Here is a 576,716-nt window from a genome sequence, read left to right as displayed (position 1 = left end):
CTGGAGTGTTTGAATTTTTTTTTTTTGCAATGAGTTTGTATTCTTTTTGTTATAAGTAAAAATCAAGCACTGGTTATTTTTATTTTATTGTGGTAAGAATACTTAATATGAGATCTACCCTCAACAGATACTGTATTCTTGACAATAGGCATTATGTATGGCAGATCTCTAGAAGTCATTCAGAATCTTACATAACTGAAACTTCAAGCATTGCTTTTGAAATCTCAAATATGTGTTCTACTGACTTTCTATAGCAACTATGCTTTTATCCTCAAAAAATAAATGAAATGTAGACAGGGTAAAATTTAAGGTGCATTTATTAAACTAAAGAAATAATTGGATTTAGAACTTCAAACTGTATTAAAACCAGCAAGGGTCTGTTATTTTTCTTCAACATTTGCTTTTCAATTCATTCTGGTGATTTTTCCCTATGCATCATGGAGAAGCTGCTGCTATTTGCCAAAATCATTGAGGTGGCTTTGGCTACATCATCTGATAACCAGTAGAGGTCGCCATCTACCATATTCCAGCACGTCAGGAAAGGGGGAAAAAAATCCTGTATGTTTGACTGGTTAATAAGTCAGAAGTTTTCAATGTGAAGCTTTCCTCTTGGAAGCTTTGCATAATTGAACCAATATTCACGTCAGAGAAGAAAAAAATGTAAATAAAAATAATGGATACAAGATGTTGGTGTTATAGAACTTTAAAACGCAAAATTTCTTAGAAATTACATCAAAATTCTTCCAGTTGACTTAGTTAATACAAATCCTTCTTTACGTAAAAATGTTTGTTTGAAAGAAAATCTCAAAATGTTATCAAATCCCAACATAGTAAAATGAGTATATTTATAATATGGTTTTATGGTCTCTTTCTACTACTATGTGTTTGGAACCCTTAAGAATCTCAAATGTTTGTTTTGCTCCTACTTATTCTGTGACTTTCATTCTATACTTTAAGTTTTTAAAAAATATGTTAGTTTTCTCAACTACACAATGAAAGTTAACCTTTCATAGTGTTAATGTGGCTGTGGTTATCACAGTTTACAAAACATATTGAAGCTTCAGTATATAATTACTGCTGTTGGGTTTCCCAAAGAAAGTTTGAAGTTTAATTTATTTTCTTTAAGGCATGATTGAACTAAGATAAAAAGACATTACAGATTGGAGGTAGAATCTATAGATACCTTGAAATAATAAAAGATCTGCCCTTTAGAAGTGGGAATAAGCTTATGCTTGGTAATTCTAGAATGGGCAAATGGGTAGACCTGTAGTGACAGCTAATTCAAACCAGGGAAGGCTTTTACAATAAGCAGAATTTTTAGAAAGAGAAATGGTAGCTTCAGAAATAGCTTCAGGCCGGCCCGTGGCTCACTCGGGAGAGTGTGGTGCTGATAACACCAAGGCCACAGGTTCAGATCCCATATAGGGATGGCCGGTTGCTCACTGGGTGAGCGTGGTGCTGACAACACCAAGTCAAGGGTTAAGATCCCCTTACCAGTCATCTTTAAAAAAAAAAAAAGAAAGAAAGAAATAGTCAGCTTGCCCTCACTGGAAATATTTAAATGGATTGGATACTCACTTTGTACATATGTGTTAGAGATTTAAAGTCTCAGGTTTGGGTGGGAAGCTGTACTAAACTTTTAAGAAAGACCTTTTTTAGTTCTCAGGTTATTTATTTTAAATTGATAACTATTATTATTAAAATTATATAGTCTTAAGATAATGCAAGATGTGACAAATCTAAAAAATTTTAGTTGCTTAACACAATTGTTTATTTCAAACTCATGTACTGATCGCATGCTGTTACTGATGGTTGACAGGTGACTTTCCTGTACATGGAGATTCAGGGACCCAGCTTCTATACATTTTGTGGCTCTACCATCTCTGAGGGCCTTGAAGTACTTTGCCACCACTAAGCAGAAGGAAAAAAAAAGAAAAGGTAATGTACACCTACTTCTTAACCACCTGTGGGGAAATAGGATAATTTACTCAGGCTCCCTAGGCTCAGGTCTGGTTGGGGGTTGTGCAGCACTTTCTTATAAACAAGTTGTGTGTGAGTGGAGTTAGTATGCATGTGCACCCATGTATCTTTTTTAGTTTGTTGCTATTGTGTGTTCTTCAGTTTGTGAAACAGAGCTGCCCAGCAGAGCTTACATCTAAAAATAAAACATGTTTACTTTGCTGGCAGCTGCTCAGTTTTCCTTTGGACTTTGCCAGTAGCAGTTGAGTTTCTGAGTTTCTCTTTGTACTGCCTAGCACTCAGACATGTGTGTGCTGAATAAAAACTACTCTTTCTTCAGCCAGGGCTCTAAGGACCTTTTTGCTGGTTACCTAGCTCATAGACCTGCATGTGAAGGGTTTGTGAATGGGCTCAACGGGTCTGTGAGCTTCAGACCCAGCCCTAGCTCTACACCACCTTGTTCTGGAAATGGCATGTTTACTTCCACTTACATTCCACTGGAGAAAAAGTCACACGATTCCACATAGATTCAGAGAGTAAGGGACACACTCACTTCAGTGCAAGGATATCAGTCTTTTCCACTGTCTGGGCCTCTGACAATGTGTCGGGTCTGCTGCCGGCTGACCCGAACAGCCCTTGTCTTGCTATCAGTCTCTCCCTTGGTGTCCCTTCTGGTGGGCAGGCAGATTGCCCAGATTCCTCTTTCTCCAGTACCCGTTGAGAGGAGACGAGGAAGAGAGCTGTAAAGAGAGGTGAGCACAGCCGCCGGCCCCAACCAGCCTGTTAAAGAACACTCAGACTCGGCGGGGGTTCTGTAAAGCAGTTCTGTTTATTAACACACAAGCACTTGCTTTTACAGGCGGATGGAGAGGGGAGGTTTTAACATACTCCAATCAGCTTAAAGGTTACGAGAGCATGCATCCTGTCTCAATGCCTAGCTACTGCAATCACGCAGTGTTCACGAGCACGGAAGCACGTATTTGGCCAATAAGGGCTAAGGCAAGGTTCCTGCGGATACTCCCAGCCTACTTCCTCCCGGTGCCATCTTAGGCTGCCACATTAATATGCCCTTGTGGGCCCATAATGGCGCCGCTTGTAATGTCACTTAAGGTGGCGTTAGTTTTTAAGGCCTGACAATGATGAAACATTTATATGTTTCTTCTTATACATAAAACAAACACATTACCTGTTGACTCTTTATTGTCCACTGACTGTGTTTATTTCCTGAGGTAGATGGCATCATTGGCCCAAATCTCAACCACTTTTTGTATCCACATTTTTTGCCACACAACTTTGCAGTGTCCACCCATTCACTGTGGATAAACTGTTACTTCCCCAGCCTTTGACTCTGGGCTCAGCCACGTGACTTGCTTTGAGCAATGGGATGTTAGGAGACAAGAAGTAAGCAGAACTCCTCTAACCTCAACATGAGAACATGCTCATGGCTAGTCTATAGAAGGATGAAAGATACATGAAGCAGAGCCAGTTGTCCCAGCCAAGGCATCCTAGGTTAGTTTACAGCCAACCAACCTCCAGAGATGAGGGTACTTCAAAAAGTTTGTGGAAGGTGTGAATTAAAAGATTATACAAATACTTCTAACTTTTTGAAGACCCCTCGTATATGAGTGAGCTGAGCCAAGACAGAGCTGCCTGGCTAAACCCCATCTTATTCTAGACATATGAGTAGTAAAATGCCTAAAGTTGTATGACATTTAGGTTTTTGAAATTGTTTATTATGCAGCCTTATTGTGGTCATAAATAACTGATACATTTACAGACTAGACTATCAGCTCTTAGTGAGCAGAAACCTACTTGGTTTTTTGGTCTGTAGTCTGATTAATATCTAATGCTGTGCTTCCCCAAATTGGAGTTCAAATTTTGTTGAGCTCAGCTTAATATATAGCAAGATTTAGCTAGAAAAAAATACTTTAAATACTGAGAAATCTAAGTATGAGTGATATATCTTTTTTATATATTTTTTATACTTTATAACTTCATAGTACTTTTAACTTCAGGTCTCTTTTCATTTGATTTTCATAGCAACCTTGATAGAAGGTAAAACAGATATTAGCTCTGTATTACTTTGATTTTCATAGATATTAACTCTGTATTCCTGACTATTGAATCTCAGTGACTGAGTTACTCCAATTACAACAGGTTAATGACAGAGCAAGATCAAGCACACTGAAATCCATATCTCCTGGCTCCCAGATGTACTCCCATTGCTAAATAGGCCTTCTGTAGAGAACTAAGGACAACTATTTTTCCATAGCTATTCTATTGTAAATATTATCATGGCACTGTTACCTCATTAGTGGATATTTTCAAGGGTAAGCTTTACTCCTTCAGAAATCTCTGATCCCAGCTTATGCCTGTTCTCTCTAATGAAAAGCTTACACCAGTATTTAATGCTTAAATGAGCTGCAGAATTGATCGGTAAACAAGAATTGGATACAAAGGAGTTTTGTCCTAGGGCAGAGTTTCTGAAACTCAGCACTATTGACATTTAGGACCAGATAATTCTTTGTTGTGGGGGATTTTCCTGTTCATTGTAGCATATTTAGCAGCATACCTGGCCTGTGGATTCCAATAATATTGCCACCGTTGTGACAACAAAAAGTATTTTCAGATATTGCTAAATATTACCCCAGGATGATATTTGGCCCCTCCCCCATTGAGAAACATGGGACATATTAAAAGCGACCAGGATTTTGCATGCATGCCAGATTCCTAGAATATTAGATGTGAAACCTAAGGAGTGAATTTGTGCAAACTTTTCATTTTATAAGGGAGGAAACTACACCCAAAGAGTTATGCAAGGACATAGGACTAGTTAATGCCATGGATCTTGATACATAACTAAATAATTTCATATCTCATGTATCTGTTCCTCTTTACTCTGAAAATACAATTGCGAGATTTTGGATAGTCCATGCTACTTCTAATAATTATTCTGGGTTCAAGTAATGACTTATTAGCCTGCTTTTCCATTTCTATAAAAGACTAATCCTACCCAGGTAATGCCAAAGACATATCTTTGATTAACTTCTCTTCTCTGCCTCTATGACATGCCCACAAACTTGACCATCTTTGCCACTATCCCCTAGGTCAGGCTCTGGTGACAGTCTTTTCTCTTTGTCTCTGCTTTCTGGTCTGTGCTTTTAGATCCAGCTCTTAATTATTCCCAAGACTCTGATTTTTTTGACCTAGCCTATTTACTGTCTTCTATTTATCCTTTTTTTTTTCCTTTAGGTCTTTGAAAACATCCTTTACCATTCAGTAATCCCAGTCATTTAGGTATCACCTGTCTCAAGGCAAGAGATCCTCAACGCAAGAGCTCCTTTCAATGCAGAAATGAGCCTATATCCTTTTTATTAGCATCTGCCTCTCAAATCCCTATTCAGGTATTCATGGCTCATATACCTTAAAAGACAAACTATCAGTTTTTCTTTTGAGGTCCCCATTGCTCTATTTTTAAAATACCTGAATATTACATTTCAGCACACTAGCCTTCTATCTCACTCCCTATCTAGAGCAGCCCCTCAGTTTCATCATTGTTTTGGGGCACAGGGTATATTTTGCCACCACCTTCTCTTCTTTGAAACATGTATATGACCAAACAAAATAGCTCTCTATCAAAATATAGATTAACAAATTCAGTCTTTTGGGAATGCTGTTTTATGAAATTAGTAGACAATAATTATTTGATAAGAGTGCCAAACTACAATGAAGTGTTCATAATTGAAAAGCTTGCTATCACAGTATTCAAAGATAAAAATGTCACCTATTTGTATTCAGGAAATTAACTCCTTTTATTACAGCCTATCAAGAAGATAATCCAGTTTGAAATGATTATGTATTAGCCTATTGTAAAGAATTGCTATTCCTTGGAGTAAAGAGAAAAAAGTAGCATTCCATAGAGGACCCAGGTAAAAGGCATTTGAAAACTGTGTATTCTTTTCATTTACTTTAGGAGTGGTTATTCAACTGGTTTTAAAATAACCTTGACTTATTTAAGAAAAGATGGAGGTAGAGAGAGGAGATTTGAAAAAGAGACTCAAAATCCTGTTGAGATTTTAGTTGGTGTGAATAAAACTGGAAAATAATTAAAAGTGAGGATGAAGTTTGATACTGCCATAGACACAGGTGTGTGCAGTTCTGAATGTTCCATTAGCATGCAATATTTACTAATATCAACTGGAAATTTTAAAGTGTTAATTATCAACGCTGATTTTAAGTTACGTACTTCATATAGTTACTTGTTTTCAGGGAAAGTAATTATCAAGCTTGAGAAGATACTTTTGGCTTGTCTGGGTTTAAAAAAGAACTGTTTTTATAGTTAGCATATAAGCAAATGATTTTTAATGAAAGCCTCTTTTTTAAAAAAAATTGTTTATAGCTATGTATTTTTAGGATACCTACTAAAGACTATTTTAATTTTATTTATTTATTTATTTATTTATTTATTTATTTATTTATTTTTAAAGATGACCAGTAAGGGGATCTCAACCCTTGGCTTGGTGTTGTCAGCACCACACTCAGCCAGTGAGCAAACCAGCCATCCCTATATAGGATCCGAACCCGCGGCCTTGGTGTTATTAGCACCGCACTCTCCCAAGTGAGCCACGGGCTGGCCCAAGACTATTTTAATTTTAAGTGGACATTATGTCTGGGTCTAGCAAGGTGTTGGAAAAATAGAACAGTTTGGTCAAGGCCCTCGCCTCAGGTCCAGTTGGGTGTGGTTCAGCATTCTTTGTAAGCAAATTATGTGTGTGGAGTTAGTGCGCATGTGTGCCAATGTATCTTTTTAGTTTTGTTGCTAGTCTTGTGTTCTAGAGAGAGAGAGAGAGAGAGAGAGTTTAAGTGAAGCAGGCTGGAGAGTGTCTGCCTCAGGCACCTGCCCGTGCAGCCATGCTTTCAAACCTATGGCTTCCAAGGACCTTTTGACCAGTTACCTAGCTCATAGACCTGTATGAAGGGGTCTGGTGACCCAGCCTGGCGTACGAAGGGTTTGTGACCCAGTCTGTGAATGGGTTTGAGGGGTCTGTGAGCTCCAGACCCAGCCCTAGCTCAACAATCGGCCCAGTTGGCAGGATTACCAGCAGGTAAAAGAGCCCGACAACTGGCGTAGTCATGGAGCTAGACAATTGGAGTCACGAACAGGATACAGAGTGCTACAATTGGCGATGTTGAAAGGATTCCAGACATTAGCCCTAGCGCCACAGAAGACACAAAGTGAAGAGGGAGGTTGATAGTTATCAAGTGAATTTAGGCTGTGGTTGTGTATTTGTACAGGAAAGTTGGTTTCATAAAATTTAGCTGCTCTGGTTTGTTTGCATTTCTCTTAATCCTTCATGTAAACAGAATGGTCAAAAATTATAAATCTATTCTCATTCCTTATTTACTTATAGATATTGGCAAGAGGAAACATATGGGAGATGTGTGGGGAAGAACCAGAGCAGGCCTCTGATTCCTTCCTCCCTGTGGCTGTTATGTAGCAGGAGGGCAAATTGGTTATCCATGGTCACAATAATGCTCCATAAAAAACAACCACAAACACAATACTTCAGTGAAACATACAAAAACAAACATTTATCTTTACTTATGAGTACACAGGTTCGCTGGTTGGCTCTGCAGATCTGGGCTGGGCTTGGAGGATCTCAGATGGGCTCACTTATTCTTCTGCAGCCAAGTGGAAGGTCAGCTAGTGGCTGGCTGGTCTAGGATTAGGATGACCTCAGCAGGGACAACTCTGCTCACGTCCAAGTTTTTCTCACTTCCCTTTAGCAGGATAACCAGACTCTTTTTCACAATGGTGGCAAGAACCCAAGAGAGCAGGTGGAAGTATACAAGACCACTTGAGACCTAGGCTCAGAACTAGCATTCTTTTACTTGTGAAATATTATTTTGGCCGAAGAGAGTCCCAAGGCTATCCCAAAGTCAAATGCTGGGAAACAGACTCCAGGTTTTAATGGAAGGAACTGGAAAGTCACACCTCAAAGTGGCTGGTTATAGGGAAAGGTGGAAATTGGGACATTTTCAAAATCAATCCACCATATAGCACTTAAGCAAAACAATATTGGTGGAAATGGGACCTGGGGGACTATGTCAAGAAGCTGCATTTTTCACAGCAAGCACTCTGCTTTTATATAAATTGTATATTTATTAAGGAAGGTGTGATGCTATCTCCTTTTTAGTGCTATTATTGTTGACACTATTTTATATCATAAAACACAATGGAAAAAATTAGATAAACCAGCTCAAGTTTTTAGCACATTTTAATGATTCAGAGTTTCATTTATCTCAGTAAGTTTCTCTACTGACCACTAACAATGTTATGAAGTTTTCCCTTTAACTTGCTCTATGTACATAAAATGAGGGCTTTTTAAAAAACTTTCCATGTAGATTGTAATTAATGTTCCTCTTATACTTATTTGTGTATATGTACATCCCCTATCACTGATTTCCCTTGGTGTGGGATTCCCATTCTCTTTGTGTGTCTGTGTCTCTCTCTGTCTCTCTGTCTCTCTTCTCTCAATCACACAGTTCTTTTTATAATAGCAGCACTTTGATTTTTCTATGGGATATTAACCCTCTTTCCATGAAGATGGGTTATGGCTATCAAAATATAAGGACATAACTTAAACTAGAGCAATAGCACCCTCTCCTTAGGAAATTTTAATACTTGATTCTTTGGATTTTGCTTTGCTTCTATGAATTACCTCATATCCTTCTAAGAAAGTTCTTTTTGGAAGTTATCCAGAAGTGTTTTATGTTCCATAAAATCAGGGAACACTAAAAGGCGTATCCCTTAAATTTTACTACATGTGTGTTTTTCCTTACCTGAAAAAATTTACAGAGTATATTCTTGTTACTCCAAGTTCTTGTCTAAAAAGTATAACATAGGTATTTTTACTTAAAAGCAGAAAGACATTGAATGTTTGGATGGGTAAATAGCGATAGGAGGTGTTGGAATGAAGATCATAGTGGAACATACAGTATTTGTTTATATTTGTTGACAGTAAACAGTAGCTAGAGATAGTAGAAAGGGTGTCACCTTGAAACTAGACAGATCAGGGTTCTAATTCTAGGTCAGCTCTTACTAGATCATGAGCTTGGGAAAAGCACTCAGTTTCTTAACCTTCACAATGTGATTTATAGCACTTTATCAAACCAATGCTAGTGAGAATTAGAGATAATATGTAAAGTGCTGGCCACATTGTGGATGCTCAATAATGTATAAATGTTAGTATTACACATATAAGTAGTGAAGAATTAACTTTATCTAAAGGTCTGGACTTTGTTCCAGCTCAGCTCATGGGGGTAACCTATAAACTCTTGGAAATTCCTAAGTGGTAGGAACATCTTTGTTATTTACAGTGGTCCCTTTCACCACACCTGATATTTTATTGTAATGAGGTGACTCATGGTAAACCACTAGATAGTTTATGCTAACAAGATGACCCAAGATGGAAGCTGGCCACACCAGAAAGATCAACCATGTGATTAGAGAGTTGGGGCTTAGAGTCATGTGATATCAGCCTGACCTCTGGATGGGAGGGGCACTGGACATTGAGTTCAGCCACATGGGCAATGATTCAATCAGTCATGCCTATGTAATAAAGTCTCAGTAAAAACTCTAGGTTTTATAGTGAGCTTCCTGGGTTGGCAGTACTTTAAGCACATATTGCCACATATCAATGCCAGAAGGGTAATGTGTCCCTGAGGACATAGAAGCTTTGAGTTTGGAGCTCTCCCAGTCTCAGATTGTGTTCTATGCATCCCTTCCTTTGGCTATAATAAAACTGGAACAGTAAGTATAGCCCTTTCTACATTTTGTGAGTCATTTCAGTAAATTATTGAAACCAGTGGTAGTTTTGGGAAATCCCCAAACTTGCAGTTGGTGTCTGAAATCTTGGGTAGACTTGGCAGTCTGGAAGACTGTGCTTTTAACCTCCAGTATGTCTAACTCTGGGTAGCACATTATATCCAACCAAGTAAAGTGAATATTACCTCCTTGAAACGGAGAAAGAAAATCTGGTTTTTCTTCTAAGCAGCCAGGAATGGTAATCAGAAATTAACTGTATTTGGAATGTGCAAATACAAGTACTAGTCTCTCAATTTATTATGTGTATTATACGTTATCACTGTTTTATTTTGGCAAATGTAAATAAGCATTTTTAAGTACATTCATATGTTCATATGTAATCTACCAAGACTGTACCCTCCTTTCATTAACATCTATATTCTTAAGCCCTTTAATTCTAGTGGAGGGATTTTTATAAATATAATCCTTATATCTGGGGAAAGACACCTTCGCTAGTCTTCCATTCCTGAACAGAATATCATCTTTCTGAAACTTACCTATAATAACAATAGGTACTAATTTAGTAGTCCCTACTATCTGCTAGAAAGAGTGCTCAGTATTTTTATATATACATATTTTAATCTTTATAACCAACTTGGAAAGTAATTATCATCATTCCCTTTTTTTAATGATGTCATTATTGACTCCCAAGAAAGACTTGGTAGAATTTACCAGTGAAGCCATCAGGTCCTGGGCTTTTATTTGTTGGTGTTTTTTTTTTTATTACTGAGTCAATCTCCTTACTCATTATTGGTCTGCTCAGATTTTCTATTTCTTTATGATTCAGTTTTTCTAGGTTGTACATTTCTAGGAATTTCTCCATTTCTTCTAGATTATCCAATTTGTCATTCATAGTAGTTTCTTATGATACTTTTAATTTCTGTGGTACTATTTGTAATGTCTCCTCTTTCATTTATAATTTTATTTATTTCAGCCTTTTCTCTTTTTCTCTTAATCTAAAGGTTTGTGAATATTGTTTATCTTTTCAATAAATCAACTTTTACTTTCTTTTATCTTTTCTAAAGTAGAAATCCTGTCTATATTTTATTTATTTCTGCTTTGATGATTATTATTTCCTTCCTTCTTCTAACTTTGGGCTTAATTTGTTCTTCTTTTTAGCTTCTTACCTAAAGTTAGGTTGTTTATTCGAGATTTTTTTCTTTTTTAATGTTAGCATTTATCATTTTAAGTTGCCTCTTACAAGTGCTTCTGCTGCATTCCATAAGTTTTGGTGTTTTTTGTTTCTATTTCATTTGTCTCAAGATATTTATTTCCTTTTTGATTTCTTGTTTGACACATTGGTTTATCAGGAGTGTGTTGTTTAATATCTACATGTTTGTAAATTTTCTGAAATTCCTTCTGTTATTTATTTCTAGTTCTATACCATTGTGATCCAAAAATATACTTAATATAATTTCAATCTTATTAAATTTGTTCAGAGTGTTTTGTGGTGCAACAAATGATCTACCTGCGATAATGTTCCATGTGTACTTGAAAAGAATGTTTATTCTACTGGTTTAGTGTGGAATATTATGTATATATCTTTTAGGTACATTTGGTACCTAAGGTTATTCAAGTCCACTGTTTCCATATTAGTTTTCTGTCTGGGTGATCTATTTATTGTTGAAAGTGGGGTACTGAAGTACCCTACTATAACTGAAGGCTGTGTATTTCTCCCTTCAGTTCTGTTAATATTTGCTTTATAGATTTAAGTGCTTTGATGTTGGGTGTATATACATTTACATTTGTTATATTCTCTTGATGGATTGACACCTCTATTGTTATATAATGATCTTCTTTGTCTCTTGTAACAGTTTTTGACTTAAAAATCACTTTTGTCTGATTGTCAATTTTGTCTGATACTTTAGCCACCCTGCCCGGTTTGGTTACAATTTACATGGAATATTTCTGTTCATCCCTTCACTTTCAGCATATGCATGTTCTTATCTAAAGTGAGTCTCTTTAGGCAGTATATGGTTGGATTTTTTTTTTTTTAAATCCATTCTGCCACTCTATGCCTTTTGATTGCAGAATTATTTTATTTACATTTAATATAATTATTGGTAGATAAGGACTTACTACTGTCATTTTTAATTGTTTTCTGTTTTCTCGTTTCTTTATACCTTTCTTCTTCTTTTGCTGTCTTCCTTTGTGATGTGATGATTTCCTGTAATAGTGTTCTTTGATTGCTTTTATCTTTTGTATATCTACTACAGGTATTTGCTTTGTGGTTACCATGAGGTTTACATAAAACATTATATAGTTATGATATTGTATTTTAAGTTGATTAAAACTTCACTTTGATAGCATATAAAAAATATAAATTGTCCTCTCCCCACATTTTAGGTTATCAATATCACAACTTACATATTTTATATATCATGTTTCCATTAACAAATTATTTTAGCTATAGTTATTTGTAACACTTTTGACTTTTGTACTATGGTTCAAAGTGACTTATACATCACCAATACAGTATTAGAGTATTCTGAATTTGATTATATTCTTAGCTTTACAGTGCGTTTTATACTTTAACATTTTCATGTTGTTACTTACTGTCCTTTCATTTCAATGTGAAGAACTACCTTCAGTATTTTTTGTAAGGCAGATCTAGTGGTGATTAACTCCCTTAGCTTTTGTTTATCTGGGAAAGATCTTATCTTTCCATTTCTGAAGGACAGCCTTGCCATGTGTAGTGTTCTTTATTGGCAGTTTTTCTTTCAATTCTTTGAGTATATTATCTCACCTGTCCTGGAAGGTTTCTGCTGAGAAATCCACTGATAGTCTTATTCACATTCTCTAGTATGTGAAAAGTTGCTTTTTTCTTGTTGCTTTCAAAATTCTCTCTTTTGTGGATGTGGATGTTAATTTCCCTTTCCAGATATGAGAAGTTTTCTGTCATTATAAACTTTCTGCCCTTTTTCTTTTTCTACCTTGTCTGGCATATATAGGTTTGCTTGATGGTATGGCATGATTCCTGTAGGCTTTCTTCACTCTTTTATATCCCTTTGTTCTTTTCCTTTTCTTAAAAATATTTATATATTATTTATTTTTTGCAGCTGGCCAGTATAGAGGTTGACAACCCCAGACCTTGGTGTTGTCAGCACCATGCTCTAACCAACTGAGCTAACTTGCCAGCCCGATACCCTTTGTTGTTGTTGTTGTTCTTGTTGTTTGCTCTGATCAGATGATCTCAATTGATCTGTCTACAAGCTCAGATATTATTTCTTTTGCTTGATTGAGTCCATTGCTGAAACTCTTTATGGAATTTTTCAGTTCAGTCATTGTGTTCTTTAGCTCCATAGTGTCTGTTTTATTCTTTTGTGTAGTTTTTCTATTTTTGTGGAATTTCTCATTTTGTTTGTGTATTTTTAAAATTTTGTTTAGTTGTCTCCCTGTACGTCTTGTAGCTCACTAAGCTTAAGTTAATTATTTTTAATTTTTTTCCAGCAGTTTATAGATTTCCATTTTGTTAGGGTCAGTTAAAGGTGTTTATTTTGTTCCTTTGGTGGCGTTATGTTTCCCTGATTATTTATAATCTTTGTGGTCATGCATTGGTGTGTACACATTAAAGAAATAAGCATATTTTTCCAATTTTTGTACACTGCCTTTGACAGGAAGTCCTTCACCAATCAACCAATCCAGAGATTTTGGGTGGGCCATCTGTCTGGGTCCATGGGCAGTCTTGCTGCTTGAGTTCACAGGCAGGATGGCTGGCTGCCTGGGTCAGCAGGTTAGTGTGCTTAGCACCTGGGTCCACAGAGCTCAGTCTGGAGCCTGGGTCCATGGGGCAGGCATAGATCCTGAGCCTACTGGGATAAGCCTGGAGTTAGGTTCTACCAGGACAGACCTGGATCCTGGTTCCAGCTGGGGCAGCAGGCTGGCCCCACAGGGATAGATCTCTTGACTGGGTCCACAGAGGTAGGCCTGAAGCAGGGTCCCTGGGGTGAGCGTGGTGTCTGTGTTCATGGTGGCTGGCCTGAAGTCTGGGTCTATGGGGGTTGACCTGGTGCTGGGACAGGCCTTGAGCCTGAGATTATGGGGGCTGGCCTGGTAGTAGGATGGGCCTGGTGCCTGACTCCACAGAAGGTATTCTGGAACCTGGGTCCACTGGGGCAATCCTAGGACCCAGGTCCATGGGATTCAGCCTGGCACTGGGGTATATGAGGGATGAAATGGACTCTGAGTCTGCTGAAGCAGGACTGGACCCTGGGTATACTGGATCCTAGGTCTGTGGGTGTTGTCCTTGTGCATGGGCCAACGGGGCAGTTCTGGAGGCTGGTTTTGCAGGTACTAGCCTTGATGCTAGGTTTATAGGGGCTGGTCTGGAGCCTGGGGCTTGGGTCTGGCTTCATATTGAGGGAGGCCTACAGCCTGTGTCCATGGGGGCTAGTCTGGATCCTGGAGCCACAGGGGCTGCCCTGGTGATGGAGTTCATTGGGGCAAGCCTGGCGGTGGTGTGCATGGCAAAGTAGGGTGCTCAGTTACCTTTCCTTCCCCCAAGCAGAGGGTATCTCTCCATGTTGAACTGCCTGGGCTTAGGAGTATGGTAAAGATAATGTGAAACTGTCTTTCCTATCCTCTTCAATGTGTCATTTCTTATTTCTGTACTATACTTAAGTCCTGTAAGCTCTCACCTGGATTCCTTAGCTTTTGTGAAGTATTTTCACTTGTAGATCGTTATTCAACTGATGTTTCTGTGAGCAGATAAGTGCTAGAAAGTCTTATTCTGCAATCTTGCTGACATCATTACCTTATATTTCCAGCATAAAGATTTTTTCAAGCAGTTTGTATTCAGAGCTCCCATTTCACTTAATCTCTCTTTTGTCCCAATATCCTTATCCAGTTTACCACTTCCATACATCTTCAACGCACCTGTTCAAAATTCCCTAATGCCAATGTTACCATTTCTGCTTCTTACACTCTTTGAAATGAAACATCTGCCTTTAGAGGTTAGCAAAAGATTTTTACCTTTGACTCCCTAATCACCTCTTCTCTAGGAAGCCTTCCAAGTAGGTCACCATGTGACCTTCACTGTTTTTAATTGACAAGTTTTTTCACTTTTTTAAACTAATGCTGTTTATTTCTCCAAGTCTATCTGATATCCTCATTTTCTAAAAGGCAGTCTCCCTAACTAAAGGACTCCTGCACCTTCCTTATTAAAAGTAAATTCAGAACTCCCAAATCTCTACATAAAAGAAGGATTATTGGACCATAGACTGACCCTTGAGTCAGTTTCCTCCTGAATGCCACAAGAGAACATTTTGCCACTACTGTGATGACCTTAGGGGCTGCTGCTTTGGCTTTGTTGGATTATTCTCATTTTTCCTTTGTTTTTTCCTCAGTCAGACACAGAAAATGGTACTAAAGGTTGTATTCTGTAAAAGGGCTTCTGACAAAGTGAGTTAGTGTTGGTGGAAATGCAGCTTATTCACCCTAGCCATCCCCTGCCTGACCAGAGGGGAACATTTTTCTAAATTGCACAAAGGCAACATATAAATTAATGAGGCTCAACTGGCCTAAAATATTTGCATGAGACTTGACTAAAGGGATAACCAAAAGGAAATGCTAGAAAAAGTAACATGCTACAGAATAATCTAGTGCATAAATATATCTCCTACTGACACTCTCATAAATATCTTCCTACTGTTCTCTGGGCCAGGATCTCTGTGACAGAGATCACCTGCCTCTACAACAGAACATTTCAAAACCTCTGGAGACCTTCAGCAAGTAAAATGGGAAAAATAAGGATGTGTTATGAAGACTCCATGAGAAATGTATAGAGAGTTTTCAGTACCATGTCTGGTACATAGTAAGTACTCATTATTGGTAGCAATTATTATGATTCAGTAGACTCTGATTTCTCTTTTTGCATTCATCATTCTCAATTCCATACTTGAATTCACCAATGAAAGAATTAGATTTTGAATGCAAAGCAGATTTTATAGGTCCTTAACTTGAATCTTAACACAAATAAACATATCATTCTTCTAAGAAAATACATGAATGACATTTATGGAATATTTATAGAATGCATACTAAAGTTCATTTTCACATTTAATGTTAGAATGTGTATATTAATAATACTTAATAGATCTACATACTATTCAAATGCCTGTATCATACTGCAACAAACCTCTTATCTGTATAAGACTACTTCTTACGGCTGCCAGTTATAATCCACCAGGAGCCAGGGTGCCTGGTCATTTGCCAGTACAGAATTCAGAATTTTTTTTATAAAATATCACTGTTTTGTTTTGTTTTTTGTTTTTTACTTGGAAAAGGGACACAATCCTCCCTGACATGTCACTGGCCTGGGGCTTATTTCATTCTCTTGTTCAGATGGGCTGAAACATCTTCTGATTACATTTGCTTGGTAGTACAGCTTTTTACAAAGAATTAAAGTGTGCCGTTGAGTGTCATTTAGACTCAGTCAAGCTGGATTTATATAAAGTAGAATGCATTGGAGATAAGAATGGAATGATATTTTTAGATCTTTTTAAATTTAAAAAGCTTTATGCTACCATTAGCACATTCATTAAAGTAACATTCAATTATGAGAAGATTTTATGCATATAATGTATCAAATTAAGCAAAAGAAAATAACTTTAAGCCTTCTTATTTTAACTGCTTTTGCATTTCACACTTTTTGGAAAAGTAACTCTTAATTTTTCAATTAATTTTTTTATTAACTTCCCATAGGAATGGCAATTCACTAAATGAACTTTGAGAAAGATAAATGGGGATTAGTCGAAGGTCATAAAGATGTCCTCTAGGGGGTTCATTGTTCTTTTGTTCCATATTGAATAAAGGCTAGACACCCTCTTCTTCTCCATCCCCATTATCTACCATAGATCGAGGATCACAAACTCAAAACTCAGAGGGACCAAACAGAAAAATAAGCAAGGGACATGTGCCTAGGGTAAGACAATAGAAGTTTGGGGATGTGGAAAACTGTAGCCTCTGTAACTCATCTCCCCATAGCCGTGATTATTTAATTGCAGGCAGTTGTTGTAATTCTAGGCCCATTGTTGACAAATCTGCCTATTTTTGAAACTTCTTTTCAATTTTTAAGTGTTGGCAACTAATTCAAATTAAAGGGAAAAATATATTCTGTAGGCATATTCTGACATAGGCCAAAGAAGAAAGTAGCTATAGCCAGAATCAGTTCATATCCTACTCAGGTGCAACAACTGACTAAGAGTGAAATGACATTAGAAGTCAGACTGCTGGAAAGAGCAAAGGATTACAGACAGAAAAAAATAATCATCAGGAATCTTTTTGTTGCAAGTGACAGAATATTTAACCTCTACTGGCTTTTTAAAGGGAGACTGATTTACTGTCTCATGCAAGTAAAAAAATCCAGGTGGAGGTCTAGATTCAGGCAGGACTGGATCTAGCCAGCATCTGTCGGGTCTGCCGCCGGCCGACCCGAACAGCCCTAGCCTCGTTCCTTTCGGTGGGTGAGCAAACGGCCAGGGATTCCTCTTTCCCTCCTGTCCCCTTTGGAAGGAGACGGGGGAAGAGAGCCATGAAGAGAGGTGAGCACAGCCGCCGCCCTCCCCAAACCAGCCCGGTTAAAGGACACTCAGACACCGGCAGGGGTTCTGTTGAGCAGTTCCGTTTATTATCACACGAACACTTGCTTTTAAAGGCAAATGGGGAAGGGAGGTTTTTTACATAATCTTATCAGCCTAAAGGTCAAGAGAGCATATATCCTGTCTCAATGCCTAGCTATTGCAACCTCGAGCGTGGAAGCACGTATCTGGCCGATAAGGGCTAAGGCAAGGTTCCCGCAGACACCCCCACCCTACTTCCTCCCGGCGCCATCTTAGGCTGCCACATTAATACACCCTTGTGGGCCCATAATGGCGCCACTTGTAATGTCACTTAAGGTGGCGTTAGTTTTTAAGGCCCAACAAACATCACTTACCTTCATTCCTGTCCTCTGTCCTCCAAAGTTTCTGCTTTAATCTCAGGCTCCTCACAGTAACGCTCAGCAGAATCAGACCTTTCTTTCCACTGTAGTTGAAAAGTAGCTGCCATGTTCCAGGTTTTACATCTTTACACTATACCTACTGAGAAAAGAAAAAAAAATTCTTTAGTTTCTTCACAAGAGAGAATAAACTTCCCTTTTTGAAAAGGGCAAAAAAGTGTCTCCTTGTATGTAACTACCTCCAGTGAGGTTGTAGGTCCTATGCTGGACCACTATGTCCAGAAGATGGAACCACTATTTAACTTGAGCCATTCAGAGTTTCAAGGGATCCCTTGGAACAACCCTGCCCAATAATACATTGCTGAGAATGGAAATAGGTTGGTAAACACTATTTTCTTTGGGGATTACTGCAATAGAGAATAAACTCAGAGCCACAATTATTGTCCATCAGTTTAGGAGAAAACCATTAAGGACACTGAAAAGAAAACACCAAATTAGTAGGAAAAAAAGTAAGAGAAGAGTGCCAATAAATGTGAACATTACAATGAGGAAGATGTGAGGACCAAAGGCAATTGCTGCAGAATCATAAAGTACAAGAACAAAAAATATCCATTGTAAAAGTACTGGAAGAAAACATGGGAGAATTTTTATTTTTAAGATTTTAAAGTGAATGAGGTCTTTCTAGTTAAAATATAAATCTCGGAAACCATAAAGGATATGCTAGATAAATTTGACAACATAAAACTTAAAAATTTTACATGTCTACATGACATAATTTTATTAAAAATAAGACAAGTAACAAATATTAATATATTTGCAGCTGATATGATGCACAAGGAAATAATATTCTTAGTGTTTAAACAGCTCTTACAAATCAAAATTGACTAATTTTATCATAATCTCAAAGTGACCTTGCTTGATGTTGATGTCCTATGAGATTATTTATGCCCAACAGGAGAATAATATGGTCTAGCTGTGAGTGCCAGCCGAACTTCAAACAATATTGAACCTAGCTGTAAGGATGTCAGTGGATGCTTTTTCCTTTCTCATATCTTAAAGATATACTCCCACTTATACAAAGAGATTCATATACATGGATGTTCAGTATAGAAATATTTATGGCAAAAACATCCTAAATATTTACTAGTGGCAGAAAGGCTAAATAAATTATGATATGGCTATGCAATGGATTACTATATGGCTATAAAAAAATATAAAAGTGTGCTGATAATAAAAATTCTAAAATATTGTTAGGTGATAAAAGCAAGCTATAAAATAGCATTTGTTCTCATTTTTATTGAAAGTCATTAGTGCTGTTTGATAAATACTGTTTCATCTTCCCTCCAGATCCATGATAAAAATAAATTGGCTTATCCCTTTGTGTTTAGACAAGACCACATTACTAGTTCTTATGAATGAGTCATCAATAAGAATGAGTCGCTTCTGAATTATAACAGTTAATTGTTCATCCAAGGTCCTCTGTAATCCTCTTTCCCTTTGCCATGGCTACTGACAGTGATATACAGATAGTGGTCTAAACCCTAGAATAAGAAAACCATGAAGCAGAAACAGTGGCCAGCCTGCAACAGAGACACAATATGAGAAAACATCTTATTGTTTAGCCACTGAGATTACTGGATTGTGCTGTCGTTTGAATGTCCCCCCAAGCTCATATTATAATTTAATCCCCAGTATGGTGGTGGAAGGTGGAGCCTTTAAGAGGTGAGTGGATCATGAGGACTGTGCCCTCTTGAATGGATTAATCCATTCATTGAGTAATGGATTGATGATGTATGGGTTGTCACATGCGTGGTTCTGATGGCTTTGTAAGGAGAGCACGTGAGAAGGTTAGCTGTCTTGCTCATGGCATTCTTTGCCATGGTATACCCCATTCTCCACAGGACCCTGTAGAGAGATCCCACCCAAAAGACTTTCACCAGATGTGCCCCCTAGTCTGTGGGCTTCCCAACCTCCCAAACTGTAAGAAATAAACTTCATTCCTTTATAAATTACCCAGTTTCAGGTATTCTGTTATAAGCAACAGAAAATGGACTAATACAGATTGTTAGTAACCACAGCATAAGTCTATCCTGACTAACACACCATTAGTACCTTAATTGGCTGCTACTATAACAAACAATATGTGACATTGGATTAGGGGTTGGATGGTGATCAGTGAGAAAATTTTTATCTCAGGGCATAAGGATGGATATACGTATCATGCTGTAGTAAAACATATGGTAAAACTGTTACCAGAAAAAAAATAGGAAGGCATTTAATGTGCCTACTAGAAGTGAAGTCTTTAGGGAAAGAAGTTGAAAGACAAAATGTTAGTAGCAAGTATTAGTTTTTATGGATTACATTTGGGAAAGTATTACAAGAAAGAGATAAACTCAGAATAGAATTAGCTGTTTCATAAGCAGGAATATAGTATGCTCCTTAAAAACATAGTTTTAAGCCATTTTTTGTTTCATAAAAGTTCTCTTGATTGATATTTTCAAGTATTTGTTCTCATCCATTGTTTAATTGTTCTCAGGATATCCTTTTATATGTATGCTGAGTTTTCTTTGTCTATCATCAATAACTGTCACTGTCTCTCAAATACTTTTTAACACTGTTTTATCTTTTACTTTTTTACTTTCTATTTCTCTTAAAGCATTTGCATAGTTTTTTTAAAATTCTTTCTTGTGTTACTGATTTATTCTTCAATTCTGAAATGACTTTTTGTTTTAATACTTTTCTATATTCTATGAGCTCACATTTCCAATCTTCCTATTCTTTTCTCTCTTCTCAAATTATCTCATTTCTAAAATTTTGAGATTATGATTTATGTTTTTTATAGCTACTAACATTTTCTTATATCATTTTGTCTTGCTTTAAAAATGTTTGTTACAATTTTTATATATTTTTTGTGTGCAGATTATCCTGGCATGCCTTCACTGTCTTCAAGGATGTTATTTTGCTCCTTATTTTCTTTCTTATTATAAAAACTTTGCTTTGATTTGATCAAAATCCTTTTCTGTTATGATTTTCATGTTATGTATTATTCTGTATTAGAAAGGGGGTGGGGGGATAAGGTTATCTTTTCCTAGCTTCAGGGCTCTAGACCTCTTTCTTCTGTTATTTTCAAAATGTGTTCAAAAACAAAATCTAACATTCTCCTGAGATCTGTTAACTCTAGTTCCTTCTCCCCAATATTTCTCTAAACCTTTGCTATCCCTTGTTCATGTTAAGGTTCTACTTTTAGTATTTTCTACTCAGTACAAGATTTGATACTGAAAGGGAATTTTAGCTGGTTACTAACAAGGGATTATAAAGCCCTGACCTTTCCAGCACTATTTTGCTTACCATGACCCCTTAGCTTTCACAGTGAGTAAGGTCTACCAAGCTGCTAACCTGGTCCTTGCCAGTTCCAGCTGCTAACTTCAAAATATCCTGCTGAGTTTACCAGTGAGCATCTGCTGGCGATTTGGGTATTCTTCAGCTCTTGAGGACATCAAAACCTTCTTTGTCTTTACTTTTCTTTCTCTCACATCATTGCTGATATCATGTGGTTCTTGGTGGTAGTTGATCCTCACAGCTTGTCTTTTGGAGTTATAGTTAATGTAATGTTAATTTAATGGTAGATGCTGTGTATATATTTTATACACAGTTTCTTACCTGTTTTATATGGAAGGATTTGCGAAATTTAAAAACTCTGCCATCATCTTCCTAGAGTCCTCTATATCTGAAATGTTTAAAAAATCTACTTTCTTGGTTTTACACTTTTATATATATATATTTTTTTCTTACGTGTATACTTTATCATGTACAGTTGTACATGTTCATGTAAATGTGTATGTGCATGTGTGTGTATTGGTGTGACCATGTGAACATGCTGAGTAGAAAACAGGGTAAATTCGTGTCATGCATTGCAACTTTATAACTATTACAAATGACTCAAATCTCATTATAATCCTCTAGCGTTCATATCTTGCTCTTAAATCTACACACACACACACACACACACACTAAGGACGCTTGAAATGTAAATGAGTACAAATTTTAGTGCAGAAAAAATCAGTATGGATGTAGAACATCTTTTTGCTGCTTCTTATTTTATACATGAAGAAATTGTACTCCAAAGGTGGTGTAGCTAGACACAAGGATGGTTTTGAAATGTCAGCAAATGTACTGAAAGAAAGAGAAGCAAATTACAAAGGCCCCTATTAGCCAAGTTTATCTAGTTTGATAATTAAGATTAGTGATAATAATTATTATGACAATTATAGTAGTTATTACCTAAACAGGTTAAATCTAAGAAAGTCTGTAAATTCCTAATAATACTCAAAAGTTTATATAAGATTACTAAAAGGTAATACACAAGAAAAGTGAATAGAATAGAATATGTTGAGTAGTTTATTGATTTGAATATATAAGGAATTGTTAATACATGAAAGTATTAATTAAATATCTGTCTATAAAGTTTAGGTATGTACTTTTTTGATCAACACAGAGTACATAAAGAAGCCAAGTTATCCCAGCAAAAGTAGATTCAATAGCAAGAAAAGGAAGGTCTGATCAGCACATATAATTAATCAGATTCAAAGGCTGTCTACAGCTAATGAGCTTCAGTGGTCACACACAATAACCAAATGAAAGGAGGGTTCAGTAGAGTGTCCTAAAATGATAAATTAACCAAATGTACAAAAGAGTAGAGCTGACCATGACACAATCCCTCATCTCTCAGGAACTGACAATTCTTGATGGTCTAACTAATTATAATAAAATACTCATAAGAAATATGTAGTATTTTAATAGTACTAAAAAACCAAACTACTTCATCAAAATGACAGGGCAATGGCCAAGTCTCAAAATATCAAAACCTTTGTAAAGGAAAAAAAAGTCACATTGATGTAATAATTAGAATTGTACTATAAAAAGGAATTTACTGGTGATTAGAAGCCTAGAAATCACCTCTGATGGCTCAACCAGGGACTTGTCCCAACAAAGAATTTAACTCTTCATAATTCATATCCAAAATCTGGTTAGTTTGAAAGGATATCACTTTCTAAAAGAAAATTATTAAAACTCCAAGTAGGGATTTTAATACAAATTTAGTAAGACAAACTGAGAAATAATAAAAATAGGAATAAGCATATCATAAGGCATTTTATTCCTGGATTTAGAGGATATGTAGTCATTGATTTTGTAATCCCTGTAATATAAAGTATATTGTCTTTTTTTTAAAGGTGTTTAAAACATTGAAAATAACCTAAAATACAAAGTGTTTAGAAGAGTTTTTGGTAAACAATGTTTAAGTGTTTGGGGAAATTTACTTTGTGAAATGTATAAATTTTGTTTTGTTAATTAAACAAAGTGATTATTTAAAGAATTTTTGAAACTTTATTGTTTAATTAAATTGTAAGATTAACAAATTGGACACTAAACAAAGTCAAGTATTAGTATTACTCTCCCACACAAAATCACATCATACATTAAAAACTTCTTGTCAGGTAAAGGCAGAAGTTTAAAAAAGAAACAAATACATAAGCAGAGAGATTTCACATAACTTGAGTGAAGCAAAGTAGTGTTGTAGTAGAGCCTTGTAGATACACTAATTTAGATTAGGCTCATGGAAGGCCTCACTGAAGCTGTGATGATTGGGGTGAGACATAAAAACAAGAAAGTACCAGTCATGTAAAGATCTGGGGTCAGAGAGTTCTGGGCAAAAAAAAAAAAAAAAAACCCAAAAAGACAAATGTCCTGCAGCAAATGTCCTTTGTTGTATCCAAAACTTAGAAAGAAGACCAGTGTGGCTGAAAAATGACAGGTGACTGTAAGAGTGGTAGGAGAAAAGACCAGATCATGTAGGGCTTTGTACGCCACAGTGAGAGATGGGGCTTTTATTACAGATACAGTGAAGTCATCGGAGGCCTGGACACAGAATTAGGTACCAATTAACTTGTTAGTCACGGATCCTGTTTGGGAAATAAATTGTGGGGGAGCAAGAGTGGAAGCTGGGAGGCCAGTTCTCTCTCTGCCTGAATCCTAGTTCAAATACCCCTTTGTCCCACCCCATGAAGCCTTCTCTGCCCACATGAATGGAGATAAATTTCCTTTTTCTTTATACTTAGTAACACTCTGTAGCTACTGTCCAATGACATTTATTACATTCAGACTTGTATTTTACAGACTTGTTATGATTCATCTTCCTTCAAAAACTTTAGTGTGTGAAATCCTACAGGGTAGGTATTATACTTTATAAATCTTTGCATTTTTAACAGAGTTTAACTCAGTGGCTAGTATAAAGTGAATATTATATGAAGATGAAGGAGTAACAACTTATTTTTCTCAGTGACATTACATAGAATCAATTCAGCTTCAACCCACATAACTGTTGAATGAATTAAAGAATAAATGGCTGTTGGAATCAACATTAAGGAAGTGTGAGGAAGGTGGGAAAAGGGGTGTCTCAGCTTTTTATTTAGGACCTTTCTAACGTCTCTTCTGGATGTAATAGAGAAAATAGAACTGTTAAAATTTTTTAAGGGTTTAATTAATCTGGGTGGGAAAAATTGGGTTGAAAATGTTGCTGTCAGTTTGACCAACAAAGTTCCTGAGCAAAAAAAAAGAAAAAAGAAGCAAATAGCTTCAGGACTGTTCAATGGTAAAAAAGAAATTAAGAAAGCAGCTCATGGACAGTTTTGAAGGGACAGAATATCATATATCAGAAGATAATAAACTGAGAAAAGGAAGGTCAAGACTAAGGAGATGTATTAGGGTCAGCATAGAATGGTGAACAGAATGAGGAGAAAGAACTTTGCAAAGAGTGTAGCACGAGGTCTGTTAATCCATCAAAGATGCATCCAGGCCGGCCCGTGGCTCACTCAGTAGAGTGCGGTGCTGATAACACCAAGGCCACAGGTTCGGATCCTATATAGGTGATGGCCGGTTTGCTCACTGGCTGAGCGTGGTGCTGAAAACAACAAGCCAAGGGTTGAGATCCCCTTACCGGTCATCTTAAAAAAAATAATAATAAAATAAAATAAAATAAAATAAAAGATGCATCCAAACAGAAGCAGGGGGATTGATGAAGGTCTATAAAACCATTAAAGTATGCACTTGTTGGCATGGACTGACTTACCTGGAGAGAACACCCTGAAGTTAGAAAAATGCCATTTTAACAAACAAACAAAAACAGGAGGAGCATTAGTTATCTTCCACTCCAACCTTCTTGTTCTGTAGATGAGGAAGTTGAACTATAGGAATATAAAATAGCTTGCTGAGGTTACATGTCGGGTCCGCCACAGGATTCCTTTTTCCCTCCTGTCCCCTTTGGAAGGAGACAGGGGAAGAGAGCCATGAAGAGAGGTGAGCACACCGCCGGCCCCCCAAAAACAGCCCGGTTAAAGGACACTCAGACGCAGCGGGGGTTCTGTCGAGCAGTTCCATTTATTATCACACAAGCACTTGCTTTTATAGGCAGATGGGGAGGGGAGGTTTTAACATAATCCTATCAGCTTAAAGGTCAAGGGCATGCATCCTGTCTCAATGCCTAGCTATTGCAACCACGCAGTGTTCAGGAGCGCGGAAGCACGTATTTGGCCAATAAGGACTAAGGCAAGGTTCCCGCAAACACTCCCACCCTACTTCCTCCTGGCGCCATCTTAGGCTGCCACATTAATACTCCCTTGTGGGCCTATAATGGCGCCACTTGCAATGTCACCTACGGTGGCGTTAGTTTTTAACGCCCAACAATGCCCCCTTTTTTGTTTTAATAAGGGAGCTGGAGGCGGCTAACCTTCCCAGCCTCGCTTCCATTCCCTCTGGTGGCTGTGCCTGTCTTAGGTTGTTTCCCTCTGGAAATTTTCCCCGTCATTGACTATCCAGCCAAGCGGGGGGCAGGGCGGAGCCTTAGAGATTGGTGTTGATTTCTGGAAGGGCCATATTGACCCAAGGGCTGTCAGGGCTTTCATTGTGGGTCACCTCCTCTACCACCTGGGTGAGCATTACGAGATTTGCGCCTTATAAGGGACACAACCTGGCGAATGGCATAAGGCCCCAAGATGATTAAGACAAGGAAAATGGCTGGGGGGCCCGCCAGGGAGGACAGCAGGGTGGTGAGCCACGGGGAACTTGAAAGCCAGCCTTGGAACCAATTACTATTGGCTTCTCGCTATTTTTTTGCGCTTTTCTAGCCCTTCTCTAAGCTTAGCTAGGGAATCCTTGACCACTCCAGAGTAGTCGGCGTAGAAGCAGCACTTTTCATTGAGGGCAGCGCATAATCCTCCTTGCTGTAAGAACAGGTCTAGTCCACGTCGATTCTGTAAAACAGCTTCAAAAAGTGATGTTAGTGATTTTTTTTTTAAAAAATGTGATACAGACACCTCCAAGCAGCTTGTATGACCTCCCAGGTTTGGTTGGCTGGCTCCTGGGGACCTTCCTTGGTGGCAGAGGCCCTTGTCCTTGTTGACCCGAGGAGGGCAGCCACTTGGAGCATCCACAAAGGGTTCATGATGCAGCCTGATTTTTGGCTGGGACCCATATAGGGGTTGACTCACTGAGGGGGAAGACACAACCAAACCCTCGACCCATAGTTAGCAACGGGTCAGGGCCCCTCCACTGGCCTGTTAAGGGGTCTTTCCACCGCACTTGGACTTCTGGGCATGGTGGTTGAGCTGACCAGTGTTTCTGGAAGGCAGACAGGGGTTCATTTTTGGAAAAATTTAGGATGTTTAAAGTTAGGAGTGCCTGTCCCAACTGCTGATGAGGGCGGCTGACTCCCCCTTTTTGTTTTAATAATTGATTTTTTCGGCATTGGTGATGCCATTCAACAATGGCTTGTCCTTGGGGGTTATAGGGAATTCCTGTAGTATGTTTAATGTTCCATGGTATTAAGAATTCTTGTAAGGCTTTGCTAGAAAAAGAAGGCCCATTATCTGTTTTAATTTGTGCTGGCAGCTCTAAGGTGGCAAAACACTGTAGCAGGTGATTTTTTGCATGCTTGGCAGCTTCACCTGCGTGTGCTGTGGCCCAACACGCGTGTGAATAGGTGTCAATGGACACAAAAACATATTTGAGTTTCCCAAAAGGCGGGAAGTGAGTTACATCAGTTTGCCACAGCACGTTAGGCTTGAGTCCCCTAGGATTGACCCCTGGCGGTTGTAAGGGGGGTACTTGCAGATAAGGAAGGCATGACTTGCATGTGTATACAATCCTTTTTATCTGTGAAATAGGTATATTTGGAAACCTGCCATGTAGACCTCACCAGTTTACATGAGTTAAAGTGTGCAGTTGGCTGGCACTATCTATTGTATATATTTTAGGGCCCTGAGAGGCAAGAGTGTCTGCCTGGGCATTTCCAGTGGCTAGAAATCTTGGCATCCCTTGATGACCCTGAAGGTGTTGAGCAAAAATAGGGTTATTGGGCCTTGTAAGGTACTCCTTACTTGTATCATAAGGGAGGAGATGGGATTACAATCTAAGCGAATGTGGGCTCCCGGAAGCCCAGGGAGAAGATTGGCCGCATATAAGCTGTCTGTAAAAAGGTTAATGGGGTTTGGCACCTTTTGCAGGGCAAGGAGTATAGCGAGCAGCTCTTTGTATTGTGCCGAACCATCACAGGGGTGAAAATGAGTAGCGGGGGCCGCCTGTGATGTGGTGCGTGGGGGCTTTTTGCCTTTAGCCTTGGGACATTGGCTTTTAAAATGACCTTGTCTTCTGCAACCAAAACATTGTCCCTTGAAGGGTGGGGAAGTATTGTTTCCTGAGAAGATCAGGGCGGTAAACGTCTTGAAGTCTTCGGTTAAGTTTTGTGTCTGAGCCTGCAAGGCTGAGGATAAAGTCCTGGCCTCAGCAACAGCCTTTTTTAGTTCTTTTACAATGTTGACCAGATAGGCCTGAGGGGCCGCTTCCCCCCACGGGCTGCGGACGGCTGGGGGTTCCCAGGGAGCCATGACAGGAAAAACCTGCGGCTCTACCGGGGATGTTTTTAAAGGTGGGCTAGCCTCCTCCACTTCTTCAGGTGCCGCTTTCTCTCCTTCGGCTAAACTTTGGCGGGGTGAATATGCCGGGAGAGGAGGGTACAGGGTAGGGGCATAGGTATCACTCAGTGGCTCAGGGCCTTGCATTGGCAGCTTTGTTTCCTTTTTTCTCTCCTCATCGAACTACGCCCAATCCCTTTCGGCCCCTTCATGATGCTCGGGATGGAAGCAGAGGTTTAGGGCAGAGATGCTTGGGTAGAACCCTAAGTGGGGGTCTAGCCCGTGACTAATCTCGTTCTTTCTGGCCAGGGTCTGAACCCGGTCCCAAGTCTCATACGAGAACAAGTCGGACGAAGGTGCCCAAGGGGCCACCTTCACTACATGACGCCAGGCATTGGTGGCCGTGGAGTCAGATATTTCTAGGCCTCTGCTTTTTAACATGTACTATAGAGCCTTGCAGGCTGTCTCGTCACTCTTTCCACACACACACCTCCCATGTTGCCCTGAGGAAGGGACAAAGGGAGCAACAGGGCAGAGAAGTGCAGGGACTTCTTCCTGTTATGGTTCTCACCCTGACACGCAGGCAGATTACTTCACGGCGACTACTGCGGTTGCGGGGGCCACTCCACTGGTTGATCACCCTTCATGACCCTCTTTCAGGACCAAGCAGCCGGGGGCCTCACTCTCTTGTCTTTCACCCTCGAGTTTTAAAAAACACCTCACACGGGGCACCACTCTGTTGGGTCCGCCGCCGGCCGTCCGGAACAGCCCTTAGCCTCGTTGCTTTTGGTGGGCAAGCAAATGGCCTGGATTACTCTTTCCCTCCTGTCCCCTTTGGAAGGAGACAGGGAAGAGAGCCGTGAAGAGAGGTGAGCACAGCCGCCGGCCCCAACCAGCCCATTAACTGACACTCAGACGCGGTGGGGGTTCTGTCCAGCAGTTCCATTTATTATCACACAAGCACTTGCTTTTATAGGTAGATGAGGAGGGGAGGTTTTAACATAATCCTATCAGCTTAAAGGACAAGGGCATGCATCCTGTCTCAATGCCTAGCTATTGCAACCACGCAGTGTTCACGAGCACAGAAGCACGCATTTGGCCAATAAGGGCTAAGGCAAGGTTCCCGCAGACACTCCCACCCTACTTCCTCCTGGCGCCATCTTAGGCTGCCACGTTAATACGCCCTTGTGGGCCTATAATGGCGCCACTTGCAATGTCACTTAAGGTGGCGTTAGTTTTTAAGGCCCAACAGTTACACAGCTAAGTAATAGCAGCACTGAAATTTGAAACCAGGTTTCCTAATTCCAGTTCATTGCTTTTGCTAATATACTCTGCAAATTGGATGATTATAATTTATTTTCCCTTATTTTTGACTCAGTGCTCTAAATGCTTTTGGGGAATTCATTCTTGCCAATTGTATGCAAGGGGACTGTTGGGCAAGATCTTCCCCAGCTAGGGCTCAAGTACATGACCAAATGCTAGACAAATCAGATTCACTCTCTGGGACTTTGAATCCTGAACACATTGACCCTAGGACAGGAATACTGATGGAGCTGAATCATTGCAGCAGCAGCATGCTGACAAGCCTATCAGTTAAATTCAGCTGTATGGATCCCTAGAGCCAACTCATTTTGCTCCTAAGTGAGCCTGGTTCTTTCACTTTTCCTTCTGGTCTGTAATTATTTCATGTTATTCATATTTATTTAGTTATTATGGTTTTTTAAAAAAAAAATCTTTTTGCTTAACATAGCAGAGTCCATTTCTTTCGCTTACAACCAAAAAACACTAATTGCTGCTATGCTTCTAGGAATACAAATACATCAGAACATGAGATGAGAAATTAAAGAAACAGTAAAAGAGGAAAGAAAATTGCAGAACTAATGTTTTATAAAACAAGACTGAAGCAGAATTACAAATAAGAGGTATACATCTATTCATTCATGTACTGCTTTCATACATTTTTATTAAATATCTACTCTGTGTCAGGCAGGGATAAGATAACAATCAGTGGGCATCCAAATAAATGAGAATACAGTGAAGAGATCCTGCAACACACCTCAGGGACCCAATAGATGAGCTAGAGAGCCAGAAGCAGAGAAAGTGGGCCCCAGAAGTGAGGTGATATGGATTGAATTGTGTCCCCCAAGTTTTAAGTATCAGAAGCTTAATCCCCACTGTAACTGTTAAGAGGGTGGGAAATCATGTTATGGTAGTTGAAAGGTGGGGCCCTGAAGAGGTGATTAGATTCTGAGGACCATACCCAGATGAATTGATTAATAATGGTGGTCATGGCATGGTTCTGAGGGCTTTAAAAGGAGAGCACATGAGAGTCTTCTCTCTGCTCCACCATTCTGTCACCTCCAAGGCCTTCACCAGATGTGTTCCCTGGACTTTGGACTTCCCAGCCTCCAAAACTGTAAGCAATAAATTTCATTTTCTTACAAAGTACCCAGTTCCAAGTATTTAGTTACAGGCAACAGAAACGAACTAATATATGAGGACTAGTAGATTGGGGTAGAAAGCTGTGAGAAGAGGATCTGCAAGAGAACTGAGATACTTGAATCCCTGGAGCCACCTCATTTCTGCTTCTGAACCTGATTCTTTCACTCTTCCTTCAATTCTGGAAATTCTGAAATTGATCTCTGAAGATAGAGCACAGTTGAGTCCATAAATAGAACTAAGAACAGAATGCACAGTGAGATTACTGATTTTGTATCTCTTACCTGAACCTTGTAGCTCTACTATGTCATAGAAAAAAAAAAATAGTCCAGGAAATGTGACTGGGATTCTTGCCCTGATTTTGCATTTAGTACCCATGAGGCAGAAAGTAAATCTTTCTGGGCCTCAATTTCCTTTTTTGTGCAATGAAGAAACAACACCTGCCCTGTTTACTTCCTGAGTCACAAGAAACACATGAGAAAATGATTGCAATAGCTTAGTAAATTGAGAAAAAAGATCAAGAGAAAAATGTTTCTTTCCCTTTGGCATCATTTCCAGCCTTTGTTATGAAAAGCCATTTCTCAGCTATGGCAGAGAGAGAAGTTTTAGAAACCCAACTAGCTAAAGAAAAGGAGATTGTAACTTGCCGCTAGCTTTGAAGGCCCTCCTTTGGGTTATGTGGCTCCAAGAAAAAAGAGCAGAACAGGGCCGAGCCCGTGGCGCACTCGGGAGAGTGCGGCGCTGGGAGCGCGGCAACGCTCACGCCACGGGTTCGGATCCTATATAGGAATGGCCGGTGCACTCACTGGCTGAGTGCCAGTCACGAAAAAAGACAAAAAAAAAAAAAAAAAAGAGCAGAACAGAGGCTCTGGGAAGAGTCATGACAAAATTAAAGAGTAAGAAATGTATATGATGTAGTAGATTGAATTATGTCCTCCCAAAACTGATTGAAGCTTGAATTGTGTCTCCCAAGTTTTGTGTATTCGAAACTTGGCCTCCACTGTGACTGTCAAGAGGGTGGGAAATCCTATTATGTAACTGAAGGGTAGAGCCTTGAAGAGGTGATTGGATTGTAGGGCCACATGATTGGAAATGGCAGTCAGGGGTATGGTTCTGAGGGCTTTAAAAGAAGAGAGTCTGTTTCTCTCTCACTCTATACTCTCTAGCTCTCTCTGCTTCCACCATTTTGCAACGTGAGACCCCTGGTTCACTATCACTAGCACCAGATGGACTTTGGACTTCCTAGCTTCAGAAACTGTAAGCAATAAATTTCATTTTTCTTTATACATCACCCAGTCTCAGGTATTCTGTTATAGTAACACAAAACAGACTAATACAGAGAATTGGTACCAGAGAGTTGGGGTGTTGCTTATACCATGTACTTGAAAATGTGGAAGTGGCTTTGGAACTGGGTGTTGAGGAGAGGCTGGTGGAATTTGGAGGAACAGGCTAGAAAATGCCTAGCTGTTGGTGGGAGTTTAGAAGACAAGAAAACCAGGGAAAGTTTGGAATGTTTTAGAGATGAGTTAAATGGTGGTGAGCAGAATGCTTATGGAAATATGGATGGTAAAGACCATTCTAAGGAGGTCTTAGAGGTAAATGAGAAGGGACTAATTGGAAACTGTGGTAAAGATCACCTTTGCTATGAAATAGCAAGGAACTTGGCAGCATTGTGTCCATGCCCTTGGACTTTGTGGAAGGTAGACTTAAGAGTTGTGAACTAGAATGTTTGGTGGAAGAAATTTCCAATCAGCAAAGCATCAAGGAAGCTGCGTGTTTACTTCTAACAGCCTATGCTGAGTTATGGTGGCAAAGGCATGATGTAAAGCCGGATTTTTTTTTTTTTAAAGATGACCGGTAAGGGGATCTTAACCCTTGACTTGGTGTTGTCAGCACCATGCTCTCCCAAGTGAGCTAACCAGACATCCCCATATAGGGATCCTAACCTGTGGCCTTGGTGTTATCAGCACCACACTCTACCAAGTGAGCCATGGGCCGGCCCTATAAAGCCAGAATTTAAAAAGGAAACAGCGTAAAGATTTGGAAAATTTGCAGCCTGGCCATGTGGTAGAGAAGTGGAGAGCAAGAGAAAAACACAAAGGTGAAGCAGATAAACTGGTTGCTAAAGACATTAGCTTGGCAGTGAGGCAGCCAGATGCTAATAGCCAAGACAATAGGAGAAAAGCCCTGGAGGCATTTCAGAAGTCTGGAAGGGCACCCCTCCCATCACAGTCCCTGAGGCCTAGAAAGACTGAGTTATCCTGGAGGACAGATCTGGGGTGCAGCTGCCCTCGGTAACCTACTCCCTGCATCCCAGCTTCTCTGGCTGGAGCAGCCCTGCCTCAAGTGGCCCTAAATGTAGTTTGTGCAGCAGCTCTGGAGAGCACAAGCCAGAAACCTCAGTGGCATCCACATCGTGTTAAGTCTGCAGGCCGGCAGAACGTGACAGCAGTGGAAGCATGGCAGCCTCCACCCAGATTTCAGAAAATGTATGGAAAAGTCTGGGGGACCAGGAAGAGATCTGTTGCAGGGGCGGAGTCACTGCAGAGGCCATCTGCTAGAGCAATGCCAAGTGGAAATGTGGGGTCAGAGGTGCAGCAGAGAAACCCCATCAATGCCATGCCTAGTGGAGCTGTGAGAGTGGGACCTCCATGGAGATCCCAGATCTGTGGAGCTACCAGCATGCAACACCAGCCTGCAAAAGCTAAAGCATCACCTGAGACCAGGAAAACCATAGGAACAGAGCTACCGGAGGACTTGGGAACTGTATTAGTCTGTTTGTGTTGCTATAATAGAAATACCTGAGTCTGGGTAATTTATAAAGAGCAGAGGTTTATTTGGCTTACAATTCTGGGACAGCTGCATCTGGCAAAGGCCTCAGGCTGCTTCTACTCAGGGTGGAAAGTGGCAGGCAGCCAGTGAGTACAAGCAGATCACATGGCGAGAGGAAGCAAGAGAGAAAGAGGAGGTGCCAGGGTCTTTTAAACAACCAGCTCTTGAAAGGCACCTCCTCTCCTGGGAACTAGTAGAGCGAGATCTCACTCAGGACCCTCACCCCTCAGGGAGAGCATTAATCCATTCATGAGGGATCCGTCCCTGTGACTCAAACAGCTTCCAACACTGTCCCATTGGGGATAAGATTTCTGCATGAGTTTTGTGGGGATAACACATCCAAACTCTATCAGGGACCCAAACCCCACACCAGCATGCAGAGGACATCAAACATGGAGTCAAGGCACATGATTCGCCAGCTTTGAGATTTAATGCCTGCCCTGCTTTGGACCTGTTTGGGAACTGTTTCATCTTTCTTTTGGCCTATTTACCCATTTTGGAATGGGAATATGTATACTATGTTTGTCCTACCATTGTATTTTGGATGTAGAGAACTTGTATAGGTTTCATAGATGGGACTTTAAATTTGGACTCTTGAGTTGAAACAACTTAAGACTTTGGGGATGAAATGAATGTATTTGCATGTGAAAAGGATGTGAGATTTGGGAGGCCAAGGGTGGAATGTAGTGAATTGAATTATGTCCCCCCAAAACTCATTGAAGCTTGAATTGTGTTGCCCAAGTTTTATGTATTGGAAACTTGGCCTCTACTGTGACTGTTAAGAGGGTGGGATATCCTATTATGGTAATTGAAGGGTGGAGACTTGAAGAGGTGATTGGATTGTATGAATGTTCAGTAGTGAATGGATTAAAAATGGTGGTCAGAGGCGTAGTTCTGAGTGCTTTAAAAGAAGAGGAGATTCTGTCTCTTGTCGGGCCTCAAAAACTAACGCCACCTTAAGTGACATTACAAGTGGTGCCATTATGGGCCCACAAGGGCGTATTAATGTGGCAGCCTAAGACAGCACTGGGAGGAAGTAGGGTGGGAGTGTCTGCGGGTACCTTGCCTTAGCCCTTATTGGCCAAATACGCACTTCTGCGCTCCTGAACACTGCGTGATTGCAATAGCTAGGCATTGAGACAGGATGCATGCCCTTGACCTTTAAGCTGATAGGATTATGTAAAAAACCTCCCTTCCCCATTTGCCTTTAAAAGCAAGTGCTTGTGTGATAATAAACAGAACTGCTCAACAGAACCCCCGCCGCCGTCTGAGTGTCCTTTAACTGGGCTGGTTGGGGCCGGCGGTGTGCTCACCTCTCTTCATGGCTCTCTTCCTCCATCTCCTTCCAAAGGGGACAGGAGCGAAAGAGCAATCCAGGCCATTTGCTCACCCACCAAAGAACGAGGCTAGGACTGTTCGGGTCAGCCAGCAGCAGACCCGACAGTCTCTCTCTCTCTGTCTCTGCTCTCTTGCTTCCTCTCTCCATGTGATCTGCTTGTACCCTGCAGCCACCTGCCACTTTCTGCCATGAGTAGAACCAGCCTGAGGCCCACGCCAGGCGCAGCTGTCCCAGAATCATAAGCCAAATAAATTTTGTTTTCTTATAAATTACCCAGTTCCATGTACTTTGTTATAGCAACACAAAAAGGACTAATACATATGATGACTGAGAAATTATCACCAAATTTGTTCATAAATATATATATTTCCATAGGAAATAATCACTTTGAGAATGAGAGTATATATTTTATTTCTGAATTTCATGCATCTAGCATAGATTTATCACAAATAGGTATTTGTTGAATAAATGAGTGAATGAAAATTTCTCTTGCTTTGGCCCAAATGCATAAGCTTGTATTAATCCTTTCCCATTGTGATACTCATGTCTTCTAAAACTGTGACATCAACATGCTATTCAGAATGGCAAACTAGTTACAGAAATTTGCCTACCGTACCTCTGCAGTTCTGTAATTTTATATCACTGATGTAACAATATATAAATATGGAACAGATTTTTACTTTTTAATTTATGCATCTGGTTTTTTGTCTTCAGAGAGGACTTCAGAGAGGCCATATGAACTACTAAGTCCAAGAACAGTACATATTCACGGAGGAAGAAAGGAGGGAGAATTTTCTGCTAGCTTCTTCCTGGCCTAAATCTCCTGTTGTTCAAATCTACCCCACCCCTCTGGGTAGGTTCTGGAACTCCTGCAGGTCCAATAAAGCCATAGCATAGGTACTGGAATCATGCTTTTTGTCAGCTGGCATTATGCTTAGGCCTCTTCAAACTATAGTTGTGGCAGCAACAGCAGCAGAAACCTGGCTCTGTGACTGTGGGAATGGTATGAGCCATTGCTGTGGACAAGAAGTAAGGCACATGAGGAGAGCAGGAGTGGCTGCATGGATCTGGAACAGTACTTACACTGCACATAGGATACTTCCCAAACATCCTTTTTAAGGAATTTGCCTTAGTCCAGCAAAACAAGAGAATAAGTGAGAGATGCAGGAAATAGAGAAGCAGAACTGAGGATCAGTGAAGGTAAGAGTGACAGCTACGAACAAGGCTGGAGAGCAAACAATTCATACTGGAGCAGAAAAATTGGAAGCTTTTGTATGATAGGTGATTATAAAATGATACTCATGTTTGATATGTTTAAAAACAGTTTAAGATATGATAAAGTTACATTGTCCAAGAAAAAAGAAAGGCAATTAGAAACTTCAGGAAACCAAACCAAACCAAACAAAAAATGCTATGAGAAAGTCATGGGAAAATATAAAGCAAATTAATCAGAGAATTTGTGATTTATATGTAGTACAAGAAAAACATGAACTTTAATTCTGAAGACATTCTACTTTGATCAACCCAGAAAGTCATGATATTAAGATTGCAAATTTGGCCCAGATTCAAACAATATAGCTATAGTAATTTACTGGTTTCCAACATTTATAGTCAACCTATGGACAAAACAAAAATGATTTGTGGTTGTAGAGCCAATTATACATGCTAGTGAACTTGAAAATCTGAAAGCTAAAGTGTAAACTGTTAGAAGTTAGGCTAACATAAAGATTCAAAGGGCTGAAAGAAAAGCTAGAGACACAAATGTCTTCACCTTACAAAGTGGGGATTTGAAATATTGATGATCATAAAATAAGAAAAAGTGATCATTGAGAAGAAATATTTACAGTGACTTTCATAGTCGTTGGTACAATTCTAGTAGGGTTTATAGAAATTCATAAAAAAAATTTGAACAGCATTTAGTAATGACATTTTTGTAATAATATTGGTATTGTTACATTGAAACTGTTAATTATATGTTGGAGGACGAAGTGAATAAACAATTGTGCTAATGTCTTTAGGAACCAAGCTTTATAAAATAAGAAGTACATAAATTAATGAAATTTATTTATTTTTATCTTGCTAATAAATTATTGTTGTTGTTGTTTTATTTTGTCCTTTCTGTCTGTACTGAACATATCTAGAAACAATGACAACCTGCTAGCAATGAGCAACCCTAGTGCCCAGATTTTGGTCTCTAAATATCATTTCCCACTAAAAGGATCCAAAGATTCCAGATTTGTGACAGGAATTATACAATGTAATCGTGTTTGACTAAAAGAAAAGAAGCTATCCAAAGCTACTGGGTGGTGTCAAAATATCTCAGGAGACAACTAGAAGTTCTCACTGGCATAAATGGACAAATTTGAGTACCAAAAAGAATAACTTCACTGTATAAAACAGACCAAATATGTAAAAATCCATTAATTCCTACTGATACTAAAATAAGACACAGTCTCATTTGTTTGCTAGGGCATCAATTTATTGTTATGAAAATTGATTAAAAAAGGAAATAAATCAAGCACTTACCTTTTGTTATGCAAACCATATTTCAGGGTAACAGATAATAGGGAAAAATTCCTTATACTAGAACAGATAATTCAGAAGACAGTAAAATTAGTCAATATTTTGCCAACCTTAGTGAAATAATAGATCTGGTCAAAAATCATCGGTGACTTCTAAAACCATGAGGTGAAATGTTTGTGGGGAACTTTATGATACATGGATTGGATGGGCATTCCGTGAACCCACTGATTAATCCTCACGTAACTAAAAGTGGAGCAACCAGACCTGATGCTTCTTCTAATGTGATGCAATTTGAAGTACACAGCAGCATCCATAAAACATTATTGCAAAAGGAAATATTTTTAAACGTGAATTTAATTAAGCCTCTAGGTCTAACTAACAGTTTTATTGGAAGTATTTAAAGAACCACACATTAGACAATACGAAATGACATATCAAATTCAGTTATTCCATATTTCCATTTTCTCTTTCTTCATGTGAAGAAAAACTATAAGTTTGAACTACCATAAGAATAATTTTTCTCAAGGATTACAAATATACTCTTATTGAAGTCCAAAGTGATCTCAAGAAGCATATCTGACATTCATTCATTCACTTATTCCTCCAAGATTTGTTGGCCACATACTGTAGATCTGACATTGCATTAAGTGCCATGGATTCAGAAAATCTTAGAGACTGAAAGTAGATTAGTGGTTGCCAGGGGATGGGGCAGGGGGTGGTTAGAGCAATTGAAGATGATGGATAAAGGGTATGAAGTTTCTTTTTGGGGCAAGGAAAATATTCTAAAAAATTGATTTTGTTGTTGGTTTCACACTCTGTATACAAAAAACCATTGAACTTTAAATGGATTAAAAAAAAAAAAGAAATGCACATGAGAGTTTTACTCCTAGATTTGATCATAGTTTCCTCAAATAGTGAGACTCCATTCTTTTAGATAAATTAACTGTGCAGAGATATTTGGAAGGGAGAAGGGGAAATAGTTCTGGCCTAGTTATCTGAATATCTAATAGCTGATAAAATAGATAGTAGACATGATCCGGGGTCATATAAATGGGAATGGGTTAAGAATTTTAATTTTGGAAATTAGAATGTAAATTTTTGTATTGCCTCATAACACAGTCTATTCTCAATTTGTTCATGGTTTCTTTGATTTGAAAATATAGAATTGCAAGAATGAGAAGAAAAATAGAAAACCCTTTGCATTTGAACATAAACTTTTATGAATTGATTAGCAGGTTTTTCAGTTATAGAACTATTTTAAAAAAAAAATCTGTTGCAGAAAAGTGGTTTTAGAATGAAAGTCAACCAGAAGAGCAAAATATGTTTTGTGTTATCAGTCACAAATGGATTTCTAAGCAAGTATGTTTAATCTTAAAATCTTTTAAAAAAAAAGAATGAAAGCTCTGGAATTTTATTCTCATATGACAAAAATCCAACAAGGAATCTCTGCAGTGGTTGCTTTCTCTATATCAAGCAAAGAGAGTATATCCAGGTTTGCCAGGTAATTGGAATAATCATCACTTTTGCAGAGAGATTTTAGTTACATCGTTCTGTACAATAAGCATTTTTCTATCATCTTGGCTGGGAAGAAAGCTCAGGAGAGTCCCTAGTCTTTGAGATAATTTTGAAAAAGAATCCTTCATATTTTATAGTGTACATTTTTCAAGAAATTAACTGCAGTTATGAGAGTTTAGGGAAACAGTTCCTTTGAATTTCCTGGGGTTAGCAAGAGTTTAACTTGCTTTCAAAAAGAATCTTTCTGTTTGGCCTTTTATGGGCAGCCTGAAAGACTACTTCTGCACTTAAACTTGTGTCAAAGTCCCACTTTCAGAGGGAGAGACCAATCTAGCCATTTGCATCTGGCAAATGAGAATCATTGACTTGCGCTGAGGTCAGTGGCAAGAAGCTAGAATAAAGGACAATTTGGACACCAAGAGAGGACTGGACTGGAGATATCCAGAGCATTTTCATGGGAAACTCTTTGAAGGGGAAGCTCTGCACGGCGTAAACTGAAAAGTACATGACTATGGTTATATAGTGGATAATTTGGGGGTTATCTATGCAGCATCTCTGTTCTGGCAATTTCCCATTATCTCAGTCCATCAGCTTGGTTAGCACAGGAACTATGATGATAGTATTATATTTGAGTGGCTTGATTATAAATTGTGACCCTTAAAACTTCTCCATGTCCATGTTTCTTGCCGTGTGTGTTAAGAACATAGACATAGCTGACTGATCGAGAGGAGGAATAATGAAGCAGAGACATAAAAAGATAAGTGAAAAGATGTGGGAAATACAGATAAAAAATAGTGTATGCTGGAAAATATTTAAAAGCAGTTTTCCAGTTTTTTTTTTTTTTAAAGGGGCTGACTGCAGCATTTGCCAGTTTTCGTGGTGCAAATTTTCCTACAATGGCTGATTTCAAGCTACTAATGTAATGTCACTAAACATGAGTTGGGAAGACATTCCCAGTTGTGCACCATTAAATAGTATTGCCAACACAGAGACAATAAATGTAAATATTTAAAGAGCTAGATAATAGTAAAAAATAGTAAAATATAAAATAGATATTAAAATGAATAATAAGAAGTAATTAGAAAATGGTGAGATGATTATTTTTACCTAAATAATATGATTTACTTACTTGTAAGTTTGTATAATTTATTTTTTAATAATGGCTGTGTTTTAAAACCAGCTCACAAAATTCCTAAATTTAACAATGAACTCTGGTGAGCTGGCAGGACTGGTTCTGGCACACCGGCAGCTGGGATGGTATACAAGTACATATGCCTGATTCCAGTTGCCTCTAAAGCCCAGCAGCCCCATTCTTGTCCTTGGATTTACTTGAGATAGCTCAGTGTCTTTATAATGTCTCTCTTTCTCTCTCTGTCTGTGTCTGTGTCTGTCTGTCTGTCTCTCTGTTGTGAGCTGTTTAATATTGGGTTTTAGTCATTTGTAACAGCTTTTTTACTAGGGGCTGACTCTCATCACGATTTTAGACATAATGAAAAAAGAAAAATACATAAAAGAAGTCATTAATAGAACTTTCTTTTGCTGATTTCTTGTGTAAAGTATTGCGGTTAATATTTTGATATAAACAAACTAGTTTATTTTCCTCATGATTGTTTATACCAATTATCCTTCTACCATCATCCAGGCAGCCACGATAGCTTTGCTTATGGATGCTGTCAGGGCAGAAAGAATACAACAGAGAAGAAGGCACTGCTTATCTTTGAGGTTCAAATTGGGCTTTTTTTACAATGTCCATGGTATAAACAATAGTCTTGAAAGCAAGCCTTCTTTATTATAGAAACCAGGCTTTTTTGAGTGATAAAAGATGGTGATTATCTCCAAAGCCTGAGATCCTTGGACTTCTCAGAGCACAGTGTTTATTCATAAATCAGAGAGTGAGGAAGAATATATGATGATGTAAGGGCAATTTTCTACCTCAAGAAGATAGGAAAATTTGATGTGTTAATTAGGGAAAATAAGGAAAGGGAAAGCTCTCTTTTTGAGGAAACAATAGAAGATATTATGGGGAAGGGCATTTTTAATAGGTAGGTTTGATAAAGAGTGCCTTCTAGTCAAAAAAAGAATACATGAACAAAGTTTTGGAAGCTGGTGATTAGAAAGAAAATGTGATAAATCAATCAGGTTAGTGTTGATTTTTTTTAGTTGAAAGTGACAAAAACATTGGATAAGTTGATCAGAAAATAAATTTAGTAAAGAATATTGAATAGTTCGTACAGTTTCCAGGAAGACTGAGAACCCGACTCAGAAGCCAAGACCAATAACATGACATGAAACTGATTTCATGAGGAAACCATGCCTCATCAACCCACCCCGAAATTGGGCACAGTTGGCCACAACTTACCTTGTTGCTGCACAGGTGCTGGTCTCTGGTGCTCCCTGCCAGAACTTCTGCCACTGCAAATTGGATGAAGCTTTTACCACTGATGCCACCTTGATAGAGTCAATTCTGTGCAATCCCTGCTTCTTTAAACCACAGTTCCTAAAAAAATATATATACAGCATGGGCACATCTGATTGCTAGCTCTAAACATTATGCCTCCTTCCTAAGTGCGAGGGAAACTGAGAATATATCTGTCAGTTTTAGCTCAATAGTGGGAGATGGTTTCTGTCTTCTATCAAAACTCAAAAGTTTGGGAGTTTTCTAAATATGAGACAGTCTGACAGAAAGAATAGCAACCATTTGCTTCAGCTAAAGTGTATGTGCATGTATGAGTGCAAGAAAAAAATGGTTGGAAAGATAAACTAGGTTCAGATTACAAAATAACACAGGCTATTTCCCCATCTTCCCATCTTCCTCATGTGCCATCCAAAGGAAAAGCAGTATTGTCAAGGACTGTAGCATGTAGTAGGCAGAACTCCATGATGGTGCCCCATGATGTCCCATCCTAATTTTCAGGACTGTGACTATGATGAGATACCATAACCATGATTATGTTAGATTACCTGGCAAAAAGGGATTATGCAAACATATTTGACATTGCTAATCAGTTACTAATCAGTTGACCATAAGGAGATTATATGGCTGAGCCTAATCTAATCAATGAGCTTTTTTAAAGCAAGTATTGTTGTTGTTTTTTTTCCAGTTGTTAGCAGAAGGGAAAGTCAAAGAGATTTGAAGCATAAGAAGGATTTGATGTGCTATTGGTAGTTTTAAAGATGAAGGGACCACATAGGAGAACCAGAGAATGTTAGAGAATGTTCTCTACGAGTTAAATGATCTCTGGCTAACAGCTAGCAAGGAGATGGGGACCTCAGTCCTATACCTGCAGGGAACTGAATTCTGCCAACAGTCAGGATGAGACTGAAAGCATTCTTCCCTAGAGCCTCCAGATAAAAGCCCAGCCCAGCTCACAGCTTGGTTTTGACCTTGTGATACCTTGAGCAGAAAACTCAGATAGGCCTGCCCTGACTACTAGCTTAAAGACCTGTGAGCTAATATATGGGTGTCATTTTAAGCCTCTAAGTTTGTGGTAATTTATTACAGCAGCAAAAAAAAAAAAAAAAAAATGTACAGAGCCAGTTCAAGGACATTTCATTAGATCATGGAGCTGAGTTCAGAGCCTCTCAATACTCTATTTTTCTGGAGTCTCTTTCTTCTTACAGTTTGACAGTGAGAGTCCACCTGCTGCAATAAGGCCTCATCTCTGTTCCCATATTGAATCTCTTGCTTCAACTCCTTCTGACTGTGTCTTTGCCATGTAGCTGACAAAAGATAAGTGGGTAAGTAGCCTATCCCATCCTAGGATGTCCTTAGGTGACCTGCTCAGACCTTGGAGGTACTAGGCCAATATTGGGTAATTCCTTTGCCCTTTCTGCTTCTGAATGGCTGGAATGTGCAAAGAAGAGCTCACTTTCTCAACCCAAGTTCTGAGCCTCTTAAGAAATGAGGCAACGAACTGGCAAATAGGGAAAATAAATGCCCCCTTTATTCAGGAGTGATATTCAAAATATTAAATAATCCCTATGGCAATATAAATTAATATATAAATAAATATTTTAAATGGAGGTGTTTTTATTTTCTAAATAATATGTTGTAAAATGCTAAATAGTAATAACCATAATACAAATCCTTGATCAAATAATCTAATAATTTTCAAAATATTTTTTGGTTTTTATAAATTGTTGATATAATCTTTTGTTTGACAGCGTTGTAAACAGCTAAGTGACACTCCTGTCTAAGCCATGATCTTGGATTTCCATCAAGCTCTTTGACTTCTTTATTAAAGTTACATTCATTAGGTAATTTAATAAGTAGAAAATATCTCTCAGCATCCATCATATTGTTGATGGTGTTGCCCTTTCAGATTATACTTTTGTTGAAATAACAGCCATTACATTTTTAAAAAATTTTAGTCTTTGAATGCTGTGAAAAGTTTTAAACAATCTTTGTGGAAATATAAATTAATAATATATAAATCAATATTAAAATATGTTCCCTTTATTATATAGATTTTGTCTGAAGTTTTTATACATTCAATATCTCTATTATTGACTGAGTCACAAAATAATTTATTGAAATATTTATTTAGTAGGTTTAATTTTATTGATTTCTTCCCCACATCAATCCACAACGTTTTGCAAAATTTATTTGGACAATTTTCAGGATTCAATAAATTGAACATCTTTTTTTTCCTTTAGTTATCGAAACAATAGCTGCATTTTCATATAGTTTATAAACATTACTAATCTATATTAAAATGATACTTTATTTTGTTTCATTTCAAATGGTATGATTTTATTTTATATTTTTATAATATAATTTTCTTCACTTTCAAAGTTTCCTTTATTCAATTTTTCTTGTTCAACCACTTTTATCATTTGTTTATCACTGTCAGCTTTTGTAACTGAAATATATTCTTTTTTGTAAAGATCCGCTAGACTATAATTTATTAAAGCTAAATCTCTATAGCCACTTCATTTTACAAATATTCAGATACCCTCATTTCACAATTTCTATTAAATGAATAAACAAGGCTTATGCAGCTTTGGCACCATACATTGCCCATTGAAGTCCAAATATTCTTCCAATTTTTATTATTTTAACTGCAAGAACCTCTTATATATTATTTGTTTATTTTCAAAGTTTATTTGATATATGGGAGCAAATAAAAGTTTGTCAATACAATATTTCAAGTGATTTGCATCATCCAGCAATAATTGAGCACGACTCACACAGTGCTAAATTAAAACATTTGGAATTTTTTCCAGAATTTGGCCTAGAACTCTCAAGTTTCTTGGTAGCATTCCTGTAACATCATCTGCACAAAATCCAATAGGACTTTTATTCAATTTTCCTTATCCAAACTATTTTTCTTAAGCACTAGCAATAAAATTAGATGTGTTATGTTAGCTGTTCCTTCTAGTTCTACAAGATCAACAAAAGCACTAAAAGTTTTAAATCATAAATTTTAGATTTTAAATAAATTATTAAAACATTTTTATGAAATAGTCGAAGCCTTATAAATAATTTCAAAGTTTTGAAATTGTATTGCCTTGATAGAGTGTTATCTCTTTTCTGTAGATGAACGTTTTGCACCCAGAGGGACCACAAATCTAGACTGCAATCTTCTCATTTTGAAATATCCTTTTCTTGAAGTTCTATTAAATAGTTTATATCTGAAAAATCTATTATTATTTTAACTATGTAGTAGATGGTGTGAGAAATTCTTTTGACACTTTCTAAGACTTTTTGTTTGCTTCATTGGCATTCTTTGAAAAAGATTCTGCAGTTTGTTTTTTAGCTTTTCAAATTTTTTATTGCATGAAACTAATGTGCTTTTCAATGTTGTCTTTATTGATAATTGCAAGTTTTCTTTATTTGAATCACGAGCTTTAACCAAATATCAGTGTAATTGTTGAGAAATGCAGTGTGGAACACCTTTAAATGGAATAATGCAAACTTGGCCACCATTTGTATCAACATTTACATCACTATAAGTCAAAAACAAATTGTTGTTTTTTTTCATTTAAATATGCTTATTATTTGCTTATTTTTGTATTACTTCTTACATAGTATCAAAGACATTCTAGGGTGTTCTGATTTTTGTAGTTTCAGGTTGTGTTTAGTATTAATATCATTTCTTCTTGATTATCCTACACACTTCTTACTTATACAAAAATTGCAACACACTAACAATGAAACCAAAGTCAAAATTAGACTATTTATAAGCAACTAATGTGAAGACAAGGAAAGCTGCTGTACAGTACTCTGCAGAGATCTTAAAGCAGAGCTGCAATACCTATCCAGATTTAGGCTAAACTGGCTGCAAAGAATTTTCAGTTATCACTGTGACAGCAGAATGACTCATCAGCTGGAATTATTTATCTTAAAATGATATTTATATTATTAATACCCCAACTTATTGTAGTTACCACTATATTATTTACAAAACATGTACAGAAATATTTTGATATTTCAACAATGGTTATAGTAATGCTAGTGTGTTCCTGCTGAATACCTACTCAGTTTTTCTTGTTGACACAGGTGACTTTGGAGAATATGGTGTAGGTGTGTTACAACAATGGTCTTCCTTCCATGGAACACCACACTTAAACATAGCCTCCCAGTCAGTGGCAGTACTAGAACACTGCAAGCTTTCCCTGGGGGTATTGTGGGGGTGGCAGAGGCCACCACTGAGAAACTTAATGTGTGTAAGCATAAGAGCACCTAGTTCTTAAGAAGAGAGTCAGGAGGAATGTGAGCTAAAGATCCTTATGTTAAATTATCCAACCTGCCAAGTAACTCCACTTCCTCTGTGGAAAAGTGAGCAACAGTGGAGAGTTGCCACATGTGTTACATTAATGGATGTCTCTTTTAGGTGGATACATGATGCAAGGAGCAGGAAGTGTTTCTCTTGCAATATCACTCAGAATTCTGTTCTCTTAACCCATTTGGCTTGAGCCTATGACCAACCAGGGGTGTGGCTATTTCCATCAGGGGAAGAATTTACCCAGAAAGTACTGCTCTCAAACTCAACTGACCATTGTCTCAATAGCACCACTGCTCCTGTGAATGATCACCAGGAATTCTGGTGGCCAGGGTATATTTGGCCCTTTGATGTTCCAAAATTCATCAGAACAATAAATTAATTCAACAACTCCAAGGAAATTCCCTTCCCAGGGATGGACATTTATTCTCAGCTCAATAGTCTATTCCAAATATGTCAAACTATGCTTTTCGATCAGCTAATCGAATATTCTACAATGAGATAAAAACACAGCATAAAATAAAATTGCTAACAATATAGAGATAACCTGAATTTCAATGTAAACTCTCCTATTACAGATTTCCTAGGGAAACATTAAATTTCAAAGATTACATCCTGCTGAAAGTTATAGTCTGAAGACATAAATTCAAAAAATCAAATGGTCTGCCCTTGTAAGCTAAATTTCTAAAGAAATGAAGATACCAAATCTGTGAGTTAACATCCAAAGGAATTAAAATTTTATTTACTTGTTTCTATGACTTAAAATTTAAATAAAGTCCAGGGTTTATCCTCCCCAATTTCTTTTTTTCTACTCAGTTTCAGCCAGTAAGGTTCTCATGGTGATTGCTTAGCAGCCAAGGCTAATACATTTACTCACTGGAATTGATGCTCCTTCAGGGCCTCAGAAGAACAAGTCCAAAAAGTGAATAGGACATAGAATATTCCAACAGTCTGGATCCACAAAATTTAGAAAATAAGCCAATCCTCAGACTTGACACAGTTTCCCAAACCCAGTCTCTGGTGTTATCAAAAGCCATAGCAGAAATTCAATCACTTACAAGGTAAAGAAGAGAGACAGAAATCACCTGGATTTCAGTTTCATAAGGGTGCTAGTCAATCTATGGCCAGCTGTCTAAGATCTGTGACCTGAGTCCTTAAACTTCATTGGAAAAAAATTCCCATGAAGAAGTTAATTTTGACACTATGATTACACCACAACTGGCAAGAAGATCCAACTATGCATGTGGTTTTCTTGGAGAGTGACATTTTTGGTATCTCTGCCTTTTACAAAGTTTAGAAATTCCAGTGGTGGTAGCCCCACTTATCAGATTTAAATTTTGGAGTCTTTTATGCATATTTAACATCTCAATTTACATGTCCGCATTGATCCTAGTGTTTCTGGCTCACTAATGCTGAATTGAATGTAAGCTGTACCTAGGAACATAGCCTTCACTATATTTTAATATCCAATATTTTCAGTCCTGCTCTAGAAGCATTTGACAATTCCTCTTGCTGTGGAATTGCTTAAGTCAGAGAAACCTGCCTCCTGGGAAGTTTTCTCCTTTATCTCTACTTCTGTCTCAGAAGAAAAGTCACCCTCAACTGATAAAAACTGAAGCTTCTCTGGAGGCTTCTGTAGTTTGTAACTTGGGGATCTAGGGTAGACCCATATCTCTGCTATGTGCTCCTAAGACATGGAATTTTCTCACATGGAATGTCCTGTATACAAATAGCATTTTCTCTTGTTATATCTTTTTCTGCCTCAACCATCTCTCAATTCTTTTCAGGAAGTTGTCTGCTTCTTAAATTGATTCTTTTCTTCTCTAACCAATGTAAAATTAGTAACATTTACAAGATATCAAGATCTTTTCTTTCACTTTTACCTTGCTTTCTGGATAAACATTTATTTGTCTAGCAATTTTTTATAAATTTGGTCTAGTGAGGATCCTTTATAATGAGAAATAGGAAATGAGTGATTTCTGGGCATGCAAGAGCAACTATTTTTCAAGTACATCTTGTCCACCTCCATATCTATGAGTTGGACATTCTCACCCAGGAGATATTCTCCCAAAAGACCAACATCTGTCCAAGGCCATACCACAATCTATTATTCTCCTTCCCAGCTTCCTTTTAATATCTTTATTGCAACTTCTCTTGAAAACTCAATTTCGTGAATTTCTTAATCATGTTCCTGCAGGACACAAGCGATAGCTCTTGCTTCCCCATACACAGTAAGTGTTTCATTTCACTTTGATCCTCAGTAATGTTTTGAATATTTACAATGATCCTCTAGTCTTCCTTTTGCAGACTGGTCCAATTTATTTTAAGCATTTTGAACAGTTGTCAAAATCTTTAAATGATGATTTCCAGATAACTCTTACTATGCATGCTAATTATTACTTTAACAGGGTTTCTTTCAATAATATGTTTTCCTGTATCTCTACCCTTTCTGGGGAAATCTGTTCCAGGAAGCTTTGTGAGAAATTGCCTCTCTTTCTGTGCTAGATTCCATCAGAATCCCACACAGTTTTCAAGCTTGCTGCACAGTAAGTCAAATATGAGCCCCATTTCTTAAAACACATTTTAAGAGTGGTTAGAACCAGGAGAACAGTTAGAACCAGATCTATCTCCTCTGTCTTCCTCTATCCTAGCCTTCATGAGCTTATTTTTCCATTCAAATCTCCTTAGCAGCCCCCTAGCTTAATTCTATGTTCTTATACTTTTGCTGATTCTCTTCTGATAAAAATACCAAAGGATATTTTTCAAGTTACTCAGGTTTCTCCTTGAATTCCCAACTAAAGCTAATTTCTATAAAGAGAAAATGCCAGGCACAGGTTTCTTAGTTGCTTTAATCATTTTATTGAGCTGTTTCTCTGCTGTAACATAAGAAGATGACATATCTCTTATTAAGAGAAGCCCCTGTTCCTTTTTTTCTTCCTTCCTTCCTTCCCTTTCTTCCTTTTCTTTCTTTCTTTCATCTATTATGAACACTGAGTACCCCTCCATGTTTGAATTAAAACTTTGGATCTCCAAAATATAAAGGCATAGACAGAAAGCATGTCATCAACAAGTCCAGAGCCACCTTGGCAGCACGTAATTGGAAAAACCCTTAAGATTCTGGGAAAAAATGGTTAAATGGAAGGATATGGCCCATCACCTAATCTGGAGCATAAATCTGGTTTTATCATTTTGAAGCTTATATAATTTTGTGGGGCTCTTTTAAGAAAAAGAACATGAAGTTTTGACTATAAAATTATGTGGGAAAACTACATAGTTATTTAGAATGGGAAAAAAACTCACTAAATTACAAACTTTTATGATCCAACAAAAGGCATCAAATTCAGAAAAATAATATATTTTATTGATCACTGAAATACAGCTTTGTAATACATTCCTCCTACATTTATAGCTGCACATTCTTTGATCACCTATTCATATGATAATGATAGTTTAACAGAATGTTCTATAGAGAGTATAAAAACATAATTCAGCCTTTTCTCAATTGATGAAATTTTTACAAATTATTAATAATCAGGACTCATCAAATATTTGACTTTAAAAACATGTATTTGCTATTAATCATAGTGCAACATAGTTGTGCCTACAAAGAAAATTTTGCTGTATTATTTTTAACCTGATACTGTCAATAAGGGAAGAGCAATGATGGGTATATTTATGACTGTACATTCTGCTTTATAAAGTATATGGTTGGGAACTTCCATTTTGACCAGATATTAATGAGAATGGAATGAATACATATAACTCTATATGTCTAAGCTGATGGAGCTGCCCAGAGCCCACACTGCTGCACTGCCAAAAGTTGGATTCACCACTGAGCTCCTCTCAGAACCAGAACCTTCTCAGCAGCCCCTGCCCTCAGGGCTGGAGCTACTGATGCACACTCCCCCTAGGCCAAAGCTATCACTTTGCTATCCCCTTTCAGCCCTAGCACTGCAGTGCCATGCATGACCATGCTCCAGACTGTCACTGCCACATACCTCACCCACTTTGCACACTTATGCCTAGCTGCAGGTAAAAGTATGTCCCCACCAAAGCCATTATGTAATGTCAGGAAGAGGTGACTCATTCTTCAAATGCCAGACATTGATGCAAGGCTACAAAAAAACAAAAAAAAAAAATTTAAAAATACAATATAATACCACCAAAAAACTGCAATAAATTTCTAGTAATGAGCCCTAAAGAAATGAAGATCTATGAATTGCCTGATGAAGAATACAAAATGATTGTTTTAAAGAGGCTCAGTGATCTGTAAGAGAATACAAATAAATAACTCAATCATATCAGGAAAAGAATGCATGAACAAAACTAAAAATTTAACAAAAAGATAAAAATAATAAAAAGAAATCAAACAAATTCTGGAGTCAAAGCTTCAACAGCAAACTTGATCAAGCAGAAGAAAGAATCAACAAACTTGAAGACTAATTTACTTAAAATTATTAAAAATTTTAATATTATCCTGTCAGAGGAGGAAAAAAAGAAAAAAAGAATAAAAAAGAGCAAAGAAAACCTATGGGATTAAGGAACACCATCAAGGGAACCAATATATGCATTATGAAATTTTCAGAAGGAGAAAAGAGAAAGAAGGAAGAGGAAAGCTTATTTAATAGTAAACTTGAGGAAGGACATAGACATCCATATTTAAGAATCCCAAAGTGTCCCAAATATGTTGAACATAAAGAGGTCTACACTGACACACATTATATTTAAATTGTTAAAAGTCAAAGAAGGGACTAAGAGAAAAACAACTCCTCATATATAAGGGGCTACCCATAAAGAGTATCAGTAGTTTTCTGAGCAGAAACTTCACAGTCTAGGAAAGTGTGGAATGACATTTTCAAACTACTATAGGAAAAAAAAAAAAAAAAAAAAAAAAAAAAACCTGGCAAATAAGAATACTATAACCAGAAAAATTATCCTTTAAAAATTAAGTAGAAATAATGTCTTTTTTACACAAACAAAAACTGAGACAACTCATCACCACTAAGCATACAAAAAATGCTTAAGGAAGTACTTGAAGTTGGAACAAAAACACAATAAAGAGCAAGGTGAAAGCATATGAAAGTATAAATCTCACTGGTAAGTGTAAACATATGGACAAATCCAACATAATGTAATCCTGTAATGTTGGTGTATAAATTATTTTTAACCTTAATATATTAGTAGTTAAAAGTAGTTAAAAATGGATACACAATATGAAAAGAAGCAAACTCTGACTACAGGTACTCAAATGTAGGAGGAAGTAAAAGTGTAGAGTGTTTGTATGTGATTGAAGATAAGCTGTTATCAACTAAAAATAAATGGTTATAACTTCAAGATATTTTATGCAAGCCTCAAGTTATTCACACACAAAAATAATAGATACACAGGGGATAAAGAGAAAATCATTTTTAAAATCACTACAAAAAGCCAAATAACAAAGTAAGACACTAAAAGAGGATGAGAGAAACAAAACAATTTCAGGACAGAAAACAATGAACAATATGGCAATAATAAGTCCTCACCTATAAATAATTACTCTAAATGTAAACAGATTAAGCTCCTCAATCAAAAGGCATAGAGTGGATGAAAGGATAAAAAAATAAGATCCAGCAATATGCAACAAAAAAAGAGACTCACTTTTAAGTTAATATCTAAATATTTTATTTAATATTTTACTTAATATTTTACAACTAAATTAATTGGAATTAATATTTAATTTGTTTAACCTCCAGATAGAAAATTAATAAACACCTGACTTTAACATTCCTATAGACCAAATGGACTTAACAGGAATATACAGAACTTCCCACTCAGCAGCAGAAGACACACTATTCTCAAGTGCATATGGAGCACTCTTCAGGATAGCTCACATGCTGCATCACAAACAAGTTTTAACAAATTTAAGAAGATCAAAATCATTCCAAGTATCTTTTGTGACCACAATGTAATGAAACAAGAAATCAGTAATAGTAAGAACATGGGTAAATTCACAAATACATGGAAACTGAACAGTATGTTCTTGAAAAATCATTGGTTCCAAGAAGAAATTAAGAGGGAATTTTTAAAATATCTCAACAAAAATGAAAATGAGAACACAATGTACTAAAACTTATGGTATACAGCAAAAACAGTACTAATAGGAAAGTTTATAGGTATATATGCCTACATTGAAAAAGAAGATAGATTTAAAAATAACAAGCTAGGTTTATACTTCAAGGAAGTAGGAAAAGAACAAATAAGCCAAAATTTAGAAAAAGGAAAAAAAAAATAATAAAGATAAGAACAGAAATAAGTGAGATAGGGAATAGAAAAAACAATTAAAAAAACCTTTGTAAAGATTAACAGAATTGACAAACCATTAGCTAGACTAAGAAAAAAAGAGAAAACTCAAGTGAAATAAAAAATGAAAGCAGAGATTTTACAATAGACGTCTTACAAATATAAAAGGATTGTTAGGGACTATTTGTGCCAACAAATTGGATAAGCTAGAAGAAAAGGAGAAATTCCTAGAAATATACAACCTACCAAAACAGAGTCAAGAAAAAAAAAAAAAAAAGACTGTACTGACCAATGTCAAATAAGTAATTAGATAAGTAATCAAAAACCTCCCAACTAAGAAAATCCCAGGAGAAGTCTTAAGTCAATTCTACCAAACATTCAAAGAAGAATTAATACCAGTCCTTCTTAAAATCTTCCAAAAATAGAAAGGGGAATACTTTCAATCTCATTTTATGAAGCCAGTATCACCCTGACACCAAAGCCAGACAAAGGTGCCACAAGAATAGAAAACTATAAGCCAATATCCCTGATGAACATGGATGCAAAAATTATCAATAAAATACTAGCAAATCAAATTCAGTAGGACATTAAAATGATTATACACCATGACCAGGTGGGATTTATCCCTGGGATGCAGGGATTGTTCAGCAAACTTAAAACATTGTGATACACCACATTAACAGAATGAAAGACAAAAACAAACAAACAAAAAAACCACATGATCATCTCAATAGACACAGAAAGAGCATTTGACAAAATTTAATATCCATTCATGAATTTTAAAATAACTTCTCAAAATAGCTATAGAAGGAATTTACCTCACCTCAGTACAATTCGTATATGAAAATCCCACAGCTATCATCATAAGCAATGGGAAAAAACTGAAAATTTTTCCCCTAAAATCAGGAACTAGGCAAGAATGTTCACTCTTGCCCTTGATTTAACATAGTACTGGAAGTCCTAGTTGAGCCAATTAGACAAGAAAATAATTAAAAGGCACCCATTACCTTGGAAAGAGGTAAACTCATGTCTGTTTGCATATAACATAATCATATATGTAGAAAATCTTTAAAAGTCCAGAAAAAAATCTGTTAGAACTAATAAATTCAGTAAAGTTTCAGGATACAAAATCACATACAAAAATTACTTGTATTTCTATACACTAACAATAAACGTACAAAAGGGAAATTTAAAAAACAATTTCATTCTCAATAGCAACAAAAAAAATACAATACTTAGGAATAAACTTACAAAATGAAATACTTGTATACTGATAATTATAAAACATTGATGAAATAAATTAAAAACACATATAAATGGAAGACATCCCATGTTCATGGATTGGAATAATTAATACTGTTAAAATGTCCATACAACCCAAAGTGATATACAGATTCAATACAAATCCCTATCAAAACCCCAGTGATATTCTTTATAGAAATAGAAAAAACAATCCTAAAATTCTTATGTAACCATGCAAGTCACTGAGTAGCCAAAGCAATTTTATGCCTCCCACTGGGGCTTGCCCCTACAAAACTTGCAGCATGGAGGGACAGAGCAGAGTCTATGCTTCCTGCAAGTAGCTGGCTCCCAAAAGGAAGAATGGGAGGTAGGAATTGGTGAGCTTCTCCTGCTGAGTTCTTTATCCCAAAGCCCCATGGAGAAGAGGAAGTTGGAAGGTAGAAAGGGGCAGGAGGGTTCCGCTAATAGAACTTTCTTTAGAAGTGGGAAAGACGCATTCCCTTTTAGAAGAATATTATCCTTGTTCAAACTTTCTCCACCATTTGATTAGTGCCAAAAGGAAGGCAAGATTCACAAAGATGTTAGGAGAAAAGCAGCAAAGAAGGCACTACTCATGCCCCTGAAATATGAAAAGAAGTCACCAGGTGGTTCAATTTAGCTCACCACCAGGGTACTGTACTGTGGTTTAAGAATAAAGCTGTTGGGTGATAAGGGGCATGCTTTAGCACAACCTTATCTTCTTGGTGACCTCCAGGAGAAGGGTGACTTATGGAAGGATAAAATGGAGTGTTCAGGTTCTCAGGTTCTTCCCATTTCTTTCTCTATCCCCAACTTTGAAATAAATTGCAGACATTTGATGGTCAATGAGTGATTGAAATTTCTGGAATAAGGAAATAAACTCAGAATTATGCTTTAGAAAGAAGGGAGGAAAGTCACAAATATTTCTTGGCCTAATACATTTCAAGAATAATATTAAATATTTCACAAGTTTTCTCCCTTAAACCTTAAAATAAAGCTGTGAAGTGAGCATTATCAACATAATTTTACAAATGTGAAACTTATACCCAGAGATATTGGGGAACCTAATAAGAGATAGAACCAAGACTTGACCTGAAATTAATATTGTTTGAGTCTGAAATCTCTATTTCCAATACTTTATTATATCTGTCATCGGAAGATTAAACAGGTATTAGTATGATCTTTTGCCTATTAAACTTTTTCCTAAAATGGATTAATTACAGAGGAAAATACCTTTTTCATTCTCTATCCTCAAATTTCAATTTCAAGTACACTATTGACAAAGCTGAGACCTCACACTGCATGGGTTTGTTTCCATACGCAGGAGTCTGGGCTTAACATACTATGTTATTATATTCGGGTTCTAAAAATAAAAATCTCATGCCAATGAATCAGAAAAGTTTTTGGTTTTTAGCGTGAGCAAAGAATCTAAGCATGTAAATACCTCCAAAATTCTTAGTATTTCCAGACAACCAAAATGCTAGTATACACAGCTCATTTCTAGCTGTCAAGATTTCACATTGCCATTAAGGAGAAGCAATAAATACAAGATAATTTTCTGAAAATACTTTCATGTGCTAAGAATCACTCAAGATTTAATGTCACAGTATGACCTTATGTTTTTCCTGCCATAGAAAGAAAATAAAATTGAATTTTTACACTATCTGTAGCTATCTGTAGGCACATTACAAACTTGTTTTCCCTGACATTTTTTTATTCTACAAGAAGTTTTCCAATTTATTTTACTGAATAGTTTAAGTAAAAGCAAGAATGTTTCAGATAAAAAGTTTAAGCAAATTAACTAATAATTATTGCTTTAATTTACATTCATGGAAAGGAGCCAAGAAGACAAATTAATGTGGTAAAGGCCTAAGGGGAAAAAAGTGTTCTGGGAAAAAGTTAAAAAACAAACAAACAAAAAAAACCTGTCAGGCATGGGTCCAAAAGGGTGATGGAAAGGCAGTTTATCCCACTGAAAAATGAGAAAAGCAATAGTTCATCCAGTGCCCTATCCGTAATTTTATTTCTCTGATCTGGAAACAAAGAATCTCACAAATATCAAAAAGGTAAATACTAGCAGATTAAGACAGCTCAAGCTTCTTTATCCTTTTTCATACTTCTGCGACCTGCCTAAGTAGAACCCACATTCCGTCTGCCTTCTACTGAGAACATACAGACCTCTGATTGCCAGGAGACGTTCTAAGACCACCAAGGCCCTGGGCACTCTGAAATTTGTTGGTCCCACCCTTCATTATATCAAACATTAAAACATATCCATATCCTGTAACGTTGACATAATATGACAATAGCTGGCTTTTGAGAACCCTTACTTACTGACAGGCAAAGTCAGAACCCTTTATGCCTATTTAATTGTCACAGCCATCCTATAAAGTAAGTGTTATGATTATTCATATTTCACCAATAGGAAAAAATGACTAAATAATCTACCCAGGGTCACATACCTAGTAAATAACAAAACCAGGACTTAAATCTAGGGCAGTATTATTCAAAACACCATGAACATATCACTAAGTCAGTGACATAATGTTGGTCCTATAGGTACTTCAGTAAATATTTATTTATTTTAATTTTGCAGTTGTCTTTTGATATTCTGGATCCAATGCATTTTTTCAAGCATTGGAATGTTTCATTGCCCCTTTACAAAAGCATATATTCCCTTTGTTCTGTTCACATAATGCCTGGTAAGTAAAATAATACTACTCTTCGTATCACATCATGTAATTCTTGCTTACTCACTTGTCTTCATCCCAGAAATGTCTCTTTTTCTAGACAGTCAGCTCCATAGTCCCAGAAGTTAAGTGTGGAGTTAAATGCCTTATGCAGAGAGACACTCAGTAAGTATTTAACAGAGTCAATCTAAAGAGTGGCAATAGAAGGGACAAGAACTTCAACTGAGTCATTTGCTAAGGACAATGGTGTGGTTTATCTGAAGATGACCATGCCATGATATGGTATTCGGAGGAAGAAAGTGCACAAGAGAAATGGACAATTAGTTAATTATGCAGTAATAGAGATGGAGTGGTGTTATAGGGCCAATGGCAGGAACATCTTGCTCCAGAATCAGACATAGAATTTCAAAGTGTATGTTATTTTTAATATTTTTCTAAAGAACTTCAAAAAAGGGAACAGATAATCTCAAAGGATTAGAATAGGTGGATGATTATAATTAAGTCTCCAAAATCTTATGTATTAATTATACTAGTCATTGTTTTTTTCATTTATTTTAAACCACAACATATATATTTTTAATTTAAAGGGTAATATTGGAAATAATTTTGTTTCTTTGGTAAAGGACGCAGTGAGTTTTAATAATTAAACCAAAAGATATTTATTTGGCTTTAACTATGTGTTTATCATTGGTACAGAAGTAGAGAAATACACCTCTTAATATTACAATGAGTGAAAATAAATGTGCATGCCATTTAGTAACCTAACAATGTTAAGCAACATACCATTACTACCTATATGATTGACATAGAAAATAAGAGCCATGAACGAATGAGTATCAATGTAAATTGAAGTTATCAAGAAACATTTCCCTGCACAGAGCAACACTGAAAAGTTTTTGGGTTTGTCAGGTCCGCCGCCGGCCGACCCGAACAGCCCTAGCCTCGTTCCTTTCGGTGGGTGAGCGAACGGCCTGGGATTCCTCTTTCCCTCCTGTCCCCTTTGGAAGGAGACGGGGGAAGAGAGCCATGAAGAGAGGTGAGCACAGCCGCTGCCCCTCCAAAAACAGCCGGGTTAAAGGACACTCAGACGCCGGTGGGGGTTCTGTCGAGCAGTTCCGTTTATTACCACACAAGCACTTGCTTTTAAAGGCAAATGGGGAAGGGAGGTTTTTTACATAATCTTATCAGCCTAAAGGTCAAGAGAGCATGCATCCTGTCTCAATGCCTAGCTATTGCAACCTCGAGCGTGAAAGCGCGTATTTGGCCAATAAGAGCTAAGGCAAGGTTCCCGCAGACACCCCCACCCTACTTCCTCCTGGTGCCATCTTAGGCTGCCACATTAATACGCCCTTGTGGGCCCATAATGGCGCTGCTTGTAATGTCACTTAAGGTGGCATTAGTTTTTAAGGCCCGACATGGGTTCACATCAATATCCACCATCTATTTTCTTTGTGACTTTGGACAGTTATTTAGAATCTAATGTGTCAATTTTCTCACCCATGAAAAAGAAATAAAAGCACTCATTGAGACATGGTGAAGATTCAAATGAGGTAATTATCGCAAAGTCCTCAGTACAGAGTCAGGCTCACCCTAACTCATCTAACTCATTAGTGATGTTGAGGGAAAAGTGGAAGTAGTAGTCATTGGTGCAGTCATAACCTCAACAGTAGTAGTAATGTACTCATAATCGTAACTGCCTGAATTGAGCTGTGGGTATCAGTAGAGAGCAGAGGAGAGAATACTCTAATGGTGGCAACAGGAGGAACAGATTAGAAAATAATTATGAAGGTTTTATTTTTAGGTCAACGAGATTACCTAGCTAAAGCATTAAAAGGATTAGAAAGTAGTGAGGAATAAAACTGCATGAGTACATTAAGGATAAATTGCAAGTTATTAAGGCCAGTAATTTTTCTTTGTTGGGGGTGAGAGTGGATGGGTCATTGTGATGTGTGTACCTGGCTGAATCAGATGGAGAGTAAGCTATTATCTTGAAGAGAAGGGATATTTGGGTGTATTTTTGTTCTCTATCATTTAGTAGTCAACAGGATAAGAAATAACCTAAAGTAATTTAGGCTTAGGGTGTAGGGACACTCTCAACTATTTGAAAGGGCATTGGCAAGTATTTCCTATTATTTGTGTAATATCTGAAAATCTTCTTTGGATCCTAAAGGTTTCTGAGCGGGAAAATAATCTGTAAGAAGTCAGGGCTTGCAGGGAGCTGTAAGTTTCTAGCATAGTTAATAAGCAACTTTATGCAAAATAACTCACACTAATAAGTAGCTTCAAAAACATCTAGCAGTGGTTGCCATGCTAAATGTAAGCTTGATGCCTATCTCCAGTTATTTCTGCTTTGGGGGGTACTTTGTTCCATTTGTTCCCCAAGGAAGAATCAGGTAGTCAAGGCTAGGCTGGGCTATTTGGTCCTCTGGGAAAAGAAGAAAGAAGAGATCATGGCCCAGGGGAACAGAGCTCATTAGACAAAATCAACAGATGTTTGCTCTCTGAAAAGACTAGCAGCTACAGAAAAACTCAGCTGTGATGGATTTCCAGTACGTAAAAGCTGTTAGTGCAGGGAAGAGGGGGGAGATAGAGCAGGCTGAGAAAGATGTACAAACAGGGTGACCAACCATACCTTTTTGTCTGGGACTAAAGGGTTTCCTGGGACATGGGACTTTCAGTTTTAAAACTGGAATAGTCCTGAGCAAATTGGGATGGTAGGTCATCCTGTGTACAAATCTAGCTTTATATTCTGTGCAGACTAAAAGACCATCTACAGCTCTGTACTGAACATAGAAGACCAACCGAGCACAGACACAACGCACCAACCTAGAGCTTAAACCATGAGCCATCAATGTGTAAAATCATAAATAGTTTATCCAAAGTCTGCAGTTGCTTCCAGCAAACGAATAGGGAAATATGTAATATTTAACAATGCAAATGTTGACCAATAATAATAAATCTGAGACATTATTCAGGAACATAAGAAATTGTTGCTTCTTGGTCTTGGCAAAATTGCCCTTAATCACAGCCTGCCAAGCTACTGAGAGTGACTCAGTTTTCCTTTTTCATCAGGAAAGCCACCTCTACTTCAGCAGGACTAACAAAAGCAGCACATTGTCTGCTAAATTGGGAAGCTGCCCTACGGCTGTTGGGTTCAGAACCAGTCACCTCCGCTATGATCCATGCCTCGAAAGTGGCTATCTCATAACCAGCTTCTCTTCCCACAGGACATAGTTCTGACTTAACGTCTTGCTTAAGAGCATCTAGTTGGTGAAACTTAAGTCATAGCAGAAACCCTAGATGCAAGGAAGTCTAAGAAATGTGTTAGCTTCTGCATGCTCTTTGGGGTTGGGAAGGATGTCAATCAAGCCAATCCATAGCTTCCACCACTGACTCTACTTCAATTTTCCACAGTTAGTTATACAAATAGGCAAAACCACTTACAATCATTCATTGGAATTTGATCAGATTCAATTCTAGATAATGAAATCTTAGGTCACTTTGCTTAAATAAAAGGTTCTTACTTTAAGCATATACTAAAATAAATCTTTTGTACTTTGCTAGTGTGTGCTCATGAGTTTTGAGGGGTAATAGGAGCTAAAATTCCTCCTCTGTGATTTTAAAACCTCTGTGATTTTAAACCTCTGTGAGTTTAGTGACTTTAGAGATAGTAAGTCTTCTCCCTCTGTATTTGGTTGAACTTTGAATATATCAAATCTAAATTTAGGTAGAGGTCAGGGCCTTCTGGGAGACAATAATACATTCCCAGTAACCATACACATTTGCCAATGGTAAACAAAAACTCAAGAATGAGAATGTAGTATCTGTGATTGAGTTGGAAGTTTCCGCATTATCCAAAGAACTTTGCAACTTTTTGACCAGGTAAGTGCCTATATGTATACTTTTATATACATAAACTATATATATACTTTTATATATATACTTGTATATGTATATATATATTTAAGTTGATTGACAGTTTTAATTCCAAGCAGAGGCATACATTTGAGTGACATCCTAAATCATGGTTAGATATAAGAATGAATAGGATTAATAAAACATCACCAAAAAACATCGAACCCCTCCCCCAAATTTACAGTAATATATATTGTCCAGTTAATAAATTTTCTTTTAGTGTGTTATCTGTTTAATTTTGTGCCCAAGCATTTTCTTTCCTTAAATTCAATGGAGTACAGCATTAAAAATAATGATTCTATAATGCAATGGCTCTTGACTGCATGTGAATGATATGCTATTGCTCCATAAGACTCTCATACCAGGTGCAAATGACAGACACAACAGGCTTGATGACAGTCAGAGAGTTCTTGTAAATAGCAACAGGAGGGTTAATTTATTAGGGGTTTCAGCATCTACAGCTGTTTCCTTTCACTGATGTAACCAAGCTGCTTTGTTAATAGACCTTATAATATCCTCTCTGATTATGTTACTTTGCTCTGTGGCATTTTTGAGTAACAGGTTGATATAGCACTGAAAAAGGACTTTAAAAGATTCTGATGAAACCCAGGAAAATGTCAAATTCAATGGTGCTTGCTAGGTGCTGTGCTCTTCATTTATGGCTGCTTTAATATAAACAACTCTGCCCGATGAACATAAAAGTCCCTCAAGTGTTATTTTTTACTATGGAGTGAATGCATTTTTATTTGAAATCTGCAAAGCATATGCTTCAATTGAATTTATCAGTGCTGCAGTCTGTATTCAGGAATTTGAGTCCAATCATTTTCATCAGACTGATTGTACTTATGACTCAGATTATTTGAGTCTCTTCATGCTTCACTATGTGATACCATACATGCTGATGTTTTCTCTAAGAGCTGTTCTATGGCCATAGAAATGTGGGTCAACACTCTCACAGTAGCAGACCTCTCTCGGTGCATGCTTGAGTGAGTTGATTCACCACCACCACCTGGTGGAGGCTCTTCACATACCTAGGACAGCACATGTATTCAAAATGGTACAAAATAATCAACTTTAACATTTAAAAGCAGCATTTATTGTCACCCAGGTAATAGAACAAAAAGCCTAATATATCAAAAGTTGATTCAAGTTAATTACAATATGACCTGCTAGATACTGATGGTTCAATGACATTTTTCATTGACTGATGAGCTATTTCTTCACTAGTGGTAATCAAGGTAGTGTAATGAGGACGATGGATTTCACTGGGATTAAGGCTTGGTGAAAGTAAACCCAATGACGCCAAACAAAAGAACAAAACAAAACTACCTTCTGAAATATCATGAGCACATATGTTATTACTTCCTCAGTAAATTATGTTTCAATTAATGAAAATACCCCAAAAGTATTCTGCTAGAGTTGATGATTATGCTCATAATCTAACCTCCAATGAAAATTATTATTAGAAATCAGGAATTCTGAAATATTAAGAAAATATCTATTCAGTGGTTCCTGTGGGATGGCTGATGTGTTGAAAACATGCAGGAATATCTGTTTTTAATTATATAATCTTAGTGTATGAAATCATGCCAATTGAAACTAAGTTTAAGTAGTTATTAAGCATCATTTCAAAATATGCATTTAATATTGTTAAGGGTTATAATGAAATTTTGAACTTCAGGTTTACAATAAACTCAAAAGTAGTTAACCTATAATTTAAGTTTTAAAAACATTTGAATTACCGTAGACATTTAATTACTGATAGTTATCTTCTTTAAGATATTGATAAATTCTCTTTGTGACCAGCAGAGTCCAAGTTTACTCTAAGATGTTTTACCAGCTTCATGAACTCAACCTGTCAAAACAGAACTCATTACCTTCCTCTCTACAAAGCATTTAGGGAATGCTCTAAGTTCCTAGACTGGTGAAAGCTGTCTATCAGAAACCAAAATGTTGTCTCTGATTCCTCCCATCTACCACAAAGTCTGGCCAGTTCTACCACTTATACATTTGCAGTCTATTTCTCTTAATGCGAGGGTACTTGAAAAAGTTCATGGAAAATTTGAATGGAAAGGTAATATGAATCTTTCCATGAATTTTTGAAGTATACTCATATCAATGTCTCTACCGTAGGTCACTATCATCTGCTGTTGGATTAGGACCACAATCAGTTAATGCGTCTCCTTATCCATTAGGTTTCCATGACAGCAACCAAAAGAACTTTTGTAAAATTCAAATCTGCTACTCTTCTACTTAAATTGCTTCACCGATTTCCCATTTTTCTCAGGACAGGAAGGGTCTCATTGCGAAAAAATAACCTCCAACATAACCTTCTTCCTTGCCTTTTCCCACGTGCACTTTGAATGTAAACTTTGGCCTCCAGATTTTGTTCATACAAGTCCATCTACACAGAACAATCTCCTCTTCCCTTAGGATAACTTCTACTGGTCCTTTAGGGTCTTCAAGTATCAACTGTATTTTTCTAGAAATCTATTTGTAACTCTTCCTCCAGCCCCAAGTCTAGGTCACAATGTATCCTTCCACTGTGTGTTCACAATTTTCTATGCTTATGGCTCCCAAGACATTTATTACTCCGTACAGTAATCTATTTATATGCCTATCTTTGTATATTTGATGTAATTTTGCCAAGGAGAAAAATATTATTTTCTTTTCTATATAGCCCCAGGGCCTAAACATATCTCATATGTAACAGATGTTTAATCAACATTTGTGGAATGAATTAATAGTATGAAAATTGAATTGAAGCAATTTGTTGTATCAAATCATCTAAAACATCCTTAAAAGGCACTGTTTATACATAGCAGAGCAGCGTAATATAGGTTCTTTGAACAAGGGACCTAGTAATAAATGGCGTTTATCTGTAAAATTTTATAATCTAAAGTGAGATTGATTACTAGGCATCCCAAAATTTTGTACACGATGACAATGGCATTTATGAAAGAAAGATATATAAAATGGGGTTAAACATATCTAACCAACCTTTGGCATGAAACTTTTCTAAGGGGCAGATAAGGGCAATAAACAGTTATTAGAGAATAATATTATCAGAGCAACCTGAGTTCACGTCTGGGTCTCTGTAATTAGCTAGGCATGTGACCTTAAGCAAATTATTTAATCTGTTTGTAATGATACAGTGGTTCAAACCTTGTGGGTTATAGTTAGAGTTAACACTGACAATATGTGTATACTAGTCTCGATGCCTATCACATAAGTTCCCTATGTATGGTTTTCATATTGTAGCACCCTACATTCTACTCCTAGCACCTAGCACATAATGGGTGTCCATTGAATCTGGAAATAAATATTAAATAAGCATGATAAAGACAAAATGTTGACTTGCACAAAATCCTAAAATTATATAACATTAAAACACGGGGAGGGAGTCACAAAGTCATTTACAGACAAGGACAGGCCTCTAGTCTGAGCAATGTCTTCTGACAACTGAGTGAAACATTTTATCAGATATTCACAAAAAATTCCCAAAGTTATTAATATTTTTCCATTACTACTAATAAGAATATTTAAAATTCTTATTTTAAAATGTTTTCCAGTAATTTTCCAACAATGTTTTATGACTCAAAAAGTTTGAAAATCAGAGGAACTTTCAAATGCAGCGGGCTGCCCTAATAATTCTGCAGTTGAAGGAAAAGAATACACCTGAGAGGCTAATCATATGTGTAATACAGAAATTTGTTATAAAAGAAATATATCCATTTCTTAAAATGTATTCATTAAACTCTCTTTGTTCTTCCATTTAGTCCCAGACACTGCATGGGTGTTGTGATATTGTGAAAAATATATATTTGGTCTTCATCCCCTTTTCCTGGTATGCAACTCCCAAAATGCTTAGAATCTCCAAAGTAACAAGTGTCTTGACTGGTGCCTGGCAGCCCCTTGGTAGCTTCAGGATAGAGGCTGGTCATAGGAAAGACCAAGGCAGGATTAGAGGGCTGGGAGGGGAGAGGGTCTTAAGGTTAATTTGATCTCCAGTGGCCAGTGATTTAATCAATCATGCCTACATAATGAAGCTTACAAACCCCAAATCCAAAAAGTCTAGGTTAGGAGAACTTCCAGACAGTGGAACACATGGAGGTTCCTGAAAAGTGTGAAAGCTCTGTGAACCTTCCCCCACACCTCACCCTGTGTACCTCTTCATCTGTATCTTTTGTAATATCATTTATAATAAACAGTAAACATAAGTAAGTATTTGCATGAGTTCTGTGAGCCACTCTAGCAAATTAATCAAACCCAAGGAGAAGATTGTGAGAACCTCGATTTATAACAGGTGAGTCAGAAGCATTGGTAAAATAACCTGGGGCTTGCGGTTAGCAACAGAAGTGAGGGGAAGTCCTGTAGGACTTGGTCCTCAACCTGTGTGATCTGACTCTATCTCCAGCCAGATGGTGTCAAAATTGAATTAAATTAGAGGACACCCAGCCGGTGTCCACTGTGAAATTGATTGATTGCTTGGTATGTGGGGAAAAACAAAAACGAAAAAAAACAAAATATGCATTTGGTCACGGAAGTCTTCTGTGTTGATTGTTCTTGAGTGACAGACTAGGAAACAAGTTTTCCTTTTTTCCCTCTCAGCTATTAAGAACATTAAAATAAACACTAAACATTCTTGTTTGCAGGAACTAACAATTATGTGGCAGAAATGGATAGATAAGCCGAGAAATAAAAATACACTGGTATAGTTATATGTACAGAAAGTGAAGGAAAATGGTCAGGGCCCCTCAGATGTTCAGAATCTTGCCAAGCGTTTGAGGTAAATATCCACGGGTGTTCCTTGGTTACTGTCTGATGTAGATGAGCCTGGGCACCCAGGTGTTCTGAGTTATGGACTTAAGTATAAAGGACAAGTGGCTCTGATTCACAGTGTCCCCAGCCCCCAGCCCCCAGGATGCTCGTCGGGAGGCCACGGGGAAGTCGCGACTCCTGCTGGAGGCTGTTGCTGCCAGGACCCCCGGGATCCTCTGAGACGCTGCCGCGGCTGGTGCGGCTGGTGCGGCTGCTGTGTCGCTGCTGCTTCTGCTGCTGGATCTGCTGTAAGCTGCTGCCGCCACTACTGAGGACTGAGCTTGTGTCGTCTGTCAATGGCTTCTGGGATCTTTCCCAGTTACCTAGAGCATGGACCTGAGTGTGAGGGGTCTGGTGACCCAGCCTGTGCAATGGGTTTTGAAGAGTCTGTGGGCCCTAACCCCTAGCCCTGACAATACAAATGGAAACTTAGTATAACTAAAATAATGAAATGTTTTGGCTTTAGTTATAAATTGCTGTAACCCTTAACCCAACATTATACACAGCTGAAGCTTTGCTATAGTCTGAATGTTTGTTCCTTACAAAATTCGTATGTTGAAACTTAATCCCCAATGTGGTGGTATTAAGAGGTGGAGCCTTTAAGAGGTGATTAAGCCAAAATAAGATTAAGCCATATTTAATCTCATAAATAGGACTAGCATCTTTATAAAAGAGGCTTGAGGGAGTTCATTTGCCCCTTCTACCATGTGAGGACACATGGAACCATTTTTGAGGAATGACCTCTTACTAGACGCCAAATTTGCTAGTGCCTTAATCTTATACTTCTCAGCCTCTAATACTGTGAGAAATTAATTTCTATAAGCAACCCAAGTTTGTGGTATTCTTGTTATAGCAGCTCAAACAGACTAAGACAAGCTGGGGTGGCCATAGGGAAGAGTTAGAAAAGATTTCCCTTAGGATACTACTACTAAGCAGAGTCATAATGAGCATGAGGTAAAGACATTCTAGGCAGAGGGAAGGTAAAAATAGTATAGTGGATATGGGTGCTACAAACTGTATGACGCTGATGGAGTGGCAAGGGATGAGGCTGGAGAGCAGACAAGGGCCAAAGTTTGGAACCTCTCAAATGGCATACTAGGAATCTTGGACTTTCTCCTGGAAGCAATAGGGAGCAATGAAACATTTTATGCAAGGGAGGGATGCCAAGGACATATGTGCATTTTAGACAGAACATGTATTTTCTATAATAAATGTAGAAGAGATTAGAGGCATCCTCCTCTTTGCTTCAATAGGAACTTATACATAACTTTTATTTGCCTTATCAAAATATTTTGTGACTCTAACTGCTTGTCTTTATGTCAGTGATTCGTAAATGAGTGTGGATGGGAATCACCTGGAGGAGGTGGTAAAACAAATTGAGGTTGGGGGCCTAAGAATTTGCATTTCCAATAAGTTCTTGGCTGATGCTAATGATGCTTGTCTTTGACCACCCTATAAGAATCACTGCTTTAGACTATGATTTTGTCTTTGTTTTCCAAACATTTATTCCAATGTCTGATATTTAACAGATAATCACTACTTTCAAATAAAAAAGGAATGAAAAAATTCAAGTACACGGGAAATACATATATTAAACAAAAATGTTTTTTCTCTTCGGCAGAAATTACCCAAAGTGATAAAGGTGCATATGTTAGTATAAACTCTGAGAGAAAGAATAAAGGGGGACAATCATAGTGGTAGAGATGAGAGCTCGATTAGGAATCTTACAACCTCAATTTGCTTTCCAGTGCTTACATGAATAGAGTAGCCTTGAACAAACCATTTTACTTTCCACAGTGCTTTATTTGCCTTAGTTAGATGATTAAGTGGTCATTAGCAATACTTCATTGAATAGGCCCTTTGAAAAATGTCTCAAAGAATTTATTCATATAAAGCCTATTTAATTTAACTGTAATATAGCAAATACTGCAAACAGAATAAAAATTCCAAATGCACTACAGAAAAAGTTCTCTTGCATTATGTCTATTAATTCTTTTCTACTTGATAAATTATCTTATAAAGAAACTCTACATTCATTGCACATTAACTATGCTGGGCTTTATATATGAATGCTTTGGTTACAGACTACAATTCACATGGGTGGATTCTGTTTTGATTGAAAGGGTAAAGGACCCCTCCTTGGAGTTTCTTTATCCAGTATGGGTCATGTTTATATCAAGGAATCTTCATTTTCTCACTTTACATAAAGTGACTAAATTTTCAAGAATGCACAACTGCTTCTTTGCTGCTTTATGTAGTTGGATTTTGTGACTTGGTTAAGAATAAAATCTGCTTACCTTCTAGTATATTACAACTAACTAGAAAAAATGTAGACATGCATTGCAATCTCTAAATTAAAGTATTTTAGCAAAAATTCAAATATCCTATTGATCACTGGTGTCAACTTGCCCACAAAACTAGAATTCAGAAAAAATCACATTTCCTAAAATGTGATCTGGCTCAAGATCTACCAATTTAGGTAGTGAAAAGTCCAATTCAGTTTCCTTCCAAAAGGCACTTCCTATTCTCTTAAAATTAGTAAAGAACCCAGAGGTTTATAAGACCTAAGAGAAGAGGAAAGATTTTTAGTCTTAAATCCATGCTATGGTTTGAATGTTTATGTCCCCTCCAAAATTCATGTTGAAACTTTATCTCCAATGCAACAGTATAAGGGTCTGTCAGGAGGTGATTAGGCCACAAGGACTTCTCCCTTGTGATTGGGATTATGGCCTTTATAGAAGAGGTTTCACACAGCATGTGCCCTTTTGCCCTTCCCCCTTCTGCCATATGAGGACACAGCATTCAAGGTGCCAACTTGGAAGCAGAGACAGCCCTCATCAGGCATGGAAACTGCTGGAGCCTTTATGTTGAATCTCACAGCCTCCAGAACTGTGAGAAATAAATTATTTGAATTTAATTGAGGCATATTAGTTATATATATTTATGAGATACAGAGCTATATTTCAATTCATGTATGAAATATGCAGTGATCAAATCAGGGTAGTTAGCAAATTCATTACTGCAAAAATGTAGCGTTTCTTTTTGATGACAACATTTAGGCTCCTCTCTTTTAGCCATTTGACAACATACAATAAATTATTATTAATTATAGATGCCTAGCACAACTACACACAAATTAGAACTTAGTTTTCCTATCCAGCTGTAATATTGTGTCCATTAACCAACCTCTCCCTATTCTTCTTCACTCCTCCCATGTTCTGCTTCTAGTAACCACAGTTCTCTCTACTTCTAAGAGTTCAACTCCTTTTTCTTTCTTCCTCTTCCTCTTTTTCTTCTTCTTTTCCCACATATGAGAAATATTTCTTTTTTCTGTGCCTGGCTTATTTCACTAAGCATAATTTTCTGCAAGCTCATCTCTGCTGTTGTGAATGGCAGAATTTTATTCTTTTTTTGTGGCTGAGTAGTATTCCATTGTTTATATATATAGCACATATTTTTATCCTGTCATCCTTCAGTGGACATTTAGGTTGGTTGCAAATCTTGACTTTTGTGAACAGAGCTGGGATAAACACGTGAATGCAGGTATCCCTTCGGTATGTTGATTCCCTTTCCTTTGTGTATATACCCAGTAGTGGGATTGCTGGATTATATAGTAGTTCTATCTTTAGTTGTTTGAGAAAACTTCATACTGTTTTTCATAATGGCTGTGATAATTTACAATCCCACCAACAATGTATAAGAGTTCCCCTTTCTCCACATCCTCATCAGCATTTGTTATTTTGGGTCTTTTTGATAATTACCAATCTAACTGGAGTGAGATGATATCGTAATGTGGTTTTGCATGATTTGATTTGATTTTCCTGATGATTAGTGACGTTGAACATTTTTCCATATACCTGTTGGCCATTCATACATGAAAAGAATGTGTGCCTTCTTTTGAGAAGTATCTATTCAGCTCTTTTGCCAATTTTTAAATTGGGTTATTTGTCTTTTTTATTATTGAATTGTTTGAGTTCCTTGTATATTCTGGTTATTAGTCCCCTGCAAGTTTGCAAATATTTTCTCCCATTTTGCAGGTTGTCTCTTTGCGCTGTAGATTGTTTCATTTGCTGTGCAGAAGCTTTTTAGTTTGATGTAATCCCATTTGTTTATTTTTTCTTTTGTTGTCTGTGCTTTTGGGATCTTATTCATAAAATCTTTGCCTAGTCCTATATACTGAAGCACTTTTCCTGTGTTTTCTTCGAGAAGTTTTATAGTTTCAGTTCCTCCATTTAAGTCCTTAAACCATTTTAAGTTGATTTGGTAAATGGTGAGATATAGGGGTCTAGTTTCAGTCTTCTACACATGGATATTGGTATTCTCAGCACCATTTATGGAAGAGGCTGTCTTTTCTTCAATGTATGTTTATGGCACCTTTCTCAAAGATCAGTTATTGTAAATATGTGTATTTATTTCTGGGTTGTCTATTCTGTTCCATTGGTCCATGTATCTGTTTTTATGCCAGTACCATGCTGCTTGGATTACTATAGCTTTGTAGTATATTTTAAAGTCAGTAGTGTGATGCCTCCAGCTTTATTCTTTTTGCTCAGAATTGCTTTGGCTAATTGGGGACTTTCATGATTCCATACAAATTTTAGGATTGTTTTTTCTGTTTATGTGAAGAATATCATTAGCATTTTGATGGGGATTACATTGAATCTGCAGATCATTTTGGGTAGTATGGTCATTTTGAGAATATTAATTCTTTCAATCCATGAACATTAAACATTTTTCCTTTTTTTTTTTTTTTTGGTGTCCTATTCAATTTCTTTCATCAGTGTTTTGTAGTTTTCATTGTAGAGAGCTTTCACCTCCTTGGTTAATTTATTATTAGGTGTTTTTTATTTTTAATAGCTATTTTCAGTGGGAATGCTTTCTTGATTTCTTTTCAGCTAGTTCATTAGTGAATAGAAACACTACTACTTTATGTATGTTGATTTTATATCCATCAACTTTATTGAATGTGTTTATCAGTTGTGAGGTTTTAGGTGGAGTCTTTGGGTCTGTGTATTAGATCATGCCATTTGCAAACAGGGTTAAAATGACTTCCCATTTTACAATTTGGATGCCCTTTATTTCCTTCTCTTACCTAAACTGCTCTGGCTAGAACATCCTGTACTATGTTAAAAGGACTGGTGAGAGTGGGCATTCTCGTCTTCTTCCTGTTCTTAGAAAAAAAGTTTTCCTCTTTCTTCATTCAAGATGAAGTTAGCTGTGAATTTGTCATATATGGCTTTTATTATGTTGAGATACTTTCTTTTTACACCTAATTTGTTGAGTGTTTTCCTCATGAAGGGATGTTGAACTTTATCAAGTGCCTTTTCTGGATGTTTTGAGATGATCATATAGTTTTTGTCCTTTATTTTGTTGATGTGGTATATCACATTTATTGATTTGCTTATGTTGAATCCTCCTTGCATCTCTGGGATAATTCCAAGTTGATTGTGGTGTGTAATCTTTTTGATGTGCTATTGAATTCTGTTTGCTAGTATTTTGTTGAGAATTTTTGCTTCTGTGTTCATCAGGGACATTGGCCTATAGTTTCCTTTTTTTGTTGTGTCCTTGTGTGGTTTTTGGCTTCAGGGTGATTCTAACCTCATAGAATAAGTGTGAGAGAATACCCTCTGCTTTGATTTTTTGGAATAGTTAGAGAAGAATTGGTATTAATTCTTCCTTAAAAGTTTGGTAGAATTCAGCAGTGAAGTGCCATCCTTTGGATGACTGCTGATTACTGATTCAATCTCATTGCTCATTATTAGTTTATTCAGATTTTATATTTCTTCTAGGTTCAGTCTTGGCAGGTTGTATGTGCTCAGGCATTTATCCATTTCCTCCAGATTTTCAAATTTGTTGGTGAAAAGTTGTTCATAATAGTCTCTAATGATTTTTTGTATTTCTGTAATATCATTTGTACTGTTGCTTTTTTTTGTTTCTGATTTTCATTATTTGGGTCTTCTCTCTTTTTTTCTTAGTCTAGCTAATGGTTTGTCAGTTTTATCTTCTCAAATAACCAGTTCTTTATTTTATTCAATCATTTGTATAATTGTTTGGTCCCTATTTCATTTATTTCTGCTCTGATATTTGTTATTTCTTTTGTCTTTAATTTTGGGATTGGATTCTGCTTTTCTAGTTCCTTGAGGTGTAACGTTAGGCCGTTTATTTGAAATCTTTCTACATTTTTGCTGTAAGCACTTATTAAATAAACTTCCCTCTTGATACTGCTTTGGCAATATCCAATAGGTTTTGGCATGACATGCTTTCTATTTTCATGTGTTGAATAATTTTTTTGATTTCCTGTTTAATTTCTTCTTGGAGACATTGGTCATTCAGGAGCATCTTGTTTCATTTCCATGTATTTGTACAGTTTCCTAAGTTTCACTTGTTATTGATTTCTAGTTTTATTGTGGTGTTGTCTGAAAAGATACCTGATATGATTTAAGTCTTTTAAAATTTGTTGAGACTTGATTTGTGGCCCAACATGTGATCTATTCTGGAGATCCATGTGCTGATGAGAAGAATATTATTCTGCAGTAGTTGAATGAATTTTTCTACAAATGTCTATCAAGTCCGTTTCATCAATAGTGCAGTTTAAATCCAATGTTTCTTTGCTGAATTTTTGTCTAGATGGTCTATCCATTCAATGCTGAGAAATGGGTTAAAGTCCCCAACTGTTATTGTATTGGGGTTTATCTCTCCCCTTAGATCCAATGATATTTACATTATATATCTGGAAGCTCCAATGTCGGGTGCATATATTTATAATGGTTATATTATCTTGCTGAATAGATCCCTTTATCTTTATTTAACATCCATCTTTGTCTCCTTTTTAAAGTTTTTGGTTTAAAAGCTGTTTTAGCCAGTATAGGAATTGCTACTGCTCATTTTTGGTGTCCATTTACATGGAATATCTTTTTTCGTCCCTTCACTATTAGTCTATGCATGTCTTTACAGGTGAAGTAATTTGTTGCCTTACTCTTGGCATTTTATTAATTTTTTGGTTGTTTTATATATCTTTTGTGCCTTTATTCCCTTTTATTATTTGTCTTTGATGTTTTGTGTATTTTTTGTAGTAATAAATATAGTTTCTTTCTGTCTCATTTGTGTATTGGCTCTACCAGTGAGTTTTATTCTTTTGAGGGTTATCATGAGGACAGTTATCATTCATTTGCTTCAAGATGTAGGACTCACTTAAGGATTTTTCCTAGGGCCAGCCTTTTGGTTGTGAATTTCCACAGTTTTTGTTGGTTTGTGAAAGAAACTATTTATACTTCACTTCTGAAGGATAGCTTTCCTTGGTATTATACTTTTGGTTAGCAGGTTTTTTATTTCAGCACTTTGAATATATCATCCCACTATCTCTTGTCCTATAATGTTTCTGCTGAGAAATCTGCTGTTAGTCTGATGGGGATTCCTTTATAGATAACTTGATGCTTTTCTCTTGCTGTTTTTAGAATTCTCTTTTCATCTTTGCCTGACAATTTGATGACAATGTATTTCAGAGAGGAACTTTTGGGGTTAAATCTGTTTGGGGTTTTTGAGCCTCTTGGATCTGCAAGTTCATATCTATCCCAATCCTTAGGAAGTTTTCAGTTGTTACTTCATTAAATAGGTTTTTGATGCCTTTTCCCTTCTCTTCCCCTTCTAGAACACCCATAATACAGGTGTTTGTATGCTTAAAATTGTCCCAGGCTTTCTTCATTCTTTTAATTTTTTTTTTGACTGGGTATTTAAAAAAGCCTGTCTTCAAGTTCAGAAATTTTTCTTGTACTTGATATAGGCTACTGCTTAGCTCTTGTTTGTATTTTTTATTTTGTTGAATGAATTCTTCAGTTCCAAGATTTCTGCTTGATTCTTTTTAAAAATATCTGTCTCTTTGTTGAATTTCTCCTTTAGAATATGAATTTTTTTTCATTTTGTTGTGTTTTCTATCTGTATTTTCTTGTATCTCATTGAGTTTCTTTGAGATTATTACTTGGAATCTCTTTCTGGCATTGAATAGGTTTTGTTTTCTTTGGGGTCTGGTACTAAAGAATTATTGTATTCCTTTGAGGGTATCATATTTCCTTGTTTTTTAATATTTCTTATATCCCTACCTTGATGTCTGGGCATCTGGTGGAACAGTCACTTCTAATGCTCTGGAATAGTTTTGAATGGAGAGATTCTCTCTTGTAGAAGTGTCTGTTCTATAGTGACAGTTGGGTAGGGTGTTTTAGGTTTGGTTACAGGTGAAGACAGTAGCATAGTCCCTGTGTGATTTCTTTGACTGAATTCAAGTTTGGAGTTGTCTGTGCATGCCTCTATGGCCTAGGTGCTGGGGTACTTGGCAGCTCCTTGCAGAAGATAGTGACATTGGGCTGGGTCACAGAGGCTGTGACAAGGTCTCAAACTTTTGGGAGAAGCACTGGGGTGTTCTGCATCTCCTCAGCTGATGTGGGTGACACTGGGCATGGTCACTTGGGCCATGGGTGGACCCTGTGGCCTGAAAAGAGAAACTAGGTTTCTCTGAAGCTGTTTATCTGGAGTGGGACACTCTGGATAAGGCCACTGAAGTTATGAGTGGGCTTCTGTGCCCCAAGAGAGGTGCTGGGGCTCTTTGAAGCTCCACTGTTGATGTGGGCCACTCTGGATGAGGTCACTAGGGTTGTGGGAAGGGCCCTTCACCCTTAAGAGAGACATAGGTTGCTCTGCATCACCACTGTTGGAGTGGGATACTCTGGGTAAGGTCATTGCAGTTTGGGCCAAGACCCTGTGCCTCCAACAAGAATGTTGGGTCACTCTGAAGCTTCTCAGCTGGCATGGGCCTCTCTGGGTAACATCACTAGGGTCATGGAGGAATGATGTGTCCCTCAGAGAGAAGCTGGGGCTCTCTGTAGCTGATCAACTGGAGTGGCCACTCTGGATGAGCTTGCTGCAGTCATGGATGGTCCCCTGTACCCCCAAAAGACATGTTGGGTCTCTGCAGCTCTTCAGCAGGATTGGGCCACTTTGAGTAAGGTTTCTGTTGTCATGGGTGGGACCCTGTGCCTCCACGAGAGATGCTGGGTTCCTCTGCAGCTCCCCCGCTAGGGTGGGTAGCCCTGGGTGGGCTCATTGGAGGTACAGATGAAGCTCTGGTGCCCCTGAGAGAGGCATGCTGGCAGTCCACACTTTCCCAGATGGAATGCCTGGGTCTGGGTGGGTTTTCTTGAGTCATGGTGGGACTCAGTGCCCCTCTGAGAGGTGCTCCACTAAAGACAGCAGGGTTGCTGGCAGTGGCAGAATGCCTCTACTGGTCAGCTCTCTTGCTCCAGAAAGTACACACATTGACTCCCTCGGTCCTGAGGGTGGCCTCCATATTGCTCTGGACTGCCTGTTCCCAGGGTGCAAAATGTCATGTGGGCTCAGGTGTCAGAGACATAGCATGATGAGGGGGCCCCAGGGCTGTGGAGATGCCATGGATATTGGGCCCCAGGGTAAAATGCACTCAGGTGTTGGCTCTGATCCCAAAACAGGACCTGTAGGGTGGGGGTAGAGGGGCTCAGTGTGAACTCTCTCTCTGGATTAAGTCACTTGGGCTCCCAGCAGCTTCCCACACTGTGATAATGGCCTGTAAGGGCTGCAGAGCTCCCTTGCTGCTTAGACTGCAAGTGTCTGTGGCACAGTTTTCGCTTCCTTTTTCCCTGCTGGTGGAAACTTTTCCTGGGTCTCTGCTGCTCCTGATTGGGGGATGGGATGGTAGAGGCTGGGTATTTCTTTTCATTCTCTATGTGACTATCCTGAGTTTTTGTGCTCACTAGCATTCTGTCACCCTTTTTGTGCACTCCAGAGTTCTCCTTTAGTTATTTTCATCCAAGCATAGTTGCATGTTCATTGTTTTGTCTGTCTCTGTAGGAAAGACAAGTGGTAGAATCTTCTAGTCATCCCAGAAATAAATTTCTATTACTTTTGTTATAGCAGCATAAATGAAGCTAAAACAGTCCATAATGGTCACCACTGAGGTGCTTGTTCTCTAGGCCACTGAAGAGTAGTTGAAAACCATTTCCCCACAATAGCATCCACTTCTTGGGTGCCAAGGTCAACCACTGACCCTAAGCATCTGTTGAGCTGCCTTCTCATCCCTTCCTGAGGTTCTAGGACCTCCTGTATTTCTACCACAGAACCAACCCACAACCCACAACTTCATCCCTCATGTCCCAGGTGATACATTCTACCCTCTAGGGTTGTGTTACTACCTTCTTCCCCCAATTTAATCATCAGCCTTGATGCAACCCTCTATCTAATCACTCTCAGTTAATTTTTTGATGACCCTAACTATCATAAAGACTGTCACCTAGTTCAGTTTTTCTTTCTCGATTATGACTTTCAATTCCTCATCCACAGTGAACCTATTGTAACCTGAATTAGTGTGATGGTCTCCTAATAGGTCTCTTTGCCTTCTCTCTCTTTTCATTCTAATGATTCTTTCTCATTTACTCTAAGTAATCTTCCAGAAATGTAGAACTGGTCATTTTAGGACAGAGGTCAGCAAACCATGACAAGGCACACAGGCCAAATCTGGCCCACCTTTTTTTTTTTTTTTTAACCACCTTTAAGCTAAGAATGTTTTTTACATTGTTCAATGATTAAAAGAAAATTAAAAGAATATTTCATGAGATGTAAAAAACATATGAAATTCAAATTTCGGTGTCCGTAAATACAGTTTTATTGAAACACAGCCATGCTTATTCATTTCTGTATTATGGCTGCTTTTGCACTACAGTGGCAGAATTAAGTAGTAAAGACAATATGGCCTGAAATATATTTATTACCTGGCCTACTACAGAGAAAGTTTGCCAACTCCTCTCTTATGGCACTCTTTGGAAAACTTCAGTGAACCACAGTAGATAATGTTCAAAGTCATGATTTTTCCCATGAAGTGACCTTATTCATATCTATTTGAAAATCTACTAACCTATTATTATATCGACTTTAACCATAAGTTTTAATAATCCTATCAGTTTAAATAATCTGACCTATTATTATTAACCCTACCTTCACTTTCCTCTGTCTCTCACACATTCTCAACAATTGGTTATCTAGTCACTAGCCCTTATCATTACAAAAATCCATCCAATACTTTTTTTTTTCATTTTTATCACTGCTGTAACTTTTCTTTTTTCCCCTATTTGCCTGTCCTATTTCCATTTATCTTCAATACTCAACATTTTTCTTTTTGTCACCTAAGGTCCATTCCCTCTTCTTGTGACATCAGGATCCCGATTTTGGTTTGTTCAGTCTACATCTCCCTGGCTCATGTGCTACCTCCACCACCTGTCAGTACATTCTATCCTTTAGCCATAGTGTTTGCTTCATGGATGAGTACAGCCAAGCCAGGCAAATCAAAGCCAGTAAGATTCAATTACAGAAGTTTTGTCCTCCTATGAGGTTAAATGGTTTATCTTCATCTCTCACATGTAGGATAAAGTAGAAGCAAATGTAAACCTAAAACTGCTGGAGACCACACATAGATGAATATCTGGTGACACTATTTGAGTCCCAAATCAAGCCACACCTGTATCCAAGTGATCTCAATGGCATCTCTTTTTGCTTAAACCAGTTTGGGTCAGGCATTCCATCAATTTTAACCAAAGGAGTGCTAACTGCCAGCTGGGCCATCTGTTTTTCCTTGGGAGACTCATTGTTGTATTTCTCTCACAAACCTCTTTCCTGGCACATGGGACACACTCAATAAAGGATTTTGAAATAAGTTAATTTTGCCTTCTTTTGTTCTTTATCAGCTTAGAAGTCAGATATAAATGTCTCGTCTCCTGAAGCTACTTTCCCTTAGTGCCTTAATTTCACCATTCATTCAATTTCTGTGTTTTTGCCCAGGTTTGGGTAGCTCCTAAATGCTCCCTTTCCTTGAACTTGACCTGTGATTAGCTCAGCCTTAGTAACATAGGCACAAGGATCTAGGTGCTTTCTCTTTCAAACATCATTCTTTCATTTCTGATCTCAGTGCTGTATTCATTCATATCAAAGCTATAAGATACCTAATGTACAAGCATGGACTTTGGAGTTAGTCCTGGACTACAGCATAATACTCGTGAGCCTTTAGAGACTTTCAAGTCCTCCTTGTAAAGTGAAGGAGATAGTATCTATCTCAGGATGTAACAGTGAAGGGAATATGGGTACAGATAACAGCACAATCGCTGGTACATAGAAAGAGCGCAATATATAGTTTTATTACTTTAGTAAGAAGAGAAAACCTTGTTTCTTTATGTTTCAGATACAAAAAGCTTATATCATACATTTCAAATTTTGTAAAGAATTGAATTTTTTTTCCTTAGAGAAGTGGGTGTTTTTTTTAAATTATTCAGAGTGATTTTGAAAAGGAACGTCTGATCCTTTGTAGTTTCATTGTATCTACTCACTCTGGGTCATTTTGACATTGAGGCTGATTAATGTGCTTATACTTGTAAATTAATATTTCAGCCTCTCATATGAAATTGTAGGCTTTCAGATTCAGAATGTTTCCAAAAATATAAATAATATCATAAATTGAACTCCAAATTGTATAGATCTTTATATAATTGATGCATTATGAAAATGTCTAGAAAAGTTTATTACACTGGATACATTTAATCACATTTATTTCTCTTTTTTCATATCTCATCCCCTACTTTGTTCTTTCTTCGTTTCTATAAAGGATATGGGGAAGCAGGCCTGGAGCATAGGAGATGCAGTAAATAAATATTAGTTAAGTTGCTCAAAAATGTAAGAAATTTCCAGGAGTATTACTAAAATTTAAGAAACACTCTGCAGGCCAGATTCCAGCAAAAAATAACTCCTGACATTTTTCTGACATGATTCCCTGACAGAAAGCTACCACTCCTTCTGATTTAGAGCACCTATTCTATTGCTATATTTGTAGAAAACCACATCATCTGTTCCACCCCACCTTTTCCTACCTGTACTATTACAGAGATGGAGTTAGGAATTTTCTCCTTAAGCCCAAATCCAGCTGGATGTAAACGATTAATATACAAATAATTCCAGAGCAAATAAAAGATTTCTATAGAAACTCTAGGTGAAAGGAGACCTCTTAAACATTTGCCTTTGAGGGTAATAAATCTCTAAACATACCAAATCTCTTAGCCAGCATGCATTACAGCATGCATTTATTTTGTTTCCATATATTACTCTTGCAATGTGTAGTACTTGATTTTAGAAAACTGGATTTCTAACAAGGATTGTAGGAAAGGAGATTGTACAGGGCATATGCCAGAAATGAGACAAAGAACTGTTTGTGAGTGATGATGGCAGAGACTGACTGGATAAAGGGCAGAAATACATTGTTTATCAGAAAGTGATCTCTATTCCATTCACAAGGCTTCCTGCTGAACCAGAAACCAGCAAGAAAGAGAAATGGAGAAGAGTATATATAGTTTAGGATTTGAGTAATCGATATCATTCTCAAGTACAGAAATGCCAAAGCTGTCCAAAGTCAAAGTTAAATGCTATCTTCCATAAAACTAGCTGTGAAGATGATTTAGAAAATTGTGCAAATTATAGATTGTACCCCTCATTTATCTGCACTATTATTTGTATACCATTTCAAGACGAAATCATATTCCCTCTCACATCAGCTCATTGATGTTTAGGCTCTCAAATAAGTGCTGGCTTCAAAACACCAAAGTTTAGCTTTTGATTCTAAAACAGATAATTTATCACAGAATGTCCTGAGTATCACGCATTCTTGAAATTCCCTGTGATTATTTTGACTTTGCTTTATCTCAATTTATATCTGTCTGAGAAATAAATGAAGTAGATGTGATTTTTTTTTTTTACAGGATTAACTACAACTGTTACTTTCTATATTCAATTGCTTCAACAACAAAGGAATTGTATTAAATGCATCCAGGTTATAGAGAATTAGCAAAGAATTTCCTTTAAAGCTTCCTATTTCATTTGAAAATAGGAAGCTTTAATAGGGAAAATAGACTCTTAAAAGCCCAGAATGTTTCTGGTTTATCAATTTTCACTTTGAATCAGATTATATATGTATAAGACCCAGAATCACATAAATGTTAGAACACAGGTAAAGTTCATGAGACCTGACCTTAAATCCTTTGACTTACTTCAAAACTAAACTTATAGTCAATTTCATAAAGGGTCAGACCTAGCTTGTAAAAACATCCCCAGGAAATCAAAGGTGAACTGGCTTTAGGAAAGCAAAGGCTCTCTAAGACTTCACCACATTTCCCTCAAGGTTTTTTTTTATTGACATACAAACTGTGTTTTCCTCTCTTTTCATGCCCTTTTCCTCATACATTTTCTGCCAAGCCAGACCCTTGTGCCAGCTTGCCGGAGAAGAGGTTTGTGTTAGAGAACAAAAAGCAAAAGTTGCTTACAGACAATCTGCTTTCAGGGCTTTAGTTTTCCGAGGGGAAACATGTTAGAGGAAGAGAGAAATGGTGATTGCTTTTGGTATAAAGTGAGGAGAGGGAAAGACAGTAAAGAGGGACAGGGAGAGCAACAGCAAGAGTGTAGGTAGCAAGACCTCAAAGGGGAAGGGTTGCAAAGAAGTTTTGGAGAAGTTGCTCCCTGGGCTGGGGGCAGAAAGCATCAGCAATCTCACCAGTGCTCAAACTTAGCACTGGGGCTACAGAGCTGCCTGCCTTTGCAGGTGCACGTGGGCCTGGATGGTGATATCATGATGTGTCCCCACTGTGTGTCCCCAGTGCCTGGAACAGTACCTGTCCTTTCTTAAGTTCTCAATATTTGTTGAATGAGTAAATGAAATCAGTAGAGCATATTATGAGCTAAAGTGGGCACTTTCATTTGGGGAACACTATATGTTAGGTGGGTAAGACAAACAGAATGAAAGACTCTGAGCCAAATGTTACCAAGCAAAGGAGTTTACTCTAGAAAATCTGGAGGGGAAACCGAAAGATCAGTGTTCTGCCCTCGTACAGACTAGCAGAGGATTTATAAGGTTTGTCTGGGAAGGGCTTGGGCAACTATTCTGAGCACTCAGCATTCTGTAACTGCTTTGCAGGTTTTTTTTGTTTGTTTGTTTGTTTCATAGATGTTTTTATTGGATGCACCAGCCTGAGAGAAAGGGAGGAGGTAGGGGGACAGGGTGAGTTGTACCAGATGTCCTTATCAGAACATGCTAGCCTTGAGGGAAAGGGAGGGGGTAAGAGAACAGGGTGGGGGAGTAGCAGATGTTCTTATGTTAAGCTGACTGTGAAGTCTAATACTATAAAAGTTACTTAAAGTTTTATGGGATTCCAAGTGATGAGAAGCCCCACCCCACCCCACCCCTAAAATCAATAGTGACTAATATTGCACTTCCTGTCATTCTGGCAGGATGGAGTTTTAGAGCCAAATTTAATTTGATCTCTTTCACACTGGAAGTTTGGGAGTGGAATACATACCCATGCAAAAATGTACCCATGGGATACTAAATTCTATCTGGTGTCCAGGAGTAGGTGATAGAAGCAGGAGTTCTCTGCAAGAAGAATCTCCAGAGATGTTTGATCTCCCTGGCACTGGCAGCTCCAGAATTTTTACTTACAGGTTGTTTTTGAGTCTTAGAGTTGGCCACGTAGTTGGAGAAAGAGGTGAGATGCACTGTGAAGCTGCATTTGCATGGTATTTCTCATATTGAGAAAACACTGTTATGCATATAAAAAATGTGGGAAGAAATATGGGGAAAGGAATTGTTGGAAATGAGGAAGCAAGATAAAGTTTTCTCAAGCCACCCTTTATGAAATCAATGCTTTGTTCTACATCAAGGAAAAATGCGTGCACGTTCTCAAACACACAGTCATACTCACACACATACATACTCATGCACATACAATGAAGTATAAACACCTTTATCATGAATTTTTATATCCGGTTATTGTAATTAAACCCTGCTGATTTGGACAAGTTAAGATTAAAACAGTGTAAATTAGTTTGAGCTCACTTTAAAGATATTTCCCAAACCTCAGGTTGGTGGGGTGGAGATAAAAATAGAGTCCCCAAAACAGCTGTGAATGACCCTTGAGTATTTGAAATGTTCTGTTCAATTAAATATATATATATATTTAATTATATATATATTAAATATTATATATTATAATTATATATATTATATATTATATATATATAAATCTCTCTCTGCTGCTCACAAAATATTTTTATTGATAGGTGCTAGCTCAAGTCACCATCTTAATGATCACAAACTCGTAACTTGGAATAAATAAATGACTTTTCACTGTGCCATGATGTACACAGAATAGTAAACGAAGGACTGAGAAACAGCATCAACAAGATCTTAAGCCAAATATGGTGATCTTTTCCTTCTACTGTAATGTCAAATTTCTCGAGTATTTATTGGAAAGCATGTTTCATTCATATCATGAAATACACATATTAAATTACATAGACATTCTGGTTGATTCAAGAACCCTAAAACCATTGAAATAATTCATTTAGGCTGTGCTCTTAGTTAATCTTTTTCAATATTAGAAGTCCAAAATAAAACAGGGTATCATCAGATAGAGAAAGCACCACAATCTCATAATCTCAGCTGATCTGTGGCTCTTCCTGTCATATTAGGTAGTGATTATGAGATAATAATTCATTGACATATATGTGTACAAACAATAAACAGATACATTATGTATACCTCGGTTCAAATGCTAGAGGAAACCCAAAGCTTGCATATGAAACTATTTGCAAATGAAAATAAAAATAAAAACAAAGAAACGGTTATTTGCAAATATCAATAACAAAAATTCAGAAAAGTAGTTCATACATATTCTTCTTTTTATGATATTTTGTTTTCATAAAAGGAAATCTGGAAATACTTTAAAAATTGCAAGAAAAAGACAAGAGTGATACTCATAGCACTACCAATCTAAACACAACCAAAGTTATATATTTTAACTGATTGCCTTTGCCTTTGTATTCATTGTTTTTGATACATATGAGTGGGTCTTCAAAAATTTCATGGAAATATTTGTATTATCTGTTAATTCTATTTTTGCAAAAACTTTTTAAAGTCCACTCAGTACAGCATTTTACTGTTACAATTTGTTTTTTCATTTTCTATAATATCATAAGCATTTTTCACATTATTTATGGTTTTCATCACAGTTGTAATAGTTAAATAGTATTCCATTTTGTTGATATATCATAGATTGCACAACTATTTTCCTGCAATCATTTATATAGTTTATAATTTTTCATTGTCGAACAAAACTTAGACTGACATTTTTGTGTATACATACTTTTACAAATTTAGAAATAATTCTTTAAAATTGATGACCAAAAATAAAATTACTCATCCTAAAAGCAGAACCATTTGAAAAGTCCTGAATTATACAATCAAATTGATTTAAAGAATAGTATAACCTATATATTGAAATTAGTCCTGGTGTCAACTCCCAGATACATGATTTGGGAAAGTTACTTAACCTCTCTACATGAAGTTTCCCCAAAGGACTGGGAGTATTATATTTAATGACGTATATAAATCCACATAAACATTACTGCATGATAACCACTCATTATATTAGATTATAGCAATGTTGGAGAGGTCCTGTTTTACCTGGAACTAGGTATTCTAACTCAAAAACATCCTATGTTAATAGGTGACAGTAATATGTCACTGAATTATCTTCAATACTTACTTTACAATTGTCTATTTGTTAACTATTGTGCTTTCTCTTTTGAATATTGTTTACCCTCATCAATTTATTCTAATTCTTTTATTAATTTTAATAATTTTAAAGTTAAAAAATAGTATTTTTCCTTTGTCCTATTTGTCTAAACTATTTTCCTATTTTTTTAAAAATATATATATGTTTTTACTAAAACATGGTTGATTGTACATTTCTATGGGGTACAGAGTTGAATATCAATGCCTGTGTGCAATATATGATCCTCAAATCAAGATAACTCATATATTCAACATTAATGTAGCATAATCATACATTATTCAATGTAATCATTTTTTGTGGCCCTTTATCAATTTCTTTCTAACCCCTTCCCCCTCCCCTTTCCCCACTTCTGGTGGATTCAGTTCTGTTCTCTCCTTTTGAAAGTTCAATGAATTATTGTGATTGTTTTATCTTTCTTTCTTTCTTTGTTTATATTTTTAGCTCACTTATGAGTGAGGACATTCTGTGTCTGGCTTATTTCACCTAACATAAGTATATCTATGTTGCTGTGAATGACAGAATTTCATTCTTTTTTTATAGAAGAGCAGTATTTTATTGTATAAATATACCACATTTTCCTTATCCAGTCGTCCATCGATGGCCATTTAGGTTGGTGCCAACTCTTGGCTATTTTAAATACAGCAGTGATAAACATGGGAACACACCTATTCCTTTGACATGGTGATATTCATTCCTTTGAATATATACCCAGCAGGGGGATTGCTGGATCATATGACAGTTCTATCTGTAGTGGTTTGAGGAACCTACATACTGTTTTCCATAATGGCTGCATTAATTTACAGTTTCACCATCAGTGTAGGATGGTTCCCCTTTCTCTGCATCCTGACCAGCATTTGTTATTCTGTCTTTTTGATAATGGCCAGTCTAATTGCAGTGAGATGATATCTCAATGTGGTTTTGATTTGCATTTCCCAACGATGTTTAGTGAAGCTGAGCATTTTTTCATGTGTCTGTTGGCCATTTGTATATCTTCCTTTGAGCAATACCTATTCAGCTCCTTTGTACTTTTTTAAATTGTTTTTTTTTACTGTTAAGTTGTTTGAGTTCCTTGTATATTCTGAATATTAATCCTTTGTCAGATGCCTACTTTGCAAATATTTTCTCCCACTTTTCATTTTTCTCCCATTCATTTTATTCCATTCATAGGTTGTCATTTTGCTCTATTAATTATTTCTTTTGCTGTGCAGAAATTTTTAGTTTGATATAATCCAATTTGTTTATTTTTTCTTTTGTTGCTTGTGCTTTTTGGGTCTTATTCATAAAGTCTTTTCCCAGTCTTACATGCTGAAGTGTTTCCCCTCTTTTAGGAGTTTCATAGTTTCAGGTCTTATGTTTAAGTCTTTAATCTATTTTGAATTTATTTTGGTATATGTCAAGAGATATGAGCTTAGTTTCATTCTTCTACATATGGATGTCCTGTTTTCCCAGCACCATTTATTGAAGAGGCAGTCTTTTCCCCAATGTATGTTCTTGGTGCCTTTGTCAAAGATCAGTTAGCTATAAGTAAGTGGGTGATTTCTGGGTTCTCTATTCTGTTCCATTGTTCTGAGTGTCTGTTTTTATGTCAGTACCATGCTGTTTTGTTTACTATAGATTTGTAGCATAATTTGAAGTCAGGTAATGTAATGCCTCTGGCTTTATTTATTTATTTTTTTGCTCAGGATTTCTTTGGCTATTTAGAGTCTTTTGTTGTTCCATATGAATGTTAGGATTGTTTTTTCTATTTCTGTGAAGAATTGGTATTTTGATGGGGATTGTACTGAATGTGCAGATCACTTTGGGTAGTATAGACATTTTCACAATATTAACTCTTCCAATCCAAGAGCATGAAATGTCTTTCCTTTTTCTCTTTAATTTCTTTCAACAACAATTTGTAGTTTTCATTGTAGAGATCTTTCACCTCCTTGGTTAAATTTATTCCTAGATATTTTATTGTTTTAGTGACTACTGCAAATGGGCTGGCTTACTTGATTTCTTTTTTTGCTAGTTTGTTATTAGAGTATAAATATGCCACTGATGTTTGCATGTGGATTTTGTATCTTGCAGCTTTACTGAAATCATTTGTCATCTCTAAGAGTTTTTTGGTAGAGTGTTTAGGTTTTTCTAAACATAGGATCATGTTATCTGCAAATAGGAACAATTTTACTTCATCTTTTCCAATCTGCATGCCCTTTATTTCTTTATCTTGCCTGATTGCTCTGGCTAGCACTTCCAATACTATGTTAAATGGGAGTGGTGAGAGTGGTCATACTTGTCCTGTTCCTGTTCTTAAGATGTTCAAGATTCAGGATAATGTTGGCAGTGAGTTTGACATTTATGGCTTTTATTATGTTGAGATACTTTCCTTCTATACCTAATTTGTTGAGAGACTTCACCACGAAGTGATGTTGAATTTTGTCAAATACTTTTTCTGCATCTTTTGGATAATCATATGTTTTTTGTCCTTCATTTTGTTGACATGGTTTATCAGATCTATTGACTTGCCTTTGTTGAACCATCCTTGCCTTCTTGGGATGAATCCCACTTGATCATGGTATAAATTTTTTTTGATGTGTTGCTGTATTTTATTTGCTAATATTTAGTAGAGGATTTTTGTATGTATGTTCATCAAAGATATTGGTCTTTAGTTTTGTGTTTTGGTATATTTTTTTAGTTGTATCTTTGTTTTTGGTATCAAGGAGATGCTGGTCCCATAGAATGAATTTGAGAGAATGACCTCTGTTTCAGTATCTTGTAATAGTTTGAAAAAAAACTGGTATTAAATGATCTTTAAAGGTTTGGTAGAATTCAGCAAGAATTCAGCAGTAAAGCCATCTGGTCCTGGACTTTTCTTTGTTGGGAAACTGCTGACTACTGCTTCAATCTCATTGCTTGTTATTGGCCTGTTCTGGTTTTCTATTTCTTCTTGGTTCAGTCTTGGTAGTTTGTATGTGTCCAGAAATTTATTCATGCCCTCCAGGTTTTCAAATTTGTTGGTGTATAGTTGTTTATAATAGTCTCTAATGATTGTTTATATTTCAGTTGTATTGGTTGTAATGTCTCCTTTTTTGCTTCTAATTTTTGTTATTTGGGTCTTCTCTCTTCTTTTTTTAGTTAGTCTAGCTAATGATTTGTCTATTTTATTTATCTTCTCAAAAAACCAACTTTTGGTTTTGTTGATCTTTTGTAACATTTTTGGTGTCTCTATTTCATTTAGGTCAGCTCTGATCTTAACTATTTCTTTTCATCTACTAATTTGGGGTCTGGAATGTTCTTGTTTTTATAGTTCTTTCTATTCTTTTGATGTAAGTGTTTATTTCAATAAGCTTCCCTCTTAGTAATGCTTTTATAGTATCCAACAGGTTTTGGTATGATGTGTCTTTATTTTCATTAGTTTCAGGAAATTTTTTGATTTTATGTTTAATTTCTTCTTGGACCCATAGGTCATTCAGGAGCATGTTATTTAATTTTCATATATTTTTATAGTTTCCAGAGTTTCACTTGTTATTGATTTCTACTTTTATCCCATTGTGGTCTGAAAAGATACTTGAAATGATTTAAATTTTTTCAAATGTGTTCATACTTGATTTATAACCTAACATGTGGTCTATCCTGGAAAATGTTCCATTACCGCTGAGATGAATGTATATTCTGTAATTGTCAGGTGAAATGTTCTGTTGATATCTGCCAAGTCCAATTCATCTAAAGAATAGTTTAAATCCTGTGTTTCTCTAATTTTTTTGTTTCTTAGATGATCTCTCCAATGCTGAGAGAGGGGTGTTCAGCTTCCCAACCTGAGCAATACAATATTATTGTTGGGCGTCTCTCTTTAGGTCTAATAGTGTTCATTATATATCTTTACATATCTGTGTGCTCCAATGTTGGGTGCATATATATTTGTGATTGTTGTCTTCTTGCTGCTTAGATCCCTTTATCATAGATAATAGCCTCCTATGTCTCTTTTTATGATTTTGATTTAGTCTAGTTTATCTGACATAAGAATAGCTATTCCTGCTCATTTTTGGTTTCCATTTGCATGGTTTATCTTTTTCCATTCTTTCGCTCTTAGTCTGTGTGTATATTTACAGGAGAGGTCCGTCTCTTGTGGGCAGCATATTGTTTGGTGCCTTTTTAATCGAATCAATTAGTCTGTATCTTTGAGGGGGGAATTTAATCCATTTATATTTGGGGTTGTTATTGAAAGATATTGTCTTACTCCTGGCATTTTATCAATTTTCATTTGAATGTTTTTAAATATCTCTGTTCCTTTCTTCTCCTTTTATTGTTTGTCTTTGGTGTTTGTTTGTTTGTTTTTTCTTTTGAGGTGATGAGCTATAGTTTCTTTTTCTCATTTGCATTTTTGTTTTGTCAGAGGGTTTTGTTTGTTTTTGTTTATTTGTTGTAGTGATTATGTGGGGGTTTTTTGTTTTGTTTTGTTTGTTTGTTTGTTTTGATTCTAGATGCAGGACTCCCTTGAGGATTTCTTGTGGGGCTGATCTTGTGATGGTGAACTCCCATTGTTTTCGTTTGTCTGGGAAATGCACTATTTCTTCTTAATTTCTGAAGGATAACCTTATTGGGCATATTATTCTTGGCTGACAGGTTTTTTTCTTTTAGTATTTGAACATATCATCCCACTCTCTTCTAGCCTACAGAGTTTCTTTGAGAAGTCTGCTTTTAGTCTGATGGGGATTCCCACACAGGTGATTTCACACTTTTGCTGTTTTTAGGATTCTCTCTTTGTCTTTGAGTTCTGTCAGTTTGACTATAATGTGTCTTGGAGAGGACCTTTTTTGGATTGAATCTGTTTGGAGATCTTTGAGCCTCCTGGATCTGAAGGTCTGTGTCTTTCCCTATACCTGGGAAGTTTTCCACTATTATTTAATTAAATATGTCTATGTCTTCAATGCCTTTTCCTTTCTCCTCCCCTTCTGGAACACTCATGATTTAGATGTTTGTGTGATTAAGGTTGCCTGCTAGAGCTCCTTTTTAAAATTCTTTTTTTCTTTTCTTTTCTTTTCTTTCTTTCTTTCTTTTTTTTTTTTTTTTTTTGGTCTGCCTGGGTTTTCAGAAATTCTTTCTTCTCTTTGCTCTGGCCTGCTGCTTAAGCTCTAAGTAGTGTTTTTTATTTTGTTGAAAGAATCCTTCAGTTGCAGGAATTCTGCTACATTCTTTCTTAAAGTATTAATCTCTTTGTAAATTTTTTCCTTTATATCCTGGATATTTTTTCTCATTTCAATGTGTCATCTAACTGAGTCTTCTTGTATCTCATTGAGTTTCCTTAAGTTTATTGCTTGGAATTCCTTTGCAGGCATTTGAAGTGGTTCCTGCTCTACAGGATCTGGTACTTGAGAATTTCTGTATTCCTCTGATGGTGTCATAATTTCTATTATCTCTACGCTGATGTCTGGTCATCTGGCAGAGTACTTGCATCTTTTGTTACTCTGGAGTGGGTTTTCAGGAGAGAAACTTCCTGCCATAGATGTGTTTTATGTTGACCATTGAGCAGGGTGTTTTAGTAGTCATTCCAGGATGACACAGTAGTGTAGTTTCAGTGTGGGTGCTTTGGCTGTTTTCAGTGTCAGAGTTGCATGTGAATGCCTCCATGGCCTAGGCACTAGGGCACTTACTGATTCCTTGCTGAGTTTAGTGACACTGTGTTGGTTTGTGAAGGACCTGGGCAAGGTCTCAAGTTCTTGGGAGAAGTGCCTGGGTGCCTTGTTGCTCTTTGGCTGGGGTGGGTGACCCTAGGCAGGCTTGTTGGCACCCTTGCTAGTATCCCATTACCTTTATGGGTGCAGTAGGGTATAGTAGAGCTCTGCAGTTTGAGTGGGTGACCCTGGGCAGGGTTTCTCATTCCTCTTTCCTACAGATGAGGCTCCTCCTGGGTCCTTGCTTCCCCCAATTGAAAAATGGGTTGGTATTGGTTGGGAATTTTCTTCCTTACTCTATTTGGCTACCCTGGGTTTCTGAACTCTTCAAGGCTTCTGCATGTGTCTCTCCCCAGGTCAAAGCAGTCACATGGGCTGCACACATACCTCCCAACCCCAGATGCCCTACCATGGGGGGCACTGTAACTCACCCTGTAGATTGGGCTACTGAGTCACAGGTCTGTGCTTGCTTACCTCTTTCCCTGAGCTTCACTACTTGCCTTCCTTGTGTTAATGCACTCAAGTGGTGGGTGAGCCACCTGCACAGCAATGGTGGCTGCTGCTGCGTCAGTGGGCTGCCTTTGCAGTGGCAGTGGTGGCAGGCCATTCTTGCATGGCAGTGGCTGTGGAGGACTGCACAGCAGTGGTATCTGCAACAGTGGTGGGCCACCAATGTGATGGTACCCCACACTCCTGCCATCTGTTGGCAGGGACTGCCCTCAGCTCCTGAAGGTCCCTATGTTCCTGCCTGCTGTCCTATTTTCCAATTTTGTTTTTTATTTTAATTTTAGATTTCTTTCATGTTTTAAAATTCTTATTTTTTAATTTTTGAATGACACCTAGTAATTTTATATATTTATGGGGTACTGTGCGATATTTTGGTACATGTACACAATGTGTAATGATTAAATCAGGTTAATTAATATATCCATTAGCTCAAACATTTATCATTTCTTTGTGTTGGGAACATTCATAATACTTTCTTCTAGCTAATTGGAAGTATACAACAAATTGTTTTTAATTATAGTCACCTTACAGTGCTATAAAACACTGGATCTTATTCTTCCTGTCTAGCTGTCATTTTGTATCTGTTAAGCAACTATTCACAATTTCCCCTCCCTCTACTCTTCCCAGCCTTTGGTTACCACTGTTCTATTCTCTATTTTGATGGGATCAACTTTCTTAGCTTCCACATATGTGTGAGAGCATGCAGTGTTTCTCTTTTCTTCATGGCTTATTTCACTTATGATGATGTCCTCCAAGCTCATCCACATTGCTCCAAATGACAGGATTTCATTCTTTTTTATGGCTGAATAGTTTCTCATTGTGTGTATATGCCACATTTTCTTGTCTATGATTGGAAGAATTAATATTGTGAAAATGATCATACTACCAAAAGTTATCTGTAGATTCAATGCAATCCTTCTCAAAATACCAGTGACATTCTGCACAGAAGTAGAAAAAAAGAACCCTAAAATTTGTATGGAACCACAAAAAACCTTGAATAGTCAAAGCAACCCTGAGTAAAAGGAACAAAGCTGGAGGCATTACACTTCCTGACTTCAAAGTATATATACTTTAAAAGTATAGTAACAGCATGGTAGTGGCATAAAAACAGACACACAGGACAGTTGAAGAGAATAGAGAACCCAGAAATCAACCCACATACATTCAGCCTACTGATCTTTGACAAAAGCACTAAGAACATACATTGAGCAAAGGACAGTCCCTTCAATAAATGCAGCTGGGAAAACTGGATATCCATATGCAGGAGAATAAAGCTAGATCCCTGTCACTCACCATATACAAAAATTAACTAAAAATAGATTAAAGACTTAAATATAAGACCAGAAACTATAAAATACTACTAGGAGAAAACATAGTGGAAACACTTCAGGACATTGGTCTGAGCAAAGACTTTACAGAGCAGATCTCAAAAGCACAGGCAACAAAAGCAAAAATGGATTCATGGGATTAAATAAAAAAAAAAAAACCTCATGCATAGCAAAGGTAAAAATCAACAGAGCAAAGAGACAACCTATAGAATAGGAGAAAATATTTGTGAACTATTCATCTGAAAAGGGATTAATATCCAGAATATGTAAGGAACTCAACAGCAAAAAAAGAAATGGTTTGATTAAAAAGTGAGCAAATGAGCTGATTAGATATTTCTCAAAAGAAGACATTTAAGTGGCTGACAGGTATATGAAAAAATGATCAACATCACTAATCATCAGGGAAATGCAAATCAAAATCACAGTGAGATATCATACCCCAGTTAGAATGCCTATTATCAATGAAACAGAAAGTAACAAATGCTGGTGAGGATGTGGAGGAAAGGGAACTCACACATTTTTGGTGGGAATGCAAATTATACAGCCATTATGGAAAACAGTATGAGGTTCCTCAAAAAACTAAAACTAGAACTACCATATAATTTTAGTTGTTTTTAACTTACAATTTATTAACTTACTTTATTAATATGCCTGTCAACTTACTTCGTTTTCTTTGTTAATTCTTTTATTCATTTTAACTTACAAAAGTTTCTACTCCACTCCAAGAATTGATGTAGTCAACTGATTCTTTTTTTATAATGAAGTATTTTCCTTTAAATCAATTATTATTGATTCACTTGGAATTTACATTGGTATGTATTATGGAGTGATTGAAAATATTTTTTCCAAAATGGTGTGTCAAAAATATTAATTGAAATATTCTTCTTTTTCCTGTTTGTGTATGGGTCTTTTATTGTATATTTAGTTTCATATATAGTGGAGTTTGTTTCTGAGCCGTTCTCTTCTTTTAGACTGCCTCTTCTCATATCAGCATTGTCCTCTTTTAATTATATCAGTTTTTAATGTGTTCTTTTGTCTGCTGAGGTTAGATACCATGATTGTTCACTCTCTTTTTATTTTTATTTATTTATTTATTTATTTATTTTGGGGGCAGCTGGCTGATACAGGGATCAAGCCCTGAACCTTGGTGTTATCTGCACCACACTCTAACCAACTGAGCTAACTGGCCAGCCCTCATGATTGTTGATTATTATTTTTATCATTTTTAGCTATGTCTTACCTGCTTATTTTCTGTATGAAGTTTAGAAAACATTTAGCTACTTCTGGAAATATAAATCATCTTGCTATATAATTATTTTGGAAAAATAGATATCTTTATATAATTCAGTCTTTGCCTTTCGGTTTATGATATGTTTTCATATTTATTCAAGTCTTTAGCACTCCATAAGCCTTACAGAGTTCTTTAAGTCATACGTTTTACATTGATTCCCTCTTTCTCTTTTCAACCCCTCACCCCTTTATTGGTATTGAGAGTAGAATTAGATTTTGTGCTGTTTTTGCTGTCTGCACTTTGGTCTTCTCATTTGTAAAGTGCAAAGAGAGGGATGTGTACTCAGACAAGAGCTTAATGAACCTCAGTATATGAGTTCACTAGATTGTTGAATGAACAATTGAATGAATGAATAAGTGAAAAGAGGAAATTCCCACTGGGTTTTAATTATTGAAACTAATACAGAAGAGGAGGAACAGTATATTAATATATTTCCATTATTTCCATCTCAACTCCATGCCATCCTTACCTCTGTCCCATAACATGACCCTATCCCATCTCTGTACTCACCTCTAACTTCTATCTTCACTTGGCATTTCAGATATATCTGAGAAAACACTCCAGAACAGTATGCACATGCTCACAAATGATGTAGAATGAACATAGTCCATCCCCTTAAAAAAATGAACCATATCATATCTTTTCCTGTTTTTCCTACCTGAAATCTAAATTCCATTACTTTCTCACTGCGGATTTCTACTGGTGGTTCTGTGCCCTGTAAACTGAGATATCAAAGGTTTTACTTATCTAGGCTACATTTCTTTCAGCCAGAGACATTAGACAGGTGATTTCAGTTACTATTCTAAATTTATAACAAATGTTTTATCATGGTTGCAACTTTCCCCTTTCTGAGATTGTTAAATTACAGCTCAGAGTCCCCAGCTTTATATTATGAGTCACATATATCATAATAAGCTCGTGCATGTAAAATGTTTCATTATCTCTACTACTACTTTATCACTTCTAGGAAATTCTTGTGCAGGAATCTGGCAATCCTTCAAGATGAATTTCCTTATTACACTGTGGTTATAAAATGCAATCAGTTGGCAGAGGCCTCCTGTCATCGGACCATTAAAATGTGTCCCTGAGGCTTTTAGCTTTGCTGATCGTCATCTTTTGATTTCTTTGTAAATACAATTTGCCATTTGAACTACTTTAGTAATTACTAAGGACCATATTCCACTTATACAAGCTGACTAAAATATACAATACTTCAGTGAAATGGAAGAAGAGCAAATCTGACTCTTTAGCATGGATAAAATTGGTGCAAAGATAACACGATAGGTCAATTTCAGTACAAGGACAGTACAGAAAGACAGATACTGTGCCTGCCCCTCCACATAGACTGGTGTTTCTAAATCTTGGCCTAGGGATCAATTATCATACAATCATAGGATTCTTTTAATAACATACATTCAGGACTTCTGACGCTGTCCTACTGAATCAGAACTGAGGCTGAAGTTTGCCACTCTGCATTTTTTAAAAAGCCTCAAGTGATTCTTCTGAACACAAAGGTTGAAGAATCACTGGTAAAAAAATTATAAACTTACAGGGTCTAAAAAAATTTTTTTTAAAAACTGCATTAAAATTCTCTCATTTGTGTATACAACTTTTTGATCAAAGATGTTTAAAGATCACAAACTTATTAATTCATCAGTGACTCATTGATGATTTTACTAAAATAGAAGGCAAGTGATTATGCCATACAACTGATGTTAGAATTAATGAAATTTATGCACAAATCTAGCAAACAAATATTAAAAATGTCTTTAAATACCAAGAGAAAAAATGCTATATATTCCTTTCTGTAATGTGGAAAGAGAGAGGAAAGAGAGAGGTGATAGAAAGTCCTGAGAATAATTGTAGGGTCGGAGGATTGAAATGTCAAAAAAGTGCAGGCAAAGGGACAGGTATGGATGACAGTTTACCAAGAGATAAGGGTGAATCACAGAATCCAGTGGGTTAAGATTTGGGAGACCAAGAGAGACACCAAAATTGAAGGCGTGGAATAAGAACAAAGCTGTAGTAGCTGAACTTATAGACAAATGAAAAAAAACTGAAAACCAAGTATGTAAATGAATCCAGTCAGAGCAGCCACAGGAATCAAAGATTCTAAGTGCAAACTGTGCTGAAAGAATTTTTTTTTTTTTTTTTTTTTTTTTTTGGTTTGCCTATGTGGTTCCTGCTCTTGTGTGGTTGAAGAGATACTTACATCTTACTAAATCTTTCTATCTAAACCCTGACCTCACTCTCTCCTACCATTTTCAGGATGCTTCACTGTGTATATTTGCAAAATGTGAAGAGGATACTTATATAGGGGATATTTTCCTTTTTGCCTTTTTTGCTATTGCATCTTAACTTTCCTTTGTGCAATCTCCAACTCCCGTAAATGTGGTTTGATTGAAATTGATCTGAGCTCCTGGCTCCCAGGATGAACATGTAACTCAGGTCTGGCCAAAGTACCACATGTCTCTGGTCTAGTGATTGGATGGATGGTGAATTACTCAAGTTGTGCCAACCAGAGATGATGAGCTTCTTTCCCGGGACTTCTTTGAAGTCAATATAGAGAAGGTAGAGCTGAGATATGGAGAGAGAGAAACAAGATCCTAATGACAATGTCTGAGCCCTAGACTTAGTTCTGTTTGAAACTTAGCCCTGATTTTTCTGTTTTGGGAGCTAATAAATTCCCTTTTTTGTTTAAACAAGTTTTAGTTGGGTTTATTTAACTTGCAATGCAAAATAATCTAATAGAAATCAAAATGTGATATCATCTTAGTATACAATCATGTGGTTTCCAGGGATGTATAGCGTAACAACCACTCCAGATAATATTGTGAATCTGTAATTATTCAGGATTACACAATGTTCAACCCTCTGTCATTCAACCTGCATTCTTTTGGCTTAGAATGTTTCTTCCTTCCTCTGGTTGATATGTAGAATTTGCATAATTTTTGTTCTGATGCTATGCTATTCGTGAGAGATAACCTAACCAATATACTTGTTTAATGAACATTTTATTAATGTTCAATGTCTCCTTGTAAAACCATTCATCATTCTTAGCCCAGTTTGGCTGGTGCTGACTGTACCCCAAACTCCAGGTTTGTGCCACACATGATCCAGCTGAGGCAAATTAGAGATTTCCCTGGGACTTTAGCTAGAGTTTTTTGGAAAAAGAGTCACTCCATTCTCTGGTATTACTAGTTGTAAGTATATGCAAGGCTTAAGCTGCCAGTGGATATTTTGGGAGCACTCAATGCCTATGAGATTGAGGTCATCACAAAGGAGCAAAACTGAAACATAGGGGAAAGGGAGTAGTTTTATGAAGACATTCTTGAACATGGATCTGCCAATGCTTAAAGGCATTTTCATCTCTTAGACTTCCCAATCACATGAGCCAACACATTTTCTTTCTTTGCCTTAAACTGATTTAGGTTGGGTTTAGACATAAGGAACCAGTATCTTGACTAACTATACTTTGGCATGAAAATGTTAGTGCATATAAGTTAGTGTCAGCTATCACAGATTCTGAAATCTCATGTCTCAGAATTAGCTGAGATAATGTTAGTGACTGGCTGACTTCTCTGAAAATACCCTTGGTTGTCATGGTGATGGGAGAGAGCAGATACTGAGAGGATTTTGAAGGATTTTCATATAAAATCTGAACTAGGTGGGAGATGTATCAAACCAAACTCTGAGAATATTTCATTTATAGGACCCGCTAGGATTCTTGGAGATACACTGGTCTCAGATTCTCCATGTTGTCCAAGGAATCTAAAGCGGAAGTGTTATTTAAAGGAGGTGACAGACAAATTGGAACTTGTCTTTGCTAATACTCAGTGCTGGGTGTCAAGTTTTGATACCTTCTCAACCCTAGAGCCAAGACCAGTGTATCTCAGAGATCCATACATATTCTTCAGGTTTTTTTCCCCACTTTGTAACCACGAAAGGGCATACTACATAAGCAGTTAAACTAGGCTTTCAGGATTTTTCTTTTCCTAAGATTGTAACTTTCACATAGCTATCTACAGAGATCTTATTTAAAAGACTAAAAGGTAGATTCAAATTTATCCCCATTTTTCTAAAAATTCCCAAGGATGATACCCTGGAACGAATATGAAATATTATTTGTGAAAACTCTGAGTTTCTTTAGGGTTTAGATGTTGCTAAATTTCATAGAGCAACCTGACAGCTCATCTCTTTCATGTAAGATCACATCTAAGATGGTTTGGTTCTCTGCTAATCACCTGTTCAAATCATAGTATTTGTAACAAAAACTATTATGATAAGCTCTGAAATGTCATATATTTAGAGTGGTAAATTTTATGAGATTAAAATTTGGGGCTACATTTTCATCATTTCCCTTTTTTCATAGAGTTTTAAAAATACTACTTCATCTTTTATAAAACAACATTTATATTAGAAATTAAAGGACAAGACTTTGTTCTGCCACCAGGTAAACTTGGAAAAGTTACTTTATCTCTACAAACAAGTGTTTTCAGGTATAAAATGCAGGAATTGGACAAGATGAGCTCTCAGGTCTTTTCCAACTTTGAGTCTATGCTTTTATGTAGCGTAAGCAATACTTATGAATAGGAATTAGCCAATGATTAAAAATCCTCCTTATGCCATAGTAGTGGATTAGTTTCTAAAACCACAGGTGATAAAGTTATCAAAGCAATCATTTAACTAGAGGAAAGATGTGAGAGCAAGTGTAAATTTACTTTGCGCGTGTTACGTGAGCTACTTCTGGTAGATGTCTGAATTCTTTGACTTGAGGAGTTGGTTTCTTGGCTATGTTTCTGCAAATAAAAGACTGACATAGACTCCACCACCACTCATGGTGGACATGGAGTTGTACTGCCCAGTTCCTCTTTGAGGAAGGACTTGCTGCCCAGCATAGGGGATCAAGGTCAGCAGAGAGCCTAAGGCTGAGGGCTCCTTTAAGGACAGCCACAGCTGCATGGAGACACCTTACTTGTGTCATACCCTTTCTGCATTCCATAACCAAGTGGAAATATAAAGGACCCATCCAGGACCCTCCCAGGGCTCCCCACTGGGTTGGTCCAGGCCGTTTCTAGGCCTGCATCACAGTTTTACTTCTGCCCAATACTGTTTCCTCCCCTTTCCCTTAACATGTGTTGATCCCTTATAAACATCTTGCACCCAAAACTCCATCTTACTATCTGCTTTTAGGAAACCCAGACTTGGACACCTGTAATTAATTTAGAAATAATAAACGCATATGTTTATCTCTCTGCCACATACAGAGAAAGATAGGAGGACTAATATTCACTTCAATACTAGTAATGGTTATTTCTGGGCAGTGGAATTGTTTTTTAAACTTTCTTGCACTTCTCTGTTTTGCTTCAATTTTTTCAAAAATGATGAGCAAGCATAATTTCTACCAAAAAGTAAAGTCATCATAAAATAAGAATAATAAAAAAATACGATATTCATAAGACAATGGGGCAAGGAGGATAAGGGATTAATATATAAAAAGAAAATTAGGGATATATTTTAAATCAGAATTAATCTGTATTTCTTTATGACTATAACTACAACTAGGAGATTTAAAAGATTTCTGTAAAATCTTCCCGATATTTTTATTTCATGTCAGTTTCCTTATAGAAATTAATACTAAAAGAGCTTTGAAAAATTATGCTCACTGAAACAATCTACCAAAGTATAAGATAATCACACACACTGTTTTACTATGGATTTTAAGATTTTAAAGTTTGACAAAGCACAAATTTTTTCTTCTATTTATAAATCAAATTTCCCCCATACTTTGAGAGGGCTTAAGTTGATAACTAGGCATATCCTACACCGTGTGCCTGCAAATGTTCATTATTTTGAACAGGCAATAATTGGCAAGACCCTACTTATCCCCACTTATTATGGAAAGAAGTTTAACAGAAATAAATATGGGGATTATATAAGAAAGTGTAAAAATCTCAGATGTTTAAAGTGTTAATCAGGCTCATGTGTGAGTAGGATGGAGAGAGGGACCTCAGGGCCATGATCATGGTTTCCATAATATTCTTGTGTCCTGGGTTTCCAGAATTTTAGCTGAGCACTTTAGTCTCAATCCCACCAGGACCCGTGTTCAGTGTGACATCTTCTGAATGTCTCCTTCTTTCACTTGTTCTGCAAAACATTGCCATTGGCAAGTAAAATACTTTGGTCTTAGATAAGAGTAAGAAGTAAAAATACCTCCTCAGTTCTATCCCTAGAGTGTTATCATTTTCTATCTATGGTATCCACTCTTTCACAAAGAAAAAAAAAAAAATCTTTGTTTTACAAGTGCTACAATATAGAGCCCCAGCAATAGTCTCTTAAGCAACCACCATCCAAATTTTTCTTTCTCCCTCCCTTCACATACATAATTATCACTTGCATCAATTTTCTCTCTCTCTCTTTAAAGAAAGTCAATGGCAATCTACAGATCAAATTCCCTTATGATGAAAACTTCAGTTAGAAACCATAAGAAAAAATACTTGTTTGAAATAAAATTTGATAAATAGACATTCCCACTACAAATAAAGAACACAAATCGTTTTTCATGTCCCTTGTTAAGGGATTTTTAGCTGCTTATAAAAACAGAATAAGTTAGAAACTAAAAAAGGCAAAAATAAATCTCCCTAATTGAAATGGATGGACCCAGATCAAGCATCCATGGTCAGAAACATTGTTAGAAACATTTCTCCCAGAAGCAGAATTTGTTAGTGTCTCACTGTAGCCACATTTACCAGGCTATAGCATATATGAAACAGCTTCCCATCCTTACAAAAATCAGAGCAAAGATGTGCCTGGTGGGGAAGAATAGCAATGGCTCCAAGAAATAGCATTCCAGAGCTCTGGAGTGTATTTGAGATTTCAATTAACAGTCCCTACCCACAGGTGGATTTCTTCCAAATACTGCCCTTTGGGCTCTTGCTCTTTCATGAGCCAGGAAAACGACCAGCCATCTATAGGACTTTGTTTTCCATGTGTATTATGAGACAATGGAATAATGAATAGCAAACTCAGCTGGTGCCAGAGCTCTGTCACACAAGCCTGGCATCTGGGAATCTGCTGTATTTACTCAGAGCAGCTGTGTAAGTTTGGAAAGCCATTCCAGTCTAAAGATCCATTAACCCCTGTGAAGGGCCACATTTTAGTATGAACATTTTTTAAGGGATAAATAAGTGTTGAATTCTGTTGAACTCAAGCCCAGACTGTGCTAAAAAAAAAAAAAAAAAAAAAAAGAGTTGTACTAAATAATCTTTGAGGTCTCACAGATTCATGTGCTTCGAAGCTCACATTTTGAGAGGTGTTGGCAGTTATCTTGATAATGTAGTTAGAACGGTTTTTTAATGCTGCTCTTTGTTCTGTGAAATGTTTGAGAAGATATTTAAATAATGCTCTCCACTTTTAGTAGGTGCCGATTCTTATGTGAATGAACGGTTTACAGTTTATAGTTACTGTGAACTTTTTTTTTTTTTTTTTTTTTGTCTTTTTTTTGTGACCGGTAAGGGGATCGCAACCCTTGGTTTGGTGTCGCCCGAACCGCGCTCAGCCAGTGAGTGCACCGGCCATCCCTATATAGGATCCGAACCCGCGGCGGGAGCGCCGCTGTGCTCCCAAGCGCTGCACTCACCTGAGTGCGCCACGGGGCGGCCCTAGTTACTGTGAACTTTGATATAAAGACCGTGCCTCGTAAATTGATCCAACAAATACTCATTACACACCTACGATGCCAAGCACATTATTAGGCACTTCAGATAGGGCAGTAAACAAAACAAAGTCCCTGCTATCCTATTGTTGCACATAAACCAGAAGTGTCACTTCTACATTAATGATAAGCCATGGGTATGCAAAAAGCAGGAGCTGGGACTCTAAAGATATCACTCAAACCCTTTAAATTCTTTGGACCCAGCCTCCTGTTCCAACATTTTCTTCCCCGTATTCCAGTCAAACCAGACACTTCTTTATAAAAATTAAATTTCTCCTCTTTTTTTACTGCTGAAATTTTGTACCTGTTCTTCCTTACTTCTGGAATCATCCCCATCTTTAAATGTTTAAAATGTGGTCATCCGTTGTGGTCCTATTCAAAACTCCCTAGCTAAGTCCACCATCCCAATATCTGAGGCTAAAATGTTTTCTTCCTCTGAGCCCTTAGTAAGTTGTTTGGACACATTCTAGATAAGTTTATACTTATTTATATATGGCCTTTCCCCTTTCTCTGCTTCCTACTCTCTCAAATATCCCCCAAACCTCATATGTATGAGAGTACTTCAAAAAGCTCATAGAAAGATTCATTCGATTGTATTTTTCCATGAACTTTCTGAAGTACCCCCATACATAATTAGTGAGACTCTATAGGGGTTGTCTCATTCTTTTGATAAGCATATTATAATCTTTACACATTAGTCTAGATCCTAGACTATCTGATCATTATACATAATTTTAACTAGATTAACATTTTGTGCCATGGGTTGAGCAGGATTTGGGGTCATCTATGACGCATTGTTTTACCATTATCAGTCAGGACCAATCCAGAAGGCAGAACCCTTATCAAGTAGTTCAATAATGGATGTTGGAAAAGCAGAAAATTTACAGGAGATAGGGAGGCAATCCACAAAACAGCAGCAACAGGAAGCCCAAGGGAGGAGGAAGGGTTAACAGAGCTTAAGAGTCAGTGCCTCCTTGTGAAACCCAGAACCTTGACAGAGGCTGTCCAGTAGGAGCTAGGACCACAGAGGGAGTAGCTCTCTGGTGGCAGTTGGAAATATGGAGAAGATTCAGTTATTGGTGGAGTTGCTACTTGAACTAGAGAAGAAAGAAGGGAAAATACCCTGGCTTCTTCCTTTGTTCCACACTCCAATCTCTAGCCAATGCCTCTTATTGGTAGCAAGCAACCAGAAGCAGTAGGCAAGGGAGAGCTGAGAAAGATAATTGGCGGGGCTCAGTTACTTGCATTACAGAGCAAAGCTGAGGAAGGGTGGATGATGGATCTAGGAGCAAACAGTCAAACCATCAGCATAGCCTGCTTCATCAATAATTTACTGCATATGCTATCTTCAACTCATAGCTAATTGTTTGGTTTACAAACTTTTATATTCAATTAGAAGCTCAGTATGAACATGGACCACTTTTGAGCTATTTTTGAGCTAGATTAGAGTTAAAAAAAAAAACCCATGCCATGTAGTGTTGTTGATTTCTACTATTACTTCATGTTCTTTTTCAAGGTTTTCTACAATTTGGTTTGCTTTTTCCTCCAGGTATCCTCCTGTCTTGGGCTCCTTGCTGTGACAGCACATCCAAGTCTGTCATGCTTTGGGCAGATCTCACAGTTAGTATTTCCTTTCTTTTTTCTTTTTTTTTTTTTTTTTCCGTGTATGACCGATCATATCACCTTTATTTGTAAAAATTAAAAAACAGAAAAAACCCGAATGTCCATCAACATATGAATAGAAAAAAAAAAAAAACCAAAACAGATGAATAGATAAATTGTGGTATATCCATAGAATAGCATGCTAGTGTGCAATGAAACAAAATGTACTGCAAATATATGCAAAAACACAGAAGAATCTGGAAATAAATACACTGACTGAAATAAGTCAGACAAAAGAGTACATAATATATTATTTCATTTACAAAAAATTCTAGAAAATGCAAACTAACCTACAGTGATAGAAAGCAGAACAATGGTTAGCTGGACACAAAGAGTAGGGTGGGGTGGGCAAGAAAGAGGCAATTATTAAGGGGTATGAGAAAACTTGTAGAGTGATGGATTTGTTCATTATCTTGACTGTGATGATGGTTTCACAGGTATATACATATGTCAAAACTTGTCAAATTCCACACTTTATTTTTATTTTTTCCATTTTATTTTTATTTTTATTTTTTTAATTTTATTTTGTCGATCTACATTGTGGCTGATTATTGTTGCCCCTTACCAAAACCTCCCTCCCTCCTCCCTCCCCCCCTCCCCACCACCAATGTCCCCTCTGTTTGCTTGTCGTATCAACTTCAAGTAATTGTGGTTGTTATATCTTCTTCCCCCCGCAACCCAGTTTTTCTTTTGTGTGTGTGTGTGTGTATGTGTGAATTTATATATTAATTTTTAGCTCCCACCAATCAGTGAGAACATGTGGTATTTCTCTTTCTGTGCCTGACTTGTTTCACTTAATATAATTCTCTCAAGGTCCATCCATGTTGTTGCAAATGGCAGTATTTCATTCGTTTTATAGCTGAGTAGTATTCCGTTGTATAGATGTACCACATTTTCCGTATCCACTCATCTGATGATGGACATTTGGTTTGGTTCCAACTCTTGGCTATTGTAAAGAGTGCTGTGATGAACATTGGGGAACAGGTATACCTCCGACTTGGTGATTTCCATTCCTCTGGGTATATTCCCAGCAGTGGGATAGCTGGGTCGTATGGTAGATCTATCTGCAATTGTTTGAGGAACCTCCATACCATTTTCCATAGAGGCTGCACCATTTTGCAGTCCCACCAACAATGTATGAGAGTTCCTTTTTCTCCGCAACCTCGCCAGCATTTATCGTTCAGAGTCTTTTGAATTTTAGCCATCCTAACTGGGGTTAGATGGTATCTCTGTGGTTTTGATTTGCATTTTCCGGATGCTGAGTGATGTTGAGCATTTTTTCATATGTCTGTTGGCCATTCGTATATCTTCCTTAGAGAAATGCCTACTTAGCTCTTTTGCCCATTTTTTGATTGGGTTGCTTGTTTTTTTCTTGTAAAGTTGTTTGAGTTCCTTATATATTCTGGATATTAATCCTTTGTCAGATGTATATTTTGCAAATATTTTCTCCCACTCTGTTGGTTGTATTTTAACTCTGTTAATTGTTTCTTTGGCTGTGCAGAAGCTTTTTAGTTTGATATAATCCCATTTGTTTATTTTTCCTTTGGTTTCCTGTGCTTTTGGGGTCATATTCATGAAGTCTGTGCCCAGTCCTATTTCCTGAAGTGTTTCTCCTATGTTTTCTTTAAGAAGTTTTATTGTTTCAGGGTGTATATTTAAATCCTTAATCAATTTTGAGTTGATTTTAGTATATGGTGAGAGGTGTGGGTCTAGTTTCATTCTCCTGCATATGGATATCCAGTTATCCCAGCACCATTTGCTGAAGAGGCAGTCCCTTCCCCAGTGAATAGGCTTGGTGCCTTTGTCAAAGATCAGATGGCAGTAAGTGTGCGGGTTGATTTCTGGATTCTCTATTCTATTCCATTGATCAGTGTGTCTGTTTTTATGCCAGTACCATACTGTTTTGGTTATTACAGCTTTGTAGTATAGCTTAAAGTCAGGTAGTGTTATGCCTCCAGCTTTATTTTTTTTGCTCAGCATTGCTTTCGCTATGTGTGGTCTTTTATTATTCCATATAAATGTCTGGATAGTTCTTTCCATTACTGAGAAAAATGTCTTTGGAATTTTGATGGGGATTGCATTGAATTTGTATATCACCTTGGGTAGTATGGACATTTTCACTCTGTTGATTCTTCCAATCCAAGAGCATGGGATATCTTTCCATCTTCTTGTATCCTCTCTAATTTCTCTCAGCAGTAGTTTGTAGTTCTCATTATAGAGATTTTTCACCTCCTTGGTTAACTCAATTCCTAAGTATTTTATTTTTTTGGTGGCTATTGTAAATGGGCAGGCTTTCTTGATTTCTCGTTCTGCATGTTCACTGTTGGAGAAAAGAAATGCTACTGATTTTTGTGTGTTGATTTTGTATCCTGCTACTGTGCTGAAATCATTTATCAATTGCAAGAGTTTTTTTGTAGAGGTTTTAGGCTGTTCGATATATAGGATCATGTCATCTACGAACAGGGACAGTTTGACTTCATCTTTTCCAATCTGGATGCCCTTTATTTCCTTCTCTTCTCTGATTGCTCTGGCTAGTACTTCCAACACTATGTTGAATAGGAGTGGTGAGAGTGGGCATCCTTGTCTAGTTCCTGTTCTTAAAGGAAAAGATTTCAGCTTTTCCCCATTCAGGATGATATTGGCAGTGGGTTTGTCATATATGGCTTTAATTATGTTGAGATACTTTCCCTCTATACCTAACTTATAGAGGGTCTTTGTCAAGAATGAGTGCTGAACTTTATCGAATGCTTTTTCAGCATCTATAGAGATGATCATATGGTCCTTGTGTTTGAGTTTATTAATATGGTGTATCACATTTATTGATTTTCATATGTTGAACCAACCTTGCATCCCTGGGATGAATCCCAGTTGATCGTGGTGAATAATTTTACGTATGTGTTGCTGTATTCTGTTTGCTAGTATTTTAGTGAGGATTTTTGCATCTATATTCATCAAGGATATCGGCCTGTAGTTTTCTTTTTTGGTTATATCTTTACCTGGTTTTGGTATCAGGATGATGTTTGCTTCATAGAATGAGTTTGGGAGATTTGCGTCCGTTTCAATCTTTTGGAATAGTTTGTAAAGAATCGGTGTCAATTCCTCTTTGAATGTTTGGTAAAATTCTGCTGTGAATCCATCTGGTCCTGGGCTTTTCTTTGTTGGGAGCCTTCTGATAACAGCTTCAATCTCCTTTATTGTTATTGGTCTGTTCAAATTTTCTACATCTTCATGGTTCAGTTTTGGGAGCTTGTGTGTGTCCAGAAATTTATCCATTTCCTCCAGATTTTCAAATTTGTTGGCGTATAGTTGTTTATAGTAGTCTCGAATGATTCCTTGTATTTCAGATGAATCAATTGTAATATTGCCTTTTTCATTTCTAATTTTTGTTATTTGAGTCTTCTCTCTTCTTTTTTTTGTTAGCCATGCTAATGGTTTGTCAATTTTATTTATCTTTTCAAAAAACCAACTTTTTGATTCATTGATCTTTTGTATTATTTTTTGGGTTTCAATTTCATTCAGTTCTGCTCTGATCTTAATGATTTCTTTCCGTCTGCTAACTTTAGGTTTGGATTGTTCTTGTTTTTCTAGTTCTTTAAGGTTAAGTGTTAGATTGTTCACTTGCCATCTTTCCATTCTTCTGAGGTGAGCATTTAATGCAACAAATTTCCCCCTTAATACTGCTTTTGCAGTATCCCACAGGTTTTGGTATGATGTATCATTATTTTCATTAGTTTCAGTAAATTTTTTGATTTCCTGCTTGATTTCTTCTTGGACCCATATGTCATTAAGTAGAATGCTGTTTAATTTCCATGTGTTTGTTTAGTTTCCAGAGTTTCGTTTGTTATTAATTTATAGTTTTAATCCATTGTGGTCTGAGAAAATACATGGGATAATTCAAATATTTTTGGGTTTGTTGAGACTTGATTTGTGACCTAATATGTGATCTGTCCTGGAGAATGATCCATGTGCTGATGAGAAGAATGAATATTCTGAGGTTGTTGGGTGGAATGTTCTGTAGATATCTGCCAATTCCAATTGGTCTAGAGTATTGTTTAGATCTTGTATTTCTCTACTGATTCCTTGCCTAGATGATCTGTCTAATATTGACAGTGGGGTGTTCAGGTCCACTGCTATTATGGTGTTAGTGTCTATTTCCTTCTTTAGGTCTAACAGAGTTTGTTTTATAAATCTGGCTGCTCCAACATTGGGTGCGTACATATTTATGATTGTTATGTCTTCTTGATGGATCAGTCCTTTTATCATTAAGTAGTGATTGTCTCTTTTTATGGTTTTTAGTTTAAAGTCTATTTTGTCAGATATAAGAATAGCTACTCCAGCTCGTTTTTCTTTTCTGTTGCATGGTAAATCTTTTTCCATCCTTTCACTCTTAGTCTATGTGAATCTTTATGGTTGAGGTGGGTCTCTTGTAGGCAGCATATAGTTGGGTCGTCCTTTTTGATCCAGTCAACCAGTCTGTGTCTTTTGGTTGGGGAATTTAAGCCTTTTACATTAAGAGTTGTTATTGAAAGGTGTTGATTTATTCCTAGCATTTTATTGGTTGTTTGGTTGTCTTAGGTATCTTTTGTTCCTTGCTTTCTGATTTACTGTTTGGTTTCTGTGTTTGTTGGTTCCTTAGGCTGTAGATAGCATTTTTGTTTGTTTGTTTTCTCTTCATGAATGCCATTTTTATTATACTAGTGGGTTTTGATTTTTCTTGGGTTTTTATGACAGTGGTAGCTATTTTTCAGGAACCAAACCCAGTAGTCCCTTGAGGATTTCTTGTAAGGGTGGTCGTGTGGTAGTGAACTCCCGCAGTTTTTATTTGTCTGAGAAATAGACTATTTGCCCTTCATTTCGGATGGATAGCCTTGCAGGGTAGAGTATTCTTGTGTGGCAATCTTTGTCTTTTAGTATTTTGAATATATCATCCCATTCCTTTCTAGCGTTTAGGGTTTGTGATGAAAAGTCTGATGTTAGCCTGATTGGGGCTCCCTTATAGGTGATTTGACGCTTCTCTCTTGCAGCTTTTAAGATTCTCTCTTTGTCTCTGAGTTTTGCCAATTTGACTATAACATGTCTTAGAGAAGGTCTTTTTGGGTTGAATACGTTTGGAGATCGTTGAGCTTCCTGGATCTGAAGATCTGTGATTTTTCCTATACCTGGGAAGTTTTCTGCCACTATTTTGTTGAATATGTTTTCAATGGAATCTCCATTTTCCTCCCCTTCTGGAATACCCATGACTCGGATATTTGAGCGCTTGAGGTTGTCTGATATCTCTCTCAGATTTTCTTCCATGTCCTTGATTCTTTTTTCTTTCTTTTTGTCTGCTTGTGTTATTTCAAACAGCCTATCTTCAAGTTCAGAGGTTCTCTCTTCAACTTCGACAAGCCTGCTGGTTAAACTCTCCATTGTGTTTTTTATTTCGCTGAATAACTTCCTCAGTTCAGCAAGTTCTGCTACAGTTTTTTTCAGGACATTGATTTCGTTGTACATTTCCTCTTTCAGATCCTGTATACTTTTCCTCATTTCATCATGATGTCTAGCTGAGTTTTCTTGTATCTCATTCAGTTTCCTTAGAATTGTCACTCGAAATTCCTTGTCAGTCATTTCAAGGGCTTCTTGTTCTATAGGATCTAGAGTTTGAAATTTATTAACTTTTGGTGGTGTACTTTCTTGATTTTTTGTAATTCTGGTATCTTTTTTTTGATGTTTATTCATTGTGGCAGGGGGTTTCACAGTCCACCGGTTTGAGACTATTGACTAACTACGATGTTGCTGTGGTTGCCAATTTGGTACAGCTCCCTCCCTGACTGCTCAGTTGGCCTCTAGTGCCTTGTGTATGTGGTTGCCTCGGGTTTTGGGCCTCTCCAGGGAGCCATCTCTCTGGTCAGCTTGACTCTGCTGGGCTGCTGGATCATGGGGCGGTACCGCAGGGTGTGTGATCTCTGCTGAGCTTTCACTTCCCGTGCAGGACTTCTCCCTGTTCCGTGCGCTCTGGCCCGGGCTGTTTGATCATACAGTGGCAACCCCACAGGGTGTGTGGTTTCTGTCGAGTCTCTGCCTCCCTAGCCGGATGACTCCCCGCTCTGTGCGCACTGGGCTGGGGTGGGACGTGTCTTCTGCAACCCTCGTCTATCAGCTGGGCCTTCAAGACCCTGCTCGGCACCGCCTCGCCCAGGAAGTCTACCAGGTTTCTGCTAGGCCCAGACGACGGGTCGCTCTGGTTGCCTTTGTACAAATTCCACACTTTAAATATGAGCAGTTTATTGTCTGTTATAGCTCAGTAAAGCTGGGCCATGGTTTTAGAAATGCCTCTTCCTCAGGTTTCCTCTATAAGAGAAGCCAGAACTGGACTTTAACTTCCAGATGTTTAACAAAAATTCTTTCCTCTTTCAGGGTCTTTTAAAAAATTTTTTATAGAGGGGAAGCACTTGAAAGCCTTTGCTGACTTTTTTCTTCAGACAGGACCTACTCACCACGTACGGACCATAGCCGCTCGCCAATATTTCCTTTCTCATTTCCTTAAAAACCCCATCTGAGACTGCTTGATAATCTATTTTTTAAAAAATGTAAATAGCTAAGTGTGGTAGCCAACCTCCTCAATGGCCCCTAATGATTGTCACCTACTGGTGTTCACATTCTTTTGTAAGACCTCTGCTTTGAATCATGGCTCCAAGTGGAAGCTATGGTGTGTTATTTCAAGGCTATCTCATAAATAGTAATTCAACTTCACCATGGCCACTTGGATTTCTTGCTATGGGGGATGCCAACTGTCTTACTATGAGGACACTCAAGCAGCCCCGGGACGTGTAGGGAGAGGGGCTGAGGCCCCTGGCCAACAGCCAGCACCAACTTGGTGACAATGAGAATGAGTAACCTGGACAGTGAATTCTCCAGCCCCAGTCAAGCCTTAGGATGACTGAAGCTCCAGCAGAAATCTGATTGCAACTAAGAGAAATCATAAGCGAGAAGTGCCTGGCAGAGCCCCTCCCAAATTCCTGATACTTAAATTTCACAAGCGTAATAAAGTTTGGGGATAATTGTTATGCAGATAACTGGTGACTTATTTACTATCTTCATGATAGTTCTTCAAAGAGGAGTTTATAACCTAAGGCCTTAATAATGCAGAATCCTCTATCTCACAGTGCTTTGCAAGTTGAACACTAAATTTCTTCCAAACAGACTATATTCTTTCTTATAATAAAATTGAGAGGTAGGCATGGCAGGGCTTTTTTATTTACTTTATCTTACATTTGAGGAAACTGATGCTCAGAGTTTAAACGATGTGTCCAAGTTTCCTCAGCTGGTTAGCAGCAGATTGTGAATCCAAACCCATGTCTTCCGGTATAATCTGTCCTGTTGTACATTGCTGGGGATTTTCAGCACTACAGCAAGGCAAAGATAGAGACTTGGAATCAGGGCTTTCTTTTGACTCTCAGAATTTAGCATGTATGTAACTGGATGATCCACATCTGCAAGTGAAGAATCAAATGAGACAGCACCACATGCAGCTGTGGCACTGACCTATGGTGGATAACTAGGCAGGAGTGAGCTCTGGCTGTTACTAACAGAAATCTGCATACAACTGCTCCTGTTCATTTCCCTGTCTATTAATACTTTACAGACCCCCAAATCTAGGTGTCTTGAAAATCTAGCTGCAGCTTTTTCTTTCCAAGAATTTGCAGCTTTTTCTTTCCAAGAATTTGGTCAATATTATAGACATGTGCTTGGAACATCCTGACTCATTATGTTATAATGTGATCCTCATTTGTGATTCCACTGAAGACTTGTACCATCTAGAACAATCCTACAGATATTCTTTTTCTCTTATAGGCCAAAATAAATGTGTACCTCAAGATTTTTTTTTTTTTTGGCGAGTTACTCATTTATTTCACAAAAATAAAAACTTGCAATCTCTGCAATACATTTATTTTCATGTCCTCTATCACTTTCCAACATTAAATAACTAATGTCCTTATTTGTTCCAAGTTGGGGACTTTGGTCAAAAGTGGATTTCCCACTAGGTTGTGAAGTCCAGTGTGAATGACACACTTATATTCCATTGCTTCTTCCCCTAATACCCTTAGTCTTTTACTTAGAGTGAATCAGATTCAAATGACTACCAAGGGTAGCATTGGAGAAAGAAAAGTCTCATCATGAAATGATAGCTTGAAATGGTTTTTAAAAGAGCAAGTCTTGGACCAACTTCTTTACTTGGAGGGTCAGTCTCATTTCTTTGTCTGGAACAGTGATCAACTTCCTTACCTGCATATTACAATCACCTGGGAAAACTTGCAAGCACCAAACAGTGTCCTGGTCCCTACCTCACAGCAATGTAATTAATCCAAAATCCCTAGGATGGGGGTCAGGCATCAGATTTTCAAACAGTTCTCCAGGTGATTCCAATATATAGCCAGGGTAGGGTGCACCAGTCTAGGTTTTGGGGTTGCTTGAAGATGACAGAACTTTCTCATTTTCCCCAACTAGTTTGCTCCCTGGTTATGCTCTGCCTCTGGCCAAAAGAGGCACCATAGTTGAAGGTGATCAGATCAACCTCCTAGGTATGCTTCATGGTAGGGTCAGTATTGAACAAGATACCAGAGGTTTATTCCACCTGGCTTAGAGAAGCTTGATCTTAAATCTCAGGACACTGTAGAAATTTTCCTGGCTCTATGTGCCTTCATGTCCCCCAGATCTTGTGCATAAAGAGGGCACAGTATATCTTTTTAACAGGCTGAGGGCAATGACTATAATAGCCCTAGCCTGTGTTAGTTGTAGTATATTTTAGTAATAATTTTGTTTAATGCTGCCCATGTTTTAATAATTGGCAGGATATCATTATTAACAAAGTTCATTGTTGCTTTTAAATGGCTCCCACATGCATGCTCTTGCCTGGTCCTGCCAGACACTTATATGCCCATATAGATCACTTTCTTACAGAAACTCCACATTCTCATAAAGTTTCCTCTTCTGTGAGAAAGGCTTTAGGGCCTTTTCTCCCTAATCATCCCTCCGTCTTCAAAGGGCTCACAGATCTATGTCGTCGTACCCTTTGACTTTAAGCTCTTAAAGTAGTAGTCTGTTTTTCATAACTTTCTGTATTCAAGTGATTATTACAGTAATCTGCTCATAATGGATGTCTAACAGGTGCATAAAACAAATGCATGCAAATGTCTCCTGCCTAATTTCCCTTTGTAAATGGGCAGTTTTTCTCTGTGTTGGAAAAAAGAAAGTCTGGTTATAGAATGTCAAGACTATACAACAGATCTTTTTATGCATTGTGTTATTTTTCAAGATATAGAAGTAATGAACAGTATAAATCCTTGAACATTAAAATTATGTAAGTTTCAGCATTCAAATAAGCCAAAAGAATAAGAATGACAGAAGCTTAAATGTAGCTGCCTCGGAAGTACTGTATTTAAATGGTGGGAAGAGGTAGTTAACCTCAGCTTGCATGCCAGATTCCCTGGTCTAATTTAATATCTTTCAGTGCTTATACTTAATTTCTTTTCCAACTCATACACACTGGAGACATATTAAAATTAGAATTTTAAATTGTGAATATTTTTAAAGATGTTTTCTCTGTAAAAATTACCTTTAATTTTTTTACATTCCAATCCACCCACAAGTTTTTGGATGTTCAGGATAAATAGAAGTACTAATAAAGATCAACTGGTGATTATCTTACTTGTAGTTTCCCTTTAATATATTAGACTGAACATCTCAGCAAATAATTATTAATTTCTTTATTTGCCATGCTCATTGCAATCCACTCTACCTATTTAAAAGACAGAATAGAAAATTGATTTTTCTCTTTTTTATGAGAAAAGGATCAATAAAGATTAAGTACAGGCTAAATAGATTGAATAATAGGATTCGACTCAGAACAAATACTAACAACTGAGAAAAGAAAGATTGCTTAGAGAGTTGTATAATATAATACCAGTACTCCTAAATCCTCCCATATCTTGGCATTAATGATACTATTCTATGTTTAAAATCCCAACTATAGGATAATAACAGGTTAAAACAAAACAAAACAAATTGTCATGCATATGGTTAATGGGTTTAATTTTTGTCTATTTGTTTATAGAAAGCTCTTTTTTTTTTATTGGACAATATTCTTTTAAACTAAATTCGTACAAAGAAATACAAATGAGGTACTTCAAAAAGTTCGTGGAAAAACAGAATAAAAAGATAAGATAAATATTTCCACGAACTTTTTGAAGTACCCGCATATATTTCTTTGTATTTCAAAAACTGGTAGAAGGAGCTTTAGAGCACCATGGTTCTATAACAAAGCATTATGACATAATCAATGGCTTTTCTTGTGCCTCCTTAAAAAAATAAATAAATAAACTAATTTTTGTTTTAAAGAGATAATATCACACACCTCTCATTTTTTAATTGGTTGTATTTATTCACACATATCTATCGAGCACTTACGGAACCAGGGATTGGAGACAGTCAAAACACAAATAAGGTCTTTGGTCTCATAAATACATGTTCTATCTAGAGGAGACAGAAAATAGATAAGTAGTCAATTTACTTGGTACATGGTGGTAGGAGTTAAAACTAAAGTAAAAGCATAGAATGTTGGACAAGGGAATGCTATTTCAGATAAGGAAGAAAGTCCTTTTCAAGGAGGAGACCTATTGACAGAAACTAGAATGTTGACAAGGAGCTGGACTTGTAAAACATGAAGCAAAAGAAGCTTGCTCTAAGCAAGGCAACAGCGAATGCAAAGGCCAGCGGAGAGATGGCGGGTTCACCACACAAATCATTGTTTATGATGTCTGTTTGAATTCCATTTTGAATTAAAAAGGAAATTACTGCTATAATCATCAAAGCATGCCTTACTAACTAGGTCAGCCAGTACCTGTTCAGAGAGCAGTGATGATTTGCATTTATTTGGCCACTTTAATTTTCATACACTCTAATTCAGCAATTTGCAATTTTGTGTCCAGAAAAATCACTCTATCAAATGTAATATACAGATGAGGGGAAGCTTCCGATTTATCATTCAAGTCATTCAACCTTTTTTTTTTTTTTCGCCAATAAAATATTATAACCACTTCACTGCACTGGCTGAGGGCTTTTCAGGATTCAGTCCATCTTACAATTGCCCATTTCAACAAGATTTGGCTGTCCACCATCTGCAGTATGCATTTTTTTAATGAAAACGATGCCAATTTCACAACATCAAACAACATAACTGTGACAGTCATGGAAAGGAGACCATACGCTCAACAATTACTAATAGATCCTTTGTGCCGCCGTTGGAATTTTTCGTAAGAAAGATCACTTTCTAACATTAGAGTTGGAGACCATATCTTATTAACAAGAGTAAGAGACTCATTTGGTTTTGGTTAAAAATAAGATGATAATGTGTTTTGGAGAGATGAAAGTCTAAATTAGAAGGAGGAAAATAACAACTGAAACCTGCCTTAAAAATTTTAGGCAAGCTGTCTTAGCAGGAAAATGGAAAACAATGAAGAATCGAGAATCAGAAGTTCTAATACAGTTTCTGCTGTTAATTATCATACTTTTTTTGGTAGTTTTATGAATGCAGAGAATTATTGCATATTTGCTACATCATAGGTATGTTGTGACATATAATGAATAGCAAAACATGATTGAGCTCCTTCCTAAAACAGAACATCTGTATTTACACCTTGATAATTCTGAATGGTTCAATTCATGAAAAGTTACTAAGGGATATCTATGAATATATCCATTTATTATTTTCAAGGGTAAACTCTTACTTGACGTAATGCATAACAAAGTTCTTCTAAGCAGAGGTCATGTAAGGTCTGTAATTTAGGATTGTTTGTAATTAAGATCACTGCTTATGTGAAAAGTATTATAGGGTACTTATAAACATTTAATCTTAAATACATTCAGTATTTTCTTTATGATCTTTTAACAACTTTGATTCTTCATATGGATACATTTAGCACCATATAAAAATAAACTCCAATATCTGTATTTAGTTATTTTGAATCTCACCAATGTGAGAATGTCAAACAGCACCAATATTTACTCGCATAGTAGCCGTATTTTCAGAACTAAAATTAGGACAAATACAAGAGTCATAAATATAGGGATTTTGAGGACTTTCAAAATAATGGTTAAGGAGAATAGGCCTGATTACTGAACAAGACTATCCATCAAACCCCATAATAATGGCTATACCTATATTTTAGTTTTTAGGGCTTTGTCCTGCACATTCAAGTTTTCAGCCACATTGACCATACACTTTCATAAACATAATTTTGTATATCCTGGCCCCTCTCACTAAGCTTCACCCTTAGCTTTGTCACCTGGTGAATTCCTCCTCATTCTCTAAGTCCCAACTTAAATAGTAACAATTTTTATATGTTAAAATTAGCTCTTGTCTATTGAGTAGCCACTAAGTGCCAGGTACTGTGCTAACTTCATTTCCAAACATCATCTCATTCATTATTTACAATAAATCTGTGATAATTTTTAAGATAAGAAGAGTCAATAAAGAAGTTAACGCAAATGCTCTCAAACTATTTGTGATAAAAAACTATTTTATTTTTATTTCCAACCCATCATCGACTAAAATGTTTACAAAATATAATAAAAACAATTAACTAAAAACATAAAATAAAAAAAACTTTACGAATACCAATCTCAGTTTATTCATTATTAGATTGACTAGACATAAAATTATCAATCTGCTTGAAAGATTTCTAACTCTACATTTCTGTACTTCATCATTGCTGACATAGCACACACTACTCTGACCAGCTCTGATCAAGGGACTATATTTTGAGTAGCTCTGTTCAGCAGCTTTTTACCAAGTAGTAGATCAAGATTCTTTTGCCTCCAAGGTTTGTTCTGAACTCATCAAGCGCCAAGTCTTCTTTGTATGCTTCAGGAATCTAGATCAAATTGCCAATAGGCCCCAGAAAGAAAAGCTTTTCTCAGGCCCCATTTCACGCTAAGGCTTAACTCATTTCCTGTCCCTGGGCTAACCTTTCTCTGAATAACTGACTCTGAGAACATTAATTAAGGAATTATTAAGGAAACTCCACCCACAAGGGTGCAGTCCTATGACTCAGCAAACAAAACAGTCCACTGTGTCTGTAGTCCAGTTACTCAGTCTTACATAATGCTGCAAATGGAACATTAAGTTCCTCTTTCAGGTGTCTTTCAGAGTGACCTTTATGCCAGACGGTAGTGTTTTCAGCATTCCAGATGATCTGTTTCAGATTTCTTGCAGATGGTTGCCTGAGGATAATACCCACAACGCTCAGAGCATAAGCAATATTCTATAGCATTGGGCAGTTTCTAAAAATTAACATTTCTCCCAGAGGCAACCAGATCCACAGAGGCCATGTTCTGCTAAATGGTACTCAATTTACACTTCCAAACAGAACAAATGACTTTTTAGACCTGAAATATGTGTACGCGAGTAATTTCCCTATCCCTCTTCAGAAGAATGTGGGGGATCAGGTTTTACAATTTCCTCACTAACAAGCCCATTGTGGCGTGGTGCTTTTTTTTCCCCTCAAAAATAAATAGGTGGTCCTTTGAAGGTAAATATTAGTGTCCAAAATTCAGAAGACAACAATGTGTAACACCATTCACTGTATTTTTCGAATCTACTTATTAATGGTTATTTAAAAAAACCCTTAAAGTCCTATTCCATCATTTAAATTCAGAATTTAATGCACGTAGTCTGTTTAGTTCGGAATTTAATAACTTGCTGTCCTGCTCTTTTACCTGCCCGTAATCCTGCCCACTGGGCCAATTGTCGAGCTAGGGCTGGGTCTGGTGTTCACAGACACTTCAAGCCCGTGCACAGACTGGTTCACAAAACCTTCACACTCCAGGCTAGGTCACCAGACCCCTCACACACAGGTCTATGAGCTAGGTAACTGGCAAACAGGTCCTTGGAAGCCTTAGGCTGGAGTACATGGCAGTGCGGCGGATACCCAAGGCAGATGCCAGCCAAGTTGCAGTGCCATGCATGCACACTAACTGCACCCACCCACACAATTTGCTTACAAAAAATGTGCTGCACCACCCCCAACTGGACAGGCAGGCAAGGGTGCCTGATTAAATTATTCTATTTTCCCAACACTTGCTATGAATATCAATTGCTTCCTTCCCTTGAAGCAATCCAAATTTAAAATAAACACAGGAAGGTATTTCTGATACATTTGGCAGCATGATGGGGGTCCATTGTGATTTACACAACTAAATATTATCACAGGAGAAAAGGTAGGTGAACATATGCACCTAATCTGATGTGAGTCACTCAGCCTAGCACTTAATCAAGCTCTGAGCACAGGTACTGAATGCTGCCCTCACCTGTACAGGTCTGTCCCCGAGCATGCAGATCTACATTTCAAACAGAAGACCATCACAGAGCCGCAACCTACTCTATCATGACACACTTGCAGTGATGGGAGGACAAGCTTTATTCAGAAGTCAAATTCAAAAAGCCTTATGCTGGCAACAAATTATCATGGTGGTGGTCTCTATAAGTGTGTAACATTGTTAAATGTGGTAGCATTTTCACTTACAGAGATCAACAGATTGAAAATTTTAGAATGTTCCAGAATATTCATTATTGTTATTTTAATTATATGTTTCACTACGTGATTATGCCCAAAATGTTAGCTTAATCGTCTGCTTTTCTTTTTCTCTCTCCAGACTACTACCTCGTAAGGCTTAAATAATTTGTTCCCTCTATATATGATCAAATCTGTTACCTGGGGTGGATTTTCCAATTTGAGGATTACCCATTCTTTTTATTTTTCTCTTCTGCTTTGTGTCCTTTGCCATTTCAGCAACTGATTTATGTTTGCAGAGATTGGGTGTCAAGTGGGGAAAAAACAAAATCAATTCTGCCACTTATTAGGAACTCTCATAAAGCTACGACTGAAACCAATAACTAAAGTAAGGTTTTTCTATGCAATGCTTCCACATCATTAGCATGAAGAATCAAGAGCTATCTGAACATTGATGAGCAACCCAACGGTTTAGAATTGTTCTGAGGCAATTTTCAATTTCCTTGTCTCTTTCTTTAAAAGTAAGTCTCTTCTCTGTAGATATGCTTGTTTAGTTACTTATCTTGAATTTTCCCCTCTTTCAGGAGAGTAGATTTTCATTCTTGTGTAGCAAAGTTTTTTTAGTATTTCTTTTAAACATTTTACTAGGACCTCAGAAAACTCGCATCTATATTGCACTAGTTTGGACTTTTTTGTTGCAAGTAACAGCTCAACTTGAGCTAAAGTGCAAAGCTGATTTACTGGAAAGGTCCTGAAGTGTCTCCCAGGATGCAAAGAAGAACTAAAACAAACAGGGCAGATCCAGGGTCACTGGAGGCTAGCTATGAAAACTCTCCTGCAGCATCTCTCCTCTTCTGTTTCTTTCTGGATGCTGGCCTTGTTCTTTCAGCCTTTCTCTCTATAGAAATGTCATGGCTGTAGCAACTTTGGGTCACATCCTGCGGGTTCCATCACCAGAGGGAAAGGGAACTTTTCTATAAGATCCACTTAAAAAATCTTAGGGGGGGCAACTTTATGGTTTAGGCAAGATTAGGTGTTTATTCTCAGCCTACTTACTAATCAGATGCTATTTGGGGCAGTTTCTCTTTGTGCTTATTAATTAGTTTTTTAAATATAGTATTTTTTTATCTCAATTTACAAACTTTTTGTTATATTTTCTATTGCAAATTAGATAATGACAATATAACTTGCAATAATTTTAACAAAATATTAGAGCTAACATTAACTGAATGCTTACTATATGCCAAGATCCTCGATAGGTGATAGGTATATAACCACTTCTAATCCTCAAACAACTGTGGGTTAGGTTCTAGAGAGAAACTGGAAACTGATCGGTTTACTTTGGTAACCAATTGTCAAACAATGGCTTTACTACTATAACACCACTAGGGAATCTAAACCAATTGTTGAAAAAGTCTCGGAGCTGAATCAATGAGACACGATTTGTATATACAGAGAGTGACAGGATTTTAGCATTGGTTGCATTACACATGAGGCGAAAACCTCCAGCTTTTCACCAGATCTGGTCTCGTTTCTTTGTGGACTCACATGTAGCTGGACTACATTTCTAAGTATCCTTGTTGTGAGGTGTATCTAAGTGGCTGAATTTTTTTCTTTTATTTTTATTTTACTGAAACATAATTGATTATACATATCTGAGGGGTACAGCATTGAATATTGATACCTGTGTGCATTATGTGATGCTCAAATCAGAATAATAAGTAAGTACAACATTACACAATATAAACATTTTTTGTGGCCCTTTACCAATTTTTCACTAACCCCCTTCCCCCTCTGCCTTGGGAAGAAAATATTTGCAAACTATGCATCCAACAAGGGATTAATATCCAGAATATACAAGGAACTCAAACAACTTAATAGTAAAAAAGCAAGTAACCTTATCAAAAAATGGGCAAAGGAGCTAAATAGGAAGAGACACAAATGGTCAACAGACACATGAAAAAATTCTCAACATCACAAAGCATCAGGGAAATGAAAATCAAAACCACTTTGAGATTTCATCTCAGCCCAGTTCTACTAGCCCTTATCAAAACACCAGAGAATAACAGATGCTGGTGGTGAGGATGCAGAGAAAGAGGAACCCTCCTACACTGTGGGTGGGACTATAAATTAGTGCAGCCATTATGGAAAACAGTATAGAGATTCCTCAAACCACTACAGATAGAACTGCCATATGATTTAGCAATCCTATTGCTGGGTATATACCCAAAGGAATGGAAGTCATCATGTGGAAGGGATACCTGCATTCCCAAGTTTGTCACAGCTGTATTTACAATAACCAAGAGTTGGAACCAACCTAAATGTCCATCAATGGGTGACTGGATAAAGAAAATATGGTATATATACACAATGGCATACTACTCAGCCATAAAAAGAGTGAAATTCTACCATTTGCAGAAACATGGATGAGCTTGGAGAAAACTATGTTAAGTGAAATAAGCCATGCACAGAAAGAGAAATACCACATGTCCTCACTCATAAGTGGGAATTAAAAAATAAACAAAAAAACTAAGAAAGTGACTGAGCTTTAATCCATGGTAAGGCATATGTGTATCTTCCAGACCTTGGCCACAAATCTCCCCAATCTCCTTTCCCTTCCACTGGCAGGATGCAGAAAATGACCAGGTGTAGGGGCAGGGGGACTAGCGATGGACAGAGCCCACAGCAGAGTTATTCTGGACTGTATACCATGAGATTTAAAAATCTGTCTGTTACTACAGTGTGTGCTATCCTAACTAATAGAACGCAGTTTATATTTTATAGTTAGTTTTATAAATATGTAAGTTTTTATTATTGTTACAAACAATAAATAAAATAGTATCATGTCTGGCTAACTGATTGATTTCCAGCAGTTGTGCTCCACAAGCAGGGAAAAAAATTTAAATGACTTCTCTATAATTCAGCCAGATAAGCTTTTAGAGACTTCTTCTGCTTCTCTAAATGAAGTGTGTTTAAGAATCAGTCTTCTATTTCATAAGACTCAAATCTTATCCTTCAAATATTTATATTTTAGAGTGGAGCTCAGTCATAGTTTAAATTTCTTCTCAACAGCAGAATTATTAACACCCATTTTACACACAGGGAGACTGTATTAGTTTTCTGTTGCAGCTGTAAAAATTGCCACAGACATAGTGGCTTAAAACTACAGAAATGTATGATCTTACAGTTCAGTAGGTCAAAAGTCTGATATAGGTCTCACTGAGCTAAACGCAGGCCTGCGTTCCTTTCTAGAGGTTCTAGGAGAGAGTCCGTTTCCTTTGCTTTTCTAGTTTCTAGAGGCTGCCCATGTTCCTTGACTCGTGACTCTCTTCCTCTCCCTTCAAAGCAGGTAATAACAGCTTTGAAATCCTTTTTGCATAGCGTCTCTATGACCTCCTCTTCCGCCTTGCTCTTCTACTTCCAAGGACCGTTATGATTACATGGGGCCCACCCTGATTATCTAGAATTATCTTCCTATTTTAAGGTCAACTGATTAGTAAATTTAACTCCATTTGGAAACTTAATTCCCCTTTGCCACGTAACCTAGCATAGTCACAAACTCCAGGGATGATTTGCACATCTTTGGAGGGCCATTATTCTGCCTGTCACAGAAATTGAGACTCAAAATGTTAAGTTGGCATTACCAATGTCCAGATTCATTCCATTACCTTATACTTATATTCCTTCCATTCTTGGAAACACATCCTTTCCAGTAAACCAACTTTGCACCTTAACTAGTTCAAGTCGAGTTGTTACTTGCAATGAAAAAGTCCAAACTAATACAATATAGATGCAAGTTTTTGGAGGTCCTTGTAAAAATGTATCTTTGCTATCTATCATTTACCCCTTCGTTGCTGGTTAAATTCGTTCTTCTATCTCTTTAACTAAAATATATCTTTTTTTTTTTTTTGGCAAGGACATCTTCACCTTAAAAGAATTTGAATTTTCATTACAATTTTCTTAAGTGGCTAAGCTATCTTTGTGAGGTAGATTGGATTAGGATGCAGTTATTGGTTGGCAACTACATTTCTGTAGGCTTTCAGAACTGTTGACATTTTAAACACCCCTTCCTCGTAGTAAAATAAAAGTCTCCCTTCCTTAACAGAGACACCTTTCCTCCCATGGCATAAATAGAAAATACATGCCTGTGTCCACCCTCTGCTGCGGATCCATTCCTTCCTCTTGTGTGTCATGCACTGTTTGTGTAGGAGGTTGATGGAATGGACTACAAATCCCAAACTTGATTACCAGCTGGATTCTAATTGAGTTCAACCCATGGAGGGGCAAGGGCAGATCAGAGAGTGGGAAGGAGAGGACATAGGATATTTCTCTCCTGCACCCTCCCTCCTCAATTATAGCTTTCGCTGGGAAGCTATAGTCCTGGCCATAGTCTCAGCCCCTACTGAGCCTAGACTTCACTGTTTCCTCTGCTTTTCCCTTTGCTACTGGGGGTAGTAAAGCTTCCCTGCTGTTACCAGTCTCTTGTCCTTCACCATCCCTTGTTTGCTTCCTTTATTTGCCCATACCTCCACAGAAGTTTCTCAACAAATCTCTTAGTTTTTTGGGGGTTTTTTTGTTTTTTAAAAGATGACCGGTAAGGGGATCTTAACCCTTGACTTGGTGTTGTCAGCACCACGCTCTCCCAGTGAGCAACCAGCCATCCCTATATGGGATCCGAACCCGTGGCCTTGGTGTTATCAGCACTGCACTCTCCCGAGTGAGCCACGGGCCGGCCCCAAATCTCTTCGTTTAAAATAAATACTGTTTTCTGCTAGAACTCTGACACAATATCCCCAAGCAAATATTTCAAAAAGCACAATTTAATCTTTTGTTAATGATAAAACAGACAGATCTCCAGCTCAACGGGGCTATCAGTTCTGCTTTAATGATAGACAAAAATGAACATGAAAGGAGGTAGCCAGCATAGGGTTTTTCTGCCCTCTCTTTTTACATTCTTTTCTCTCACATATTTTGTAGTTTCCTCATAGAGACCAGAGCTGTTCATTCATTCATTCATTCTTCCATATTTATTTGGAATAAAATAGTAATTTTATTACATTGCTATGTAAAACAATCTTGGAGCTTATAGCCAAGGTGGAAGATAGAGAGAGACAATTCTTAAATAATCACAGAAATATAAAATTACAAACTGTCTCACTTGTTATTTAAAAAAAAAATGGTGGAGGGGGCTGGGAGCATGGAAAGGGGTGGCTGGCTGACCTTGGCAAAAAGGTTCATAGAAACTGTCTCATGAAATGATGTATGTGCTGAGATTTGAAAAAGCAGTAACTCAGAGAGGAGTGGGGATAGAGAAGGCATGTAGTGTGGTTGTCAGGAAATTTCAAATAGAGCACGAAATGTTCAAGGACCTTAAGCAGGCCCAGAACTTAACGCATCTGAGATATTTAGAAACCAGCGAGGCTAGATCATGGAGAGCAAGGAGAATGGTAAAATGTCATATGGAAAACAACTCAGGGGCCAAATTACTCAGGATTTTGCATCCGTGTTAAATTAACATTTTGGTCACTATCTTAAGAGCTACTGGAGGCCTTTGAATTATTTTAAACAGAGGAGTAATGACAAACTTTGCATATTTGAATAATAACTCTCGCTGTCACAGAAAGGGTGGTTAATAAGAAAGTAGCAGGACATGAAGCTAACAGGGTGGAAGATTTCTCTTCCAGTCAAGTGATGAGGATAACCTGGACCAGGATGGAGATAGCAGAGATAGAGAAAAAGAAAAAAATTTGAAAAATGTTTAAACTGTCAGGACTTTGTGGAAATTGGATAAGGGAGAGAGAATTGTCAAGAATGGGTCCTACATTTCCAGCTTGTGCAACTGGATGAGGCCTTTAACAAGATGAGGACCATTGAGGATGTCCAGGTTTAGAGAGAGGAACAGCACATGTGTAGTTTAAGACATGCTGCCTTAATATGATTTCTAGACTACACGCTCAAGTGCAGATGTTCCTCTACTTACAAAAGGGTTGCATCCCAATAAACCCACAGTAAGTTGAAAATACCTACGTTGAAAGTGCATTTAATACACCTAAATTAGCCTAGCCTACCTCAAACATGCTCAGAACATTCACAGTAGCCTACAGTTGGGCAAAATCACCTAACACAAAGCCTATTTTATAATAAAGTACTGATTATCTCATGTAATTTATTGAATACTATACGGAAAGTGAAAAACAGAATGGTTGTATGGATACTTGAAGTATGGTTTCTACTGAACACGTATGACTTTCACACCATTGTAAAGTCAAAAATCCTAAGTTGAACCATTTTAAGTTGTGGACCGTCTGTAGTTGATTCTCATAAGCAAATGCACAGAGTTTCTGGCTGACATCCTGAGTAAGGATGAGGGAGAACAGAATGAAAATAGAAGATGGTTTTCCAGGAGTTTAGAGTTTGGCGGAAGTGGGTATTGTGATTAATCCAGGAGGCATAGGAAGAAATATGTCATGTCTTTTAGTAAAATTTCCCAAAGATTTTTTGGGTTGCATTGACTCTTCACCCCATCCCTTTACCTAAGTTGTAGTTCTACTACCCTTTTCTAAAAAGAAATATTCTACTTCTCTTGTTCTATTCCTTTCTTGCTGAAAGAAATTAAGCCAAAAAACTTAAATTTTTTTTCTCATTTTCGAAGTAAAATAGATGATTCTATTTTCTAGTAAGCAATTATGACATTAGTTATAAACATGAAAAATTTTATTTTAAAAATTTTAGAATGCAGTTTCCTTTGCAGTGGATCTTAACTTTAAGATGTCACAGATCTTTGAGAATCTGATGAAATAGTAGATTACCATCTCAGAATAAAGTGAATATGCCCACATTCAAAAAATGTTAATCAAATTCATGAGGCTCAGCGATCCCCCTGAAGTCCATCATCCATCCATAAATTCTGTAGGGATGGGAGATTAAATCATCCCACTTTAAAGAAACACAGAAAGAGTGTTTTGTTATTTTTATCTTAATTTTAATGATATAGCAGATTGCTTTGATTTTGGATACGTTAGATATGTTTTAAAGACTTGAGTTCCTTTTAAAGACTTGAGTTCCTGATATTTTACATATGTTTTGTTTCAGAACTCATGTTTTTTAATGATTATATATTGTGATATTTTTTATGACATTGAGCTTCTCCACAAAAGACACAATGGAAGATCAAAGAAGTTTTGAAGGAAAAAAAGCAAACCTTGATTTCACAAAAACAATCTCTAGAGAGTAACTTTCAACCTGATAAATTTTCCCTTTGGCAACCAAATTACTTTTTCCTTGGGCACAAACATATTTATTTGATTTTTTCCTTATTGTTTTCCCTGGAGGCGTACACTGAAACTAAGCTGCAATATAGAGTATGAGAAGTCTTTTCTAGACTTTTTATCTAAAACATAACAGATTGTAAACACAGTAATATAAGACATGCAAAATTAATGTCTCTGCTTTTCCTATTTTTTTTAATAGCAGCAGTTCTTCCTTCTGACAGTCCCTTAGTGAGACTGTGAAGCCACTGTTTTTTATTGTGGGTTTTAGTTTTTGGCATCTCATTTTATAGCACTATGTTGGATGTATTTTGGCTTTCTAAGTGCAACATTGCTGTAGATGCAGAAGATTCTTCAAGATTATGCATACAGTCAGATTTGTTTTATTCAGGGTCAGTCACCTGGCTGTTCTGGTTCCAGGCCTCTGAGTAAAGGAGAATTTGATTACCATGACCCAGACCTGGCACACAGCAGGCTCTCAGTAAGTAATTGCTGCTACTAAGCCAGCCAAGCATGACTCAGAGAAGGTAGGAAATCTAACTCATAGTCACAGCAGCAACGCTGCTCTCACCCAATGTGAAGGGCAACACTCTGTGAAGCATCTGTTGGGAGACTGGAGTACTTTGTAAGCATTTCCTTAGAGAGACAGACTTGTATTTGAAATAAAAATGAAGACAACCATATTTCCAAGGCTAAAGCTGTGCAAAAAGGAGGAGAGAGGCTATCAGAGAGTTGCCAAGCAGAGAGCTCATGATAACAGCAGTGAAGGCAGTGGTCCCAGGATGAACGAGAAAACACAGTAAGCTAAATGTGGTGCTCTTGACCACATGCCAAGGATGTACTTTTAAATTTACCCCTTACACATGATAAGCCAAAAGGAGGGACAAAGCAGAAGACTGTAAAATCTGTCAATATGTTCGTTGTTTCCCTTAAATATGTGTTTTTGGAATAATATAAAAGGAGTATAAACAATGTTGTTTCATTTTAAGAAGGCCTTTAGATTTGTCATCAAGACAAATGGGGTTCTAATACAAGTACCTGTGGCAAGAATCAAATACAAATCCAACAACATTTTCCTTTGTGGTTAGTTCTGAGGGGCTATCACTAGGTGTTAGTCCTGATAATTTGAAAATTGGGGAATTTTGAGACCAACATATCGCAGATCTAATCATAGATATGCAAAGTCATTTAAAGAAATCTATTGCTCCAAAGTATATGTGGAAAGAGAGGAGAGTGGGGAGGAGGAAGTGGGGGGTTCCTACCAGGGACACTGAATTTAAATACCAACATAACTGCTGAAGGACCAAGTCAATCAGACTATGAAGGCACTGATCAGACTTAGAGGAACAGAAAAATAAGAGAAACCTGTAATATTAGTAATAGCTCACATTTACTTTAGTGTGTTGAGCCACGATACTGTTTAATTCTCCTAGTTACACAATTACGTAAGTATCAATATTATTCCTATTTTATGGATGAGAAGACTGAGACTTACAGCAGTTAAGGAACTTGTCCTGGACACACAATTAAGTCGTGTGCTATGAGTTCTAACCCAGACAATCTGGTTCCAAGGCCCATGCAGATATTGAGAGGATATCGTGAAACAAGAGACAAAGACATCTGACTGTAAGTGTTCAGTTCCTAATGCATGTTCATCATTAGGGTGAGAGAGAGAGAGAGGCATCAGGCGATCTTATCCTGCGCCACCAGTATTATTCCACTCTTATGGACAAAACTGTGCAAAGTATTAAGATTATATAAATCATGAGTAAAAACAGATACAATTCTTTCCATCATGGAGCTTACAAATAGAAATGGCAATGGTGGTAAATGCTGTGAAGGAGAGGTAAATGGAGCTATGGAATCTAGACTAGGGCAATTTTTCTAACTCAGTGAGGCTGTCAAAGGGTTCCTTGAGGAAGTGCCATTTGAACCTAGATCTGAAAAACGTGCAGTAGCTAATTCCATGACGAGGGGATGGGGATAAGAGTATGCTAGACAGGAGCAGCATTGGGTGCCAAGTGCCATGACTAGGGGAGGTCTAGCAAATAGAAGGGAGTGAAACAACAGGTAGTGAGTGCTATGGGGGTGGGAGATGTGGAGGAAGATGAAGTTGGAGAGGGGTACTCAGACCATGCAGAATCTCAAATAGCATTTAGGAGATTTGTATTTATTTATCCTAATCACAGTGGGAAATCTTTGCTGGTGGGAGCTAGGTGTAGTGATAAATGTTTTAAATAACCATTATGGTTACAGTATGAGGGATGAATTGGTAAATGGAAGAATGGAGATCAGTTAATAGGCTCTTGCTGGCCAGGTAAGCAATGAAGGTAATTTGAACACCATTTTGTCAATGGCGATATATTGAAGTATAGAGGTTGGTGAGATTTTTTTAGAAGCTAGAATCAACAGGACTTAGAGAAGAATTGTCTATGAGGGTGACAGGGGAGAGGACATTATGAAGGATGACTCCTGAGTTTCTGTCTTATTTAGCCAGGTGGATGCAGTGCCATCTGCTGAGAAAGAGAACCCTAGGAGAGATTGACTTTGAGGGGAAAGCTCATGGGTTGGTTTGGGCTATATTTTTTTTGAGATGCCTTTAAGACATCCAAGTGGAAATGTCAGATAGGTAGTTAGATAATATGGGTTGGAACTGAGAGAAGAGGTTGGTGCCTGGGGATGCAAACTTGTGAGCCATCTGTGTCTATTCAGTGATACAAGTTAAGTCTGTGTGCAAGATAGCTTGGGGAAAGGATATAGAGTGAGAAGAAGAGGAGGAAAACTGGAGAAGGTTCAACATCTATTCCAAACCTCTTCTCTCTGTTTCCTGCTTTCCAAGCAACCTTCAGATTCTGGGATGATCTGACTACGGGAAGAGAAAGAACACATCCTGGTGAAACCAGGTGTCCTTGTTCCTGCTAGTCCTTTCACAAAGTAGATTCAAAAGTTTTTTCTGAGAATGATGTAGATTCTCATGTATAGGTGTGCAGATCACATGAATGAGACAGTTGTATTTTGTTTTAAATCAATAGAATGGCATTCTGCTGCCATCTCACTTTTGCGTATTTTAGATATGGCGAGTCAGTCTCTAGACCCTACAGGAGAGAATCTTGGTGCTTTTGTCACTTTCAGAGGGTCACATCCAGCTTCACTCTCCCTCCAATAGACACCACTTCCAGCCTCCATACTACTTACTTATTTTTACATCTCATCATTCAGTCTCCATGACACTGAAAGCAAGAGATTCTGCTAACAAAAGATTCTGGAGAAATCTGGACCTTGAGGAAGGGAATGGTTGGGAATAGGCATTATGTGAAGTTTTAGGGAATCAACACATATGAGGTAATAATAGCCTCGTGGTAAAGACCCAACTTAAGATAGAGATCCTGAATTTGTAGAAAACCTGGATAATGCCATCACATGACTTTCTTCCTCAAAACCAAGCACTCAAGCCTTAATGTCTTATCACGTGCTCTAGATGTTCTTTTTGAGAAAAAAGTTAAACACTTACTTTGGTTAGTGTTTACATTAGGGAAGTATAATGGGTAAATCTATTGTATTTTGGTTTATACTTTTATTAGCAAAGGCATTTTGTTTAAACAGCTTCTTCCCTAATTTTAGTAATAAATGAGCGTGTGTTCACATCTCCATAATTATGTTCACATTTGACACATTTCGCTTTTCAGACCTTTTGTTTTGCTGTCATTTATTCAGATTATGTTTTACAAATAAAAGTATAAATAGAAGCAAATGTAGACAAGTTACTTAACCTCTTTGTACCTCAATTTTCTCATCTCTCAAGCAAGAACAATAATACCTACAAAAGGTGGAAAGCTATTTTTGCCCAATTTTCTCACTCTCCTTACATTAGAAATATTAAAAATAGAAACTTCTCCCTCTTGGAGATACTGGAATAAAGCTTTCTGCTTGACATTCATTAATCCATGTTCCTCTATTGGGCACAGATAATATGTTAAAGCTTGGTGCACACATGTGGCTTTTCTCTCTATGCTTCTCTATTTTGGTTAGGTAAGTATAGCTGCAATAACAAAAGGATCCCTGAAGTGTGGTATGGCTTTATTTCTCTGTCATATAATAGTCCAAGGCAGATGTTTTTGGTTGGTGAATGCGTTTCCTCCATGTGGTGGTTTATAGTCTGCAAATCTTGTCATCTGTGGTCTGCTGTCTCCTAGGCTTGCAGTTATCTACATCCCTCTGGCAGAAAGGAAAAGTCTTTGGAAGGACCAAATGCCTTCTTAAAAGCCTTGATTCAGAGTGGTTCACATCACAGATATTAGGTGAAAAGCAAGTAATTTCTCAGGCTCATGACATTTTGGTCTCTCCATGCTTGATGATGTTTGAGGCAGGCAACAATTCTCCATAATTCTCCAGATTTACAGTGTGGGGATCCAGAGATTTATATCTGGGCTTTTGCGTTAGGGAGAACTTTTCTGGCAACAGGGCTAAACTAAATTCTCCAATCCATCTTCAAAGAACACTGGCTAAGAGTGTTTGGTTCTGAAGCCAGACTTCTTGGATTCAAATGCTGATCTGCCACTAACTGTGTGTCCCTGTTTCACTTTGTTACTCTGTTGTATAATCTCTCTCTCTTTCTTCATCTGTGAAATAAAAACAATAATACAGCATTCCTCAAAGCATTACTAGGAGATTAGTTCCATTAATTCCTATAAAGCACTTTGTAAATGCTCAAGTAGCATTAGTAAAAAATAGTCTTATTTCAATCTTTCACAGACTGCTGTCTATAATTTCTCAATTAGGCTGGAATTCAAAGGAAATAGAGGCACATTAATGATCACCCTAGGGCTCTTAACACTTACCTTGAAATAGTGCCTGAAATTGTGCCTGATACATGCTAGAAATATGGTAAAAATAGCAACTATAACAGGTTTTCTAGTTATTATCCTTAATTTGGGGCCTTAATTCTTTTGTTTGTGTTTTGTTTTGTATTTAATTATAACCCACACTGCCTTTCTATTCTCACTGGTAGTCTATAATGTGATCCATCAGGATGCTTACACTTTTTAATTTGAATTTAACATTCGGAGATTCTTCAGGGATGACTCTTCACTTGATCTCTATTTATTTTTTAATTGATGTTCAGCCATACTTAGAAATTACCTTTTGTATTGTTAGCAGCCTGGGAGCACTGACTGATTTTTAATGCTCTGATAATTCTGTTAAGAATCACCCTATCTTTAGATCTTTTAGGGGAATGTATTAGTTTTGTGAAAGTTATCAATACCAAAATGGAGTCACTTATGTCAAAGCCTAATGAAATGGAGTCAGGAGGCCTCACGCACATTTGCCTGATAGTGGAAACTATCATAAGAAACTTTGCCAAAACCATAAACTTGCACAAAGGCCACCATCAACCTTGCACAAGATTACTTTTATCTGATGTCACCCTTGTTATTAATCCTTATAGCCAAGAGAAATGGTTTCAAATCAATAATGTATCCTTCCTCATTTTACCTTTAAAAACCCTTGCCTTCCTTTACCTCCTTGATAGCATGATAGCATGCATATCCTGGGTTAAAATCCCCTGCTATTCCAAAATAAACTCTTTTCTTTGGAAAGGTGGTCACACTCCTGTTTATTTAAATTGACACTTTCTTCTGCGTCAACACTTCTGATATTCTGAACACCTTACTTAATTTCCTCCCCACTTAGAATCAGATCACCATTATTCTAAACATAAATTTTCTTTTGCTGATTTCCTGAGTATATCTCAATTCACTCTTTGGCTTAACTAATCATCACCAAACATTTATTACTTTGTATGTGTATCTTGTGGAGCCACGATGTTAACAGAATGATCTATTAACAGTTCTTCCAACTTTACAAAATAATTAATCATTCATTGGCATATTTTCTATCCAGATAAAGTTCGTGGGCAAGTAGCTCAATTTCTGGATAAAAAAAGTAGTGATCTTAGAGGTTAAGCAACTTCATCAAGATCACTCACTTTGTAGGAACTTGGGTGGCAGCTCAGAAGTCTTGGTCCCATATAGGATTTCTTGTATTTCTTCCCATTTAAACTATACTTTCTTTGAAACTGTTAAACAGACACAATTTCAAATCTCAGCTCTCCTGCTTAATTTATCTTTTCTGCCATCCAGTTTCTTTAACTCTCAGATGGTATAACAATATTTAACTCTTAAGATTTCTATGAGGCTGGCCTATAACAAGTGTTTAATTGTTAAATTGAATGTTAAAAGAAAGAAAAGGAGACCAGAAGAAGCAGAAGGTTAAGTCCTTAGAAAGAGAGAGAAAAAAATGATTATGAGATACTAGCTTATGTTTTATTCTTGGTAATTTCCATCCTCTCCCTCTACCTAAAAAGGTTTCCAGGGCTCTGGGCTCCCTTCTTGTAAGACGAATTTGTGGGGCACATACAAAAGCACCTGAAAACAAAAAACAAAAAACAACCAAAAAACCCTCTTCATATTAAGATTGTGGAGTAGAATTTGTCTGATGTCTGATATCTCTAAGTTTGCAGGCTCTGGCTCATAGGACTAGTGGGGATTCTCAGCCACTTTCAACTACTCTCCCATAGTACTTGAAGGAAGTGATAAGATCTTAGAAAAAGCTTGGTGGGTATTGGAAGGTTGAACACTTAACTCGGAGATTATGCACCAATGAGTTAGTCGGGCCCTAGTCATGGCAGCAGGAACCAAACCTTCAAGGACTCATATGGGCTTAGACAATGACGATCATCTACAACAACCATAATAGACTGAGCACGAAGAGCTCCACTTCCATTTAAGTAAGCCCCATGAGATACCGGATACTCAAGACAGCCTCGGAAAAGAGAGCAGTTGCCCACCAAATGATTGAGTTTCAATCTCTAAACCTCCTGGTGTGATAGGAGTTCCAGTTAGATTTCTTTAAATTAATGAAGCAATGTGATGCTTCTTACACACCTTATGTGGAGGACTGAGATTCACATCCATTATGATAGTGTTAGAGAGAGGGGAGAGGACAGGAGAGATAGGGAAGAGAGATTTATACCAACATGATAAACCACTAGAAAAGGGGAGAAATCTGCACATGAGAGAAGGAGAGAATGCCAAAATATGACTGAAGAGTAAGAGGACCAAAGGGTTAAATGCTAAAAACCAAAATTCGTGAATTTCCTTTAATTTTGTTGCTGTGAACTGAATGTTTGTATCTCCTCTAAATTGGCATGTTGAAATCCTAATCCCACCGTGATGGTATTAGGAGGTGGGGCATTTTGAAAGTAATTAGGTCATGAGAGCGGAGCCCTCACGAATGTGATTAATGCCCCTATACAAGAGGGGGCTGCCTTGCCCATTCCACCATGTGAGAAAACAGCTAGAAGGCACTGTCTATGAACAAGGAAAAAGGTCTTCACAAGATACTGAATCTGCTGGCACCTTGATCTTGAACATTCTAGCCTCCAGAACTGGCAGGTATAAATTTCTGTTGTTTGTAAGCTACCTAGTCTATGATATTTTGTTAGAGCAGCCCAAATAGACTAAGACACTTGTTAATACACCTGAGGAATGTCACCATAACTTCCTGTGTAATTGTCACCTATCAGACAACTATTGACCAAGTGCCTGTTTTTTAGAAGCTTGGCTTATGCTGTGCCATCCATGGCAAAATATGATTTTCACCCCATTTTGGCATTCCTTAATGATAGGAACTATGCTACTTCTTACTACCTTCCCACCTCCAGCATCTTGTAAATAGAAAGTACTCATTAAAACTTCTGTGAACACATGTAGACTGAATACTTGAATGAATTCTACTTTATGCAAAAACTTTGGGACATCTCCTACAGATATTTCACTATACACTAAACAGTGGCCCAATTGCTTCCACTAAGACTTGTCTAACAGAAGTAAATGGGCCTGACTTCCCTCTATCATTTTATATCTAGGATAATCATACCTTTCTGAAGCTACGTCTTACTCATTTTAAGTGATCATTGTTTATTAATCAAAACTCAAAAAATACAGATGAACTTTTATTTGCTTTAAAACAGTCATCAGTACACAGAATTCATAATCTCCATCTGTTTCTTGATGATTATATGCAAAAATAACAAGCATCCTCCTTGCGAGCAATAGGTCTATTATATATATATATATATAAATAGGAAGACTGTATGTATAAATAAGTAACTGTAGTCTGTTTCTCTCCACTGCTGGTACTCGTCACTTTCTAATAGAGTTAACATATGCTATTAAGTAGGACTTTACCATAGAAGCCAAATTTTTCTTAAAAAGAAAAATCAACAATTAAATCAATATTTTAGTTTAAACTGCCTCCTGTAGAGATAAATTCAGGGAAAGAGCACAAGTAATCAGTCTGGCAAGCACTTATTATGCACCCACTATATGCCAGCACTATTTGGGGAATTTGCCATTAACCATAAGAGATAAAATTTTGTTTATTTTTTCTTCAGTCTATTTGAATATTTTGAGGATGTTTGAATTCCAAAAACCTTGATGCTCCGTGTGCAAGAGGAGGAAAAGGTCAAACAATATGCATAGCTTAACTGTGGGCAAAACAGTTCTTTATTTCTTCTCTGCCTGGAAATGAAAAAATAGACATAAATGATCTTATTATTTAAAGACAAAAGGTAAAGGTTATTTTGTAATCAGTATATCTATTTGGAAACAAATTTTTTGGTGTTTGTAATGGCAGAAACTGTTTCAGGCAAAATAGTATCATACTGACAAGAAGTATTTGATGTGTGGCTTTTGGGTACTCTTTTGTAGATACACAGCACTAGAGGAGTAGGTCTGTCTATTCTAATTAGAATGTCAGGGAAATCTTAAAAGCTCAAAATAAGTATAATCAAGTTGTTTTTGCAAATTAATAGGCAAGTAGTAGGATGAAGGAATATATCAAAATAAATTCAGAGTGGTTGGGAGTACCTCAAAACAATGTGATTAATTGATTGATTGGGCACTTGTCTTTTACTTTCTAACTCCTACACTGACAATGCACATGAGAGTCACTTTGCTGTCCTGATTGCAACGTCTCACTCATCAGAGGCCCCAGCTGTTTTAACTGGCACACCAACACAACCATTCCTGTCAGGAAGTGTATTAGGACAATGAATATAACTGAAGCTGCAGAATTGAGGGAGGTAGCATACCACTGACCAACTTAGGATGTGGCCAGAATATTGCAGCTAACACTTCTTTCCAGAGAAAGTAACATGTCGGTACAGAAAGTCTACCTTCGTCTCCACTGAAGGCCTCCTCTCCCCGAAGTCTTCTGCTTCTTTTCATAATGATTTGCCATTGTTTCTGGTTATTTCAGAAATGCTCAACATGATATATGAATGCCAACTTCTTTAAGTGTATGTTTTACATAAAGCCATTTTTGTAGTTTATACAACCAGATTTGTACAGAATACATAGGATAAGATAAATAACAGGACAGATAAAATAGTTGGGTTCTAGCATGGTGAAAGGATTAAATAAGGTATTTTTATTTTACAGATTAAAATTTTAAAACAGGTCACTTGAGAATTGGATGACTTATAATCTCACTTGAGTACTGTGTGTTTAGGAAGCAGGTGTTGTGCAAAGGACTAGAGCATGAAAGGAATGAAGCTGTCTTACAACATTTTTACCTCAAGGGAAATCTTACAGAACCAATGGCATAGAAGGATTGCTGAGCCAACAGATGACTGAAGGACTTGCTGCGTTCTCTGGAAAATATGGTGATAAGAAACAGATTTCAGCTGTTCCTTAAGTTTTTCTCTACCGGACAACAAAACTGCCAAGAAATGAGGATACACAGATTATGACACACACATAACCCTTCCACCTGCATCACATCCCGACACGTCAAAGCACCTTGTCGATTCAAGCGCAGAGCGACCCATGAAGAGAAATCATCTTCTCATATGAAATATTGTATTTCATAGAAAAGCAAGCAAAACAAATGAGTATTTCTGTGGTATTCTTTAGAAATCAGTTCAAAATACTCCTTAACGTCAGTAATCAGAGGCTCACATAAACATTAGTCTAGAAATTAGAATCCCACTTTCAAACAAAACCATCACCACCACAACACAAAAAACAACAGCAACAACCAAAGCTAAGAGAAATTAGGGGCAAATTTCTGTTATTTCAATGCAGGTACACATTATTTTCCAGCTCTTGTGATACAAACTGTAACTTAGACGTGCTTTTAACATTAGCAGAACCCAAGGCAAGAGTATAAGTGGAGGCCTACAGACCACACATCTTTCAAACCAAGAAAATAGATCTTTTCTTTTACTGTGACAAATATATCTTCATAACAAATCAAACAAATTCAGAAAATATATGTAAATTTTATATGACTTAAATTTGGCAAAATACAAAAGCTTAATTAATTTAATTACTATTGCTGGTGTTCAGTGTTCAGCTGATATGCTAATGATGTCTTGATAAGTCATAAAATAAACAACCATAATGCATACATTATTGTGTTTTCCATGCAATTTATTTGCTGGTATTAATTTCAGCAAACTCATACTTTTGAAATCAAGATTTTTACATAATTTGTTTTCTGATAACACTAATGATCCAAAGAACTAAATGTGTAATCATATCCAAAGAGTAAAAAATTTGAATATATTTTCATAAAAATAAATGAATGTAAAAGTACAAACATTAAAATTATTTTGTTTTCAAACAAAATTATATTTCTTCTAAAATATTCATTAAAATATAGAATTCAACTTATAGTTAATAAATATAAATATTTAAATCAAAATTATTTAAATAAATCTTATTAAATAAGTTTATAAAAATAAATCAATTTATAAGTTTACCATTCAAGCTCTATGCGGTTGCTAATGTAAAGAATCAATACCACATATTTTATTACTAGACCTTCAAATACAAATTTAAAAGAATGTCCTTCGCCTGCCATGTGCAACAGTTGAGAATACCACACTAAATTTGTGAGTACCGACAGAATCACAAATGGAAACATATAAAGAAGCAAGGTGCACTGGAAACTAAGCAGCACATTTCGATTGAGGGTGTCAAACCATCTGCTGGGTGAGTTCACAAGGGGACTCTCTTGCAGTACAACATACAGAGTCTGTAGATGTGTGATGAACTTGGGCTTGATTCCTGCAGGTATCAAGGAGATTCAGTCTGCTGGGTAGGAACACAGCCAAAGGAATCTAGGCATCAAGCTATACTACAAGTCAAGAGACGGATTGAGCTATGGTTTGAAGTAATAAACAGCAGAACCTTCTTGAGTAGCTGGAGGGTCAAGGTAACAGAACTCAGCCTCCACAGACAAACCTGTCAAACCAGGCAGGATGTCAGAGTCCTAGCCAAATGGGCTTGGGTGCAGAAAAAAGCTCTAATCCAGATGTCTTTTGAAATGGTGATAGAAAACCAAAGCAGATGTTTGGATGTATATGTAGACACAGCCAACACAACTGGGGTGAAGGGAAAGCAATGATTTAGTAGGCAAATGATGGAGATGAAACAGGAAGCATGTGGATCCTGGTCCCTTCCACTTGTTGATGGTGCAGATGTATTTTCTACCATGGTGAGAATTGTTTCTAATTTTGGTTGAAGTTGACCTTATATGAGAAGGGCATTGGTGGCCGTAGGTGAGTGAAGCTCAGGAACACATGGGCTGGACAATATTAAAAGTGTCATAAGAAGTCAAATAATTTTTTTAAGTGCACACATGGGATTGTTGGGAAAATTATTTGTTATTGTTTTAATACAGAGTTCCAATATATTGATGATATTTAATTTACTTTTACTATGATGGCATTTTGACCTGATATTTATGGGAAAATTTTCCATTAAAACATTAGGCAAGTATTCATTATTTATTTCAGGCTGAAAGGGTACATAAAATCAATTTTGGAAAATCTTTATCATACATTTTAAGACTCTTGAAACTGCAATTCCCTATAAGTCAATATGGGGCCCTGCAACTGCAATGACCTTAATATAGATAGTTTTTGTGACAATGCCAAATGGCTGAAATTGTGTACTGCTTTTTAGTATCAAGTGTAAAAACACAGTCTATTATGAGACTAAGTTGATCCATGGATCAGTTGTCTGTTAAAATGCAAATTTCTGTAATAAGTGTGTCTAGTAATAAAATATGTGATACTGATTCTTTACATTAGCGATCACATGGAGCTTGGGTGGTACAAATGCAAATTTCTGAACACAAAATTTTACAGGAAAGATGAGATATATTCTTTCAAGCCGAGAAAAGTGTTCTAGTTAATTTTACATTCTGAAGATGACATTCAATGCTTTCAATAATACTGACATTGTATGGGATTTCATAGAAAAAAGGTTTAGATTTGGAATATGGATTTCAAGGGACTGACAAGGATAATGCTGCGTTTACCTGTTCTCACTGGCTTTTACAATTCCAAATCAACAACTTTGTCTTTATATGACACAGAAGAAGCATAATCAGGGAGCCACGCAGCCACTTAGACTTAGGGGCTCTGCGTTTTGATAATAAGTGATAAGAAGTGAATCATAGGAAGTAGAAATCATTTTTATTGACTCTTTTTCTATAAAGGTCCTCTATTAAATGATATTTTAGCTCTGCTGACTGATCTGAGCTAGGAAATGTCTTCTCCTAGGAAAATACTTTGGTCGGAGATTAATTTTGATGATATTCAGGAAAACACTTTGATTTTAACTGTGGTTTCATATTATTTCCTGCTTATATCCTTTAGAAAAAAATCCAACAGATCAATCTTCCCTTAAATACATGCTCCTATTTTACTGAAGTTATTCTTGCAAAAGTCAGCTTATTGATATAACTGTTGGCATTCCAGAGATATGCTTTAGTGTGTATTTTAAAACATATTTAGTTGGGTAACCTTAAAAAACATACACAAATTAATAATAATTCTTAATTTCAATGATATCTGATAACCTGAATATCTACTCTGCAAGCATTCATTAATGATAACTTAAAGTTGGTTTCCCAACATCACACTTTTTAGTGGTAAAAAAACCCCACCTAAAATGCAATGTACCCTCTCAATAAAATTTTAAATATATAGTACAGTATTGAACTTATATGCACATTGTTGTATAGCAGATCTCTGGAACTTTTTCATTTTGCATGACTGAAACTCTATACCCATTGAACAGCAACTGCCCATTTCCCCTCCCCCTGCAATGACTTCCAGCATCATTTTTAATGAATAATCCTTTATTTAATATATATTGCTAGAATTCTTCAAAAGTACCTATGCAAGCCAGACACAAGGACCAGCAGCGGCCATAGGCTGTAGGTTGGGGCCATGAAGTGTTGTTTGAGGCCGTGACTGCCCCATGTGCTGCCCTTCTGCCAAGGGCGCCAGAGCGTGACAGCGACTACCCTGGTACAGTTCTGCTGCCAGAGTTTTGTATGCATTTCAACAGCAACAAAATATGAATAAATCTTGGAAGCAGCCTGAGGCCCATTCCAGATGTAGCTATCCCAGAATTGGGTTGGTGTCTTTTGAGGATGTTGCTGTGGACTTCACCTGGAAGGAGTGGCAGGACCTCAGTGATGGTCAGAGGACTTTGTACAGGGATGTGATGCTGGAGACCTACAGTAACGTGTTGTCATTAGGGCACTGCATTACCAAACCTGAGGCAATCTTAAAGTTGGAGCAAGAAGCAGAGCCATGGATGATAGAAGAACACCAAAACCAGAGCCTAGAAGAGGCCTGAGGAAGATTGTTGCCTTTTCTGCCTTCTGAAGGCACAGCAAGAAGGCACCTCCTATGAAGCATAGAGCTGTCATCAGACACTGAGTTTGCTGGTGCTTTGATCTTGGACTTCCTAGCCTCCAGAGCTGTAAAAATAAATTTATTCTGTTGATAAATTACCCAGTTAAAGATATTTTGTTATAGCAGCCCAAATTATCTAAAACATACATAACTGGGAGTGAAACTGCTGGGTCATATGGTAATTCTATGTAAACATTTTGAGAAATGGTCAAATTCTTTTTCAAAGTGGCTGCACTATTTGATATCAACCCCCAGCAATGCATGAGAGTTCCATATTCCCCGCATCCCTGCCAACATTTATTTTTGTCTGTTGTTGAGTTAGAATCATTCTAATGGATGTGAAGTGGTACCACTTTGTGGTTTTGATTTGCATTTCTGTAATGACTTATGTCACTGAGACTATTTTTACATACTTATTCGCAATTGAAATATATCACTTACAAAATGAATATTCAAATCATTAGCCCATTTTATTTTTTTTAATTTTAATTTTAATTTTTGGCAATGAGAAAAGTTATTTTTTATTTTTTTATTGATTATGAATATTCATGGGGTGCAGAGCCAATTGTCACCACTCATGCCTAAAAATTGTTTTTGTCTTTTTATTATATTTGGTAGATTACAGTATAAAATTAGAATACTTACTTTCCTAAAATTTTTCCAGAGGTTTTCACTCTTTTTCATGCTATTTTTAATGACATCATTTTCTCAATTACATTTTCAGAATGTTTATTGCTAATGTATAGAAATACAATTGATTTTTATATATCGATCATATCCTGCCACATTGCTGAACTCATTTGCAATTTTTGAAAGTTTTTAAGTGAATTCCTCAGGATATCTTTTATATACAGAATTATATTTTGAGTGTTAAAATAAAGTTTTACTCTTTCCTTTGCAAAAAAAAAAAGTACCTATTCATATTATTAAGAATTTTTTCTTGTTGTTTGAGTTGCTTTTACTGAGCGATTGTTTCCAAAATCTTTGAAAGCTTTCCAGGGGTATATAGCCAATTTTTACTTCTTTGTTATCTGGTGTTTTGTTATAAAACATAACTTTTAAGAGGCAATTTTAATAAGACAAAGAGATAAGAAATGTAATTGGTGCATCTTTGTAACTTTTAAGAGGCAATTTTAATAAGACAAAGAGATAAGAAATGTAATTGGTGCATCTTTGTATATGCATTGTATTCTTTTATTTCTGCATCTGGCCTCGAGGTAAAAGGCTAATTGTTCTCCATCTACACAATAGTTTAATAAGGTATTCCTTGATATCTATCTGTGCCTAATGGCCTCATCCCCTACTTGGCTCTCTATACTAGATTGGGAGATAAAACTTCTAATCCTGGTAGTTCATTCCCTTCCTGAATCTTAGCTTCTTAGTGTTCTATACGGGAACTTACTGCCAATAGTATTTCTATCTTTTATATTCTAAATTCTTTATATCCCGCCAAAATTCAGTAGCTGTCTGGACCTTGCCTCCATTTTTGTTTATGCAAAATCTAAACATAGTTGTGTTTGTATGGTCCACAGTTCTCTCTCCTTCCATTGTTTTTATCTCACAAAAATCTCACCAGAGCAAAGAAGAGAACAGTTTGAAATTCTCCCAAGAGCAGTTTCTTCTCCACATTATAAAAAGCTTTGAAAAGGAGAGAGCTACCAATTTGAGTCTTAAAAAAAAACTCTCACTCTGAAAATGGTTCCTAGTACTGCTAATAGATGGATATTGTATAAAATTTAAGATAAAATAAAAGGCTTTTGGAGCAAGACAGGCATTGTATAGAATCCTGGGTCATCATTTACTCATTGTGTGATCTAGATAGAGCAAGTTATATGATATCCTTGACCCTCAGTTTTGTCATTTGTAAAAAGATAATAATAATAATACTCATCTGGCCAGACTGTAGTGAGAATTAAATTATACAGTATATTTAAAATACCTGACATAGAGCCTATGCACAGTAGGTGCTCAACACATATAAACACCTTTTTTTCCTCTGTTCTTACTTCAGAATGCTGATTTTTTTTTTTTTTTTGGCAGTGGATAAGAGTTACAGAAAGGGAGTGAGGAGGGAATTAGGAAAAATATTTCATTCAAACAAGGTAGAGGCATAACTGTGGGCAGCCAGAGGGCTTAGCTTTTAGTAGTACTATTTGGGCAAAGAAATTGGCACCTGTACCCAGAGTTAGTTTAAAGGATAAGTCGCCTGGGCAATTGCCCAGTGCTCTGATCCATTGGGGATGCCAAGTCACCCCTGAAATAAATTGGAAATACAGTGCATGTGAGACTGTGGATATAACTTACTCCATCCTGAAAGCCTTTCTACTTGCCCTTTCCTTTGTGTGAACCCTGCCCACAGAAGTTATACAGTAACTAGGGGTAAAGCAGTTAGAAAAATAGTAGAAACTGCTTACTAACTATAAGGAAGGGACCTAATGATTAGATATTGGTATGGTAATAGCTGGTCTGGCTACCTGCATCACAATACCACCAGAACTAATGATCATTGTTATAAGTAGTGACATTAGCTTGTTTCTTAACTAGTAAATTGCTTCCTGGTTTTTTCCACTGCTTTGTGTGAACTGCCTATATAAACTTGGGCTTGACCAGGAAGCAATGTGGAGAAACTTGTGTAAGTTCCTAGGTTGCTGCCTGCCTGATTCATTACCCTGTAAGTAAATTACCGTCTCAATTAAAATTCTTTGTCTTACTGCACAGAACTGCCACCTTCATTTTTCAGTCTCAAAATACCTTCTCAGTTTGGTGGGCATTTTGTCTTTATACCTCCTTCAGACAGTGCATATGTGACTCCTTTTATAACTGACAAAATGTAAAAATGATCAGTCTTTTGAATTGCAGTTCAAAATCACTCTGGGTAAGAATCAACCTGTCTCTGCTAGGAATTTTTGTGGTGTGCTCCTAAAAGTAGGTGGATGGTGCAATTATTGGCCGGGCCACTAACTCTGAGACTGAAGTCTGTAGTTTCTGTCAGCTGAAGTGTTAAAACTGACAAGAATACACGATATATACCATTTGCTGAGAATGCGTGATTTATAAACTCTAACATGTTTCCTAAGATGCAGTCTTGTTCTGAAACATCACAAAAGTAAAACTGAAGACTGAACAGGAACCACAGAAAAATGGGGAATGTTTTTGCTGTCATGAAAGGGTGAGAGAGAGAGAGAAGAAAAAAATTTAAATACTAGGAAGAAACTTATAACTATATCCATTAAAATCATTTATCTCTTGTGAATGAGAGTGACTAGTATTGTCTATGTGATAGTACAGATATGAGTGATAATTCCCGTTAAAATGTTATGTTATTTTAATGCATATAATAAATTCCTCATTTTGAATATAAAGAGAAATACATTTTGTATTAGTCCGTTTGTGTTGCTACAACAGAAATACCTGGGACTGGGTAATTTATAAAGAACAGAGGTTTATTTGGCTTCCTATTCTGGGACAGCTGCATCTGGCGCAGGCCTCAGGCTGCTTCTACTCATGGCAGAAAGCGGCAGGCAGCTGGGTGGGTACAAGCAGATCACATGGAGAGAGGAAGCAAGAGAGAGAGAGAGAGAGGAAGTGCCAGGGTCTTTAAACAACCAGCTCTTGCAGGAACCAGTAGAGTGAGAACTCACTCATTACTCCCTCACCTAGGGAGAGCACTAATCCTTCTTGAGGGATCTGCCCCAATGACTCAAACAGCTTCTAACACTGTCACATTGGGGATCAGATTTCTGCATGAGTTTTCGGGGGACAACACATCCAAACTCTATCATTCCACCCCTGGACCCCAAAACTCATGTCACTCTCACATACAAAATACTTTCATTCCATTCATGAATCAATTCCATTCATGAATCAATCCATTCATGAGGGATCTGCCCTGATGACTCAAACAGCTTCCAACACTGTCACATTGAGAATCAGATTTCCACATGAGTTTTGGCAATAATGTCCAAACTCTGTCATGTGGTCTCACCCCTTCTAACTAATATTCTTAAAGTATTTGTTCAATGTGTGATAGAGTTTGGATGTATTGTCCCCGCCAAAACTTATGTGGAAATCTGATCCCCTATGTGGCAGTGCTGGAAGCTGTTTGAGTCATCAAGGCGGATCCCTCATGAATGGATTAATGCTCTCACTGGGGTTGGGAGTAGTGAGTGAGTTCTTGCTCTATTATTTCCCACAAGAGCGGGTTGTTTAAAAGATCGTGGCATCTCCCCTCTCTCTCCAATCTCTCTTCTCCACCATTTTCACAATGTGATACTCTGCCGTCACTGTTGTCACCACCAAGACTCTCACCAGATGTGCTCCCTAGACTTTGGACCTCCTAGCCTCAGAAACTGTAAGCAATAAATTTCATTTTCTTTTAAATCACCCAGTTCCATGTATTTTGTTATAAGCAACAGAAACGGACTAATACATCACATATCTTAACCCCATATCTTAACAGAAACTCACCCAGGGAACAGAAATAATCATGTTCATATACCGAAATGCCTACACATATGCACATAATCATATACCCACATATAAAGACAATTAGGAAATAAATCAAGAAGTGATAAAAGAAAACAAGAGCCAAATGATAGGGACTTAAAATAGAAAATGGAAATAAAATTTTAAATGTTATAATTAAATAAAGGTAAAGAACAACTTTGGTGAGGGGGAGGAACCAATTTGTAGGAACTATACTACCCAATTTCAACACTTACAAAACTGCAGTAATTAAAATTGTTTAATATTGGCATGAAATAGACAAAATGACCAATGGAAAGAATATATACCCAGAAATAGACCTACATATACATGTCAATTGACAAAGATGCAAAGGCAGTTCAGAGGAGGAAATAGACTTAAAAAGATTGTGCCAGAACAATTAGTTATCCAAGGACAAAACCAAACCAAACCAAACCAAAACACAACTTTGGGCCACGCCTCACTCCATTAAAACTAGTAGATAATAAAGCTAACACTGAAACCCCAAACTATGAAACATCTAGAAAAAAATAGAAGATCTTTGTGACCTTGGGTTAGGCAAGTATTTCTTAGATAAAACACCAATAACATGCTCTAAAGAAAAAAAAAAGATAAATCGGACTTAATCTAAGTGAAGAGCTTCTTCTCTTTGACACTGCTCGGAGAATAAAGAGATGAGCCATAGGCTGAGAAAAATGTTCATAAAGTACACAAATAACAAAGGACTTATGAGTAAATCTAGAATAAAAAACTCTGAAAACTCAATAATAAAACAAACAATGCAATTTTTAAAATAGGGAGAAATGTCAGAAATTTGAAGCAAGAACAGGGCTCCACGCACCCTTGCTGATTTTCATATGGAAGTGGCCATGTGAGTAGGAATGAGGGCGGCCTCTAAAAGCTGTGGGCAAGCAAGCAAGGGTATCAGTCTTAAAACTGCAAGAAACTGAATCCTGCCAACAACCTGAATGAGTTTGGAAGTAAATTCTTCTCCAGATCTTCCAGATAAGAGCTGAGCTGTCTGATCCCGGGATTCCCATCTAATGAGACCTTGAGCTGAGAACCCTGTTGCGTCATGCTGAACCTCTGACTACAGAACTGTGAGCTAAGAAATTTGTGTTGCTTTAAGCGGGTAACCACAACAATGAAAAAAAGGAGGGGCAAATGTCTTGAACCGACACATCGCCAAAGAAGATGTATGGGCTGAGGATAAGCACAAGGAAAGATGCTCAACATCATAAGTAGTGGGGAAATGCAAGTTAAAACTGTAATGAGATACTACTACACACCTGCTAGAAGGTCTAAAATTATAAACTGATCCTATGAAGTGTTAGCAAGGATGTGGCGTAAGTGGAATTCTTATAAACTGCTCATGGAAATGTAAAATGGCATAACCACTTGGGGGAACAGTTTAAAACATTAAACACTACTGACCAAATGACTCAGCCATCCCACTCTTAGGTGTTTGCCCAAAAGAAATAAAAGCATATGTCCATACAAAGATTTTCATGAATGTTCATAACTTTGTTTGCAATAGCCAAAAACTGGAACCAGCTCAAATTTTCATCAACAGATACATGGATAAATAAATTGTGGTATAGTCACACAATAGAATATTAGTCAGAAATGAAAAGAAATGGATTACTAATATGCACAAAACATAGATGAATATTAAAATAATAGCATTGAGTGAAAGAAGCCAAACCAAAAAAAAAAAAAAAAAAAAAAAGAGAGAGAGAGAACACATAGTGTTATCTATTTATATAAAATTCTAGAAAATGCATATTCGTCTTTAGTGACAGAAACCAGATCAGTGGTTGCCTGTGATCCATGTTTGTAAATAAATCAGGAAAGACAGTTGGCCAAAATTATCATTGGCAATGGATCATAACCTTTGAGCTTAGCACTGGCATGTGATTAACTGCAGGGAACAGGTTGTAGAGGGATGAGAGCTCCTGACCCAGGTTCCGCACTGGTGCTCAGCGTGGAACTGAGGAATTCTGTCGTCTTCATCACTTGTTCATTGCAATGAAAGGACTGACTCTCTGGAACCAACTGCTGAGGAAACAAATGTGTTAGCTTCAAATTTATCATTGCAGACAATCTATTTTATTAGTTTTTGTATATACTGGGGCAGATCTTTACAACATATACTGATGTGACTGTTGTTTTGTACATTGTTTTAAGTGTATTTGTAGGAACAAAATATGCAAAAATGAAAGAACAGATTGAAAAGCACAAAAAAAGATGAAAGAAGGCCTTTGGAAAGAAAAATACAGGATAGTAGAAATCTATATGTAAGTCTATAAATTTTTAATTCACTTAATTACTAAATAAATAGTGTTACAAATTACAAGATATTTAATTTTTAGATTGTCAATTACATTAAATCTATTGCAAAAGTTTTAAATACATTGACTTTTGGTCATTTTCTATTAGATTAATAGGCCAAACTGCAAATAGACTTTACGGTCATTTCATAGGAATAAAAATGGATTAAGCATCACTTAGGTGCAAATTTATAGTGGTTGTTTTTAAAACATACTAATATTTACTTTTATAAATCCTTTATTTGGCTCTGCAATTTGCAATTTACATTAATACTTTCATTATTGTGCTAGAGTTTGGGTTATGCTACTTGTCCCAATTATTTTTCTAATATACAATGTGGATTATGTTAGGAAAAATGTATATGCAGGACTCGAATACATTTGTCATCAAAAATATGTTTGTGTATATTTTATGAGGGAAGGTTTCTATTGTAGCTTCGAGTATAGTCTTTGCAGGTTTCTATATCAGACGGAGAAAACAATCAGGCAAAAATGGTAGACTGAGGAAGACTTCGCCAGTATTTTATCCAAAATGATCTGAGGGAGGTTAGAGGAGGAAAAATATGAATTTAATCGAAGCATCTTGGCTGTAGCCAGGAATTCCCTCTCCTGAAGTAGATCCTGATGGGGATATGGCCTTTCGAATAGGAAAAGGAACAACAAGACTATACTGAGTAATGGTTAAAGCATAGAATTTTGAAGTTAAAAGACATAAGTTCAAATGTTAGCTCCACCACGTGTAAGACTATGGACAATTTACTAAATCTCTTTGAGCCTCTATTTCCTTATCTGTAAAATAAGGACAGTAATGGTACCTATCTCCCTAGGCTGCTGCTGTAAGGAATAAATGAGATAAACATAAGATGCTTAATACAATGCCCAATAAAACATGCTCCATACCAGGTGTAGGGACCCAAATGCCCCAAGGGATCACACCCTGATCACATAAGCCCTTCTCGGCCACACCCCATCATGGCGCTGGTTGCCCTTCTCTTCCATATTCTCCTTCCCGTCGTCGGGAATTACACACCAATCAGCTCCCCTCCAAACCCCATGCGGTATGCTAAGTAGGGATTGTATTTTAAGCCAATCAACTTTCCCCTTAAAGCCCTATATATATGTGTGTGTGTGCTGCCTAATAAACGGGCTCTCTCCAGTGGATCGTCAACTGGTGTCGACTGGTCCTTTCACCAGGTAGCTATTTTATAAATGAAAGCAGGTCACACGTGGGAGCAGAGCAAGTCAAAGCAAGTGATCTAGGACTAAAACTTTAAACAGTGGGAGGAGGGTGGCATCCGGCTTTAACATGAAATCCACAAGGGTGGAGGCTCTCACAGCTTAAGCTGTGCTGTCCAATATTGTAGCCACTAGCCTCATGTCACCAAATTAATTAAAATAGAACAAAACTAAAAATTCAGTTCCTCTGTTGCACTAGCCATGTTTCAATTTCTCAATAGGCACATGTAGTTAATGGCTACTATATTGGACAGCATAGATATAAAATCACCTTTGCAGAAAGTTCTACTGGACAACGTTGAATTAAAAAGGCCTGTGTTGGGTTGAACATTAAAGCAACATTCATGAATAACTGGTTAATTTAACTAATGTTCTAATTTTCCCTCTATTCTTCATTTTTTACTTTACAGAATCTGAGGCTTATCAAAACTGTTACCCAAGATTCTGTGCAATTTTTCAAGTTGTTAGAATATTTTTGATCACTGTTTATACCAGTGTATGTGAATGCACTCAGAGTGATTCTATGAAGGAGGCTGTCCTTGCTTTTCTTGATTGAGTTTCTGAATTCTATCATTAGCCTAAACATCTCTGCAATTACCCATATCTGGTTATTAACATGTTATTTCTACAGCCCCCCTCCCCCTCCCCCTCTCCTTTCTCCTTCTCCTCCTCCTCCCCCTCCTTCTCCTCGTTTCCTCCCGAACCCACACACCCTCTGACTTGGAAGCTGGGGAAACGGTGAGATTCTAAAAGTGATCATTATTTTGTAGCAGTTGGTTCTTAACAGCCCTAGTTTTGTGACAGAGGTGACAGGATCTGTTTCTGTGGCTGCATTGTCCTAATTATATTCCTAATGCATCACAAGACGGGATAAAGCAATATTATACATTGTAATGTCTGCAGGGCAGCACTTTATGTTATGCTGGAAACATCTAAATCTAACATGTGTAACCAATGCATTTACTGTCATTAGTTAACTGAGCAGCCCATGTGCCTTTTTCAGCTCTCTGACCCACATTTCATCCACTCTCTGATGTTTTTCTCCTGCAGGGTTATTTCCTGAGTAAAGCCCAGTGCTTATGAATCCTGCAGCAGAGAGCTCTGTTCTGACCTCCCTAAACAGGGAGTTTTACCTGCTGAGCTAGTACTTTTCTGCTTCCTACCCATTCTGTTAAGATTTTAGCAAGAGATTCTTGGATACCTTTTCAAAAAACATATGGGAGATTGTAATTACTTTGGCCTGGTACAATTTTAGAATTGAGAAAGTAAGGAAGAGGTGCATGTCTTCTGTTCATAAATAACCAAATCTGTGGGCATTTTTAAAAGCATTCTGTGCAGCAAGAGAATTTATGTACCATATTTCACCATTGGCACACTTTCTAAATGAATTGTTCAAAGAGAAGTTATATTAGGACAAATAGAAATGATGACCAAGACCAGATGTGGACATTTAGTTAATATTTATGCAACACCCAAAGGGAAGATGGTATTGCACAATAAACTAAAAATGTCTTGGGCAAATAAGGACATCTTTACCCTAATGAACTGACACTGCAAAGGTATGAATTATACAACAAAGGACTGGGAATGCAGAACAAATTTAGGGTAGGTCAGGGCGACTATAAAAAGGAATTCATTGAGGAAGTGGTGAGGTAGCAGATGTGTGGAACCTACTTTGGGAAAATAAGGGCTTAGCAGTTTTTTGGCCAGTCTTGTGTCTAATGTAGAAAACTCAAGCCAACCAGCCTAATTTGCTTCATCTGTGGAGAGCAACAGTAGCTTTAAGTGGAATGTGTGTGTGTGTGCATTCAGAACTGAGGCAGCAATTTCATATTGGATAAGTACACCTAATAACCTAAAAAGCTATGTCCCCAGATTTTAAATAATCTCCAAGGATAGTGATTATATGTTTAATCTGATTTTCCCCCAGAGTTGTTCAAGGAAGGTAGAAAATGCAGGAATTGGCTGTTTCTTAGCCCTTGGAGAGCAATCTGAAAGAGACCATGGCTTAATACACTGGAAGGATATTGAAACACACATTGAATTATAATAGGAAAATTTGTTAAAAGCCACTGGATTTCTCAAACACAGCTGGATTTTCATACTTCCATTTATCAGGGATGAAAGATGTGCCACTTTAGGGCGTATCTCACCATCTTGCAGGCTTCCAATTCAGAGGAGTTGGGGGGTGGGGAGAGGAGAAAAGGAGGAGATGGAGGACGGTAGAGATATTATTTAAAACTATTGGAGCTTAGAAAATGGAGACAGCTCTAGAAAACACTAACAAGCTTTTAGCAGGCTGAATCCAAAGCTCTCTAATATTTTTATGCATCTGAGTCCTCTTAATTATTGAAGAGAGCTGTCCGTGTGACTTCCCAGCATGGGGCTTCCTGCAGAACTGAATGCATTCCTAAGAATTTTTAACCTAATTCCTCCCTCTCTCCTTTGTTAATTCTTCACCATCCTTAACATTGAAAACAAATTGGTTTATTCTCTCGTGATGAAAATTTGTGAATTTTCAGTTATACAAGTTTCCCCAAGCACATTATTTATTTGTTAATTATCAACATTTAATATCATCATTATTTTTTTTTTTTTACTTTCTTCTATATGTCCAGATTTTATAGGCTCTGGATATTATGTGGAAAACAAGATGAAGGTCTGTGCAGTCATGGAATTTCCATTCTAGTAACAATCCCAGATACTAATGCATACTATGAAGAAATTAATACAGGACGATGGGATAGAGATTGAAGGGGGAGAGGCTATTCTATCAAGCATGACCTGGGAAAGCCTTTCGGAGGTGATGGCATTTGAGCTAAGACCTGAATGGTGAGAAGGAGCAAAAGAAGGTCTGGGGAGAAAACATTCCACAGAGGAGGAAGGGAAAGTGGTAAGTTCCTGGGGAGAAGATGTATGTGTTGTGCACAGGTGAGCACAATGTGAAGGCACAGAGGTAGTCAGGGCCAAATGAGGGCCTGGCTGGCCATGGCAAAACTAGAGTTTTATTTCATGTGCAACAGAAAGTCAGTGAACATTTGTAAGTAGGGAGATTGTAGGTTTTCAAAACCTTCTGTCCAATGCCTAAAGTCAAGACAAAGAGAGGGAGGAATTGCAGGAGTAGAAGAAGATTGTTTAGAAAGCTACTGCATTTGTCTGTGCAGGAGAAGAGGGCAGCTTGGACTAGGATTGGAGCAATGTGGATGTGATGGGATATGCTTTGGAGGTAATTGTCTAGGTTTTAGTTTAGTAAAAGGAAAAGAGAAAATTGAAGAGTATCATCATCATCATAAAATTGCTAACACTTCTACTGCACTTTCTAGGAACGTTCTAGGCTCTTTACACTTGTTAGCTGCCTCTTATAACTACAGTACTCATAACATAGGTACTATTATTATCACTGTTTTATAGATGAGAAAACTGAGTCACAAAGAGGTTGGGTGGCTGGCCAAAGTTCACCCAAATATTAAGTAGCAGAAAGCGGACTCAGACTCAGACATCTGACTCTAGACTATGTGTTCTTCCTCCAGTGTACTAGGACACTGTATACATATACAGATATATGTGTATCTCTATGTATGTATATCTCAACACGGAGAGACACAGAGGATCCTGATATGGATTTTTAAAACCTTCTACAGTTAGCAGAGGTTATGAGGAAAAAAAAGGTGAAAGATCAGTCTCTACCATTAAAAATATAATTCCTTTTTATGTATGTTTATATCTGTTTTTAAAAATGTGCCCATTAAAGGTGGCATAATAGGTATAATAAATATTCATGTCATCTATGAACTATACAGATTTCACAGGTTTCCTTGTGAAATCAGGAAAAGATGTAGCTTTGTTTTGCAGAATCCCAAACCATGGTATTTGGTTTTCAGGCCACTGCCAGACATCCAGGGAGCTCAATTTCTTTCGGCAGTTTTGGAGGCTTGCTGGTTAGGTGCTGGACACGGGCGCATCAGCCTGCAAGGAAATCAGGCCTATTTTCCGTGTCTTGTGGTTGCTATGCAGCAGGGGGCGCTGCAGTAGTGTTCATCGTGGTCCAAGGGAGCCACTCTCCAGCCAGAAAGGGGACAAGCGAGGAGGAGTTGTGGCAGGCAGCCCGCGGTCGTCTTTGGTCTTGCAACTTTAGTACCCAGAGCTTGTACTACACGGGCCATTCTTCTACACCATATTTCATCATGTTGGATGCTTTCCATCCAGTCCTGCATCCGGGCGGAAAGAAAAGGACATTAGCTTCCCGCCTTAATAGGTTTAAGGACAGCGCGGTACCGGGTTGCTCTAGAAGAGTCGCCACTGTGTTCTCAGGGTCAATCTGACAGTCCCCCTGAAACCACAAAGCCCCCTCCCCCACCCCGGCCCGGCAGTCGCTGCGGGGTGTGTGTGTGTCATTCCTCTTTTGGGGTCCTTTCTTTTTAATCTTACCGCGGGTACATTCCTCTCCCCATACGTCTTTCCACTGACATGGGGGCCAACGGTAGGCTCAGAGCTGACATTTCTCCCTCCCAAGACGCCCGCCAAGCTCCCCAATAACCCCTCTCCCCCATTTCGGCTCACGCGCCGTGTATGTGTGTGAGAGATCGCGTGTGCGTTTGTGGCAACCGAGGCTGCAGCACCCGCCAAACCTGTTCTTCCTGTCCCTGTCCCCAGAAGTCTCTTCCGCTGACCGGACTTACGCCTGGCAGCGCTTGGCACACACTGCGCGGGGTTGAGATCGGGCCGGTGCCAGGCGCCTCCAGGCAGCAGCGGGGCAAGCGACCGCCTCCTCCGCGGTCTCCTCCTCTAGCTCCCCCTGCCAGGGCGCACCCCAGCTACCCCTTTGGGCTGTTTTCCAGCTGTCGCCCTTGGGTCCCGGGGGCTTTCTAGACTGAAATCGAAGGTGAAGGGAACAAGAGGAGGGCGGGACGTGGGTAGGAGGCGCCTCCAGCCCCAGGGAGGGTGGGAGGAGCCTTCAGCCGGCGGGAGGGAGGGAGGAGCCTTGGGGAGGGTCTGGGTGGAGAAAGGGGCCGGGCAAGGCCGGGATGGAGGGCTGGCCACGCAGGCGCGGGGGGCCACGTCGCGCACCCCACGCGGGAGCGGCTGGAGTCTCCAGCGGCCGCTTCTCACTTCACTGGGGAAGGGGCTGGGGCCGGGAGGGAGCGAATAAAGAGTGAATGTGCTGCAGCCGCCGTGGCGGCCGGAGTCAGCCCGAGCGACACCGGAGCAGTGCGCCCGGCAGGCGGCGAGGGGAGGCGGTTCACCTCGTCCCTCCCACCCGCTCCTCTTCCCCTCTCTCACTCCAGCTGGTCCCAGAGCCCGGCTCGGTCCGGTCCTTCTGCCCCCATCCCGCACTCTTCCACCTCCTCCGAGTCCCACTCCTCACCTAGGGCGCCCCGAACTGCCATGGGTTAGGGTGGGGGCCGCGAGTCGCGCGAAGGACCAGCCCTGCGCATCCGCCGGGGGGCGCGGAGCCCGAACGCCGCTCGCTGCGCGCGGGCGCCGGGCATGGGGAGCGCGGTGTGAGCCCGCACCCGGGGAGGACGCTGGAGCTGCGGAGACGGGCGCGAGGAGGAGGACGAGGAGAGGAGCTGTGGATTGGAAGGACCCTAGGGAGGGAGAACAGGGAGGGTGGGGAAGCGAGGGAAAAGTGCAGCTGGGAGGAGAAGGCAGCGGAAGGTGGGGATTGATGCTTCTGTTTTTTGTTGCCGCTGCTGCCCTCGCGCTGGGAGCCGAGCCGGAGGGAAGGCGGTGGAGAGATGATTGCAGAGTTGGTGAGCAGCGCTCTGGGGCTCGCCTTGTATCTCAACACGCTGAGTGCGGATTTCTGCTACGATGACAGGTAAGGGGGCGAGAGGGAAGGGCGACGGGCTGCATGGGGGACTCCGTGGTGGTTCTGCAGCTTCCCGCTTTCGGGCTGGAAGTGCACGTTGGAGGAACGGGTGCAGCACCTGAAGGTTTAGGCGACACGTAAACATTAACACCTAAAGCAGACACCGGGGACGCGAGCGCGCTGGGCGGGCTGAGGGAGTTTCCGTTCCTAGTTTGCTGCAGGTTCTCTCCCTTGCTTCTTGGCTGTTGGCAGACGTTTAAGTTTTTTTTAACGGAAATCCTGGCAATTTGGGAAACTGTTTAATGAACGTATTTATTTTTTTATTTTAAGTCTTAGATATTTCTTGTTGCAACAAAAGCACATTAAGCGATTTTACGTCTGGACTGGAAGGAAGCCGCTCCCCGCCCCCCTAATAGATCTTCCTTGTACCGTTTCCTTTTTATTGATGGGGCACTTTTATTTCCCGAAGTTAAGACACACGTTTGACAGTTGCAAAAATAGTGTAGAGAGAGATCTTTCTCTGCTTCAGCTTTCCCTTTTGACGTGAACAGGACTTTACTTTCAGCCAAGTTAATGCTGCTTATCCCCCCCACCCACCCCCAGTCTCCCTCACCAATCTATGGGACAGCACTTTATAAAGAGCTTAGGCTTTTACTTCTGTTTGGGAGTTTTACGTTAGATGTTAGTAATTCTTTTGTGCTAATTGGGAAAGAAGACGCCCCTAGAGACTGAAGCTGTCTTCTGCATTTGGGTTAGTTTGGGTGGCTAATGAGACCTGAACTGTGTTGTCAAAGAAACTGCATTGATTTCTGGAAAATGTCACAGTTGTGTTGGTGTGTCTACCTATTTTTTAAATGTTGTTTATGTTTAGAAACTGATGAAAAGCTCCAATAGCCATTAGGGAAAATTCCAATTTGTGTCTTTCCGGTGACTTAATCTGATTACAATTAAAACAGATGAATAATTAAAATATATTAGGGAGAACAGCACGCCTGGCTAAACTTATTAACCGTCCTGGGGTGTTTCATGCTCGATTGAAATTAAACCATCCAAAAAGTGAGCACAGATTTACTTTGACAGCTTTTCAGCAGCCTCTCTGGGCTACGGAAAGTGAATGGATCCCCAGGGTTAGGACGAGGCAGTGAATGAACTTAAGCAAAGTGGTTGATAGTGAGGGGAGGTGAGGCAGAAATCTTCTAGTGATAATTAGCCATATTCTGTATTCTCTGGTGTGCCCACTCTCCCGCTAAAAGCATGTTCATGGATGTATGCCTTCAATCTGCAAATCTTTGTTGAGAAATCTCTTGATAATAGGTACAGGAACATCTAGCAAACCCTTCTTAATGCATTTTATGTAGTGTCTGTCAGAGGCTCATTGATAGGAAGCTACTGTTAGATTTAAACTTTCTTCAACTTTTAAGCAGTGTACTGAGTTTAGCAATTACACTGCATGCCATGAGAAATAGTCAGTGTGTAAGGAAGAGTGAGTTGAGCTGCTTTTGTTTTCCCCAATTTTGTGTAATGGTGCACCTGCTATTTCTAAGGAATTGGTGGACAAGGCTTTTGCTTCCAAAAATTGGTGACTTTTCACTTAAACGAGCTCAGGGGTGAGTCTGGGCAGTTACTCGCTCTGCTGGGGACAATTTGAATAGTAAGCATTTAAGCCAAGAATATAGAGCTTATAAAAAAAAGAAACTTATTGTAATGCTGTAACTGTTGTAGAACACTGTGATGAATCAAGCATTCCTGTTGTATGCTCTTGTTAATTGCCGTTCAGTTCTTTAAAAAGTATATCAGAAGAAATTATCCTCTAAAAATTAAGGCTAGAACTAAACTAAATTTGCATGTACATGTTTCTAGAGGTCTAATGCTTATTCTGTGCTCTTGAATCACCAGTAATGTTAGGACATTGAAACTTGCAGAGAATGATGTGACCGTGAGTCGTGCTTTGATGGTTGGCAGATGTTATAAGTTCTTCACATAGGTCAGTCAGATGGAGTGTTAACATTTCTGACTCCTACCTACTAGCTACATAGATGAATTTAATGTGATGATCTTCCCGCGTCATCTGATTGATAGCATGCTCAGTATGATATATATGAGAGGTCTTCCAAAAGTTCATGGGAAGATTCGTATTACCTTGTAACTCAATTTTTCTATGAACTTTTTGAAGTACCCTCATAGACATTATGTGTTGGTGTAATATTGGGGGCCTGTAAGTATGAATTATATACTTTGTTACATTTTGAAGAATACATATTACTCTGATTTCTTAGTAGCAGAACTGCATATGCAGTCGCATACTCATAAGAATGTGAAATCTTAAGAGAAGGAAACTTTGTTTTTATACCCTAGAAGTTATGAAGTGTATATTAATAAGAACACTGAACTTATTGCACACACAGAATGTGAAAGTGATTCATTGCCAATGCGCACTATAAATTGTGGCTTTTCAGATATGTTTTTTCTCTAACTACTGTAACTCACTGGTGTGTGAAGGGGAGAGAGAGCTGGGGAGCCAAGTGTAAACTAGGATATTCGTATTGTGTTTATTTCCACCTACTCCATTTCAGACTGCAGAGATTCACATTTAAAACGTTGCTTAAACTACACCTGGATTCTGCTGTCTCCCCGCCCCCTCCCCGCCTGACCCCGAACTTTTGTAAAATACTGTAAGGAGAGGCCAGTGCTGGAAGTGAAAAGAGCAGTGTTCAAGGAGGGAGATGGCTCTTGTGTCTGACTTGCTTAACTTAATCAAAACCCTGTTTTAGCCTGAAGAATCTGGCGTTTACTTTAGGAGGGCTCTCTATTGCTTTAGCTTAAACATTACTGCTGTGGTACTTCTCAAAGTTATCATTTCTTTTAAATATAGTGATCAGGTTTACTTTATAAGCTGTATATATAATTACTTTCAGTGTTTTTGATGTAACTTGGTTGAAATTAAATGGTAACACGAAACTTTCTTATAGCAAAATCAATTTCCCTAGGGTAAAATTTAATATTTTATAAGTGTTTCTGTGCTGAACTTAAGAATAGCCCTATGATGTGATGAAACAAGCAGTGGAAGAGTAGAATTCACAATATCTGATGAAAAAGCATATATGGTTTTATCTTTATCTTTCTTTCCCTTGCCTTCAATCTAGTAATGACTGTATTGAATCTTAAGTTGTGGTTAGACTAAAGTTGGAATTATAAATAGGCAATATTTACCAAATTTTAAGTCATATTATATTATAACTCCTTGAAGGAGCCTCTGTTATTTTCTGCAGAAAATTGGTGTTTAAGTCAGTGGAAAACTTGCTGACTCCAAATTTCCTGCTCTCTTACATATTTTTTGAGGATGACATGGTGTCATTTTCCTTCATCCTTTTTGAAAATACTGTTAAAAGTTTCTCATGGAGATAACACTATAAGAGGAGCCAGTTTACTGCAAAGCAAACAGAGGTAAACCATAACGCTGTTTTGAAATCTGATTTCACTTTGCGCATATCAGTTGTTGACATGTCCTTTATGACATGCTCTTTACGATATATAGACAAGGAAATAAGATATTGCAATTTCTACATGTTTTTAATTCTCACATGAGTGAAATAATTAGTTTTTAAAAAAGGCAATTTGAAGTTTGGGGAGTGGAAAATGTGTTTGTGGCTCCTATGAAAAATTTTTTTACTTATTGTCCATTCTGCATTTGTTAAACCAGCCACGGTCATTAATGTTACCTATAGGTCTTCTAGCTACTCCGTTGTGCAATAATTGTGTGAAACTTGGAGAAACAACTCCATAGCACACATTTCTACTTGTGAATTAAAACTACCCCAACCTCTTAATAGCACATTCCTACATTACTTTTTCACTTGGGTGTAAATGTAAATCTCGTTTTTTATGGAATCGCTAGTTAAGATTTTCTTCATAATGATTTTACTATTTTGTTTGTTTGTTTGTTTTGTGGCTGGCCGGTACAGGGATCTGATCCTGTGACCTTGGTGTTATAAGGCTGCGCTCTTACCAACTGAGCTAACTGGCTAGCCTCTTCATAATGACTTTAACGTGCATTATTTAAAATGAAGGAATGGAAGATTTAAGGCATATTAATAATTTTTTCAAAACCTGCTTTTTTCTAAAGATACTCAACTCTTCCTTCTAATGTTATTGTTAGTCTGGATTTGGGCTGGTACGATAAGAATCCCTTGTGAAATGATCAATCACTCTGTTAACTTCTCTCTAAAAAGTTCTCTGTAATAGATATGCCTTGAACCAATCTGGGATTGTTATCTTAAAATTCCAGTATGTTAACCACTGAAGGCATGCCTGGTATTTAGTAAAAGCATGTTTAGAAAGCATTACTATAAAATTAAATAAGGGAGAAGTTTGCTTTGTATCAAATGTTTTTTCATCAGGTCATTATCAGCAGAAGCCAATGTGGACAGGAGTACTGTTTTACTCTTCAATTTCCTTCCCAGTTTATAATACACTGAAAAAACTCAGTTGGATGCGATTCTTAGTTTATGAATTATTTTATATGGCATTTTATTTTGTAGCTAAGTTTTGGTTGTTTAAACAAATGTGTTTGGAAACGGTTCATATTGCTGTTTTGAACAACTACATCTCTTATGAGTAAATTAAAATTAAAATTAAAATTAGGTAGTCAGTATGGATCACTTGCCTAACCTCCACTGAGCCTGTCACATGGTGTTTATCATAGCAAATGACCCAGATACAGGCACTGAACGAGTAAGTCCAAATGCCATAGGGAAAATTGCTTGCTAGCCATCTGTCTCTTAGTTGTTTTCATATATATGTGTGTGTTTATATATATACACAAACAACAGTACACAGACAGATATGATTATTAATTTCCATTGGGGAGTCTATAGGCTGTTGTCATCTGCATTTAGTGTTTCAGTGCTAATGTGCCCCAGAGGTAACACTGAATTCTCTGCTGCTATAATTCTGAAATAGCTCAACCTTTTGGATTCCAACATGAATTAGGAGCACAGTTTGTCTTCCTCATCTCTTTGTTGCTGCTCAGCACAACAGGCACTTGTTTAAAATGCCCCAAAATGATGCAGCTGCTTATCATAGGCTAAGGGTGCATTTTCTCTAAAACAGGCACCTTCATGGTATTGGAAAAGGACAAAGTTTACCCTTAAGGTACTGTGAAAAATTTGTGGGTGATAAACCTACTTTCTTATAAATATTATTCTCATCCAGAATGTTTTTAATATAGTAACATTCATCTTTTAAACTTTTTGGTTCTCTCTTGGGAGCTAAGTATTGTATCAGCTTTGGGTACTTTAGTGGCTACGCAAAAGTGACGAGAGTGGCAGTCTTGAAGGAAAGGACCAGTGGGGTATTGAATATAAAGGCCTCTCCTTCATGAATAGGAATTTTGAAGATTTGATTTGTATGTGCTTTTGAGGAATAAACTGCTACATTTAATAAACTAATTATGAATACTAGAAGGCATGTAGTGCATAACACATCTACAGCAGCTGCTCATGCTTATTAACAGGCATCCCACCAAACATTGTCCTTTCTTACCTGTACTTGAAACATGTACTGTAAAGTATGAATCTGGGATTCTGATGATAAACTTAAGAACTTTTATTGAGACTCTGTTCATTTGTTTTCAGAACATTTGCAGCTAGGATGCATGGTGGGTGGTTTGGCCTGGCTTTATTTTTGGTCTGGTGCTCCTTGTCACTTTATTCAAACTTGTGGAAGTTTCGGAATACCTCTCCCAATGTCTCCTTTCTAGTTGTCCAGGTCAGTTCTTCTCGGAGGTCTGCAGTGGCCTAATTCTTTGGGTTAATTAGGTTTGCCTCAACTGGTCATCAAGATTGAAGACTTTTGCCTTAGAGATTTTTGGTCGTATTTTCTAGGCACTTCATTCGAACTGGGTGTAGCACTACCATATTTCTATCGATCCTTGTTCCTCTTGTGTTCTCCTCCCTGACAGTTTAGCTTTTCAGTCACAGTTGTCATTTTCTTTGGTACTCAAGGTTTCTAGAATAAAAGGTGTAGATGTTCATTTCAGCCTTTTTGGAAACTTTCTGGGATTTCTTTTGGGGGTTTGCAACTCTGATCTTTTTTCTTCACAGGTAAATGGGAAACAATTGAGTAAAACTATCTGCACAGGAGAATTTTGAAGAAGGCAGGAGCATTGAAAGGATGGTTTTCAAGACTCGACCGTAAAAGTCGCTGTCATGTTTTGAGTAGTTTATTTCATTTAAGGACATGTCATAAGATGCAGTTAATTTAAACAACTAGAAGTTATTGTTTTTAAAAATGAGTTGGAGAGAAATATTTTGATTTGTTTATGTCTAGAAAATTAGTATGGAAGAGAGACGAGAATTGCAAATTCTACCTCTGGCTTTAGGTTCCATTTTATTGAAGAATTAAATAAAATTATACATATATTTAATACTTTGAAGGTTATACCTTGCCACGTTGCTTAAGCATAGTGCTACTGTATTCGTTTTAGACGTACCTTAGTATTTGGCAGAGGAAATGTTATTTGCTTATGATAATTTGACATAGGTATGAAACATGGCATTGCATGTTGTATAGTCAAGGTGACTGGGTAAATTATGTGATTCGTCAAATGAAACACACATTAGTGCCCTTGGAATAGCAGCTGTGTATTAGGTGTTGTGGTCAAATAAAGGGTTTCTGTCAGATCTCTTTGTCTTTGATGATTAACCTGCATTTCCAAGAATTTATTATAATAACTGTGTAATTATTCCTTAGGAGCATCCAGTTGAAAAGCAAAACAAAACAAACAAACAAACAAACAAACAAACAAAAAGCAAATTCAAAATAGGTGTAAGATCATGGTTTATTAGGAAACAGTGCACAAAAACATTGCCTTGGGGTAAGGGAATTGATTAAGATTTGAAAGTGAAAAATTCACAAGTTTTGATAACGAAAGTGCTTTTTTCCTAATTGTGATTCCAGAGGTTATTGATTTCTTGAGAAGCAGAAAATTTTGACTGTACTAACCTAGGAATTCTCACTTGGCATCATTTAGGAGTATTTTAACTTCAAAGGATGTGTTATTTGCTGAAGAGTGGCCACTGGGGCGCAATATGGCTCTTGACATTTTGAACAGTGTTAAATGATGGGACTGAAGTATTTCAAGCAGCCATGTTTCAGCATTGTTTAAAAACCCAGTGGGAAGAATGGCAGTCTATATAACCCTGCATACTTAGAATTCTTTGGATATTAATTTTAAATGCAGTTCACAAATTTTTTCCCTATAAAATATGTTTTCTTAATAAAAAGATGAATAAAGCTAGTAAAAATTTTAAAGCTGTGTCTTATGAAATTTTATTTTCTTTTTTAACTGCTCTTATAAATAAAGAGACTAAAAAAGATGTAAACCATAGCCCTGGCTTTTTGTTTTTACTTTAATCTGTCAGTTAGGTTATCTGTACCTATGTTAGAGATGTTGTTATAAAGAGCATTGTTATTGAGTATCTAATATAAATCCAAGATTATAAAACTAGTCTTTGAGAGAGGCAGATAAGTGAAACACTTTGTGAAAAGTGAACATCTTGTTTTTGTTAATTTCCAATTTGTTCCACAATGAAAGCATATCTACCTGGCTTTCTTTTCTGCTAGTGTTGTCTATTGGATTAAATATGAATCAATAAACTCTTTAGTAAGGCTCCTCTAGAGGGAGGGAGGACTCACTGGATGTCAGAGCATGTTGAAATGACATCCCTGCAAATTGTGTTCTCTGCAGGGGGTGCCTTAGGTGGTGGCTACAAAGATAATATTCACAGGCTTGACTGCTTTTCTAGTTTTGGGGAGGATGCTTGTCATTACAGAACCATTGAAGAAGGGTTTCTGGCAGCTGCGATGAGCCTATTTTGGTTCCTCTGGGACATTTCTCATTGTTTTATAAAATGTTTTCTGGCTGCTTCTGCCTTTGATCTTCAGGCTTTTAAAAATAAATACGGAGCCTGCTGCCATCGACAGTAAACAATGTCTTAAGGTAGAATACTTGGGTCCAAATATTTTGTCAAGTGTATTTTCTTTAGAACAGGTTGGTCCCTTCCTCCCGCAAATAATTAACTCTAAGACCGCTCTCCAAAAGCAATTGAAAAGAGCTCATTTTTGACAAAGCAAGCGTCTAATGATGAATTTTCCAACTGCCAATTTGCCCCAGAAAAGTTCTCAGGTGATGAAGAAGTTTAATCAGGCAAAAAGACATTTTTATTTGTAGAATTAGGCCCTTTAAAGGGAGGCAATTATTTATAGCTGATGTGTCAAACTTGTATACCTGCATTCGTTTGGTAAACTTCATTTAAAACAGGAAGGTTATTCTTGTTATTCTGTTGAAAGAAAAAAATGTGGTACTGAATTGTGTCACTGAATTTATATTAAAGAAACAAGGTGTTACAGTTTAGCCCTCTGTTACAGGGATATGTAATGATTTAACCAAAGAAAATGTATTTGAGATTTGAATACAAATCTATTAAAGACACCAGTGTGCAGCCTGAAATTACCAACTGTAGTTTTCCATGATATGTTATCTTCTATTTAAAATATCCCATTAAAAATGATCTCTTTAGGGTTGCTTCCTTCTTGCCATTATATTTGAGCCTATTTTTTTTTTTTTTTTTTTTTTTCCATTTTCGTGACCGGCACTCAGCCAGTGAGTGCACCGGCCATCCCCATATAGGATCCGAACCCGAGGCGGGAGCATCGCCGCTCTCCTAGCGCCGCACTCTCCCGAGTGCACCACGGGACCGGCCCGAGCCTATTTTTTTTAAACAATGTTTTTTTTTTTCTTTTGTTCCTTATTGAACAGAAGAAGAAATTTCACTGTTTTAAAACCTCTTGTATGTCATCAGCATAAATAATATAAACCATTACTATGAGAAAATTTTTGGTGGCTGCTTTTAAATGCACTCCATGATATTGAGGATGCCTGTGGAGGGCAAGTGGGTTTTAGATCTAATCCTCTCTTATAAATTATTTCACTGCATTCATAGGGACACAACTGACTATTTTAAAAATGTTTTTATGTCCAGCTCAAATCCTCAGTTTCTTGGAACTAGGTGGATCTCCCTTTGCCTCTCCTAAAGAGACATTGACTTGGGCTTCTTACGGGTTCTTTTTCTATGTGTATGTTTTTAGATCAAAGCTTCCCAAACTTCAATTTACATGGGAGTCAACTGGAGTTTTAAAAATGCAGATTCTGCATTATTGTTATTCCCAGGTGCAGCAAATGCTGCAGGTTCATGGACCCCACTTTGGGTAATAAGGCTGTATTTCATTTAAATGTATTGCAGATAAGCTCAGAGTGTTTTGCAGACATTTAAAAAGGCCACCTAAATTCCTGGATTAAAAAAGGTTGAGGAGAACGTGTCTCGATTATGTGTATAAGTTTAGCCAATTTTTTTAGTCTCTCTGTGTTTCATTTTTCTCATTTGTTCAGTAATGACATCATTAAGTTGATCATATGGGTTTGAGGTGGTGTTTAGATTTTGAAAAGGTAGAGAGAGCCTAGGAGATGATCTCTATTGAAGTAACTGTCACTATCACATATAACAATATCATCTTCTTTGTGACATTACTGTCCAAACAGATACTGGATTCTGATTTTGACAGATAAACAAACTGATATGCAGTTGCCTTGAGCTTATGACTTGAATAGGTCCTGATGCCTAAATAGAGTCTTTAGAGTCAGTGTCTTTATTGGTTTGTGCTTTTGTTGAACAATCCATTGTAAGGAGATTTGGCTTGTATTGCATGAAGACTTTATAGACTTCAGGCAGGCAGCAAAATAAATGCTGGTGAGGCTGCGGAGAAAAAGGAACTCTCATACATTGTTGGTGGGACTGCAAAATGGTGCAGCCTCTATGGAAAACAGTATGGAGGTTCCTCAAACAATTGCAGATAGATCTACCATACGACCCAGCTATCCCACTGTTGGGTATATACCCAGAGGAATGGAAATCATCAAGTCGAAGGTATACCTGTTTCCCAATGTTTATCGCAGCACTCTTTACAATAGCCAAGAGGTGGAACCAGCCCAAATGCCCATCATTGGATGAGTGGATACGGAAAATGTGGTATATCTACACAATGGAATACTACTCAGCTATAAAAACGAATGAAATACTGCCATTTGCAACAACATGGATGGACCTTGAGAGAATTATATTAAGTGAAACAAGTCAGGCACAGAAAGAGAAATACCACATGTTCTCACTTATTGGTGGGAGCTAAAAATTAATATATAAATTCACACACACACACTCACACACACACACACACACACACACACACACAAACCGGGGGGGGGGAAGAAGATATAACAACCACAATTATTTGAAGGTGATACGACAAGCAAACAGAAAGGACATTGTTGGGGGGGAGGGGGGGAGGGAGAAGGGAGGGAGGATTTGGTGATGGGGAGCAATAATCAGCCACAATGTATATCGACAAAATAAAATTTAAAAAAAAAAAAAACAAAAAAAACAAAATATATGGGTTTAGGCAGCTGAGAGTAGGAAAGATAAAAATTTATTGGTGATATTCAGGCATCAAGTGATGCCATTGGGTGAAGGTATTTACATGACATTAGAAATGCTTGGGCCCATGTGATTGTTTAACCTAGTACACTTAAACCTTAAGCTTTCAGAGACCTTGTAGGGATTTCTGAATAGGTAAATACCCTAAATATCTAAAGTTGTACATTTCTACCTAATAGAAATCTTTTTAAAGAACTTGTTCTAAGATTATTCTTTTCCCTTTCTTTTAAAAATACTCTATGTACTGTGCTGTGAACAAACACTGGACTGAGATGGATTAGAGTTAGAGTCTTGGTATTACCACTTTACTAGCTAAGTGCTTGAGCTACACAGCTCTCTTGAACTTGGTATTTTAATTGGTCAAAAGTGAAAATAATAACTGCCAACAATGCAGGAGGATCAAATGAAATAGTATGATGAATGTTCTCTGTGGCTTTAGAAAGCTGCATGGTTATTATATATGTAGATGTAGAGTGTGTCGGAATGACTCAGTCGATCACTCGACATTATCTCACTCTCTCCTCCTCTGGGATTAGAGCTGTGTTCTATTTCATTGTTGTTGCTAATTTTTTCACTTGGACTCTGTAGCTGAGCTCCTACTGTCTGAGCTTCTGTTACACACCCTTCTCTCTCCCTGCAACACCCCATTTCTGCTTCTAATCTCTATCCTCTCCTGTGGCCAGCAGCCCTAGTCTCACTGCTTAAGCAGTTCTTACTTTCTTCTATTTTTTTTCTGTTGCTTCTCATATGTTTCTGGTTTCTGTACATGAAGGCTTATTTTGAATAGCCATTTTGGCCAATCTGAGTACTTCTTTCCTTCTTCAGAGTAAAATCACCAATTTCAGTGCATTGGATGTGAAGAATCTTTGGTCCTTTGGTTCTGTGTGGCAGGACATATTGTTACTTGTAGTCATGGTCTCCCTCTTCATTGATAGCCCCTTTTCCTTTTGGAGTTCATTAATATTCACAGCACTGCTGGTGGCCTGGAGCTTAGGAAAGCTGTGTGTCGGATAAGCTGAAGTTTTTCTGCATGGAAGTGTTTGTGTTAATCAGTTAAGTACTGAGAATATACTGTAAGTAGACTTAGTACATGTGCTAGATGGCAACATCTGATATCTAAATCTGGTGATGTACTTTTGTTAACTAATGATGAAATATGTCTTTATCATAGAGCTTTTCAAGCAACGGGGTGACAAAGAATAAAGATCATAAGAATTTTGGAATCAGATGCTTTAGAGATCTAATCTAGAACATTAGTTGCTAATGGTGTAATTTTGATTGTGTTACTAAAATTCTTTGAGACTGTGTTTCCTTTTCTATAGAATGAGGGTAGTGATACCTACTTTACAGAGTTGTTGGGAGAATTTAATGAGGTAAGTTATGTAATGTGCTTGGCACAATGTCTGGTATCTGGGATACTTGTTAAATATTTCTCTTAATCAAGAAATTATTCATTAACTATTGCTGATAGTTTAAAAATCACTATGTAATAACATCTGAAAGTCTTATAGCACATTTAGGGATTTTTCTGAAAAGCCAATATGTAAAACTTAAACTTATTTCTAGTAACATTTAACTTAGTATTTTAGATAGGGTAACCGAAAGGGTTCAGTAACCTACAATAATTAAGTAACGATTTTGGAGTTTAATTTTCATCCTGAATTTTAAGCTTGGAGAAATGATGTTAAAACTTAAACATTATAGACACATACACACATGCATGCATGCATGCATGCACACATGCAAATTTTGCCAATAAATTATTTGCAGTGTATAGTGAATTAAAATTGTATGTGACAAACATAATTAGATGTCTTCATATTCCTTACCATAATAGACTTTCTTCTTTCAAGTGAGATGATATGGTACATGAGAGCACATGCAAAATTATTTTTTAGCATCTTATAAAAATAATTCCACTCTATGGTATCTTAGACAATGAAATATCTTAAACAATGAAAATGCAGACTTGTTTTCATTTATATTGGAAAATATTACGTTGAATTAAGATGTATCCCAAATCTCAGGGATACTTTTATATACCCTTTTTTGGACTGATCAGAATTGAAATACAAAAGCTCTGTTTGAAACCTTTTCTGAGAAGCTTGCTCTCTCTCTCACTCATTTGCACTCTCACTAAGACCTACAACTGGAATTAATTTACTTACAAGTAGTTTTGCATTTAAGAGTATTGGTCTCTTTCTTAATTAAGACAGATCTTTCACATATTTATTTAACATTTTTGTAGGAGTTCCCTATGTAAGAGAACATGTGTTACTTTAAAACACTAACAACTTCTTGCTTTCTTCCCTCCTGAAAAAAGAAAAACTTTTCTTCCCGAAATGCAGGGAAACTTAGTATGTTGAAGGTAACCCATTACTGTATGGAATAAGCCTTTCTTTTTAAAGTTAGGATGTGGCTCTGATTTCCCTGAGTCCCTTCCACCTTCAAACAGGTCACAATTTTATAATAATGGATCTGAGAAATGTAGTTGGCCATTTTGGGGCAGTTAATAATGTTTTGAGTAAAACATTGGCCATATGGCCACACATACAGTGTGTGTGGCACATTAACACAACAAACCATATTAACCGAAGATATTTTACTTCAGATACAATCATCCTTTATTTCTTATGTGTTACTTTATTCTCAGTTGGATTGTTTACTCTATTCCTATTGATAACTAAATTCTAACAGCAAGTGGAAAGCTCCTAAAAAGGAGATCACCTTTGGTTCTTTCTGGATAGCAGCCTAGTTTTCTGTAGTGTATATCTGTTCTTTGGAACATTTTTAAAATATGCAGGTGAAAATTCTCCCAATATTTTAATAAACTGGATTCTGTTACTGATGGGCTAAAAAATTCAATCATACTGTTTTTAAAGGAGAATAACAAGTGGGTTTTGCAGGATGGTGCTCGACTCTGGAATTAATTTAAATTGGTACAAGAAACTAATAATTCAAGAACTTATAAAACAACATGCTTCCGCAATTGATGTTTAGAACTAAAAAGACTAGCAATTGGATTTCTCCAGGGTTTCAAGTTGGATGGGAAGGTGTGGATATCTGTTCCAATGGAGAAGGTTAAGTATGACATCCCTATAAGGGAACTTTGGTGAAACTGAGAGAAGTTGACTTGAGGATTTTGCCCCTTTCTTGCTTAAGATATAGTACTGTCCTTTGATCACATAGAGGAAGGATGATTCTGGGGAAATTTGGATGAACTTTTTCTTCGTGAGGGGAAAAAGAGGCACTGGAATGGAAGATGGATAGTTTTGATTGGTTTCTTTGTGAATTGGGATCAGAGCAGCAAGTAAGCTTCTGGAGGCGAAATCAAGACACACTGTTAGAATGGAGGTTCTCTGAAGTCAATTGTGTTTGTGGAAGTAGCTCTTTGGTGTTTTTCAAAACACTCTGTGATGTATATTGGTTATATGCTGAATTTTTGGTGTGTGTTATAAAATAGTTGCTTGTTTGTATTTCCTAAAAAAGTCTATCATCATAGTAAATATCCGTATGCTCATCTTTGTGTGCTTAGAATTCAAGCTCTGAGTATTTATTTATTTATTCATTCGTTCATCTATTTATTTTGTTGGAGATGGGGAGGTTTTTTTGTTTGTTTGTTTGTTTTTTGTTTTTCAAATTGAAGTCCAAAAGAGTAATTAAATTTAATGTTAAATTGGACAGTTTATTCATAAACCACAAAACCTATAAGTTTAAGGTAGATCATGGATATCTAAAAGTTAAAGTTGTTTTTAATACTAAGCATAATCTTAAGTTTAAATTTTCATTTTTATTTCTTTTTCTCTCATCATTACATATGAAAACTTGTTGAAAATGAAGTTAAAAGATTTCCTGCAAATCATAAGACTTGACAAGAATATTATTTACTTTATACTTTTTCTAAATAAAAACTTAAATATAAGCCAGAACTTAGCCCAAATGATTTTTTCTTTAAGCATCTTTGGAAATCTGTTAAAAATAGAGTAAATGCTTTGCGTGCAGCTTACCTACTGCATTTGAAAAACATCTTTTGTGTATGTCTGCAAGCTATTCATGTGTTCCAAAAGAGTTTACCAGAATAGACTAAAATTGGTAGAATTAGGCATAACACTGCAGGTATAGTTTTATCAAAAACTGGAATGGTAGTCTCAGAATTTTGAGTACCTGGAAACTAATGAATGCTTCTTTTGTAAACTATTCAGTGTTCGTTCACTTAAAGAAAGTTATTTTTATCTTAAGGATTTTTGTCCGAGAAAGTTACATCAGTTGCGCCTAATTCTTTGGCACTGTTCACCATCAAATTTCTATTCAGTATCAACATTGGTATTAGAAACAGAAGGAGATAAGTGGGAATTAAGAAAGCAACAGAGATATAAGGAAATGATTGTCCTTATGTACATATCAGCCACAAGATTTAATGATATTTGGTAGTGGCATAGAATGTTTTGTGTATATTCTGAGCATTTATCTCAGAGGCCAGAAATGGCTGTTGTTACCAGAAGTGATAGAAGGAAAGGAAAAGTAAGGGTATGTTTACCATTTTAAGTAGTCTGATCTTTGCAAATTATAGTGGAAAAATATGATAATTGTATTCAAAATTTGGGAGAAAGATTTGAATTTGGTTCATTTTAAATTCAGGAAATCAGCTCAAATAGACATTGGCCTTTGATTTAAAAGTGGTAAGACATTCTTATCTAGAAATGTGCTCTCTCTCAAGAAAGCATCAGTGTGGCATGCTTTCGGCTGACGTCATCCCCTTCTTTCTTTATCAAGCATTTGTAAATGCTTAGCTGTGTCAAGAACCATGTTAGATATTGGGGGCAACGGCCCAGAAAAACATGTAGTCCATAATCTCAAAGAGTTTAGGGTCTGATGGGGAGACAACCAAGTAAACAGACAGTTACTCTAAAACAGAGACATGTTTATGATTCTGTGTGAGGGCATTAAAGGGGCACTTGTCCCAGACTGGAAGGCAGACAGGTACTTGTGAGAAGCTTATGCCTCAACTGACTCCTGAAGAACAAATAACAATTAGCTTAGTAAAGATGAGACAGAGGAACGAATGTTTGGGAAAAAAATGTACAAGAAGGGAAAGGCTTGGTGTCCAAGAACAGAGCATAATGCTGGAGGAGAAGATGGAGGGAGGGAGATGAATTGGTAGGTAGGTGGGAGCAAGATCCCCAAGGGCCTTATATTTCATGATAAAATTTGGAGAATTGTCTGATGGAGGGCGAAATACAAAGAAGGGAGACCAGAAAGGTGGTTAATCTTGGATTATATTGGCTAGGTAGGCTTATATAGGCTATGTAGGATTATATTGGAGGATTTGTATTCCCAGTAATGAGGGTTAAAATAAGGTAGGAACAGAGGTGAAAAAGAAATTTTGGATGTATTGGAAATGGAAAGATGAAGAAAGATTGATTTCACTTGGTAATTAGCTTAATGCAGATGGTCAGGGGGAGAAAGGAGTTAAAGGCTATTCTCAGATTTCTGTCTTGGGCAAGGTGAAAAGGGGAACACACAGGTACATCAGTTTTGGGTTAAGGGAGATGGAAAGACGTTCCTACTTTTCTTAATGAGTAAGTGGAGAGGTGAGATGTCAGAACATCTCTGCTCAAACATATATATGGTTGTGGATTCTTTAGAGTTTGGAATGCCTGTATTGCTGCTTAGAACTGTTGCTAAAACTTTGTTATTGCACCTTTATTTTTGGCTAGATATTATTTTGATAATAAGGATTCTTGATTATAAGTGACTTTCTTAGTACATTCATGCTGCTATAATAAATAACCTTAAACTTGGTGGCTTACAAACAACAGACATTTGTTGTTCATGGTTGTGGAGACTGAGAAGTCCAAGATCAAGGCACTGGCAGATTCAGGGTCTGATGAGGGCCCACTTCCTGGATCATAGGTGGCCATCATTTTTGCTGTGTCTCACGTAGCTGAAGGGACAAGGGAATTCTCTGGTGCCTCTTAAAAGGGCACTAATCCCATTCCTGAGAGGGCAAAGCCTAATTATCTCCCCAAATCCCCACCTCCAAATATAATCGCACTGGGTGTTTGGATTTAACATATGGAATTTTGAGGGGGACACAAACATTCAGTCTATAGCAGTAACATAAACCCAGTATAAGGAACTGGAGTTTCTTGCTTGTCTGAACCAGAGAGCTGTAATGAGTCCATGAGGATTTCATTTGTTTCTCCATTTCTTGATCTGGCTATCATGGTCATTGTGGCCAGTGGCAACCTAGAACCCTAGTTCTCTCGGAAATGCTCCAGGGAAGACTTTAGTTATCCTGACTTAGGTCATAAGGTCTTCCATGAAACAGTGGCTGGGGGTACTTTGTCTTCATGATGCTCATAATCCTGAATGACACAGTCCCAAATGCCATAATCCCTCATGTTGACACCTGAAAGATCAAAATCCCTAAAGTCTAAAATCCTGAAAATCCCTAAAGATCAAAATCTCAAAAATGTAATTCTGGAAAAAATAATTTAAAAAATTTTAAAAGACATTCATTTACATTTTTAAAAGGGGATTTATGTGAGAAACATAAAAACATGATAGAACACTTTATAGACCACTTTTTATAATCAAATAAGCAATAGTAACATACATATTTTTGCAAGCATAAACACCAGGTATACTAATGACAGTCATATTGGTATAACAGTTAGGAGCACACAAACTGTATTCATAAAGAAATAGGTCAAAAAGTGAAATGCATAAATGCGTATCATTATGGCTGGTAATTGTGTGCACACAGATTTATAACTGCCCCCATCTGAGATACTGTGAAGGACAGCTAAATCTTTTGATGAGATCAGTCAAAAACCAGGATTGGTCACCACCAAGTATGCAGATGCTGTAGGAATGGAGATCTCAAGAAATTTTATCTTTTACAAATGCTTATGTACAAAAAGGATATCCCTTTCCCAGAATTTGGCATTTGGAATTTCAATCTTTTGGGATTATGATTTTTTGGGGGTTTTAGACTCTAGGGATTTTGATCTTTGGAAATTTCAACATTCAGGATTGTAGCATTTGGGAGTGTGGATTATGGCCCAAACCCCTCTCTCTAGGCCTAGGTCATGTGCCTGTACTATAGCCTTGCATGTGAGTGGAGCAGAGGCAGGTTTGTCTATTTCACACCAAGTGGAATAGGTTCGCCACAGGAGATGGGGGCTCTGTTACTAGAAAGGGCAGGTATTCTTGGAAGATGGGAAGACCACAGATGTCCATGAAACCTAAGAAGTCCACTTTTATTCTATTCTTATTACCCTGGGAAATTTGAGTATTGCTCTTAGTGCCAACTTGATCATAAATGCAATTATAGAAGTCATGTAGCCTTACTCAGTTATGAGGTGGTCACCCATATGTCGTAGAATATTCACATATATGAGTGAGTTTTGGATTATTATCTAAATTGGGGAGGGCACCTTATGGGCCAAATCCACTCTGCAACTTATTTTTTAAAAACAGCCACACCCATCTGTTTATATATTGTCTATGTTTGCTTTCTCTTTACAATGGCAGAGGTTAGTAGTTGCGACAGAGACCTTGGGGCTTGCAAAGCCTAAAATATTTACTATCTGGCCCTTAACTGAAAAAGTTTGCCAACTCCTGATCTAAATGGAAACGTGTAATTTTAAAACCTTTCTGGCAAACTTATTAATCCCTGAGAGCACATCTGGACACTCTCAGGGGTTCCCCGACCATAGTTGAGAAACACAGGTTGATGATATAATTTTTAGGAATTAAAGCTCAAGGTCAGACTTATAGATGTAAAATTTTACTGACTTCCCTTTCCCCTGAGTCCACACTACCGTAAGTGTTCTCAGTGATTTTTGTGGAACGTGGCAAACATGCTGCCTGGGAGACCAGGATAGCAGTAAGTGACCAGATGGCATGGGCTTCATACCACTGTGATCGTTACAGGTTTCATCCCAATGAATCCTTTGATCCTGGGTGTGTTGGTGAGAAGTGGTTCTCATGCAACAGTAAGTCTTTGTGTGCTGGTGCTGGTCCCATCAGCCCCTGTCATGCGGTCCTGGCAGTCATGTTTGGCCTGCAGGAAGTGCCTGCTGTTTCATCTCAGAGTGGCGGCTTCTCGGATGCTGGAGTTGATGTTTGTTAACCTGGGCCCTCCTTCCTCTATAGCTGCAAGCCTGTGCTTCCAAGCAGTTGTTTCCCAGCTGTCTGCTGCTTTGTTACATTGTTTCAGGCTGTGCTTCAATGTGCTCTCCAAGTGTTTTGCTTGACCTCTCCATGGGTTTCTGCCTTGCTTTAGCTCCTCACTAAGCAGCTGTTTGGTATTCTGCTGCTATCCATTTTCTCATGTGGTGTACCCACTGGTCCTAATTTTCTGTGATTGAGGTTTTGACACCTACAAAGTGACTCTGCATCAATGCTTGGTTGTTGAGAGCCTCATCTTGATGCTTTTTTGTTCTTTGGGCTACCTGGGAGACACCCTTGATAAAATGTCAATAATACCTTGCCATGATAGTAGTTTTTTTCTTATTGGCAAAGAAAAAGGCCATATGTTTTTGCTTTGATCTAAATCGCTATCTTGTGTATTCTGTGAGAATCCCCATTTGTCAAATGGTTGCAGTTTGGAGATGGTTGTCCTCAGGTAGGAAAATCAATGTCAGGACCAAGATTGCCTACAGCAAGATTGTATCTGATTCTTATATTTTCCAAGAGTTTTGTTAACTTATGTGGCTAGAAACGTGTTTTACAAAACAGCAGTACCTGGTTTTTCAAAATTTGTAGCTCAGATGTTGATTTGCCCATTTGAAATAATGCATAGATTGATCCTTATTGAGTGGAAAATGCTGTCTTGGATATGATTTTCAACAGTGACTTTGAAAGATAACTAATTTGTATGCATATGAAATGAAATTGTAAGACCCGACAAGTAAATGAAATACATTTTAGCCAGAGCTACCTATACTTAAAAACAAAACTTCTAATTTGATTTTCAATTAGAGCCTATTAAACATTCTTAATTCATAAGTCAGGTAGGAAACAATTTCTGTAAAAGCAGACTTGAAGTAGACAGATTTCGACCTATAACTAGTGAATTCAATTAAAAAATATTAAGCTAGGAGAGATGTATTAAATCCAACATACATTATAATACTTGTTTAAAGGGTATCATAATATTCTGAGTTTGAGAAAAGTTCAATCCTAGTGTTAAATTTTATGAGTAGATATGTAATATTCATGCATTTACATGCAATTCTGTATTTGCCACAAGCCAAAAAAACAATCATTTACAAATAACACAGAGGGCAGTAAATTTGTTGGCGGTGGTGCTAGGCCTGTTGTAATTCTGTAGTGTTTTTAAAATTTTTTTAATTTTTTAATGTGCAAGTGGTGAATTGTTGTTGCTTCTGGGAGCCAAAGATACAGTGATATGTGAATGTGTCCAGGCAGCACTTACATTATGTAAGGCTTAGAGGTATTTTCTTATAAGCAAAATATTTTATGGGAGTAATAGGAAAATGTGTACTATTGAAATCATATCCATAAAATGGGTGTTTTTGTTGATGTTTCCCTCCTAACTCACATTTGAGGTTTACAGGTTTTGCTTGGTGCTCTTAGTACTATGCTGTCAATTGAGACATAGTTCCCCTCTGGTGGGAGTTCATGTCTGAACCCAGACGTCCTACTGTGTGAGCTCTAATCACAGTGAACATTTTGAGCTGCCCTCGCTTCCAACATGGGTGTCCTGTTTTCTCTTCCAAAGGTTCAAGCTATGTTACAATCTTCCTTTTAGTTGCATCTCTTTAGATGTGGCTGTCATCATTTATCTTTTGCTTAGTCGGGGTAATTGCTGTAAACAGGCATAGGCTTAGATTGTTGCTGTTGTGAGGTTGCTGCTTTCCCTTCTAGGCAGCCCAGTACTTTTGTCTCAGTTCGTTTCTAGTTTATCTCTACATCAAGATCTGAATGAATTATGATAGTTATAAGTATGATAAATGAATAGTGATTAAAAGAGAAATACTGAGAAGTTATACGTTTTAGTTCTCCAGGGATAAGACATTGAGAAATAGGTTAAATGTTTCTTGTTGAAGAAAGGAGAGATCAAGTAGGGTAGATCATTGACTAATGGGTATCCTTGGGTTTATTCTAATATCTTTCACTTCGTGGCAGTATTCTGGAGGTAAGTTAGAGATTTGGCTGAATCTAGGTTTGCACATCTATGAAGAGGTAGTAATTCCTGATCTCATAGGGTTGCTATGACCATGAAATCCAATTTAGCTTAATATGTTTTTATTTCTCATCTAATGTTTCAGGCACTGTATTAGTGGAATGTCATTGAAAATAAGGAATCACATGTTCTCTTGTCATCGGGATCTCACAAACCTGTTGGACAAATATCATGTGGTTTGGTGTCTTACATGAATGAACAATTTATTGAGGTATGAGGATATATTGTGGAAGCCCAAAAGAAGGATTTGATTATCTTTGGAGGGATTGAAAAGAGGATTCATGGAGGAAATGTCAGGTTGTTGGAATGGTGGAAACCTCAGAACTGTGACTCCAGCGTTTTGCATGAGACCTCAGCATGGATAATGGTAGAAGAAAAGAAAGCTGCCCAGGTTGATGGTCATTGGCGCAGCAGAGCATTAGGGCAGGAGGAGGTAGCATGACTTAATATTGTCAGGTTCAAAGATAGACTTATTTGTGAAGCTCCCAACATGGTAGTGTGAAGATGGAAATATGGACCATGTTGATGCTGCTCTGCCTCCTCGCCTCAGATCTTCCTGGGCCACAAGTTCTTTTAAGAATACGTAGGCTCTGATTTTGAGGATTGTGTGGAGAATGACATCATACTGGCAGCAGAAAACTTTTAGAGAATGGTAAAGCTTTATGGAAATGCAAATAGTATTATAAAAAATGCTACGAACGTATTTAGGCATGAAGTAGATTATTGTACCTTTTTAATAATTATGTGCATATTATCATACTAAGTTCTTTACATATTTTCTCATTCCTCTCAACTCAATAAGGCAGTTGTTATTATTCCTCTTTTATGAATAAGGAAACAAGCTCTGTGAGGTTAAATAACTTGCATAAGGTCATTGAGCCATTAAATGATGAGTCAGATTGAGCTTAGACACACCTATCTCTGGAGCTCAGGCTTCTGATCCCATTCCATTAAAGCACTGGGACAGAGAAGAGTTTAGGTGATATGAGTTTGAATCCTGTTTTTTCCTCCACTAAGTAACTGTATGAGCTTGCACATTTACTCAAGCAAGTATTTACTTAGTATTACTTATCTTGTTATTATAGGGTATGCAGAGATGAATCTGAGTGAATTTTGCTTTCAAAGCAGGTTTTTTGTATCATGGAGCCATCTGGCCATCTAATGAAATCTATGGACTTCTTCCTAGAATAATACCTTAAATGCGTAAAGTAAAACACCAATATGTTGAAATATGTTTATCAAAACACTGAAACACCAATTCATTATATAGTAATATAGTAGTCAGTCCCCCCTTACCTGCGAGAGATGTGTTCCAAGATCCCCAGTAGATGCCTGAAACTCTAAATATCACTGAACCTTGTAAATAACATGTTTTTCCTATTCATATGTAAATGGTAAAGTTTACTTTATAAATTAGACATAGTATGAAATCAACAGCAACAATAATAACTTAGAACAATTATAATAATATGCTAGATCACTGCTTTTGCACTTTGGGGTCATTATTAAGTAAAATATGGGTAATTTAAACGCAAGCACTGTGATACTGCCACAGTCAATCTGATCAGGAAGATGGCTACTAAGTGACTAATGAATTTGTAGCATATACAGTGTGGATATGCTGGACACAGGGATGAATCATGGCCCCAGGCAAGACAGCACAAGATTTCATCACACTACTCAGAACAGTGTGCAATTTAAAACTTATGAATTGTTTATTTCTGGAATTTTCCATTTAATATTTTTGGACCATGTTTGCAAAGCAAAACCATGCGTAAAGGGCAACGATTGTAAATACCTTTCTTTATTAATCCATTTAATAACTAAACCAAGTGCTAGGTCCACTAGCTACTATAATATCAAAGTCAGTCATGAGCATAAATTATTTTTTGAGAAATTTGCAACAGCTGTATTGTGATAGAAAATTATCTGTGATTAATACTGGTGACAAAGTCACTGCCATGATTTGTTGTCTTCATTTACAATTGAAGGCAGTACTGTTTTGTTAGAGACCAGTGAAAAGTACCTTTTTTTTCCATCCAAGTTCATGAACTCCTTGAATTCTCCCTGTGCAACCCAGGATGAGAACCTTTGGTAGGACAAGAAACTGCATAATTAAGATCCTGTGAAGAAACAAGGCAGAAAATTAGGGTCATTGGGAGTACAGAGGTAGAAGATATTTTGGGCATTCACCTCTGTAAACTTGAGGAATTTGGCTGAAGTCGGTAGTTTGAAGTCCGAGAAGGGTGGGGAAGGTCAGAGGCAACCATCAACTTCTGTTAAAACCCCAAAGCTTACAATTACCCAATACAGGATAACCTAGACTAACAAAATGTTGGGATTTTATTTGCTTTGTTTTCAATTTTTATAAATAAGTATATAAATTCAGAGAGTTCAGTACTGGATAGCTTTTATAGGTCAGAAAATCTGATTGTTAGCCTTGACTTTTGATTAGTAAAATGGGAAAATACATTGTGAAAGAACAAAGTTAGGCCATTTGAAAATCAGTCCTTGGGCTGAATGACGAGTGGATATTCTGAAAGGGATCTGTGGAGAAGATGTTAGAAATCACTGATTTGGGTAATCTTTGTCATCTCTTTTAACTCTGATTCTGTTACCTAAATATCCTTGATATTTATAGCAGATTGAAATAAGTCTGGTTTTTCATGGATTCTGATGAAAGAAAAGAAAAAAATGAAAACAGATGGAAAACCTGAAAAGTAACTTGTGGTTGATTGACAGTAACTGTGGAGAACTCTTTAGAAAGGAAATGAGATGTTTTTTGTTGACTCCAGCAGATGAAAGTGTGTAAATTTTTCCGTCACTTTAGAGCTAGACTCAGTGCAAGTGGTTGTGTTACAGAATCAGAAGAACAGAAAGAAAAATTGTATGATTATCATCACACATAGGAGTAAAAGGAAGGGTTCACATTTTTATTAAAGGCTCATGGCTAAAAGAAAGCCTTTCTTCAGAGAAGTGAGTCCTGATCTTTCCTCTTCTTTCTCCTGTCACTCTTTGTCTTCAGGGAGCATCTTCTATCTTTATTTTCTTCCTCTTTTCTTCCTCTCTTCTTGTACTTTTCTGTCCTCTCTCTCCCTCCTGTCCCCATTCCCTCTCTGTGCCGCTTCTCCCTTCCCCACCAACCTCCTCCACCCTTCACATGTTGGTGATGCCAAACTTAGGCTCAGGAATAGCCACCTCACTGAGTTGATGGCACTGTGAGAACTGCTTTTTGTATGTTATTTCACTTAGCTCTGGATACAGGAGGGACCTGCGAATCATGCTAGGTGCTCCAGGAAGTCTGATAGACCGTGATAATTGAGCTAAGATTTGGGGAAGGCAAATACATGGCAGTCTTAGAGATGCTGTGAGTCGACTAGCCTAAGATTGGCTCACACATTCAGAAAATTGCAGGTTGTTCAGAGTGACCAGTGCCAGGGGTCTGTTTTGGAGACTGGCAAGATATGGAAATACACAGAGCAGGCAGAAATCAGCTTGTGATGGGCCTTAGGTGAAAGCTATGGGGATCCCTTGAAGGAGTAAAAAATGATCAGACTTATATTTTAAGAGAGTCCCCTGACAGAAGCAGAATGCATAGATTAGAGGAAGACCCAGTAGGAGGTAGGGGAGAAGAGGTAAGAAGCTTTTGCACTAAATCAGGAAAAATTATTGAGAGCCGTAACTAAAGCTAAGAGAAATGAGAAGGGAGCAAATTCAAGGGAGTAAAGAGGTTGACTCTGTAGGACATGGTGACTGGATGTGAGAAAGAGTAAGAAATAGTTTAGAAATTTGTCATAGTTTCTGACGACTGTCTGGATGCTCGTAGTATTCCCGTGTGAAAGAACATAGGAGGAAAGTAGTTTTGATAACAGATATAGGGTTCATTTTTGGACATGATGAATTTGAGGCTCTACTGGCAAAGAAACTGTAGTAGAGTTACAAGCAAATAGTATTAGTGTCTTACGACTTTACAGTTAGTTTATTGCACACCTGACATGTGTCAGCCGGTGTTCTAAGCACTCATCTGGATTCTCATAGTTCTGTGAGGTGTAGGTATGATTATTATTGAAATTAAGTACAGCAAAGTTAAATGACTTCACTAAAGTTAGTCATTTAGAAAATGGTAGAATATTGATCGTATGTTTCCATTTGTATGAAATGCCCAGGAAAAGACAAATTTGTAGAGGCGGAAAGTAGATGAGTAGTTGCCTGGGGATGGGAATAGGATAAATGTAAATGAACATCAGGGATCTTATTAGGGTGATGAAAATAGTCCAAAACTGATTTATGGTAATGGTTGCATCACTCAGTAAATGTACCAAGAATCATTGACTTGTATATGCTAAATGTGTGAATTTTATGATATGTAAAGTAAACTTCAGTAGAGTTGTGAAAAATTCAAAGCAGTTGGAATTGGGATCGTTATAAATATTTTATTTTAGCTGTTGTTTTTAGTGGGCTGTAAGAGAAAAATGTTCTTAAAAATATCAAGGCATGTCAGAGTGCTTTATTGCCAGAAAGGTGACCTGAAAATTGTGTCTGTACTTTTTTTTTTTTAAAGAAGGTGTTTGGGTCTTTTCTTTCCATGCCAATCTTTCATCTGTTGCTTGATTAGTACCTGTAAAGCATTTTCCTGTTGCCTCTTATAACTTGCTCTTTCTGATCCCCTTGGGGAAAATGTGCCAGATAGCTAAGCTACTTCTGTCTCTCCCAGTCTCCTTGGCTCCCTCTCTCCCTTCCTTCTGTATGCAGAAATTGTGTTAGGAACTAGGAATTAGAAAAAAAAAAATAACTAAAACATTCTCAAGTAGCTTATATTCTACAATTAGATATTAAAAAGGATTCAGTAGGGCTCTGAGTCTTCCCTCGCAGAGACAAGGGAGGCCCTTTAATGAGATTGCTCCTCAGTTTATTGGTCTTGATTTGTTTTTTGGTTCATGGGAAATGAACATGGGAAGGGTACAACCTTGTTTAGGAATGTTCACATTTTATTATAGTCAGTGTAAAAGGTTCCCTGTGACTGTGTTAGCTATGATACCTCCAGAAGCCAGATAATAATGACAACAAAAGCAATTACTTTTTGGTGAAACGAATCTAATTTTTAATATAGTAGAGAATTTTCTGATAAATCTTTGGTAAATAGGATAAATCTTTGGGGAAATGTCAACTTGATGTGTTTGTTTAAATATTGTGTTCTAAGGAGCAAGCTTTTTTATTTCTAAACATCTATTCTTATTTAGAGAACTTGCTGTTGGTAAAATTAAAAATAATAATTATGCTATTATCAGAGTTAGTGGACACTTGAAAGTGTTAGTCGTGCATTCACATTTTGATGCTTGTTTAGTACATTATTTCTGAGTGCTGGTGAAATGTGGGGGCAGACATATTGTCAGGGACCTGGATTTATCATTGAATCTAAGCAGTGTGTCTAAGCTGCGCAACAGTACCATGCACTGCATCATTCATTAAATAGAAAATGGTAAGATACATTAAACCAAGACTTAAGGTTATTGAAATGCCCTTTTCTGCTTCTAACATACAAGCATTACTTTTTATGCAATTTGTTGAGACAGGGTTCGGCAGAAAGAAGGAAATATATACAGAGAGAGGAGATGATACTTACCTGGTCCTGCAAAATAGAAATAAAAACCTCCATCTTTAAAGCATCACAAATCTAAGGATGGAAGCTGTTAGGGTGATTTAGGCTGCTGGGATGTTTGTGCCGATGAGGAGTATATCACCTCCACCCTTGTGTGCCTGGAAGTTGAGGTCCTTTAAGCAGTTCAGTGATAAAGTTCTTCATCATGCTGTGAACCTACTCCCAAGACAGATTTATTATGTTTGCTGGTTTTACTTGTAGGAATAAAAGGTGAAAGGTAATTCTTAGATTGTGTACTGTAAGAAGCTTTTCTTAGGCATCTAATTGAACAAGTAAAAGTCAGCTCTTCAAAACATTGGAAACAATTAAAGAATGCAAAGCAGTAAATGAACTACACAAAATACTTTGAAATCTTTGCGGTACCCATATTAATTATCCAGAGTACATTTATTCAATCAAGTGTTTAGCACTGAAGTGTGTTAGGCATTTTGTTCAGTTTGCAGTTGTAAATTGGCAGCCCAGTTTATTTATCATGAATTATGTTGCAAAAAAACTAAAGCAGAATAGAACAAAATCAGAAACAGTAGCCGACAAATTAGTAGCCTAATTTCTTAAGAATTAGGAAGTTTTACTCCCTGTTTCATATTTCCAGCTTTCATAATTAAAAAAAAAAAATGGAAAGGATTTAGCGAAGTAGGCTCATATTCCTGCATGGAACCAATTAGGAGCAAAATAGCGGCTGTCCCCTCATTACCAGTTTTATAGACGAGGCAACATCAACTTAAGGAACACAGAGTTAGGCAGCATCCCCAAGGACACAAAACTGGTTACTGTAGGGTTTGATTTCAAACTTCATCTAATCCACTTAAATAACAAAAACCAAAAAATGCTGCTTCTGCTTTCTACATTGCAGGGTATTATGGAAGTTGCAAAACTAAGCAAGACCTATTTCCTATATGTGTAAATGCTTAAAATCTATAAAACCTGAATTATACCAACAAGTCCTAACAACATTCTTGTAAAGGCAGGGAGGGGTTTTAATTTTCAGGTTTCAGAAAGGGAAGCTACAGAAGCTCCTGGCATGGTTTACTCATGGTCTCAAATCTAATAAGTGACAGTGTCTAAATTTGAGCACTGGTCCCCTGGTCCCTGGTGCTGGAGCTTTGGTATACTGTGAAAAATCAAGGGTTGGCTAACTGAATATTAAGTCTGAACTCAGAAAATGTGTGTTTCCTATGGGTAGGATGAACCATACAACAGTGCCACTTTTGTCTCTCAAGGATGGGCAGATTCATATAGTTCCATGAGAACTTCTAAAGAGATCCACCCATGCACTATTATTTTTCATATGTTTTACTTTATGTTTATGGAGATTTAACTCTTCATAGGAAATATGAAGTCGGTACTGTTCTGTAGAATTCTAGGAAGTTTTGGGCAACTTTATTAATATCCAAATAAGCAGATTAAGCATATAGCCTTGCTTAATACCACATTCGTGCCCATTCTGCATTCTGGAAAGTTTAATCCTGTTGATTACAAGTGGGAAGCAGCACTTTTCCCTTTTAGCATGTATATTTGCAATACTGTTAGTATATATAGAGTTTAATACATTTCTGCAGCTTTTGATAGTTACATTTTAAATAACCGTGAATCATAAAATGCAATAACAAGAAAAATAAGCAAAGACTGAAAGTGCATAAAATATTCATTTAATATTTTTTAACAATCAGGCCTCTCCTTTGCAGACAATAACCCTTGGGAAATATGTATTTAATGAATGAGTGAACATATGATGCAATACAGGTATAACAACTTTGGGCTTTTCCTTCTTCATCCCTAAATTACTCATGTTCTTTATGCCTAATTACTTATGTAGTAATTTCCTTTGGTTATATGCTTGATTGAGAAAACATGATTCTCTGTCTCATTTTTATCATGATGTCATAATATAGCAGAAAGAACACCACTTTGGCCCCAGGTAACCTTGGGGAGATGTTTTGGTTCTATTGGTTTTCGGACTGTGTGACAACCGGCAAGTTATGCATTCTCTTAGGCTGTTATATAACTGCTTGATGGAATTAATGATGTCTGTATGCTAGGATGGTTTGAGATGAGATGTATAAAGTTCTTGGCAAATAGTACAGGCCAGATAAATGGTAGTCTTTATTAATCTTTTTTGCTTTTTGCTACTTTTTGTATTTAAATATTTACAATTAAAGTGATTGTGGTTTTGAAGTGTAATTATTAGTTTAACTGATTTCTATCTACAACTGCATACTTTCACTCTCCTTGACTTTTTTATTTGAGGGGGAGCAGCTTTATTGAGATATAATCCACATATCATACAATTCATCTATTTAAACTACAATTCCATGATTGTTAGTATATTTACAGATCTCTACGACTGTCACCACAATAATTAGAACATTTTAATCACTTCTAAAGGAAATCCCATAACTTTTAATTATCACTCTCCTATATCCTTGTTCCCCCCAGCTGTATGCAACCACTAATGTACTTTCTGTCTATATAGATTTGCATGTTATGGACTATGCATGTTCATAGCATTATATGATATGTGGTCTTTTATAACTGACTTCTTTTACTTACTAAAATGTTTTCAAGGTTTACCATGTTGTAGCATGCATCCGTACTTCATTCCTTTTCATGGCCAAATAAAACTCCATTCACATTTTGTTTATCCATTCATCAATTGATGGACATTTGAATTGTTTCTACCTTTTGGCTGTTGTGAAGAGTGTTGCTTTGAACATTGTAAGTTTTTGATTGAGAACCTGTTTTCAATTCTTTTGGGTATATACATAGGAATGGAATTGCTAATCATATGATAACTCTATGTTTAACCAGTTGAGGAACTGCTAGACTGTTTTCCAAAGTGGCTGCACTATTTTACACTCCCACCAGTAGTGTATGAGAGGTCCATTTTCTCTACATCTTCACCAACACTTATTAATATCTGTCTTTTCGATTTTAGCTGTCTTAGAGGGTGTGAAATGGTATATCTCATTTTGGTTTTGATTTACATTTTCCTGATAAAACATCTTTTCATGTCTCCTTGTTATTTAGTTATAAATCTTGAATAAAGCAAAAGGTTCTTATTTTTGTCTTATTTGTCTTGTCTAATTCCCAGTGGCCAAGTGGGGAATAAAAAGATTTATCCGAGTCTAGAAAACTCAGTACAAGATGATTTAATAAATGTTTCTCACCTCTGCTGTGTTTTAGCTGTAAGTAGACCAGGAAAGGAAAGCAAGAATAGAACTAATTGCTCATCAAGAGAGGAGTAACAAATGTAAGTGGTTCTGATACACATTTAAATTAGATTACATTTAATGAGGGGTTTTCTAAATGGAGTTAATTTGAAAGGACACACAAGTTATTGAGTTTAATTTGTGCACCTTCCAGTAAATAGCTATAATCCCTCCTCTCCCCTTCAGTTTCTGGTAAATAAAAGTTACTCTTCAGAAGAGCATTTTCCTTTCACGTTTCCTGTGCCATCTGTGGATGGCAGCTGCTGGGTAGGTTTACAAGTGTGTGCTACCCAGTTATGGACGAAGCTCACATTTATGCAGTTTTTATATGAACTAGAAAACATGGGCATTTTGACAAAGGAGCAGGAAAAGAAAAAAAAAAGATTTTTGATTTGCTCCTGCTCTCATAATAGTTTAAATTGTGTTTTTGTATATTTTCTGTATTTTCCTTTCTGAAGTAAACATGTTTTGGTCGCTTTTAATACTAAAGTGAAGAAAATGCAAGAAATAAGACTTCTTTATTATAGTTTTCTATTGAATAGTGACTGCCTCACATTATGCAATGGCTTATTGTCTGAAAAAGACCCTCTGCATCCAACAGTTGACTATGATTTCTAAAAATAGTGGAGTAAGAGGACAATTGACTGATTTAGCAAACTCCTTGAAAAAAATTCCCTGTTAATTTTGGTGAGAGAAGACAGAAATAGGATTAAAATATGCAAGCTATTTAAACATTTATGGAAAAGTTAATGCCTTGCCTGGACTAAATTTCTAAGATTTCTGTAATGATATGTGTGACTATTTATACACGATGTAATCTTTTTTTCAAAGTGCTTTTCTAGCCACCATTGTGTTTGCCTCCTCATGAGAACTATGTGGTATAAATAGGGCAAGCAGTATTATCCTCATTTTAGAAATGAAGAAACTGAGGTCCTGAGATGACAGTGACCTATCCAAGTCTGTCTTATGGTTACTGATGGAGTGAGAATTAGCATTTGGGTCTCCTGACATCATCATTGCTTTTACTCATAAATTCTGTGGCTGTTTCACTTTTGCTGGATTGCTGCTGGAAGAACTTTAAGGTTTTTTTCTTTGTGTATTTTGTGAATTGCTCACCAGCTTTTCCACTCCTGCCATTATAAAGACTCTCTTAATGAATTATGCATCAGCATTTGACTTAAAAAATAATCAAAGGAGTTGGATTTAAGTAGTATGCTCACATGGGAACATACTACTTCTTACATGCTTTTTTTTCCTCCTGAAATTGTGAAAGGATAACTCAAATATAATGTGAAACTTCATATAATGCTGCCACCTCAAGAATATGTGATTTACTATGCTGTGGAATAGAGATAGTTTTAAAGAAAAATTAGCTTCCATGGCATTTAAAAAATTCTAGTTCTTTCCCCCTGATTTTATTGAGTGTCAGTAAAAATCCGCTAAGAAACAAAGCAGATTTTAACCAACAGCTGTCACTTTCTGCCTCATGTTTTAGTTGCTTGAATTTAACATGATTCCTCTAACTCATCTGTAAAGCTGTAGGTTTTTTTCATGGCAAGCATTTTATCCATTGCTTCATAGTACCTAACACAGAGCTTACACATAGTAGGTACTCATTAAGTATATATTAAATAAATTGGGATTCAGTTCATCATTTGATGTGAAGGAGGAACATAGCCATAGCATTAGAGAGAAAATTTTAACTATAGTGATTATTAGACCTCAGGTCTTATGATTTGGTACAGGAGAGGGTTTGATGCTGAAAGTATTGCAATTAACCTGCTTAAAGCCAGGGACTCTCTGCTCCTGAAGGGAAAGCTTGAGGTGGAGCAGTTACCATTTGTTTCAATTTAGGAACCCCCACTATATAGGTTTTCTGGGCTGTATTAGCTGTGGTTTGTAAAGCCTTCTGAGAGTAGGATCTAAAGTGATCTTTTTTGTATTACCAAACCGAGACATAGGCTAGTTTACATTACAACTTATCCTAGGACTTCTGAAAGCACACCTAGCCTGCTCTGAGCACTACAAGGCAGCTGGTATGGTGAGCAGAGTGTAAGCTTTCTAGCTAAAGAACCATCTGAGTTCCAGCGCCATTTAGTCATTTATAGCTGGGTGGCCCTGGATAAGCCACTTAATATCTCCGTGCTCTGATTTCCTCATCAATAAAATGAGTATACAGAGAACTTCTGGATTTAAGAATCAGTGATGATAAATGTAAGATGCCCCCAGGGAAAGAAAATCTTGTTTAGATTCCTTCTGTCATAGCTCAAGTTTGAGCACAGGGCACTGAGACTGTGCAAGTCAGACTAGAAATTCACAAACAATCTCTTATTAATTTTGGAGTTTTAGATGTGAGTGTCATGGTGTGCATTGAGAGTCTAACATTACTTACAAGGAGTGAAGGGAGATTGGCTGCTTAGTCAAAGCCTCTCATCTGCCATTTTTAAAAAGGAATATAACAAGTATGCTACTTGTTAGACTAGAGGAAAATAAAATTGTTGAATGGAAACTTGGAAAGAGACTGATAATCAATTGACAGGTTTATATTCCATCATAAATCTTTTAAAGGTAGACTGATATTACTCTCTGAGAACATATGGCCATTATCGAATGATGTTACTGTCTCATATTTTGTTTCTTCTTGGTAGCAGTATCAGTTTATACTTCCCTAGGAAAAATGAGTGACTTCATGACCTTTGACAGCTTCATGTTTGTGCAATAAACACTTCTTTGCTGCTGGCGTAGGAGATGAATACATGCAAACAGTAGAGCATCAGACAACCAGGAGATATGGAGGTAATTGCAAGCTGACCATGTTGTATTTTTGAGACCTTTTACTACTAATTATCCACAATTTCAGAGTGTTCTTTTCTAGTGTCAGGAGAGGAGGAAATTATAAGCTTGATTTAAAGTAAGAGGACTTTCTTTTAATAATATTGATAGTCTTTTTTTTTTTTAAACCATTAGTAGAGAATATTTTTGGAAGGCATCCAGATATTCAGATTTGGAAGTGAAATTAGAGGAGAATTTTTTTATTCAAAAGACCTCGCTAATCTATTAATCAAAGTAAGTTTTCTTTTCACCAGTCACCTTACTAGACTTACTTTTATATTTTCTGTCAGCTTTCTGATACCTGGAGAAAGTTTTATTAGATTTGAATTTATTTGTACTGAATGTTAATTTTCTATCAAACAGATTGCTTTAGAAAATTGAAACTATAGTTATGGATCACATTTTTGGAATGAACAGTCCACAAGATTTTTATTTCCATTAATACTTTGATATCATGACAAGAAAAGTTGTTCTGTGTCTGTTTGGTATTGACTGTAAGTTGTTTCCTGTTGTTATTAGGCACACATATTGCGATGAAAAACACAGGGGACACCATAGATAATTGAATTGTATGCATGAGGCATACCTACCAGATGAGGACAATAAGGTGGTAATGACACTTGTGGTTCTTTTTCCTAGTAAAAAACCATTCTTTGAGTTTTCATATGTGCCAGGTGTTGGCCTAAGCACTTTACATACACTTTCTATCCCACAGACTTCTAGTGACTTTAGCAGGAAGGTTCTGTCATTACTGTATTTTACAGATAAGGAAGTCTGGAGATGGTAGCTGATTTGCCTAAAGTCATATTGCTAGACAGTGGCCAAGGATTTGAGCCCAAATAGTATAATCTTAACCATCCTTATAGTATAAGCTATACCATCCTGCCTTTGAATTGCTGTGCATCCTTAGAAACCACCCTTTCCTGAGCCTTGGTTGAGTGACGTGTTAAATAAGGAAAGCCAAATGTTTTCTTTCCATCTTCTTCTGATCTGTTGTGTTGGCTTTAAAAAAATAATTTAAAAAACAAAAAACTTGTAACATTTATTTTATTATTTTCCCCATTATAGTGATTACTATAGAAAATAGGAAAAAAAGAGGAATTAAATTGTAACTCTACCACTTCAACATAGAAATGGTTGTAGACCTTTGTTATATTTTCTTCTAACCCTTTTCCTTTTTTATGTGTGTTTTGATATATTTCTTGTACTGAGGTTAAACTACACTCCTTATTCATAATCATTTGTGTGTTCCTTGTTGGACTTTGGATTTTCAACACGATTCTCTGTTATAAGGGTGACTGAATCTTTTCCAGAGATGCCCTGACTGGAAGGGCTGAGATCAATCCCAAGACTAGAGGATTCATAATATAAAAAGAAAAAACTTTTTAACTCATGTCTTCACCCAGAAATCCGGGGTTAGGGAAAGAGGTCACTCCATTATACAGCTCCACTTGAAAGTGGACCAACTGCAAGATATTTCAAGAAAGGCAAAAAGAAAATAAAAAAGGAAATGGCAGAATGCTAGGTGGCTTGAACAATTTATAACTGTTAAGTACTTTCATATCTGTTATTTTATGTCTCCTTTTAACACTACAGAGGTACAGTTTTGAAAGGCTAAGTCAAGAGTGTGAAATCCTTCACAGAGTGGCTGAGCAACAGACTAAGGATATGGTCTTTGTATCCACCTTGACTGTTCTTCTGGTGGTACCAAGCCGTCTTGAGCATTTATGGTATACACATTAGAAGAGCTGTGAATAGCAGGCCCTACTCCTATCCCTCCTCCTTACTTACCTGGCTAGAGTGCCTGGCTCTTTGCTGGCCATGAGAACTTTGGTAGCAGAGATGAGGTCCCATTCCACTTTTGTTTTTTGTAACTCTAGTGCCTGGTATGCAATAGTATCTTAATTACTTAAAATTGATTTGGAATTATTTAAGTTTCTTAGTTTTTTATAAAAAGTTTGTTTTTATTATCATGATCTTACTATTTTGAAAAGTAAAAGTACTAGAAGGCTTTTAATGGAAAACAGCAGACCCTGCCCCACCCACTCCCCATCTTATAATTATATTTCCCCCAAACAAGCACTTTTATCTTTTTGAGCTTTTCTTCTGCTATAGCTATCTGTGTATTGGACTAATAAGAAAATGGCCTTGGGGCCACCCAAACTTGAGTCCCAGCTTTGCCACTTACCAGTTACATACCCTTAGAAAAGAAGAGGAGGTACATACGCAGTCTACAGCTCTGTCCCCTTCGAACAACACTGACTTTAGTGGAGACAGATCTGTTGAGCATTCTCTTTAATCATGTCCACTCCAGAGATTAACAACCTTAGTACATTGTTTTGTACAGTTGTATATCATATAAATATTCTTTAGTGAAGCCACTAGTTTAAGAGTGAGGTAGTTAAGTAATGTCAGAATCAGAGACAGCAGAATGGGAAAATAGGTCTGATGATGCCATCTTGAAAAGACAGTTGTGTCTGTACATCAATATTTTTTACCTTATTGTAGGCATCTGCTCCTTTAAAATGTAAAGTGGGATCTACTTAGAAACTGTTGGATAAGACTTTCGGGGGAGGTAAAATGAAAAAGGGAGGTATGTACATATCTATTTTGCCTGTTCAAGTATGTAAGTTGTTCTGAATAATGTGTTTGCACTTGGAAAATAATCGCATTCAGAGTAGCTAGAAGCTATTTCTAGTAGCTTGTGGAGAAGCAGACATCTTCAATAAGGGAAATATTTTAAGTGCATCTGTAGGTATGTAACATGCGCATGTGTTTGTAATTACAGTTGGAGAATTTAGAATCAAGAGCCAGATTTATCGGTGCTTATACATTCAACAAATGAAAAAAAAACCTATTTAGTATTGGCTGCTACCTTTACAAATGTGCATTGTCTCAGAGTTTGCAAAGCACACCACTTGATAGCTGTCACAACCCAAATTTGCTGTGTAATGTGTAGCACAAAAGAGTGTGTCAGGTCACCTAGCAGGCTTATTGCTGAACTGAGCAAATGTTCCTGCCTACATTGCCAACTTGGGGCTCCAGAGTGTCTGGCCATGCGGTGTTCAGATTTGGCATGTAGGAGTTCAGGGTTTTTCCTCATCTTTTAAAGGAAGAAAATTACATGTTAGTGAGTACAGTAATATTTTCAGTAAGTAGAAATAACATGCTGTCATGACATAATTTATGAGAAGTATTTAGTAGGCCATATACAAATTTTAGAACAGTGAGAATTTTTGGCTAGAAATTTATGGCTGTTTGCTCTTAACAAAGCTGTGGTCATCAGAAGCCTACATGTGAATACTTGATATGTATCTTGATTTGTTTGCTTATCAATTTATTGGAAGTTTTAGGCTTCCATTATAAATAACAGGCTTTTTTTTTTTTTTGGCAAAGTGAAGAAAAATAGCAAATGTGCAATATAGCAGAAGTAATGTCTTTGATATAGTTTAGTTATGTGTGTGTACTGCAGTTAGACTGCCATGTAACCAGGAACTAGTAAACCAAGCAAATGTTTAGCTGACAAGGTTCTAATTTACAAGGAATGGTTTGTGTAATAAGTGACTAAATGGCTCTGGCTGCAGGTCTTGGATCATACTAATATATGCAAAAACAGTGTAGAGCCAATTCTTGATTAATAGGGAGTTTATCTAATTTGTAAGTCATGAAGGCTTTCCCTTTTCTTTCTCTTTGTTTATTGGCTCTTCTGCTTCTGCTCCTTTTCGTGTTAACCAGGGGCCATGCTTAGAAAAGGTTCAGGGTGGTAGAGTGATGGGTATTTATTTGGTAGAGATTTTGGCTGATATTTTTGGAAGCTAAGAACTGTTAAAATGTTTTCTGGTGTTTAAGTTCAGAATTATTTATTTATGTATTTAAAAATTTGTTCAGCCTCTTTACCAAAGGCAATTTTAAGTTAACTATGGCTGTGTAATACTGGTCCTGGAAGTTTAAAATTCTGTATCGTTCCTTACTATTGATATTTTACAGATTCTTGTCAGAGTAAGTGTCTCAATGGGGTTTATTTCTTTTGTTCTTGCTACTGTTTTATTGAAGAACAGGAATAACCTCTTTGCATTTTGGTTCTCTCATCCTTAAGCCTCCATCAGCAACTGAACATGGAAGCTATAGACAGACAGATGAGGACTAATTTAGGTTTCCAGCTGTGTGGAATCATTGTTTAATCTGTATTTCTGTAGGTCATACAGTTAAGTAATTATATTTCATTTTTGGAATATTCTGGCACCGACCTAAAACACTGTCAGCTGGAGCTTAGATTATGATAAAGCATAGATTCCTCTTGGATGCCATCCAAATAGGGTTAATTGCCCTAAGGGGACCTTTTTGTAAGGGAGTTCCAAAGCATGGATACTAATACCAGTATCATTGTGAGATGTTAGTGGGCTACATTTACATAATTACAACAGTTACAGGCGTTGACTAAAATATAAGAAATCAATTAAAAAGGTTTTTGATTTTATTTGTTCTTAGAGAGCATCCCTTTATTTTCTTCAAAACAAGTTTCATTTGTGAAGCACTCTCTCTATTCATTATGCATATGTAAATACAGTTAAGAAGGCAAGTTGAATAATAGAAATGATGCAATTAAGAAAGCATGAATATTGGAAAAGAGAATTTATTTTAAGCTGCTGAATTATAAATAATGAATTCATTGTTCTGAGGTGAGGGTAGCATGTGTGTTAAGGACACTAAAAATTATCACAGATTTTTACTGCTATTTCAGTTCAACAATATGTCTTGAACTATCATGTTACTAGATATTGTGTGATAAGTGTTTGGGATTCAAAGGTGAATATCCACACATCAGCTCCTTCCTCTTGCAGAATGTAGGTTCATGGATGAAGGTCAACATTAGGCAGCTGTCTTAATCCATTTAATGTTGCTATAACAGAATACCACAGCCTGGGTAATTTATAGTGAACAGAAATTTATTGGCTCATGGTTCTGGAGGCTGAGAAATCCAAGATTGAGGAGCTGGCATCCGGTGAGTGCCTTCTTGCTGCTTTATAACAAGGCAGAAGGCATCAAATGGTGAGAGAGAACAAGAGAGGGCCAAACTCCCAATTATAACAAACCCAGTCTCACAATAATGAGCCCACTCCCATGGTAACAATATTAATTCATTCATGAGGGCAGAACCCTCATGACCTAATTACCTCTTAAAGGTTCCGCCTCTCAGTACTGTTGTGTTGGGGATTAAGTTTCCAACATACAAACTTTGGGGGACACATCAAACCATAGCAGCAGCTAATTCCTGGAGTAGGATTTCAGTCTTCACACACAAAAAGAAGTGTGTGTGTTTGTGCATGTGTGCGCGTGCATGTGTGTGTGCGTGCGTGTGTGTGTGTGTGTGAGGACAGTCTGCCTTTCCAAGAACTGGTTATAGACGGTCAGTCTAGGTGATTAGTTTTATTTTATATTCTTCTGTAAATGACATGCCTCTGCGTATACCCTTCTTAGAAGGAAAAACTAGTTTTGTGTGGAAGTTTTTCAGAGATTAGGATTTTGGTTGTTACATTGGCAGCAAAGTAGAATCTGGAAGAGAGGGCAATTGGAATGAAGAGAAAGAAGGAGCATGGTGACATTAGATAAAAGAGAGATTTTATCTATCATCTTTTTGGAGGACACAATGCTAGACTATTCTGTATCTAAACTTGTGTAGTTCTTTATAGATTGTAAAATGAGATTGAGTATATAACCCAGTAAATATCCTAAATTAACATAGTGTTGGAACTGGTCTTTGAAAATGTGTATTCCTTCACCTGCTACCAGGATATAAAAAGATAGTATTTAGCCCACAAATATTAATTGAGAGCCCATGTCAGGTGCAATTTACTTCTTCGTTGTTATCATTATTGTCAGTACCTTAAACCTTTATTGAAGAACTAATGGGTGAATTCATTCATCTCTTTAATGCCACCAGTGTGCCTATAATGTGCCTGGCCTTGGGCAAATCACAGCATAGTACATGGGTAAACCCTTAATCCTTGATAATAAAGATCTCAGATGAACAGATAATTGTCATGTTTGTGCTATGATGAAGTTATGCATAGATTGATATATTAATTTTCTATTGCTGCCTTAAAAATTACTACAAGTTTGAGCAGGATTGGCTGCATCCTCTGCTCAGGATCTAATAAGGTTGAAGTCAAGGTGTTAAGTGGGTTCTCTAGATTCCGGAAAACATCTCTTTTCAAGATCTTTCAGGTTGTTGGCTGAGCCCAGTTCCCTGTGATTGTAGGTCTAAGGTTCCTGTTTCCTTGCTGGCTGTGAGCAGGGGCTATGCTCTGTTACCTGAGACCACTCACATTTCTTCTCATGTGGCCCCTCCATCTTCAAACCAGCAGTGGTGTGTCTAGTCCTTGTGCTTTGAGATCTTGGTGAGGTCCTCTTCTGCTGCCAGTCAGAGAATACTCTGCTTTTGAAGGGTTTGTCTGAACTTTTTTGCTGTAATCACAGGAGTAATACCAGAGGGTGAAGATCATAAAGGTCATCTTAAAATTCTGCCTACCACAGTTGCCACTGGAAACAGGAGAAGAGCACTGAGATCCAACTAAAGAGGTTTAGAAATGGCTTCCTGGAGTAGGCAATCCCTGAGCTGGTGGGAGATGTACTTGTGTTCAAGTCCAGATCTGTACTAACTGTCTTTATCATTATTAGATACCCAATATTTACCAAGGACCTGTGTTAGGCTCAAGTCACTACCTTGTCAGAGGCTCAGTTTCCTCAGTTATAAAATGGGAATAGCTACATCTTCTTTGAAGGACTCTTGTGAGAATTAGAGATAATTTAAATAAAAGGTATGACAGAGAGGGGTGCCTAGTAAATGGACCTATCAAGAGAGCCTGTGTGGTATATTGGAAAGAATCTGAGATTTGTTGCAGGTGATAAGGCAATATTGACATCTGAAACATCCGGGCTAGGACTAGGTTAAAGTGAGACAGATGCTTGGCTGAGGCACAAAATTTTGGGGGAGAGGGGTTAAAAAAACTCAGTAATAAGGTAAATCATATGCTAACATAAAATAAAATTAATGCAAAAATCTATAATAAACTAAATATCAGAATAAAGACAGAATCAGTAATGGCTTATACCAAGCTATACTGGAGTCTGAGGCAAAAGGGAGAAGTCAATAATATTGATCCTGTCTTTAACCATTTTTTGTCTCAATTTTGATTTTTAAAAATATTATATTAATTTATTTTGATGACCGAATTTTAAATTTTGCTGCCCAGATGAATGCCTCCCTCTCCTTTCCCTAGCCTTGTCCTGGTCACCCGGTATATGGCTTTTCTTTTTCCATTTAGGAACCACAGGAATTGAGCAATAGGACATAGAAGTTAAATAAATGATAAAGAAAATTTAATCAAAGTTGAACTTCAGTTAAAATATTATTCCAACTGCATCTAAGCATTATTTAGATTAACATCCTGGCATTCTTCTCAGTAGTTCTTCAATTTCCTCATTTACTAAGATAATTATCAGCATTGTCAAGGTGATTCATTTAATTTTCAAAGCCATGTCCCATGTTTAAAGTACAGAATTCCTTTTTATTTTGGATTTGCTTTAAACATCTTCCAGTATCAGTAAAATCCCATTACAGTATTCATATAATAACAAGTCTTTCAGTTTTTACATTTTTTGTTTAATTCCTCTTTGATTTCAGTGGCTTTATAATCATTCTTCTTAGCTATTATATTCTATTATGCATGCTTTTCAGTAATGTAAGTGGTTAGGGTAATTGCAACATAATATCAGAATGACTTTTTCATTTCAAACCTTTACTGCATTATGTTTTCCTTCCACTGCCTTGTCAGAAAAGGCTAACATTTTCTATGGTCTGGGCATTGTTCCCGTGATGGGTATTTAGTCTCATGACTGCTGTATTATTGCTAGCGTTATAACATTTCTGAGAAGTACAAACCAAGATTTGCCACTTGCTATTTTGAACATATTCCAAACAATAGACTTTATCTAAGAATAGATAGTTGGAAAAGGAAAATATTGGAAGCTTCTAGTTAATCCAAGATGAAATGAAGTCTCTAATTTTAATGACTATCCCACTTATGGAACTTTTAAGACATACTAGTGAGACTTATTTTCTTTTTTTTTTTAACCTTCCAAACCAACAAATGTCCTGCTTTTATAAACTGATGTACTCATGATTACCAACATTCTTAAATCATATAAAATGTAAGCAACTAAAGATCAGTTAGAATTTATGAACATTAAAATAAAAAATCCATCAGGGAGTTGGTATTAATTGATCTGAGGGAACGATACTTCTGTTTAGAAGTTGCTCTGAATGGTTATAAGCATTAAATGACTAATGCCATGAGTGTTTTTCTAATACAGCTTTAACTAGAATTACAAAATTGTGGTTTTGTTTAATCTCCCCATCATTTTGAGAAACTTACATCATATTTATGTAATGATAAATTTAAATAACAGTTAAATATAACAATAATTTAGTCTAATAATTTCTTCCTAGATTATGTTCAACTGAATAGTCTAACATTTTTTTTTTTAAATGTCAGGCCTAAAATGGCACTACTGGAAGAGTAATGGTGATAATTAAAATTGCTATGTTTGGCTCTGTTTAGAAATGAATTTGAACCTGTACTCAAAGCATCCACACTGAGAGACTCAACAGTTCTGTTTACTGCTTTAAAGCAGCCACCCCTGTGGGAAACTTTTAAAAATAGCCACATTATTAATATATTTATTTCAAATGGCAAGCAGCTCTGTCTACCTCAGGAAAGGAGCAGGAAGTAGATGTCATTGTAAGCAACATAATCGGCTTGCTGCTTGGTTTTGTTTATATACATAATGCAAAATAGTGCAGGAAATAAAAATGGATAAGTAGACATAAAAGATTAAAAAAGCACAGAACTCTCCATCTACGGGCATGATTGTTTATATAGTAACTTGAGGTTGACTGAAAGCTGTGATGCTCAAGCTTACTGATAGTAAGCCACAAACACACCATTGAGTTTTCCTCAATATGCTTTTTAAAAGGAGAATATTTTCTTTCTAATGCCTAAATACCAGTTCCCAAAGGGAGACAATTCCCTGTTGTTGTTCTTTGAAGGACCACATTTGAAAAAAGCATTTTGGGCAGTGGTGTGGAATAATAAATAAATGTTGGGAGAAGGCAAGAAAGTCCATTGGTGTGTAAAACAAATTTAAATTCTCTGTCAAATTTCCCATTAGTAATTTACTAGGCAGTATTGACTTGCTGTGGTGTTTTTATTTTTGTCTCACTTAGAAATTGCTAATAGTTCCAAGTTAAACAAGACAGTGTAAGTCATTTGGTCTAGTATGATTAGGTCAATTTTTTTCTATTCTGTTCATTTGCAAGTTTGAAAAGGACAAATGACAGAAATGACTGCCCCCTTAAATTAGTGTGCTAGGGGACCAACCTATATTATCTGTAGTAACCAAATGAAAGTGCCTTCATAGTTCATAAAAGTACATCTTTACCAATGGTGAGTTGCTAGAGTGGATGTCATGGAGGAATTTTTTAGCCTGTAGTTTTAGCACTTGATCAGACTTTTCTTTCTTCAAATTAGTTCATTAGGACATTTCTTATAATTTTGATTATACAAGAAGAGGGATCTGTGCCTTTTAAATTTTGTGATCACTTACTGAGTGACAGAGACATTTGCATTTCAAATGAATGTACAAGAATTTTTAATAGTTATTTGTTTTCCTCCCTCAAAAGACACAAGCAACAGGTTGTCTATCATGTTTTGTAGTGTTTTTCAAGTTTTAGTGTTGTGTGAGGAGTTTAACACTAGGAAATATTCTCCTCTGAGTCACTCGGAATAAATTGTCTGTTGGTCTAGTAAGAAAGCATAGTAGTTAAAAATGCTTTCATTTATATGGAGTGAAAATTCCAAATCATTTGCCACCAAAATATTTAAATATTTTGAGACTGCTGTGGCAAACCAGAACCAACTATTATTATTAGTTATTTTAACACTGTGGTAGCTATTTTTATCAGTGGAGAATAAAAATTAATAAAATGACACTTAAATTTTCTCTTTAGTTATTTAAAAATGATACATAGAAAGATGTTTGATAAATGCTTGAGTGAATAAATATGGCAGTGATTGTGAGTATCATAACGCCCAATATTTTAAACAGTGCCAGATATATGTCGGACACTTAAAGTTGAAGAAGACACTTCTCTGCCCTGTAAGAGCTCAGATTCCCCAACCTTTTTGTGGGTAGGTGTGGCCATATGACTTAGTTCTGGCTAATGGAATGCACTCATGAATAGAAGAGATATGTGTAACTTGATTGGTGTCATTTCTTTTCCTGCTTCCTATTGGCTGGAATGGTAGTGTGATGGCTGGACTAAGATGGGCCGAAATGCAGAAGCCATGAATTAAACACAGCAGAGCAACAAGATAGGAGTCTGGGTCCTCTATTATCAGGACCTGCCAGTTCCAACATTGGACTATATATTTATGTAAATGTAATAAAATTCCATCTTCTTTAAGTCACTATTATTTTGGAATTTCTATTTATTTTTGCTGAATTTAATCCTATCTTAAGATACTGTAAGTTTTAAAATCATTGGTCAGGAAGCCAGGAAGTCTATATGAATCAAATAATGGATGAAAGGGCCACCATCTGTTAGGAATAGTTGGGGTGTAATTAAGGCAAGCGTCCAGGTTATCTATCTTTATGTGGATAGAAGATGCTTGATAGGAATCCAGGAAGAATAACTCAGAAAAACTTAAAGGAAAATAGAGAGATGTATTCTAGAGTTGGCTTTCTAAAACCAGTATTGTACAACCAGAATTGCTGTTTACTACTCTGTGAGCCCTAGTTTCTTAAATTGTGAAGGTATGATTGATTATTATAAAGATGAAATGGAGCATGTATGGTAAATTGCTTTGTAAACCATATTCTGGGTAATCAGCACGTTTGAACAAGTACAAATTATGGATGAAATCACAATGCAAATTTAAATTGTTCACAGAGGAAAGCTTATCCTCTGTTATTAATGAAAATTCTGGCAGGTTCTTTGAATTTGCTGGTACTAGAAAGTTTTATTATCCATTTAAGTAGCAAATATAGTCTCTTTTGGGGAATAAGTCTTTGCCTGCGGTGGACCTTGCTATAGAAGAAAATCTACATTCTGGAAAGGGGTGTGTGTGATAAGTTTTTATTCATGGAACAGATATTTATTGAACACCTACTGTGTAGCAGGCATAGTTCTAGGCTGGGGAATACAGCAAATAACAAAACAGAGAAATCCCTGCCTCTTGGAGCGTGCTATCTAATGGCTGCTTCTTATTTCCTAGCCACTTCTTCCCCCACTTACTAGCTACTGTCATAGACTCTTCTGAGATATAAGAATAGAGTAAAGGGTCCACAGGGAAGTTCTTTTATTGTGTTGTGGATTTAAACTGGCTTTGCATACTCTGTACCTAGCAGGTATTCAGACCTGACTCATTTTCTTATGAGCATGTCTCTGAATTCATTAGAGCGTTCCCTACTGGGATTCTGTGACCACAGCTCCCCTGACATGTTTTATTTTTCCCTCTGGCTAGCACTGTTCCCTCAGCCCCTGGTTTTTTTGGTACTCTGTGCCACAGACTTTCTCTGTGACCCTCCCTGGTGGCCTTCTTAGGAAGGATTCAAAATGGCTGCCTATTGGCTCTTCCTTCTCCAAGCCCAGTAGTCCCCAGGGAATACTTACCCATCATGCTGCCCAGAGCCACCTGTTCTTAGTGTAAAAGGTGACTTCCATTCCCTGGGGCAAGTTAACAAGCTCTCAATGTGGCTTTGAAGTTCCTCTGTCCTGAGGTGAAGGAGGTAGCACTCTCTCTCCTGTGCACCTCAATTTCTATCCCAGACACTTGTTCACCCACTAAATCAACAAGGATTCAAACACTGTAGGGATGCTTTCTTTGAAATTTGCGTTTTGGTTTGCCTCTCCCTGTGTGTCTGATATTTATTTTCTGAGGCTTCATCCTAAACTTTTATTTTAATATCTAGTCACATATACTTTTCAAATATAAAAATTGTTCGTTTATATTTTCTCCCGAGGGCTTTCTTAGGAATAACTTTTTTTTATTTTAAATTTTAATTCTTGGTTAAATTACTCACAGCTCAGATGTTCAGAGAGAGTGGGAGCTTTTTTACTTCTCTATTTACTGAACTGACTTCCTTACCTCCTAGATAGTAAGGAAGGAACCACCACACAGTCAAATAGAAGAAATTTAGTCCAAGGCAATGATTTAAATTGTATCTTTAGGTAAAATGTCGAGGCTGTTGGGCTTGCCCTCCGATGTATTCTCCTTTAAAATATCATGTGATTTTTGGGGGCAGGAAATGGGACACTGGGTAGAGGGGGAGAAGAAGTCTTTAGGTCTAAATGAAGTCCTTCAGATTCCCATTTGTTCCTGTGGCTGGTGTTAATGTAATCAAATCTGGACAGATCCCTTTCTTTTGGATCCCAGTACTTGTCTGCCAGTCTACACACACACACACACACACACACACACACACACACACACACACACACACACACACACACACACACACACACACACACACACACACACACACACACACACACACACACACACACACACACACACACACACACACACACACACACACACACACACACACACACACACACACACACACACACACACACACACACCTAGTATGGCCAAGGTGATTGTCAGTGCCCCTAATATATTGAGGCTCCTCCTAAAGCACATCCCTTTCCACACACACACACACACACACACACACACACACACACACACACACACACACACACACACACACACACACACACACACACACACACACACACACACACACACACACACACACACACACACCTAGTATGGCCAAGGTGATTGTCAGTGCCCCTAATATATTGAGGCTCCTCCTAAAGCACATCCCTTTCCACTGAATGCAGAAACACAGTACCTGACCTTCATGAACTCTCCTGTGTTCTGCAGCCTTGTTTCTTCAAGACAAACAAGGCATACTTTCACTTATTCCTTCCTGAAACTTTGGCTATGTCATGTCATCTTCCTTTAGGTTTTCTGCATCATAGCTAAACCTAAATTGCAGATGAATATGCTAGAGAATAGGGACAAAGGGACCTAAATCAGGAGGTCTTCCAAAAATATTGTGATATCTACCGTATTTACATTATATGCCACCATGATATGGTAGCTAGAAACAGGAAGAAACTGTGTTGTGTTCAAATGAAAAGAAAGAGGGATTTAGAAGTAGTTGTCTACTAAAGGTGACTTTCCATTCCATCCTATATATTCTTAATTCCCTGGTTCTAGTCCATTTTTATTACCACCATTTCACCATCTCATACCCAGAACATGTGATTTACTTGCCTCTAGTTTTACCCATACTAGTGCATCATGATATCTTCCTATGTAGATAGTTACCTTTCTATAACAATTTTGATTTTTGTCTGTATGTATTTGTCATCTTTTTAATGAAATTTCTCCTGCAGCTATAATAGTAGCTGTGTGGCTTAGGCATGTCACTTATTTTTTGAGCCTTGATTTACCCTTTGGTAAATGAAGATAATAATACCTGCTTCACACAATTTATTGTGAGGATTAGATGAAAGAGCAGATGTATAGTGTTCACTATTCATGCTAGGCAAGAACTGTCAGGTTCTCGATTAATGGTAGTTTATTATTATTATTCTTTTTCATTGTTCCCCAACTTAAGCCTTCCCTGTCATCCAGGGTAGTGGTGTTATTTTCCTGAACATTCCATGTCCAATTTTGATGTTGGTTCTGAAATTTGGCTTTTATGCTACAAATTTTTTGAGTGCACTTCTCCCTTCACCTTGCCAATTTAAGTCCTACCCATCCTTTAGAATCCAGCACAAACCCTATTTGTTTAACAGGTATCTTTATGATAGCTTTATTCTCACTAATCTACCCTCCTTTTAACTCCCTTAATACTATAGAAAATAGGATTCCCTAGTCACAATGCATTGTTTCTTATAGTTTTTTCTATTTTTGATTGTTTTCTTTCTTCAATTAGATAGCATGCTCATGGAGAGAAAAGTTTTATTGTCTTTTGTTGCCTTTTATAATTTAACAAGCATATATTAAGCATTTGGTAACCAGTTTGCATAACTGTCAGATTTGGACTACTGTTGATCTGGAATAAGTGTTAAATTACATGTGTTAGACACCCATGACCTTCTTAGGGCAATATATACCAAATGTTTATTTGTGTTTGAGAGAATTATTAGCAAATATTATGGAAACCTTCTAGTATTTAAACTTTTAATACTTTGATTAAAGAGAGTAAGCATCAGATACTGTTTCAGTTTGAAATGCTTTCATCTGCAACTAACAGGAAACTTGCCTCTGGAGACTTAAGACACGTAAGGGTTTACTTTTCTCATATGACAAGAAGTCCGGAGGCCAGCAGTCTGGGGCTGCTCAGTAACCTCAGTCACCAGGGCCTTATTTCTCCTCCATCATCCTTAGCCTGCTGTCCTCATCCATGTGGCTTCATTTTTGCCTGGTGGTTGCTACCCTTCTAAGTGTCAGGTCCACATTCGGGGCAGAAAGAACTGGGGGAGACAAAAAGTAGAAAGGGACACATCTGTTAGGTCTTTAAAAAATATTTATGAGATATCATCTCACCCCGGTTAGCCTGGCTGTAATCAAAAAGAATGGGAATAAAAAATGCTGGCAAAGATGCAGAGAGAAGGGAACACTTCTGCACTGTTGGTAAGACTGTAAATTAGTACAACCACTATGGAAAACAATGTGGAGGTTTCTCAGACAACTACAGGTAGATCCTCCATAGGATCCAGCAATCCCACTTCTGGGTATATACCCAAAGGAATGGAAATCATCATGTCGAAGTGATTCCTGCACTCCCATGTTCATTGCAGCTCTGTTTGCAATAGCCAAGATATGGAGCCAACCTGAATGTCCATCGATGGATGATTGGATAAGGAAAATGTGGTATATATATATATACCATGGAATACTACTTTGCCATAAAAAAGAATGAAATTCTCCCGTTTGCAACAACATGGATGAGCCTGGAGAAACTTGTGTTGAGTGAAATAAGCAAAGCACAGAGGGATAAATATCACATGTACTCACTCATGAGTGGGAGCTAAGAGAAAGAAGGAAGGAAAGAAAGACCACAGTGGTGCTTTGGATTTGCAGTGGGACAACATAAACTTTTATGGAACTCTGGCCAGCAAACCTCCACTTGTACTTTTTCTTGCAGGGAATAATGTCTCATGGTTACCCCTCTCTGGAAGGTGTCTAGGAACATGGGGGAGCTAAAGGTTGGTGCAGACAACCAAGATCTCACACAAATATTAAGCAACAGCTTAAATAGCTCTTTTTCTCTGTGAAAGCCCCACTTTGAAAGTGCCCTCTGCTATATGTCTCTCAGAAAAATCACTTTTCAGGCTAATGAAACTACTAATTTAACTTCTGAAGGGAAGTTTATACTTTTTTGAGGGGATTCTGATGCTTGCTGGCTTTCCTTTTGTTGTCAAAGACTTATATACAAAAGAATTACAATTTCAGGTTTGGATGAAGAATTACTTAGAATATAAATCCTTGTTTTGTTGCTGGAAGGGAAAAAAGAGTAAGGCACCAGTTAGCATCTTGAAAGACACACCAGGGATTTATTTTCCCTTTTCTTCATGTGTGTGCCCTTTAATTTTTTTCATTCCTCAAGCAGAGCTCAGGCAACCCCAAATTAAAGTAGTTCATGCTGTGCGGCACATGATGATTAAATCTTATCTGGCTGTTCTGGAGATGGACAGATAACAGTTGTTGCAGAAAACCTTTTGTAGTGTCTGAAAAGACAGCTGTCACAAAGAATACTGTAACTCCCCTATGTTACAAGGTAAAGTTAAATTGGATCATCTGAGGTCCTTTGCAGGTAGTGATCCCTTTAATGGTATTTGAAATGTGTTGACTGAACAGAAATAGTGTCCTAAATGACGTTTCATTATCCATGGGAGCCTGTTGTATATACCACAGTGTTGTGATGTATGTTTAGCTAATTTCATGTTTTTTTGAAGCTGTTCTTCAGTAGCTTAAAATGCGTATTACCAGTAAACATTGTACATTAGCACACAAGAGCCTAGGGAAAGCCCCACTTACCTTTTGGTAATGGACAAATAGGATAACAGTGGAAGATGGGAATTAGTTATTTTTGTGCAGATGTCACATCAGCCTGCAATAGAACAAGATTATTTATGCTTTGGAAAAAATGCCATTTTGTTTTTATAAAGATGCAGAGCAAGCAAATAGTTGCCAAAGAACACATTATTTGAATTGGTATTTAATTCAGTGACTTATTCAGAGTATCTAGGAATATAGTGCATATTTTTAACACACCCCTTTTTTAAATTCAAGAAGTACTGCGAAACGCTTGAGACTTCTGAGCTGAGAACTGTAGCAGAATGATTTGTTTCTTTTGTCCTGCTTTTTACATGGAGAGTCTGTTTGCTTGTTGGCAGCATTCAAGGTGCCTATCCTAAAGTGAAATACCTATTGGCCCTGGCTGGAGGGAGCATTATTTGCCTGTCTGATTCTGCACATGAAAGCATTATGGAATACATTTAAGAATTCTTACATACAGGCTTTTATTTGTATTAGAATTTCTCCAGTGATACAAGGAGCTTTCATAGCTGTTAGAAAAAGGTACAGGACACTGGAGTTTTGGGATTAACCGAGAACTGTATGTACATTTGAAAAATTCTTTTTCCTCATTTGCTCATTTATTTAGCTTTTGATTTACATCTATCATTTTCATATTGAAACAACTAAATCAGTATCTTATCCATTAGTCTAATGAAATGTATGCCTTGAATTAGGTACATCTCATCTCTGTCTCCTTTTGAGTGCCATAGCTCAGTTAATAATAGTATTTGGCACCATGTGTATTTTTGTCTCATAGGTAGTATTTTGTTGAATTTAACAGATATTATGGGATACTTATATATTTCAGAACTTATGTGTATAATGGGGATATAAAAATGACTATGGCTTTGAGCTTTGTGAAGGGACATGCATCCACGTGCACACATACACACACAGTGAAGGCAGAATTCTAAAGATAGCCCCCCGCCCACCCAGGATCTTGTCCCATGACTGTTCAGTCAAACATGAATCCAGACACTATTGCAAAGAGATTTTGAAGATGTAATTAAAGTGCCAGATCAGTTGACTTTAAGATACTGAGATTATCCCAATGGGCCTGACCTAAAATAGGTAGGTGAACTCTTTAAATTAGAGAGTTTTCCCCATCAGTGGCAGAAGAGGAAGTCAGAGAGATTCAAAGCGTGAGAGGGATTTAACTCACCTGGTCATTGCTGGCTTGAAGATAGAGGGGGTTAAGTGAAAAGGAATGTGGGCAGCATCTAGAAGCTGAGAGTCCCCTAAGCTAAGAGCCAGCAAGAAAATGGGGACAACAATCTTAGAGTAGCAAGGAAGCAGAATTTGTCCAACAACGTGAGTGAGCGTGGAAATGGATTCTTCCCTAGAGCCTCTGGAAAAGAGCCCACTCAGGCCATCGCCTTGATTTTGGCTTTGTGAGACCCTGAGCAGGGAATCTAGCTCAGTCCTGCTGAACTTCTGACCTACAGAACTATGAGCTAATACATTTGTCTTGTCCTAAGCCTCTGCTTTTGTGGTGATTGCTTATACAACAGTAGAAAAGTAATACACACCTAGAGAGAGTGGTCATTTCCTCTATACCAAGAACTGTGAGAGACACTAAATTAATTTCAATTTTTGGACCAAAAAGAAAAATAAAAGGTTGGATATTATTAGAATTTTAGATTTGCTGTTGATATCCTTATTGTACACATGATAAATTAGAAGTCCAGAGAAGTTAAGGTTTTGTTGAAGATTTTGCATAGTGGCAGAGCTGGGATAAGTGCTTGTCTCCTGATTCAAGTTTTAATGTTTTTTTCAATTGTATTTCACTAGTTGCATAATGAATTCTAGCTTTAAATTGGAACCAAAGTGTAAAAAAGCTCAATAATGACAATTTCTTTGTCATATTGCTAAATGTAAAGGAGGAAAGGAATGGGAACAAAGATAATTTCAGGAAAGCATTATTTTTTACCTAAAGATTATAAAGCGTGGATTAAAGTGTGCTGTACATTGCTGTGACTTGTTATAAAAACATTGATACATTCAGTGGAGGGTCTTCGCCTTCCAAGTTGAACCACTGCTCAGTTCTTCCAGTGGTGCTGCTGTTATTTGTAGTATCATGGGAGTAGCTTTTTCACTTTAAATACATTTAGCATTTTCATTTGAACATCCTCAGTGATAGCAACTATATGGCTCTTGAGGGTTAATTTGATGTTGTTTACAAAAAGCTTTTGTATAGTTCTAATGCGACAAAGCAGAGTTGGTGATCAGTCTGAATAATATAATAAAAATCAGTCTGGGGAATTTGTTTTAGTCAGTTTCCTGTTGCTTATAACAGAATACTCAAAACTGGGTAATTTATAAAGATATAAAATATATTTCTTATAATTTTAGAGGCTGGGAAGTCCAAGGTCCAGGGGACACATTTGGTGAGGACATTCTTCCTAGTGGGGACTCTGCAGAGTCCAGAGGTGGTGCATGCCATCACGTGGTGAGGGAACAAGAGCTTCTAACATGTTTCTTCCTCTCCTAATAAAGGCACTGTCACTCCTGTGATAACTTACTCATCCATTAAAGCATTTATGTCATTCATGATGTCGTAGCCCTCATGATCTAATCACGTCTTAAAGGCCCCATCTTTCAAGTAACATAGTTGGATTTCTCACCCCTTACTACTATTGCCACAATAGGGACTAGGTTTCAACATGAGGTTTGAAGGGGATATTCAAACTGTAGTTGTAATATATGAGAAAATTGTTCTGGGTAATAAAAAGAAAATGCTGGTATCAAGTATTAAGATGGACTTTCCTGTATGTTTTCTAAATTAAATCTGACTGACCCTAGTTTTTAAAAAAGTTTAGAAGTTACTTGGAGCAATGCTGGTGTGACTGGAGTGATATCCCCCGTCTCTTCTGGTGAGTAGTTAAATAGAACATGTGCTTTGGAGGGAATCGAATCCTGACTTAACAGCTTAATATTTGTATGATCATGGGCAAGTTACTTTACCTCTGCAGACCCCAGTTTCTTTATGTGTAGAATGGAGACTAATAGCATTAACTTTATGCCTGTCACATAGGAGGTACTCAGTGAACAAATGAGCTGAGTGAATTAAATAATATTAGTGTGTAAACCTCTTATATATATGCCTAACACCTAATTCAAGCTTAAGTACAGTTAGTTTTTAAAAATGTTATTTTTAGTAGTAGTTAAATGATATGTTCAGAATTGATGAATAAGGGTAGCTTCTTATTTTACTTGAACCCAAGAAATAGAATTCCCTGGTGAATCTAATTCTTGACTAACCCGTAGTAACCTGTGCAGTGCCTCCTTGATGGTGGCCCAGAGTGTGCTGCTGACAATTGGACGAGGTAGAGTGGGAGGTAGAGTGGGAGTTTCATAACCTCCTTCTCCTGCCCTGGAACCCCATTGTTACCACAGAATCACTCTGGCTTCTCCTGAGTGTGCCAAACTCTTTGAATCTGGACTGCTTCTACTTTAGTACTAACGTTCATGCATTTCTTTTCACATAGTGAGAAAACAAAGTCCTTTCCCTTCTAGACTTATATTCTAGAGGGAGACAAGGGCAGCAATTTTTTTACTTTGTAATCTACTTGTTTGTCCTCTCTTACCTGAGTCTAAAAATGTGGATACAGCTCTACCTTGTAGATTTGATGCTTTTTTTGTATAATGACTGAAATCCTGACTGTGAGGCCCACCCAGCCTCAGTGCAAAGAACCGAACGCCTCCATTCCTGTTGGTCCAGGTGGGCTCCAATTCTCTTGACCTCTTGCAGTCTTATTTGTCCTGCTACCCCGTGGAGCAGACATAAGCAATAGTAAGCCTGGTGCTCAGGAAAGAGGAGAAAGATTGACTTTAAGAGTGACTTTATAGCTATTCTCTATTGTGTATCCCTGTTTCAGATATTGCACAAAGTGCTTTCTATGTTTTATTTTTCTAATTCCTCACCACGGTCTTCTGAAATATTATCCTGCTAGAGTATAAACTCTATGAGGGCTGTGACTTTGTTTTCTTCTGGGCTAAATCCTAGGATAGCAGCTAGTGTAGAGCCTGGTGCATGGTACGTGCTTAGTGAATTGTTATTAAATGAACAAATTCTCTCTCTCTTTTTTTCGGATGTGGAATCTATTAAACAAGAGACGTCAAGTAACTTGCCCAAGTTTAAGTGGTGATGCTGGGAGTGGCACCCAGGCACGTGTGACTTCAGAGCCTACAGTCTTTATCTGTGTGCTTTGACAGTTAGTTTTCTGTTAGTAGATTTCTGGGATAATGTTAAATTGTGAAGCGTAATAATGTTCAAACTTAGGTTTCAGAAATAAAAGTTATAGCATAAAGCTATTTTGGAAAATTCAGAATTTTGAAACTGTTGCAAATCATCTATGAATGGGAAAGCTATGGTCTTAGGGTGGCTAATCTTGAAGAAATCATAGATAATGTGAGTGGTGTTTGTTTATGGGGGAATATGATTTTATATGAATGTATTAATATTTATGTGGCTGTATATGAATATATTAAAGATTCTATGATACATTCAACAATGTTTTTAGTCCTTTTAAATAAGGAAAAATGGAAATACAGATTTAGTAGTTTTGCCAGTGTTTACTATTTTATAAAAAATAATACATAATTAAAATATGAATTTTATCGTATTTTATATGATATATGATTTTATATCATATTTTATATTTTATATGAATTTTAAAATATAATTTATTGAAAGTAGTACCCAGTATTACTATTTCATAATGCCTTTCCGCCCACCATTTAGCAAAAGTATCTGGAGTTATGAACATGTATCTTGCATAGAATCTGAAATATGTTTTTCAGATTAAATATTTAGGGTGGTTTCACTTAAACAGTGTTATGTCAAAGAGGTGAACAGAATGCCAAGGTATTTCAGAAAGGATTGCATCAATTTGCACTGCCTCCAGAACATTGCAAGTATGTACATTATTGTGACCAATATTATTGGCTATTATTTTTCAAGACTATTGCAGTTTTTATATAGGAAAAATGGCATTCTGTTTTAATTGGTAGTCTGTATTTTTAGTGAAGTTGAACATTTTTCCAAATAGTTATTAACTAGATATACCTCCCTGCTCAAGACTGTTTATTTTTTCAAACATTAGAGCTCCATTTTTTTTTTTTTTTCCAGCTCTCTAGTTGCACAAAAATCTCATGGCTAGAGTTGTCCTGAGTTACTGATAGGTGAGCTGTTTATATACTCGGGAGCATAAACTAGGGAGCAGCCAACCATTCACTTGTTAAGTTGGTTTAGAGACTTCATAAAGACTAGCCACTACCTCCAGCAAGTTAATCTTAAATTAGGTATATATAACTCCATAATATTATCATATACTGTAGTAGACATGAGTAAACATCTAGGATGTGGAACTTTAAGGACAAATAAATTCTACGTTAAGGCTTTGCTTTAGATAGGAGTAATGAACTTCATAAATAATTAAGATTTTGGGTGGTAGTTTTAGCAATACATTGGGGCATATCTCCTCTGTCATCTCTTTATCCCTGCTCATAGGTGTGCTGTGGAGTGGCATAGCAAGGTCTGAAATCTCCCACATCAGCTGTCACTGTCTTGCTTCTATTAGGCACCTAGGCTCAAGTCACCTAGATCAGTTGTTCCTGCTGTCCTTGAGTGCTGCTATAGTGAGAGTTTCTCTCTCTGGGTCTTTTCATCATCTTCTTTGAATGAGCACCGCTCTCTTTAGCTAACAAGATGGGGGCATATACCTTGTTGACCTTGTGGCTTTTCTTATCCGGTAAAGAAGCATTCGGGCAGATACCAGGTACGTGAGTGGTCCTTCAGGCTGCTCATCTTTTCTGCTCATCACTCTTGCCCTCCTACCCTCAGGAGCTAAGTCATCCTCCAGAGATAAACTGTGTAAACTTTATTTTGTAAAAATGTACAAGAAGGAAATCATTTATTTCTGCAGTCTTGATATTGTCATGCCAGTATGCTAGCTGAAAACCAAAGAGCATATTTTTTTTTAAATGCAGGAGGAACTTTTCTGGTTTAAAAAAAACAAGGACTGACCATGTATAAACATTCTTTAAACTCTTTCCTCATTTGAGGTTTCACTGTGTGGAGGGCTAAAGTTTAAAAGTAAATATGATGTTATTACAACAAGAGTTTATTACCAACTAGTTTCTCATATTGGCCACTGTTTCATAGATTGGGTGGCTTAAATTTAACCAGAGAAAACTGATTAGGAAAATGGTTCTTTAGTTCTGTTTACTGAATTGGGAGCAATCCATAAAAAAGAAAACTTTAGAAGCTCATTTCTTTCAGTGAAGGCATGAAAACTTTACATATAACTTGTGAAATTTAGGTCTGTCTCATGAGATAGCTGAAGGCAAAATAACTTCTCTGGGAGGCCCAATTCATTAATGTATAAAAGTCTTTAAAATTTCAGAGATCTTCTAAAATGCATTTCTAGGTTTTTGATGCAAAAGTTAATTGATTCCAAATGTCAGCTGGTGTCTTATGGTGATGAAAATGTTGGCCCTACAAGGGAAATACAGGTTAAAATTAAGTTGTACTATATCAATTAGAAAACGTTGATAGAGTTAGCACTGTCATGTAGTGGATTCTCTCGGGAGTCTTAGTGGATCTTGTTTTGCCAAGCATTGGGACATTCTAGGATACTACAGTAACATCTGTGAAGGGACAAATGGAGATGTCATCAGAATCAGGAGATTGAGAATTATGCCTGGAAGTCCACCTACTTTTCTGGGAGATACTCCAAAGGAATGACATCTGTTAACATTTCCATTATAATATTTTGCCTGTCGTTTATCAGAAATAAATTGAGAGAAGATCAAGAAATTAAGGCATTTCTAAGAGAATAATAAGAGTAATTGCATTGTTTTAAATGCACTCCTAACTGATTGGCTTCTAGAAACAAATGTTCTGTTATTAATTTTTCATACCAGTAGTTTAATTCACTGAGTTAAGACAACTGTTATTAAGAAAAAGAAAAACTCGTGAGGTTTTAGGGCTCAGAAACTTTGTATTGTAAGTAGACAGCCCATAATAGATATGCTTTACTGATTTATTTATAGAGCCAAACTTTGTAAATTAAACATTTGGATTGTACTAGAGGTACTTTTAAAAAGTACTTCAGTTGAGTCAGTTCATGCAAGAGTGTATCATTTTGGAATGTGATTAAGCACTCCTGAATTTATGTGGCCTGGAAATAGGGTTTTCTTTTATTTGATTTTCTCAAAGCTCAGTACAACTGCACTCATCTCCTTGCGAACAAAAATGTTTGAGGATGGGTTAAATGAGCTATAGAAAGCATTCAGAAAAAGGTGTCATGCAAGGCATAATTATTTTCCAAGTGCTACCTGCGAGCCGCTTTCACAAATCAAAGCTTCCTTGAAATAGATTACAATCAAAGTTCATCTATATACTATTGTATTTGGAGTGCCTGCCAACATTCCACCTTGCAGTCACTTTGAGGGAAAAATTCTTCAAATTCATCAATGTTGTAGGCAAGTGTAATTTAAATTCTGATTACTAGAACCTTATTACAAAGGAGGTGGTGGGCAGGTGAGTTGAGCTGCTCAATATGTCTATTTTTTCTTTGTTCTTTTAAGGTACTCAGTAGCAGCTGATTGTAGTGCGTATCTGTGGTTTGTGCCTTTCCAACATCAATTTCCCTTTTCTTCTTATAGTGTGTGGGTTTTCCTTTGGGAAACTTCTCTCCCAAATTCCCTGTATGTGTCATACAAAAGGGTCTGCTCACACCTCTCCCCTCACTGTAATGGAGAAGAGACCCATCTCCTGCCCTCAGTGACTAACTGATGGTTAAGTAACCAAAATTGGTCAAATGGGGCTCAATTCCCAGAGTTTTTGTTGGAATTATTGGAAAGAAGACTTTAGCCTTTCCCCCCTGGGATTTCTTAGCTGATAGTAAGCAAGATAGCTTGGTGTTGGTGGTAGGTAGTTCTCTTGTCACCAGCATTCTCAAGAGGAAGGTAGAGCTTGGAGTTGGAGATACAGAATCCTGACAAACTAGTGTGAATGCCTGGTCAGTTATGTAAGCCAAAGAATTCTCTCATTTTGTGTAAACCAGTTTGAGTTGGGTTTCTTTGACTCGTAGCTGAAATAGACCTGTGTATTAGTCAGGGTTCTCCAGAGACAGAACCAATAGGATATGTATATAAATATCTGAGAAGGGATTTATTAGGGGAATTGGCTTGTGTGATTATGAAGGCTGAGTAGTCCCATGATAGGCTGTCTGCAAACTGGATGCCAGCAATATGGCTCAGTCCAAGTACAGAAGCGTCAAAACCAGGGAAGACAGTGCTGTGATTCTCAGCACACGGCCAAAGGCCTGACAGCCCAGACATGCCACTGGTCTGAGTCCTGGAACCCAAAAGCTGAGGAATCTCAAGTTCTGATGTCCGCGGACAGGAAAGCACAGTGTATCTCAGCTTCAGCAGGTAGAAAGCGATTTTCTTTTTCCTCCATTTTTATTCTCTCCGGGTCCCCAACTGATTGGATTGTGCCCACCCATATTGAGGGCTGATCTTTCCCACCCAGCCCACTCAGGCCCATATGCTAATCTCTTCTGGAAATACCCTCATGGGCACACCTAAAAAGATAGCTTTCACAGGTGTCTAGGTACTTCTTGGAATTAACCGTCACAGCCTGATTGACATACTTGTACTAGTTTAGTGTCAGATCTACCTTCACCCCAAAAGCTACCTTTTGATATATGTACTGTTGATTTTTCTTGTTGTTAGTAAGTTATTTTTTCTTAAAAAATAAAAAATATGTTTTATACCACAATGAAAAATAGTTACTAATATAAAATTGTACACTAGGAAAGAAACCCTCTTAGATCTATGTGCATAAGTGACATTAGACGCCCTTGTCTACTTTGGGAGTAAAAGTTGTATTAGCTCATAAAATGAATTGATGGAACATTTCCTTTTTTCTCTTCTGTGAAAGAATTTCTGTAAGAATAATCTGTTGTCTGAATGTATGGTAAAATTATCTGTAAAACTGTCTAGTCATAGTTTTACTGTTTCCTTATATTTTCTTTGGGTTCTGTTTTATTTTTCTAACTTCTTGGATTGGATATTTTTCTCTTTATATACTGATAAAAGCATGTAAAATTACCAAAATGCAATAAAACAACTCTTGCTGCCTGTTGCTATCCCCCCACCCCCACCGCCTTTACATCTATAATGATTTAAAATTTTCTTGGGTAGGAACATCAGGACTTTGAAGTATATGCAACACTTCCAAGGATAGATAAGTCCTTGATTAGCAGAGTACCCAGGGTGTTATATTCTGTGACAAAGAGTTGAAGGGAATGCATGCATTAAGAAAAGGCTGGACTTGCTTGGGAGCAATCATCCTGCCAGTAAAGCTGTGTGTGGTTTTTACCTTACTGATGTGGCTTTCCTGCTTTGGCAGGTATTACTGCTTCCAGATTTGGCCACAGCATGGGACAAAGAAATATACAGACCTCCTCCCTGCCTATGAATAATTAGTGTCAGCATAGTATCCTGAACAGTGATCAGATATAAACAAAGCCAGCAGATAGAGAACCCAGAGAGATTTGGCTTTTGCAAATTATTTAGTGATGATCACCAACTCTGTTGAAGGTGGAGACATTTGTAGATTTTGATCGCATTTTCCTTTGGCCTAGCAGCATGTAATTTTTTTGGAGGATGTCCACCACAAAGTGGAAGTTATGGCCCTACTGGCTTTGTACGCAGATGGGCAGCTACCAATTCAAATATCACACAGGTACAGTAGGATTCACCCACACAGCGCTAACTGAGCCCTTTGCCTCCGGGGCCTTTTTCTTCCTGTGAAAAAAAATTTGAATCAGTGCTCTAGTGGTGATAATAAAAATATTGGTACTTTAGAAGTACTTTAAATCTCTTGTGTTTTTTAGTTCAGGTTGTTATTCCTAACAAAACTGATTTCCAGGGATAAAAGGAAAACACATGAAAACCCCCAAATAATCCTCAGTTTTGCCATGACTTACAGTGTGTAGATAGCTTTAACTTTGTTTAATAGATAAGTTCCTGTAAAGTTAAAAGTAAGTGGATCCTATTTTTAACACAGTGGTAGAGCTTGCAGTTTAAATACTTCCACTGGGAATTTATCAGGGAGCAAATGAGAGCTTCCTTCAGTGATCTTTGGATCATGCTTAGTGAAGCATTTCTCTATTATTTGTCATTGTGCTTTGTTCATCTGGTTCTCAGTCAAAATCAATATCGTTTCATTTGTGTAGTTTTCTTTTCCAATTTGCTCATGAATAAAGTCTCTTTAAAATACTTTCTATTAAATACACTCGAATGCTTACAAAGAGTTTTTCATATGAATTGTCTTGCTTATCTTTATGGCAACATTGAGGGGCCAGTAGATATTAATGTTTCTCTTGGTCAGTTCATCGAAGAGCAATCTGAGGCTCTATATAGGTTAGGAAATATACTTCATGTGCTTTAGGAATCCAACTTGTACAATGCTTATTAGCATAGATCCTGCAGTTATGAGGTTGCTCTTGAAAGCAGGAAAATACTTATTAATGATTTGTCAAAGAAGTCCTTCTTTGCTTCATGCTCCTGGCATCTCCAGTCTTTGGCGTCATGTTGATAATTCTTTTACTGTCTTCTGTGAATATCTCAAAACTATATGCAAATGCAATGTGAAATGTACAGTCAGATTGCACATCTTATAAAGGATGCAGGATTCCTTGAAGTCAGTGAAAGTGGCTCAGTAAGATCCGAGTTAACACATAAACCTGTAGACAAGTGGGGATATGGCAGTATTGGATCAGGCAGTAATCACCATGGATAATGACAAGAGAGGCCCTTCAAAAGAGTATGATTGAAATATCAAAGGACTAGGTGAGACGCTCAGGAAATGAAAACCCTTGACTATTTTGACAGAAATAATGTTTTTAAAGATTTTACTCTAAGTTAAATATGAAGTAAGACTCATATGTTTCTATCACTTTAAAAATATACATTTCAGTTCATTTTATACTTACAAAGGAATATGCATAACATATATCTATAAACTTCTCCCAAATCTCATACTTCTGCCTCCACCATGAAAAACTATGATCTAGAATTTCATGTATTCCCCTGCTTTTTTTTTTTTTTTTTGTCGTTTTTTCGTGACCGGCACTCAGCCAGTGAGTGCACCTGTCAGTCCTATATAGGATCCGAACCCGCAGCGGGAGCGTCGCCGTGCTGCCAGCGCAGCACTCTACCAAGTGCGCCACGGGCTCGGCCCTATTCCCCTGCTTTTAACAACATAGTTTTACCACATATGTATGTATTCTTCTATGTAGATTTGTCTGGTTTTGAGCTTTACCAAAATTGTATCGCGCTCTATAAAGCCTTGTCATTGACTTTTTAAAAAACTAGTATAATGTTTAAAATTTGTCCTCGTTGTGTAATTAACTCTATCTTGTTAATTTATATTGTTGTATAATATTCTATAATATTACAATACCAAACTTTTTTTATGGATCCATGGGAATTCTTATATAAGGGTACTTCAAAGAATCATGGATGGATTTGTATTATTTCAATTCTATTTTTCCACTAACTTTTTAATGTACCCTCTTATATTGCAAGTTGGTATAAAATTTTGAAGAGCAGTTTGTCATTAACTTGTAAAGCTGTTTGTGCAGTTCCATTTCTAGGCATAGATTCTAGATCTAGAATGATATATTTGGATTATAAATATTGTAAAATTATTCATGACACTGTTCATTTTATAAGTGTAGTGTAGAAGGTTAGATGAATGACCTATTACTAATACCATTAATCTGCAAATAAAGCTGAGGAATAATTATTTTCCATTCAAACAGCAACCAAAACCAAACCATATTATTCATTATGATAAGCATAGGTTTTAACAACAATTAAAACCTTAACAATATCATAAAATAATTTTAGGTTAGTTGCTCCACTTCTCAAGCCTCATATGATCTTAATCTCTGAGCACCAGTTTCATTGTTGGTAAAATAGGGATGATGGTATCACACTTGTGTCCATGGCTGTATGCCAATTAAGTAAATTAGAATATGAAGAAATTATTTTCAATTATATAGTGCTATGTAAAGTGAGTGCTTGCCATCATTTTGGTCATTACTATTCTTTGAAGAACCCTGCTTTAGGAAGCAAATCCAGTTCACATCTTTTGAACTTTAAATCAAAAGAATGTGTCTTAGTGCCCTAGTGTGTATTAAAACTGCCTTTTAAAAAGAATGCCTTGAACCTTGCTTAATACCCAGACTTGCTTTTATTTCATTACATAAATGACCAAGAAGCTGTCATAAGAATTTAAAGTAACTTTTCTTCTTCAAATGCCTTGTCTAAAACTTATCTTAAGAGAGAGATAAGATTCTAATTGTAAATTGTGAACACTTTCTTTGCTTTTCATGGAAAAATTCCCAAGAATGATACAAAAGCACTTTTATGTGAAGGGGATACACTATAACATTGAGGTCTTGATCTCATTTAGTAACTATTTGATGTGATTAATATATAAGCACTGAGTTCTAGCTCATGCCTTCTGGCAAAATTCCAACACTTGATTGATATATTACAAACCTTAATAATAGTAATTTAAAAATCCACATTTGATTCTTGCTCTGTGAAAAGCTGGAAATGTAAAAAGTTAAAAATAATTGACCATTTTTCCAAGCTTTGGTAACAAATAACTGCTGTGCTCTTTTATAGATGACAGCCCAAAGGCTAGTTGGTAATTGTAAGTAAATTGTAAATATCCATTGAGTTGCAACTTGGATGGATTAATGCCTATGGGTTAGAAACCCAGGAATTGATGTATAAAGTGATTAGGATAAATGTGAACATGTTTAAACCTTTAGTATGCCTTTAAGCTAAATGGAAACAATATTGTTTTAATATTTTGGGTTACTTCAATGACCTGATTTTTAAAGAAGTATATCTAAAACCATTATCTTATGAATGGTGGTGCTATTGGATTATTTATTGGATTATGTGTTTTTTCCTTTCCCCATTTTAAATTTCTTGGTTATTCAAATCATGCTATTACTTCTGTCCAAAGTAGGCTCTCAAGATTAGAGTAATAAACTAACCAAGTAAATTTAGGAAGTAACTAACTTACATAAGAAAAATAACTGGAGTTGTTTTCTGAATTTTTATTTTGCAATGTGTAGTGAGCACTTTTGAGAGTCGCTCATTTAGTTGAATCTACACATACCTTTGTGCTCAAGCACCTTCCTAGCAAGGTTTCTGAAAGTCATTTGGCCATGTCTTTCTATTTACAGTCAGTGTCAAAGACCAGAAAAATGCATACATATACTCAGATTTTCATTCAATGGATTATATATATATATTTTGCTTTAGGAGAATATTAAATCATCCACTAAAATTATGCCTTCCTGAGCTTTGGCATGCCCTGTGCCCAAGGTTTCTTTTGAGAGCCATGAGTGGCAAACTGGTAGTTAGAAGCTAAGCATTCTGCCGCAGACAGGGACATTTTAACCTGGGAATGCAGTGGAATGAACAGTGGAGAGCGAGGAGTTTGGTCTCAGATGAGTTGAGTTTTTATCCTTGCTACCCAGCAGGAGTGTGATCTTGATCGAGCTTGTTCACTTCTGAGTCTCCATTTTCTTGCATCTGAAAAAATGAAGTACCTTTTTCATTGAACTAAATGTTAGAAGAGATGCCGATAAAAAATGCTTGCCAATCTGCCTGGCATGTTGTGGTGCTCGGTAATGGTTTTTTATGGAGAGGCTCCAGGCTGGTCATTTAGGAGAAATTGCAGAGCAGTGAGGATTGGGATGAGTATGGTGTTAGGTGGAATGCAGACAGCTCATCAGGGAGACAATAAATCCATGGCCATCCAACCCTCAGTGATGCAAATAAGTATTAGTGTGAATTCCTGTCCCACATATGGTGGAATTCTCCATGGCCTTATAGGGGTTTGTGGAAAACTTACATTTCTCTTAGCCGCTGCCAGCTATAAGTTTCTGCTTTTGCTAATGTCTGGATCTCTGTTAAACATGGAATCTCCTGCTTGTGATGTCTTTTTTCCATCCCCTGGGACCCTCCTTGGCTGAAGTGCCCTCTTTATTTCCAAAGTCCTACTGATGTTAGTGTTGTGTATCCAGACTTTAATGGAGCTTTGATGTGAATGAGGACTTTGCAGTCCAACACAGCAACATCTTAAAACAGACTGTTAGAAATCTCAGCCTTTCAAAGCCCCTCCACTATTACTAGTCTGGGAAATATTTATGATTGTTTCTTCCTACTCTCTACTCAGACACCAGCCTTCTACCACATTACTGGGCATCATCTCTCTCCTGCTTAACTCACTCATCCCCACTCCCCCAAATGCTTGTGAATTTTTACTGCAGAGCTGTTTAGATGTCTTGTCTCGAGGCATCCTGGCCTTTACCACATTCATAATGCCATCCTTACCCCCAAACATTTCTCTTGCTGAGAGGAATGCTGTGGCTACTTGCCCTCTTATTTAAGGCATTATTTCCTTTGATGAGACTTGAGAGATTGAGTATATGAGATAAATAAGAGAAAATCAACAATAAGACTGTAATTTCTAGACTGGAAAACTATAAGAAGAGTATTGCCTACAATGCAAATGAGATTGTTGATGAAGGAAACTGACATGGTGATATAGGGGACAATAATCTGAATAATCAGGGACTTGGCCATATTTGACATTTTCATCAGGCTAGATTGAAAATAGACTTCATAAGACATAGGTTAAAAAAAATGCAAGTGTGGAAGAGCAGAGAGCAGCAAAACCCATTTGCTGTTAATTGTTCTTCTAAGAAGAAGGAAATGAAGTGCAGGAACTAAGTCAGAACAGTACAGCCAGTGATCAGTCACCAGGCAGATGTTTGTCAACTTTTCCTGGCTTAGGGAAGGATCATCACAGGGGAGGCACTTAGTCATCATTATCTTCTTTCTTTGGGGCATTTTGTTGGTGAAAAACAGGAAGCTGGGAGAGATGCAGTAACATAGTTCATTGGGATTCAACCTAGGGATGGGAGAGCACAGTCATAGATAAGAGCACACATTTGTTACGGTGTTCCAGGAAACCTGCAATGGAGAGTGTGCAGCCTGAATGGTGAAGGAGGGGCCAGCTAAAATTTGAAGCGTACTCAGCCCTGAGGGGATGTTGAGAATAGGTGGAAGGCTGGAAGCATTTTAAGCATCAGAATGGAAGGCCCAGACACAGAGAAACTTCAGCAAGAGCCTTTTAACTCTAAAGCTGTCACAGACTTCTAGAGCAGTAGAGCCTGGGCAAGGACGTGAAGCTGTTTTACCTCGACCTAAAATGCCAATGTGCATTCTGAGTCTCACCCCGAAGAAGCCTTGTATGCTGAGAACTCAACCATGTTGAGACCCACTGAGTTCTTGAACATTTTCAAGTGTTTTTAATTAAAAATCTTGTTTGCTAATCTGTCCCCCCACCTCCCCCTTTTTTGAGAACTCTCTTTAACTAAATAGATTCTTTTTCCTTTTTCTTTCATTCTTTTCTTTTCTTGACAAATATTTTTTGAGCCCTTATGGTATGACCAGGATGAGAAAATGGTGAATATGATGACAAATTATCTTTTTAAGGGAGCCAATAGTCCTGTTTCTGGAGGAGAGGGCCTGGGGAGGTCTGATCATTGACCTTTTCGCCGGTTCCCTACCAGGTTCTTGACTCTGCCACAGGAAAGAATTCAAGGGCAGAATCAGAATAGAAAGAGAAGGCAAGTTTAATAGCAAGAGTAGGCAATACACTAACCTCACAGGCAAAGTGCAGGCTGACTTGAGAGTGAGTAGCAGCCCGCTTTGTCCTGGCTTCCAACTTACATAGCTGGCTATTGATACATATTCATGTATACTATGAATACTTAACTAAGGGGGTGGTTCCCGGTTATGTAACTCTTATGTAACTCCAGTCTTGGGAATGCTCTGGTTATTCCTTTTGGAGCACGCTCTGTGGTAAAATTCCAGCATATCCACTGAATATACTTAAAATATACTCAGTGCTTTCTGATGCCTCCAGTGGAAAATCATTGAAGGCCAAACTCCTTTCTCCTGAACATGTTCAACCACTGAAAATGATCAGACTTGCCTTCCAAAGTCTCAAGCCTCCCATGTTGTGCCCCAAGATAGGTGCAACATGCAGCAGTAACTCTCTTTTGGCTCAGAGACCAGGGGGAGGGGCCTGAGCTGCAGGGGAGTGGTTTGTGGCTCGGGGGAGTGGTTTGTGGCTCGGAGGAGTGCCCTGTGACCCAGCCTTGGGGAAGCTGAGCCCCTCCTATCTCAGTCTGTCTGGGGGAAGAAGAGAAATTAAGAACAACCAACATACTGTCTGACACAAAGTAAGAAGTTGAGACATATTTATTGAATGAATGACTGAGGACTGTGATACAGTCTTTCAACAGAGTATCTTTGAGCATTCACACCTGTTTAAAAAAATCCCTTCATTGATATTTCAGTTGGATTTTGTGAGAGAGCAGAGGTCAATTCATGTTTTCACTCTGCTGCCTCTAACAGAAAGCCCCCATTTAAAAAATATATACATATATATCTGTCTAGTTACCCATCTGTTTTTAAAATATATAAATATATATATATATCTGTCTAGTTACCATATGTTTTTCTGCTTCACATACTTATATAAAGAATTATGCTAATAATTTTCCTGTAACTAAATGAATATTGCACTGGAGAATAAAACCAACATAAATACACTAGGATATATTAATACACTGCTAGAGTCTATTTGCACATAGTTTATTTTTGTGCCTGTATTCATGAGTGAGATTCGACTTTGGTTTTCTTTTTTTAAGCTGTGTTTTTCGGTATTATGCTGGCATCGTAAAATGATTTGGGAAGCTGTTATGTTCTCTGAAACATTTAATATGACAGCAGTATCTGTCCCTTGGGTTTGTATGAATTATCTATGTAAACATATTGGCCTGGTTCTCTTTAGAAGGTATTTCATTGACAACTTTTTATTGCTTTTGTGGCCATTGATCTGTTCAGTTTTATTTTTCTTCTTGAATCCTTTTTTTTTTTTTTTTCTGGAGAGCCATTCATGTGTTTGTTCAGGATTTATTAGAATAAAACAGTGGATAATGTTTTCTTATTATAACTTGAAAAATCTTTGTCATATTTTTGTCTGTGTTCCCTTTTTTATTATTGAGTTCTTCAATTTATTTATTTTTCTTTAGTAGACCTGAGCTGGATGTAACTCATTTTCTCAAATTCCCAAAGGATTTTTCTTGGGCCATAGGTATCAGAACCACTGGGGTGATGTTTTAAACTGGACAGTCCTGGATACCACCCCACTCAGTGGAATCAATGTATTGTAATAATTTTCTCAAGTGATCTGTAAGTGCATTAAATTTTGAGAACTGACCGAGAGGGTTCTCTTTTTCATAACACTTGCTCTTGGATGTGTTTATCAGTTCTACCATGTTTTTTTCTGCCTTCTAATCAATTTAGGACTCTATTTTTATATCTTTGCTACTTTTTTCATGTTATACTTCTAGATTCTGTAGTTGAATGCTTATTTATCTTTTTCTACTTCATAGTGTTTAGGAATGAAAGCATTTTTTTAGTAAATTTCCCTCTCATTACTACTGGGCACAAAACATGGGTGTTAATTTTATCATTACTTTCTAATGTTCTCTATTTTTACTTTTGACTTATTTTTATATTTGCTAAAGTAATGTTTAATTTACAATCTTTTATTTGTACATTTTAAATTAATTTATAGTTTTCATTCATTGTGACAAAAGAAAGGCTTTCTGTTTTAAAATGTGCTGAAGCTTTTTTCTTTTATAATAAATGATTAGTTTTGGGGCCAGCCCTGTGGCTCACTTGGGAGAGTGCGGCGCTGGTAGCGCCCAGGCCACAGGTTTGGATCCTATATGGGGATGGCCGGTGCGCTCACTGGCTGAGTGTGGTACAGACCACACCGTGCCGACGGTTGCGAAACCCTTACTGGTCAGAAAAAAAAAAAAAAAAAAGATACATGATTAATTTTAAAAAGGATTCCATAACAATGAAAGGTTTATTAATTGTAATATTCAGATACTATGCATATCCACTTATTTGGCCTGTTGGAATGGAAAAAGAGTGAGGAATGTTAATATTTCTTACCCTGTTATGTTTCTCCATTTATTTCTCTTTTATTATATATTTTAATAATTTTAATACTTTTTTTTAACTACATGAAACTTTTCTAATTTGCAGATTTTTCTTGTACAATTAAGGGGTAATTCCTACTACTCCACAGATTTTACTAATGCTCAGATGTTATAAGGTAGACATTCTTGGAACAATTCTTGCACTTGTTCAATAGAATAGGTTGTATATATGTGTCTCCCTCTCTTCTTCCCTTCTTCCCCCATCCCCCCACTCTCTCTATATATATATGTTTTTTTTTTCTCTCAAATAGTTTGATTCATTTGATGGATTTCTGTTTTTCATTGTTTTGAGAAGAATGCCTCCTTTTTTTTTAGTTCCACTAATATCTACCTTAAATTTATAAGGAACATGAACATGTATTTTTCTATTCATTTTGTGGTTTCAATATGTATATTTTTAAAAAGCAATTACTTATGCTATCCGTATTCCCCTTTATGACAGGATTTACAATAGCTGTTTTTTTTCCATCTTGATGTTGGTGGCGTATGTGAGTGAGTACTGCCTTTACAAACAAATATGTAAAGTTCCTTGGATACTTGTACCTTTTCTGTTTTCAATCATGAATGAATGATTTGTGTGGTTATGTAATTCTCGAGTGAAAATATTACTCCTTTGACTTCTGGAAAGTTTGAAGGCAGTCTGATGTTCCCCCCACTTTGTAGCTTTTTAATTTCTCTATCTTGAGGCCTTTAGGATTCTTTTTGAAAGTTCTTATACTTCAAAGGCGAACTAGGATATGGCTAGACTTTGGTCAGTTTTTGTTAATTTTGCCTTTTACTTAGTATTACCTTATAGTGAGTCCTTTCACTCTGTAGATTAGCTTTTCATCAGCCTGTGAGAGTTTCTTTCTCACAAATGTTTGATACTTTTTGCGTTTTATTTGTTGTCTCTTCTAAGGTTACCTGTAGATCGGTTTCTTTTTTTTTTACTTCATACCCTGCTTTTTCCTCCTTCACTCCTTTGTCTGTTTTTCTTTGTCTTTTCCTTAACAAAGGAAACAAAAAGAGCAAGTTTGTTTTCTACCAATTGATTCTATTGTTTATTTCTTCTTGTGAGGGTTTAAATTCTGCTATTAAATTTTCTATTTCAATAAACCATTTACTTAAAGAAACCCAGCTACCTTTAAATCCTGCCACTTCCTCAGCTCGTTTTCTCTGCTCCGTTACAAAATCTGATTCCATTCTGTCACATCTCTTGTTTTATAAAAAAACAAAGGTTAGTTTAAGAATTTGCCTCCTGAAGTAATTCTTTTTAAAAAGTATGCTTTTCTCCATACTTTTTTTTTTTTTTTTCTTCCTGCTATCTCATCTTTGCCAATGGAGAGAGGCCTGGTCTGTTCAGAACTGGAATTTATCTCCCTGGGTCCTGCAGGATTGCCGTGAGACTTTCCTCAGAATTTGTGCTGGAGCACTAGTTGATGTAAACCAACACTACAGGTTAAAAATTCTGGAAATTAAAGGGGAGGCAGAGAGGAAGATGGAGCTGTGCAAAATTTAGGGGGACAGTTTTGTGTCTGCTGTCTTTCCCTCTGTCGTTTGTTGTATCTGTAGTGCCAGACCTCACACTGAGTGTCTGTGTTTTTGCTTTGCCTTCAGCACCTGGTGTGTCCTGTGGTTGTGTCTAACCTTCTTTCTCGTACTTCAGTTTTTTATAGAAGGAAAAAGCCCTAGAACACTTCTGATTTTCTCTGAGTGACAGGGGCTGTGTGAATTTTGGGCCTTCCAGCACAGCTGTTCTGAGTTATGCTAAATAGTGTGTGTCCCATCTCCCATGGCCTGTCCACACTTCCAGCTCTCAGCCCTGCAAATTAAGATTCATTAGTGGAATTCTGCCAAACACCTTGTATTTACTTCCCATGATGCTGGGTAGTTTTCTGGTGGTGGATCTGGTTTTTTAGGCCCTCGATGTCTTTTTTAATTAGGTTTCAAACGTAATATATCCAGGAGAAATTCCTTAAAATTTCTGGCATCTTGATGGTGTGCTTCCTTAGTTTATAGTGTTGATGCAGGCTTTTCTACAGTTTTATGTTTATTGGTAATTAGTTGGGATTCTGAGAGGCTGTAGTCTTTTTTTTTTTTTTTTTTTTTTTGTATTTAGAGAGAACCACATGAGAGAGATATACAGGAATTATGGGGATCACCACTACTTAATTGTGATAAAGCTGCATTGACTGTGGCATAGGTTGCGACAATTGAGCATGCCTTTTTTTTTTTTTTAATGAGGCTTCCACATCCAGCATGGCCAATCAGAGTCCTTCTTGTCCAAGGGCAGAGCCTGCCTAACTGCTGTGTGGCCAAGAGAGCATACCAAAATATACACCCTGTGCAGACAGGCAGATCCCAAAGAGTGCCAAAGAGCTGCCGTGCCCAGCTCAGCCCCCAGATCACTCATCCTGCAAGTCTCTTCTTTTCTCTCAGGAGGAAAACTGAGGAGCCAAGAGAATCTGGCAGTGTCACTTATTAATAGCAATATGGGATGTACGGGTTTAGTACAACTGCTGAACAATTATGATGATGACATAGGAGTTGATTGTGTTCAAGCTGTCATCTTCCCTGAGTGTTTCTGGAGCATGAAAGAAGTGATGTTAAGAACGCTTATTTTTCATGGATATCTGAGTTTTGTTTTCTTTTATTATAGTTCTCTCAAACCTGAAGCCTATATTCTAAGTGACTTTTTATTGAAAATTACAGATTTTGCATTGAGTATAAAACTCTACTCCTAGAGTTTAACTTCATGTGTGTATGTGAATCACATAAGAATTTAAGTATCCTTGAGTAATTTTTTATTATACTCTTAGTAAAATGCATAACTTCAAGTCAAACTGTGACTTTTATTTGAGTTTGCATAGGAAATAATAAACCTTCCAGTCTGTGAAGTTCAGTATCCCATTTAATATAATATGATTGTAGTAAATGGTTTGGCAATTAAAGTTCTTATATATATGCATTTGATGAATTGATTTGCTTCTGGTTGCTCTTGACCCCTTGTAAGTGTATCTCAAATATTTAGGGTTTCAGATTTTCAAACATGCTTTACTCAATTTCAGAAAATTAGAAGAACTGAGTATTTTAGTTCAGCAGGATTTTTCCATCTGTTCGAGGGTTCAATAACTTCCTTCAACAAAGTGTGCATGCATAAGTGGATGAGTTAATCCTCAAAGCAAGTTGAATGGGCACAACCACTGACCTCATCTCTGAGCCATCCTTTAGGTAGTTCTATCTTTCATTTGAATAAGAAAAGCCAAGGGGGAGGTTGATTTGCCCTAAGCACTTAATTTAAATGAATTTATCACTCTTTTATCACGCTGCTGTACTTTAGATAGAACCTTTATGACTATCTAAAATTATCTCATTTACTGTTTTTTCTTGTTATTCTCTGTTTGCCCTATCAACACATAAGTTGTAGCAGAGCAAGTAACAAATGTTTTGATCACCAAAGTATTCATTGCTGGGTGCAAAGTAAAGAGTTGTTGAATTCAAGAATGTGAATTTGTCTAGAGTCCTTATCCATTTGGGCAGAGGTCAGAAATCAGTGGTGCTGTGGATTGATTGAATTGTGTCCCCCAAAGTTCATATATTAGAAACTTAGTTCTCACCATAACTGTTGAGGATGGGAAATCCTATTATGGTAATTGAAAGGTGGAGCCTTGAAAAGGTGATTAGATTATAGGAACATGCAGTAGTAAATGGATTAAAATGGTGGCCATGGGCGTGGTTCCGAGGGCTTTGAAAGGAGAGTGAAGGAGAAATGATTGATCTCTCTGCTCTGCCATTTTCTGCCATGTGAGACCCTTTTGGGTCACTGTCACCACCACCAAGACGCTCACCAGATGTGTTCCCTGGACTTTGGCGTTCTAAGCCTCTGAAACTGTAAGCAAGAAATTTTGGTTCCATGTATTTTGTTAGAAGCAGCAGAAATGGACTAATACAGATGGCTTATGGGGTTTTACCAGAAGACATTTGTTTGATATCCTTCAGTATCTTTTTTTGTCTTTCAGTTAAATAAGTTAAACATTTATAAGTTGTGTTTTAAATAAATATCTGAGGTTCTGGAAACCTTTGAAAACTTGCAAGAGCTGGCAATGAGTTGGCCACCCTTATCCCATATCACCATGTGGTACCTTCAGCTGGAACTGGGTAATGCCTGTCACATGTTAGACTGTGCACCATTTTCTTAAATGCTTGGCCACTGAAGGCTTTTGAGTTTGGTACCTTTGCTCTCAAATCAGCCCTTAATTTTATTATAAATAAGAACAAATAATGGTGTAGCTTAGATGTAATGCTTTTGCATTTGATAACAATATAAATTATATTAATATATGGGTAAGACAAAGATAAATAATTAAGTAGGACAGAGAATTTATACATAAATAACTAATGAACAATAGAAAGTGATAAGTGCTATCTTAGTAAGATTCCATCATACCTATATTTAACTGAGTGAATTGAAATATCTAGGATGGCTGCCAAAGAGAAAGAGAGGGAGGCAGGAAAGGAAGTTGGTAGATAGGAAGGAAAACAGATAATTGAGAAAGGGAGAGTAGTAGAAAGGGAAAGATAAAGAGGTGCTGTCACATAGGTTTTGCCTATACTGTGCCCATATTTTCACTAGGATGAGTGTGCCACGGAACAAGTGAATCTTCTCATCTCATTTACCTTGTCCTTCTCTAGTAACATCTCCCTCTGCTTTTGTCAATTGGATATCTGGATGTGATTTTTTTCTTACATTCTGTCCCTGAAATGTAATTCTTCTTCTGCATTTTCTGTTTAACAGAACACACAGGAATTTGTTTCTGAGTTGGGAGAAAAATTGGCTAGACTTGATTCTGGAGTTACTAGTTTTCTCTTTTAGGGATTCCTAAGTAATCTCAATTAGACCAGATGTTTGCCTTATGTGCTGACCTAATCACTTTCAACTTCTCTATGTATATTTAAATTGCTGTGGCATACCGGAGGACAGAGGTGTAACTACGAGGCGGTAGGATCTTATAATGCTTCATAGAGGAGACCATTTTGTGTGAAGTCTTGAAAGATGGTGGAAGTACTGTTTTATCTAATATGGTAGCCACCAGCCACATCACTTTAATTAGTGAAAATTAATTAAAATAAAATAAAATAAAATAAGGAATTCAGTTCTCACTTACACTAACCACTTTTCAAGAGCCCAATAAGCTCTAGTGGCTAGTGACTAGTAGCTACCATACCAGAAAGTGCCAAACATTTCCATCATTGCAGAAAGTTCTGCTGATAGCACTGGTTGATAGAGGTAACAATTTGCATCAGTGCAGGACGTAGGAAAATTTTGACTTCTGTAAAAGTGAGCAATGAGTAGTTAACTTCTTAGAGTTAATTATTCCATCTCCCTTCTTGCCCCCCTCCCCATAAATTTAGTTATTTTTTTTTTCTTGGAACCAAAAGCTAAGCAAATAATGCTACTTTCTTAAGAAGATTCTGGAATTTTACAGCTATTTAAATTCTGTGTTGGTGCTTGTTTTAGTTAATGATCTGTGAAATTATTTAGCTGTTGATACAAACTGGAAAGCAATGTGGGAGTGGGGAGTTATATCTCTTTTCTAGGTACAAAAGTAAGAGACAGGATAATTATTAATTATTTTAGAAAAATTTTCCTTATACTGTGCTTTATTTATAGAGAGTTGAAAGAGGTGTTTTTTGTTTGTTTTGAAATGTGGTTTGGTATTTTGATGAATATGCAGTTTGTAATTTTTCTTTATAAAATTTATATGCCATGTTGGTTTTTTGATTGAAAATTGAGCCCAAGTGAAAATGTTATATGTTGTTTTGTGGCTTCTCAACTCTCTACCCCTTCTCCTCTCCTCACAGTTATTCCTGAGTTAGTTATGTTGGTTGTCACCAGCGACTACCAGCTTCTATGTCTTTTTGGCAGTTATAGAGTCTTATTTTGAGTTACATACAGTCAAAAGCTTGACAGTGATTTATTACTGCTCAACCTAATGTTCTTTTGATTGTATTGCAGTTTGTGATAAAATATCTATTGATTTGTGATAAATAATTAATATTGTTCGGACTGTTGGAGTTTCCTAGGTAGTAGTTTATGTCCTAAGGACTAAAGAAAAATTGTCTGGCCTGTAATTTATCCACAGCAAAATGAGAAGGGATATTTCTTTAGCTAGGATATTAATGCTTGTGCCCTAAAGTGGCTCCTGGAGACCTTTTATTCACTCCCATTCACCCATTCACTCCCTTTTCTTAAAGCAGAGGTAACTTCCTTTTTTTCCCCCCACCCTGGCAGTTTGAAGGTTTTGTGGGTGTGTGTTGGAATGAGGAGTGATCCCTCATTGTGGTATAACGTAAACGTGATAAAAATGTAAGAGCTGAATGTTCTTTAGAATTGATATTGACCTGCAATGTGAGAAGGATACCTCTCTCATCCAACATATCTTTACCTGTTTCCTCTATTATTTTATTTAATAAATGAAGAGAAGAATTTGTTTATTCATCGGTTTACCGGTTGATGCTGCTATTAAAAAAAAGTGCCAAAATAAAAGCGACCTGAGTAAGTTAGAAGTTTATTTCTCTCACACATAGAAATTTCAGTCTAGGGCTGATAAATCTCCTTCAAGCCATCTTCAGGAGTAGGCTTTCATCTTATGGTGGCTGCCGTGCCTTCTGTCATATGTCTCCAGTCCAGGCAGTAAGGGGAGGAGGAAGTGGGGCCCCCACTTTCCTTCAAGGGCAGGATCTGGGAGCTGTGCTGATCACTTCTACTGTCTCTCATCTGCTGGGATTCAATCACATGGCCATTCCAGCAGCCAGGGAGACTGAGAAACTGTCTTTGAGTATTCATGTCCTCAGCTCAAACAGGGTGTTTTATTCTAAAGGAATAAGGGGGGAAAATCTATCAATCTATCAGGAACAACAAGTTACATCTGCCACAGATCAGCTACTTGATATCCATTCAACTTCCAAATAATTGTGATTCTTGCCATTGATAAGACTGACACCAAAATGCTACTAGTAAACTAGGGTTTATTTTGCTGTTAATAAAAAAAAAAAAAAAAAAAAAATTAACGACAAGAAAAAAATTAAAGCAGGGGCTGCCTATTTTTTAGGGCTTACGTGAAATAGGTAGATAGAAACAAGACTCCCATACTCAGTAATGAATAAGGGCCTATAGAGAGGAAACTGTGTGAGATGTGCAAATGAAAGTTAAAAGAGGACATTTAAAGTAATTATAGCTGATTTTAGGCTTTGTGAAATACACGGAGTTCTAAGTAACGAATAATGGTCACTGAAGTTTTTCACATCTCAAAAAGAAAAATATTTTTATTGGAGAATAAAAATGTTCTGCTTGAGGCCAGCCTTAGTCTCTAGTAGCAATAAAAGCCTGTGATATATAATGATGTTCATATTTCTTCCATTTTCAATAGCACTGTGGTAGGGAAAGTAAATGTCCCCACTTGTATCTAGTGGAAGGAGACAAAATTCAGCCTGTTTTCCTTTTATGCTTGGTTTGATTTTTCTCTGACACATTTATAATCTTTTGGTTTCTTTAGTGTCTAGTTGAGGGCTTGGCAGATTTTCGTTTTTTGAGGGGATCATGTTCTCTCATTTTGAGAGGAAACATAATTTCCTCTCAAAGTTGTGCGTATATGGGTTGTCTGTGTGTGCATGCATAAAACCCAATTTCTGGTTTTACCAAGAAAATCAGCTATGTATATGTATGGAGTATCCCATTGAATTAAACAGCTTTTATTGAGTTTTCAGTGATACATACATAAATATCAATTTTGGCTAACATATCTTAGGAATGTCTTGGCTTATTCATGTTATCATTTCTAATAGTGCCTGCTTTACATTTAGGTCATTTTTTTTCACCATACATGTGCAAAACACAACATAGCATGGACTAAAGAGAGCAAAGGACCAACCTAGGCCTTCCTGATGGTTCCTGGGCATTGCCAGATGATGTGGTATTGTAGCCACATATTCTGTTTCCACTCTGTGTGTGTGCTGGGTTTGGGGTCATCTGTGCATTTTATTCTTATTTCATTTCCTCCTGGAGATTTAGTTTTGACACTAAAATCTGTTGGGCAAATGCATCATGTTAAACAAGATTTAAAAGGTACATCTTAAACTGCCCTGAAATTAGGAGCCAGCCAGTATAAATTGATCTCCATGGTGCCCTCCTCTGTGTTGTACAGCTCGGTAGGGGAGTGGTGGTGGTGGTGCATGTTCACAGATTTCGTTGTAAATGATGCCCCTTGGGGTTGCAGAACATGAAATCTCTGGTCATAGCCTTAAAGTTACTGTGTTAGTCGTAGTATGTTATAGCTAGGATGACTTTATCATTTATTGTCCAAGCCAGAACACTTTCGAGTGTGAAAGGGACACAATCAGTAACCACACTAGAAAAGCATGCACAAACCCAGACTGTCCTGGGAAAACAGCATTTATGGTTCTCTTGCTTACTGCAATCAATATAGAACCTGGTTGGTTATTGAGATAGGTTAAATAAGTTTTCCCTTTAAAACATGTCTATTGATACAGCAAGGCAATGAAACAGAGGAATCGAAATGAAATGTACTAATGATTTCCTCTTCTCATACTGTTTACTTTCTGAAAGAAATCTTTAGAGGATTGATTTTTGTTTTGTTTTCTTTTTGTTTTAGCCACCTTTACAGAGGATTCAAAATGTTTCACTCTTTTATGTGTCCAAATCCAAGTTTCTCCAGCTTCTAAACTGTTAAACATATTAAATCCTAGTGAGGTTTTCCCAGTAAAACGATTGGAGAGTGTTATTTAAAATATCTTTCTTAAATTCTTTAAATTTGATGGTGCCTTGCTCACAAACTGCCAATAGCAAACTTTTATATATGAGTGTTATCTCATTCCACATGCCTGTTCTTGGCTTTGCATCTCTCTATTTCCCACTCCTTAGCTGGATGTTTGCTCTTGCAGATTCCTCTATGCAATGTCTCCTACACTGTTGATGTTCATGCTTTGCTTTCATTGTTTTTCACCATGACTTAGCTATTTTATCCCTTTCTCCCTGTCCAGATGCTTTCCATTCTTCAAAGTTTCTGTCAAGGCCCCTTTCCTCTACCTGCTTTTTCTCTCTGGGTCTGTACCATGTAGGAAAAAGTGAGGTGATAATGAGTTATAATAATGCCATGAAATCATGTCCCAGACCTGTCATAGGACTAGTTGTTTAACTTCGTGACTCAATTTGAATTTTTCTACCCAAATTCAGGGATTAAATTTGGTAATATATGGAGATAAATTTATAAATTATAAAATACTATGTAAATCTTCATCATTATTATCGCAGTCCCTTATTTCTGGTCAGGTTTTGTTAGTGTCTGCTAATTATTTTAGTTACAATAGTTTCACCTCCCTAACCATATTCTACATAGCTCAAGGGCTGTGTATATAATTATGTAATATTCTAAGATCATATCTTATAATGTTTTATTATCTCTCAACCATGCCTAGGGGTGATGTGATGGGCATATATATATATAAGCAAATGATTCCTTATTTATTTAAATATTGAGCATTCTAGGTCCATCCAGAGTTGTCTTTCTTTTCCAGCTTCATCTTTCTAAAAAAGTTTGAAATAACGCTTGCTAAGTATTAAACTGGAGGGTTCCTTTTATCGTGGATGTCAGTCAATTAAGAATTCTTGCACAGCTTGACACTTCAAGGGTGAGTAGCTCTCCAGGCAAACATTGTGGCAAAGAAAGACATTCCGGACAGAGCATAACATATGCAAAGGCAAAGACTCCTAACATCATGGCAGGGTAGAAAATGTAAGGAAATTTGAATGGTTGCAGTGCTGGATGATGATGTTGGTGAAGGTGAGAGCTGAGCTGGGAAAGACTGGCAAAGGCTAGATGCTCATCGGCTTGCTGATGGGGAGAAACTGAAGGATTTAAGTAGGGGATGTCGGATATCAAATCGCATCTATTAAGAGATGATTCTAATGTAGTCACTTACATAAGATAGCAAATAAGAATGTTTCATATGACAAGCCTTTCAGATGTAACTCACATTTATTTTAATTAGAAACTTGGTAGTCAAGGTATAGTACCTTGTAAAACCTACCAAGATAAGCTTATGATTAATATCTCTGTTATTCAAAAAGTATATACTAGCCTAAAGTATAGGTTTAACTGTGATCAAGAATAGTAAAGATGTGAAAATAGATGGATCTTTTAGGAATTTCATTTAGCATAGTTATTCAACAAAATAGCCACATTCTCATGATGTTACATTTCAGAGTTCTATTGTTAATGGGTTATAATCGATTAGATTTCTACTTCAAGAGTAGGGAGTGTTCATTTAAAGATGGATGTTTTGTAGATTCTGTTCTGTACCATTTATTTGCAAATATTTAATTACAGGAAAGATTATTTTTTACTAGATATTTGTTCTCAATCTTTTTTATTTGCCTTTTAGCATATGCAAACCTATTGTATGATTGAGTTGTTAATACATTGAGCAAAGCATGATATATACTTTTTGCCAATATCTGATTTTTCAGCCTTGAAGTATTTAATGCAAAACTGCTGCTTGCTTGTCTGCCTCAGATAATCTTACAGTAAATGAGAACATCTTGCTCATTTTCCTTATTAAATGAGTTTAAATGACCATCTTAATATCTAAGAAAAATAATTTTCTCTAGCTTCAAACAGCAGTAAAATACTTTGTTTCATTTTCTCCTTTTGTGAGAAATATGGAGTAGATAGCTTTGTGATAACTTCCCTAAAATATCAGACCCAGGGCTGCTTTTTCACAGCAGTAGCCACCTTTTTTGTTGAATATTATGTTATGCTGATATTATTGAATGCATGAATTAAATTGTGTTATACTGATACCTTGTGGTATGAATATATAAAATGAATAAGGTGAAGGAAGTGCTTTTTACAAGGGTATAGGGAAAATACAGCCAAAAAGTCAAGTTAAGAAACAAGGGGAACAGAGTCAAACAGGATATCTGTGGTTATGCACCTGGGCCCCGGCCCGAGGCAAAGGGCGGATAGTTCCCAGAAATAGACAAGTCAGTTAAAGTTTCAAGAGTGCCCCTCAGCTGTTTCAAGGACTCCCACTTGACCGAAGTTCACCCCTGGCTTGATTTAAACTAACCAATTACCTTGCTTCTCGCTTCTGTACCCGCGCTTTTTGCTATAAAAAGGACCCAGGAGCTCTACTCGGCGCGCCAGTCTTTCGAAAGACTGAGTCGCCCGGGTACCTGTGTGTTCAATAAACCTCTTGTTTTTGCATCCGAAGCCGTGGTCTCGCTGTTCCTTGGGAGGGTCTCCCTGAACTGACTGACTACCCACTGCGGGAGTCTTTCATTTGGGGGCTCGTCCGGGATCGGAGACCCCTACCCAGGGACCACCGACCCACCTGCGGGAGGTAAGCTGGCCAGCGACTGCTCTGTGTCTCGTTTCTGTGTCTAATCCTGTGACTCTGACTGTCTTTTCTGAGCGCGCGCATTTTGGTTTCAGTTTGTTCCGGGTTAGTCGCTCTGGGAGCGAAGTGCGGGTAGCGAACAGACGTGTTCGGGGGCTCGCCACCCGGCAATCCTGGGAGACGTCCCAGGATCAGGGGAGGACCAGGGACGCCTGGTGGACCCCTTGGCAGAGGATTATTGTGTTTTGGTCTCACCGCGTCTCGGGAGGCGCGCTCTGCCATCGGACTCTTTCTTCTATTTCTACGGCACTCGGTCTCGTCGCCGTTTCTGGTTTCTTTTTGTCTTAGTTGTGATAGGTCTTTGCGTCGTCGTTCCCCTATTGGAAATTTTCGAGATGGGGCAAGGTGCCCTTACGCCCCTCTCCCTTACTCTAGATCATTGGAAAGATGTCAAAGCCAGGGCTCACAATCTGTCCATGGAGATCAAAAAAGGAAAATGGCAGACTTTCTGTTCGTCTGAGTGGCCCACATTCGGCGTAGGTTGGCCGCCAGAGGGAACCTTTGATCTTACTGTCATTTTTGCAGTTAAAAAGATTGTTTTTCAGGAGACCGGAGGACACCCGGACCAGGTTGCCTATGTCGTGGTATGGCAAGACCTCGCCCAGAATCCCCCTCCCTGGGTGCCACCCTCCAGCAAAGTCGCTGTTGTTTCGGGATCAGAAAATACTCAAAGGCCACCTACAAGGAAGCCTTCCGCCCCTCCCCAACCCCCCGTCCTCCCGACACCAGACGACTCGCTCCTTCTCTCTGAGCCCCCGCCCTACCCGGCGGCCCTGCCGCCTCCTCTGGCCCCTCAGGCGATCGGACCGGTGCCGGGCCAGGCGCCCGATAGTTCCGATCCTGAGGGACCAGCCGCTAGGACCAGGAGTCGCCGTGCCCGCAGTCCGGCAGACGACTCAGGTCCTGACTCCACTGTGATTTTACCCCTCCGAGCCATAGGACCCCCAGCCGAGCCCAACGGCCTAGTTCCTCTACAATATTGGCCTTTTTCCTCAGCAGATCTTTATAATTGGAAATCTAACCATCCTTCTTTTTCTGAAAAACCAGCAGGACTCACGGGACTTCTTGAGTCCCTTATGTTCTCTCACCAGCCCACTTGGGACGATTGCCAACAGCTACTCCAGATCCTCTTCACCACTGAAGAGCGAGAAAGGATTCTTCTGGAGGCCCGCAAGAACGTTCTCGGGGACAACGGGGCCCCTACACAACTCGAGAACCTCATTAATGAGGCCTTCCCCCTCAATCGACCTCAATGGGATTACAACACGGCCGAAGGTAGGGAGCGTCTTCTGGTCTACCGCCGGACTCTAGTGGCAGGTCTCAAAGGGGCAGCCCGGCGCCCCACCAATTTGGCTAAGGTAAGAGAGGTCTTGCAGGGACCGGTAGAACCCCCCTCGGTTTTCTTGGAACGCCTGATGGAGGCATATAGGAGATACACTCCGTTTGACCCCTCTTCTGAGGGACAGCAGGCGGCAGTTGCCATGGCCTTTATCGGCCAGTCAGCCCCAGATATCAAGAAAAAGTTACAAAGACTAGAGGGGCTCCAAGACTTTTCCTTACAAGACTTAGTAAAGGAGGCAGAAAAGGTGTACCACAAGAGAGAAACAGAAGAGGAAAAACAAGAAAGAGAAAAAAGAGAGACAGAAGAGAGAGAGAGACGGCGCGATAGGCGCCAAGAAAAAAACTTGACTAGGATTTTGGCCGCAGTGGTAGGTGAAAGAGGGTCTAGAGATAGGCAGACAGGGAACCTGAGCAACCGGGCAAAGAAAACACCTAGGGATGGAAGACCCCCTCTAGACAAAGACCAATGCGCGTACTGTAAAGAGAAGGGTCACTGGGCAAGAGAATGTCCCCGGAAAAAGAACATCAGAGAAGCCAAGGTTCTATCCCTAGACGACTAGGGGAGTCAAGGTTCGGACCCCCTCCCCGAACCTAGGGTAACATTGACAGTGGAGGGGACCCCCATCGAGTTTCTGGTCGATACCGGGGCTGAACATTCGGTGTTGACCCAACCCATGGGGAAGGTAGGGTCCAGGCGGACAGTCGTAGTAGGAGCAACCGGCAGCAAAGTCTACCCCTGGACCACACAAAGACTTTTAAAGGTTGGACATAAACAAGTGACCCATTCCTTTTTGGTCATACCTGAGTGCCCTGCTCCTCTGTTGGGCCGGGACATTCTGACCAAACTAAAGGCCCAAATCCAGTTTTCTACAGAGGGCCCACAAGTAACATGGGGAGATCACTCTACCATGTGCTTGGTCCTAAACCTAGAAGAAGAATACCGGCTGTATGAAAAGCCGGCCTCTCCCTCCATCGACCCATCCTGGCTCCAACTTTTTCCCACCGTATGGGCAGAAAAGACAGGTATGGGACTGGCCAATAACGTCCCACCAGTAGTAGTAGAGTTGAAATCGGGTGCCTCACCGGTGGCTGTCCGACAGTATCCAATGACTAAAGAAGCCCGGGAAGGCATCAGACCCCACATCCAAAGGTTCTTAGACCTAGGGGTCTTAGTGCCCTGCCAGTCGCCCTGGAACACCCCTCTGCTACCAGTAAAAAAGCCAGGGACCAATGACTATCGGCCAGTCCAAGACTTGAGAGAAATTAACAAAAGGGTGCAAGACATTCATCCCTCAGTCCCAAACCCATACAGCCTCCTGAGTTCCCTTCCGCCTAGTCACACTTGGTACTCAGTCTTGGATCTCAAGGATGCCTTTTTTGCCTCAAACTACACCCCAACAGCCAGCCACTGTTCGCGTTCGAGTGGAGAGACCCAGAAAAAGGTAACGCTGGTCAGCTGACCTGGACACGGCTGCCACAGGGGTTCAAGAACTCACCCACTCTCTTCGACGAGGCCCTCCACCGGGATTTAACTCCTTTTAGGGCTCTCAACCCCCAGGTCATATTACTCCAATATGTGGACGACCTCCTAGTGGCAGCTCCCACATATGAAGGCTGCAAAAGAGGGACACAAAAGCTCTTGCAGGAACTGAGTAAGTTGGGGTACCGGGTATCAGCTAAAAAGGCCCAGTTATGCCAGAAAGAGGTCACCTATTTGGGGTACCTGCTCAAGGAGGGAAAAAGATGGCTGACCCCGGCCCGGAAAGCTACAGTTATGAAGATCCCTACTCCCACAACCCCCAGGCAGGTCCGCGAATTTCTGGGTACTGCCGGATTCTGCAGGCTCTGGATTCCTGGGTTTGCTTCCCTGGCTGCACCCTTGTACCCCCTGACAAGGGAAAACATTCCTTTTACCTGGACTGAGGAGCATCAAAAGGCTTTTGACCACATAAAAAAAGCCTTGCTGTCTGCCCCCGCCTTGGCTCTCCCAGACCTCACCAAACCATTTACTCTATACGTAGATGAAAGAGCCGGTGTAGCCCGAGGAGTGCTTACTCAGACCCTAGGACCATGGCGACGGCCAGTAGCTTATCTATCAAAAAAACTGGATCCAGTGGCCAGTGGGTGGCCAACCTGCCTAAAAGCGGTTGCTGCAGTGGCACTCCTCCTCAAAGACGCTGATAAGTTAACCTTGGGGCAAAATGTGACTGTGATTGCTTCCCACAGCCTCGAAAGTATTGTGCGGCAGCCCCCCAATCGGTGGATGACCAATGCCAGAATGACTCATTACCAGAGTTTGCTGCTAAACGAAAGGATATCTTTCGCGCCCCCTGCTGTCCTGAACCCAGCTACCCTACTACCAGTCGAGTCAGAATCCACCCCAGTACACCAATGCTCAGAAATCCTTGCTGAAGAAGCTGGGACTCGACGGGACCTGAAGGACCAGCCATTGCCCGGAGTGCCTGCCTGGTATACAGACGGTAGCAGCTTCATTGTGGAAGGTAAGCGGAGAGCAGGGGCCGCCATCGTAGATGGCAAACGGACGGTATGGGCAAGCAGCCTGCCAGAAGGGACATCAGCCCAGAAGGCCGAGCTAATCGCCTTGACGCAGGCATTACGCCTAGCCGAAGGAAAAAACATCAACATCTACACGGACAGCAGGTATGCTTTTGCCACTGCTCACATTCATGGGGCAATATATAAACAGAGGGGACTGCTCACTTCGGCTGGAAAAGACATTAAAAACAAAGAAGAAATTCTGGCTCTGCTAGAGGCCATTCACCTCCCTAAGCAGGTCGCCATTATCCACTGCCCGGGCCACCAGAGAGGAAATAACCCTGTGGCGGCCGGGAACCGGAGGGCCGACGAGGCTGCAAAACAAGCCGCCCTGTCGGTCAGGGTGCTAGCAGAAACTATAAAGCTTCAAGAGCCAATCGAGCCTGCTCAAGCTAGGACCAAGCCAAGAGAGCTCACTCCTGACCAGGGAAAAGAATTCATTCAGCGGTTACATCAGCTAACACACTTAGGACCAGAAAAGCTCCTTTAACTAACGAGCCGCACCAGCCTCTCCATCCCGAATCTCCGGTCCACCGTTCAAGAAGTCGCCAATCGGTGTCCGGCTTGTGCCATGACTAATGCGACTACCACCTACCGAGAGACCGGAAAAAGACAACGGGGAGATCGACCCGGCGTATACTGGGAAGTAGACTTTACAGAGGTAAAGCCTGGCCGGTATGGGAACAGGTATCTGCTAGTATTTGTAGATACTTTCTCTGGATGGGTAGAAGCTTTCCCTACCAAAACTGAAACGGCCCTGACTGTATGTAAAAAGATACTAGAAGAAATCCTGCCCCGTTTCGGGATCCCTAAGGTGATCGGGTCAGATAATGGCCCAGCCTTTGTTGCTCAGGTAAGCCAGGGACTGGCCACACAACTGGGAATAAATTGGAAATTACATTGTGCGTATAGGCCCCAGAGCTCAGGTCAAGTAGAGAGAATGAATAGAACCATCAAAGAGACCTTAACTAAATTGGCCTTAGAGACCGGTGGAAAAGACTGGGTGGCCCTCCTTCCCTTAGCGCTGTTCAGAGCCAGGAATACCCCTGGCCAGCTTGGTCTGACCCCTTATGAAATCCTCCACGGGGGACCCCCCCCCATACTTGAGTTGGGAGGAACACTGGGTCCCGATGATAACTTTCTTCCTGTCTTATTTACTCACTTAAAGGCTTTAGAAGTTGTAAAAACCCAGATCTGGGACCAGATCAAGGAGGTATACGAGCCAGGTGCCGTGGCCATCCCTCATCCGTTCCAGGTCGGAGACCAAGTGCTGGTCAGACGCCATCGACCCAGCAACCTTGAGCCTCGGTGGAAAGGCCCGTATCTGGTATTGCTGACCACCCCGACCGCAGTAAAAGTTGATGGCATTGCAGCCTGGGTACATGCTTCTCACCTCAAGCCTGCGCCACCCTCCGTACCAGATGAATCCTGGGAGCTGGAGAGGACTGATAATCCTCTTAAGTTGCGCATTCGGCGGCGGCGGAGCAAGCCTACCAAGTAATAACCCTAACCAGCCCAACACCCTCACCTGGCAGGTACTGTCCCAAACTGGAAAGGTTGTCTGGTTCAAGACAGAAGTCCACCCCCTTTGGACTTGGTGGCCCTCCCTTACCCCTGATATATGTGCCCTGGCGGCGGGTCTCGAGGCTTGGGATATTCCAGAAATTGATGCACCGGCCTCTAAAAGAGTCAGGCCTCCTGACTCAAACTATGAAAATGCTTATAACCAGATCAAATAACTCCCCTTGGTTGACCACCCTACTGTCAACCATCGCCGGGCCCCTATTACTCCTCCTTCTGTTGTTCACCCTTGGGCCCTACGTCATCAATAGACTAGTCCAATTCATCAATGATAGGGTAAGTGCAGTTAAGATTCTGGTCCTTAGGCAAAAATACCAAACCTTAAATGGCGAAGATAACTTTTAATTCCGCTCTAAGATTAGAGCGATCCACAAGAGAAATGGGGGAATGAAGGAAGTGCTTTTTACAAGGGTATAGGGAAAATACAGCCAAAAAGTCAAGTTAAGAAACAAGGGGAACAGAGTCAAACAGGATATCTGTGGTTATGCACCTGGGCCCCGGCCCGAGGCAAAGGGCGGATAGTTCCCAGAAATAGACAAGTCAGTTAAAGTTTCAAGAGTGCCCCTCAGCTGTTTCAAGGACTCCCACTTGACCGAAGTTCACCCCTGGCTTGATTTAAACTAACCAATTACCTTGCTTCTCGCTTCTGTACCCGCGCTTTTTGCTATAAAAAGGACCCAGGAGCTCTACTCGGCGCGCCAGTCTTTCGAAAGACTGAGTCGCCCGGGTACCTGTGTGTTCAATAAACCTCTTGTTTTTGCATCCGAAGCCGTGGTCTCGCTGTTCCTTGGGAGGGTCTCCCTGAACTGACTGACTACCCACTGCGGGAGTCTTTCAAAGGCACATGATATGAGAAGTTCAGAAAGTTAGTTTGCACACTCCTTAACAGTCAAGTCAGAAGAGAGGGAAAGATTAGGAAATGTGCTTTTAAAAAATCTTAGAAATATAAACAAAAAGTGTTGTTTGCCTATGAGAAATTTGATCTAACACTAAGTTTTGTGGTAAAAATGTGTTTGTATTCTCAGAGACAAATGTTAAAGAGTGCATGGCACACAGAATTTAACTGCATTTTTAAATAAAAGTGTTTTATCTTTCTTTTTTATTATTGATTTCTCAACATGTTAGAAGATTTTTTTTTCTTTTAAAGTAGTCTTCTTAATGGGCTTTCTGACTGCAAACATTTTTGTTTTTAAGTTGCAGTCTAGTGTGGAGGAAGAGTTTTTCAATAGGGTTATGTCTCTTATTTTGGTTACAAAAACAACTTTCTATTTTAGAAAGTAGGGCTAGGATAATGAATGTTAGATTTTATTCTGAGTTTTCTAAACTGCTGTTTCTTTTTGAATTGTCTTGGAAAAATGTTGCCTTTGTAATTTTAAGTATTTTTTGACCTTAAATAACTTGATTGTTGATATAAAGTCTCTTCTCATTCAGAGTAGCTGATACTTTTTCCAAGTTGTATATGAACAAAAGGAGGATTGAAAACAAAAAACAAATCGAAACAGGATAGGGGATTGTGGTTGATGATCAGATCAAAGTTAATAGTATTCAGAATGCTGAAAATATCTCTTAAACTTTTCTAAATCAAATTTCTGTATTTTATCTTGCAGTAATTTGAAGAAAGATTTTATTGCAAGGAGAATGGAAAAACCAAAGTCCTCTAGTACATTTTAAGAAAAGGGTTCTTTGTCACATTTGAATAGAGTATGTGTGTGGAGTTTGCTCTTTATTATATTTTTCAATGGAAAAAAAATCAACAAGTTGGCAGTTGGTTGTACAGATTTCCTCTTTGTGGTGGAAATACTGGGATGTTGTGGGAGAAAACCGCTGCCCCTCTTAACACAGATGCTAATTGTATTCTGTAATTCTTCTTGGTTGCCATTGCGATGTTCTTAGCTGCCTTTTATTTGTTGTTTCTCTAGGACAGAAGTGATTACTAATTAAGGATCATGCTGCACTGAAGAAGTAGGCCATTTGGTTTTCTTTTCTTTTTCTTTTTTTCTTTGCTTTTTTTTTTTAGGAGAGGAAAGTAAAAGGAGGCTTGGAGGTTTGAGTATTGCTGCTCATCCGCTACATGCCTGGGCTGCTTCTCTAATTTGCATGGGTACCTTGGGCATTGTCCTGTGGGGCTGGGGTAGCTTGACCTCCTCTTTAGTTTAGTGACCCTTGTCATCTTGCTGTTCATTCCTGGGGCCTGTTTAATGCTAATTAGGCCTTCAACCAGTTGCTGTTTACAACTGTGTGCTTTAGAAAGCAGAGCCCTCTCCAAAGACCACATTGGTGGTCTTAAACTGAACTGGTAGGACTGAAGACCTCCCCCCGCCCCCAGAGAAAAGCCTCTTAACATTTCTTTTTTTTAGAAATATGTAACAATACGTTAATAAATAATCACTGAAGGATTTAATTATTTTATTTATTTTTATTGAAACATAATTGATTATACATATATTTGAGGTACAGCGTTGACTACTATCATCTGTATAGAATGTGTTGATCAAATCAATGTTATTAGCATATTCATTATTACAAATTGTAATTATTCTTTATGTCCCTTAGCCAATCTCTCCCTAACCCCCCAGTAACCACAGATTTGTTCTTTCCAAGAAGTGAATTTTTGACCATGATACTTTTTTTTTGGCCCCCTCCCCTTGACCATGATACTTCTCAATGATAGTGATGCTCCTTAGGAAATTGCTTTACTCTTTAACTTTGGGGTCCTAAAAAACAGACCATCTCAGCTTCCCCTCCCACTGTGAATGTTCGATAAAGGTATGGTAGGAGTGCTGAAAAAGGAGGGCAGGTTAAATGGCTCCAAGTTTTGGAAATATTTACATTATAGTTATCTACTGTTTGATTAAACTGATTGTATAAAAGGGAAAAATTCTGCGGATGCCATGCATGATGTGCATCTGACCTTGGTAAATATAGGTCCCAGAATTTATCGCAGGCTCTTTTTTGATAGGCATTTTATCTACATTTCAGGGTGCAGCTTTGCTGGCCCTCCTGAGGCTTGCCTAATGGAAGGATCAGGAATGCTTTACAGACCTCTGACCAGTACTGCCTCCTGCCATTCTAATCTTATGGAAGTGTTAAGTGAAGCTAGTGCAGGTCAAAGACTTCACCCGTGATCACTTTGGAGAGCTGGTTACAAAGCCACATTTTGAAACAGAACCTTTGAGATAAGTGTTTGGTGTAATCACTGAACCACAGTGTTTCTGAAAAGAGGACAATGGAAAGAAATCTGTGTCCTGTGGACATTGATATTCTGTACCCTTCCTAGACTACGTAAAGCATGGATGGCTGTTTATAGCATTACGATTCAAACCTTGTGTAATGGGCAGTACCTCGGAGTTTCTTCTAAGCAGCCTCTTTATCCTAATTTGGATAATGTGACATATCTATATATTGCAGTGAAATAAACAAAAATTATTGAATGTTGTTATCACACAGAAAGCAGATGTGGAGTTTACGGGGAGAGATGCTATCATTTTGTCTTTCATGGGCATACTAAATCTAATGTTGACAGACTACTTTGCTTGATAACCTTATTTATGCAGTTTCTTTTACAGTGAAGACAGGGTACATTAGAATTTTTGATTAGGAATGCTTCAATTAGGGGCAAATGGGTTTGGATGCTAACTGGATTTGAATAACTTCCTGGACTTGGGGAGAAATTAATAAGTACTAAGAAGCAAGTAAGGCGGACCATTTAAATTGAAATCCTTAGAGCAATTCATAGCATTAGATAAACCTATTTTTGTGTTGTTGTTGGATAGGTTTTCATCCTTTAAGTAATTTTTTGTAGCTCTTTCTACAAAAAGTTGGGTGTGTGTTTGTGTGTGCATGTGTGCATGTGTGTGTGCATGTGTGTGTGACAAAGAGAAAGACACAGAGAGGCTCCAAGTGGTTCTAAGGCCTCCTAAAGATCCTCTCTCGCCTCTTGTTCCTCAGCCTTGTCTCCCTCTTAGATACAAACAAGAAGGGGCGGGGGGGGGGGGCAAACATTTTCTTTTGTTGCCATTGATCCAACACTAAGATATTTTTAGCCCAGTGAGTAGAAATGTGTCCTACTTAGGAAAAATCCAACTGTGGATTTTTCTTCAGCAGTTCACTGATTTTTTTTTTTTTTTTAATTTTATACCTAAATTCACATTCTTCTCAGTGAGACGCTGGCATTTATGATTTCATCTGGGTTTTTAATCTGTTTGGAAGATGGTTATGAGATTGTGAAAAAAATGGGGGAAAAGGGCTCACAACCAAATTGTCGTTTTGTGAAGAGTTTGGCTTATTGGTTTTCTCCACCACTTGAAGGATCCTCAAGGGGCAATTTTTGTTTCAAGGATAAAAGCTGCTGAAGCAAATAGTGAAAGAATAGAGGCACAGAAGGGCAGGCCAGGGCGGAGGGCCAAAGCAGCAGTCAACCTCAGGTCCCACTCCCTGAGTCTTGGTTTCATCAGTTGCTAAAACCCGTGATTGCACCTTCCTCTTCCTGCTATGTACAAGGTTGTGATAAATGAGAGAATCTTTGTAACAGCATTCTGCAAGTTGGAGAGTAGGACACATAAGGATGACGAGCCATATCTATCATTAGTTACCCTTGGCAGACATGAATATGTTGAGTGGTCCTGCCTGTTCACTGTAGTAGTTTTCTCTCTCTCTCTCTCTCTCTTTTAAAGCAGTACACCCCATCATTCTAAAATGCTTGAAGATAAATGTACAATACATAAATATTTTTTAAAAATATAGGACTGTGGTCCTATTTTTTGTATATTACAAGCCTACATAAAGTGGAAACCAAAATAATGAGATACAGTATATTAGAAGCTCCAGTATATTTTTCCCATACCCCAGGTAATTACCTTGTGATAACTCTTCTTCGTTGAGGAGTGGAAACCCCTTTACAAGCATTGACTAGGGGACTGGACCTTGGAGAAGATGGGCTGAGTTGTAGGGTGACCTGCTTATTTAGAAAGTGGAAAGGGCACATGAAGTTGACATGGAATGTTACCTCCTAGGTGAGGTTGAGTGTTAGGTTTCACATAATTGCTGTGTTCCCATGGCTTGATAACTTTGGCGTTTTCTCCTACCTTGTCAGAAGTGAACAGAGGGGCACAGTTTGATACTGTGCAGTGGTTGGTTTCTTGCTTTACTGTTGCTGGCTAAGCTGAAGTGTGGACACTATACTCTATCCTTTCTTTCTCACCTACCTTAAGGCTGCCTCCAGCTGCAGGCAAAGGCTGACTTCCTTTTAACTTCCATCTTTTTTTTTTTCCTAACCCTAACCCTAACCCTAACTTCCATCTTGAAGTCTGATAATAGTTAGGAAATGTGGGATTAGTATATTGTCTAGGTGATTCCGTGTTTCATTTCTTGGGTTTTGGTTTTTAATTTTTCCAGCATATATTCACCTGAAGTTAGCAGCATATTGATTTCCTTAGTGGAGAGAACATTGGCTTTATTACAGAATTCTGCCCTGGAGCTTTCTAACCATCATTGACTTCTGGGGTGTGTGTGTGTGTGCGTGTGCGTGTGCGTGTGCGTGTGTGTGTGTGTGTGTGAGCCAGTTTATAGTTTTTATGTCTTTTTCTTTAGAATTTAGATTTGGGAATAATAAGAGTGAATAATTGAAGGCTATCACATGACATAGAAGGGAAGAGATTTGCCCTTTCTTGTAGTTTTTTGCTTCTCTTAAAGATGCAATGATGTGTAGGATTCATCCATACTAATGGGAAAGAACTCAGTTTTACTTCAAAGGCTCTCTTTAGGGCCTGAAGCTGCTGGGGAATCTCTTGAGCACTAGAACATTAGATGAGAAAGATTTAGAAGAAAGCTCCATTTTGCTTTGATTTCATCAGAATTTGGAAATGCGACTTGGAAGGAATTTTCCTTTCTCTTGCTTAATCCTGAGCCCTCTTATTTTTTCTCGTCGTATCAGTTGTTTTAGTTTTTAATCCCAAACAACCCCTCTCCAACAAAACAAACAATCCCCCCCAACAACAAAACGAAATAAACCAAATCAGGGCATGTTTTTCCAGCACTAGAATGTGAGAGTTTAACTTTTTCTTTTTTTTGTATCATGTGATAATTATTTGGCTTATCAAGTTGCTGTCATTAAGGGCTCTTTGTTTTCCATCATGAAAGTGTATTTTGCAAAAAAGACTATTTGCCTGAGTGCCCCTCCTCCCCTGGGTTGAGTTGTATAAAAAATAGTGTGAATTGATGAAATCTTTTAAATATTTTTGAGTTATTACTATTTATACTCTATTAATCCCTTTAAGAAACCCTACTGAGTTTGTCCTTACCAATATCATTTCCTAAATGGTTTGGTCATTCATGGCAATTTTGAAACTATTTAACACTTCCACTAAATATAAAACTCTAGAAAACTTGTTATTAGTTATTTACTTGATTGATAGAATTGCCATAGAAACTGTTCCCTCTATCTGCATACCTTCCTCATTCAACAAGATAGACAGGAGGGGAGTTGGTTCTCAGAAGTTAAGTTTTTATAAGAGATATGATTGTGTTTGTTTATATATGAATATGCGTGTATATGTATATGTGTATATACATACATATGTCCATGCATTTCTGTCTATCGTTGTACTTCATAATTTAACTAAAGTCACAAGACAGGGTAGCAATGAAAGAATGGTTTATTACCACATTCATTGTAAAATTCCAAATGCCTTAAAGAAAATAATGATATTGAATATTTATAATGACAGTCTCTCACTATCAAACCTGACTTGTGAGCTAGAAACTTGGTTCTCTTTGGAACTTTAGAATTTTCTAGTCTACATGACTCTAGAGACCACAACTCAGAGCTGATCCCTTATCGTTAAAAGAGCTGTTTCATTTCCGCAGATATTTGTTAAATGTCTGATAGGTAGGAGGCACTAGGTAGGAGTTTATGTCACCATTCTCAATTTGTGTATATATTGAAATTCTGAATGAGGCAAGACTACTTTGATTTGTGTCCTCTTCTTGTTTTTAGATATCTTCCCAGGTTCTGGGAACGTATCTTCACAGCAATAGCTACCATTTTTTAAGACTTTTTCACTGCCTGTGGAGCAATACAGAAAGTTAATCTGCCCTGATTACCTGATTCCTGTTTTGCTGTCTTTCTTTTCCTGATTTCCCTGTTTTCTGTTTGCTGATGTTACCTTTCCATTAAGAAGCAATAGATCAGATCATCTGTGAGTCTACATGTGTGCAAAGTGTTACAAAAAAATGCAAAGAAACATCTTACCTTCTAGCTTCCTTCTTCAAAGAATTACAATCTAGTTGAGAAATTATGACATACACACCTGTAAAGGTAAATGATTATCCGCATTCACCCCTACTTAAATAACAGTATAAGGCAATAATGGAAAGGTGTCACAAAGTGTAGTACATTATACATTGCCTAATAAATTGCTATGGCTCTTACAGTTCAGAAGTGTGGATTATTTGATTTCTTTTATTGCAATCATTTTATTCATGTTGACACAGAGATCAGTGGTGCTGAATTAATTTCCTCCAATTTGTATTTTGAAAGTTATTTACTCCAGCTGGTATTTCTGATGTGGAAAAAAGATCTTTGGTTAAATTTTGGGTAAAACATGACCATCTGCCATTATTTTGATATAACACTGATGAGTTATCATTTAAATATTTACTTTGCAGACTCTCATTTACTGGGAATTCCTTGAGTAGAATACTGCTTAGTACATCTCTTCCCTTTGTCTCCAGCAGTGATCGGGGCTTGGTGTCTCTGAGCAAAGTGTTTCAAGCCCCTTATAGCTCTAAATGAGAGATTTTCCTGAGGCTTTGCTGAACCCCTTGGTGTGGGAACAACTCCAAGGGATCTTTCTATAGAAGTTTTTCTCTAAGAACATTTTTACTCTTCAGTTATGCTGGAGTTGATTTATGTATATAGCATTTTAAAACGAATCCCTCATGCATACCTATTTTCTTATTACAGGCTGGAGAAAATGAAAAGTGCTTAATTTGTTTTGTCTTTATCATGCTATAGAAGTCAGTATAACAATACACTTTGCATTTAGCCCTAACAGTGTTTTGTTTGTTCATTGAGCTTAAAGAGTGTTTCTTTGTAACAACTGTGCTATATTTTGGTTGCAGGGTGGGGTTGTACATTTTAATGATCATATGCAAGGGAAACTACCAAGAATTTTTTTCATATTCACTATCTATAGGCAAAGCAGTTTTTATCATTTTCTATATTTCATTTTGTTCCCTCCCGAACTTAATTTTAGATGTGTGATTACAATGAGGTGGCTAAGGGAAATTATTAATGAAATGTCTTTGAACTTATTTTCTGGACTTAATTCCATTTTACGTGGAATAGCTTGTTTGTTGTTTTAACTGTTTCTGAATTGGAAAGGCGATACTATTAAAGAATTGCACATAATGATGTTTAGACTTTTATTCTCAAAGGGTTCCAGTAATACATAACCTATTTACATGTAAATGAAATTACATTTTCCCCTGAAGTGTTTGCTAAACTTTCTCGATTGCTTAAGTTAGATTTACTTCCGAAAGTCCTTATCCCTTTGACCTAATTATCTTTGACCTAATTTATTTTATCATATCAGCATGGATTAATGTTTCTATAATTCTCTTAGCTGATTAAAAACAGATATTAGAAGTAAAAAGTCCTTAGATCAACAGTGGGCTGAACATTTCTTTCCTTGCTGCTTCTTAAAAATGTATATCCTATTTTAAGGAAGTATTAATGTGGTTTCCAAAAGTGGTATTTTGGTGTAAGATAGGAATAGACTTTCGAGTGTCCTGAAAATATTTAAATGATTTCTTTACAAAAAGTTGATGTTTATTATTATTATTTTAAGTCATATCTGCTACTCTATTTTAAACATGACTTGATAAAAATATTCTATGTACCATTTTGGAAGCATCTTTTCGGTAAGGTGCTTTTTATTTTGGGGGCAAGTGTGTTATAGCATTATTATTTCAATATAGAGATGATATGACAGTACTTTGACCTCTTATATAGATAGTTGGAACAAAGGAAATAAGTATTTTTCTTCAAATTCAATGGAAATATTCAAAATTCTTACACCATTGCATTTATCTGTAACTACTAGTGAAATTGAGGCTAGATGACATAAATTTACTGATTTCTTATGGATACATGATTTTTAAATTTTTGCTGCAATGTGTGGTAGCCTAGGAACAGCAATAAGAGCACAGTGGGGTTGCTTGGGTGGTGGATTGGCAATGCTGAGACTGTAACTATGTCACTTCTCCTTTGTGAAGGCCCCTGCCCCCATTAGTATTTTGCATATGTCTTTTCACTCTTTCATGCAATCTTCTTGGTATGATGAGAAAAATATCCCTAGTTTCGCTTGCTTACCTTTCTCTCCCTTACAGCTTTCCCAGACCTTTTCCATGTTTAAGAACAAATGTCCCCATCTTTTCAAGCTGGCTCATCATCCCCTCTGGAAAATGTATGTTATAATTATGTCCTTAACATCTCCTTGCACTTACCTTAAGCACTTAACCACTGTTAGGTTCTCGGCCTATAGTGTGTCTCTTCTTTCCAGACTGCTGAACTTCTAAACCCCTGCAGCTTTTCTCTCTTCACTTTCGGAACCAAGAAGTTCTGAAGCGGCTTTTAAAGGAAAGCTTGTCACATATTTCTCTCTGTCACCAGATGTTCCTAACTCACTTAGGGATGCTCCTTTAGGTGATAAAGTGCTTCCTCTTGCCAAATGGCTTCCTCCAGTCTCCAGATTCATTTCTTTTGTCTTTTTGAAACCAGCTACTGGAATGTGGGATAAACAAAGTTAAATGGGTTTTCTAATTTTGGTGGCAGGTATAGGAGGTGGGGCATTGCCAAGCAGTCAGGATCATCCAAACAGTATCAGGGAAAAAGAATTACCACCTGTCGGCTCTAACTGTGCGTATACCCAATTCCAGAGGTTGTTAATAAAGAGGGAATAGCACGTAGGTTTAAGTATGCCATAATGGTCAAGAAGCATTTAAAATAGAAAGTAAGCAGACATATGGACTCTATAAATAATTATTACCACGATGAATTAGCAACATGAACAATGGACAGATTCCTTAACAAAGTTTCCTTTCCATCTAATATGAACAATTTTAATTTGAAGTGAAACATCATCCCTGATTTAAAATTATGTGGAAGTATCGTCTATCTCCTGGCATATGCAAACAACTCTGGTTCTTGATCACCTCTGGAGAAACAATGTGATGAATGAAGCCAGGGAATCTAAAGAAACTTGTGCCATTAATACCATAGAAGGAATCCTGATTGATGGGCATTTCATTCATCTTTTCTCCTTTGAATGTGCCTCGAATCTGTTGTAAGATCATGATAGGAATACATAGAAGACATGTTATACATTATGCTTTCAATTTGCTGTCTATGTTCTATGGTATTAGCTTTTCACATCTAACCTGTGCGGTAGGTGAGGCTAGTATTATCAATATTATCTTTCATTTTACAGCAGAGGAAACTGCTCAGTAAAGATGGGTAGACTGCCCAAATCCTGCTGTCAAGGGCAAAGGTCTGTGTTTTCAGATGCTGAGCCCATGGCTTTGGCCATATGACAGTATGGTACTATTGATGTAATTGTGGGGGAAAGGATTGGGCCTATAGGAATTGGTTCTGTTTCTGGCTGTAGTTTATTTTCCCTGTTTGAGAGACTCAAGGTTTAAAATTTCTCCAATGCCTGAGTTTTGTTTTGCTTTGGTTTGGAAATGTCATTTGAGAGCACTTTTTTGTTTTGTTTTTTTTTTCTCCTGTAAATTTCCCCAAGAAAAAGGGGATGCTGGTTTTCCTGGGAATAAATGAATTACTTGACCAGACTCAGTGTGTTTGAAAAAAATCCTTTCTTTTCCTTACTTCCTTGTCTTTCTTCCTACTTTCTTAATATGTTTGAAATGGAATGTAATGATTGCTGGGGTGCTGTAGCACCACTTAACCCCAGTTTAGGAGAGCTGGTTGAATGAACTTATCCATACCTCTTAAATGACTTGGGTGGGGTGAGCATCACCTCTAGACTTCCTTCTTGTAGAACTAGATGCTACTTTCTGGAGGCACACTGTCAATCCAACCCAATAAACAGATCATCCTGGGTGTTCTTTGCTTCTGCCCTGGGGAGGGAAGCCTACACAAGAATATATGTTTTAAACTATATGATACAGTAATATTCTTTCCCAGTTTGAGGCACATTCAGTGAAAGAAACTAGCTTGTTATTAGATTTTTCTAATTAGAAAGCACTTTCAGTAGGAGACATATGTTTCCACTGTAGAGAGAAGCTATCATCCTGGAAAAGTTATCCTGTAATGGAATTTCTAAATCCCTTCCTTTCTGAAGTTGGAATCTGTCAGGAGGAAAAGCTATTGTACCACTTTCCTTATGGTAAAGAGCATAGCTCCCACTTGCGTTGGTGGTAGGTCTGATTCTTATATCTGAGAGTATACACTTGTCTTAATTTAACCGTCCATTTTGTAACTTATGCTAGAAAACATCTCATCTTTGACCATTCTTTCTACTTGACTTCCCCTCTAATTAGTCACTAATTAGCCCTTCAATAAAAAGTCTGTTCCCATACTATGTAATTCCAATTCTTGAGCTTTTTATCTTTCCATATTGTTAGGATGTTTTGTATTTTATTGATATGGTTGTAGGTCATGCCTCCCCTACCTCTGAACTGTATTTCTGTTGTCCCAGCTCAAGTTTTCATTGTTTTTTACTTTGGACATCACAATAACCTGTATTCTCTGCTTCTAGTCTTAAATAAAATGTCATATTAAATAAATAGTTTATATATATACATATAAAAAATTTTATATATATATATAAAATTACATTAGTTTCCTAGTTAAAATTTTCTGATTATTCTGTAGGCCAGAGGTTCTTATAGTCACTGGACCAGCAGCATCACCGTTCCTGGGAACTTGTTAGTAATTCTCACACCCCACCCTAGACCAAGTGAATCAGAAATTTGTGTTCTACGAAGCCTTCCGGTGATTTTGATACACACTGTAGTTTGAGAACCCTACTGCTGTAGGTAATAGGACAAAGTCCATACCCATTACCAGGCGTGTAGGGTTTGTGACAGGCTTATGCCTCAATAGGCACTGCTCTAAGCTTTTTCTTCATTACCTTCCTAGCCCAAGTGTTACTGTTCTAAGCTTCTTGTCGTTTTCAGAATCTGACATAAGCCTCCATGCTCTCTGCTTTGCTAAATCATTCTGAGTTGATCAAGTGTTTTTTCTTACTCACCTGCTTGACGAGTTCCCACAGACACAAGAGTCAGCAAAGTATAGTGGAAAGAGTATGAACAGGCTTGAGTTAAAATCTCTCTACCGTCCTTTACCAAATATATGCCTACTTTTAGCCTGGCTTTTCTTATCTAAAAATGGGGATAGTGATACATTAGCATCATTATGAAGACTGAATGAGGTGCTCTGTATAAAGCACCTATTATATATTCTATCCGATTTCAGTATTACAGTTTTTCTGGATGTGAATTTCACATAAAATTAACCATTTTAAAGTGTACAACTCAGTGGCGTATAGCACATTCACAGTGTTGAGCAAGCATCACCTTTATTCAGTTCCCAAACATCTCAACACCCCCAAAGGAGAATTCGTACCCAATTAAGCAGTCACTTCCCATTCCCTCTCCTCCCCTTAATGTTACTTTACGTGTCCTTTTCACATGATAGAGATTAAGGAGATGAATATTCTCATAGTCATCTTTGATTTTCTGAAGATATACAGTGCTTGCCACATAGTATGTGTACAGATCAAGTTTAATTAAGGTAAATTAAAATGTGCTGAAGATCTAAATCAGACCACAAAACCTGATTCTTTTTTTGCCAAATGAAATTAATATGTGTTGTACAGGCACTATAATTCCTTTGAGATTTCTTAAAGTCTGCTGAATGGATACACACAGACATATACACACTCCACTACAGTGTTTAATTACGCAATAGCAGTCTAGTTAATTATTCTAAATCATCTCCATGGGGCCCTCACTCCCTTGGTATTTACACAAACCTAACTGCTGGTGATGCAAGGGGTAGAAAGTGGTTTTCTTTATTAAGATTCTCTCTCTCACCTTCTGTGTCTTGGGTTCTTAATACTGCAAAATAATATTTAACATTTGTGAAAGACTCTGTATTTTTTATAGTACTTTCATTTACATGTCTCATTTAATGTTTATTCCAGGATAAGAAAACAATTGACTCAATCTTTTCTTTTTTTTAATTAAAATACATCTGTAGTTCTACATTTAGGTACAGATTTACTTTGAAAGTAATAAGTTCTAAAAAGCATTATTTAATTAATGTTGATTGAGTTTTCCAATGACATAATGCCAATACAATTTAACCCTAATATTTTATATGCAGAAGAACATGCTTTCTTTCTAAATGACTAAATTAGTGTTACTATCTCAAATGACAGTTGATTTAACTTTAAAAGTATTAGCTGTAATAAGGCATTAACAGCAGGAGGTTGTAAAGAATTTTTCGATGCCTCTTTCCTGTGCTAGTTAGAGATGACTTAGGAGTTAGTAATATGGTGTGGGGGTGGGAAGGGGAGTTTTTCAAGTTGGAACACTGGAGCTCATTAGCATCTTTCAAACTGTAATGCTGTTTTATTTCAGATAGATTTATTACACTGTCTTTCTCTCCAATTCACTGCAGTGTGTGAAGGCTCAGTTGGAACAAACAAAAGAGATACATAACCCCTGAACCAATTAGCATAGCTTACAATGTTCTTAATAGGCTTATCTACTGTATATGAGACTTGGGAAAACGACTTAACTTTTATGCTTCCTTGAGCTCTAGGGAAGGTTTTCAACATCAGCTGCTTTTTACCCATAATGTAAACTCCACATATTTGATTTTCAGCTTTCCGATAGAAAACCTTCTTTACAATTTGGTGGCTCCAGGGTGCTGCAGTCACATACTTGGCGGCTGTTCACTTATTTGCACAGGGTCTGTTGATGCGTGAGAAGAGGGCACATGTGACTCGGTCCTGGGGCAGTTTGGTGGCCTCAGCCGGCGTGTGGGACAGGGCACAGGCCTGCAATTTGTTCAGCTAGTGCTGACTCCTGGGGCGAGCTCCTTCTCTCTAACTCCTCCCCTTAGCCTTTGTCCTCTCTCTTTTTACTGCTTGTCATTGAAATTTGCTTCCTCTTTTATTCTTGAAGGGTATAAATGATTCGCTTTCCCCTGCTTCCCCTATGGCTACCCACTCACAGAAAAAAGGGTTTGTGTTTGGGGAAATAAATTGAGGTATACTGTTGGTAACATTTCATAGAGCAGGTCAAGCCTTGCCTTGCATCTCTACAGAATTTTGACTCTGCAAGCAAGTGAAGGACTGTACATCTTGCAAATTTTGCTGTTTTACATCTTAAATAAAAGCATTTTTAGTTATTGACTGCTTGACCTTATGAATGTTACTTAAGTTCTAAAGTTCAGGTTTTTGGGCCCGCCCATGGCTCACTCGGGAGAGTGTGGTACTGATAATACCAAGGCCACAGGTTTGGATCCTGTAGAGTGATGGCCGGTTAGCTCACTGGGTGAGTGTGGTGCTGACAACACCAAGTCAAGGGTTAAGATCCCCTTACCGGTCATCTTTTTTAAAAAAATAAAAATAAAAAAATAAACTTCAGTTTTTTTCATTTATAGAAAAGAGACATTAATTATGGGATCCCTGTGAATATTCATGTAAAGATACTGATAATAGTCTCTGCTTTGCAGTAAGCACCCAGAAAGGGTAGTAATGATGCTAATAGAGACCCTTTTGGAAAAATATAGAAAGGAGCTCAGGATGCCAGGAAATGTAAAACAATGTGAACTAACTTATTCATGAATCACTTGAACCAGAAGAGGTTGAGAAAAATTCTATGGTAAGGCAGCTTCATATTCTATACATTATATCTACTACCGAAGACTCTCACCCACATCTTGACATTGTGATCCCATATTCAGCCTAGTATTTGTGTCTGAGGGGCAGAGATTGTGTTGCCTTAGATAAATGTTGATTTCCACAGGTGCTATGATTTGCATGTGTTCCCTCCAAAATTCAGGTGCTGCCAAGTGATGGTATTAAGAGATGGGGCCTTTAAGTGGTGATCAGGCCATGAGGGCTCCTCCCTTGTGAAGCCCCTTATAAGAGAGGCTCCATACTGTGTTCAGCTTGTCCTGCTTTTGCCTCCTGAAGACCCAGTGTTCCTCCCTTTGGAAAATGTAGTATCTTTGAAGTAGAGAGCAGCTCATACCAGACAAACAAACCTGCCAGTGCTTTGATCCTAAACTTCCCAGCTTCTGGAACTGTGAGAAAATTAATTTCTGTTCTTTATAAATTACCCAGTCTCTGGTGTTTTGTTAAAGCAGCACAAAATGGGTTAAGATGTAGGTATACAGGTGGAGATCATGATTTTCCCTTCTTTTTCTTTATGTTGTAGATTTAGGTTTATGTGTTATCAGCAATTTTGGCCTTTCAGAGGTAATATGTTAGAATGCTAGATGTGTTCTGAACACCAGAAACTGAGAACAGTGCCAGTCACATAAAAGACAGTGTGTGTATCTGAGATGAGTCTGAGGGGCTTCCTACGGGCCTTTTGAGTTATTGGATTTTAATAGGATGGGGTTGAGGGGGTTTGGGGAGGAGATGGTGTTTGTAGCCAAGACGACCTGGCCAGATTCATTGCAGCCCAATATGTCAGTGAAAGCAAGAACTACAGAGGAAAAATAAAATAGAGCTGGTTACTAAGGTATCTTGAAACAAGGCTGAAGAATGATTTTATTTGCTGTTAAAAAAATAAGTTTTATAATAGACTGCTATACCAGCTAAATGTTCTCATGGTAAATTGACCTCTTTGGTTTCAGGTTTTACTAGTGAAAAATTTTCAGGAAAAGCTAGTGACATTTACTCCAAAATATATAATGAGTGATTATTTCCGGTCCTTTACATATATTTTAACTTACTCAACAGACTTCTTTATCTTTCGGCAAAAATATTTGACAAAAATAACTCTGTTCTAGCCTATTCTGGCAGTTTAATGTAAGTAGTTGATCTAAGAATAACTTGGTTATGGTGGTGTGTGTGTGTTGGGGGGGGGAATATATATATATTATACCGCATAGCATATTTAAAGTTCTAAGTGAGAGATGTTGAAATCAGTATGTTTTTCTGAAGTTAGGCATCATTTTTTTTTTTTTGGTCTTTTTCGTGACCGGCACTCAGCCAGTGAATGCACCGGCCATTCCTATATAGGATCTGAACCCGTGGCGGGAGCGTCGCAGTGCTCCCAGCGCCGCACTCTCCCTAGTGCGCCATGGGCTCGGCCCTAGGCATCATTTTATATATCCTAAAAATTAGTATTTTAAGAAGTGATATTTGTAATCTGTGCAACAACTGGAGGGTAGACCTTAAAGTGCATGGTAAACAATTTTAAGAGTAGTAAACCCTTAGCTGATAAGGCAGACTACTTAGTTTTGTGAGGGAAAAGTGATGAATTTTCTATTTGTGTTTTTTTTTTTAGCTTTCAGTCTTTATCCTTTCTTTTATAGGACTCTGTTAATATAGTATATTCGAATAATGCAGTATTTGAAAAATGTGGCCATTTCGTGAGTTAGAGCCCAGGGGATGGAGAGTGCCTGAGATAATTGAAATCTCACAATCTTCCAGAGCCATTTTAGGTCCCAGGTAATCATTGCATCCCCTTAATATGGTGCAGTGGTGTAAGGAAATCAAACAGGTTTGGATTTAGGTCCAGCCACTGCTTCTTCCCTCTGTTGGATGGTGTAATTGAGAGCACCTTGCACAGTGTTTAGCATCTAGTGGGCACTTAATAGATGTAGATGTGGGAGGGTACTTCAAAAAGTTCATGGAAGGATATATTTCAATTCTGTTTTTCCTCGAACTTTTTGAAGTACCCTGATATAGATGGAAGCTGAATATATTTAGCATCTTACCTTTTCTTCTCTCCTCCCCTCTGCCCCCCAGTATAGCTAAAGACCTATGTTAACCAACAGTTTACATTCCACTTGATTGTCAATGACTTCATTACCTAGAAATAGAAAAACAACTTTGAAGGCATGGGAGGAATCCCGCGCTCTTGTGGTTTCCTGCACTGTTGTAGGGATTTTCTCACTGACCTCAGGAGAATTCCTCCACTTACTGATGTTGAAGCTGCCTCAGGGGTTGTGCGCAGGTGCTCAAAGCCATACTAAGTCAAAAGGGCCTATCAAAGATAAACAAACAGTGATGGATACTAGTTAAAGCTGTCAAGGATGAATTTTAATCAGTAATATACTATTACAATAGGGAAAAGTGTCCAGTGTGAACTGAACTCAACTTTGATCTGTACATAGGTGGGTGGGTGTTTTAAAGGGAGAATGAGGGAATAGAGAGGGGGTTGAGTGGGGAGCTCATAGTCAGGGAAGTGAAAAATTACAAAGAGCAGGGAGTGGGGGGTGGGTCCGTGTGAAACCCATCCGAGTTTCCTTGCTAACTGGAGCAAATTGAAGTTAGGTTCCTACCCTCCCATGGAGAGTGGGAGACAGGGATCCTATCTTCAGGTGTTGATTGAAACATAGTAAATTCTTTTGGCAGCCTTGAGTTTCTCAGGCAGGAACTTTAAGGGGTCTAGGATCATCCTAGGGATGTGGCCTTGAGGTATTAGACATTATGTGAGTGTTTATTCAAAGCATTATGTGAGCGTTTATCCAAAGTTGAGGCCTCATTGAGAAGAGGGCTCAGCAGAGCCTGGCTTGAGTTTGGTTAAAGACAGAATCTTTGTCAGGCACTTAGCATCAGTTTAAGCGTTTCCTTCAGAGGCCTTATCTGAGGTTGTGAGTGTCCTCCTTGGCCTCTTTGGCTGAACCTTGGCTGAAACTTCTGCCCAAGCCCCTTTCTTCTCAGGCCAGTTAAGAAACAGAATGGACTAAAGACCAAGGACAAGTTGTTTTGAATCTGACTGGGATTTAAGTGCGAGTTCTGCAACTTGCCTGCTAGTGGTTATAACCTCTGTCAGGTCACTCACTTCCTCTAAGCCTGTTTCCTCTTCTGTAAAATGGGGATGTAAAAGTTCCTACCTCATGATTTTGTGACATTTTATTGAAATCATGTTATGATAGACATTATCAGCTCGAAATAAAAGTTAGTTATAATAAAAATTAATGTATGTCTGTAATACCAGGCCAAATGCTGGTTCATACTATGATTTGTATCAAGATCTGAAATAATAGTTTTTAGTTGCCTTTCATATGCAAACTATTTATACTGGTCACACTTGTTCACAGTACCATTATCTTCCCTGTGCTGCTTTCTGCACTACTGATTGCCATTTTTAATAATAATATAGGTGTTCTGCAAGTAATTTTGGAGTTTTTATTTATACCATTGGAAAATAATTTGAAATATTTCTCATATAACCTATGTGCTGCTGTGAAGCAATATGTTGCTAATTACAATTTTAATAAAAAGGGTGGTGGCCTGTCTTATTCATTTTATTCATGAAGACAATTATAGTATAATGAATCAGTCACTGTTATGTACTTTAGAAAAATAGGCCTCCTTGTTGTTAAAGTGAATTTCTCATAGAAATGACCATGTAGTACCTCTCCTATGGTATCTTGATACGTGTTATTTTAGGAAGCACTCTTTTCTTTAGGTATTGTAACATATATTGTTTGCTATGTGAAATAAGGTCTATACAGACCAAAAAGTAAGTCATGTCAAAAGCATACTTATATGTAAAAACGTATCTAGGTATCTCTATTTTCCACATTGAGAATTACATAGAAAACTTATTCCTGTAGTTTATCATCCTTTGAATTACCTGATAGTGGCTTGCTGGCTTATTCATGTTTGGTGCACGTTTTTGAAGGGATTTATATAGACAGAACCAGGACAATATTAAGTAATTTTAGGCTCATATGGGAAGATTGGATCATGTAATTTAAAGCTGTAAGGCTTATAAGTCTTAGGTACCATGGATGTCTCTAGAATTTTGTTTGCAGAGTAGATTTTTGTCTAGAGTATTTGTTTCTAATATAACTGATTCTATTTCTATTTAAAAAGATGTAAAGACTTGCTACTAAGAGAAATTGTGACTAATGAATAACCAGAGGTAAAAGCAAATGTACATCTGAAACAAATCTGAGCAAAGATGACATTTGCAGGAAAAATGTTGCTTTTAAGAGCAGTGACCTCTAGTCGATGCATTCAGAAAAGTCCATGTTGCATTTGTAACTCCAGCAAAAGATATCATTCCTCCTCTTTACAACATAAGGTCATTCCCTTCTGCCCGCCCGTGCATCATCTAGCTGATATTCTTGCTATAAAATATTTTCATGAGAGACATTCTGCCAGGGAATTATTTGTAGTAGCTACCTATAATTTTAACTTACTTAGAATTATTACATCCTTAATAACACTGATGAAAAATACTTGATGATGAAAAATGTACTCAGTCCTGCACACTAGACATCAGGTTATTACAGACTGATTGTGCAAAGGCCTGCCTTGATGGGAGATCATTTGGTTCTCTTGTTTCCAGCCTCCCTATTTTAGGAAGAAAGATTATGCCCTGCTATTTCCCAGAACTGAGCTTCATATGCTAACAGGAATTTCCTAAGGAATACATGGAAAAGTGGAATAGAAACGTGGCCTCTTACTTGCTGCTGTAGCCACATATATTTGAAAATTTTGGAAGAGGGGGTGTATTAGTTTCCCAGGGCTGCTGTAACAAGGTACCACAGACTGGTTGGTATAAACAGCAGAGATTTATTCCACCCCCTGCCCCCTGTCTGAAATCAGGTATCAGCAGCGTTGGTTTCTGAGGGCTGTGAGGGAAGGATCTGTTCTGTGTCTCTTCCTCTCGCAACTTCTGGTGACTTGCTGGCAATTTCTGGCATTCCTTGGCTTGTAGAAGCATCTCTCTGATCTCTGCCTTCATCTTCATGTGGCATTCTCCCTCTGTGTGTCTGTGTCCAAATTTCCTCTTTTTATAAGGATACCAGTCATATTGGATTAGGCCCCACCCTTATGACTTCATTTGAACTGACCACCTCTTTAATGACCTTAACTTCAAATAAGGTCACATTCTGAGGAACTGGGGATTAAGACTTCAACCTGTCTTTTTTGGGGGGACAAAATTTAACCCATAGCAGGGGTCTTTCTGGCAAACTTCTCAGAGATGCTTTCCGTGGTGTTACTTTTACCAGCAAGGAACATCATGGTGAAGCTTTCAGCAGCACACTTGCTAGCGATTAGGCTTGTTTCTTCAGCCAGTGTCTGGGTGTAGTCAAGTTCTCTGGCCTTTTGTGAAACACACAGGATAAATACTAAAATGCTAAATAATAAAGTAAACCATAAACAAGTATAATATATGTTTGTAGGTATGAAGCAGAGAGATTAAGAATTTAAGCTCTGGAATCTGAGCTGTTTTCAAATCCTCTCCTAGCTGTGGGACTTTCAGCATGACACTTAAAGCACCATTGCCTCAATTTCTTTGTCACCCAGAGATAATAGTGTCTTCACAGAGGATTGCGTGCATAATAAATGAGATGATGCTCTTAAAACCCTAACTACAGTGCTTGGGCTGTAGTACAGCACACACTAAGTGATAGTTAACAAGAAGGCAAACAAAGAGACCTGCCATCCCTTGCAGGTGTTGGGAAGCAGGACTGTACCAGAGTCTGGGGAAACATCTGCTCAGGACCTCGCAGTGTGGCTCACCTGTGTCTGCTACACCTGTGACTCTCCCATGGTTACTGCTCTGTTTAACTTTTGTGTCTGGGCAGCTGATCTCAGCACTCGGCCCCCAGCTGGTCATCAGAGTGTTTTCTTCTTTTTCAAGCTGTTTCATTTATTATGTGTTCAGAGCAGGACTCATATTTTTGTCATTAAAGCAGATTACTGGAGGAAAAGAGGAAAAAGGTAAACGTCAGAATTCACTTATGCTCATAAATGCTAGTTAACAATCTCCTCCACCACCAAAATTTGAGGAGTTTTAGTGTTTCCACACTAGTGAACTTGAAAATGTATGATTTATTCTCATTGAAATAATAAAAATATCATGTCAACATGATAGATAATTTTCTTTCTTTCTTTCTTCTTTTTTTTTTTGTAGGGGATAGGGAGAAAACAGGTTTTGTCCTTGTTGATTTTTAACTGGTAGAGTAGAATCCAATACAAACACATTTTTCCTGTTAGCATTTACTTGGAAATATGGAATGTGTTTGTGTGTGGCTTAGAGCTGTCCCTGTTGGTTGTAGATCATTATTAAACAACAAAGAGGGGGTTAAATCAGAAACACACATTGGTATGTTTAGAAGACATGTTAATGGAAGTTCAGGATACAAGGCTATGTTTTTGTAACTTTTATGTATTTATCAACTGCATCTATTTATAAACCTTTTAAAAGGGAGGCAAGAGTTTTGACAACTTCCAAAATATTTGGCCATTATTTTTAAGGATCTCTATGTGCAAAGCTGCATGCTAGGGGCCATGAGAGAATTTCAGGCATGGAGTGGGAATGAAGGAAGCTTCCAGTATTGTGAAGGACTTAAGGCAATTAGCTAAAGGCATTTAAGAGAGAATAATTCCCAATTGGGAAATTCCAGGAAACTTTTTAAGTTTTCCTCCTTAAAGGACAAAACCGATTTTGATAAAGAAAATAGGATGAGGAAGGAGGGAATTCCAAGTAAAAGGAATGACGTACACAAAAGTGAATTGCCTGGTTTGATGAATAAAGTTTAGAGCTCATTGTGAAAAGGCAGAGTGAGAATCAATTGTAGAAGGGTAGGGAGGGCAGACTAAGGGGTTTAGAACCTGTAGTAGGACATTAGGAGCAACTACTTTGAACAGACTCTGCAGTAGGGAAGCTAGACTGGGAGTGTAGCATACTTAGAGAAGATGGTCTTATGATGGGGAAAGCCTTTAAGGAGCTTTTGTAGTTCAGTATTCCTGGTTTGTATCTGTGAAATCCTGAATGTTGTTAATGAAAACTGGAATGTAGAGAATAACAAGATGTATGAAATATTGTGAAAGTGTTATCAACAGGACTTGATGCATGTTAGAATATGAGAGGGACTCAACGATGGCTCTAATGTTTCGATCCAGGGTATCTGGGAAGACTGGATGCCCTTAGCAAATGTAAGGAATACAGGAAGATGTTACATTTTGGATATGTTGACTTTGAGTGGCCAATATGACATTATGATATTCAGATGGATGCTCCTAACAAGGCAATGGGAAATGTGAAAGAGTCTTGGTGAGAGGAACACGTATCAGACTCATTCTCATGAACGAGACGATGAGACATTGACAAGATAGCTGAGTTCTCTTGGATGGATGCTATTTCAAAGAAAACAAAAAGGTTAATTTTAGGATCTGGAGGAAGAAGTGGAAACTGAAGAGGAGAGAAAATGAGCTTCAGAGAAAAAAATGAGGAGTGCACATCACAGAAGAGTAGAGGAGAGAGTACTAAGAAAATGCAGTGGTCGTCGGCATTAAATACTCTTGTGAGATTAAGGAGGTTGGTCACCTTTCAGAAAAGTTTTTGGCCGAGAAGTAGGGGATCCAGAACAAAGTAAATGGTGTTAAGGAGGTTATAAGTGTTAAAGTAGAAACTGCTTTTACTGACTTTTCCTCTGAACATTTCTAGGATTTCTTTGTTTGAAAAATCACTATGTATTTTTGTTACCTAGAAACTATTTCTGAAAGATAAATCTTGAAGTTTGTAATGGAAGGGGTGTTACTTCTTTGCCCCTGGGAGCTTTAGAAAGCAGCGATTTAGGTTTTAATAACAAAGGGCAGACTTTGCAAGGGACATAATAGGTGCTTAAATATAGTTTATTTATTTATTTTTTTATTTTATTTTTTTTTCTCGGGCTTTGGTCTTGTAGGGTTTTTATTTTTTTTATTTTTTTTATTTTTTATTTTTTTATTTTTATTTTTTTTTTTAAATTTTATTTTGTCGATATACATTGTAGCTGATTAATGCTCCCCATCACCAAAACCTCCCTCCCTCCCCCCTCCCCCCCCTCCCCCCCAACAATGTCCTTTCTGTTTGTTTGTTGTATCAACTTCAAATAATTGTGGTTGTTATATCTTCTTCCTCCCCGCCCCCCGGTTTGTGTGTGTATGTGTGTATGTGTGTGTGTGAATTTATATATTAATTTTTAGCTCCCTCCAATAAGTGAGAACATGTGGTATTTCTCTTTCTGTGCCTGACTTGTTTCACTTAATATAATTCTCTCAAGGTCCATCCATGTTGTTGCAAATGGCAGTATTTCATTCGTTTTTATAGCTGAGTAGTATTCCATTGTGTAGATGTACCACATTTTCCGTATCCACTCATCTGATGATGGGCATTTGGGCTGGTTCCAACTCTTGGCTATTGTAAAGAGTGCTGCGATGAACATTGGGGAACAGGTATACCTTCGACTTGATGATTTCCATTCCTCTGGGTATATTCCCAACAGTGGGATGGCTGGGTCGTATGGTAGATCTATTTGCAATTGTTTAAGGAACCTCCATACCATTTTCCATAGAGGCTGCACCATTTTGCAGTCCCACCAACAATGTATGAGAGTTCCTTTTTCTCCGCAGCCTCGCCAGCATTTATCGTTCATAGTCTTTTGGATTTTAGCCATCCTAACTGGGGTTAGATGGTATCTCAATGTGGTTTTGATTTGCATTTCCCGGATGCTGAGTGATGTTGAGCATTTTTTCATATGTCTGTTGGCCATTTGGATATCTTCCTTAGAGAAATGCCTACTTAGCTCTTTTGCCCATTTTTTAATTGGGTTGCTTGTTTTCTTCTTGTAAAGTTGTTTGAGTTCCTTATATATTCTGGATATTAATCCTTTGTCAGATGTATATTTTGCAAATATTTTCTCCCACTCTGTTGGTTGTCTTTTAACTCTTTTAATTGTTTCTTTTGCTGTGCAGAAGCTTTTTAGTTTGATATAATCCCATTTGTTTATTTTTCCTTTGGTTGCCCGTGCTTTTGGGGTCGTATTCATGAAGTCTGTGCCCAGTCCTATTTCCTGAAGTGTTTCCCCTATGTTTTCTTTAAGAAGTTTTATTGTCTCAGGGTGTATATTTAAATCCTTAATCCATTTTGAGTTGATTTTAGTATACGGTGAGAGGTATGGATCTAGTTTCATTCTCCTGCATATCGATATCCAGTTATCCCAGCACCACTTGCTGAAGAGGCAGTCCCTTCCCCAGTGAATAGGTTTGGTGCCTTTGTCAAAGATCAGATGGCAGTAAGTGTGTGGGTTGATTTCTGGATTCTCTATTCTATTCCATTGGTCAGTGTGTCTGTTTTTATGCCAGTACCATACTGTTTTGGTTATTATAGCTTTGTAGTATAGCTTAAAGTCAGGTAGTGTTATGCCTCCAGCTTTATTTTTTTTGCTGAGCATTGCTTTGGCTATTCGTGGTCTTTTATTGTTCCATATAAATGTCTGAATAGTTTTTTCCATTTCTGAGAAAAATGTCTTTGGAATTTTGATGGGGATTGCATTGAATTTGTATATCACTTTGGGTAGTATGGACATTTTCACTATGTTGATTCTTCCAATCCAAGAGCATGGAATATCTTTCCATCTTCTTGTATCCTCTCTAATTTCTCTCAGCAGTGGTTTGTAGTTCTCATTATAGAGATTTTTCACCTCCTTGGTTAACTCAATTCCTAAGTATTTTATTTTTTTGGTGGCTATTGTAAATGGGCAGGCTTTCTTGATTTCTCCTTCTGCATGTTCACTATTGGAGAAAAGAAATGCTACTGATTTTTGTGTGTTGATTTTGTATCCTGCTACTGTGCTGAAATCATTTATCAATTCCAACAGTTTTTTTGTAGAGGTTTTAGGCTGTCCGATATATAGGATCATGTCATCTGCAAACAGGGACAGTTTGACTTCATCTTTTCCAATCTGGATGCCCTTTATTTCCTTCTCTTCTCTGATTGCTCTGGCTAGTACTTCCAACACTATGTTGAATAGGAGTGGTGAGAGTGGGCATCCTTGTCTAGTGCCTGTTCTTAAAGGAAAAGCTTTCAGCTTTTCCCCATTCAGGATGATATTGGCAGTGGGTTTGTCATATATGGCTTTAATTATGTTGAGATACTTTCCCTCTATACCTAACTTATTGAGGGTCTTTGTCATGAATGAGTGCTGAACTTTATCAAATGCTTTTTCAGCATCTATCGAGATGATCATATGGTCCTTGTGTTTGAGTTTATTAATATGGTGTATCACATTTATTGATTTGCGTATGTTGAACCAACCTTGCATCCCTGGGATGAATCCCACTTGATCGTGATGAATAATTTTTCGTATGTGTTGCTGTATTCTGTTTGCTAGTATTTTAGTGAGGATTTTTGCATCTATATTCATCAAGGATATCGGCCTGTAGTTTTCTTTTTTGGTTATATCTTTACCTGGTTTTGGTATCAGGATGATGTTTGCTTCATAGAATGAGTTTGGGAGATTTGCGTCCGTTTCAATCTTTTGGAATAGTTTGTAAAGAATCGGTGTCAATTCCTCTTTGAATGTTTGGTAAAATTCTGCTGTGAATCCATCTGGTCCTGGGCTTTTCTTTGTTGGGAGCCTTCTGATAACAGCTTCAATCTCCTTTATTGTTATTGGTCTGTTCAGATTTTCTACGTCTTCACGGTTCAGTTTTGGGAGCTTGTGTGTGTCCAGAAATTTATCCATTTCCTCCCGATTTTCAAATTTGTTGGCGTACAGTTGTTTATAGTAGTCTCGAATGATTCCTTGTATTTCAGATGAATCAGTTGTAATATCGCCTTTTTCATTTCTAATTTTTGTTATTTGAGTCTTCTCTCTTCTTGAAAACAATGATACATCATACCAAAACCTGTGGGATACTGCAAAAGCAGTATTGAGGGGAAAATTTATTGCATTAAATGCTCACTTCAGAAGAATGGAAAGATGGCAAGTGAACAACCTAACACTTCACCTTAAAGAACTAGAAAAACAAGAACAATCCAATCCTAAAGTTAGCAGACGGAAAGAAATCATTAAGATCAGAGCAGAACTGAATGAAATTGAAAACCAAAAAACAATTCAAAAGATCAACGAATCAAAAAGTTGGTTTTTTGAAAAGATAAATAAAATTGACAAACCATTAGCATGGTTAAATATAGTTTAAATTGCTGTTTTGTAGTGCCATATCTCTTCATAAATATACAAGGATTTTTATAAATGCTTATTGATCAGCTGATACAAATTTAAAATTGAAGTCAGTTTTCAGAAGGAGAAACTTATTGCAATAATTATGTAATGAGGCTTTGTTATCTAGAAATTTCTTTAAGTGGAACTCAGTTTTCATGAGAAACCATGCATTTAAAGATCCTGGAAGTTGGCTTTTCAGAACCGTCAACATGTAACAGATAGACCCAAACTATTACTGGACATGGGCCCTGTGTGAATGTACACAGCAGATGGCCCTTTAGTAAATCTGCTTTTTCGCTCTTCTATTTTTTAAGCCCTTTGCCTTTTATTGCTGTCATCAGTGATGCTACATGAGATTTTTATCTTTTAATGAACTCACCAAGCCTTTATTGAGGGTCTATCTGACACTAGACATTCTGCTAGTTCTAGGAATACTGAGATGAATGATAGTTACTATCCTTGAGCCATATGCAGTTTAGTGGGGGAGACAGAGAAGTAAACAGATAAATCAAAATTCACCCACTATAGGATATGAACAAAGTGCTGTGGGAGCATCTAGAGGAAAGCAAAGTTCTAGGAGGAATTGGAAGGAAATCTTTTATTTTGTGAGTTGAGTTAAACATTGTCAGATGGCAGCAATCTAAGTGGTTCACAACTGATAAATGATTCAGAAAATTCTATTTTCTTTACAATTTTCTGTCAACTCTGACAGCATTTTTTTAAGAAAAGGAAAATATGGCTCAATTAGTGACCCAAGTACAGTAACACTTAAAATTACTTAAGTAGTTAGAAGTTATGACTATGATATTCCATGGCAACTATAGTTCAATTCATCTTCAACTTACCCACAAGGGCCAAATAAATATTCACGTGATAAGTATTTGGCATTTCTATTTGTTTTATCCCTGGATTTGACTTTTCTATTTATTTTTTTTCCCAGTGTGAGAGGGGTATGGGATGTGGATGTGTATATACCACTTTTAAGTACATAGATTGTGTGAACATTTTAGTCCTTCTTAGAAAATCTACCCATGGTTTTATGACTCCTAGCACAGAACCCTGTTGAGTTCAAATGAGGCATCTAATAATTGTGATTGAGAGGTTGTTTGAAGCAAACACGAATTGGTATGTAGATCTTCAAATTCTAAATAATTATTGGAAATACTTAGAAATATCCTGGAATACAAATGTGCCACTACACTCAATATGATTTTTAAACTTATGAAATAGACAAATTAGAAGGTAATTGTGTTTATTGACAAATGATTTTTCTCTTTATAAAGGGATTCACCCAGGATTCCTTTAATTAGGTAGTTTACTCAGTGCACTTAAGTGTTAGTTTCCAGACAATTAGCTCTTTGATAGAAGACTGGAGAAGCAGAGGATGTAAAGCAGAGTGTTAGGAACAAACCTTTGAATTGTATTGTTTATAATGAAGCAAAAAGGATAGTTTCTTTGATTCAGTGTCAATTTCTGGGAAAACATTATTTCATTTTCATATCATATGTGAATGTCACTTCTGTGAGGTCAAATATGTAGTTCAGTGTAAGTTTCCTCTGTGATATAATGCACCAGATACAGACTTAGATGCATCAGAAGTATAATCTGTGAGGCAATTCATATTTCTGTGACCAATGGAAATAATATCCCATAAATCTGTTTCTGTATCTTAGGTAAATTATATATGGTCTCTGCATGTGTGGCCAAATTGAGAGAGTATCATGTGAGGCAGCATTTACCATCATAGAAATAGCTAGCAAACACAAAGTATCCTAACTAATTTACTCTGGGATAGCATGAATAGATCAATGTCAGAATATTAGTAAGTACATTAGGTGACAGTCATCCTATTAGATAGATTTAAATTGAGATTTAGTTTGGAAGGGAATAGTTTGCATTAAGAGAATTTAAAAGGAGTTAAGCTAATGTAAAACTTTAAAAAATTTAGGTGGATGATTAAAAACAGAAGTATCTGATTTATATTTGTAGATACCTGAAAATTATTAGACCTTTCTTAACTTATAACAGGCTTTGAAAAAATTTAAAGTGTTATTTGAGACTTTAATTATGATTTGGATGAATTTTAATTGGATTTAGAAATTGGCATCTCTAGATTCAGAGATGGTTGCTTCTCTGGGGATTAAAAAGCAATAGAAAATATTAATATATATTGAACCAAAATTCCATTAAAATTCCAGATTAATTCCTCCCAGTAGAAATTAATTAAATTACCTAAAAACAACAGAACTTTTTGGAAATGGTTCAGAAAAAGAAAGTATGGTAATAGAATTAATGTACATGTATTTTTTTAAACATAATTTTCTTTAATTTTTGTTATTCTTGCTTGGAAAATAGTTGGAAGTATAATTTTATGTCTATATATAAGAATATAGTATGTTAAATACAATAAAGTATCTTTATTATAAAGTATTATATTAATACTTAATATAAAGTATTATATTAATATACTTAATATATTATATATTATATTATAATATATAATATATTAAGTATATTAATATACTTAATATAAAGTATTTTATAGTTTTAAAAGCTTTTTTGTTTATAATCTTATTTAATCTTTAGAATAATCAGGCAGTGAAGGAGTTATTACTGGCAGTTTGTAGATCTCGAAACTGAACTGAAACACTAAATTAATCATCAAGCATTATAAGCTCTCCTTTCGTTTATTCACTTATTGTTCAGACACTTATTGATCACCTTCTATATGCCAGGAGGCCCTCTACTGGTACTGGAGAGAAAACTTGTACTTGGGTCTTTTCGTTTCTAGTCCAGTGTTCTGCTCCTAGTATTTGCTGTATCTGAAGCGCAGTCCAGAATTATAATGTTTCTCTTATAATAGCCTTTTTACTAGGCAGAGTCTAGAACTATTTTTATTTTGTAATAGATAAATGTTTTTCTTTTCTCCCAATATTTTTATATCTAGGTTTTCTATAATCAGCCTTTTGTTTATATTTTTAATAGCCAAAAGTTTTGTCCATTACTATATCAAATTACAGTTAAATTTTTAATCTTTCTTCACTGGGTATTAGCCACTTTCTTTCAAGTTTTCTTACTCTTTTTAATCATTACTTACTGACTTTTTTGATTAGGGGAAAAAATAGAACGTATCTCAATGGACTGTCTATCCTGACGAGTGAAATGTTAAGATTCAGAAATTATTCACTTATAAATCTGCCAGTGTTAAGAAATAGTAAATAAAAGCATCCACAGTAAAGAAATAAAGGATGTTATAGCTAATGACCAATAATATGCATTGGTCACAAGGAAGAAAATTCCAAATCCAGTTCAATACATTTTTCTTGAGTGTCTACTTAGCATTATACTAGGTACTTTTTAAGCTAAAATGGAAAAGCTGTAGATCTTGCTTTCCACATTATTATAATCTGATTGGGAAGAGGTACTACATGACAAAGAGGACTAAAATAGTGTAAAAAACAAAACAAAAGACAAACTTCCTTGATTGCACAGAAGGAATGCTTAAATACTCTGGGTGTAGTTTTAGTAGGTTAAAAGAAAATTGCATTAGAACTTATTTTAAAGGATGAGAAGATTTCTACAGGGGAAATAGACATTTTGAGATGGAGTTGTGGATTAAAAAACAATTTAAAAATACTGGATATAAATGTGGCTATAAATTAAAACCTTATTGCTTTTAGACATTCTTATAAATACCTAATTATCCATATATAATTTTTTCTTACTGTTTTGAACCTATATTTCCTGGGCATAGAGCCTGAGTTGGAGGCAGGAATAGATCCTTTACATGCAGTCCGTCACTGCCAGTCGTGGGGGGCCCAGTGCTGTGAGGACTAGGGTATGAGGATGAGTTGAGACTCCTATCGGGTGACTAACATACAAGAAATAATCCTTTCTTACTATTTTCTGTGGACTGGTGACTTTGAGAAGAAACATACGAGTATCTTACTTAGGATATTCAGTATTTTATTGGGATATTGAGTATTCTGTCATCTGTCTTTTCTACTGGATGGAAAAGATTTGTATTATGGGATTGTATAATTTGATTATTCTCTAAATTAGTTTGGTCCTTTCCATGTATATCACTTTAATCTCTTTGCATTTTGGAGGAGCCAAAATACTGAGAATTTATATACAGAATCTTTATCTGGAAAAACTTGGAATACTCAGGTCATATGTAATGATGTTTACTTTTGTTTTGGATGTGGCAGAGAATTTTGTTCATAATCGACTCTACATGCTTAATGAGAGAGAAGACTGAAGCATAATGTTGCTTTTATACACCATGTTCCTTAAAGTCATAGTAAAAGTGGATTTTTTTTTCCTTTGCTATGTTCAAAGGAAGCTTATACTGATTACTGTCAAATGTTAGATTTTGATTTTCTTTAAAACATAGTGGGTGAGAATTTAATTTGCTTTTCATGTGAAAGACAAGAATGCCATGTTAATATGAGTTCCACATTACAAGCTGTTTCTGTTTTAAATAACATGGAAATGATTATTTACACTAATAACAGAATTATCAGAAAACAAGCATTTTATCACTTAGCAGGGGCTTGCTGCCCAATGCTCACAGAAGCCAATACTCTGGCATTGGGTTTTTAGAAAAGAGAAGGCTTTACTGTGATGTGGACCAGCAAGGAGACAGGAGGCAAGGCTCAAATCTGTCTCCCAGATCCAGGAGCTGAGCAGGTTTTGAGGGGTAATTAAGGGGGGGGTGAAGATTGGGCACAAGTTGATTGGCTAGCTTCGAGTCAGTCCATGTGACTGGGCACAAGTTGATTGGCTAGCTTCGAGTCAGTCCATGTGACTGGGCACAAATTGATTGGCTAGCTTTGAGTCAGTCCATGTGACGGGCACAAGTTGATTGGCTAGCTCCAAATCAGACCCTGTATGGCAGTGAAGATGCTGGATCTTCCTTGTTGAACGTCTCATTTCGTGAAAGACTTTGTTTCAGTTTCTGGCTGTTTATAGTTCTGTAGATGGGAGATTTTTGTTTCCTTTGTTGCTTGAGGTCATCTGGAGGGCAAGGCCCTTCTTCCTGCACATGCTCAGCTTACATCCTGCAAGAGAGCTTGTAAAAGTACTTGAGATAGGGAGATAGAACCAGTTTCAACTAGTTTTAGTTTCACACATAAAACATTGACCCCAGAAGTGGGTCTATAATATCCTCTTTAGAAACATGGGAAATCTTATATTTTTCAGGAAAGTTTTTATAAAACAGAAATTAACTGTTTTTAACAACTTTATGCAGAAAATATTTCTTGAGTACCTATTGTGTGCTAGGCATTCTTCTACACATTGTGATGCAGAAAAATCTGCCCTCATAGAGATTATATTCTTGTGAATTAATGAGATTTTGGCCATTGTCTTTTATATTTCGCAATAGTGGTATTAATTCGGTTGCTTACCATACATATTTTTTTAAGCCAGTATTATGCATAAATTATCAGTGTTGTCACAAAAAATAGAAATGGAAAAAATCAATGTGAACGTGTATATATTATAAGAGACACTCTAGGAAAAATTGCTTAAAGCTTTATTTTCAAAGAAAGGACAGATCTGAAGTTTCATATATTTGCAAATTATTTTAGAAACTCAAAATATAATCCTTTAAAATGGTAAGAGCTTACGTACTTTTTCAGAATGAATAAACATTTATACTATGAAAAGTATTTGTTAGATCCTTCTAAGTAAAATTATTAGTACTTTTTTTTTTGAGGTGTGTTTGAAATTTTCATAGCATGCTCTGCTTCCTGAGATATCTTAACATTTCTTAAATTTTAGGAGAATGTTAGTGCCTTTTTTCTTCCTCACTGAAGCATTAGAGGCACAATCAATTATTGTAGTTGTCTTAGACTAGCTGGCTTTGGATGTTATTTCAACTGCTTCTCTCTGTAATAGTGATTGTATGGAGAAAATTGATTCATGAATTCTTGAATTCCTTGGAAGTTAAAAATAAAAATCCTATGGGAGGTAAGGAATTTATTTTAAAGTAGTATCCAAACATGAAATCTACATGTAGTACAACTTGTCCATTTAATGGAAAGCATCACCTGATTTAACTAACTCTTTTGAGTGGAAGGGGTATTTAAAGTAACATCAAGTCATTTTGAAATGTAGACAGAATTAAAATCAAGTGGAGTTTTATTTACCTAATCTACTGGTTATTTTCTGTATCATGTGGAATAGCTGTGTCAAAGACAATTAAGATAGAATTTTGGAGTCATCTTTCATAGGTAATAAAAGGTTGTCTCTGTAGGATTATTAAATCAGTGAACACATTAGATTATAATTTCTTATTGGCTTGGTATGTCTTTCCCTTTTCTTTCATCTTTATTTTATGTAAATCTTGTAAGCCTATAGAAAAATATTGAATTAGGTATTTCTTTTTTGCAAGAAATGTGACTGGTCTAAAACATGATTTTTTAGGATTAAAGACAATTTATAAAAAAGGTGAACTCACAACCTCTATCCCTAGAATAGCAGTTTTCGTTTTTGATTATTAAATCTAAATGAACTCTATAAGTTACTTGTAATGATATCGTAAATCCAGTTTTTATAATTCTGTGACTCAGATTTCTACAAATATATCAGTCCGGTACATTCACATATTTCCTAGCCTCACTGAAATAGTGTTTACCAATATCTCTTACTGTATGTGAACTGGTGTGTAAATACTCTTACTTTTGGGACTACATATATTTTTAAATTTTCTAGCATCTCTGACCGAAGCTATCTAGTTTCCGCTTAAATGCTTATGTTCATGGAGGACTCAATACTCTGTAACAGCAGCCTGCTATATTTCTGGGCACCTTTAATAGTTGTTCTGTCATGTTGAGTCAAAATGTTCTTTCCTTTACATTTTTCCTTATTAAGCTTTGTGAGGCCACATAGAAGGCAGCTATTCTCTTTACCAAGTAACAACCTTTCACATATTTTAAAGTGATGGTTCTGTCCCCACTTTAGTTTTTCTTTTTTTGGGTTAAATATTCTATTTCCTTTGTTCAGAGGTTTCTTCTCTGGCTTTATTTCTAAACTCTCAACCATTCTGGCCACCCTTCTTGTGACATGTGACATTTAATCAGTGCCACATTTAAACTATGGCTGTAGACTGAGCACCATGGTGAGACTCCTACCTTCCTTGATGTACAGATTAAATTTCTACAGTTTCATAAGCTTTTCTGGCAGCCAGTATATACTACGGGGCTTGGGAAATTTCTTGCCTACCCTCCCTACCCTTTTAATCTATATTTCCTTTATCTTTTTTATGTACGGTCATGTTTTTAACCATAATTTGAAGACTTTCTTTTAAGTGTGCTTACTGATTTCATATATATGGATTCATTCATTTATGTGTAATTTCAACAATATTTGTCAAGCTCTTATGTGCCAGATGTTCTAGTAGGTGCTGGTAAATAACGATCAAGATACAGTACTAAACTTTGTATTTCCTCTGCTGTTATGTTACATTGATGATTCCATCAGGGGGAATGGGGAATGATAATGAAGAAGCTGATGATGATGATAGCTGGCAGTTATAGAGTGCTCACCAGGGACTGGCACATTTAGCTCTCACAATAATCCTTAAGGTGCAGGTATCATTTTACAGATGAAGAAACCATGGCTTGTAGAGATGAAGGAGTTTGCTCATGGTGAGCTAGTGAGTGGCAGAGCTAGCATTAGAATCCAAGTGATCTGCTGGCAAAGTCTATTTCATTAACCACTGTGTTAAGATAGAAACAAGGTGTTAGAAAACTTTTAAGTAAGGGGAAACATTTGTTTTTTAGCACGAACGATAAAAGCTTCCTGGAGGATATGGGCTTTTGAGGGAGACATTGCTAGAAGAAAAACTATCACCAGATGGAGGTGGGGGAGTAGAAAGCATTAAGGGGGAAGCCTATTTGTGTAGTATAATGTGACATACACGTAAGGCATGTTGAGGAATATAAGATAGGGTCCTCAACAAGTCTCTTGTCCTTTTTTCTAAGTGTCATGACAAAAATGAGTGTAATTTGTTGGCAAGTAATGGGAAATCATGAATAGTCTTTGAGCAGGAGTGTTCCATGGTCATCTCATGCCTTAAAATTATTAGCTTGCTGTAGTTTTCAGGGAAGAATAGAGAGGGAGCAAATAGATAAGAATCAGATGGGGAGCGAATGAGGGGCTCTTTCAAGTATTCAAACCAGGAATGAGAACCAGAATTACCAATTATTAGTGGAAAGAACATAAAAAGCAGTTACAAAAGACAGGGTATTGCTTGAATTGTTTAACTTTGAAACCAAATGAATATTGGAATACGCAAGAGTGGTAACTGAAAATAAAGATGCTGCTAACAGAAATAGTCTCATGTGGTTGACAAACTTTTTTTAGGAAGATGAGGAATTGACCTTTAAAAATGTTGAGTTCGAAGTACTGCTGTGAAATCCAGATGGAAATATCCAATAGGCAATTTAAGAATCAGTGCTGTAGCTCAGGAGAAAATTGGGGATGAAGAAATAGATGTGAATATTAGCTGCATTGAGGGGAGAGCTGAGATACATATGGAAGAAAAGATAAATGTGCTAGACAAGAGGAGTTGGGCGTAAACCACAGGGCATCAGTGCATGAAAGAGGGGGAGGACATTGGAGGTGCTGTTTTTAGACTTGAAGATAACCAATGGGATTTTCTGAAAGTTGTGTGTGGCAGACATCAGCTTGACTTTTCTAAAGGACTTTGTGTACAATTTCAATTTAAGCTCTTCATGCATTTCCTGAATTTTTATGCTTCATTCCATGAGTAGGTCAACTTCAAACACTTCATTCCTAAGACCAGATGCTAATTTCATTATCTCTGCCAAAGTTTCAAATTTACTATAAATTTAACAACCAGATCCTTGCCTTATTTTCATTCCTTTCATCACTTGGCTTAAATTCTTCATGGTTATTTTTCTGAACTCTTTCCTTTTGTAATCTATAAAGTTTACTGTCTTCTGATTGCTTATTTTTAAAGTTCCTTATCTAGTTAGCATCTTGTGGCCCACAATCCTATGTATGCTTCACTATCAGGTTCCCGAGTCTGCTGAATTCATTGAGGTGGCTGTAAAGCATTATAGTTTATTGGTAGTTGCAAAATGTAACCTGACATATTATTTGGTAATAATTTCTTTGGGATTTCCTGTGTGGTCTTTAGAGTCTTAGAAACATGCCTCTGGCAACCAATCAAATTTGTACTGATTAGTGGTCAGATGATATTTGAAAGTATTCAAACATCATCCTCTTTTAAATACCATGTTTTTAATTTTACAAATCCTAAAGAAACAAATAAGAATTCCCCTGGGGCTTCATCTGACCTTACATTTAACATTTGAGGAGTTATAGCTCCTCTGACATTTAGGGTCAGGACTTGAATTCTCTACTATCTTTGAATTTTAAAGGGATCATAGCAGTTGATCCCATGTGGTTTATTCATGGAAATCTCTCCTTCAAGTTTTATTGATGTTGGCATTTGTTCTGCTGAAGATAAATACATATTTTCTCACTGTATCACTGTATCCCAAGAAGAAGCAGGAGTGAAAATTTCTAGGCCAAAAATATTTAGTTAACTACACAGTGAAGGTGTGACCCAGCAAATTTAAAGAGCTCAATATGCATCAGATTGACATGTTGAATCAATCTGAAAGATAATACTGTCCATTCCCAGGAGAGAATAATGGACTTCATTAGCTTCTCATATTATGCGGGATGATTTTCATAAGTACAAGGGTTGAGGGTAGAGTCGGAGTGGTTTAGTCTGAGAAAATCTTTTCCTCTCTCTGCTTCCTAATGATTCTAATAGACCTATTTAGCTTCACACCCCTCCCCTCTATAAGCAGATTGTGCTTATTTTTGCATTTCCGTAACCAAGCATAGTACTTGATATAATACGTATTAAATAATTACATCTAAATGCATGAATGAACAAATTTTGTCAAAGGAAGTTTGCCTATTTACCAATTTTTGTTGAGCTGAATGTGCTAGTCAATCTCTAATTATTCATTTTAAAAATGAACAGTGGGGTTGGCCAGTTAGTTCAGTTGGTTAGAACACAGCCTTGTAACACCAAGGTCAAGGGTTCAGTTCCCCTTACTGGTCAGTACCAAAAGGGGGGGAAAAGAAAAGAAATCATGTACATAAGTAATGCACCAAAAAGAAAAAGAAAAATGGACAATGAAGGTTTCTATTTAGAGAACGTTCTACTTGATATAAAGTGTATAAACCTCAGGACATTAGGAGACACTTAATCATTTCAGAATGACCAAACATAGTAGTAGCTAAAATTTATTCAGTGAAATTGAATTTCACTTGTGAGGACCCCATTTAAAATTGAAAGGCATTTATTTAATACATATATGCAATGTCATATATGTGTATCATTGTAGAATTGGGGTTACTTTGTAAAATTCCCCAATAAAGTTGAATTTTTTTTTTTTTTAAATTAGAGATTACTTTAATACTTGATAATTTTCTGAGGGCCACCAAGTTTTTAAGAGACTGCCAGGAAGTCTCCAAAAAAATTCATGGCTAGATGGTATAATGGTTATGTTTTTAAAATGTTGTGGCCTCTGAGACATAGCATGAGTTTGTAACAACATAATGTGTCCAGTACATTAGACTTCCATTATCTTCCAGAATGTGTATGAAGGGGGCCTCCGTTACTGTGAGACAGCCCAAAAGTCTGATTTTATTTCAGATAATAGTAGGCTAAGATTAGGAGGAGATGACTTTTTTTGGCCTGTAGTATTTTCTAAAAATGAAAAGTGCAGGCTTGTAAATTTGTAAATTTCTAATTACTGGAAATATTTAGAGACTGGAAAAATTAGAGAAGATCCTACATTAGAAGGAAGAGTGGACAACGTTTGTCTAGGCAAATGAAACTTTTCTTCTGCTTATTACAATCCATACTCTAGAAATCGTTTAGGTTGAATTGTTGAAATAGATAAAGCACAGTGTATGAACATAGAAACAAAACTCATAACAACCAAGTATTCTTCTTTATTCCATGAAAGTCTGCTTTATTTTGTCCTTTTTACCTGGTATTTAAGAAGTTTTCCACTTCTCCTTAAAAACCACTTTGTTTATTTTGTTGTTATATTCTTTCAGGAGTTGAGCCTGTAGTTCAGTTTTTCTATTTGATACAATTTGGCCTATATCCTGTAATAATTCTTGAATGTGAGTTTCTGTAAGTGAAATAACAGAAGGCTATTTGTGCTGTTAAAATCTATTGCCCTTGGCAATGGAATAAAAGAATCACGTGTGTGTGCGCGCGCGCGTGTGTGTAAGCGTGTGCGTGTGCGCGCGTGCGCGTTCCTACTGGTTACTTGTTTGATCATTTTCTTCACTGTTACTCACTAGGTCATTAGTGTCTTAGTCATTAAACTTCATCTCGTTCCTCAGCGAGAGAGAGCACTGTGAGACCGTAGAAGAAGAAACTGTCACCTCAGTTTACTCCATGATATGGGCTTCTCTACTTCCAAATGAACCTGAGTTGATTAGATCGCCCTAGTGACTGTTACCTTTTTAAACTCCTGATCAGTTGCCTTTTTCCTCTCTTCATTTTCCTGCTGGCAAGCTCAAGCTTGGTGGCACATGCCATTCATTCTTGGATGTGCACGTTGACCTTTGCGATAATGGAAAATTTTAGGATTCTAGTTTCTATCTCCTCTGTCTTGGGTGGCATTTTCTGTATTGTATAAGGCAGTATGTTTTACTTGACACCTTAAAGAGGAAGTTTTGATTTTAAAATGGGAGTAAAATCCCTGATTTCCCTCCACATGGCCCCCACAGTGCCATTTCATTCAGTGCTTGTATCCCATCTTTTCTTCATAAAAATAGTTTTGCATTTCTTAGACATGGAACATTAACTTTTGGACTTCTCAGAACTGTTTTATTTTTTTTACTTTATTGTAGTCATTGCCATAGAACTGCTGCCTATTTTTTATACTTTAAGTTAATGAAAAAATAGAATTTCAAATACTTCCAGATGATGTATATTATAAAAAAATAATAATAATTTCCTTTGTCCTTGCTCATATTGGCTCACATTGTAGTCTTTTCTTCTAAATATAAGTTTTCCATTGTATGTCTTTGTAAAATTCAAACGGTTTCTTACTTATGGGAGGTCTAAACGATGATGAATGACTCAACTTTAATGCTTTTGTCCTTCTCAAACAAACATATGAAGATTTTTCCTAACTCTTCCCATGCACTTGCCACATGTTATAGACCATGATCCAATGGAAAGGTTAATTGCAAGGTTCTGCAGGTCATTGGTAACAATGAGCATGAAAGTATCTGTGTTTATTTCATGTTTAAATCTATCAAGAGAAAGTCATTCCCTGGTTTGATTGTATACATTTAGAGGGCTCTCTGAATCTCTGTAATACTTAGTATGGCAATGCCCACTAATAGTTGCTGAGCTAATGAGTTAACTCTGTGATGTTAAGTAGTTCTCTAGTATTGTCAACCATCATTTATCTATTTTCTCATGCTCAGCCTATTAGAATTTTATGATAATATGGAGTTTTATCTGAAGAGATTTGTTTTGAACCTCATGGACTACAACTTAATTATGAGTTAATTAATATAAAAATTAAAAGTGGATCATTTGATGGCTGACTGTGCAGCCATATACTTTATCTCAAATCCAAGAGTTGTAGTGAATAAGCTTTTTTTTTTACCACTATTGTGTATTTTTTTTTCTTTTTAATTTTACTATATAAAGATAAACTTATGCGCCCAATTCACAAGGTTAAGATCTAAGTTTTCTAAATAATTAGTTTAGTGGGCATTCTACAGTGTTTAAGCACTGTTTCACTCGGTTTTCAAAATTACAAATATATATCCTAGATGTGAGAAATTCTAGATTTGTAGCATCTACTGTATTACTTAGAAATGGTCATCTAGCGCTATTTGAATGTGTTCTTCAAAAGGATGGCTTCTATTTTAGGCCACAATCTCTTCATTCTTGAATAGCTCTAATTATTAGAAAACTTTTCTTTGAATTAAAGGATAATTTTCTACCTTGTCACTTTCAGCTTTAAGTATAATATCTCTCATAGTGGGGTGGCTCTTTATCAGACTTAACATGTCTCATTTTCTAACCATTTAAATAACACAGTTCTGAGATCCTTTATTTTTTCTGCTGTTCTAGGTAATCTCTGATTTATCATGGTTCCTTTTGTTATAGGGTGTTCAGAACTGAACATGGTTGATGACCTCATATTACTTTCTAAGAAAGTAAATATTTTATTAATTCACCCTAAGTTTGTATTTTTGCAAGCAATATTGATCCCTAATAATCTTTTAAATAATTAAAGTGCTCATGTTTTCTGTTATTAAACCAGAGCTTCCTCATCCTTTATTGGTGCAATTGATTTGTGGGCCTGGATTTTAGATTTTCATATTCAAGTACATTAAATATCATCTTGCCGATTTTGGTCCTTTTTACTAGGCTGTTGAAAACTTCTGTCTTCATATTGCCAATAGGGAAGTGCCTCCTTAAATTTTATGCCGTAAATATCTTGCCCTAGTCCTGACCCTGATTTTCTCCTCCTTTTACCATTTTTTATTTTCTTGGAACTAGATTTAGGACTTCAGGTTGAAAACATGAATTTTTAATTATCAATTCATGGTAATAATAGCTATTGGCTATACTCTTTTAAATATAGTCTTCCAATTCACATATGGTGTTATGAGGAAGGTGTTGGTCTCATTTTACAGATGAGGAAAATGAGGCTTAGAAAGATTAAGCAACTTCATTTGTTTATTCATTCAACAAGTTATTTACTTGATACTTGCTATGTGATATGTACATGGTATATGTGGCCTCTGTCTTGTACCTCTTGCACTCTGCTATAAAAAAAAAAAATTTTTCATCAAACATTCTCTAATACAATGGAAGATTATTTAGTGCTCCAGAGATATGAGCTATCAAGCTGTGAGAAGACATGGAGGAACCTAAAATGCATGGTACTAAGTGAAAGTATCCAATCCAAAAGGACTGTGTACTGTATGATCCCAACTATATGATAGTCTAGAGAAAGTAGAACTATTAAGGCAGCAAAACACCAAAGGTTGTCAGGGGAGAGAAGGATGAATAGACAGAGCACAGGGGATTTTTAGGGCAGTGAAACTACTTTGTATGATACTATAATGGTGGAATTTACATGTCATTATACGTTTGTCAAAACCCATAGAATATACAGCACCAAGAGTGAACCATAAGGTAAACTCTGTCCTTTGCATGATAATGTTGTCATTTTAGTTTCATCGACTGTAACAAGTGTAGTATGGTGGTGAAGGATGCCCATAGTTGGGGAGATGGTGTATGGGAACTCTCTGTACTTTCTGTTAAGTTTGCGGTGAACGTGGAAGTGCTCCAAAAAATAAGTTCTACTAAAGAAAAAAGTACTTTTATATAACCTGTATTTCTCCCCCTTTTTTGGGTGGTGGTCTACAAAGATCATAAAGACTTTATGGAATACCAAACTAAAACTCATATGCACCCATAACAAGGTTTCCCCTGGTGTGTAAGTCTAGCCATACCAGCCTGTGATAGCAAGTAAAGTGTTCACTGTGTGATTTTGTGTAAAATCTGATTTTCACTGGATATCTCCTTCAAATTCACAGTAGCAAATGGAGAAGTTGACAATGCTACTAAAAATAGGGGATATGTTCCTGAAATACTTTTATAAAAATGCTTGTGACTATCCTGCTGTGGTGTAGTCCTGTAGTATTCTCCATTCTCAATGTGGTGGTCTAGCCATGATCAAACAAATTATCCTCATAATCCTTACACTGCCTGGGCCTGATCCACAGTCTGGAGGTAGATGTGGGAGAAAATGCTAGAAAAAGGCCAAACAGAAAGAGGGTAGAGGACTTCTAAAAAGGCTCCCTTGAAACAGTGTTAAAAGAAAGCCTAATGTATTCTGATCCTTTTAAACTTTTACCTAATTGTTCTTTTGTGGACCTGTGGTATTTTCTCTTCTATTGTTGAGAAATGATATATATTCCATCAATTCTTATTAACTTAACATCTTATATTCTGAAACATTTCTTTTAATAAGTTGGGAAATCTTTCCAGAATGAATTGTATATTTACCTTCATAATTGAAATATATTGGATTTATCCTTTCACTTGACTCAATACTATCACTATGATCATTGAGTTTTATATTTGCCTTTGTATGTAGACACATTTGTGAGATTGCTATATGTATAGGAAACTTTCTCCCTATACAAAATGGCCCCACACTGTTAGTTGTATTTCAGTATACTTGAAAATACTTTATTTTTTTCCTTTCATAATTAGCCTGCGAAGTGTTACTTCTTGCTGTTCATATGAGTACTATACTGAACTTCCAAACGTCTCCTGATTTGTTAAATATAATTTGCTATAGAATTAAAAAAATCAAAGTTTTTAACTTAGTATTGTAAGTGTGAGTAGATAATTATTAGGATAGATGTTTTCCTAGCTGAAAGAAGGATAGGTTAAAAATATCAACAGCTGGAGAATATACAATTATTTCAGGATTTGGACCTTTTAGTGATTCATAGTTCTAATGTTGGCTATCATTCATTGTTTTCACAGGGGGACCCCAGGTAGTTTAAGACCTTACCTTGGTCTGTGTTCAAAGAATAATGTGTAAATATTAAGTCCTAGTCCTGGTCTAGGTGGTGTCTGTTATTCCATCTCTTAAATAACAGATATTTTGTCTGGGTCTTGTAATTTATATTGCAGAGACTTGAACTTTGGAGAGAGGCTATAAAATAATTTATGTAACAGGCTGAGTCCATTTGCTGAGTCCGTAGTCCTCTGTGGCTGATGAGGTTTGGTGGCCAGTCTAGGTCAGAGTGGGACCTTGACACACTACTAAAAGTTTACACTATTAATGATAAAAATTTGGTTTTGATTATTCTATAACTTATCTATTAAAGCATCTAGCACATGGCAGTCACTTAATAAAAATGTGTTGAAAGAATAGAAATGAAATGCTATTTAGGCTGTGTGGATGAACATTAATATCACATATCAGTATATGCAAAATAGGTGTGATGCCAGTATTTTTATAGAAGGAATAGATAGAGAATGGATTACAACAAAATAAGAACTTCATGCCTGTTTAAAAAAAAAAAAATTAGTGAAATTCAATGGCCTGGGAAATCACCATTTACTAGATTGTTAGAAATGAATGCCGTAAATACTATGATTTTTTTTTTTTTTTTTTTTTTTTGTCTTTTTCGTGACCGGCACTCAGCCAGTGAGTGCACCGGCCATTCCTATATAGGATCCGAACCCGCAGCAGGAGCGTTGCTGCGCTCCCAGTGCCGCACTCTCCCGAGTGCGCCACAGGCTCGGCCCAATACTATGATTTGTGATCATGGAAATTGGTATTTGAATTTTAAGTTTTCTAGTTAAGTAAGGGGTAAGCTAATTATCCATGGACTTTTCAAGGAAAAAAAAAAAACCAAAACTGTTAAAAGTTCATATGTAAGCAGTTTAGAAGCTGCTGTAAATAAATGTTTCATCGTGATTTAGTTTTTCCTTTGACAGAAGAGATAGGAAATTAAGGACTTCCTTAAATTGGTTCTAAGGACATCTGAAGTAAGTTTTATTTAGGAAAAAAAAAACAATTTAACTACAAATAGCACTGGAAACAAAGTATTTCCAATGGGACAGACAGAGTTAAAAATGTGAGGTTGGGTGTCTACTTTTCTTTTTTTTCCTGCTAAACCTGAATAGGAGGGCCGGCAGTACTCCCAGATTCAGTCATCCATGGGAGTGAAGAGCAAATCAGTGCAGAGCCAAGAGATGGGGGAACCATGAGGCTCTTTTTAATGTACATCGATTTCTTGATTGAACAAAGTGTTTTCAGTTATTTGAGGTAGTTTTTCCTGTCACTGGTGCTTCCTTTTCTGTTTTTTGTGCATTTTATAGGTAATTGCTTCCTTTTCTAATGCTTTCTTTTCTAGACAGTCTACTATTTCCCCAAACTAGTAGGATGAAAAAAAGTATTTAAACACACACACACACACACAAATCTCCAAATATGTGTGTATATTATATGCTATATAAACATAATTATTAAAATAATCAAGTGGGATGCTTTGTGGAAGAATTAACTACAAGAAATGGAACTTTTCCTGTAATAAGAAATTCTGTGGTTTTTATTTGAGACTTTATAATTTCTTTAACTTTCTGTAATGTGTCTTCCATAATAGGGAAAAACACACGCAAAAAAGCCCCACCAGGTTGCTAAAGATTAACTGTTTCTTCAATACCAGCAAATAAGAGTACACAAAAATAAATAACATTGAAATTTTTAACACAGCATGAAAGCTATTTCAGAGTGGTGGTTGTAGGAAGTTGAAAGGAGACAGCAGATGCTGGATATGGATAAATTTCCACATATCGAATTGATCTGATCTTCATTTAAAAAAAAAATGTTTAAGTAAATTCATGAATCTATCCTGAAATATAATTTAAATGTCATTTCATTCAGTGAAAGAGATTGGTAAATAAACATATGCTTCTTTGTGGTTTGAGCTTTGATAGCAGTACTGTATATCCTCTACTCATCCTAGTGTAGCCTTCATATGGAGATTTTAGATTAAAAGGGCAGTTATGATAGAAGTCTATGAGGGAGCACACTGCTATGCTGTTTACATACATTAGAACCCAAGGATGCAGTACTGATGTCCCAGTAATGGCCTTACTATACATGTGGTCTTCTGGTTTTTAACTTGGTGCTACTTTTTCATCTTTTGCAGAGATTTCTTGGGGGCGGGGGAGGGTGCCTCTGCAGATATTTCTTGTTCCCTGCTAAATTTTGAATCCAAAGTATGATTTTAATGGTGTACTTAAAGAAGATATTTTTAATTTTGCATTCCATTTCAAATCATTTACTTGCATAAAAGGCCATGCAGAAATGGAGAGCCTCAATTATGTTCATATGTAATTATGCAGCAATGTTTGCTTCAAATCACCGCACATCTTTGGTGGGGGTAGAAGTATTTCTTAATTACTGGCTGGACTGATTCTCCCCCATCCCCCGTTGAATGTACGTGGTCTTCCTGATGAGCCATTTGAAATTCTGTGACATGACTGAGTGTGTGGGCAAAACACACTATGTTTTCTTTCTGCTGTCTCAGTACAACAGGCCAACAACACAGAAGATCGACTTCTGACTTCTATGACTAAAAGTATGGGGATTTCTCCCCACTAGCAAGCAAGCGATTTTCCAGCAGACACAGTGGGTGTCCTCTAATTGGATTTAATTCTGACACTATCTACCTGGAAACAATGTCAGATCCCACAGGTTAAGGGCTCTGTCCCTAACACTGCACCCCCACTTCAAATGCCAGTCACAAGTCCAGGCCTCTGGAACTTCTGACCCACCAGCTATAAATCAGGGTTCCCACAACCCCCTCTTTGGGTTTGATTAATTCCTTGTGTGGCTCATAGAACCCAGAGAAACATGTATGTGCATTTACTGGTTTATTATAAAAGATGTTACAAAAGATATAGATGCTGAGATGCATAGGATGAGGTATGGGAGAAGGGGGCTTCCCTGCCCCCCCCAGGTGCACCACTCTCCAGGAACCTCCACATGTTCAGCAATCTGGAAGCTCCTGAAGCTTCATTACATAGGCATGATTAAAGCGTGGACAACCATATAGAAATATGATTGGACAAAAAGAGTATGATCTAATACTAACAGACCGAGTGGGGAAACCCAGCAAGGACTGTTTGTTCAGATGCTTCTTGGTCTCTTTGTGCAGCATTCCTTCCTCCTGGGTATGGAGAAGGGCCTCTCTTGAAATGGTCTTATGACCTACAATCAGCTAAGTCAGGTCAGAGGATTTCCTGCCTCAGGGATGAAACTGTGGTAGAAAACCTATATATAAATATAATATCACACCATATAACATGCACTCTTGCTTACTGGGGATTGGAATGTCTTCTTGGTGGCCAAATGTGTAAGAAGCTTTCAAGCCCAGTGCCTGAGCCCTATCCATATTCGTGAAGTGTTAATGTCTGAAATTTGTTCCCATTTTTTTCTGAAAATTTGCTTATTACAGCAACATGTTAAATCTTAAATCTTACATCCATTTTAAAGTTAGAGAGGATTTTAGAGAACTCTAATTCTCTTATTTTACTAGTGGGGAGATTGGAAGATAATGAGGTTGAATGATTTGCATCAAGTTTTTCTAAAAATTGTTGATATTATGACTACAATCCAGCTCTGTAATTTATGTGGTGAAATTATAATACAGATAGGTCTAAATAGTACATAGTACCGAAACAGTTATTAAATTGGTTAGTGCACAGCACAGATGATAGGTGTAGACGTTTAGATGTTAAGATAGTATAATAAAAACACTGAAATTCAGAAAGTTCTTATTTTCAGGGGCAATAATTTGAAGTTACACGTTACCTAATATGGTGATTAAAATACATGCTGAGGTAATGTTAGATGGGAAGAAGGGATCCAGTGTTCTGTAGTAATATAGAGAAACCTTAGTTAACAAAAGTACTGTATCTCCTTGAATAGCTAATCAAGATGATATCGAATGTTCCTAACACAAAGAAGTCACAAATTAGGAGATGCGTATACTAAGTACCCTGATATGATCTTTACACACAATATGAATATACCCAAGTTTCATAGTGTATTCCATAAATATATACAATTATCATGAGTCAATTAAGAAAAAAAGGAAAAAGAGAAATGGAGAGTAGAATAGTGGTTACCTGAGGTAGAAAAAAAATAAGGGGTGGGGCTGGGGAAAGGTTGGTAGGCTGGTAGAAAGTTACAAAGTTACAGTTAGAGAGAAAGAACAAGTTCTAGTGACTTAGGGTGACAATAGCTAATAGTATTGTATTGTATATTTCAAGATAGCCATAAAAGAGGATCTTGAATGTTATAATCACAAAGAAATGATAAACGTTTAGGTGACAGATATGCTAACTATTCTGATTAGATCCTTATACAATATATGCATATACTGAAAGAACAAACTGTACCCCATAAACATGTACAATGAAAAAAAATATGCAGAAGTACTATATTAATATTGATTAAAAAGCAGTAGTGCTCTCACTACTTTTCAGGAAAACAAAAATGAGAAGTAATTAAGCATTGTTATAGAACCATATGATACCACTGTTATAGAACCAAATTATACCAATGTAAATACTTTAATAAAGTGTTTAATGTGAAGACCAAAGTCAAAATTGCTTTTCTAGGTGGTAGCAGGGTTGTCCATGTTAGGCAGGAAGTCTTAAATACTTAACTTCCTGGTTATACTAAGATTTTATCTTTAGTTTTTGATGTTTTGTTTAAGATTTTATCTTTAGTTTTTGTTGTTTTGTTTACAGTTTAGGAACCAAAACCATAATTGATTTAGAAAGCTTTTCAAAAATCTAAAATAAGAATGAAACCTATTTTCTAGTATCCATGTTATTTTTATGGTAACAATGCAGAAACATAGAGTGTTAGAATTTGAAAGAGACTCAAAAGCAGTTGTTGTGACCTCTCATTTATAGATGAAAAAATGCCTTTTCCTACACAGCTTGAATAGCACATCTGGAATTATCTGCTAAGGTTTTGTTTGTTTGAATTTTGTTTGTAGAGTTGTTTGTTTGGCTTTTTGTTTTTATCTAAAAGAGTTTATACCATCCAAGTTTCTGGTTTGTGAGTACCTTAAATATTTTATAATGAAGAGATCATTGACTTTAAGAAAAGAGGCATCAAATTAATCTTAACTGTATGATAGGAATTAGTATTAATATGCCATTAACTAATTTTGGTAAATATCACCTGTAATTAATACTTATTACTTTAAAAAAACAATTATACATATATAACTTAATGCTGTTTATGTGTAATCATTTTTGCCTGTTGTTCCAGCTTCTTAAACCTTAAGATTACAGTAGTTCATATTTGTAACATTCTTAGAATAGTGCCTGGCATACACCACAGGCTGTAAAAATATTTGTTAAATAAGTAAATAAATATTAAGTATATAATGTGATCTACATTTTCTAGTTTCTTAGAGAACAAGATATGAAAAATTGAGTTTCTAAATTGAAAATCTGATTTATAAAATAAAATGACATAAAATAAATGGCTGGTAGGCCATCTCCACAGTGGTTGTGGTGTCTAGCCACTTTTGCAGCAGCTGTGACTGTTGTGGCTGTGGTCACATGGAAGTGGTGTTTTTGGCATGCTCCTTGCCTGGTTGCAGGAGGAGGGGGCTTCCAGTGTTGGCTTGGTTGTTGCTGGACTGAATGCAAATGTCAGGGTGCTGTGACCAGAGACCTTGGCTCCCCGCTGCCCTGACTTGGGAGTCTGGGGCACTGCTGGCAGTGGCTTGGTGGTCATCTCTGGGCTGGGTGTGGTTGTTGGGGGGGGCATGGCTGAGGCCCTCAGCCCCCCACCATCCTGGTTCTGGGACCCGGGGCACTTACTGTGGTGACTCAGTGGTCGTTGCTGGGCTGCTTGTGGGTGTCAGGGGCCGTGGCTGAGGTCCCTGGGCCTCCCCCATCCCTGGCTTGGGGTCTCAGGGGGCTTTTGGTCCTTCTGTGTTTTATAAGTGTTCTTTTTTTTTTCTTTCAGTTCTGTGATGGATTATTTGCTGTTCCCACCACTTAAACTCTGTACTGGAACTAATTTGTTGTCCTTTGCTTACTTCTAAAATGGGGGAACTTCCTGTGGGGACCAACACTTGAGCCCTGTGGTTGAGCTAAATTGCTGCTTTGCTGCTGATTCCCTGGGGAAGGCTTTTTGTGCAGCTCGGGTTTTAACAGTTGACCTTGTAGGTACTTCTGGGTCTCGTGAGGTCTGTTACACCTGGGTTGTGTAGAAACATTGGTCTGGACCTTAGTCTTTTCAGCAAATTGCATCCCCTGCAGTTCTATTTCTGACCAGTCTCCACTGAGTGGTCCTGCACTAATTGGGGGGCAGATCAGCTGTCCATGCTGTGCCCCAGTATTCCCCTGATGGGCCAGTGTCCCCCACCACCCCTACTCCAAACACTTCCTGTGGGACAGGCTGTGCACTGGTCACTTGCGATGACTCACCAGCCAGTCTCTGAGTGGCTCCTTTTTCCAGTTGTTGTGGCTCTTCACTCCAATGTGGGTCCACAGGAATCCTGTTAATGGTCTTGCTGGCCTGAGGACCATCCAGGCCCTTTTCTCCCCTGCCATCTCCAAGCATCTTCATCCAAAGGGCACAACTGCAGCTTTTGTCAGCTCCTGCTCTGTGTGCTCAGCAGCTCCAGCCTTGAAACAGCTGGGATTCGAAATGGTAGGAGTGGTCCTTTTTATCTTTCATTGTGGCTTGTGTCTTCATGCACTCCATTGGTCTCTCCTCCTCTTCCCCTGACCTCTAGTGGCCCCAGCTTGGCTGTCATTGCTTTTCAATAGTTGTAGATTGGTTGATTTGTGGGAGAGAGTGATGCTGGGGGCCATCTATTCCATCATCTTGACTGGAAGCCCTGTGATGTTATTTTGAAAGTAGAGTAAAAATAGATATCAGTGGAAATATAGACTGTGCATATATCAGGAAAGAATAATTACGGAGCAGTCAGGTTTGTGAATGAAATTATTTGTAAGAGTCATTTTATTTAGTGATGATGATTGTCATAATGTTATTATTCATGTTCCTGGGAAGAAAAGACCAGAGCATGTCCTGCAGTATTTGTACTTTAGGTAGCCTGTCATGGATTTCAAATTGTGTCCTATTTGCTGCTTACTATTATTTGAGATGTGTCTACGCAGCCACATTTATGGAGTGTCTGTCAAATTCTATGAATCTGCTTTGAAACATTTTTATTATTTTTGAGAAGTTATTTGAACACCTAATGTTTCAGACATTCTTCCAGGTTATAGGAATATAGTGGTACAAAAACAAAGCATAATCCCTGCCTTTATAGCCCTTAATAGTCTAGTGGAGGAGACGGTCATTAAATAATTATCACTGTGATAAGTACAAACGAGGAGGAGACATCTACTCACAGACGTCAGAGGAGCTTTTGAAGTCAACTTGAAGCTGAACTTTGAAGGATGAGAGGGAGTCGGAAAGGTGAAGGTGGGTTGGGTTGAGATGGGAGGAATAACTTTAGAAGGTTTTGCAAAGATACAGAGGGAGGAAAGAACTCTGTAACCTTGAGGAGAAGGATAAAAGTCTTAGGTGGCTGGAGATTTGATAGTAAAGGAGAAGTGGCCTCGGATGTAGCCAGAAAGGTCAAAAGAGACCAGATAATCCTGAACTATAGAAGACAGTATTACAGATTTTCTTTTTTGTCCCAAGAGCAATGGATGCAGGAGAGAGGGATAGTAAGAGGTTGCTTAATGGATGCAAAATTATAGCAAGTTCGGAAAAATAAGTTCCGTTGGTGTACAGTCAGGCTAGGCATCTATAATAAACAGTAATTTACTGCATGCTATCAAATGGCTAGAAGAGATCAAATGTTCACATCACAAAAAGGTGATTAAGTTTTATAGTGATGAATGTGCTAATTATCCTGATTTGATCATTGTAGTGTATACATGTATTGAAGTATGTACCACATAAATATATACGGGTAATACATTTCAATTAAAAATATTTTAAAGAATTAAATTACAAGATGAGATTTGCAGATTCGCTGAGAAAGCAACCTGACAGTTTTTCCTCCTTTAAGGGGAATTTGTGTGGTTTCTAAATGTAGAATGCAACACTGGAAGTTTTGAAACAGCATTTTTACAAATTAAATTCTATTGCCTCAAAATGAATTCAGTGTTTTTATAATTGCACCTTTGTGTCTCTCTGCTCAACACCTAGCCTTAAAGTGTTTATTGATCTAGTCTTTCCTTAATCCTCTGTAATAGTTTCTGCAATGCAGGTGAACTAGTTTTAGGGCTCATTAATGTACATTATATCTTGCTGTTTAGTGTTGAGGATAGTTTTTTGGTAATGCTGACATTAATTTACGAACAGCTGGTTATGATGTTATTAGAACATGAAATATCAGTAGTGTTCTTTTACAGAATGGTATGTTCTTGTATGTTCTAGTCTCCCAGGAGTGTATTATGTGTCTTCAGTTTTAATTATTTTTCTAGGTAGCATATAATAATAAGATTAAGCAATAGCTTTTAGTTTTATGCGTATATATAAAAAAAATCAAGTAAAAAATTGGAAACAATCTAAAAGTCTATCAGTAGAGTAATGGATTGTGGAATCTTCATTCACTGGAATACTCTCTAGTAGTTAAAAATGAAAAAGGCCTATAAATATGGATAAATTTCAAACTTGTTAAATAAAAATGTAAATATCAGAACGATGTTTAGCTTATGATATATTTCAGTAAGTTTTAAATATATGCAAAACCAATACCATGCATTTTACATGAGAAAATATTTAAATAGTAAAAATATAAAATCATACGGTAGAGAGTCATACAATTTTAAGTTAGTGGTAACCTTTGCAAGAGAAGGTGAGAAGTAGAGAAGTTAAATAGTAGACGCTATTTATCTCTTATTTCTAAAAGAAAAACATAGTTGAAATAAATACAACAATAATGGAATATTCTGAGTGGTGGTTGGCATATGTGAAATATCAAATAGATAACTAAAAATAAGGATATTGTTAGATGCTTTGACTTTGGGGCAAGTAACAGCTGATAAATAACTATTGTAGTTTAAACCATTTCTAATATTTAACAGGAAGTCTAAAGGAAGACAGTCTTAGGATTGGTTTGATGAACTAACCGTGATACTAAGGACTCATGGTCTGTCCATCCTCATGTGTCAGCAGTTTCTCTTATATTTGTAAAGTGGCTGCAACTCCAAACGTCAAATTCTCACAGGAAGTCATCAGAAGTGGGAAGGGTAAGGAATAGTAGCACTTCTGTCCCTCGTCAATGAAAAAATCTTTCCTAAAAGAGATTATGATGTCTCATTGACTAGAGCCGAGACTAAGCCTACTCATCATATAGGATCTGGCAGATGGTGGGTGCTAAATAAATATTTGTAGAATGGATGTATATTTAGCAAAGGGGAATGGGATTAGCATAGTTATTTTGTGAGGTTTAGGTTTGTGTGTGATTTTCATCTTCAGGTCAAACTCTTTATTGATGCTGTTATACTTTTACTGACGTGGTCTCTAATGCTTAGTGTAGAAATTTTCATGGATTGTGTGTATGTTTTAAATCAAAAGAGAGCTGAGAGATTATTGGTCTCAATCCCTTAATTTTTCCTAGATGAGGAAGTAGATATGCAAACAAGTTGTGGTACTGTTGATGCTGGAACTCTTGAGTACTTGATTTCTGATCCAGTGCTCGCTGTCTCTACATATACTCTTTTTCAAAGACCGTGGAATGTCATCAGCATAGTGAATCTGCTAGAGGATTGTCCTAAAAACTTTTGGGGCTGAAAGATGTGCTAAGAAAAGTTTTTGAGAAATATAGAAGTCCTCTTTGCATCCCTTAGTATATGTTAACACTTGACTAAAATTGGACTCTTGGCCTAGTCTTGCCTTGAAAATTGATAGGGAAAGGGTTACATATAGAATGTTTTATCTGTGAAATAGTCAACCATTACCATTTTGATGTGAGCCGAAGACCTGGTGAGCTCCTCAGACTGGACAGTCAGGTTAATAACATCCTCTTTTTATGGAATCAAACATGCGTGGTGTCTCTAACTTTATCAGCCTTCTAACTGAATTCATTTGGCTCTGAAGTTTAAAAAAAAAATTCTAAACTATAACTCTGCAAGCTGATTATTTATCTAGTAAAATTTATTGCTAAACTTGCTTCATCATTCCCCCTTTTACCACCATGGCCAGACTTTATGTACAGTTTGTTTTTTAAAGATATAGTTGTTCTTTTTAATTATGAGTGCAATTTTTAAATAAGAGGAACTTATACTACAAACTTTTAGGCTGAAAAAACAATATTACTGTGGACTGTTTTATCAGTTATTTATATTGTAAATCGTTATCTTAGTGAGAATCTTAAAGTACCTCTGTATTTAGTTGTGTGTAATAATTTGTCTTTCATTATTGCCTGGGGTATATCTTCTATAATCACTGCTTTGCAAAAGAAATTTTGTTGGGAAGTTTTATTAAACTCTTATTAATTTATAAGGCATAGCCAAGGGAAAAAATCCTCTGAAAGGCACAAGTCTTCACTACAAATAAATTGCCTGCCAGTGGCAGCTACTAATTCAAAACAGCTTTTGAATTCGAGCAGAAAGTTTTCAAATTTTCTGAATTATAGCTTTAACTTAATTTGTCATCTAAAGGAATGAAACAACTTCTTAAAGAGGGAAGGGGGACAGAGCACAGAGGGAAATATAATAGATCAGTCTTAAAAGCAAATGTTTTAGATTCAGTTTTGCAGACCCAGTTCCCTGCTGCTCCCAACCCCCACGGAAATTTAATGTAAAGTTTGGGCCATGCCCAAGGAAGGCACCATCCAAGAAATTTAGTACTATCCAAGTACTATCCAAGATGGCTTCAGTCTAGCACAAAAATCAGTCTAATTGTTGTTAGGCATGGTTGCTTTCTCTCAGTGGAGGGTTTTTCTCCTTAAGTGTTTTGTCTTGTTTTCCAAAATGTCAATAAACTTTATGGAGTAGAACATATAATAGAGTATTTTTTAATGACAAAGTTGTTTATTTTTTAAGGTAGCAAGATGGAAAATGTTTTGTTTCACTGCAGCATAGTAAACCAATAAAACAGCTGGACAAACATTTATCAACTAAAGTAGGTGTTAAAGCCAGGCGAGAATCCCAGTATGGAGCTTGATCATGTGTTAAGAGCCTTGTTTCAGTTTATGGCAGATATTTTCAAAATTACTAGTGAGACTACAAAGTAGGGTCAACTAACTGTAAGTCAACCAAAAGCTTCTATGTTTTAAAATTTCAGTAGTTTGGGTTCGGAGAAGTCTTTGCTCTTTGAGGTTCTTTCTTGAAGGGGTTGTGGAAGAAAAGCAATTAGACACTCCTATTTCCTTTCCTTTCCTCAGAATTCTTTATTCATTCAGTGGATTCACTGTCACAAAACGTGTGGTACATTGCCAGATAAGTCTGTAAGGAAAATGAAAATTCCAAACAAATATGCCAAATATACTGCTGTTAATCTGTTAGCTAATTGCAATATTGACAAATTCAGTAATGTATTCAAGATTTTTGAGCTCAACTTTTAGAAACTTTAATGTTGACCAGAGCTCTATCTTGACACGTAGGGCTGTTATTCATTATATAAATAATAGGTTTCCAAAACTGAGGCAAATATAGCCAAATAAGTAGGAGGCCTGGGGAGTGTTTTTCCACTGTCCTCTCTTAAACAAAACAAACAACAATACTAGAACTGTACCAAAATATGGTAATTACTCACTAGGTCTCTTTGAGGTGATTTTTGGAGTTTAGAGATGCGAGGAAAAATATCTAATTTTAAAAATTTATGCTCTTTTTTAATTGAGAATTTACCAGCTGTGTTTATAGTATATGTGCTACTGATTTCAGTAGTATACATACAAACATTTTAATATTTAAGAGTTGTTTTTAAAAATATAACTAGCATGTCAGATAGTCCATGAATATTATTGCTAAGAACAGGCGAAATATAAGAGAAACAAAAATGAGGCAATTTGAAGGAAGATATTAAGTATATTAGTAGTATAATTAGTTCATGAATGTGGCAGAAATCATGGAGGTTTTATATGAATGGCTAATGCTTGGGAAACACTGGGTTATGAATATCTGTTTTAAAAGTAGTATCCTACAGAGATATAAAAATGTTGAATCTCAAGATTTGGAGTTTCCTTGAAATTTGTCTAGTGTAGCCCTCATGACCATCTAGCCTCTGTTTTTGAACCTCCCATGGTAGAGAACTCAATTCTGAGGGGATGCATCCCACTGCTAGAAACATCGAACAGTTAAAATGCTTATAGCTCAACATCTAGCTGTGAATAATTCCAAGATCTCAGTCATTCTTACTTATATAAGTATAGAATAAGTCTAATCCTTCTTAGATGTAATTTCAATAATTTGAAGAAATTTATCATCCTGCCTTTTCCAAGTCACTTTGAATTGGATAAATAAGCCTATTTTCTTAAGTTCTCAAGGTGACATTGTTCCAAGATGCCCATGTCATCTTGATTGCTTCTTTGAATGCTTTCTGATTTTAAGGTTATCTTCCAAATGATTTCCTAATGTTGGATGACCTTGGATAATTAATCATTCCAGAAATGATGATAATTTAATTCTCACAAATGCTATGAGGTGGATGGTTTATTTGAATTCTTCTATTACACAGTATGTCACAAACTGTAATTAATAGATATCATCACTTTTTTTGTTGATATAAGAAATCAGTAGTAATAGTCTGAGTATAGTATGTAATGATACTGAGAAATGTTTTGGAGTTATTATATTCTTATTATAGACACTATAGCCTTTTGTTTGATATGTATTGTATTTGTTTTTATTGAAGTCTAAGTTCGCATTGCATTTGAATTTTTTTTTTTTGTGGCCATGTGATACTGACACACTGACTCTTTTTCCTTTTCCGTGCATATTCTGCTGACTCACATCTTTCCATCCTGTAGCTGCTGGATATGGACCCAATTTTACATCTTAGGATCTAATTCTTATCCTTATTAAACTTTGTTTTCTTCTGTTGTACTTTCATTCTCTCAGGATCTTTTTGGATACTGCACTCTGCTAACAATTATTCCTCCCTGCTTAAAATGATATCAGCACTTTTTTTTTTTTTTCCAAGTTAGCCATTTTTTTACAATCTGACTTTATTCTCCTGATTATGAATGTGAAGCATACTCACTGCAGCAGTTATTAGTCACTTGTGTTAGTTCTGTTTGGGGCACTAATATTTGGGCAGTTCTTACTGGTATGACCATTGCAGTTGGTAAATAGCTATTGCCCTGTGTCCCCTGAGGCTGTCCTCTTCCTTGACCTTCGATTACCTTCACCCAAGATCACATAAAGCTCCCTGCCGTCCAGCTACTGAAAGTTTAATGCTAAATATAGCAGAGGTCTTGTAAAACCCTGCTCCAGGGCTGTAGCCAGTGCCCCTATTGTGCTAGTTGTTAATATTTCAAATATCACCCCTGGATATAATATAATATGTGTGAAATCCAGTCTATGTGTGGCTCCAACACCTTGTGTCGTGGTGGTAGTCTTGGTAATATAGTAGAAAATAAGAAATGATGGTAATTTGTATTCATTTATACATACATATAAACTGTTGCATCTTATTCTGAATGTTTCCGGAGAATGGAGTACCTCTTTTATTTTAGTGAGGAAATTAATTTGGTAACCCTCAGTAGGCATGGTTAAGCCTAGCTAAGTGGGCTACTTAGTGGACTCCCAAAGATATTCACATCCTTATCCCCACAACCTGTGCCTTTCATGCCAAAGGGACATATAGATGTGATTGAATTAAGGTTATGAAATGGGAGATTATCCTGGATTATCTGAGTAGGCACACTGCAATCACGAAGGTTCTTATAAGGGAAAGAGAGGAGAGTCAGAGTCAAAGAAGGAGAAGTGACAATGGAATGAATGTTTGGAATGAGGTAATAAATTTCTGGCTTTGACGATGGACAAAGGGGCCCTGTGTGAAGAGGTGCAGGTGGCCTCTATAAGCTGCAAGAGGCAAGGAATGAGATTGTCCCCCAGAGCCTTCAGAAGGAGTGCAATCCTGCTGATACCTTGATTTTAGACTGGTGAAACTCATTTTGGATTTAGGACCTCCAAAACTGTAAGATAATTTGTTTTTTGCCTCTAAGTATATGTCAATTTGTTACAGTAGCAATAGGGAACTAATACAGTGCAATATTTATTTGGGGTTATAATTCACCCTTTTGCCAGTGATTAAGATGATCTAGATTTCATTCTTTTAGTGATAACTACAGAGGAAACAAAATAGTTTGACTTGCCTTCATTCCTTCATCACTGCTGAGACAGGAAGGCTTACGACTTTGTGGTTGGTGTTCTCTCTTCCAAACCTACCCAAAATTTCCCCCAAGTTTTCTACTGCAAATCTACCATCACTTTTTCTCCCTTTTCACCCTCCAATTCACTTAGTTTCTAATCTGTATAGTACATATGAGTATAGTTCATGGTAAGATAGAATTAAAAGGTAGTAAGAATATTTCCATGAACTTTCTGAAGTACCTTTGTATATTAGTCAAAAGGGGAAAAATTAGAATATGCTGGATTAAAAATAGAAGTCCAGTTTTTGGAAGAATCTTTTGACAAAAACTCTGATACCTATTCTTGAAGTCCCCCTTGAGATGTGATTTAGACATATGGTGCCTACTTGTCATAACAGCAGCTTTTATTCTTAACATGAGCTATATACAAAAATTGGCTTGCTGTGGGTTTTGCCATCTACTGAGGACTGTCAATGCAGACCAAGTACTTTCTAAGGCTGAAGTTCAGGAAATGAGGATGGATTCAAGAAATACACACTCATGACCCCTTAGCAGAGTTAAAATATTTAATTTTTATCAGAGTTGAATTCTGGAAATAAAGCTATGAAGAATAGGTTGGTATTATTTTAATTGGTTTTGGAGTCATTTAAAGACTGTAAGGCTTTTGGTCAGTAGAAAAGTCAGTAAATGAAATAAATGCTCATGTGAAATCCCACGCCTTCCAGACAGCTTTCTACTATATCGCACTAACTTAGCATCATTAGACCTTTTAGTCGGTACCAATAGTTGTCCCTCCCCAAAAAAAGAAATGGACCGAAGGAAACTGACTGAAACACAATTGTGCTGCTTTATTGTGTGTTACTCTTCTAGAGTAACCCAAGTTTTCTTTTTCTTTTTTTTTATTATTAGTGGAGTGGGGGCAAATGTTTTCCCCAGTACAGGGATTTCATGTCTAGAGAGTCAGTGGAGGACCAGAAGCAGCAGTAGGACACCAGTCAAAAGATTCAATTTTTTCTCCCTAATTCTGCTACTTACCATGTAATCTTGGATGAGAGTCTTTATTTTCATCACTGAAAAGATGGGGGAGGCATTTGCAAGATCATGTAGTATGTATAAAAAATACTTAAACTAGAAATGTTGATTATTATTTCCCATCATTCTTCTCACCGCCTTTGGCCACTTTGGGAGTCCAGATGGGATTGCAAGATAAGACAAGCTGATGCAACCAGTGCTGACTTTACTGTGGGGACAACATTGATGTCATGTCATTAACACTCCTGTGACAACTGTGGCTTTATTAGTCTGTTGCGGAATTACTCCTACTATCATTTCCCTCTTAACTACTAATGCACCATAATCAGTGTAAAAACAGTGTTAGTCCCAGAGTAGTTGCTTGTGTGTATAATGTAGATAATGAAACTCTTGTTTTGTTTGAAAGTTGAGCGTTTGGTTGAGTGCACTTCCTACCATGTTGATCGTTTTCAGCATGTGGAGCCCATTAAGCAGTGTCGGAGCTGGAATCACAGTTTAATGTGCTAACACTGCATCTGTTTCTACCCTGATGATAACACCTGGATCAGTTTAGAACTTATGTAGAAGTTTAAGATGTGGTGTAGTTAATTTCTAAAACAACTGTTGATCTTTATATGTGTGAACTCCATGGTCTTTCACATTCCAGATGACTCCACTGCCATTTGAACATGCTTATACCTGTGTGTGCTTTCAGAATGGGAAATAAAAAACATGTGTCCCTCTAGGAGCTTTATATTCACTTAAATTCTTCTGTGGAGTGACAATGATGAGGTTATTATTTTTCTTTTGGGATGGATAGGAAGATGGCTTTATGCTGTACTTCTGTAGCCTTCATCAAATGTTCATCTAAAATGAGTAGTTGATGGATGATTTTTTTTCTTCCTGCTATGTCAAAACACATGCGTATTCACAGTCCAAGCCATTTATTTTGCTATAAGTAAGTCATTGATTCCTCTTGGGAGCCGTGAAATGGATAGGCATTAAAAATTAAAGAAAGGCGATTCTGTTACTGAGACTAAACACCTTATCTCTGTGGCTAGCTAAAAGCAAAGTGCCAGTTCACTGGAGCTTTGAAAAGTGATTTTTCCCAATGACCTACTGCTTTCTAAAGACAGCAGAGTTCATAGTTCCTTTTCAAAGTGGTAAATGCCCTTGGAGAGTTGTATTGCAGTTTTATTCCCATTAGAAAGATTGAACTTCTCCCCAGGATGCCCTTGGAAAGGAAACCATTAGAAGACAGGACCAGTGGAGTATTTGGGCATTCTTGTTCTGTTATCCTTCCCAAGGCAACTTTTAATGTTAGATTTTCAATGTGAAAATCCATCTACTCCTCTAGTGTAGTGACTGTGGCAGAGTATGTGACGTTGCCTTTTTTCGCAAGATGATCACATTTCTGGTATTAAACTCTTCTGTATTGGCTTATATGAAGAGTGTTAATAAAGAGGGCACTTTCAAATGTGTTGATATTTATTTTTTATTAGTAAAGATCCCAGAGATTTAACATCTGTTGTCCTGTTTAGAAGTTGCCATCTTTGAAAATGGAATAGATAGGTGTATGTGATTGGAAATGCCTGGACTAATTGTTTCCCTACTTCATGCAAGAAAAAATAGGCCTTGGATTTATGGCTCAAAAAAAAAAAAAAAAAAACATCTTCAAAGAGAACATTATGGTTGTTTTATTAGCATTGATCTTTCTTTAGTCAAAAAGGTATACCCAAGCCCAGCTTCTCTGTTAGTGTGCAACTGTCTTCCAGTGAGGCTGCTTCCCAGAATATCTTAATTAGGCTGTGAACATGATATAAGTCCTGCGGCTTTTCTTCTTTACTTTGTTTTTTGATCACCTTATTTAACCTTGTGTTGGGAATGTCATTCTTGTGCTCTTAAACTGGCTAATGGGCATAACTTATCAATACAAGCACAGTTTCACATGCGTGTGGTGAAAAGAGAGGAGCAAGGTCCTAGAGAATGTGCTAAGAGAAATGATAAATGACACCAGTAACTGAAAGCTAGATGTGTTGTTGCTGATTAACATTTCCAAAAAAATAAAGTGCTGCTCCATGGCATCCAGTAAGGTAAGGCAGGTGAATCACTATAGTAACAATCATTTGTTAAGCATTTACTATGTGTCAGGCATTGTACTTTGGAGTTAACCAAGTTATCTTATTGAATCTTCACCATGAGCAGCAGTTTATAGATAAGAAAACTGAATCACACAGCTAGTATATCCAAGAGAAATGATTTCAATCAAGATCTGGCCAACTCTAAAGCATGTGAATGTGTGTATGTTTAAGACTTAACGTGGATTTTAGGAGTTGCTTCAGATAAAAGATGAATGTAGAGGTTTTTTTTCATAGATTGGAGTGAAAAATTAGATCTGTTAGCTTAGATTCCTCTGAATACCATCTTCCAATCTTATACTTTGGTTCTGCTTGTTCATTTCATGCCTTGTGGATTTAATTGGCATGGTTACTTGTATGTTGAAAAAATTCTCTCATTGGCAATGGCCAGGGTGATAGAGATTATGTTTATTGAAGGCAGTGATGGTCAAGATTAAATAAAAATGATCTCATGGTCCTGGTTTTGGAATTTCTAGTCTTACGGAGGTTAGCCGATTTAGCATAGACACAGAGTGCTAAAGAAGAGACACTGCTCATGTCCAACTGTTCCAAGTGTGTGATTTGGGGTCAGCAAAAGGGTAAGATATATCATGCTTAATATTCTAGCAGTTTTAAAGGGACATGTTGATGCTTCATAATTTGTTCATAACATGAGATCTGAAAGAGCGGATAGTTTTCACCTAACACTTAGCATATGTGAATTGAGTGCTTACCATGTGACTTAAAGGGCTACAGAACAAAGTGTCAGAGCTCTGTGAAATTTATTTCTTGATTATTAAGGTTTGGTCAAGGAATGACATTAAGATTAGAAAGTATATATTAGAATGCCAATAAATTTTAATGGTGGAGTTAATATCTCTTTCCTCATTCTTGGATGAAATATCTCTTGCCTTCTATAACAAATTAGAAAGTTGCTGGTGGTTTGTGGACCAAATGTTTGAGTACGTTGTGTAGGCTCATCTGTGTTAGTTTTAAGTTAGAGTGTTTTCCTCCTTGCCTATCTGTTTTTCATCAGAGCTCATGTATTCTGTGTCCAAAAAGACTCTGATTCAGCTGTGAGGCTGATTTTATTGTAGGGATGTCTGTGTATCCTGTCATCACAGGCAGCCCTGGTGAAACTTCCCATGTTTTGCGTGTGTGTTGCTGCAATATGTTCAAAGTCTGATCTTTCTCAGATGTATGTGTGTGTATAACTATTTTATAGCTGAAAAGGGATGCAGGCAGCAAAATTTTTGCCAGAATATGTTTTCTATTAAATTTTGTAATATGAAATTATAGGTTAGTTTTTGGCTTTCATAAAGCTGCCTTTTTCACCCGTCACTGGAAGACAACTAACACCTTCCTTTGACTCACGTTTTCCAAGATTCCTTAGTGTTAAAAGAAGACTTTCTTTTTGAAATGGCAGAAATTAAAAGAATATGGTACAAAAGCATTTTTATAGCTTTATTGAGTCTTGAGGGCAGATATATGGATTCCAGACAAAATGCAATAATAGACTAGGGTTTTACTTTCAAATCGTCTTACAAACACTTCTTACTGGAAGTTTATTGTGCATGTGGAGGAACAGAGTCTGCTTTGAACGTTAAATGGAGAAGTTTGGAGAATAGTGTTTAAGTCCTTTCTGCCTCTTGTTAAGTGTGTGCTCTTTAATTAGCTTAACCCCTCCAGCTTCAGGTTGCTAGTTGGTGGCCGTATTGTGAGGATAAAATGAGATAATGTGTGTGCTTAGTAAACTTCGTCAATCTCAGTGTAAATATGAAGTAGCACTAATGTTTTATGTCTGTTTAATTATCACTAATGCCCTAGTGTATCAGCCCCACTGGCATGATCTGAAATTTTTTTTTCTGGTATATAACCTAGACAAATTCTGGCAGACTGAGAATATAATACCTCTTAAAACCCTGTTTATACTCACAAAGCAATTCAACCAGTCGTCAAAAACGGAGTACCAGACATAGTATTGGAGAAATATGGCCTGTATGTGAAATGCAGTTTCCCTGAAACTCTGAAAGATAAGCAGTAGATAGTATATGTAATTATATATGACTGTCTCTATGGTATAATAGGGTATATTAGTTTTCTAGGGTTGCCATAACAAAATACCACAGACTGGGTAGCATGAACAACAGAGATTTATTTTCCCATAGTTCCGGAGTCTAGAAATCAAGATTGAGGTGTCAGCAGGTTTGCTTTCTCCTGAGGCCTTTCTCTTGGCTTGCAGGTGGCCTCCTTCTTACTGTGTCCTTACATGTTCTGTCCTCTGTGCACGTGAATCCCTGGTGTCTCTGTATGTCCAAATTTCCTCTTACTTGGCTACCGGTCAGATTGGATTAGGATCCACTATGATGACCTTATTTTAACTTAATCATCTCTTTAAAGACCCTGTGTCTAAATACAGTCACATTCTGAGGCACTTGGGGGTTAGAGCTTCAACATAAGAATTTTGGGTGGAAAGAGTTAGAGGACACAATTCATCCCATAATGGGGAGAGCAATAGAGAGTTGGACTATAGTGTGTTCAGCTCTAATTTTTTACTGACCCAGTAGTCTCCAGCAGGACTCTTAAATTCTCATGTCCATGTCCATGTCCACGTCCACTTACAGAATCATGATGGGGATTGAAGAAAGTCATGATCATGAGCACATTTTGTAAAATGCAGAAGAATGATACAAATACAAGGTGATATTGCAGATATAATACCACCTTGTGAGGGTTACATTGGCAACATATGGAAAAGTAGAAAAGGTGAAGGATTGTTGCAAAAGTTTGGCTGAGATAGACTTCTTGGCTATTCAGTTTGAAGAAGAGGTGTGAATAAAGAAAGGTGATGTGGTTAGGATTCAATTCAGAATACAGGAGTTAGGTGGACAGATGAGCCAAACATCTGGATAATACAACATGTCTTCCCACCTTCAACACTTCTTTCCTTAAAGCCTGTTAGTTTCGCCTTTTAAGATTGTCTCCCTAACTTTCAGTCTGGCAGTGTTCAAGCTGAGGACTCGTAGTGGATTCACAAGCAGTGGTCATAGCCAGAGGGCACTTTTCCTATCTGCCTTAGGTAAAGATTATGACCCCTCAAGGATGTGATTTTTTTTTTTTTAAAGTAGTGCTTGAGTAGTTGGGAAAATTACCATGTACTTTAATTTAGTATATCTGTTCTGAAATTCGTACAGCGCATTTTTTGCAGGAAGGCAAGTATTTTTAACTGACAGGATGTATTTTCAGCTTGCCATGCCTACCTCTTTAGAGAGTGCATTTGGATAATCCTATCCTTAAGCACAAAGACTACATCTTCATTTATTCTGTAAAAGCACTTAGAACAAGACTTATGCACAAAATAGGTGTTCTTGGAATCTTGTGGTTATGCTTATGTCCTCTTTCTTAGAATCTAGTTTATGATAGAGCCTGTTCCTTTTTGAAAGCATTGAACTTCATAAAAAAGTGTAATATGGTATTCACTTTATCACTTAAAGTCAAACATTTGTAATGTTTTTAATATAGAAAAACTGTAAGGGACCAGTTGCACTTTGCAACATATCACAAATGTTCAACACCCTATCGTAAGAGAAACAGTATGATATATAAAAGCAACACAAAAAATACACACAAAAAACCTTTTTACATAGCTATAAATTTAGGAAAACCTACAAAACGAACAAATTCATAATTTATATAAACTAGTATACTAAAATGATTAATATACTTAACTTTGGGGAGTGAGAAAGTTTCATAGTGCCCTTTCTAGTGATTATTAATTTCAAGTCTGGAAAATTAAGAAAATATTTTCATTAAGCTTTTAAATCAAGACCCGCATTCAATTTAGTACAGTGAGGAGATGATGAAGTGTACTGTATTATTTTATGTTGGAATGTCATGATATGGATACAGTGACAAAATACGCAGAAAATATTTCTATTGGTTTTCATCATGCAAATTTCAAGGCAGTGAAAAATACTTCAAGTTGTTAAGGAGCTAATATTAAGGTAGAGGATTCTTTTAATCAGTGAAATTACATGCTTAGAGTGTGGTATTCCTGATATTTTCATGCTGTTCGTTTTTGCTTTAATCTTGCAAAATGCTTTTTATATAAATAGCACTTAAAAACATCTTTGGGTAACTGCAGTTTTCATTATAAATGATAAACTCTTTTAAATGGATTATTAAATAGTTTTGGGGGTCACATCATTTTTTTTCTTGGATATTTCTTGTAGAAATCATGAAAATGACAGCATTGTTTTATCTGTGAAACTTAAGATACTTTAAAAATGTTTAGCTAAAGTTCTACCTCCTTATTTTCTCCTAAGAGGAAAGAGTGTCTGGGCAAACTTCTTGACTTGGGATGAGGAAGTAGCTCCCTCTCCCATGGAAGCTTGATGAGAGTGAATCTCTAACACGTTGGGGGCTTAGTTCAGCTGCACCTGGGTCATCTTTAAAACCAAATTGACTTCTTTTGGGGGGAGGGAGAGGGAGGGTTGCTATGCAGATGTAACTCAGAAGGCTCCTTGTTATCAGAAAAACTCCCAAAGGGATGGAAGAGGGATCTATTAATAATATTCTTTTAGTTGAAAGGCTTAGCATTTTCACACAGCAGTTTCTTGGGGGCCCTGTTCCTTGGATATCTGAGACAACAACAGTCTCTTTGTTACTTCCTGCTGCCTCTTTTCATTCAACAGCTACATAGTGACAATTTATTAAGATCCAGTTGTTTATCAAGTCATCATTTCTGCCCTTGAAGGGTTTAAAATCTAGTAGGAGGAGATTAAGATGGAAACAAGCAAATTCAGTAAAATGTTACAGGTGTAATGATAAATGTATGCCTAAAGCATAGTGACTTCCATTGTTTCAGGGACCTAGAAACCTCAGACTGCCCCCAACAGCCTAGCACCCCACCCTGAAATTCACTTGTACTACCTTAAGTTCCCCTAGAAGTCTGAAATGCATTGCTTATTCCAAAACTAAGACAGGCTCTAGATGTTACAGTATTTCTCTCATTTCTCTACCCTATTCGCCTAGTATTTGCATATTAACTGGAGCTTTCTAAATATAATGGCTTATCCCTAAAGAGGGACTCTAATGAAGGGATTATAGGTTAAGTGGCAAATGAGTGCCAAAGACATCTGGGTAAGCCAATTAACCTGATGGCTTTTCACAGTTAATCATTGAGTGAGCAGAGGTTAGTGCTCTGAGTGAGTGAACTACTTTTAGCTGAAAGTGATCATTCCTTACATACTTAAAACAATCCAGAATTTTTCCAAAAGATCAATGCAGCTTATCAGAACCAATCATCTCTAATTGGAATTCAGTTCATCATATATTGAGTACCTACTGTGTACTGGCCTCCAAAAGATAACTGAGTTGCTTTTCCTTATACAATGTTAACACTGTATTGGGTAGACAAAGAAGTTTCAACGAGACAATAAATCGATCAAACCTGAAGACCATTGGGGAGATTCATGTTCAACCAAATTCTTCTCCATCCCATGAAAGAAAATAGTACATGACAGAGTAATGCCAGTTATTCCTGCCACTCCATTCCTCAAACTTCATTCTAGCTAAACCTTTTGTATTTTCAGATCCCAAACTTACCACACTCTTCTCCTGTCTCATCGTCTTTGAAAATATTGACTGTTGGTTTGGAAACATCTCCACAGCTCTCTTACTCCTTCATTCATCTCTTCACATGTATGTAGATATGATTTCCTTCTGAAAAGTTTTGACCCTTTAAGAAGTTGGGAGTCTGTTTTGTGTTCTCCCATAGCAGTATTTGTGTTTAGGGTAATATTGTTGGAATGATCAGGACTGAAGCCATATTGGGACCTAAAACTGCCTGGACATAGGCAAATTTTAAAAAGACAGTTTTTTTCTTGGCATGCATTTCTGAGTTCTCTCTCTCCCCATGGTGATTTGATATTTTGAACCTTGGTTATGAGGTAAGATGACATTATTTACACGAATGTAAAGTTGTTTTCCAGCCAGCCTGAAGCTGCAAACTTGCATATACTTCCTAGACCTTGAGATAACAGCAAGGATGGGAGCAGAAACCAGACAGAGCCTCAGTGAGAATTTGCACCTGGTGCCTTGTTCCTCGTCCTCCTGCTTTTCATTTCCCATGTTCCATTCCCTCAGCTTCCTTTTTAAAAAACCCCTCAGTAAATCTGAGTCTTTGAGATGGCTTTAGCCTGGCCATTCACCCTCAGGTTTACCAGAGAGATGGGTCAGCCCAACATCTCTCCTCAGGTCACTGGTATTCCTGAATAAAGGCTGACTTCCATTTTCACCAACATTTACTTTTGAGTTCTTTGTTTCTAAAAGGGGGCAGGCAGCTGGACCTGTGCCCTGTAACAGTATTTGTCATATTGCACTGGAATTCCCTCTACACTTATTTGTCTCCTCTCCTAGGCTGAATGTTTCCCAAAGTCAGGGAGTCTATTTGGCTCACCATTCTATCTGCAGTGTCTTTCACAGCCCCTAGCTCATTACGGAATGAATGAATAAATGAGCAAGTAAATAATTTTCTTACTACGGAATCAGTCCATTTTATTGGCCAGTGATTTTCAATAGGGGATGGAAGAAGGAATATTAAAATCACCTGTGTGCCATTTTCTTTTTGTTCCCTCCTTTTTGTAGCTGGCTGACATGGGGATCTGAACTCATGACCTTGAGGTTATAAAGCTGCACTCCAACCAACTGAGCTAACCGGCCATTCCCTGTGTATCGTTTCAAAGCATACCTTTCTTCCTACTCCTTCTAAAATATTTCCCACATATTATTCCATTTGAGATCCCTAATATTTGTAGTAAGAAATCAGTGTTGTTAATAGGAATGTGTCAGTACTCAAAGCCAAAATCAAACATATTCTATAACAATAACTAGGAAAGGTTTTTGGGGAACAGTCGCTTTACAAATGAACATTGGGGGTTGAAGCATATTTGGAAGATATAATTGTTGAAGGACAGCAATCCAGGCAGGAGGGAGGAGGTGATTTGAGCCTAGGCATAGAAGCTGGGAAGTTTAGCTGACGTTAGGATACGTATGAAGTAGCAGGAAATTGGCCTAGAGGTCATAAAGGGAAAGCTGTGAAGGTGTTTATTATGGTAAGAAATAAGGCATGATAAGGGACTTTTGTGAAGGGGAGTGGTGGTGTTTGAGTTACATTTCAGGAACTTTTTCTATCCATGGCATGCATAATGGATCAAAGTGGGGGTGAAGGCATCCAGGGATAACATTTAGTTTAGTTTAGCAATATTTATAATGTGCCTAAGATGTGTTGGACACTGGGAGAAAAGGCATAATTCCTTTCCTGAGGGGACCTGTCACCTAATGAAGGGAAGAGAAGAACAATCAGGCAGTTTTGGTAATTGTGCTAACCAGTACAGGCAGAAACAATGCAAGCCTGAATGAGGGAATAGAAAAGGGAAGCTAAAGGTGGGCTCAAGGGAAATCTGAGTTGGGTTTTCTCAGGTCCTGAACAGCTTTAAAATGTCCTTAACCAATTTAAAAATAGATGTAGGACAAAAGAGAGGAGCCTTCATGTACAACCTCAATTTCAGTGATGCAAGAAGGATGGTACTTAATGAGGGGCTTGTATGAGAAGGAGATGGTTTGTTTGGAAAATCCATTTGGATTCCGACTTACTGTGCTGCTTAAGGTACTGAAAGGGTGACTCGCAAAGTTACATGATAATCACATAGTGCTGTATTATTCAGCAGATGTCAGAATTGTAGCTAAACTGTTGTATGACTAAGGGACATTTATTGGCTTATTTAACAATGTTAGCTTATTTAGCATCACTGGCTTCAGGCATGACTAGATCCAGCCACACTAGGAATTGCCTCTGTCTCCTTGGTCTGGGTTACTTTATTTTGGATTCTCTATCAGACAGACCCTGTCCTCAGAGAATCCTACAGCAACCTTAGGATTTTATCTCCTTCCCAAAAGATGACCTTTCCCAGTAGATTATTGGTGCCATGTTGACTCTGATTGGCCTGGCTTGCCCCTAAATCACTTGTGTGGCCAGGGATGGGGAGATAGAGTACACTAATTGGCCATATCATATGATGACCTTTCGTCAGGGGGGTGAGGGCAGCTTCTCCTGACCCACAAGGATTGAGAGTAGATGTGTGCTATTCTCAAAAAGAAAAACGGGACAGTGTTACTAGAAGGAGGGAGTCTGTACACAAGGTTATGCAATCTTTAAACATTTAAGTTAACGTTGCCTGGTTTGGTCTTTAACACAACATTTTAGGAGAAGTGTTGTTATTCATAGATAAGGAATTGGTACCTTAGGCTAACCAGCCAAAGGTAACACACTTGTTAGTAAGGATTCCATTGCTCTTTCTTCCATTTGGATGTGGCTAGCAACTAGGCAGTTAGAAATGTAGGCTCATGAGCAACATGTAGACTAGCGGTATACAGCATACTTCAAAAAGCTCAAGAAAGGGCTTGTATTATCTTTTAATTCTGTTTTTCCACAAACTTTTTGAAGTACCCTCATAGATGAAGTCATTCCCTGAGTTGCAGTTGTTGGAGACAGTGACCACAGAGGTGGAAATTGTAGAGAGAAAGAAGGTCAGGGGACAGACCAGAAGAGACACATCCACATTTGGAAGGACAAATGTGAAAGAGATCCTAGTCAAATAGCATTAGAAAGAGGTCAAAAAGATAGAATGAAAGAGTACTGTGTTAAAGACCAAAGGTAATACTTCATGACCTTGAGGTTATAAAGCTGCACTCCAACCAACTGAGCTAACCGGCCATTCCCTGTGTGTCTTGTTTTGAAAGTATCTTGTTTTGAAAGTATCGTTAAAGACTAAAGGAATTTTAACAGAAATACTCATGGCTATGATCCATAGCTTTGGAAGGCTATAAACGTGATATAGAGCAGCACTGTGTTTGTACTGATGGCTAGCATCAGTTGTTTGGTGATAATAATGGCAGCTAACATGTATTACATATATATTACAGGTATGTATTATATTACATATAATATTGTACTTTTTGCTTACTAACTCACTTCTTCCTCACAGTGATCCTGTTAGGCAAGTACAGTTTATCTTTACAGATGAGGAAAATGAAATGCAGGGAGGTGAAGACACTCTGTGTATCTGTCTCACAGCCCAAGTGTGTTCAGTTGGCTCCAGAATCAGTTTTCTCAACTACTGAGCATATATAGGCATGTTTGGGTACCACTGAAGCGGCGCAGGTTAACAAAGGCCATTCTTCGTCATATCTCTTGTGTAATACAAATTTCAACCTATTGTTTTGGGTTTTTTTGGTTTGGTATTTTTTTTTGCTGCTTTTTAAAATTTAAGTTTGGTCTTTATTTGCCTTTCAAGTAGGACAATCGAAAGCCTATCAGAACAGTGTGCCATTTGATGTTTGAAGACCCTAAGAACCTTTCCTGCTCTGAAGGACTAATGGTCATCATTTGTGTGTGCTTGTGACTAAAGAGGTCAACAGACAGAAAAAAATAGCAGTGAAAAGACACACAAGGACTGGTTGAATGAAAGTGTCACATCATTCTTCAGTTTTACAATAGTGTTGGCCTTTGTCAACATTTCCTAAAGGAAAAATCATAAGGCAGCAAAAACAGAGTCACAAATGAACAAAACTGCAAACAGGTTAAGACCTCATTGAAGACTTGAGACTGTATCTTTTTGCTGCAAAAGGCAGTCTCGCAGTCCTGTGTTCTCTAGAGAATTCTGCCTACAATTTTTTTTCACATTTGCTGCTCTGATTTTTGTATACTTTTCCCAGAGTGGAAAATGTCCTAATTCCTTAGTGTCTTTCTGAATTTTCAACACCAATTCACAGAAGCAACCTTAGAAATTATATCAGCATGAAATTTTGTTTTGGGTTGAAGTATTTCATTAGCTGCAAAATAGCAGAAGAGGTTTTACTATTTCCATTTTGGACTCGGAGAAGAAAATGCAAATGGATCAAAATCTATTAAGATTAGTGTTGAACGACTATTTACTTCTCATTTTGCTGGCAGATTACTCAGATTCTATTAGGGCCCCTTTGGTCCATATCTATCTTAGTATGATGTTGAGGTGGTGTAATGCATCTCTTATCACTGACTTGCTTGTGTGACATGACTTGTATAGTAAAGCCCAGTAAGATTTATTCCCTATTCTTTTACCACAGTATTCACTGGTTAAATAAAAACCTGCTTAAGCAGATAACATGTGTTAGAGAATTTTATCATACTAAAGTCTCCCTTAGTATAGTATGTTTTGCGCATGTGTGAGGTGTTCCTTTGCTCTTGCATTTTTGTTTTATTTAATCCTGTTTGTTCTTTATGTGTCTTTCTTCAGTGCAAATTTAGGGCTGTGCTTCAAAGTTTTTTTTTCACAATGAAATTATGAGATTTGTTAATTTTATTCTATGTTTGAAACCTCATTTTGTGAGTTAGACATAGTATAGCTTGTGGTTGCTGAAGGTTACTAGATTTAATGCTCTAAAGATGTGACATTCCAGCACCTTAGAACAATTTTTAAAGTATGTTTTTTTTCTTCAAAGCCTTCACAGAGTTGATTATGGTGCTGAACTAATAGCATGCAGAAAACTGGTTTGGGGAAGACAGTATTCCATCCTTTATGGATCTGCCACTGAAAGGGCAAAGTATTATCCTAAACAAAAGGTGCTTCTCGGCTTCCTCACTGCGTTAACAAAGCCTTATCCTAGAATGCTTTGCTGTTGAGCTGTCCACTGTCCTGACTCTGATAGTATAAGGGTTTCTGCATTGATCTTACAGATATTCACGTCAATATCTAGGTTAATGTTTCACAGAAGCCAGTTTGGTTTTCATTCTAAATTGCTTGAAATCGGCTCTCTCTGACAACACAGTTTGGCAGTTTCTCATATTTCTTTTAAATTTTAATTATAACCCATTAAATCTTAAGCAATTACTTCTGGGTTAGACTCTTGATGAATGTCATAGCAGGGTGTTTTAATTTAATGGATCCAGAGTAACATCTGTTTCTAATATTTTAAAAGCCAATTTATATGGAAATTCATTTAATACACAGTCAATACACGGAGACTTGCAAAAATAAAAATCAAAATGGAAAATCAAACCACTGTGATGCCGTAGGTCTTCTGTTAACAAAGGAGTTTGGTTATGACTGGGTTCAGCTGCAAGTAGTTAACATGGAAAATATTGCTGTTCAGGAAAGATAGCAATTTATTTCTCACACTCAAGAAATAGAGAGGTAGCTAGCCCATGGCTGGTATGGTCTACCATGACAGGGACTCGGTCTCACTGCTCTTCCTTGTTCATGATTTCTACTCCTAAGGACACCTTCTGGGCCAAGATGGTTGCTGAAACTCCAGCTATTACATTTCTGCTCTTACCCAGCAGGATGGAGGTAGTGATAGAGAGGAAGAAGGTTAAACTTTTTAAGGATACTTTCTGGAAGTAGGAGCCCCAAATTAGTCACCATATTTAGTATCAAGGGAAGTAGAGAAAAAAGTTTTTTCTTCAGATGACCAGGTGCCCAGCTGAACCCTGAAGTTTCATTAGTATGGAAAAAGGGGAGAATAGATATTGGGGAATAATGAACTGTCCTAGCCATATAGAGTAATTTTTAAGACATGCCTTTAAGAGGTATTCTGCCTTTTAACCGAGCATCTAGAAACATCAGCTAGCTCTCATAGTAGATAATGAGGGTACTTAAAACTATTATTGTCACAGAAACTGAAGTGCAGAGAGGTCAGTTGGGAAGCGGTTTAGGGAAGCAATTGAAAACTTCCATTGCTCAATCATTTGATCCCAATTAGAATAGTGACGCTATTTCCACTGGCTGTATCTTCTTGCATGGGTTCCTTAATTAGGTTGAATCTCTGCATTTTCTTCTTTTTAGAGTCAGGCAATAAATTACAAAGCTGGGACTTAGGAATATTTCTCCTTAATCCAGGGCTTTTTCCAACCTGATTTTTGGTCATATTCTTGGGGAAGTTCTCTGATCACACCTGCCTCACAACAGAAGGCAGAACTGGCTCGAGGTAAACGATGTTAGGGAAGCCTCACACCACATATTCTTCAGCTGCACAAATGCCTACCCCTCCCTAAAAAGTCCTGATATCACACTAGACAAGAGGTTTCTAGTACTGGAGCTTCTCATTCCTACTTTCTCCTAACTCATGTGCCTCTTTGTACTGTAAATAGAGACAGGTGCACAAGCGACACAAAAGACTCAGATCCCACTCTTTTCTCTGGGAAGTATAATGGCATAAGGCAGGGATCTTCCAAATGGAATAACATACATGTCACCTTCAACATCTGTACTTTGTCCAAAAATACCAGTGTTATAGGTTCCTTAATATTTGTCTCTGCATTGACTTTAACTTCTAACAGTTCCATTCTGAGCAAATTTATCTATGGAATATAGCTTTGGTGTGATAAATAAATTTTCTTTCAAATACAGATTAAAATAAACCATCACTTTTTACAGGTGTCTGTTTATCTTTTCACCTGCCCTCAGTGGTATATGGATCACATTTTGGGAGGCCCAGTATAGTAGAAAGAGCATCATCCAAGAAGCTTTATGTTGCTATTCCCGACTTGTATGACTTTGGACCAGTTATTAATTAATCTTTCTCAACCATAATCTCCTCACCTGAAAGATGTGGATAATATCTACCTCATCAGTGGTGTTCTAAGGATTACATGAGAATATGTAGCTGAGGTTACAAGCACAGTGCTTGCCAGCATAGCAATTGCCCAGCAAGTAGTAGGTCCTTCCTTCCTTGAGGTCTGCTTGGAAGTATCAGGCATGCAAACCTGGAAGTAAGAAACAATGAAGTGCCATCATGATTTCTATAGATGATAGTAAGACCTGGGAGAGCTCAGAAGTAGGGAAGGCTGAAGTTAACTAGAATGAAGGAGGAAGGGAAACATAGGTAGAGAGCCATTCTTCCTGGTCTCTCCACCTCTCTAGGCCCTTGCTACTTACCATGTGGTCCAAGGACCAGGAACATCAGAATCACTTGAGAGCCTGTTAGAAATGTGGAATTTCTGGCTTTTCTCCAGACCTACTGAGTCAGAATTGCCTTTTAACAAGATCCCCAGGTGATTTTATGCAAGAGAAGCATTGCTGTGGGAACTGATATTCTATCAAACTTATTTCTAGTAGGGGGCTAGTCCTCACTCTAAGCATATCACCTGCACCAGTATCACCTGGGTCCTACTTCTAAAAAATGCAGATTCTCAGACCTCACATCAACCTAGGTCCTGGAATCTGCATTTTTAGCTGGTATACCTCATAGCTTTCAAGGTACTTTTTTTTGGCAACTGCTATACTAAAGCTTAAACCACTGATAGAAATTCTGCATTTATTCTTCAGTGTTATTTGCATTCCAGCAAGGAAGAAAGCTTAAGGAAAAGATAGTCCTAATGTTGGTGTTAGTAAGCATTAAGGGGAGGATCTGAATTCATCCCATATGTGCCTGAAATCCCATCACAAAGCCACATAAGAACAGAGCTTCTGAGGAAGGCAGTATCTTAGCAATGTCATTTTTTTTTTCTTTTTGTACTTTACATTTGATTTTTTTTTTTTAACATTTTGTTTTTTAGCCGTGCTATCAAGACTAATCAGGATCTTCTCCCAGAAACTCCATGGACGCACATTTTCTACAATGATTTTTGGGGGACTCTCCTAACCCACAGTGGCAGCCACAAGTCCTACCGGCCACTCTGCACTCTTTCTTTTCGCCTGAACCATGCCATTGGAGGGTTGAATCCCTGGAGCTACCATCTTGTCAATGTCCTGTTGCATGCAGCAGTCACTGGCCTCTTCACAAGCTTCTCCAGGATCCTCCTTGGTGATGGATACTGGACCTTCATGGCTGGCTTGATGTTTGCCTCTCACCCCATTCACACGGAGGCAGTGGCAGGAATCGTGGGCCGAGCCGATGTCGGGGCCAGTCTCTTCTTTCTTCTCTCCTTGCTCTGCTACGTTAAACACTGTTCTACAAGAAGCTACTCAGCCAGGACTTGGGGCTGGTTCCTGGGGACGGGACTGTGCGCAGGATGCAGTATGTTGTGGAAGGAACAAGGAGTGACTGTTCTTGCAGTTTCAGCCGTTTATGATGTCTTTGTCTTTCACAGGCTGAAAATGAAACAGATCTTACCTACCATTTACAAAGTAAGTGATTGTTGGCTCTTGGGCATTGGATTACTGAGTAATCTACTTGCTTGTTCCGTTGCCACCCCTTAAAAAGCAAATGTGTTGCTCTTCAAGCAGAATTTAAAATGAGTTCCTTTTTGATCTTTGGTAAGTGGAAGTATACGTTTTGACCTTTCTCTGCTAAGCAGGGTTTCAGTCACTGATGGTTTCCTCAGGTTTCCTGATTTATTTTCATGTTTTCAAAGGTGGTAGAAGAATAATTTTGGCTTGTAAAGAACATGCATCTTTATATTTATTGATTTTATTCTTTATTTCTGCCTGAATTCTCTATAATCCAGTAAATTGTCTACAATGTATATTTGTGCAAGTAACAGCTGATAATAGAGCTAGATGCTAGGCTCTGCAGAGGGGAAATCCTCTGCCACTTGTTAATATTACTTTTCCTGAGTTGACTTTGGAAAACAACGCTTCTCTGTAGTGTTCTGAGAAGTCAAATTCTTAAACAATGAATCATACTCACCTTTTCCTTGTTGTAGTGTGTTAGAACAGAAGAGTCAAAACAGAAAGTGGTTATTAAATTTTACCCTAAGGCCAATTAAGACCTTTGCCTCAGGGCTTAATATTTGTTCTGTATTCTCCTAGTGGTTTCAAGTGCAGTGTTGTTTGAATGTCACAGCAGCATTTTAGTATCCCCATACACTTATAGAGACTAAGCAGTTTTTGCTAGAGCTGTAAGGGGAGAGATTGGGGTGACAGGGGCAGGCCTTGCCATCACATCGTCCTTCACTCAGAATAAACTTACCCTTGCTTTGATTTTCATTGTAAAGACTGGGCCTGGCCAGGGTTTGCAAACCCTGGCCAGGTTTTAGCAAACGCCCACCTTCCTTTTGGACACAAGTGAGGAATTATGGTTTTGGGTACTTGCTGTGAGGAAGCTGTCAAGTTTTCCTAGTCTTCACTACTTTTTTCCCCTTAATTCCTAATTTTACTTAAAATTGAATTGGGAAAAAATTAAAGAAAAAAATTGAGGGAAATAGAAACTGAAACATTTATTTTTTAAAAAGTGCCATTTTTTTTTTCACATAGGCAGAATAATCACTGCTGTGCTTTTGCTCTGCAGGGAAGCATAACCTTTTCACTTAGAACGCAAGTATCAAGGGCTTAATGAAGTTCTTTGTGATTTCAATTAAATGCTGAAACTTAAACTCTGGTTAGAGTTTGATGCTTGAAAACAACATATGGTTTGAAAGTCAAGCTCTTATTTTCAAGTCAATTTTAATCATTCTTTCAAGGAGATTTAGGGAGAATAATTGTTTTCTTCTATAATGATGTCATCAGCAATAACAAACTTTCTTGTTTTACCAGAAATACAAATAGAATAAGTATGATTTATAGTCCTTGTCCTTTTGGAGGTTGTGATCTTTTTGAGAATGCAGGCTCAAGAGTTGTTTCAGGATCTTGTGTTGATAGCCTGTGAAACATTATGGTTTCTTATACAGAATATTCATTTTACCATCTCAAGAATTAGGGAATTATTTTGATATGTCAATTCAGGACTTGCATTTACTACCTTTTGAAGTTCTGAGAAATTTTCAGTTCTCCAAGCATATTTTCAAGGACAGAATTGTTTGCTGTAGAGCTTCTTGTTATAAGCATGTTCTATACAATATGTGGGACATACTGGTAATAGAAAATTATTCTTTGTTTATCTCAAATTACAATTTATCTGGGTGTCCTGTATTTTATTTGGCAATCTTACTCATGTAATTGCTGCTTCAGGAAATGAGAAATGCCACTAGCAAAGGAACTCCTAGGAGTAGAGAGTGTGAAGTCCCTGTGCTATGGGAATGAACTTAATACTGTTAGGTTCAGTGTCCTGAGAAATTTCCAAATGGATACTTGCCCAGACTCTTTTGGCAGCCACCCCTTGCAGGGCTAGGCAGCAGAAAGGGTAGTAGTGGGGGCAGCAAACCCTTCATCTGAGCTATCTGCTATAGTTTGGATATGTTTGCCCTTCCAAAACTCATGTTGAAATTAGACTCCCAATGTGGCAGTGTTGAGGTGGGACTTAGTGGGAGGTGTCTGGCCATGGGGGTGGATCCCTCATAAATGGATTAGCACCTTCCCTTAGGGGTGAGCGAGCTCTGTCTCTATTAGTTCCCTTGAGAGCTGGAACTAGAAAGAGCTTGGCACCTGCCTCCCCTCTCTCCTTCCTCTCTCGCCACATGCTGGCCCCTCTCCTGCCTTCCACCATGAGTGGAAGCAGCCTTAGGCCCTTGTCATATGCAGCTGCCCAACTGTGGACTTTCTAGTCTATAGAATTGTGAGCCAAATAAGCCTTTTTTAAAATCTTTATAAATTACCCAGTCTGAGGTATTGTGTTACAGCAATACAAAAAAGGACTGACACTATTTCATCTTAGCTTTTTCTGTTAGTCTTAAATTTGGGGCCAGTGAGCTTAAGAAGGACATTGTGATAACAGATTGTATAGATTTATAAGGAACCATAGGGATCATCTTTGCCATTTTCCTTATTTCTGGCTGACAATGTAGAGAGCCAGAGAGGTGAAAGTCACCTAGAAAATGGTGCAATCGCTAGGACTAGAACACGTATCTGACTGTCTAGGGATCTTTTCTATTACATTCTGAAGGTGAATGTCGTGAAGATGAACAAACAGATGTAAAGTCAGATGACTGCACAATAGAAAGAAAAATAATGTGGAATAAAATCTTAACTCACAGGGTCTGAGTAACCTAGGGCTAATTCCACAATCTGTTTCTTCATCTGGAAATGGAAGCAGTTACTGTTCTCTCAGAGCTTTGAAGACAATATGAAATTGTGGGGTGTTCTGTGTGAGCTGAAGTGCCCAGGATTTGGATGGTACCTAATACCTATTAGTGGAAGAGAAAGAAGTATCAATGGAAATCAAAGTTCTTTGTCTTTTGGCCTTCACTTTAAGATAAACTTCTGTAGTCTTTACACATACAGTGGCTTGACAGCATATGAAATAAGGACGGCCTAAGAATCGACTGAAGCTGAAGTGTGCAGACTTAACCACAAACTTTCATTTAGAATCTCATGACTGCAGGCCTGTAAAACACCGTCATGGGTTGCATATGGAAGTTATAGAAAATTCCATATTCTGTGTTTAAAATATATATATGTGTGTATATATATGAATGTATATATGCAAATATATCCACTTTAATTTCTATGCCTGGGGTGAGTTGGAAGAAATTCATTCTGAAGGAAGTGAACTAAAAGAATAATCATCTTAAATATCTTATTAACTGTGCATCACAGTTATGGTTTGCCAGATGGGATAAACTTCCTTGTCCCATTAAAACATATAAAATTATATATAAACAGAAAATGCCAGTGCACAAATGTTTAACTTTATTATGCAAATTACAGAACTAGTCAAATACTCAAAACCTAAAAGTGGTGGTACTCTGAAACTGGAAATTATTAAGACCAGAAGGGCAAGGTTCTCCATTTTTATACTTTTGTCAGTGATGTTTTTATTATAGCTGTCACACTGAGCTCCTCTCTTCACATTGTTGGTGGTTTGGGTTCTGTAACTCTTACCTAAATCAGATCCTGGCCCCCAAACTCAAATGCCTGCAGAAGGGACTCAAGGGCCAGGCAGAAGGGACTGTGGCACTCTGGAGGTCATGCCCTACCACTGCTTTTCCTCTCCATCCTACGACTGCAGAAAACACAGATGTCTGTTTGGTAGAATGTAAGGTTTTTCTGAAAAGACAGAAACCTGAATTTTTCTGTGGTATCTCCTGTTTTTAATATTGGTTACTTATTAAAAACCCCATTTGGGCCAGACAAAATCCTTGGAATGGCTGAATTTGGCCAGAATTCTTGGCTGCCATTTTATTCACTCCTGTTATAAAAATCATGCAAATGATGCACATGTTCATGTTATGTATAAGACTTTTGCAGTTCTGCAAAGGAAACATGAAAGTTATATTTTTCTTTGGTAAGATGTGAGATATAGTAAGTACCTGGCGTATAGTAGATGCTTAGTATTTAATAGACACTTATGGTGTTTACATCTGCCAGGCACAGTTCTTAGTGGGCTAAATATGTCATTACATTCAACTTATGTAACAAATGCTTATTGAGAGAACTAATACAACTTATGAAATAATATGATTGAATATTGAAAACTATGATTTTGTCAGTAAGTAGAAATATTCGTCAGAAAACTCTAAACATAAAATCTTCACAAATATATGTGAAACAAATTAGTGTTTTAAAATATTCTTAGTTCTTAACCTCAGGATTTTTTAAAAATGTGTTTCCTACATTATCCCTGGCTTTTAGCATGCTATCTAGAACCATAGTAGGTACTCAGTAAAATACTGAATTCACACTTGTTTAAGGTTTACCTTTTATATGGCTGAAATATTAAAGTAAAATCCTGTAGTCTCCCCATTGTATAAGAATCGCATTCCTACGTTAGTGGGGTCTGGAAGGTGGGATTGGAAAACGTGTGTGTCAGAAAAATAAATTTTCTTGACCTCTCACCAAATGACTGTTTTACCGATCCTTAGATTTACTTTCACTTAGTTTTATGTGGTCAAAAAATAAGGGAGGAAGCCCTTGAAATACACTTAAACTAGCCTTGCAAATAAATACTAGACTTTTATCTGCCCACAATTTTTTTTTACAAGCCTCCCCTGACCCCAGGAGGCACATGGGTAATAAAATCAGTAAAAGCAACATTTTTCTTACCCAGCATCAGTCATTGCTTGCCTAGCGGCCATTTTCTGTGCTTATTTAACATCTGTTAACTGTTTTAATGTGGAAACATCTTTTTCCCTTTATTGGCTCCATAATCACTTATTCAGTTACAGGTGGAAAATTTTAAAAAGGAAATCTGAACGTCAATGTAGTAATTCTAATAATAGCCTGAGATAATTTGGAAAATGAAGCCCTTTCAGTATGATCTTTGAACAATTTCTTTGAAATAACTACCTTTGTTTCGCTATAGGTGCTTCCAAGGTCTGCATTATCTGGATAATCTCCTTTTCTTAATATTAAATTTTGTGGCTCTGTTTCACATAAGCACGGTGAGAAGACTATGTTGTTATGTAGGAAAATGGGAGGCATTGCCATGTTTGAAAAATGAGTCATTTTTCTAGAAATAACTTTTTTTGTTTGTTTGTTTGTGACCAGTAAGGGGATCGTAACCCTTGGCTTGGTGTCGTCTGCACCGCGCTCAGCCAATGAGCACACCGGCCATCCTTACATAGGATCTGAACCCCGCGGCCTTGGCGCTCCCAGCGCCGCACTCTCCCAAGTGAGCCATGGGGTTGGCCTGAAATAATGTTTGTTTTAATGATAAGCAGGATGTGAATGATGGAGTTTGCCCATGGTGGATGAAGTTTTCTTTGTCTTGGGTATTACCTAAACTTGATTCTGCATCCAGATGTAGTGATCAGACCAAAATTAACAAACCACCTCATATTTCCAAACCATCTTCAGGGTTTATATTGAGAGTGATTTTTGAGGGTGGTGGGAGTTTATGATCTGTTAAAGGTTTTTGGTTCATCACCATTTGAACACTAAAGATATTAAACATGGTGATTCAGATAGTACCTTTGACTATTTTGTGTGACTCCCTGTGTGTAGAAGACCATGAAAAGAGAGATGTAAAGCCTGCAGGTATTGGCACATTAAATCCATATGTGCTTTTTATTTGATTAGCTGCTGGGATGGCATTGATGGAATCTATTATCATTTATTGCTTTGTCCCTTTTGTTTCTAGACTAGGTTGTAGTTTTGCTCAAGTTGTGACTCTCATATCAATTGCACTGAATGAAATATGGTATATTTGCTGGTTTTGATTTTCTTCAGTCGACATCTGTGCCAGTTGACTTCAAGTAGTATTCCCAGTTTCTTATGATTTTCTTTCTCTTCATTTGTCTTAACTTCATGAGAATCCAGATATAGCAAGATACTCTGATTCTGATCACAGTAGTATTTCCAAGTTGTATTGAAACTGTAAGGCTATTTGCAAATAGAATATAGGGCACTTACAAATGTATTTGGACTTCCTCCTGGTAAACTTGCTGTAGCATTTAATATTCATGACCTGTAGTACTATAAAACTTTGAACAGCTGCCAACACTGCTAACCAGATAATACCACAAATGAGGTTCAAAAATGTTTTACAATTCAAAAAGTGAGAGATTAATAAGGTATTTTATTATTGCAGGTTTGCTTCTTTGCTCAGCTGATTTCAGATGATTCCATGTTCTAATTGCAATTTAGTAATCTAAATTTGGGATGCTGACTACAGATGCAAGTTTCTGTACTGCTTTTGCATTACAGTATTAATACTTGGAATAGTGACCTGTTCAAAAATTATCATTTTAAAGAATTTATCTTTGTGCCAGGCACTGTATTTGGCGATGTGGGGATTCAAAGACAAATGGACAAGAATACTCCTATGCCTTTAAGAACTTTATAGAGTAGTATGTAGTTGAGAATAGTGCATATAAATATGGAACTGGAATTAAAGCTGGAAAGTGGCGAGGGCTATAAGGGAGGCATTGGGAGTGCTAGGGGAGTTTAGAGGAAAGGGGGGTTATTTTCAGCCAAAGGGATCAGGAAACTTCTGGAGTAGAGACATTTGAGCAGGGTCCCAAATGATAGTTAGGATTTAGGCATTTATAACTGGAGAGACAAGGAAGAGTGGAGGGTACAGTGCGAGTATCATACAGTGGGAACTCACAGGAAGTTTCTGAGGACCACTGAGCAGTTGTTTTGGCAGATACATGAAGTCTATAGAGGAAAATGAGTCAGAAAAGGTAGATTGAGATCAGGTAGTATGTATAATGATGTAGAGGCCTTTTAAAGTATGTTGTCACCCTAGAATGTTGGGAGACAGTGCATGGTTTTTAAATATGCTTACACTTTAGCTGGTCCCTGGAAGGAGCCTAGAAATGTGCAGCCTAGCTCCATCTAGCCACTTGGGACTGTCCTCTCTGCTGAGGGAGGGTTCCTTTGGTGATGAGACTGGGAATCAGACTCGGGAGTAGAGGTTTATATCTTACTCAGTGAGTGTGTCTCATACGGTATATTTCTCATTCTTTAACAGTAAAAAAAAAAAAGAAGAAGAAAGAAAGAAAAAACCTTATTTTTGAAGACCAGTATTTTACTTTTTACTCAATATTTGGTGTACTATTATACAGTCCTAATGAGTAAAACAGGGGGTCCTTAAGGGTTTTCTTCTCTGTTTTCTTCCAACATTGCTGAACAATGTTCAGATATTACTGTGAATGGCCACAAGTACAAAATCCTTCTTTGTTCTGTACTCTTTCATAGAGGAAGACAGAAATTTTTTAAAAGGGCCCTTTTTACAATACAGAATAAAATACTCTATCAGCACTGAATTTCAACCAGTTAACTCAATACTCCATCAGTGAGTGTGACACACAAATTGGACCTTGTGATGAATAAATAATGAGTCTCATTGAAATCGTCCATGCTGTTCTCATAACACTGTGTCTGGGATGCACATTACATCACTCCACTCAATTTTCGATAACCTGCTGCCTCAGAGGAATCAAATTGACAGGGATCTCATGATTATCAAGTTACTCATGCTCAGCTAGGCACTGTCAGTTTCACAGAAAATAATGTGGTTTGCACAAACTGGAAATCCATTGTCATTGCCCAGAAGTTAGATTCCTGTCTTAAGTGCCTGAAACAATGGAAATGATAATGAAGTGGTGGTTTCTCAAATGAAACTTTAGCTGTAGAAAGCCAGCCCATGAGTATATTAGAGATTCCTTAAAAGGCACAAATGGGGTGGGAAGTGGGGTGTATAACACTATTAAGTCAAATGTCTTGATAGTTAAAATGCATATGATAATGTTAAGGTTGAATAGTGTTATAAGTTTTATTTTTCTTTAAACATTCAGGTTTTATACCTATTGATCATAGTATTCCTTTCTTCAAAAGAGATAAATCAAAAGGGAAGAACAGCACCTTGTAATGCCAAAGTCTGTGATGATTTGGTGGTAGGAAGGTCAGCATGCCCTTGCTCTGCCGGTTTGTTTCTAATGCTGCAGCACCCAGATGGCTCCTGCATGCTCTGTTGGCCTGATTATAACACTCTTGCATCAAGTGAAATAGCATGAATCCAGAATTTAATACATGTTTCTTCAGTAATTATGGCCTTGATTAGTGAAGTCAGTGTTTTCATTCCAGAGGACAATTTCTTTCTTTCTCTACATGTTTATTCATTTAATTTCAGGAAATCAAATAAAATGTGAATATCTTATTACTTTGTTATGATGGGGGATCTGTAATGCCAGTGCTTTGGTATGAGTTTGTCATTTTGCTTTTAATTAATGTGAGGCTCAAAGGACACAGCAGGAACAATGAGAGAAATGAAAGACATTTAAAAAAAAGTGACACTTTTTAATAAGTGAAGAAATGGAAAATCCAGAATTTTCATTAAAATATTGCTAAATATAGAGTACATACATAGGACATTTAATATAGAGGCCTTCATTAAATACAATGTCAATTGTGGGTATTTAAAAATAATTAAATTTTGTATATTTAAAAACTAAAAATAGAAAATAACTTGATATTTTAATTTTGTGAATTTTGAGTTATTATGCCTGTTAGCAGTACCAACCCAGCCTTTTAAGGCCATTACCTTAATTTATAATGTACAGATCCTAAGTCCCCTACACTTATATGTGTGAGCGTTTGTGTGTTGTATATTTCATCAGAACAAACTTCATGAATAAAATCATATATAATATTGATTGTATCAAGGTTATACATGAATGATTTAAGTGTATTTCCATAACTTTTATGAAATGGAGAGCTCCAAATTACATGGAATTTTAATTTCTCCTAATTTGAAGATTCAGGAAAAAATTTGCCAGTTTATGTATTCCATTGGTGTAATTTCTTTCTTAACTCTCATGACATAGTGTGATTAAAGTTAAATAACATCAGTTACATGATCTGTAAAATTAGGAATACAGTATTTTACTTTGTGTTAAATATAGTAAATGTACACTCTTCAGCTAAGTTCCTTTTTTTTTGTAGGTATCATCATTGCCGTCAGCATTTTACTGCATTTCTGTAGCATTTTAATAGTAGTGAACTTTTTATCTGTCATCTTATGGAGCACTCAATTAGCATGGCTATGGCTATTCTGCAGTGACATAGATTAATTAATGGGATGCATGGTGTAATGTCAATCGACAAAGAATGGAATGTTTGCTGTCCTGTTCACCAGTGCTGATAACTGAAAGAAAAAGTAGAGGAAAAGTCTTTTTCAGGGATAATTCTTTGAATAGCATGATTTCATAATTTATCTTTTAATTGAAAACAAGTATATGTATATGTCAGTCCTTAATTTTCCTCTGTTGCTAATATCTTGCCATAATCTCCTACTTTTACAGCCTGATTTTTTCCTCTTTGGGCTCAGGAGGGTGCTGTTGCTTATATATCTGAAAGTGGAGGGGAGGCAGGCTTTCCTCTTCTCCTTCCCCCACCACCCTATTTCCTATATATTTCCTATTAGCCAGGTTTATAGTAAGGAAGATTAGTTCAGTAGCTGCAATAGCTTACATCATTCAAGTCTCATTCTTTTGAGAAAGAGGAAGCACTGTTATCACCTAAAGGTGAATGTTAATCTCTTTCCTTCTCCTATTCTTTCCCAACCTGGCAGGCAATATTGTTGCACCTGATTCCAGAATTTCTGTTATAACAAACCATTTCAGGGAAGTGTAAGGCTGGGGTTTTTTGTTGGTATTATTCAATGGTTTTGTTTATTTCTCTACCTCCTAGGGAGAGAATAGAAGGCAGAAAGCTTTGTCTTTAAAGCAGTATTATTTTCTGGCTGCCAAAAATTTCCTAAAATATTTTGGGTACCTTAATGAAATTCAGACCAAATTATTCTCACAGAAACCTAAATCTTAGTAACTTTGGCTTGCTGAGACAAACCCAATAGATGAAATTTGTTTTAATTTCAGAGAATATAATATTTAGAAATCTGATTTAATTGTCAAATGACACATGGCGTGGGTGGGGTGACTGTTTACTTTGATTCAGACTTGGGGATTCATCATGAGTTTGCTTTGAATATACCAAACTTGGATGACGACCAGTCTCTTCAGGGGAAACTATTTTAAAGTAGAGATTACAGTGCAAAACTGGAAGCTACTGAATAAGAATCTTTTGGTCTGCTTATTTTTTTGTCTGAGGTGTTGAGGGAGGGCTGGTGGAGAGGTGGCCGGAGGGAAATGTTCTTGAACAGCTCTTCCAGTGATTTTGATGAATAGGTTTAGGACCCACTGATATAGATTAAGAATCTGATTCTCCTATATGAAATTATTAACTATTATAAAATTTTCATAAAAACACAAGACTTTGTAGCTGGAGAGGGATATTAGAAACCATCGGCCTACACGATACTCCCTCTCTTAATAGACCTTGGGGTCCACAGAAATTAGGCATATGATTAGTTGGGAATATACTCTAGGCTTCCCCTCCAGGTCTAATATACATTACCTCCTTTAATTTAACTGAAACAACCCAGGTACAGAAAGACAAATACTGCATGTTCTCACTTATAACTGGGAGCTGAATGCATAAATAAACAGATGAATAATAAAGAGAGACAGAGAAAGAAAGAAACAGCAATCACAGTAATACATTGAATTTTTAGAAAACTAGAGATGGAAAAGGAGAGGGGAGGGAGAGGGAGGGAGCTAATGAGGAACTGGTCAACAGACACAAGAAACGATTGTGTATTGTAATGATGAATAAGCTAACTATTCTGATCTAACCACGACACATTGTACACAATTATTGAAAATCAACATTGTACCCCACATGTATGTATAGTTAAAAAAAACCAAAACAAAAACCAAAGAAACCTTTTCAATTGACCAGTTAAAATTCAATGAGACTAATTATGAACCTGCATGTACCCATCATCATTAATTACAATTCTACCCTTTTTATTTTCTCCAAGGTTAATAATTCCAGTCTTTTGAAATTGAGTTGTTGGTTGTGGTTTTGTTGTTTCCCTCCTCCCAGGTCCTTCCTTTTTCTTCCCACCCTCCCAAACTAGCTTCACTTAGGGGCTTCATTATTTGCATTTTGTCATCCTTGTGCTGCAGCTTAATTTAAGCCAACATTCAAGTGAAATGTTTACTTTTGAAGCTACCACAAGCTTACCCCAAAGAGTCTAAAATCACAGTGTATTTATCTTCCTAATTTGGTTAATTTCCTTTCCTAATAATGTGTCACTGTTTGAAATAGGTTCCCATTCAATAGAGGTCTCTTCTCTTTGATGCTGAGCTTAAGATTGGTCTAGAAGAGGAGAATTAATAAATAGTAGAGCAATGTTTCTACTTCACCCTCTTCCAACTCTCCACAAACTCAGGAGCAAGGAAAAAAGGCATTAGCAGTAGCTGATGTAAAGTCATTCATCCTGTTACTTATAACTCTACCGCTAAAGTCTTAAAGATGCTTCAAGTTCCTTTGACCGCAAGAATATAACTTTAGTTTCTTGCTGTCTGGTGAGTATTTGAGTGGGTGACAACCCTAATGTAAAAAGTGAGAATGACTCCAAAAATGAATGTATTTCAGATGTAAAATAGCAAGAAAGGGGAAAGTGTGGAGGTGCAAATTGAAAAATGGGCTGGCTGAGGGAGAAAAGGGCTGAATTTAAGTTGTCAAAGCAGCAATCTGAAGTTTCTGGTTCTTGGACAGGATAATTTGTAGTCTTTGTTTCTCTTGCATTCTGCAGTGTAATCTTCTCCATGGCTGTGCTGACTTTCATATTGTTCAAAGAGAAAGAGAAATAACCCATCTGAATTCATTAGCTTTCATTTACATATACACAGAGCTGGTGGTAATAATGATAACAACCACCATTTATCAAGGCTTACTGTGTGCTAGCAAAGTGTCTTCTGTGCATTATTTTGTTCCATTCTATGAGAGTAGGTGTTATTAACCTCATTTACAGACAAGATACAGATAAGATAAAATGAGGTTTATGGAAATAAAATAATTTGCCCAAGAATTCACAGATGGTACAAGGAGAAAGGTGATCTCATTCCAAATGTCTGACTCCCAAGGTTCATGGTCTTTCCATTATACTGTTTTGAACAATTTTATCGAAAATTGGAAGATTCAAATAATATTATGAAAGAATCATTTTTTTCCATATTAATTGGCTTTGGGATCAATGTTCTTTACCTAGAATAGCTTTAAATACAAATAATCTGTACTTCCATGTGCAACAGCTAGTTTTATGGGTGTTAAAAATACAAAAATGGATCATATTTTATTCCAGTCCCTAGGATGTAGCAGACATGTATACAGTAACTGTATTACTCTGCACTACGTGCTAATAGAATTCCATATAAAGAGCTGGAGAAGCACAAGTGTCAGACAATTTAGTCTGGTTAGGGAAGAGTCAGAGAGTAACAGAAAAGTAGTGGCACCTAAATAGCTCAGCTCATCCAGATGTGTATATATATGCTTGAGTGTGTGTGTGTGTGTGTGTGTGTGTGTTTTAAATTTAAGACCATTTTAGACTTGTGAATTTCATTTGGGTTCAGAGTCAACTTCCATTTTTCCACCTCAATCTGTCATGTGACAGGAAACTTGCTAGATTCTTTCTTATTCATTTAAGTAAATAGGTACTGAATATCTTACAGGTACAAGGCACTGTTCTAGATTGTAAGGATAAAGTAGTGAAGAAAATAGATAAACACCTGCTGTCTTGGAATTTACATTTATTTTCTAACAACTGTCATGATAGCTGTCTGAGCTATTTTTACCCCATTTTACAAAGATTTAGTAAACTTCCTCAAATTGTTCAGTTGCTCAGCATGCAGTTAAGACTGAGTTTCAAAGTAAAAAGTAGCCTGATTATTTAAGGTATTAGATGAGTACTATTGGTGTGTGTGTGGAGGCTCTAGTTGGTTTAGAAAACTTCTTGAGACCAAGGACTGGTTAGTTTTTTTTCCTCTGCACCCTCCTGTCCCAGAAGGGGAACAAAACATTAAGATCTTCATATTCTGAGCTTGAATGTTACATTGGCTGGTAGGGGCAAATCATCTCCACTATGGCCTTGCCCTTCATTTAACGGACTTAAAGGAGGCAAGCCTTTCTGTATATATTCTTGAGTTTGGGCTTGACTAATTTGCTTCTTAAGCTTCTGTCAGCTTCCCCTACGTCCTCTGAAATACATGGCATTTCTCAAAAGCATGCAAAAAAAGAATTATCTGGAGTTAGTTCACATTGAAGGATTTGATTTGTCTCTGAATTTGATATTGTGGCATCATTGCTAATCAACCGTATTAACTTATTTATGTGTTATCGACAGTGCATTGCTGATGGCTGTATATGGGAAAGGATAAGTTCACTACAGAGGTTGCTTTGTAATTCAGATTTTTTCCTGCATGTTTCATTAAAAATACAAAATAGTTTAGACTAATTAGCAATGCGGTAATTCCAAGGAGTATCTGTGTATCTTAAAGCATCCTAAACTGCACAGATATTTGGATATTTGGTGTGGCTTGCAAAGACTACTTTTGATATGTGAGCTTTTGTCTATTTATACAAAAAAGGGCTACATGTTTCCTGATTCAGTATTCAAAACCCATGAGACCAGACATGATTTTGATTTTTAAAAAAGTATTATTCAGAGGCAAGAGAGTGCATAAATCTTGCATCATATAGCACCCCTAACATAAATGGTAGCACTTCATTATAAGAAACATGTAGTATTTCTGCAAAGAAATATGAATATTCAGAGTAAATGAAATAAATAAAAAGTATAAATTATCTCCTGTCAGTTTAGGTCAGACTTTTTTGTTTTCAATAGTTTCATTGAGATAGAACTCATATCATAAAATTGACTCATTAGAAGTGTACATTTATTGGTTTTAAGGGTGCTCAAAGAGTTTTTCCAACTATCACTGTAATCTTAATTCTGTATTTTGGAATTAAGGATATAGATTTTGGACCTCCAGTTACTGTTTTCCACAGATATAGGATTTTTGTGTTTGTTTTTTTGTTGTTGTGGAACTTTTCAAGTTTTGCCTTTTAACTACGTGGGTCAGCAAACCTGGTTAAGTCTTACTGAAACCCTTGAGTGTTTTCACTGGAGCATTTAATATATTTGGCTGTCTTACTGACTGAACAAATTGGTAATGGAGTTTGGGTAATCAGGGTATCTTCTTTGGCGTTATGTATAGGTCAGAACGTTTAGATCCTTAATTTCTTTTTCAAAACTTTGATAAATTGTAGGCTCCCTCAAAAATACAATTTTCTGGAGTAAGAATTTTATGTCAGTATATGATTGCTTTCTTGGCTGTGTGTTTGGTACATGCAGCCCTTGATTTTTGAATGAGTATCAGCGGCTTGCTGTGGAAATATGAATATGGGTTCTTCTTATACTTTCCCTTATACTTGCCTCTGCGTTGCTTTACATATGTCTTACATATGCAGCAATAATTAGATTATATTTAAAATATAGAATTGGCTTGTTCTTAGCTTTGACAAAGAGTTTTATCAAAGTGTAAAAATACTTATAAAATCTGGGATAAATCCTCTTTCCATTTGGAAAAAAGGAAACATTTTTACATAAACAAAACATATTTAAAGAAGGGACTAAATTTGGAATATTTCCTTATCCCTTTAAAGAAATGGCCATCATAAAATATACCACAGCTTACTTCCTAGAGGCAAATCCACCACTGAGCAACTTTAAAAGAGCAATAACATAAACTTAATTATGGGAGAATGATTCTATAAAAATTTAATATGCCATTAAGACGTTTGCTGATTTACATCAGATTTATATAAAGATTGTTTGAACCTGCACCTTTGCATCCAGCTGGTAGACTTTTTCTAGACTAATTACGTGAGAACCTCTGAAAATGTTAGACATTTGAGAGAAGTTGTGATTTTAGAGATAAAGGAGACATGCTGTGAAAAGTATGGCCATATGGCATAATGACATCAACCCTACAGTTTTAATCAGGAAGCCTGCGTTCTAACACAGGTTTTGCCACTACCTAGTTGCGCAGTTGTGGACAAGTCATTTAAACTCTCCAGGAAGGTGTTTTTCTAAGATGTACATGTCTGAAGATGCTTCAAGGACCAAGTTGTATCATTTTATTTTAATCACAATTTAAAATAATTTATTGCTAATCTTTTTTTTGTTTGTAAAATCACAACTTTTCTTGTCTTTAAAATAATCTGATAGGAAATGTGGGTTTCTTGTGCAGATAATAAATTCCCCATTTATTTCTAGGAACAAAAGATTAAATCCGAAATTGGTTATAGTAAAATTTTTTTGAGGGCCAAGTATTTACTGCAAACTCAAGTAGGCTGTATGTTTCGTGTTTTGCCTTTCAGAAGAATCTATTTCTATTTAGAATAATATCCCCGTATATTACTTTTACTATCAAGTTATCTTTTCTATTATCTTTTAAACTTAAATACAGTTAAGACTTAATTATCTAAAATAGGGTCTCATGAATGAATCCTGCTTTCTAATTCTTAATGTAGACTCGAATAGGGAATGATGTCATTTTTACATCAGTTGTGCTGTTATTTAATGCATATTATCAGAAATTGACTTCGATTTCTGTGCTATGCAAGAAAATAACATGTTTTCTTAAATAGTAAAATTAATTTGCCATTCTCTATAGAGAAATCTAAAACCTAAAGAAATAATATTTTCAAGTGTCAAACTCACCATACTTTATTCTGTTCCAGAGGTCTGCGTACTTTCTCTGTAAAGGGCCAGATGGTAAATGTTTTCTGCTTTGAGGGCCCTGTGGACTCTGCCACTACTCAGCTGTGCTGTTTGTACTGTGGACCGTGCGTGTGGCTGTGTTCTAGGCTGTAGTATGTTGACTCCTGATTTTCTGGTAACTTAGTTGATAAACCCAGATGTATGAAGGATCTTCAGAAAGTTCATGGAAGGATTCATATTATCTAATTCCACTTTCGAAGTACCCTTGTGTAAGTAATTCAGGCTCTCCAAAAAATTAATTTTAGGACAATATATTTATAGTAATATAAATCATTCCATTTCATGCAAACTGCATGCATTTCCCTAAGGGCTTTCACATTCATTTTTACTTTTATCTGGATCTTTAACACTCCTTTCAGGAGGATATTAATTTTTTTTCCTTTTACTTTTTAAATTATTAAAACACATTATTAAGGTAACATTTTTAACTTTTACAAGCTGAGGAAACCAAGACTTAGAGCACTATAATTTGTCGAAATTGACCCTGAGAGCACAAACTCTTTATTTTCCTATTTCCTATTTTATCAAAGAACTATGAACACAATGAGCAGCTATCTCTGATCCCTATTTGTGTTAGTAGAATCTCCTTTACCCTAAAATTTTGAAAGCAATTCAGATCTAAACCTAGCACTATGACAATTCTCTGAATGCTGAATTCATTCAAAATAATCAGAAAGTAAACTTTGGTAACAATAACCCCCTAAATGAAGCCCAAGTAAGCAGAAGGTGGTTTCCAAGAATAACCACCTCTAGAAGTTCACAGCAGCTGTAAAAATATATCTTCAGTTGAAACTTAGCTTACAGTATAAGGGTACTTGAATTTTTCTTTTTCTTCATCTTCTTCCCTCCCTCTCCAAACTACTTAGATATATCGAGCATCTTTATTTATTGTTGTTAGTACAAAGATCAAGCACTTCTATATGAAGGAGAGCTGTCACCGGGGGGGAAAATTGAGAAGAAAATCTTGTACCAGTTTGGTATTTTTTTTTTTCTCCCTTGGCCAGAGTTGTTGTTAGCAGTGGTGGGCAGATAGTGTGTTTTCTATAGTGCTTACCTCCCAGGTAGATATGAATTGATTGACTTTGGCAGCGGTTATTATTATTGTTACTTTAAGTCCTCATGATATAACTGCATTGATGGTTGTGTCATATTTTAGCTGGGAGGTAGCAGAAAATCGAATGTTTTATTTACTGTGTTATTTCAGTCATCATGTCTTTTTGAAAATGAGCCAGGTTGTTCTGTCCAAATGAGGATCACTTAGAGCAGTTGAGCACTGTTAGTGTTATTGGTTCATATGGTTAAAAATTAAGAAAATGCAGGGTAACTGCATCTGTAAAGATCAATGTGAATTTGGCATTCCCCCACCCCCACCCTGTTCTTCAAACTCATCAGGCCAAAATCTCAATTCCTAAATATTCTGTAAGTACATTCTAGTAAGTATTATTTAATTGGTCTTTCTGAGAGTAACTTTGTATTTGGCCCTTTTCAAAGTTATCTCAAGGTAATTTGATTTTGTCACCAATTTGTAGTATTTTCTTCCCTTTCTTCATCAGGCAGCTGAGCTGAGCCGGCTGCATGAGGCAGTGTGTCTGCTGCTTCAGTAAAATGTGACCCAGGAATCCTGATTTTACCGCTTTGTACTGCAGCATCTACATCTTATATTCAGGCTATTTTTGAGGATTAAACGAATTAATACATAGAACTCTCTGAATTCCTAGCACATAGTAAGTGCTCAATTAATGTGAGCTATTTTATTTATTTTAAGATGGCCACCTTCTCTGCACATTGGCTAATGTAAAAATATGTGCCACAAAGGTCATATTTGGCTATTCTTGAGGTTTTTTTAGAGGTCAAAGTTCATCGGAGAAATTGCAATAAAATGTGAGCACTGTGATACTATTATATAACATTGCAAGGGCACATTAATCCATTTTTACATTCATCGATCATTAAATTTTGTTATTCACTATAACACTAAACCAAGAAGTGGCTGGATTTTTAACAGAGATATTTAGAAGTGAGATTAAAAATAACTTCTTCCCTGGGACCACATTCTCAAGTCATAGAGAAGTATGCAATTACATAAGTTTCTCAAATCCCACGATTGCATTCTTCTGAAGGAAATGATAGTTGCTATTTCAAGAATATCCTTCCTATCTCATATCGGTAATGTTTTACATTTGTTTAGCGCTACATTGTTTACAAATCTTCGTAACACCTCCACTTACCTCTTAGAGACCCCTGGAAGTGCAGTGGGTATTTTAAGTCCCTTCATTTAGAGCTGAAGATGCCCAGAGGAATTATGTAATTTGATTACTGTCATCTGGTTCAGGTGAACTTGTAAGTCTAATGATTCAAAGTCTTATATTCCTGTCTCCTCTCCCTTCCTCTCTCCTTTCCTCCCTTCACTTCTCCCTCTCTTTCTCTTTTTTTCCTTTCTTAAGACACTGTATCCTTTTTTTCTTTGATTAAAATAGCCCTAATCATAAGGGACTTGACCTGGCTTCCTAGTTCAGGTATATTTAAAATACATTTGAAGTTATTTCTACAATAAGGGATAGATAGGCTTTATTTGCCAAAGAGGCTTTAAATGCTTTACTGTGATGTTAACTTCCAAATTAATACAGTGCCCACTAGACAAAAAAAATTAAACTGCTAAAGAAACTAGGGACACCATCATAAAATACGTAAGTTAAAGAAATGGAGAGCTGCAGTATGACCCAGCCATCTGGACTTAAAAATCTCAGGATAAAGAAGCCCCTCGCTTTCCTGTTTTGTATAGGTACATAGACTGTTGAGGTCAGGTTTGGCTCTTTGATCATTGTGTCAAGATTCCGGTGCATCTAGAACTGCTCCAGCCCCCTGCTAGACAGCTCTCATGGTTCACTGCTCTTTTGTTCAGTCATTTGCACAATCATCCATGTACTCATTCATCTGTATTATATGGAGTGCTTTCTTTGTGCCAGATGCTGATTTAGTTGTTGTTGACAGTATATATCAGTGAACAAAACAGACAAATCCATGCCCTTACAGAGCTGGTATTTGTGTGGGAGCAGTGAGACTTGTTTCCATATGAGTGTGATAATAAGATTAAGATTGTATGCTTAACGTCACTTTGGGCTTTGACAACTTCAGAGCTGACCTTTGCCGTATTTGATACCTTTCATACATGTACATGTTGTAAGACTGGCAGGCTTCGAGAAGGCAGGGATTAAGGTAGCCTGAAGAAATTGGGGAAGTTTTGTGGAGGAACTGAAAGCTGGAAAACCATTTAAGATAGTGGCAACATCAGGTAGATGGATGCAAATTCGGTTTACACCTAGAATAATGAGAACAATACCACTCAGGGGATTTTCAAGTTTCAAACAATAAAGATGTCAACATGACTTAGGGGATTTTGAGGTTTAAATAGTAAAGCTGGGCCAAATTTTGGACAGCTTTGAATATCAGGCTGATATTGGAATCTAATTGCTTCTGCTTTAGAGGAGTATTGTAGATTCTTGATGAAGAGGAGTGATTAAAAATACACACGAATGAATAAAACACCATTCCATGCACTCAAAGGAAGGTGGAATTTCTCATCCTGACTGTGACTGAATAGCTCTGTGTCCTTGGGACACACATAACCTTTATAGACATCAGTTTCCTCACTGTAAAATAGACATTGAGGAGATGTTCTCCAATATTCTGGGTTTTAGAAATATATAAATTTCTGATTTCTACATCTCTTCCAGCATTTACCGGTCTGTGGCTTTATGAGCTTTTTCTGTAGGAGCTGATGGTCTTTTATGTCAGATATCATCTTGAAGTCAGAGAAGGTGAAAGCAATTTGAAGAACTGAAAGAGAACTCCAGGTTTTGCCTGATGGAGAACTGGACATGGTGGTGTGAAGTGGGTACTGTGTGGTTTAGGGTGATTGAGGGCATAGAACCTTGGACTTATAATCAAAGGACATGTCTTTGAGTCCTAGTTCTTCTCCCCATGAGCTGTGGAATTCTGAGTAACACATTTAACCTTTCAGAGTTCTGTCTGCCTATTTGTAAAATATGAATTCACAAAGTCTACAAACACTACAATGTTTTAGAAAGAACTACTTGAGATAATACATATAAAAACACTTTGTAAAATGTTTAAGCATTCATAATTAGTGTTAATACTACTAATAAATTATTTCCCCCACATCCCATATGAGATATAATAACAGAATTTAATATTGTTTCCTAGGCACTACTCTCTTGATGCCACAACCTCTTCTGGGGGGAATAAAATGACTTAACGGGTGTTTGAATTTGATAGGCAGTTATGTGCAATTCTCTTTCCTTATGATTTCTGGTCTCATATAAAAATATAATGGAACTTAATTTGTACTTGCTTTACCATATCATTTAGATGACCTGCATTTGTTTAGATTTTTGAAGGAACAAGACACATGGGTTGATTGAGATACAGTGCAGAACAGAACAAAATGGATTTAATAAGAAATATGATCCCTACTGTAAAATTTCTGGTGTGTTTAGGAGTTTTAAGGAAACCTATTCAAGAGTGGAATATCCTGATATCACATTAAAGGTAATGTTTTGAGTTAGAGTCTAAATAAAGACTTTAGTGCATCCTGTAATTTTTATCATTTTCTGGTAATCAAAATTTGTAGCAGTGTTAAGATTTTTTATCCTTTGGTTTTATTACTTTGGCTTGCTCATGGCATGAGTAGCATGAGTTTTCTGCAATTCTGAATGTTGCTGGTGTTCACTACTGCACTAAAGGTGCGTAATAGGGCACCGCACAAGCAGACGGGACAGCCAGTGCATTTAAACAAGGGCACGTTTAAATAGGGAGTAAGAAGCCCGAGGTTCCACTCAGGAATTTTAACAGATCCCTTCTACTTCCCCTTCCCTTAATCCACACTTACTGAGTGCCAGTCATGCACCTGGCCAAAACTTCTTGCTTGTCTCCCAGCAGGGTTCTAAGGGCCATGAGCCAGTCAAAAATGATTGACAGTTCAGTCAGAGAGTCTAAGTCACAACTATTAAAGCACATGGAATTCCCATTAGACAAATGTTTTTTGGACCTAATCCAGTGATAATAATCTTTCAAAACAAGTTGTCTAATCTTAGGAGTTAACTTGAAAAGAGAAGTGGATGCAGGGTGAATTGCAAAATGTTTGCACGTGTAAGTTCAATTTATTTAATTTTAAATAATTAGGGCATGGCAATGATTAGTGCTAATTGGAGCTGTGTCAGGCTGAAAGAATTACCCAAATATGTTTTGAAGACTCCTGAGAGATTTTTGCAGTAAATCTTATTTAACTCCAGAGTTTTTTAAATTGATAATACTAAAAATAATAGGTATACCACTTAGTGAAATAAAAACCATATTTCAACCCAATCTAAAATAATTGGAAATAAAGTATTTTAGTGATAGCTACAAAGGCTAGGCATGCTTAAAACGATTAATGGGAAGTGTTCTCATGGCCCTCAAAATAGGTATTTAATAAACGCAGAGTTCTTTTCTTAAACTCATTTGAAGTTAAGATCAAACTTTTGGGTTGTATTGAAGTCTCATTCAAATGGAGGACAAACACTGCAGTGATTATGCGGGTTTGAAAATCTTGTGAAGTTGCCTGTGAACTCTCTAAACATCTCAGTTTTCATATATGATCTTTAAAAGTTAGTATGATCAAAACTTAATTTCAAATTTCACATTAAAGGGAAAGGAAGAAATTAGGTAGATTACAACTACATAAAGATTTTAACTATTTAGATTGGTAGACACCACCAACAGGCTTCAAAAATTGCATATTGACAAGTTGCTTCTGGCAAGAAGGCATTTTTGGAGAGATTATCAGAATAGAACCTGAACTGAGAAACTTTTTACTGATTTCCAAACATCTGGCTCATGGCCACTTAGCAGCTACATTAATAATCTCAGTGTCTGTATAACATGAAATATGCAACTAGCTTATTATATGTAAAGTGAGTATAATTTGAGGGTCACCCTTCAGATGACTAATTCCAGCTAAAAAAGGTATATCAAGGTATACATTTAAGAAATGCTTATTTGATGGTGCAAATATTAACTTATGCTTTTAGAAAAGTTATCCTACTTATTTATAATAAATATTGCCATTTAGGTTTATTATTACTTTCTAAAAAGAAATTCACCTTCTGAGTAACAAGATGCATAGGACTGAAAAATAATTCTTTTCATGAAAACTCAGATTGTATTTTTTTTGTCTTTTTCCACATACCTGTATATAGACTCAATTTTTGTTTTTAAGGTGTTTTCAAATAACTAGCCTTATCACCACTTTGCTGCTTCTTACACATCTTCCTATATTAAATGGAACAAACCAAATAGTTTAAACCAACTAAGATTTGGACTATTTTTGTGATAGAGTTGTTTTTTTCTGTAATAGATTGTAGTAACCATAACTCTCTTTGCTACTCTGATGTACTTAAATTTAGCATGGCCGTTCATCTATTCACTTTTCTTTCAGGTGGGAGGGGGTGGGTATAGGTGATGAAACCCACTGTTTGCTGAGTAAACCCAGAATGTTCCATTTGGCTGGTCCTGTGAGGATTCCAGTTCTGTTTGATTCTGCTATGAATGACTGTGATGCCCAGACAGCACTGAGGCACTTTCAGTGCCCAAGTAAGTGTCACAGTGTTGTCTGGGAATTTCTGAATAATTGAAAGATATTGTAAGAATTATAAAATTGGATTCTTTTCCATGTGAAAACTTTCCTTCAAATAATTCTTTTGCCTCAGTTGTCCAATCAAGAAAACAAATGTTTTATAAATCAGTGTGGCATTTTGAGAATAAAGACAAAGTCTGTGAGAGATATGTGTAAAGCTGCATTTTTATCTGCGAGTTACAGTTAATCATCCATTTGGTATTGAATTTACTCTTAATATTTAGCAGAAGAAATAATTATAGGGTCTGAGCATATTCTCATATAACATTAAACATTGAAATTACGCTCTTATTAATGGACATCTATGAGATATGTATGTATATTAAGTTTTATTTATGGATATAAAATCTTTTTCTTATTGGTGTCTTTCGTATTTTCATAGGAAAACTCCCATACTCATTAAATAGCTGTCTATTATGACATCCTTGAGAGAAGAAGGCTGTCTTAGCCTCCCCACTGAGTGAAGTCTCATTATAATTTGTCTCTTTATGTTTCCAAAATGCTGGGCTCACATGCTTAACTCATTAATGAGACTGGGACGCATCTCATAATGGCTGGTTTGTCGCAATGAAGCCACACAGAGTTAAAAGAATGTTGCAGTTTAGTCCATTGGTGGAGGAAATGCATTTGCAGTGCAGTTGCCCAGTTTAGGAGTTATTGACAGAGAAAAGTTCTTTTTCCAAATTCAATTAATTTTGAGCTCTTTTAATTTTATTTCTTCCCATTAGATATATTCTTAAAGAACAGGAAAAGGAGTGTAACAAAAACAAAAGTGTTCTGATAGTCAAAGAGAGGTGTCTTCTTTACTTTTGTTGAAAACTTTTGTTTCTTGGTTCACAAAGGATATTTTCTTCAAATATTTTCTTGATAAAGGCTGGATTGTTTTGGGGCTAACCTGATTTGACCATAGCACACTGCCTGGTGGGAAGTGTTAAACCTCTTATTTTAAGCTAAACAAGATTACTCTGAAGGCTGGCATTCAGGAGCTTGCTCTTAGTGCACTGGGTTAAGGGCTGTGACACACCCTTCACAGTTCAACTAATTGAATTCTTTGGGTACTTCAGTTTCTAATAGTTACCTCTAGAAGTGGCTTGCCATAGATATGCAAGACATTGCTAACTGCATGATTTCCCCATGTTAGCTTAATGAGAATGAATGAGTCACTATGCCAACCAAAACACCATAGCAATGGGTCTAGTAGCATCTTTCCCTCAATATTTGCTTCCTGTTTAGGAGTTTATACTATACTATAAATGCTATAGAGTGTCAGACAAAAACCAAATAGGATTTGAAATCAGTGTCATCTAATACGATACATATAAGCAACTGTGGTCACTTACCCTGAATTTTATCCTATTGCTCAGTCTTTTTTTTTGACTAATCTGGAAGGCAGTTAAAATGTTAATAGGCATTAATGTTGGTGTGAATTTTCAATTGTTAAATTTTCTTGGCTAGCAGCTTTCAGATATTGACTTATCATCTGTTCAATTTCATTTAGTTTCTAAGAGCTTTTAGTCTAGTAACAACCATTTTTTAAATAGTTTATCTTTTAGAGCAGTTTTAATTTTACAGAAAAATCCAGAAGATAAGACTTGCAATATACTTCACACCCAGTTCCCCATTATTAACATCTTACATTGTAAGTATAGTACATTTTATGCAATTAATCAACCAGTGCTGTTACATTATTAGCTCTATTCCGTAGACTATTCAGATTTCTTTAGTTTTTACCTAATGTCCTTTTTCTGTTCTAGGATGCTGTGTAGGATAGTACATGACATTTACTTGTCAGGTCTCCTTAGGCATTTGGTTGTAATAGTTTCTCAGATTTTGTTTTTGATGACCTGGACATTTTTGAGGACACCTAGTTAGGTATTTTGTAGAATGTCTCTTCATTGGAATTTGCCTGATTTTTAAAAAATTATTTTATTTTAATGGTTAGTCCGGGGTTATGGGTTTGAAGAAGAAAACAGATGTAAAGTGACATTTTCATCACATCATACCAAAGGAACATAATATCAATATGACTTATCACTATTAATGTTGACCTCGGTCAATTGACAGAGATAGTGCTTTTCAGGTTTTTCTGCTGTAAAGTTACTCTCTCCCAACACCTCCCCATCCTTTTCATTCTGTACTCTTTGGAAGGAAGTCACTATGCACAGACCACACTTAAGGATGGGGAATTATGTTTCCCATCCTTGAGGGTGGAGTATGCACGTAAATTATTTGAAATTTTTCTGCAAAAGAGATTTGTCTCATCTCTTTTATTTATTGTATCATTTATTTATCAGTATGGACTCATTTATTTTGTGCTTTGAGTTATAATTCAATGCTACTTTATTTTGTTGCTCCAATTGTTTTGGCTTTGGCCGTTGGGTGCTCTTTAAGTTGGGTTCCTGTGTCCCTTTGACACTTGGACATCATTGTACTTGTATGTGTGTTTTGAACACTTCTTCACTTTCTGGCACTGTAGGTTGTTCCCTGCTCATCTTGTATGTTTCTTGCCCCAGTCCTGAAATCAGTCCATTTCTCTGAGGAGCCTTGGTTACTTTTATGGGAAAATGGTAATAGAAACCAAGATCAGGACACTAGGTGACAACCATTTAAGGAATAAATAAAACAATTTTCAAAGTAATATTAAGAAAAATCTTTTTCACATATGATTAAATGAAAAGAATAGATGATCATATTAGGTTTCTTCTATTACCATATGTATAAGATTATGAGGCTAATAGTTGTGATTGTTATTGAAATAAATCTGTTGCCCCTGGTGACCTTTTACTACTAAATTAACTCAAATATTTTTGATTTTAAACCTTGGTTAAATATCGTGTGTCATTAAATCAGATACTTTAAATGTACTTTGATAATCTTTGGATTTTCATATGACCATGGTCTCCCCTCTTGAAAACCTTGTTTAGTAAGCTATAATCTGGTCTTTAAAAAAAAAATCTAAATTTTCTTCAGTGAATTTCAATCTATAATGATTTACTAAGTTGTTACCTGTTTACCTGGAGGTCTACTAATGCTTTCTGATGGATGTTTGAACTCAGGAAATATTATGGTATAATATAGAGTCAGCTTAAATAAAGAAAAAATCTTGTAATCCAAAACACTTAATGTCTTAACACACTGTTTTATGTTCCTTATTATTTTTTTATGTTCCTAAATTATTTTCTCACAAAGACTCGATAAGCCCCTCCATTGAACCTTTTTATGTCTTTCGATATACTAAAGATTAAAATTCTTTTATATTGTCTGTCAGTTGGTGTGAAAAAAGTTTCTAATCTTGCATAGAGTGTAATTATTAATAAGGAAACTCATTTTTCTTTTAAGGGGAGATAGAACTACCCTGACAACTTGATTATGGCAAAACTTTAATTAATCACACAGATATGTTCTAGAAATAATTTTAAATTATACTTTTAGCCATGCATTCCTTCTTGTCACATGTTCAGAAAATTATGCTTTTATGTTCATGTTTTCGGGTGAGTGTCCGATGAGAACTCTTTTGGGAAGGAGAGGATCTAAGAGAAATCCTATATTATTGATATAAGGAAAGCTTATGACTTCAATGATGAATAGTGGATACAAAATAGAGGATGATAGATTTTTGTTTTTTCTTGATAGCCTTTTCTCTGTCTTAAAACTTTCAGATACTGATTTTTATCTACTTTATTATTACAACTACTATCGTTGCCAAGGGCTTAATTTGGAATTAAATGAGCCTTGTGCCTAAGTAATTCATTCTTATTAGTTTGCCAAAAAGTGAGTCTCATGATAGTTTTAATACTCTGAGGCAGAATGTTTACATTTTTTCATTGAGACTAAAATATTATTTTCCAGTTTCTTTTATGTCCCAGAATATCTGAGGTCAGAAGACTATATTGCAGCTGCCATCATCAGTGGCAGTTTTCCTGAATAATAGAGAGGGGGGATGTTATAGTCGAATTTTCCTTCATTCTTGTTTTATTTCCATAGTCAAAGACTCCCACAGCAGAAAATAACTCACCACAGAGCTTCTATAAAGGCATCACCATTAATTAATATGGCAGAATCTTCTTATTAGTGTCTCTGTATTTCACGTGATGTGTAGGGAAGATTTTGATGTTCATGATAAATTTCACTTTGCTTGTTATGTTCTTTAATTACATTATTGTCTAGAGATAATGTTGTAATCCATGAACATTACATTCTTGGCTGATTTCCTTTCTATGATTTTTCTATCTCTAACAGTTCCAGAAATCTCTCTAAAATTTTGTAATTAGAATTTTTTTTTTAAAAAATAAAATGGAGATTAGAGCTGATTTCCCTTTTTATGCTAAAGAACTTTTAAAAAGATGAAGAACCTATTTGAATTTAAGAAAATTAGATTTTCATGATGCAGTTCTATATTATTTTATGAGCAAATAGGGGAATTAAATCGTGAGGAAACCGTGCCCATTCATTAACTGTCGTGACATATGTCTGGTATGAATATTTTTTGGTAGGCATGCAATAATTGTCCCATTTCTAATTCTACTTTTACAATGAAGTTATCATCAGGAAATTGTTCTTCCGGAATATATGCTATTGCTTTTATGTGTACTTTTATGGAGAGAGAGAGAGAGAGACAGAAAATATGCTGACGTAAAAGTGAAAAGGCCAAGTTTGTGTGTGGGTGACAACCAGGTTGTTGAAAATGGTGCCTTGGAGTTGTGAGCAGTATTGTTTACTTTATATGCCTTTGTGGGGATATTGGGAGTGAGTTTTTAGCATAACAGGATTTAAAAATGTGTGAGATAAAGATAGATAAAAATGGACTTTTAAAAGTTTGAGAGTTAGAATAAATCACAATAATTGTATTTAGATTGTTGGGACTTGGAAAAATATTTTTTTAATGTTGAGAAACTTAATTATAAATAAGTGCATATAATAGCTATAATAATATAGAAAAGTATAGGACTGAACACATCAGATACCTGTATGACCACAACCAGAATTTACATTTGTTAACATTATTTGTATATTTTTCAAAAATTTTTAAGCCAGTAAGTGTACGTTTAGGCATATCACATTGTCAGACCTTTTAGTTGTTTTTGAATACATTTTTTGGGATGGTGGATAAATAGGAACCATTCACAAATTCAAAGCCATCTTTGACTCTTATCCATGGACCCATCTGTCTTCCTGTTAGATCATCATTTCATGTTTGGTGTAAATATTTCTAGACTTGGAGGAACAAAAAGGCCTTGCCTGTATATATGTGCATTGGTGAAAAATATATGGCATTTTTTTCTGAATGGCCATTATGATTCTATATCATGCATATTTTGCAACTTGATTTTTCACTAGTCATGCTGTTACATGATTTGATTTGTCTTAATAGCTTTATAATATTTATGTTGATATATGTGTATGTAACATAAATATATCTCTCCTTATATATTATATATATGGTTTATTTATTTTATTTGCCATATGAATTAAAAGAATATGGGTATAACTTGATTTGTTTCTATATTACCCTATGGAAATTTATAGTTATTTCCTTTTTTTTTTGCTTTCATAAACAGTTCTGCATTAGATGTTCTTACGATTATATCTAAGAAATTTTGTTAGTATATGTAACTAAATAGTGATTATTACCAAACCTTAGGTGATACATATGATTAATTTTACCATATATTTCCAAATTTTTCACAAAAATTGTACAATTTCTGTTTTCCCAGGAGTGTGTGATTCCTCCTGTTTCAACACAATTTCAGTGATGTTTATATCCAGTTCTCTTTAATTTTTTCACTTCAGTTTACTTAAAATATACTTTTAATTTTTTATGAACTAATGGATTGAATATCTTTTCAGATGTTTATTGTTGTCTTTTAATTTCTTGTCTATTTTTAATTTATATTTTCTATTGGGTTGTTTGCCTTTTATGATTCATATTTAAGAGGTTTTTCTTTTTTTTAATTCTGGGAACAAATCCTGTCTTATGTATATTACAAGACTTGAATATTTCATCCCTGAATTTTACTTATTATAAAGGTCTCAACTCCTTTATAGCCTGGCCTTTTGATACTCATTTATTATACAAAGAATTCAATTTGTCCCAGATCCTGGGAGAAAGCATTATTTATGTTTCGTTAGGGTTTGTTCATTTAGAATGAGGAAAATATGCTTTAAACATTTTGAAATGAAAACCAGAGTCCAACAGCATTTTTAATGTCAGTACTAAGAATTAAATTTGTACATATATGCGATTATTCTCAATCTTGGCTGCATTAGAATCATCTAGATTTATTCAGACTAGGGTATTGGTAATTTTAAAAGCTCGTGATTGATACTGATGGGCCTTCAGGCTTGAAAACTATCCTTGAAGACACTATGATTCTTCTCCCAAAGCATTTTGCTAGACAGAACAGAATATGTGAATCTCCAAGAGCACAAGGTCTCTCATCTTTCTTATGACAGGTGTATGTCCAGTGCATGGAACAGTGCCTGCCACATACAGCAGCCTTAATGATGTGCTGAATTAACTGATTGTGTTTTAGCTACTAAATTGCAGTGCTTTTCTAATGCTTCCTATCAAAGGTTGTACTCAGATCATGTTTAAATTTCCTACACTTTGAAGTCTCATCTTTTTCGGATTTTGCTAGTTTTAACTTTCAAGTCTTTGGTAGCAGTTCATTGGAGCTTTCAGGCATTATATGTTCATCTCAGAAATAACTGTTGGACCAGTTTTATACATGAGGCCAAGGACAAAGAAATGTTAAGGCTAACTATATGGTTGCTTGGCTCCTAGTCATAGCTCAATATAAATCTGCTAATTTGATTTAATCCATAAATCAGAGCACAGGGACTGAATTACAAATTAAAACATTTTCCGTACTTGCTTTTTTTTCACCTTGTTTTTTAAGACGTCTCCACAGGAACAATGAATGGGATTAGAAGAGAGGTTTGATTTTATCAGCGCGTAGAACAAAATTCTACATTTTTACTAGTGATAATGTTCAACAAAATTCTACAGAAAGCATTAAAGAGACTTGAAAGTTGCAATTTCAAATTTAGACTGATATGTAAAAAGTGGTAGCAAATCACAAGGCCTTAGAAACTCTTCCACTTCAAACATTAACATCACCTTGACCTATTGGTTCAGTTTCCCTTTAAAAGAGTCACTTATATAGCCTTGCAGACCTCATAATTTAGTATTAGTGTGTGAGAGCATCTTACTTCAGAACCTTAGTATCTCTCGATCTTAATTATTACATCAATTTTTTAAATGGGAGGCTGTATATGAAAATGTTTTAAAATACTATATAAGTTAATGTTAGCATTTTTTATTTATGATTTTTTAATTCATGTCATTTTCTCAATGCTTAGACTTTTGTTATAATACTATTGAATAGTTCATTACTCACATCTTTATTTTATAGATCATTGTATTTAAGTATTCCTTCAGCATAATAAACACTATAATTTTACTGTCTTCAACCTCAGTGTTTTATTTTAATAATTATTAAAAAAATTATTAAAGATACTTTTCATTAAAATTAATGAGTTAATAAGGTAGTTTTGTTTTGTTATGATATTCCTGTCTTTAGAAATAGAATTATGTTAGGGCTAACTGGAGTTTCATGACCAGCAGAGAAACCTGACCACATTTTCCTCCCCCATGTGGTTCTCTTGCCCTTTTGCTTTCTCTTGTGTGATTACAGCTGGTTTTGTAATGCTTTCTCTCTCCTACCCTCCTTCCTACTGTCTTGATCACACTTTAAAAGTAGGTTTTGGTATAAATACAGAATTCAGTTGTTTTTCAAGATCAGTTTTCTTTATCCATGATGTCTTTTTTCATTTATCTTTGCCAAATGGTATGTTTCTCCTTTGTAAGAGTACTCAATTATGAGGGTACTTCAAAAGGTTCATGAAAAAATAGAATTGGAAGATAATACAAATCTTTCCATGAACTATTTGAAGTACCCTCATGTATGATTAATGGATCAAGTTATTACAACTTTGAGTATGGTTTTGTGTGTTTCCTAAAAATCAAGAAATTTTAGGACTTTTGCTTGGTAGAATTTCAAAAGAGCATTGGAATGGTTTGCAAAAGTTATTCTTAGATGATAATAAGGACTCGAAGTGAACATTTCATTTTGCCAGGACAGACCTGAAAGGTAAAGGTGGATGATGGTGCACACGTTACCCTCTGTACCATTAAAAATTCCATACAACATTACCTGAATTAATCTTGAGCAAAAATCTGGCGTGATGTTTAAAAACACTGAGGCAGTTACTGTTGTGACCGTAACATTACTGTGACCTGATACTAATGAATAATTCTACTTCTTATAATTGTCCATAATTTTCATCTAGTTGCTGTTTCTCATTTTCCTAATTCTGAATTTTTAACTTCTAACCACCTGTTTCTTTACTTCGTCTTTTACACTCAGAATTACCACTTTTAAGACTTAATTAACATTATCCTGAAAAAAATTTTTTTTAAATATAAAAATGTAAATATTACCAAAAAATTGGGGGGAACCCTGAATGACTTATGAACTTTTTGTTTTGTAGAGATAAAAACTTCCAACGTCTTAAGAGTAAAATTCCATTAATAAGTGTACAATTTGGGAATAACATACTTTGTGTTAATAAGGGCAATGTCACCTGTTTGGAGGAGATTCTTGTGGTAATCCAGGTGTTGCCATTTTGGACTAGAATGATAACAAAAGAAATGGAGAGAAATGGACCAATTTGGGATGTATTTTGAAGTGGAAGTGAGAGGACTTGGTAATAGATTAAATGTGGAGAGAAGGAAAGAGTCTGTGAAGAGGAAACTCGTTACGTAGTATTACCATGTTTGGAGATGGTAATGACTGGAAGAGGAACTGTTTTATTTAGTTTGGGAAGAGTATGAAGTCAGGATTTCTGTTTTGGGCATTTTGAGTTTGAGGTACCAAAGTGAATATACCCATTAAGCAATTGAGTTTAGACTGTGGAGGTGAAAGGAAGTGAAGGTGGAGTCATTAGCATATGTTAATAATGTTCACAATCATGAGCTTTGAAGTCATGGAGAAGAGGGTCCATGAGCAGTGCTGTGGCTTCCAGCAGTCAGAGTTGGGGCGGATGAGAAGTCTGAGAAGAGTCCAGTGTGGCAGTTGTATATGACACATAGAAACTGTTTAATAAAAGTTGCACATGCTTAAGATACATTGCTGTTTGTGAGTTGTTTTTTAAGCTAAGTATTTGGCGTATGTTTTGTAAGGTTTCAAGCACCATTCTGAATGTCACTGAGTAAGACAGTTCTATACAGTGCCAAAATGTTTGTCATGAGAGATGGCATTACCACTGGGTCATTAAGGTTAGGATATGGTACCAATCATTCTCTCTCCACCCACTGCCCTTCATGACTTAGATTGTTAGGTGTCACTAATTTCTTGCTCAGGTTGAAGGAGTTTGCCAGAAAATTCTCATTAACAAGGATACCCTTTGACATTCCTCACACAATTTTCTGTCTTTCTCTTGAAATAAGTTCATTATTAAAGTCATTTTATTTTTAAAAGTTGTCATCAACATGAAAAATTTGGGATTCATGAGGAATGTTATTAAATGTGGGATGTCAGTGATGTCTGTGACAGCATGGTGTGGCAGATGAAAGCCTGGTATAGAAATTCTGCAAGGACATTCAAGACGATGAAATGCGGACTGGCATAGACATAGCTAAATGCTATTACTACCTTAGAGCTGAGCAGAGAATCCTGTCATACCCCATATTTCTTGACATGACTGTTCTTCGTTTTACCCCAATATCTAAACTATAAAATAAGACAGTTGTTAAGTGCCTACTATATATTAGGCAGAGTGCTAAGTACTTTTATATTGTGGTCTCATTTTGACCTGACACCACTTCTGAGAGGAAAATATGTTGAACTCATTTTGTAGAGGTCGAGAAATTGAAGCTTTGGTTATTGGTATTTTAGAGAGGAAAAAGAAGAAAGATATTCCCCAAAAGTTACATACAACTAGGATTCCACAGTCAGGTTTTTTTGTTTGTTTGTTTGTTTTTTGAGGTTAAAATTTTCCTAAACATGTTTAAAAGAACGCAGAAATGATGTCATGTATTGGAGACATAAGGCTGTGTTTTTAACTGTCCATTTAACAGTCTATTTCATCTCTAAATGTTTAGTGAAAGTTTCCGTGCTATATTGATAATGATCTTAATTCCCCCCCCCCCTTCTTTTTTTTGGTTTCAGAGGAAGAACTTGTCTCTTTTTCTCAGCATTAGCTTGTTAACTTTCTGGGGGACCTCCCTTTTGGGTGCCCGGTTATACTGGATGGGAAACAAACCACCGAGCTTTTCCAACTCTGACAACCCAGCTGCCGACTCGGACAGCCTCCTGGCTCGCACGCTCACCTTCTCCTACTTGCCAACCAAGAACCTCTGGCTGTTGCTATGCCCGGACACCCTCAGTTTTGATTGGTCAATGGATGCTGTGCCTCTGCTCAAAACAATTTGTGACTGGAGAAACCTACACACTGTGGCCTTCTATACTGGACTCCTCCTCCTGGCCTACTACGGTTTGAAGAGCCCAAGCGTGGAACGAGAATGCAATGGGAAAGCTGTCACAAATGGCAGGCAGAATGCAAATGGACATAGCTGCCATTCAGAGGTGGAGTACCGGAACTCAGAGATGAAACCCAGCTTTGCATCCAAAGTAGAAAATGGCATTAAAAATAATGCATCCCAGAGAACACAACTTCCTTCTACCGAGAACATTGTTGTTCTGTCTTTGTCTTTGTTAATAATACCCTTTGTTCCTGCCACGAACCTGTTTTTCTATGTCGGCTTTGTAATTGCAGAGCGAGTATTATATATTCCTAGTATGGGCTTCTGCCTCCTGATTACAGTGGGTGCCAGAGCCCTTTATGTCAAAGTCCAAAAGCGGTTTCTCAAGAGCTTGATTTTTTATGCTACAGCTACATTAATTGTTTTCTATGGACTCAAGACCGTGATCAGGAATGGAGACTGGCAGAATGAGGAAATGCTCTATAGGTCAGGGATAAAAGTAAACCCAGCTAAAGGTAATATTTTATTTATGCTTTTACCTGGACAGTTTACACTTTCAGCCTTTTTATATCTTTGCTTCTTAAAACACAGTACTAAGGAAGAGGTCATTTTATGCAATACCCATATCTTTCATTCTTTTTATTTTTTTAAGGAGATTTGCAGTAAAACAAATTCTGAGACATAGCCAGCATTCCAGACTTGGAACAGGGAGATATTTTTCTGTGTTCCTGACTATGCTTATCCAGAAGAATTAGAACCCCTGTTGTGTAAAAAATATTGACTATCCTAAGAATTTAGAAAAATGCTTGGTTTCTGATTTTAAAAATACTGATATGGACATCTCTTTCATTGATGAAAGTCAGGTTATCCCACTTAAGTATATTTAGCTCTTTTGTTTTCCAAGCATCACCTGAGGAAATACCCCAAGACTTACATTGACATCTTTAAAAGATTTGGAGGTAAGGCTACCTCTGAATCTTGGAATCCTGTCTCTTGATGTCAGTGTGTACACATGTAGGTGTGAGTCGCCCTTAGCCTTGCAGAAGCCAGGTAATCTGGGTGTTGCCAAGCAGTTAGCATGTTCTTAATTAAGAGTTTAAGTCACTTAGGAAAAAAACAAAAACAACACACAATTCACTATACAGTGAGGAGACTGATTATACCTTTCATTATTGCTTTTAATTTAGGAATTATTTTAGCAAATCTCAGAATTAATCACCAAAATAGAAAGTTGTTTTCTTTAAAGCAAAGGCAGTTCAATATGATGAAAGGTAGAGAATGATTGAATAAAAATAAGTGTACGTTTTTAGTGCAGAAATATAGCATAGTAAGTAATGCCAAATAGTGTTCTTCATAAGACTTTGTTAGTTATTCATCTTTTAAATTAAGGCTGCTCATATAGCATTTGAACTGGGCTTTTTCTACTGTTTCCAAATACTGAAGGTGTGAAACTGTTCCAAATATGTAAAAATGTCCTGCTGATATATATCAGGATATATTTCCAAATATCTAGATATTCCAGTAGCAACTTTGGCATCCTTGTCTGATAAGCACAAATTAAAGTCACGGGTTCAGTGAACAACTGCACATTTCTTTAAGCCAAGGGACTGATTGTTGATGCTTATGATGCTTGATAGATAGCAGGGATTTTAATGGGAAATAGAAGTGTTAAAGTTGAGCTATTGCATGGCATATAATTCCACAATTCTCTTCGAACAATCGTTACTTTGTGGCTTTTCTAGGTAGTGAGGATTGCACAGTTTATTGAATGCCTGAACCCAAATCTTGCTCTAAAAATTGTTGCAATTCTTGCAGAATGCTTTTGCTCACTGGTAGATATAAGTATATAGAGCAAAGCTATATTGCGAATTTATTTTCCTGCTGTTTAAAACAGATACATGGTAAGGAATTAAAACAAAATCCCCCACCATATTATTTACATCACAGTGTTGTTCTGGGGGGTTATTATATTTATCAGTTAAGTTTCAGGCTAAGCTTCTATGACAAAGAGCCAAGATAACAGTGGCTTAAATAAGATAGAAACTTCATTCTTCTATGGAACAATCTAAGTATGTACAGCACAGAGCTGATAAGATGGCGCCATGGGTTTTGAGGATCCGTGCTCCTTCTCTTTTGTTCCCTTGCCATCTCAGTGGTGTCACCCTGTCCATATGGTCCAAGATGGCTCATTGTCACATCAGCACTTCAGCTGACAGGAAGAAGGGGAGAAAGGGCAAATGGTGGGTGTACCCATTCTTTCTAAGAGTATATCACAGAAATTTCACACACCATGTTTGCTTACAGACCATTGGCCACACCTAGCTGGGAAAGGCTGGGAAATGTTATCTGTATTCTGGGAAGCCAAGTACTCAGCCAAATTTATTACTCTGTAAGAAGGGGGAAGGCATACTTACGCACAGGATGTAAGTAGCAGTCTCTGTCCCAGAGAAGGTGAAAGCATTTTATGAACTCTTAAATATTTTCCAGCATTCACAATTATTGCTGACAGGTGTGATTCTGAATAAGCTATTTTGGTGACATGGTTAAAATGGTTTGGTCACTTCTTCATTCATCCATTCACTCAGTAAAACAATTATTAACCTTTTCCGTGGTATCCAACTTATTTCCATGTCTCCTTCCTAATGCTCAGGAAGTGGTATAGTATTTAGGCACTCCAAAATATTATTAGTTAAACGAATGCACAACTGACCAGTGTTAAGGCCATTGAGCCATCAAAAATTGAATTCTGAAACTCACTGCCACAGCAGTGCCCCAGCCACTGCTGTAGTTGAAGTCTTTATCATCTCAGTTGATGGCATCTCAATTCCAACAGCTCTGGCCGACAACCTTGGAATCGTCCATGCCTCCTCTTTTCCTTTCATACCCACATGCATTCCATCAGCAAATCGTCTTACTTTGTCTTCAAAAATACATCGAGCTAGACCACTTTTTACTACCTCCGCTGCTACCACATGGCCCAAGACACCCTCATTGTTCCTCTGGAATATTATTAAAAGACTGATCTTCCAGTTTCTATTTTCTTGCCTTTTATCATGTCTTGTAATTTTTTTGTTTCAAGTCAGACATGATATATTGAGTAATAAGAACTGAGGTAAATAGGCTTTAATGGAAGGTTTTATTTTTTATATTAACCTGACTTGGTGTCAGACTGTATTTAATGTTTGCTATAGTCATAAGTGACAGAAGTGTCAAATTCCTCTGATGTCCAGTCTGTTGTCTTTGGGCTTCCTTAGGGACCCAGGGTTTGTTTTGCATCTCTTTCAGCCTTAATCCACTACTACTATACCAGAGCCCTGTTGCTGTGGTGGTAAGTTGTGGGGGAAGGAAAATGTTCTATTATCTTACTATTAAATCTCATCTTCTCTGGGCTGTGACCTTCACAAGTGTTTCTTAGCATTCCCTGTGTCCCACTTCAGTGGAGATAGGAAGGCTAGAGGGGGCTGCAGTGGGAGGAATATCCTTCCCCCACAACTCTGGGACAAGGCTTTGGTATGGTATTTCTCCTGGAGAATAGGCTTTTGGTATGGAGAATGTGCTGGCTATATCTCATAAGGTTTATTCTTCTTTTCTCCTCTGCCAAAGCCAGGAGAGCATATTCCTTGGCTTTTCTCAGTGAAAATCTGCTGGGGCCCCTGGACACAAAACCCAGAAAAGTGTGGGGGTCCCTTAAGAAGGCGGCCCCCAGGAATTACTCACTCTCAGTCTGTCCATATTCAGCCTCCAGCAACTACTCAAAATTACCAGTTCATTGTTCCTAACAGTTTCTGCCTCCAGCAGCTTCTGCTTGAGGTAAGTTTACTTCTGTGACTCTCGGGATTTGTGACTCTTCTGTGTCTCCAGACTTCGGGGTGGTGGTTGGCCCTGCCACCTCAGTTCACTCATGGTTTCAAGACAAGATTTTCCATTTATTTAGCTTTTTCTTGTTGTATGGGAATGATTACTTCCAAGCTCTTTAATGTTGAACCCCTCCTTCCATTTTTACATCCTTCCTGTCCACACTTAACCAGTACCCCTAGTGATCCTTTTGACACACAAGTCAGAGGATGGCATTCCAGTGCCCTCAGTCTTCCACTGGCTCCCCATTTCTCTCAAAGCATACAGTCACAGACAATACCCTATAATTCCCCAGCCTTTCCTTTCCTTGTTCCACTGCAGTTCTGGGGGCCCCTGTCATGTGCCTTCTGTCTTTGATGTGCCAGGTAAGCTCCTGCAGCAGAGATTTTGTCCTGGTCCTTGCTTTTTCCTGGATTGTGTTTCCCTGGATATTCTCACTGTAGTCTCCCTCACCTCTTTTAGGTCTCGAGTCAAAAGCTGTGTTATCAGTAAGGTGCTTTGTGCAAAATGGACTCCCCTGTTAAAAACCGCAGCTGCTACTCTGCTTCTGCCTTATCCAGCATTCCCCAATCCTCTTTCATGCTTTGTTTTTCTCATAGCACTTATCACCATTTGACATACTGTATTTTCTATATTTACGTGCTTATTGTCTGGATGCATTGTCAGCATATGCTAGAATGTATGATGCAAAGAAAGGATTTTTGCATTTTTAAAATAGCATACATGTAGCAATGAGGAAACTGGTAGAGTGAAGGCATTCGGTAATGGATACGTTGAATAACGAATGTTACAGTCATAGGCCTTCTCCTTAAGGAGTTCATAATCTCTTTAGAGATAGAATGTACATGCATGAAATAAGGCAAAAGTATGAAATATTATGCTGTTGGTCTACCAAGTACCGAGGAGTGCTTCATAATAATACGGGATAGAATTGGGAGTAGAGTTAGTTTCAGATACTGTGACTGCTGTCTGTGACATATGCTTGCATTTTGATACAAGATAAACTCTTTCAATCCAGGTTCCTTATTTTTTCTATTTATAACAAACTAATAATAATTCTGGCTACAGTTACTTCCTTAGCAATTATGAGACTGGCAATACTCTTTCTTAGGCAGATTTTTCTTAGTCTATTATGTTGTTCAAGCTTAGCAAAAGATTAGAAATTCTTTAAAGCCAGTCTTCTATAAGGTTTTCTGAGATTACAGATTGAGTTAGGTTCTTTCCTTCCTTTGAAAGCCTTTGCAAATTTTGGAGTACTTCAGTCTAACATGTACTTTAACAAAATGTGATTTAAGCCTTATGAAGCATTATGCATTAAAACTGCTGCCTTCAGTAATGGGTTCTGTCGACAGCTGCCAGTCATTAACTGATTGGATGCAAATGATGATGAGTAAAGCCTGTCAGTGATTGTGCTGCTAATTTATGGTTTAAATCTGGAGAGTGGAGAAATGACAGCTAACTTGGACTATGTAAACCATAAGTCCTGTTTCACTATGTGGTTGATAATGTCAGGAAAATACTAGACATAGTTGATTACTATAGTTTGCTGATTTCACAATGACTCTTTGCATTTTTGTGCTTAGAAAAGAAATTTTGTCTGTCTTAAAAAACAAGCTATGTTATATTTGAAAAAATTTTTTTCTGATTTAAACAACACATTTTATAATCTGTATTGATTAGTATATGCTTGAAGAAAGCATTTTTTAATTCATTACAAAGCAGATAAATCTGTGATCATCCTTCTTGTTGGATTCTGTCCTAATCTAAATCCCTATGTTTCTTTAGCTCTCTGTACAATTTGGCACCACTGTTCCCTGCTACTATGGCTTTCAGAGCACTACGCAATTTTGTCTTTCTCTCATTTCCCACGGCTCTCTTCTGTGGTTTTGCTTCTCTCTAAATCGATGCATACTTCAAGGCTTGTTCAAAACCTGCCTTTATTTTCCCTTCACTATAGTATCTAGAACATTGGTATATAGTAGAGGGTCAATAAATATGTCATTGAATTTCTAAGTTATGTTCCCAATGACCTCATATCTATGAGGAACTTTTTCACGTGAGTGATCTGCCAGCATCTCAAACTCATCACCTTTTTTCCCTAAAACCAACTACTTGCAGACTTCTTATTAATTGTGCTCATAGTCACAGACTTAATAAAGTTTCTATAGAGAAACAGATCAGTGAGCACATAAACATAAAAAAAAAGAATGATAGCCTATATGGCAGTATATCTGTTACGGTAAAAGGCATTTAAAGCTTTTTAAGTTATATAGATTAAAAATCCAATTAGTTCTGAGAATGGTTGATATATTAACTCTGTGTAAATTTGCTTTAAAGAACATGCAAGTATGATTTTTAATTGTTTGAAAGCAGTTTCTTAGTTAAGAAGAATTAAGCAGGGTTAATCTGAGGAAAATTTAACAAGCTAAAGTTTGTTTTCAATGCCTGTTTCTCACGTAAATATGTGAAGTGATAGAAATAAAAGATATATATAAACTAACACACATATTTGAAACTCTCAAGGTGATTACGCAAGTATTCTATATTCACTCCCCCACCTGGTGCAGATGACAAATATTACATGTTTAGATACAGAAAAACAGACAAAATTGTTGTTTCATTTCTGTAATGTTTGGCCGTTTTTCTTCCTTTCTGGAATAGTGTAAAAACGATAATTCTATTTCAATTTCACATGGCTTCAAATTTCAAGAAACAAGTATGGTGGAAGAGTATTATTTTATTAAGGAAGCAACTCAAAGTGTAAGTGAAATCTCAACCTGTAAGCCATGCAAAATTGACAAATTCATTGTGGATTTTATGGTCTAAACTTTTACTCACCTCTAATTGCGTTTCTCTTTGACTTTGGTGAGCTGTACTTAACCAGCTAGCTTTGAAATTGTGTAATAAATTCTATTATATTTCTTCAATAATTTGCCATGGTACTTCTAAGATAAGATGAGAATTTTTCAAGAGACTGAGATTTTTTTTTTAGAAAACATAAAATTGACCAGTTAAGACAGGAAGGGAAAAATACTGTAAGATTTTGTTAAGATTTGCTGTCCTGAGTTAAAAAAGCTATAAAACACAGATTTTCATTTTTAATAGAAAGACGTGGTGGGAGAAAACTAGCTTAAAGCATCGGTAAGGGCTGGTTGAGAGAAGGAAATTAAATCAGGCTTCTATATGGTAAATAAGTTGTGTTTTGTCTTCTCAGTCCATCTCTTCTCTATTGAATAGAAAAGGGAAATATAAAATAATGGAGCAGTTAAGAAAAAATGAAAATGTTTCGTTGGCTGAACTAGATTAAAATATCTTAAAAAAGCAAATTTGCTGAATTGTTAAGGACCTTTTAAAATACTTGATTCTTGAAGAAAGCAAATATGGTCATTTTTCAGTTGGGATGGAGCAGTTGTGGAAGTTCAAATGCGTATGGTTTCCCTGATTTAGGAATGAAATGGCTCATACATTTTTTATTCCTGTTGTCCCAGCCCTAATGACTGCAAGTACAGTTTTGGGTGTGGGGGATAGGGGGTGGGGGATGGGTAGGAAATACTAGACTGCAACAGACTCCATGCAGATGGTCCTATGGTGTTTTATAGATGAAGCAGGTGACCTACTGCTGAGTCTAAGTCATTGAGCTTCTCCAGCAAAACTTTTAGGATCTTTATGGGCATTCAAAAACCTTTAAACCTGAAATTAGTGTTGTCTTTGATTATACTTATTGAGGTTTATATTGCAAAGGAATTGAGACTAGCATATGATTAAAATAAGAATGAAGTTAAATTTTTCTGATTTTATTATTTTGTGTTTCTTAGTGCTCTAACATTTCTTTGCTTTTATTAAGTGCATGTGAAATATATCATTCATAGAAAAATATGTAGGTTTGCACACACATCATTGTATAGTTTAAAGAATACTACTAAAATTGCCATTTCACAGCTTAAGAGTATTACCAGTAACTTTGAAGATTTCTCTCTATACCTCTCCTTATTTCAGTTTTGTTTCTCTTTCAGTTCATTTATTTTCTTTTCATTATCTTAGATGTGCTAGATCCTCTATCACAGTATTAAACAGAGACGATGACAGCAGGTTTTTTGGTTTCTTATTCTTGTTTGAAAATGTTTGATATTTCACCATTATGTGCATTGTATAGTTTTTGTGTGTGGGGGGGGTAACTTTTATCAGTAGAGTTGTCTTATTTCTAGCTGAAGATTTTTCTATGAACTAATATTGATGATGATACTCAGTCTGTTACTTTGAATTATATTAATAGATTTTCTAATACTAAGCCTATTTTGAACTCCTGGAATAAACTCAGGAATTGGTTATAATGTATTATCATTTCTATATTCCTTTAAAGTTGTGTTTCACCTGTGTACCTTAATGATTGGCAGTTCCTCTCTTCTGGTATCATATTCTAGTTTTAAAATCAATTGACCTTAATTTTATAGAATCAGTTTGGGAGCATTAGCTCTTTTTGTTCCCTGGAAGATTTTGTATAAAATTAGAATTATCATTTTCTTTTATAGTAGGTAGAATTTACCTGTAAAACAAGCTGGGCTTAATCAAGTTTTATTTTTGGATTTTTTTTTATATTGATTTTTTTTTTATATACTTTTGGAAATAATCAGATTTACTTGTTTGGTTTTAGCAGCTTTTTTTTTTTTTTTCTTCTGGATTTTGTTCAATTTAACTAGGGTTTCAAAGCTATCCATAATATTCTTGTCATATCTTTTTTGAAGTATCTGCTACAACTGTAGTTTTAAAACTTATTTTTACTTTGGGTAACATGCGTAGTATTGTCTCAAAGTTTGTGTGAAGGTACATTAAATGTATAAAATTCCAGGGAATTTTTTTTTCAGGGGGCAAGAGTTTATATGGCTTTTTCAATCTGACCCCCCTACATTGAAGCCTAATGAAGCCCAATCCCTGGTTTATCATAGTTTGACAGATAAATGCAAGTGAATGCTATCTTCAAAGCTTGTTTACCTTTCTGGATTCCTGCTTTCATGCAGTCTCTGGACTTTAGGATTGCCCTTACTTTTCTATCAATTAATACATTCATTCAAAATGTTTTTATTTTTTATCTAGCGTTTTAATGGATTCTGTATAAGGAAGGATTTTCTGGACATTGAGTTTCATCACACTACCAGAAAAAGCAACCTAAGAAATATCTCGAGATCTGGCCTCTGTTAAGGAATGATTAGCTATGTTAGAAGTTATAATGGAGAATAGAGTTTTATTTGTTTAAGATTATAGCTGCCGTTTTTGAAATTTTTAATTCTCTTTCAGCAAAAGAAAAGTAAGCTGTTAATGTAAGCTAAAAAGTATGTAAGAGCACTATCGTGTGTAAAGTCAAATTACCGATGTTGACCCTTATAAAGGCCAGAAGGGTAAACATGTTCATTTCTTGCTGAAATATACTTAGTGATAATGTCACAGAGCAAGTTTTTGAGTAGTCAAACACAACATGTTTTTAGTTTTAACCTTATGCACATGTTCCTGTTACTGGATTTAAAAGAAAATTCCAGATACGTCTTAAGGCATTATGGGAAAATCTGAGATGTACAAACGATATAATTATTGAAAAAGGGTTGGATGTAGAGGAATGTTTATGTATAACTTTATGAGAAGGTGACTGAAAGAAATTGTGAGCCGTATTTTTATTTTTATGCCTCTGGGTGTTAAATTAGAAATCTCATTTTTAGCTTTGATTATTAGTGCTAAATTTACTTGTAATTTTTAAAATATGAACATTACCATCCGAGAGGATCTGGCAGGGATATACATATTATGTGCTTACTAAAAATGAAATAATGATCAAATATTTTAAAGGTTTTTATTTTTTTAAATCATAATACTGTTTTCCAAATAAGAAACCATACTCAGATTTTATTAAATAAGAAAGAGAAACAGATTTAAAAAAAAAATCTTTCTGAGGGCAGAATTATATTAAAAGCTTTATTGTGTCTTGTATTTAAGGATTCTAATTCCCAATACGGTATAATAGCTGCCACTGTGAACATTCATTCAGTCATCTTAAACAACATAATTGAGTTCCTTTGTGCAAAACACCGTAGGGTATTATATTATAATATCAACATTAATATCTTCTTCGGAAGCATTCTAGGCATACATTTTAATTAGGAAAAATTTCTCTCTGGATATTTTAAGCAGAGAAAGAAGGACCTGGGTTAAATATGCAGCACATCAGCTGAGAGTCAAGTTTTGATAGGAACAGACAACTGAGGTATCAACACACAACATTCTCTTAAGTTGCTTGGAATGGGAGAGGAAACTTATAGTCATAATGTTTGAGGCTCTGTGTATTGTAATTTGGAGTTTGTATAAAAAATGTGCTAAGATTTTTTTCTGCTCTTCTTCCCTTCTCCTTCCTTGGGATAAGAGAGTAAATTTCTCAAACTTGTATATCATGAGATCACCAGTAAAGACCACAAGGTCCAATATATTTTAAGGTATTTTGTTTTACTTTATTGATTCAGTCTCTTTGAGCTTTGCCAGTAAGCGTTTGTGGTTTGTGATACTGGTTCTGAATACTTCATATCTCTCCCTCCTCTGTTTCTTGAGTAATCTGAATGTTTTCCAAGGATGGCTTCAGGTCATGTTCACTCTAGTGGTTAAGAATTAATGGTATTGTCCATATTCATGGAAGTCTTAAAAATAATTTTAAAGTAGAAATGAGATCCAGAGCTTGTGTAATGAAAACATTAGCATATTCATTATTGATATTATACAAAACCATGTATTCTGCATTTTCCATATCTCTAATCACAATGATATATTTAAAATTACGTTTGCTCTTTAAATTCTGTTTGGAAGCAGCAATACAGGATTTAAAAATCTTTTTCGCTGTTACACTTTAGGACAGTGATTTTGAGATACTTTGTGAGGTAAGTTGATAGATACAGTCCCTGAAGTCCTTGTAAGAGACTATATGACTTCTCTCTCTGGTACAGTTCTAGAAGCTGTGGGGTGCTTTGGTCATAGGACTGTCATGCTTTGATTGTAGCTGGTGCTGCTTCTCAGCTCATTCTCAAATTGAGCCTGGAGTAGATATTTACTTTGGGGGTTTTAAGTTAAAGTCTTTAAGTCTATATCCTAATCCCAATTTTGATTATTTCACGGAAAATATGGCTTCTTTGTGGGTTTTAATCATCCTGACATGTATATAGTCTGAATGTTGATATTGTTTAGAACTCATAAATAGAATATAGGAATTTATATCTCTAAGGCCACACATCTAGTCATAATTTGTAGCTCATAATATCATTAATCACTTAGTAGAATTGCAGATGTGTTTGGTGCAAAAAGATCCTTTAATGACCTTTGGGAACTCCCTGTTTGGATCCAATCTAATTAAGAATGGAGATGCAGGAGAGTGAGCCAGCCGTTCTCTTTTCTATACTGCTCAACTGATGCAACGATATCATTTTAATATTGACTCTTCTGATTTTGACATATTTTCTGATTTTTCCCATTTACCCTCCCGTTGCCCTGTATGTGCTATGTAGCTATGTGCTAGCTTCCTTTTGTTGCTTGGAAGTATAACTTTCTGAGTTGTATGTTTAAGACTGTTAAATGAGTGACAACATTCTTAGTTTTAGTATTATATTTTTCAATTCATGTAAAAATGTCTCATACTGAAGTATTCGCTGCATAGTTTTTTAAGAATTCTTATTTATTTGTCCTGTACTGGCAAAGAAGGCAAAGCAGATGAACTTCCCCTTTTTTCTGTTAATGTCCAGAATAACAGAAGAAAATGCTTTAAAATGATAGCTGCCCACGATATGTGCATATAGCAAAAGTAATTGATATTTAATTTTAGAAATCTTGTAGGATGGAATAGTTATAAACAAATTAAGTGTTCTTTTCATTTGCATGTATAAATATTTTTCCACTCACAGAAATATTCTTGTAACTTATATTACTATTAGTCATTTCATCTTTTTAAAAAATCTCCTTTTCTCTGGCATTAACTCTACTTTTGCCCTGTTCAACACTAGCTGCTGATTGTTCAGAGTGACTGCCAAAAATTAACATGTAGAAGTTAACATAAGGTACAGCATCCTGATATACTATATTTGAGATGTTCTGTATTTGTATCATAGGAACAGATTTTTTAATCAATTAAAATTCAATCTGTAGAGTTTTTATTTTAAATTTTAAAATTGGCTTCTTCAGTATTTAATATTGCTTTGAGTTGTGCTTTTGTTGGCGCAGATGTGGCTGGCAATGAAATTCTCCATAGCATGTGCATAGATACTGAATAAGAGGAGGGAGGTGTACTGTAAAAGTGTATATCTAATTGGTTGTCTTTTGTGTATAATCATTAATGAAATATATGTTTTCCATAAAAATGTACATTTTAAAGAGTTACACATGTATTGTCTTATTTAACCTTCTCAGTGATCCTGGAGTTTAGTTTAGACAAGCATCATTGCAACCATTTTACAGGTGAGAAACTAAGAAAGGTAGGATGTTTAAAGAGAAACAGCATTGATAAGGAGCCTAAACTTTGCAGTAAGGCAGATGTGGGTACTGGTCCTAATGCAGGCCATTAATAGCTGTTATCATTTTCCTCATAGTGTTATCACAACCTCTCTGAGCCTCAAGTTGCTCATCTGTATAATGAATATAGTAATACCATCTAGTGGGACATATCTAGCTCAGGGTTTGGATTGGACCTCATTATATAATCACTAAGTTATTGCTTTTACTGTTGCTACATTAAGTAATTCACTTAAGTCTACTCAGATCTAATTGATAACAGGACTAGTACTAAAACTTTGGTTTTGTTTTTGTTTTTCTGGGGTTTTTTTTTTTTTTTTACTTTTTTTTTTCTTACTTTTTTTTTTTTTTAAATATGACCGGTAAGGGGATCTTAACCCTTAACTTGGTGGTATCAGCACCACGCTCTCCCAAGTGAGCCATGGGCTGGCCCTAAAACTTAGGTTTTGAATGTTTTGTTTTATGTCTCTATATCAAAGTTCCTTTAGTGGCACATAGTAGGAAACTAAACTGGGACCATTAGGTGGCAGGGACCCACCCAAATGGTGGCAGGATCCACTGTCAGAAAAGTAGACAGTGAAACTGGATTGTAGGAGAACACAGGGAATTTAGGGGGAAAATGGATTCTCTTTGTTTCCCCTGGAGTCATTTAGAAATCATAATATAGTTGTCCAAGAACTCTTGTCCTCGCCAAGGGATCTTCATCTTTCAGACCTGAGAAATTCAGATGAACCAGGGTATTGTAGAAGGAAGCCATAAAGGCTTATTGAGACAATTCTATTCCTGATGTGAATTCAGAAGCAATTAAAATATTCTTTCGAAGTTAGCATCAGTCTAAAGATACTGGTTGGATGACTTCATGAGCACTGAGGTCAGCCACATGTGAGGAATTTCTAAAAGGCCTCTTCTGAATTGGTATAGTTATTATATAAATAGGGTCAGTATTTGTCATTCCCATGTATATATTCACCAAATGTTTTGTTAACTGCTTTCAACTGTGATTGGCAAAAAAGGGTTTCTTGGTATGATCTGAGCAGAGTCTCAGGGCTTGGTGCCCCAAATTCTTCTCCTTGGCTAGTCATTATATTTGCAAATGCAATTATATTAACTGTCTAAATGTATAGTACTTTGCACAGAGAACATTGCTGTTAGGGACACAGAGCAGTTAAGTTTTGATGGAGAAGTCATGGGAAAAATTCTGTATAGATGAGAAATTAATTAGCAAATGAATCCCAGCATCAAGTACCATGAGTGGTTCAGGCAGCAGACCAGGGCTAGGGATGTGGGGATGGTCATAGTCAAAGTTGGGAATGTGGTAGGGATTACAGATGGTAAAATATTGAGGAACAGCTCTAGGTATATTCAAACTAAAACAAACAAAGGCACTGGATTGTAGATGTGGATGTTACAATATGTACATAGATGTTATAGTGACTAACAGTATTGTCCAGACTAACATTGTTAATGTATTACTGAGATACAAAATTTTTTCTTTTCATTTTTAATATATTTTTTCTTATGAGGACTAAAATTAGTTTCAGGTACATCTGAAATAACTAAAAATAGGGAAACAAGAAAGAAGTTCATATTATAAAATTCTTGTAAGTAGAATTACATATAAGTATACAGAATATGTATTCTGATATCACATGAATCACGATCTTTAAATCATATCCACTTTTCTTTCACCTAATATTTTAACTAGACCTGTTTTATTTACATTCTTAACAGTATATTCTTTTTCTGTGATAATTCAAAGTATAATTACTTTAGGAAAAATAAATTCCTGTATAAAGGCTCTTATTTCCCTGGAGTTGTTATGAAGTGACTATCATACAAGTAGTAAAAAGTCCAGGCTGCAAATGGTTAGACAAAGTGAGTGAAAGCATTCTGGTTAAAATCTTCAGTTTCATGTTGTTAAGTGGCTCTTTTTCCCCTCCTATGCTTTAGTTTTTCCTTTTTTCTCCTCTTTTTCCCTTTCCTCCTCTCTCCATTGAGATTACAAAGTTTAACATTATTAACTTTTATATCTAAAAATGATATTTACTTGTAGCTTTTGTAATACTATTTATGGAACACTTCCAAAGCCCAAGTGTTCCATAGTGGTTAAAAGCAAGGGCTTTCAAACCAGACAGACACAACTTTTACCTTTTTTATCTTTGAATATCAGCTTACTCCTCTGAGGCATAGCTTCCTCATGTGGTACTAACTGGGTGATAATATAATCTCATTCGTTATGAAGATTAAGAAAGATCATATGTACACAAAATTTGGACTATAATTGGCCTTAAATCTGACTAAAAACAGTTATCAGATGTGTTAGGCACTGATATATAAAGCATAAATTATTTTCTTTTGCTGCAGGTCTGGCACAGGTAACTGGTAAGATTTTGATTTTTACCTCTTTAGGAATAGCATTCTTATTTCCAGCAATTTAAGTCAAAATTGGAGGAAGCAAAACTTAGGATTTGTCCCCTTATTCAATGCAGTTAAATGCTTCAATTTTGACAGATCTTTACACAGAACTCAAGATTTTGATACAGAGTCTAAAGACATGTATTAAAGCTCTGCAGTAAAAATAAATTATAGCAGAAAGCAAGAGTCACTGAGAGTCCCTAACAATTTTAGTGGCTGTATTCAGTGTACTAGTGAAATGAAAATGCTGATACAATAACCCAAAGAGGTGTGATTACTTATGTAGACCTGAATGTTAAGTAGCTAAAAATTACATATTAATATTAAGAGATTCATTTGTTTTTTTAGCTAATTCTTCAAAGAGCAGTATATGCCGAATCATGAGACAAGTATTTTAACTTTTAAAGTCATGAGTATTTATAATTTCCTCAAATTGTTAATATAAAGTAAAAAATCCTTGAAGAAATAGCTTGAATCTCCCTGCATTGATTTTATGAAATATATCAGAGACATGAAATTGCAGTTGTTATTTTAGAGTAAGTTTGAATTTACCCTAAAAACGTAGAACTAGCAGGTATTTGAATGAAGACTTTGAATAAATTTTGGAGTTACTTATTGCTGCAGATCACTTGAGCATTTCCAGAGTGACGTGATTTTTGACTTTCTTTTTAGAACAACTTTAGCAGGATGGGAATATTTTATTATTTTTCTGCCTTTCAAAGAACGTGAAATAAACTATGGCAGATTGTGGACTAAGTACAAGAGAAGCTTTCATTGTGAATTAAGGTCAAGTTTCTTAGCAAGTGTATACCTGTTAGATGTAGTTGAATATCAATGTGAAGAGCCCTTGAGATATGAGTTATTCCTACTTCTTTACTTTCTGTTTTAGAACAGAAGAGTCTTTTTCACTTTGAAAATAAAATACACAGATCATATTTTCTAGGGCTTATCCAGTGATATCTAGAAGCATCTATTTGCTTTCCCTTAATATAATCATCACATATGCTTGGTCTTAGGAAATAGTCATGTGCTTACTAAACCGTGCTTACTAAATCTCTGTCATATGCAAAACATCTTCAGCGCACTGAGATCTTGATAAATGTGCCTACTGGCGTGTTTGAGCAACAAACCATTTATTTATACAAGTAGGTGTGTTCTATTCTCAATGTATTAACAGGAAAATGTGACATTTTAAAATCATATTCCCAAAGAAATGTAAAACAATATATTGTTTGGCATTGATTTTTCTCTGGTTTGGAAAATATATTACGAAATATGCGTCCCAGATAGCTTAATTTTGTTGTAGCTGGGTTTTGTGTTTGTGTTTGTTTGCCCCAGCCATTCTGAGGGGATGACTCTTTTGGATAATTGATTTTTTTTTCATACAGTACTTCAGTTTCTAAATTAAATATATAAAAGAAATTGAGTACTTTGATACATTATTCTACTTTGTTTTCAAACTCAATATTGAGAGGGTGAGATAGTCTTACCCTCTAACTACATTTAGATGCTTGGGAACAAGTCTGGATCACCCTGTCATTAACTCTGCTACTTAGGAAGCTGACCCTCAGTTTTCTCATCAGCAAAATGGGGATAGTAATAGACCTCAAAAGTCTTTATTACATTAAAGAAGTTTGGGACACTGTCAATCATATAGTAAGCTGTAAGTAACTGTAAGTAGTATCAGTACTTTAAAAAAAATTTTGTTTATTTCTTCTCACTCTCTTCTCCCTTTTTCTTTTCCTCTTCTTTTTTATGCCACTTAGGCTGTCATAGTGCTGCAAGGCAGGGCCATGAGACAAGGCAGTAGTTCCCCCAAATTAGAGCAATTTCTTATAGAACTTACTTTGTGTAACAGCCATAATAAAATGAGTACTCAATATTTGGAAACTCTATTGGGAAATACTTCTAAAAATTACATGGAGACTTTAAAATAAACTAATTACAATATTTGAACTTCAAATAAATGCTTTATTATATTACCTCCAAAGTTTAAAGTGTGGATTGGATTCATCTGTACACATTCTCTCTTAAAATATAGACTTTTAAACGTGGATAGCTGTTATTTAGGCTTCGTGACAATTCCTTGGGAGAACTTTGAAGATATTATTCCAATAAAATCATAATTTAAAAAGTCATCACTTTTATTACATCAATAACATGTATGGTCTTAAAATGTAAAAAAAAAAATGTAAATTACATTAAATATTAATGAAAATACAAGATCTTCAATTTCAAAGTGAAAATTTGAAGATAATCCCAGACATCTGTTTTGAATTATCTTACTACAAGGAAAAGTTTAGTGAATGTTAGAACTCTTTATTGTTTAAGTAGGATGTAGGATATAGCATAATCCCGTTTCTGTTTTAAAAGCTGGAGTGTGACCTTAATTTTTTTTTCTCCTTTTCATTTCCTCCCCTCCTTTCTCCTCCCTTCCCTTCCCTTTCTCTCTCCTTTCTTCCTCGACCCCAGTTATGGAGCATTATATTAATTATATTCCTTGGTTCATGGACAGTTTCAGGTTGATCCCTGCAAGTTTTCTCTTTTACTTGTGTATTCCCTGTTTATCTCTATTCTTAACTTCATTTTTCCTTTGCAGCATAGGCAACTGCTCTGATGTGTTTGATTTGTATCCTTAGATTTACAATATACCCTTGTAAAATATGTAATGACATTTTGGGTGTGAATCAATTTTTAATATTTATAATTATCACAACAGTGCATTCAGTTTTTTGATTCATTATAGGCTTTTGTGATCCATTCATGTTACAATATTTACATAGTGTTTGCTGGCACTGCTATATAGTAGTTTATGAAGTGTATGTCCCACATTGTGCTGTCATGATGGACACATTGATGACCTCCACAACCAACATTAAGACACTTGTATTAAAACTCTCTTACATGTTTTCTTAGGTGAGAATTTCTCTGAGTAGGAATGCTGGACAGGGCAATCAGTTACATTTGCTAATTTGACTGAGAACTAACTATAAGACAGCATCACAGAATGGCTGCCCAGGTGGAATGTACTGGTTCCTTCCCCCACATCCCCACCAATACTTGGCTTTATTTACTTTTTAGTTTTTGCCAATCTAGGTATAAAAACTACCTTATTGGTGTGATTTGAATTTTTCTGGGTTACTAAGAAATGAGTATTAGTTTAAATGCTTGGCATCTGTTTTGATTACCCTTTTGGAAGATTCTTATTCATGTCCTTTGCCCATTATTTTTCCCCATTGGATTTCATATCTTTTTCTTGTTTTGTAGGAGTTGCTTTTATCTTCCCAGTATAGTCCCTTCCCTGTTTAGATGTCTGAAATATCTTCTCCTAGTGGAAGTCCTTCATTTTGAGGCACTCAAATCCATCAGTTTTTTACCTTTTGAGTTATATTTGGGTATTTTTTAAAAAGTCATTTTCCATTCTACAGAGATATTTTCCTAGGTATTCTTCTGTTAGCTTTACCTTTTCATATTTAACTTTTTAAACCATCTGGAGTTTACCTTTGTGTTTGAATATTAAAAAAATCCATTTTCATTTTTCTCACATACTATGTTTAAAATACATTTTTTTGAATTCCTTAATAAATTATGGTAAAATATTGATTTGTATTATATAGAATTGATTATTTTAAGACACTTGACATCTTTGTAATGTTAAAGTGTTCATGAATGAGCCTTGGAATATTCTCCCATTGCTTACAGGTTTTGGTTTATATACTTTCAAGCAGTCAGACCAGTTAGATTTAAGAATTGGCATGATGTAAAAACGTTGACTTGCTTAACATGATCAAACTTTTATTTTCTTATTTATATATATTTTTATCTATTATGCATATTTTTAGGGTATGAAGCTGACCATCACCACCTGTGCCCAAGACGTGGTGATCAGATCAGTATTATTGGCGTGCCCCTTACTATAAATTACAATTATTCCCTGTTTCCCCCACCCAATTACTCCCTGACCTCCCTCCTCATCCCCCACTTCAACCCTGGCAACTGTAGGTATGCTCTCTCCCTCTGCAAGTCCAACGTACCACTGTGGTCTTTTCTTCCTTTCTCGGGTCCCACTTATGAGTGAGGACATGTGGTATTTGTCCCTCTGTACCTGGCTTATTTCACTTAACATAGTTTTCTCCAAGCTCATCATTTTGATGCAAGTGGCAGAATTTCATTCCTTTGTATGGCTTAGTAGTATTCCATAGTGTTTATATACCACATTTTCCTTATCCAGTTATCTATCAATGGACAGTTAGGTTGGTTCCATATCTTGACTATTGTAAATAGAGCTGCAATGAATTTGGGAGTGCAGGTATCCCTTTGACATGATGATTTCCATTCCTTTGGGTATATACCTGGAAGTGGGATTGCTGGATCATGTGGCAGATCTATCTGTAGTTTGAGAAACAAGTAACAACAACAAAAATAAATAAATGGGATTATATCAAACTAAAAAGCTTCTGCACAGCAAAGGAAACATTCAGTGAAACGACATCCTACAGAATGGGAGAAAATATTTGCAAACAATACTTCCAACAAGAGGTTAATATTCATAATATACAAGGAACTCAAGCAATGACATAGTAAAAAACAAACAAACAAAAAAACAATTAAAAAATGGGCAAAGGATCTGAACAGATATTTTTTAAAGGAAGACATATAAATGGCCAACAGTCACTTAAAAAAATGCTCAGTATTGCTAATCATCAGGGAGATGCAAATTAAAACCACATAAGATAGCACCTCACCCCAGTTAGACTGGCTCTAATCAAAAAGATGGAGAATAACAAATGCTGGTGAGGGAGTGGAGAGAAGGGGAACTCTCTCATACTGTTGGTGGGACTGTAAATTAGTACAACCAGTATGAAAACAGTATGGAGGTTTCTCAGAGTTTTAAAGTATTAAAAAAAAAGAATTAACCACAGAACTAGCTACACTGATTAATTCTGTAGGTTAATTATATAGAAATGAAATAATCACATTAGCCCTTTTAAGATACACTTTTTGTATATTAACTTTAATGTATTTCTACATTAGCTGGATTTTAAATGGCTTCTAAATTCAATTATGATTTTTTTTCACTTTTCATTTTATCACTGAAACATGGAATACAAACAGCTCTTATGAAAAGAATTGCTGTTTATTTGACCACTAGTAGAGTTTTATTTTAGGTCATATTCTGTAGGACAGTTTTATATTTTTGTAAGTGATCTCTACTTCATGTTAGCCTTTATCGGTTGCATTGATGCAAAAATCAATCCCATTTATATTTGAAAATATGGAAATGGTGACGGCAATTTTCATACCAGAAAAAAAGTGTGTGACGATTTTAGTTTTCACTTTGGCAGCTCTTCTAAAACCTAGAATCTGTATTGATAAACAGCATTGAGGAACAATTATTTAAGGAAGAAGGGATTTTGAACAGGAATTGTTTTCATATTTGAGTATGATGAAATCGTTTATGTCAGTGTCATTTAGCAAAAGACCACCAGGGATATACCTGGAGTAAAAGAAGTTGGCTTAATTACTCCTTCCACTGAAAAGAGAACACTACATCATGGAGAACTCTGCGTTATCTTATATGTACAATTATAGGACTTTTACTTGTAGTGATTTGGGAAAGGGTTTAAGGGAAGCAGGGGTTTCCTTGAAATTGGATTCTGGAACCATTCTGTGATTGGATTAAAGAGTCATTCATTTAGCAAGAGAGGAGGATGTTTGGTATTTTGTGGGTTATACAGTGACTATTTCTTTTTTGTGTTGGGTCTTTCATTGCTTCATTTTATCATGGTCTGACTAACCTTGTCTGAAGCTGGTGTTCTCTGTGATTGTGTATGTACAAGGGGAGATCAAAATGGCCTGGCAGTGAATGTCAGATTAGTTAGGGACATCAAGGGCTGTCTTTCTTCTCTCCCTCCCTCCACCTTCTCTTTCTTTCTCTATTTTTCTCATCCATAAACAATTAAAGTTTTTAAAATATGTGCTCCATTGGTTTTTTTTTTTTCTTTTCCCAGGCACCTAGGACAATGAATTAGTCATAAGGATGTGAGAGATTACCATTTGGACAAAAAGCAAGAAACTTGGTTTTACATTGTGGCTTTCCCTTACTGCCCATTCCCTCCTGTTGGAGACCCTCCTAAACTTGCCCCTGGGTGACTGTGGTTACATTCTGACTGGTCTCCCTGTCACTCTTTTTGTTCCCTTACAGTGAGGACCTCCTCCACAGAGGAGGCAAGAGTGGTCTTTTGAAAATGTAAGTCATATCACAGAACTCCCTTGCTGAAAATTCTCCTTCACACATTGTGAATAGAATAACCACCAGACTTCTTATTGTGGCTCATCAGACCCTAGATGATTGGACCTCTGCCTGTCTCTGTTACTTTGTCTTGGCTTTCCCTTTCATTTTGGAGCCACCCACCTGATGAGCCATTTTGTTCCTGTAAAATAGCAAGTTCATTGTCACCGTAGGTCCATTACTCTACCTCCCTTAGCTGGAATCACCAGTCTTTGCAAGGCTGACTTCTTATCCTTTAGTTCTAAGAGATCACACCTATTTCCCTATTTCTATAACATCCCTATCTAAATTAACCTTATCCATGTCACCTTACTTTTATATTATTTGTAGTACCCATCACTGTCTGAAGTTAATTCATTGATTTTATAGTACGGATTCTATCTTGAGGCCCCCATTCCACCCCTCCCTCTTTTTACATAAGCTCCACATGGGTGGGAACTTGACTGTTTTGGACAGTACTGAATGTCCAACCCTCAAAGTTCCTGACACAAAATAGGTGCCTTTAACAAATACCTGCTTAATGAATTAATGCATTTGTGAATGAGTAAATGAACAAACAACCCAATGAGTGAACTTATATCCTAGATAGAGCTATGTGCCTCTTGACTATTAACAAGAAAAGCACTTGTTAGTTGTTTGAGATAAAAGTCCATTTGTTTCTCTGCATAAATGTAAAACATTCAAACAAAATAAGTCCTTGCTATAATGTATGTTTCAGCATCTATGTTCTAAGACTGGTTTAGATGGGATAGCATTATAATGACGTTTTCTGGTACTTAAATTAATATTTGGATACATTTCTCTGGAGTGATTTTGATGTGAATATATTTTCATTAACTAATCCCACGGTTAAAGCAGAACTTTGGGAGGGATGGAGGATGGGGAACTTGAAAAATAGCCTGGATGTTAGGACTTCCCATAGAGCCATGCTGTATTTGTAGGAGGGATACTAGATATAACCCACATGTGTTCAATTTGAAGATAATTATAATTTTACTATTTTTTCTACTTTTTGTTTTCTGTTATTGATAGTTCAGTTTGACAGTATTTCAAACTGGTTTATCTTTCAATATAAGAATACAATTTTCTGTGGACTCCTAATGCCAAAACATAATTCATAATGTATAAATGTTAGTTTGCAGTGAAAGTCAAAACGTGGTGTGAAAATATCAGGTGGGAGGTGGAAGAAGTTGGAATTAGCCAGTCTTACATTGGAATATCTGCTCTAACTCTTCAGTACTAACTTGTTAATTTCTTTAGTGCCTCTGAGTCTATTTCCTCATCCACAGGATAAGGGAATAGTCATATTATTTATGTATATGACTATGTGGAGAGCTCAGTGAGATGATACATGTCAAGTGTGTGACATGGTATGTGGCACTATTAGGCATTACTTAGTTGTGAGTTCAGTATCTTCTGTTTTCTGTTGGAAGCAAAGAAGGTATATGACTTCTCAAAGAGGAAAGAGTTTTCTCTGTAGATAATATGAGGGCATAAAGTACATTACGTTTAATATTATTCTTATAAGCAATGTTCAGTTGACTATTGTAAATTGCAATAATCAACCATAATAGCATTAGTGATAATAGCAATATTTATTGTACATTGCAAGAGTGTCAACCACAATAACATTAGTGATAATTGCAATATTTACCATGTTTCAGGCACTGTCTTAAACACCTTATATACGTTAAATCATTTAGTCCTCATCACAAAGCCCATGAAACACTGATTATTTCCCCATTTTACAGATGAGTAAACTGAGGCACAGGAGTGTTATATTACTTACAGGCAAACAGGCAAATCTGGGATTGGAAGATTATACTTTTTTATGCATTAAAAATTGATACCTCAAAACCCCTTTCATTCATCAGGTATAGTCAGTAATCACCCAAATAGGTATATCTCAACACACATAAGCCTTTTTTCATTACGATTTTCCTGTCAGTGGGGTTAGACTTTGATTTCAGGACTCAGTACCCATCTCCTTGTGCAGAGGGGAAAAAAAGACAAGAAAAGCAGCCCAGTTTGAGTGCTAGGTCTGTTTGTGAGCCATGCTTTGTGGGCAATTACCGATGCTTTGCTTTTCATTCTTTTTAATATTGAATAATCATGATTATTTGGGGAGAAAATAAGAGCACAGAAAATACATAACTTTCAATATAATTATGTGTAGAGATACTGATTTTCCCAGAAATGAACTTAGTAGGAAAGAGATAAAAGAACCTGGCCGGTTAGCTCAGCTGGTTAGCATGCGGTTCATAACACCAAGGTCAAGGGTTCGGATCCCTGGACCGGCCAGCCTCCCGCCCCGCTCCCCCCAGAGAAAAAATTATATCTGACCAGACTGTATATACTAAACTGTTTTGAGAAGCGTGTTTTACTGATATGTTTTTCTGCCTGTTAAGCCTCTTTATAAGCTTTGATCTTTAGGGTTTTTTTGATTTTCATCTCCAGATCTTCTATGCCATTTATCAGTTTTTTCATACTTGAATAAAATCTTTGTTTATTTTAAGATGATTTCTTGCAGTTTCTGGTCCAATAACTATACAATAATTTTAGACCATGAAGACCCCTACTGAAATTTGAAAGAGCATGAAGTCTTTGTAGGTGATCTTAAAATAACATAGTTCTTGGCCTTATAATGAACTATATATGTGTATCAGCTTTGAGACATAATAATTACTTTAATTTATTTTAGGCTATGATTGTATTTAATCTCCTGGTTTGATGAAATGTTAGAGTATAAAGGAAATAAATTTTTCCTGTTAAAAATGTTTTATGTAGGTTTTCTTTCCCTGTGGTACTTCCTGTTGGCCTGATATTACGTCATTTATAATTGGATTGACGCTCAGCCTGAATACTTCTTTTTCTTGTTGGCAGCATGGGGTAACCTTGGAAATGTTCTCAAGAGTCAGAGCAAAATTTCTGAAGCTGAAAGCGCCTACAGAAATGCTTTGTACTACCGCAGCAATATGGCTGACATGCTTTATAATTTGTGAGTATGCCTTGCCTTCTCTGGTTTGGTTTATCTCTGAAACCTGCAGTGAGAGGGACTGTTCATTTAACTGCTGGAAATGGAGATGAGGATAACTATTTTTCTGAAACGGTTTTTTTACTAATCATGCCTCTGAGACCAGTGGGTGAATGGTATTTGTGATTTCTTTGGTTTGGGCCACATCATTTGTATTCATGGGTATTGATACATTATGACTGATAACCTTGAAATAGTACAACATAAAAATTGGTTTAAATACTTTTAGGTTTCTTTACAAGTGTATGCCATTAGTACTTAGATGGGTTCATAAAATAAGCCTGTTGTGGATGTAGCACTGCTTACACAATTGATGCCTTGATTATTAATAATAATAGATTTTGTCATCCATTAAAAATTGCTTGTGTCAAAGTATATATAGAATATGTGCTAAACCAGGGGAGTTAATAAGATTGTGCTACTGCTGCTGCTTTTTTCCCTCTTCCTCTTCCTGTCCCTCTCCCTCTTCTTCCTCTTAGGATATTGATGATTACCAGCAGCGTTTGGGTAACAGGATAGTTTAGAATATCCATGTGTACTAGGTTAGAAAAATGCTTAGGGGAGAAATTGGTTCTGACCTTTGAATGGAAAGTCGTAGTGGGTACTGTGAGGTATAAGTAGATAAATGCAAAGTAAACCCAAATTCTTTTTTTGTATCTCGTATTTATGAGAACATTTTATCTGTAAGTAATAGAAATCTAGTTTAAACTTGCTTAAACACAAAAGAGAATTTATTAATTCCCATTACTGGAAATTCCTGTGATTGACTAGATGCAGGCACAGTTAGATCCAGGTGCTTGATTATGTTTCAGGAATTTGTCTCCATCTGTGGCTCTGGTTTCCTCTGGGTTAGCTCCATTGTCTGTAGGACTGTATCTATAATAATGGAAAGATGACTCCACTGCCTTTATGCATATAACATCCTGACTCTTCTCAGTCTCAGAAGGAAAGAGAACTTTTTTTGTCAAGGTGTCTATATTAATAGAACTTTTAATTCTTTTTAGTTAAAAAAAGAGAACTTTTTTTGGGTCATTTTCTTTCCTGAAGTAAGTTGAGTTTGCATCTTTTCTTTACTTGAGTGAAAATATGTAGCTACTCCTACAAAAGGCTCATGTCCTCTTCATGTGAATAATGTTGTGTTGCTGTATTATTGGTTAATTGTATTTTTATTTCATGAAAAAGATCTTTATCAGTTTTATAAATTTACAGTCATATTTTATTTTTTCATTTTTTGCATCTAAAAGTGATGGCAAAGGGGTCTCTTGCCTTGCAATATGGGATGCCAGTTTTCTGTTGGTGTTCATTCTGCATATGTTTTGGGGGACAGAAAGTAAGCTGAACAAGTAACACCTCTTCATTGAATTTGTTTCTTTTTCTCATATCCACAACCACTGGTTAAAAAGTTAGGTACCTCTTGAATGACCCCTGTTGGGCAAGGGTTCAAAGAAAAAGGAAATGTGTTTATCCAGGCTTATTCTATGCTGGAAAGAGAAATGTATTCAGTTAGGCAATTCTACTTTACATGTAATTTAAATATATCTTGCAACTTTGTCTGTGGATGCATATATAAACTGAAAGCATATAGGTAGACGTCCCCAAACCCTAGTGAAAAATCTCTCCTGAAGTGGTGGTCATAAACAAGATCAATTTTTTTGTTCTTTAATTATTGGAAATGGATATGTGCCACGTATGTATAGTTCCACAATATTTTTACTAATATGGCAGGTTTTTAAACAACACTTTAGCTGTCAGCTTAAATGGAGAGAGACTTAAAATTCACAGCAAGTGTCAGTGATTTGGAAGTATTGGATTATCTAACCCATGTGGTTGACAGGATTCTGATACTCAATAATTATATTTCAAAATAGGTGAATTCAATGATTTTTTAAATCAAATATTAATGAAATGCACCAAGATAGATCTTTTACAATTCATAATATCATAAATATGTTTGGTATCATCTGTTCCTAGGAGCAAACATTTTTTTTTTCTCTACTCATTTACTTAGATGGGGAAAAAATGTTTTCTTATGGATAGTTTTACTTTTTTTTTGAGATGTATAGTCTATTTTCATTACACAATTTTCTCTGATGTACACAAGTTATTCCTTGTTCTAGTTCATCAACTAAAAGAGAAGGAATTTGCTTTGCCCAGTCTTTCCAGTAAACTTAACCTGTTAATACTCCTTTGTAGCAACAGCAAGTGTTAGTTACTTTTTGTATCATCAGTTAGACTTAATGTCTCTTAAAGATGTTTTATGACTGAAGCCTAAGACTAACAAACCTATTGATATTAATAAGCATTAAATACTTATATTTGTTAATGAATTTTAGAAGCTGTTGGGAATCCTAAGCTTCTGTTAGGTCCTCTACTTAACTTTTAATGAGTAACCTAGATTATTTTTTTTAACATATTTGATGTTTATAAACCTACTTGCTTTGTAAATTATTGGAATAGTTTTATATTACCAGAAATGTCTATTAAGATAGTAATCTGAAGACATATGTCATTATTTAATTTTAAAACAGTAATTACTAAAGTGAGGCATTCCACCACTGACCGGACAGGATAATTCTAGGAAGTCAGAGATAATCCTTAAATATATCCCTATCATTTTGTTTTTATGTTTGTATTTAAAAAATATAACTAGCACATCTGAATATTGTTTTAAGTGGGGATGGAAAGGGCCGACCCCGTGGCTCACTCGGGAGAGTGTGGCGCTGGGAGTACTGAGGCCACGGGTTCGGATCCTATATAGGGATGGCCGGTGCGCTCACTGGCTGAGCGCGGTGTGGGCGACACCAAGCCAAGGGTTACGATCCCCTTACTGGTCACAAAAAAAAAAAAAAAAAAAAAAAGTGGGGATGGAAAAAAATGGGTAATTTGGGAAAATATTAAGTAAATAGTAGCGCAAGTGATGTGCTATCTGAAGTGGGTTCTGTCTGAAGTTTAGTGAACAACAGTATAAAAATTTGAAGACAGTTTTTTTCAGATCAATAATGATATCAAGTTCTATCTATTAGTTGCATACAAGGGTTATAGTCCCTGTTGATAAAACAATGAAATAAGTTTAATTTTTTTTCTTTCTTTGGTAGCAATTGCTTGAATTACTTCCATGTGCCAAACATTCTTCTTAGTTCTTTTCATATGATATCATGGTTTGACTTCAAATGAAATCTACAAAATGAGGAAGAAATGAGACTCAGGTAATTTGTCTAAGGTTACACAGATAGTAAGTAGAGGAACCTTAGATGTATGTCCTGACTTTATATAACAATCGTATTTCTGCTCATTTTGGCAGAAATAAACCAAGGGTGTGAAAGAAAACAAAACACCTCAATATGTTTCTTTTTCTGTAATTCAAAATACTTTGGCATTTGTTTGTACAAATTTTTGGGTAGAGTATATTGTTTTGACACATGCATATACTGCACAATGATTCACTTAGGGTAGATAGCATAGTTTTGTACCCATTAGTCAGCACTTTTCCTCTTCAGAAAGAATTTCAATTAAAATAACTTTTACATGTAGAAATAAAATATTTAGATTTAAATCTAATAGACTATGAGTTAATTTGTTTTAACAGTTACTAAATTTACTGAATTCATGGTGTAGAATTTTGTTAGAAAGTGGGTTTGCACACTTTCGCTAGAGTTGCTTTGAAGAAGATGCTGCTGAAAACATTTTTATTTGTCTAAATTCATTAATTATGACATTTGATATTATTTCAAACCATGCTTACAGACAATAGTGGTATAATGTGAAGTTTAAAACAGTATTTAATTCACTCTTAATAGCAGTAAATATCATGCACTTATTACACAGCTATATATTTAGTCTTTTATGTATATGGTTGAACTTACTAAAATCTCACACTTCACACAAATTGGAAATTGTCTTTATTCCAGGTTTAACAGATTGGCATTATGATGTTGGTTTTTCTTTTCAAGGATAATAAATTTTCAGGGACAAAGCAGATGAACCATTGTTTAATGATTTACACTGTCAAATTTTATAAATATATAGTAAACTTCCAACTTTTTAAGTGTACCACTCATAGCTATCTAAAATATAATTGATTTTTAGGCTAAAAAATAGTTGATGTCCTTTCATTGTTGTTATAGATTTGTCCCAGTCAGTCTGTTCCAAATGATACTTAAACAGGTAACTCAATAGAACATTGAATATTTCATTATGCATTAGATTTGAGAATACAGATAAATTTAATGTGATGTAATCAATTTTTGATTATCTTACATAATGGATGAATTATTTCAGTGTGTAAAAGAGATTTTATCAACATAAATTAGTTGTCATTTTTGTTCCATGTTGTAAGAATCTAAGTAAGTGTCCAGTCTGAGAAGCTAGAAAAAGAGTAAGAAAACAAACCAATAAATTTAAGGAAGGTAAAAAGAAAGTACTAATGAATTGAAATATGGCTAAATAGTGGGAAGTAATGAATAAATCTGTGAGCTTGTCCTCTGAAAGATCAGCAATTTATGGCAAAGTTAATACAGAATAAAATAGTAAATCTCAAATATACATCATTGAGAATGAGAAAGGGGTTACAACTGAATATATGGAAGCTTAAAATGAGAAAATGTTAATAATATAAATGAAAATACAAATGCTTTCCTGGGAAAATATTTATTATCAATGTTGGCCTAAGAAGAAGTAGGCAATCTGAATCAAAAACCTTGGAAAAAATTGAAAACCATATTAAAGAATTTTCCCGACAGTGAACCATGTCAGGTCATTTCACATCAGTTGTTTATGTTGGAGCTGTTACATCAACAGCATTAATGAATGCCCAGTGGGAAGATTTCAAACTATGTTGCTGTTAAAACTATGTTGTAATTAGGAATTACAAGTCTAGCTGAGTAATTTTTCTTATGGTCGTTGGGTCTTTGTAACTTTCCTGGTATGAGAATTAACTGTTTATATTTCTTGCCTAGTTTTCTGTTGGGGGGTGCTTTTTCTTATTGATTTGTGGGATTGAAAGTAAAATTCCCCCCTACACTTACATGTGTGTATACTAACATCTATTTTGCATACATTTTCTCTTAGTTTTGCATGTCTTTTTACTTATAGCCATTATTGTACATAACTTTAATTTTTATGTAGAAAAAAATTTCTAAGTCCTTTCATTCAAAGCCTTACAAATTACACTTCTATTTTATTTTGATGAAGCTACATAAAACTGGTAGCAAAATGTCTCATAAAATTTAACACCCACATACAAAAGAACAGCAAGTTCAAAAAGCAAAACAAAAAGCAAAACAAAAAGCAAACAAGCAAAACAGAATCTACAACAAACCAATTACACTACGAATATGTGTAGATGTGTTAAAACTAACTCAGTAGGTGTAGGAGCATATTAAAGATTAAAACACCACTATCAGATGGGATTTAGTCTAAGATTTATGGTGGGATATTTAATATTACAATTAAATTACTATTGAAAATTTAAAAAGTCAGAGAAGAAAAAAAAAATCATCTCCAGAAAAGCCAATAAGGCATTTGATCAACATCTGCCTTAGAAAGCAAGACTTGTAAACTAGGAATAAGTAAATACTTCTATAACATATAAAGAATATCTGTCTCACGTTAGTAGCAATACTATATTTAATGTTGAAGAATAGTGGCCATTGCCATTAATACAGGTATATCTTGTTTTATTGTGCTTCACTTTATTGCACTTTGCAGATATTGTGTTTTTTACAAATAGAAGGTGTGTGGCAACACTGCATCCAGCAGGTCTATCAGCGCCATTCTTCCAATACCATGTGCTCATTTCATGTCTCTGTGTCACATTTTGGCCATTCCCACAACATTTCAAACTTTATTATTATGTCTGTTATGGTGACCTCTGATCAGTGATCTTTGATGTTACTATTGTAATTGTTTTAGGGTGTCACCAACCACACCCAGATAAGGTGGTAAACTTAATTGATAAATGTTGCGTGTGTTCCACTGCTCCACTGACCTGCGGTTCCCTAGTCTCTGTTCCTCTCCTTGGGCCTCCCTATTTCCTGAGACACAACAATATTGAAATTAGGACAGTTAATAGCCCTACAACAACCTCTATGTGTTCAAGTAAAAGCAAGAGTCACACATCTCTCACTTTAAATCAAAAGCTACAAATAAGTGTTGTAGAAAGCATGTTGAAAGTGGAGATAGGCTAAAAGCTAGTTCTCTTGCACCGTTAGCCAACTTGTGAATGCAAAGGAAAAGCCCATGAAGGAAATTTAAAATGCTACCCCCTTGAACACACAAACAATAAGCAAGTGAAACAACCTTATTGCTGGTAATGGAAAATGTCTTGGTGATCTGAATGGGGTATTAAACCAGCCACAACATTCCCTTAAACAAAAGCCTAATGTAGAGCAAGCCCCTAACTCTCTTTAATTCTGTGAAGGCTGAGGGAGGAGAAAAAGCTGAAGAAGAAAAATTGGAGCTACCAGAGGTTGGTTGGTTCATGAGGTTTAAGGAAAGAAGCTATCTCTATAACAAACAAGTCCAAGGTGAAGCAGCAAATGCTGATGTACAAGCTGCAGAAAGCTATCCAGAATATCTAGCCAAGATAATTGATGAAGGTGGATACACTAATTGTAGACAAAACAGCCTTCTGTTGGAAGAAGATGCTATCTAGGACTTTCCTAGCTAGAGAGAAGTCAAAGATTCAAAGTTTAAAAGGACAGGCTGATTTTCTTCGTAGGGCTTAAAGGAGCTGATGATATTAAGCTGAAGCCAATGCTTATTTATCATTTTGAAAATCATAGGGTCCTTGAGAATTATGCTAAATCTGCTCTTCCTGTGCTCTATAAATGGAAAAACAAAGCCTGGATGACAACACATCTGTTTAAAGCACAGTTTACTGAATATTTTAAGCCCACTGATGAGACCTACTGCTCAGAAAAAAAGATTTCTTTCAAAATATTACTGCTCAATGAAAATGCATCTGGTCACCCAAGAGCTCTGATAAAGATGTACAACAGATTCATGTTATTTTCATGCCTGCTAATACAAAATCCATTCTGCAGCCCATGGATCAAGGAGTCATTTTGAATTTCAAGTGTTATTATTAAAGAAATATGTTCCTTAAAGCTACAGCTGACAAAGATAATAATTCCTCTGATGGATCTGGGCAAAGAAAATTGAAAACCTAGAAAGGATTCACCATTCTGAATGCCTTTAAGAATATTTGTGATTCATGGGAGGTGGTCAAAATAGCAACATTAATAGGAGTTTGGGAAAAGTTGATTCCAACTCTTATGGATTACTTTCAGGGGATCAGTACTTCAGTGTAGGAAGTAACTGCAGATATGGTAGAAATAGCAGGAGAATTATAATTAGCAGTGGAGCTTGAAGATGTTTACTGAATTGCTTCAATCTCATGATCAAACTTTAGTGGAGGAGGAGTTGATTCTTATGGATGAACAAAGAAAGTGATTTCTTGAGATGGAATCTATTCCTGGTGAAGATGCTGTGCACATTGTTGAAGTTACAACTAAGGATTTAGAATATTACATCAACTTCAACTTGACTGATAAAGCAGCTGCAGGATTTGAGAGAATTGACTCCAATTTTGAAAGAAGTTCTACTGTGGGCAAAATGCTGTCAAACAGCATTGCATGCTGCAGAGAAATCTTTTGTGAAAGGAAAAGTCAATCAATGTGGCAAACTTTGTTGTTTTAAACTGCCATAGCCACCCCAGCCTTCAGCAACCACCAACCAGATCAGTCAGCAGCCAATAACATTGAGACAAGACCTTCCAGCTGCAAAAGGATTACTACTGGCTGAAGGCTCAGATGATCGTTAGCATTTTTTAGCAGTAAAATATTTTTTAATTAAGGTATGTACATTGTATTTCTAGACATAATGCTATTGTGCACTCAACAGACCACAGCATAGTGTAAACATAACTTTTATATGCATTGGAAAACCAAAAAGTTTGTGCAACTAGCTTTATTGCAGTGTTTACTTTATTGCAGTGGTTTGAAACTGAACCCACAATATCTCCGAGGTATGCCTGTATTCAGCTTCTTAGGGTAGTGGCAATTTCTTATTTGTTATTGCATCTCCCATACCTAGAGAATTTCTAACTATATTTGCTGATTTTATAAATGAGTTATGAAATCCATATCAGAGCAGAAAAGATCCCATTTTTTGATGTGATAAAACTAGTAATGGGTATTAGATAACCACATTCTTTGAATTATATCAGTTTATTTTGATCATTATCACTAAACAGTTCTGACATATAAAGAGCCTTCTGGAATCAGACATCTCCTGTTACCTTTTCTTGAAATTTCAGAAACACATTTATATTAGGGTTGGCTCCTGTATTAGTTTTCTAGGGCTGCGATAACAGAAGTACCACAAAGTGGGTGGCTTCCAACAACAGAAATGTATTGCCTCAGAGATCTGGAGGCTAGAAGTCCAAAATCAAGGTGTCTGCAAGGCCTTAATCCCTCTGAAGCCTGTTGGGGCATTCTTCCTTGCCTCTTTCTGGTGGTTTGCTGGCAGTTTTGGCATTTCTTGGCTTGCAGCTGCATAACTCCAATCTCTGCCTTTATTGTTACATGGCGTTGTCTCTGTGTGTCTATCTTCACCTGGCTTCCTTCTTATAAGGACACCAGTTGTATTGGAGTAGGGGCCTACCCATATTAACTAATTACATCTATAATAACCCTATTTCCAAATAAGGTCACATTCTGAGGTACCAGGGGTTAGAATTTTATCATCCTTTTTTGGGAGAGTGGGGGGGGACACAATTTAACCCATCACATCTTTCTTTTAAGGAGCTTCAGTTTGAGAGGGCCCAGACAGTGATTTTTAATGGGGAGGGTGAGGGAGTGGGGCAGGTAAAATTCCTTTAAGAAGCTAAAATTTTGCACAGATTTCAATGGTTTATATATCTCATGATGCCAAGAAATCTGTCTTGAGGGAGGTGATTTAGAAGGATACAGCAATGAGGGAAGGGTGAGGTGCAGAGTTGTCATCATAGATCCAGTCCTGATAAGGTACAAGAGATCTGTTTGTATATTCAGGGCCAGGTTTTGAGAAATTCTGAGAGGTTATTAGGGTCAGAGATTGCAGAATACAACTGGTGAGACGAGTTGGCATGGAATTCAAAAACAGCTTGGTCCATGTGAAGTGAGAACTGGTAGAAATGAAAGAAAAAGTAACCCTTGGCTAAATGCTTAGAGTTTAGGGTTCCCTGCCAAGTTCTATGGGTATGTGTGTGTGTGTGTGTGTGTGTGTGTGTGTGTGTGTGTTGGTAATGAAGGGAGATGTTCAGGGGATGCCAGGTAAGCAGACTGGTCTCCCAAAATGGAGAATTTAGGAAAGATTATCAAACAGGAATATCCGGAAGTAATTGGCATGTCTGATGTAAAGTGAATAGGACTGAGAAGTTTTGTAATTTTGTTGGCTTGGGTCACTAGTGCTCTGGATACACAACCCAGCTGACCTGTTACTGATTCCCAGAATGAGGTGGGGCAGCTTGCAGGTACCTGCCTATTCATGTGGCAAGAGCAAGGCCTAAAACCTGTTACATAACTTTCGTTTTAATAATTTTCATCACACAATTATTACATGAACATAATCTTGTGAAACATTCAAGTTAGCTCTGCAGAACATGGAATAAATCATAGCTGGGTTTTTTGTTTGTTTTGGTGGCCGGCTGGTACAGACATGTTATAAATCATAGAAGTCCCTGTTACTACATTCTCCACATCCCTTTTTCTTCCTTTAATATAGATCCTATCAGTTTTTTGGTAAGCATTTCTATATACATGTTTTTTAGGTTTTTCCCCCCTGTATATATGCATCACTATTCATTTTACTTTTGTGTGTGTGTCCAGATGTGTCATAACATGTATAAACATTCTCCTCTGATTAACATTAAAATATTTATATTGGAGCTATTACATGGATATCATTAATGAATACCCAATTAGATGATTTCAAAACTATGTTGTTTTTCCTAATTACAAATCTAGCTGAGTAATTTTTCTTATGTTCATTGGTTCTTTGTAATTTTCCTGGGAACTAACTGTTCATATTTCTTGCCTAATTTTCTGTTGGGTGGGCTTTTTCTTACTGATTTGTGGGGTTGAAAGTAAAATGCCCCCCCCAACATATGTATACATACATTTATTTTCTCCTAGTTTTTACATGTCTTTTTACTCATCCTACATTATTGTATATAACTTTAATTTTTATATAGAAAAATATCATAAGTCCTTTCATTCAAATCCTCTGTGTTTCGTGTCTCTATGAAGAAGATCATTTGCAGCCCAATATTTTAAACATTTCTTTTTGGATATTTCTAGATTTATTTTTGTATTTTTTTGTTTTGATCATTAATCCACCAAGGATTTATTGTGTTTTGTATTAAGTATAATTTTTTGGCTAAATGAAAACTATATTTCTACCATTAATTTACTGAATAGTAACTTACCATCTAGATTAAATTCTTATGTGAACATAGGTTCATGGCTGTGGACTCTATTTTGGTCTATTGGTAAACCGTTCCAAGAACAAGTTGTTTTATCTACTATAACTTCTAGTAAATTTATATTATTTTAAAAGGCTAGTCTCCCAGCCTTGTTATTTGTTTCCTGCACTTCTGAATTATTCCTATCTGTTTTATCTTTAATGGAAACTTGATCATAGACTTCTTAAATTGTATTAGAAGTCCAGTTGGGATTTTGACTGGTTTTGCAGTGACTTTACATATTAAAGTAAGGGGAACTAACATTGTTACACTCTTGAATTTTCTCTTCCAGATACATGTATTTCCACATTTCTTTCAATTTAAAAAGTTTTTAATTAAAATTTTATATTTTTGTTCACAATGGTCTCATATTTAAGGTTGATTTATTCATATTTTTAAAAAAATATTTTTGCTAATGTGAATTGAATCATTTTTTTTCTCTGATTATATTTTGTTTACTTTTAAAAAATGTTTTTGGTGGCTGGGTGGTTTGGGGATCCGAACCCGTAACCTTGGTTTTGCAAAGCTGTGCTCTAACCAATTGAGCTAACCGGCCAGCCCTCTCATATTTTAAACTGGTTATTCCTGGTTTTTTAAGTTTTATTTTTTCTAAATATACCTGACTCCAAGTTTTTGTTTTTGTTCCTCTATCATATATCTGATTTTTAGTCCAAGATTCTTTCTTGGAGTTTTCCCCAAAATGCCATGTTCTTATTCTCTACGAGGCCTCTGTACATGCTGCTTGTTCTGCCTGTAGCATTCTCCCCCTTTCTCTCCCCTTCTGACCTCTTTCCACTCTACACCCCACTTTTTTTGCCTAATACCTATACATGCATCCTTTATTTCTTAGTTTAAGTGACACTTTCCTGGGGAGATGTCTGGATACCTCTCCCACTTTCAGGGTTGGAAGATAGGTACTCCTAAATGTCACAGAGCAACTAATACTCTTTTAGGCTGGATCATATTTACACTGATGATACTATGTTCCCCTTACTTACATTGTATTCTCTTTAAGGACAGGGATGCTTAGGTACCATTCTATCCCCAGCACTGAGTACAATACCAGGCACATTGGCTTTAAATTATATATATATATATGTTGATTGATAAATTAACTAATGAATCAGTAAACTAATGAATTAAACTGTGCATATGCTTAATGGATTAATTAATGAGTTGATTAGTAAACTAATGGATTAATTAATGGGCTTATTAATTATGAGGATTAATTAATAAGTTGATTAGTAAACTAATGAATAAGCTAACAAATGACAATAAATCAGCAAAGTTCAAGTTTGATTCCTTATCTACAAACATGTCCATTTTTGTTGATTCCTGTCCATTATACCTATGTCATCTACTTCTTTCCTAGCTCATGTCACTAGGTCATGGTCACTTAGTTCATTTTTTATTTTGATTGATGCCACAGCTTTTTTCTGTCATATACGTCTGTGGAAAAAGTCACTGCCCACAAAGCTTAAGAAGAGAAAAATTCTCTCCCACATACCACGGTTATTGTGCACATGTTGGTGTAGGATAAAGATTCTGGAATATATTCTTACCAACTCTGGCGTCAAGGCTTGAGTTCTCTTTCCCTTCTTTCCACCAAATCCTGGAAATATTTTCTTTATTATAAACATATTCAGAACATCTTTTCATTTTTCAGAATTGGTAGAAGAATACTATGAATATGTTACTTAACTGGATAACCAGACAAAGGGTATTTCAACAAAGAAATTCCAATTGTTCTATTTGTTAGTTGGAGAAGATTAAATAGTAAATAATGAAGAAAAATTGCTATTATGACTTATTTTAAGTAGGATAATAAGATGGTTCTTAGTCCTTAAAATATCAATAGCCCCTTTAAAAACTTACTTGAAGTGTAAATGGCTATACAACTGACTTTTTTTTCTTTTTTTTTTTTTGTGGCTGGCAGGTACAGGGATCGAACCCTGAACCTTGATGTTATCAGCGCTATGCTCTAACCAACTGAGCTGACACTAACTGGCCAACCCCACAGCTAACTTTTGTTCATAGGAACACATTTTCAAAACTGTCTTGTAGTAATTTTCAATTCTAATTTGTAGTATTACTCTAATAACTATCTCTACAGGACAAATAGATCTGGTAAGAACACAAGTTTAGCCTTTATTGAGAAAATTTATGAAAACAAAATTTAGTGATTATTTGAAAGTAGGGCAAATTAATCATGCTTAATGATTTCATCAACCAGATATGAATTTACATGTAAATTCTTTAATATATCTTAGCATTAAATTATCCATTCTTGAGTTATGGCCAAGATATACTGTATTCAAGAAATTTAGCTAAGTCTGTCTTGTCAAGATGCCAGAGATGGATTAAGGCAAGAGAATTACTATATAATGACCTGATGTCTACAGGATGATAAAGGGGAAGTCAGAAATGATTGTATGGAGAAGTTGGAATTAAAATACATCCAGGTCAATTTTAAAAAAAGGCAGAAGTAAAACATTTTCAGGTTTTATCGTGTTAAGAATCACATGTGATTATTAGTTAAATTATAAATTGTATGTAACATGAAAGTTCATCTTGTAGCATTCAGTGATATTCAAAAAGTTTCTGCAAGGAATCTGGAGGAAGAAGCTAGGTCTGTGTGGGTGCTTGGTACTTAGTTGTCTGGAGTGATCAGTCCTGAAGAGACTTACTCATATAAACAGAAATATCCAGCGGGTTGAGAAAGTCCCTGTGTGCTAGTGATTTCGTGCGGTTTCTCCCATTATGTTGTTATAGATACCAGAAAAACTCAAAGTCGAGGCAAGTCTGCAAGGGAACCACAAGGTCATTTGACGAGCATATCTATCAGTGTGTTGAAAATGTTTAATTTATAGGAGCACCAAGCTAAGGAGTATTGAATGAATAAATTTATAATGACATTAATCTAAGACTGCTTGAAGCTGTAAAGCCCCTTGGCTGAAATGCCTCCTTCTCTAGAAATTGCTAGAATAAGTGCTATTGGCATTTGCCTCTGTAAATCTCCATTTATAGAGCTAAGTCTCACTCATCTCTTCTATGCTTACTTTTACATTTTGTACCTAGTTGTTAGGTTAATATGGTCAGCCAAGTTACACTTCATACCGGTTAGGTTTGGAACCATCTTTTTCCCACAGTTGATTTTGCAAAACTATTCTCTGATTCATTTAGTTCATTTTATAGTTTAGTTCTCAAAGTGAAATCTCATTTCTTACCACCCTAAAATCCCCAATTCTCATATATATTTCAAACATCGCTAGTTTTCACACAGTTCTGAGAATGGCCAATTGTAAAGTTTGATCAATATTATGTCTTTTGTTTATAGATATAAGCACGTTTGCAAGTTCACATGTTGGAAATAATTATTCATTAATTCAACAAATATAGACTACCTTCAGAGTGACAGGCTTTATATTAGAAGTTGGGAGTAAGTTGACAAAGAAAGTATAGTTTCTACCCTCAAGTAGCTTGTAGTCTGGATTTAATAATAGAATTTTAAGTAATAAAGTGAAATCTTTTCTAATTGATATGCTTATATTATTGTGGTAAGGCCGACAATGAACCCTAACTCAGCCTGGAGAAAAAAAAAAGAAAAAGAGGATTCACACTAGAAAGAGAAGTGAGTAAGGTTGTTTGGAAAAATTGTTCAGTTTAGGGTATGTAAGTTTGAGATGACTTGGGCATCCACTAGGCAATAAGAATGTGTCTCTACAGCTCATGAGAGCATTCTGAGATAGAGGGTATAGATTTCAGTATCATAATTATGTAACTACGCAAATTAAAACTGACTATAAGTAATGTGTGTGTGTGATATGTATAAGGATAAATGAAAGAAGGACTATTGATGGAACCCTGGGAAATACCAATATTTAAGAAGTTTGGCAGAAAAATAAAACCGTAAATTAAGCTCAAGGAGAAGGAAAAAAGACCCTAAGTGTGCTGTTATTGTAGTTGTTGGATGGGACAATAAGAAGGGGGAAAATGATCAGAAGATCATGTACTATAGAGAGGTTCATTATTTTTATGGGGTTTTTATGGCCCCATGAGGAAAAAAATAGTGGCCTCAATTCCGGATCTAGAAACATGGAAACATTATTCACTTCTCCTGTATAAAGTATTCAGATGACAGTACCTTGCTGTCAAAAAACTACAGGATATCCCAAAGAATGATTTTAGCTCATGAAATACAAGGACACCATGACCAAAGAGGTGAGATTCACACTAGGAACTCTTTGGTGGCTGGGGATATAAACGATTTATGTCTTTGTTTCTATCACATAGTGAAGTCCTTGGCACTTCCTTGGTGCTTAAGTACATTTGAATAGAATTGAATCAAGCAACTCGTTTTACACACATTCCTCTTATAACAATGGAAAATACACATTGTGGTATTGGTGTCTAGGATTGCCTGCTGAACTAATTATTAATCCTTGCCCTCCTCACCCTACCCTAAAATAATATTGGGGAAATCAGAATTCCTTTAGAAATTGGAGCTTGGCAAGAGGAAGGTGCAGATTGAGTCATTTCTATGCTCACGTGTATGGTATTACAAATGTAGTTGCAAAATGTTACTGAGTGCAGTAACATTCGAGAGTAACTGTGTAGAGTGAGTTAAACTATTTTCCATGTTGGAAAAAATGATGAAAGGCATTTTTCTGAAATGTCATTAAAAAGCCTTTAATTTTATAGTTATTTTCATCCAGCGCACTGTAGGTAAATTTGAGGACGTGTATTAGAAAGCCTATAAAAGAGGTTTATAAAGAAGTTCATAATCACATCCTGTTTTAAATGCCTTTTGTTTGGTTTAACTTTAAAACTGATTGAAAGTTGCTTAAATGGCCAGAAGCTTTTTTGTTGCTGTTGTTCCTAACATTATGTTCACATGGAAAGTGCAGACTGATGTGCATCAGAATTTCAAGTAAATTAATTCCAGTTTTCTCAGAAGGAGGTTTTGTGTCATGAAAAATAGTCTTTTTTTTCTCTTCTCCTGAAGAAAAATGAACAGATGTAAATTTATTTGCATAGTTCCAATCAGTCCTCTGCAGATTTCCAATTACTGTGACTGAAGAATTATTTTCTAGACACACCAGGAAATATAGTAATATTGTCTTCCACTTAATTTACTTTCTCTTTTATAGAAAACCTAGCTATGGTTTTGCCTATATGATGGAAAAGTTGCTTAAAGTATAATTGTAGCTTGAGGACATCTGGTTATTTAGATGATAATGAATTTAAAAAATTAATGTCATGTCATCTGCTTATTTTTTCTCTTATGTATTATTTATACCAAATAATATATTATTTCTATGGTTAAATTATATCACATATCACTATCTTCTTTCAATTATTTGCTTTAACATTACCCTCTAACTAAGGCCTCAGAGCCCACCCTGTGTAAATTGCAAACCCTCCACAACTCTCACACTCTTGTTCCCCTCTACTTTATTCCCTTCTTTCATTGCGTTTATTGCCTTCTAGTGATCTATATAATTAATACTATAATTATAAATATGAAATATAAATTCATGATTTATTTTGTATATTGCTAAAATGGAAGCTTCACAGAAGCACTATTTTATATACATCTTGAGTGCCTAGAACAGTGCTTAGCACAGAGTATGTGGTCAATAAATATCAAATGCTTATTTATATATGCTGCTCATGATTAAGGTACATACATTTTCCTTAAATTCATCATGTATGAAGGGTGCACCATGGATTTCTTTAGAAACTTTCTTTCCTTCTTTCTCTTTCTTCCTCTCTCCTGTTTACCTCTGCAGAATCAAAGGTCACATAAGGGTACCCTTTTTGCTTCACATCTCCATGGCTTTTAATAGAAGTGTCCCCTCATTTCACTTTGTCCCTAGGTACCCATATTGTTAGAGGTGATTTAGGTGGGGTGTTTGATGGCCCAGGGGTTGGACGAAGGTGGTCCCATCTTGCTGTTCTGATAATGAGGACAGTGTGAGGAAATGCCCACCAGCTGTCTGTAGAAGGCAAGTCAGATCTAGACTGGTTATCATAATCACATCTCATCAGATTCAGAAAGTAGCAGGCACACCCTTTCGTAAACAGTAGAAATTTCAGGTGAAGGGATTGATCTGAGCTATCCTGATGTCTAAAGGGTGACTGGGCTTTAGCACCATTAATATTCTATGAGCAGCCTTTAAAAAAGAAAAAAAGAAAAATATTTTGTATTTGTCCTCTATATTTGCTTGTTTGAAGGAAAAATCTTTAGAAAAATTTCTGAATCTTGAAAGACCAGCTTTAGTGGTTGGTGCAAACCTGGGATGCAAGGTGGATATCCAGTCTCCTGACAATAGGCGTTGGAAAAGAGTGCACTTTTGATCAAAAGCAACCACTAATGGTTTGAAAAGGCAAGCAAGTTGGCCAATTTCTAGGCCCTGATTTTAAAAAACAAAACAAAGTAAAGAAAAAAACATGTCAAGGGAAGTATGCATGGCTGAGAAGTTTCTCTGAGGCAAGACCAGTATCTATAACACATGAGGATAAAGTGAATAGAAAAGAATAGAAGCAAGTAGTACTCCAGGTATTCACTAATTTTCTCTTCATTTGGCATCTTAATCCCCATGTTCCATCTTTCTATACATATCTCTTAGCAATTGCACCCTTTCTCTAGCCTTAGTCATCAAATTTGTCTCCTGCTTCTGCTGCTAGGACCTGTCAGTGATAACTATGACCATAAAGTGATTTCACCCCTGAGTTGGATGAAGGGACATCCCTCCCTTGCACAAAATTAAACAAATGAAGTTTTAAAAACATTGTTATAAATGGTGTTTTCTTTCTGTTCTTCAGAACTTCAGGATAAGCCTGTGAGTGAATTGTTTCTGTGTTGAAAAATCTATTCCGAGCAAAAAAAGATAGACTCAAACTTGTTTTTGGAACTCATCTTGCTTGGTCTTAAGTTGGAAACTGCTTGTATGACCTAACACCTATTCCTGCTGGTCTGTAAGATACATGATACCTTTTCCCCTTTCATAATTTATTGCTTCAACAGCAGACTTTTGTTAGAGCTCTGCTGTTAAGGGACAAAGAAAACACCCACTTTGTTGAACATTTATGTTTAAAGTGAGTATATTTCACTAAATCTCTGAGTGCCCACGGGGACATCTCTAACCCAAATTATAACCATATCTATGATGGAATCAGGCCCTGAAGCTTTTTTTTTTTTTGTAATATTTTTTGCGTATGTTGATTCCTGTGGAATTCATAAATGTTAGGGTTTTCGCTCCTGCCTGAACAAACTAGTTTAAATTTTCTTGTTATGGACTTCCACCGTGTATCATACTATATCATAGTATCCTCAACCCAGCTTTGTTACTGCTTTTTAAATGATTTATCTTTCTCTGTTAGTCATTAAATCTCCATAGTGGCACTTTCAAAATGTATTTTGAATGAATGAAATGAATGGATAAACAAATCAACCTAATTACATTCAGTTTTACTGAACAGGCCAGGCCTTGGCCTATGCCTGTATGCTAGGTTAGGGGTCCCTGCAAAGTGATTGCATACCATCTAAGTGATAAGTGTTTCTCCTCCAAGAAATTATGTAATGATTAGACATTCATGTTGAATAGCCCCTGTAAATAGAAAAGAATAAGTAGCAGATTTCTATATAGGTTTAAAGTTAAATCATTTGTTGTTAGTGACTTTAATTTGGGTTTGATGCTTTTCAGTTCTTAATTTTGTTTGTTTTGAATCAAAAATTTTTCTAGAGGATGAAGGAAATATTTGAAAGAAATTTGACTGTGATCCCAGAAAATATATATAGGCTTACCAGAATACTACTCATATTTATTTTAATGGGGAACAGGGAAAAGTTTCCTGTTTTAAAAATTTAATTATCTGGCACCCTGTACCTTGGAGGTAGGATAGTGAAATACTTCAGAGCATGGGCTTTGGCATTAAACAAATCTTCCATTTACTGGTACTGTGACCTTGGGCAAATTGCCTAATCCTTATTGCTTACCTGTAAAATTAGGTGATGTTAGCGTAGTTGTGGAAGGATTAAATAAAATAATACTGAGAAACTGGATATAATTATATGATAATAAAGGCTGAAGAGCTTGTTAGCTGCTAATATTTTTCTATTTTTTAAATGTTTCCTGGCTGTGCCTTTGTGGAGATATGTCTACACTCACTGACAAACATTTCCATGAAGAGGAGTGGGTCCAGAGCACACGAGGAACTCAAGGAAACCGCTTTACAAATGTGTTGGTTACAATGCATTTCTTTGTGAAATAGAGGTTGATTGGCACTGGAGGCTGTAGTTTATCCACACTTGATGCAAACCTACAATGTTTATATATTGGGAAGGGTATGTATAAATAAGGAAAGAGAAGAAAAATTTGTTGACACAGATAAAGAAGAAGCACTGGGTATATGAGCCAGAGAGAGAGGGCCATTGTTAATGCTTAAACTGAGGACAGGCACATAATCCTGATGAAACTATGTGTGATAATGAAAATACCATGTGATTTGAAGCCTAATAGCTCTGAATTTGAAGCTCATTTTGTGTCTTGACAGCTGTATTATCATGGACAAATTATTTAACTTCTCTCCCACCATTTTCATATCTCTAAAATAAAAGGAGTAATAATATTTTCTATTACTAATTGTAAGGATAGGAAGAAATATGGAGAACTTGCTATCGTAAAGCCACCCAGTATTAATTCTTTCTTTCTATTGAATACTGTTTTTTAGCTAGGAAAATATATTCACATCTATTATTATTTTAGGATACATAGAGGAAAATATATCCCTAATTTTATATTCAGAAGACAGGTATAAAGCAAATTACGTACATATTAATAAACAGTATAGTTTTGTCAATCCTAGATCCAACAATAATTAACTACTTGATTTTGTTTAAATTGCTTAGCCATTCTGATCTTTGGTCTCCTCATTTCAAAATAGGAATGCACAGTTATGAGTTTATTGTGAGGATTACATAAGATAATGATCATAAAGCATCTTGTTGAGAACATGTCACAGAGTACAGATGGACTAACATACAACATAAAGGCTTGTTTAGATGGCATAGTAGGCATTCTAACTCAGGAGAAGCACCTTTTTAACGAATACTCCATTTCATTGAGACTTCAGAGTTTTTTTAAGACATGATACTGTACTGAGAATATATGCTCTTTAGACCCTAAGGAAAAAAACCAATATAATTTTTTTAAAAGTTACAACTTGTTCTTTTTCCCCCTACTATTAATTGATAAAATTTTTGGCAATGGATTTGTGATAAAAGTCATTTTGATCGAATGGCTACTACTTCATATTTGACAGGTTAGAATAAATGTATTTTCTTTATGAAATAGGATGGCATTATTGTACTTTATGTAGTTGTCAAAATCTAAATGAAATCCAATTTAGAACAAATAAATAGGTCTGTGTCAAAACAAAGATACCAGGAGGAGGTTTAACTATATTTCTGTAAATTTTTTGGTGGTTATGTTACTCTTACAAGTGACACACTATGAAACAGGTTTCAGCTTTGGGGAGCTATGTGATAGAATCATGTGCCCTCATCTGTCTAGTTCCTATGACATGGTGGTGATTTTTTCCTCCACCCCCCTGTTTCCATTCTTCTTCATGCAATGAAAGTACGGAGAGGGCAAACAACTTACCCGTTATCCTTCCCAGTGGAATTAAACTTTTTCCAAAATAGCACATCTTTTAATTTTGCTCACAGTGCATATGGTATATGATAATCATGTATAACAACTTAGAGTAGTTTAAAGTAAGTATCCAATTAAATTGTGCTTTTTGTAGAAAATGTTATTAAATATTATTCTGATAAATTGAAACTATGTGTTTTAAATAAAGCCAGTCATTTATGTTTGCCTTCTCTTTTACTGCTTTTCTACCCAAAGCAGTCTTGGTAAAAATGTCATTCTCAACAGTATTTAAAATAGTTTCAGAAAAAGTGGGAGAGAAATATATAATTTGAGGGGAAAAAAAGATGAATAAGGAGAATTATTTTACTTGGCTGCAAGTACAAAATCTATTACCCTAGGATGACCTGAAAGCCACATAAGTGTCATGTGAGAAAAGAAAATAAAGGTTTGTCCTGGCACCTCTCTTTGTAGCTCAGATTCAATTATGTACATCTCATTGAATCTTTGTTACTGAGATAAAAATCCTATCTACTTCTATTCCACTTGATAATTTCTGTGAATTTCCTTCTTTCTAGTATTTGAGTGTTGAGAAGATTAATTAACATGACATGCTTTAAAAAAATACTACTAATGTCATTACTCTTTTGGGCAAAGAATGATAACTCTGACCACTCTGTCTAGGAGTTTAATTTAAGAATTCCAATTTTATGCACTTATTACATGCACTTATATTGTATAATTTTAATTAAATATTTTAATTCCATTTTTTATACTTGGCAGTTGCCTCATCTGGTTATCATTCAAAACCAGACAACTCATACTTTGTATTCACCCAAATTTAATTAAAAGTAGTTTTCCTTAAGTTCTCTATGAAAGGCATATTTGATGTTACATATTTTATGGCTTTATATAATTTAAAAACAAACAAACAAAAAAACACAGCCAAAACAGTGCATATGACGTTTTGTGAGTTGGGAAGAGGTTGGTTGGGAAATTATAGGAAATCCAAAATAATAGTAGCTTTAACTTGTTACAATTTTATTCTCCTTCTTATAAAAAGTCCACAAAATGTGCAGTTTCAGGCTAGATGGACAGTCCATGAAGGGCTCAAAGGATTACTCAAATCCTATTTCTCCAGAGCAGTGAGAGGCCCAGAAGGGGTTAATCCCAGGAGCAATTCTTTCAACTGAGAAGAATTTCAAGGAGTAACCCTGATTCAGGTTTTCTCCCAGTTTTTATTGTCTAGGCAAGAAAGTTACAGAAAAGGAACACAGGTGGTTACAAAAAGAACAATGAGATAATTGTCATGGCAACACTCAGTTGTCCAAAATACTTAAAGAAACAACTGAAGACGAGATGTGGAACATCCCCCAACCATCAACCTTGAAGCCTTTAGCTCACATACTTTCCCATCATTAGGTTTAGCTGCACCAGGGACAACTGCCCTTAGAGCAAGTGTATTTGCTGTGTTACAATTTTTTTTTATCTACAACAGAGACTTTAGTCCTGGGAAAGTTTTCTGTTTTTCCCAAGCTAAGCATTTCTATGTGCAGTACTAAAAAGTTAGGCGATTCCTTAAACTACAGGGCTGTGGCCCTGCTAAGCTATAAGTTAGGCCGTGTAAAATACATTTGCTTTATTAATGTTTGTATCCTCCACAATAGCCATCAGAAAAGAGGGAAGGGTAAGGGTGGACTCACTCCCTCCTCAAGGACATTTCCTGAGCTGTACAGGACACTTGTGCTTTTATCCCATTGGACAGCGTTTGAACATGACCAAGACTTTCTGCATGATTGATTATGGTTTTTTTGTGTTTTCAGTGCCTAACACAGGGGCTAGTGCATATTACTACTTAATTTCTAAGCTCTTGTGACACTCTAAGCCTTGTAATTACTGAATTGATTCAAGCAATAATAAATTTATTTACACAATCTGTATTTAAAAAGGACTTTGAATTTGATTCCATCTGGTAGTGTAGTCACTTAAGAATTTTGCCCTATATGTTTTATCAAGCAAGATTTGGGAACATTTGTGTTTTATGAGTAGGACATGCTATTAATTACCATTTCCATTTGATAATAGAGATTAAGGATTTATTTTTCCAAGTGTCTTATTATAAAACATTGCCTAAAAGTAAGCATAAATCTTGAAAATACTGAAGAAATGCATCTGTAACCCCATTTCAGTTAGTTGATAAAAAAAATCTCATTATTAGAGTTGTTAGCTAAATTAGCAAATTTGATTTGGAAATTTGGATTAATGCAAAGTTCAAATATGACTCCAACCAATGTTAATTTCAGTTGGAAAATTTCAAATACATAAATACCTTAGGAAAAAAACAAACATCTAGAATTTATATTTTATCTCTGAGGAAAACAATCTTAGTTTCAAAGTTCCTGTATGTGTTAAAGGATAGTCAGATGAAATAAAATTTAGAAAAATGTTTTAATTTAAGATGAACTTGATTTTTTTCTGATAATTGAGCACTAGGGATTATAAAATATTTAGTGAACCATTGCCAATAAACGTTGTTATTTAACTTGTTTTGATTACTGAGTATTTTTTACCCAGGAAACAGCAAGATTATTTGTTACTGAAACCCATTCTTCCTAATACAATCTTAGTTTTCAGTTGTCTTAACTTTTCAGTTTTCTAAGTACTTCCTGCGTAGATTGTCATTTAATTTCCATGAAGCCTGTCATGGTTGTTATTACTCGCTTAAAAACGTTATCTTCTGTAACTTGGGATTTGTATGCATGACTGGATCTGTCTGGGAAGCTGTTTTTCTCCATTCTTGACTTTGTCCTTTGTTTTTTATCTTCTCTAGGAACTTTACCTGACCTGTCATCTTGGGAGGATGTCCCTTCCATGGCTTCCCAAAATAGCTTATAATTTATCATGGCACTCTTTACATAGTATTGTGATTGTCTCTCTTTACCATGAGACATTTCATGTGGAAATTATTTACTTATTGCTTGGTAATCTTATTATCAATGCTTAATATATTGTAGGAGTACCACAGTTATGCTTTTAATGAAATCAAAACGAGAAAGAAACCTACTATCCTTTAGTATTTCCCTAGTTTTGAAGGTGCGTTGCTCTGTGTAAGCAGCATCTTGTTACCCCCACGTTTTGTGTGGACGTTAGTGTAGCTGCTACAATACATAGTCTTGGAAAGCATAATTTTCATCTCTGGATGTGTTTTATTCCTAACAACTTTTGGATATCTCAGATTTCAAACATTTTAGAAGACTTTTGTTAGAACTAGAGGCAAAAGGTTGCTTTACTTAACTATTTGGATGTTTTGACAGTTCTGTCTAGAAGGCAATCTTATTACAAAGAGGCACTAGCAATTTGTTCAAATGTATTGGCAGAGGTGGGGAAGGGCATGCTTTTTCCTTTCAATTTTTAGAAATTTCATTTTACTTTTGTCTTTTTCCTAAACAGTAGAAATGATATGTTAGGTTTTTATTGAAGATCCATCCCTTTGATTTGCCTTTTTATATTCTATATTCTCTGCTTCAAGTGTATGATTGGCGGAGACCTTATTTTGTGAAGAAATGTGTCACAGGTAGTGAATATGAAATGCTAATCATGGTTTCTCAACTTCAGCACTTGTTGACATTTTGGGCTGGAATATTCTTTGCTGGGAAGGACTGTTCTGTTCCTTGTAAGATGTTTAACAGCATCCCTTGCCTCTACCCACTAGATACCTGTGGCATCGCCCCAGTTGTGACAACCATAAATGTCTCCAAACGCTGCCAAACATACCCTGGGGGGAAGTCACCCCTGCTTGAGAACCACATTGCTAAATAAATGTTCCCCTCTGTCTCTGTCAATGTTTAGAGTCAGCTAGGGATTTGCATGCCTATTTACTTTAAACATTTGCATTTAATTCTGTCCAATGCATTGTTATTGTGGATTTGACTGATTTTCCTTAATCAAGTGTCTGGATTATTGTAATTTTAAAAAATGGTATTTTTGACAAAGGGTTGTTAGGGGAGACTGGGGGAAAAATGGGCAGAATTTTCACAGAGAAAAGAAATTCTACACATGCAATAGTGATTCCTGCAAAATATGTTCAAAATTAGGGAGAAAAAAAAGCTGAAAGGATTTAATAGAGAACATTTTGCTATTTTTTCTTATAGTGATTTTTTAGAATTTAGGTGTTAGAATGATTTCATATGTGCAGATGTATTTTCTTCCTTTGACTAAAACAAATGTTTATTCTTTTTCTTTCTCCAGTTTATATTCCTCATCACTGGCTGCTTAATTTCAGTGACTGTTGTTCTAAAAGATAAATTCTAAGAGAAGAAATCTATCTGAGAAGCATATCCACCTACACACATAGATATATCAAATTGATCCTACTGCTTATAATTTAGAGATCAGTAATATTTTTGTTTTCATTTTCTCCCCGAAAAAGCACATTAACTTCACATTAATACATAGCATGAACCTTTAATCGTAAGGCAACTTCACATAATATGCATGAAATTGTTTCTAATATGATTCTGGCTTGATGTTATATTAAAATGTATTTGTTTTTAATATCCATAGAAACCAGAAGATTATTGACATGATTGGCATGTAAACAGAATATGTTATCAGTTTAAAGTCATGGTAAAGCCTTTGGTATAAATGATGTGTTAAAGTAGAGTTCCTCATTTATAGCCAGAGTGTCAAGCTTGGATTTTGACACACTTCTTACTAGTTATGTGACCTTTGGTATGCTAATTAACTTTTTCTTGCCCAGAGTAAATCTTCTGTAAAATGGAGCTATTTCATAAGACTATTTTTGAGTGATAAATCAGTTAATATATATAAGTATTTGACACATCAGAAGTACTGAATAAGTTTAGTGCTATTATTTATAATTATTGTTAACTATTGCAGTGTGAAGGATTTCTATCTCTCAGTCGTATCTTCAGGAAAAAAAAGTTTGGGTTCTATAAATGTGAAAAGCATCAGTAACAGAAGTCTGGTCATAACAGTGTTAGAATTAACCCAAATTTATTCTGAACTTCCAAAATGGGACTTTATTTCTTTTATTCGCTTTAATGCAAGTAAATATTATACAAAATGTGGAGAGTTTTAATGCAAAAAAGAAACCTGACCTAGTATGCATGTACCTAGAATTGAGTTATTTTCCTCTTTCCTCTTTTTTTTTCTTCTAGAAAAAGCATGGGATCTAGTATCAGGGAAATTGTATTCCAAGTCTGGCTTTTCCTCTTATTAACCATAAAACCTAGAGTTAGTTTGTTAATTCTTTGAAACTCTCTTTCTTCCTGTGTAACATGGGACAGATGATAACACTTTTTACTACTACTTACTTTCAAGCCTCTGTCAATGTCACCTGGGCTCTGAAGACCTACCCTTGTCCATTCCTGGGCTGGAGCAATGTTGTCCTTTTTCCTCTAGTGTAGCGATTGTCCACACCATTGGTTTATTTGAATCCCCCCCAGTAGATTGAGCATTATCAGCAAGTGCATCTGTCTTGGTCACATTTGCAGCATTCACATTAGGGCATAGCCCAGGAGAAATCAGTCACAATAAGCCATCTAACTTGGAGTCACTCCATCGCTAACTTTATTCTCATGATGCGGAGGATTATACTCTAGGTTATGCTCTCTAATTCAAAGAGCCATGTTATATATAATCCTGAAAACGTGCCTGCTACATGGCTCCATATGACTAGAATCCTCCAAAGAATAAAGCAGGCAGGACAAGATTGTCTAGGTGTGGTTATCATACTGTTTATCGTTTTTTTCCACTTTGTGTGTTTTATGAATTGGAAAATGACAGGAATATAATACGTGAACATTGGGGATCCCATGAGGCTAAGTACCTCAATTTTCAAGGTTTATGGGCTTTAAGGCACATTGACAAAAAGATGCACTCATCTCCTTCCTGTTCATTCCATCTGGCCTAATAGCATATTCGCCCTTTAGAAATGTAATTACACGGAGACTAATTAGTGGCCTATTGCAGTTATTAAGGTGACAGAAAAGACAAAAAGGGCTCTGATGGAGCCATAAAGATGAATATTGAGAGGCAGAGTAAAGAACCTTAGAAAACAAGAATCAGTGAGCTTTGGGGACTTTACAAAACGTGGAATTGTGAGAATGAGTGAAGTCAGGAGTGATAATCCAGCTTCTGATTTTAGCAACTGGAGTGAATGATGGTGATAATTATTAAGGAGAGTTCCCCCCCCCCCGCACTTATTATTTTCATTGTTTATTCATTTTTGAATGAGAGATATTGTTTTCTAATTTTGGATGTGTTGATTTTGACATTCCAGTAAGCCCCTAGATTGACGTGGTTCAATCGGCTGTTGAAAACAGATCCACATGTCAGGAGAGAAATCGTTAACTTTAGAGTTGACAGCAGCCAGCATATACATGAGCCATATTTATGCATGACGTCATGCAGAGAAATTATTTGTCAAGAGGAAAGACAAAGGCAAACCCCTGTGAAACACTAACTTCTTTTAAAGGAGTGTACGAATGAAGAGGCACTTTCTTCATTCTGCATGGGATGGTCTCAAGAATGCAAGAGTACTAGTAGTGACAAAATAGTTTCAGATTGGAAGATGAGTTCAATCCTCTCAAGTACAGTTGCCTGCGTGGTTCACATAACTGCACTATTTTGCAGGTTTGATAATTGATAGAAATTTGATATGACATTTCTGGAGAATTATGGGACTAGAACCTAAACTGGATTTAGGGGTAAATGGGCTGTGAGGCATTGGATATATGCACCACAGACCATTATTACAGGATTTCTGACTTTGAAGGGAAGAAAATAATAAGCAGTCTTAGAGGTGGACACAGTAATGGATAAACGCTGTAGGGGTATTTTCTTCTCTATGTACTAAGAAGCACATAAACATTTTTGTATCCTCAAGAGAAAGGAAGGTGTAATGGGGAAAGAGATTGAAGATACTAGACAAAGAGTGGCTCACTGAAGGATTTTCATTCCTAAGGAAGTTAGAAAAAAACAGAATTAACTATCTGGATGCCATTAGCCTTTTATCAAAGGAGAAGCACCTCTTTATCTGGATTTGAAAGGAAAGTGATAAAGATAATTGAGATTGTAAATAAGTTTCAGAAATGATATAGTGTATATGAGCTTAGTTAATTAGACAGCATTATGTCAGTAACATTATAGTTAGAAAGAATATTAAATCTTTTTGAAAAAAAGTGTTCTTTTTATCAGTTTTACCCACTTTTAAAGAACTGACCATTTTCACAAACACTTGACTACTGCAGAAAACTTTGTTCCTCCTTATTCCCAGCATCTGAAATGTGCACTTAATAGCACAGCATATCAACTTCAAGATCAAGTTAATTGTTGCTCAGTGTCTTTATAGAAACGTACATTTATGTATATATGAAAGTGATCTTATTGTGCTTGAGAATTTTGTTCTATTCAAATGACTTTTTAGCATGATTAAAACTACTGAGGTTGTTAATATATGCTGATGACACAGGTGACTGTTCTTTAACTTCCAAATGATTTTCTTCAAATATTTTCTCAAGATACCCATTATATAATAAGCTGAGTATTTTAAAATACTCAACCAAATAAGTTTTTATAAGTAGCCTTCTCTTTTCTGAACTCCATTTTACCAGTCTTTCAAAGGCCTCAGCAGCTACTGAGTTGAAACTGCAGTTTTGAGGTGATAACAGAAGTACTCAGGCCCAATAGTTGTGCCCAGTGTCTGTAAGATACTTACTAATTGCAAGAGAGTGGGGATGGGCAAAAAGCCCTTTGTGAGAGCTCTTTGAATTTAGTTCTTTTCCCTGGCACCATATTTTCATAGACATGATTGTAATTGATTTTCATTTAGGTCAGGAGGGTGGGGTCTGCAATGGCTGTGATATTACATGTGGCTCTACAGCCTAAGGAGCCTCTTAGGAAGGACCATATAAGTCTTAGGTCTATAGAGAAAGGTGTATTTCAGAAGAGTGAACTGAAATTTGCAGTGTTCTGAAATTCAAGCTTAATTGACTAACTGCAAATAGGAAGGAAATAGCATATGGATATCCGTCAGTCTTTTTCTTTGTTCCTTTATGGCATTTAATTAAATTCTGACTCTTTTTACTATTGACCCAGACTACCTCATGTCTTTTGAGCAGTCATGGGCCAATATTTCCCAAGCAACATGACTAGTGAGAGAGGCATCTCATGTTTCCATATATTTATCACTGCCTTGGACAAGTTCCCTTTACGACGTGATGAGAAAATGTGCATGCTCCAAGAAGAAATCCAGGTGGCTGGTAATTCTAGTGGGAGAGAAAAGACAGCTAGAAAGGGGAAAGTTCAGTGGTGGTAAAAGCCTTTTGAAAATATTTGTTAATACTTTCTAATGCAGCATAAATGCTACTGATACCAAATCCAGTGTTTTCTCTCCTGAGGAATTATTTTCTTTCACTTAGAATTTATTTTTATAGTACCAGGGCAGCATTTTTATTTCACTGTTAACCATTCTTATTTTGAGCATATAAAATAAAAATTTGTGGTTTTATATATAGTAATACAGCCCTTTCTCCAAATTTCTGTTTTCCTCATGCAGAGGGTTACTTCTACAGGAGAACAGCAGGTTTGCAGAAGCATTGCATTATTATAAATTGGCCATCGGGAGCAGGCCTACCCTGGCTTGTAAGTAATATTCAAGATTTTTTAAAAAATTCCTCTTCCATCCATGAAAATTATCTTTGTGACCTAGTCTCATAGAAAAAACACTTGGTGCTCCTTTTTCTGAATACTTGCTTCTCAAATTATGAACCTCTAACTACTATATGTCTCTCAATTCCATCGCATTTTGATGTCCGTTTATCATTTTAAAAAACAGTACAATAGCTAAAATGTTCACTGAGTTTTTAAGTTCAAAAATACTTGGAATTCCTTGAGGACAGACACTACGTTATGTTTCTCAGTGATACCTGCAATTCCCACTACCAATATTGATGGTATAAGTATTTATTATTAGCCTATCAGTATTTATTTCTTTGTTTTCTTTTAAAATCAGAAAGAATCCATAGAAAGTAATGTGAAGCAAAGATAACTTTATTTTATCCACAATGTGTACCATCTTCGCACTCTTCTGTTTTCCACTTTTTTCCCTCAGCTGCATATTTGAACACTGGTATTATTCTAATGAACCAAGGAAAAACTGAGGAAGCCCGTCGCACGTTCCTAAAGTGTTCTGAAATCCCGGATGAAAACTTAAAAGACCCTCATGCACACAAGAGCTCTGTTACCAGCTGTCTGTACAACATGGGAAAACTCTATCATGAGCAGGGACGGTATGAGGTCTGGTCAAAATCTGTATCCTTTTCCTTCTGCCTTGTGATTCCAAATCTTAATGTTTTTCTAACCTGCAATCTCTTTGGAGGGCCACTGCTGTCCTTTGAGAAACTAATATGTGTTCACATTAAAAAGGGTTTTGTGATTAAATTTGTTCGGGAAAAACAGCTGCTAAATAAAAATTCACAGATTTTTGTCGCATGAGTTTCTCAGAGCAATTAATACGTCAGTATGTATTGCAACCACTCAAGAAAGGGAGATAACATGCATCGTTTCTCAAGCTTATTTGCTCACCATTTCTTTGCCTTTAGGATCCAAGACACAGTTTCTAGAATTGTTATCCTATACCCAGAGTTTGACATTTTCTAAATGTTCAATGGGGTCTCTAAACAGTTCATTGTAAGATTCATGTTATCTTTTAATTCAATCACTCCACAAACCTTCTGAAGTATCCTCGTACTGTTCATACTCTGAGTTATTGAAAGAGTGATTTGATGTAAATCTTAGCTATTTCTCTTTTAAAAACTATAATGAAATAAAAATTAACTTTTTTATTTGGGGGAAAAGGAAAAGTGGTGTGACAGGATGTTGTGCCGTAGGTTGGGAGGTGACCCAGGCTTGATGTCCTCCCTTTCTCTGACAGGAAGAGTCCATGTGTTCCTCACTGCACCTCTTTCCCTTTTTCAAACTGTTCCCCCTGCCCACATACTCTTCCACATTGCATTAAGACTGCAATATAAGGATAGAGGTACAACTTTTAAAATAATTGCATTTAATAATTTGTGAGCCTCCGTAGTTGGAAGATCTGTTTAACTGATACCATATTTAGTTCCTACTGGCTTGCCTGACTTTAAGTAACCATGGAGTTTAGCTGACTAATGGGTAACTACCAAATATGATGTTTTAAAAAGTTTTTTTATTTACTAATGTATGTGAACTGGAAAATTTATATTAAAAGACCATTGCTAACATTGAACTCCTTAAACTGAATTTTTATATTCTTCACTGACTGGGCTATTTTTATTCATGAAATTGAAATAGTATGCTATCAAAGGACAGCTCAATTATTTTTCTCTAGTGAATGATTCAGAAATAGCAATGGATGGTTTTATCTTTGGAAGAATGTTATTTTCTTTTTGGTGAATATCCCTGTACTTTAGTGATGATTTATCTTTTTTTTTTTTATTTCTTAAATTAGGAAGCCCTTAGTGTATACAAGGAAGCAATTCAGAAAATGCCAAGGCAGTTTGCTCCACAGAGCCTGTACAACATGATGGGTAAGTAAAACATTAGTATTTTAATCAGTATTTCAGGGACCTGTGGAGAAAGGAAAATCTGTGCTTGTGTTAAATGGAGTTCTAATAATCTCATTAATCCTCACAAAGAAACCTTGTTCACAATTGGATGTAACATTCAGATTTTGACAGAGCACGCTTGTTCTGACATGAGCAAATAAATGCATTAACATAGTGATTCCCAACACATTGTCCACATCCCAGAACTGTGGCCAGGGACTCTCAAACCATCTGGATATGAGTAATAGCTAGACTCTAGAGATTGAAAAAGTAATATCTTGTGCATAATGTGTAATTTTTCAAGCATGTTTACAAATGAATAAAATACACATTAATTTTAATGAATTTATGAAATGCATGATAATTTTTGATTGTTATCTTCTTAATCAGAAAATATTCTAAAGTAAACATCATACGCATGATGTAGAGATTCATGAACTTCGATGCTTATAAAAGATTACATAACTGACCCAACTTGTATGGTTTTCATTGTTTAGGCTTTTGATCTCAGGGTTTTCCAGAGTAATATTTTAGAACAAGAAGAAGATTGGGAAGACTGTAAATGTACTACTGTAATTACTCCATGTTGAATAATTAGTTTAATTCTCTTGTTAGTCAGAAATTATATAAATCTAGAGCATGGATTTTTCTAGGTAAAGAGATTAAGAACTAGAAATTCTAATAGAATATTGATGTTATCACCAGTGATCGATCCCTGACTGCCTTGTTGTAAATTGTTACCACAGCTGTTTGATAGTGGACATAACTGAAAACTGCCTATTCAGCATGTAACTCCTGGGGAGGAAAAAAATCCCTAATGTTTAAGATGCCCTGCTGATTGATTAACGTTGCTATTTCAAGATGAGAGAGAAGAGAAGGGGTTGTTTTTATCCTCAACTCAAATGTTTCTTTTTCTTTAAAGCAGAAATTGCAAACTCAGATTTTGCCTTTTCATTAAACCTGGCTCAATTGTTTAATATTTCTAACCCTCCTTCATGCATATAAAATAAATGAGATTAGACTACATGATCTTCAGGATTATTTTACACTTCTGTATTCTACGATTTGATAATGATATGTGCTGTATGGCTTGAGCATACACAAAGAAGTCCCAAACTGAAAAATATACACCTGGCAAGAATACTCATGATCTCTTTTTGCCAAATGACAGAAAATTCAGAAATAGTTCAGTGATAGAATCGGTCACAAGTTGGTAAACAGAAAAAAAAAAAATTATTTGGAAAAGGTTAAAATATTCATTCCACATCTCTGGGAATCCTGCTTCCAGGTTGCCTGTGCAGCAGAAGAGTGATTTAATGTTCATTTTAAAGAGGACAGCAGAGAACTTTTTAGTTTTTTGGGTTTTTCCCCCCAATCTGGTATAATTATTAAAAGGTAAAATCTAGCTTCATTAAATGTATGTTTGCCTTAAACTTTTATGAATTACACTAGTGCCTTTTACTATCCAGCATTTTACCATGAATCTGTTCACGTGAATTAAATGTAGATGTGCCGAGGGTCTGCAGATTTATCAGTTGAATTAACTTTTTTGTATCAATGTAGGATGTTTTTCATGTCAAAGTCAATACTAAAAGGATAACTTTATCTTTGTTAAAGAGGCACAGTGGTTTTCGTTTATGATTTCATTCTTAACTCTGGTGCTTGGGAAGTCCTTATTCCCAATTTTCCTGTTTTCCAACAAAACATCTTTCTTTAAATTAGAATAGGACTCTGAGACCCTTGGCAACAGACTGCATGTGGTATCTTTATTGTTAATGGGAAATGGTGTTGTTCACTACAGTTAGTGATTTCAGAAAATTCATTCAATTATTTTATGTAAATAAATTCGATTGAAAATTCAGCTGGCACCTTGGGGTCTCTCTTTCAAACGATTACACAGATTCTGAGCACACACAAGCAGCAAAAGATAAGTGTGTCCCTAGGGGTTATTGCTTAGTCCTTTGTTTGATTTTTTTTCCATTATGGAAGGAGATGGTCATTATGCCCAGACTCTGAAAAGCACTCTAACAATTTTCAAGCAGAAGATCCTAATATAATTTAAACTTCCAGATTTCTTCTATTATTTTAGTGGCTGCCTTCTGTTTAATTTTGTGTGAAGGTCTAGACGTCAGCTGATCAGGTTTTACAGTTTGAGAAACTATAATTTTCTCAGAGAGCGAGTTCACCTCCTAATCTAATGGGTTAAATCTCCAGAGTGTTTACTTTAACCCCTAGTACATTTTGATTAGCCTCCATTTGACAAGGGAAAAAAATAGCCCAAGAGATAAGCTGCCCTATCAGTACATCAGTTTCATTAGTCTGTCAGCATGTGCTGATTATCCTATCAAGTTTATCAACAGCCTTCAATGTGTTTTCTAATTCACACATTTACATATTATTCGTGCCCTGTAGGGCTCAGTTGATGGACTATGATGTCTGGCTAGATTTGGTCAATGAAGTATTCACTTTCTTCATGTGTCACTCATTTACCTCTTCGTAACCACTACCCGCAAGCTCTTGTACGTACATATACAAACATTATATTTCTATTTTCTTTTATATTTCTATTTCTGTGCTCTGGAACTGCTATATTTTCTCTTCAGGCCCATTTCCCCTTTTTTCTCTGCAACGACAGTAAAAAAATAAAAAATAAAAAAAAATCCTTTTATCATTAGCTCTATTAACCAAAAGTGAAATAGCATACTGTGTTAATGCCAATTAACTTAATTCCATTAACAGAGTGCACCCTCTGAATTAATATTGTCATATTTAGGTTACAGTTTCTTCTTTTTCTGTCATGATGTATTTTTCCTCTAGTGTTAGTCAAAATTATTCTTTATTCTGACACCCATTACAGGCACTTATTGGATATCAATTTTTCCTTTTTCTTTTCAAATTATAGGTGTATTTTAGAATCATAGAATGTCAGAGATGGAAGATTCATATCTTAAAAACCTTCATAACATAATTTCTCTTATTTTACAAGATAGAAAATTAACACCTAAAGAATTGATTTGATCTGTTCAGAATTACACAGTTTGTGTAAGAGTCACAAGTGTGGTCTCTTGGCTTAAATTCAGATGCTTTTTCTATTTAGCCCTTCTGGGTTACCGAAACTGGCAAATTATTTATAATGTCAAAACAGCTTTTCCTTACACATAAATAATCAGCAAAAAATAAAACATACAAAACATCTTCATATAAAGAATAAAATAACTGCAAAATTGTGGTTCTATCACAGGTGCATTAATTATACAGGATGTTAATTTTTTTAAAATGCACAATAATTTCTGAACACCCTCAGTATTTCTCTTTTCTCCATAATTGTTTATTTTCCTTATTATCTCTACTTAAACACTGCTTGTGAATAATCCTAAGGGATTATAGGAAACTAAATTAGGCTGTAGCTTCCAATTATTTTTATCAGTTTGAGCTCTTCCAATCCCAAAGGCCATTTTAAGCCTCTTTGCTATTTAAAATTAAAAAAAAACTCTGCCTTCTCAATGCAAAGTAATTGTTGGGTTTAATTACACAAAAGATTTAACCATTTCATCTTGATAATATGTCTTGAGAACAAAGGGGCGTAGTGTGTTTCATGGAGTAAGAGAACCTGGGAGAGGTTCCAGAGAGAACTGTCTTGTCATTGCAGTCTATAATCACTGTTGAGAGTAACGTCTGTGTGTGGAGTGAGGGGAGGAATTTAAGCCACAAGATCTGAGTGGAGGCTACAGAGATGCTTATACGAAATGTAAATAGTCAATTTGATTCCTGCTTTCATAGAACTTTCTGGGATATTTCAGTTGGTCCACAGCTCTTCAGTGCCTCCCCTTAACATGTAAATGCTTATTAAAAAAGGGAAACTATTCCTCTTACCTTAAGAATATTGTCTATAACTATATAGGCTGTACTATGTTGACTGAACTAAACAAAACTAACAAGAAAAACTCAAGCTTTTAAAATTTCTAATGTGATACTAGTATTACAATTTGCATATGTGTTCATATCTTCCTGTTCTCTAAAAAATGTGTTTATGATGGATAACATATTTTTCATAGGGAGATTGCATTCTTTTTTCAGGGAAATTGTGTGATAATGACCCATTTATCTTTATTGCTTCACTTGTACATCATACTGTTTTGATTCTCTGATAATTCCTTGTTTTGTTCTGTTTTTGTTTCATATACATACCTATTACTTTTAAATTCCAGCTCTCTGTTGGAAAACGTATTTTCCTCTATCAGCTTTCGGTCAATGAATCTTTTACTTACATAGATTTGAAATTGAGAAACCATTTTCTCCTTATAGTCTCCCACAAGAAAGGGGGGAGTCTTTTGACTTAATTATTTTGACCTGTAATGTAGAACTTTAATTATGAGAGATTTTCCCAATTTCATTGGGCTATTCACAGAGCACAAGGAAAGAAGGAATGAATAGAAAACAGAATGAATTTATTAGAGCAGTATTTGGTGCAAAAAGCTTGTGAAAATTTTAGAACTGTATTTTTCAGAAAGAAACTTGTAGAATGAAAGAGCTGCGTGTCATAAATGGTAACCAGTGATCTTTAGATTCTTTACTATTACTTAGGTAAGAGGAATTAACAAACAAGGTTCCAAATGCACTTTCTGAAAACAAATTTCAAAAATTCTCACTTGCGAATTTATCCTAACTCTACTTGAAGTATCTTACGTGCCAAGTTCAGTTGGTAGACTGGATATAGAAGCAGTCCATTTGTCTATCAGCCTTCCGTATGGTGTTTTAGCTGAATCATTTATTTTTGTTGGATTATTCTCTGTGTGTGTTGGTGTTTTCTCACTTTTTTCCAGAATATATTTAGAGTGGGGATATTCAGAGTAAATTTTTGACATGGTTTACATGCTTCATGTCTTCTTCTGTGACTAGTTGTTTTTAAGTGGATGGCTTAAGGTATTTAACATGCAGACTGTGAAAGAGATGGTTTTTAACTGTGTGAGATTTGAACTTCACATCTTTCAAGTGTGGAAGCATTAACACTCCAGTAGTGTTAAGCTTTTTACACCACCTGTTTCCCCTGTTTTGAGTTCTGGTGATTTTCCTATGGTTGCTTCTAGAGGAACTCATGAAAATCAGTGAGTCAGTTCTACAAATAGGACTATGGCTGAATAACTGGATTAGCCATTAACCTACATAACTTCAAAAGGAATATTAACTTCTAATTTTTAGATGTCTGTGTGTTCCACTTTCATTTTTCCATCATCAGAAAGGACAAAACCAGTAGGTAAGTGCCAGGTGTATAGAGTTCACCAGTCTAGAAAGGCAAAACATAGATTTGAGAGATTTTAGAAGTTCACTTTGTAAGATATATAACCAACAAGATAAGAAAATCATGGACTTTTGTCTGTGTATCAAAATGAATCTATAAAGTTATAAAACTATAAATTTTATTTTAAAGGCTTATTTCTCATTATAAAACTGCAGTGGTTTAATTTTTTTTTCTTTTTACTATTCATGCTTGATATGAATTCTGTACTACGTGCTATAGTTTCAGATGTTAATTTGTTAGGTATTAGCTATATACTACAAAGGCCAGCATCCAGTTCAGTTGTATTAAGTAGGTAATATATTTTGTTTAAAGTTTCAATTAAACCCAGGCCCAGAAGATATATTGTCCCTGTGGGGAGTTTGAAGACTTTAATGCCAATAGTAAGGTTGCCTAAGGATCATGCTTAGGTCTAAATGTCGCTTGCTTTCCTGGAAATATGATATGAGACAGGTGATTATATTTCATTGCTATTAAAACCGCATGAGCCCACCTGTTACATTAATTCATACACTTGCCAGTGGTAAAAGGAAAAGATTGAAGCTTAAAAAATTTATTTTTAAATTGAATTAAAAAGAAATGAATATATTCACATTAATACCTAATTAAATTCTTCTCTGTTTCTCAAATGGCATCAGTGTGTTCTTCTTGAAAAAAAAATCTGTTTTCTTAGGCTTCAATAGAAATAAACAAGAAAAACAGTATATGTAATAAACTTTTACTGGGCTATAGTCATGGAGTAAATCTTTTACTCAGTAGTAAATACTGTTGGATTGTATTTAGAAAGTTAGGATAACATTGTTATACCTGGTATGTTCATTAACTAGATTTCAAAATTTTGCATACTAAAAGATGCCAACTTTGAAGTCATTTGGATGAAATGGACATAGTCATGTCATAGAAAAAAATTTTGTGCAAAGGATACAATCCTGAAAATCAGTGTCAAGGAAATGAGAAGTGATGGTTGTACATATTTAGAATAGGAAATTTTAGGGTCAGAAAGGTGTGATACTTTTCTCACCCATCATCAGGGTTACAGGCATGTGGGGCAGCACCTCTCTGGAATGAGGGGCTTCAAAGGAAAAGGGAGAGCGTGACCTTTCTAGATTTTAATGGCTTGCTTTAGGGGAGAGGAGGTCTAGTTTCTGTGACCCACCTTGAGGAAGAGAAATTTTGGTATCAGAAAGACCTTGCTCCTGAGGTTCTTCCAGTGTCTTTCATTTCAAAGAACACAGCATGCCAAAGTTCCATACTTTGGGGTATTGTGTTCTGAGCCCCAACACAGGTAATATAAATTAAGTTTAAAGTTAAATACATTACGTACTGTATGTACTTTGCTGTGTAGTTATTTATGTTTGTTTTTCTTAATAGGTGGGGGAAAGTTGTTTTCTATATAAAAATCTCATTTAACTCTGAGCTGTTAGTTAATTTTAATTTTATCTACACTGATTGAAGCCATTGCCATATTCGAATTGAATGAAGAATGAAAATAGATCATGCAAAGTTTTGTTTTAGAATGAAGGTCATTCTTGACAACATGTTAATTATGGGAATGGGATTTTGTGAGTTGTTGTAGAATCTTATTCTCAAGTATTCCTTAAAAGTAGGATGAATCTTTATTCCTTAGTAATTAATATTATTATAGAAATTTATAGTATAAATAAATTATTCATTGCCTTTTATAGAGACGCATTACTTGATCCAGGTACACTCCTGAAATATATTCCTAAAAAGATCTGTAAAAGTGAAAATCCTTTCACTATATTCTTCTGACCCATTTGGTAGTCTCTTCTCAATTTACTGCACTATTCAAGTCTTATTTGTCTGACTACCATCATTTTCATTAATTCTTTCCAGGATAGTACAACATTTACTTATTCTTTTTTCCTTTCTCTGATGTAAACTTTTTTAAAAAACACAATTTAGAACTTCTTTGCATGTTTCTAGTGTTTCCTAATTATTTCAGTTATCTTAAGCCCTTTTATTTACTCCATTGTAATTCTCCTGAGGACAATATTATGGTTTTGGGGAAAGAATTTTCACTTTCCCTAACATATACATAAACAGCCCCCTCCCCTCAACACATACACACAGTTTTTCTCACTTTCTATTTTTGGAAAATTCTGAGCATTTAATAGGATTGTCTCCAACATTTGTGGATTGATTATTTTCGTGATTTATTTCCTTGAAGATATAAGAAAAATTGATTAGTCTGGAGAACTTCAGGATCCCCAGTGATTACCATTTTTACTTAATGAAACACACATTCAGTCATTACCTGCATTTCCTTTGCTTTAAACCCTTTCAGGCTTCAAGGGTTTCCCTTTAAGTTTAATGCTGTAGGACTTGATGAACAGATACATGTCGAACCTTTTCATGTCCCTCAATTTAAGACTGGATGACATTTTACTTGTACTTTAAATCTCTCCACCCTAGTAGAAGAAATTATCATTGTTAAAGTTTGTTGTCAAATAGTAACCTCTTCTGTAATCATGTTGATTTTTTTTTTTTTCTTTGTCTTTTGCTGCCCTGTACAGTAAACATTGAAGATTTTCAATCAGGTCCAGTGTATCTGGGGCAACTAGACTGTGTTAATTTTATAAGAATAAGAAGAGGAAAAGATTAGGATGGAAATACAAGAGATTCACAAATTTGACAGCTAAGAGTTATAGCAAGTTTTGGGCATAAGTACACTAAAAAAAAAAAAAAAAAAAAAAAAAAAAAAAAAAAACAGACTCTCATGTTTCTATGTTAATGCTAACACTGAGAAGTAGAAAGTGAGAATTCAAATCACAGCAAGTTAACTTCTTGATGTAATTTTCCCCTGATGTCATATGGTTCTATCAGACTACAGATTGTGGAAAAAAGAATTACTTGGAAATTTCTCTTCAGTGGCATACTTAGTAAAAATGTAACATCTATCCATGTTGATAATATTGTGATCAATTATTTATCAGATCTTTATCAAGGATTATTTGAAACCAGAGACTTCTGGACTTAGGTTAGAAGACAGATTAAAAAGATAAGAGATTTTGTGTCTGTCACCATGCATCTCAAAGTCTAGTTTGGGGTCAGAAGGATTATAATTATTGAAGTAGGTTCTATCAGTACATGAAAAGGAGGAAGAGGATTTGAATAAATAAACAATTGAAGACTAATCCTGAATGGAGAAACTCAATTTTGTAAAAGTTTCATTTTTCTCGAATTGATTCATAGATTTTAAATCAATAGAAATAAACATTCCAAAAAATAACTTTACCAAAAACTTGGGAAAATGATTCTAAAGTTCATTTTGTAGAATTAACAAGAAAATAGAGCCAATAAGGATTAAACAAGAATAATGAATGAGACTTAAAATATTAAAATATCAGAAGATCTATAGAGATTAGAGCAATGTTGTGTAAGAAGAGGAAACCAGATGAGTAGGACAAAGTGGAGACCCTAGATATATATAGATCAGCATTATTTATGTTGATCATAATTTTTGTAAGTTTTGTGTAGATAATAATATGTAATTAAACATTGAGGAATGACAATTGTTATACAAGTTGATTTGATTGATTAGATGTTTAGAAAATAAGGTTAGATACTTATACCAATATGGAACAATATATGTGATATGGAATAAGTAATTTTAATAAATGAAACTACATAACTAGAAGAGAATACATGTCCTTGTAATATAGAGAAGAACTTTTTGTGTACTAATATAGCCCACAAATTCTACTCCTGTATATTTATTCTAAGGTTATAATAAGAGATGTGTTTTTAAAAAGATAATTACAAAACAAGATGATAATTGCTTCAGTAGCTGTAGTACTTACATGAAAAGTTGGGAGGGAAATTTGAATAAACAAGGAATTGAATACTGATCTTGAATGAAAACTGAATTTTGGAAAAATGCATGTAGTCTTCTTTAAATAAAAAAAAAAAACTAGAAGGAACCTTAATACTTAACTAGCAAAATATTTTACTATAATTGATTTTTTTTTCATTATGTAAATTAAATTCTGGGAAAACACATAAAAATTTTGCCACATTGGCTATGGGTGATAGAATTCATTCAGTTTTATAAAATTATGATCTTTCAGACTTTCTACAATGAGTGGGTATACTCTGTTTAATTATAAAACAAATATATAAATATTAAAATAAAAAAGGAATAATCAGCACTGGTATAGATATGGTCAACATTGAATAAATCAGCTACAAAATTCAAAAATAAGACAGTCCATTTTTGAAACTAATGAGGGTATTGTCACTGATTTACAAAATGATGATGTAGAAATTACCAGACAGTGGTGAATCTACAAATGATTGTCCCTATCATTCGGAATATTTGTTCTTAGCCCCTCATTTCATAAATAATAAACTGAGACTCTGTCAAATAACCTTTTTGTCCAAAACCATACTGCTATTTAATGGCAAAATAAAACGAAGCCAGTAAGTACTATTTTGGTATGTATTTCATAATTCAGTGTTGTATCATACTTATAAATAATTTCAACAGGTAGATGAAATAAACCAACTTAGTCAATTAATTAAAATGTCCTTATTTTTGAAAAATTCTGTAGTAAAATCAGTTCCTACGGAACAAATTAAAAGCAACTTCTAAAAGGGAATTAATTATAACAAAGTTGAATATTGCTAAAATGTGCTCATTAAAAGAAAAATGACCATTATATAAAAAAATCAGCATAAAAACCATCAAAATAAACCTGATATCTTCAATGGAATATAAGCACTTCTTAAAGATGGAATGAATACCTTAGCAATGAGCTAAGTCCTCATACTTGGAGAGCCTACAAATTAGGTAGATTAGGATAGAATGCCCACCCTACAGGCAAAGCATCCTAAAATTTAGCAGTTTTGGCAATGAGATGTTTTCATTGTGTTAGTAGAAAGAAGCCAGCTAGAAATTGATATTTTATATCTGCCCCCCTTTCTTTGGAGGCCAGAAAAAAAAATACCTTTTACTAAAATGGATTTTCTCTCTAGTGTACTTGTCTGACAGTTTTTTAATAAACTTCTGAAGCTTTTCTAGTTACTTGAATCATAGCTAGGTATATGCAAGTTGGTGTCGTCCAGATCTCAGTCACTCATATATCACTGGATCACTGTCCTGATTCTGCTCATAGACATTAACCATCTGTATTATTATATATTTATATTTTTCTTTATTCTAAACCATGATAGCTGTGAAATGCCGTTTAACACAGATTAAATCATATTCATAAGTGTCAAAATTTTTAAACGTTTTGCTGTTTGTTTCTTGTGTACCTAAAATCAAACTTTGAGGGACACTGATACATTTATTTCTTTGTCACTAGATTGTACATACCATGAAGGCAGAAACAAATATCTTATTAACTTTTGTGCTTATCAACATGTATTGTTCATGTAGGTTAACCTAAATTGATATGCAAGATATATGTTCAAGAATTTAAAAAATGAAAGGCAATTTTCAGTTACAATAGGAGTTGAGGAAGGAGTGATCACATTTGTTAAGAATGGTCATTAAGTTGTTTTTAAAAATAGAGACTCTATACGAAGTCTTAATAATATGTGTTGGTACGTGCTCTATTCTTTATCTGCAAACAGGAACTGTCCAGTAATTTGAAACAAAAGAATCAGTGAGATCTAGACTACTACATCATCAATAACCCAGCATTCTCTCCTTAAGGAGTTATCCTTTCCCTGGGTTATTTAGACCTGCGGCTTTTTAGGGAGGAAGAGTGACATTATTTGTTCTGCATCTGAAACTGTTTTATATCTGCCTGAAGCCAGCCTAGAGACATCCAAATCTTTTTTGTCTGTGAGTGAATTGGAAATAAATCTGGGTGATGAACCTGATCACTACATCATCGCACAGCAAATTTTCTCATTTTTATGAAAGTGCCTCTATTATGTCATTTTCTGCAGGATGAGAAGGAAAAATAGCCATCATTGCTTCTTTCCTCCTGGGTACTATAAACTTTTTTTTAATATTATCGTAAGTTAAGAAAAATTATAGTACCAGAGAAAATGACTTAACACTTATCCCCCACCCTATTTTCAGCCAGATATCTTAATTTCTTTCCTTAATGAATTTACTGAATTTTCTTTTCCTGTGGCCATTTCCTTTATGGAATTTTTATGATTTTAATATATCAACCAGACATGAAGGATTACGTATATACCACTCTTTCCTAAAACTGAATCCACCGATGGCACTTTTTGCATTTATTTTATCCCCTCTCTGATTATTTTTGACATATTTGGGTGGGATGGTTTAGTGGAAAGAGCCAGAGAAAACTCTAATCTGAATCCTGAATTTGGCGTTTGCTTGTTTTTGATCTTGAGCAAGCTGGTTTTAAGATAGGGTAACTAACCATCCTTGTGCAAGTCACTTATCATTCCTGAGCCTTCCTCCTCATCCATAAAATGGGTATTCTAACCCCTATTGACAATTAGAAATGAGAAATGTAAAGCTCCTACCTTAGCAGCACCAAATAGCAAGTACCTATTGTTGCATGTTTTGTTGCCTAAATATTTATTGAGTTGCCCTTTTAACACTTTTACATTTATCTATGATCGGTTTTTTGTATTTTAGGTTTTGCATCTTGATTTTATTACTTTTATAGACTGTTGTTGTGTTAAGGCTAACCTTAGAAATGAAGTGCATCTTCTGTGCCACATGTTCTCCAATTGAATAACGTGTGTAGGAAGCATTTTTAAAGGTCAGCCATGGTTTATCATGGCTCTTCCTTATTCCTTTAGTCCAACAGGTAAGCCCCAAGCAAAGTGAAATGAACCTGCTGGTCAGTGTATCACAAGATAGAAAACAATTTGCTATGAGTAAAAAAGTATCATTCTCACCTGAGATGGGGAGTTATAAAGTTGATGATTACTCTCTACTAGCTGGTTAAGGCAATGTGTTGAGGTCAGGTAGTCCTGGGTTAAAATTGCAGTTTCACCACTTTACATATTTATGATTGTGTTTTACTTAGCCGCTCTGCTTCTCAAGTTTCTTATCTGTAAAATCCAGGTAGTGGTATTCCTTAATAACTAATGAAATATATATGTAAAGCAACTAATATAGAGATTGAAAATAGGTTTTATCTTGCAAACCTACTATGAACAGTTGGTAGTGGTTGAATGCAGTAATGTGTTAAGGCTTCTTGTGAGAATCGGTGAGAAAAATTCTGCATGCCCAAATGCATAGATTAAGTGTGTGTGAGTATGACAGATATTTGCCACCTATAGCTTGCTACCCTAATTCATAGTAAACACTCTGCGTCATTGTCATTACTGAATAATTGCCATTGTCATCATTGTTATTAAGATACAAATAATGGTTACATGAAGTTTTTCTAAGTTGTAACAAATAGTACCTAAGTAGACTAGATATTTATAAGTTTTCATATACTTGCTAAGATGTACGATTATATTACCTATATAATGTATTATATATTATAATAAGTATTATATACACTGTATTACTTGATAGTCCTTTAATATTTCCCTATCCCACAATCTTTACTAATTAATAAGTTGCTTACGATTTCTTGCTGAAGAAAATGGGTCAGCCACTAATTATTTGCAAATTAATGATATTTTATTTCAAAATAAGTTTTAATAATAGATTTCTGACTTGGAAAAAAGCAATACACTTTGTGAAATTATTTATAGACATTCACAAGTTAAATATAATAAAGATTTGAATCTCAAAAGCACTCTGGAATTAAGGTTCTCATATTCTTTTTCTGTACAGAAGACGTACTGTTATTTGAAAAAATAATTAATTTTTTTATAAATGAAAAGGAGAAGCTATATTAAATGCAGTGATTCTACAACTTTCAAAAACTGACCTCTTAGCACTTGAAAAGCAAATTTCATGTTGATTCCAAATGGAATCCGCAATGCTGGCATGTCTTTCATCTGGCTTTATAATCCATTTTAGAGATAAATATTTGGATACAATTTATCATTAATTCCTTTAAATTTCTCAATACTTTAGGTTTTGAGAGGTTTATGTAGTCTATTCTGTTACGTACATAATATCTATTGTAGTATGAAGAAATGGTTCACTTTTCCTAAGAAAAATTACTATTTGCTTTATTTGGAAACATTGCAAAAAAAAAAAAAAATCTGACAGTATGTCAGTTTTTATATATATATATGAAGATAAAAACAATAAAATTATTACAAAAACTTATGGAAATTTTAAAAAGTCGATTTCTAATTTACTATTCTAATAACTACAGCGTTTTCGTGCATTCCATTCCAGTCTTTGGTCTTTGCTTCAGTATTTCTTGCATCTTACCCCAAGCATGTGACTTAATCTAACCAACTTCTTAAATGCAAAAATGTTTTAAATGTTAGGGGGAAAAAACATTTTCCGACTGTTATTTTTATGGTAGTTTAAGGACTGTTCTTAATAGAAACACATGGATATGTGTGAGTAGATACATACGTTTTTGTGCACATTACGTATTATTTGTCACCAGTAATTTTTACTAACCAGCCAAGCAAAGGGCATCCAAAAGGTAAGGAGACTCAAACCAATTCAATTCATCAAATGTATTTATTTGTACTAACAGTACTTTGCTAATACAAGGAGAATATGATTTTTAAAAAGGAGAGAGTTCTTCCTTTGAAATGAAGATGTATAACCAATGTAGGTAGTACATGTAGGGAAAGTCTGTGATTATTCCTCTAAATGGAAAAAGCTGTCATGATTATGCTGAGTTAAGCTATAGTGGTCTTTATGGAAAATAATACAAGTCTATTGCTTGGTCTCAAACTGAGTAGTGTCTACATTTGCAGTGCTTATTAAAATTACAGTATTTAACTTAAATATTTAAATAATCTTAAAATACATTTTCTCCATCATTTGAATATTCTCATACATTATAATCGTGTAAGAGAGAGGAGAGTAATAATAAGCAGGCAGTTGATACATTTTTCAGCTTTATTTCCAATTTTTTTTCTCCTGCCTTGACTGTTAATGAAGTGCTATTTGATAGCTAAAATTGGTATAACTTAAAAGTAAAGTCTATTGCTTGAAAAGCCCCAGACTAGCTTTGTGCTGGTCATGCTTGATACTTGCCATGTATTCATTGGTTTTCCCAAATGAAACTGGTAAATTTTATTTACTTAATGACTTATAAAACGCAAATAATTTCTGAAAAATAATTAAAGTTTAGCAGCAATGTTGAATCCAAAAATATTTTTAATTCTTTCTATTAATCTTACCTTCTCAACAAAGGTGTAAGATCTTGGAGGGTAGGATCTTACACTTTTTTAATGTAATCCTTGTATAAGGCTGTATCCACTTAGTAGTTACTCTACAAATACTTGAATTTCTAAAGGAATGAATGAATGTGAATGAAAAAAGACAAATAATTATGCAGATGAAAGAACAAATATCTCTAAAAAGAAAGAGACAAAGTACCTATGTTTAAGAATCAGATATTCCTAGGTTAAAAATCAAAGCTTTGCTCGTTACTATTTTTTTTTTTACTTTAACCATTTCACTTAATTTTTCAAACACATATATTTCATCTGTAAAATGGAAATCATTAGTGACTTCTTTGAAAATCAATTGTGAATATGAGTGCAAATACTTGCCACAAGATCTGAAATTCCATGGGATATAAACATGATGATGATGATGATGATGCTGTCTTGGATGTTGCTGGAAAGTGGGGTCCTCAGTCCAGTCTTCATGATTCTCATTCCAGGTGAAGCGTACATGCGATTAAGCAAACTCCCTGAAGCAGAACATTGGTATATGGAATCACTGAGATCCAAGACTGACCACATCCCTGCTCATCTTACCTATGGGAAACTGCTGGCTCTTACAGTGAGTAACTACCTTCCTTAGTCTTTAGAAATTGGTTTCCTCCATGTGGATTGGGATAGATGGCATTAGAAGTACTGGTTCTGAGCCAGTTACCTCAGGTTATTAGGTCTTAATGATCATAATACTAAGTTATGAATCCTGTACAGAAAATATAGAAAAATCTGTTATTTTGCCTCTGGGGTTTGGCCTAGATAATATGTAAGATGTCATGATCCTTGATATAACTTAATGGAAAAATAGAAATGGAGAAACCCAAATATGTGATTACATAATGAATTTCCCCTAATAGCAAAATTTGCATAAATATTATGTTCTACAAGCCAATGTTAGCTCCAAATTGGCTATTATTAGAACTAAATCTGATGCTTTCAAATAGCTGACAGCAAATAAAACTTTGTATGTGCTGGAATTCCTTCCAATTGCAATCATTCTGTAAGAGAAGTGGAGCCATCGTTTGGCCACCCATTATGTGACAAGGAATCTTGGAGTCCACAGTTCGCTAAAAGTGGTTTTGGTATGAAGCATAAGACATTGCTGATATTCTATTGTTGTGGACTACAAAAATGGAAATTTCATATGTTTTAAAGTCATAGTAATGTCTTTATTTTACACAATAGGGGATGGTTAAAAAATTTAAGTAAATTTTCTGAGCTGACATAGCTAATAAGTGGTAGAACTAGGCTTCAATCCTAGTCCAAATCCAATATCTGTGTTATTTTAATTATACTCCATAAATGAATATTAGAAAAACATACAGCAAATAGGAAGGTGATTCTTAAGTGAATTGATAGAAAAGTATCTTACAGTTATTTCAAAATATTTTACTTTGCATGAAAGATGATAGATTAAACCCTTAAAATTATTATGTATTCATTCTAAGATACCACTGACATGCTCTTAAAGAAATCATATATAGGCAGACTAGGTAACCAGAAAACATCCCACTAACACATATCTAGATATGCTTGAAAAAAATATAACAGATATGCTTTTAGTGTTTAGCTAAACTCAAAAAAATAGTAAGAGAGTTACCTAGGAGCTAGAAATGAAGTGGTAACTGAATACTGAAATAGTAAACAGTAGGCTGCTCGTGCAGCTCATTTGCATTTGTTTACTAGTTGTGGAAACCAGTAAGATGGAGCTTTTTGCTTGTTTCTTTCATTTTTTCTGGAATAAGAGACAAAGCTTTGAGCCAATGGAAGGCCAGGATTTAGATGCCTAAACAGAGCAGGGAATTTTCACCCACAGTGATATGTTTGTGTATTGGTACAAGAAGGCAGCATGAACATTTGCCTGTCTCAGAGTGGGACCTGGATGGAGAATGAAGTCTCTGCTGGGAATTTGTCGTTATCATCCTCCCTTTACTGAGCTTTGGGTTTTGAAATTACTTTACCTGCATAATCAAGGAATTCCTAGGCCAAGAAATTAAATAAAAAGCAGTCCACCAAAAAGCCTTGCTGATGAAATTGCTGAAGATATTCTTCAATTAGAGATGAAGAGTGAGGTGCCAAAAAAATGGTGGGCTAAAAAAGTGGTGGTTGTGTGGGTAAATCAGAATAAGCTTTTAATAAATAAAATATTGAGAAGGAATAATTTCAGGAACAATCAGAATGGAAGGAGAGACTTCATTAGACAAGATATTTAAACTGATTTTTGGAAGTCAGAAAGCAGATGAAAGTATTATAACTGATTTGTCAGAGCATAGGGACTGTAGTGGATTCAATTATGTTTCCCTAAAACTCACTAAAGCTTGAATTGTGTCTCCCAATGGGTAATGAGTTGTAACCTATGAATGGATCAGTCAGGTCTGTACCCTGTGTACACAAATGCCAGCCACCGGACACCCACCTCCAAAGCAGGGGGAAGAGAGTTCTTGGTGGTAGAGCAGATGAATAAGAGAGATCTAGGGCTTAAAAACAGCTTGCACAGTTGAAGGTGGAATGAGGAGGGGGATGACAACAGGATTGACTGGAGGTCCTCCCATGGAGCACTCAGGTCTTTACCCCTTCCTTACCTCATGCAGAATACCAGCAACACAGGGTTTATTCCCCTTTCCCCAGCAACCCTGTCCCTTTATACCTTATCTCTCAAGAAATTGTTGAATTCTTATCTAGAGAAACTAAATCACTGTAGGGAAAAGATTTCCATATACACACAAGAGTAAATCCAACCTATAAAGTCCATCTATGACTTAAGAACTTCATATTTTATTAAATATCAATAGGCAGCCAAGGATTGTCAATCATATTAGGAATGCGAAAGATTAGAACTGAAACAAATTATTAGGAGAAGGGACCTGAAGAAACAGAAGAAATATTAAAAAGAATAATAATCCTTAGAGATGGTAACATATATAGCATTTTATGAAGCAGGATGCATGGGGGAAAAAAACAAAAAAAAACCAAGAAAGAGCTTTTAGAAATTGAAAATATGATGTTTTTTTTTTCACTTGAAAGCATAGGAGAATAAAGGTGAAGAAATCTTCCTGTATGCAAACAAAAAGATGAGGAAATAAAAAACATATGAAAGAAGTTGTCAATCAATATGGGTTCCAACAGACAAAGCATAGAGGAAGGAGAACCTAACTCAGAATTAAAGGGTGTGAGTGCTATTTCTGCCATTTACAGTATCATGATATGTCTAGTTTAATCACTTAAGAAAAAAATTCTTTTGCCTTACGAAAACCTTTTCCATTTGTGCATGATAGAATGATAATTCACACAACTCCACACATGAGAATAGAATTCATTTACCTCTTTCCCCAACTACTATCTGAAATATTCTTAGGGAATTCAAATGAAAATATTTTAAATTAGATTGATAAATGACCAACATCAAAAAAAAAAAGTCTCTAAAAGTTTCAGATGCTTGATTCAACCCCTTTCTCCCACCCCCTCCCAATTGAAAGCTTATCTATACACAATTCCAAATGTGCCTCGACCATGACATTGGATATAGACACCGTGTGTCCTATTTTTTTCCCTTGTGGATTTTCAGGCTGAGTATTTTAAGTTTTCTATATCAAAAATATGATTTTAAAGGCTGCTGTATTCTTTTTAGAAGGGCTTTTTTTTTTTTTTTCTTTTTTTTTTTGGACAAGATTGAAAAGTTTTAATTTACTGAAACATATGGAAGGGAAGGAAAGACCCATGTATTCAATCCAAATTTATAATCCCCCTCCCCCCCACCAAGCCTTTTATAGTTTCCGACTTGCTGATTAGATGAAATACAAACCCTGTTACGGAGTGGCTTAAACTCACAGTGCCAAAACCCCACAACTATCTTTAACAGTTTCTCTCTGAATTATGAGCTTTGGCAAATTTCTGATCCCAATGGATTGCCTTTCTCTAATTTTGGGTTTCTTGGCAGGGTAATATGCCATTGACTTACATAGAATTGGCAAGGTGGAAAATGCCACACATTTTGACTTCTGAATGCTATAAATATGTTATAAAATGTAATTGGCAACTAGTCTCAAGAGGAATAGAAATGGAATGATGATTTTACCCTTTCTTCAAAACTGACCAAAGACAAAAATATGTAAAAATGACAGGCAAGTATATTAGACTATAGAGTATGATTTTACGTAAGAATTATATTTTTACGAGACAAACTAGAAAAAAAAAATTAGTACTTTTATTATCGTCAGTAGGATGATTTATACAGTTCATTTTTTTTCCTTACAAGTTTTTGTATAAGAATTTGTGTAATATTTACAGTATTTAGAAAAGTTCAAAGGGATTTAAGGTTTCCTAGAATGCTTTGGCACATTCTGTAGATCAAATCTTTTTTTTATTCCTCTGCCAGAAATGTCCTTTCCCTCTCTCTGCCTGTTCAAATTTTATTTCCTTTGGGAAGTCTTGCCTGACTGTTAAGCAGTTATTTTTTCTTTCTCTGTACTTCTTAGCACGGGTCTCCGGATCTCCATACAGTAATAGCACTTGCAAATTGAATGACAGACATAAATCCATGTCTGTCTTTTGATACTAGACATGAGTCAGGTAATAAGTTTTTACTTATCTTTTTATTTCTTCAGTTCATGGAATTTCACTGTCATAACGATCCCTGTACCCTTGTGCATTTTCCTTTTCAAGTTATTTAAGGACTGGGTGTATGACTTTTTAATATCTTTGTTTTCCTAGCTGGATATTCATTCTCTCATTAATCCCTTGATTTTGGTCAACACATGTATTGAGACTTATTACTCCATGCTAGGCATTGCTTTAATCCTCAAAGATTCATGCCGAATAATTGAGTGAGAGTGGCATGATGATAGAGTGCACACAGAGTAATTTTCCAAAACCCTAAAAGGCGAGGTAGGCAAAAGATGGGTGTGCATCTCTTGAGAGCCTGTGCTTGACAGGTGTTATTTCATAGAATCTTGATAACAGCTCTTAGAGAGAATTATCCCCTCTTTATAAATGAAGAAACTGAGCTTCAAAGATTTAAGGAACGTCCTCAAAAGTCACTTAGCTGTTTACACAGTAGAATTGAATACAACTTCAAGGTTTTCTGGATTGAGTATCTTTAAGTAATTGCTGAAAACTTCCAAGTATTGAGAGAGAGATGTTCCCACAGATCCAAGAAGCTCAAAGATCCCCAAACAGGTTCAACCCAAAAAGGACCTCCCCAAGACACGTTATAGTCAGATTGTCAAAAGTTAAAGATAAAGAATTCTAAAAATAGCAAGACAAAAGTGTCAAATCACCTGTAAGGGAATCCCCATTAGGCTAACAGCAGACTTCTCAGCAGAAACTCTACAGGCCAGGAGAGAGTGGGATGACATATTCAAAGTCCCAAAAAGAAAAAAAAAAAAGTGCCAACCAAGAATACTGTATCCAGGAAAGCTTTCCTTCAGAAATGAAGGAAAAATAGTATCCTTCCCAGACAGACAAAAGCTGCAGGAATTCAAAAGACTGCCCCCTTCAACAAATCCTGAATGGGGTCCTACATCTGGAATCAAAAGAGTGATATATATCACCATAAATACACAAAGAATGAAAACCACTAGTAGAACAGATTCACTTTGTGTTAAATTTTAAGTGTGGAGTTTTCTCCCCTCACTATTCTAACTAAACTGATTGGAGATTCTAAAAGTACATCATTTCTTCCTTCCTCCCTCCTTTTTACAACTTATTTTTGATATTACCTTTAAATAATTGTTCAGTTTCGTTGGTTAAACACATTGTTATTACTGGACATGATAGGTCATGATCATAGGACATCAGTTTTAGGCTATTGGCACTTTTAGATCCTATATTGTCCAATACAAATTTTCCAGGCTACCCTGGGAAATAGTTCCACATTAGAGTCACTGTTTAAATATAGTTGGCCCCAGGTAACAACTCTTTAAATTATATGAAACTTTCATACCAAAGTCATGTCCAGTTAAAATACTAAACATGAGATGAGTTTGAATTGTTTGTTCTGCTAAAAATTGTGATTTATTTCTAGTTTGATCTTTGTTACCTAGGGCTAATCCTGTGAATTTAAAATGGGGCATGCATTAAAAAAGAAAGGAAGAAATAACATTTCCATTATTATGGTACATCAGATGATTTTATAGTTGTTTCTAAAGCTGTGTGGGTTCTTTAGTTGCGTGCTCATGCTTTCTTTGATTTTTTTGTTTGTTTGTTTTGTTTGTTTGGTCTTTTTTTGTTTGTTTGTCTTTTCATTTTGTCCTGTTCAATTTATTGAGCCAAATATTTTGCAGTTTTTGTGAGCCAGTGAAATTAGTGTTGACTTAAATTGTAGTAAAAGTTACTTGGCTGTGAGCTTATTTTCCAGATTTAGGTTAGTAGGAGAGAGGGAAGGATATTAGAGACACTGACAGTAATTCTTAATACAGAAAACCTTTATTTTGGCTACTGCATGGAAGCATCGAGCCAGACTTCTGTGTCGAGCCAAAGTTAATTGGGCTACATAAAACTCCAGTCGTGAAAGTCGTTGAGGTTCAACAGAAAAAAACCCATACCCCAGGCCAAAAATGGTGTCTGTGTAGTTTACCTGGAAGTTCAATGCTGAGTGTTTCCAGGGGTCTTTTGTCATTATTATTACTATTTAGAGCTGATTACTTTTTTTTTTCTTTTTCCTCTCTTCCAGAGCAAAGTTCTTTCAATTTTGCATGTTTACCAACATTTAGGTTGTTTTGTTTTGTTACAGTTACTGCACAGCCATGTTTAAACTGGATAGAGAGAAGAAAAATAGGTAGTTTTTCCTGTGACTCTGATTGAATGATTTTTATGGATATGTCCAATTCAAGTTGCAAAATTTATTCTATGAAAAGAGAAGGCGTAATATCACATATTATGCTACTGAAATATTGAAGTATAAAAGGAAGTTTAATCAGCATAATTATTAAGCATTTATATAAACTTGTCTTATTTACATTTTATGATTTAGCATTCTGGAGTTAATACAGTTATCATTGTATTATTTTTAGTCTTAAGCATAATGAATCTGGTACTTCATTTTTTAGGATCCTCACAAAGATATGCATTTTGTTCTCTAGTATCAATCTTAAAATTACCCTACTTGCTATTAGTAAGTGATATAGGAATCCAGATTTCTCCAGAATATCTCAGACTTTCATTCTGCTTTTTTGTATGTCAGTAGAAGTCATCATTCTAGAAAAGATACTTTCTTTTTCCGGATAGTCTTAGGAGCAATAAAGATTAAAATAATCAAATTCTTTAGCATTAAAGGCCACGTGAAAACATTTTAGCTGTTTTACATCTACATATATGTGCTTCTTTGTTTGAAAAGAAATGTTAGCTTTTTCTGTAGGGGTAAAAAAAGATTATATTGCTTTTAAAGTAACATATTTTATTGTTGTTGTTTTGTTTCATTTCTGTATTTGGTTTGTACTTATCATTTAGTACAATATGAGTAGCCAGCTGACTCAAGCCTCCTGATCCCCAGTATTCTGATATCCCACGTTACTGGAGGGATGAGATTAAATAAGTGGTTTGCCTCTTAAATATAGCTTGGTTTTCTTGCAGTGCTCAGAAAAACCAATCCTTTATCAAAACTTACACTGGGCACACATTTGTTGAGCCTGAACTTTGTCACATGCTCTCTAATAAACAGTGATACAAACACCAACAAGGAATTTCTTTGGCCTCAAGAAAGCCTTAATGTGCTTTATTTAGAAGAAATGCATAAAGAAAAGCTAATCCACCATACTTGTGACTGATGGAAGTGGCTTTTGTTTCAGAAAGGACAGTTATGAAGATACTTTAATCATATTTCTTTACTCTTTGATTTTTATTATAGGCATGGGATCCCACAGCGCTTGGTAGGCATTTTTTTTCCTATTTTATAGTCTTTAATTTGTTAAATAAGCCCCATTGATACACTATACTTGACTGTCATTTTCATCTTGTCATTCTTTCTGCTATGTCATGTGGATTGTCCTGTCACAAAATAAAGCATGAAAACATTCCAATGTGAGCTAGACTCTGTTTAAATGTATTCTTTATGTTTTCCTACCTTGATAATTTTTTTTTTTGAATAATGTATCAAATGAAAGAAAATTTAAGTGTCTTGTTAAAAGAGCATCCTTATCTAAGCCTATGTTTACACTTAGGGAAAGTGATAGAGACAACACACATTTTTAAAAATAAGCATCTATTTTCCCAAGTGGTTGAGCCAACACTTTTACTAAAGGAGATTGCTTTTTATTTTTCTTGTAGCATCTGGATGGTGGGTATATATGTCCGTACACACACACAAACACATATAAAGGAATGCACATCTGTATGAAAATGTGAAAGTTTTCATTTTTACAGACTCTTAAATAGATTCAAAACCAGCCCAGGCATGAACATGTCCACAGCCCATAAGACTTTTGTTATTTTTCCTTGTATTTATCCATATTACATTTGATGCCTATGAGCCTCAGCATCCTGATGCATGAAGCCTACAGAGCTTAGATTATATCTTTAGTTTTTATTAAAATGACACTTGCTGCAAACACTGTTAATTCTGGGCTCAGCTTCATTTTTTCCAAGTCCTGAGCTTTTAAAACCATCTGAATTTGTCATTAATTTCATATTTCCCTTGACATAATCCTTATCTGTTGTTTTCCTACCTTACAAGGAATTAAATGTCACTTATAGGGTGGCTCTTTACCCTGCCTCTTCAGTGGTTATATCAATCACAGTATCTCTAGAGATTAGCTCATAGTCTTTTTCATACATTGAAATAAGCGTTTCATATATATGCTATTCCATTGCCTCTTAGCATGAATTAGATACCCATTTCATAGATGAAGAAACAGGTTCACAAAGGTTAAGTCCAGATCTGGGTCCAAGCCTATTACATTATACTATCTCTTCTTTATTCTGCAAGCTACACTATTTAAATTGCTCTCCAGCCTTTTGTTTACTTTATTATGCTAAAACATGCATACACTGTGCCTCCTGTGCATGAAAGCCTAACTTCAAACTTCATTTAAAGGTATCTTTAAAACAAATCTTCACTCAGCTTTTAGATTTCTTCTAACACAGTGCTGAAGTGGAAAAAGCATTTTCTATGTATATTTTTAAATAAAAAGAATTTGAACATAGCTATTGGTAAAAAGAATTTAAGTATCTGTGTATGTGAAATAACAAGAAAATAATAGTGAAGTTTAAAACTGAGTTTGTAATTTTAATATGGTATATATAATTTTCCTCAAATTTTAAAGTTGGAAGGATACATTTTCATATTCCAAACTGAACGGGGTGGAGGTGGGGAGGATGGGAGGGCTGAGTGAAGTGATTTTCGCCTTTACCTAGTAAATATTTAAGTGCTAGAACACTGAGTTGGAGCCAGAGCACCTGAGCTTAGTAATTTATTTCTTGTCACACTGGAAAGCATAATTCTTTTAAAATGCCTAAAATTGCAAGACTCTCATTTCTAAAACATAATTCAGGTTCTTTGTCAAAAGTGACATTCTGGAGCATCTACTGTAATTCAGTGTGCATGATAACAATACTTTAGGTGGAAGACAGCAACATGCAGAAGGATTCATGTATGAATTGGACCCTTTGGTCAGTTTGACATTAGCCATGTGGCACAGAGTTTAAGATGGGCACTGACCGTTATATAAAGCCATGTGTTATAATGTCATATAGTGGAGAAATAGGTAGTGTAGTTGTTGGACCTAATGGTCAGTCAGAAATTTTTATCCCTGAAAAATGAAACCTGAAAATATAATCTACTATTATAGTTCGTTCTTTTTCTTGTTTCTTGAGATGAATCAGCAATATCCAGAATTTCTGTCTACTTAAAATTTACTGAAATGTACTCACTTTAAGCAGAAAATTACTGATCAGGAGCTTGGGGTGTTAGGTTGTAATATTTCTCTGCATACCTCAAAAAGATGACCTCAGCAGAGATATACGATTAAGTTGAAATCTTTTGATCTGGCTCCAGATGGTTTCCTGAGGGTGTCTACTTTCCTTTTTTTCACTTAGGCTGCACATGTGCCACAAGTGGTAATTATCTTCTCCACTCCGTTTCCATGTATGTAGAAGAGAGAGCTTCCTGCATCCTGTCTGTCTTCGTCATCATTTCAACAGCTCTCCCTCTCTCTCTCTCTCTCTCTACCTACCTGCATATGCCTATATATAAGGCATTTATTAAATTTGATATGTTTGTTTTTACTGTAAATACTCATAAACCTGACTCAAGTAATGTTACGTGGCAAGGATTTTTTTTATGTAAGAATAAAATAGGAATTTCAAATATGGTGAAATTGAAAAGTACCAAGATTTTACTTCTGCTGTTATTGCTTAGTTTGTTAAAACTGTGTTCCCAAAATGTACACAATACATTCCCAAAATATATTCCATGGAACATTCATACATTTAGATGCTTATTTAAAAAATTCAGTAGTCAAACTAGTGCAGGAAAAGCATATGTTATTATTTTTTGGCCCTTGAAAAAGTCAACAAGCAAAATACGTTGAGCATCACAAAAACTGTTGGTATGACCTTTGCTGTTGACCAGTCCACTTTTGCTTTGACTGGACTACTTCTGCCTCTTGATTATCAGGACTTTGATTGTGCTTTGTTTTGAAGATCATACTGGTAAAGTCATGTGTCATCTCCTGTTATAGTTCTGCAAAACAGTGTTTCAGAATCTTTATCCCAGTTGTTTAGTTTCCATCGAAATCTTTGCTCTTGTCTGCAGGTGATCTAGGTGCAGCAGTTTTGGCACCCATTGAGTAGAACGTTTGCTCAACTGTAATTTTTCAGTCAGAATTGTGTAAGCTGAACCAGTTGAGATATCTATGGTGTTGGCTGTTGTTTCTGCTGTTAATCATTGGTCCTCTTCAATTAGTGTATGAGCAAGATTAATTTTTTCCTCAAAGACTGATGTGGTGGTCTGCTGCTGCAGCCTTTGTGTTCAATGTCATCTTGTCCCTTCTTAAAATGAGTTATCCACTTGTAAACTGCTTATTTCTTTGGGGCATTGTCCTCATAAGCTTTTTGTAAAGATCAGTGATTTCACTATTCTTTCACCCAAATTTCACCATAAACTTGATGTTTGTTCTTGCTTCAATTTTAGCAGAGTTCATGTTGCTCTGACAGGAGCTTTTTTTTTTTTTTTTTTCTTTTAACAGCTTTATGGAGATATTTCACATATCATAAATTTAAAATTAAAAAATATACAATTCAGTGGCTTTCAGTATTTTCACAAAGTATGCAACTATCACCAGTATTTAATCCCAAAGATTTCTTTTTTTTAATTGGTTATGAATATTCTTGAGATACAAAGCTGATTGACACCCCTCGTGCCCATGATGTGAGGGCCAGATTCATAGTGGCAGCATACCCATTACCACAAATTGCATTTGTACCAAGTGTCCCCCACCCAATTATCCCCAACCTCCCTCCCCCTCCCCCTTTCCCCCCCACTCCACTTGATCTTCTGTAAAATCCAGCAATCCCACTTCTGGGCGTATACCCAGAAGAATGGAAATCATCACGTTGAAGGGATACCTGCACTCCCATATTCATCACAGCTCTGTTTACAATAGCTAAGACATGGAACCTATCTAAATGTCCACTGATGTATGATTGGATAAGGAAACTGTGGTATATATACACCATGGAATACTACTCTGCCATAAAAAAGAATGAAATACTCCCATTTGCAATGATGTGGATGAGTCTGGAGAAACTTATATTGAGTGAAACAAGCAAAGCACAGGGGGATAAATACTGCATGTGCTCACTCATATGTGGGAGCTAAGAGAGAAAGAAGGAAGGAAAGAGAGACTATGGTAGTGCATTGGACTTGCAGAGAGAGAGAACATTCCTTGGGCTACAAAGAGGAGCTCTTTTCAAACTGATGTCTTATCCTTCTTAGTGCCTCAAACTAAATCCTGTTCAGAAATTTTATACCACGTTGGTATGAGTTTATTTTAGTGCCAAAATTTTTTGAAATTCATGGACAGTTTTTTCATAGTACACATTTTCCATGAACTTTTTGAAGACTCCTCGTATGTTATCCATTAAAGGCTCTGAAAGCCTTTTTATATTTAAAGCCCCATTTAGTATATTTATTTTGAAACAATTTTTTCAACTTGAACTTCCTATCCTGCAAGTAAGTTATACCAAACGTACTTCGGGAGATCTGATAATGTAACAAACTGAAAAGGGGCAGGACATAGAGAATATAGAACTTTTAGAAATATGCATAGGTGAAAGAGACCAGTTTTTTCCTGGTCAACTGGTACACCATTGAGTCGAACCTGGAACACCTGAGCTGTTGCTTGTCTAGTAGTTTACTTAAGTAGTCAGTCAGTATTAAGCATCTAAAACTTTATTAAAGATGAGTGTAGTTCCTTGCTTTCCTCTGTGCGGGGTGGACAGAGATAGAGTTCCAGGAAATCAAGACATGGAGGTGCCATCAAGGTTGACATTTTGAAAGAAAAAAAAATTGTTCTTCACACTGAGACTAGAATTACCAGAAAATTAGCCATTTGTCTAAATGAATCCGACACAAAAGACAGTTGAACCCAGTTGATAATATTCTAATATGACGGTATATTTGTAATATTCAGAATACTTGTAGAACAAAACAACTTTACTTTCATGCTCACTAAACTTCAGCTATAAATTTGAAAGAGTAAATTTACTTTATTAATTTGTGACCAGATGCAAATTATGTTTTAATAATTGTTTTTGATTCCTAAAATAGAGATAGCATTTGATTACAATATTTTAAATACTTTTCTGACATAGTAAATGCTGTTACTTATATCCTACACATAGTAATACATCAGAGGATGCAATTATGACTTTGAGATTTTTACTTTAGCTGGAATGCTCTCACTTTTTACATTTAACAGTTTGAGTCATAACTTTAAAAAAATTTTATCTTATGAATTTGTGTTACAAAATATAGTCTACTCTTTTTTTGTTGTTGTTGTTGTTTTTTCGTGACCGGCACTCAGCCAGTGAGTGCACCGGTCAGTCCTATATAGGATCCGAACCCGCGGCGGGAGCGTCGCCGCGCTGCCAGCGCAGCACTCTACCAAGTGCGCCACGGGCTTGGCCCAATATAGTCTACTCTTGAACAACATGGCTTTGAACTGTGCAGGTCTACTTACACATGGATTTTTTTTTCAATAATTACTATACACTTCTGTAAATGTATTTTTTCTTATGATTTTCTTAACATTTTTTCTCTAGCTTTATTGTGAAAATATAAATATACAAAATATGTGTTCATCAACTGTTTATGTTATTGGTAGGGCTTCTGGTCAACAGTTGGCTATTGGTACTTAAATTTTGGGAGAGTCAAAAGTTATATGCAGATTTTTAACTGCATGTGGGGGGAGGGGTCAGAGCCCCTAACCTCCACGTTGTTCAAGGGTCAACTGTATTTCAAACATGAAAAAAAATAGAAAGATAAGATATTACAATGCTACTATGTGTTTTTAACTTAAATAAAACACAGACTAAAATTCTGTGGAATTTACATAAGAATTTAGTGCCATTGATTTTTAATAAAATCTTTATTTTAGAAGCATTTTAGATTACAGAATTATTGCAAAGTTAGGACAGAGAGTTCCTGAATGTCCCACACCCACTTTGCCCTATCATTAATACTATACATTGGTAAATTACACTTGTAAAAATTAATGAGCAAATATTGATGCATTATTATTAGCTAAATTCCATATTTTATTCAGATTTTTTCAGTTTTTGCCTAATATCCTTTTGTCGTACCAGGATCTCATTTAGGAAATCACATTACTCTGAGTAGTCATGTCTCCTTAGGCTCCTGTTGCTGTGACAGTTTCTCAGACTTCATTTTATTATGATGACTTTGAAAGTTTTGAGGAGTACTAGTCATATATTTTGTAGAATGTTCCTCATTTGGTGTCAGTATTTTGTCATGATTAGACTGGGATTTGGGGTTTTGAGGGGGAAGACCATAGAGGTAAATTGCCATTCTCATCACATATATCAAGGGTATCTCTTACCAAGATGGCATATCACTGTTTATGTTAACCTTGATGATCCAGCTTGAAGTAGTTTTTGTCAGATTTCTTCATCATAAGGACACTTTTTGTTTTTGGCTGGCATGTTCCTCATGGTTGGTGATGCTGAGCATGTTTTCATATACTTGTTGGCTATTTGTATATCTTCTTTGGAGAAATGTCTATTCAAGTCTTCTGCCCATTTGAAATGTAATTATTTGTTTTTTTTGTTGTTGAGTTGTAGGAGTTCTTTATGTACTCTGGGTGTTAACCCCTTAGTAGATACATGGGGTTGCAAGTATTTTCTTCCATTCTGTAGGCTGCATTTTCCCTCTGTTGATTGTTTCCTTTGATGTGCAGTTTTTAACATATATCTGGCCCCATTTGTCTATTTTTGCTCTTGTTGCCGATGCTTTTGGTGTCATATCCAAGAAATTATTGCCAAATTCAATGGCATGAGACTTTTTCCCTGTGTTTTCTTCTAGGAGTTTTATAAGTTTAGGTTTCATGTTTAGGTCTTAAATTCATTTCATGTTAACCTTTGTATATGGTATAAGGTAAGGACCTAACTTTGTCTTTGGTATATGGATATCCAGTTTTTCCAACAGTATTTGTTAAAGATGCTATCCTGTCACCAATCTACAGCCTTGGGACCCTTATCAAAGATCACTTGACCATTGCATTAGTCCATCTCTGTTGCTTATAACAAAATACCTGGAACTGGGTAATTTAAAAGAAAACAAAATTTATTACTCATAGTTTCAGAGTCTGGGAAGTACGAAGTTCAGGAAACACATCTGGTGAAGGCCTTGTTGGTGATGACAGTGACACAGTGGTATCACACGGCAGCATGGCAGAGCAGAGAGAGAGCTAATTCCTCACTCCTTCTCCTTTTAAAGCCCTCAGAACCATGCATGACCACCATTAAACCATCAATGGATTAATCCATTTACTTAGGCATGGTCCTCACAATCTAATCACCTTTTCAAAGTCTCACCTTTTCAAAGTTCCACTTTTCAATTACTGTAATAGGATTTTCCATCCTCAACAGTTATAGTGGGGATTAAGCTTCAGGGAGTTTGGGGAGACATTCAGTCCACTGCATTTATATACATAAGGGCTTATTTCTGGGCTCCCTATTCTGTTCCCTTGGTCTGTTTTTATCTCAGTGTCACACTGTTCTGATTACTGTAGCTTTGTAATATGTTTTTAAGTAACAAAGTGTGAAGCCTGTATCTTTGTTTTTCATTCTCAAAATTGTTTGGGATATTTGAAGTTCTTTGAGATCCATATGAAATTTTGGATGTTTTTTCTATTTCTGCAACAACAAAAAAAAATTATTGCTATTGGGACTTTATAGGGATTGCATTTTCAATCTGTAGGTCACTTTCAGTAGTATGTACAATTCTAACAGTATTAAGTTTTCCAATCCATGAACACAGGAGGTCTTTCACTTATTTGTGTCTTTAATTTCTGTCAGCAGCATTTTGTAGTTTTTGTTGTACAAGTCTTTTGCCTTCTTGGTTCATTTTATTAGTATTTTATTCTTTTTGATGTTATTGTAAATACACTTGTTTACATAATTTTCATTTTGGATTATTTAATGTTAGTGTATAGGAACACAGCTGATTTTTGATGTTGATTTTGTATCCTACAACTTTGCTGAATTTGCTTAGTCTAACTTTTTTTTTTTTCCTGGAATCTTTAGTTTTTTCTATGTATAAGATCATGTCATCTGTGAGCAGAGATAGTTTTACTTCTCCATTTCCAAATGAAGTTCCTTTTATTGTTGTCATTATTATTAGTATCACTATTATTGTGCTTACTTGGTCTGGCTAGACTTCTGGTACCATGTGGAATAGAAGTGATGAGAGTGGGCATTCTTACCTTGTTCCTTGCCTTAGAGGAAAAACTTTGTTTTTCACCACTGAGTATAATGTTAGCTGTGGGCTTTTCCTATATAGCCTTTATTATGTTGAGATAATTTACTTCTATTCCTAGTTTGATTTTTTTTTTTTTTTTTTTTTTTTTTGGCAAACGGTATTCAATTTTATCAAATGCTTTTTCTGCATCAAGTAAGATGATTTTGTCTTTTATTCTGTTAATGTGATGTATTATTTTGGTTGATTTCTGTATATTGAAACATCTGTGCATTCCATCAATAAATCCCACTTGGTCATGGTGTATAATACTTTCAAAGTGCTGTTGAATTTGGTTTGCTAGTATTTTGTTGAGGATTTTTGCATCGATATTCATCAGGGATATTTGTCTAGAATTTTCTTTCCTTGTAGTATCTTTGTCTGGTATTGATATCAGGGTAATGCTGGCCTCATAAAAATCTGTAGTGTAGTCTCTTCTTCCATTTATTGGAAGTGTTTGAGAAGGATTAGTGTTAATTCTTCTTTAAATGCTTGATGGAATTCTCCAGCGAAACCATCTGGTCCTAGACTTTTGTTTGGGGGGGTAGGGGGCAGATGGGCAATTGATTACTGATTCAGTCTCCTTCACAGTTAAAGATCTCTTCAGATTTTTTAATTTAATTTTTTAATGACTAAGCCTTGGTAGGTTCTGTGTATCTAAGAATTTATTTATTTCTTCTAGGTTATTCAATTTGCTGGTGTATAATTGTTCATAGTCTCTTTTTCATTTCTGTGGCATCAGTTTTAATGCTTCCTTTTTTCTTTCTGATTTTTATTATTTAAATCTTCTTTCTTTGTTCTTAATCTAGCTAAAACTTTGTCAATTTTATCTTTTCAAAAAAAATCTGATTTTTTTTCACTATTGATTTTTTATTCTCTATTTCATTTATTTCTATTATCTTTATTTTCTTCCTTCTGCTAACTTTGTGCTTAGTTTTTGTCTCGTTTTTTCTGGTTCCTTGAGGGTTAAAGGTAGGTTGTTTATTTGAGATCTTCTTTTTTAATGTACACATTTATCACTATAACTTTCATCTTAGTACTGCTTCTACTGCATCCTATTATTTCCTACTCTGGTTTTAATTGAGCATTTTATAAGATTTTATTTTATCTCTTCTCCTATGGTACCAATTATATTTCTTTAAAAATTTTATAGTGGTTGCCCTGGAATTTAGAATATGCATTTTAAAGTAATCTAAGTACAACTGTAAGTAACATTAAACTGCTTCATGTGTATACAGTTACCATACAATGGAGTATTTCCAATTCCTCCCTCCTGTTACTGTAGACATTGCTGTCATTCATTTCACTTATTCATATGCTATAGTTTCCTAATAAATTATTACTATTTTTGCTTTTAGCAAACTGTTCTTTTTTTACCTAAGTTAAGAATTTAAAATATCTTATTTACCTTCATTTATTCTTTCCATAACACTCTTTATTTCTTTATGTAGATCCAAGTTTCTAAAATATATCATTTTCCTTCCATCTTTTAACATTTCTTACAGGGACATCTACTGGTAATTAATTCCCTTAGTTTTTGTATCTCTTGAAAGTCTATAGTTCTACCTTACTTACAAAGGATACTTTAGGAAAGGATAACTTAGGAAGGTAAGTTCTACCTGTTTATATAGCTTCATTTCAAACAGTCCTTCATTTGTGAAATAGTTATTGATTCTTCTAGGCAGCCTGAGCTCTTCTCTCCCAGGGTTCTTACTGCATGTGAATACCTGCATGAGAGTTGAATCCTGATATGTTATTAATTGTTTTTTTAGGCAGTGAGGGTAGGTACCATGTCTGTCCATTACTGTTACTGTCTTGGTGTTCAGCACTTACTTGTTTCATAAATATTTGTTGAATTAGTGCAGGTAAATGACTGAGCTTTCAGTCAGGCACTGACACCTCACTGCCCTTCCCCACTGAATTAATTCTTCTGTTATTTGTGGACCTATGAGAGTAGGTACATCACTCTTTATTATTATTATTTATTTTTGTGTCTGTCTTGCCCGCTGAATTGAGAGCTAGTCTAAGGTATCAGCTCGGTCTTCATTTTATTATATACTGAGGGAGGTCTTTGTACAGCAATTAGTATTTGTTGAACAAATAAATTATTTCAGTTTTGCATGGTGGAAGGAAAGGATAAGAAGAAAAAAATAAAAATAAAAGTTTGAAGGGATAAATTTCAAAGGTGAAAATTTACACAAGTAATTAGAAAGGGGAAAAATGATGCTTTAAGTGGATTAAAGTAAGTAAAATATATGAAAAATTATTTTTTTGTTTCATTCTGTTGGTTAAAAATGGCAGAGATCATCAGCATTAAGAGGGGATTGAAGAGTGAATTTAAAGGATCAAATATTGTATAGCATTTTGGGGTATGAAATGGTTTCTTTTTGTCTCAGTAAAAAATGTTATGGTAATCCTATGAACATGGAAATACTGATTATTATTGAAAGATAGGGACACAAAATTAACTATATTTCTCTTTTTTTTCCTTGGTAACATAGTGGAGTATGATCTTCTGGCCATCTGTTTTGCTCTGATAACCATGGAATGGAATCTCAGAAGAGAGTTTCATATGAACCATTCACTTTAGAGGAAATTTGTAGAATTCTATGAAAAGTGGTAGTGATAATAACGAATACTTGTTCTGACAGGTATAACAGATAATCCTCTGTTCTTTTATTAAGTGTAACATGTGGCAGCCTATAATAATACGTTCTTTTATAGAAGTTACAATATTTATGTATTTTACCTGAAGAATTAGCTTGATATGTAAATTTGATGAGATGGAGAGCAATATAAAGTATTTTTCAGGAAGTGATTAGGTTGAATTTACGCTAATAAAGATTAAAGAAGAAACGATCTTTTCTGTTTTAGGGTTTTGCTATAGTTTGCTGAAGTTCATTTGTGATCTTAGAAAGCATTAACTTTCGCTTAACAATATCATTTACTCAGTTTGTAACACTACTTATTGTTACAAATAGTAAAATAACTACTAAAAGGTATTTAAATCTTTATTTGGAAATCTGAGGATATTTTTTTAATAGTGGCATTGTGAATATCCAAATATTTGTGAAATGAGTGGATTAGTTATTATTATTTTAAGCTACCACAATTTGAAGAATGAATATGTACTGTTGTATAAAATGTTTCTTAAAGATAGTTTGATTTTAAATGGCTCTTCTTTAGGCACATAGCTGCTTCTCATGCTTTTCTAACTTCATTCATCTTTAATCCAATTAGTCTAACAGTTCCAAAAACTGCCTTTTCTACTGTTTTTTGTTTGTTTGTTTTGCTTTTTTTTCAGTGTAGAAGCTGCTTGTTGGATATAATCTCTTTTCTGGGTATTTTCTGAACTTTATTTTTCCTTCCATTGCCTATCAAGTACTTTTTATTATTATATTTTTTAAAACAAAATAAATATTAACATGCTCATCTATAGCCATTTACTTTAAGGGAAGACGTGTGTAATCTGACAGATTTGAATAAAATTGTACTTTAGTGTTATGCTTCTGTGAAATAGCAGTTATCTGTGTATTGCAATGTTCAAAGTTATCTATAATTCTACCTTCTTATAATTTTAAGATTGGTAGAGGCTTCAGTTGTGCAAACTACTTAAACCTGAGCTTGCCAAATAATGTCAACATCTCAAAGAGAAAATGGATCTTTTGGAAAAATACATATTTTGGGGAGGAAATGGGGGATGTATTCTTAAATTGTCACCTGTGTTTACATGAGTTTTCCAGTTTGATCAAAAGTGGTACTAAGTTCTTACTGTAACTTCAGTTTCAAGCTTTGGTATTTTCCCTGTTTTCTATTTTCTACAAATTCCCTGAACCCTAGAGGCAAATTTTTCCTACAGTCTTCTAAGATATTCCAGAACAAGAGGCAATTAGATTGATAACAAAGTATTTCAGATCACACAGTTCTTCGTACTGGTGTGTCACAGGAGTGCAATTTAGATAAATCAAAAATAATCATATATGTTCATAATTTACCTTTGGGTAGGTGGATTTGTATATAAAAGCTCTAGTAAATAAGAGAAGTAAATTTTTTTTTTCACTGCTCCCAAAGTGTTGCTGTGTTGTGCTTTTAAAATGTATCTTAATCCATTTAATCCTTTTGAGACATAGTGCTGAACTTGTTGCTATCCCTGTTACATAAAGATCATAACAGCTAACGTTTATTGAGCCTTTATATATACCATGCACTGTTGTACGAATTTTATGTGTACTGTCTCAGTTACAAACCTCATCAGGAGACAGCATTATTATCCCTGTATGGAACTGGACTTCTGGAGATATTAAATAACTTGCCCAAGTAGCCCAGCGATTCCATGTATTATCTATCCTTGAGGAGATGATCAAGCTCAGGTATGATTCCAAAGCCCATGTTCTTTTCTCTATACCACTGCTTCTCTTTTTATAGCATATCTATACTTCTTTTAAAATAGAAATGACAAGGCTGGCTAGTTAGTTGGTAGAGCACAGTGTTGATAACATCATGACCAAGGTCAAGGGATCCCTGTACCAGCCATCTGCCAAAAAAAAAAAAAAAAGAAGAAGAAATGACTTTAAATCTTTAAATGACTTAATAATTTAATAGCTTAGATTTTCCTCCAGATCTTCAAAGCTCCATGTTTGTGTTTTTCATGGCATACCTAATGTGCGCATGCATCTATTATGAGAAGCTGAGCAAGTCAACATGTTCCTTCTAAAGTTTGCTCTGTATTTATGGCTGTGTGCAAGAAATGATGCCAACTTGACTGAGCTGCCATTCTGTATATCTCAACACTGCTTTGGCAAAAAAGCTCTTATGATTGGGAGTGTCAGTTCAGTCCCTCTTGCATTTCACAGATAAATCTGTCAACTCAGGTGTCAAACTATACAATATGATGAAGTCAATTTGGGAGGTTGATATTTAATGAGTCCTGTGCAGCTTACATCACACATTTTTCCTACCAAGGTTAAGAGGGTCTTAGATGTTGACAGTGATAATTTAGTACTGAGCCAAACCACTATTAAGAAGTTCAAAGGCAAAGAATTTAACTTTCTATTCTTCATCTCCATGTCACTTCTCTACTCAATTTTTTATTAGTGGCCCACATTTTCTTGTGAAATCACACATTTTTTTTCTTACTGTCAGAAAGAGAGAAAATGAGAATTTTATTTTGTAATAATGCCAAAACACATTGTTTGCTTCAACTAGAACACTGTACTGCTAGGAGTTGGGAATGATCCAGTCCGGCGATATGCTTGTCATATTTGTTTATACGTACAGACTAGTTTTGCTGGTCATGTGCCAGCCTCTGGCCATTTGTGTGCATTTTCTTCTTTCGTCCTAGATAAAAGGTTCCTATAATCTTATACACACTACTTCTAGTCACTTCACATTCTAGAATCGAAAGTGAATGAGTATTGCTTACTAAACAATGCTGTTTTCAATAGATCTTTTGTTGTAAGTCACAGAAAATTTTTATTCACAGAAAGTAGCTCAAGAATCATGTCTTGCAGAAAGTAAAATTTTGGTTTAGTTGTTAAATAACCTTATTTTGTCTAATAATGTGTTTTGAGTTGGTATCAAATTTTTTTAAGCTGCAGGTCCTTTAAACTGGTATTAAAATAAGAAAAATTCTTCATTAGACAGACTTTCTTAATTTTCTTCATTTGGATCATGTAAAGAGAAATCTTAAGCCACCTGCACTTGGACTGGCTAGACAGTTCATTTCTTTGATGCCTGGCCAACTTTTCCTCCGTCTGTAAGGCAGCTTAATTAGGCCACCTCCTTTTTGAATCCTTCCCTGACTCACTCCGGCAGAATAGATGCCCTGGTCTCTGTTTTCTCCTTATAATGTTGCAATTGATAAGGGCCTACCTCTAGAGTCACAACCATGTTACCCCATGTATAAGGGCACGAATTATCTCATTTTATCCTTACCTATCTGGTGCCTCACACAATACATCTCTCTCTGTCTCTCTTTTTTTTGTATTGAATCATAATTGATTATACATATTTTGGGGATTCAATGTTGGCATATGTTGATCAAATCAATATTACTAGTATGTATATTGTTACAAATTGTACTTATTCTTTTTGCCCCTTGTCCAATCTCTCTATCCCCCTTTCCTTCCCATTCCCAATAACCCTAGATTTCTCCTCTCCCTCTGAAAGAGTAATGGTTACTCTGTTGATTTGTTGCCTAAATGGTCTTTCCAATGCCGAGAGGTGTGTTCAGGTCTCCCAATATTACCACAGAGCAGATGCTGCTTCTGTCACTCTGGAATGGGCTTTGCGGAGAGAGACATCCTCTTCTTTTCCTTGGTCTCTGCTGGTGACTCTTCTTGTGTCAGTGTAGTTCAGTGGCTGGAGGACCATCTGCATGGTGGTTGTGACGTCTAGCCATTTTCACAGCAGCCAACGTTATTGTGGTGGCTGTGGTGGGCCACCCACAGAGAGGTGATGTTTTTGGCATGCTCCTTGGCACTGGTGATGTGCCTGGTTGTGGGCGGGGGAGTCTGGTCCCTGGCTCCATACCCTGGCCTGCAGGCAGGCCTGAAGCACTGGTGGTGTGCCTGGACCAGAACTAATTTTTTGTCCTTTGCTTACTTCTAAAACAGGGAAACTTCCTGTGGTAACAAGTACTTGGGCTGTGTGGTTTAGCTAAATTGCTGCTTTGCTGCTGTTTACCTAGGGAAGGCTTTTTGTGCAGCTCAGGGTTTAATGGTTGACCTTATAGGTACTTCCAGCTCTCCAGAGACCTGGTGCACCTGGGTTGTATAGAAACTCTGATCTGGGCCTGAGTTTTTTCATCAAACTGCACCCCATGCAATTCTGCATTTGTGACCAGTCTCCTCTGAGTGGTCCTGCACTGACCAGGGGGCTGATTGGTTGTCCTTGCTGTGTCCCAGTGTTCTCCTGGTGGGCCCATCTCCCCCACCGTCTTTGCTCCAAACACTTCCCATGGGACGGGCCCTCTGGCGGTGCCTTGAAATGACTCACCAGCCTCTGAATTGCTCCCCTTTTTCAGCTGTTCTGGCTCCTCACTCCTGCATGGGTCCACAGGAACCCTATTAGTGGTCTCGCTGTCCTGGGGGCCACCAAGGCCCTCTTCTCCCTGCCACCTCCAAGCAACTCCATCCAAAGAGCACAGTTGCAGATTCTGCCGGCTCCTGCTCTTGCTCAGCAGCTCCAGCTTTAAAGCGGCTGCGGCCTGAAATGCTCCAAGCAGTTTTTTCTTTCTCTCATTGTGGCTTCTCTCCCTTCATGAACTCTGTAGTTCTCTCCTCCTCTTCCCCTGAGCTCCAGCAGCCCCAGCTTGGCTGTTGTTACATTTCTATAGTTGTAAATTGGTTGATTTGTGGGAGAGAGTGACACTGGGGACCGTCTATTCCACCATCTTAACCGGAGCCTCATGCATCTCTCTCTTAAGAGATGATAAGGAGTAGATGGAGGGGTGGATGCATGAGTTTGTCCTTAAGCTACTCTACAAAGTTTGTCTTTAAATAACATAATGATTCTTAGTACTAAACTTCTGGAACATTCCTATAATGTAATAGCAAACTTCTGGAACATTCCTGTAATATAATAGCACACTCTGTGAAGCCAAATTGTCTCTGTTTGAATCCCAACTCTGCCAAATCAAGCTTCTGTACCTTAAAAAAGATACTTAAAATCTCTATGCCTCAATTTCTTCTTTTGGAAAACAGGAATTATAGTAGTACCTCAGGTATTTTATGAGGATTTAATGTGGCAATACGTATAAAGTGTTTGGAACAGTGCCTGGCACATAGTAAGCCATTCTGTAATGTTTCAGTTCTTATTATATAACCTACAAAGAGAAAGTAGAATTGCAGTGTGCTGTGTGACAACAGACTAAAAAATGTGTTTTGGTAAGCAGAGAAGATGAAAGAAACTTAATTATGCTTGATAAATTCCCATGGTCTTGTGCTAGGAACGTATGTCTTCATGATGCCCTCTTTGTTAGGAGTGTCTTGGGGAAAAAGACCTCACTGAGGTTGCTAATAGAGCCCAGTGATTTCATCTGGTGGCACATGGCAGTCTCATAAGAGCCATCGTTTAGCTCATCTCAGTCAAGTAGAATTCTCACGAGAGGTAAACAAGAATTAGGGTAATTATAGAATTTTTGTCTAAACCAGAAAGAGGGTACTGTCACAATTGCATTAGAACAATGGGCATAGACCAGAGGAGTTTTGGAAAAACCAGAGTAACTTAGAAGAACAGTATATACTTTCAATATATATGTGGCCTAGTTTGCTTAAGAACCTTTCTAGGATATTCTACCTATCGTGGGCATGTTTTCCTTAAAATTGCTTTCAGGAGAAGATAAATGAGTCAATTATTTATCCCAACTGTTTTTAGTTTCACTCATTAGTACAGAAAATGAACTATGATTGATTTTTTTAGGTCTCAGCAACTTTCCAAGTCTCAGAATCAGCTGAGTAGACCTGTGGAGAAGAGCTAATTCCTCTTTCCTATGGTGGACTATAGAGCAGTGGATTCAAAAGAGGATAATATGAATTAAGAAGTCAACTTTACTTTAATTTAAATCTCTAACCACTTTCCCTGAATTTAATTCTGTTTTTCCAACAAAGAATTGTAAGCAGTAGAGTTCAGTTAACCCAGGTTCTTTGATTTACAACTGAAGAAAATGAAACTGATTCAAATTCACGGCTGTCCTTGGCTGTTCACCTTCTGGGTGTCAGATCCAAGCTAGAACTCAGGTTTCTGTTATTGAATCCAGTACTTTCTTCAGTACCCTGGTTAAATCATCAAAGAATTTTGTGTCTAAATAAATTAAGGAACTCTCTATGTCCTTTACTACTGAAGCTTTCTAAAAAAAAAAAAAAAAATAGGGAATTATTTACATCTGGCTTCATCCTCTTAAGAGAGCATTTGGATTTGAGAGCCAGTGGCACCCTGCCAGTGACAAATGGAGGCGTTGAGATTGCCTTCCCATTATCCGCTACCTTTTATGGTGTCGAGGGATTTCTTGTTCCCCTTTGTGACCCAGCTGCAACGCAGCTGTTGTTTGGGCTCCTGCCTTTCCACTCTCACTAACCAGCTTTTCTAACCATCCCCACAGGGTTTAAAGTTCTGCAGCACAAGTGTCAACTGTGAGCTCAGGCCGGCCTGCTGGGGCCCAATCGGCATAGCAGCTCTCCACACGCTTGCTAAACAGTTTGGATGGAGTGATCTGGTGAATGCTTATAGAGCTGAGCATGACAAGCAAGAAGCACTCATTGTACCAGCAGCCCAGCTGCATGGTGGAGTTGTTGCTAATAGCTAAGATTTGAGGGTTTTCTTATTGCTCCAATTACCTCAGTGGCGGTCATATTGACCACTTTATCCATCTAAAGTTAAGTAACCTATTGGAAACATTTCTTCATGAACTTTTGGTTCCATCTTATGGAGTACAGAATGCTGATAAAATGTGTGGTTTCTTGTTTTTCTTGTGGAGGGGAGACGTTTCCAATGGTGGCAGTAGTTATGAAGTTGTGGATATCACTCATGCTTCAAAATTAACTGCGTCATCTATCACTTAGGCAGCAACACTTCTCAAGGACAGTGTGCATTTAAGAAGTGTGCTCTGAGCATTTGCTTTTCCAAGATATTTTACCTTCTTCATGCATTTTTGACCACCTACTATGCATCTGGCCCTTGCCTAAGTGTTGATTAAACAAGGCTCCTAAAATGGTTTACAATCAGCAGAGGAGATTACAAATGGGAATTAGAGTGCATATGGTAAGTGTCACAGCAAAAGTAGAAATAAAGTGTTATTAGAGAAACCAGGAGGAAAACACTCAGCTTGAAGAGTTCTATGGCTTTTGGCCATGGCCATAGTTCAAAAGTTGTTTAAGACTTCTAATCATAGACTTATTTTGGTTATCTTCCCTTCTATGATTTTCAGTTAAACTAAGAAGAAAAACCATAGGCATTTGTTTCTATACCCAGTTGTGATTTGTGTCTTGATTCTTCATCTTCTTTTTCAAAACCCTCATTGTGTCTCATCTCTCGCTGACACTGTTGCTCCCCTCCCCTTCATAGCCAGACAACAGTCTTCTCAAGTTGCTCTATCCATTTTCTTTCTTTTTTTTTTTTCATTTTGCTTGGCTTATTATTTTTAGTTGACTTATTTTTTATTGGAACATAGTTGATTGTATATATGTGTGGGGTACAACATTGAATATTAATGCCTGTGTGCAATATGTGATATTCAAATCAGAATAATTAGTATGTTTATTATTATACAATGTAATTGATTTTCGTGGCCCATTATCAATTCCTCCTTCCCCCCTCCTTCCCCCTCCCCCTTTCGCACCTCTGGTAACCTCAGTTCCATTGTCTTCTTTTGAAAGTTCAATGTATTACATGCAGGGTTCTAGGGTAAGGGTAATAAGAAGTATTCTAGATTATTTTATGGCTTTCTGGAACCATTTATGGCTGCTTCCAAGTAAAATGGTCTTATGATAATATGTTCCAGGAAGGTGGACATGATTATTGACTTATCCCAGATCTTCTAAGGCACTATGATTTAGCTGACATGGTCAGAGTAGATTCTTTTGATTATCAGTAGTATGGAGACAAAACATTTCATCACGAAAGTTACCACTTCCCTTGTCCCTTTACTTTGCCTCTAATTAAGGTTAGCTCTGGTTATTAATATGTAATGACTGGGGGAAAGGGGGTTATTAGAATTAAATGATTTGATGTAAATCATTTTGATTTATAAGAAGTTAAACTGCTAGGTTTTTTAAAAAATGATTTTTTGGGCCGACCCCGTGGCGCACTTGGGAGAGTGCGGTGCTGGGAGCGCAGCGACGCTCCTGCCGCGGGTTCGGATCCTATATAGGAATGGCCGGGGTGCTCACTGGCTGAGTGTGGTGCGGGCGACACCAGGCCAAGGGTTGCGATCCCCTTACCGGTCACGAAAAAGACCAAAAAAAAAAAAAAAAAGATTTTTTCTTTAGAGGAGGAAACACTTTTATATCCTGAAGACATTTCACATATAAATACTGTGATGCTTAAAATAGACTACAAATATTACTCCTTTTAGATATAAATGGTGGTTTTCACAAATTGGTTTGAGACTATTTGTTGTTTTTCCTTTCGCATTCATTAAATTTATAATGCATGTTTAAACAACAGTTTACCAAACTATGCATAAGCTTTTGGACCTCTTTTATTGGCTGTTTCTCTTTCTTATTTATTATCAGTGTAGATATACAATTGAATGTGAAATGAAGATGTGATTTGCATTGGTTGTGAAAAATAAAGGACATTCACAGTTGTCAAACATTCCCAGAGTAAACACTAAACATATGGAAATGGCAGCTAGAACACACTGCAGAAGGAGACTCTTCCTACACCAAACTTAGAGCAGCTTTTAAATAAGAAGTAGGGCCCCCGCAAGGAAATCCTCCAGTTTACTGTTCATAGTATTATAATTGTTACTTACCGATGCTGGAGACACTGGTAGTCCCTGGTTAGGATATAAATATTTGGTTGAGAATGTGGACTAGTTCTGAAGAACTCTTTTTGTAGTACTTAATTGGAGTAACAGTTTCCAGATGTGAAATAGAGAAATTTCCACTTTGTTCACAGCTCTGTACCTTACCGATAATGTGTGAACATCTGAATAGAAATAACTAAGGAGTAACAATAAGCTATTAAGTTATATAAAGAAAATCGTGGTAGAGTATTTGGTTATTATATTTACTGAACACTTGCATGGCTATAGAAGAAAAGGTAAAGCCTTATGGGAGTAATCTAATTTACAGGATAAATTAATGCACTAATTACATTTTAGCAAAAATGACTATATACATATATATTTACGTATATTTATGTTCATGTATAGTAGGAAAAAACAGTTTTCTTCTATTATACTGTCTAAACAGGACACTTTGGACACAAGATGTGTGGGGGTTTTCCTGCACACACCAAGCAATTCTCAAGCAGTCACCAACAGGCTGTCCTACAGTTCAGTTCTGACACTAACCAGAGTTAGTGCACAGGATAAGGGCTCAGTCCCACAAGACTGCTCCCTAATTCAGATGCCAATACATGTTCTAGGTTCCAGGGTTACCAACAAATTCTATCCAACTTGGCTACAAATTGGATGTTGCAACAATCCTTTCTGAGGTTCAATTTTCTAGAGTGCCTCATAGATCCCAGGAAAACACTTTACTTACTGTTGCTAATTTATTGCAAAGGATATTTAAAAGGATACAAATGTACAGCCAGATAAAAAGATACACAGGGAGAAATTCGGAAGAGTCCTGAGCTCAGGAACTTCCTAGTGGACTTGGGGTACACCACTTTCCTAGCACATGGATGGAATCTTTTTTACCAACCCAGAAGTTCCCTGAATCCTGTAGCTCAGGGATTTTTATGGAGACTTGATCATGTATGCATGATCCGTTATTAACTTAATCTCCAGCCCCTCTTCCCTTCCTGGACGATGAGGGGATGTGGAGTGCTGAAAATTCCAAGCTTCTGATCATGACTTAGTCTTTCTGGTGACCAGTCCCCATCCAGGAGCCCTGCAAGAGTTGCCTCATTAGAGCAAAAGACAAGGGAAGTTTCACCCAAGAAATTCCAAAGGATTAGGAGCTCTGTAAGGAACCAGAGTTACAACTGTATTAGTCCGTTTCTGTTGCCTATAACACAACACATGGAACTGGGTAATTTATATGAAAATGAAATGTATTGCTTACAGTTTCTGAGGCTGGGAAGTCCAAAGTCCAGGGAACACGTCTGGTGGAGGGTCTTGGTATGGTGACAGTGACAGTAGAGTATTATGTTTTGAAAATGGTGAAGCAGAGAGACTCTTCTTTCTGCCCTTTCAAAGCCCTCAGAAACACGCCCCTGACTACCATTATTATTCCATTCTCTACTGCATGGTCCTATAATCTAATCACCTCTTTAAGGCCCCACCTTTCAATTATCATAATAGGATTTCTCACCCTCTTAACACTGTCACAGTGTGTGTCAAGTTTTCAGGGGACATTCAATCCAAGGCAAAGACTAAAAAACATATATCTTATTATAAATCACAATATTACAGTTTATATATTTAAATATGTATACACCCCCCCCACACACACACACACATACACACACAGACGATATCCATTGCAACCCTGTAAGATCTTGTTGTTTTCAGGTGTTATTCAGTAAACTAGCAGTTCTGAGCTATAGTATCAAGGCACACTGTGGAGGGGGTTGCTTGGTGTAATAAGTAATTTGTTACTAAAAATAGGTACAAAAGTTTAAGGGTAGTATACTTTTTAAAAATAAAACAATTTATGCTGAAGCCATAGTAGTATAATTCCTGCTTGTATTTAATATTCCTCTGTGCTTTTTTAAGTGGGAGTTCCAGGAATGATTGGGGGAATCTCTGTGTGTGTAAAAACATATATGTATCTATTTTTATGTTTGTATAATTTGTAGATGGAAAAAGTATTGATCAGCCACAGGGAGAGATGCTCTTTGCCTTGTACACCCGTTCAGCTTGGTGCCTATTTCTGAACTCTGGTAGTAACATCTAGTATAACTAGGAACGCAAAATAAATTAGCTGAATACTGATCCCACACTGTGGAACAGGCTATATGAACTTTACTAAATATTTATCGTACATTTATGCATATGTTTTATTGATGCCAATCAGAAGTGGAGCTGACCATGCCTAGTACTGATTGGGATGGTGGCTTTTTTTTTTTTCTCTCTGAGTTTAAACAATATTATATTATCTTTGCATTTACTACTCAGTATAGTCCATTTTTCGAGTCACTAAATATGTACAACCATAATACTTATTTACAGAAAATGTTGACATAATCTGAAAGACACTGAGAAAAATCTGCTGAGAAGTGACTTTTTCTTCTCTACTTTCTTAACTGCTATTTTTCTAAAACAGTTGTAGTTGAAATAGTAAATTCGATTAAATATATTATTACCTCCTGCATTAATCCATTATGTTGCTTATAACGAAGTACTTGGAACTGGGTAATTTATAAAGAAAATGAAATTTATTGCTTACTATTTCTGAGGCTGGGAAGTCCAAAGTCCGTCTGGTGGAAGCAGAGAGAGCAGAGAGAGAGAAAGACAGACTCTCCTCTTCTTTTAAAGCCCTCAGAACCATGCCCCTGACCACCATTGTTAATGCATTCACTACTGCATAATCCTGCAATCCAATCACCTCTTCAAGGCCCCACCTTTCAATTATCATAATAGGATTTCCCACGCTGTTACCAGTCACAGAGGGGGCAAAGTTTCTAATACATAAAACTTGGGCGACATAATTCAAGTTCAGGCAGTTTGGGGGGACATAATTCAATCCACTACACCTCCCAACCACCATATCACCTTCCTAAGACCCAGTAATGTGTGTGCCTGGTTGGCTTATGCATTTAGTTGACTCCTTTTTTATTTTTTCAGATTTTATGGGTTTTTATGGGTTTTTTTTATGTAAATGTTATATTTACAACTTATTTCCTTTGAATCAGGATGCAAATAAATTCCAGTAAAATGATCCCAGGTCATTTAATACATTTCTTGCCTCAAACTCTGAATCAGTTATTTCTGGAGGAATCCCTGATTTCTTTTGATGGAGAGTGGTAGTGTAGACAATGGTCTCAGCATTAAAGGCATTAATTGCTGCTGGGGGTATCTCTGGTTTTAGGCATTTTCAAGATATATGTCTGTGTGTGTAAGTATATCTGTGTATACATCACACAGACACACATATACACACCATAGTAATTTTAGTGGAACAGCACCGATATTATTAATAATGTTATGATTATGGAAAGAATTTAAAGGTGTTCTTAGTTCTTTTTAACCTTAGGATACACTTGTCTAGGTGCGTCTTTGGGTAGATCCTTAGATTTTGATATTGTGTCAAAGGGTAACAACTCATGTATTTATCTCCGTAGGCCTGGACCATTTTCTTTTCCCATTAGCAATATTTGAGAGATTCTGTTTTCCCATAACTTTTGCCAACAGAATATGCTGCCGAACTTTTGGATTTTTGTCAAATATATAGATGAGAAATGTTATCTGGAATCTACCACTTTTCCAAGGACTGCCTCCTTCCCTTTACTGGGTAGTGGTACTTAGAAACCAGGATCTGGGCATTTGATGTACTCATTGCTAAGAGGCATCATGTTTTCTAAAGCTCCCTTAGCAGACACAGCTGGGTAACGTGTGCATATTCACCCATGCAAACACACACACCTATGTTTATTTCTGCATCTATTTCTCTGTCTATATGCATTTATTGATTTATTTGTTTATTTTTATTGGCTCCCACAAATTAGTGAGATAATGTGGTATTTCTCTTTCTGTGTCTGGCTTATTTCACTTAACATAATTTTCTCTAAGTCCATCCATGTTGCTGTGATTGGTAGTTCATTTTTTTTTATAGCAGAGTAGTATTCCATTGTGTGAATATACCACATTTTCCTTATCCATTCATTTGATAATGGGCATTTAGGCTGGCAACTCTTGGCTATCGTAAATAGTGCTGCAATAAACGTGGGAGTACAGGTGTCCCTTCGGCATGATGACTTTTAATTTTAGGTACTCTTGCGAGGATTGTCTTTTCCTCCTTATCATTTGGCACTTGACTAAATAAATAGTGGTCAAAGCAGAAAAATGGGTCTTTGTATGATGGTACAATATGCCCCCCACCCCCCCGAAAGGATGTTGTAGCCTTTGATGTACTCGTTTTGCCCTAGAAGATCATGGAACTCACTGCTTTTAATTACCTGGTGCACTGAGCAACCTTTGAGTTCTGTACGTTTTTAGTTGTACATACTATTGTTTTGCCAATGGACTATACTCAGACATCCGTGACATTGATATATGAACCAGTTTCTTCTGTTTTGTTCTTGAAAAAACTTAAGTGAAAGAAAGTTCACAGACCCTTTTTTATCTTTGCATATAGCATTTGTACAGATTCTTTGCTGATATAACTTTCATTTTGCATCTTTTTTTCATCTTCTGCATATTATTTATATATATCATTTTCCAGTGATTATTAAGAGATGACCATGTGTTTTTGAGGCTGTGTATATAACCCCATATATTCTTTGTCATTCAGAAATCTGCATACTATTGCATATGTATGTGTGAGTGAATAAAGTTATTGTTTGTTACAAACTTATACCTAGATACTATAGTAACCACTTTATATGTATCATTTCATATAATTCAATAAATCCTATAAAATAGGTTTATTGTTATCCTTTCTTTAAATCAATATGTTTTACTTTTTAGAGCAGTTGTAGGTTTACAACTGAGTAGGAAGGATAGAGTTCCCATATAACCCCTCAGCTTCCCACCACCCTACACATAATTTTCCCTATGCATTAGTGCTGTACATTTGTTATAATCGATGAGTCAATTAAAGTTTATATTACATATATTTTATATTATACATAGTTTATATTACAGTTCATTCTGTGTGTTGTACATTCTCTGGGTTTGGACAAATGTATAGTAACATGTATCCACTATTACAGTACCATACAGAATAGTTCAGATGAAATAATTTTCCAAGGATCACATAGCTAGACAAATGTGGGAGCTGTTCTGCCTGCCTAGAATCTGCGCTCCTAACTCATACATTAGGCTGCTTGACTCATTGCAGTTATGCGCCATTTTTGGAACCCTAACTTGGTAAGATTCTTGCTAATTCTTATTATCTTTATGAAAGTATATGTATAAGAAACATTCTGCTGTTATCCTTTTTTTCTTTGTGGTTAAAATGCTATGGGGGATGTTTCAGGGAATTTTAAAATTTTAGTTATTGGGTATTTGATGAGACTCTTGATTTAAAGAGGATTTACTGAGTGGATTAAAATGAAAGAAGAAATGAGAAAGTTGCCTGATATTTGGTTATCACTAGCTGTAGGTGGTAGAGGCTATTGGCTAGCTCTTAGCTGTTAGAATAATGAGTTGAATGAAGGATATAGCAACAGTGTGATTTTATTTTCCTGAATGACTAAATGAACAAAAAGGAGAGGAGGTTTATGGAGAAATGAATCAACGTTATATGGAATGTACTGTATTAGGTTAATTATAGAGCATACAAAATTTTATTATATCATAGTTTTATGTGAGACAAGAGCCTTCAGAATGAAGACCCAAAGATATAGGGAAAATTGTCAATATTTGTGCTTAGGTTCTATGATGCAGTCACAACCATGTAGAAATGTAATTAGACAAGAAAAGTGTGACCTAATGCTAATAGATTGGGGAAACCCAACAAGGCCTCTCTGTTCACATTCTTCTTGGCCTCTCTGGGTAGTATTCATTCCTCCAGGGTATGGAGCAGGACCCTTTCTGGAGTGGGGGTCTTCTCCTACCATCAGACAAGATAGGTCAGAGAATTTCTTTATGGCCAGCTCCAAGGCAAAGAGGCGGGGGGGGGGGGGGGGGGGAATTAGAGTATATCTATGACCTGCCTTGAGGAAGAGAGATTTTACTTTCTGTGGCTTGCTCAGGCTGAGAGCAGGAGGGCAGGAAAAGGCCAGAGGAAAATTTTGCTTTTGAGGTTGCTTCTGAGGCCTGCACTTTGGGGTATCACTTTCTGAGCAGCAACAAACTGCTCCAGGCAAGATATTCTTACGGCTCTTCTTCTACCTTGGTCCATGCCTTTTGTGAATTTCTGAAGGCAGTTGTGGTTCAGAAGCAGTAACAAGATGAAGAATGTATAGTTTTAGAATCTGGATTATGATATTGGTTCATGAAAAATCAATTTATTGCATATAAACCTTTCCTTTTTTTTTTTTTTTTTTTTGCTTGTTTTCTTGTGAGTATGTTGGTAATATTGACTTAAATTTACAGCTGGGAAGGTGACCTGGCTTTAGATAAAATCTTAGATTAGCAGAATTTTAGTCCCGAATGATAGCAGCAAGGGTAAACAGTAGCTACGTGAGATTCACCAAAGAGTAACTTCTTTTCTTTATATATAAAGTGAGAGATTAAGACAGAGTCATTTCAGAAAACTAAATGGGTATAATTCTTTATGAGGAAAAAGAAAAAACAGAGAGGAAATGAATTGAAGAGAGAAAATAAAATAGAATATGACAGTGATGTTTCTGTAAAACCATCTTATTCTTTTGATTTCTGTGAAACCGTTTTTCACTTTTTCTCTTGCTTCCCCAGCCTTTTTTTTTTTTTTTTTTATAACTTTGAGCTCACTCTTATCTTTTATTTTTCTATTCTTGATGTTTCCCAGGATTCTTACTTCAGCCTTCTCTCTCAACATATTCTCCTTGATCCTCCTCATTTAGAAAACAAAATAGAACACTTTATTTTTTCTGATGATGATTACCAAGTAGACATTAGTCTACTTCATTTAGGCCCAGGAGGTGAAGAATCCCTCATGATCTGTTGCTGAATCATCCATTTTCTCTGTTTTTCAAGGGTCGTAAGAGTGAGGCTGAAAAGTTCTTCTTGAAGGCTATTGAGCTGGATCCCACCAAAGGAAACTGTTATATGCACTATGGTGAGTGGTTGATAGTTTTTTACATGTCCCCCACATTTACTACTAACGTTGATATGAAATGTAGGTTTTGCTGGGAAGAAAAAAACATTTTTAGAAGAGACAGAGTTTGTCGTTGCCCAGTTAGCCTCATACTATATTCCTACCCTCCCGTTCAGAACAATCGTATTAAAAAGAGCTATGCATTATACTTTCCTTCAGTAATTTTCATAAGACTTCAACGGGGAAGGCAGTTTTATTGTGGTTTCTTTCAAGTTCAATGTGGAGTTTCAATGAGACTTCATCAGGAAAGCATCTAGCTCCTTGTTTGATGCACAGTTTATGATAAAAATATTAGCTTCCTTTTCATTCTAAATAATAATGTATTGCTCATTGAGTGTGTCATTTTGAAGTTATAGAAGTATACATTTTGGCTTCACAATCTTGCTTTCTGGAAGATATGGATGTATACCAGCCTAAAATGCCTATGATTGAGGCCAAGGGTAAGCTGTAAAGGGTGTAAAAGACAGATGTCTCATTCTGTTTATCCTTGGCCTTAATCAGACCAGAATGGGCTTGCATAACAATTCTGTCACACTCCGCTCTATCATTAGTAGTGAGTCATGTACTTAGTGAGGCGAAGTATATAGCTGCTTTAGTGTTGGGTAAGAGGTGCTTATTTTTACCAGATTTGCTGTTGGAATGATTTTCAAGGAACCGAAAAGCATTTACTTTTGCTGATCCCTTGGGGGGGAAAAATGGTTTTTTGATCACTATTGGCTTTGATGTGTAAGTTATTATCAAGCAGTAAACTTTAAAATGGATAGAAATTAAATCTTAAGGAAATAGAGCTAATATGCTTGTATAATATTTGATTCCTTCTTCCAGTTTCCAGCTAGTAAAAATAAATCAGTGGCAGGCTGCAAGTATAGAAGATTGTAAATAGTAAGATGGGGGATACGCCCAACCAACACGTCCATTTTTAAAATTTACATTATTGTTGTATATATATTTATTGTGATGCTTTATCTTCCCAGCATAACGTAGAACATAATTTCACCCAAAGTATTACCTAATCACTCCTGATTTTGCTTCACAAGGTAGTTTTATTGGTGTGTAAAGATAGCAGTCAACTAATTTAAGTTTGCTGCTGAGTTTATTTTTATTTTTACTTTTTTTTCTATGAAGAATTTTTAATTAGTATTTTCTCATGCCTACTATTTTGGTACCCCTCCTGTGCATTAAAGAAGGTCCATGATTATTTTCCCTGAGGGCTAGAGGACTTCTTATCATTGCATTTTAAGAAATAGGATTTTTTTCCTATCTTGCTGCCTGCGTTTCCTTTGCTTTATTGTACTTACTGCATCATCTAAGCTTGTTTCCCGTGGTGTCATTATATGCTGCATAGGTTTTTCACAGTCACTTTCTTTAAACTTCATCACTGCTACATTTCAGTTGCCCTTGAAAAAAAGCTAACTTGTAATAATAATAATTTAAAGATTTGGCTTCCTCATGATTCTGGCTTATTCATCTTTACCTATTAAAAAAAAAAAGTATTATATTTTTATATGACATCATGTTCCTGAAATTTTTTTTCAGTGGTGGTGGTAGGGGGTATTTCTCCCATGAAAAGCCTTTGGATTTAATTTAACAGAAAGTGCAACAGATTTTTAAAATTTTATATGTTATTTGAAAAACAGTGATAACAAATGTCTTTAAATGCATGTGTAAAAAGTGATTCTTTTTAGTGGATTGTTTTAAATTTTTTGGCATGCATACATTATTAGAAGTACATTTATTTTCTAAGGGAAGAATGTTTACATAACTCAATATAATTTCATGAAATATAACTTAATTGTTATTAAAATATAAGTTATTAAAATATAACTTAAATATTTTTTCCTGCTTTAGAGTCAGAAATGGAAAGGATTCAAAATGAGATTTCAAAAAGGAGTAGTTAAGGCAAAATAATCTATGAACAGACAAGAAGTCCATAAATGAGTGCTTGATGTTCCTTGTTCATTGTGCTCAGATAACAGAACAAATGTACATTTAAAAGAATCTTAATGATTTTTATTTGGAGGAATCTATTTCAAATTATTAAATTTTAGAACTGGAAAGTTCTTTTAAAATTATCTAATATAAACTCTCTGTGCAAATAAGTAGATTCAAGCTCAGAGAAATGAAGTTGACTTGCTTGTTAGTTGTAGGAGAGTAAAATTTGGATCCCTTGATTACTGTCATTGCTTTTTCTTCTATAACATATATTCTATTTCTTTTCACAACATTGGTAGATAGACTAACAGGTACATAGATATTTTTACTCAATAGGCCATTCTGTGCACAATTTTTGAATATCCAATTTATTTGTCATGATTTAGCTTACAATTCTTAGGGAAGAGATTTTATTAACTTTAATATTTATAAGATATGTCTACTAGGCACGAGGCACTCTTCTGTTTTCAGAAAGTGAGTAGTTCTGTATAGGAGATAAGCAGAATGTTATCATCTTTAGAATCTGATGACGTAAGAAGTGGGTACTTTTTGAGATAGGTGATGTGTTTGGATGTGTTGTCCCCACCAAAACTCATGTGGAAATTTGATCCTCAATGTGGCAGTGTTAGAAACTGATTGAGTCATGGGGGCAGATCCCTCATGAATGGATTAATGGTCTCCCTAGGTGGGGGGATTAATGAGTGAGTTCTCACTCTGTTAGTTCCTGTAAGAGCTGGTTGTTTGAAATACCCTGGCACCTCCTCTCTCTCTCTTGCTTCCCCTCCCACCGGCTGCCTTCCACTTTCCACCATGAGTAGAAGCAGTTTGAGGCCTGTGCCAGATGCAGCTGTCCCAGAATCATAAGCCAAATAACCTCTGTTCTTTATAAGTTACCCAGTCTCAGGTATTCTGCTATAGCAACACAAACGGACTAATACAAAAAATTGGTACTGAGGAGTGGGGTGTTGCTATACAGATACCTGAAAATGTGGATACAGCTTTGGAACTGGGTAATAGATAAAAGTTGGTGGAGTTTGGAGGACTCAGAAGTAGACAAAAAGATGAGGGAAAGTTTGGAACATTTTAGAGATTGATTAAATGGTTGTGAACAGAATGCTGACAGAAATGTGCACAGTAAGGGCCATGTGGATGATGAGGTCTTGGATAGAAATGAAGAACTTATTGGGAATTGGACAAAAGATAACACTTGCTCCACCATAGTAAGGAATTTGGCTGCATTGTGTCCATGCCCTTGGACTTTGTGGAAGGTGGGACTTAAGAGTTGTGAACCAGAATGTTTGCCAAAGAAATTTCCAAGCAGCAAAGCATTAAGAAAGCTGCATGGTTACTTTTAACAGACTACTCTGAGTTATTGTGGCAAAGGCATGATGTAAAGCCAGAATTTAAAAGGGAAGCAGAGCATAAAGATTTGAAAAATTTGCAGTCTGGCCATGTGGTAAGAATCAGAGAGCAGGAGAAAATACAAAGGTGGAGCAGATAAACTGGTTGCTAAAGACAGCTTAGAGGTGAGGCAGCCAGAAGCTAATATTCAGGACAATGGGAAAAAAGCCCTAAAGGCATTTGAGAAGTCTGGAAGGGTGCCCTGCCCATCATAGACCCTGAGGACTAGGAGGACTGAGCTGTTCTGGAGGACAGACATGGGGCACAGCTGCCCTTGGGAACCAGCTCTCAGCATCCCAGCTGCTCTGGCTGGAGCAGCCCTGTCTCAATCAGCCCCAAGTATGGTTTGTGCAGCAGCTGTAGAGAGTAGAAGCTTGAAACCTCGATGGTGTCCACCTGGTGTTAAGTCTTCAGGCAGCAGGATGTGAGAGCAGTGGAGGCATGGCAGCCTCCACCCAGATTTCAGAAGATGTATGGAAAAGGCTGGGGGCCCAGGCAGAGACCTGTCGCAGGGGTGGAGCCACTGCACAGGCCATCTACTAGAGCAATGCCAAGAGGAAAAGTGGGGTCAGAGTCCCCACAGAGAGCCCCACCAGAGAAATGTCTAATAGAGCCAAGGAAGCAGGGCTGTTGCCAGTACCCCAGAATTTCAGGGCCACTGGTAACATGCAACACAGGCCTAGAAAAGCCACAGGCAAGAGTGCAGCCCAGTGGGCTGCACCCAGCAGAGCTGTGGAGGTTGAGCTGCCTGGGGTTTTGTGGGCCCAGATGCCGAATTGTGCCCAGGATGCAGGACTTGGAATCAAAGAAGATTATTTTGGAGTTTTAAGACATAATGTCTGCCCTGCTGCATTTCTGACTTGTTTGGGGCCTGTTTCTCCTTTCTTTGGCCTATTCCTCCCTTTTGGAATGTGAATGTATACCCAATGTCTGTTCCACCATTGAATCTTGGCAGTAGATAAATTTGGTTTTGATTTTTACAGGTTCACAGCTCGAAGGAGTTTTGCTTTTGGTCTCAGATGAGACTTGGACTTTGGACTTTTAAATTGGTGCTGGAACAAGCTAACACTTTTGGGACTGTTGGGATGGAATGATTGTATTTTGTATGTGAGAGTGGCATGATTTCAGGGGGGCCAAGGACGGAATGATAGAGTTTGGATATGTTGTCCTCACCAAAACTCATGGAAATTTGATCCTGAATGTAGCAGTTGTTGGAAACTGAGTCATGGGGGCAGATCCCTCATGAATGGATTAATGCTCTCCCTAGATGGGGGCATTAATGAGTGATTTCTCACTCTGTTAGTCCTCACGAGAGCTGGTTGTTTAAAAGATCCTGGCACCTTCTCTCTCTCTCTTACTTCTTCTCACCATGTGATCTACTTGTGCCCACTGGCTCCCTGCCACTTTCCGCCATGAGTAGAAGCAGCCCGAGGCCCATGCCAGATGCAGCTGTCCCAGAATTGTAAGCCAAATAAACCGCTGTTCTTTATAAATTACCCAGTCTCAGGTATTTCTGTTATAGCAACACAAATGGACTAATACAGGTGGTCAGGGAAAGCATATTTGAGGATCTGATGTTTGAAATCTCTAAGTTTAAGCTAGCTATCTGAACAGCTAGGTTCAGAGAAAAGAAACAGAAAGTTCAAACGTTCAGATAAAATCAAGCTTATGTTCACAGCAGAAAAAGAAGGCTAATGTGACTGGAACATATTGAACCAGATGGGAAAGTTGAAGAAGTTGAGGCTGCAGAGGTAGAGCCCATAGGGCCTTGCAGACCAATGAAAGGGGTCTGCATTTCAGTTCAGGAGTAATGGCAGGGACGATGTGGAGAAGACAGGATTAGAGAAAGGTCAGGATAGGGCAGGTGAAACCCTCTAGGAAGTTTTATGCAAGAAGTGATGGTAGCTTGGACTTGGGAGTGGTTGTAGAAATGTAAATATTTTTTATTGAAATTACATGTTCACCATCTTCAAAGATTCTAAGATAATGAAGAGTAGGGGGATCCTATTTTCCATGTTTGTACTGCCAATATCTAGCATACTGCCATATTCACAGTAACGTGCAATAAATATTTATTGAGCTCAATTAGGAATATCCTCCATTTTACAGTTGAATCTGTATTACAAAATTGACTGAAAGGATGTTCCAACTGAATTATTATTATTTCTTATCCAGTAAAATATATACTATGATTCCCATATCAGTTCCTTGCCAACTTACTGGTTATATATGTATATATTCTTAGGGTGTTTATACCCATAGATTGCATGAATAATAACACTTCCTCAGCTAAAAAATAAATGTTTAAATGAAATATATGTTTTGAGCCTTTTAAAAATGCTTTTGCATATGTCAGTAAAAATGCCAGAGTGAGTGAGTTATTTTTTTCTATGGGAAATCCACTCTCTTGGGTGATTATGTGCATTTGGCTTGCTCGTTAATGATACAAGTGACTTGGAAAATACCATTCAGCTGGGACTAGACAGAGGGAATTATAGGAACTTATATTAGTTGCAATAGTGATTAGAAGGCAATATTCAGAAATGCTATCAGTTACTTGTGTTTTGAACCCACTGGTTTTGTGTCTGGGGGAAAGGATTGCATTGCAGTTTGCCTTTTTCCCCTCAATTTTGCTTGCAAGAAAGCAAGCTAGGCAGGTTTATAAGATCGGCTCAATAAGTCGGTTGAATATGCAGCTCTGCAGTATCTGTAGTCTCTGGGATTCAGATTCCTCATCTGTAAAGTGAAAAGGTTGATGTGGGCTCCCAGAATGTTTTGCAATACTCACATTTCATGTTGCCTCAATTTCTCACAGTTCTTTTATCAAAATTTTTAACAAATGTATAGAAAATAGGTTTCAAACTATGATATCAATAATAGTATAATATTGTTTTCATGTGTTGTCAAGCTTACAATGTATTCCCATGTTCATATGAAATATATCATGTAAAGTCTTTATGGAATTTAGTTTATAAATTTCAAAGGTGAGGATTTGGTCCCGTGGTATCTCATGTGGATCTGTATTTCAAGGGATTCTCTGTGGATTCCTCTGTGCCTCCAAGAGGAAGCATTTTCCAAAAGAATGAAGGTCAAGACAAGAAGTCACTTAAAAAAAAAATTACTAGAAAAGCCATTTTGTCAGTTGGAATATATTATACATCTTTAGGTGCATAGCAGTAAATTTGGTGTAGACTGAAACAAATTAAATCAATAACCATTTGTTATAAGGTACCTACTATGTATAAATCCTGGCAATGGGAATTCATTAGATATCCAGGACAAACAGAAAAAGTTAAAAAGGAGCAGATAGTGATAAATGCTGTTGAGAAAAGTATTCTTTTCTGTAAACCTTAGACAGTTTCTTCTTTTCCTGTCTACCTCCTACCTGTGAGTTTCTAAGAGCCTGTAGCCCCATTTTCCTTGTTACTGATATTCCCTTTGGGTGACTTTTCATTTTTAAGGGTTCAGCTGTATAGTAATATGTCCCCTACCCTGCAGCTCAGTATTTATTGAGCATCATGCTAGGTGCAGGGGCACAGTAGAGAATCAGACAGGCTCCAGTGGAGCTTACAAAGTGGTGAGGGAGGCACACACTGTAAAAGTAATGATTTAATTACAGTTACTTTTTAAAAGGAAAAACAGTATAATTAAGGGGCCTTGATCTGGGGTGCAGGGATGGGGGGGCAGGAAAAATACACCTAATGAACTCACATTTAAACTATATTTGAATGATGAGTAGGACCTTACCAGATGAAAATGTAGAAATGAGGGGTTGCACCGGAGAACATTAAAGCAGAAAAATGCTTAAGGCAGAAGGTACAACATGTGTCAAGGAAAAATAGTTCAAGGACAGAACTAAGATGACTTCTAGAAATTATGAGAAGACACATCTAGCTCCACAGAAGAAGGAATATCCAAATTATCAGAGATGCTAGGTTATGAAATGAGTGTCCTTTGAAGGTTTTCAGTATGGGGTTTATAAGGATATTAGAGAAAATTTAAGCCCTGAGAATAGGGAGTGGGCTCGTTTAGATAACCATTAAATCATTTCCAATGCGGAGGATCAATTATCCCATCACTCTTCCTCTTTAGCCACAGAAAAGTGTAGAATTTTAAAAAACTATAATTAACTGTGTTTTAGTCCATTTTTGTGTTGCTATAACAGAAATACCTGAGACTGGGTAATTTATAAAGAACGGAGGTTTATTTGGCTTATGATTCTGGGACAGCTGCATCTGGAGCGGGCCTCAGGCTGCTTCTACTCCTGGCAGAAAGTGGCAGCCAGCTGGGCGGGTACAAGCAGATCACATGGAGAGAGGAAGCAAGAGAGAGAGAGAGGGGAGGGGCCAGGGTCTTTTAAATAACCAGGTCTCGTGGGAACTAATAGAGCGAGAACTCACTCAGGACCCCCACCTCCCAGCGAGAGCATTAATCCATTCATGAGGGATCCGCACCTGTGGCTCAGACTGCTACACTGGGGATCACATTTCCGTGAGTTCTGGGAGGACAGTACATCCAAACTCCATCAATCTGGATCGCTTTAATTTGGCTCTACTGTGAATTATAGAGAACGTGTTACTACATTTATCACTTTGCCTTCTACCCTGTGTCTTCTTGTCCCTGACCTTTTTTGATCATCATCTAATCCCTGTGAGATAGGAATGGATCTGAATTACATTTGGGGTGAGAAAATAGAAGTTCAGAATTCTTAAGTGACTTTCAGGATCAGAAATTTTCAACATACTTCGTGGAAGAACTTGAAAAGTTCAACTCTTTGAATTTTTAAGTCCACAATTTTCTCCTGCTAATACTGTACTCTGTTCGACTCTAGGAGGGTTTATATACTGTTGTTTCATTTTAAAAAGTAGGCACTGGAAGTAATTGTTAAAATATTAGGTTTGACCTTTCATCAGTGAACACTGAAAAAAGAGGCTTGAAATATGTAGTGGATTGAATTAGTGAGAGACTTGTGGTTACTTTTTATTATTCTTAATTAAAACTAGTTAGAAGATGGTGACATATTGAGTCTGACCATGTTGTATCATTTCATCTTTAGTCACTTCAGAAACAGCAAAGAGTAATTTTTTATATTAAATAGTGAACTAAATAATGGTATTGCCTTGATTAAAAATATACATTTTGAGTGGATCTTTGCAACATTACAATTATGTTTAATGCTTAAGACTAAAGCATTTAAAAAAAAAAATCAGTGTTTAGTGTGGCTGTATTACTCCAAGAACAGTATAGGCAGTTCACAAATGTGTAATTTGATTGCGATTTTTCTAAAGGTTATTCTGAACAATTTCATTTCTTGCCTAAGATTTTTTATTTTTAAATTCTGCATTGTTAAAATGTGTCTAAGTTAACATAATTTAATCATCATACCTGTGTATTTTACATGAGGTAATTTCCAAAGCCTTTTAGAATTAAAACTTTACCATGATTAAAATGGGAAAAACAGGGAAGGGATTTTCTAAGCTTAAAAGCAAAGAATGAAAGAAAAATTAAAGGACTAATGTGCTTACAAAAAAGAATTCAATTAAAACACAAACAGTAAATTGCTAGACAGTAATTTCCATAAAAGCAAAAATTGAAACATCAGTCTAATTAAGATATCAAAGTCTAAAAACTACAAGGAAAATAGAATTCAAAGACCAAAAGATATGAACAAATGATTTTCCAAAGAGAAAACACAACTGGTTTTAAAAGATAGACAAATGTATGCTTTCATTAAAAATCAAAGGAATTTAAATTCAAATAATAATGAATTTCTTTAAGCCAATGTAACATTTATTATTAATAATTCTTCTCTTGAAAATATATCTAAATAGTTTTTTTCCTATGTTTAAGATTATCAGCAAACTTAGTAATTGAGCTTTAGCATTGCTATTTATTAGAAGTAAAAATGCGAAAACATCTAAATACCTGAAAAAGGGAAATGGTTAAAGTAGGGTCGTTCCCATTTGATGAAATGTTATAAATCCTAAGTTAAATTTATCGGGGATATATAATTACAGAGACAACTGCCTATGTTATTATGTTGTGAAAAAAGAATCAAAATTGTCTGTGGAGTATGATCAAATTCTACAAAATAATTACGTCATTAGAAAAGAAAAACAAAAAAGCAATAGAATGTTCAGAATGGATGCTTTTTGGACTCTTGCAGCCATATTTTTTCTTTGGCAGACTAGGTGTTTTCTGTTTATTTTAAATTTTCTATAATGAGCACATTACTTTCCTGAAAGATACGTTCTTTAATAAAATGTGAAAGAATAAGCTTCTTCATCTATTATTCAGGTAGTAAGTAGAAAAGATAGCTGGAAAATTGTAGTCACCAAACAATTATCCAAAATTATTTAATATAACTCAACATGTAAACCATAAGACATAAAAATCAAGGAAGAAAGGAAAAAAAAGTAGAGGAAGGAATCTTGCACGAATTTTCTATTAGATACTGTGTTTCCGTGATGAATCCATCAATGTAATAGTGTAAACGTTTGCAGAGTACTTCTGTGTCCTGAGAAGTTCACATACAGCATCTCATTTAATCCCTACAAAAGCCAGATGGGATTGACCGGACTGTGTCAATTTTACAGGTAAAGAAAGTAAAGTCACCAAATCGTACAGTAAATTACCCAACTTTCAGTGCCAGTTAATAGTAGGTAAACCATCAACAGTGCTATTTATGCTATGCTGCACTGACATTCTCTCCTATGTAAACATATAAAATGCTAAGATGATGGTAGGGTGACATTATAAGAAGACGTCAATCCTGACCCACCAAGTTGTGTTATAGCTCTTGTATTGTGCATTTCAAAATTGCTAAGACAGTAAATTTTAAATGTTCTCACCACCAAAAAAAAAAAAAAATGCTAAATATTGATGCATATGTTAACTATGCTTGATCTAATTATTTCATATTGTATTCATAAATGATAACATCACTTTGTACCCCACAAATGCATCCAGTTATAAATTGTCAATTTACATTTAAAAAGAAGCGAATACTATGTTGTTAAGTATACTAGGATTACAAGCTGCTTCACAATGTTAGAGTGATTAAATCACCTCAGGTCATGTGATGTGTCCTGACACCAGTGTTATGAGAATTTACATGAAGGAAAGTGTTTGACATCTTGCTGGGCAGATATGTGCTCGTTAACGCTAGAGCTATCATTGTTGAAGGTCAGTGTTCAACAATTACATTCCTGACCAAGGGCTGGGGGCTTTTGTGTATATTTTTGTCACTTCAGCAATCCAGCCCTTTGCAGGAATAACATTATCCCTATTTTACAGATGCAAGATTTAAGGTATCGAGAGTTTAAGTGGCACATTGAAGGCCCTATGCTTAGTAAGTTGGCAGAGCAAGAACTTGAGACTCTTCTTATTCCTCAAGCCCACAATATGTTTGTGGTTTTCCTTGTGCTTTCAAGGATACACTCTTACTAAATGTGAGCCTGTGTGTCTCCAATGGTGACACAGACCCAGCATACTGAGATGAAGGAGGACTGCTGGTGGAACCCACCATTGTGTTCTGGAAAGCCCCAGGGAGGAAGAAGGGCAGCTTGAGGTCCCCAAGGCAGGGAGAGAACCTGAAAGTGGAGACGGAGGAAAGGAGCTCGTGGAGAGGGCAGTAAAAAGAGGCAAGCTGCCAGACCTCACCCTATGCAGTTTTATTTACACTGTTTCATTTATTCCTTCTAATAATGAGGTTATTCTTATTTGAAAAGTAAGGAAACTGGATCAAAAGCAAAGAATCTTGACAATAACCGAAATGGCCTTGCTTTAGGGATTCCAGACCCGAGGACTGTGCCTCACACAAGAAGGGGGTCCTATCAGCTTTTTTCCAATAAAAGAATGAAAAAAGAAGGGTAGACTGGCCTTGGGTTAGTTTTGTGCTTCTCTTTCCTCATCTATGCTTCTATTTTTTGCATGGGAATAGAATCTACTTTGTTTTAAATTTTTTTATAACGAGGTCATGTGTTGCTAGGAAAAGGTCCAGTTATGTACAATTTGTATATTTTCTTTTGAATTTGTCTTTGTATAGGACACAAGAAGCCACAAAAGCAAGATAAGAACTGAATTAGGTTTGATTAGGGAGTAGAGAGTGCAGTGTATTTTGCATGGTGGCTTGTGGATTTGGGACTGAAGCAAACCGAACCCTACCTTGGATTATCTCCTTGAGCATGGTACCGCTTCTGTTAGACTCTCTGCTCCTAAATTTTACAATCTGAAGATGATCGCTACTGCCTAAAGTTTGAGGATTCATTAACAATTTTGTAAAGTAACTAGTAGTAATATATGCCCAGTATATCATAACAAAGGACATTTATTATCTAAAAATTATAATAAAAACCATAATATCCTGGAGAACGAATGAATTGTGTAAAAAAATTTTTGAATAAGGTATATAAATAAGGGACAGAAATTAGGGGGAAGACACAGAGCAGAAATTTAGGATTAAGAAAAAGGGGTAGTATCTTCACCCATCAACATGCAAACAAAAAGACGAAATAGGAAGGGAATAACTGCTTGCAAGCATGAGGGTTATAAGGAACATTACAAATAAGGGAGTGGATATTTTGCTTAACATCCCAAACAGTTGTTTAAGGTAGGTGATGGATTGTTATTATCCTAGGTACATGTTCACTTTTAAGTGGGTCAATCACAGGGACTTTTCTCTATAGTTCCATATCATACCATGGCTCATCTTAGAGAATTCCATTGTATCAAAAAAAGTCTGTATTTTGTGGGAATTAATACGGAACACACAATCACACACACACACACACACACACACACACACAACCAGTGTTATTACAGTCTTGACTATTTTGATTGAGTGAGTGAATGCACTCTGAGATTACCTACCTTCCACTTAATTAAAACGATTGTTTCCAAAGCCTGTGTACCCTGTCATTAACTACTCTGTGCCTCTGTTGACAATCTTTAAGTGAACACCTCCAAAAAGCCCATTGAGGTGGTGTGTGAGCACAGTGAGAAGACTGAGCTCCTCCTAGGAAGAAGATGTAAGCAATGGACTCTGAGCCAACTCTCTCCATTCTCGTTACCACCGTAATCTAGTCTCAGAGGCACACTCCATTCTTTAAGTGACTTCAGCACTGTGTTTGAGTCCTTTTGTCTACTTCATCTCTTTCCTTAAGACTCCCTGGTGTAAAAATGTACAATGCTCTATAACAAACGAGGCTGCCCATCTCTGTATCTTCTATGAGGTGTTACCTCTCCCTTAATTGTTCCTTCCCTTCATCTTTAGGTGATAGAACCCTGCAGATTGTTTGAAGCCCGGCATGATTTTCTTTTCCTTCTTGAAGCATACCTGATCCCTGTTGAATGTATATATTACTTAAACTGTAATGAGATTGTGTTACTCTCCTTTCCCTGTCCCTCTCTCCCCCTACTCTCCCCTTTATCTCTTCTCAGCTCCTCCCGAGTTTCCCCTCTTCTCCTGACCCCGATCTAATAATTTCCACTCCCCATTGGACAGTCATCATAACTCCCTCAATGGTTTTCTGGCATCTCATAACCGTTTTGGGAAGAGTCAGGGGAGAAATAAATCGAATAAAATGCGGCTAACCTTCCTGACCTCCTTCCAGTTGAGTGCAGAGCCCTGACCTGTTGTTTCTCTCATCTCCTTTGCACTAGACACTTTTCTTGCCACCTGTCCAATTCAGGGAAAACTCTGGTCTCATGTTCACTTAGAACAGATCCAGGGCCTCTCAAGCTCACAGTGAGCAGAACAGATTGATCTCCTGGGTGTCTTTTTCTTGTTCACCTGGCCCACCTGTTTTCTTGGCCAATAACTATGGTACATTTATCAGATTAGGTCTGTCTCTCTAAAACAGAGCTTTTATTAATTCAGGCTGCCGAGAGCACAGAATCACAAAGCAACAAAACTAATAGAATGGAAGGTGAGAGAGAGTGGTTTTAAAGACTAAGAGTGTAAAATGATAGGGTGATTGTGGGCTCAGAAAAAGACAGGAAGGCATCCTTTAGAGGGGCAAAAGAGTCCCTTCCATATATTTAATTCTTCCAAGCATAATTAGCATATGTTAAAAAGTCACCTTTTGGGCCGACCCGTGGCTCACTCGGGAGAGTGCGGTGCTGGGAGCGCTGGGAGCGCTCCCGCCACGGGTTCGGATCCTATATAGGGATGACCGGTTCACTCACTGGCTGAGCGCGGTCACAGAAAAGGACAAAAAAAAAAAAAAAAAAAAAAGTCACCTTTTGTTAGCAGCTGCCTCTTTGGACAACTAGTCTAAACCCTGACCACTGTTTTATCACTGACCATCTCTTCCCAGGAATGCATTACTCCCATCCCCTAATTGAAACATTCCATGAGAGACTTGCCTCAGTTTCCCTTCACCCACTCACCTTCTTGTTACCACTAGATGTCACCGAAACCAGTCAGCCCAAATACTTCCACCTTGGCCTTTTCCCTGTTTTCAATCATCTGAGTCTTTGAAAAAGTCCCCCAGTACAGATAATTGCTTTTGGAATGCTGGTAATGTGCTGTTGTTTCACGATCTGGCTGTTGGTTATACAACTGTAGTTACTTTGTAAAAACTCAAGCAGTACCCTTTGTGTGTCCTTTACTCTATATGCAATTATATTCAACTTAAATTGTAAGTTGAACAAAACCAAACAATCACCTCCATCCACAAATGATGCATTTAGCCTCTGATGCCTCGCACCTCCCCTTCCAAATTTCTGCACGTTTTGGGGTTAAGCTATCTCCGTAGTCTTCTCTCCTGTAATAAATTGGAACTGTTTCAAGGATATATATTGCTCTTGTCTTTGTATCCCCCATGGCAAGTATCACCTTATCCTGTGTATATTAAGCACAATATAAATGTCTTTAATATATTAACCTCTAGAAGAAACTGTCTTCTTTTCCCAGATTATTTCTTCCTTTATCTCCAGACTATTGAATCTATTCCACAATATAATGGAGTTTAATAGATGTTATCCAAATTGCATATTTTGAGCTGTTCTGGATTAAAAATATCTTTGAGAGTATAACTGATGTCTGTATTTTGTTGTTTTCTAAGAGAAATTCAGAGACCTAAAACCAGGGCCACCATGTTGCTCAAGTCCAGGAGGTGGATACTTCACTGTGAATGGCACCCTTGGGAATTGTGCCATGCCCAGCACATGTGTCTATTTACTGCAGCACTGCCTAAAATCACTGTAAGGTCTGAGGATATGAATAGAAAAGTACCTGGTGATATATGCTGGCTCGGCTATAGCTTGATCTTAAAGTAAGCAGCCGCATAGGGATATCAGTTAATTCAGCCCTTTCATTGAACATGTATTCATTAAATCCCCACAGTGTGCCAGGAAGTAAGAGTGAGCCACTGGGATATCTGGGAGAAGAGCTTTCCAGGTGGAGGGAATGGCAAATGGAAAGACTGAAACAGGAGTCTTTGTTCCTCTAAGAGGAATAGTAAAAGAATGGGTGTGGGGTAGAGGGCCTGTGCTGATCAAAGCAACCTGTATAAGGCAATGTAAGAATGCTTGAATCAGCTGTGGAATGATGCAGTCTGACTTCCGTTTCAACAAGATCACTCTGACTACTGTTTTAAGAATACCGTGTAGGGTTAAGGGCAGAAGTATGGAGACCATTTAGGAGGTTATTGCTGTAATCAGGGTGAGATGATGGGTTGAGACAGGGTGGTATCTGTAGAGGTCAGACAATTCCAGATATATTTCCCTGGTCAGATGTCTTCTTCCAAGGGGAACTATTTTAACACACAAGCTGTGTCCTAGTTATTTTATAAATATGATTTACATATGCCTTTAAACATTTTTTAAAGCTGTATATGAATGATTTTCTCTAAAGAGAATTGTATCACCATGATGCCTATTACAGATTGCTTTAACTCTGTTTCATTTGCATTGAATGTAAGAGTGAATTTTTCATAGTATTTTAGTAAGAAATGCTAGTCCCAATTAATCTAGGGAGTTTATTTTATTTTTATTTTTTATTTTTTGATTTAACCAAAAGTTTTTATTTTTTTTTATTTTTTTTAATTTTTTTTATCTTTCTTTTCTTTTTTTTTTTAAATTTTATTTTGTCGATATACATTGTAGCTGATTATTGCTCCCCATCACCAAAACCTCCCTCCCTTCTCCCTCCCCCCTCCCCCCCAACAATGTCCTTTCTGTTTGCTTGTTGTATCAACTTCAAATAATTGTGGTTGTTATATCTTCTTCCCCCCCCCCCCCCGGTTTGTGTGTGTGTGTGTGTGTATGTGTTTGTGTGAATTTATATATTAATTTTTAGCTCCCTCCAATAAGTGAGAACATGTGGTATTTCTCTTTCTGTGCCTGACTTGTTTCACTTAATATAATTCTCTCAAGGTCCATCCATGTTGTTGCAAATGGCAGTATTTCATTCGTTTTTATAGCTGAGTAGTATTCCATTGTGTAGATGTACCACATTTTCCGTATCCACTCATCCGATGATGGGCATTTGGGCTGGTTCCAACTCTTGGCTATTGTAAAGAGTGCTGCGATGAACATTGGGGAACAGGTATACCTTCGACTTGATGATTTCCATTCCTCTGGGTATATTCCCAGCAGTGGGATGGCTGGGTCGTATGGTAGATCTATTTGCAATTGTTTAAGTAACCTCCATACCATTTTCCATAGAGGCTGCACCATTTTGCAGTCCCACCAACAATGTATGAGAGTTCCTTTTTCTCCGCAGCCTCGCCAGCATTTATCGTTCATAGTCTTTTGGATTTTAGCCATCCTAACTGGGGTTAGATGGTATCTCAATGTGGTTTTGATTTGCATTTCCCGGATGCTGAGTGATGTTGAGCATTTTTTCATATGTCTGGTGGCCATTTGGATATCTTCCTTAGAGAAATGCCTACTTAGCTCTTTTGCCCATTTTTTAATTGGGTTGCTTGTTTTCTTCTTGTAAAGTTGTTTGAGTTCCTTATATATTCTGGATATTAATCCTTTGTCAGATGTATATTTTGCAAATATTTTCTCCCACTCTGTTGGTTGTCTTTTAACTCTTTTAATTGTTTCTTTTGCTGTGCAGAAGCTTTTTAGTTTGATATAATCCCATTTGTTTATTTTTCCTTTGGTTGCCCGTGCTTTTGGGGTCGTATTCATGAAGTCTGTGCCCAGTCCTATTTCCTGAAGTGTTTCTCCTATGTTTTCTTTAAGAAGTTTTATTGTTTCAGGGTGTATATTTAAATCCTTAATCCATTTTGAGTTGATTTTAGTATACGGTGAGAGGTATGGATCTAGTTTCATTCTCCTGCATATCGATATCCAGTTATCCCAGCACCACTTGCTGAAGAGGCAGTCCCTTCCCCAGTGAATAGGCTTGGTGCCTTTGTCAAAGATCAGATGGCAGTAAGTGTGTGGGTTGATTTCTGGATTCTCTATTCTATTCCATTGGTCAGTGTGTCTGTTTTTATGCCAGTACCATACTGTTTTGGTTATTATAGCTTTGTAGTATAGCTTAAAGTCAGGTAGTGTTATGCCTCCAGCTTTATTTTTTTTGCTGAGCATTGCTTTGGCTATTCGTGGTCTTTTATTGTTCCATATAAATGTCTGGATAGTTTTTTCCATTTCTGAGAAAAATGTCTTTGGAATTTTGATGGGGATTGCATTGAATTTGTATATCACTTTGGGTAGTATGGACATTTTCACTATGTTGATTCTTCCAATCCAAGAGCATGGAATATCTTTCCATCTTCTTGTATCCTCTCTAATTTCTCTCAGCAGTGGTTTGTAGTTCTCATTATAGAGATTTTTCACCTCCTTGGTTAACTCAATTCCTAAGTATTTTATTTTTTTGGTGGCTATTGTAAATGGGCAGGCTTTCTTGATTTCTCCTTCTGCATGTTCACTATTGGAGAAAAGAAATGCTACTGATTTTTGTGTGTTGATTTTGTATCCTGCTACTGTGCTGAAATCATTTATCAATTCCAACAGTTTTTTTGTAGAGGTTTTAGGCTGTTCGATATATAGGATCATGTCATCTGCAAACAGGGACAGTTTGACTTCATCTTTTCCAATCTGGATGCCCTTTATTTCCTTCTCTTCTCTGATTGCTCTGGCTAGTACTTCCAACACTATGTTGAATAGGAGTGGTGAGAGTGGGCATCCTTGTCTAGTGCCTGTTCTTAAAGGAAAAGCTTTCAGCTTTTCCCCATTCAGGATGATATTGGCAGTGGGTTTGGCATATATGGCTTTAATTATGTTGAGATACTTTCCCTCTATACCTAACTTATAGAGGGTCTTTGTCATGAATGAGTGCTGAACTTTATCAAATGCTTTTTCAGCATCTATAGAGATGATCATATGGTCCTTCTGTCTGAGTTTATTAATATGGTGTATCACATTTATTGATTTGCGTATGTTGAACCAACCTTGCATCCCTGGGATGAATCCCACTTGATCGTGATGAATAATTTTTCATATGTGTTGCTGTATTCTGTTTGCTAGTATTTTAGTGAGGATTTTTGCATCTATATTCATCAAGGATATCGGCCTGTAGTTTTCTTTTTTGGTTATATCTTTACCTGGTTTTGGTATCAGGATGATGTTTGCTTCATAGAATGAGTTTGGGAGATTTGCGTCCGTTTCAATCTTTTGGAATAGTTTGTAAAGAATCGGTGTCAATTCGTCTTTGAATGTTTGGTAAAATTCTGCTGTGAATCCATCTGGTCCTGGGCTTTTCTTTGTTGGGAGCCTTCTGATAACAGCTTCAATCTCCTTTATTGTTATTGGTCTGTTCAAATTTTCTACGTCTTCACGGTTCAGTTTTGGGAGCTTGTGTGTGTCCAGAAATTTATCCATTTCCTCCAGATTTTCAAATTTGTTGGCGTATAGTTGTTTATAGTAGTCTCGAATGATTCCTTGTATTTCAGATGAATCAGTTGTAATATCGCCTTTTTCATTTCTAATTTTGGTTATTTGAGTCTTCTCTCTTCTTTTTTTTGTTAGCCATGCTAATGGTTTGTCAATTTTATTTATCTTTTCAAAAAACCAACTTTTTGATTCGTTGATCTTTTGAATTGTTTTTTGGTTTTCAATTTCATTCAGTTCTGCTCTGATCTTAATAAGTTCTTTCCGTCTGCTAACTTTAGGATTGGATTGTTCTTGTTTTTCTAGTTCTTTAAGGTGAAGTGTTAGGTTGTTCACTTGCCATCTTTCCATTCTTCTGAAGTGAGCATTTAATGCAATAAATTTTCCCCTCAATACTGCTTTTGCAGTATCCCACAGGTTTTGGTATGATGTATCATTGTTTTCATTAGTTTCAATAAACTTTTTGATTTCCTGCTTGATTTCTTCTTGGACCCATATGTCATTAAGTAGAATGCTGTTTAATTTCCATGTGTTTGTATAGTTTCCAGAGTTTTGTTTGTTATTAATTTCTAGTTTTAATCCATTGTGGTCTGAGAAGATACATGGGATAATTCCAATTTTTTTGAATTTATTGAGACTTGATTTGTGACCTAATATGTGATCTATCCTGGAGGATGATCCATGTGCTGATGAGAAGAATGAATATTCTGAGGTTGTTGGGTGGAATGTTCTGTAGATATCTGCCAATTCCAATTGGTCTAGAGTCTTGTTTAGATCTTGTGTTTCTCTACTGATTCTTTGCCTAGATGATCTGTCTAATATTGACAGTGGAGTGTTCAGGTCCCCTGCTATTATGGTATTAGTGTCTATTTCCTTCTTTAGGTCTAATAGAGTTTGTTTTATAAATCTGGCTGCTCCAACATTGGGTGCGTACATATTTATGATTGTTATGTCTTCTTGATGGATCAGTCCTTTTATCATTAAGTAGTGTCCCTCATTGTCTCTTTTTATGGTTTTTAGTTTAAAGTCTATTTTGTCAGATATAAGAATAGCCACTCCAGCTCGTTTTTCTTTTCTGTTTGCATGGTAAATCTTTTTCCATCCTTTCACTCTTAGTCTGTGTGAATCTTTATGGGTGAGGTGGGTCTCTTGTAGGCAGCATATAGTTGGGTCCTGCTTTTTGATCCAGTCAGCCAGTCTGTGTCTTTTAATTGGGGAATTTAAGCCTTTAACATTAAGAGTTGTTATTGAAAGGTGTTGATTTATTCCTGGCATTTTATTGGTTGTTTGGTTGTCTTAGGTGTCTTTTGTTCCTTGCTTTCTGATTTACTGTTTGGTTTCTTTGTTTGTTGGTTCCTTAGGTTGTAGATAGTGTTTTTGTTAGCTTGTTTTCTCTTCATGAATGCCATTTTTATTGTACTAGCGGGTTTAGATTTTTCTTAGGTTTTTATGGCAGTGGTAGTTATTTTTCAGGAACCAAACCCAGTACTCCCTTGAGGATTTCTTGTAAGGGTGGTCTTGTGGTAGTGAACTCCCGCAGTTTTTGTTTGTCTGAGAAATATACTATTTGCCCCTCATTTCGGAAGGATAGCCTTGCAGGGTAGAGTATTCTTGGCTGGCAATCTTTGTCTTTTAGTATTTTGAAAATATCATCCCATTCCTTTCTAGCTTTTAGGGTTTGTGATGAAAAGTCTGATGTTAACCTGATTGGGGCTCCCTTATAGGTGATTTGACGCTTCTCTCTTGCAGCTTTTAAGATTCTCTCTTTGTCTCTGAGTTTTGCCAATTTGACTATGACATGTCTTGGAGAAGGCCTTTTTGGGTTGAATACGTTTGGAGATCGTTGAGCTTCCTGGATCTGAAGATCTGTGATTTTTCCTATACCTGGGAAGTTTTCTGCCACTATTTTGTTGAATATGTTTTCAATGGAATCTCCATTTTCCTCCCCTTCTGGAATACCCATGACTCGGATATTTGAGCGCTTGAGGTTGTCTGATATCTCTCTCAGATTTTCTTCCATGTCCTTGATTCTTTTTTCTTTCTTTTTGTCTGCTTGTGTTATTTCAAACAGCCCATCTTCAAGTTCAGAGGTTCTCTCTTCAACTTCGACAAGCCTGCTGGTTAAACTCTCCGTTGTGTTTTTTATTTCGCTGAATAACTTCTTCAGTTCAGCAAGTTCTGCTACATTTTTTTTCAGGACATTGATTTCCTTGTATATTTCCTCTTTCAGATCCTGTATACTTTTCCTCATTTCATCATGATGTCTAGCTGAGTTTTCTTGTATCTCATTCAGTTTCCTTAGAATTATCACTCGAAATTCCTTGTCAGTTATTTCAAGGGCTTCTTGTTCTATAGGATCTAGAGTATGAGATTTATTAACTTTTGGTGGTGTACTTTCTTGATTTTTTGTATTTCTGGTGTCTTTTTTTTGGTGTTTATTCATTGTGGCAGGGGGTTTCACAGTCCACCGGTTTGAGACTAATGACTAACTAGGATGTTGCTGTGGTTGCCAATTTGGTATGGCTCCCGCCGTGACTGCTCAGTTGGCCTCTAGTGTCTTGTGTGTGTGGTTGCCTCGGGTCTTGGGCTTCTCCGGGGATCCACCTTTCTGGTCCGCTTGTACTCTGCTGGGCTGGTGGATCACGTACCACAGGGTGTGTGTCTCTGTTGAGCTTTCACTTTCTGTACAGGACTTCTCCCCGTTCTGTGTGCTCTGGCCCAGGCTGTTAGATCGTGCAGTGGCGACCCCACCAGGTGTGTGGGTTCTGTCGAGTCTCCGCCTCCCTGGCTGCACGTCTCCCCCCTCTGTGCACACTGTGCTGGGCTGGGGTGTGTCTTCTGCACCCCTCGTCTATCAGCTGGGCCTTCAAGACCCTGCTCAGCACCACCTCGCCCAGGAAGTCTACCAGGTTTCTGCTAGGCACAGACGACCGGTCTCTCTGGGTGCCTTTGTAGCACTGTGTAGATCTTTCTCGGGTCTTGTTCACCTTTGTATCCCCCCAGTATAAACCTAGTCTAGTGCCCGCCTGCAGCCTGCTCTCCGGCAGGTTCAAGCAGACCTGGGAACTCTCCTACCACACTATTCCCCACCAGAAATTAGTTAGGCTTTTTTTCCAAACTGGTGGTCGCAGAGATGGTATCTGCCTCCCAGTAACAGGAAGTTTACCGGGGCGGGGTCCAGGGTGTGGTGGAGTGACAGTCGGCCCGCCCGTACTTCCTAGCCCTCCCAACACTGGTCGGGACGCCCAACACCCCCAGCCCCGCCAGAGAACCGCGGAGGGAGTGGGAGAGGAGGCCGGCCCGCAGGGTCCGGAAAGCCCCGCGCCAGGCCAAGCAAATGGGCTCAGTGATGGCCGAGCAGGGCGGAGCTGCCCGCACCTGGGAAAATGGAGGCAGCACCGGGGCAGTGAGTGGCCTGGTGGTGCAGGCGGGGAGCCGCGTGGGCATCCACCCCCCGAACAGAGCTGTGCCAGGGATCACTCACAGTGCTGTGCCAGGTCGGGCGCTCGCTCTGTCTCTGGTTTGTTGCCTTCCGTGTTCTCGGCGCTGCCGCCTCGGGCTGTTCAGTCGCGGCGCCGCTCGGGCGCTCCCAGGAATCTTCTTTAATGCCGGCCTGAAACCTCGAATCCTGAATAGGGCAGCTGGCCGCCTTCAGTGCGGCCCCAGCCTCCGGGATCCTGGCTGCATCCACAGCAGCCCTGGCGCCGTGTTCCCTGTTTCAAGACTCGCTTTTGCAGCTAAGAATCAGTTCTTTTCCTGCTCCACACTTCAAAGCTGTTGCCTGTAAATGAGGCAGCCTCTCCTGCCGGGGGCAAAGTGGCGTTGAGCCCCCACGACCGGCCAGCAGCAGCAGTCCTCCCTTAAGAGATGGCCAGAGGAAGGTCCACAAGTTTCCCGGCTGCCTGAGGCCCAGTGGCCACCTTTTCCACCTCAGCTACTCCGCGCCAGCCGCCGCAGCCGCCGCCATCTTGAAACTCTAACCTAGGGAGTTTAAATGTAGAATTTTTACTATGTAGTATTTAAGCCTATGCCTTAAGGCCTGCTTATATTTTTATGGATTTCTGTCTTACAGGCAGCTTTTTAAATCCAGGAATTAATGAAAGATTGATCTTCACAGGATTGTCATATAGAAATGTTGATAAAAATCTACTAAGTGGTTTAATTGGTTCAGTGAGAGAATTGTCCGGAGAAGAAATGGTATAACTTTGTTTCTGAAACAGTTGAATCCGAAACTATCAGTTGCTTTTTTTCTCTTCCTATTCTTAGCCTTTGTGGAAACTTATACTCTTTGTCCTGATCTTTACAGAATGCTTCGTGTTTTTATATCATGTACTGTTTTTCCCTACTCAAATGAATTTTTTTCTTTATAATTTCTCATCTCTTTTGTTTTCTTTTTTTCCCTCCCTTTGATTTGGAACAATTAAGTGAGATGATGATAATTAACTTGAATAAGACAAATTACAAACCAAAGAAATAGTGTGGTAGCGACAATTCACACACAAGAACAAAGTGTATTTTGCTTAAGATTTTTGTGGTTTCTTTATTTGAAATTCTACTCAATTATCAAACACAAAAAATGTGTATGTGAAAAAGAAGTGATTTCTTACAAATCTATTCTTGCATGTGAAGGATAAAACTCTTAATTCTCCCTTTTTAATGAATTTTGAAAGAATAAACATATTAATGAGTATGTCTTGTTGATGTACATAAATCTATCTACACATATGAGGGCACTTCAAAAAGTTTGTGGAAAATGGAAATTCAAAGACCACACAAATCCTTCCATGAACTTTTTGAAGTGACTTTGTATGTGTAACCTAGCCATTATGCCCCATAATATAGGAAAGACTGTGCCAGATGCAGTTGATTACCACAAGAGCTCAGTCTAACTGTTAGCTAAGCCCAGATGTAATCAGAGTCCGGAGTGAAAAATACTTATTTTGTTTCTACTAGGAGACACTGATTCTCAGTGTGGGCATTGGACTAGCAGCACCAGCAGCACCTGGGAACATATTGAAAATGCAAATCTCAAGCTCTATCCCAGACCCACTGAATCTGAAACACTAAGGATGAGGCCTTGCTGTCTGTTTTAGCAAGTCCTCTTATGTGCACAAAAGAGAACTAAAACTAGAGATCAGTGAAAGAGAAAAATTTCCTTTCAGGACCTGCAGAATCCGCTAATGTGGATGGACTTCCCGAAGTACTTGCCTCCCTCAAGTTTTCTCTCTCTTCCTGAGAGTTCTGGTTTCATCATGTAGTTTATCCATACTGTCTGAGCCCCCTACTCCCCTGCACCTATTCACCAAACCATGGGGTCTGTCTCAGTTTTGGGCTCAACTGCGGTTCTTCAATGAAGAGCACCTGTCTCTCTCTTGCTAATATGATCTCTCTGCTAGCAGTGTGAACAGTTCACTCTCCTATAGTGATGAAGATGTGAGCACTGAGGTCAACATCCTTCCACATGTGCTAACCACATTGGACAATTCTGGTTTATACCCTTGCTCCAGCATAGTTAATAATCATTCGCTGTACTCTTTTAAGTGCTCTGGTTTAGGTGGTAAATTATATTATAGTGTACATAAATCATAAGCAATTCTAACACTTTTGGAAACTGGACTAATAATGCTTCACTAAGAAGGAAATATTTTAGGGCATAAAAATGAAAGATGCATAATAGTTTGGCAAGGCAGAACTGGAGATTGGGATGGGACAACATGAGAGACTGAGAACTCTGGACAGATAGGGATAAGGAGCAGTTGGATGGCAGCAGTAAAGTTTTGGTGGCTGAAGAGTGACTTGAGGTAAAATCTTCTAGAAGGGGTAAGGGCAAATTTTGTCTACTGTTCCACAATAACATATCAATGTAGGTTCTTTGGGTAGTTATTTAGAAGATATGTACTAGGTTTCTTTGTTTCCCTATTTGTTTTGGTCTGTGTATTTGAAATGTTTATTACTCTATTTTCCATCAATTCTGGGCTGTATTTCAAAGGGCCATTGTATAACATAGCAGAATAATAATTTACTTTCAATTTTGGTTCAGATATTCAAATTTAGCTAAAAAATCCAGCCAAATGATTCACACTCCATAATATTTTATGCCTTTATCATAGCAAAACATGAATGCTGTAATATTGAGATATATGGCCTGTCAAGATCAGAATGCAGGAAATTATGCAAATACCTAACTAATATGTTGTGATATTGTTTTTCTGAATGTTAATATGATAAATGAATTTTGCTGTTATGAAATGATCAAGTGGGAATTTTTGTCACAATTTATAACACTAAAAATTATGTGTTTCGGGTAGTTTTGAACTTTGCAAGCAGTTTATAAAGTGCTTGTTGCATGACAAAACTAAATTTAAAAATACATGTTATAAATTATGACAAATTGAATATTTGATTTTATGCAATTAGTTAATGTCATTTCCTTTTCTGTTGTTTAATATTATAGATATATTTGGCATTGACAAAGCTTGAAAGGCTTTGTCCTGAGCATTGCTTATAAACTGACCTGTTATATTATTGAGTATCATTATCTTCATCACATCATCTTGTCAGTATCCCTTTCTGTTTCCATGTGGAAAAAATAGATATTGTGTCCTTTTTTTTTTTTTTAACCATAGCTAATAAATATCCTTTTTCCTCTACAGTCTAGAGTAATGAATTTTAAGAAAATTATCTTCATTGTTCTATTAACTGTTGCATTGTCCTAACAGTGTAGTCTACATTTCAGAGTTAATAGCTGCCTGGAAAGGAAAAGAACAATTCGTAATTTCCTATATTATCCTTTGTTTAAATATCATATAAGTAATGTATTAATACATTTACTTAGTTAAATATTATGTTTAGAAGATAGGTAGCAGTTACTATTATGTTTTAATTTAGAAAATAATCAATAATAAGCATAACTAACTGGATGATGGGGTTAGCCTGGTATCCTTTGTTAAGGTATATGTGTATTTGAGGTGATAATTAATTTGTTACTAGGCCAGATATTATCTAATTCTTTTTTTTTTAATTAAAAAACTTACTTGAAATTTCTTCTTGTAGCTATGTATCTGTAGAGTTAGCATATACAGGAATTTCGTAAGTAATGTGTTTTCTATTTGTAAATGCAACTTATTTACAACTATTTTCTTAATAATTTTCTGACCCAAGAATGTCTTTGTTTTGAGAGATGAGAAAGGCACAGATATTAGGTGACAAACTAAGACAGTGATGTAAAACTTTTTAAGGGCTGTCCAAGTCCTGGTCTTAAAACTTTGTCATTTAGTTTAAAAAAGTAGGCTTTATGATCCTAGCCTTATCTTTACTCACTATTTTTTACTAATCAAAGCTTGAAAATACTTTAAGGCTAGCGGTGGCTATGGTTTATTATAAATCCTAGAAACAGATATTTTCCCCCCTTTTAGGAACTGGTTTTTTTTTTTGTTTGTTTCTTGGTTAGAAGTTAATTTGTTATATTTACTGGATAAACAGAGTAAATAACGGGCTCTTCCAATATCCACCAGGGAGCATTTACCATTTTAAAAGTTTTTCTGTTTCTTTGTGCAACTCAGAACTCGCAAATCAATTTTATAACTATTTTTATTATTGTTAAATTCTTGAACTTTTAGCAAACTGGAAACCCCAAATCAGAGTAGATGATAATTAGACCACAACTCAACAAGCCTGGCAGTTACATGGATGACTTCAACATGTCTGTCATTTTTTGATTTGGTTTTTATTTGAATATCCATATCAGATAAAGCTTAACATCATTACTTTTGCTGTTAGTAAATTCCCAGCTATAAAAAAGCAACCTATTTTCTCTGTTTGAATATTTATGCCCTTAAAATTGGGCCCAACTTTTGTGGTTTTCTTGCCCTTTACAGTATATTTCTAGGATAGCATTTTATAACAGTTTTCGAGGTGCCATTTAAAAGAGTTGTGTGTCTCTATTTGCAATAACTCTAACTTGTAAAGCTGACCTGAAAGTAATCTCAAAAATCTGAACTTGCTAATATTTATTTCACTTTTATTACTAAATGTGATTAAGAGTGAGTTAATTCTTAACTTACCTTACTATGTTCTTTCAATAATTTAGCATTACTTAAATATAAGAAATGAATATATCTCAATATGGATGCACTCATTTGTGCATATGTATTGGAGACAGAGCTATTTTAAAGCCCTAGCAATTAAAATCAACTCAACTCATATTTGTAACATATCTTTAAACTTGTTAATTTCTTGCTTTTTCCTAAGAAAAAAATTTTTAGTGGACCAGATAGAAGCCTTGCAATGTTCTGCAATTAAGCAAAAGGCATATAAAAGTGACTAAATGGTGAGCATGCTATTAAATCTTGGCTTCAAATCACCTTTACCACTATACTTATTTTTCTCTAGTAGGAACTTAATTGTTTCATACAATTATTATTTTCCTAGTTGAAGCTCACTTGCTTTCATACTTTGCAGGTCAGTTTCTTCTGGAAGATGCTCGTCTCATAGAAGCAGCTGAGATGGCAAAAAAAGCAGCTGAACTAGACAGCACGGAGTTCGATGTTGTCTTCAATGCTGCCCACATGCTCAGGTTAGTTTTTGCTATTGGACCTTATAAGACCAAAACCCTTATAAGACCAAAACCCTGGACCTTATAAGACCAAAACCCTTATAATTTGAGAAATCAATTAATTATACTAATTTCCCTATCATATCACCTTATTCCACATTCTTACTATGAATCATCCTGCTTACCCATGTGAAAGTTAGTCAGAACTATTTTATTGTTTGTGTGCATACTATGTAGGGCATATGAGCTTTCAGGCCTCTCCGAAAGTTATTGAGATGCCCTTTCCCTTCCCTCCAGAAATTAATGGTCATAAAACACAAAAAGAAAACTGCAAAGTTGAATTTAATAACTGTCTAATTAAATGTCTCCAAAACAAAACATTATGTTAGTCAACTGCATCTCTATATTTGTGTTCTTCTATTATATAGAACGTGGCTTGTGGATACTTTTAATATATTGGATATTGAAGAAGATTATCAAATACAAATATACTTGGGGCCTATGAGATTCTGACAACAGCCCTATAATCAGCACTGTGTTGCTCTGTCTTGAAACAATATGTTTTTTAGATATTTGTTTTTATTTTTTAAATTTTTATTGGTTATGAATATTTATGGAGTACAAAGCTGACTGTCACCACTTGTGTCCAAGATGTGATGGCCAGATAAATGCTATCAGCATGCCCATTACCACAAATTGCGATTATTCCCTATGTCCCACACTCAATCCCCAACCTTCTTCCCCCATTCCCATTCCCCCACCCCACTCTGCAGCCGTAGGTATGCTCTCTGTCTCTGCAAGTCTAACACACCACTGTGGCCTTTCTTTCTGTCCTTCTTTCTCTCTTAGTTCCCACTTATGAGTGACGATGTGTGGTATATTTCCCTCTGTAGTTGGCATATTTCACTCAACATAAGTTTCTCAAAGCTCTTCCACATTGTAGCAAGTGGCAGAATTTCATTCTTTTTTTTATGGCAGAGTAGTATTCCATGGTGTTTATATACCACAGTTTCCTCATCCAGTCATCCATCAATGGACATTTAGGTTGGTTCCATGTTTTGTCTATTGTAAACAGAGCTACAATGAACATGGGAGTGCAGATATCCCTTCAACATGATGATTTCCATTCCTTTGGGTATATACCCAGAAGTGGGATTGCTGGATCATATGGTAGATCTATGTGTAGTTGTTTGCAAAACCTCCATACTGTTTTCCATAGTGGTTGTACTAATTTACAGTCCCACCAACAGCCTGAGAGTGTTCCCTTCTCTACATCCTTGCCAGCATTTGTTATTTTCTGTCTTTTTTATAATAGCCAGTCTAACTGGGGTGAGGTGATATCTCAATGTGGTTTTAATTTGCATTTGCCTGATGATTAGTGATGCTGAGCATTTTTTTCATGTACCTGTTGGCCATTTGTATGTCTTACTTGGGCAACTTGTCCATTTTTTAATTGGGTTATTTGTTTTATTACAGTGTAATTGCTTGAGTTCCTCATATATTCAGGATATTAATCCCATGTCAGATGTATAGTTTGCAGATATTTTCCCCCACTCTGTAAGTTGTCATTTCACTCTGTTGATAGTTTCCTTTTCTGTGCAGAAGCTTTTTAGTTTGATATAGTCTCATCTGTTTATTTTTTCTTTTGTTGCCTGTGCTTTTGGGCTCTTGTTCATAAAGTCTGTGCCTAGACCTGGTTCCTGAAGTGTTTTCCCTTAGTAAGTTAGTGCTTCTATTTTCAGAAGAGTTATTACAAAATCTAATTACAACAGTAGCAAAAAAAAAAAAAAAAAAATTAAGGCAGATCAACATTTTTTGTTGTGAATATTAAAAGAGAGTCATTGCATCTGTAAGTGGTGCTTTGGGTTAAAGGAGGATGTTTTTAAGAAACAAATATTTATATGCTTGCTTAAAAAAAGCATTATTTGTTCTGTTAGTAATATGTGTACACCTTCTCCCATATTCTTACCTTGAATTTTACTTCATTAAAGCCCCACCTACATGCTTCGTTAAGCAACATCAATAATGTGGTCTCTGTGCTTGGATTCTAGGTATAGATTTTTAATTATGTAGATAACTCTTACAAGGGGAGAAAAATAAAGAAGAATGTTTCACATTTGGATGGGTTTAGAACAAGTTTTGAGAAAAGTAGAGGAGCTAATTTTTTAAATCTTTTATTTTGAGATCATTGTAGATTCACATGCAGTTGTAAAAAATAATGCAAAGAGATCTTCAGTTTCTCCAATGGTAATATCTTACAAAACCACAGTACAGTATCACATCAGAATATTGACATTGATATCCAGTGGTCTTATTGGGTTTCTCCAGTTTCACTTGTATTCCTCTGAGTATGTGTTTATATTTTATGTGATTTTATCCCATGCATAGGTTTGTGTATCCATCACCATAATTGAAACACAGTATAGTTCCATCATCACAAGGATCACTCATGCTGTCCACATACACCCACCTACCCCTGTCACATAGGAATCAATATTTAAAGCACATTTCATACACTAGGTTTATCATTTGAGATTATTAGAACTGTATTCTAGCAGTGGCCTCCTACTAGTCTTTTTATGTTTTAAATGAGAAATCTAAATCCTGCCTGAGAGGAAAATTTAATTAAATGCTCTCACTTCACATTAATGTTTAGCATTCCTAAAGCACTTGTTTTCTGATGATCCCATGAAAGCTGACACCTAAGGAGAAATCAAGATTCAATTAGCTATTGGTATATTCATAAAATAAACTGTATCCGATCTGCAAGAATGTCAATAAATGCAAGGATAATCTTTAAAAGATAGCTTAATGTGCATGACAAGGTCAGGTGCTGTTACAGGGAAGAGGACTTTTTGTTCTTCATGAAGAAAACACTGCTTTTAGTCACAATAAACCATTTGCAAAGATGGAAAAGCACACGTTTCCACAGGCTAATTCATCTTAATCATAATAAATAGTTTCATCAACAAGGCATTTTGCTACCTATTAAATTAGTATCTGGAATTCAAGGTCTACTGATAGAAACACAGTATAAGAACATTACAGAATATGTCCGTGATAAATATATCGCTTGTGACTTTTTTTTTAGTTATCATACTGCTAGAAACCAGTAGAAAGTTTTTGTTATACACTGGTGATGTGGAACTCTTCAGGATTTATTTTTCAGAACCTTTCTCTAGCTTTCTGCAGTCTGCTTTCCTCATTAAGTTGCAGTCAGTCAGCACCCTCCTATATCGACCGCTGGTATGACCACAGCAGCATGACTGTATCTTACTCAACTTTGTGGTAGTCTCCACGAATGTTTTTACTTTTCTGTTTTTCAGCTCTGTCAAATTCAAGTATTTGTGGAGTGCGTATTGTGCAAGCTAAACACCAGTCTCTTTCCATATTAGTCAAGAACATTCAGGGCTTTGTTTGTCAAAAGGAGTAAGAAAGGTTGTTGTTTTCCCCTCGAATGCAGATTTATCAAAATGGTTAGCTATCAAGATTTTGCTTATTTAATGTCACATACAAAGTTTCCACTGGGTATGCCAGATAATTCTAAATTGACTTTGATATTCTTTCCTCAAGAGCTCTGTTCTTTTGAGAAATAGTTAGGAGACAAAATTTGGATGGTTTAGTGACCAACTGGGTGTGAAGGAAAGAGTGGATGACTCTCTGGTTCTTACTTGGTTAGCTGGATTAATGGTTTACCTAATATCCAAAGTCAGCAATTTAGGAAAAAGTTATACTTCAAGATATGTTTCAAGCATACTGATTTACCTTCCCTTTCTTTGGTAAATTCCCAGTGAAATAACTTACAGAATCTATGAATGAGGAAAAAACTGCTCATTCCAAATATAACAAAGGAAAAACAGGCATTTCATCTGGACGAGACTAGATTGGAAGAAATGAAGGTCTGTGTGTGGCAAGCCAATCAAGGGGCAAATATTCATTTTATTCATATCTTCAAGAGAATTAAAATTGGAGAAATTTCTAATGGGCCCAAGTCAACTCTCAGTAATTTATAAAGATCTCCTTCTGTAAACTAATATAAAGGTTTTGAAATATACGATTTCAATTTGGCAGTTCAGATAAGAATGACCAATACCGGAAGTATCCAAATAAATGGTCCTCAGTGAAGTACATAGGTACCACTTAGAGCATCTGTAATTCCTGTTATGAAGGTGATTTACAAGAATACTGTGTCGTGTGGAGGTACTATTAATGTACGTCTGGACTTCCAGAAGCAAGCTAGGATTGTGCCTTCCTGCTTCCTCAAAGTTGAAGGCCTGTGTGGGTCTTATTTGGGTCACTGAATATGTGTGAACATGATGTAAATGTTACTTTTGAGCCAAAGCTGTAAGAGTGAGTGCTTTTCCCTTTTTCTTACTTGGTGATTGTGGAAACATAGACCATAAAAACACCAAATGGATACAAACGTCCTTTCTCACTCACATTGGATAGGTTGGATGAGGGAGAAGGAGACTTTGTAACCTTAATTCAGTGAGATTTAAGAATGAGTTTATTAGCACAGTATAACCTAACTTATCCTAACTGATACATAATATATCTGAAAATAGGTAGTTAGGAAAAGGAACACTATAACATGGAAAAAGATTACTAAAAGATTAATAGGATCTCTGAGTCTATTAGTGCAGTGAAGGCAGTGTACAATTGATAAACTACTAATTTAAATAGATGCTGTAGATATTTTCCCAGAACCTAATGTAAAATACTAAAGACATTAAAATGATGACTGAAAGGATGAAAGATTGGAGGATAGATTGAGAACTGATATGCATAATTATATATAATTGTATTCATAATTACATATGTTTGTATAGTTATATATAGTAAATATATGCTAATAATTGTATTTTGTATAATCTTACAGTTTTATTTATGTACATAGTATACACATAGTATATATATAGTGTGTGATATATATAGTGTTACATATATAAATACGTGTAATTATATGTTGTATGTATGCGTGTATAATTTCATTTGTACATATGTAAATGTTAATAAAAATAGAAATTTCTGAAGTAGAGCATAGAGCAGATAAGCAATTGTCAAGTAATAGAGAAAATTTCCAAGATAGTATAAAAGCCTTCGATCTCAATATTAAGAGCAAAATTCATGAAAATAGGTCTGTTCCTAAACTGTCTTTATGTATAGGTCACAGTTTTTAGTTACATACTAAAAATCAACTCTTGCTAGTTTAAGCAGAAACAGGATTTATTGAAGAGTTTTCTATAGCCCACAGATTCTCTCGGTGGCTTGAGAGCTCTACTCTACACAGCCAGGAATAATTCCCAGCCACCCAGCCTTTCCTAAGGCTCCACACCATTTACAGTCCAGGAGCTGTGTCACTATCACCCACGGGAACCAAGCAGAGTGAGCACCACATTCATTAGAAGAGGATTCTCCTGGGCACAGCTGCATCCCATCCTGCTTCCCATTCTCTTGAGATTATTTCTGATTGATGGAACCTGAATCATGTGCTAGAAAAAAGATGGAAGATGAGTGAATTTCTGGCTTCTGCCTTGCTTGAGGAGGTGGGATTCACGTTGTGGCTAATAACCAAATGTATTTTTAGGGAGGATGATCACAGATGTTGAGTCGGCTCACATAATGAACACTGACAATACATGGTGACATTTTTAGTACTTCAAATAAAATGAAAAAGTACTAGATGCCTCCAGATGTGAGCATACAAAATGTAGATTGGTTATCATCCAAGGAAAATGTCAAAAGAATTTAAAATGCTAGAACACAGTAGAGTTATGTCTATAGGTTGTGAGAGGAAACTATTGAATCAATTATTCTATTAGAAGCATTTTGTATGAATGGATTTATTGTTTTTTCCCAGAACCGGAAGCTGGAAAGAGCATGAAGATACCTGATACTTGAGAGGAAGTCTAGAGGCAGTAAAAACAAACTTTATCTGATTCATAGACTCTGGTGGAAGGGTTTTTGGTTTGGTTTGGTTTTTGCTGGTTTTTTGTTTTCTTTTTTAAACAGGGAAGGTGTGAAAGTAGCATTTATTCACACATTTCCTGTCTGCCTTACACTATGCTTTGCATTTTATATTATCTGTCAGTCTTTTAGCTCTAATTGCACATCTGTGAAATAGACACTAGTATTCCCATTTTACAGTGAGGATAGAGGGTCAGAGAGACCCAATACTTCCCATGGTTGGTAAAGCTGGTTTTTAAAGTTAGTGTGTTCTGGCCAATTCTGATTCTGTTTACACCGTGTCACGTTGGTTCCCTCATGTTTTACTACTGAATGACTACCCAGAAGCTATGATTCTTGAATTTATTGATGAAGAAAGGGTTTATAGAGAGTGACAGGTTGTCACATATGTAAATCCTAAACAGTAAAACCCCTCCAAATATTATTAAATCATCCCTTTTGCAGTAAATTTTAGGAAGCAGATTTATGTAAATTGGAGACAGAGGCCATTTTCAAAGTGATGTTACATTTTTAGAAATATCATAATGGTACAGTGTCTGACATGGGTCACATTTACAGCTAAGTGTGAACTTTTATTTTCCAGGCCTGAGGATCCAGGCTATCACCGTTCCCCAAGGTAGTAAGAAAAAAGCAAAACTGCTGGACCAATGGGTTAAATTGGTTCCCTGATTTCTACAGAACAGAGTGAACATATGTGAAAGAATTATTATCTTTTAGTTTATATGTTCAAATAACACAACATTATATGATTATGTTGAAAACATAGAATTTAGAAATGCTAACTTCTTTATAAATTCTACTGGAAGGGATGTTAAACTCTTAAGTGAGTAAAGAATAGAGTCCAATTGTTTTCTAAAAGCAGAGTGTGTGTGTGTGTGTATGTGTGTGTGTGTGTGTATCTTGAAGATTGTGTGTGTGTATATAAGGCCCTTTAGGCCTTTCTTCCTTAACACTTCCAAAATTACCAAAAACTGTTTGAAAGTCACTGGATTTTTCAATTATAAATTATATCTTACTACCAACTTCTGGTCAAGAGGACTAATTTCAACCACATTGTAATGGTGTTTAAAACAAAGACAGGTGGCAGATGAGGTTGAAGGTGGGCATCTTCCAACCCAGTGCCTTTCTGATATTAATATGCAAGCAAATCACCTGGGGATCTTGTTAAAATGCATACTGTGATTTAGTAGGTTTGGATGGTACCTGAGATTTTACACTTCAAGTAAGTCCCAGACAATGCTTATGATGTTGGTTCCTTGACCACCACTACAAGCAAGTCCTATCCTGCCTTTTCTCTTTTCATCCTTCTCAAAAACTTCTCCCACCCAAACATTACACCTTGAGCATATGTGGTAATTAACTATTTATGAATGTAACAGTTGACATTGCCAATACACATTTCCTCCCTTTTAACTTTTCCCAGTACACATCATTAGATAATCTTTTTATATATAGATTTAGTTCTGTCCTTTGCAGCCCCTGAAAGCTTTGAGGCCATGACAGAATGGATACAAACTCTCATGGGGCATCAAGAAATTTCTGACTCAGGGAGACCTTTTGTATAATTACATTATTGACATTGTCTTTTCCTCTTTTATTGCTACATTTCATCGTTACCACTCTGTCTTTTGCCTTTAAAATTGAGATGAATATTTACAGATCATGAAACCATATTTGGTGTCTTGGCAGAATTTTTCACCTAAGAAGGCTTCAAATGGTCATAAAAAATGATTATTGAGATGGTGTTTTCTGCTTCATTGTTTTTACATATGTGTGACTCTAGTTTTGCTATTTTAAGATTTTTCCTTACATTTTTATATCCTCACTTATTTCTTTTCTACTTCTATGTCTGTTATACAACTTATCAACTAGAATTAAAGTTTAGTGCTGCTTTGAGTACCTTAAAGCTAAACATCAGTTTAGTGATTGGCATGAATCTAGGGAAACCCAGCTATTGTTTCCTTCTATTTTCAAGGTACATGAACAACCACCTCTTTCTAGTAAAAAAAAAAAAAAAAAAAAAAAAAGCCAAAAAACAGAAATTCATAAGTTATCCTGGAAAATAATCACCAAGATTTTAATAAAATTATCTTTTGTATAAACCAAACTTTTTTATAAACCAAACCGTGGTTTTTATCCATAAAATTTTTTATCCATATTTAATTATATTAAATAATTTTATTTCAAAATTTACAATTCACAACTATTAATTGTGGTTAAAGAGTTTTCTAAATACTACTAGATTTTTTTTATATTTTCAAAGAAGTAATTTTAAATTTAACAATCTTTAATTTTATAATTCTCGCAGAATACATAAAAATCTAGGTAATTGTAAGTGATTATTTTAACCAGATGCTCTTCACATATTTCGCAGGGTATTTTAAGTTATAATTTCATAACATAATAGATTCCCAAATTTCTCTAATATATCTTTTCTTACAAGACTATTGGGCCATAAAATTGTGTTCCAAAATACACTTTTCTAATGTTAAATACATTTTATAATCCTATAACAAAAATGGAATTCTGTAGTATGAAAATGATAGTTTATGATTGTTATTATTGTCTGTTTTTGATCTGAGCCTGCATTTTTACTGATGGCAGAAAAACTGAATGTAAAGACTTTAGGAGTAGAATGAGCCCACTCCAGTGATTTCTTGGAAGTTCAAGGTTTGCTTCATCGTCTAGTTCACAAATACCATCAGGCTTTTTTCTGCTTCCTTGGTAGTGGGAAAAGGGGAAGGGCCCAACATATATGATGGGTAGGAGTTTGTAATGAGGAGAAAACCTCCATCTGACTGTCCAGTTGGTGTCAAGTGTTGGCATAGTGATTAAATCTTTATTTTCTCAGTATGTTATGTAATTTAATATTGACTCTTAGGGTAGTGTGTTAAATGGGAGAAGCTGCCCATCTGGACTCATTGTAGCTTCCTGGTACAAGTGATGTTTGTTTGTTTTTTTTTTCTTGTTTTCTCTGATCATCTCATTCCTGGTTTTGTAAAGTGTGTTGTAGCCCAAATGCAAGGTTGTCTACCTCTAGCCTGGGAGATCTCTTGGCAGAGCCAGCTGCTTTCTCTTTTACCCATCTTCTGAGTCTTCCACTTGGACATGTGGGAAACTTATGGTTCCCCCTCTGTGTCTAATTGTGATCTTCTAAAAATGGGAGATTGTAGGAAGAAATAAAGTGTCTGGAACTGTTTTTCTTTCTCCTCATCTTTAAAATGTGGTTAATAATAGCAATTGCCTGATGGTGTTGTTATAATCGGTAAATGAAATAATGAATTCCTGGATAAAGGATTCAGAAATGTTCTGTTCCAGAAAAGAAATAGGGAAGGAAGAAAGGATATGAGTAGCAGGAAAAGTGCATTTTATCAGCTACTTTAAACAGGCATATCCTAATAGCCTTGGAAACCTGAGTCCTGCAATCAGTCTCTTACAACCTAATGGTTGAAGTTCTTGACAATATTTAGTAGAATTCCCTAAGAAACTGGCAGAATATTGCTAATTTCCTCACTTTTCAAATGTTGATTAATGATGCAGTCATCTATGCAATTAAGGTATTTAGTAAGCATTCCCAGGATGCTTCTTGCAGAGGGGAATATGAAATGCAGCATACATTGTAAAATGGGTATTGGACAGTTCCTCTCATCTAGAGAATAAAACAAGGATATAAATGAACATTCTTTGGGTAAAACTGACATATTCTCCCCCATCCCGTTTTCCATGTGCTTCTGTAAATGCCTCCTGATTAGTAGTCAATATTTTAATATTAGAAGCAAAGCCCTAGAGTAAAAATTAATTTTCATAGTTATATGGCATATATAATAAAACCTTTTTTACACATCTCATTAGAGTATCATCAATTCTACTTCTAGCTTAAGAAACTAAGTCTTCTGTTTTTTGTTTGTTTTTGGCAGGTGGCTGGTTTAGGGATCTGAACCCATGACCTTGGTGTTATAAGGTTGTGCTCTAACCAGCTGAGCTAACTGGCCAGCCCCATAGCTTAAGAAACTAAATCTTCTAAACTAGATATTTCTACTGGGTTAATTAAGCCTCTGAAGAATGTTAACTTCAAAAACTAATAACTATTTTGGGGGGGGGCATTTTTTAAATTGAATTACTATTTTAAAGTCATGTTATCTAGATTCCCTAGTTTCTTTTTTGATCCTTATCTGTCTCATGAATTGAATGTCCTTAAAGATGAGTATTAGTAATACCTATACTTTTCATGTTAGACATCTTTTGGTTGATCTTGCTTCAAAGTAACTTACTTCTTTGTAGTATTAAGTTACTCTTATTTCCTACCTCCATGCCTTTTATTTTCCTCTGGCGATAACCTTTCCAGGGCATGACCTAATGAATTCTGGTTCAAATTTCCAAATGAATCTGAACCAAAGTGATTTCTATAATTTGGTAGAGGGAAACTGCATTAAATACCCTAGTGAGGGAATTTTACTGTTTCATACCAGACTAAAGTACTTTTCTTGAAATATTGAAATTGAACTTTCACATTTATGAGAATGTAAATTACAACAGCACATTGTAACATGTCATGGGTCCAGTAGAGCCTTAGGTCAAGGGTTTTTGCTTTCTTTATAACCTCCATTAAAAATAGTTAAAATAGCAGTGTTTTTAATTATTTTTCCTTTAAAAAATAGAAAAAATATGTCCTTCTCTCCAGAGAGATATTATCTTCAGTTATTTCTATAGTTTATATGGTTGCATGGGTTATGTTTTTGTAGTTTTTATTTGGCTTGACCAAAGCATAAATTCAATTTCATAGGTATGACTAGTTAACCTTCTCTTTTAAAACTTGAGTCTGGTTTTCTAATTGACAAAGAGAGTTAATTTTTGTGCTTACCTCTTTATTCCTGACTTCTCTGTCATCTTCTTGTCTCAAAAGCTTCCTAACATCTAGCCATTTACTACTATCATTACATCATAGTTACACTATATATATCATCTGAAATTGAATTTGATATTTTTCTATAGCATTTCTTCTGTAACCCTCAAATATGGTCACCAGATTTTAGCTCAACCTGCAGGAGCTTCTTAGATTGTATTAATTGCCATCTTTGAAGGTTTCCTGAAGCAGCATGGCATGATCAAAAAACATACTGGGTTTCAAAGGCCAACTGGCTGGGCTTCCTCAAGACCCTGACATTTAATTTCTTCTGCTAACAAGTTGGCTGAACCTAGGTCTTTGCTGTGAGTTGCAACAATAGGCAGTGAACAAACTTATCTGTAAAATTCGGTGTACATCCTGTTTGTGTAAGTCAACTGTGCCACTCATGGGATTTGGCTGTAAGCAAGAGAAACCAACTATGACTTTTGGAAGGCTGTGGACACTAAAGAATTCTCTATGGGCTGGAAGGCTTGAATCAACAGGAAACAAGGGAGCCCCAGAAACCAAGAAGCAGAACATATAATAGCTATTCTTTGTAGGAAGAATCTGATCAGGACATAGCCCCATTGCTTCCACCTTTGTGGGTAAGTGTAGCCATCCCTTCATCTTTCTGTCACACACTCAGGAATGAAAGTGTCAAGCAAGAACATCCAGTTGGGTGAGGCTATGTCATTTGTCCACCCTGGTGGCCAGAGAGCAAGGACAGTGATGGATAATCTGGCCTTTTTTTTTTTCCTGCTAACTACTCACTATGAAAAGTCACCCTCACCCCTGAGTTTAAAAGAGTGACTTTCAGAATTTACAAAATCCTGCAAATATTCACTACTTTCATAACACAAAATACTAATTATTAATTTTGACTATTGTTTCAAAATAAGACTTTTTTTCTGGGTCATCATGTTGAAGCTGGAGAATCCCAACCCTACAACATAATATCTGGACTAGCTCGATTTCTAATTCCTAATATATAAATTTAAAATAACAATATCTACTGAATAGGAATATGTTGAGATACTATTTATAATGCCTTAAACACAATAACAAGTACATGGCAAGTATTCCATTTAATGGTCTTTTTGTGCTTGGGCACCTGATATGATTGATGGCTTGTAATTTAAAAATATATATATATTATTATTTTGCTGCACAATGACTGTTTGTCTATATGCAATTTTAAAACAAATTATGTAGTTGGATTTTTTTTTTTTTTTTTCTCTTTAACAGACAGGCTAGCCTCAATGAAGCAGCAGAGAAGTATTATGATCTGGCAGCCAAGCTAAGGCCTAATGTAAGTACATCTCTAAATATAGGATTATGATTTCTGCATGAGTGTGGTGTTAATTACCTTGTATTTGGAAAGACTGCAGATTCATTTTATCTCCTTAGTTTTCTTTTATTTAGGAAGGCTCATCTCTAATAAAAATATGGCTTAATGCTAAAATCAGTGTAACTTATAAACGGTCTAAAATGTTTCTGCAAAATAGAGATTGTCCCTTATTTCTTTTGTACCTAAGAGAAAAATAGGCTCAGTTGTGTTTAGGAAAAGGACTTCCTTAGAATGAGAAAAGAAAATCATGAAGAAAATCTAAGAAGGGGGTAGTGGACTCAAAACATGTGATTGTTTTAGGACATAGAAGTGTTGTGGTGCTGGGTTTTTTTCCCCTCTGATTTCTTATTCTGAAAACCCACTAAACAACTAATTCAATGATAAAATTCGCTAGTCTCAAGCTTCCTTTTTTTCTAAAGGTAAAAATTGCTCTTTTCTAGCCTGTGTAAAGCACCACAATTTTTATCATTTGAATGAAGGCTTTAGCATTACTAAATACTTTGTATTTGGATGACTTTTAAAATTAAATCCTTGGAGCTTTTAATATTATTTATTTATTTATTCCTGCTTTCGTATTAAATAACTTATTTTTTGGTCTCGCCTACAGTCAAACCTCAAGTTCTGTGCTTCTTTCCTATTCCACAATCCTCATTTGTTATATCTGTGCTTTTCAACATTATCAAGAATGTTCTTGTTATAATTTTTCCCTGGGTAGATACATTTTCATCAAGCAAGATGGATATAAATTAGGTACTTACTATTGAAATAGAGTAACCATTTATGAGAAAATAAGAACTGGTTTTATATTGGTCTTCTAAGCCCATTTAATTCATAGCACATCACTGAATTCCAGTGCATTGGTTTTATTCTCATTTATATTCTGCAACACTCTCTAATACTAAAAGCTTCTACAGTGCTCTCCAGATCTAGACAATCTATTGAGAAATGTAATTTTGAAACAGTAATGAAAGTGCACATGTGATGTGGGTACAAATAATGGGATCGGTCTCATTTCTTTATAGTAACTCATCCATTGGGCAAGCTCTACAGAGTGCCCACGTTGTGTGGTCTTTTAGGATTTAATACCCTATGATACCACAAAGTGTAGCAGAGAAGACTGAATATAATCAACTAATTGAAATTTAATGTGGTGATTCCTGCACAGAGGTATATGCAGTTCTCCCAGAGTACAAAAGAGAGGATTAATGCTCCCTGAAAGAGACCTACATGGGAAGTAGCTTTTTTTCCCTAGGAGATTAAACCACATGTGACCTTAGCCCAGAATCTAACTGATCCCAGTTTCATTTGCAGGGGAGAAAAAGTAATATCTTTTCCTTACCCATTGCAGGATTTATGGCTGATACCCCTAAAGCAAAAGACAGATTAACAAGAGAAAAGCATACAAATTTATTTAATGTAAGTTTTATGTGACACAGGAGTCTTCAGAGATGAAGACCCAAAGATACAGGGAAAACTATGTATTTTTATGGACAGTCATGCAGAAGTGTAATTGGAGGACAAAAGGGTATGATCTAATGGTGATAAATTGGGGGGAACTTAGCAAGATCTCTTCGTTCAGAATCTTCTCTGTGTCCGTGTCTTCAGAGATAAGGCTGTTAGTGAGGGTCTTATGATCTACTTCAGGGGAGGAGGGAAGGAGACGCTCAGAGAGTGACCTTCCTGCTTCTTTGGTTTTCTCAGTTTCCTCCAGCTTAAAATATTCAATATGCTAAGGTGCCATGTTTTGGGGTGGTTGTTGTGAACCCTGCCACATTAGTTATGAGGTTCTTCAAGACTGGATGAGTTGTTTGCAACAGAGGAAAATAATAATCATAATGGTAAGAACAATGACAGCTAAAATTTATTGAGCATTTATGTGCCAAGCACTATGCTAGATAATTTATGTGAATTCCATCATTCATTTCTCACAACAACCCACAGCAATTCCCATTCTGCTGAAGGTGAGAGAAGTTAATAACTTGCCCAGCATCACAACTAAGTGGAATCATATTGTAACCCAGGGCACTGTGTGCTTAAGACCTTCATGGAAAAAAATGTAGCCGTATTTTAGAGAGGAAATACAAACCAGAAATCTGGGAAACCAAAATAGTGATGGTGCTCTCATCTATTTATTCTATAAATATTTGCTAAGTACCAGGCACTATTCCAGACACTGGATATACATCAGTAAACGAAATGGACAGGGGTGCCTGCTTGTTAGGTGCTCACAATAAACATATGAGAGGTCTTCATAAAGTTCATGGAAGGATTTGTATTATCTTTTAATTTGATCTTTCCAAAAACTTTTTGAAGAAACCTCACATAACTGTCATATGTCAGACAGTGACGAGCGCTTGGGAGGAAAATGGAGCAGTACAAGGTCGTTAGGATTTGCAGGGGGCTGTGCAGCAGGAATGATGTTGTAAATGCCCAAGGTGGGCACCTTTGTCTAGTATTCTAAGAAAAGGGTTGGATTTGAAGTCTTAACTTATTGTTATAATCTCATTGAAGGCAGACATCAGGGTCGTGTGTGTGTGTGTGTGTGTGTGTGTGTGTGTGTGTGTGTGTGTGTGTGTGTGTGTGTTGTTCCCTTCCCATTGATTACTATATCATACTCTAAATAGAAATAACATATAAATAATAAGTGATAGTTAACTTCAACCTTTATTCATTGAATACCAGTCACTTGAATGTCACTTTTATTTTTGTTAAGTCATTGGTCAAATGGTCACCTTCAGTATATTGCAGTAGATTAATGAGAAAAGAGCTATCTGACCCAACCTATAAAAATGAAAAAGACACTCAGGCACCAAAAGAGTTGAGCCAAACTTGTGAGATTGTTTATTTTAAAAGACCAGCCAGATCATAAGATCAATATTTAATCTCCAACTCAAAGCCATTTTTTTTCCTGAAACCCCAAAATGTTTCTTCATAAACCTGCTGCAGACTGCTTTTGAAAATGTGTTTATTCAAATGATTCTTTTGTTATCTGGTAACAATAAATTAAATATTTTGTGGACTTGGGTAGAATACAAAGTTCATATTTAACAATATGTAAATGATGTCACAATTGATGGATCAACAGATGTGGTCTCTTCCTAATCTGTTTTACAAATTGTGTTTTGATTTTCAGTACATAGTTTAGGTAAGTCAGATGGCAGATGACACGGAAGCAAGAGTGATAAAATATGAACCATGGCAAACATATAAATTTCTATTCTGAAACAAAGAGATCTGTTTAAACAATAGCCCGTGTAATGATTTATTAGCAGTCACGCATCTGATCTAATTAATAAAGCATCATCCATCTACCATTTATCTTGCTCCTCGTCATTTATTTCTCTTGTTCATAAAAACATTCTTTGTTATTTCTCTACTTTAACATAATAAATTTCAATTACCTGCTCTTGTGAGAACATAGCAAGCAGACCTCAATTCCAATCCCCCATGTAAGTAGTTTCATTGTCTTTTCTATTTTTCTCATCTACATGGTAGTCTAATCTTACTCTGATTTTTCATAAAGCATTTTGTTCTGTTGTTTAAATGCCCCCACAACTGCAACAGTCAGGAGCTTTATGTGGGGGATGCTGTGAAGGTTTCAGCAATGTTTATGTAAGGTCATGACTATGCAGAGAAATATATATAGCTGCAACCTTTGTGTACTACCACTTATTACCATCATTTTTTAAAAGATTGTTGATTATCTGTAGGATATGGTTTTTAATAAAATACCTGTTCAAAATAAAATACATATTGAAAATCTCATTTATTCAATATGTACCATAGTGAATCTTTTTTTTATGTTTCAAAAGCCATACTTTTCTACATAATTTATTTTGAAATTATTCATTGACATTTTGAATTATTTTATGTGCGAAGAATTCCAGTGATCAAATGCTAAAATAATGAAAAGAGTCTAAATTAGCAGGCATAGTATGTTGTAGATTCTGATATTATCTCATCAAAGATGCTCAATACATTATCGTTTACTGAAATGCATACTTAGAGATATGTATTTATTATAAAAGTGGCACATTACAATTTTTTAATGTTATTTATTTGATTTGGGGGGAGTGATAGCTCTAAAGGTAAACTTCATATTATATTAAGACATATTTATGTAATAGGAAAACTCTTTACCAAAATTATCATCCTAAGTTTTTCTAGTTTTAATTTTTCCTTTTTACAAATAAATTGATCTTTCTATGGAGATTACTTTAAAAAGGCAACAGTCTTCTTCATTTTCTCTCCCATTTATGATTATCAAAAAATGCTGACTCTTGAGGACTAGAGAGAACATTTAAATGAAACTGCTTTGTTCTTCCTGTGGGAATTAAGCCAAATTCTGCATTAACTTATGGATTTTAAATTTAATTAATGTTAAGGATGGGAAACTTACATAATACAAAGTCACCCACTTTTACTTGGCTTTTAGTAAACTCTAGAGTCAGAAGAGTGTAACTGCCAGAGATCAGGTACTATACATCTTGTATTTTTCTAGATATAATTGTTTTTATTCTGAATTTATTCCACCTTTTTTTAATCAAGTTCCAGCTTTATGTAAGACTATGCCAAGTGCAGTAGGATTTCAAAACAATGAAAAATTAACCCTGATCTTGAGAAATGTACAATCTGATGTGGGTAGGGAAATGAAGGAGAGAACATGTGAATCCCAATCCTTGTAGGTCAGGGCAGTAAATAATGCTATCTAATAAATGCTTTGTGAGAGATAAAAGCTGGTGCTAGCCAAGTGCACAGGAGAGAGAAATTACTTTCAGCTTGATTGAACTGAACAGTCCTCGAGTCAGAGTTGGCAAGCTTAGAGAAGCTAGAAATGATAAAATGTTTGTAGGTGAAGGTTTTAGAAAGAAGAGGAGAGAGAACTCTTGCAGGTACCAGCATATGCATGAACGAGGATAGGGGTTGGATGCAGAGAGGAAGTTTGTAGGAGAAGACAAAACTGGAAACTGACATAAAACCAGATGAAAGGCAGCACATACCACATTCAGGACTAGGAGTTTGTATTCCAAAATGTTATTAAGCAGGAAGACATAATGAAGGGATGGCCATTTGTATGATGCAATGAAAAGTGTATGTTATGTTTGGGGAAGTAGAGTTGGGAGATATGGCCTGGGGAAACATCGAACGACATCATAATAGAACAGGAGTAAGATAGTAGAGACTAAAGTACAGGAACAGAGTAGAATAGAGAAGAACATACAAGAAAAATAAGCAGTAGATTGTCTGGTGGGAAGTGAGTAGGAAAATTAGTTGGCCACAAGGTGTGTTCCAAAATCTTGAATTTAGGTAACTTAGAAAAAGAAATACGATAAACTGTAAAATATATAAAAAATATATTATATATAAAAATTATATATTAAAAGTAATATATAAAAATTACTATAGTCAGAGGAATGTACTTATTTCAAAAAGGACGTGGGTAAGTTTAGACTGAACAAATTCTGGGTGAGAGGTATGATATTCTAATTTTCTATGGGATATTCCTATTAAGCAAGCAGTTGGGAGAAAGGCCATAGTTAGGCATAGAGATGTGGGAGTTATTTACAGAAAGGAAATAGTGCCAAAGAAGTGAATTAGATCACTGAGGGGGGAAATGCACAAAAGAAGAGAGCCAATTTCAAACACCTGCAAATTTCTACATTTGGAATGTGTTGTAAGGAAGACAACCAAGACAGTGACAGAGGAACCAAAGTTGGTGAGCAGTGAACACTGCTGCTAAAAGATAAAAAAAAATAAATAAATAAAAATAAGAACTGAGATGATCCATTGACTTCAGAGAATAAGACAACAATGGCAGCCTTCAAAAGTACATTTTTTATGTTAAGTGAAGTAGACAGAAGTTTTTAAGATGTTAAGGAAATAGAAAACTGGAAGCAGACAGTATAAAACTTATTCTGTGATGATGTTTGAAGGTAAGTGAAAGAGTGGAGGCAATATCAAACATAGTATGAATATATTAAATGTTAAAGATAGGTGTTGAGATGTTTGTGTGTTTGTTTAAATATGAGACTGAAAATGTGTCCAAGCTGAGGGGAGGGCAAAGGAAATAAATATCAGAGATCTTAAAGATTGCTTTCTCTCCAGGGACTAAAGAATAAAAAAGAGTATGAAGAAATTTGGGGGGAAAAACAAAACTAGAAGTGTAGAGTAGACAAGCTTCGATAATAAATTACTTAAATTACAGTTATTTGATTATCTGCTGATTATCTTGGAAAGAAGGGCAGAATTTGAAGTTAAAGACTTGTGGACAACTGAATGTTCTGAGGGACACAATAGGTAATATTTGATATAGGTCTGTAGTATCTACATTTAACAAGTAAGTGCCAGGTAAAACAGATTTTTTTATGTTATATAGCATTAAGTAATTAGTCATTATATAACTCTAAATGAATTACTGAGATTAATAGATTATTTCTAGTTTTGACTCAGCTCTTTTACTTGTGCTAGATATCATATTCACACTTTGTATTCTAATATGTATAATATTTTTAAAATGTTCCTTCTGTGCATTCATTGTATTTGAATTAAAGGGAAATGTATTCCAAGGATCAGATTAACCAACAGAAAACTGCTTATGTGCATTATACCTTTCCCAGGCACTTAAAACATAAATTATTTCAGAGTATTATTATAAAATCAAGCCAATGTTATCCATTTGGGCTCTTTACCAATGATTATATGTCAAAAGATCAAAATGAGAAATATGAGAAGAAACTATTCAAAGAAATGAGATTACCATGACAAAGTGCAGCTTTGTTATAAGGTAGCCCATATATTCTACAATATATTACTTTCAATTTGGACTACAGTTTTTGTGGTAAATATGGTGGTGGGGAAATGGCTATGGAGCAGAGGTAAACACTAATATTGGGATATGGAGGGAAAGATTAATTATTTGGGCTATTCTAATATAAGGGACATAAAATATCCCTGGTATATGTTTGTTTTCTGATGGTAATATTCTTCGGCCCTAATTCAAATAAGAGACAATGAAATTAAGTTAAACAGGACAGATTGAGATTTGACTATATAAAGGACTGGGGTGGGAGGGGATTACTGAGACTGTTATTTTGTTGGAAAAAAGTGATGGTGTTAATGATAATTTGTCTGGGAAGCAGTTAAACCACATTTCTGCTTGTAAATGGGGGAGGAACCATATGGCTTCTACCAAAACTTTCCACAAGCTTCTGTGATGTGGGAAAATTACATACCTTGCGGCTCTTAACTTTTAGGCATTAATAATATATGGATCCCAGAACCACCAGATTGCCTTTATGAGTAAAATGTGTTTTAACATTGCACATATATTTCCAGCTCTCACTAGTTTCTTCAGTTTCAAATACATCTGTATATTTTACAGTTAGAAAAGGAATGAGGTAATTTGACAAACTCAGAAAAAACAGGTTCCAATTAGGAAGAAATTGTTTAGTTTTCCCCCCACATTTTATCTAGTTTTATTAGTCGGGCTTAGAGATAGCATTGAAATAAAACTTTTGATCTTAAGTTTATTGAAACTTATCCAAATTAAGTTACCAAAGTCTTATTCTGCTTCAGTTTTTAAATAGACTTCATCACATTGATATTATGTATATTTATGCAAACATCAGTAGAAATCAAATATCTAATTCTTCTTGTCTAATTTTAGCAAAATTGACACTCACTTCTCTGAGAGCTTCAGATATGCCAGGACCAATTTTAGTCTCATCCTACCCATATCTGTCTTCAAACTCCTTTTCACTTAGATCTTTTTTCCAAATTATTTCATATTGCAGTTCTTTTTTTCTGACAAGTTACACAGTCTGGTTTCTGGTGTATTCACTTCTCTCTGCTTACATTTTAGTTGCTTTGTATTATTTCCATTTCAAAAATGTTAGACAAGGCAGAAAAATAACTTCTCAAGTGATTACTGTTTTTATTCTGTTTGTATAAATCTTTATGATTAGAAGACAAGGATGGTTAGTACAACCTGCTTGTTTACTGTCAGTGTGGGCTAGTTGTAGTACAGACTGGGGTCAGATAGTTGGACTGAACTAAGTTGAATTTACGGTTTTTCCATTTAGGGGGTATTGTTATTCCTCCCAATCCACATGTAGTCATTTTTAAACAATATTTTAAAAAATATGCGTATGCACTGTCTGTGTGCCTGTATGTGTGTTTTAGATTCAAAGTCAGAAAAGATCAGGGGGGTTGAGTCATGGGAGAAAAGATCAGGGAGAAAAGATCAAGGAACTTCGGTGACTCTTGGCTATAAAGAAAATCAACTTAAGTACTTTAGTTTGGGGAACATGAAAACCTTTGGGAAGGTTTAGTTAATTATATTCTGTGGTTCCAAGCATGTTTAGTTTTACTCACATTTCTTTGTGGGGGTATCCATTGCATGAAGTTGTAGATGTGATTATTCTAATTGTGGAACCACACTAAAATTACATTTAGTCCCTTCTCCAGTGAAATTGGATTCCTGGTTTCTTTGAAAAATTGGCAGATCTAACCACACTGGCCCACATTCCTACCTGAGAGTGTCAGCTAGGGTGGACTAATGGCTGCCACCTTCAGAGGGCAGTGCCCTTCCCCCACCCCCTTGTTACCACATTCTTCATGATCCCCTTTGGTTATTTCCATAGCTAGCCTCCCCCCGTTTCTATTATCCTTATTGGCATTTATGTTTCTGATCCTTGATTAATCTTATGGGGCCTGCTTTTTCTAAATATACACTGAAACGTTGAAAGCTGCTTATGTGTATGTGTTTTTATTCCCTCCCTTTTCTAGTTCTCCTATAATACTCTACCCCTCTTTTTCTGTTTTCTTGCCTTTCTTCTGCTACTGACTACTTGTTATTCATCTGAACCCTAACCTATATCTACAAATATACTTTATCCTAAAGGTAAGTTAAAGTTCAGTAGATCCCGAAAATTAATAGATTGGTTGATTAATTAATCTTGAAAGCCCAATGTCCTTGTTAAAGAAAAAAATATTGTGAGACTTTTTAAAATGGAAAGGAAGACTTTATTCAGGACTATTGTGATATGTGTCACAACTCTTGTGATCGGGGAGAGAGATCAGGCTCAATTCCAAGTACAGCAAAGATAGCTGGAAATTTATAACAATACCTATTTAATTTAAATCCTACCCCAAAGTTTGGGATCTTGACACACTGAATATGTTAAGCTGAAGGGATTTGAGAAGTAGCAGATGCAGGACGGACTTGGTGACCTTCCCCTGAAGCAGGTCATAAGACCCGGCACGTGAGAGGTCTTCCCTATACCTAGAGGAAAGGAGCAAGCACCTTTATCTCTGAAGACAAGTGACAGAGAGGAATCCAAACAAAAAGGCCTTGCTAAGTTTTCCCAGTTTATTACACTTAGCTCAGACTCCCTTTGTCCTATCGTATTTCTTCACGACTTTCCATTCTTCATCAAACCCTGCATAAAACACACTGAGGTTTTATGAGTGTCTTCATTTCCTTATGAAGGCTCTCGTGTCACATAAAACTTATATTAAACAAATTCGTGTGCTTTTTCTCTTGTTCATCTGTCTTTTGTTACGGGGGCCTCAGCCAATAAACCTAAGATGGGTAGAAGGAAAATATGTTTTCCTTCCTCTGCAATAGCTAACGAGCATAGTAGTGGTCAGTGGGTGGAAAATTACTAAGAGAAGACATCAGGGACGGGAATTCTTGCTAAAGTGACTGAATAGGATTCTTGATGAAAGCAGGCCAGGTGATCACATCAAGGGTGGGAGATAAGAAATATGGTCAGATAGGGAAGGTGGTCAGATATCAAGGGTGGGGTATTCTTGCTAAACTGACATAGCAGGATTTTTGCTGTAGCTGGACTAGGCAGGCCTAAGACTAAACCCAAGGATCAGGCCTAGTCAAAAGGAGGGCTGGGAGGGGCTTGTCTAATGTTGGATCAGAGAGAGAGTCTTTGTCATCCTGGATGACATTATTTTCCTAGACTGGGTTGTTAAAATGTATAACTCCTTGTTACTTGGAAAATGTCAGAATCAACAGTTCTTCTTTATTACTTGAGAAAGATTTGATTAAATACTGATATATTGCTGTTACTTTTTTTTTTGAGGATTTTATTTTATTAATTATTATTTTTTTAAATTTTAACTTCTCAATATACATTGTTGTTGATTTCCATGTCCCTTTATCTGTTCCTCTTTCTACTCCCCCACCCCATTACAACTACATCATATTGTTACATATTTTTGAGAAGAGAACTGAGTGACACCTTCGAGAGGGGGAGAAAAATGTATGTGCTACCAAATTTTTCATACTTCGACTTATAAAGGACTGTTATTTCCTTAGATACCACGTGCCAATAAATGGCTGCTGTGGCACTGTATTAGTGGTTTTTTGAGTTATAGTGAATCTGCATTACAGTTATGTCAAAAAATAAAACACAGAATTTAATTTCTTAAATTATAAATAATTCAATTTCTTAAGTATTCTTAATTTATCTTTACGTCTATATTGGACTCATTTTTATTATTCCCATGTGTTTTTCATTTCCAATTTTTATTCTGTCACTTTCTTAAATGATCTCTACTGAAATAAGTCTCAGAAATGCAGCTTTATAACATATGCACAATTACTTTTTGAAGAGTAAATGCAAGTTAAAGGGAGAATATGATGCCTTTTGAGAACTTGTGTCAAGAAAAATTTTGAAATTGTCAATCACTAAATTGGTTTCATTTGAAAAGTAACTTGCTCGGTTTAGAAATGCTTAATTTTAAAGAGAAACAATTTTGAAAAGATTTGTTAGGATAATTTACTGAAAATAAATGTGTATAAACTACTTCCAACAATTTGTAACTACAAAAAAATTAATTGTTTAAATCACATGAAAAGTTGATTCACTGTTTTGAAAGTATGACATAACAGATCTCAACAAGTTCTAGAATAGATAAATGTAGAACATTACTGCTACTTCTATTAATCACTTTTCTTCTTACTCATCAAAGTTACTCTAATCTTATCTACTTAAAGGTTTAATTATGTAAGAGATAGCTGGCTCTTCCCCTATGAAACCAATCTTTGTACTATGTTTTTTTTTCTTGATTCCGTTTGTGATTTTTCACTGATTAGTTATGTAAGAATCCTAATAAAACTCATTAAAACAAACATAAAAATCCTTCCCATATACTAATTTAGTTTTCTTTTAAACAAATTATTTCTTTTAAATATATAGTGCATTTCCACTATAATTTCAGAAACCAGTGGTTTCTTTCTCTTTTTCCTAACAAAGATCAATATTCTTTTCCCAAAGAGTTATACTGTTTGTTAAATTTTAGTAACCATAGGATTCATCTGTAACATGCCTTGATACTTCTTTACCCATGATTGGATGCAGTATTAAAATGGTACCAGAAATGATGAAAACGGTATTTGAAAAAGTATCAATATGAAATATTGAAAGAACAAAGGTTTTTAATATGCATTTCTGTAGGTTACTCTGTTTAAACAACAAACCTGGAATACTTGGGCATTTATCTTAATTTATCAGTTTTCTTATGGGAAAAGAGATTCCTATTTGGAATTTATGGTTTCTCACCTATATTGAGCTACCATTCTCCATGTTACTATCTCATTTTCGGTATAGTTTTCTTAGGCTGGCATTGAGAGCAATAGATTACTCAGGTCTTGAGGATGGAATTATTTTGCTACACAAGAAGATTATATGTTTTAATTAGTCTTGATGGAAATCTTACTGGAAATAAATGCATATGCTTGGTTTTCCCTTCATGCATAATATGACATTACCATTTTATTTTTCAGTATGCTGATTGACATGGTAACTCTGATACATTTCTAGATCTAGGGAACTTCTATGAAGAACAGAGGATGGATTATACCTTCAGCACTATAGTACCATATCATTACTTGAAGTCTATTATTTTCACTTTTGAATCTGTATAAACTGTGTCTCTGTGTTTGAAATTTAGGACCCTTTTCTGCACTCTCAGTATAAAAAAGAGAGCATTCATCTAAATGGGAATAATAGTATTCAGAGGGTTAGATTTGATAATGCATGTTAAAACCACTATTACAGGTTCATCTTTTCATGTGTGTGTTATGAATTATTAATAAAAATATTTTGTCTTTATAATTTGTAGAAGAAAAAATATAATGTTGGGCACCAGAAAATTGTCATATTTTTAAAAATTAGGAAATGTCATCCTAACAGTATCTGCACTGATTAAACATTAAAAGTTAAGTTCTGCCCCAGTTTTTACAAGTTGAGAAACTGAGGCAGTGTAACTTTCCTGGAATGTCAAAACTAGTGGCAGAACCAAAATACAAATACAAGCAGTTGGGTTGCAGAAACTGTGCTTTTAACTCCCTACTTCTTGTATAAGATTATCTACCAATAATTCAATAACCATTACAAATAAAACCCAAGGCATTGAAATCAAAGGATGGTTCTTGTTTAAATGGCGGCGATCCAAATTGTCCAGAATATTTGTATATTAATAATTTGTGTGGGAAAATGCTGTTTGGCAACACTGAGAAATTCTTGACGTAATTCACAGACCCTTGAATATATGCCTGTATCTGCGCCACGCCATATGGTCTCTACATCCCAGTTGGATAAACACTGGGAAAGTGAAAGGGCACAAATACCAGACAAGCAGAGTGCCTATTAAATGTCAGTTTCTAAAATAGGCCTGGGGATACAATGAGAAATAAGGGTGTTGTGGACCCTGCCCTCTCAGAGATGTAGCAGATGGATTTACATCATTTTCAAGAGGCTTAGCATTTAATTGTTCCTTAATTTTTTGGAGAGCTTTATCTAAATTATGTCTGGAAAGTTTGCATCTTCCTCAGCTTGTAAAACAATGTCTAAAAATGCAGGAACTTCATCAACTTGCCATGCTGTATCTTCAGAGATTATTTAGGGATTTCAAGAAACATAGCAAACAGTGAAATTATTATTTTGCATTGTTTGAAACATATTGATTACTTTTGCCTTGGACTGACTCATATAATTACAGTAAACATGCTTCTCATGTTCTTTTAAAGACAATTTATTTCCTTTTCTTTAACAAGGGCTCAGAAAAACTGAAGCAAGCCAAATGGATTAGTGCAGTGTTGTTTTAGAAAGACGAGATACTTTGGGCAAATAGGTTCTTACTTACCTAGGAGTTTCTTGAGGAATCCTTTTATTACTGAATTTATGTTCTTTAAATGAGAGTTATGGTAGAATAATCTGGGTATATCACATCAGATTTTTATTTTATTTCTACTATAAATAGAGATAAAATGTTATGATAAATCTGGGGATTTGTCTGAGAAAAAGTTCATATATTAAAGTTTATGTGATTTCATGTGTGGTATAAAATGTTTCAGTACACAGGAACCTAAAATTCCACTGCGTATAGATCAAGAAACATACATTCCCTGAGAAGGAAAAAAATGACCTACTTAGAAATATGCTAAATTGAGTGTAGGTTTTTAAACTGTTTTAATGAAGTTTTATTATGAGATTTTTATAGCAAAAAGCTTTTATTGAGTAATTCAGAATTGATAATATTTATTTTTAGTCCTTAGTATTTAGGACTAAAAATAAATATATATAACTTATCTGATCTCAGTACTTCTTTCATATATCTCACCTGAAGTTGGCGAAGACGGTGCAGATGTTTATGTGGTAACTATAGCATGAAGATGTCATAGGACTCAGGCTTTCTAAGGTTTGAATTTTCAACTCCGCTTTAATGGAAATATATTACCACCTCAAACATATGTGTGCTGTATCATTTAAAGAACATGCTAGGATCTCAGAAAAATCAAAGCTCTGCCAGATAGTTCAGAATAAGACAGGGTCCCTTCATGAAGGCAGGAGCATGAGATAAATCAGTACAAAACATTATGATACAAATTGTCACTAAAGTTTAACAAAGTGTAATTCATCATTGCAAGTTGTGAAAGCTGATTTTGAACTAAATGTTTTGGTAAAATAATAGCGCTCAGAGGTATATAATACTTGACATAGTATAGATTGTACCTTTAAATATGTATATAAGATTTTTATTTTAATACATAACGTTTTTGAAATAGGCATAGTTTAACCTGTGTATGCTGTTTCTCAAAAGTATAAATCTTAATCATGAATATATTTTACATGTACATTAATAGCATCAAAATGTATTAATGTTGTATTCTGTTCATGATATTGCAACAATTAAAAAAACCTATTCACCATCCAGCATGGCTTTTCACAAAGGAGCTTTGCTTTTTGCCTTCCTGAATTTATAGAGATATGTATACCACATAGGATTTGTCTGTTTACTAGGTGTTGATATAAATAGCCTGCCCCAATGATGTCTCCTGTTTTGGAAGAGCAGTCTGTGCAGTGAACTCCTGGTGGAATTATGTCATATCCACATGTCCTGGTAGGCAATACAGCTCAGCAGCTTAGGCTCCAGAATCAGATGCTTAGGTACTAACAGGACTGCACCTCCTTCTGCCTCTGGAACCTTCTGCATGCTGCTTAACACTGCTAAGCTTCGTCTGCCCACTCTGTAAATGGAGGAAAGAATTATCACCTCAGAGGGTTTGTTATGGGAACTAAACAACACATATAAAGCACTTAGAGTGCTGCCTAATCCATAGGAAGTGATGGACTTTACATTATAGGAATCTGTCTATATATTCTTAACCCAGAGAGAACGATTTTAAGTGAAGTCAGTTCCACCTGCCAGGCAACATAGGCAGTGGGCACATAGGCATTGCCTGTCTCAGGCTCAAACATGCTCCTTCCTTACAGCGTTTATGCTTGTTCTTTCTTCCAACTGTGTTATTTTTCCTCCACATAGCAGCATGGCTTGCTCAGGCACTACATTAACTACTTGCTGAAATAGCACCTTCCATCAGTAAGATTTTGCATCCCAGTGCACACTGTCTCTTTTATCCTGCTGTACTTTCTCTCCCTGGGGCTGATCACCACCTCCAGTCTATCTACTTCCTCACATGTTTGTATTCTCTACCTCCCCTCTCTAGAACGTGAGCTCTGTCATGGCAGGGACTTTATTCTCTGTAGTTTGCTTTCCCCAGCACCCGGCTTCGGGTGGATTCATAGTGTGGACGTCTTATGGCACTGCATATGGTTCTAGCATTTTTAACATGTCATGTGTCACCTCCTCTCCTCCAATAAAACTTAGCCTCTAAATGCAAGCCAACCACAACATGGGATACACAGCACAAAACATGGTGATCTTTTACAGTGCTGAAAATATAGCCAAAGTTGAACAAAACTGACTGCCAAGAGCAGATGAAGGTTTACTTGAAGAGAAATTCCAGTGTTTGTAAGAGATTTTGAAGTATAATGTTAACTCTTGAACCTTATCTTCTCTCCCCTACCCCTGACATGCGTCCATTCAGTCTTTTGATTTTCCTTGTTTCTCTTTATATCAGAAGACAGTGATCACAGTGACTAGAAGCTCTAATTTTGAATGACACCATACACTCATGATTTTAAAAATCACTCAGATAGTTGGGTTTCCTGTTAACTGTTCATAAATTCATGTTCTCCTGTTAAGTGTTTGTAAATTCAGATCCATGGTAGAAATCTAATGGAATAAATAGATATAAACCTCTGGAATATCTGCTCTAGAGCTATATGTTCTAAAAAAAAATACATTTATTACTGTCTAGAAAAGTGGTATAACTCTTAAACTTCTTTGCTTGGCCTGATGGTACGTGTACTTTACAGGCGTCATGTTACTTTTGAAAATATGATCTAAATAATAAGATAGAAGCTGATTTTGTAATTTACTCAGACTTTATTGAAAACTTGCCAATAGATTTCAAAGGATATTAACCCCAAAAGGACATCTCTCCCTCTCAACAGGTAATTTACCTGATATGAGATTTATATTTAAAACAAAAAAAGAGAAACATTTCAATGCTGAAAATAATAAAGGTATGTGAAAAAATTTAGAATATGAATAATGGATAAAAAGTTTTCCTTAGTCAATTTTATGAGAGAGAAAGAAAAAAAAGGCTAGAATTTGTAACTTATTTCCCTGTGCTTTAAAAAACCTGTGGTTAAGGAGCAATTTCAAAGGGTGAAAATAACAAATTGGCTAAGCATTCATACTTTCCAGGGAGAGTGTTTTTTCCAGTCTTTTGTTTTCCGCAGTGTGGCTAGCCTGGTAGTGAGTCTGTGGGATAAGGGAAGCAGGGGCCAGAGTGTTGACTGCAGCTCCTGTGTGGGCAGTTGGTTCTGATACTTTATTTTTAATGGGGTCCCTGAATCAACACTCCATCACTGGAGAAGAGCCCTCTGTTTTAACCCCTTCTCCAATTTACATTTGCTGTTAGTTCTCTGTGTATTCTTTGATTAAAGAATCCTAAACTAAAGAGGAAAAATCAGAGAATGTGATTGCATTTTGTTAACTGTGCCTTGAGAAAATATCTTGATAAAATCAGTACTTGTTCTGACTTCCCTGGACAGATTAAGTTTACCAAGCATTATCCTTTATCTGACTTACCTTTTCTTCATGGCCTTTTTATTTGCCCCAGAGAGAAAGGGCATAGTTTTTAAATTATAGTTACCTACAGTTTCCATTATGCTACAAACAGTTTTACATCGCAATTCCTCTTTGGGACTTTATTTGTTGTTTGAAACCCCATTCATAAAGCATTGGTGAAAATAGTGGTTTATATTCACTTGTATTGAGAGTAATACTTCTTATGCCTCGGAAATATTGCCCTCTGTGTCTACCAAATATAAAGTACCAGAGAAAATAGAACCCACAGAATGAAATTAACATTTTAGAAATTAACCATCTGTTTCAGCCCAATTAAAATAGATCCTACAAGGCCTCTCCTAACATGATATTCTTGAACTATTTTTGGAAACAATAGGATGAATTTACTATCCAATTAAAACTGATAAGAAAGATGGCTTTGACATTCATTAAATAAACCCAAGACTCTACATTCACTCTGGGACTCTTTGTTTTAAGTTATCTACAGTATTCTTGCTTACAATCAATGCTAATAAATTTTCTAACACAGCAAACACAATAGTGATATAGTTCTTTTACTTACTACTGATTCTTTATTTTATTTTATTTTTTTATTTTATCAGTATACAATGTAGTTAATTTTCGTGTCTACCTCCTGTCATTGACCTTAAACACCAATGATATTTGTTGGGAATAAAAATAGTAGTCTTGCCTTTTTGTAATATAGTGCTTCTCAGCTCTGGCTACACATTAGACTCACCTGAGAACTTTGGGCCTCATAAGATACTGATTTTAATTGGTGCAAGAAATAAGCCTGGCATCCTAGTTTTTAAAGCTCCACTAGTTTTTTATTCTAATGTCCAGTTAAGATTGAAGACTACTGGTGTTGGATAGCATTCTTTTCTTGATTGGCTTTGCTGTCATCATCTAATTCCAACTAAACTATTTACTGTGTGACCTTTGGTATGTTGCTTAACCTCTCTGTGTTTTGGTTTCCTCATTTGTCAAATGGGGCATTAATAGTACTTAAATCATGGAATTGTTTTGAGAATCCAAGGAGTTAATGGATTTCAAGAATTTAAAATAGTACCTGAAACATAATAAGTACACAATAAAGATTGGCTGTCATCAGCACTATCACTTCAGTTTTTAAAATAGAGTGATAATGAGTCTTTGAACTATTTCTTTATGTATACTTTCTAATTTGTGCTTTTCTAGAACATCTGTTCATTTGTTCTATATTCTAATAGTCAATAAAACTTTTGCTTTTATTCTGGGTTAGCCACTTAATTCACGCATGGTAACACAGCATTTAACTTGATTTTCTCATTATATCCACTGCATAGAGTTTGTGTGAGGATTGAAAAAAACCTAATGGCACATAGTATGTACTCAATAAATGTCGCTATAATTATCATTGCACTTATTAGCTCTGTGGTACTGTTGCTATTATTAGCTTTATGGTGTTTCAGATGGCAACTAATTCACAATACAGCAGACACATTTTTGCATTTTCTATGTGCTTTTAGCCAAACTGTGTAATCACTTGGGCACAATAAGCACCCTTTAAACTAAACCAAAAAAATAGTAATAGCCTGCTCTTTAGCCAGGATGGTACATAGGTAGGGAGCATAAGAACAAAAACATAAGTCATGTACTAATCTTTAAAATCTTCAGAGTCTCATGGGGAGAATCTCAGTTTGAAGCGTTGGATGGTGGTAATCAAGAGAAGCTTCTGGAAGCTCCAGATGCTGACTTCTCATAAGCCATGCCCTTTGTGTATGGAGTGCTGACTCTCAGGATTTTTACTAATCTCTCTTAGCTTGATAATGGGGGGAGGGAGGCAGATATTTTATTTTTTCTGTGCTTCTGCACGTGTTCTTTTCACTCCCTACATTTTGCCTAGAATTGCAATCAGCAAGGGCTCATGGGCTCCAACCTGAGTCATGATAGCAGACAGAAAAAGCATCCTCCTGTCCCCATGTTTAGCATGTTTTCTGTCTTCATTTTCACAGCAAATTCTTGACGATGAGGTCAGAAAGGTTATGAACAGTCATAATGTTTCATTTGATGGTTTCCATGGTTTAGGTGTTTTAAGTGTGGCATTAAGATATCTAATTTTCAGAAGCATTAGAAAAGGAAGATTAGATGTAGAAAATACTTTCCTAGATTTAGTTTGTGTCTTAAAGACATTACTTAAATCCATGTGCTGAATGAAGGAGAAAAGAAAGAAACCAATTACAGTGAAATATAATCACTAAAGTACTTTGTTCTAGCATCATATCCTGCTAAGAGTGTCACATTCATGCCCTTTAGAGAGAAAACTCATTTGCTGTAATTTAATATTGAAGGTTCACTTTCCATTGTTATGCTTTAAGAGTCATGCAACTGCCATATCACAAGTCTCTGCAAAAAGTTAACCTCTTTGGATGTGATGACTCTCTTAACATCAGCTCTTTCTCCTGAATTCCCATAGTGTATGAATGATACCATCATCGACAGAGGCACTGAAACAAAAGCTTAAGAAGGAGCCTCAGTTCCTCCATTTTGCTAGGCCTTCCCTCATTTCTCAAATCTTGCACCCTCCATCTCTGCCACCACTGCCCTTACACTAGCCGTCATCATGATACTACCATTGCACGATGCCTTGGATTGAATATCCCCCCAAAACTTGACCCCCACCGTGACAGTGTTAAGAGCGTAGGAAATCCTATTATGGTAATTGGAAGGTGGGTCCTCAAAGAGATGATTAGATTCTGATGACCATGCCATAATAAATGGATTAATAGTGGTGGTCATAGGTGTAGTTCTGAGGGCTTTAAAAGGAAAACATATGAGAGTCTCTCTCTGCACTGCCATTTTCTGCCATGTGAGAGCCCTGTATTGCTGTAAAGCCACCACCAAAGAAGACTGTCACCTGATGTGTTCCCTAGACTTTGAACTTCCCAATCTACAAAACTGTAAGCAAGAAATTTCATTTTCTTACAAAGTACCCAATTCTGGGTATTTTGTTATAATCAACAGAAACGGATTAATACACATGAGTTGCCTGCTTCCTTCTTAGATCCTTTTCCTGGGTTGCTGCACAGTGATATTTCTGAAACGTAATTCTGGTTATATCACTCTCCTGAATTAAGCTCTCACTTGTCAGATTCCTCTTGTACCCAACACTCCAGCCATTGAATGTTTGTAAATCAGCAAAGACATCTGACCATGTCAGATGTAAATGAGACCTCAAAATACTGTGACTGTCAAGTTCACATTGCCTTTAATATACAAACTTCAGTGACAAAACTTTACCACTCATATAATTTTAGGGTATCACAAAAGAATAGATACTTGTCTACTTAAGTGTCTGAGTGGCTTGTTAGTCACCACAACCAGCATTTCTCTGTCTAAACCCACTTTGTTTTAAAGCCCAGTACATCTTACTTTGCCCACCCTTTACTGCTGTCCTCTCAGCATGCTTTGCCCCAAATCCCCCTCCTTGACTCCCCTGTGTACAGGTGACACTAATCTTTGGCATTTAAACATTTTAAGATGCTATACCATAACCGAAAGAAGATAAGAACTTACCCAAGATATTATCGTTTTGTCAAATTTTACCCTGTTAATGAACATTTATTTCACTTGTTTCTTTTTGTTTTGTCCCCCAACTGCTGTTATAAATAGTGCTGCAGGAAAGGACAACAGCTCTGTATTTTATGTATTTTTTTACACTTTTTTTTTCTTCTCTAAGGTAAATTTCTAACAGTATGATTGCTGGGTCAAAGAAAATGAACGTATTTACTTTTAACCGTTGCTGTACTGCCAGATTACTTTCCAAATATCTCATAGTATTTCCCATTCCTGCCAGCACAGTTGCTAAATCTGAATAATGTCCAGCTTTTATGCTATCAACCTGAAGAATAAAAGTTATCTTATTATTTCAAGTTGCATTTTTTTGGCTACTACTGTGATAACACATCTTCATATACTTATATATTATTCACTTGTTTATCATTTTCTGTGAGACTTGCCTTTCATATCTTTTACCTACTTTTCTACTGCATTTTATTTTTACCAAGATGTCTGTTTTTTCCACCATAGCATTTGAATTACCTGTCTTGTTTAGGAAGGCCTCTCTTACAGTGAGGTGTTTTGTTTTTGTTTATTTTTATTTATTTATTTTTGTAATTTTCAATTTAGATTTTTAATTCATAAGAAATGTTTTATTCATTTCCAGATGGGGTTCATTTAGAGATTGATGCACAACTATTAAAAAGAACACACTGTATGTATAAGCTTTCACCTGGAAATAGATATGTGATTAGTGAAAATGCAAGTTATAGATTTATTGGTGTAGATTAAAACACTACTGGCATCAATATAGATAGAGGAAGGGGATGAAATGATATGTGAGAGGATAAGTCTGTACATATCGGTTTGGATGGGAAGTGAGAAATGAAAATTATTAACCTTCTGTTGATACATATATTTGTGTTCCTTCAAGAGCATCCTGGGAGCACTGGGTACAGTTAGGATAGCCTGGGAGTTGAGAAAGCCAGAGAAGATGTCCTAGGAGAAGAGAATGCCTGGCTCAGTCTTGTAGGAGTAGGATTTAGCCAAACAATATTTGGTGAGTGGAGCATTTTCACATTTGAAGGAAGGGGTAGACAATCGTGTGGTGTGTTTAGGAGATGACAACAGCTCTGTATTTTAAGAGCATAAAGCTTGAAATCTCGAGTGGTAGGAGAAGAGTCTGGAGCGTGAAAATCAGTGGCAAGTTCATCAAAAGCCTCACCTGCCACACTAAGGGGATCCATTTAATGGCTATAAAGAGGATAATGCATTTTAACGAAGCATATCTGTTACATTGTAGAGGGTAGATTTTATAGACACAAGATTGGGGACAGAAAGACTAGTACTGCTATAGTCTAGGTGAGAAATTATGAGGACTTGAACTGGGCAATAGTAAGTAGGGGAGGGAGGAAAAGGCATATTTGCGAAATATTTAGGAGATCGAGAGGGCAGTGCTTGGTGATACCTTAATGGGACAAGGAGGTAAGGAAGAGAGAACGTTCTAGCTTGGATGACCAAGTGGATTCTGGTACTAGTTATTTAAACTGGGAATCTTGAAACCCAAATGTATCTGATGGGAAAGATAGTGTGTTGAAGTTGACTATTAGATATCCTAGAAGCCAAACAGGCCACTGAACATGAGCCTGAAGATTAGGGGAGATGTCAGGGCTAGCTTTTAAAGTCATTCGGTAAAACCCAGAGAGAACATATAGAACAGATGTTCTAAACCTAGAGTTCATGGAGAGAGAGCAGGAGATTCTGTGATACCCAAACTTTTTAAAAACTTGACATGTTATTGCCAGTTAAAAAAGAAGCTTACCAAAGTGACTAAGAAGGAATTGTTCAAGAGATGGGAGGATTCTGTGTGTGTCTCTAAGTGTGTGTGTAAGCTAGAGCCTACTTTATTGGCTCATGAAGATTTGAGGTAGTATCAAACAGAGGAGTCAAGAAGATTCTATGTTTTTTGGCCTGAGCAACTTTCAGAAGGATGGAGTTGCTGTGTTCTGAGACAGGGAAGACTCTCAAGGAGCAGGTTTAATGAATGAGTAAATGAATGAGTGAAAAAAAAGAATGAATGACTTTTTGTATGTGTGTGTATTTTATTTATTTATTTATATTTATTTATTAATATTCATGAAATACAAAGCTAATTGTCTCCCCTCCTGCCCATGATGTGAGGGCCAGATTCATACTGAGGGCATACCCATTATCAGAAATTACTTTTGTACCTCGTGTCCGCACCCAATTAGCCCCCAACCTCCGTCCCCCACCTCTCCTCCATTTTGTAGCCCTAGGAACGTTCCCTCCCTCTTTAAGACCATGGAACTACTGTGGTCTTTCCTTCCTTCCTTTCTCTCTTAGCTCCCACATATAAGTGAGCACATGTGGTATTTATCCCTCTGTGCTTTGCTTATTTCATTTAACGTAAGTTTCTCCAGGTTCATCCAAGTTGTTGCAAATGGCAGTATTTCATTCTTTTTTTTATGGCAGAATAGTATTCCATAGTGTATGTATACCACAATTCCCTTATCTAGTCATCCATCGATGGACATTTTGGTTTGTTCCATATCTCGGCTATTGTAAACAGAGCTGCTATGAACATGGGAGTGCAGGGAATGAATAACTTTTAATAGAAATAGTGTTATCACTTCATCACAGTGACTTAACTAATTTTAATGTTTCTAAGCCTTATTAAAGAATTGTAATGAACAAACTAATTTATATTTAGTAGCTTGTATTTGTGTGTAACATATATTGTAAAGTAGTTGCCCTTGCGGGTGGGTTAAATATGCCTCCAGAAAATCTTCTTCACAAAATTCATTTGCTTAACAAGATCTTTATTCAGTTTTAAGAGTAGAAATTTAAGTTCAGATGAGGAAGACTGCTTCTAGATCTAAAGTCACAACTTAAGATTTCTCTCTATTATAAAAATTGTGGGCATGTACATGTTTAGGAGAAAAACCTTGCAAATGCCAAAGATGTACCCTCTGAACCAGCACAGAAGCAAGTTGCTTTTATCCAATACACTTTACAGGCACTTCACACGTCATCCAAATATGCCTTCCACATATCTGGAAGAGAGTGTACAGTTTATAGTTTTTAGAGCTACAGTTTGGAATAACATATTTTCTGCCATATTCAGGAAGTTTACCATAAGCTTACACCAAAGTACATGTGGTATTTTCAGTGTGAGAGATACGAAGCTAGCAATGATCGACAGCAGGTAGGGTCTCTTTCGTTCACCTCATTCACAAGTAAAGTCCTTGACATGGCCTGCAGGCCCTGAGTAATGTGGTCTTGGCTGCTTCCTTTACTCTATGAGGACTCATCAGCATAGTTGTCTTATCAGTGTCTAGGACATGCCGTCTTTAGTTCCAACTCAAGACATTAAACCTCTACCTCTGTCTCCTTCACCTATTAGTTTTCTGTTCATCTGATCACAACCTGACAACCATTGTCTGGGGAAATTGTCCCTGAACTTCTTTTGTACTGTACACTTTGCTTTATATTTATAGTTTTTATCATAGCTGATCTTTATTTGTATGATTATTTGATTGTTCATGGCCCTCACAAGATCTCCATGAGGGCAATCTATGATTGGCTGGTTCAACATTGTATCCCTTACATGTAGCAAAGTCCTGTCCATGGTGAGTGCCTAATATTTGTTGAATGAATATGAGGGTACTTCAAAAAGTTCATGGGAAGATTTGTATTATCGTTTAATGATTTTTTTTCTGTGAACTTTCCGAAGTACGTACATATAGGTGATCTGCCTGAAGTCACATACCTAACATGTTGCAGACCAGAGACTCAATACACGTTGCTAGTCATGTAAAGGGTGATGGAGAAGAAATGAGTTTTGGTTTGCTTCTGTGTCCTGGAAAGGATATTATGAAGTTATTTACAAGTAATTATTATTGGAAAATTGTTCTTCTCAAACACGTTTGTGCACGCACATGCATGCGTGCACACACACACATGCAAACACAAGTGGTAGCTGAGCCTATGAGTATAAACCAATCATAGCTTGACAGTACCTAACTCTTTTCTTCAGGCTTGATCTTTCCCCTGGGTTCAAATCTATTTCCTAGCTATCCACACATAGTTATACTATGGGGTACTTCAAGCATAGCATGTATTCTTTCTTTTAACAAATATTCATTGAGTACCCGCTCAGTGTCAGCACTGCTCTAGGCATTAGGAACAAGCAGTAAAAAGGGTAAATAAAGTCCCTTCTGTGTACAAAAATGATTTTTATTCTGAAGGTGAGAGCCAAAAATGATAAAATATTATCAAATGATACAATGAGGAAAATAAAATATAAGACATAAAAAAATAAGACATGATAAAGAAGAGGCATACTTTGGATAATCATTTTTTAGCTTCTCTAAAAGGTAAGATTTAACATGAGACATAAATAACAAGAATCCAGCCATGCAAAATGTGGGGAGGAGCAGGTTCTGTAAAGGCCTGAAGGCAAGACGGCAGGAAGCTTGGAGCAGAAGGAATGCCAGTGTGGGGAGAGCAGAGCATATGAGCGAGACGGGGCAGGGGCTGAGGTCTGAGAGAGACGCAGGGGTGGGTACACTGTAATCACTTTGGATTTTGCTGTAAGTGCAGAGGGAAGCCTCTTGGGTGATTTAAGCACAAGAGTGAAATACTGTTATTTAGATTTTACAAAGATATCTGGGCTACTCTATGGAGACTGGACTAGAGGGACAAGTTGGCAGCAGAGAGACAGTTCACGGACCACTGTCATCCAGGGTGGGGAGAGAGATGGCTTGGTCCTAGGTAGAGATGGGAAGAAATAACATGTTCAGAATAACTGATTCCATCCTTCCATCCCAGAACATCTCCTCCTTGTGAATTCTTCACATTAGTTATTACATTTACTCTCCACTCAAGTGACCAAGCTAGTAATCTCAGTGTTACCTTCAAGTTTCTTTTCTTTTCCCTCACCCTTAACCAGCAGTTAATCAAATCCCATTAGAGAAGCAAACAAACAAACAAACAAAAAAAAAGCAAAAAAAAACCTTGCAGTAATATTTATTTCTTCTCTCTTTTCACTACCGTAGCTCAGAGTTCCATAATTCCTTCTGTGGAAATGTTTAAGAGGTCTCTAGTTGTTCTCTCTGCCTTAAGTCTTGGGTCCCTCAATTCTGTCATGAGCTGCTGCTTTCTAAAACAGCTATTTTCAAATTACTATTAAAAATCTCTTTGGTCATTGCTGACCATCCTTAGGTGTTTTGTTTTGTTTTGTTTTTTCTTTTTGCTAAAAACAGAACCATTTCCTAGCATAAATTTTATCAGAAACCAAATACGTAGATGTGCTCTTCTCAGCAAGAGTGTCCCGTCCCTCTCTCTCCATGCTCACAGCTGCAGAACTGCAGGGCACTTCCTCTTCCTGCATGCCAGCCTCCAGCACCGCTTGCCATCCCAGCCCAATGCCACATGCTCTGGAATTTCACACACTTTACCCTTCTACTTCTTTGAAATTCTCCTTCTGTATGTATTTAACCCTGTTCTTCTCTCTGGCTCTATGAATTTATCCTTGACAGTCTATATTAAATATCATCTGTATACTTTAGTATTGTTTCTATTAGCAAAGAAAGTGGAAACAACCTAAATACCCACCGAGAGGACTTGTTTAGATAAATTACGATCTGTCCTAGCTTTATAATGAACTACTATGCTACACTGAGAAAAAGAGAGTTCCATTTCTATTGCTGAGAAAGAATGATATTTCTTCATAATCATCAGATTTTCTTGATGCCAGTATCCTTCTATAAAAGTTTGATATTTTTTTCAGAATTTTCTACTTTGAGATAGAGTGAAATATGAGATACTCTCCTTCCTCAACTATTTCCCAGGGAGCTCCTAATTTCTTGATTAAAAGCCTAATTTCATTTTTTCTCCTTACACAGTAGGTGATATTCTTCAGCATTTATGGTAAAGATTTATAACAGTAATGAAAATTTTCAAACTAAATAGAAAGAACCCTATAGGCAAACAAATGAGTAAGATTTAATTTTTTTTCTGTAATAAAATTCTTACTGTGCATAGCATCTACTCTGTCTCCTCGCTTTGGATTTTAAATGTACACTTGTGATTTAGAGCCAAAGTTTAAGCATATGCTATTTTGAATATCCTTGTGCTATTATTAATATATTTTACTTTTTCCCAGAATCTAAATTCCCCCAGCATTAAGAAGGACATTTTAATGTACAAATCAAGATTTTTCAGTTTTGTGCTTAAGAAATATATTTGTATGTATATTATTTGCAAGGATATTTATGTCTCCTGAGATGCCTCCTGACCAGAAGCCAAATTAAGAGGTTCTCCAAGGCCTTTTCTTGTTCTTCTTCAACTTAAAAAGTCACAACACAGAACTTGTAATTCACAATTTTTAAAAAAATTATTGCTTTTCCTCCAATTTTGAATTACCATACCCTTGTAAATAATGAATTTTCACCCTTGAACAGTTTTATTCTAGTAGGGAAGTACCACCTGGAAGTTTGCACATTACCACTGAAATATTGCAGTTTTTCTTTTGATAACATGCTGTAAAGTAGTATTTTATATTGTTGTAGTTTTAAATTTTTCAAGCTATTATACCGACTCTATTACTTACTCCTCATAATACCCAATAAGACAAGCAGGACAGCTATTTCGTTTTTCATTTAGGAAACTGGCTTGGCAATGTTGTGTAATTTTTCCAAAGTCACATAGATAGTAAATGCTAAAGTAAGAATTAAAATCCATGTCTGCCTACTGCTAATCTATAACTATTCCCACCTGCCATTTTGGACATATGTGTATCTGGTTTTGATATATCTCTTTGAAAACGTTTCTCCTCAGTTGAGAATAAGTGTATAAACACCCTTTAATCTCAGGTCTTTTTGTTATTTTTAGCAGGAATGATCTATCTGAACAAAATGTAATCATGTAGATAAAACAGCTTGGAGGAAAATCTTATTGTATGCTTTCTAAGCTAAGTAATGTAAGTGAGACTATTCTGTATTTTACTTATCTGCAACAGTATTTTTTTTTATTAACAAATACCACGAATAGGTTATAATTAAGATAATATATCTACTTAAAATACCTAACAAGCACTGAAGTAGCTATTACCAAACCTCTGGAAACTTCTCCTAGAAAGTAAGCATGGCACTACCAACACATCCTAGATGCTTCTAGTTGATTAACACGTGTCTTTATTTTATTATTGGATTGTTTTAGTGGCATCGCACTTCATGTTTTATAATCTTGGTTTTCCTGTACTTCAGCAGCTAGCTAGAAACAATATTGATCACATATTAAATCAGTTTTCACTCAATAGAACTTGATAATGAGAAGTAAATTTATATGTCAAGCAAATTACAATAACACAAGCATTTAGCATGAATGTTTGTGATGTTATTTTGCATTTCAAGACAAAAACTTAAGAGTATTTGGTGTGGTAAAATAATGTTGTGCACTAGTGTTTTGTTTTTAAATATCTAAGCATTACAGTTTTAACCCTACTGTTTGTGAGCAGTGAGCCAATTGTGAAGATATAAATTTCGTGTTTCTTCAAGTAGATATTATTTTTCTTCTTAGAGTGCATAAAGCAAGAAATAAAGGCTAAATTGGGAATGAGTTCATAGATCCCAAACACTTTTTAGTGTATTTTAGAAAAGTCATTTATAGAATATCTACAATCTGTCCAAATGGCTTGTGACAAACATTATGAATCTCCACTGATATTTGCCAAAATAGAAACAATCACTATATCATCATCATAATGAATTGGAATAGTAAAATGTAAAGGGAAGAGAAAATAGAGTGGGGAGAACTGTTTTGGACCCAACAGTGCTGCTCGCTGGTTGTGTTACTTTGAACAACTTAATCCTTCAGGGTCCAGATCTCTCTGGGTCAATTATAAGGATCAAATGAGATCATGTAAGGGCATCTGCTTTGAAAAATATGAAAGTAGCAAATATAAAAGAGAACCTGTAGTATAATTAATAGAAGACAGTCTTTCTGACCCTTTAGGACACTGAAAGGTAAGAAGATCTAGGGCGTATGTATATAATGTGTATTAAATAATTGGATGACAATAAAAATGATTTGTCATGCTTAAGGTTAACAGCTCACTGATGTTGTTTTTACTAGGGAAATCGCATATAGAAAGCAGGTAACAAATTAATATTACAAAATAGTTCCAGAGTATCACAATTAACAGTAATCCATATGTGACTTGCAGTTGGATAGACCTTTGCCAGTTTCAGGCCCACAGGGTACAAACATGCCTGTGAGTACATTTGTGCCACATGAAAAAAAGTATGATTTTGAATAGATAGCAAGAAAAGTAGGCACAGGAGTTTCTTATCCATCCTGTGAACATCCATCTTGACAGCAGGGAAGGTTTGCTCTTTTTTACTCCATAAGCGAAGAAAGGAATAAATATATTTAGTTTGTGAAGTAGCAGTGCTCATGCTCAAATACGACTTACTCTATAATTTGCTACTTAATGTTAAAGGGAGAAAATAGATGATGGAACGCAAATTCCTTCTTTCTCATTTTGTGAGGATGAAATTAGACTTTATCTTGGCAAGAGGTAGAATTGCTAAAAATATAGTATCAACTTGAAATTTCCCTGTATTATCAGAAAGGGCTCGTGTCAAAATGCAGAACGGTCATACATGTGATAACCGTTCTTTACAGAGAAATATGAACTGTGGGTTGATACTTCAGATAAATAAACTGTGGGTTGTATAGTAGTTCTCAGTTGTAAGCTAAACAAAGTGGAGCACTTCCAAAAAGTGGATAACATTCCCAGAGGATGTCAAGTGTTTCATTAGTTGTCTGTAGGTTTTTATTTGTTCATGTTGCTTATCTGTATTTGCCACTTTCTATCTTCCCTTGAGTTTGAAAATATTTGAGAATAACATCCACTTTCATTTTTACTCCCCATTACTTAGAATGGTGTTATATGCAGGATGCAGCTCTGTAATTGTTGTTGACCAACTCTTCATTAATATGCCACCTTCAAACTATTTTTAAAGAAAGCTCTTAAAACTGACACAATTTCAATGACCTTTATAATTGCTTCTGTCAGTGTAGCTGAGCACAGACATTCTCTCCCCTAGATTGTTTCCCCTGGTAGAGAGGATAGAATAATGTTCTCCTCCTGAAATGCTGCTAGGCTTTTAAGAGGGAGGTAAGAAGCACCCTTTGAAGGGTAAGGGTGGTGGGAGATGTTGGGGAGGAAAAAGAAAAGAGAACAGCTGCAAACTTGAGTTTGGGATTTAAGTGGTGGGCTGCCTGTAGAAGCAGGGATATCCTGAGAATGGAGTCTGATAGCAGCCCTGCCTTCTGGCTAATGAACCTTGTACCTGCACCAGTGTGGTGAAGCAGAGCCTATAACTTGCAGTATTGACTCAAGATCCTCAGTGGAGAATGTGGTAGTTTCAGATTGGAAGTGCTCTCTAGCTATTTGCAAAGGCGGGTGGAAATCTTCTCTGGAGTAAATATCCCCAATTCAGGCCTGCTGGATTCCTCAGAGTAAGATTAAGCAATTAGTTAAAGAAAATGCGGAGATCACAAGAGTACGAGGAAGTAACCACCATGAATGAGAGTCAGCAGAAACAAAACATTTAGACCTCCAAAGACTACAAGCACTGAAATAGTCAAAAACAGAAGATAGAATAGCTTTGTATGAAATATTTGAGAAATAGAGTGCTCTTGAATAGAAATGAACTGTTGAAATCAAAACTCAACGTTTAAAGAGATTAGTCACAAATGAGAATATCAGTGAAAATCAAGGTATATATGAGCAAATATCTAGGATGTCACACAGAAAAGGAAAATCGGGAATATGAAAGAAAAGTTAAGAAAATTGAAGAATACAATTACAAGGTCTCATATCTATTTAGAGACCCAGAGTATAGAACAGTGAATGTCCCAGAATTTTCTAGGATGGTTTCTAGCACAGTATATTCCAAATTAAATAAATAAAAAGCAATCTATTTCTTGGCCTATCATGGTGATATAGAATAAACTAAAAACAGCTGGAAAGAAAACTTACCTATGAAGGCATACCAGTTTGACCAAGAGCACATTAAGTTAACAGCAACGATGAAAGACACAAGATGATGGAATAACCACTTAAACATGTTAACATTTTTTTTTCTGTGATACCCTCTTAACATCTAGGATTATCTTTCAGAAATGGTAGTGAAATAAAGATTTTTTAGATAATCAAAAACTGAAAAATTATTGCCACCAGCAGTCTTTTACTGAAGACATCTCTAAAGCCTCTACTTTGGTCAAAATGAAAGTATTTCCAGAAGGAGAACATAAGATGTAAGGAGAAATGGTGAGCAAATAAAACAGCAAACATGATATAAATCTAAATAAACATCGTATATCTAATGAGAGGGATTATTTTTTGTGTGGTTAATGTTAGGACAGAGAATGATGTATGCATCTTGCCAGCAATACACAGTGTTCCCCTCCCTTGATTACAGCAGAAGATGTATGGTCCAAGGGAACTTTTCTATGAACCTGTGGGACTTTCTTTGGACTCATGCCAATAGGGAATCCCAGTGGAAGTGTGATTTTACAGTAGACTATTATCAACTATTTGTAATATCAAATATAATATCTAATTAATGAAATGTATTAGCATAGATGTGAGTTAAGATGCACAATAACAAATAATAACGTTCAAGCCTATGAACACATCATGTAACTGCAAAACTAATCATCACCAGTAACTTTCGTCTACCCATGTGCTTCTTCCCATCCTTATGCCTCCACAAGAGGTAATCACTATTTGAATCACCACACTAAATATTGATATTTAGTCTTTAAATGAAAAATATTACCACTAGCTATTATGCTAAACACATGGTTCTTTTGATTTACTTGATTTATAAATTTATTTTTTATTAAATTTTGTTGAATGGACACCAAATAAAAATGTGATCAATATTGTTTTTAGCTAGCCACTGAAGTACAAGAAAATTAAAAATATAAAACTGACCAGTGGAGCAATGCAATAATAAAACTAAGAAATGTGTTCATCAATTATTAGAAACCTCTTAGGACATGCTGTTGGTGCCATGCTTGCTTTCTCAGTGAAGGTTCATCAGGCATAAGTAGCAGCTACTTCAGTGCTTAAAGTTAGGTATTAACAAGTGGGGATTATCTTTAAAAAGTTAACTTTACTAAAAAAGTTGTCTTCACTGAAACCATTTTTTCTAGTATTTGCTAATGAAATTGTGGTGTTATTTTCTTCCTTGGTACCATCAAGACTAATCTCAGTTATCTTCTTTATCCCTGTTCTCATAAATCACCCCAAGAGGTCCAGATCTCTCAGGTCATCCCTCATTCTCCAGAATCTAACGCCCATGAGTCTCTATAGCCCTCTTTTGCCTGCATTATCCATTACTCACTAACTCTTGAAATATGTCACTAACTTTGGTCTCCCAAGAGAGTCCTCTTACCTCGTTTTTGTTTTCTCTTCTGCAACACCTCCATGATCTCATTTCAAACATCCCACTCCCTGACCACCATCTCCACCTCTGGTACCAACTTCATAAATTCATCAGCCACCCCTAGGACCCCTCCATGGAAATTACCAGTGTTTCAGTGTTCTTTGCACGTTATGCTTCACATCCATTTTTACTTGGATTAAATTCCAAGGTCAATGATTGTCATCACTCCTTTGCATATAATCTCCACTCCTTTGCTGCTTCTTGCCTCTTCGTACTCGTTTGGCCAAATCAACACCCATTTTAATCCACCAGTGCCTATGCCATGTCTGCATCTTGAAGCCAAGGATGGCTACAGAAAAACACAACTCACATTAAAGTCATTATTACTAACCTCAAGTGATTCCTCAAAGCTGGGTGACAATCATACTATAGTTTTCTAGTCCATTCTCAACATTTTTCTAGATAATTTATATCTTACTCTCGACCCTAAAATTACAATATTTCTTCCCCCCTCATCATACTCAGCTGATAACCTTGTTTTTCTTTCATGGAGAATCTGGAAGTAATCAGAGTGAACTTCCAAAGGCTTCTGCCACCACATCTAACCATCTATCAGCATCTGAACCTTTAAATGCTATCTTTCCTCCTGACATTATGGATAGATACACTGTTAATGCTTCTAAGGCCAACCAATCTCTTCATTTCTTCACTAAATGCCTCTGTTCTTGACTCCTATAGGACATTACTCCAGCAGTTACATGCCACCTTTCTCTCTTTCTGTCACTGTTTCTCTCTCTCTCCTTTATTAACCAGTTTTCCCTCTCTACCAGATTTTTCCCATCAGTGTTTAAGCATATTATTTCTTACAAAACTGAAAAGCAAAAAGCCTCCCAAACCCATTTCTTCCTCTAGCTACCATTCTGTTTTTCCCATTCCCTTCATTGCAAAACTTGCCCTTTAAAAAAAAAAAAAATGACCGGTAAGTGGCTCTTAACCCTTGACTTGGTGTTGTCAGCACCACGCTCTCCCAAGAGGGCCACGGGCCAGCCCAGAGCTTGCCATTTTTATTTGAACCCTCTCAAACATACTTTTGCCCCAGTCATGTCGCCAAAACTGCTCTTGTCAAAGTTACTAGAACAATACTCAACATCAGTAAATCCATTTGCTCTCAGTCCTTATTTTGTTTGTCCTATCAGCAGCATTTGGCACAGATGACTACTCATTCTTCTGGAAACACTTTCTTCCTTAGATTTCAAGGACTGTCTCTTCCTAACTCTTGTCCCTCATCATTTACCCCCTTGGTCGGTTCTTTTTTATCAATCTATGTCTTAACATTAGAAGTCTTATCCTTGTCCCTCATCATTTACCCCCTTGGTCGGTTCTTTTTTTTTATCAATCTATGTCTTAACATTAGAATTCTTATCTTTTTTTTTTTTTTTTTTTTTTTGAGCCTGCTTCACTCTTCTCTGTACACCCAAACTTTGAGGGACCTTACCCTCTTTCATGTGGCATCGATACACTGATGACTCCCACATTTATATCTCTAGCTCATATCTCTCCTTTGAGCTCCAGACTAATCTGTCCAATGTCTACTCAGTGTCTCCACTTACAGAGACCCCTCAAGCTATTAGTCCAAAACTGAACTCCTCATCTTCCTCCTGTACTTTCTCCTCCCGTGGTCATTCCCATGGCCATAAATGGCTTCATTCTTCCAGTTGAGTAAACCAACTTCCACTGCTACTGTTCTGGTCAAATATCTGACCATCACCATTGACCTATAGTACTGAAATTTACTCCTCCTTCATAAATATGAGGGTGCTTCAAAAAGTTCATGGAAAGATGTGTGTTATCTATTAATGTGGTTTTTCAATGAACTTTTTGAAGTGCCCTCATATACTTTCAACACAGCAGTCAATGATTCTGTCAAAGCATATGGCAGATCATGCACTTAGTGCAACTCATTCCATCACCTTCTTCAGTTCTTCGCTCAAAGGCCGTCTTCCCCTAAGACCTTTCCAGATCTCCCTGTTTAATATCAAGCCAGGATTTGGCAAACTTTTGTTATCAGTCAGATGGTAAATATTTCAGGCTTTGCAGCCATAAGGTTTCTGTTGCAACTACCCAGCTCTGCTTTTGTAGCATGAAAAATAGCCATAGATAATACACATGATAAAGTAAGGCTATGTTCCAATAAAACTTTATGAACACTTAGATTTGAATGTTATGTAATTTTCATGTGTTGTGATACATTATTCTTCTTTTGAGTGTTTTCACCCATTTAAAAATGTACATGGGTCAGCAATGGGCCACATATGACCCACAGACTAGTTTGCTGACCTCTCTGCTCCCATACCTTCCTTATACACTTTCTTTTTTCTGTTTTTTAACCTTAGCATTTTTCACAGTATAAAATATTATATATTTTACTTATTTTTTGTGTTTATTATCTATTTCTTACAAATAGAATATAAGCTCCATGAGACCTGGGCTTTTGACTGTTTTGTGTGCTGCTAGATCCCCAGTGCTGTAGTAGGTGCTCAGTAAGTAGATGTTGAATGAATGAGTGAACAAACAATTTATATTTGAAAAGGGAAAAAAAGAAGATTGGCTTTAGTAGATGGAATTAACTTAAATTTATTTTAAAAATTATGATTGGAGAACTGCAAAAGACATACCATTTTAACTATTTGCAGCCTACAAAAGACTCCTTCAAAGCAAAGTGTTAAAATGTGGGGGAAAAAAAGTTCCTTCAGTGAATTTCTTATTAAAAATTTTCATCGTGTTTTATTGTTATAAATTTTCTTTCATCCTCCCTAAATCCTATTTATATGGTAAGAAATACCTCAATGCATCAATCCCCTGCATCCTTCCCCTGTACCTTGGGATGGCCGTGCTTTAGAGTTGAACAGACTTGCAGACTAGCCACATGCATGTCTGCTACTCTGCTGAAGGCTGCTGCTATAAAATATCATGCTAGCTTAGCATCTAGGACTTAATTTTCTCAGAATACTACCTTTATAATTACTACTTAATCCCTACTTCTCTTGGATGAACCAAAGAAGTTAAAGTTCTTAAACTTCTGTCTTTGACAGAAGTAAATAAAAGTGTCAAATTATAGGCATTAGAGCATAGCTTAATTTCTATGAGCCATTTCAAGATACTGAAATTGGATTTAATTATTGTATTGAAATTGGATTTAATTATTATATTCAATGGATATTAAGCATTTATGAGACAAATGGCCTACAACTTAGTGAAGTATTCATAAGGTACTTTGTTTTAAGAATAACTAATATGTAATAGCAGAAAAGGATCTTGTCTCTGGTTTCTTACATCTTATGTAAAAGAATTTTTAAAGTGTGCCGCCTTTTACTTCTAGAGAAGTGTTTTTTGTTATGCTTGTTCAGACATGAATCATAAGTAGAGGTGATATGTGGCCAAATTTTAGTGTAGCCAAATATCAGATCACTTATTTTAAGGTTGTTGCATTACCAATACAAAATCATATTTTTTAGTAGGTAAAAAGGTATTACTTGGTGGTTTTATAAACATATTTGGCATAAACCATATAATCATTATGATTCTCTAACTCAGTATTGAAGATGAGTCTAAAAGGAATCAAAGAGAGAATTAATCATTGGGTCCAAAATAATTTACTTTGTTCTGTTTTTCTTTTTAAAGCTCATTTTGGTTGTTATTTGTGAGTATGGATTAATAAGTATCCAATTAATATATTTGAGGCTCACAGTCGCTTGGGCTCTAGGATTGTGTGATTGCTTTATCGATTGCTAGTTATTTGTTTGCTTATTTCTTTTTTTATATTAACAGTGTAGACCAAGGAAGGGAGGCATGAAGTTAAGGGTGACAGTGTTTTCAAAAATGTGGTTGCTCAGAGAAGAGAAAAGACACTAATAGATTAGGTAAAAGCAATGTGAATTTTGTATTATATAAAAATTTGGAGGCTATTACTCAGAAAGATGTTGTCAAGCCCATCTTTAAAACCTTATGGATATAAAAATGTGCTGACTGTACATACTTTTACTTCAGGATGATTGATGCAGTCTGATTGTGGCAATTCCAGATATGAACTTTTCAAAAATAAAGGCAAAATGTGCAATAGAATGGACAGATATTGAGAATGATATGTGAGTTTACACTATGTGAGCAGAAGTTCTGCCATTAAACTTCCCTTGATTTGCCATGAGTTTAGACACACACACAAGCCGTGTTTATTTATTTATTAGATTTTTAGCAGGTGTGGCACCTTGGTGAGTGTAATGGCTTGGAATAGAGCGTAGCTTCACCTTGATTGGTGTGTCCTGGTGGAATATTTTCTGAAATGATGTGTGAAGACCTTGCATCATTATTTTTCAAAGCATGTATCAACAAAGCCTCGGCCCTATAAAAGTGCAAATAGAGTGCCATGCATCAGACAGTGTGTTTACATTTTACTTTTAGTCCCTGGAAAGATTTATAGTTTCTGAAGAAATTGCTTTACTCCTGCCCGTTATTTGGATCTGGTCATCCTAACTCAGAACACTCGAAATACTTTCCACTTGCTGTGTTCATAAAATGCTGTGGTAAATTTGCTCGGTGAAATGTGCTTCTTCATATTCATTATGCAGGTGGACAGTTGTTGCCTTCTAATGTTCTGTTGAAATGCGATTGTTTTGATGAAACTGTCACCCCTGCAGTAATCCTGCTTGTTTACACCTGCTGTGGTTTGAATGTCACCCCATGCTCATGTTGGAGCCTGAATCCCACTGTAACAATCTTAAGAGGGTGGGAAATCGGACTATGGCATTTGAAAGATGGAGCCTTCAAGAGGTGATTGGATCATGAGGACTATGCCTCCATAAATGGATTAATCCGTGGGTTAATGGGTTGATGGATAAGTGGGTTATCGTGGAAGTGGCACTTGTGGCTTTCTTTCTATGGAGAAAAAGAAGGCATGTGGACACATGTTCTTTCTTAGCTTTATCTAGGTGATACCCTGCTTCACCATGAGACTCTGTGGAAAGTCCACGCCAGAAAAAATGCCCTCACCAGATGTGCCCCCTAGACCTTGGATTGCCCAGGCTCCAAAACTGTAAAAACTAAATTTTGTTTTCTTATAAATTACCTAGTTTCAAGTATTCTAAGCAACAGACAATGGACTAATACAACACCACAGTCCCCATCTGCTTTGTGAGAGGGGAAACATAGTTGTCTTACTCATCTGCTATGGACTGAATGTGTGCCCCAGAATTCATATCTTAAAACCTTTACCCTTAATATGATGGTATTTGGAGGTGGATCCTTCTGGTTAGGTTAGGTTGGGAGAATGGGGCCCTCGATGGTAGTAAAGCCCTTATTAAAAAAAAGAGGAGACACAGGGAGTCTTTCTCTGAGCGCACACACCAAGGAAGGCCATGTGAGGACAAACCTGGAAGAGGGCTCTCAGCAAGGACCTGACCACGCTGGCACCCTCATCTCAGACTTCCAAGCTTGAGGAACTGTGAGAAATAATTGTTTAAGCTACCCAGTCTATGGTACTCTGTTATAGCAGCCAGAACTGAGAAACCATATGTGTATGCCTAATCCAAATTTCATTTTAAACTATATTTTGAGGTCTCAAACATGCTCATTTACATAATTTTTAAAAATGAATATGTTCAATATATCCTATTCAGAGAGAAATCTGTCATTTTCACAATATACAACTAGCATCTCTCAGTTGACCTCCATCAGATCAAAGCTATTTATTTGCAAACATAGACATCAGAGAAGTGATGTACATAGGTCAAAAAATTTCTCCTGAATTTGATTGTTGTGGTATCTGTTGAGTCTTTGGTTATGTCAATATAGTATATGTATGCCTCTTGCTGTCTTATGTGTGTGTGTGTGTGTGTGTGTGTGTGTGTGTGTGTGTGTGTGTGTGTGTGTGTGTGTGTGTATATTTTTTTTTTTTTTTCCTCAACCCAGTCAGTCAATTTGCAAGCAAAAAGTCCAGGAAAAAAATGGGTCTGTGTTTTCATCTTCCATGACCATTGACTTCTTAAAGTTTATAAGCACAGATCTCAATTTTCAACATATCTCTGAAATACATTTTAATAACATGACTATTCCAGTGACATGTTTCAACTTCTTGGAATGAACAGACATTTTCTTACATAAATTCAAATTCACACCTCACACATACACACTTGGGTGACCTATACAGCTGGAAATCCTTCTGTGTAATATGTTTATGACTGAGAAAGCATGCACATGTTTCTTTTTCTCCTTCATGCTAAAAAGAAACTAATAAAGTATAAAGTGAATTTATGTTGCTTAAATCATATTTGGAATAGAAACAGGCAAGGGATTTGTTTCAAAGAAAAGGAAAAGATGCTGTGGGATTTTGTAGCAGCTGTTTAGATTGGTGAGGACAGACAGGTGTTTTAGAGGTATAGATGATGCTTCCCTGTTGTGCATATTCTTTTCTCTTTTTTTCCTAAATTTCTTAAATTCTACTTGTTTTTATTGTAGTCCACATTTACTTGGAGTTGTCAGATACTTTCTCACTTATATCTAACTTTTATTTAGTAGTTTTACTTAAAATGATGCAATGCATGCTTATTGCAAATTAAGATAAACAGTGTACTGATTGCATTTTATAAATGTTATGAGTAAAATTCAGGTGGCCAAGGATCTAGATTTTCCATTTGGATCATATGAAAGATGTTCCTGTGAAATTAAGGACATCGGCAAAACCAGCTTTGAAACAGGATCATGTTCAGTGAAGAATAATTCCTGAGGTCATATTCTTAATTTAGTAGATGCACTTTAAAGTCTATTAGAAATAACCACCACCTTTGAAATTTCTCAGTTACAATCACTGTTTGCTATGCCCCAAACCACAGCTGTTGGCATTTTGGTTGCCATAAAAATGAATAGCATTCCACACTGTGGCAATCACACCCATCATAAAAGTTAAATGAACATTCTTGTAACACCCCCTGGGATGGAGCAGATGTACGAGAGAGAGATAGAGCACACAGGATAAAATGTGTCGCTGACAAATTGAAACTACTCCCTTAATACAGTGTTGTGTCTTACTTGTCACCTATGTCTGTTTTGTTTTATTCAAAGCTATTTGAAAAACACAAATACTGTGTTGAAACTGAGAATCAAAATGAATCATTTCTATTATCTGTCAGAATCTGCCTTGCCACTGCTAGATTTCCTGTGTTGTTTTTCCTTGCAGTAACTATAATTTGGTGAATCTTTTGTGGAGATGCTTTATTCAAAATATGATTGTAGTTAAAATATGACTACAAAGAGCTATCGTTTCTGAGTTGGGAGCACTGTGTTGCTTGGAGTTTTGTTTCTTCATAACATTTTGAAAAGATCCTTTGGTTTATTGTATTAGTACTGCATTTTTTTTTTTTTTTAAGATGACCAGTAAGGGGATTTTAACCCTTGGCATGGTGTTGTCAGCACCACGCTCAGCCAGTGAGCAAACCGGCCATCCCTATATAAGGTCCGAACCCATGGCCTTGATGTTATCAGCACTGCACTCTCCCGAGTGAGCCACGGGCCGGCACTAATACTGCATTTTTTAATAAGGATTTCTTGGTCCCATTTTGATTTGATCCCAGAGGGTTTTAACATCATGGATGTTACTATTGACTGCTCAATCTCCAAATTAATTTAAATTCAGACTCTTCTGTATTGGTGTTACTCTCCACTCTTGGCTCCACTCTCAGGAGTCTGCTAAAAATGCTTTTAAAATGTAACAAGTTGATTTTAATTCAGCCCACTAATTTCAACAGTTCATGTGTCACTCTCACTCTGGAAGTATGCATAACTTGAAGCAAACTGAATCCATCTTGTTGTATAGCTTTATAACCATAAGGAAACAATCTCCTCTCTCCCCACAGCTCAGTCTTAGTATCTCCCTTGTAAACACACTTCTGATTCTTCTTTGGAGTAGAAGAATTTATATCCGTGCACTGAACTGTAAACTCCTTGAGGGCGGCAAAGTTTTCACCTGTGCAATCCTCTATAGTGTTTATATCATGTATCATGCATGGATAACAGTTTTACCCACCTCTTAAGTTTGAGGGGCATAAATGAGATAATGATTGTACACCTCTTAATAGCTGTGGGAAATGCCAAGAATGCACTTAAAGTTAGCTAAATCTACATACAGACTAAAAAATATAATCTTGTTCACTGCTTACCTGGTGTCTGGCAGAAACCTTGACATATTGCAGGTGCTCAATAAATGTGTGTTAAATTACATTGAGATTGGTGTCAAATTTACCTCTCCTAGGTCAGCCCTTTCTGCTAAACCATATAAATTTGTCTTCTTTCAGCAAGCATTCATGGAGACTTTCTTTCATATGCCCGAGCTTGGCACTAGCAATATAAAGACAATTAAAATAAATTCACTTTCTTGCCCTCCAGCAAAGAAGACAGACTTATAACAAGTAGCTATAATTCACTGTAGTAAGTGTTGTAATTAATGTATGTAGACAGTACTGTGGAAACGTAAGAGAAGTAAGATATGCATGAGAGATTGTTAAACTTTTTATAAATGAGAAGTTTGTCAAAGAAAGAATGGAAGAAGGATTTTGTCAAAGGAGCAGTCTATGATAAGGAATGAATGCTCAAAAGACCATATGCAGAAATAGAAGTTTCACATGGTTCTGGCAGAATTTACATTGAGGGATTATTTTGGTGCCTGATTGTAAAGGGCTTGCTTCTTAGTACTGGGCTGAAGAGACTGGATTCTTTCTACAGGCACAGGTTGAAATCTCTAGAACCGCATTTGTTTGTCAGGTGGGAGTTAGATTGGAGTAGGGAAGAGATTGAAGGTGGGGAGAACATAGGAGGCTGATAGAGTTTAGGAATGGGATGAGATGCTAAACCTACATGGTTCCAGTAGAAATGGAGAGTGACAAAGAGAGGTAACATATGAAACATATTGTTCATCTTAAATTATTTTCTTATAGTCCCTGAAAAAGAAGCCAAGAAAAAAGTCAGAAGGCAAGGGATCTGGATAAAGACAGAGAGGCTATAAAAATTTACTTTGTATGCTGTTATTGTATAGTTATTATGACACATTCATGTGGATCCTGCTGCCCCTCTCTGAAGCCCACCCTCTGGCTGCCCGCATTCTGTCATCATCCTCTCATCCCCACTGAAAATGAAACTATATCAAGGATTCTCCATTTCATTTATGACAGATTTTCTTTCTAGAAACAGTGATTATCTGGTTCTTCATTTTGGGAACACCAGGACAAGCAGTCTTATTTAGGACCTGTTTTGATATACTGGGAGCTTTGTATTCTTACCTTTCACATACCACCATGTCGGTCAAAACCCTTACAAAAAATTTAAGTTGTCCAAATGTTAAGAACAGGTCGGTCACGAAACAGAGAATATCAAGAGCGAATAAACTTATGAAAATGTTATTAACTGCTCTACCAATCAGAAAAAAGAAATTAAGCCCAGAATAAGATACTGTTTTACAACTTTCCATTCAGCAAAAATTAAAAAGTTAAACAACACCAAGTATTATTAAGTATATGAAATAAAGAGACCCTGTTACATGTCAGTGTTAATGCATTTTGATTCAACCACTTTGAAAGGCGATTTGGTAATATCTGGCAAAGTCAAAGATCCCCTGTGATCCAGCAATTCCACTCCTAGAAACTCTCCCATTAGTATGTGTAGAGATATGCACAAGAATATCGATGGAAGCCCTCTTTAAAGAGTCCATATTCCATCACTAATTAAAGGTAGTCATTCAATGGAATTCATGTGAAAGAACTAAACCTTATATATATAGAGAGAGAAAGATAAATCTGAAAAACAAAATGTTAAGCAAAAAATTCACATTTCAGATGGGTACTTGGCCGGATGGCCTCCCATGAGGGATGATGATGAATCCGCAAAATTAAAACTTATAATATTTACATTTGTTATGGGTCCATGGAAAACAAAAGTATACAATAAGCACTGGAATGATAGAAACCAGTTTCAGGACAGTGGCTTTCTTTGGGGGAGGGTGGTCAGGAGTAGGACAATGAGAGATATTGGGGGGTTTCTGTTGTACTTACAGAGAGTTTTATTTCTTAGGCAAATACACAGTGTGTTGTATCCTCTGAAATTTTTACATGCCTAAAATAAAGAGAAAAACCTTCATATAGTTTTATGCATGTGTTTATTTTTTCAGTAGTCTATCACCCATCAGTCTGTTTGGCTACCTATTCATTTATTCTTTTTTCTGTCAAAATAATTTACTTAAATAAGTCCTAATCATTATTTCTTGGATTAAACCAAATTGGAAGAAAGAGGCAGTATAAAATTAGAAGACAGATTTAGGAGAGATTTGGGAGCAAAGTTACCAAAACTTAAAAATCGGATTTGAGTATGTATATGTGTTGTGGTGAAAGCAAGAAATCAAGGGTAATCTATTCAGGTTTCTAGTTTAGCATAGGCCATTAAACTTGCCAGGGGGAGAAAGGAGGAGGAGTGATATCGGAATTGAGGTGTCATTTGTTGTACAGAGCAAGGAGCCACATGTTCCTGGGCTGCAAACTGCACACTGCCTTGGTTAACATGCTACAATTTCCATCAGCTGCCTTTAATAAAAGAATACGCATGTGAGGGAAGGCATTAGCAGGTGTGGTCGAGTTTCTCATTCCCCAGCCCATGAGTTTCAACTGACAAGAGCAATTACATCAATATATAATCAGACAGCTAATCACCTGAAATTCTTGTATTTTGGTTGTAGAGCTATGCGGTCTTTAAGTCAATTTAGAAACCTATACATGCTCTTATTTGGTTATCAAAAGTCTTTTCATACCCTCTCCTTCTGTTTAATAGCATTTAATTATTTATGGCTTCCATTAATAAAATGTCATTTGAACATTTATCAACTTAATTCTATGACTAAGAGAATAATTCTACTGTATAAGGGGATAGACATTGGATCTTATGTACTTTGTTTTATATGTTATAGCCTCATAGGAAATTCCGTTGTAAAAGCTGTAAAATGATCTATAACTAACTTATAGAACAGTGCTTCTCAAATTTTGATCAGCATTCAAAGCATCTGGGGATCTTGTTAAAATTCAGATTCTGATTCAGTAGCTGGGGCCCAAAGTTCTGCATTTCTGTCAAGCTCCCAGGTAGTGCTGATGCTATTGCCTGAAACTACAGTTTGTGTGGCTAGGTGTATTAGTCCATTTTCTGTCACTATAACAGAATACCTGAAACTGAGTAATTTATAAAGAAACAAAATTTAGTTTTCAAGGTAGAGGGCCGCATATGGTGAGGGCCTTCTTCTTGGTGGGGACTCTCTGCAGAGTATTGAGATAGCACAGGGTATCACATGGCAAGAGTGCTGAACATATGTTATTGTGCTCAGTTGCTCTCCTGATAAAGCCACCAGCGCGCCACTCCCATGATAACCCAATCATTCATTAACTCATCAATCCATGCATGGATTAATTTATCCATGGGGGCATATCCCTCACGATCCAGTTGCCACCCAAAGGCCCCACCCCTCAACATTGACACGTTGGGGACCAAGCTTCCACATGAGCTTTGGAGGGGACAAACATTCAGAGCATAGCACTAGGCCAGAAGACCTGAAGACGTTTAGTCCAATGGGAATCCATAAACTATCCTAAGCCACTGCTGTGGAGGGGAGAACTGACAGACTTAAAAGATAAATCCCCTGTCTTTGAAGAGAGAAAACAACAATGTAAGAAAAAATAGTGGCTATGTCTAGTCTTATTCATAAATATTTAACAAACAGGAGATTGTTTATGTTGAAATAACTGTTGATACTTTCAAAGTGGTTACCTAGGTTTCAAAACAATGATACTTGTTACTTATGAGTATGTCACATTTTAGCATAACTGTATGTAAATTTCATCAGTTTCCATTCACTCAATGAGCGGCTATAGTGATGTTTTAAGCATACATAGTGAACGTGTAGGTTTTTAAAATAAAACAACTTTTATTCTATTAAAATATACATTTATATTCAAACCAAAATGTTATAACTGAATCTAAAATGTTTAGCCTCTTAAAAATATTTTGATGTTCTTAAATATGCACATGTTTAGTTTACATATATTTTTACTCTTTAAGGAAAGTAATTAATGTGTATGTGAACTCCCTTGAGATCTGTTATCCTACATTAACTTTGTAGTATCAATTATTTTTGTTTAATAAGTAATACATTAGTGTGGAGAATGCAAAATTAAAGTTATTACAAAAATACCACTGTAATTAGCATTCAGAACTCATTTATCAGAAAAGACTTAACTTCCTAATTGTGTTTTTCTTAAAATAATAAAATACTAAATGCTAATCATTGTATGTCAGGTAGATAACTCTAAAGTATACCAAAGACAGAAGAACTTCAGGCTCCAATTTAATAATAATAGTAAAACTATTTTTGTGGCTTCGTATATACTTCACTACCCGTTTTGACATCCATCTCTTATAAGTTTAACCTAAAAAAAAAAAGTCTAGAAAGCTAGTTAAGATAGAGCCAGTTCAACAACCCTCAGCTTTTGGATTTAGTGGTTGTTCAGGCACACTGACAAGGATATTCTACTTTGTGATTTTGAAATAAGGAGAAGGAGGTGGGAAAGAAAAGGAAAAAGACAATGATGTTTGTATCCTCATATAATCTTTACAGCAACCCTATGAAGCAAGTACTTCCACTTCTAGAAGAAACTGAAGTCTCCAGCCCTCACTCAACTTATTCAAATGCACAGATCTCTGGAGCTGATATTTGAACCTACACAGTCTGACTTTGTAACCTCTGAGTATTTTTAATAACCCCTTCGAATTGCAATTGTAGGTACAGACACTATTGGTACAGACACTTTGGAAATAAAGTGATTTAAGAAATTACAGCTATCCCACAGAAACATCTGGTTTCTCTCAGCCCATCACTGGGCCTCTTCTATTTCTGGTTAGTAAGGAACCATCTCCAACAGTGGTTCTCCCTCCATTTCCTCTCTTTTCACTCAGGGTAACAGGAAATCTGTACCTTTTATCTACTTAGCATCTCTAGTAATTCAGGCTGTGAATGTACTTCCCCATCAGTTTAGTAGCTGTTTATTGATAATTGTGCTAAGCACTGTGAGGGTACATAATTCAGAAATGTGTCCAGGCATCCAGGAACTCAAGATAATAACAACAGTGTGATAACAAAGTTCTTTTAGGAAGACAGAGTAGGTGGTGGTATTTTCAGTTTCCAATGTGGAGCTTTTTACCACATATGTAATTTAAAGCTGTGTTTATTTGGATCCATGTTTAAAATTAGAAATTGACCATCTGTATTTTTCTTGGTAAGCATGGAGTCATACTGACCAAAAAGGTTTTTGAAGGTCGGGGTTAGATTATATGTGCAACATTATTTTTGGAAAATAAAAAAGGATGTAGAAAAGTTTGAAAATAATGACCGGTAGCTGAAGACTTTTATGGTGTATATCCAGAGACATATTATGTAGCCATTGAAATAAAAATTTTAAAGGCTGAACAGCAATATAAAAATCACAAATATACGTGTGCTAGACCTCAAGCAAGATCATACCAGGAAAATAACCTTGACATTTTTAGAGTGTCTACTTCATATCTGCACTCTGATACATGTATTTGTTTTTGTTCTCATTGTATCTTTCTAACAGCATGCAAAGAAGTTTATATTATTTCAGTATTTCACAAATGAAAGAATTAGGGTAGAGATATGTTAGGGGACTTCACTAAGATCACAGTCAATGATTGAATAAGACCTCAAACCCAGATCTCTTAAAATCCAAATCTGATCTTTTTTTTTTTTTTCCAATATGTTTTTCTAAGTTATTCTGCCCTCTTCTCTAGCATAGATTTTGGTTCAGAAATAATTTTTTTTTTTTTTACAGTAAAGAGTGGACTCACATGAATCCAGCTGAAAAAAATCATGCATTGCAAAAATACTAAATCATAAAAATAATTGTGAATTATTTAGGTTGTAGTGAAGCGTTGAAGGACAATTAATAGTTGACACTATCTGTAAAATGAAAGCATGATTATAGGATAAACACTTTTAACTTTATCTGATATTCCAAATACGCATTTATGTAACTGCCAAAATTTTAGCTTCTCTCTGTTAGCCAGAATGTTCCAGGGACAAGACAAGAGCAGAATAGCCTTTATTTGTAGATAGTAAGTAAAACATATTTTTCCTTTGGGAAGGACTTTTGTTGTTGTTAACTAATATCTGTGAATTTGGGGATGGAAACCTTTGTATTAAAGTAGTGCTACATAAGTCATGCCTTTTAAAAAACTTTTTAAAAAGTTTTTTTCACGAATAGTTTCGTATTGCAATTATTTTGCTTACTCACAGTTCTATGACAATTACTTTACTTTTTAACAAATAACATAAGACTTTTCTTATAAAGCTTACATTCTTCTGTGCTATATTTCATCTGGTATATAGATTGCATATTGCTGTACTTATAGTAAACATTCACCATTAGAAGTTTACAACTGCTTGGCTGCTTAGCTTTTAAAATAAGGTCTTTGTCTTGTTAAACTACTTAGGTTTGGAAAGGGCTTTAGTGGTTGCATTTGAATCTCTTTTTCAGGGTTTTTACTCTGAAAACATCAGTAAGTTTTCAGAGTTTATTGTTTTGCACAAAAAGATTGAAATATTACTAAGAGAAAACAAAAAAGTAAGTAGACATAGATTTGTCAACTTTTCCCACGTAATTTTTTATTCCTTGTCACTGAGTTAAAATCAAATCTTTTCATGTGAAATTGTATCACTTTTACCTTTTTCCTCAAAAAGTATAGTCTGACTAGGTTACTAGGACTTCATATTCATTAAAGAAAAAAAATACTATTTCTATATCTACCTGTCCATTTAAATGGACAAAAACAGAATACACAGTAGCTGTTTGAAAACTTTTTTTTCTTTCTAGTTATCTTTGTCTGTATAAATTGCTAAATTGCCTCCAGACATAAGGCAATCATTTGCATAAGTACATGGAGATTTTTGTCTTCCATGAAGGAGAGCTTGAAATGGCCTCTTAATCATTTTCCTTCCTTCCTTCTGTTGCAGTATCCAGCTGCTCTAATGAACCTGGGAGCCATTCTGCACCTCAATGGCAGACTCCAGAAGGCCGAGGCCAACTACCTGCGGGCGCTGCAGCTCAAGCCGGATGACGTCATCACACAGTCCAATCTCCGCAAACTCTGGAACATCATGGAAAAGCAAGGCTTAAAGACTTCCAAGACCTGACACAGGACAGAACTTCACCCTCCTCCATTTTTAAAAGCCGGCTTCATTAACAGAACTTCCCAGCGGTGTTATGACAAGAGCTCGTTTTGTACTTCTTGAGATCAGGGCAGAGGTCACTGAGGTCACTGTCACTTCTGGGAGAATCCACTTTGCTGTTGGCACAGCCATTAACACCAAAAAGGGGAATGTTGGAAACCTCCTGGAGGATGTAATTGTTACCCATAGACTGCAAACCAGAGCACTTAAAACAGGATCTTCTGGCATTCTTAAAAGGGAAGGGGATTGTTTAAGTTACAGATTTTGTTAATTTTTGAAAGCTCATTTCAAAATTATATTGTTTCTTAAACACTGTGAGAGGAAGTCAGAGGGTCCATTCAGCCAAGGTAAACTATTAAGTGTTAAATAGGGAGTGATTAAAGCATTGCGTGAATCCCAGTGAGCCACCGGTTGTCCTAATGCTGCTGTCTTCCCTCTTTGGGACAGCCTGCTTGTCAATTTCTGAAGCTTAGAAAACATTTTTTTTTTTAATACTGTGTCAGGATCTGTCAGAATCTGCATTTGTTTTTTGACTAGTGCACATAACATTTCATGATTTGGATGTCACAGGCTTCACTTTTTTGAACATCATTTGTTTTTCGTGTTCTGAAACGGAAATGGAAAGTAGAGCTAACCACACTTGACACTGGTGTCATGAGAGGGGCTGGGGAGGTCTTATATGTGTCAGGCAGGCATTTTTTATTTTAAGATTGCCAAGGGTTTCCCCCAAACTGCCTAGTAGGTTTCATTGTAGTAATTCTTTTGAAATTACCTTTTAAAATGGCTATTCGTGGTTAAAGCTCATGCTTACGTAACGATAAGGGAAAGGAAAGTTTATAAGTGTTCCAGTTCCAATAACTGACCAACAGCTATTAGACAAAAGGGAAGGTGCTCTGTGCTTCTCAGATGTTACAAGTCTACGCAAAAGAGTGTATGATGATGGTTGCCAATGACTTTGTGTTTTGGAAAGAGTGAGTGTGAAATGCTAATCACTTTCTGATAGGTACCTAAATAGTAATGCTGATAAGTTTTCAAGGAATTATTTTTATCTTATTTTGCTCTTCCCAAAAGATGTCAAAAAGGACTTATAAGCTGCAATAGAGTGTAGCATTAGCCTGCGTGTGTCAGATATTCTGCCAGGTGTTTTTCTCAGTTGAAAACTATTTTTCATTACCAAATTTGGTATTTTCTTTTGATACCTGTTAGTAACCACTTCAATGATCACTTCATGAGTAAAAGGCTGTAAATGAAGGAGAAGAACACGTTCATTGAACAATTTTTGGCTTGCAGTCAAACTGTGCTACTAAAACTTAACTTAATACAATGCCAGTCCATTAGCAACTTCTTCATAGTGAAAGTAGCTATGTTATACCATACATATTTATTTATTTATTATTCTATCATAGCAGAATAACAAAATAAAACTTGATGCATTAAGCCAATTCTTTGCAACTGAAAATTAGCTTCTTCATTTTCCCTTTCACACTTCATGTATATATGATCAGCATCCCCACTAAAGGGAAGCCTGACGTGCAAACACATCATACTATGTTTTCTCCATAGTTTATATGTTTTGTTACGTATCTGAATACAGTGGAATAAAGAATTAAAAGTAGTGTTCATATGGTATTAGTGTTTTTGTGAGAAGAGCTAATGTAGTGAAAAATTTTTGGATGGCATTTAAGAAGGCCCTACTATAATATGTATATTATTTTGTAAACATTTCATTGAAGGGCCAGAAGTTAAATTATAACAAAATCGCTGTGTTTTCAGAATGATATTTAACATTTAACAACAACAAACCCATGGTCAAACCAAAACAGTGGGTTAAAGAGTACTTTTCATGTTCTAGTGCATTGGCAATTGCAAAAAAAAAAAAAAAAAAAGGAATTTAATATAAGGTTATAGAGAGGAATTCAGTGTCTAACATTTTTATTTATTTAAATAGTTATTGACCTATGATGACTTCCTAGTCTTAACATTATATGTCTTTTTATTGTTGTTGTTCTTTCTTTCAAACATTTGGTTCTTAATAGGTTCACTAAATGCACAGTAGAGGCACTTCATGTTGACCCAGGTCCCAAGTAGCATTAATAATTGGGTCTGTGTCATAAAATGCATGGATCTTTAATAACTAAATGTCCCTGACACTTTTCACTACAGGGCTGGATTTAGTGGCTGACCAACTCGTGGGGGAGGGATGGGAGGCTGTTAGAACATGATCAAAAAATGTCTCCGCTCAGGGATTTATGGGGGATTATTGCAGACAGTGCTAAAAATATAGAGCACAAGACAAGTTTACTAAATTAAAATTTTATTTTTGAGAAACTGTTATTTGTATAAATTATCAAGATTTGTAGGCTTTCCTTTTGTAGAAATAATTGTTTTATGTGCCAGAGAATTTCAATTTTGTTTTCAACAATAAAGCATTGATAACAAATACATTGTGTAACCCTTCTTTTACTGTTCTACAGCAACAACACTTAAACGCTCTTGGATTTTTAACAGAATTAGGAAAAAGGTTAAAAAGAGTAGACGTTGAGTGTAAATAGAGATACATTATAGTTAATGTATAATCAATAATTAATTTTCAATAGCTATACTAAGGTTTGCCAATATCACCAAGTTTACCATGTTCAGAAGATGACAAAGGTATGTTTTATTTTCTTTGGTTATTGAACTGTAGAAAAAGTTTTTAAGAAATCCTCTTAGCAGAACATATTTACCAGTTCCCTCCTTCAGTCAGTTGTTTGGTAAAAATGACTGTATTTACAAGACCCTGATTCTTTAGTTCTGGTCTTGAATGAAAGCACAGCCCTGTCCTGTTGAGCAATGTGAGTGCAGAACATTCATGAGTCAATTATAATGAAACCTTGTGTCCTAGACAAAGTGCCAACTGATGAGAGAATTCTATAATCATATTAAAATTGGTATATGATGTGATTATACATTGCCTATTTTCTTTATTATAGGATAAAATTTAACTATGAGGAATTCATTTTACGCTAAACATTCTATGGATGTGTGAGGTTGGGTTCCAGCTTTACAGATAAGAAAACTAGGGCTCAGAGGTATGAAACAACTTGCCCAACATTATTAAACTAGCAGGCAGCAAGCCTGTCTCCAAGTTGTCCGATGTGCATGTGTCCTGGGTCATGTGGGCACAGAGGCACTAAACCAGAAGTCTGGAGATCAAGTTTCTCACCCCTCTCTAGCTATTTCTCTAGCTCTTTCAACTTCCACAAATCACGTTCTCTTCCTCTCTCACTGCAGACGATCATGAAGATTAAAAGATGTAATTCACGAAAAACATTAAAACTTGAGGTTGTGAGAGCCAAAAAAGCAATGATCATGTAGCTAAACTCACTTTCCACCTGAAAGATATAAGAACCTTGAGTTAAGTGATTTAAATTAGTCATTGGTGGTACACAAAAGGCTATAAAAATGTCAATTATTAAGAGGTCTTGCTGTATGAAGTAATTACATAATTGATTCTGTTTTTAAATCAAGATATAGGTTTAACTTGGATTGAAGCACTATACTCTGAAACCAATGAAGGCAGGATAATGGCTTTCTTTCTTGGCATTGTTTCTTTAACCTTGCACATTGCTGTTGAGTGAAGAACATAAGATATACTATAAATGAACATTCCATCTATCATTTGTTCACGGGCGGCTTGATATTTTTTAAAAAATCACTTTTGAAAAGTTGAGACTTGGGGATTCGTTTGATATGTTTACCTCAGGGATCACAGTTTTCATATTGTACATTTTTCCAGTGAAAAAGAAAATGCATAAGTATAATTTAACAATTATAATAACTCCGTTTGTATATACCTTTGAAATATGAATTTTTACTAAACTGAAATGTTATCAAATTTGCTTCCTATTATTTAAAACTCAGCTCAGTTTAATGAAGGGGTATTGCTAGCAAACAGCTTATACACTGGAACCACTACACGCTATAAAAAGAGCAAACTGAATAGCAATGTGGCTGTGCTCTTATGCTTAGTTTTGCAGTAGAGAAAGATGCCTGTGTACTAGGACTTGAACCTTCTTGCTGTGTCATTTGGGTGGTCTTCCTGCAGGATGCAGTCAGAGAGGCCTTTGAGTCAGCTTTCGTTCCATCTGCAGCTTCACCACATATTGCCCTTTGTTGTTATTGTTGTTTCACAGAGATTTGAGATGTATTTTTCTCCCTGGAGGACTGCTGGGATTTAAGTTTCTTGTTAACTTGAAATTCCTGTCAAGTTTTCCTTCTAGGTTTCCCAAAACATTCCTCCAACATCTTACAGCTGCTGTCTCATGTTATTGTGCTATTTAATTGTCTGCTTCCAAAGACTGGAGAGAAAAGTTTTTGTTGAGCAAGAAAATCCTTGGATCAAATGAGAAGATTACAGGATTTGAGACAATATGATGAGATCAGTAAAAAATACCTATAGAAATCTTAGAAGTAAAATATCTACAGTGGTGTTTGGGAAAAGTTTCTGGAGATTCCCAAAAAAAGAAAGTCAAGGTAGGGAGAGAAAGTATAGACACAGGGAATTGATTGTTACTTGTTATTAGTTATAGCTAAATTTCTGTTGTACAGGTAGAGGATTTGTTTAAAACATTTTGAGACTGTGTTCTTTTGGGTTGCCCAGTAATCTATCAAGATTGGGTCACTGTACAGAGAAAAAATATATATAACAAATAAGTGAGTGAATAATGCAACCACGAGAGAAGCTGGAAAAATGTTCAGCCAATTTGATGTCTGGACTAGAACTGTCTGTTCTATGTGGAAATACATTTTTTTCTACCTCCTTTGGAATTGACAGATTTATCACTTACTTGAGACAAAGCTCTCAGACTTTCTCCAGTCAGATGAAGAAAATAGAGTTCTATATTTCAAGTAATAGTTTAAGCCTTCTAGAAACACTTCTTCTAATAATTTTCTGTCATTTCTCTTTCTTCTCCGTCCTAGAAGACTCACAATGAAATAACTCCTATGAGACCTTTCTCTTGGTAATATCATTGAGCAGCTAGAGACTATAATGAAGTTTTCAAAAATGTATTGAGGAAGAAATCAAGCCAATTAATTTGCTTCCGAAAATATTTAAAATCATATAAATGGATTAAAGTGTAGTTATTTTCAGCTGGATGCTCCTCTCATATAATGTAAAAGATAATTTAGTACCAGAAAATCAGAACTGGTGAAGTGGGGGGGGGGGTGGAAATAGTAATCACCTTTGATTTTACTGTGGGTCCTTTTTCTAATCTCATTTAGCAAGTAATGGCCATATTGACTCTAATCACAATTAGCCTTTAATTCTGCAGACATCATCTTATTAAATACATAGAACCAATTAATAATCTCAAACAGTTTTCATTTGCTTTTATTCCTTTTTGTGTTATTTTTAAATATGTTGTTATGCTTAATGTCTGTGGAAATTTTATGTTTCCTTTGCAATAGGCCACTATTCTATAAATGTGCCTTTGACTGTACTTTATGATAATGACAATTTGGGAAATTACACTGGAATTATGTTTCAAAGTATTTTTTTTTCAAAACTGTCCTATGCTACCAAATATTTTGATGTTACTACATAATGTGCTATTAAAGTTTAATAATTTTGCATTATATGATATGAAATCATACATCAATGTTATGTTTTATTATGTCCTATCATGTCTAACCCTCTCCCTAATACCCATTGATGGTATGTATAAAATGTGATTATATCAGCAAAGCCTATATAAAATTAATCAAGAAAGTTTCTTGGTTAATTTGTTGTTCCTTCTGTTTATAGAACCAATTATGGTTTAGACTTGTATTTATGGCAAAATTTTGCTCTGTGAGTGATGCTGAAGATGAGTTAATCTGCTGCTATTTCTCAAGTGGACAAAAAATGATACTCTTAGAAATCGGTCACAACAACAGAGTTAGAGGGAGCAAAGATTTGTCCTAAGCATTGTACAAATGAAGAAGCTGTGATTTAGGGCAGTTAATTGTCACACCTAAGCTTAAACATTCACAATGGATCCAGTGTAGCATGTAAAAAAGTACTACCTGCAGATTATTTCCTGCACAGCCCAATACTATCCGAAGTTTGTGAAATCCTCTCTTCTCTAGAGAAAGGGGTGACACAAAGCTCTGGGTAAATTCAGTTTGGATCTCTGGTTTAAGACATAAAACTTTCATTTTAGGATAAATTTATGATTCATACCTAACTAAACACAGCTGGTCTAAGTAAAAATGGAACACAGAAGCATTAGGATAGATTAAACCACTTCCACATACACACAAAATTCTATGATCTGATGACACTGCCTGATTATTTTTTCTGACCTGTCCATGATGCATCAATTTCCCAAGGTTCACTCGCCTATTGCCAGCAGGTGCAGTGTGTAAGACTCTGGTAGACATAACAGAGTGCATGTAATCCTTCGTGAAGAAATAGGTTAGATATATTTTTTTCTTTATATGAGGATATTCTTCATGAAATTAAAGGCTTTGGGGGGACATACTATCTAGATGAAAGCATGTTACATGCCAAAGAATACTGGAAAAATATGAACAGCATGTCATTTTTCTATTGTAATGTAATAATAGCAAATACATTTACTTTTAAGGCTTTATGATTATTAACTAATCTGTTTGATTCCCTCTCACCAACTTTGTCCACCTTCGTCTCGCTCTGTTATACACAAGGGCATGCATGCACACGTGCACACACTACACAAACACGCTCATCATGTGTCTGGTAAGTACCCAGCTAATCTTAAGTCCAAACATAAGCATCCATTTGCTCCTCCAGGAGAGGATGCCACTATGAGGAATGAGACATAATTTTACATGTTTTGATTAACAGAGGAAGTAAAGTAAGATCAAACCTTTTGTCCTTTCATGAGTAATTTAAATTCAGACAAGTAGGAATCAAAAGGAAATGAGGGCCGACATTTCTGAAGATACTGTTATAAACACCTTGGCACATCTCTTTTCACACTCCCATGCTTGTCACAATCAAGCTGCTGCTGTGATTCAATGAATCAGTCCTTTATATAGAGCACTTTTATGTCCTATTCTGGTTAAAAAAAAAAAAAAACCAAAAAAACACCACTCATAAAAAGAAGAGATATGACAAATAGAGATTTGTAGCTCTCCTTTTTCAGGATAAGAAAAGTTACTACATTGACCTTTAAATATCTTGGTTTAAAATATATTTTGTCCTAGAGACATTAGCCAAATGAGCAAACAATGTGGATTCTCTAATTCAGGAGGCAATGCACTCGGCATAATTCTGAGTCCTATGAAAATGAGGTGATGACTGGAACACCCTAATTGTATCACCTTTCTCTTTTGACTTTAGCTCCTCAGGTGACATTTTATCTCATTACATGGCAACTCCATGCAACTTGTTCTTAGAATTTCAGGGCAGTGAGGCTCTTCCCATAGATATAAATCTGAATGAATAGAGTTTTAATGATTTCATTCTTTCACTCCCAAGGAATTTATGTTCCTGATATAATTGCATTTTTTCCATGCAGAGCATTTTACAGTTTAAAAAGGCTTTATATCTTTTGTAATTATCTCTTTAAAACAATGTGACAAAGGACAGGAGAAACGTAATTATCTTTAAATCCAAACTTCAGATAAGGATTCAGAAGCTCAGAATGAGCATATAACTTGCCCAAGATCACATTCAGTGTGAAACAGGTCTTCTGTCTCCTAATCATATGGCTTTAGTCTAAAGCCAGAGCAGGTATTGATGGGTATGAACATAATCAATATACTAAGGGAGTCCTGCCTCCTTCCTTATCCCCTTAATCTTTGAAGTTTAGATAGGATTCAAAAGTGTTTCCATCTGAAAGACTCATTCAAAACTTGAATTGATTCCAAACACATCCCTACATGGTGAGAGGGTTGGAAAGGAGGAGAGGATCACTCAAATGTAAGGATACGTGAGCTCACAGAAATAAATTAGATTTTGTCCAATCATCTTGTTGTTATTCTTTTTTAACAGCCTGGACACTTGGTGTTAATTGTACATATTGAAGCTTTCTCTTGCAATCCGGGTGTTAGGTGAGCTCAGCTTGATTTTTGGCTATCCCATGGATGTCTTGTGCTGTCCCCCAGCTTTTGTGAATACTAGCCTCTTGCATCCTGAAGCTCTGAGTCCCTGCTTCTGCTGTTCTCTTATGACTTTCCCTTCTTCTTTTTCTGCCATGCACCAGTTATAGAACAACAACTCTTCTGATTTCCATTAAAACCATTCGTACAGGACTTTGTGTGTGTGGCCCCCTTTAAAAGTTTGAGATGGCAAAGTGGTTGTAATCAAATAACTTAAATTGAATATTAAACATTGTTCTTAAAATTCCTCTAGCTGCCCATGCCAAACAGAAGTTTTCATCAGTTACCTATAGCCATGGGCTTTAGCCTCTACCAGACAGTATTCTTTCCCATAACTTACCCCAGTCTCAAGACTGTGGTTACCTTCTTATGCAAAGGCCCTCAGACCCATCCTATTATGTGCAAAGTGGATTATCCAGGTGTTTTCCTAAAATGGTTGAAAAACTGGCAGCCTACAGGCTGGATTTAGCTTCCACACATGTTTTGAAAAATGTGGGCAAATATATTTAGGAATCTAAAGCTTTTGTTTTTAAATCTATTTTTCTGGCTTTTCTTGAAATACAAAATATCTGGCAACTGGGGCCACATTTCTGCATGGCAACAGTGAGAGGTAGTCAACTAGCTGCTGTTCTATTTATTTTTTAAATTTAAATTTTAATTATATATGGACAAATTATAGTCATATATCTTTATGGAGTACAAAGTGGTGGTATGACTTTTATGTGGAAAGATTAAGCTAATTAACATATTCATTACCTCAAATATTTAACATTTTTTGTGATGAGAACATTAGAAATTTTCTAAGTGATATTGAAAGGTACAGAACTCAGTTACTAACTATATCCACCATGCTGTGTAATTGATCTAAAAAAAAAATAAAATAAAAATCAAAGGTATTTCTCACATCAAACTGGGGCTGTATACCCTTTGACTATCATCTCCCCATGACCCGCACCACCCAGCCTCTGAAACTACCATTCTACTCTCTGCTTCTACGAGTTCAGTTGTTTTAGATTCCACATATAAATGAGAGCATGTGTCTTTCTGTACCTGATTTCTTTCACTTAGCATAATGTTCTCCAATTCCATCCATGTCGTCCCCAAATGACGGATAATTTATTTCTGATTGAAGGCTGAATAGTATTTCATTGTCTGTATACGTGTGTATTGCATTTTCTTATCCATTCATCCCTTGATGGATACTTAGGTTGATTAAATAACTTGGCTGTGATGAACATGGGAGTGCAGATGTCTCTTTGACATACTGATCTCAAAACTTTTGGGTAAAAATCCAGAAGTGAGATCACTGGATCGCATGGTAATTCAATTTTTAGTTTTTTGAGGAATCTTCATTGTATTTTCCATAATGGTTGTACTCATTTATGTTCCCACCAACAGTGTGCAAGACTTCCCTTTTCTCCACATCCTCACCAATACTGTTACCTTTTGTCTTTTTTGATAATAGCTATTTAAACCGGTGTGAGATGATAGCTCATTGTGGATTTTTGCATCTTTCTAATGATAAGTGATGTTGAGCGTTTTTTAATGTAGATGTTAGCCATCCATACATCTTCTCTTAAGAAATGTCTATTTAGGGTCTTTGCCCATTTGGATTATTTGTTTTCTTTCAATACAGTTGTTTAAGTTCCTTATATATTTTGGATATTAAATTTCTTATCAGATATATGGCTTGCAAATATTTTTTCCCAATCAGTAGATGGTCTCTTCACTCTGTTAATTATTTTCTTTGATGTGCAGAAGCTTTTTGTTTTGATGTAATCCCATTTGTCTATCTTTGCTTTTGTTGCCTGTGCTTTTGGAGCCAAATCTAAAAAAACATTATTCATACCAATGTTGTATAGTTTTTCCCACTTTCTTCTAGTATTTTACAATTTCAGGCCCTATGTTTAGGTATCTAATCCATTTTGAGTTGATTTTTGTCTAAGATGTGAGATAAAAAGGCTCGATTTTATTCTCTTGCATATGGATATCCAGTTTCGCCAATATCATCTATTGAAGAGACTATCCTTTTCCCATTGAATATTCTTGGCACTTTTGTCAAAGATCAATGCAATCCCCATCAAAACTCCAGTATTATTTCTCATAGATAGAAAAAAAACAGTCCTAAAATTTATATGGAACCATAAAACATCCTGTTTAACCCTGGCAATTATCAGCAAAAAGAACAAAACTGGAGGCATCACACTACCAGAGTTCAAACTATACTACAAAGTGATAGTAATTAAAGCAGCATGAAACTGGCATAAAAATAGACAAATAGACCACAAAGGATAACAGTAAGAGGGGAAAAAAGAAATGAAGTATCTAAAAAAAAAAAAAAAAAATTAAAAAATGACACTAATATGTTCTTACCTACCAATAATTACCCTTTATGTAAATGGATTAAATTCTCCAATAAAATGACATAGAGTGAATGAATGGATATTCTTATATCCAAGACCCAACTATATACTGTCTACAAGAGACTCACCTCACTTTTAAGTACACACATAGACAGAAAGTGAAGGAATGGAAAAAGATATCTCAAGCAAATGAAAACCAAAAAGGGCAGGGGTAGAGGTACTTATATCAGAAAAAATAGACTTTAAATAAAAAATTATAAAAAGGTAAAGACAGGCAATACTTGTATATAATGCTGTGCTATTTACATAGGACTTTACCCTCACGTGTGTCACTGTCCCGACGCATGTGTGCCTGGATTCCTGAGGCATTTGAGTATAAGTCTCTGGCTCTAGTCAAAGACAGTTCCTCCTCTAATAGGTGACTTTGCTGTTAATATGTATTTTTTCTCTGCTACATGGTCATATAGAAAGAACTACTGGAAATGTTAAAAAGTATTTATCTAGAATTTTTTAAATATTTGAAAATTTCTTTAAGATGAAAAATCCCATCACATCATTTTTACATTTTTTATTTTAATAACAAAGTCTGCAAATGAACTGGGGAAATAAGAGGCAATATTGCGAGCCATTTCTTTCTTTTTCTCTCAAGTAGCTTGAATATCATTAACAAATTTAAATAACGCCTGCCTAATAAAACGTAACTATTCATTGGTGTTTGGCTAATGGATTTCTGCAATTCATTGTGCTAGAGAAAAGACTTCCTCTTTATGCACTGTATTCCCTCCGAACAGAGCTATTTTTTATATCCCTTATCTTGCAACCTTATACCATTCAGCTATACACACACACACACACACACACACACACACACACACACACACACACACACACACACAAATAGTTTTAAATGCCTTCTACTGCAGAATTTAATTCTCATTGATGGAGAACCAGTCTCAAACCTACAGAGAGTTTGCTTCTGTGGTAACAACAACAAAAAAATGAGACAGATATTTAAGAACACATATATTCTATTTAGCCTTTTTAACTCTAACTGGAAATAAATGAACACCAATAAAGTAGGTCACATGCAAAAATTTCATTCTTGAATTTGGTACATTCACTAGGATTTTCTTTCAATTGATATTGAGCGGTAACTACCTAATTAATAAATACCTGATCTATATAATCTGTAAGGTGATTAAAGTTTGTTTACATAATCACTTTCTGTCAGAAGTCTATGCCAAAGTCCATTAAAAGTTCCATCAGTTTAGAAATTTCTTATCTGAAGGGTCTGTTTGCCTCTTTCTTCCTAAAATTGTCTTCAATAGAGTGAACTTGATTAATGGGCTCTTTCATTTTTCAGGATTGAACTAACATTTTCCTTTTCCCAGCAACACTAGCAAATTACTTGATTAATTTCAAAAAGCTCTTATTCACACATAACCTTTGAATAAACAAGTTGTGATACTGTTGGCAACATGCTAAGAGGTATTCCTGTAAGTAGGCTATAAAGGAAATTGCCTTTGTAATTAAATGTATAAAGAGGGAGCCTGTTTTTTTGCTCGCTGCAAATCTTCTTTTTTTTTTTTTCTCTCTTGTAAGTGGAGAATGTATAATGACATTGGGCCAAAGCAGAATACAGAATATCTTTTTCTCTGCTAGGATTCCATTAGCGTTTCTCTCACTACTGGAAGCCCAGGAAGAAAACTATAAAACGTTTATAAAATGAATAGTTTCTAATTCATAATTTTAAGGCTATCCAGCTTTCCCTTCAAGTACAAAAACAAGAGGTAACTAATTCCATGTTGACTGAAAAATAGATTTCCCTCTAAAAGACTTTCCTAATAATTAATCACCTAAAAAACAGAGTCTGCATACCAGCTGCTCTAATGGAGCAGAGAAAAGGCCTCTGAATAAGAAAATATTCTAGATTAAAGTGGAGGAAGGAGAAAGGAACTAAAATATTATGCCTTGATTATATACCAAATACTTTATATGCCTTCTTTCACGTAGAAAATTAAACCTACCCGTTATTGCAGCATTGTTAGTTGCCCATACAGTATTCATTTCTCCCTTAGAGAAGACTATTAGAACACCAACTGTGTGATAGCAATTTGCACAGATCCAGTTGGTGAGTTGCCATTCGTCCAAGCCAGAGGCTGGCAAACTAAAGCTTGTGGGCCAAATCCAGCCCACTATCTACGAACTCACATTGGCTTGTATATTTTTAAATGGTTAAAAAAAAAAAAAAAATCAAGAGAAGGATATTTCATAATATGTGAAAGTTATATCAAATTTCAGTGTCCCCAAGTTTTATAAGAACATAGCAACACTCGATCATTTACTTGATGACTATGGCTGCTTTTGTGCTACAAAGGCAGTACTGGGTGATTACAACAGAGACAGGCCATATGGCCTGCAAAGCTTACAATATTTATTATCTGGCCTGTTACAGACTAAGTTTGCTGACCCCCTGGTCTAAGCCAATTGTGATACTACTGTCTCTTGCTTTTCCAGGCTCCAATCCAGCTGGCAGTGCCCATGTGACAATGAAACGCAAGCAGAGGTCTGCTAGGGGAATTCTGGAAAGGTTCTGCTTTCTTCATGTAAGGCTGGCATCTTAACTCCCCTTCCGGCCTTGCATTTGAAAGTGAAATCTGGATGTGAGATCAGCCATCTTGCAAACATGAGGAGACGAATATAAAAGTAAAAGCCAGCACTCTAGAGGAGTGCTGATAGAATTGAGCCCCTGATAGAATTGTGAAGCAGCTGAATGAAGGCCCACACCTGCTGACCGCCAGACTCCCTGTTATGTGAGAAAAATTAACCCGTCTGTAAGGCTTCTCTGGGCATTCAGTTGCTTGCAGGCAAATGCTCTCCTTACTGACATGCCCTCCTCTTTCTGTACTTTAGGCACGGAATCTGTTGGTCTCAATTTTATAAGGAGCATTGTGGAGGTTACAGGCCCCTTCCTGGTGTTCTTTCAATACATGGTAAGTAGGAGCCATTTAATCTCTCCACAGGTAAAGTCACAGGTGAGTTTGCTTTTCAGTAACAAATTAGTTTCCCCAGTAGCATCATCATGATATCTGGGGAAATGGTTATGAGAACAGTCTATTTCCTTTGTTACTGCAAATAGCTCACAGCAGAAGGACATCCACATTGCTGTTGGGAGTGGCACCTCCCCCGACCCTACACTCCCTCCACCCAAGTTAGATGCTCATCCTCTGTTCTTCCGTAGCACGTAGGTCAGAATGTTGTTCCACTCGTTACACTATGTCAGTTATGTGCTCAGTTCTGGATGCCTTAAGGACAACAACCATATCTTATTCATCTCTGTCACTCTAGCATCTAGCGCAGTGCCACGTGCATTACAGTTGATGAAGGAGTGAATGGAAGGAAAGTAGGCAGCACAGTTGTCAGATAAAAGAACACGATGTGGGACACAACCAATACATTATTTAGTTTATCAGATATTTATTGAGTGACTATCATAAGCCTCTTTCTCAGTGATGGGGATAAAGAGATGAATAAAACCAGGATCATAACAAAATCTAGCATTTATTGAATGCTTACTAAATGCCAGATACTATACTATGCATTTTATATACCTTGACTTATTTAATCTTTACAATAATCCTATTGTCATTCCCATTTCATAGATGAAAAACTTGAGGCTCAGAGAAGTTAAGTAACTTGCCCAAGATCATGCAGTTAAAAATGATAGAGTTGGGACTGTGCTCCATATCCATAGGTGTAGTTCGAGGAAAGTTACTACTACATTTTTAAGCGGCTTCTCTGCTGCATTAGGTGCAAGGAACATAATATGAAGAAAACCATTATTCTCCATTATGAGATTCTAAAGCAGAATGAGATAAGATGCAGTTAGCATAGTGAAAGAGACCACAGGCCTAGGGCCAACCTGTTGGGTTTTGAGTCCTGGCTGCAACAGGTACTGTATAACTTTGAGTATATTAATTAACTTCTCTGTGCCTCATTTTCCCTATTGGTATATTGGGACCATAATGATATAAAGTTCATAAGGTTATTACAAGGATTACATAAATCAATTTAGCTAAAGTACTTACAAGAGTGCCTGAGATACTTTTTTTTATTGGTTATGAATATTCATGAGATACAAAGCTGATTGTCACCCCTCATGCCCAGGATGTGAAGGCCAGATCCATACTGGCAGCATGCCCATTACCACAAATTGCGATTGTACCCTGTGTCCCCCACCCAATTATTCCCAACTTCCCTCCCCAACCCCCTTTCTCCCACTCCACTTTGTATCCCTAGGTATGTTCTCTCCCTCTGCAAATCCAACACACCACTGTGGTCTTTCTTTCTTTCTTTCTTTCTTTCTTTCTTTCTTTCTTTCTCTCTTAGCTCCCACTTATGAATGATTACATGTGGTTTTTATCCCTCTGTGCTTTGCTTATTTCACTCAACATGTTTCTCCAAGCTCATCCATGTTGTTGCAAATGGAAGAATTTCATTCTTTTTTTTATGGTAGAGAAATATTCCATGGTGTACATATACCACAGTTTCCTTATCCAATTGTCCATTGATGGACATTAAAGTTGGTTCATATCTTGGCTATTGTGAACAGAGAGCTGCAATGAACCTGAGAGTGCAGGTTTTCCTTTGACATGACGATTTCCATTCCTCTGGGTATATACCCAGAGTGGGATTGCTGGATTGTATGGAAGACCTATCTGTAGTTGTTTGAGAAACCTCTACACTATTTTTCATAGTGGTTGTACTAATCTACAGTCCCAAAATAGTGCGGGAGCATTCCCTTCTCTCCACACCCTCGCCAGCATTTGTTATTCACCATCTTTTTGATTACAGCCAGTCTAACTGGGGTGAGGTGATATCTCAATGTGGTTTTAATTTGCATTTGGGATTCTTTAAATGTAAAATAAGGGTTGGTTTTCTTGGTTTCTTTTTCTGCTGGTTCATTTGTGTATAGAAACACTACTGATTTTTATATATTGATTTTATATTCTGCAACTTTACTGAATTTGTTTATCAGCTGTAAGAGTTTTTTGGTAAAGTCTTTAGGTTTTTCTGTATATAAGATCATGTCAGCTGTGAACAGGAACAATTTGACTTCATCTCTTCCGATTTGGATGTCCTTCATTTCTTTCTCTTGCCTGATCACTCTCGCTAGTATTTCCAATACTATGCTAACTAGGAGTGGTGAGAATGGGCATCCTTGTCTTGTTCCTGTTCTTAGAGGAAAAACTTTCAGCTTTTCACCATTCAAGATGATATTCATGAGTGGATTTGTCATATATGGCTTTTATTGTGTTGAGATACTTTCCTTCTATACCTAATTTTCTGAGAGTCTTTATCATGGAGGTATGTTGAGTTTTGTCAAATGCATTTTTTGTCAATTGAGGGGACCATATGGTTTTTGCCCTTCATTTTGTTGACGTGGTGTATCACATTTATTAATTTGCATATGTTGAACAATTCTTGCCTCTCTAGGATGAATCCCACTTTATCATGGTGCATAATATTTTTGATGTGCTGTTGAATTCTGTTTGCTGGTACTTAGTTGAGATTTTTTGCCTCTGTGTTTATCAAGGATATTGGCCTATAGTTCTCTTTTTCTGCTGTGTCTTTGGTTTCAGTATCAAGGTGATACTGGCCTCATCGAAAGAATTTGTTCATTCTTTACCTATCTCAGAAGGATTGAAGGACATTTAAAAGACCCTATGTAATGAAAACAAATTATACAATGGAAATAGAAGTGGAGATCTGTGAAAAAGAAAACATGGCTACAAATGGAAAATTTGGAAAAAGTGAAAAGAAGACAGGGAACCATGATTTTATTTGTTTAATTCCTTAATGTTGAATGAAATGCTTCAAAAAAAAATGTATCAGAACCACCTTACAATATCTCAATGTGCAATAAGGTCAGAATGAAGACCAAACTGGATTTTCAGGAGCACAGTTGTCCCATTCCAGCTCTGTCACTATCTAGATTTGTCATCCTCTTCAAACTAATTAGGAGCCCTTGGTCTCAGTTTTCTCTTACATGAAACATCACATCATTGCTTAGTGAAAAGAGCCAAAGTTGAGGACCAACTACCTCTAGGTCTTCCTCTGCCACATGATCTTGGAACATTTATTAAACTTTTCAGATCCTCAGGTTTTTTTTATCTGTTACATGGAGATAATGTGGAAATTAAACAATGTAATATATGTGATACACTTGCCAGAAATCCATGACATTTGAAAATGCTCTATGATGGCAGCTGTTTAAAAATAAGGTATTGAAGTAAGTGATTTTTAACATCTCATATAGTTCAGAAATTTTGATTCTTTGAATTGACTTATTAATCATGTGAAATTTTAGTAACTATTACAGTTTTATCAGTGTTTGTTAAAAGAATTTATCTCTGAATCACACAACTGATTGTATTCTCAGCATAACCACTAGGGCACCAAAGTAAAGTAAATACAAACCAACAGCAAAACTGACTATAAAAATTTGTAAATCCTTATGGAAGAATGGGTTACAGATGAAAAGCTTTGCCTTGGTGTCATATGAAACTTAGTTTGAGACAAACACTTAAATCAAAATACTACAGTGTAATGGAAAAAGTACATCAGCTATCTCTAGCTCTTTCTCCCCATCACTTTGTTTTGCGAAACACAATAATAATTCTACTAAGATAATTTGAGTGACCAGAAAGTATGACAAAAGGACGGTTTTTCAAATGAGTATCATTGACGTTTATAGGAAGAATAATAGAATACATTTTCTAGGAAATGCTGATATTGGGGGTGGGGGTGATATGGGGAGTTCTGGTTCTGTACAGGAGGAGTCTGCAATGAATAATTCTGAAATTCATGGCTGTGGCCAAAAGAGAGGAAGAAGAATTGAGAATGGAATAAAGACAGGAAACACCATTAACTGAAGCCCTAAGTAATCAAAATTGTGTCAGAATCTTCACTATCCTTTCTCACTTAACCCACACAATATCTTAAAAGGTAGTTTAATTCTTTCAAATTTAGCAGGACGGAACCAAGATTACAGGAATTGCAATGACTGAGTAGATGGTCGGGATTCAACTACTGCTAGATAAGTAGATATATTGTGATTAGAAAATGAGTCATCTCACTATCAAACTGATGTTTTTCCCTCTATGCCTGCCTGAGAGAACTTTTCACTTGGAAAGCCAGCTGCAAAACTATTTCAGCAAGGCTTAGCTGCTATTTATCACCACCAGGGAGCTGCCACCATTGTGACTGAGATACATGCACGTGATTAGATGACCATACACAGGGAGGAGTGTACATCTGTTCCTTTATCTCCTTAGGGGAGTGCCAAGGTGGGAAGCATTTTTCCCACCATGGAAAATTGATGGTAAAAGCAGTCTGAGATGGGGCATAAGGATGCCATCATAAAGATGGCATCTTGTCACTCCTTTCTCAACTTCCCTGCACAGAGGAGGGAGGTTACTAATGATGATAATATAAAAATACTTGTACACAGACAGTATTTTATTATTTATAGAGAAATATATAGTATATTTATATACTATGTATATATACATACATTATTCTATTAATCTTTATGACCATAATTTGTACTTGTGAAGAGGGTGCTGAAACACAGGGACCTAAAATGCTAGCAAGTAGCAGACACCAACGCCAACCCAGGTCTCCTGACTACTTTTTATTACAATTCCAAGACTCCCTAGAAGATATCCGTTTAAAAATAATTTGCCAGTTTCACAACGGAATTACAAAACTTATTTCTTATTTGAAATTAAGATCCTTTACTTCCTCAGAAGAAAGCTTCTATATACAAAACATAATGGCATAGTAATGAACTTTCTTGACTAAATCAACCATCTGTGCATACCTTCAAATATCATCCTCCTTTTGCTTCCTGTGGTGTCCAAAGTAAAGTTCAACACAAACAGTAGGAGGTTGGAAAGGCATAGACATTGGAAGTTCAAAAAGGTTGAATAACATATAAGAATAAGCCCTTATGAATAGTGAAATCTTGGTTTAGAAAAAGTACCTTTCTGGAAGAGTCCCCAGGGTGGAGAGAAGTGATCCTGTTACTTAGAGACAGATCTGGAGCTATGAACAATCTCTCCCTTTTTAGTCCCTTTTCTTTCAAAATGCTTGATCCTGCTAAACAAGTCCTTAGCCAATTGAATAACCATCGAACAAAAAAACATAGATGGCATTCTGAGTAGGTAGGAGATTCTGAGAATTTTTTAGATTCAACCTCTCTGTTTCTTTCTAGTTATATTTGATCACCAATGTCTTGAGAGATGCACAGGGTCTTCACTGGGGGAAATTAATATGTACCAGCAGTGTGGTGCAAAAAATAATTTCTATCCACCTTGTATTGTCTGACAACAGATGAGAAAGAGTGCTGTGCAAATATAATAGGAAAATCTCCTTAGGGGCTCCAGATGAATCATGTAGCAAAATATGGGATTTCAGTATAATGATTTATTCATCTGTATTTTTTTATTAAAGAACATCAAGAGCTAAAAACATGGAAGACCAATCCAGTTCATCACGGATATTCAGTATTATAGAAGTAGAGAAACAAAAACATTTATGGCAATGATTCTGAACTAATACTGAAATTGAAACATTGCTTGATCTCAAATTACTTCTTTTAAATCAACTTGGGAAATGACATAACCATATTTAGTTCCTCTGAGAAGAATTGCACGGTTCCAGCCATCTGCTAAATTAAGCAGCAGTGATTATAATGAACATTTACAACAGACCTGATACAAAAGGGGATAATAACTTTAGGCATAAAACAAAGTCCTGGGAGATTGTTGCAAACTCGAAGATGAAGCTCAAAATTAGGAGAGCAGATTTTTCAGTGTACTCAAACTATAGGGATGGTGAAGGTCAAAGTGCAATATCACATTTACTTGTTTTTTATTTCTTTTTAGGAAAAACACCTACCAATTTCTATCAAACTGAGAGTTGGACAGATTCCTCCTTTTACCATGTCTCATCAGGCCTCTAGTTATCTTTTCCTTTTACTCTTTCCTGGTGGTAATGTAGACTTTCTTATTCCTTTGTCTTCCTCTCTGTATAGATGACAGGATCTTCAGTATAACCTCTGACTCAACAAGTTAGAATGGCTGATCTCCTAAGTACCAGTAACCTTGATAGATGGATTATTAATTAGTCTAGTGGTTTTCTTCTTTGGTCCTTATATGGGTGTTTAATATTTTTGCAGTTTTCTGGGAGTGTTTATATATGTGTGCAGGTCCACACATATTTTCTTTAAACTGAGGTAAAGCAATGCACAGAGGGATAAATACCACATGTGCTCACTCATAAGTGGGAGCTAAGAGAGAAAGAAGGAAGGAAGGAATGTCCATAGTGGTGCATTGGACTTGCAGAGGGAGAGAACATAACTTGGGATGCAAAGCAGAGTTGGGGGGCAAGGGGGAGGGGGATAATTGAGTGGGGGACATGGGGTACAAACACAATTTGTGGTAAGGTCCATGGTGCCAGTATGGATCTGGCCTTCACATCTTGGGCATGAGGGGTGACAATCAACTTTGTATCTCATGAATATTCATAACCAATAAAAAAAGAAAAGAATAAACTCATGAGAATTAAATACAAACAAACAAACAAAATAAGGTGTTTGGCCTTTGTCTGTCCTGGAATGTTGTCTATTCTATCCTTCAAGCAGGAAGCATATTTTCTTAGTCTAGGGTTACATTATTAATTATTAGGAAGGACTCCTTATCAAAAAATAAAGGAAAATAATAAAGAAGAAAAAAATTTGTGTTTACATGTAGCTCCAAGTTCACAGATAATAAAATGCCTTACAAGTACTTTTTCTCTCTAGATGCCCACAAAGCTAATATGGTAGCAGCACTAAGACTCTGAGAGAGAACTAATTTATGTTTGAGATTTTCAGAGGCATGGTTCTTATAGTTTGCTGCCCTTCCTCTCCATCCTTATGTACATGCCCACCACTGTGAAAGATACCATTTATGAGTCTTCACAACATCCTCATGTGCCTGCTGTTAGCACTTTACAGTCTATGGAACAAAGAGGTCTAGAAATTGATTAAAAGGACTAATTATTGTAATTGTATTTAGAGATGAGATTGACAGGGCAAATCCCAGTGAAAACTCAAATAGTGTCTCCAACTCTAGCAACATGCTCGTATACTCGTTTACTAGAATTCAAATTTCTAAGATTACATTATGCAAATAATATTCAGTTTAGAAATCTTGGTGAGTTAAATAAATGCAGAGCTCTTAAGTGGCATTTCTTCCTTTTAATCACTAACTGTACCCAGTAGAGTCAAAGTGAAGGTTTAACAAGGCTTTCTTCTTCCTGGTATTGTTAGCGTACGTACTTTTGTCATTTTGGAGGGATTTTGGGATGGGTTAGTTCAAATAGTGTGGAACTTTGTGAGATCCAAAGACTGTTAGAAAGTATCTGCCTATCACTCACTCATCCATCTAGTCATCCATCCATCCATCCATCCATTAAGCATTTATTTATTCAACAAAAATTTCTTAAATCACTACCATGTTCTGGGGACATAGTGAGAAAGAAAGATAAAGTTTCTTCCTTTGTGTGACTTATATTCAAGGTAGGCAAGACAGAAAGTTGAAAAGAATGGTTGAGTAGGTACAGTTGACAGACACTGTGTTCTTCAGCAAAGTGGCAACGATTTCACTTGTTGTGGCTCCTACTGAGGTGGTGTCCTAGACACATGGCCTCAGTCCTTCTAAAGGTTCCCACGCTCTAGCTCCTACTCTTAATTAGGAGTCTCCAGACCTGAGGGACCATATGGGATGGTCCAATGAATGTCTTTGTGATGAACCAGGAGGAAAGATATTAGAACTTAGATAATGGAGTAGCAGCAGCAAAAAGAGGGACGTGCTTGGTGGAAACTCTGGCAGAATGCCAAAGCCCTAGGAGTGGCCATTATTTTCGCTGAAGAGAATATATTCTTCACGTGATAAATGTTAGATTGAATATAATTCTGCTTGCTTAAATGACAGGTGGTGGGGATTATTACTTTCACTTGCAGTAAGGCTATATAAAGAAAAATAATAAATGCGCATTGGCTGGAGAGGAGAAAATAGGTCAAATGCTGGTCCTGGAACTTCTGTACTTTTCTAGGAGCAAAACCAATCTGGAATTTTTGTCTCTTCCCTGGGGCATCACCAGGAACTGCTTGCAGGGCCCACAGACTTCTATTCCCTCCCCAGTCTGGGAATTCTCTCTCTCCCTTGCCTGCGCTGTGGTTGCAAATGCGGCTGGCTCTGGAAGACAACAATGACTTTGCAAGTAAACAGGCATTTATGATGTACTTCAATGTTTATATGCTAAAATTTTTCTTTTTACCTCAGCCTTCCTAATAGTTGGTCCATGCTAAACTAGCTCTTCAATTTTGAGGCAATGTTTGTACTGTCTTGGAGAAGAACTATGTTCATAGCTAAGCAGATCTGCTGAAAATGAATGCATTCGATGAATTATTTATCGAAACTCTTGGGGATATAACTGCTGCCTTGACAATAACTTCAGCTCTTGGGTGAATTATAGGATCAAGGATATTGGCCCCAAGGAATGTCTAAGAAGGGCAAGCAAAGTAATATGTTTCATAACAGCACTAGGGTAAGAGCAAGAGGGGTGAGAGAATTAGTAGGTTAAAAGAACTGCCTTTTCAAACTGCTTATGTTTTCCTTATTTATGCTAACTTTATATTCAAAAATAATATTCTGGCCATGAAATAACAGAAAAACTAAAATAACTACTAAAATGTGGGAATTCAGTTAATTCAGTGATTTAGGATCAGAGATACAAAATAACCCATTTTACTACCACAATAAATTTTTAGGGGGAGAGATATTTCCAGATGTGTTTATTTAGCTTTGTGCACATACATAGCATAAATAAGTATTTTCTTAAGATGTAGATTATTTGCAGCAATTGCTAAGGTACAGATGAGGTTGAAAATAGATGTTTTTATTAATATCCATAGATTGTTTGCAGAGCTTGATCTTTTTTGGCCTTTGATCTACCCTTATTTGAAGATCTAACACACCTTATGTTTCTGCATTTTTGATAAAACTAATAGAATATACCTCTGATTCCCAGTTCTGCTGCCTCACATAAAATTGTGAAAATATTATATTTATCTAATCTTCATTTTGTGAACCAGTGACAAAATATTCAAAAGTTTGTGTAATGAGGAAGCAATAAGAGGGACAGTTCTTTATTTTCATGACTCTGCCTCTTTACCCACTCTGTGATAAACTGAGAATTTCACAAGTTCCTGTAAATGTAGAGCTCCTGACTAAGACTTGATATTCCACCATTCTGGTCTCTTCTCAGATTGTCACAATGATGTCTCCTGCCCTCAAAAGTCTAGTGTTTGATTCCAGATCTGATTGGTCCAGACCATTGTGTGTCCAGTCTCTGTTTCATTCTGCACCAACAATGACCCCAGATGTGGAAAGTTGAGTTAACATCAACCCAAACCACATGCATTTACATGTGCCTTGTTGCTTTATGCCCTCAGTCTCTTACAGATCTGTGGTACTGTGACTCTCATTTTATTTTATTTTTCAAAACTTCATGCATCTTGCCCTACATCTTTATAGGGGTCTAGAGCTGGGCTGGAGGATCCAGCACACCCTACCTAGCACTACTCACAAATGCTTCTTTGATACTTTCATTCTCCAGTGACTAGTTATTGAACACCTATGTGCTAGGCATGGTGCTAGGTGCTATGAATATGAGGGGTCTTCAAAAAGTTCATGGAAACATTCGTATTATCTTCTAATTCCATTTTACCACTATACTTTTTTGAAGTGATGTGTATAGTTTTGGAAAAGATAGACACAATTTGTGACCTAAGGGGGCTCAAAGTCTAACAAAGGTGATAGATACTAATCAACCAATTATTTAAAGATATATGTTGAAGAAACAATTACAAATATAAGGGTTGCTGCAAAATGTGAAGTAAAGAGGACTATGAGAGGTACAATGAGGGGAAATTAAGCAACCTGAGAGGGTCAGGGAAGAATTCCCAAGGAAGTAATATACAGGCTCATATCTGAGAGAAAAGAAGGAATTAAAAAGGAAAGTGAATGTGTGAAAAATTGGGGGGAAATCATCAATGCCTCAAGCAGCCCTGCAATTCCCAGAGAGCAAACCTCATCTGAGGAGGCCAGACAAGGGCAGTGCACCTTCTTCCATGAGGGTGGAAAGCTTATGAAAACCAGATCAAGGGAGCCTTGTAATTCATGGTAAGAGACTTGGGTTTTATTGTTAGGTAATAAAAATTCATTGATATTTCTATTAAAATATTTAAAATTATGAAATATTCTAAAGTATAAGATAACTTAAAAAATAATACATTAGACAACTCTGTAGTCATCACTGAGCTTTGCATTTTGCATTTGCTTCATAGTTTTTTAAGAAATGTTTCATTTCAGCTAAAACCCCAAACCCAAATCCCTTTCTCTCTCTTTTCTTTTCAGATAAGCACTATCCTAGAGTTGGAGGATATCATTCCTATGCAGTGATGCAGTAGCTATTGAAGTTCAAAATACACAATACCCGTGACCTTGCAATTTTTTTTCTAGGTATCTATTTTAAAGAAATGCTCACACATGTGCACAAGAGACATTTTCAAGAAACATAATCTCGGCATTGCTCATTGCAATGAAGAAGTGGGACTAATGTAATAGCCCACAGCAGAGGGATGAATAAAGGAACTGTGGTTTAGTCATACAATGGATTTTTTCAACTATTCATCAGCTGGAAAAAATGCCTTGGAACTTATGAATTGATGAGTATGACATTTTGAAAAGGAGATATTTAGTTTAAAAGGCTACTTCCAAAGGACTGTGTATATATTTCATGTATGTAAATTAAAAAAATAAATGGAATGGTATCTATTATTTATGGAAGCAAATGTATGTAGTAAAAATAGAAAAACATTAAAGACTTGTAAGTAAGGAGGTATGTAGTAGAAATTGGGTTTTAAAAACTTGATCTGGCTACAGTATTGAGAATCCATTCATAAGGGTAGACCAAGTAGGAAGTTATTGCAGTAGAAGAGTTGAAAAATGACTTTAACTTCAATTAAGGAGAAAGGTATACAGATTCTAGATATTTAAAAGGTAGAATTTTTAAGATATGGTATTTGGCTATAAGGGCATGAAGGATTGAAAGAAGTCAAGTTATTTGCAGGTTTCTGGCTTGAGTAATTTGGTCACCTATGCTACTGTTTATTGATGTGAGGAACAGCTATGGCATGACAGGGTTGCAGATGGGTGGAGGTAATAAATCTAGTTTTTGAAAAATTAATTTGTGTAACTTTCTCCAACTGGAGAAGTCAGGGATATATGGGAAAAAGGTTTGGAGGTCAATAGAGAATTATGAAATGAGAGGTAAAGCTTGAGAATTGTGATCATGTACTGTGGAAGGTAATTAACTTATTAAGAGTAGATGAAATTGACTAGATAGAGTGTACAGGATGAGAGGAAAAGATGGCCTAGGACTGAGCTTTGAGGGATCTTGTTTGAGAAGCTTGTCTGGAAAGAAAATGACAAAAATAGGCAGGAGTTCAGAGACTAGGGTATTTTGTTTTTGGGTATATTTGTTTCTTTAATACGAGGTAAATTTGAACATGTTTAAATGCTGCTGGGGATGATTCAGTTAAGAGGGAGAGGCTGAAGATATAGGAAAGAAAAGATAATCAGTAGGTGAGTTTCCCCAGAGAAGGTGCAAACCAAAACATTCAGCAATTAATTATTGTTTAATTAACTGATAAATGAAAAGAAAGAAAGGATAGCTGAAAAATGCCAAAATACCACAGGTTTACTGATTTTGGTAGTGGGAGGGTGAGGTTTTCATATTTGATTGCTTCTATTTTCACTATGAGACACGAAGTGAAGTCATCTATGGAGACAAAAGAAGATGGGAGGGATTTAGAGGTTTTCAGAGAGCAGAGTTTGCAATAGCTGTTGAGAATTGGTATGAATTCTGGCTAGGGAAACGACCTAGGATTTCTGTCACTGTTTAGTTCCAAGATGAGGTCGGAGATTTTGAATGTACGGTGGTGCTAATCTCCTTGGATCACACTTGTGTATCTATACTCTATTCCCTTTGGATTAATACTTTTGCAAGTGTCTCTTCATTTCCTTTTACAGCCAGCCAGCCTTCCAGATGTACCACACATGTCTGAAGTTTTAGTCAATATAAAGCATCGGTCAGCTTCAGGAATCCTGTGTTTTTTTAATCTATGTCCAGCATGGTTGAGAGAACCCTATATAATGGCAATATTCTAAGGTTTAACTATCTCTAAGTGTGTCCTAAGCATTCTTCGACTGTCAAACTTGTATTTTCTAAGCCCTGAAATAAGAATTGAGTACTTTAAAGCTCTTTGTAAATGATAATGTGAAACTAAAAAGTTGCCTCTTTCATTAAGTATTTAGTTTGTGATATAGGTTTCATCAATACTGTGTAGGAAATAAGGGATCTATGGTTTGCCTATTGAGTGTGGCAGAGTTTATGTTGTACAAATTTTCATTGCTGTCATTTAAGCAGTCTTAATTTGGGAAAATATGTATTCAGACGTCTGAGAACACAGGCATATTCTACTATGTTTACTGTGGTCTTGCTGACTTAGCAGTTATTGACACACATTTGCTTTTCCATATATTCAAAAGAACCAATGTTTTCTTTTTAAAAAGTGACTTCTTCTTCCATCACAAATGCCTCTACTCTAAAGCCTGGTGAGAAAATTCCTTGGAAACCAAAGAACATTTAATCATTCAGTGTGTATGTGGGTTTTTTCCTCTTTAATTTATGATGTCCTTTGAGTGAATAAATTAAAAAATGGTGTGTTAGTATTCCACATTTCATTATTTTTGAGAATTTATTTCATAAGCAAGTTTATAATGTAAACAGAGTTTGTGATCTTCTGTGAAACTCTTAGTTATATGTATTGCATGCAGACTGATTGAACCATTTTTACTGGATTTTGATCAGAAGAATATACTCATAGCATAGCGGTTTAATCACTAGTCTTGGAGTAAGAAAACTTGGGTTCCAAACCCTGAAACTAACAACTATAACCTTGAGTAACTCTTTGTCTGGGCCCCCATTTCCTATCCTATGAAAAGAGGAGGTTTATTAGGTGATTCTGAAATCACTTTCCAGATCTTGATCTCAATTTTAGTAGTTGACACAGCTGTTTGGCAGCATGAAAAAAAGGCTAAATATTGTGAAATTATTAATTCTTACATGGTATAATTAAAAATGTGCATGCTAAACCTGGAGTTTAAATTCATAGTATTCATTCATTAATGTATACTTTCATTTAATAATGATTATCAGAAATTTGGGAAAGAATGATAAATAGGAAAATGTATCAGTCTGCAAGTGGTTCTGATACAATTAAAGCGAGGAAGACATCCATGTGAGCTGACTATTACAATAAATGTATTAAGAGGTCCTGTAATAATATCTATATCTCAATCCTTTACCCTTAGTCTGTCCAGCTCCCTCTGTGGACTCTTCACTTAGCTGTCTTATAGCACTTCAAACTTCACGCACCTCAGGTTGGACAGTTGATTCTATTCCCTCCTCTCAAAATCTGTTCCTCCTGATTTTTACATGCCCCCATCATTCATAAATACTTGCTCAAGTCAGAAACCTAGGAGTCTTACCTCCTTTCTGCCACTTCATCACCTCTGCATCTAATCCATCAGCAAACTCTGGTCAAATTACATTCAGAAGGAGATTGAAGCTGTTATCAGAAGGCTCCCAACAAAGAAAAGCCCAGGACCAGATGGATTCACAGCAGAATTTTACCAAACATTCAAAGAGGAATTGACACCGATTCTTTACAAACTATTCCAAAAGATTGAAACGGACGCAAATCTCCCAAACTCATTCTATGAAGCAAACATCATCCTGATACCAAAACCAGGTAAAGATATAACCAAAAAAGAAAACTACAGGCCGATATCCTTGATGAATATAGATGCAAAAATCCTCACTAAAATACTAGCAAACAGAATACAGCAACACATACGAAAAATTATTCATCACGATCAAGTGGGATTCATCCCAGGGATGCAAGGTTGGTTCAACATACGCAAATCAATAAATGTGATACACCATATTAATAAACTCAAACACAAGGACCATATGATCATCTCTATAGATGCTGAAAAAGCATTTGATAAAGTTCAGCACTCATTCATGACAAAGACCCTCTATAAGTTAGGTATAGAGGGAAAGTATCTCAACATAATTAAAGCCATATATGCCAAACCCACTGCCAATATCATCCTGAATGGGGAAAAGCTGAAAGCTTTTCCTTTAAGAACAGGAACTAGACAAGGATGCCCACTCTCACCACTCCTATTCAACATAGTGTTGGAAGTACTAGCCAGAGCAACCAGAGAAGAGAAGGAAATAAAGGGCATCCAGATTAGAAAAGATGAAGTCAAACTGTCCCTGTTTGCAGATGACATGATCCTATATATCGAACAGCCTAAAACCTCTACAAAAAAACTGTTGGAATTGATAAATGATTTCAGCACAGTAGCAGGATACAAAATCAACACACAAAAATCAGTAGCATTTCTTTTCTCCAATAGTGAACATGCAGAACGAGAAATCAAGAAAGCCTGCCCATTTACAATAGCCACCAAAAAAATAAAATACTTAGGAATTGAGTTAACCAAGGAGGTGAAAAATCTCTATAATGAGAACTACAAACCACTGCTGAGAGAAATTAGAGAGGATACAAGAAGATGGAAAGATATTCCATGCTCTTGGATTGGAAGAATCAACATAGTGAAAATGTCCATACTACCCAAAGTGATATACAAATTCAACGCAATCCCCATCAAAATCCCAAAGACATTTTTCTCAGAAATGGAAAAAACTATTCAGACATTTATATGGAACAATAAAAGACCACGAATAGCCAAAGCAATGCTCAGCAAAAAAAATAAAGCTGGAGGCATAACACTACCTGACTTTAAGCTATACTACAAAGCTATAATAACCAAAACCATATGGTACTGGCATAAAAACAGACACACTGACCAATGGAATAGAATAGAGAATCCAGAAATCAACCCACACACTTACTGCCATCTGATCTTTGACAAAGGCACCAAGCCTATTCACTGGGGAAGGGACTGCCTCTTCAGCAAGTGGTGCTGGGATAACTGGATATCGATATGCAGGAGAATGAAACTAGATCCATACCTCTCACCGTATACTAAAATCAACTCAAAATGGATTAAGGATTTAAATATACACCCTGAGACAATAAAACTTCTTAAAGAAAACATAGGAGAAACACTTCAGGAAATAGGACTGGGCACAGACTTCATGAATACGACCCCAAAAGCACGGGCAACCAAAGGAAAAATAAACAAATGGGATTATATCAAACTAAAAAGCTTCTGCACAGCAAAAGAAACAATTAACAGAGTTAAAAGACAACCAACAGAGTGGGAGAAAATATTTGCAAAATATACATCTGACAAAGGATTAATATCCAGAATATATAAGGAACTCAAACAACTTTACAAGAAGAAAACAAGCAACCCAATTAAAAAATGGGCAAAAGAGCTAAGTAGGCATTTCTCTAAGGAAGATATCCAAATGGCCAACAGACATATGAAAAAATGCTCAACATCACTCAGCATCCGGGAAATGCAAATCAAAACCACATTGAGATACCATCTAACTCCAGTTAGGATGGCTAAAATCCAAAAGACTATGAACGATAAATGCTGGCGAGGCTGCGGAGAAAAAGGAACTCTCATACATTGTTGGTGGGACTGCAAAATGGTGCAGCCTCTATGGAAAATGGTATGGAGGTTCCTTAAACAATTGCAAATAGATCTACCATACGACCCAGCCATCCCACTGTTGGAAATATACCCAGAGGAATGGAAATCATCAAGTCGAAGGTATACCTGTTCCCCAATGTTCATCGCAGCACTCTTTACAATAGCCAAGAGTTGGAACCAGCCCAAATGCCCATCATCAGATGAGTGGATACGGAAAATGTGGTACATCTACACAATGGAATACTACTCAGCTATAAAAACTAATGAAATACTGCCATTTGCAACAACATGGATGGACCTTGAGAGAATTATATTAAGTGACACAAGTCAGGCACAGAAAGAGAAATACCACATGTTCTCACTTATTGGAGGGAGCTAAAAATTAATATATAAATTCACACACACACACACACACACACACACAAACCGGGGGGGGGGGAGAAGATATAACAACCACAATTATTTGAAGTTGATACGAGAAGCAAACAGAAAGGACATTGTTGGGGGGGAGGGGGGAGGGAGAAGGGAGGGAGAAGGGAGGGAGGTTTTGGTGATGGGGAGCAATAATCAGCTACAATGTATATCGACAAAATAAAATTAAAAAAAAAAAAAAAAAAAAAAGAACTTTCAATTCCCAGGGCTACTGCTCTAGTCCAAGCCCCCATCATAGCCTGCCCGGATCCCTGTAAGAGCCTCCTTACTATTCTCCTCCCCACTTCCATTCTTGTCCCTTTGCAACCTATTCCCAAAAAACAGCTCTATTAAAGAGCAGTCTATTAGAAATATAAATCCAATCATGAGACCTCCCTCTTTGGGGCCTCCACTGGTTCCCTATCATATCTTAAATGGAATCCAAGTACTGGCATGATCTGCCTCTCCCTGTGTCTTCAGTCTCATCGTGGCACCCTACCTCTTGGCCATAAAGCTTGAGCCATGCTGGATAAGCTCTTTCTACCTCAGAGTATTCACACATGGTGTTCCATTGCGCTGACACGTTCATCTCTCCGATCTTATCAAGGCTGGCTTATTTTCATCCTTCAGATTTCAACTCACATTTCTTCTGAGAGACAACTTCTCTTACCATCTAAATAGATTACGCTTCTTCACCACTTTTCTATTTTATTTCTACTGTTACAGCACTTACCACAACTTTTAATTCTATAGTATTTTTGTTCCCTTATTTATTGGTTTGCCCACGAGAATGACATGTCCATTAGGGAAGGAAATTGTTAGTTTTATTCACTTAGCATCTAGCATAGTCCTGTTGCATAGCTCACTAAATGCTACTTAAAAAAATCAGCCCGATTATCACTACTTTTTCTATTTTGCAAACTAAAAATATTGAGGAGATGGAAAAAAAAAAACATTCTTTGACATTTCTTATAATTGATATGTCTAAACCAGTTACCAATTATGCAAAAATTAGCATAAACCAAATAATAATTTGCAATTTGTAGCATTAGCACATTCTTTGTTCTTTAAAATCAGGCATCTGTGAAGAACCATAAAAAGAAAAATTCTTAATTGGACTAAGTCCAATTCTATTTCAGTATTTATTCATATAGCAAGTTGTGGAAGAGTTTTAATTAGTAATGTGCTTAATGACTGTCTAACAATTTTCACACAATGAGAGATAGTTCAACTTTTACTTTACTAAATAATGTTATTTCTTCTGATTAATTTTTCACTTATAAAAGCCTAAGTACTAATGTGCTGGTAAATTGCCATCAGTTTTGCTGTGAAATAATTTACTTACTTTTTGGTCTTTCCTATTACATTATGATCTTATTTATTTTTACATAAAATTTAACATCACACCATGACTATAAGTCACACAAGTATAAATAATTAATAAAGTGAAGGAAGGAGATATAAAAATAATGAACCAATATTTTGCATTTATAGTCATTTGGAATTATTAAACTTGTGGGTAATACAGATGAAATTATTTAACAAATATAACTATTAATACTTCAAATCTTATAATAATAAAGTATAGCATATTTTCCATAGTAGATATACAGAAGGCTACTTAGACCCTATCAATTCAGAGTTGTCCCTTTTTTGTTTTATTCTCATTTCCAGGGATACTCATAGTTCTGCTATGAAGAACCACCACATCTCTAGCATTCTTAGTATTTAGCAGAGTCTGTCACACAATAGATGCCTAATGAAATTTTATTGACCTAAACCAAAATATTTCTTCAAATTTTTGTAACTCTTACATTGCTTATAGACTATGCCATATGAATTATCAAATTCATATCCTAATTATATTTTGTATTTTAAAAATAAAATAATCTTTAACATGTATATGCACATAATACGAAGTCAAAAGTACAAAAGAGTATGCGATGAAAAACAGGTTCCTGTCTTACCCCTTTCCACTCTGTTTCTCTGTGCAGTAATTTCAATAATCAGTTTCTTGCATGTCTTTATAGCTATTCCACAGAGTTTAGGCAAGCTCATATATTCTTTTTATTAATACAAATTGGAGATTTTACTTTTATCATTTTTCAATACGTCTTATAGATTCATCTATAATAATAGACAGTCCCCTCATTCTTTTCATGACTGCACAGTGTCCTATTGAACAGAGATGGAATATTTTACTAACTAATCCTATGGTAAATGACATTTCAGTTATTTTCAATATTTTATTATAAAACTGATGTAATGAGTATAAATGTATAAATCTGTGTGTTTGTGTGTGTGTGTATGATTTCACACATGCAGAATTTCTAGGTCAAAAGCTATATTCATTTTAAAATGGATGGATAATGCAACTGAAATTTAATACCACTAATTTACACTCAGACTAGTAATATATGAGAATTATTTTTTTCACTTTATCAAGAAACTATGGATCAAAGTTTTGATATTTTCCAATTGTATAGTATAATCTAGAACTCCTATGATCTAGAACTTCTATCCTATTCAGTAAGATGTGGATCAGAAACAAGAGGAAATAAATTTTATGTTTCCTTTAAATTTCCTATATAATCTATCATAGTGCTTAAGACACTGGTTGCTTAACAATCTGAATTGTTTTCCAGTTGCGGGAATGATGTGTATATCTGTCCATGTGTTTTAACCTAGTTCCTTTTGTGCCCAACGACATATGTTTGTTGGCATATGAGCTAGGTATATCTGTAGCCATGGAGCAAAGAAAATCCAATTTATCTCCAGGGGAATTTAATCTATATTTTCCTTACTTTTTAAGAATGATATTCTCACCAACTAAAAGAACACATCACGTGTTGGTCACTATTACCAGTTTAATATTAAACTCCATTGTGCCAGTCTCTTAAAAATTGTGCTGCAGTTCATACTTTATTTTTCTCTTTTTATTTATTTTACTACCACTGCATAATATGTTACTAACGTAGAAAAGTTCATGACAGGTTTCTGTCTTAAACAGCCATTTAAAAGTTCAATATTTGAAGATGTTTGTATCTGTGCACATAATTAATTTATAAATCTCACAAAAATCTTAGAAAAAAATTTCATTTTTTAATAGTGGGTCTGTTTAATATCTCAAAAGACTAGAGAATGCTTACATAATTTATCCCTTTTTTAAACATGCCCCTTTGGATTAATAGTTCCCTGTGGCAGGCAAGCTATAAAAATCCTTTGCAATAGTACTTTATCAGGTCTACACTATGAATACTTGTTTATTCATATATTTAATCATATTGATATTCATATATTCAATGATTTATTAACAACCACTCACTATAATTCACTGAGCTGAGTCCTATGTGACCTTAAAAAATTACTAAAGATATATTGCTTGTCTTTGATGAGCTCGCATTTTCAAATGTTGGAAGGGCATCGAGACCATGTCTTTGCCATTCATTAAGAACTTTGTGTGTACCTCCAAGTTTCCTTTTAAAATTGAAATTAGATAGATAGGCACATGATATATGTATATACATATATATCTATATTGACATGTATATAAAGAGAGAGATGGTAAGTAATATAAATTAGTTTTTAAAAATATTTTTAAATTATAGGAGTTTATATTCATTGTATAGATACTGGAGAGAAGCTATGAAAAACAGAAAAAAAATTCCACCTGTTACAGTTTTAAGGAAAGGCAACCACTATTAATATCCTGACATACTCTATTCCCTTTTAGTCTTTTTTCTAGTTGTATTTTATTTTCTTAGGGTCATCCTATAATATAAGGTTTTGTTGTTTTCACTTAATAACGTATCAAATATTATCACAGTGTTTTTCAGTAACTACAAAATATTTTACCTATAGTTATGATTTACCTTATCATCATATTTTAAAATGCCTAGGTTATTCTACTCTAGGTTAGTATAAATTACACTGTGATCAATATATTGTGGTGTATATCTTTATCTGCATTTGGTTTTTGTTCCTTGAGTAAAATTACTGGGCCACATGATAGGTATATTTTAATGCATTTTGTGGCATGTTGAAATAGCATTAAAAAATTCAACAACTTTTAATAATAGCATATTTTCTCGTCACTCCTTTTATATAGGTATTATTATCATCCTTTGAAACTCACGCTTTGGAGAGCTCCAAGTAACGTGGCCAAGATTACATAGCTAGTTTGTGCTAGAATCAGGTCTCAAGTCTAAATTTTTCAAACTATAAAGTTATACCAACTCTATTAGTTTACTAGGGCTGCCATAACAAAATGACAGACTAGGGTGTCAACAACAGAAATTGGGTGGCTTCAACAACAGAAATTGATCTTCGCACAATTTTTGAGGCTGGAAACCTGAGATCAAGGGATCAGCAGCTTTGGTTTCTTTGGTGTCCTCTCTCTGGTTTACAGATGCTGCCTTCTTGCTATGTCCTCACATGGCCTTTCCTCTGTGCATGTCTGTGTCCTGATCTCCTCTTCTCATGAAGATACCAGTCATATTGAATAATAGCCCCACCATATGACCTCATTTTACCTTAATGAACTCCTCAAAGTCCTTATCTCCAAATATAGTCACATTCTGAGGTACTAGGGGTTAGGACTTCAACATATAAATTTAGAGTGGGGAATGGAGAAGGACATAATTTAGTCCACAACAGCATCCTATGGTAAATAATGTTTTCCTAAAGAATTAACCTACATTACACTCAATTGTGAAATAAAAATGTCATTTCCTTTATAATGCAGAATAAAAGAAAATACTACTTTTTAATTTAAAAATTCCTTTTTAAAATTTTTTTTCTGGAACTTCTAGACAAAACATTATGACATAAAACATCAACAAAAGAAGTATAGCACAAAGGAGGAAACAAAATTATTATCTATAGATGACGTGACTATACAAGTACTACTAATACCCTACCCCAAATTAGCTGAAAATCGCTTTACATTTTGAGGTATTCTGTAAGATTCTGGATAGAAAATAAATATGCAAAATCAACTGTTTTTCTTTTGTTAATTGAAATAATCTTGTTCTGACAGCAGTTATTTCACTGTAAAAAATTTTTTTATTGTAAAATATGTCATATAAGCAAAAGAGTTCATATGCATGTATACATAGTTCAAAGTATAACGAAAACCAAATGCATGTAATTTCCATATCAGCTTAAGAAATGGAATAGAACATTACCCTTGAACTTTCTGTGTGCCCTCCACTGTGGTATCTCCTCTCCTCCTCCAAGATGTACTCACCATTCATCTTGTATTTATCATTCCTTTGCTTTCCTTCATAGTTTTCTCACAAAAGTGTGTATCTCTAAACTATGTGTTCTTTATTTTGATTATTTTGGAACTTTATGTAAATGGACTAGTTCTGTGCATGCTCTTCCATGGGCAGTTTTTTTATTTGACATTATGTTTTTGAGATTCATCTATGTTGTTTTGTATAGCTATACTGTCTTCATTTTTATGGCAGTCTAATACTCCATGATACGAAAATACCAAAGTTTACTTATCCATTTTTCTGTCGAAGGATGTTCAGAGTTGCCAACTTTTTAAAATTATAAATAATGCTACTACAAATGTAGGAGTCTCTTGACATATGTTCAAAAGTATTCTTCTAAGCCATTTTTTTCTCTTTTAAAAAATTTTTATTTCTCAATATACATTGTAGTTGATTTTCATGCACCTTTACCTGTTTCTCTCGACCCCCTCTGCTCCCCCCCACATCATATCTGTTCACTTGACTTAAATAGTTCAAGAAATTTTTGTGGTTATTCTGTCTTCTCCACCCCAAACCTTGATTTGTTTGTGTGTTTATTATTTATTTTTATCTCCCACAAATAAGTGAGAATGTGTGGTATTTCTCTTTCTGTGCCTGACTTGTTTCACTTAATATAATTTTCTCTAAGTCCATCCATATTGTTGTGAATGGTAGTATTTCATTCCTTCTTATAACAGAGTAGTATTCCATTGTGTAGATGTACCACAGTTTCCATATCCACTCATCAGATGACAGACATTTGGGCTGGTTCTAACTCTTGGCTATTGTAAATAGAACAGGAATAAATATGACCCAGCTATTCCACTGTTGGGAATACACCCAGAGGGATGGAAATCATCATGCTGAAGGGATTCCTGTACTCTTCTAAGCCATTTTGACTCCAACCCTCAGTAATGAATTTATTTTGCATTGTTGTACAGTAAACATACAAATATCCACACATGTATATGCATATATAATTAAAGCAGTATTTCTAAAAAATAGTATTTCATGCAATGCACACTGGTATTTTCTATTCTATTCTATTCTATTTTTAAACATGCCAGTCATGACCCAATACATTGATTATATGATGCCATAATATCTGATTTAAAATGCAGTAAAAAGTAATATGAATTTAATAATATGAATTTAACTCAAGCTTTTGTGTACACAAAAAGCATGGCTTTAAAATTCTGCTAATAGTGGTAAAATTTTCTTTAAATCCATTTTAATTATCTCTGTTCTTTTCTTGAAATTCTTCTTCTTATTCTGGTAACTATACCTCATCCACTACTCTTCCCTTTCTCTAATCAGTTTTTCTGCTTATTTTCCCCCATTTCTACTATGGATCCACTAGTCTCCTTGCACTTCCAACATCTTACTCTTTGGGTGTCTCTAATTTTTTTATTATGTGATAAATTTTAACCATTATATCAATATACCTCAAAACAATAGGTTTTATATAACATAGTTATCAAAATATATGTATGCATAAATTAATGGATCTTGAAATCAATGTAGTAAGACTAGTGTTTTTTCATCAAAATATAATGTATTAGCAAATAGGTTTTTTATTCTGTAAAACTTTTGCTACAATTTGTGGGCATACGCACGTGTGTGTACTATGTTGCAATAAAATGTATTTCTTATTTTAGGTATGTAACCTAATTTTTCAATATATTCTCCCTGGTGTAAAAACCTTCCTGATCTTCCTCACAGTGGTTGTACTATTTACACTGACAAGTGGTCCAGCCTCTCTCCAGTTTATCACTGAACCCTCCAGGGATGTTATTATCTGGCACAGACTGACTAGAGACCTCAGAACTCAGGCAAATCCGTTGGTATTAGAATGTCAGTGGAACTCGGTATAATAACTGCCTACTTTAACTCTTAGATCTACCTATGTTTTCAGTAGGAATAAGATGGTGTTTCTCAGAGTTACTTCCCGACAATGAACTCTGGATGAGTTCCCATCTCCCAAAGGCGGAGCAATATTGGATTTCTTCTTCTTTGTTTTATTCTTTTCCTTTTTTTATTTACTTGGAAGCTCTTCCCAAAAAGCACCAAACTTTTAAAAGCCATAATATAAATGCTAAATCAATATTCCCACATATATGGACCATTACCCTCTTTGGATGGTAGTAACATGTGTGTATATGCACACATGCCCTTACATACACATTTCATTATTATTATATAATATTTAATTATATTTATTATATATTAAGTGTTTAATTATATGTTAATTATATATTATTAATAACGTGTATTAATATAGTGCATTTATTCAGTAGATCAGTATTTATTGATCACCTTTTATATGCCAGGCCCTGTTCTAAGCATGAAAGATGTAAATTTTCACCTAGGCTCTTACAAAGTATTCCTTTAATGGACCTTAAATGGATAAAAATGTGGTTGCCCTGGAGAAGCCACGACCTATTGAAGAAAAGAAACATGCAAACATAATACAAAATGACATAATGAAATTGTTTTTAAAGTTCTCTGTAAAAGAGCAGAAGGAGAATACAACTCTTCTTTCCTGAATTCATACAACATTTCTTCAAAGGAGTTATAAAGGGGTTAAAAATGACTCTAATTCCTCTTTTATTTCCACTTATTTTTTTCTTTTCAAATTTTATTGTAACACAGTTGCATAGTTGATTGTAGATATCTGTGGAGTATAGAGTTGAATATCAATTCCTGTGTGCAATATGTGATGCTCAAATCAGTATAATTAATATATTCAATATTAAACAATGTAATTGGTTTTTGTGGCCCTTTACCAATTCCTCCCTTATCTTCCTCCCCCTCCCCGGGAGTTTTCCACCTCTGGTAACATCAGTTCAGTTCTCTCCTTTTGAAAGTTCAATGTATTATTGTGATTGCAGTATCTTTCTTTTTAAAAATTTATTTATGTTTTAGCTCTCACTTATGAGTGAGGACATGTGGTATTTTTCTTTCTGTGCCTGGCTTATTTCACTTAACATAATTTTCTCTAGGTTTACCTCTGTTGCTGTGAATGGCAGAATTTCATTCGTTTTTATGGCAGAGTAGTACCATTATATATATATGTATATATATATCACATTTTCCTTACCCAGTGTTTTAGTCCGTTTTGTGTTGCTATAACAGAAATACCTGAACTGGGTAATTTTTAAGGAAAAGAGGTTTATTTGGCTTACAATTCTGAGACAGCTGCATCTGGCATGGGCTTCAGGCTGCTTCTACTCATGGCGGAAAGTGGCAGGCAGCCAGTGGGTACAAGCAGATCACATGGTGAAAGGAAGCAGGGGAGAGACAGAGGAGGTGCCAGGGTCTTTTTAAGCAACAAGCTCTCGTGGGAACTAATAAAGAGAGAACTCACTCATTACTCCCCCCTCCCCCAGGAAGAACATTAATCCATTCATGAGGGATCCGCCCCCATGACTCAATCAGTTTCCAACACTACCACATTGGGGATCAAAATTCCACATGAGTTTTGGAGGGGACAACACATTCAAACTCCATCACCAAGTCATCCGACGGTGGACATTTAGGTTGGTTCCAACTCTTGGCTATTGTAAATACAGCTGCAATAAACATGGGAATGCAGGTGTCTCTTCAACATGATGATTTCCATTCCTTTGCGTATTTACAAAGCAGTGGAATTGCTGGATCATATGGGTGTTCTATCCATAGTTGTTTGATGAACCTCCATACCGTTTTCCATAAGGCTGCACCAATTTATAGTCCCACCAACAATGTAGGAGGGTTCTCCTTTCTCCACATCCTCACCAGCACTTGTTATTCTCTGTCTTTTTGATAACAGCCAGTCTAACTGGCTGAGATGATATCTTAATGTGGTTTTGATTTGCATTTCCCTGATGCTGAGTGATGTTGAGCATTTTATTACGTGTCTGTTGGCCACTTGTATATTTTCCTTTGAGAAATACCTATTCAGCTTTTTAGCCCATTTTTTAATCAGTTTTTTTTTTTTTTTGGTACTGTTGTTTGAGTTCCTTGTATATTCTGGTTATTAATCCCTTGTTGGATGAATAGTTTGAAATTTTTTCTCCAACTAGTAGGTTGTCTTTTCTCCAACTAGTAGGTTGTCTTTTTGTCCTTGTTGGATGAATAGTTTGAAATTTTTTCTCCAACTAGTAGGTTGTTTCTTTTGCTGTGCAGATGCTTTTTAGTTTGATATAGTCCCATTTTTAAATTTTTCCTTTTGTTGCCTATACTTTGGGAGTCATATTCATAAAGTCTTTGCCCAATTCTACTTCCTGAAGTGTTTACCCTATGTTTTCTTTTATAAGTGTTATAGCTTCTGGTCCTATATTTAAGTCTTTAATCCATTTTGAGATGATTTTGGTATATGGCAAGAGGTATGGGTCTAGTTTCATTCTACTGCATATGGACGTCCAGTTTTCCCAGCACCATTTGTTGAAGAGGCAGTCTTTCCCCCAATGTATGTTCTTGTTGCCTTTCTCAAAAAAGATTAGTTGGCTGTAAGTATGTGGGTTGATTTCTGGGTTCTCTATTCTGTTCCATAGGTCCATATGTCTGTTTTTATGCCAGTACCATGCTGTTTTGGTTACTATAGATTTGTAGTATAATTTGAAGTCAGGTAGTGTTATGCCTCCAGCTTTATTATTTGTGCTCAGGATTACTTTGGCTATTTGGGGTATTTTGTTGTTCCATATTAATTTTAGGACTGCTTTCTCTGTTTCTGTGAATAATGTCATTGGTATTTTGATGGGGATTGCATTGAATATGTAGATCACTTTGGGTAGCATGGACATTTTCGTGATGTTAATTCTTCCAGTCCCAGAGCATGAAATATCTTTCCATCTTTTTGTGTCTTCTCTCATTTCTTTAAACAGTGATTTGTAGTTCTTGTTGTAGAGATCTTTCACCTACTTGCTTAACTTTATTCCTAGGTATTTTTTTGGTGACTATTGTAAATATACTAGCTTTCTTGATTTCTTCTTAACTTGTTCTTGTCAGCCTTGTGATCTGATTCTTGGTGAACAGTGTCCAGGTGGTCAGGGTGATCATGTGTGCCTTATACCTCATCACATTTAGTGCAGCTTTGAGGGTCCAGGCTGGATCTGAGGATCCCTTGGATTGGGGTTGGAAACTCACTGATCCTCCTTCTCGGGCATCTAAGTGGTCAAGAAGCCAAACTGGGGTCAACAAAAAGGCCTCATCAGCTTGCTGCACTGGTGCTTCATGTGTTTTTTTTTTTTTTTTCTTGTTACTTCAGGGAAAACACTACTTTCTTTCTCTCTTCTCTCTGATTTGGCTTCATTAATCTATAAAGGCTGTACAGGATCTGGGAACCATAAGCTTTTTTAGTCAATGCATTCATACATTATTCATGTTGACATGTTCCAGTCATTTCCAATTCTTCAAACTGCACTCTGCACAACCTTCTAAAACTTAATAAAATCTTTTGATTTTGTACAAATGTTCAAGGCAACTTTTTCTCTAATGTATATATGCTTAAATGAATTCACACATCTCTCCATCTTTTCTTAAGCTCTTTTGAATGGAGTGAAATGTTCTTATCTATAGATAGCTTAGGGGCATTGAGATCCCATATAATTACAGTACTGGAAATCTGTAAACTCCTGGGTCATGTCAGTTACTTGTCTACCTGAGAGGCTTGTTATACCGATATAATATCCAGAGGCATGTTATAACCATGACCCAGAAGGTAATATCCACCCACATGCGTATTTTCTGGTTTCAGTGTTCTAGGTGTGTAACATAACTACATATAAATATCTTACATGCCTAAAATATGCCTAAGCCCCAATGTCTCTAGTCATCCTGTACCAGATAATAATATCCTCAGAGATTTCAGTGATAAAAGTGGCTAACTTATTCTATATAATGAAAGATTTGTGACACCAAAGAGAAAGACTTTGAAATGGCAAGGAAGCTGGTGGATCAGTGTTTTCAAAACTTTACTTGGTTGTACACCCTCAGCCTCCTGAAAGTTCTCTCCAAGGGATCACTTTTGAACAAGTAAAGCAGAGCATGGCTCTGGAGCAGCTCAGACATTTGTGTCTCATACTGGAGCTTGCTCCTATTGACCTAAGAGAGCCAGCTGTGTGCAACTATTCTCAACTCCAACTTTAGTGATTTCATGTTGATAGCTTGAATTTGGGCGTGGTGGGAGTATTTGCACCACAAAAATTGGTAAATGAATGTTACAAATGTTTCCTCTTGATTTTAATTTTTATTTTTTCCTATATGAAAGAAGCTTATTTAGAAGTTAGAATCATTTAGTAATTGAACAAATTGGACATCAAACAATCCAAGCTGAGCCGCAGAGCAACCTCTGAGACCTCACTTGGATTTCCACATGCAACGGGGAACAGCTTTGTCAGTTTGTGCATTGGCTGTTATGCTTTGAAATTTTTCCAATCAAAGGCTGGTACTGCAGTTTTCAGAAGATGTGCTCTGACCTCTAGGGACTTTATGTAAAAAGTGCTGTCCCAGGAGCTTGCCAAGAGACACCTTCAGACATTTAGTGAGTTGCGGGCAAGGCAATTGCTGCCTTCCTCAGGCTTAAACTGCAGGTACAACTGGACAGTTTCACCAGCAATCAACCAAAAAATGTCAGTCTCAGAGTCTCTCTGATACTGTCTGTAATAGTAAGAACCCAATGTTTGCTAATCTAAGACTTATTTGCAGACCACAGAGAATTGCTGTTAGGAATGCCCTACGAAATCGAACAATAATATTTCCCAAAATTATTTTACAGCACTTTAAATGATTTACAAAAAAGCAACAAAAACCATATTTAAAAAAGCTGCTGTTAAACATTTACTTGAACATATCTGCTTATACCTGATCTTTCTTTTCTAAGAAATAAGATAATTTAAGACAAGTCAATTAAGACAAGTCATGTTCAGAGAGATTGGGTTAAACTGCAATATTTAGTCAAGAGTTTCATATAGGATTCTCCTGAACTTTTCATGAGAGTAAACTTTTATAGCATTGTGTCTATGTGCCTCTTTAATAAAAACTGCTAGTCTTGAACACTACCTTAATACCCTCACCTATCAAAAATTGAAAGAGTGATTAAGGGGGGGTGGGTTCCACAATCTTCTTCTAAATTTGATATGGTCTTTTATCACAGCTTCTGTCAGTTCAATAACCACTGACTTCCCCTTTGCAGTCATTATGGGGAGGCAATTTTGACTGAAATCTAAGTTGAATATTCAAACTGAGTTGCAGCTGGACCTGCATTTTAGGGCAAATACTCTAGATGAAAATCCTCAGTGACTAACCTGAATGAATCTGGATCCACTTGGAAACCTCTTCCCTTGCCTTGGACTGTCCTGAGACCAATTGGCACATCCAAGAAAACAAATAACAATGCTAAAAGCAAATTAAAGCACACACATTTACCTATTAAACTTACAGAGCATATGCACCTAATGCAAACCTTTATCAAAAATTTTGAGATTAAATCCATCATTCTCAACTGAAAGTCATTTTGCCTCCCAGGGGATATTTGCCAATGTCTGGCGGCATTGTCATAATTAGGAAGGATGCTAATCTTTCTAGTGGTCAGTAGCTGCTGCTAAACTTTCTAGAATGTGCAGGATTGTCCCCACAATGAAGAACTGTCCAATCCCAAATGTCAATAATGCTTAGATTAAGAAATTCTAGATGGGATAGAAACGAGGGCTTACACGATCCATTTACCTTGCAAAACTTCCTTAAAATCCATTTTAAGTATCTCCACTCTTTGTCTTTGGCAGCCGTCACCTGTCATTTGTGTTTTCACAACTCCAATGTTCAGGTTACCCCTCCCACCTCCCCACGGCCTTCCTCGCATACGCTGTCTTCCTTTTCTTATTTGGAACAATTTAGCAACAATTTATTTCTTTCTTTGCCTATCTTTCCTGCATTCTCCAAAATTATTTTTACTTGTCACACTACTCAGCAGGGCATGTGAGTTTTCTTAAAATCTAGACTTTTTAGAGAGAGTTAAGGGAAAGGGGTAAGGAGGGTGGTTGAAAATAACGACTTGGTTTTCTTCTCTTGTGCATGAGAGAGTAAAGTTAATCTTAGAATACTTGAGTAATATATTTTGTAACTTTAAATTTGTCTTTTCTATTCAAATTTGTCATCTTTCTACTTTGTTCTTTAATTCGAGTAATTAAAAGGTAGAAACTCAGCAGGTGGATTTTCTCCAGCTGTCAGAATTCCTGCTAAAATATGATTTGGAGCACCTTAACTCAAAGGGACCAGACTATTAAAGTCGTTTTAAAACCATTGCACAATGGATGTGCTCCTTTGGAAAGTTTATTTTCTATTCATTACTATAGTTTGAAGTAGAATTACTAATTGTTATACAACTATATTTCATTATTGTTAGTTGGCTTCCAGTATTTGACAATGATTTCCTCCCACTACTTCAGAAGTTACTTAAAGCAGCCCCTAAATCACAATCGTAGTGGAACAGCTTCGTTTAGTTTCTTGATTCTATTTGTTTGCAATTCCAAATTTAACAAGGTGATTGCATCCTTCAATTTTTGTACTTTATATTTTCAGGAGGAGTTATATGGTGATGCTAAAAGAATCCTATATTTTAATTGAAATCATAAATCTTCCTCCCTTCTAAATGATACTCCCAAATTTTACTACTCAATGAACAACAGGCCTAATTGATCTCTGGGAAAAAGCAGGCAGAATTCTGTGAGGGCATTAATACATGACCACATGACTGGATCTAGAAGCACTTCAGGATATATTTGCTTTCTCCTAGACAGCTTCATCGCAACTCATGGAAATCAAATGCAGAGTTACATACACCCAAATCACTGAAAGTCTTCAAGATTTTCAGAAGCAAAATAATAGAAATTAGAAAGCCATGGTTTTGCTACTGTGTAATCCACAGTCAACTGACTTTACTGTTTGGAACTTCTGTAAAATGGAAACAATAGTATCTGCTATGAATTTCTTCGTGATGTGTGAGTGATTAGGGGAATTATTCTCTTAATAAATATTTATTGAAAACTGAACATGTAATAGACACTGCAGTAGATAAAAACAATGCCGTGGTGAGCAGGAGAGTCAATGTCTCTGCTCTTTGGTAGCGCTTGCTATTGAATACTCTCCCATTCAAAGTACAGTCTACCCAGTAGGAGCTTGCTGTAAATCCAGAACCTCAGGCCCGTCCTAGACCTACTGAATCAGAATCTATTTAAGCAAGGTCCTCAGGTGATTAGTATGTATGTTCAACTTTGATAAGCATTGATCTAGCAGTTATTTTGAAAACTAACTCTAAAGTTAGGAAAGAGCTATGAAACCATTTTTAAAAGGCCAGGTGCTCATAAGTCTAAGAAAAAGAAGACACATATTGTATTTGAAATTTCAAAGAAATATATGCACATGTGTTGCTTAAATCAGATAATTCCTGTTAAAACTATAGGAAAGACATAAATTACTATTTATATTATTATTAGACATATTCATTTTAATACTAGATGAGTTCAAGAATAATGGCAGGAAAAAAACTGATATCTCCGGAGGAAACTAAACACTGAAGCTCACATCAAAGAAGATAAGAGGGATGGAGTTACCCGGTTCAAATAAGTTTAATTATGGAATCATCCTTAGGTGATTCTTGAAAAATTTTATTTCTTAGTGTTTGCTCTTTGTGAAATCACAAACGAAAAACATTAAATGGGAAAATTTATTCCCTTTTGGGAAAGAAAGTACAGCTAAGTTAGAGAGTAAAAGAAACAGAGAAATGAGAAAGAAATTAACAGAGATGACTTGAGACAAAAAATGAGTCCAAAGGGAAAGAATAATTTAGAAAGTATATAGTATGTGTCTCCTGTGGGTGCTCCAGACATCAAAAAGAAGAATATAATATATTTCAGGGCTTGATATTTCTGAAAGTCAGAACAGCCACAAAGTGCTGTCAGCAATTTAGCAGAGACACTATGTCAAGGACAAAATCCACACCCACAAACTTATACAACCAAATTGCTTGCAAATGACAAGTTTTTGTTGGAATCCTCTTATCACGGCAAACATCCTCAGTATTCTAAACAGTGTCATGAAGGAAGGAAAAAGAAAAAAATTACTGAGCCCGCAGCACAAATTTTCTGTGGAAATTTTTAAAAAATTGAACAGCTCTATACGAGACTGTTGCTCATGGACAAGAATCATAAATTTTATAGACAGTATACATGTAAAACACCCACTCTCAAGCATTGTTTCCTAAATGAAAAATAAATAGATAAATGTGACTTTTGTTGTTATAGAACAGTCAGCTTTAGTTGGAGGACTAAAAAGATTCTGGAATGGACCATCCTGTTATTGATTTTAAGCTTGCTAGAGGAACTAAGTAGTGGGAACACAGCCAAAAATATTGGGCCAGAAATATAGGATTACACACTTTCCAAATTGTGCTTCTTGGACAACACACTACTCAGTGACAAAGTGCTTAATAACCTAAGACAACAAAATCCAGTTCACCTTGTCCTTGGGAGGTATTTATAGTGCGATGCCAATATAGCTTCAATCCATCTATTTAACAAATAGTAATTAGGCCACTAATATATGCCAGTCACGGTGAGGTTAGCAAGTATTCAGTCAAATTGAACATATGAAAATCATGGTAGCAACTGAATAAATGTCAACCTTGATGTTTGGGAAAGCATCCCCAAATGTATCTTAGGTACTGTAGGTGGCTTCTGTAACATTCCCTATTGGCAATGTCATTGCCTAGATGTTGCCAGTGGTGAGACTGGTTAACTGTAAGGCTGTCAAGTGATTGGATTGTTGTATAGATGACGTTGACATGAAGTGTGGAGGTGAAAGAAGTCTCAAATAGAAAAAGCAAAAATAATGTAATAGTATTGACCTTTAAACACTTTGAGCCAACTGTAATGATAGTCATTACTGTAAATTCATAGAGTGATGCAAGTTGCAGACTAGTTGCCTCGCTGGCCGCAGAAAAAAAGTAAAAAAAACAAAAAGAAACATTGCAAACTATATTCCTTTTATCATATTGCTTGTGACATTTAGTCTTACATTTAGACAGGTAACTTCCTGTCTAATTTTCCTTCTTCTCAGCTATAAGGTCCCTGCAATTAGGAATTAGACTTAGTGTGGTTACCATTTTATTTGTTGCAAGTAGCGTAATGTTTGACATTCATTCATTCTAAACCTTTATTGAGCATGTGTTATGTGGCATTGTTGTCCTACCCAGTAGAGAATGGAGTAGTCTACAAGAAAATTATGGTCCCTGCATTCTCAATTCTTACAAACTAGTGAGGAAGATGAATATTAACCAAATGATTTTACTTGAGATGAGGATCCAGTGTTATAGAAATGTATTATAGGGCTACCTATTTGAATGCAGGGTCAGGAAAATCTTTCTTCAAGGGAGTGTATTAATCTGTGACCCCTGAAATATGGTGTTAGCTTGTTAATGTGGAAAAGGAAGAGATGACCCAGGTAGAAGAAAGCACCTGCAAAAGCCTTGAGCCTAGGAGGAGCTTAGCACAAAAAATAAAACCAAGGCTCGTCTGGATGTATCTTAGAGAATAAATACAGGGGAAGTAGCACAGGATGAAGTTGTATTTTTTTGGCTGGAAGTGAGCTTATGCATGGCCTTGGGGTCAATTAGGGATTTTATTTTATTTTTAATGTATTTTTTATTTTTTTAAATATAACAAGGATATGAACATTTATTTGTTCAGATAATAAATACATAAACTGAACACCAGATGAATAACAAAATACTCTGTAGAAAAAAGGGCTTCTAATTTTCACAAAAACTGGAGATGTAAAACTTATTAAAATTTACATATTTCATTTTATAATCTCTACAATTATTTGAAATAGCTCTCTAAAGTCCTCCAAAAACATGCAAATATCAAATTAGTTTCAATAGAGGAAGACAAACTTTTGAAAGGCAAATTAGTTTCTAAGCAAGTTAACAAGAAGTCCTCTTAATAAAAATAAATCAAGAGCAGAAATTAAATATCTAAGTTTAGCAACATAAATTGCATAAAAAATCAATAAAGCAGAGTATAAAAACAATGGCACTTGAAAAAGTTCATGGAAAAATAGAATTGAAAGATAATGGAAATCTTTCCATGAACTTTTAAAATTTG

General features: G+C 36.4%; 1 protein-coding gene across 1 annotated transcript; it reads left to right on the top strand.

Annotated features, from left to right (window-relative positions):
* Positions 1 to 149,203: 149,203 nt before the first annotated feature.
* On the top strand, positions 149,204 to 529,600 carry TMTC2 (transmembrane O-mannosyltransferase targeting cadherins 2). Its single transcript, XM_063076008.1, has 12 exons — positions 149,204 to 149,368; positions 306,109 to 306,679; positions 339,426 to 340,254; positions 363,714 to 363,828; positions 392,606 to 392,691; positions 393,161 to 393,345; positions 394,538 to 394,616; positions 409,656 to 409,777; positions 443,634 to 443,715; positions 470,401 to 470,515; positions 482,592 to 482,655; positions 529,342 to 529,600. Exons 1-12 carry the CDS (start codon positions 149,286 to 149,288, stop codon positions 529,519 to 529,521), a joined length of 2,511 nt encoding a protein of 836 aa, XP_062932078.1. The 5' UTR covers positions 149,204 to 149,285; the 3' UTR covers positions 529,522 to 529,600.
* Positions 529,601 to 576,716: the final 47,116 nt, after the last annotated feature.

Source organism: Cynocephalus volans, chromosome 12 (assembly GCF_027409185.1).
Source record: "Cynocephalus volans isolate mCynVol1 chromosome 12, mCynVol1.pri, whole genome shotgun sequence".
Taxonomy (NCBI): domain Eukaryota; kingdom Metazoa; phylum Chordata; class Mammalia; order Dermoptera; family Cynocephalidae; genus Cynocephalus; species Cynocephalus volans.
Note: the sequence above shows the minus strand (reverse complement) of the source record. Positions and strands in the feature narration are given on the sequence as shown.

Coding starts and splice junctions, on each gene's coding strand:
- TMTC2 (XM_063076008.1), top strand. CDS start 149,286: ATGATTGCAGAGTTGGTGAGCAGCGCTCTGGGGCTCGCCTTGTATCTC. Junction 306,680..339,425: donor TCTTACCTACCATTTACAAA/GTAAGTGATTGT, acceptor TTTTGGTTTCAG/AGGAAGAACTTGTCTCTTTT. Junction 392,692..393,160: donor GAGCAGGCCTACCCTGGCTT/GTAAGTAATATT, acceptor TTTTTCCCTCAG/CTGCATATTTGAACACTGGT.